At 40.4% G+C, this 448553-nt stretch overlaps 16 protein-coding genes and 2 long non-coding RNA genes across 37 annotated transcripts; 9 read left to right on the top strand and 9 right to left on the bottom strand.

The window, feature by feature from the left end:
• The first annotated feature begins 16612 nt into the window (after nt 1-16612).
• Nucleotides 16613-76483, top strand: ZFYVE9 (zinc finger FYVE-type containing 9). Of its 4 annotated transcripts, none has more exons than XM_021294967.2 (19): nt 16613-16869; nt 33966-34070; nt 41002-41106; nt 41894-43974; nt 48675-48774; nt 51403-51579; nt 51913-52082; nt 52795-52918; nt 54636-54758; nt 55569-55724; nt 63970-64194; nt 66369-66451; nt 67182-67286; nt 69954-70104; nt 71525-71605; nt 72921-73083; nt 73887-73992; nt 75004-75180; nt 75979-76483. In XM_021294967.2, the coding sequence occupies exons 3-19, from the start codon at nt 41037-41039 to the stop codon at nt 76138-76140; spliced, it is 4254 nt and encodes a 1417-aa protein (XP_021150642.2). In that variant the 5' UTR covers nt 16613-16869; nt 33966-34070; nt 41002-41036; the 3' UTR covers nt 76141-76483. The 4 variants fall into 4 exon arrangements, with proteins under 4 accessions (XP_021150642.2, XP_064927109.1, XP_064927110.1 ...); XM_065071037.1 differs by lacking the exon at nt 16613-16869 and adding an exon at nt 17754-17966; XM_005498862.4 differs by lacking the exon at nt 16613-16869 and adding an exon at nt 31568-31706.
• A 1900-nt stretch (nt 76484-78383) lies between these two features.
• On the bottom strand, nt 78384-113406 carry CC2D1B (coiled-coil and C2 domain containing 1B). Of its 3 annotated transcripts, none has more exons than XM_065071046.1 (25): nt 113327-113406; nt 112581-112670; nt 109425-109566; nt 104917-105032; nt 104050-104169; nt 102830-102967; nt 100696-100969; nt 100250-100374; nt 100029-100104; nt 98801-98911; nt 98338-98468; nt 97983-98055; nt 94588-94700; nt 93581-93773; nt 91166-91338; nt 90416-90541; nt 89857-89915; nt 89485-89601; nt 88940-89013; nt 88210-88268; nt 86350-86401; nt 85262-85361; nt 81532-81622; nt 80742-80872; nt 78384-79532 (listed from the first exon to the last, which is right to left on the bottom strand). In XM_065071046.1, exons 2-24 carry the CDS (start codon nt 112644-112646, stop codon nt 80753-80755), a joined length of 2649 nt encoding a protein of 882 aa, XP_064927118.1. In that variant the 5' UTR covers nt 112647-112670; nt 113327-113406; the 3' UTR covers nt 78384-79532; nt 80742-80752. The 3 variants fall into 3 exon arrangements, with proteins under 3 accessions (XP_064927118.1, XP_064927120.1, XP_064927117.1); XM_065071048.1 differs by having other exon boundaries at nt 102830-102941; nt 113327-113395; XM_065071045.1 differs by having other exon boundaries at nt 113106-113345.
• A 1097-nt stretch (nt 113407-114503) lies between these two features.
• On the bottom strand, nt 114504-131618 carry ORC1 (origin recognition complex subunit 1). 2 transcript variants are annotated; one of them, XM_065071049.1, is made up of 17 exons: nt 131440-131618; nt 130633-130737; nt 130124-130251; nt 128781-128950; nt 127988-128357; nt 127060-127351; nt 125216-125320; nt 124686-124887; nt 124254-124360; nt 123362-123463; nt 122695-122866; nt 121574-121681; nt 120660-120809; nt 119334-119453; nt 117651-117817; nt 116402-116489; nt 114504-114886 (listed from the first exon to the last, which is right to left on the bottom strand). In XM_065071049.1, the coding sequence occupies exons 2-17, from the start codon at nt 130719-130721 to the stop codon at nt 114692-114694; spliced, it is 2565 nt and encodes an 854-aa protein (XP_064927121.1). In that variant the 5' UTR covers nt 130722-130737; nt 131440-131618; the 3' UTR covers nt 114504-114691. The 2 variants fall into 2 exon arrangements, with proteins under 2 accessions (XP_064927121.1, XP_064927122.1); XM_065071050.1 differs by lacking the exon at nt 131440-131618 and adding an exon at nt 130948-131303.
• On the top strand, nt 131612-135954 carry PRPF38A (pre-mRNA processing factor 38A). Its single transcript, XM_005499031.3, has 10 exons — nt 131612-131891; nt 131957-132116; nt 132910-133031; nt 133537-133622; nt 133798-133908; nt 134475-134587; nt 134770-134796; nt 134876-134973; nt 135321-135369; nt 135612-135954. The coding sequence occupies exons 1-10, from the start codon at nt 131762-131764 to the stop codon at nt 135652-135654; spliced, it is 939 nt and encodes a 312-aa protein (XP_005499088.3). The 5' UTR covers nt 131612-131761; the 3' UTR covers nt 135655-135954.
• Nucleotides 134782-185038, bottom strand: TUT4 (terminal uridylyl transferase 4). 6 transcript variants are annotated; one of them, XM_065071031.1, is made up of 31 exons: nt 184903-185038; nt 175778-176450; nt 173910-174073; nt 170335-170451; nt 167988-168165; nt 165443-165531; nt 164148-164199; nt 163280-163349; nt 162175-162301; nt 161070-161189; nt 160464-160685; nt 160141-160315; nt 157439-158181; nt 156798-156948; nt 156121-156207; nt 154748-154851; nt 154324-154381; nt 154126-154229; nt 153364-153453; nt 151566-151679; nt 150376-150453; nt 149812-149989; nt 149408-149455; nt 149231-149313; nt 147170-147285; nt 145164-145324; nt 144080-144177; nt 141059-141584; nt 138397-138573; nt 137270-137357; nt 134782-135028 (listed from the first exon to the last, which is right to left on the bottom strand). In XM_065071031.1, the coding sequence occupies exons 2-31, from the start codon at nt 176337-176339 to the stop codon at nt 134989-134991; spliced, it is 4920 nt and encodes a 1639-aa protein (XP_064927103.1). In that variant the 5' UTR covers nt 176340-176450; nt 184903-185038; the 3' UTR covers nt 134782-134988. The 6 variants fall into 6 exon arrangements, with proteins under 6 accessions (XP_064927103.1, XP_064927102.1, XP_064927105.1 ...); XM_065071030.1 differs by having other exon boundaries at nt 175778-176453; nt 184903-185035; XM_065071033.1 differs by having other exon boundaries at nt 149812-149986; nt 175778-176453; nt 184903-185035.
• A 3287-nt stretch (nt 185039-188325) lies between these two features.
• GPX7 (glutathione peroxidase 7) lies at nt 188326-198940 on the top strand. Of its 2 annotated transcripts, none has more exons than XM_065072159.1 (3): nt 188326-188580; nt 194050-194311; nt 194411-195969. In XM_065072159.1, the coding sequence occupies exons 1-3, from the start codon at nt 188341-188343 to the stop codon at nt 194515-194517; spliced, it is 609 nt and encodes a 202-aa protein (XP_064928231.1). In that variant the 5' UTR covers nt 188326-188340; the 3' UTR covers nt 194518-195969. The 2 variants fall into 2 exon arrangements, with proteins under 2 accessions (XP_064928231.1, XP_005498924.2); XM_005498867.4 differs by lacking the exon at nt 194411-195969 and adding an exon at nt 196111-198940 and having other exon boundaries at nt 188327-188580.
• Nucleotides 198941-209606: 10666 nt separating this feature from the next.
• Nucleotides 209607-227766, top strand: SHISAL2A (shisa like 2A). Its single transcript, XM_005498868.3, has 4 exons — nt 209607-209904; nt 214867-215006; nt 221218-221293; nt 226318-227766. Exons 1-3 carry the CDS (start codon nt 209723-209725, stop codon nt 221247-221249), a joined length of 354 nt encoding a protein of 117 aa, XP_005498925.1. The 5' UTR covers nt 209607-209722; the 3' UTR covers nt 221250-221293; nt 226318-227766.
• Nucleotides 227767-230354: 2588 nt separating this feature from the next.
• On the top strand, nt 230355-253288 carry LOC135580108 (uncharacterized). Of its 2 annotated transcripts, XR_010474287.1 has the most exons (8): nt 230355-230877; nt 239230-239492; nt 240865-244683; nt 246587-246682; nt 248737-248893; nt 249585-249718; nt 251731-251804; nt 253150-253288. It is a non-coding gene; the product is annotated as an uncharacterized LOC135580108 (long non-coding RNA). The 2 variants fall into 2 exon arrangements; XR_010474286.1 differs by having other exon boundaries at nt 248737-249718.
• A 581-nt stretch (nt 253289-253869) lies between these two features.
• LOC135580109 (uncharacterized) lies at nt 253870-258445 on the bottom strand. Its single transcript, XR_010474288.1, has 2 exons — nt 258109-258445; nt 253870-254365 (listed from the first exon to the last, which is right to left on the bottom strand). It is a non-coding gene; the product is annotated as an uncharacterized LOC135580109 (long non-coding RNA).
• A 3937-nt stretch (nt 258446-262382) lies between these two features.
• On the bottom strand, nt 262383-267404 carry LOC102087141 (cytochrome c oxidase assembly factor 7). Of its 2 annotated transcripts, XM_065072156.1 has the most exons (4): nt 267267-267404; nt 264236-264389; nt 264016-264156; nt 262383-262975 (listed from the first exon to the last, which is right to left on the bottom strand). In XM_065072156.1, the coding sequence occupies exons 2-4, from the start codon at nt 264339-264341 to the stop codon at nt 262527-262529; spliced, it is 696 nt and encodes a 231-aa protein (XP_064928228.1). In that variant the 5' UTR covers nt 264342-264389; nt 267267-267404; the 3' UTR covers nt 262383-262526. The 2 variants fall into 2 exon arrangements, with proteins under 2 accessions (XP_064928228.1, XP_064928230.1); XM_065072158.1 differs by lacking the exon at nt 267267-267404 and having other exon boundaries at nt 264236-264485.
• A 46-nt stretch (nt 267405-267450) lies between these two features.
• On the top strand, nt 267451-288289 carry LOC102085369 (protein zyg-11 homolog B). 2 transcript variants are annotated; one of them, XR_010474285.1, is made up of 14 exons: nt 267451-267610; nt 273477-273642; nt 275959-276713; nt 279342-279482; nt 280686-280862; nt 281027-281091; nt 281713-281812; nt 281894-281944; nt 282594-282755; nt 282863-282910; nt 283525-283736; nt 283816-283868; nt 284464-284561; nt 286912-288289. XR_010474285.1 is itself a non-coding variant. In XM_065072149.1 (14 exons), the coding sequence occupies exons 1-14, from the start codon at nt 267608-267610 to the stop codon at nt 287100-287102; spliced, it is 2208 nt and encodes a 735-aa protein (XP_064928221.1). In that variant the 5' UTR covers nt 267469-267607; the 3' UTR covers nt 287103-288289. The 2 variants fall into 2 exon arrangements, 1 of the variants encoding a protein (XP_064928221.1); XM_065072149.1 differs by having other exon boundaries at nt 267469-267610; nt 283525-283722.
• A 1814-nt stretch (nt 288290-290103) lies between these two features.
• ECHDC2 (enoyl-CoA hydratase domain containing 2) lies at nt 290104-297566 on the bottom strand. The gene is made up of 10 exons (XM_065072155.1): nt 297213-297566; nt 295671-295738; nt 294994-295081; nt 294365-294451; nt 293099-293191; nt 292409-292465; nt 291825-292012; nt 291365-291415; nt 290996-291043; nt 290104-290368 (listed from the first exon to the last, which is right to left on the bottom strand). Exons 1-10 carry the CDS (start codon nt 297331-297333, stop codon nt 290291-290293), a joined length of 879 nt encoding a protein of 292 aa, XP_064928227.1. The 5' UTR covers nt 297334-297566; the 3' UTR covers nt 290104-290290.
• Nucleotides 297443-317927, top strand: SCP2 (sterol carrier protein 2). Of its 2 annotated transcripts, none has more exons than XM_065072153.1 (16): nt 297443-297572; nt 299545-299599; nt 300193-300264; nt 301548-301679; nt 302661-302725; nt 303716-303842; nt 304723-304786; nt 305039-305125; nt 305721-305871; nt 306735-306882; nt 308791-308898; nt 310909-311059; nt 313479-313572; nt 314174-314303; nt 315697-315776; nt 317007-317927. In XM_065072153.1, exons 1-16 carry the CDS (start codon nt 297531-297533, stop codon nt 317100-317102), a joined length of 1602 nt encoding a protein of 533 aa, XP_064928225.1. In that variant the 5' UTR covers nt 297443-297530; the 3' UTR covers nt 317103-317927. The 2 variants fall into 2 exon arrangements, with proteins under 2 accessions (XP_064928225.1, XP_064928226.1); XM_065072154.1 differs by lacking the exon at nt 297443-297572 and adding an exon at nt 297810-298178.
• A 6303-nt stretch (nt 317928-324230) lies between these two features.
• On the top strand, nt 324231-351258 carry PODN (podocan). Of its 3 annotated transcripts, XM_065072151.1 has the most exons (12): nt 324231-324541; nt 325601-325665; nt 328071-328312; nt 330030-330123; nt 331786-331850; nt 336059-336168; nt 338412-338568; nt 340515-340630; nt 342526-343183; nt 345632-345780; nt 347640-347847; nt 349164-351258. In XM_065072151.1, the coding sequence occupies exons 3-11, from the start codon at nt 328076-328078 to the stop codon at nt 347812-347814; spliced, it is 1761 nt and encodes a 586-aa protein (XP_064928223.1). In that variant the 5' UTR covers nt 324231-324541; nt 325601-325665; nt 328071-328075; the 3' UTR covers nt 347815-347847; nt 349164-351258. The 3 variants fall into 3 exon arrangements, with proteins under 3 accessions (XP_064928223.1, XP_064928224.1, XP_064928222.1); XM_065072152.1 differs by lacking the exon at nt 325601-325665; XM_065072150.1 differs by lacking the exons at nt 324231-324541; nt 325601-325665 and adding an exon at nt 324563-325558.
• An 8799-nt stretch (nt 351259-360057) lies between these two features.
• On the bottom strand, nt 360058-410768 carry SLC1A7 (solute carrier family 1 member 7). Its single transcript, XM_005498872.3, has 12 exons — nt 410626-410768; nt 409265-409792; nt 408108-408187; nt 393747-393962; nt 382293-382335; nt 381176-381395; nt 380003-380102; nt 378817-379050; nt 370913-371107; nt 367681-367815; nt 363740-363839; nt 360058-361651 (listed from the first exon to the last, which is right to left on the bottom strand). The coding sequence occupies exons 2-12, from the start codon at nt 409403-409405 to the stop codon at nt 361415-361417; spliced, it is 1701 nt and encodes a 566-aa protein (XP_005498929.1). The 5' UTR covers nt 409406-409792; nt 410626-410768; the 3' UTR covers nt 360058-361414.
• An 89-nt stretch (nt 410769-410857) lies between these two features.
• Nucleotides 410858-419158, top strand: CPT2 (carnitine palmitoyltransferase 2). Of its 2 annotated transcripts, XM_065072147.1 has the most exons (5): nt 410859-411060; nt 411912-411992; nt 412116-412222; nt 414440-415744; nt 416669-419158. In XM_065072147.1, the coding sequence occupies exons 1-5, from the start codon at nt 410924-410926 to the stop codon at nt 416998-417000; spliced, it is 1962 nt and encodes a 653-aa protein (XP_064928219.1). In that variant the 5' UTR covers nt 410859-410923; the 3' UTR covers nt 417001-419158. The 2 variants fall into 2 exon arrangements, with proteins under 2 accessions (XP_064928220.1, XP_064928219.1); XM_065072148.1 differs by lacking the exon at nt 411912-411992 and having other exon boundaries at nt 410858-411060.
• Nucleotides 419159-419448: 290 nt separating this feature from the next.
• Nucleotides 419449-426638, bottom strand: CZIB (CXXC motif containing zinc binding protein). Its single transcript, XM_065072161.1, has 8 exons — nt 426372-426638; nt 426209-426292; nt 425541-425597; nt 424764-424845; nt 424226-424257; nt 423711-423788; nt 420503-420568; nt 419449-419693 (listed from the first exon to the last, which is right to left on the bottom strand). The coding sequence occupies exons 1-8, from the start codon at nt 426375-426377 to the stop codon at nt 419616-419618; spliced, it is 483 nt and encodes a 160-aa protein (XP_064928233.1). The 5' UTR covers nt 426378-426638; the 3' UTR covers nt 419449-419615.
• A 930-nt stretch (nt 426639-427568) lies between these two features.
• Nucleotides 427569-429361, bottom strand: MAGOH (mago homolog, exon junction complex subunit). The gene is made up of 5 exons (XM_065072162.1): nt 429211-429361; nt 429025-429083; nt 428818-428928; nt 428441-428523; nt 427569-427846 (listed from the first exon to the last, which is right to left on the bottom strand). Exons 1-5 carry the CDS (start codon nt 429296-429298, stop codon nt 427747-427749), a joined length of 441 nt encoding a protein of 146 aa, XP_064928234.1. The 5' UTR covers nt 429299-429361; the 3' UTR covers nt 427569-427746.
• Between the last annotated feature and the right edge of the window lie 19192 nt (nt 429362-448553).

Below are 448553 nucleotides of genomic sequence, written 5' to 3'. Positions count from 1 at the left end.
GGCCAATTTGCAGACACTGAAGAACTTCATGGATTTATTCAGAAACACAGGGGCCAGAGTGTCCATCAAGGATTCAGGTAGCCAAACCGAGCAAGTGAAGAAACTAATCCTAAAATCGGTCTTGCTGGTGTGTTTGGGTGGAAGCTCGGGTTGTTATCTAGAGCAGGGTTATTGGGAACTGGGCTTTCACTTCAGACTCTGGCACTGTGTATTTGGCAAGAAAACACAGCCTTGTACATCTGCCAGTGCCCTGGTTTGCCTTTATTTCCAGAGTACTGCTCTATCTCCTGTATATAAGTGGTATGTAAATTAATGAACACAAACCCTGGATGCTTTTTGAGAGGAAGGAGCTACATCTGTGCAAAGGGTATAAAAACGTACTTCACTTCCACATGATAAACACATGCTATTTGGTGGGCTGTCAGTACTATTAAACACCCTCTTGTTAAACAACAGACCCACAGTTTTCTCAGATGCAGTTTTTTCTTGGCAACCTGGAATTTGTCAGTTTCTCAAATTTTAGGCAGCATTTCGTTGAACTTTGCATTGCAGATGGATTTCCTAACTGCTAAATTTGTTGCCTTCTTGGAGTAGGAGGAGATTATCTACTCATTTGAGTTCTTGAAGTTGTTTTTGAAATTTTTTATGAAATATCTTCTAAGGCAAACATTGAAACAATTACATCCCAAGGCCTTTTGACCTTTTGATGCACATATCCCAGCTGAATAGAAGCAGTTATGCAACCCCTTACCCTTTCTTGCAACATACTTGCAGCAGCTATAGTAACTGCTTATGTTAAAAAGTAGTATTAGAAAGTATTTAATGTATTTTTAGATTTTTTGTAATGGAACTTAGCTGACAAGATGGAGCCAGGGCTGTGTGACAGCTTTCTGCAGGCATTGGGAAATGCAGCACAAACTATGTTTTGAGAACATCAGATCTGATTTTCAGGCCATGTGTGAAGCTGGAAATTTCCAAGCATGTTGCAAATTATTGCCACATGTAGATAAGTGAAGGCTTAAAATCTCAACAGATTATCAGCAGGGTACAGACATTTGTGAACCATGAGTGAAGTTCCCTGAAAGGCCTTCCCCAGTCTCAGCAGCCTTCCCTGCTGCCAAGGGGGAAAGTCTTCTCCTTCCTTTGCTTTCCTGAGCACCGGGAGTAGCTGATGTCTGAAGTCATCTGGATCAGTGTGCTTATCTGGTTGTATTATGTTGTTGTTGTTGTTGTAAAATTAGTTTTCAGCTGGTTTTCAGCTCACCCTGCTGCTAAGGCTGACCGCACTGTTGTGCATGGTAGTACTGGCACCTGCTACAAGCTCGACCCTTCCTGACAGTTTGCTGCTTTTGGCTTTGCCAGCTGCTGAAGCTGCATCCTGAGCTGTGGTGGCAGCGTTTGAACCTGCAGGTCCCACAGTTTGTTCTATGTGAGCAGGTGAAAGCTGTAGCTTTGGGACCTGTCTCGGTTGTCTTTGTCTTACCACCTGCCAGCTGGCTTTACATTTCTGTGAAATATGTGGTCACCTCCCTTCAAAAGGAAAGTGCTCGTGTGCAGCCCTTCTGGGCAGGTGAGACAGAGGTGACCATCATGAAGTGAACTTGAATACAGACTTCCCATTTTTATAACAAGACCTAACTTCAGATGGTTTCTAATACATGGTGTTTAATTGAAAAGAGCTGTAACTTACGAACAGCATTTTTACAGTCTCCAGGGAGCGATGGTGCAACTAAAGTTTCTTTTTTCATTTTGAAACATTTGCTCTGTTGCTGAAGACTCTGGTCTGCTCTGCGTGATTGGCAGTTTTAATTAGTGATGGCTTGCATTTTTGCATGTTTCTGAAAGAAATCAAATAAGCCCTAAAATAATTTTTACTTTGAATAAGGATTTTTTTCCTCTGTCTTAAGTTTCCTATAGCCTGCTCTGTCAGCTTGATGGAAAGACACCAGGTTTTCTCATAATCTGCTGCTGGATATTTCAGTATTTTGCTGAGATTTCGGTTTTGACACAAAAGTGATGTCAGTTTTCTGAAGAACAGGGAATGTGTTACATTTTCTAGTCTTTGCTATATCACCTTTCTCTCAGCCTCCTGATTTCTGTGTCGTTGTGAATTATTAACTTTTGAACACGGAGATGTTATTACCTCTATCTCTTCTCCTGCCCTTTGATTTGCAGAGTTGCTTTCATTGGCAGCGTGCACTGAGAAATCATGTTGGCCACTTCCAGCCCTGAAATTGTAATAGTTTATTCCATTACACAGTGATTTTCCAGCTCAGTTCTCCTGAGAACCTTGAAATGGGTTTTCCATAAAAATATTCCATCTGCTCTTTTTCTTTTAAAGGTTAGAGTCAAATTGGAAGGGGTAATCTAGCTCTCGTTTCTAGTGGTGTGTTTGTTCTGGTGATTTTGTTAAATTACAGAGGATTTTTATAGTGCAGTCTGGGTCACTGAGAACTTGGTGACTTCTTTGAACAGGATTGCTTGTTCTGTGGGAGTGAGCAGAGATACATCACTCGCATCTTAACTGATGGAAACTTTTGCATGAAAAATACATACACTCTTTATGGTTTTAATCTGCACAAGCACTCCATGAGTTTGCAGTAAGCTGTAATAAAAGACTTGGGTGTCTTATCCCCCCATATCCCCAATGGCTCACAGTACTATCGGGAACATATACCAAGTATGCGTTCCTTTGTGACTGCTAGTTTTGTCATCTTCCTTTCTCTACAGCTGTTGTATTGTTGGAGAAACAGTGCTGTTGAACTTGGGCTGCCTGATGTCACAGTTCGCTAATACTTTCAAACTGCTTGGGCCCTCTGGTTCGTTATGGTTCAGGATGGCCAGTATTTGTCAGGAAAGAACAAGTGAACAAGAGTTCACTTGTATTAAATAAACATGATGAGAAATTCTTTTTGTTATGTTTTCTGCTCAGATGTTCATCTGTGTTAAAATTTGTCTGAGATGTGCCTTGGTTCAGTTTTTGCCCTTGTATGTTAACTCTTACATAAGCTAAGACAGGTGATTAAACACTTGTCCTTAATTAGCCTTACCCTTGTAAGCAGTCCCTTGAAGAATTGCTGTGGGAGGTATTACATGTATTATCTATTTGCACAATAAAAACAAGCTTTAACAGTTCTTACTACCATGGTTAAGTAATCCTGTTAAAGCAAAAATATCTGCAGGCTTTATACTCAGAGTATCTCCTTGATTTCGTAAAACCAAGATAAAGGACAGATGTCAAATAACTTGGTTTTTTTTTTTTTTCTTCCCCTCTCAAGGAAGCAACTTCCTGCTGATGTGCTATTATTTACTGTGCCCTGTTCTGTTGGCTAACATTGTGTTTAATCCTGTATTGCGGTCAAAATTGTTTTGAAAGGGTTCTGACAGTCTGAAATGGGTTACCAACCTTTTTTAGCAAACTCAAAACATTCAGCTGACTGACTAGTGACTTGCTGTTGTGGTTTAACCCCAGCGGGCCGTTAAGCCCTGCACAGCTGCTTGCTCACTCATCCCTGGTGGGATGGGGGAGAGAATCAGAAGAGAGAGAGAAAACTCCTGGGTTGAGCTAAAGACAGTTTAATAGGTAAAGCAAGAGCTGCACACCCAAGCGAAGCAAACCAAGGGATTCATTCAGCGTTTCCCATGGGCAAGCAGGTGTTCAGCCATCTCCAGGACAGGTGGGTTCCATCACACGTAACGGTTACTTGGGAACACAAATGTCACTCTGGATTTCCCCCTCTTCTTTGGCAGTAATTAAAACTTTCCTGTGTTATTAACACTATTTTCAGCACAAATCTAAAATATGGCCCCGTACTAGCTACGATGAAGAAAATAAACTATCCCAGCTAAAACCAGCACAGTTACCAACCTGAACAGCTTACAGACATCTCTCATTGAGATGATCAGGGCTTCCCAAGTGCTCTGACTCATAGCACTTTACAAAATCTCCATCATGTGATTTAGTAAGGCATAAGTAAGCGTGGTTTTTTTCACAGGCTTAATTACACCCAGTGAAGCGCTGTCCTTTTGCTTGAGCAGGGAGTTGCCACACTGCTGTGAAGTCCAGACATTCCTGGGAGGACAGGAAGGTTTAAGCAGAGCCATCAAGGTCATAGGACAGGCAGAAGGAGCGTGTATGCTCATGACCCTGTCTCTCTACATGTGTACGCTTCCATGGGATTAAGCAGTGGGTTTTGTCAGTGACAGTGAGACCAAATGATTCCCTGTTTGCAGTCACTGGTGACATGACATGATCAAGATGAGCATGTGTCTGGCTTTTTTTTTTTTTCCTTCTATGTGCTTGTGAAAGAGAAAAGAACTGTTGGGGAAGGAGAGCACAACCTGCCTGGAATAATGCAGTGACTTGTATACCGCAAAGAGATCTTTACATAACACCAGTGATGTTATTGTTCCTTTCACTCACTTTTTCTTTGATTTAGTGTCAGTATGTCAATACTTGAAGGATTCCAGACTCATCCAGTTCAACACCACACCTGGCAAATAGGAATTTTAGGTATGTTTTTGTGAACAAGGAGGCTGGCACAGTCTGAAGCATTTGCTGAACCTGTGCAGTTGCAAGGGATGGAGTATTTTCCACCATTCGTGGTGATGGGTGTAGCCAGTGCCAGTCCAGCCACTGATGGGCTGATGCTTGAATCTCAAGGGTTGTCAAATGCTCAAGGTAAGTGCTCATGGGAGAACACAGCGTGCAATTAATATTGCATCATCATAACTCCTTGTAAATGCTGTTTTCTGTAAAATCAAAGATGGCCCTTTTCCTGTGGAAGTTGTCATTTAAGGTATAGTCAAATTAATGGTTTTCAGTAATTGGAGATGGCAGTAAAGTACATTTACAGGGCTCAGGGCTTCCTATAGAAATAGCAATAGTGTTCTAGCATGAGAGGACACTGCTAACAGGATCCATCTGACACCTACTCCCTTTGAAACAGACATAAAATTGTTGAACAGTCACCATTTTGTGAAAATTGCTGTGAGAGATTTCTCATCCTGGCAAAGTGAAGCACTTTTGTTTACTAGGCAGCTTTCATTTTCATGGCCTGTTACACTAAATGGCGTTTTTACTGAACTCAAGTATTTTCTTGATTGAAGTCTTTAGAAATAAAGAGCACTTTGAGCTCAGCTTAGAAAGCTTGTTCATTTCTTGCTAGTGTTTGAAGTCCCCTGGCTGTTGCATAAATTACAGGCCTAATGACCTCCCCGTAGTCCCACACCTAAATTATCTTGAAATTCAGCTTCTCATTCTTTCCAACCCCTAATTTGTTAATCACCTGGACACTGCCATGATCATGAAGCCATGAGCCTGCCACAATTCTGCTGAGTTCTCAGATTGCTTTCTTGCAGCCTTACCCTTTTTGATTCAGGCACTCTCCTTGAGGAATGCATTTCCATGTTGCCATATCACAAAGTTCTAGCTCAGTTTTAGTTTGGTTCCATTATTCAGCCAATAAACAGGATTTTCTTCCTCATTAGTAGTATTAAGATGCTCAACTTTTTGTAAACTATAGGGGGAGATATTTGCTCATCAGATTTTTTTTCAGTGTGAGGCACTCCCTCTTCTTGAGGAAAAAAACCCAAACTTCTCTTTCTGGCTGTCCAGTAGAAGGACCATTTCTCATCCTCAAAGAAAGAATGAGGGAGAGTGACCCTGCTGTTTTCATTTCAGCTTCAAGATGTTTGGCTTAATTCCACTTCTGGGCAATGTTCTTATCCTTTGATGGTCGGTTCAGGTGTGAGTTTTCTATCCAGTCTCCTCTCCACTGTATTCTTCTTCTTCTTTACTACAATTTATATCAAACTGTTACCTTATATAATTTATACAAAATCATTTCTTTAAAAGGATTCAGTGCCAGGTATGATAAATGGGTAAAACAATTCCATAATTTCCCAGGTTTATCCAAATATTATCTACAAAGATTTTTCTCTGGTGTCATATAAGTTACTTATTTTTGATGGAAAAAAAAAAAATATCCTTTAAGACTTTTCCTGTATTGTAGCAGCCTGGAGGGAAGGTGCCAGGGACAGAGCCAGGCCATGGGCATAGCTGTACAGACCACGGTCACCTAAGGCTTCTTTTTTATAGCTCTTTTTAAATTATATCAATTTCAGAAAAATAGTTTTGAATCCACACAAAAAGTTGTCATGTGAATATGATCTTCAGAGAGCAAATTAAATGGATTGTAACTGTCTTCCCCAGTGAATTTATGGTGTGGGCAACTTCATATCAGTACAGCTGACTGCCTCATTTTTTTAAGTGTATCACTATGGGCTTTAGATTTTAAGTTAAGCTGTTCCTATTTAAAAAGGAGACTTCCATGTCATTTGTAAAGCATGTAGAAGCTGGAGGCAATTCAGCATTTTGACACTCTTAATTAACTGACGGCCTGTCATGAAAGTAGGTTGTAATTAAATGATATGATAATTTTGGCCATGCTGCTTTTCAAACTATTTTTATATCCCAGCATAATAATTCAGGGGGTGATGTCATGTCAGTATATGTACTTCTCTGTCCTCAGTGCCTACTCAAGGATTGTTCATGGTTTGAAAAAGCTTTAAGAAAATAAATTCCAACCTCTTCTTGGTAAAAGAGGAAATGGAAATTTTAAACATTTCCTGTCTTAGACTGTGACCTGTCATCCTGTTGGGGTCTGGGAAGATGATGTGTAATGTGTGACAACCTACATGTCCTGTAACAGATATACATTCAGAGATCTACAGGGTTTCTAGGGCAATCCAGTTGGGTTTGTGAAAAACGACTGGAGAAAACAAGAGTAATTTTGTTGGCTATAGAGCCTCTGCCATGTTTGTTCTGGGGTATTGCTAATGAGTAAGACTGGATTTGAACTTGGCCCAGGATATTTTTGATTAATGATGATTATGCTGTCTTCAAGTAGAGGAGTGGGTGTTGAAATGGGAATGCTTTTACTGGGTAAGCAAACACAGTTTTATGGAAGTATTCCAGGATGATGATGTTACTGTTTAGAAAAGAGTAGGATTTGCCAGAAGCCAGTAATACCCAGTGCATTTTGAGCCAGGTTCTTTTGATGCCCGTTTTCTGATGTGCTGCCCTGGGGAAGTTTGCCGTCTATTCATCTCTTCAGTCCTTTAATAATATCCCTTGAGCCATCATAATGCTGAATGCCGTGACTTGAGATGTTACTATGAATATGCTGAAGATCCTTGCTTGGTGTGCAATGAAATGATCTTCGGGGAATAAGTGAAACAAAAGCGTGTGTAGGATATCCTTTAATTCAATGAAGAATGTGGGTGGAGAAGCATTTGAAATGAACAAGATGCTTTGGGTTTTCATTAATACTTTGAATACTTTAGGGTGTACTTAAACAAATCTCTGTATGTGCATGTGGAAGGTTTCACTGTTTGAAGGGCTAATGAAAGGAGGAGAAGCCCATGTTTTTTAACCATCTTCTTCTCTACCTGCCCTCTGTTGCACCCTCCCCTGAGATATGGGTCTGTGCTGGTTCTGATAGGGGAGAAATGACCACACAAAACTCCATACTTATGCGTGGGTGACCAACAAGCCACCTGCTGCTAAAAGCACTGCGGTGGCTGCCGATGTTGCTGTGCCCCACTAGTGACAGTCATTTGCAACTTTCTCCTGCAATAGTCATCAGTCACTTCTTTCAAGTGTGGTTGAACTTAAGCAACAAATTTCTAAATTGTTCAAAAGAAGAGGAAGATGTACTTGCATCTGCAGCACAGATCTGTGAGCCTTTCCTCTTTAAAGAGACTTTGCTTAAAAAAATTGTGTGCACAAAAGGTGGTGGTTTTGATGCCCACCACAGCCACTGTCATTAAGAAGCAGAGTGGAAAAGATCAATGTGACAAAAGCAGATAACCCAAGACTGTGCTGCAAAAGTGGTGCCTGCTGGATTCCTTCAAGAATAAAATCCCTTTTGCTGGAGTTTGACTCTGTGATGCATTGAATGATTTAATTACAAAAACCATGAACTGGAGCTTGAGAGTCATGTATGTCCATGCATAGCAGTTATTCATTTATCTCCAGCACAACAAAGAAGGGAAATGCTTAAGATAACAATGAGCCAACAACATCCACTGCTTCCTTTCAAGTAAGTCTCAGTTCCTTTCTAAAGAAAACCCAGCTCTTCCTTTGAATCCAGAAAGACCTAAAGAATAAATTCATATATATATATATTAGATCAAACACTTCACATAAACATTGAAAGAAAAAATATATTACAGATAAAGGTTTATACTTCTGTTTACTTACATCCCTAAAAAAGCCCCTCAAACAACAAAACCAGCCATACTGGAAATACGTAACTGCATGTGCATAGACATGTTGGCAACTTTACGTGTGGGCTGAAGACTTTTTCTGAAATCTGTTTCCTACCTCAACCAGCAGCTCTGAGCTCCATGTGAGACATGTGCTCTCCCTGTTCCTGCTGCCCCTCATCCTCTGCCTTCCTGTGCCCTGGGACTCGCTCAACTCCTTCCCTCTGTGTCCTCCCTTCTCCTACCGAGACCAGCAGCTTTCTCTCTCGTCCCTCAGGTTCACAGACCTGCAGATCTGGAGGAACTGGTGATGGAGGAAGGTATCGAGAATAAATTATATTGTAGCACTCCCTCTCAGGGCCCCAGTGCTCCGCACTGATGTCTGTAAAGCCATCCCACAGAGATGGGATGTGTCACAGTTTGGAGCTGCTCTTACAGCATACGCTATACAAAAAGTCAGAAGTAGTAGTTTCTGACCTTAACCTGCTTATTTTTTCTGTTTCCACCTTGGTCTTCAATTTATGTTTAGGTGCCTCTCACACCTAAATCACAGGTTAGTTGAGGTAAGAAATCACAGAATGGTTGAGGTGGGAAGGGATCTCTGGAGGTCTCTAACCCCTGCTCAAGCAGGGTCAGCTGGAGCAGGTTGCCCAGGACCATGGGCGTTTTGAGTATCTCCAAGAATGGAACCTCCACAATCTCTCTAGGCCACTTATGGCACCCTCACAGTATTGTTTTTCTTATATTTAAGGTGAATTTCCGGAATATTAAATGCTTTTGACAAAAGCAATTTAAAGCTGGCACTGTTCCAGCAGGATGTGCTAATTTCTAGGTTTGATCATCCAAGAAGAAACACTGATTTTTCAGCTGGTCTAGTGCACGTGTGGATAGCTCTGCTTGATGTGGTGTAACTGTTCTCCCCGCAAGAGAGGGCAGTGCCACCAATGCTGTGATGGTGCTTCTCTAACAGGTGACAGGGCCCTCTGAGCTCTGGCCAAAGCCCTCAGCCTGGCCATGAAGATACAACTGAGGATCTAGGAGCAGAAAATGACACTGTATAAAGATGCAGAGAAACTTGTGATTTACAGAGAAATTGAAAATGTCATAGTTTTTGCAGAACAAAGACAAATCAGAAGGAACATAGTGAAAATAAACAGAATAGAGGATTAAATAGAGAAAATAAAAATGATTGTTCCTATAGGAGAAAAAAAGGGCACTATGTTGTGTTTACGTTTGATGAAGGAAAATACTTTTAAAGTACCACAATTGGTGCATGGAACTCACTGTTACAAGATATCACACAGATTTAAACAGGACTTAAAAACGATTAGATTTTTCTGTAGAAAATGTGAGTGTTCCTTTATAATAGATCAGTCCAACAATGTACTGATTTATTTAATTTGTAGACTAAATTTGTAAAAATATCTGACGTTTTTGGTCATAAAATATAGTCATGTTGAAGAAACAGATGAAACTCACATCAAAAGTTACCATTTCAACATTCTTAATAATGGGTTATTTAATAATACCGATGTTTATATGATTTTTCAGTTTGGAATACTTTTGTACTATTTATAATTAAAATCAAGTTTGAATTGTAGTGTTTTGATTTCTTTAAAATTGCTTTGTTCCTAGAACTTTCCTTGCATCTGAAGCATTGACATTCAAGGGGAGTGGGTTTTGGTTCACAAAAAGTCATTCAAAAATCCTCCACAAAACATCCTCTGTGCTGGAGTTTGCTGGTGGAATTCCTTTCTGAAGTGTCTGATGGGGTTTGTTCTCAGCCAGCATGTTGAATAAGTCTTGCCTTTACGAGAGAGTGTGTCGAGCACTAAGTACGTTCAGTGAAGCCCACACAAATGCTTGAGACTGTTATTATGTAGACCTACTTCATGAGCTTGTAAGCTCTCTTGTAGGCTCATATCTGGTCTAGTTTTGGAGAATCTCAGTTTAAGAATCACCTGTTCTTTACCATTCTGCTTCCTATTGGCCATGAAGCTTAGATACATTGGTGATACATTGGGAAAGTGCACATGGCTTTTTAGAAAGGGCTATCAACAGCTCAGAAACTTATTTCTAGAAACTTTGACTTGTGCTGGTCCCTCCTGCCTCATCAATATAGCATACTTAAGGCAGATTTTTTTAAACCAACCTGGCATGAATTATGACTTTTATCCAAACAATGAGAATCTCAATTCTCCTGTCTTCCACCATCCTCTGGCACAGCTTCAGCGTTAATCATGGAGTACTATCATCTTTGAAAGATGGAAGGTTTTGTATGATTGAGGAAATCAATAATATCACAGCCAAGTGATATCCCATTATACATGGGATAGGCTGTAAAATCAGGAGTTTTATTATTCCAGTCCAAGCTCTTAAACACATTTTTGGAGGAATATGGAGCAGGTTCCTTAATCTTCAGAGGGAGACTAACAGGTCTCAACTTTTAGATCTTCAAATGGAAAATGCATATTTATCAACATTTTAGGAAGATTAAGCTCTCTAAATGGAGCTAATCTTTCAAACTCCTATTCATTTTTGGATCTCAAAAGTCTTTTGTTTCAGTGAACCAAAAAGCACATATTTAAGTGATGATTTCGTATCTTCCAAATGACAGTTTTTCACGTAATCATCATCATAACACTTTTCATAGGAGACTCTCTGGTTTCACAGACCTTCAGAAGGTCTCATGCAATACTTACTCATGCTGTAAATATAACTACTTCTACTGTACACACACACAGAGAGGATCAGATGGGTTAAATGTCACTCAGCAAACAGCTAGAGAGTTGAACCTGTTTCTCCCGATTCCAAATCCTGGCGGGTTTTTTGTTGCTGAGCACAGACATGTTCATCTGGAACACCCTCACAAATACTCAAACCCCATGGGTATTCACTAAAGGCATTTCCAGCTTCCAGCCAGACCAGGGATGTAATTAGAAAGGTACTTAAGCATTACCAGGGCTTCCAAATACAGATTAATAGCAAAATAAACAACAAGAATGAAATGATCCAAATGTTTATTGTTTTCTTGTTAACAAGGACTACTAAATCCTGTAATGTGACTTCTTGCTTAGCAGAGGTTTTCAAATTACCCAAGGATCACATCTCTGTCTCAAATACAGAGTCCAAATGACAACCCTTGAAAAGTCACCCTCTGAGAATTAGGAAAATAGCTCTTGTTTGTGCATGGATTTGTTTCTTTGCACTCTGACCTCTTCCTTGCCAAAACTCCGAGCCCTACCATGTCCATGATGACCCTCCTAACACAGTGATCTCCACTTCCACGTTCCCTACAATGCTCCCAGGCTGAAACAACATATGCTGGGAGTAACACAGCAGTGTGTGTGTATCTCCTGAGCAGCCAGAGCACCCAATGATTCACAAACTGGCTGCTGCCACACTGAATATGTATCACACCAGCTGAGTCGGACTTGCTTTAGCTTGCCCTCTCTGTGTCTGGCCGTGGATTGCCATAAAACTTGCAAGAACTTAATTTCCTTTCACCACATTTTCAGCTGTGGCAGAAACTGGCCAAGAGATCCTAAAGATAAGGGAAGGAGAAAGGAGAAGAGAAAGACAAGCAATTTAATTGAATAAGTGTTGTTTCCTTATGAAGTTTGGGCTAATAAGCTAAAATGGGTGCCAGAGGGAGAGAAAAAGAAAAAATCAAGATGCAATTAAAGTCCAAAGCCCTTGCTCAAGCTCATATAGAAGTTTAGCAGAGATACAGACACAGATCTTTTAAAGCCTCTGGGCCAGTGTCTAGAATATGGAGATAAAAGCGATGGATGTTTCAAGATGTAGTTGGCATAGACAGTAAAAGAAGTTATGCCCCCTTTTAAATGCACAACCTATGTGAACTTACCATTGGAGAGGATTAAATGACATCATTTTGTTTTTTCACTCCTAAGAATACATGGCATGTTTAAAATTTAAACTGGGCAAAATCAGAATACATATTCAGCATGGAATGACTCTAAATGGATCCATCCAACAGCATGGCGACCTAGCAGGTATTTTTCTTTTCTAGAGATTAAGTCATATCTGGTGGAAAATGCATCATAGATTAATTAAGTGGCCATGTATTAGTGGCTTTATAGTATGACTCACTAAATACCGAGTTAACCTTAATATAGGATTGTGATGATATTTAGCCGAGCATTTGTATTGATTCACATTGTTCTGATGCAGGTAGTACTTGAGTAAAATGGATGACACCTGCACAAAATTTAGAAAAATCAAAGATTCAAGGTTGATGAAGTAATAAAGATGTATTAAGTCAGACACCACAGGAGCTGGACTAATCACTCAGCCAGTAGAGGGCAAAATCACGACATTGTAATAATGTTCATTGCTGGTCTGTTGGTGTCTTTGGAAGAGTTGGTTTTTTTTACAACAGAAACTGGTTAAATGATCACTAAGCACTTTACTAGCAGTGGTGATAGGAATTAACATTTAGAGCATTGTTTCTGTCGGTGTGACATGCAAGTGGTTACTAACAACCATATGGAAAAAAGCCAGTATTTTATTCCATGGAACTGTGACTAAAAGTTTGAGTCACCCAAGAGGTTTGGACGCTGAGGTTCACAGCACAAGACTTTTCTACTGGAGATCTTGCGTATCAGTAAAAGGTTGAGTGTTCATATCAGGAACTACACTGGGAAAGCAATTAACATTTTGCTGACAGGTTTCATAATTGTTTGATGACACCAATTCAGACCAGGAGACTCCAAAATGTTTTCATCAATGCCAGATTCTGGAGAGGTCCAAAGCCTCACATACAATCCTCCACCCAAGTCAGTCTTTGACCTTCTAATATGTACTGTTCTTGTTCTTCTCTCCCTGGTTCTTGTCCTCTCCTGCACCGATGCCTATTATCAAGCATCTATTATTTGCTCCCACAAAAACTCCCACTCCACTGTTCATCAATCAGAGGTGGGTCAGCTTTGGTATGGACCTGAGAGACTGTTTGGCAAGAGCAAGATGAGAAACCTGCCTACGACAGTGGCTGGGACCAGATGCCAGAGGAAGATTTTAGTAGCAGGATAATTGTAGAGTCACACTTGTCAGGAGTAACCTCCCAGCTTGCAGCAGTGTATGTCTCTCAGAGTTCTTGAGTGAGAAATGCTGTCTTGGTGTGCAATATGCTTCAAAGGATTTGCCTTCTGTGAACAAGTCCACCCAGCCCTTCAACCCACGTAAACATTGCCATCCGCAGGGCTGCTCCATCATGTGCTCAGGAACACATGATCCGTGTCAGATGATGCTGAAAGGGATGACAGGTTGTTACTTAGTGCCCAAGGACATTGACTTCTGCATAGACTAGTAACCAGCATCCACAGCTGTTGTCACAGGGTTGTATCTCATGGGCAACAGAATTAAAGGACTGAACTCCTGCTTGTCTAAAATATAATTTTTGAAAGCTCCTGATTTTGACATTTCCAGTGCTGGAATATCTAACTTGTTCCTTCCTTAAAGTGTCTCAGTAATTAATTTACCTTCACTGGTAGAAGACTTCACCAGGAAGGTGAACACATCTGCCTTTAGCATACAGTCACTGAATTTTGGAAGTACTTAAAACCTGTGATTGAGGCACCCCTTTACCTTCTTTTTTTGACACTCAAATAGACTGAACATTTTCACTTTCAATCAAAATAATTCTTATTGCTCTTTTCTGAACCATTGATTTTTCAGCTTCTATTAAGGAATTAAGGGATTTGGATATCAGACTTCAGGAACAGTTGGGATAGTACCAGAAAAATAAATAAAGACATATTTATATATTCTCCTGATTATAAAACCAAGGATTGCATTAGCCTGTTGGCCACAGCAACACACCACCTGCTCACTTTCTTCTATGTGATAACTCTCGAGGTTTTTGAGCACTAACTTGTCAGAGCACAGATTTTCTCATCCTACAATCATGGTCTTTATTCTTTGATGCATGTTTTTCATTTGGCTGTACAGAAATGCATATTACTTATCACCAAGCTGGCTCAGATACTTTACATCAGGACTTGTTATTTATCAATCCCTGGTGCTTACATCACTTGCAAACTTTGTAAGTGATGATTTTATGCTTTCCTTAGAGCCATTAGTATCAACACATTATGGTGTAGAACTAATTGCCATAGGACCCAGAAACATATTATTTGATGATGACTTCTTATTTAGCTACTTTGCAAATGTCAGTTAGGTAGAATTTGAACATTTAATATGTGCTGTGATGAGTCTGTATCATTCTGGCTTCTTAATTAAAATACTGCAAGTTAACAAAACACATATTTTGCAGACCTGCTTACCTTGATCAACCAAATCTGTAATGCCATTAAAAAATCAAATTATTTGGCAAGATTTATTTTCCACATCAATTTGCATTTATTGTGTTTCCGTCCTTTAATTATTTTTTAATCAAGTAATGTAGATAATGTTCCATTATATTACCCAGAATTCTTGTCAGGCTGGCAGGTCATAATTACCCTGGTCACCTTGTTTACCCTTTAAAAATATTGGTACAATATTTCATCCAGTCCTGTGGAACTTTAACAGTGTTCCAAGATTTATTGAAAATCAACGTTAATGGCCTAAAGATACTCTGTGCCAGTGCTTTTAAAACTTTTGGATGCGAGTTACCTAGACCTGCTGATGCCCAGCTTTATTAGCTTCTGTTTAACATCTTCCTCAGTGCCTGTTGTAATGGAATGTATTTCATCATCTTCATATAATATTTGTATATCATCTGGCTCTTCCCCAAATACAGACCAGAAATAGTTGTTGAGCTCTTCCGCCTTTCCTACATTATCATTAACAGTTCTACTGTTTCCATCTAGTAACAGGCTGAAGCCATTAATAAGCTTCCTTTTTCCCCACACTTCTGCAAGTTTCACCAGGTAGTTAAAAATCCTATTTGTCCTGAACTCTGTTGTTCATAGATTACTCTTATATCATTTTGAATCTTGTACCAATTGCCTCTAACTCCTAGCTCCCAGTGTACATACGCATCCTTGTATTGACCATGTAACTCCCTGCTGTCCCCATCAACCAGGGCATCTCGTAGCTCCCCCTCACCTTTCTAACCATGGTCTTCTCACCCATTTTCCAGTTGCCTGCCTCTTGCAAGTTGGAGTGTCCTCTTCCATACGGTCTCCTTCCTGCCTTTTCCTTGGTACCTTCTCATAAAGAGCTGGGCAAAGATGGCAAAAGACTTGGGAAAAGTGGTGATAAGTGCAATACTTAATGTCTGTACTGTCATGTGGGGTACTATTAGGCTTGATTTCTTAACACAATGCTGTAGAGCTCACTGATGTGAGGCTGAAGTACATAGAAGATAATTTTTTGAAAATTTGTAAATGACACTTGCACTGACTGTACCAAGTCGTGGTTCATGTCTTACAGCCTGGCTGGGGCTTGAGATTGAAATCATTGATTTGGTTTGTTCATAGTGTTTCTCACTATCCATTCCCAAATGTTTCCCGTTTGGACACTAGCAGAGGGAGCACACTGAGAACACAGGAGGGACAATGGCCCTGCTTTAAGCTCAGGTGTCTGGCACCACAACTGCCCAGAGCAGCAACTTGAGTTTTGCTGAGTTCCTGCCCCTCTGGATACATCTTCCTTGGGAACAGTCATGTGGCATCCCAGATACAGACAAGTACCGAGAGAGGACAGGGCATGAGACCATGTCCTATCACCTTAACTCAGAGATGTTTCCCATCACTCCTAACTCCTTTTTTGCATGCTTCCATGAGATGGTCTTCTTGCAAAACAGCCAACTATGATATCCTTCAGGTAAAAACTCCCAGTGTTTGGTGAGAAAACATTAAAATGAACGGCTGTATGCAGAGCGGTTAAAAAACAAAATTACAGCAGTGATATGCCTCTGTGAGACACATGTAGGTGGCGAACCCATGTGCTTGCACGCATTTGGCCAGAGGGCATGAAGTGTTACCGTTGCTCGCCCTTTATTTCCCTTCTGCTTGTCAGGCATACTGTGTGTTTAGTAGTCTGAGGCGTCTCATGAGAATTGTTTTGAGGATAGTAATTGTGTACCGGACTGATCTGAACTTGTCATCTGTGCTTTACAAGCATGACACCACTAATTGCTAAAGAGATAGCAAGTTGAGGTTAACCGGGAACACTTTATGGGAGAAAATAAATTCCATCTCCATTAACATGCTACTACCAGCTATGATTGATTAGCATTTTTTATCTCCTCAGCTCTTTGCTTATGGATTGATGATTCAGTTGATTGGGAGTACCTTGTATTTTCTGCTTGAAAAGCACATAGTTCTACCGGAATCAATGAATAAACATTAAGTGCTTCCCTTTCATTTCAAGTGGGATGGGCTGACGCTCCTGGAGCAAGTAGGCCTAGATTTTATCACCGGGGCTCATTACACCGTATTCACTGCCACATGCACCAAGTTAATGGAGAAGCCTAACCTGCTGGAAAGCGACAGCCTGCAAGCGCGAAGCCCTGAGGAGCGGGAATGGCGCTAAAACTGCCTTAGCAGCACCACGCTCGCCTTTCCCTCCCTTCTAGGGGTGACATGGCGCTCTGCCGCGGCTCTGAGGAGGCCAGAGCGCTGTGCGAAGGTGAGGGGAGGGCAGCTCTTCCCCCAGCGCGGGGTAAGCGGTTCCCGAGGGGGAGCCGAGGCGGGGTGTGTGAGGAGAAGGGGAGGCCGGCAGCGGTCGCGCGGGAAGGGTGAGGCCGCGGGCGGGGCCGGGCATGAGGTGGGCGTGAGGCGCCGGTGAGGCCGCCGCCCTGCGCCCGGGAGGGGGCGGCTGTGCGCGCTGGAGCCGCGTACGGCAGCCCGGGGCTGGCAGGACCCTCCACACCCCTCGCCCCGTCGGTCGCGCAGCACCGCCGCAAGTAGCAGGGAGGAAAGTGACATTTCCTCAAGTTCCCGAGTCTCTGCAGCCAGGCGGGGAACGGTGTCCCGCAACATAAAACATGAATGGCTCCCAGTCGCGAGTCCTTCTGTGTGTAGGTGCAGTTGCAGCCGGCTGCGGGTGCCGCTCCCGGCGCAGGGCGCACCCCCGGGGCTGTGCGGCCGTCCATGTCCCGCGCGGTGCCCGGGCAGGGATAGGTGCCTTCCAGCGGCACGGGCAGCGCCTCCCGCGGCCCCTTTGCCGGGCTGCCCGCCGCTGAGTTGCGGCGGCTCCCGGTGCCGCCCTCCGTGTGTGTGGGCGGGAGGCCCTGGCCGCGGGGCCGCGCTGCTGGCCCGCAGGCTCAGCGGGACCCCGGGCTGGGGGGTGGGAGGGCCGAGCGGTCAGGCTCTCTCTCCGGCGCTGCGGTGCGTCCCCCTGCGCCGGGCGACTCCTCTTGCTTTCCGCCCCTGACTCCCGGCGGTAGGCGGCCGGGCCGGAGGTGGCTGCGCGGCCTGCCCGGCCCCCCACGCCGCGGGGCGGGGGTGCGGCAGGCTCCGCACTGCCTCCCCGGCGGTGCCGCAGTGCCGTGCGCTGCCTCTGGGGCCGGCCAGGGGGCGCTGGCTGCCGGCAGCTGCGGCGGCCTCGGCCGCGGAGCCAGCGCGCGAGCCCGGCTGGCAGGCGGGGAGAGCGGGCGCCGGCCTCTCCAGCGCTCGCGGGGCTGCGGGGCCCGCCCGGCAGCGAGAAGCGGCGGCGGCGGTGGAGCGCGGCCCCGGGGGATCTCCCTCGCCATGCAGACCCGGCGGCGCCTGCTGCCTCGCGAGGTGAGTGAGCGGCGCCCAGCCCTCCGCCCCCAGGCCCGGGAGGCCGGGGTATCCCCCTCCCCAGGCCCCTGCCGCCCGGAGCGAGGCCCCGCGGGCGGGCGGGGAGGGCTCGGACGCCTCAGCGGAGCCGCGGTGTCGCCGACACCACCCCGGCTGCGGGCCTGGGGGCTCGGCGTGACCCCTCACCCCGCCGCCCTTGTCCCCCGCACGCCGCCCAGGGGAGAGGCTACGGTCGCCCCTCAGCCCTCCCCGGCGGCGAGGCCGGTCCTGCGAGCCCCCTCCCCGCCATTCCCCTCCGCCTGCGGGTGCCTGGAGCGGGGACGCGGCCGGGGCACCTTCCTCCCAGCGCCGCAGAAGGGGAAAGAGCTCTCGCCGCCATCCATCGGGGCTCCCCCGGGACCCCCCGTGTGCCGGTGTGGGGCAAGGCGAGGCTGTTCCCGGGCACACGGAGCCCGCGGGCGGCTCTGGCGGCCGGCCCGGTCCGGGGAGGATTCCTGTTTGCATGTCGTGCCCTTTTTATGGCCTGATCTCCGCTCTGCTCCCCGGGCAGGGAATGTTACTTGCTCATCGCGATGTGTAACAAGTCACTCCTGCAATGGTGGTGGTGCTGGGGGGGGATGGGGCGAGCGGGCGGGATGCGTTTTATAACATCTCTAATTACGTGGAACTGTGGTCACGGCTCACTCTAAGAATAACTGGCACTCTTGGCATGTCAGAGTTTTTTGCAGGGGTGGGTTAGTTACTTGCTCGTAAATGCTACGGTTAAGTAGGTGCATATGATGGAGGGTGGCTGAAGAACTGTTTTTCTCTTGTTAACCAGACTGAGAAACAAGTATCAGATGGGAATTGATAGATCTTATGTTTTCCTGCTAAATATATTGTTTATTTATGGACAAGATATTCCTGATTATTTTGTGACAGAGGTTTTCCGTAGGGTTTAATTTTTACGCTTATTTTCATTCAGTTATTTTCGTTGGAAGCTGACTGGATACGGGACTCAAATTCCGGCAATCTTTTCATTAAGTGTGTTTGCATTAGATCAGAATTCCTCAATAACACTACCCTCAATATTTCAGTCCAGGCTGAATGCAAAACTGGAAGGGGCCCTGTGTAAACAAGTAAAAGAATAGAAAAAAAGATGCTCCACTTGAATAAAAGCTTTTATTTTCTTTGGGCAGCATTTTACTGACTAGACAATGTTTTAAGACATTGTAATTAACTTTTATTAGCGGACCATTTTGGATTGCATGGAACAAATTCAGATTTTAGATACACCTTCAGTGGTTGAAACGACACCAAAATCCTTTGTTACTACCTGAATGCAGCAGTGCACTTCTTTTTATGAAGTTACGGCATGTGATCTAAAACGAGAAGAACAATCTCCTTGACCCAAGAGTGACAAAATTAAAGATCTCTTCAGAGGTGTGGGGAATCTGAAATGGAAGCTGAATAAGGCTCAAAAATCTCTAAGCAAGCCTCCCTCTATTCAAGCCCTGCTCTACCCCTAACAAGTCACCATGTTCTGGCAGATTGTGATTGATTCTCTAGTTGTCCATTGCTTTATGGTGCCTTCTTTACTGTGTGAAACAGGAAGAAAAACACCCCAAAACTGCCGTGCTGAATCCTGATACTGAGTGCTCTTTTTGTGTGCTAGCTTTGAGTCAGTTATTAGACTGGGGATTAAATACTTTCAAACACACATTTTGGGATCTGAGGCCTGGGGCTAAGGCTGAGATGAAATACATTTTTTGGTGGGTTTTTTGTGTTATTTTGTTTTGTTTTTTTTTTTTTTTTCCAGTTTGGCTGTGATTGTCTCAGGGAACAAAGGTAGAGACTGAACAAAGATGCGGTATTAAAAACTTGTGGCCAAAGAGTGATAAGCTTTTCATGTCTGTTGCTGCCTGTCCACTAGCTGTGCAAACTTGAGCAGAAAATAGCTCGCTAGTTTTCCAGGCTGCCTATAAAAAATTACCTGGAAATTGTTTCGCAAAAGGATTAAAGTGAAGTTTTGCTTTTGAATACAAGTTGTCTGAAATCAAACAGATTTTGGGAAGAAGTTGTGTATTCATGTATTAGTGATCAGAAACATCTTTTTGATGCACTAAGCTGAGAATCTTCCAAATAAAAGTGAATTTATTGACGGAAGATCAGGTGAGGGGTAATAGTTTCAGTGCACAATTAGTCTGTGTGCTGATAAATCAAGGATCTTTTCCAGAACATTGTTGGAAGACACCAGTAAATTAATAGACTACTTTGAAAGTTTTATATAAAGGCTACTGTTTATTTTTTCTGATGTGATTGAGATTGAAGTGTCTAAAATAATTGCAAGATGGCTTGTTTTAGAGATCTATTTGTGATTCTCTATGAGGCTTGAACTTTGAAATGAAATGTGAACTAACATACTGTTTTCTCTCCTCTTGTTTTTCTGAGGCATTGAGAAATGTGTTGGTACAATAATACTGAAAGTTTACAAAGCTGTTTGTATTGATAACAAATGTATAGTCAAGAGTAAATGACTGAAAGTAAGTTAAATTATTGAGTTTTAGGTGACAGAAACAGCCTCTACTTCTGTGTTGGCTTTATGTGTTGGTTACCTCTTGCAACACTGGGAAAATTACATCAATTAATGTAAATGGATGGGAACTTTTAAAAGATATATCAAGGATCTTTCATTGACATAGTAGTTTCTACTTAAATTGGAGTTCAGGATACATATTCATACAAATTTATTTGACTAGCGACTACAGCAAAACATGCTATATAGTTGTCAAAAGAATAGCACACTTTGAAAAAACAGTGTGATAAAAAGAAATTACCATTGTCATAATACCAAATATATATATATATATATATAATAATGATGCTTTTTATTTTAGAGATATAAATGTTTCTATTTTTACAGATAAAGTACTTTCCTACTTATTGTTTGATTGGCTGGATTTCACTTAATTGAAACTAACACAATTTCTTTTTCTTAATTTAGCTATTAAGATTCTTTTTAGACATTGAACATTTGTAGATTTTTTAAGGTGCTCTGTTAAATCTTAAGGAGTGTAATTCTTGGCTAGATTTTGTGGGAAGGTATGAGTGTGAGTGTCATACCTAGGGAATTAAACTATGTCATTCCTTTGAATGTTAGTTTCTAGAGAAAATTACAAGACATTGCACATCCCAGGAACTTTCCGTTGGGATTAATGGAATGCTGCACTCAGTGCTTTTGTCTTTGACAGGTATTTGTTTCTGAATGTGCCTTTTGATGCTTTTTTCTCTCTTCTACATCATACACACGTGGAGTTTGGGATATTTAGGAATGCTGCTATTCAGACTGCCATAGGAATAGAAAAAATACTTTTAAGGCGAGTTTATATGTATTTTTTTCACTGAATCTTTCCACTGTTGTTTATTACTGGAATACCATTGTATTGCTAGAAGAGATAAGTAGAAATGTGTGATCTTGATACTTATTTTTCAGAAATAACAGCCCACCAACTAGTACGTCAGCATCAAACAGGCTGAAGGTGAATGGCGGAGGAAATCTATAGAAGGGGCACTTTAACTGTTTTGAAGGTCATTCCTAGAGAAATCTAATAAATTAAAAATATAGGTTAAAGACAAACAGTGCATGGCCAGGAGCTCGTGGCTGACAACACTGGGTAGATTGTTTGTTCTATATTCTTTCATCCAGATCTGCTCAAGTGGGAGCTGACTCAAGGAAGCAAGTCCAGTCTGTTGAATTTTACACAGACATAGTTCTGTTAGAGCGAAAAGAAAGAAAAAAAAGTTTTAAAACTATGTGAGAAACAGGTGTGGAATGATCTGTAGGTTTTCTGTATTTTAGAAGGTGTGGAGCTAGGGTGCTCTCTGAGTACCTTGTGTGATATCTGCAGTCTAAGTATAAACTAAGGCGATAGTTTTCTTAGTTATGAGAGCCAGTGAGGAGAGAGCTTAAAGAAACTTTAATGTTGTTTTGCTTCTATGTAAAGTATGATAATGTGGAAATGTTAGTGTGTGACATTTTTACCGTATATTATGTTTTGAAGTTTTGATGTCCATATATTAAACTTTTCACATATTCTATCCCCACTGTCCATGTGTGTTGGATAAATTAAACCGTGGACTTCAGTGCTGGATTTCCACTTGCATTGGTTTTTTTGTTTGTCTCTGTTTTCCTTAGCAGCAATTACGAACCTTCACATTGAGTCATCTGCAGATAGTGTTCATGGCTGTACCCTCTATATTCTGTCTCTGTGCTGTATATAGAATATATAAATATCTTAGTCTTGTTTTCTATATGTTAATATTATGTGTATCTCTGATATTTTGACGGCAATTGAAGCTACAAATCTACCTGACGAGTCAATGTGGTCACCATATTATCAGTTGCTTAAGGGAATATGCTGGAGGTCCCAGACCATTCCAGTGTGCTCTGCTGGGATCGCCGAGGTTTTCCTGTCAAGAATTGTACTGTTTGCTACTAGTATATATTTTGCTTCTGTTTTCTGTACTTCCCTCCCACTCCTTTTAATATCAACAGGAAGGCTGATGAATTAAGAGACTGATTGCCTACTGAAGTTCAGTAGAACTTCATGATTGGAAACGGTATTGCCAGTTAATATTTTTTCTTAAAATTGTTTTGCTGGATTTCTGTTACTGTTTTATTCCAACATGATAAAAAGGTGGAAAGCTTTCTACTGGAGGCTTGATGCATCAACTGATACTTTAGATGGTGATGCTCCACCCTGGTTTAGGGTATGGCTTTGTACACAAAATAATGTTGCAATGTGTCTTCACTGGTGTTTTCCTGCTTTTTGTCCTGGCCTGAACTGATGTTTCCAGTAGTTAGAAAAGAAGCACTGAAGTGTAATGTAGACAAAGCTGGAACTGGTTTTTTGTTGTTGTTGTTGTTTGGTTGGTTGTTTTTTTTTTTCCTACTATTCTCTATGTATGAAAATAGTTCTGTGTCGTAGATTTCAGTTTGATAACTATTTTAGGACTTTTCCCCAGCTATTCTTCATTAGTGACAGAGGAATTAGGCATGATCAGAGATGCTGGAAATGTTTTTAGCCTTTGCTTGTGTTGAGAAAATCCCTTGTCTGGTAAAGAGTTAGAAAAGACGTGCTATCTGCCAAATTATGACTAAACTTACTGGTAATGTTTCATTGCAGGTCTTACTTGTTGACTTCTTGTACTTTGGTTTTGCCAAAGAACAATTTGGGACCTGTATAAAAAGGCAAAATGTTTAGCATATGTCTCAAATTCAGGGCCTGTTTTTTTGTTGGTGAGGCGGTAGCTGGGAGGAACTTATCCTTCCCTCTTCCCAGCATTCGAAGAATCCAGAGGTCGTTTCCTGTCAGGTGGTAATTTGAAATTAGGCCATACTTAAGTCATTAACTCACGTGTGCTCTATCAATTACAGAAGTGCTGTAGCTGCCCCAGTAATACTTATCAGCCTTACTTCTGGATTCTTGCAATTCTTAGAATTACTGTAATAAGAAAGTTTTTGTTTACTTCTATGACATACTGAAGCCTTTTTAAATAAATAATAGAACTCAGTCTTTATACATGTGCTTTGAGTACAACATTTGTATCTAACTTTAAAATTTTATTTGAAGAAGTCACACGGGTGAAATACATTAGAAAATTCATAGAAGCTTATCAACGGAGGAGCATACTCTGGTACATTTTTCTAAAAAGTTGTATGATGAACTTAAAAGGAGTTGGCAATGTTCAGTGTAAGAAGCAGATCAAAGAGCTTTCCAAATCGCATAAGAGCTTCTTTATCTTTGAATGACACTGACTATTATAGGAGCTTTTCTGTTTCCAGATGCAGTTTTGTAGTGTCAAATCTCTGCTTTGAACTCAGCGTACATGTTGACTTACCTATTTGCACTCCAAGTGTGATCTACGTGATTGATTTAGGATCACTAAAATAAAGGCCAAACCACTTGAAACTATGAATTTATAGTGTATATAGTTATAAATTCAAGAAGAATTGGCAAATCATTTGAATATGCATAAAATTTATTGCTTGACTGGTTGGCCAGTCAGTTTATTGGAAGTTTGGGAGATACTACAAGACAAAAATTGCAGATATTTTCCGATCTGTAAGTTTTTTGTTTCTCAGTTATTATTCACTGTACTTTTCTTTCTTATATTTCTTCTAATCCAAACAATGAAGCTGTTCTCTCACATCTTCCCTTTTCTTCTTCAACTGCATTGATTTTTTTTTTTCTTTCTCTCATTTTTTTGAATTGTTGGATTTTAAGAGGAAGGTTTAAGTGGTGTCATTAGGAGTAGGATATGGGGCCTGGTTTCTGGTGATCCAGATTCCTCTGGTGTGTGCTTTGCTCAGATGTCATTCTACTCTCAGGTGTGCCTCACGTCCGGGATCCCTCAGGTAGAATTTGGTGATCTGTGCGGGGTGATCTAGGTGATCCCTGCCCCAGTCATCTGCTGAACATGCCTGGCAGAATTCAACTTGTATTCCCTCTTCAAGTTCTGAAGGTCTGAGCTTTGCATATCAATTTAAGCAAAATCAAATCAGTTTTGTTTCTACACTGGATTGGGAAGTGCGGTGACTGGAGAGGCAGCATGTTTGCTTTTTCTGCTTGTGTTTTACAGAAGGAAAGGCAAGTCATCTATCGCAGAAGAGGGGCAGATATCTGGTACTGGTCATTTCTCAAATAAGCATGATATGAAAGACAAGAACATGTATCTTGGATCCTTATGCGTGTCAATTCAGCAAACTGTTGAACAGGAGTAACGCTTACCTGTCTTTTGAGGACATCACCGATCCAGGGAGCACGTTGCGTGGTGTCTTGCAAGGCTGAGAATGGAGAATCTGGGTTTGCTTAGGCTGATGCTCAAAAGAGCTTAGTGGCTCTTAGGTTGAGTATTTCAATGTGCTGCTCCAGCGATAAAGATCCCACCACTCCGGTTGAAACAGTGGGAATCTAAATCCAGATCTGTTTCTGATGGCTAGGACTTATTTTCCACCCAGAACTCTTTAGAATTTGTGAAAGACACTGTAAGGGAAAATTCCTACAAGATCTGGAGATGGAGAGAACTTTGTTTTGTTTCAAATTAGAAGATGTGTTGAACGAGTTCTAAAGTGTAAACTGAATCTGATGTTATACCCACCTACCCAAGTCCTTTGAGATACTTTATTGGTAAGCATATTGCTCTACAATCAGTTTGTTTTTCAGCAGTTTTTCAGCTTGTTTCCTTTTTGCCTATTAGTATCTCTTCCCTTCCTTCCTCCTCTACAATAACCCCTGTTTTCTCACATGACACCGTAATTCTGTTTTTTCCCGAGCTGTGTGGGTATTGATTGCCCAGCAGGTTACTGCCAAAAATACATATAGCAGCTTGCTTTTCCCTTGGAGCACAGTCACTTGGATTTGTTTTTACTGTGCAGATACTAATTTTCATGAAGGTTTTTTTTTTTTTTTTAAGATGAGCATAAAAAATAGTAAGTGAATAACATGATCCTATAATCTTAATTTCTGTAGGAGATCTGATTAAAAATACAATACTTGGAAAGGGATAGTAACTGGATACTTAGCAGTATGTAAGTCCTCTTCTTGTTTGTATTATTGAGACTGTGAATACTGACTGGAGGAGACACAAAAGTTGCACAGTTAAAATATACCCAGCAAACCAAAGATGTCAGTGTAATTTTTTATTCACTATCTGCACTCTAATGCAGATAAATGAACATTTTGTATGAATTTGGATCACGTAAGAGGAAAATTCCCTGTGTCTATTTTTTAAAAATTTATCTAGTCGTCTTGAAATTGCATGTTCTGCAATAGCAGAAATAGAAATCTGTGCCATAGCTTGCTTCTGGGGCTCGTGTTTTGTAGAGTAAACCACATGTATCAGATTTGTACCCTTTTGGAGAGTTTATACATCAGTATATTGCTGCTGTTTCTGTTTGATGACCGGTCTGGTAGTTCAGCAGAGAGTATTGATTGTCATCGTGTTACAAAGTGGCATTGCAAGTGTTCTATTAGTTAATTCAAAACGTGTATTTTAATGATGTGTTATTTGGTGAACTTGAAAGCATGTGCAAAGCCCACTTCTCAGGTTATGTTATTAACAGATTGCTTTAAATAGTATATATACTGAAACAGACTAACAGACTCTTAACTGAAACATCAAATTGCATTGATTGTAGGAATCTCATACTGTGTTTTTGTATAAATGATGAAGGCTGAATAAAACTCCAGTATACTTCATGTATTTTACATTTCTTTCTTAATTCTTTTATAAATGTAACTATAAAGGTCATTACTTAAATTTAAGCATCAATCTACCTGCATACCTTTGTGCTTTCAAGTAGTTCTATTAGTATACTGGCATAATAGCCTCTATATTGTATTTACCTTAGTTTTACTTACCAAGTGACCTGTAAAATGCCTTTTGACCTATCACTGGAATTTGCACTTTTTTTTTTTTATATACTCCTGTAGAATGACCATGGACTTCATTATTATGAGAATTAGAAATTGTTTCTTGAGACACATGGGCAATAGATATGGGTGTATATTGTGGTTTTGTCCCCTCGTTTTCATATAATGCCCTTCATTTCTGTACAGATGGCTTGTAGATGCAATTTGTACCTTCTTCTGCTTTCTGGAAATGTATAAATAGTGGCTCCTACATAGTTAATAAGACTTGTCTTAACTAGAGGTTGCAAATACACAGATGCTGGGGAAGCAGGTAGCTGTGCTGATCCTGGGTGTTGGGTACCCTGTGTGTATCTGTCAAAAATTGTGGGTTTAAATGAATTCATGGTGACAGTAAATGATGAGGATATGTAGAAGGCAGGTTGACAGTTACGGTGATGTTTTATGTTTTGACTGTTACTTTGGCCACATATATTTTTTTTCTTTTTCAATTGCTGTTTTGTCTAAAGACTTTCATTTATGTTTGCAAAGTGGATGCATCACCATTGCTATTAGATTCGTTCCCACCATTCCTAGAAGTGAGGAATAATATGGTGTGGTTAATAAGGTAATTTATAACTGGTTTATACCAGTGGATCTGAACAGTGATGTTGAAACATGTGTGGCTTCTCATTTTTTTTGACAGAGAAGGAAGGAAACATGGGTAGGGAGAAAGAAAATGGATGCATGAAGAAGTGAATAAAGGGCGGAATGTGTTTAAAAAGGGAAAATAAGACTAACAGACAAAGAAAACAACACAAGAGTATACTGCAGTCTAAGAAGGAGAGGTAAAGGAAAGAGGTAGGATTTATGGCTGGGCAGAATCAACCATCATGACAGTGCACAAAAGAAGTGGCTGAGGTTTCTCAGTTTTGGACTACCTGAGTAATGTATCTGAGTTGAGGAAGATTTGCTGTTCCTAGAACTCCGTAAGATTTCTGAGAACTGTATTTTAACTCACTAATAACAAATGCTTTCCAATGTTTTCGTTTTTATCTGTTAAGCCTTTATTTCCTGTGACTGCCAGCAATGATACTGAATTATGGACAGTTAGTTCTATAACTAAAACTTTTCTGAGTCTTACATAAATTTTAGGTAAATGTCCTAGCTGGTGTATTGCACCACAGGAGCAATGCAAAAAAACTTCACAGCAGATCTGCATACAAGTTACTCATCATTTGTGTTGGTTAGCGCTTAGTCCCTTCAGTGCTGGTAAAAACATGTTAATGGACCTCTGCATAAATGAGAACCATACTCAGAAACAGCAGTTTTCAGTACGCACTGTTGCCATGGATGTGTTGAGTTGTATTGAGTTACTAGTTACAGATGACTTGAGGCATAACGCACTGTGAGCATCAGCAATGTAGTTAGATCATGATCACAAATGTGTGAGTGAACTTTGCTACATTTGACAAGACAACTGTATTTTATAGCATTTAAGTATCGTGTGTGTGTATATATATAAAAGTTAATCTTGATGTGATGTGTATAGAAAGGTCAACACAATAGGAGAAATAAAATTGCTAATGGGAATTAAAAGTTACTTTATCTGAGATAATTTCAGTCTGAAGGGGGAGTATAAGAGAAAAATTCATAGATCTCTGGATTTCTTTTCCCAGACTCGCGGTAACCCAGCTCTACATACGATAGGATTTGAGAAGTAGTAACTGTTTGCCGTCTATAACTATGGCATTTCTTACTAAAAGTGTGTGTGTATGAGGATGTAGAACACTGTTACGTTACGTAGCTGTGAAATGAGTAAAAATGACCACAACAGCGTTGGAAGAAGGATGCATCCCAGTATGTTGACAAAGGCAGCTTTAGGAGCTGATTGACAGCTCTTCAGTAGAAAGTGACTGGAGACGTTCAGACTTTATTTCTGTACAGATTGTTCTTTCTCTGAAGAGCAGCTGAGTGCACAAATTGTGTCACTTCCAGCAGCTTCTCTCCCCAGTGGCTGCAACTTGGAACTGATGGGCCAGTAAATGGTAGCAAAGTGGTTTCCCTCTTTGCCCATTGTCCTTTTCATCTGTCCCATTCTGGTTGCGTGGCAATTCTGGCTTTTATTATCAGACACGGATTTTGCTCACTGCACCTGCAAGTATCAGCCTCTCATGAGTTTTATAGGGACAGTTCCTTGGCAGTTTTAGGCATTTTATTAGTGATTCTAGGGGACCTTAGTCAGTTTTGCCCTTATTGCCTGAATTTTAGAACCATCTGAACAATGATCAGTATATTTGGGATTCATTCTTGTTTCGGCCCTACATTAGAAAGAAGGAAAACTCATAAAGTGTTGGAATACAGGATTAATCCACTCCGAGAGACATAGTGTGTGACTTCAAATAATTTTGTTCTTCAAATCTGTTAAACATTAACTTATAATGGTCAAACCTTTGTTTCTTAAATACAGAAACATAAAAAGCAATCTCATAAACCTATTTTTTCTATATGATTTACTTTAATTTTTATTCGAATAAAGTCAAATAACAACTTCAGTTGTGTATGTTAAATGTATAGATTTTTTTAAAAAAGCACATTGTTACATTGATGACATTACATGGACCCATTAAGAAACATGATTTCCCATTAAATTGATGTTTAATATACAGTGCATTATTGTTTTTGTGGTTTGCAATATTTTAAACTTGTGAGTTGTATGAAGCAGTGTTAGAAAACATTAAATTTTGAAGTGAGCTCTATGAGCATATGAGTAAGCTCAGGAAAGGCTTTCCTCTTTCTTTTTCCAACTGTATTCCTCTGGAAAAACTTGCATTGAAGGCAGCACTGTGGTGTAAACCTATCTATTTGATCTTCCAGAAAGCCAGGGTTCGATATTTTTCAAGGCAGTTCTGTAAGACGGATGCGTGGTTCTTGTCTCCGGGTGCTGAGGTTCCTGCCTTTGCAGCATGCTGGGGATGGATGGGCTTTTTGGGAAATAAATCAATTCCTTTCTCCTTGAAATAGTAAAAATGGTAGGAAATGGAATTTATTTTCGACTGTAAACTGATTCAAAACAGGTGTCCTTTTCAGTTGGGCTGCTTTCTCTTATTTACTGGAGGCCAAAAGCTGATAACGCTGCTATAATTTTCCGTGTGTCCCTCGTACTTTTGAGTGTGATACTTTCTATAATGCTTCTTTGAAGCTGCCGCTCCTTTGTCTGCCTTAGTGCAGCTCTGGCATGCCTGAATCTCTCCTTGTGGAAACTTGGCTGGAGACAAAAGTGAAAATAATAGTTTTAAAATGGCATGGAGAAAAGTTGAAGGAAAAGATGCAAATATTAGTGAAATAGTTAGCAAGGCTGTATTCTGCTGTAGGCATTGTCCATCTCTATTTGTGCAGTTGATTGGGAAAAAAGACAAACCAATGCGACATTGAAATAGTTTATCTTTCGTCAGCATTCATGGGTAGTGAGCTGGTACAAAGTGTTGTATTACACAGAAATAGCTTGCCATGCCCCCGTCTACTCTTCGGTTAATTTACTTTGAGTAGTAAGAACATCAGTGAATTATGGGCAAGAAAACTGAAGGATATTGGGTCATGTTGAGCTTTTGGTGCAGGAAAGGGATCAGCAGTGACTGTATCTTGTTTATATTTGATACATTTAATCTCTTGCTGCTGCTTTTAATATTTCTTATTAAATGGATTTATGGTAAGTTTTAGTGTGATTTTCTAATCCTGAACTTTTTCTTAGACAGGATATTTTTGAAAAATGCTGTTGTTACTTGCTGAGTCTCCTTTAATAAATGAGAATTTTAAAGACTTTTTTTTTTTTCCTGGTCCCGTTGGATGTCTGCTAGTTTAATTTATTAATAGGACAATTCATGTTGAAATGTTCAATTTGGGGCCTAATTCAAAATCCTTGCCATTGCAAACATCTTAATGTGTGTGACACAGATATTGCTACTGCTGTGTCACAAGCATTTTATAACTCCCACCCTTCCTTTTATTTGGCACGTACTAGGTAAAAAGAGCTCCATAGGGCGTACAGAATGAATAGCTGTTTGAGAGTCAATGTGGCGTTCAGGAAGGGTAATGGCAATGGAGAATGAGGTTTGCTTTCATTCAGGTGCTGTGGACATCCGCTGACCACATAGTAACATATTAATATATATATTATATACAATATATATATTATATATATAATATATATTAATATAATGTGGATGCTGTTGTGGCAGCGTATCCTGAGAGAGGTCTGGAGAACTGCCTTTGCATAGTATTTAGTCTTTCTACGTAACATTATTTTTAAGAAAATAATACAAAGACATCTTCATTTGAAACTTGACTGAAGGTTGCTGTTTCATTTGAGGGAGGCCAAGAAGGAACTGATATGAAGTGACAAAATTGTTTGGCACATGGTAAATTACCATTATTCCACATGTTTCATCACTTGAGTGAAGAACCCCCATCTTTTCCACTTGTGAAGATTTAACTTCCAGATGAGCTGATCAGATAAAATAATTAATATTGTATAACTGGTGTATATCCTGGAATTTGTTCCCTCTTTCCCCTCTTAAGCACGCTGTTATCCTGTTAATGTACCCCCCCTGCTGTAGTATTTCTTGTTGTAGGTTTTATTCATGCAAAGTCAGGACCTGAACACATCCACTGTCTGTGGTCTCTCTGAATCTCCCATCTGATAGTTCCAGAGCGTAGACAAGCAAGGAAATCAAGATACCAGTGTTGAAATCTGGGTTTGCATTTAAGATAATGTCTAGTTCAACTAATCTAGCAATAATAATGTGCCTTAAAATGGCTGCAAATGTATTTCTGCCCACTCAAAAACATCTTCTCACTGGTAGCACATTATAGAGGAGCTGTAGTGAAGAGTTGGATCCTTGCCAGTAGATGGAAGCGTTTTTTAGCATCTCTTCATGCTTTGAGCTTTTTCTGCATTTTTTAACATAGTATCAAAATTGCTTCTTTTCCAGTATCTTTCCATTTATTATAAATGATTCCAATTTGTGCTAGTTCAAACTACTTCAGTTTAACGTTGTAAACATTTTAAACGTTATTTGTTTTGTGGAAGATGATTTCTAATCTAATATTTTTATACCTCCTTTCTTCTATTCTTCATCCTCTATTCTGGGCACATCTCTGCTTGTCAAATTTCCCTTCAGTGTCTGTTTTGCTTTTGCAGTAATTGGCAGTCGCCCTCTTGGAGCTCCTGAGGGAAATCAGACCCGTAGGGTAGAACCAGAGCCAGCACCCGTGTGATCCCACCATAGGGCAGGAGACACAGTTCAGCCAAGCATCACCCAAAGAGAGAAGAAACTGTGAAATGCTCAAAGTAAGGAAACTGGAACAGCAGAGGCATTGGGCCTCTTTCGTTTTTAATGATCTTAGGTCTCAGTAGGCACATAATTTTTAGGTGGAAATGTGTGTGTTTTTTCCAAGAGTGTTGGAACCAGTGTGTATGATTTGTGAAAAACCTAATAATCACTAGGTTGAACATTGTTGTGAATATTCTTGGCTCTCTTTTGTAGTTATTCTTTTTGTCCTTGATTTTTGTTTTAGTATAGTTCTCTTACATTAACTTCTTACTGCAAAAATAATTTGGCTCTGTTGTCAACTTGTTCACTTCTTTCAGGAAATCCCAACCTTATAATTTGCTTTTTTAAAATTGCTTTTTGTTTAAATATATTATTCATATCTGTAAGCGTGCTTTGACTTTTTGCATTGATCTTTGTAAGGGGAAACAGCTGCCAAGAGTAAATGTTGAATTGTAAACAAAAGCTCGAGGACCTTCAGGTAGTTTCTTTTCAAAGCTTTCTTTGGAGGCTGGTAGTGACTGATTGGATCTGTGTTCTTCTGTGTTGGATAGTTGTGGGCAAAAAAGTTCTTACCTGGGAAGAATGGAACAAGGAGAGTGGATCAGAAAAAACAAAAATAATAAAGATGTGCTGTTGCCCTGAATGTCGCCTGCCTGGAATACTCATTGGATCCGAGTGCTGGTGACAGCACAGCACGGTTCAGCTGTGGGTTGCTGGGTCTGATCCATTTCTGATTGGTAAAGATTGAACTTTGTGGTTAATGTATGACCGGCCAGTTCATGCGAAATGTGTTTGATGTTCATGATGCACTTGACAGGCCTTGTCACAGATCACAAACAGAATTGTCAGTGATTGATCCACCTTTTCAAAGGGCTCATGAAAACTGAGTCATTTTCCTCCACCTGCAGGTCAGGAAGGGAGGTGATGGTGGTACAGACAACCTTGCCCCGCTGCCACATGGACTTCACATCCCTTTGAAACAGCTCATAAATTTCCCTCCATTTTTGTATGTGTATGAAGCCTATTGGAACAACTTTGTAATATAATAATTTCTGCTATTTTCAAAATATCCAAAATTCATCTTAGCGTGCAGAGGTGGAAATATACACGGCATCAGAAGTTTTACTTGCATACAGGAACAGCTTTGTTGGCATACAAAGCTGTGGGATTTTATTCTGAGTTCGCAAAGTACTACTAAATACTACACTCTTAGTACTACTGAGAGTGCTACTGTTCGGTTTATTAGTTTCCTGGAATTATTACTGTAGCTTATTTCTGAAAAGAATAATAAACAACCCTGAGAAAATTGTAGTGTAACACTGAATGTTGCTTTCATGCACGGAAAAGTGATTTTTTTTTTTTTTTAGGTCTCTTCATTTTGCTGGAGTTTGTTTTTTTTTTTTTTTCCTAACACATACTTCTGCTTCATCAGAGCACTAGTAAATATTTCAAGTACATAACAGGTCAAATACCAGCATACCTTAAAACATGAATTTAACATATCCCATTCCTTGTTCCACTGTTTGTCATAAACTAGTCTTGACTCTTTGCTCCTGGCTGTGTTGGATTTCTGAGCTATGTTGACTGTTAGGATACAGCCTGTGAAAATGAGCACCTGGCCCACAGAAACGCTGTAGTCAGAAGGACAAGATAGTTCTTCTGAAGACTGGTTTTTACTTTTTGTTTAGTTCTCCCTGCTGCTGAAGGTTGATGCCACTGTGGTATTTGAGAGAAGGAGCCTTTAGGAAATGAAGGGAGCCTCGGATTGTAGGGGGAATAATTTGAAGACAAACCCAGTTCAGCTGTAACAAAATCAGTGGGAAGCTGATGAATACAGTTTAAAGAATTCAGAGGGCTGTGAATTTTTGTTGATTATCAAAGCTACCAGCTGTTTATTTTTGGAAGGCCTATTGTAGTCTAATATAATTAACTTCAGAGGCTAGTTTTATAAATGGAGCGTTACAGTCAAGGTCATCAGGAATACAAGGACAGCAGGAGTTGCTGCCTCACTCTGTGGGTTTACAGTTAAATGAAGAATAATAGTGGGTAGGTAGCAATGTGTTTTTTATTTGCAGCTTTTTTCACCAGAACATTGCAGTGCAATAGTGGCATAGTGCATAGATCCCTGAATTTAAAGCTGCAAATGTAATCCAGATCATTTGAAGGCTTGCAGCGTTTGCCAAATGTGCCTGTGCGAGCTGCAGTCATGCATTGCAAAAACATGGTTTGTGGCAGAATTACCAATCATAAAATACATGTTTATATTTTCTTTCTAGGATCAAGCAGAACACACTGATTCAGCAGAACTGGCTGGTTGTGCTGCAGTCATCATGAGTAGGCACAGGGTCATTCGTTTCTTAACGTATATATAAGAGAAAAAGGTAAGAGGCAAGTTCTGCTTTAGAATATAAACATTCAGGGGTATGTACTTGAAATGCACGTATTTTTATGTATGCTTATGGATATATGTTTATATACATACGTCTCTATATATGGATATATCTCTTCTATAGAAGATGATGGAGTATTTTTAGCATGTTGTTTTGGTTTTTATTGAGAGTAATTGCCTTGTTTTAGAGCAATTATATGTCTTATTTTGTTTGGGGGAGAGGGGGAGTGGGCAAAATCTTTCTTCCAGTCTGTGCTGTAGGCAGATCTCATCAGTTAAAAATACAGCGATTGCTGAGCTCGCTGAACAAGCTGTTTATTACAGCAAAGGTGCTTGACTTCTTCCTCCCAGGGCAAATAACAACAAAGATCACTAGAGGGAGCTGGAAGAATATGTGGGGTTGAAGGAAGTTCTAAGAAGCACTAGATCTAATAAATTGTCTAGTTGATATGTAATTCCATGTTGTCATGCTGTGGGAAAATGACATTTTCTGGACATCTAATTTTTATCAGGATGAACGAGCAATGTTTGGTTTCAGTTTGCTCATGCCCCTTGTGCCTTTCATCTTAGGAGTCTTTCATCTATATTTTTGGTGAGGACTGTAATAAACTACTTGAGTATTTTGTTTAGTAAGAGTTTACTGAAATGTGTATCTTCACTGTTTTATATTGAAGGAGAAGTCTACACAGGGCAGCATGACAGAAAGTCCTGAGATCTTATTCTGGTTCTTTACATACCGTTTGATTTTTAGGCCTTTACTATGAGGCTAATAGCTGTATGTTAGTATTACTTCCTTATGGTGCATTTTTATTACAGCATTTTAATGTGATTGTGTGCCGGTCATCCACTGTTAGAGTCAAGAAAATGTTGAAGACTTCGTGCTGTCAGTTCCAGTGGTGAAAACATCTTGAGGGTAATTTAGGATGTGCAGTGCAGAAGATCATGGGTTACGTAATTCCTTATTGTAGAGACCAAACCAAATATTAGTCTCACCTCTTTGTGGGTATCACACAAGGCCCATCTTTTTGTACAGCTCATTTCCCAAGCAGTAGCCGGCATGTGGGATATCTGAGCTTTATTGTGAGGCGATCTCCAGGGTTAAGCCTGTTCAGAATATAATCTAATTTTAAGGAAGGTTTTTCTGCCCTTTACTTCTGTCTCCTTCCCACTAATCAATTAAAGTTTGTCTGATGTCTAAATGCGATGATGACTAGGATAGTAATTCTGGATACACATGGCACAGACATTCTGGTACATGCACCTTTATTTTTAGACATTAGGGGAGAGTAGAGCATGTAATCTTGGTAGAATGTAACAACTTAAATTTTAGAGATGAAGATGTCCATGCTGTTCTATGAAGAAACTGATAAGTAAAACACAGAGTTTCTGAATTACACCTGATCTATGATCCAACAGGAGCCTGAAAATAATCTGGTTGCGAAAGGCTGAATGTTTTCATTAGCTTTTTGCCATGAAAGACAGGAGATGACTCTGCAGTGGGTAACAACTGCTCTTGGGTTCTGGACTTATTGTACCAGTGGATGGTAGCCATTGGTTTTTTGTGTGTGGTTTTTGTTTGTTTGTTTGTTTGTTTTTTGTTTGTTTGTTTGTTTTTCATAGAGAATTTAAAAAAATAAATTGCCCTCCCTTCTTTCTTTTTTTTTTCCTTCTTCTTCATATAATTAGTCTTTTCTCCCAAATCTTTGCATTTTTGAAAAACCACCTTTTGCTTTTCACTGGATTGGTGATGTATGTCTCCTTTTCCTTGCACTGCACTGGTACAGTATTCTCTTCATATCTTTCGTCCCAATATATATTAATTTAGGAAGTGTCTCCTTTTTGGCAGCATACAGCTAAATTTGCCATTTAAATTCCTTCCTGACTTGCTCATGTTTTTCTTCTCAGTTTTCCAGAGTTCAAGTTGTGTGTTTGCTCGTCAGCTTTTCTCCATGCCATGGCTTGGAATAGTCAAGCAATACCAAAGAGTTTCACAATTATCAAGGATCCTTTGAAAATACCATTTTGACCTTTGTTTGCTAGAATATAATAATTCTAAAACTGCTCCAAACTTTTATAGTGGTACCTGTGAATTACAATCAAAAGTTTCCAAAGACCCCTAAAGGAATATATTTATTTTTATTTATATTGGATATTTCATAAAAATATTAAAAATAAAATGCAATTTTAAATTATGGGGAAAATAGCTACCCAGTTATTATAGCTTGCCATATTAGAGCATTTTGTATTCTCTGTTTTCATCTTGAGTTGCTGTCTGTGCAGAGTTGAAAGTATTAGGTCTTAAACTGGCAAAAATATGAGTTGCTGACAATGTATTGGTCGAGAAGCATTGTTAGGAACATGAGTACTTGTCCTTTTCTGTCAGGAAGAGGGCAGGAAGGACTTTTATGGATTTGGCAGTGTGTTTTGCCCTTGGACAGAAACTTCTGGAAAAGCTTTGAGGGTTCTGTTCTTTTATGTAATAATAATAATAATTTTAGACATTAAACCTGAAGATTTGCAGCTGACCTTTTCTGAGAAACACCTACTTGCATAGACAATGAGATCTCATTCAGAGTGGCTGTCAGCTTAGTGACTGTGAGTTTAAAAATAAAATATTCTCCATTTATCCTGGTACATCAGTAAGTGAAATAACAATAATGATATGAAAGCTCTTTTCTCTCTTCAGTTTGGACTATGAGCATCTGTCAGTCTGGATTTTGGCTCATTGCATGTTTGTGCACCAGTATTTGAGCTTCAGAATTCATATGATTGCATATATTTGTTTACACGTAGCTCTCTCTACTTAGAATTTTTAAAAATACAGAAAAAATCCCTCTGTCACATTGGACCAAATTTAAACTCACAAATATTAGATATTTAATATCAAATAATACAGATGTTATAATAAGATAATTTCCCAGAGATGCTATGAAGTATTAAGCACATTGGGATTGTAGGGGAGTGGGAATAAAATTATAAATCTTCTTTATATGCCCTTGTTATGGTTAAGCATGTGGTCTCCTATGTCTGAAAATTTGTATTTTTCTAACGTTATAGAATCACACTTCATATAAAATTTAAAAGTCAATAAAAATTATTGTATTTATGATGAATTTCTAACACTGCTTCCTGTGGTTAGGTATATCTTGTTCCTAATTTGTATGACAATGAAAAAGCAGCTAATACAGGACTAAATTTGGGAAATGTTAGGAGCAAATGTGGCTTCTATTCTGCTTACTCCAACGTGCATAAATTTGAGTTAGTTCTGAAGTAATTTTGTCAGACTTTCACTCAGGTTTTGAAGTTGTATGAGTGGTCAGGTCCGAATTTTTCTAAATGTTTGAAAGTTATACAGAATCAAAATGAGTTACTTAAAACCATGTTTTCAGTAACCGTACGATCAGCATCATATTCCTTTCCCATCAGCCTGCTTGTCAGTAATCATTATCTTCTCTAAAATAAGCAAAACAAAACAAAAAAATCAATGCATGTAGCCTATTTCTTTGGGGCCGCCCGTATTGCAGAGTTTGTGTTTATGTCCTAGCGAATGCCTTGACTGGATGCCCTTTTTCTCTATAAAAATGCATGGAAATCTGAGTGCGGTGCCTTCAGACAGCGTCACGGTTTAACTCCTGAGCACAAAAATTTCATATGACACTGTTTCAGTCTGGCAGCTTCACTGACAGATGCTCTTTGCATCATTGACCTTAGCAGTAGGACTTTGCCTGGGAATAATTATTCACATCGTCATTGATTGTTTGCTAGACTGGAATGTTATGATTATAATGTAAATTAAATACCTTATAAATGGATGTGAAATTATATGGTGTTTGGACAAAACGGTTCGACTGTAGTGAGTTAGTTTTGATTGATGTTTAGAACTCTGAATGGAACAAAAATCAATCAAAATATTAATTGGGAGAAATTCTAGTCAACTTTTCAACCTTTTATGTTTACTGAGCAGGTACAGTTGCTTCCTATTAAGGTGTTGAAATGCAGGGAAGGGAAAGGTGCAAAAGAACCTCCAAACTCTTGCAGTTTATAGTATTAGTATGTCTAAGGAGAAGCATCTGCTTTTAAAAATTATTTTGGTTTACTTGAAATGTGTATAGTGAATGTAATTATTTCAGTTAAAATTATATGAAAGATTTTTTTCATACAATGACTTGGTGGGCAGGTTGTGGAGCTACAGCAGGTACCTAAGGGATCAAAGAATATATTGTCACAGTTTGAGGCCTGAACCTGCTTTTGGGGGAGAATGTAAAATATTGAGCTTTTTTGACTTCTGAAATACAACTTTTGTTCAAGGTGGCCAGGTTTTCTATTACTTGTGTTATAATCTCTGCATCTGTGTACAGTGAATTATATGGCCAGTCATCTATTTTCCTTGCAGGAGGACTTAATCTAAAATCCCAGAAGAGGACAGATCTGGGAGTTTGTAAAGCAATAAGTCTAGTTTATATCTGAATGTCTTTGCAAAATGGTCTTTTCTTTTGGGTGATGGTTATTGCATTTTCGAAGTTGCTGTTACACTAATTTTCTTTAAAATTGGCTTTTGTATGTAACTTTAAAACATGATTTAATCTGATTGTATTAAACAGTATGTTATGTTGTAACATGATCATCTTTTAAAAACTCCATGTGTCAAATCTGAGGTCAACCTTAAAACCTGACACTCTGTGTTTTATGATATTTTAATGCATGATCTTTTTGTACCAATAACCTAATCGTAGCTGTTGTCCACGATAAATATAAAACTGTATTTAATGTTGTAGTAATTGAAATAGAACTGGTACCAGATACTATGGAGGCAATGTTACAGTAAGATACAGTTTTAAATTGGAAACTTCCTCTGCCTTGTTTCTTGTGTCTGTTGGATCTCTGGTGTAAAAGAACAGATTTGCAGTTGAGCTGGAGTCTGGCTGACAGGTCTGACACTGCAAAACAGGCTTCTCACCCGCTCCTCCTCCATTGCCTGATTGCACAACGTTGGGAACCAGCTCTGAAGAGGAGCAGGCTGGTTTGGGTGACGTTCAGAGAACAGATCACATCAAGGTCTCTCTTTGTGGTATAGAGGTTATGGCACACATTTCTCAGTGCAGATGTCTTCACTGGTAGCAAATGTTTATAAAAAACAAATCAGGGTGTCCTGTTGCTACAAGCCTCTGGAGCAAGAAGACCATGTTCCTACTGTTCGGGCGATAATGTTATTTCGTACGTGAAGCTGTAGAAAAGTATTTAATGACTTAGGGTTGGGTTGGTGGTTGTGTTTCTTCTTTTTTTTTTTTTTTCTTCCATTTCTCCCTTGTCATCATCCTTTTTGCCTGAAAGCATTATCTTTCAATGAGACTATTTACTTCTGTGCATTTTGCTAGATTCCCAGTGCCTGCCTCTGAGGGAGACAAGGATTATTAAAGCAGGCATTTTAAGCACTAGCACAATTCAAGTAATGCCCATTAAGTGCTTTAACAACTTTCACAAGTATGCATCTTTGAAGCATCTCTGGGTAATGAGAAGTGACACAGAATACTGCTAGCCTAGTGTACATTAAAAAATCAGAAGCACAGAGTTTCAGCAACATGTTCAAAGCCACATGAGCTAATTGGTGGTAGCACAGAACCGAAAGCCGGATCTTCAGATTGTTGGTTGGCTTTGGGTTCTCTAGACTGTTATTTTCCAAGGGGCGTTGGGGTGGTTTTGCTCTTACCATTATGGTGATCCTGATGGTTAAACACATTAATGTGTCAGTGCCATGTAAATGATGGTGCTGCAGTGCTGTCATCATGTGGGTTTTGAAATATATTAAAGGCTATTGCTGGCTTGGATGATGGTACTAGTTAAATGTTCAGGTGGAGGTCGGTGTTTTCCCTGAATGTCAGAAGTTGAGGCAATGCCTTCATATGCCCAGAGAGACATTGATAAGGAGGTAACAGCACATGACTGGGGTTGACGTTGTTCTGTGCATTGTTGTTAAACGGATCTTTGCTCACCTGTTTACAGCGATGCTACTTTGGTACCTGCTGGTGAAAACTCTTCCTCTTTCCTCTCTCCCTGTTTATTGTGAGGGAAAAAAGTCACAGTAATCTAAACAATAACAAAAATTGCACTCATATGTAGTGAAAATAGAAGCTTGACATATGAGAAAAATGGTTTCCTTTATAGGTTGCATTTTACAGATCCTCAGCAAACAGTGCATGAGAAAAAACGACGTGACTTTCTTTTGTTACGTTGCCCTGAAGAGAAGTTTCTAAGCAGTCAGGGAATTTCTAAATTGCAGAATGCAATTTCATGTGCAGCCTGTATAGAACTTTCTCCCAAATCCTGAAAAAAAATCCTTTTATTTTGACCTCTCAAAAAGATCTGCCACACTAAATGGAAAATGCATTAAGCATAGGGACAGATGTGCATGTTGTTATATTGGTTTATAAGTTCTGTGGTGTAAAATGCATTCTATTTTGAACTGGCATGGGTTTGCAAACTCAGTTTGCTTAGTATTCTTTTATTCATCTGATGAGGATATTTTGCTGTGACAGCCAACATGTAAAAATGAACTTGTGTTCTTCAAATGTTGTTACTGCAGACACCTGAGTCACATCAACACGTTTACTTTTTTATGTGTATGTGGCAGGATTTTAAAAAAATCATTGTTTTGCAAGTGTTTGCAAATACTACGGTCTTAAAAAAACCTTTGGAGACTGAAGGTAATGAAATCCAAAGCAAGTTCGGGGAGGTTGTTAATCTGAACTGACAGAGTTTAAGCACACAAATAATTTTTATTCCTAGAAAATACTTTGAAATTATGCATGTAATGTATGTAAAATTTGATTTGCAAAGGACATATTTTCCCATTAAATCAGGGCAATAGGTAGTGGAACACTGCTGACTGAAGGTTAAATATCTGATTGCAATTTGTTCTCTGGCAGGTTCAGGCAGGAATCTGGTGGCCTTTCCCTGACAAATGGAGAACTATTTCCAAGCAGAGGCATATAACCTCGATAAGGTTTTAGATGAATTTGAGCAAAATGAAGGTGAGTAACTTTGAACAAGATCATAAATGCCTATTAGATGTGTTCTACACAGAACGCAATTGAAGGAGGAGAGATCTGTGGTACCCTTTTTGGTTTTGAGTTGCAAATTAATCCCAGAACTTGCAAAAAAATCTGTTAATTTTGCACGGTGTGTCTTCAGTATTTGTTAATAGTATTCTCTTCTGTTTCTGTTAATCTTGTTTACTTTTAAAAAATTTCTCTTTTAATAGAAAATCTTCCATACCCTTTTTAAAGAGAGGTTTTATGAAGCTTGATCTTAGCGGCAATGTTTTAATCATTTATTTTGAACAAATCAGGCAAAACTTATTTTAAGCTTCTTTTACAGTTTTGGAGACTCAAGCATAGAAATGTTTTATTAGATTACATAAATCATATGATGAAGTTATCATATTTGAAGTATTATATTTTTTGCTTAGTTTGATTGTTACTTCTGTGCTGTCAAGGAAGTTGAACATTTTGGGGGAGTGGGAATCTTTCCAGGCATTTCTAGCTGTCCGGTGTATATTAATTGATAGCTTAAAGTTGTTTGTGCAAATTCAACCTGATACTAATTGGTGTGGGTCTGAACTTCTTGAGTTCCAGAAACATGATGAAATTTCACTACTAGTGTTTGGTCAAGGATGTTAGTTATGGCAGATATGTTGTACTGTTGTGCCCATATTTGAACATCTCTACGTTTATATTTGGAGCCTTCTGATGTGGCAGAGTTAATAGAACCTGCAGCTTTAATAGAACAGTAAGTTCTCTTATTTAAACACTTTTTCAGATGCTGCTGTTTCACCTACACTATTGGGTGCAAAGTGGAATCAGATTCTAGATCCACCGTCTCGTCGTCTGTCATTTAACCCAACCGTGGCCAATGTGAATGAAGCTACAACTCCTAACGAATGTCAGCAAAAATTAAAGTCTTTCTCCTTGTCTCATTCAGTGACCACACCAACAGCAGGAGGGGATCACTGTGCTAATGGAAAGGATTTTAGCGTAAGCCCAGGGACTCCAGTCATGTGGATTGATGATCAGGCAGCAGCAGATGATCAATTAATTAAAAGAAATAGTAATCGGGATGATCAGTGTAACACTGTGGAAACAGGAGAAAAGAAATGTGGAAATATACCTTGCTTGCCAGAGGAGAAAAATGTACTAGTGGTGGCAGTCATGCATAATTGTGACAGAAGAACACTACAAAGTGGTGACTTGCTGGATTGTAAAAATTACAACAGCCAGTCCCTAATGGACACTATTAGCTTTACACTGGATAATGAAAACCGACAGAGTGATCAGTTTAGTGTTACTGTAAATGGATCCACAGAGAAAGATATAGATACAGAAGAGCAAGTAAATAGGCTGTGCACTGAAGATGACTCTCTAAGTCATTTGATTAATGCTTCATCTGAAAGCCTGACCGTTGCTTGTCCCTCCTCTCGATTAAAGGATGATTTTAATATGAGTAAAGATTCACTGTTTCCAGAAGCTACAACTGCAGAGATTAATGCAGTGACTCTCTTACAGAGACCAGTTGATGGTACTGTTAAAATGCAAGAAAATTGTTTATCAGTTGAAAATGTTACTAGTAAAGCCATTCCTCAGAGACTGGATCTAGATGCTAAAATCTCTTCTTCTGGTTCAAGTAATGGAAGCTTCATCGTACAAGAGGAAACAACCCAACAGCTACAGCCTGGGCTATCTGGACTCACTGAAACTTGTCAACCTGACGTGGCTGAAAGTGGCAATTACAAGGAATGTGTTGCAGAACATTTTGCCCCTGAGGATGTTAGTGCCACAGAAAGCGAAGTCATTGAATGTGATAAAAATCATGGCGCAACGGAATTGGTCAGCGTGGCTGAGTGTTACCCTGAATCTCAGGAGATGACTAACTGGGAACCGACAAAGTTGAATGAGATGAATAATAAGCAAACTCTGGGAGGGAACGAAAGACTTTTGCAGACAGAACAACCTGATGAGGCGTGTAGTAATAGCAAAGACGGTGGTGGTGGGACGGTGGAGGCAGGCATAGACTTAAAAGGGACTGGTCTAGATGAGCTTGAAGGGTCCAGTCTCTCTGATGTGATGGCTACATCAGCAGCAAGCTCTCTGTCTAATGGTTGTGATTCCTATGGAATGCAGAACCCAGTTGTTGCTCATGTTCCAAAGACTTTACCCTCCAAGGAAGACTCGGTAACAGAGGAAAAGGAGATAGAGGAGAGCAAGTCCGAATGTTACGCCAATGTTTATGAACAGAGAGGAAATGAGGCCACAGAAGGGAGTGGGCTTATTTTAAACAGCACTGGTGACCACATAAAGAAAAATTATTTACATAATCTTTGTAGTCAGGTTTCATCCATGCAAGGGCAAACTTCACCAAAACCAGTGACTAATCTGCAATCTGTCAGTGTTCCTTTTGGTGGTGCGAGGCCTAAACAACCTACAAATCTTAAACTGCAGATTCCGAAGCCATTATCGGACCACTTACAAAATGATCTTGTTCCCCCAAATTGTGGAGGTAATAGTAAAAACAAAAATGTCTTTGGTAAGACACAATTAGGGGACCCAGCAGACACGTTTCCTGGTGAAACATCTTCAAATGCCTCTGTTACTGATACTAATGGGGAACATTTGGAAGAGTATGAATCTGGAGTCCCTAGTAGTTCGTGCCTTGCAGTAGCCCCAGATAGTCCAGATAACGACCTCAGAGCTGGTCAGTTTGGAGCTCCTGCCAGAAAGCCTTTTACGACTTTGGGAGAGGTGGCTCCAGTTTGGGTTCCAGATTCTCAAGCTCCAAATTGTATGAAGTGCGAGGCCAGATTTACATTCACCAAAAGGAGGCATCATTGCAGAGCCTGTGGGAAGGTAAGTTCGTGTTTTGTGAGTAAGCTCGAAGCACCCTTTTTCTTTCTGATACTGCCCAAAATCAAATCAGAGGACTTCCTAAGCCACTGGCTATAGTTACCTATGACATCTCTTCCTAAAAAGGAGTTTCTAAGCTCTAATCTATTTAGGGTTCTAATAGAGAATAACTAATTGTTGTTTATACTGAAGGAATTATTAGCATGTATGAGCAGTGTATTTTTTGATTGCAACAATCAACATTGTTGGGTTCATGTTGAACTGCTATAAAGTGGCTAAGTGTGGGAAACTGGTTTGCAGAAATTGCTGCATTCAATAATCACATTAAAGATACTGAAACATATTGATGTGAATTGGAAGTGTGCTGTTGAATTGCCAGGGTTCCTGCTCGTTTAGATGGCTGAAGAATTCTGTTCTTTTAAGTCTTCTTTACTAACTTTTCTCATATTGCTTACATTATTTTAAAGAACATACATTTGCTCCTGGAAAAAAAGTGTAGTCAATTATCTGTAAGTTGGTGTATGTACATATGATGAGAAATTCTGTAATGAAGACAACTAAAACAGAATTTCTGTAGCGTTTTGTGTTGTGTAAGAAATACAACATTGTTTGCTTTTTTTTTTAAATTTTATGTATGTGCTATTCTCATGTGGCAAATTTATGGTAAATGATTAACCAGTGGCATGTGGGAACCAGGAATTTAGGAAAAAAAATATGATGATTCAAAAGCAATAAACTAACACTCTTGTCAAGTAGATATTAATGAATACCTTTCAGATAAAAGAAATACTAAAGCCCACTAAAAACTAGAATAAAAGTAACTTGGGTTCATTTAGGCCCTACCCAAAGGTTTCTGAAGTTGCTAGACCTCCTGACTGCTATGGGCGGTATCTTTTGATGCCAGAAGAGTGCAGGGAAGCAGAATGACCTGAGTGAAGGACCTAAAAGAAGCGAATGTATTCGGAGAGCTCAAACCCTTGCGATGCCTGTTTCTGGGAGCAGCCTGTCAGGAGCGCAGGTTTGCTCCTCTGTCATGCTCAATGTACATGTCCGTTTTGTCCCTTTAGTAGCCCAAATGGGTAGCACTCAATCTCTTCATTGCAACACCAGAAAAGTAGCTTTTATTCGAATTTGATTTTGAGGTCTGCTGAAAAATCTGTCCCGGGACACTGGAAACATTGGGAGTCTCGCAGGGTGTTTGCAGTGGAAATCCTGACGTGGAGCTTGTAACCGCAGGTGATGGATAAGCATCATATAGGGTACATGCCTACCTTTCATGTGCCTTTCGCTTAATATCAAAGGACTCCATCTCTTTTCATCGCAGTTAAGGAAAATCTGTAAGGCGTGTAAGTTAAAGGACTGTCCATCATTTTAGCTTTGATGTATTAACTTATACTGTCTGTTATTTAGGTCATTCTTTTTTTTTATGAGTTTAACAAACATGACGATTTTCATTTACAGTAATATTTTCCAGTTATTTTTGTGTTTCAAACAAGTTCATTGCTTGGATTTAATGGCTTCCCTGTGATGACTGAAGCCCTGAGTTGCACAAATGAGAAGCAGAAGATAAAACTACCTGTAAACAAAATGGATAAAACATGCACAGATAGAGCAAGGTCAAAAAATGTAGTGTGTTTTTTTTCCTTTTTTAAACTTCTGAAGACATGCCTTGAGAAGAACTACCAGCATTGTTTTGGATGATATGTGTGGAACGCATAAAATAAAAGGTCCCTCTGCTCTGTAGACAAACTTGTTTCTCAGATGTGAAAAATACATCACATATTAGTACTTAATATTCTCAGAATGTTAGAGTAGTCCTTGGAATGGTTTGTTTCTAGAAGCTTTTGTTAGCTAATGTTGTCTGGGCCAAATTTGCATGTGTGCAGTCAAAAGATGTGGCAGAAAATTTGGTATTTCATGCCCTTGTATGTTACTTTTTCCAAAAAAAAAAAAGCATTAATTAATGCTAAGAATCAGTATAGTTTAAATAATACTGCCAAGTGCTTTATAACACTTAATTTTGGTAACAATTCTGGAAGGAAAGGGACCGAAGGCATTGCCAGGTGAGCTCTGGTGAACCTGACTGCGGTGGCCTGGGACGTGGCTGTTCCCAGCTCCCTGCTCCTCCTTTCTGGTTAAGATGACCTGGTTAAGATAACCACCCCCAAAGCTAGTCATGTTGTCCATATGCCTGCGGGGTAGGTAACTACTGAATCGCAGTGACTCTTCCACTGTTAAATGCATGAATTTAACTTAAATAATCGGGAAGTTAGTGTCTTCTGCTCTTGCAATTAATTGCTTCCAGGGGAAGTCATGGGACTAAATATTTTTGAACACAAGCTTTAGCATGACAGGGTTTTTTTAAGCTTTATTAGCATCATGAGAAATCATTGTAGTAGGGATAAATGTATCTCTTTTATTTGGGGATGAAAACTGCATTTAGAAATAGTTGAGTGGCACCTGGGAAGTCTGTCTCAGTTTTTAAGTTCAGGATAATTGCAAAGTTAATGGAAGATATGAACCTCAGGGGACTGGTAGAAAGTAATACACTTATGGTAAATTCTGAATTAAAATTAAGAACTTGAAGAATGAGTGTGAACACATTAATAAATTTTACCTCATGGTTTTATGTATTTTCTATTGTCAGATGACAGTATCATCCTTTATAGGAAATCACTGACAGGAAAAACAGAAAATTTATGTCATATTTTTACTGACAACCAAAACTATATTATTCCACTAAAATATAAAAAAATCACCAAACCCTCTAGCAACTAGTGCTTCAGCAGCTCCCAGTGAACCTGAAAACCCTAGTAACATAAAAACTTGCTTTGACACTGTGATGTTATTCTTTTATAGCACAATATACTGAGTTAATGACATGGTGATCATTACTAACAAGACTGAATTGCTTATTATGCTGGATTGTGTTCCTCATCTGCGTTCCTGCTGTGAAAAGGCTGATGCGGCCTAAGAGAGGATGTGTAGATGTTCTGTCATTGCTTCTATTTTCACTGTAATATTCAGATCGTTGCACTTGGGAGCTTTGCTGAATGCAAAATGTGTTGTTTGGTAAAGGGTCCTAAGTTAGAGATTCATTTATGTTGGTCCTTCATGTATGGTTGAAGACGTTGATTTTTCCGTGTTCATTACTGAACTTTTGACTGAAAGTTTCTCTCAGAGAACTGATGATGTAAAATGTCTCTAAAATATGCTGTGATGTTCTTATTAATATTCCATAGCACACTTGTAAACTGGGTTAAAGTGTAAATGCAGAAATCTGATTTTTTTAAAGTACATTCACATATGTGGAGGAATTGTTTATATTTTTGCTTGAAAATGTCAGTGTATACACACCTGTATTTTGTTTCTGAAATGTTTAGGTTAACATAATTAGGAAACATTAATACTGGTTGAAATGAGACAGGGTGACCTTTCTTCACATTCGATTTTCAGCTCTTACGGGGAACTCAGAGCTTATTTTATATGTGCTTATTTTAAACACTTGCCACTAAAATACTGTAAAGGTAACAGGCTGCAAAGTGGTTGTTATTTGGTGTGATCTTTAGCTTGGTTGAAATTAAGTTAGGCTTAACATATATTTATATATGAGAATCCTATGTAGTTTCTTGTCTATATTCCAGAAATACCTCTATTGAAGTGATGATTGAATATTTTATTTTTTTTATTAAGAAAGCATTACAGATCATAATAACATATAGTGAATTGTAGATATAATATCCACCTATAATTAAAATTTGAAATTCTCTCTTGATATCTGAACTAATTTCTTAGGTAGCTGCTGCTGTTTCTGTGTTTCCTGAGTGGGATGTTACCTTTCTGCATAAAAATGGGAACTCATCAGTATCTTCACATCACCTGAATAATAACCCTGAGGAAATACTAGCTTTTTTTAAACAAAGAAAATAATCATTAAAGCACCTTGATTTGTCTGTTCTTCAGGACTTTGAGATTGCAATTGCTGTTGTAGGCTCATACCTGCCTGCAAGTGTTTGTTTTAGCTCATGTTTTATGGTTTTGCTTGTCTGGAGGACGCCTGACCGCTGTTTTCTGCCCAGCGCTGGCTGAGGTGAGCAGGGCAGCAGGATCAGCATCAGTCAGCTTTTTTAAATGTCATTTTATATGTCGAACATGAACGCTTAAAACATTTTGATACATCCACTTAAATTCCAACTGAGGAATAATGTGTTATATATGAAGAGACTAAAAAGCTGTGGTTACTAATACAAATATATTGCCATGCTACATACAAATAAAAATGACTTGTTTGAATTACTCTGCGCCACAGCAGTCTCTCCTATAAAGAAAACTTGTGCATTTAGACATAGTTGATTCTAGAAAGTACTCATGCTTTTTCTAAGACTGAAATTAATTCCCAAACGGTTAATTCTGTGAGGGATTGTGAAGTGGTAGGAATTTCTTAATCCGTTGTCATTTATGCCAAATGTATTTTTAAAACACAGTATCAGGACACCGTGCATTTATGTGTTCCATGTAATACCACTTCATCAGGATTGGTAGGAAAGGCACCCTGGGCAGGTATTAATCACTGATGGGAAAATACTAAATAATTTACTTCCTTATTTTGTGTTTCTGAAGCTTTACAGATGTTCTCTTGTCTGAATTCATCAGTTCATCACACAGTTTTGAGCAACGCTGAAGTTTTTTGCCTTTGGTTGCAGGTGTTCTGTGCAGCGTGCTGTAGCCTGAAGTGCAAGTTGTTGTACATGGATCGGAAGGAAGCCAGAGTCTGCGTGATCTGCCATTCCGTGCTCATGAACGGTGAGTGGAGAGAATCTGAGATGCAGCACTTCGCTGGCTTTGTGTTGAGCTGCAGTCATGATATTTAAAACAAAATCAAAAATACTTTACTTGTGTAGGTAAGTATGCTAAAACAGCAAAGACCCTTGAGAGGTCAGCGTGGAGTCCCTGCGGAGCGTGGGGAATTCCTAAACTAAATATGATTAACAGAATCTGTTCTGAAACAGAATTAACGTAACCAGCAAAAACTGATAAGGTTGCAATGAGCTTGGAAGCTTTCATTTGTGAGTGCCATAAAAAGACCACAGAAACTGTGATTTTTTTGCGGGGGGTCGTTCTTCCTTTAAATTCAGGAGCCTACTATCTGTCCTTTGATGCCTGAGTGGGTAACCTCTTGCACTTTTGTATGGGATGCCAAAGGGAAGAGTAATGCAGTTGTGCCTCTTTTAGATAATGCATTATAAGAAACTGTGAAAGTAGTATTTATCCACAAATTAATCCGGCTCTTCTTCCTCCTTAACTGCTTAGTGCCAGAGTAGGAGGTCTTGCCTAAAGACCTGTGCGCATATAGGTTTGGATTGAGTTTGGGTTATTGCTTTGGGCCTATTCCTGGATGGTCTGTCAAACCCAAGATGATGCTGTGACCAAAAGCCTCATGTGAACGTGGACATATGAGAGAGGTCACAATAGTTATGAAGTTAACAGGGAAAACATGAAGTTGCATTACCTCTGCTTGGTGTGAGGAAAGGCTGTGTTTGGTTTTGACCGAAGAGCCGTGGAATCTATTTGGTATTTTGTCCTTTGTAGTATTAACACTTTAGATACGTGGTATAAATATGGGCAAACACAGAATATTCTTTCCAATGTGTCTTGAGGCATCTGAAAATCTCCAGAGCTGGCAGTTACCTGTGGGTGATTGTGCTGCCCAACTGACTTATCTCCAGGACACTGAGACAGCTGTTGCTGTCTTTACCATAGGCCAAATGTGTAAGGTGACAGGAAATTGTAGTTTGTAATATATAGAAAATAAAACTGAGTCCTGATGATGATGTTGAAGTGGTGCTAAAATGCTATATGTTGAGGTGGAGAAATTAGCACATTTCAGGGTGTGCAAGAGCAAGGAATTGCACACACAGCTGGTTCCTTTCGGTGGTGAGTGGGGTTTGTTTTGATCTGGGTGAAGAATCTGAAAATATTTCACTTGAAACCAGAAGTGTTCTTGTAAAAAGGCATAATAAAATTGATCGTAATAGAATTATTTCCTTTTAAAAGCCTTTCTGTCCTGTTGCCAGGACGGATGCACATTAATGGCAGTGAACAGTGACACCACTGCTGGGTTTATGATGGGGAGAGTCCTCCCCAAGTACTTGGGTGCACTTGCCCTGGGCAACCTCTGTGTTTCTGTCCCTGCTGCAGCATTTGTGATGGGGCTTTTGATTACTGGTCAGTTAACCTGGAGCCTGGTTGTATCTGATCCCTCCTGATCCTTGCAGTTTCTTTTATTCCCCCCCCCCCCGACACACACACTTTACAGCAGGTTAAGCATTAATCTTTGCGCAGTCACAACTGGGGTTGGAAATCCCACTTTAAAAGCAGTTATTTCATTTGGTTGCTCTGTATCTGGTTTGTGTTTTACTGGGCTGTGGGGGAGGGTTCTATATTTTCTGGCGCTTTTCCATGGCAAAACTATGTGTTTAATAAGTTTCCAATGCTATTTTTACTGTATTTTCAATTGGTAGATTGCTGAGTTGGCACTTACTTGATTTAGAGAAGGCTTTAAAAATGTTCTTTTACCATGCTATGACTTTTTTAATAAAGGAATCGTAGAGATGTAACTTTGTGCATTTTTAACACTCTCTTCTTTCAGGACCTAAATGAATACAAAATTGCTCTTAAAAAATAGTTCAGTTTCATTAATCTTAAATGGAAATGGCAATACCTTTTCCATTGGCAGGCATTTCACTCTATCAAATAGTTTTGCAGGTTGATGGGAGGAAGCAGGAGGGGTTTATATTCCATTGTGTTCTGTTTGGGGTTTTGATTAGAAAAAGGCTGTTCTTGACAAAGAAATCGTATGTATTGTTGTTTGAGCAATTTGATTAAGGCTCAAGTCATGTCTTCAGAATTAATAGCATACGGGTTTTTTTATACTTAAGAACATAAGTTGTTGATCTGTAGTGATCTGCTCTGGATATAAAGACAGGCAAGGTGCTTTTTCTCATATACAAAAGATAAATCTGCTCAAGTATCCTGTAGGTTATAAAGCTCTTGTAATAGGAATGTCCATCTCTCCATACAGCGTGATAAATATACATAAGAATTCAGTGTTTTCAGTTAAATCTTTGAAAAGGAAACAAAACGAAGCACGAGGAACTAAGCATTGTTTACATCAAAGAGTATTGTTATAATTTTCAGGAAATATTTCTGTATGAATTGGTATTTTTACTGCACAGGACCAGTGCTCTGTCTTCTCCTGCTGTGGATTTTCTTGCTTAATTACAGTCTCCTAGGCTTTTAAATAAAGGAAGAGAGATGGTCTTTGGAAGGTGGCAGGTTCCATACCTGCTGTAGCGGAGAATTAACGCAGTGATTTTGGACTGTTAAATACCTTCCTTTGTGCTCATGTTTCTTGTTCTTTGTTTGCTTTAGCTCAAGCCTGGGAGAACTTGATGAGTGCCTCAAGCCAGAGCCCTAACCCTAACAATCCCGCTGAATACTGTTCTACTATCCCTCCTTTGCAGCAGGCTCAGGCCTCGGGCGCCCTGAGCTCTCCGCCTCCCACTGTCATGGTACCTGTGGGAGTTTTAAAGCATCCTGGAGCAGAAGGTAAGAATGCTTCTTTTTTTCTTTCAATTTGCCTGTAGTAAGAATGTGGAAAGAGTATCTGTGCTTCATCCGTTCCAAATACTCTAGCTAATGCCAGTTGTTATACTCCCGCCCTCATCAGGGACATCAGGTTTTTAAGGACAAGTAAACTATTCTCAATAGATGTGCTTATACATGATCCTGCCACAGAGAATGCAGTAGATGATGTCTTAAGTCCCTTCCAGTCCACATTTCTCTATTTATTAATTTTTTCAGTTTTGCTCTTCTGTACTCAAATTTTCCAGTCAGTGTTGCTGTGAGATCTTAAATCCTATTTTATTATGTTCTCGCTAGTGGCTCAGCCTAGAGAACAAAGGCGTGTTTGGTTTGCTGATGGGATATTACCCAATGGAGAAGTTGCCGATGCAGCAAAACTGACAGTGGCTGGGACAACTTCCACAGGAACCTTAGCGGTGTCACACGATCCATCAAAGCCCATGACCAACAACACTTTATCAGCAGAAGTAAGGAAGCGTTGCGCTATTCACCGCTCAAAATACCGTGCTTGCTTTGGTCGTGAGTAGTGTATTAGCTTACTGATCTGGGAGATATGTTGAGGCTTGTCCTAGTATGTGACATAGCAAATGTCCTGATTTATTTTAATGTTTGCAGAGTGCTGAAACAGCCATATGTTTTGAACTGAAATGGACTATTATGGGGCAGAGCACTAAGCAGTGTTTGAAGTCCTCATGTTTGGTGACTGCCAAGTGTTTGGCTGTACAGCCTGTGTGTGAAGGCTATTTGTGTAACGCGTGTTTTGTAAAAGCTGAGTCACAGTCAGTAAAGAGTTCAAAACAATGAAGAATGTCATAGCACAAAGCTTTGTTTGACACTTCTCATAAAATTATGTATGCAGGGAAGTGCACGTGTTATCTCTCAACGTTAAATCCACCATGTACCCCATGTGAGTGGAACTGAGACTTTGCAAAAGGTTCAGGTGGGCATAGGTACCTTTAGATTTTGTAAAGAAATGGGTATATGTCATGCTGGGGAAGGGAAGCGCAGCCTTTTTGGTAACAGTTCACACACAGGAGTCGTCATATAATCGTCTCCTGTTAAGCCCAAATTACTTGGTGTTTCTGGTTCTCCAGCAGACACAGACTCTAGTCAGACAGCTCTAACATTTTTATCATTATTACTTCCCTAATGTTGTCTTTTCTTGTTTGTTTCTTGTAGACTGATAATGCTTCTGTATTCTCGGGAAATATAACTCAGGTTGGCAGTCCTGTTGGCAGTGCAATGAATCTAATTCCTGAAGATGGTCTTCCTCCCATTCTCATCTCCACTGGAGTAAAAGGAGGTGAGAGGATGATTTGGCAGCTAGCTTTTATGCTTACCAGTTGCAATTAACCTAGTAGTTACTGTGCTTATTTTAAAAATAAGGTGCTGGCAATGTCCTGAATATTTGAAGGAATTCACAATAAGTACTCGTGGCGGAATGTTGTTGACGCTCATTTGCACCATTGATCCTTAGTAGCATCCAGGAAGAACCCCATCTTGCAGTGGAATTAATGTAAGGAGTAAAACACAAAGCAAAAAGAAAATTAACTTCAGTGCAGAAATATGTGCTTATTTCTTCACTAATCGGACTGTGTGGAATGTTTCACACAGAGATACATTTTAATTAGCCTTATGAATATTCATGCTTCCCTTCTCTGAAGTTCTGTTGGAATATCCGCTGTGTCTGAGGCATCCCCGAGCACTGCATTCAACGGCACTATTGCACATATTGGCCCGTAGTGAAGTTTTTAGTAGTTGTGGTGTCCCCTCCCATAGTATCCAAATGGAAGAAGATTCAGAAAATTTAAAACTAATTTTTGAAATGTTTAAAAGATGTATGCATTTATTTATCTGACAGTTGCTTTCCACAGTCTGATTCATTGCATCCTTTAATATATTCCTGAGATTAAGTCGTTTTTTCATCTTTGATTTTTTAATTCCTATTAAATATTTTGCTGATACAGTGCATTTCTAATGTTAAGCTGGAAGTAACCTTTTATTGCAGGATAGTGTCAAAACCAAAATGTGAGCAGCGTTTAATTTCAAAACAAATCTGTTCCATCCTGCGTTAGCTGTTCATGTGGGTGCCTGATTATTCAGTTTCCTCCACAAAAAAGGAGTAAAACTACAGTATACTTTTCAGCTCTTACATAGATAACCTCACACAAATCTTATTTTGTTGATTTTATTTCATATGCTCTCACATACTGGATTTTCTTTGCAGCATTTTACTTCTGATATTCTATTTAAAAATATTCCAAAAATATTTTTCCCATTAGAAAGCAAAATTGCCTTTACTTCTAGATAATTTTAGCTGGCAAGGTAATACGTTTTTTTCAAAATCTGTTTTCATCAGTGTAACTATTTTTTGTTAAAGCTTAAGTACAGAGTAGATTATCATCACATGGATGAAAAATTGTAATTTGCTAGTCATCTGGGTCTGATAGCAGTGGGACACTACAGGCATCTTTGAATTTTCATGTTGGGACCCATTTTACACTGGATTTAGACCTTCTGTGATTTATAAAAAATATTGGTTTATGTTGTGTTCCTCCCTTTGTTATCTTCCCAGTAGCTAATGCACAGAAAGTGTAACTTACATGACACAGGGGTAGACCATGTGTTGGTGTTTGTAGTCGAGGACTGATGTTCTTGTGCATTACTGTGATATAAATAGCAATTGTTAGCTTCTTGTCATTTGGGATTTCAGTTGACACTGTGACAGATTTCTCGCTTTGACTTTCATTTTCTCCTCCAGTTGATACCAAAAAAAAATTGATTTATAGAACAAGCTGCGCTTTTCTAAAGGATGTACAGGGGTTATGCACATAAATGCTATTGAAGTTTGAAAATACCAGCCTAGGAAACAATCAATCAAACCAGCAATACTTAAATAAGATTTTTTAAAAAGGTCGAAACAGCAAAAAGCATTAGAATTGGGGTTATCTGATTCTAATGCAGAGTACTGTAGCAGTAAGTTAAGGACTTCACTGTGTGTTTACTTGTTCCTTTCACAGACTATGCTGTAGAAGAGAGACCTTCTCAGATCTCTGTCATGCAGCAGCTGGAGGATGGTGGCCCTGACCCTCTTGTGTTTGTTTTAAATGCTAATTTGCTGTCCATGGTAAAAATAGTAAATTGTAAGTTTTTATTATTAAATAAGGCTTGGGGTATGAGAGAGGAAATGTTATATACATTATAAGGAGGAAGAGCAGCATTTTTATTTGGTAGGATAATCTCTGAAAATGTGCATGGATTGAAAACTTTGTCCTTAGCCATATTAAGTTAAATTACAAAGGTTTTTTCTAGTGCTTTAGACATCAATACAGATAATTTTCTGTAGAAAGTATAAACTAGACTGATAAGGCTGTTTATATAATTGTTTGTAAACCTGGCAGCATCTGGTTAGATAGCTTAGTATTCTCAACAACTGAATTGTGAAGCTTAGAGCATCGGTCATCACTAACACGCATGTGAAGAAGGACAACACAGTGACGTCTCATGAAAACCCCTGACATCCAGCTATCCCTTTTAAGAGAGAGACACCAAAATTATTCTGTGATTCTTTATCACTGTCTGAAACTGGTTTAGCTGTCAGGATCATGATACACACAGCCGACAGCCTGGCCTTTTCCAGGTTCCTTCATTCCCATATAGAACCTGTTCTTCAATTTGGATACAGAAACTGTTGAAAGTCTGCTTTGTGGTGTTAATCCTAAGAGCTGTGATGCTCTGGTGCTTCCTTAGCTGTAAGCTGGGACTTACTGAGCTGCTTCTGCTCTGGGCGTGCTTGCTTGTGAGGTAACGGATTTAGAACCTGATTTGTCTGTGTGACAGATACCACAACATGCTGTAAAACTGATTCCTAAAAGAGCTATCCTGTACTGAAATTTCGGCGTATTTTATGAAACGCTGATCTCTCGTTCTGATCCGTGTTTTCCTTTCTGCAGATGTTAACAGAAAGTGCTGGTGTTTCACTACGAAAGGCATGCACGCGGTGGGGCAGTCTGAGATCGTCATTCTCTTGCAGTGTTTGCCTGACGAGAAGTGTTTGCCTAAGGATATTTTTAACCATTTTGTGCAACTTTACCGGGATGCCTTAGCAGGTAGGAGTGCTCTCAGTTAAAAATGGTTTGAATAGATGATCGTACTGGGTCAGATACTCAGGTGTTTTGTCATTTAGCAAATGGCTATTTTTGTATAAAAAGCATATAAAAAGAGAACAAGGGTCAAAGCTGATAGGGGGCTGAGTTGTTACTGGATACTAGTATCTGGTGTTATATTAATCTCACCAAATAAAAGTATTAATTGAGGTGCTGGTAACCTGGGGAGCTTCTCCAGAGATCTTCCAGCCTTCCTCTGGGTGCCAGCAGAACAAAGAAGTTGGGGCTGTAAAGGCCACGCATAGGCTGCTGCAGCAGTGGAGTGGGAGGACCCTGCCTGTGACAGCTTTGTGTTCAGCAGCCATTGCTGAATGTCTGCTCTGGCAGCTTCTGCTGGGCGCTGGGTAACAAATGGCATAAAAAGTACATATCTGAAATTAGTACTGTACTTTATTTAGCAGTGAGTGTAGTAGGATACTAAACAGGGCTCATGGGTACACTAATGACATTGCTTCTAACAGATTTTTTTCAGCTTGAAGGCAGGGTAGCTTTTTAAAAGACACAGAAAATGTTGAGAATCCTTGTGGATAGTATGTTAAATATCCTCAACTCAGGTAGTTTGGAAATTAGACTGCCAGAGTGTGTGTGTCTATTGCCACATTATGGAGACACTATTTATATTATAAAGTAATACAAATAGATATGTATATGTGTGCCTGGAATGAATTGTGGGGCGTTGCAGACATTATCCCTGAATTTCAAATTTTGGTATCTCAATTGCATGACTGTTTCATCTGAGTAAATGGCCTCCCACTTTTAGCTATAGTTGGACCTTAGGATTAAAAAATTATTGCATAAGAAAAAAAATGCAAGCTTCTGGTTCCACTGATTAGAAAACAAAGCTAGTTTTCCAGAGATTTAATTGGATCACATTAAGATTTTATACTGAAAATATGTTTACAAAGGGTTTTGTGTATTGTTTGCAATGCCTTTGCAGTGACTAAATCCAGCACTTCAAAATAATGAAAAATATCTTTGTTGCCTAAAATGACTTGATATAACAAAGGTCATTATGATGTTATTCAGAGGGAGGTAGATATGAACAATTGTGTGTGTGTGTGTGTATTGCAGATATAAATCCAGCTTGCTGTGTCTATTGAAATGAAGTTTTGTATAATTACACTACAGAAATACATAATTTATAACTCCTACATAATGCATTTGGAATTCTTTTTTTAGTGCTCTAGTGGTAGTAATTTGATATCCTACAACTGCGCTGGTGCAGAGAGCTGCTTACTATTGTAGCATTCTTAATTGGAAACCAAATTTCACTGTTTCAGAATTCCACTCTGTAGTGTTCTTTTGGTAGGGTTTGCTTTGTGTTGTATTTCAAACATAGAAGTGATAGACACCTTGAGTTGCTATGTAATACAGAACCTCACCGAAGCTTTTGTAGAACGTAGCACCTTGATAAATTCCTGGAGCCTTTTGTAATGCACTCTCTTGGTATCCATCCTTTTTTCTTTCCAAGTAATGAGTGCTTGAGAGGGAGAAGTATATATATTAGCATATTTGTGGCTCTGGCTGTTTTGAACGTTATCCAGCCAGAGAGCCGGGATATGGAGCTGTGTTTCGGTTTGGTGGCTGGAGTCCGTTGGAAGCGGTCAGCAGTTCTCATGTGGTGTGGATGGAGCCACCCTGCCAAGGTTCATTTCTGAGGTACTGCGCCTCTCCTGGCAATTAGGTAATAGGCATCTAGAGTAAACAAGAATTCCCATTAGAGGTTAGAGACTGTTTAAAACTCTGCCTCATGGTTTCATTTTTCATTATATGATATATTGGTTTAAATTTATCTTGCCATCAGGAAACTGAAATAAATTCTGTGGACGTTTTTTTATTTATCTCCTTTGGTAAACATTTTCTTAAAAACAGTAATAAAATAAAAAGACACATATAGCATTTTTTTATTGGCCTGGAAACAAGAATCATGTTTAGTGATGTTGATTTTGCTTTGGAGTGATTTGGGGTTTCTTGTTGTTTTTGTGTTCAGCTGTATACAGCATTCCCCTTTTGTTTATTTGATTAGACCCCATATCTATAACAATTTCTTTTTGCATGGGTCATGCTTATTTACTAGCTCTTCTTGCTCAAGTTTGAACCCTGTGTGCAAGCCAAGAAGCATAAATTGGTGTGTACTCGTGCCTCTTCCCAGATGCTTCTGCTTTCCTCAGAGGATGTTTCTTGAGGCCGAGTCCTGTCTCCGTGCTGGGCATTGCTCTCAGCATTTGCAGAGCCTGGTTTTACCTCGTGCACATCTCAGACCTGTGGGCAGGAGCATTTGGTCTGTGCCCTCAGCACTTTGCAGCTGGTGCTCGAGGTTCATCTCCCATTTCAGCGTGCACAAGGTGTCAGCCTGGGGCAGCACCACCCTGAACCGTCTTCAGTTTTCTTACGGGATGTCCTCAACCTCAAACTATGGTCTGATTTTAGGACTTCACAATTGTAAAACAACGGGGAGATTTTGAAGGAACAATGGCATTTTTCACTAGAGGTTGTATACACGCAAGTTATAATAGATTGTAAAGTTGTTAATTAAGTATTAATTGCTGTTCAGTTTCCATCATTTCATCTTTCCTCTGGCCCCTCTGTCATCAAATTCCCTCCTGTGTTGCTTTTCTTGTTTTGAAATGGAAAGCTAATGATTTCTGTTGTGGTTGTGGTAGTTGTGCTGCTGTAGTAGTAATCCCGTGATTATCCTTGTCTGTTGGCTATAAGCCTGGCAGGTCTAGTGAATGGAAAAACGAGAACGTCTGTCCGTCTGAATGGGCACTTCGAAGCAGTTGGATATGTTAATATAGAGCTGCCAGATAGGCCCTAGTGCATCAGCTCTTTCATGGAATACAATAAATGCCACTGTTACTTTTGTAGTGAAAATGCAAATCTGGCAACTGCTTGACATGGCTTTGTGGTCACCCTGGTTTGGGGGATATTTTGAGTGAGGGTGGATCTGTCCCAGGCAGTTTTGTGTATTTTTTACCCAGTCTGGTTTTAATTAAATAAGGTGCCACTTAATACAGAGTAGATCTATAAAGAAGCCCGTGCAGATGTTCTGGACAGAGAACAGGTTAACTGAGTGAATAATACACCTCTGGAAGTGTAACGTGGAAAGATGCGCACAAAAATCAAACATCATTTAAGGTGTGAGAGTGATTGCGTGGAAGACTTGTCTGAGGAAGTTTTGAATACTGGTAACTGCTACTCACAGCGACATAAGTGAAGCATTATGTCCCTTGCCAATATGAATAAGTTTTTTCCAAATAACTTGCTGATGTGTTTCCATAAAAAGATGCTGAGTATGGTCAGAACTTTGAATGTTCAGTTCATGTGTTTTTCTCAATGTTTGCATCTGCTACAGATGTGTTCTGCCATCACGTTACATTCATGGTCTTCTCACTTCTGCGGTGTGGTAGTGACTGGGTTTGTGTTGCTTTTCTAAAAAGTACGTGCTTACTTGCTGTTGAAGAAGGATCCATCTGGCAAGATTGTTGCCAGGTGAATATGGCTTTGCTGGCACGGTGTTTGGTACTTGGCGTGTCTTGGTTATTACTGATGGTAGTGGGATGAGGACAGACGGATGCATCTGACATCCCCAGCCCACATACGTATGCCTTCCCTCAGACTGCAATGCTGATACCAGCTTTTTGACATGGGATTCACCAAAAGATATCGTAGAGTCACAGAATACCAGGTTGGAAGGGAACTCAGGGCTCAGCTGGTCAAACCTTTCTTGGCACAAGCACAGTCTAGAGGAGCTGGCCCAGCACCCTGTCCCACTGAATCTTAAAAGTGTCTGGTGTTGGGGAATCCACCACTTCCACAAGGAGATTATTCCAAAGGCTGATTGTTCCCATAATGAAAAATTTCCATGTCCAATTGGAATCTGCCCAGGAGTAACTTGTGCCCATATGAAGCACACATTAGGAATTTAACCTCTCTGTTTTTGGTAAAAGCACCTAAGTGGCTTCACCACATGTTGAGAGCAATAAACAAATGCAGGAATCTTTTTTTTCTTTGCCTTTCCTGGTATAAACTATTTTATTTGAGTCCAGAGCGTATTGCCAAGCTGATATGGAAAGTACATTGTTCATCAGAGGGAGATACCTAAGTGAAGAATTCAAACCAGCATGGGTTGTGACTGAAGAGAAAGTCACATGAGTGGATAGAAGAATGTCTCGCTAAAGGACTTTATAGAGCTGCTTAGGATTTAAAGTCAAGGGTAACCGAGCGTAATTGACAGGAGAATAAGTACTGACCTCCTGCAGAGCTGCTTTAGATGCATCATGCGCACTTAAGGCACTTCCTAAAGAATATCAGTCACCTGATGTCAGGTGCTGGAACTTAATATAAGGAAAGGCACCTTTCTGTTCACTCTGAGATTACCTCTTTAGAAAGGAAGTTGTGATATTTTGTAAATTAAATTGCATGCTCTTGAGAAAGATGGCTTTTTTTTTGAAAGCTTTTCTGACAGCTACACTTTCTCCACAAGCCTCTGAAACACAGTTCTGTGCTTAAAATGTGTAACAGTGCAGTGGGTTGGGACTGACCGTGTTAAGCTGGTAATAGCAACTTATCCGTGGGGCCTTGACTTGGAACCACTTTCAAAGCCATGGCAGAAAATGCTGACAACCCCTGGTCAGTGCAGGAATATTTGTGGGGCAAGCCCAAATTCTAAAGAGGCTTTTCAACTTGGGTTTGCTGGTTGAAAAGGGGACTAGAGAGGTGGGTATGAAAACACTTGTTTCTTCCCATGTTCTCCACATAGCAGGCTCTTGCTTGCTCTTCTAAATAATGAATTGCAGCACAACTACCTAATACAAATAGTTTCTCCTCTTAATACTGGTAACCTACTGGAGCTGGCACTGTGCGAGCCGCTTGTGTCAAAAGAAGTAATTTAATAGTGCTGTGGTTTATGGTAGCAAAGTGCTGAACAGCTGAGTTGCAGATTCCATTCTGAGGGTTTGTTGTTTTTTTTTCATGTTTCTGTTGGCTGAAAAAATTCTTGTTAAGGCATCCCAAGCACGTGAGCCTTGAAGCTCCATCTCCTGAAAGGGAAAACATAAGTAGTTGTCCCTTTCTGCGGCAGCACTTGGCATCAGTCACAAGTGGAAATGTCTGATTGCTTTGTCATGCCGGTGGGCAGCAGTGCACAGCTCAGAACGACGCGGTGTCGTACAGCGTCGCTTTGCCTGGCCTCTTGCACACAGAAAAGTGTGCAGAATTCAGTTTAGCAGTTCATATGCTTCATACATTTGAAGGTTAGAAAAGATTATTATGGTCATGGTATTGGCACTGAGAACCTCACCAAGTAATTTTACTATCAGGCCTGTGTCTTCTATTTGGGTAAGAACAGATGGGAAGGGAAAAAGGAAATATAAATGAAGAAGAGGAGATTAGTGAGGGTAGGTGGGAACTGCAAAAGCAAAGGAGTTGAGATAGCAAGGTGCCACCAGCTATTTTATATAAGAGAAAATCTTTCTCGTGAACACTGGCTGATACATGGGTTTGCGCTCAGTCGCAAGATGCCTAGGTTAGTGCATTAGCAGCGTGTTCACTGGGCAGGCAGTGGTGTCACAGCACAGGCTGACATGGAAATGCGTTTGCACATGGGCAGGATGGATGATTTGCAGCAGCTGACAGCATTTGATGTGGCTCTATTAATCATGTTAGTCCTTCAGTCTGACGAGTACCTAGTTTTCATCAAGTATGCTCAGCTGAGCATTACAGAAATTGTAGCCACTATAAGAGCTCTGGAATTTTATCTGGGTTGTTGGTGTCAGATCTGGCTTGTGTTTATCTGTAAAATTACAAATCAGCTTCACAGGATGGTGACAAATGGTGAACAAGCTGCACCCTGCTGTGGGGTGCCTGGGCTGCCGAATCCCGTCACCTTCTAACTCAGAACTTAAGAACTTAGTTTTGCGCAGCACCTTATGGGTGCAGACAAATAAATATTCCCCTAAGGTACCCACCAATTTTAATAGCAAGGAAACCCCTGAATTTATTTGTTAGTCAGAGTATAAAAGGACCCTTTTGTTTACAGTCCTCCTGGTAGGACTATACAGCTGGAGGTCCCATGGTAGTGTGACGGAAGCAATCACAGAGTCACAGACTGGTTGGGGTTGGAAGGGACCTCTGGAGATCACCCAGTCCAGCCCACCTGCTAATGCAGGGTCACCAGAGCAGATCACACAGGATTGTGTCCAGGAGGGTTTTGAATGTCTCCAGAGAAGGAGACTCCACAACCTCTCTGGCAGCCTGTTCCAGGCTCTGGCATCTCAAAGTAAAGAAGTTTCTCCTCATATTCAGATGGAACCTCCTGTGCCTCAGTCTGTGCCCATTGCCCCTCATCCTGTCATTAGGCACTGCTGAAAGGAGTCTGGTCCATCCCCTTGACACTCACCCTTGAGATATTTATAAACATTGATGAGAGCCTCTCTCAGCCTGCTCTAAGGTGGTGATTGTGCCAGGGTGGCCAGGAGGGAAGCAGAGGAGCATGGTCACATCTCCAGAGCAAGGTCAGGAGAAGCTGTATTGTTCTTATGCCAGTGCTGGCTTGACGGGGAGTTGCTGTCACTTGAGACTTTCACAGGGGTTCGGTGTAAAGAACAGACTTGAGAGGGCTCATTGGTTAACCTTTCCTTTGCTGGCCAAAACTGTGCCTACTGTATGTATTTGCCTTGCATTTGTAAATGCTTGTGTATGATTTTTTAGGCTGTTCTGCAGTATAAAAATAGAGAAGGCTTAACTTGACATCCTCAGTAATGCAAGTATGATCTTCAAAGCTGCACTTCTGTGAATCATGTGAAAGGGAGAAACCCTCCTGTTGTTGTCCAGCTGATGTGCCGGCTGGAGACATGCGTATCACTGCCTTGAGTTGAGATACAAGCACGCCATTATGAGGTGGTGGAGAAAGAGCAGAAGCTCCTGCTTAGTCTCTGCGGGTGGGGAAGCCTGGGGTTGCTGCAGGAGGCCAGCAGTGAGTGCCTCAGATCCATGCGGTTCCTCAGGACTGCTGTGATCAACCTCACCGTGTGCTCTGAAATGACTTGTGTTTTTCTTTGGAAGCAAATCCACACTATTAATATTCACATCTCCCTATGGAGAATTGGGATCAGCTGTTCTGTACGTTATTTGCATGCTGTTGTCATTTGATAGAAGGAATCATACCATGGTTCTTTGCTTCAGTGTTAAATGCTGTGTTGGATGCTATAATAATCTAATCAACATTCAGATTCATTCAGCCATTCCAGTGTAACCATTTTTTTGAAATTAAGAACATCAAAGAGTAAAAATGTGAGCAAAAATTAGTGATGTTTCTCCCTCGTGTCTCTCTCAGTTGCATCTTACATTAAGTATACTAATTAAATAAACACTCTTTTGTGTAATTCTTAAAATGACCCAGATCTTCAATAAGTGTCTGAGCAGGCACCCCAGTGGTTTGCCTAAAAGGAAGGACAACCGGTGGGCGTTAATCATCTGACCAGTTGCACATCTCTCCCTTAACCACAGCTGGGTCTAAAAGTTTAGTTCAGTTGACAGCAGCTTCTGCACTGGAAACCCCTGGAATATCTGCAGACGCTGAAAACAGGGTTTCTTTGGGTGCTTTTGTAGCGCTGGGCAGGGGCTGCAGGTACCAGTTCCTCAGCAGCAATACTGGCCTGAGCTATCCTTCTTCCCTGGCTGTCGTGGCATGCGTCCTCCCCTCCGTCATGCTGCCTCTGCCGCTGGAAACAGGCAGATCTCTGTGAAACGGGCAGAAATGGGGGAGGCAGGTGTCCCTCCCTGCTCCTCAGGGGAGGCGGCAGGTCTGTGGTTGTATGTGCTGTCCTGGGACACTTGCAGGCACAGCGCAGGTGCAGAAATGGAGGGCTGTGTGTATACCTACAAAACTGACTTCCTACGCGTGGTGGTCACTAAGTACATGTATCACCAAAGGTGCATCAGCTGGAGATACCATGGCTTTGGTGGCTCTAGTCTATAATACATTATTCCATAAGTGGTTTTGCACGGGAGGTAACCTGAGCCCCCATGTGCAGCAGATCTTTGTTTCTTGTGTGATTAATAGACATTAGTGCTTCGGGAAGCAAAGTGAGTTTAAGTGATTGATTTTTTTTCTCTTCTGAAAAACTCTTTAAATTCTTGATATAGCTCTCAATCTAGTGAAGTAATGAGCTTTTCTTGTTCATAGGTAACGTTGTTGGCAACCTGGGACACTCCTTTTTCAGCCAGAGCTTCCTTGGAAGCAAAGAACATGGAGGGTTCTTGTACGTTGCAGCTACGTATCAGTCCCTGCAAGACCTGGTGCTCCCAACCCCACCGTACCTGTTTGGCATCCTCATTCAGAAATGGGAGACTCCCTGGGCTAAAGTGTTCCCCATTCGGCTGATGTTGAGACTTGGAGCTGAATACAGACGTAAGTAATGTGCATTCTTTTAGCTGCAGTTATTTCCGCAGGAGAATACATTCTGGTTTAGAGCACGCACACCCAGCCCTAAATTGTCACCTGTCAAAGCCTCACAAGCTTAAGCAGGCAAGTGAAATTTATGTTTTATACCCACATTGCATCCAACTAAACAGCAGGGCCGTACTGAGGTTTTGATATGACCTACAGCCTTTTCACAGCCGTACTCGTTGATCAAGGGGATTTTTGTGGAGACAGATCAGGTCCTGAGTAGTTGTTTGCAGTTCACTTAATGACCTGAAATAGAATTAGGTGCACAAGAAGTCATTTAGCTGGTGTCATTAGGACAAAGGAGAGCCTTTGAGATGAGCTCTTTCCATGTTGAAATGAACGAGCCTTCACTGTTAGGTTTTGAAAACCACGCTCATTTTCCACAGAGTAATAATAGGTGTGCAGGGGTAACTGACCTCGCAATTTGTTGCAAAAATTCTGTTGCAACTAGTAACACATGGGCTGCAGAGTGTTTCAGCCAAACAAAATCTTAGCAGTTGGCATGAAATTAGGATAAAATCTTTTTCAAAAGACATTTGCTGTTGCTGGAACAAAGAGATTATCAGAAGTCTGACCACTGTGAGGGGCCAAAAATGTGCTTCCTTGGTCATCTTCTATCTTAATTGGCATATCTTTTAAATCTGAATTACAATGAAAATGGTATGTTAATTTTTTTCAAAACTTTTTAACAAAATAAGTTTTAGAATATGCTTTGTAAGGATTTTTAAATTTAATTTGTGATGTGTAGGGGATGTTGAGAATTTTTCAAAAAATACATATGTTACTGGAGAGGAAAAAGAAAATCTTTAAAATTTGCTTTCTGAAGATGATGACTGTAGGTTAAACTTGTCTGAAGAGACATTAATGTTAAAGGTGTGTAAGTTTTTGAGTGTATCCATGAGGTTTTTAAGTAGTTTATTCTGTCAACATTTAGAAAAACAAAGAAAGATGCTCATATTTTGGATGTGACATCTGTTTTTGAGCACAAATGTTTTGATGTTCACAGAAATACCTGTTTTGACTATGCTGGGAAGCTGGGGTTTGGATCACTTCTTTAGCTGGGGTTTGGATTCAGGCGTATTCACTAGTGCTGTGACAGCTGTCACTGCAGGTCACTGCCTCAGTCCCCCCTCGGAAGGGATTGCATTTGCGTCCCAGGTTTCCTCCAATACATGCTCTGGGTTTGGAATTGTCAGACACTGCACCAGTTGGTCACATCAGCTGTGTGGTGTGTGCGCAGGACCTGTGATGCTACCCAGATCATCAGCGTGGGGAAGCTGGAGCTCATTTCTGTCAGGAAATCCTGATGATGTTATTTCCAACCTGCTGAGAATTTTGTAGCCCCTTCTGTCTACCCTGGGAACCGTGAAGATGTGCAGCATTTTGGGAAATCAGGCTCGGTGGTTGCCTGAGGATAGTTTAGGCACCTTCCTTCAAACATGCATTTAGAAACCCTTGGCATCACGTGTTCGTGCATGAGTCATGTTTCAAGCACTGTTACGGCTTCTACTGCAACATAATGTAGTGTAGCCAGATCCATACGCTGCACTTTGAATTGCGTCATAGATATTTTACAAGTATGCCTGAGCCAAGGAACGCAGGTGTTTTGCATTGCTCACATACCATGAATGTAGTTTTAATTGGTTTTGACATACTCTTGTAGGCAATGTGCCATGTTTTTATGAAATTATAAAAACAGAAAATGAAATAATCTCAGTATTATCACTTGAATATCACTACATCAGCCACAGATGCTTATGATGCTGTAGTGGAGAGCAGCAGGATGGTCATAAAAAAGGGAGAAGCCATTTCCAAGAAGCTGCCTGAGAAAAGCCTGTAGAAAGGTCATCTTGGCCCTCAGTGTCCAGATTGCTAGTTTCAGTCTTGCAGTGTGGCACTTGCAGGCATTCCACGTGGTGCTGCTTGTTTCTGGAAGGGTGGGCAAGGAGCCGTGACACGTGTAAGGTGCGTTGTAACGTTAAACCCTTCTTCCCTTTCTGCTTTTTAAACTCTGGTCTTCCTTCCAATCTCTGCTTTTGCTGCTGCTCAGGAGATTGTATTGGAGTCTAGTTTTGCAGAACTTCCGTATGTAAATTTGAATCTGATCTTTTCTGGTTTATTTTCTTTTATTCTAGTTTATCCATGCCCACTTTTTAGCGTCAGATTCCGTAAGCCTTTGTTTGGAGAGACTGGACACACGATCATGAACCTTCTTGCAGTAAGTGCTGACACTGATTTTGCACATTCCACGGGTGTGAATGGGTCAGTGTGGGGAGAACCGTAATCCTCTTACATGTAGTAGCTGGCACATGGAGATGACCGGAGGAAATAGTGGGCATTTGGGTGAATTTACCTGCTGCGACTGGTATTGGATGTTGGCTTTCAACAACGTGGTGAATCGTAAAAAGGTGTCCAAATCCACATCCCAAACCTGGCCACCTGAGAACATTTGGATCTGGAAACAAGTGTAGTAATTGCTCACATTCCTTTCTCAGAAGGCCAGTGTGCAGTCCCAGCTCTCTGCTTATACAGAGCTTCCACTGAAGCAAAGTTATTAGCTCTGCCTACTTTGTTAATATTTTCAATATAGAAAATTCTCTTTGATGGATGACCTAATTTTGCTGCTGGAAAAACTAATAACTCCATCCAGTAATGTAACGGTACATAGAGAGCGAATTTTTGTACATATAGTGATGACATTCAAGGCTGCAGAACATTAATTTTGATATAAGAAAATCAGTGAAATGGCTAACAGTCACAATGATGTTTTTTCATTTGTGTACTTTGATTATGTAGGTTAAAAGCCATGATGTCTCCCTCCCTGCCTTTCAGTCAGCGATTACAATTATTTTAATGGGCTAATGAGTAGTCGCTAGGATAGTTATGAAGCCTACGGTGGTAACTATTATCATCATACCTAACTTTTAAAAACTTACTTTAATTACCAGGACTTCAGAAATTACCAGTACACGCTGCCTGTGGTCCAAGGTTTAGTGGTTGACATGGAAGTCAGAAAAACCAGCATCAAAATTCCTAGCAACAGATACAATGAGGTAATGCCTATAAGAAATAAGTTTGTGTACAGTTTCTTTGTGGTTGGAGGACCTGGGATCTAAAGGAATTTTATTTTATTCACTACCAGTAGGGAAAACTGCATCTAAAGCAAATGATAAATGCACGATGCACACGTTTTGAGTGAGTGAGGGTGGCTCCACAGGAAGAAAACAATTCCATTTAGCATTAATTAAACTCTTCTTCTTCCTGTTTTTAAACTGTTTACATAAAGTGTAATTGTAAATAACAGAAAATACTGGTTTGATCTGAGCAAATAAGCTGGCAAACTTTACAGTTGAGGTAAACTAGGGGGAAAGGCGTATTAGCTCTTCTCACCTATTTTCTGTGTGTGTACTTGCAGCATTTATTAGTATTTGTTGGATTGGTGTTTATTTTATGTAAAATGTCTTTCAGCATCTCAATTTTATACTTGATTTCTGGTGAGAAAATCAATCAGTGTCTTTAGGATTTAGTTGAGCAAGCCTAGTGACAAGATATTTGAACGATAACAAAAGAGAGCAATGGAGAAGGTGATTGATTTTGTGAGAGAAGGGGGTAACCTGGTATTTTGAAGCCAATCAGCATTTGCGGTGAGAGCAAAGCCACTGGGCAAAATGGTATTTGTAGAAGTTATTGCTGAACCAGAGCAGAATACAGCTGGAGAGAATTTCCCTGCAAAAAGCATTTGAATAAAATAACAGCGAGAATAAAAAAATGCATTTAAAAAAAAAATAAAGAAAAAAACATTCTTAGGTGATGTTTAAAAAAGATTAAACTGGTGAAAAAATAAAATGAAGGGTCTATTAAAAGGTGAATTAATTCTTGATGCAGCTGTGAGAAAATGGAAAAATTCAGTAAAGTTTGCATGAATTAAATGGAAATTGGCACCCAAGATGCAGTTCAGTGTTCGCTGGGCCTGGCGTTGGCTTCGGTTCTGTATCTGAACCAGACACTGCGCTCAGCTGGACTCAGGAAATGCCGCTGTTTTGCACTAGCAAAACCTCTGTGTTGTCTTCAGGTTCTCTCTGCCAGTGAGAAGCAGGGATTCAGTTTTTTAAATGGAGAAAGTGTTATTTATGTAACATTATTGCTTGCAATCCAGTTGAAAGATTGAATTACGTGAGATTTTTCATCTGAGTGTAGTTTGAATTAAGATGAATTAAACCACAAGACCTTTACTTTTTTCTCATGTGAAACAGTACTTAATTAGAAAAGTGTGTCACTCAAACTCTTTAGAAATTGAAAACCTTGTTTTAAATCTCATGGATGGACTAAATGTGGAGAATCCTGACTGCAATTAATAAATGAAATATTAATATATAGTTTTACTATTGAATATTTTTATCTTCAAAATTATTTTAATTTTCTAGAGCTTCTAGTGAGACTTAGTTGCCTATTTAGTCCCTCAGCAAAGGTGACTGTCATTGTTTAACCAGTGCCCATGTTAGGAAGTCCAGGTGCCGTGTCCAGTTGTTTCCTGTTGTGCTCAGGCAGCTCCTGCACTCCGTGTTTCTGGAGCATGACATGATCAACTAGATAATGAAATACACTGTGGTCTGATGCAGATCCTTAATTAAGTTTCCTCCACAAACATTACACCTGTGCACATTTGTCAATAGTGAGCATCAGCTGATGTTCCTGGCACTATAATTAAGGTTTTATGTTAGAGACAATGTGTTGTGTGCAGTGTGGATGTTTGTCAGCTGCAGGGAGCAGAGGATGGGACTGTGAGTGCTGTTCAGAGATGGCAAATAATTCAGCATTTCCCTTCTCTTCAAGGTTTTCAATGTGGGGGCCTGTAATGTAATTTGCCTTTTCTTATTTTAAGCAAAACTTTTTGGTTTTGAAACAAATTCCAGAGATGATGCCCTCCGTTTTCCTTTTGTATCAAAACTCCTATAGCCTGAGCCTCCATGAAGAGGAAGAGATGAGAAAAGGAGAGCAGATACATAATTTACAAGAATATTTGGTCGAGGCATGTAACTAGGTGTATGTTAGATGCTAATCAGCAAAACTGAAGGGCAGATACGTCACAAACATTTTTGGATGCTTTTTGGAGGCCTTCTCTGCAGAGAATTAAAATCATTTCTGGATGCCTATGATTCAGATCTTTTTTAAAAGTATTCAAAGGGGGAACATGGATCCCAGTTTCACCAGTTCATGTGGGTGACACACGCAAACACTAAAACTTTGGTGTCTGGTCATGGCAGAGCCAGGATTAAGTGGCAAAACCAAGATTAAATGCCACAAGTCTGAGTGCCAGTCTAGCACTGAACTGTGGAGGCAGCATTTATGATTTCTGTTCTAAGCAACTGCAGTTGTGTAAACAAGCCAGATATTACCTCCCAATGGTTTTATGATTTTTTTCCTGTTAATGTATTTTTTTTAACAGCTGTTGGTAATAGCTTTTGCAACCTATGCAGGTTAGCTACCCCATATTCTGTTTATCTTAATTACATAAAAGGTGGCACTTTAAAGCATCTAGATGATATAAGACCTGAACCCTCTTTTCCAAAGCAGTTTATGGTTCTGGGTGCTAAAATTTGACCTGAGAACATGAGCACCACTGAGAAGCTTGCTCTGTCCGATTAAACTCTTCCAAGAATCACCTATTTATGGTCGTGCTTGACGAACAGCATGGAAACAGGAACCCTCTTTGTTTGCAGATGATGAAAGCCATGAACAAATCCAACGAGCACGTCCTCGCAGGGGGAGCGTGCTTCAACGAGAAGGCCGACTCGCATCTGGTGTGCGTGCAGAACGACGATGGGAACTACCAGACACAGGCCATTAGCATCCACAACCAGCCCAGGAAGGGTGAGCGGGCGCCGCGCCGGGGCTGTTCTCTCCTGTGCTCCGTGTTGCTGCTTTGCCATTTGTGCGACTCGTTCTGGCACTTGGCTTTGTGAACCAGTCAGAAGTGGGTTTGTCTGTGTTTCACTGTGTTTCTCCTACACACTCAGAGAAAATAACCCTGAACGGGCAGCTTTGTGAGACAGACACGCAACACAAGGAACAGTAACACATTGCTCTATCTGCCCTTCACCCCCTCGGTGTTTTCTTCCCCTTGCAGAATCCACAATCTCAGCTGTCAGGGGACACAGTGTACAGTGTATGTCCTGTGTACAAGCCACATCACACTTCTCTAGGTCAGTGGTGCTGTTCCAAGTTTGTTTAAGAAGTGTTCTAGCAATTTCGTAGCTCAAGCAGACATCATAAAATAAAGCACATCAGAGCTTGCTCGCTTGTAAATATGGTCACACTGCTTGCACAGTGCAGCTGAGGACTTGGGGTGCTCTGGAGGTCACGGTGCTGGAACTGGCTTAGACAACATCTGTACGTGAATAATGAGAACTGTGTCTGGTGTTATTGGAGACCACGGGTGAGGTTGTGGGTGCCTGTGCTTGACCTATACTCAGTGAAAGGAGGAAGATTAGGTTTAATAGGAAAGGTAAATAGGAATAACCAAAACCAGCAGCATTTTGATAATGCATCTTCAAGAAACTCGTGTGCGCCTCAATTAGACCATGTAATTTCCAGGCTCTGTTTTTGTTGGAGTAAGCTGAAAGGCTGCAGCAGCAGTGCACTGAGAATTTAAATATTGTGGGTTTGTGGCAAATTTCTGGCAGAGACATTTCTATTGTCTCCAAATGAGAGCAAACAAGACAAAGGCCAACTTTTGTGGTCTGCAAGTCACTCCAGTGACTATACTGGCATGGGATGTTTGTTCAGGACTGATGGTCTTATCTGACTTCTGTTCATTTTACATATGGGACAAGAAGGATTTCCAGCAGGAATGGCATGATGCTTAGTGGTCATTTAAGAGAATTTTACTCTAACTCAGGTGGCTTTGAGCTGTGGCCTTGCCAGGGGCTTGCTGTTACAGTGTGATCTTTGCCAGCTGTGCATGAGCATTTAGAAGTTAATTAGGTACTTGGGTACCCTAAATTAGTAGTCCTGAAACTCAAGGTGTGTATGGGGAGAGGAAGAGTGATGAAATATGAGCATTTATCAAGGCTGACAAAAATTGTTGACCAGTTTAGAAAATAAATGGGTGATGTGTCTTTTCCATATCCAAGCTTGTGATGTGCATTAGAGTCACCGTAATTCTAAGCAGCATTTGTCTTGATTTAGATTAATCACCTCTCTGGATGATAGAGCTGCGATACCTGATCACTGTGTAAAGCGTTGTTTTGATGAAAACCTCACTAAATCATGCCTGTTGTTGTTGTTGCAGTGACTGGTGCCAGCTTCTTTGTGTTCAGTGGAGCTTTAAAATCCTCTTCAGGCTACCTTGCCAAATCCAGTATAGTAGAAGGTAAGAACTGAGCTGCTTGCTTAAAACACACTGCATCCCTCTTACCATGGCCCAGCTCTGTAGTTACCAGGGCTCCGCTGTTACGCCTTGGGCATTTCAATCATGCTGCCGCTTCAGCTTTACCCTACTTTTTAGTCAAAAAAAACCCAACCCTGTTTCCTTTAATGAGGAGGAACTTGTCCAGATGCTGTAGAACAGGGACACAAGAAAATGAGGGTAAGGTATGAAGTATCTGGCTTGTGAGCCTGTGATTGCTTTACTGGTTTGGGTTGAACGAGGAAATTGTGAGCCTAAGAAATGCGGAACGTATAATCCATGGACCAGGAGGAGGAAGCCCTGCTAAACTTACATTCAGTTCCCAAACAGCTCTTGAGTTATGCAAGATTACAAATGTGCATTGTTGACATGCTCGTATGTGGGCTGATGAGAACATGACAAGTTGGAATTGTCGAGCTGGTGCGTCTCTGATTTGGTTTGTTCTTCCATTACCAGTTGTCATGTCACAGAAATAAACGACGACTGTGTACACTGGATTAAAGCTGTTCTCGCTTAGTTTGCTGAGCTGCAGAGCTTTGTAGTCTAACCTTGCTGTGGATGTGACAGTGCAGACAGTCGTGTTTCAGGTGTGCTCCTTCGTTTGTGAGTGAGGTGCACAAGAAGCCCAGATGTGTAGCCCCTCAGCACAGTTCCACTGACAAGCAGCGGCTCCTGAAGCTCTAAGAGCTTGGAGCTGCGTGAACGTGGAGCCTGTGGAGAGGGGTCACGCAGGGCAGAGGAGCAGCTGTCTCGCTCTAAGTCAGGATATGTGGGCCATTTATACCATTTTCCATGTCTAAATTGCTGGTTTAGTGCAAGAGAGAAGTACAGGTGGATTCAGGCAAGGAGTCTGTACATTGGGGAAGTGTATCATTCCCAGGTTATTTCTGCAGTAAATTAGATTGATCTCAATCCAAATTCTGTATCTTTTGCCACTGTCAGGTTAAGCGGTGACTTCCCAAAACCTGTGTCACCCACAAAGTGCTCCTTCTAGCACCAACAGAGGTGACAGCCGATTGGAGGGTGTCACATGGGGATTCTGAGGGTAGAAGGACAACGTATGATCCCTGTGTTTTCCCCAGTTAAGGCTCACCAGTGCTACGTTTTCGGAACTGGAGAGTTCAGAAATGGTCTTGTGCAGCACTGCTGCTTACAACTCTTAAAACAGATGTTTAACCTTTCTCTTACAAAAAGAGGAAGGATGTTTCTTTCTTTTTTTCTATATAGGCTCTTTTCAATGTGGCTTATCTTGGCTTACGAGGATTTCTTGGTTCCCTAGATGGAGTGATGGTCCAGATAACTGCGGAGAACATGGACTCTTTGAGGCAGGCCTTGAGGGAGATGAAAGACTTCACCATCACTTGTGGCAAAGCAGATGCTGAAGATCCTCAGGAACACGTTCATATTCAGTGGGTAGAAGATGATAAAAACTTCAGTAAGGGGTAAGTAGAGGAGGAATTACTTGGCATGGAATAGTGACTGTTTAACTGTACTTGTTAAAAATTTTAATTGATCTTATAAGGTGCACAAGTCTTCCAATCAATAGGAATTACAAGTCTGCCTCTATTTTGAGTGATAAGATGCAATTAAAGGTAATGAAAATGGAATTGAGATAGCAGAGCTTTGAGGCATCAACTTAGGAAGTTGTCAATGCTATGGATTTTTTGCCATTGCTAATATCTAGTTATTGGAAACCACTAATCTGTCTCCAGCACTCAGTGCTGAACCCTGCACATTGTGGTCACTTTTTGCTCTCCTGGTGCTTAGTTTGCATTAAGAAGTGCTGGAAATAAAGTTGCTGACCATCAACAGTGTAATTGAGCTCTTGATAGTTAAGCCAAAAGAAAGGTGTACATGGCAGCTGAAGCGGTTACGGCAGTAAAGCGCTAGTGTGATGGGTACAACGTTTAAGGAATTGGCATCTAGAAGGAAGGGTACTTCTGTAGTTTCAGGCTCTCTGGGTCAGTCTTAGGTTCTGTAATTAAATTCTGGGCTGTGTAAGTAGTGTTTCAGGTATTGCTGGCCTACACTGAGGTTACAAAAGAATAAAAAATGGTATGAAATGCCTCATTGCTGTGTTACCACCCTATAAGCTCTCAGCTCTGGTGTGGAGCTTTGTTGCAAACCTGCAAGGAAGGTCCCTCCTGCACCTGGTTTGTCCCCCAACACTGTTCTCTGTTGCTCCTTTCTCTGTTCAGTTCTCACCTTCTGAGTCAGACCTTACCCTTTTCCCTCCCTTTCACAGTGTTGTAAGCCCTATCGATGGCAAATCAATGGAGTCTATAACAAGCGTGAAGATATTTCACGGCTCAGAGTACAAGGCAAATGGAAAGGTCATTCGGTGGACAGAGGTGAGTCAGTCAAACTGAGCTGCATGTAAACCAACACTTGGCATTTTGGGGATTGCAACTCCCGCCTCGTCATCTTTCAATCTGCTCTCCCTACTGACCGAAATGAAAGCAGCCAGTTCTACAAAACAAACCTGTATTCCCTTTCCCACATGCAAGGGAGATTCAATACAGGATGGTACAGAATAAAATCCCGTCAGTGATGAGCAGCTCGGGGCGCTGCCCTCGCTGTCCCTGCACATGAACCTTTCTTGAACACGGGGGAACCACAAAAAATACTTGCCCACTTTGTTACCCATGGTAACAGTTGGTTTCACCTGCACTGTGTTAAAAAACTACCTTTCTCCCCAGAGGCAAGTCTTAATAATTATTGGTTTTAAATGTTATTTTGAGCCATCTTCTCTAAAACGTTGCAAGTCAAAAGGAAAGTGTTGTGGCATAAATCACTTGCAGTACCTGCTCCATTAAGCAGCTGCTTGTGTAGCTGGTGCCCGCTGTGACACTGTCAGCACACAAATGCTAATGTCACAACATTTCTGGAAATGTTTCACTTAACCTGCTCAGGAGGAACCAAGTTACTCACTCTACAGCTTGTCAGCAGAGGATCCTTTCTTTCCCAGGCCAGTTGGGCTCAACACAGCCACGCTCAGTGACAGTAATGCACACCTTCAGCCTGGAATGGCTTCTACTAAAAATGTTAATTTTTCCAAAATTAACTTCTGTTTAAAACCAGGTTTTTAAATTAAAAACCATGTGCAGTACACAGTGAATTGCCATAATGAGGCTTTTGACCAGAACAGAAAGTTTTTTGAGAACATGACTATTTAAGTATTTCTTTTGAAGTTGTTTTTTTAATTTTCTCCCTCAGGTGGCTTTGCCTTCAGGGTCTTGTGCTGGCCTTCCCTCAGCAGCTCTTCTTTAATCTTCATTTGTAAAAAAATATTAAATGGCATCTCAGTAACCTTATTTTCTAGAAAAGCCAAGTGTTAGTCTTGTGTTAACTCTTTCTTTCAGGTGTTTTTCCTGGAAAATGATGAGCAACACAACGGTCTGAGTGACCCAGCTGATCACAGCAGATTGACTGAAAACGTGGCAAAAGCTTTCTGTTTAGCTCTCTGTCCTCATCTTAAACTGTTGAAAGAGGATGGAATGACTAAGCTAGGGCTGCGTGTTACACTCGACTCAGATCAAGTAAGTCTTGAATAGTTTTGGTTTAACTGGGGGGGGTGAGGGTGGGGGTGTAGATGTTCCCTTGGTTGTCCCCCCAAAAGGAAATGCAGCACTCCAGCCTTTCTCTTCGTTAAAAAATACCAATATCACATGCTCATCTACAGTGTTGATAGCTGTTTGGTGTTTTGGGACATCTGTTAAAATTGGAAAGCTCGTGCCCAGCCTGACTTAACACCAGGACTGACCCCCATGAGCCACTGGCAGTACCTGTGAGCAGCCCAGCCATGGGCTCAGAGGAGACTAAACTGGCCTTTTCATCAAAAGTTAAAGACAGGAGTGATTAAATGCATTCTCAGGTGAGCACACAGTGTTGGTCACAAGTGTGGCTGCTCTTAAAAGGGTTGTGTATGAGGCAAAGAAACCGAGGGAAGGTCCCTTCCAGAGCTCCTGACAGCAGAAGCCCCCAGCAGAGCGAAGGGTGTCCTGGCGGGACAGCTGGCCTTGCCTTGGACTTGTTCTTAGCGTCACCCAGCTTTTAAATACTGTGTGACTTAATCTGATAATACAGTGTGTGGCTCCTGCTGATCTGAACCGTCTGCTCTGACAGAGCAGTAGGAAAAAGAGGCTACTTTTGTCTAGGCAGCCACCAGGAAAACAAAGAGGAACAAAATCAAGTGGAAAAGCTGCTTTAGTGCCTGTTAGGTCCTACGCAAGTGCTCAAGCGCCCCGGGCCGAGACAGCACCTCACACAGCTCATCCCCCTTTCCTGCCCCACACTTGTGTCCTGCTCTCTGTAAACCCCAGTCTTGTGTTTTGTAGGTTGGTTACCAAGCTGGGAGCAACGGGCAGCCCCTGCCCTCGCAGTACATGAATGACCTGGACAGTGCCTTAGTGCCGGTGATTCATGGAGGGGCGTGTCAGCTCAGCGAGGGGCCCGTCATCATGGAGCTCATCTTTTATATCCTGGAGAACATCTCATAAGAGGACTTCATTTTCTGTTCAGACCTGTTCCAGCAGCAGTTGTATCTGAATCATTTGCACTTTAAAACTGGAAAAATTAAGCTTTTGTTAACACTATTGGGGAGGAAAATGGGGGGAGGAGGGAGGGACAGTTGTTCCATAATTCTAAATCTTCTATGCATTGTCAACAACCAGAGGATCAGGGCAGCTTCTATACTACAACATGGCTATGCTATCCTTGCAGCTACTCCACTTCTGTTACTGTTTAGAGAAATGCTCATGTTTAAAGACTTACAGTCGTGTACTCTAAATGCTCAAACGGGTGCAAAGATCACTGGGGCATAAATAAAAAGTGAAACTCCAATCTTGTACTGTTTGTAGATGGACACGTAAGAAACAATCAAGACCTCCGTGCTGACCTCATCATAATGCTGTTTGTGGTTATTCTGTAGACATTAAAAAGCAACGTTTACATTATTTTGACCAAATTATTGGTTGAAATATGCCTGGAGTAGCCCTTGAGAGATGTGGAACGATTACCCAGCCATAACTCCATTTGTATATGTGTCCAAACGAGCAGAAGGGCAGGCAGGTGCGGTATTATGTAAACTTGTGTGTGTGTAATAGGCTAGTTTACTTTTTTCCTCTATTTACTATAAAAACTCATCACCTGGGCAGATTTCTATAATCTCCTGGACCACCTCTGCTATTGTGTACTTTGTTTACAAATCTGTATGAAGCAGAGGAAATATTAGCCCTAAAGTGCAGTTATATCTCATTCCTCTTCCCCATAGGTCCTGCTTTTTGAAGAAAAGGAACACCCAGGGCAGCTTTCAGTGTCCTCCCTGCTGTGTGCTGTAGCTATCGCCAGTGTCACGTACTGCAAGAGAGCTCACACTTCGTATTAGCAGCACTGTGTAAAAGCTTACCTGTGATAACAGAATAGAGCAGCTGGGTTTGCATGTTCTGCTGAAAAAAAAAAGCAGCTTTCTGGTCAGCTCTGAACACTTGCACTGGCCCAGAGCTCCTGTCTCACCTGAGAGGGCATGAGTAAGGAAAGCAGCTGCTCACGTCTGTGAAGCTGGACTTGAGACTCAGCCAGAGGAAACGTGGTTCCACATTCTTACTGTCTCCATGGAAAACTGCTCAGCAGGGGGAAGAGCTGAGGGCAGGACGAGGGGTTTGGTTTGTTCAGCCAGAGCCGTGCAAAGCAGCTGAGTCTCCCCCAGAACAGCAGGGAAGGTTTCCCCACCTGCCTGGACAGAAAATTAATGTGGGAAGAGAGGGGCTCAGTTATGGTCAGTCTCTTTCAGACCTTGCATCGTCAGCCAGTGCTGGTGGATGCAGAGAGGATTAGTCTGGTTTTGCTCTATATGAGTAACACAGGCGGCCTTTCAAATAGAAAGGGAAGCGCAGGGCTACTGTGAGACTGATGCTCCATGTTTTAAACAAATATACAGCACCAGCTGGGCAAAGGAAAAGGTAACTGCACACATAGCAATGTATTTTATGTAAGGACAGCACAGTGTATGTACAGAGTGCAGTTGCAAATAAATAGCTACTGCTTCTTTTTAAAAAGAAAGGAAAGTCCAACAAATCCAATACTGCAAATTCCAGCTGTCAGCACCCAGCACTGGGAGAAGGCCGGTCAGAGAACTGGCAGCAACTCCAGACGTAAGTGCTGGCCAGCAAGAGGTAGCACATGGCCACAGCTGAATCGGTGAGTTACAGGAGAGTGCAGCCTTACCTCTGGTGTTCGGGGAGAGGTGGCTGGCTTCACACAGCTTGTTTCATGTTTCACGATGGACAAACCTTGAACTATTGCACAATCAGTAGCCTTCCTATGAATTTGTGCAGCAGAACAGGACTGAGGTGACTTTCAAGCTCCCTGCGCACTGTTGGGACACAGCGCTGCGCTACCTGCTGCAGCTGGAAGAATGTTCTACAAACCAACCACCTCCCTTCTTCAGCCTGCTCTCCAGCTTCGCCACAGCAGCGGCTTCCCAGTTACCTTAGTTGCATTGTTATGCTTAATAATGCAGTAAAAAAGGTGAAAAAAAAAAAGAGTCATCTTCTCTTCCTTTGCCCCAAAAGTCTTTTAGGTTTGGATTGTTTGTGCAAAACATTATCAGCTGGTGACTGACATGTTTGCTTCAGCCATAGCCTTTTAAATGACCTTAATTACCATGTTGTTAAGAAATGAGTACTTGTTTTAGAAAAAAAATTGTACTTTAAAAATTCAGTTAGTTAACACTGCAAAAAACTGCATATTATATTTTTATTTTCAACATGTAGTTTTGTATATTAAATTTATTGAAATTAAAACCCAAACACTGTATTGTCTTCATCTGCTCAGAAGGCAGAGGCAGCGCTGCCTTACTGGTCTGTTCTCTGTTCTGTCTGCAGCCTCGCCCGACACGAACAGTGGGTGCTGGAGCTCCCGCTGCCCAGGGCAGGCACGGCCTCTCCTTTCACATCGCTCCTTTCTGTTACCTCACCAAGATTTGAAAACACAAACGTATTTGGTACCATACGCTGCTGATCAAAAGCATTCCTGAAAATACTCATCATCTGTTTTTCTATGTGACAAAGAGTGGCTACTTTCCCCATCACCTGGAAGAACTGTAGAAGCCTATCTTTGTAAAAATACAAGGAACATTTGGGAAGCAGCAGAGCCTAGCATACTTTTTTTTTCTCCTTTTTTAAAATTAAAAACAGAAAAAGGATGAAGGCACAGTACCCGGCTGCACTGAGCAGGCAGCGCAGCAAGCATGGCAGACACCTGGGAGCCAGAACAAACACGTGGATCTGTAAACACCGGCCGCTAGAAGCCCTGCACTCTTTTCTTCTGAAAGGCAACATCCCATTGAACGTCGTGTCGTGGTGGCACGCGCGGAGGAGGGACACCCGGCTGCCAGATTGCTGCCGAAGGTGTCTCTCCTCTATTTTAGGAAACAAAAACCCAAAGCAAACAGGCCTTGATAAGAGAGAACAGAAGAAGCGGTAGCAGACTGTTCACTGTACCACACTGGCTGCTTGTACACTTGAGAAAATGAATTCCAGGAAAGGTCTTACCTGTGACTTGACTGAAAAGTTTCTGCGCTGCCTCAGGGAATTTTTAAGAGGCTGAACTTCTCACACACCGCTATGCATAGTTAACGTAACATTCATCCTGGCGCTACATTAGTAGTCCCACGTTAAGGCAATTCTGTCTATTTTGTGTAGACTAGTAACAATTCCCTGCAGCAGCGATTTCCAGAGCCTTACATTTGCCTTACAGTTATTAATAAGCACTATGGCTGTTATCAAAATAGACATTAGGTTCAGTAGTGCATTCTTTTAACATCTTTGGTGCTTGCAGCTAGCAGCATCTTTCTACATACGTTCATCCCACATCTTGCGTTCCAATGGATCTGGAAAAAACAAACAAACAAACATCATTTGATGAAGTATTTTAATGGTTGTTCACATTTCAAGGCCCAATTATACGTAAAACACTGACATGAATTTTCTGGATGAGCGACAAGTGAGGACCTCAGCTTCATGATATCAGTGATTGTGTCCAACTAATCTGGATTTCTTTCAAACATCAGATGTACTTTTAACAGATTGTCTAAAAAATGCTGTCTACAAAACTGTGCTAAATGGAGGTTATTTAGGTTGCTGTATCAATTGCTCTAAAGAAAAAGCAATGCCCATGAAACAGCAATTCTGCCATGTGTCTCCAATTTGTGTTCTGAGTCTGGGAGAAATAAGAGTGTGTCACCATGCAATAAAAACTGATTATAAAACATATATAACAGTAGGGTGAACTAGAGCTTCCACTGGTAGATGGACTTCTGGTACTTCTTACCCTTCCGTAACTTTATGGAGAAAATAGCTTTAAAAAAAAAAAAACAACACCAAAATGTTTATTTTTTTTTTGGAAGGGAGAATTTACAACACCTAGAATGCATGAGAAAGGAAGATGAGCTCCAAAACTGAGCAGTTTCCATAGGGGCTGGCAAGAAGTAGCCGACCTCTTTCATCCTTGTACTACAGAGCTGCTGTGGCAGCACACAGCTCGTCTTTTGTGCTCGATGAAGAGCACAGTGAGCACCAGGCACGGATTTTGGGTAGCCTGGATTCAACTGTTTCTCCCTGCCAAGAAGCCTCAAGTATCCAGAAGAAAGCCCATCTCTGATAGTTTCCCTTTCAAATAAAGTCAAACAGACTTCATGAGGCAAACAAACACCCTTCTCTAGCTTCTGGTCAGGGAAGAAGGGTCTTTGCTAATCCTGAAAGCTTTTTTGTTAACAATAGGATGAATGGAAAGTACCCTTTCTCCTAGAAAGGATTAGTCAACCTTATTTTCTAAATTATTCTAAATAAAGGTCATGCTAGAAGTTCTCCCTGCATTTCAAGGGATTGTGAAATGGCGTTTTTGATTTACAAACTCATCAGAGATTCTGTAACCTCGTTTCTGAAATGATGTCAGCTCACCACTACAAATATAAAGACAAATGGTATCAAAGCCAGAGCTGTGTAACTGGGTCAATGTCAACAATGACATTATTCAAGCAGAGTTGATCTGTAGCCCTGTCAAGTTCTGGCCAGAACATCTTTAGCCGCAGCGTTCATACCTCAGACAGCACTAATGCTCAAGGACCAGCCAGTTTTCTGTGATCGTTTGAAGATCTTGACCACTGAGGGGCTCCCTGAGTCTCACTTTCACTTCCAGTTTCCCTCCAGTGGGTTTTCTGCCATCAAAAATCTGAAAGAGCCACAAAGAGAAGTGCGGTTATCACACATACAAATGATAATGTCCAACTGTAGCGCCTCGGGCGAGCACTGACTTTATTTCCCCATGACCAGAAGATGACAGAGACCACTGGGAGCCATCACAGCCCTGCGCTCCCGGCTCCATCGCTCAGCACAGCGGGTCCCAGGGCGGCACCACCTCTGTGCCCAAACCCCCAGCCCAGCACGGCCGGCTCCAGGGGCAGCCGTGTCCTGGGCGTGTCTGTGACACAGCCCGAGGGATTCTTATTTTTTAAGGCTTCACTTTGTGATCTCCCGCTGGACCTTACAGCAGCTCTCCCCTCACTTGGCAGTCTTTGCTTAACCCTTTGACTTGTTAGCTATCAATATGGATATTTGTGGGAACCACCTGATTTTTTTGGTCCTGACAAAGAAAACTATCTTGATACAGAAAATTTGCAGAAGAGAGACCCCAAGAAGCTCCCGGTATCAGAACACTCACAGCTAAGACAAGCTTCAAGAGATGAAAACCAGCCCATTGTTGTTTGTCAGAATCACCCAATACAAAACTGTCAACTGTGTACAAACACACTTAGGCAATGCGAATATTCATTTTCCCTTGGTGTTCAAATCATACTCACTAGAAGAACACACCTCACCCAGAAAACATACCTCGATGATCTCTCTGACTTCACATTCTGATTCCAGCTTTTCCAGCTTCAAGTGTGCTGTCCCCACTTGCTTGTCACTTCTGAAAAAGGACCTGTTTCACAGAAACCTTCCTTAGTGGAATGGCTGAGGGCTTTTTTTAACATTAAAGAGAAATTAGGCTAAGAAGTCATCACTATTTGCACCACCACTGCATCCAGGAGGGCGAGTCGAGATGCTGCCAGAACCCTGCAAACCAGGGTACGAGGGGCAAACCCTGAGAGAAGTAGACTACAAGATACAGAAATACTGATTTTTTAAATTGTTCTCCTGCAAGCAAATTGAAGATGAGGACAGTAGTGAAGCAAAACAAACAACTAAACCAGCGCTTGGAATGGCAGCAGCTTCTGTCCCTGCACGGGGTGACAGGAAAGAACGGCCTGACAGCCAGGACAACCAGCAACAGCCAGGACAGCCAGGAATCTGCTGCCACAGGCTGTTTAACAGAACAGGCTGAAAAATTTCCCAAGGAAGCTGCATCTCTCACCAAAACAAACATTTCACAGGCACATGCTGGTTTTGGCAAACTGCTGATTAGGAAAAAGTTGCATGAATCATTCTGTTTCATCTTGATAAATCAAAACACTCAATTTCAACAAGTAAAACATTTCATTTCAGCTATTGTTTTGACTCACCTTCATACTGTTAGATTTAACACTCAAGAACTATGATTTTAGAATTTCTAGTCTGCTGAAGTTAAACACAGAACATTTTTATCCTGCAAGGAAAACAATCAACTTCTTTCTGCTACAGCCACTTCTGTTTAACAGTTCTATCACCTTCGCCTTACCAGAGACAGGTGTTGCCATCTTTATCCAGACAAACTCCTCCAGAAGGCCACAGCTGAGACTGAAACACACTAATCCCACAGAAGTGCGCAGCTCAAAGCTCTGGATTCCCTGAATCTGTCTCCAGAAAGTTTGATAACTAAAATGTAGAGATCTGGAGGCAGGAGAGCCAACCGGCCACACCTGCCCTGTTCTAGATAGGAAACCTGCCAGGAATTCATTGTTTTATGCCATTGTATTTAGGAAACCAAACTAACAAAAACATCCCCAAAACATCCACCCTTCTTCAACAAGACCTGACATGTGCAATGAACGCTCTGAAGATTGTTACACGGATCCTCATGATCGTGTCATCAGTGGCCGGGGTGCCCGGCACATGAATCCCAGACACGCCTGCAATTTTCACATGAACATCTGAGAACCCAATTGTATAAAATCTCTGCCTGGAAAAGGACTGAGGTTGTTTCCTCATACCCACCACCTCAATGGCTGCTTCAGTCATAGATTCTCCAAATGGCTCATATCAACTGCAGTATAAGAAGCCTGTCACCCAGACTTTGAGCTCACTTCCTGCCTTGGGTGCTCAGAAATGCCATCAGGAATGCTACGGCTCCTATAAAACCTCTATAGACGAGGACAATGGTCAGGTACTGTTAGCGAGCTGGCGGGAGGGAGATCAGACACTTTAGATGGGAAGAGGAGCACCAGAGCACAGCCCTGAACCCGCTGGAACACGTGGTGAGGCGTTGCTGGGAAGTACCTCTGTTCCAAAAACCTGTTGCTGAAAGACCTGAAAGACGCCAGCTCAGGTAAAGTGCTTCTTAGTTGTCAGTTTGTCCATCTCAACACAAATTGCAGTAGTACAGGAAAATAATCCTGCAGGTCCCTCAAGGGCTGCCAGTGCTGCCTCTAAACACAATGCCTGCAAATTCTGTGGACAGGAAGCCTTCCAAAGATGAGACCGTGTTCTCCACCGATGAGATTAGACTCTCAAAATCATTTCTAAAAGTTCAGAATTCATTATCTTACACGCTAGAATACTCCCTTAACTTCACAAGCACCTTACAATGAAGAAGGATTATATAACTGTACTGCAGCATGTTGGACACTTTGTTCATTATTTTAAAAAGAGAATCAGCAGTTCTTCTACCTGAATTTTTTTAAAGCATTTTCCCAATTTATAATTCAAGAAACAACAAAGACTGATTCCTCCCTGACCAGTTCCAGGGGGTTTGCAGTGAAAAATGGGAACTTGCCCTAGGCCCTGGCTTCAGAAACAGCTCTGGGGAAATCTCCTTTTATCTTCAGAAGCTTTTAGCAGAGGTTTAAGGAGAGCCATTTCCTTTGGAAAAATGCTTTACTGGGTTTTTACTTGAAAGTGTTTTTAAAAATGAATTTTAATATATATCTGACCTGAAACAAGTCCCCTTTGCTCACTGCAATAAAATATTACCTGGGAGGTGGTCAAAGAGTGACCAGAGACCCCAAAACTACAACATCTACAAGCATTTCCGAAAGCATTATTCATTTATAGTCCTGAAGAGAGTGCACAGACAGCATTTAGAGAAGAGCCTGGATCACTTAATCCTCTCCTTTCTCCTAAGAAATGGCCAGGGGAAGGTCACAGTGGGCACTTCTTATTTTTCTCCTTCCCAGTTGCTATTTTGTCCTGAGACATGTGTCTCCTCAACTTGCTGGGTTCCTGCTCTATGAACAAAAAAAAATCAGAACCCGAAAAGAGACAACTCACACAGATTTTCTTTCTCATCTTCCAAAAGGCTGCAAAGGCAAATCTGAAGCTGGCATACAATTAGTGAATTAATGGAGAGTGTTTCCTAATGGGTGAACTTAAGCCTGAGCTCAGACCTTAAAAACAAGCACGGTGCCAGCTGGTGGGAGAAGAGGATATACCCCATATGTGCAACAGTACGAAAAGGAGAGGGGAAAAGGTTTTAAACAAATGTAAATGCTTAACAGTTCTCTGCAAGAGAGGCAGGATCTCTAACAGTGAAATCTTTAACAACACAGCAGTCAGGACCAATAAAGAAAGAAAATCAGCTTTTTCTTCAATGGAGATGTAAATGGAAGATCTGGTTAAAAACAGTGGGACTTGAGTTCACAAATTAAAACACCTTCAATTCAAAAACCACCTCAGGGAAGCTACAGATCATTTCTGCATGTCCCAGTAACAGAAACAAAGAATAGCACAAAGAGCCAGCGAGACGAAACCAGGTTATCTAACATCCCATCCAAGTCAAGGATCACAACCAGCTCAGGAATTAATGAATACAGGCCACTCACATTTTGAATAAATCAGTAATGAGCCCAGATAAAGGACAACTTCCCTGAACATTACCAATTCTTAACATCCATCTCATCTTGACCCCTGAGATGAGGAGAGTCTGTCTCTCTCCAGACAGTTGAACAGTGCTCGATAAATACTGTAAGATCCTCAGAAAAAGATAGATACAAAAACATAACACTAGTTCTGCCATCATCTGTCATCTGCTTTACTGCTCTTCGTATTTTGCTGCCACTTGTACTTCATTATTCTACTAAGTTCTCCCCACAGGACATTTAAATCTTCTAGTCGTGATGACTAAAACCAGCTTGGCCAAGAATCAAAATGATTTGAAGCTGAATCATTCATTACCTTCTCAGACTCATCAGTTCCTCTTAACACACTAATCCTCAGCCAATCTGCCAGTTATGAACCAACTTCATAGAACTGCATTATTTTCATCCTCTCAGGGGAAAACAGAGAGATCAGGCACATTTTGAAAGGACTTCTCAGACAAGAGATCTAGACAACTCTTTATTGCTAACTTAAACATTGTGCTTCATAAATTTCAGCTACAACACTCCTTTCAGAGAAGCAGCAAGGGGGGAGCAAGCTATAGACTTACCCTTTATGAAATACTTCAAACTTAATTCCTTTGGACCGAATTGCTCGTCGGAAACCTCTGTGATTTCGGTTGATGTTTAACTTGAACAACTGGTTGTATTCTACAATCAAGACATAAAAAAAATGAAAGAAAGCTGTCAAAGTCAAATTATGCACAGTGCTCTACAACTCAGATCTCTGTTTATCTCAGTTTGGCCCATTTGTGAAAGACACTTCACATCCATACGAAACTCCTTCTCAGGAGGTTGTGCCAGTCATTAACAAGTCGGTGTCCCTATGCAACAGTTCATCCCTGTCATCCCCACTTTACAGGGACAGAAACAGCAAGTCATCGTGAGGAGGTGACAGCAAGTTACTGGAGAGCCAAAACTGGAGAATCTAGGTCTTTCAGCAGAATGTCTGTGGCTAAAAAATGGTACAAAATAATAAGGAAAAAACATAGTAAAGTTGGACTGGGAAGGGGCATTTTGATAAATTCACAACTAGTAATTTGGATACTGAATTCAAAGCTGTTTTGATATTAGATGGCTGCTTACTGCAAGAATTGAACAAAACAATATAGCAATAAACCAAATTCAGAGTGCAAGATGATTAATTCTACAATACATAAGTTTAATACTGGTATTCAATGGCCATGTACAAAGGGCTATTTTTCAAAAGGTACAAATAAAGTATTTTAGTTGGTTTCAAGACACATTGTCTTAAAAAAATAAATCTGCGATGATGATGTTTTGCCAGGTTTCGAAATGTTAGCTGATTAGCAAAAATCACGACAGAACTGCCACTCTCCCAGGACACCAAATCTGACTGAAAACCATCTAATCCACGGAGACATTAAAATTAAGAATTTGACTTGTTTAATAAGGAGTATTTATTTACCTGGCCCATGTCCCAGCAGGGCTGACAGCAACAGCTGGAACATGACTGGTAACTGGATGATTTCACTAATTCGTAACACAATAACTACAACCAGTACTGGGATGAGGGTGGAGAAATTGCCAGCACAGCTGGACTTCACCCTCCCGTGAGCCCTCTCATGCAATTCCCAAGGTGCCACATTTTTCCCACTGTCCCAGGAAAAGTACTAACCTGGACAATTGTTATTGTTAATTACAGGCGTTTTACTCTTTTGAGGTTGCTCCTATTAAAAGAGACACACATGACACAAACCCATCAGATATTACTTCAAAATACAGAGTAATAACCATTTTTATTACCAGCTCTTTTTTACACCTATTCAAGAAAAATGAGGTTCAGGGGTTTATATGAATTATGAGTCATGGTACATTCAAGACTAAAATCTTTGGGTTTCTTTGTGGTAACAAGTATAATACTAGATAAAGAACAAGCCAAACCATTACTTTAAATGTAAGAGCCACCGATAAGCTACACGGTCACACTCAATTCAATCCAATCATCATAAAGTTCTGACTGCACCTGTTAAGCTACATGATAAACTACGCACGTTCCACGACACGGTAGTTTTGTTCCTTCTGCATTAGTTGGAATAATAAGCTACACAAGGAATTCATCACAAATCACTCAGGGAATTGCCCTACTATTATTTTGCCTGACAATCAATCTGCCACCAAAATTAATTAACTTTTAACCTAAAGCAGAGTACAAACCAAATCTCTGGGGACTGAACAAGGACAATGTGACCTAATTATTGCAGCTACTTTGCAAAACTGATTTCAGCTGTGAAGGAGAAAGGTGGTGTGTTTGAGGGTTGGCTAAGCAGTAGAGACCTGGCTTTTAAAACAAAATAGATTAAAAGCAACTATGCTGATTCTTATTCTCCAGAAAATTACTCAATACAGACCAATTTTGTTTTCAGCCACCCTAATGGGGTGAACTCCTCCATTAAGGCCTCACATAACACAAACCTGGTCTGTCCATCACCAATTTCTCACAGGTAATTGAAGTTATTTCAGTGGATTTGCTGCAGAATTTATTATGAGGTAAAAATCCAGACTCTGCACTCTCACAGGGCAAAGTATTAGTCCTGTAAGAGCAAAGATTGGTTTTTGCCCTACAGAGGAAGCAGCAGAAGCCCCAGCACCTCTGCTGATAGTAAGAGCAGACACCTCTCTTGATAATCCCTTCTCTGGCTCAATGACTGCAGTATTTCTCAGATCAGAAACTGCTTTTGAAGTTGAGTGGAACAGGATGACACTGGGGAGTTTTAAGGAAACAAGCAATATATATATGTATACATATCTTTTTATATACTTACACATATATATGCACATGTCTACATGCACATATACAGAAGTACTCATTAGTAAAGTCAAGAAACTTGTGTGGCCTAAGTCCTTTCTCCAGATACGCACATATCTATTTGCTAATTACATCACCAAGAATCACATGCACTTATTTGAGGACAAAGATTCACCTTTTCAATCAATTACTATAATTACAGAAGACGCCCAAAAGTAATGCCTTTAACAGCCTGTTTTCTTAAAGGAATGGGACTTAGAGGGAGACAACATCTAAGGTGGCCTCTCTCCCCTAGTGACAACTTTGTGTGAGTTTGGTTGAAGCTACCAGGGTAAGAAGTTGAAAGAAATGACCACCTACCAATTTTGCTAACAAAAAACAGGCCAATTAGTGTATTTGGTGGGGAAAGGTGGGCAGAGCTGAGCACTGCAAATGCTGGTCAGCGTTAAGCTGGTGGTCAGCCAGCCAGGGGACACGCGAGCCTGGCGCAGAGATCACACCGCCAAGTGTGAGGTGTGGAGAACACCGAGAGAAAGGTGCAGCAAAGCTCAAATCTGCAGGAAACAGATTCAGTTTTGTTTCTCAGCAAAAGTTTCTGTTTTAAAAATGAGTTCGGGCAGTATGCCTGTAAGTGGTTTTCCTTTCTAGAAGAAAACCTACACTCCCTCCCTGAAGGCCTCAGAAGCCAACGCACTGGGAAGGGTCACAGACAAGCCAGAACACACTCACCGCACTTGGGTACTGAAATTCAAACTTCACAAATGCATCCAAGTCTCTTGGTGATACACCTGAACAAAACAACAACCAGTCAATCCAAACAGCCAATACAGACATTTTCATTGTGTCTGTTAACGTTGAGCAGGATTTTCAAGAACACCTAACTGAAAATCAGTTAGGTGACTCATGATCTGTCATTTTACAACAGAAAAACCCATCCACCAAACCAAAATCCATAAAAATGTTGCACCCAAAGGAAAGAAATCTACTTTTATTAATGCTATTGTTAGTCCTGAGACAATCTAGCACAGATAGTTTACAAGTGCCCCAGAAACAAAGAACTAAAAGCTGTAATGTTGGCAGGAGCAACTCGTGTCTGCTGAAAGGTCAATACACATGAAGTCGATGCAGAGTTAGGGCTGGCACTCAAAATAGGAGGTGAATATGAAACTTAAATTATGACCCAGTTATACGCAAACCCAAAACAATTTAAAGTTTTTCTCTCTGTCCAGATGGAACCCAGATTCTCTTTATTCTTCTGAGTTGTTTGCTTTTAAATACCTTAAATGTTTAAAGGTTTTTTTGGAGGCCTGAGTCTGAAATCTGGTTATTTTGTTTTAATGAGTTGTGGCAACAAAAGTCTCAACTCCTGAAGTGGTCTTCAAGGTAGAAAAACCTCATTCCCCACCACCTTCCTTACCTACTCAAAGGAAAAAGCCCACATACCCTTTTGAGTACATACCTGGCGGAGCTGGTAGGTTTATCCCCCTGACAATAAGGAGGTGCATTTCTGTGCTGTTGAGTTCAGAAAATATCCTGTGAAAAAATAAAGACAAAAAAGCATATTCATTCCAGTAGCCCACTACCACTTGATCCAGTGCCAGACCAGGATGCCACTAGTGTCCGTCAGACCTTTTTCAATAGCGCATTCCTACACAGATCATCTTCATAAATTACAGAAAAGCGAGGAGAGAGTACAAACCAAGATAAAAACATCTCTGAGGTACAGTGAAAAATGCCAAGAACAAAGCCCAAAGGCAACAGGATTAAGGGAGAAATAAAGAGGAAGAACAGCTGAAATAGCAGAATACAAGAGATGAAGTTGGAGGTATTTTGAAAACAAAAGAACCCAGAACAGAAATTAGAGAACAACTTCTTCATATTTAAGTCATTGAGAGTGTTCTTTCAGGAATGCTGAGCCTAACCCAAGTTTGCTGAATCCAGCAAGAGCTAGAAACCAGAAAACTCATTCCAGCCAGTGCGAGAAATCCCTTTGTTTTTCCACACCTTATCATTTTAAAAGTTCTTTCCTCAAAGTGGTGGCTTGGAGGATCCATTCCTTGTGCTCGTGCAAGCTGCAGGATGTCCATGTCCTTTTTACAACCTTGTGCCAGTTTCTCAAACCTACAGAAAAGGCAGACAAACAACAGAAAAGCTCCACACGCAACAGCACATCAAACAGAGCATTCTCCCGGAGAGAGGCCACAGAGTAAATCCCGCAACAGGCCTGAGAGCGACTCGGAGACGCCGGCCTCACTGTTACCGACCCATTCACATAATGAGCAGCTCACCAACCTGACCCCCATCATCTTTAGGGGGTTCAGGCAGAATCAAGCCTGACCACAGTGTGGATGACTAACAGTCGGCAGAGGGGCTTACCGAGTCGTTTCTGCAACGTTTCCCAGGTGCATAAATTGCTTGGAATACTGCAAACACCTCTGTCAACACAAACAAAACCAAATATAGATGCACTTAGTGATCCTTACACACTGATTCATGATTGGCAGAGAGTTTTGAGGTTGATGACAATCTAATTTAAGAAAAGTCAAGAGTTTTCCCAAGTCACCCCAAAACATGCCCTCCGCCCCGAACCCTTTAAGCCCAAAGCCGAGTACAGAATTTGTATGAGCTTTTCTGCCCTATTACTTTTTAATCTCTTAATTTCTAGATATAAGGTTCACCCAAGGACTAGTCTTAATTATTTGGGTACTATTTAAAAACTTGAGCGTTCGTATTTAATAGTGATAATTTGACAGTCCCAAGCCTCCAAGTGCACCCTCTGACTTTAACTAGCAGGGAACCCAACCCTGAAAATTCTCCACTTTAGGACGCACAAAATCAAAAGTATTTTAAAAGAAAAACAAAAGACCCCACAGAAACAATTATGGGTTTATAATATTAATAAAACTCAGAGAAACATTAAAGATAAAATGGTCACCTCATGTTGGTCCTTCAGCAATTTTATGAGCTGTGTATACACTTCATCTGCTTTCTGGGACAGTCTGACATCTTCATGGTGTATGAAGATAAAATCACCCTCATCATCTGTAGGGGGTGATGGCAGCTGCAACACAAGAACACCATGTTTCAGAGCCCTTATAGGAAAAAATGAAGTAGACAAAAAGCAGAACGTATGGAAAGGTCACTGAAGGGAGACAGGTTTGTTTTCCTCTCAAGGCAATTCTGAACCAACCACTACTTACACCACTGCCTGACAACTGCTGAAGTCATAAAACCCCACAGAATGTCTTACAGGCCTAATTCCCTAACTGTTCAGGTCAGGAGAGCTATTATAGTGCAGAGAAACCAGGGCACCACTGTAACACACACACCCGATCCTCATCCCAAACTGGAGTTACGACACAGCTAAGATGTACTCGCGCCCTAAGTCCAGTGAACACCTTTGCAAGCTGTATGGCTGAGGTGTGCCACGGCTGAGGTGTGCCATGGCCTGTCAGGGAGCAAATGGATCATGGAGGCTGAATTTGAGGAGAGTAGAAGAAACCAACCCAAAAACTAAAGCAAAAATATAGAGGACTTTCAGGGCTCAGTATCCAGATTTGTCACTTGAACAAACCAACTTAAAATTTGTGTCAGGAAATACTTATTAAATCATTCACTCTTTGAAGTAAGTACTTAACACGTCCAAGAATATGAAAAAAAGCAGAAAACTAACAGTATTACTAACCTTGGAAATATCAACAGGTTTGCCACATTTTGCTTGCTCAATCTTTAGGTCAAAGCTCTTGGCTGTTCTGAGATACATCTTAGCTTGTTCAAGGTTATTTTCCTTCTTTGCTTTGACAGCTGCCTTCATGTATTGCTTCTTTCTGTTCTCCAGAAACTCCAGCTGTTCCCTAGCTGAAAAACAGTTGTATGAAAACCCTTGCTCATCTGATGCTGTCATGCCCCTGAAACAGGTTTATCATGTTCAGTTTATACCCAGAAAAAGGTCAGCAGAAGTATAGATATCAAATAAGGACATTTCCTTACTACACTTAATTGTTTCTTGGCCAGTTTCAAGTATCAGAAAAAGAAACAAACTTCCTTTTGTCATGGTATCCTTCATCAAAAGACCTCTTAGCACTTCAGAAGTGTGACAATAGTAATTATGGCCCCTTATTTGCAGGCAGGAGACAAACTCCAGTGCAGCTGATGGGTCCAAAGCAGAAGCTGAATCCAAACCTTCAGCTTGACATGTTAACTTCTAAAGGACAGCAAATATGATGAGCATCTTCTGTACTCATTTCTTTCCTTTCCCCTGACCCTTCAGAAAAAAAAATGTGCAGCTGAACCAATGTGCAGGCACACAGAGACATACCCACTTCTGCTTGTTTGTAAATCTTTACCATCTTAGTTTCTTATTAATTCTTGGGTCTCCGCTTTCCTTCCCAAACAGTAAGGACGAACACACAAGCCAGAAAAAATTGCTTTACACCGCAACAGGTCAATGCATCCTGCGTCTTCTTATAGCTCGCTTAGGAAATGGTACAGCATGAGCTGATTACAGCCTTTTCCAAAGATACTCATACTGTATTCACCACTGCACTCTACTCGTGACTACACAAGCTAAACACCACCTGCAAGAGGTGCCTGTCTCAGCAAATAAATACACCAGTGACTTCCTCACTGTGTTCACTGCTGTCAGATGACAATCAACTTATTCCCATCCTTGTGAAAGAACCTGCTGTCCTGCTGCTGTGAGCAATTTGCTTGATCAGCCAAAACCAAACTAATTAGACAAGATAGCTAGCCCAGATTCCACCGAGACAAAACCTGTGGTGTACTCTGCGAGGCCAAGACACAGAGCACAGGTATTTTTCAGAAAAAATCTGTGGAGAATGGACTGAGCAAAGCCATTAATCCAACTGATCTTAGCTTCTTGACTTTCCTGGTAGAGGCCTTAAGTGCAACTGCTCCACTCAGCTCCCACACCTCCCTAAGCCTTGTGCTCTCCAACAAGAAAACAGGTTTTTACAATTGATTTATCATCTACAGGCAGTTTTAAGCTGCACTTCATAGTTGCAGGGGAAAGAAAGTTACATTAGGATCACAGAATGCACTTTAGCTAGTTAAATATAGCTTTACAATAGTGAAGTACTGACGTTTTGTTGTGAAAATCAAGTCACTATGAATTTGTCCAGGTTTTTGTTACTGCATCTATTGGTCATATTTTAAAGTACTTTAAATAACCCAGGAGAGATGACTGTAATGCCAGACATCAGGGATTATCAATCCCTTCACAGCACAAGTCTCGGGCAATTGACACATGTGATGTCAGCTAAAACTGCAAAAAATAAACCTCCTGAGGATTCATAGATTTTCAAAGCCAAAATGTACAACTACTACGTTCTAGTGGTCTTTATTAAAAAAGTACTGGAATTTTCTAGAGAGAAGAGCCAGTGTGAAATACCTTTGCACTCTGCAAAAGAACTCGCACCAGCCAAGGAGGCAGTTCTGCTTTGTCCTGAGGGAACTACCCAGGGCAGATGGAAGGAGGACGGGATCACAGTCAAGGCACGACAGCAGAATCAGGGAGAGCCTGAACACCACTGGTTGTGCCCAAACCACAGCGTGAGGAGCTGGCTGTCCCTTACTATCTGTACAACTCACCTTGTAGAGACAACTTTAGTGACCTTAGCAATAGGAGGACTAGAGGTTGACGAACGACAGCCTATATGCCAGCTGGAGATTCTTGGATGAAGCACCAGGCAGAAACCAGTTTGATGTAGGAAGCTACATTAGATCAGTGAATAATTCACACTGGCAAGCTGTCCACTTTAATTGGAGTATATGTAGAGTTCACATGGGAACAGAGTGAAACTTTATGAATCGATATACTTTTTACATCAAAATTAATTAAAAAAACAATCACCCTTATAATTAGACATGCTGCCTCTGTGAAATAAAGCTGCATGGCTGGTCTGGATCTGCCCACCAGCAGACACATATATTGAGGCTCCTGTCAGAGGACATCTGTGCCACACATTCACAGGCTCATATCTAAAATATAACGAAAGGAACTCTGTACCAAAGTATTAAACAAAACTAGTGCAAACGACTAGGAAATGAATCACTGAGAATGATGATCCCTTCACCTTACCAGCTGGTGGGAGCTGATCCACTGACTCTGCCTTGTCCAGGGTGAAGGGTGACGCAGCCCGTTCCCCGCGCTCAGGAGAGCTCTCCTGCCCAGCCGTGGCAGACGGCACTGTAATTGGCCTAACAACTTGAGTCGGCCTTCCAGGCAGCTGAGCAGGCTTCTTGGCAACTGGGGCCTGTGTCAGAAGTTCATTCTAGCATAACAGAAAGAATTTCATATTAAATACAATAAAAGCTATTTCAGACTTGAGGACAACATCTCAAGCATCAACAACCATGGTTATCGCTATATCAGCCTCCTGGTATTGCTCTTGAGGGGAGCATAACATAACATTCTAGACAGCAAATTTTAACTTCTGGGGGTTTATGAGCTGTGCCACACCAGTAAGTAGCTGGCCTATGAAAGCATCAAACCTCCACTATAGAAGGGACAGGAATGTTGAACAAGGCAGTGATTTAAAAAAAAAAAAAGCAGATGCATGCAGAAAAACGACCATCCAGGAATTCTCTCCATGAAAAGCTACTCCGTTTGAAAGCACAAACCATCAGCAACCAAATACAGAGACATAAAAAAATCAAACCAAAGTCCAGAGGCTTGTACTGCCTGACAAAAAGCAGTAAGTGCTGAACATCCTGGGAAAGCACAAAATAGGAGCTACTGAGATGCAGGATAAAAGTACAAATACAAGTACTTTTGAAAAATGTGAAGGGGTCGCCAGGATCTGAAGTGTTTGCTTTGAAAATATAACCCACATGTAAGACAACTGAGAGCCAAACTCTGGACTCACAGACTCTGTATGTACTGACTGTAACAACATCTCATCTCTATTTCTGTCCTACACTATAATGCAAATTGAAATTACTACTGAGATCCTGTACTCTTCAGACTTCTGGGAAATGTATTTCATCTTTGTATCCTTGCTTGACTGAAAAATCCAATGTCCTCATCTCTGCACACCACAACAGACAGCATTTTAACTTTTACACATCCTATTAAGAAATACTAACCTCCTCCTCTTCATCATTCTCCTCCATATTTGCCAGCTTGCCGGCACTTTCCAGAACAGCAGCTATCGTGCCATCACCTTCCGTTGCTGCAACACCAGGAAGGGGAGGAAATCCTGAGGAGAAAAGGAATACAGAAGTTGTGTAAGAACTATGTTCTGTCTTCCATATTTCTTCTTTTCTGTACAGCTATTTCTATCCAAGTATCTATTATCTAATGTATTTCAGAATTCAGTGCAACTAGACTGAGGCCGAAGCCACAAAGCCTTGCTAGATAAAGTCTGAGCGGTGCACTTAAGATCAGATCTCTCACGGATATCCATGCTTAAAGAGTTTATGTCAAAATGATGCAATAACAGAGCATGGTTTTCTAAATTCAGCAAGTGGCAGTCAGACAAGGAACCTCACAACCTCAAGATTTTGGTAACACTGATGCCTCCAGAACCAGCAAAGAATTCAGTGTCTCTCCTTTGCACAAAAGGATGGTGGATTGTACAAAAAGTTGCTGACTCCTTTTTCCCTTTTCACTATTGCCTCACCTGAGTTGGTCCAGTCCAGCAGAACAACAGCGCTACACCACAGAGTAATAAACAATACATCAACATCGCTGACATCTGCATAACACACTAACATCAGCCTCTGCTGAAAAATCTACTGCAATGCAGAGGTTGCAAAGGCAGAATCACAGTAGTTAAAAGATGAAATACACAAAGAACAATCTTTTTTATTATTTTATTATCCTTGTAAGGATGGGAAGAAGGCCTGATGGTGGACAACAAACTCTCACTTCCATGCTACCAGTTCAGTGTCAGCTTCAAACAACAGAGACTCAGAGCCACTACTATCAAATGTCTGTTAAGATTTATCTCATCAATACGTAGCAAGTATGCTTGTTGCCAGTCTCATTTCTCACAAAAGTAATGATAAACTACATCTGAAGCTAGAGATGGCTGCTCCAAGAACAGAACGGGTTTGAAGTACACAGGCAGGCAGAGCACAGAATCCTGGGCTGCTGCCTCTGTGTGATTTCTGATTCCATTACTCAGCTGCATTTTTGTCTCCAGGGAGGTCAAGGCTGGCACTTATCATCCAGATGCCATGAAATGCACAACCAGTCCATTATAATCTCATTGCTGGGTCCAGTGACTGCTCAGTGGTTGTCTTCAGAGTAAATCATATGGCCTCTAAGCGAGGAACTAAGTTACCTAAGGTCTACCTTGACTTCAGTAAAGCCTTTGACACAGTCTCCCACAGCATCCTCACAGGTAAGTTGAGGAGGTGTGGTGTAGGCAATAGAGTAGTGAGGTGGGTTGCAAACTGGCTTAAGGAGAGAAGCCAGAGAGTGGTAGTCAATGGTGCGGAGTCTAGTTGGAGGCCAGTATCTAGTGGAGTGCCTCAGGGGTCAGTACTGGGGACAATATTATTCATTAACGATTTAGACGAGGGAACAGAGTGTACTATCAGCAAGTTTGCTGATGACACGAAGCTGGGAGGAGTGGCTGACACACCAGAAGGCTGTGCTGCCATCCAGTGGGACCTGGACAGGCTGGAGAGTTGGGCGGGGAATAACCTAATGAAATTTAACAAGGGAAAGTGTAGAGTCCTGCATCTGGGCAGGAACAAGCCCAGGTTCCAGTATAGGTTGGGAAATTACATATTAGACAGCAGTGTAGGGGAAAGGGACCTGGGGGTCCTGGTGGACAGCAGGATGACCATGAGCCAGCACTGGGCCCTTGTGGCCAGGAAGGCCAATGGCATCCTGGGGTGTATTACAAGGTGGGTGGTTAGTAGATCGAGAGAGGTTCTCCTTCCCCTCTACTCTGCCCTGGTGAGACCACATCTGCAATATTGTGTCCAGTTCTGGGCCCCTCAGTTCAAGAAGGACAGGGAACTGCTGGAGAGGGTCCAGCGTAGGGCAACAAAGATGATTAAGGGAGTGGAGCACCTCCCTTATGAAGAAAGGCTGAGGGAGCTGGGGCTCTGTAGTTTGGAGAAGAGGAGACTGAGGGGGGACCTTATTAATGTTTATAAATATATAAAGGGTGAGTGCCATGAGGATGGAGCCAGGCTCTTCTTGGTGGCAAACAATGATAGGACAAGGGGTAATGGGATCAAGCTGGAACACAAGAGGTTCCACTTAAATTTGAGAAAAAACTTCTTCTCAGTGAGGGTGACAGACACTGGAACAGGCTGCCCAGGGAGGTTGTGGAGTCTCCTTCTCTGGAGACATTCAAAACCCGCCTGGACATGTTCCTGTGCGACCTCACCTAGGCGTTCCTGCTCCAGCAGGGGGATTGGACTAGATGATCTTTTGAGGTCCCTTCCAATCCCAAACATACTGTGATACTGTGATACGCATCTTTTCAGAGACGTAAATACGGAGTCCCTCACTCTTACTAATATTTACCAAGAAGTGGATCACATTCTAGAACAAGCGATGCCAAACTGCTTTTCAGGGACAGCTTCAAATCAGAGACTTCAAAGCAGTACGTGACCTGACAGAACTGGCACTGCCTACTTTACTACTACTACAGTGATTACCATTGTCACATTTGACAGTGACAAAACAGCCACAAGGTCCATGTCCCTTTTCTAGGGTTGTTTGGTTTTTAAAAACAATAACAAAATCTAAGCACCAATTTGCTGCGCTAAGTGTATCTTTCCAAAAGAACACATCAGGCACAAGACAAAACGAATGATGGAGAAACAGGATCACGTAAACCAGAGGCGAATCATTCACAGATGACCTTGCCCAAACTTTTACAAACACAGCGCTACAAATTCTGAAGAAGATAAAAAGGACACAGACTGTGTCAAGAAGCAGGTTCATTTTCTGCCTGTGTTTCAGTGCAACCCTGGGCATGATTTTCTCCATCTCTGTAGACTGCTTTTACTAGCCATGAGAGCTGCAATACTGATCTGACTTGTCAGGTGTTGGAAGATGCTTAATTAAATATAGAGTCCTGAGTCTCCTGCTGGGAATAAATAGAATGGGAACATCACAATTTTTTTCAGTTTTCAAAATCTCTTTCCAGTAAATTAAGAAGAAAATATTTCCAAGTTTACTCTTTTCTCTAGGAGGGCTGGCACAGAGGACAGACAGGTGATATTTTCAGCACCTGCCCATCGTGAAGTTGTTTTAGTTTCTCAAATAGGGCCAGTTTCAAGTTCTGATGCTGCCAAGCAGGCACTCAGTAATCAGGAATATTCACCAGTGTGAAATTCTGCGAGCATGTTAATAAGCAGTTTCACAATAAAATCAAACACCAAGGCCAGCCCGCTCACCGAGAAAAAGGAGGAGCTGTTCCACAGCACGAGGAGGTGATACCTGCACACCTCCTCCAGAGCCCAGCAGATACACAAAAGTTGGTATTAGGACATTTTATATTCATACTTACCAGGAGGAACAGGTAGCTCAGAAAAATTAACTTTTCTCCCTGCTTTATGGGCTCTTATGGCATCCTGGTATTGCTGTAAGCAAAGGCACTCAGTAAGACATAAAATGAAGCTGACTATAAATCAGCAATCATCTCTATTTAACCAGCATAAATATTGCATAATACACAGTATTTTGCTATATGTGCATTGTCTCTATTTCTCCTTCCTCCAAATGCTTTACAGCTTCCCTACTGGAGCTCTTTCCAAATAGAAGGACAATATATAAATTATTTCAGCCTTGAAAAAGTCTTCAGCAAGAGAACTAGTTCAAATGGCTTTGCTGGATGCGACCAGCTTGCTACACTTTCATTTTACCTTGGCTATCCTCTCGTGCATCCTGCCTTTCCGATCATCCCCACTCGCTTTAGCCTGTGCTGCTGCCGACTTGTACTTCTCAAGCCTCTGCTGCAACGCTTCCAGCACTGTTTTTGGCTGCTGCGGGGAAGCTTGAAATAAGACAGACAATGAAATACCACATGATTCACATTTCAAAATGTATGAGCTGCCTTTTTCCTCCCCTTCCTTACCTTCTTCAGAGACAAAAACATCATTGCAAAGTTATATAATGAATAAAATTCTTCTAAAGAAAGTTTATTAACTTCTACCTTCCATTACTGATCCAAAACAAAAGCACACATGGGATCTGCAGCAAACAATATTCAGGAACATCAGCAGGTTATACTCAATCATGCTGCAGTTCAATGGGTCAGGGCAGACCTTCAAGTGCCCTCCAGCCTTGCTATTTTAATGTTTTACTACACAAATCCAAAAGTCCTACCTGAAGCTTCTTGGGTCTGAGGTTCAGGTGTGGTATGATCCTGGGAACTTCCTGATGGAGCTTGTACCTTTTGCTGGGACGCATCTCGCAGGTTTCCTTGGCTTTCAAGGTCTGCAAAGTGAGGAAAGCAGGAAGCTTCACAACGTATTCCATGAACCACAAGTCAACCCACGTTACTCAGAAAACCATCAATTTGATCACATCATCTTCCTGAAAGCTTTTTGACTTCCAAACGATATCAGCATGGCTGGATAAGTTTAAGGTTCCCATTATTCAAAGAAAATGCTTTATAACAGAAAATCACAAATGCTGATTTAATTTAGTTCAGCGCTGCTTGAGGGGGGGAAAGAAAAGTAAAATCAGTTCAAGTATTCTAAGCATTTTCTCCCCAAAATATAATTTGGTCTCTTGGCAGATGAAAAGAGTAAACAAGATTGCTAATTGACTAAAATATCCTAGTAACGAAAGATGTGCTGAAAAAGGGAAGCAAGGGATACCACCTATTCAGACACTTGGGTTTCTGGCATTGTATAACAGTGGTTATTCCAGAAAACAGCAAAAATATTCACTTTATAAGGCAAGATTGTATCACAGTTGAAGTTTCTTTCCAATGCCATTTGGGGATCGGTTTACAATTTAAGGAATCATAAATCTCATGGTTTATTAAAATAATCTGTCAAGTAGTTTCTTTGAAGAAAATAGTCTGCTTAAGTAAATTGTTTAAAACACTAAGTTGCATGGACCAAATATTGTTTGTGGTGATACAAGATCTACTTGAAAAACCACCCCCTTAAAAGGATTGAAGTATCTTTAATATTGCTAACTTGCTTTAAGATTTAGACTTCACTGCAGTCTGTTTGTTAACCTTTTAATCTGAACGTTATCAACTTCAGTTGAAACCCATAACGCCATCAAATATTACAGTAAACTTTAGAATGTGCCACGACTTCTTTCCCTACCACTTCATATACTGGTTGCTATTATCTAAAGTTATAAGAACAGGAATATTAGACATCAATACCTACTTGAACTTGTAATTCACAGGGAGTAACTTCAATATAAATAATGATACCTCATTTTATTTTGTTGGTTTTGATTAGAATTTGAATATGCAGTAAGCCTCAGACTAAGTGACCTTCAATTCTTACAGTTTTGCAATCAAATTCAGAATCATTCTGTTACATCATAGCGCGGTATCTTAAAAGGGTTTTTCTAAGATAAGCCTTACCCTGAGGAGATGGAGGCAGATTCTGGAGGTCTATCAGCTGCCCACTATCCAAAGCTTCCAAGACCACATTAAATTTCTAATACAGAAAAAAACCAAACCAAAACAGAGACTTATTTTAGTATGTCCAAGACTTGCTGGCTGCCACAATGAATATTTGACAAGCAGTGCATGTGGGTACAGCACAGGATATGTTTAGCATTCAGGATTTCTTGTGTGCCTACCTTGCCTGCCCGCATGTATTCTTTTGCTTTCTCCAGGTCCCCTTGCTGCTTGGCTTTTAGAGCTGCTAATTTATACTCCTTCTGCCTCATGAGAAGTATTGCTCGTGTGCTGCTCTTCTGGAGATCTGTGAGAATGAAACAATGCTGAGTCTTTTGGTCAGGATCTTAAAACGCTTTGAAGCTTGGAATTCCGCATGTCACAATATTGAAGGAGAAACTAAGGCATGGGAAAAGGTAAGTGAAATATATTGATACAGCGCATATAAAGGCTCTATAACAATAACTGATTCCACTGCCAGAAATTCAGCAGCACACTGACAATTCTATCTGAAACATTCAGCAGGGAAGTTCCTGAATAAGCAGTGCTTTTCTACACAATACAAGGATCAAGAAAGATGTAGCATTAAGATAGTGTTGCGACTGCTTATCCTCTCAGATCATGGTACCTGTTTCCATGGTAGGACTAGAAGCAGCATGACCCTGTAGAGATTCCGATTCCAGATGCTGCACTGCCTCATGAGAGGTCTTCTGCTCATCATCTGCAGCAGACTCAGCTTTATTCTCTGGTAGGACGCTGACTCTATCTCCAGAATTCTCCAGCTCCACTCCAGTGGCCCCAGGTAAGTGAGAAGAACTCTTTCCTGTGGCAACAGGAGGTGGCATTTCGTCCTCGTTGATTTTTCTGCCTTTCTTCACTGCAGCCAGCATGGTTTCCAGTGTCTGGCAGAGATGGAACAGCAAAATCAACAGGTATTTTCATCAAACGTATTACTAGCATAAAATCATTAAACTACAAATCCATTCCCTTATTCGTGATGGGATGTATTATGCACATCCCACTACATAACTGCAAGTACGTCAACACCTAGAATTATAGGACAGCTGATGTGGTCCACTCAGCTTTGTCACAGAAAGTCACGGAGGAAGCCATTTATACCACCTGTAGATGCATTTTATGTATTTAAAACAAAGTAAACTACTCTGAAATGTGTGGATTCAGGGAAGGAAGGAGTCTGCAAACCTATTTAATGCATTGAGAAAAGCCATTAAATACTAAAAAAGGAAATGGAGCTTCAGCTGGTGACCTATGGCAAGAAGCTCTCATCACCCATAACATAGGTTAACTGCTGCTCATTTTTTTAAAAACCCTTCCTACACCAGAAATATTAACTCCCTCAGTGTTTTTTTAATTTAAGGTTTGGACAAAAGACCATGATGCACTTTAAGCCAAAACAAAAGTTTTACTTCTTTCATCTTCCACAGAAACTGAAACGGAAGCACAGAAAGACAACAACAAAATCTTATCAGTGCCAGAATCACTGCTATTTTTGGTTAGCCATGACATTATCTGACCTATTAAGCAACAGTGACAGAGATACTTTGGTCTGACTGTATGCAAGATCGGGGTTCAGACCAGTACAGCAACCCACACACAGCTCTCTCTTCTCCACGTGTGGGATGACAGACTGACTGGAAATGGAATTAAACACCGAGATTAAAGTTTGCAGTTCTAAGAACTACGTACAGAGATTACTATACACAGTTTCTTGGTTTGTCACTTGGTTCATTAAGGATCTGTGAGCTGTGAAACGAGATCTCATTTGTTATCTTCAGCTACACTGCTTAGGAACAAGGAAACTCCCTACCTTGAAAAATACAGTGGCAAACAGCACAGAAATTTTGTTACAGGACGAAATAAGCTGGTTTGCCTGTCCCTCTTGTTCTCCGAAAGGTGAGGTAGTTTCACATACATTTCTTTCAGAGTCAGTGGATACATAGAGACATCTCCTTCCTTGTGCCTTTCCTCCCCTGGGTTTGGCCTCAGTTGTTGCCTTTGTGCCCTAAGACACCTGGTTGCTAGTGTGACCTGACATTCTTCCCTCCTTGACAGCACTGAGCTATAAAGCTTTGCTTGACAAGACAGAGCCAGCTACTGTCTGAGGTGATGCAGGAGTCCAGATGAACACAGGCGGGGAAACAAAGGCACTCTGCACAACTAACTACAAGCACGCCATCTGGCTGAGAACATACAAAGCTGAAGAAACCACTCCTTGCTGCAATTTTTAATTGCCTTAATGAAAAAAACATGTTCTATTCATTTTTCAAGCACAGCCAAGGCACTCGGGGAAAGGTATCACCTTCCTTTTTCTCACAGAACTGAGTGGAAGGTTGGGATCTAACGGAAGGCATCAGTGATGAACTGGAAGGTATATGTGCTAGAAAAGCTCCTGATCTATGCTTTAAGGTAACACTGAACAGTCATCACAAGTCAAATTCAGATCTAGACGGGTGAGTGTAACACCACAACTTACCACAAACTCAGCCTCCAGCTGCCACCAGCCACATTCAGCAGAAACAAAGCTCATGCACAAAAGGCATCTGAAGTTACATTTACTCTGTGTATTTGCTCCATCAGATTGACAGTACATAACAAGACATGCTTTTAAAGTAACTCAAGGCAGCACACTGGAATTTCTCTCCCCTTTCAACAAATTCACACATCTGGAAATACTCTGAACTACACTTTAGAGAACGGACTTCGCCCCCCACTCTTTCACATATCCGAGGAACCCCACTTACCTTAAGGCCTCTTTCGTATCGGCGTATTTTGGCGCTCTCACCCATCTCCTTTGCATTAGAAATTGCTGTCCTATAGTTAGCGATTCTCTTCTCTATTGTCTGTTGCAGCTCACTGGTAACAGCAGGAAGTGAGGTGGTCTCAGAAAAAATAATAAAACAAATCAAGAAAACTTATTTCATCCAACTATATGAGTTTTCCCACAGCTTTGAAAAACAAATACTCCTCCACACGCTCCCGTTAAGGACGAAAAGAGTCTCTAAAACAGAGGAGCACTTGTACTACGCTAACGGTCCCTGGATCCACCTCTGGGCTTTCTCTCAAAGGCGCAATAGAGAAGAATGGGTGGAGACTTTTAAAAAACTCACAGTCACAAGGTAATTGGAGCCATGTGGTTAGGGAGTAGGTGAAGAGAACAGTTAAGTCTCTCAAACACTGAACAACAGAGGGTGTGAAGAAGTATTTTGGCACAAATCTTGACTTTTTCTTAGTTTTAAAATATGCTAGTTTACTCCCTTCTGGGGTTCTTCAGGCTGGCTTTACTACAACGGCTCTTTTTCCTCCTCCTTCAGCCTGGAATCAGTTCAGTGACAAAAGCAGTCTAAGCAAAGTTACAAGTAGTTAATTACAAAACCTCCACAGCTAGAGAGACCTTTTAGATGGCTACTGATACAGTTATTGCCATTATGTCTATAGAAACGCTCTCAGACCCATTTATTAACGGGCCAAATGCACAGGGGCACTGGAATCTGTAGCACCAACAGAACTATGACAGTGACTGAATAAAGGATTTGACTGCATGAGGATTGACAAATTAAGCTGAGAAAGCTAACACCATGGAGGAAAATTCCACAAAGATGTCAAAGATACTGAGTTATAAAAAGTTTCATGATTTCAGCACACTGCTCAATACTCCAGGGGGAAGACAAACTTGGGAAGCCTGAACTGCAGTCTGCATGCTCACATGTATGATGAGGGACAAGGTAAGATTGATTCCAACTGTTTATCTTCTCAATTCTATGCTAATGTTAAAAATCACCCTCTGAACAAAGCAAAAATTCACCTGTGCCAATACAACATTGGTTTCCACACAGAATCCAGCTAGAGTGTACTTCTTCCTTCCTTGGAGGACAAGATAACCCCTATGGATCCTTGTTTGTGACCCTCGTATATGAAAACAGTGATTCGGCAACACTGTCAGGAACATGCAGCTCTTTCCTACCTGTGGTTGCAGTTCAGGTTGCTCATTTTCTGGTTCAGCTGAAGATGGCTCCATTGCTATGATTTCATCCTCACAGCTTTCTGTCTCACCTTCCACTCCCAGAACTTCTTGCAATTCTGCCTAAAGTAAAAGTAACAGCCAACAAAAGGCTTTTCCTCAAAATTCTATATTTTCTCAAAAGACAAAATCAAGTCTCAAGTTCCAAAACCTTTGGATGGACCCTGAGTCCAAACAGTCTCTAAAAATCTTATATTATGGTGTTTTTGTTTTTTTTTTTTTTTTTAATTAATGAAACTGGTTCCACCTATATTCACAATAGGAAGCCAGATACCACTCCACACTGCAGCTCCAGGATCACCACACAAGTTTGTGGTTAGAGATCTGAAGCTGCAGAAGTTCAGAGATGGTACTTTTACAAAGTTCCTTCCAACCCAAATCTAAAATTTCCAAAAAGAATCTATAAACAACAGCAGTCAAAACCACTGCTAAACATTCCTTCCTTAAACCCTGCCAAGCAGATCACTCATCAAAATGACAAATAATTTCTTGGGTGATATTCTCTCAAGCCAAGCACCACTTGGAGCAGCAGCAAAATGGTGACAGATGTCACTTTATGGAATGTCCCTGGCTGTATTTCATCAGCTGACGCAAAATGTCACACATATTCACGTTGGCTAGGAAACTCTCTTGCCCTGGTGTGCAGGGGTTGGACCCCACGAAACCTTATATCCAATGGAATGCTTTTGCAATATTTTACCCTCTCACCACAAAGTTAATAGACATTTTTGGTACATGCAGTTTTGCTGTTGTTTGGGTTTTAAAAAAGCTAAAACATACCAAACTTTTTGCTAACAAAGTTATGCATACCAACAAGTCTGTATCTTTCTCCAAGTCTTCATCATCTGCTTCCTCCTCCTCATCTTCATTCAGGTCCTTCATGCACTCTGCAGCCATCTTTTCAATGTGATCCATGGGCAGAGGAGCTGTAAAAAAATACCGCAAGGAGCCATAAACCCTAAGTAACAATTACAGTCACTGGATATAAATTCTAAAGGAGTTGCTAGCAGCTGAAAGAGAGCAGTGATTTCCCCTTTTGCTGCCCCTTTATCGGATACACTTATAGGTAAATGAGTGTATATTCACTAATATAGACCAAAGACTAGGGAAGATAACACCAGGAAAACAGCAATACTAGTCTTTCTGAGAGTGACAGCTAGGGCAGGCAAGGAAAATGACTGCATCCAATAAGCTAGTTCAGAAATTAGTTGTCAGGGAGAAAGAATGTCTGTTTACTAATTTGAGGAGCCTGAACAGCAAAACCATAAGCACCGTGACACACAAGCAGGTACAGTGGGACACAACCGTAAAGAAAGCACAGCACAAAAGAGAACGATACAGTGGCAGGTTTGCACAGTAATGACATTGAGACTGAGTGAGAAAGACAAGTAGGACTGGATGAAACAACTGCTTCAAGAAAAAATTACTAGAAGTCACCTCTAGCTCCTATGCTGATTTAAGATACAGTCAAGTATCTCAATGTTATTCACAGGAATACGTAGTAACAGAAACTTTGTCATTCTGACAGACTTTAATTTGCCAAAGAAAAACTGGAGAATACTACTATTCTCAGACGTTACATCAAAACTGTATCCCTCAGTTAAGATAAAAATCGATGGTAGCACAAGAGGAAATAAACTGTTGATTAATAAATCTGATTAGAAGTCTCTATGTATGAAAGGGAATTAGTGGAACAGCCTCTGTCCCCAGTAGGAATAAACATCCGAACTAGTTTTAAGCTGATGCTAGATATTTATGAAAGGTATTTATGATGTGACTGTCTATATTAACAAGGCCTGGACTCAGCATCTTTGTCAGGCCTTTCTGTTCCGTGTCCTTTGCCTCATGTCAGTCTACCCTTACAAAATGTAACTCACTCCTGGTGAATTCTGCCTGACAGAATAAATTCTGACCCCATATGGAACAGAAGTGGTCCATATCCATCCATACGTAAATTCTATCCCCAGCCTCCTAGTTCTACCCCTTTTCTTCTCTCCCTCATGTTGAACTAATTTGAGTTAAAAGTTCTCATCATGCCTGCTGGTAAAAATTTCATTTGCATTTTCTTTCAAAGCCAAAACTACATTGTTGTGTATATTACAACATTGCATATAGCCAGAAATCAGACCAAAGTTGAAGGCATTCACCATAAATACTGCTGAGCTCCAAGAGTTCCCAATCAAATTACAACTAACTAAATCACTGGAATTTTGTATAGAGTCTACATTACGCTTGAGACTCCAACAGCTGATCCATTTTCTCCATCTACAGTCTTAAGCACAAGAATATGTCTCTCTATCTCATGTTATTTATATGTATCCTTTGAAACTGATAATGCATATTAACATCAATTCTAGAGACACACTGAACAACACAAGCCATAAGCCAAACCACTGACTCTTAATGTGACAAGCAAGGAGGCACAGCAAACTATCCATATGTTTGAAGACAGTAAGAAAGAAGACAAGACCATTTTTCTACCTTGAGAAACTATTTGTCTTACGCAGCAAACAGTACTGCAAAGTCACACTTGGCATAAAAAAATAGAAAGCTCCAAATCAAGGCATCGTACTTGTCCTGAGCCCAAGAGCAGCAGCGGATCACTGGCACAGAGAAATGCAAAGAAAATCAAAACAAGTGCTGTTTTTTCTACCTCCACGCCCATGTGATTTTCCTTTTTCCAAATCTTTCTTGCATACATTGTCTTGCAAGTTCTTTTTAAGCTTCTGGTCCTCAGCCTGAAAACTCTACTTAATCCCTCCTTTCTGAGTTCTCATCTTTACTTCCTGCTGTGCCACCCACATCTTCCTTAACTATCAACTTCCTTCACACACTCTCAAAGGTGAAGTTATTTGCACACAAATCCCAACTGTCCACATAAATGCCTCTGATACTTCCCTATGCAGACGCGTGACTGTGACTCAGTACTGTCAGTAAATACTGAATAAAATACAGATCTTAAGGATAGAGTTTTACAGTCAATTTAAAGGGATCTAAAACAGATCGCATCCTTCCGCCGCATTCGCTGAATCAGCTGAAAATTAAGCCAGGTACAAAGCTGTTTCTGTTCAAATCTAATTTACCGCATTAGTGCTTCAGTACCTGTATCAAACATCTTGCTCATATATTTGACCCTGAGCAAAACTCTCAGCTAGGACAGCAGGCCATGCCCAAAGGCTGTACTTTAGGGACCAGAGTGTCCCTTACGTGAAGCCCCACCAGAGACAAAAAGCCAACTGAGCCTCCTCAGGGGGGTGGTTCAGCTCTAATCCGGAATGGCAGGTTGAGGCTACAAAGCCAAACATTCCAGTGGCTGAACAACTGGCGTTTATCAGTCCCAGGCAGAAGAGATCTCTGCGCTTAGGATGTTGCAACAGTGCAGCTTTTGCTGCCTACACCTTCAAGCTACAAGAGGAGATCACTTTTCTCCCCCATCAGAGCTACAGAATGTAAATCCAGGAGTGAATTTCCGTACCTTGTGCTCAGCCAAGACCCAAACACTGGTATGTATTGTACTGGGTCCCTTTCTTCTGTCTGTTTCTCCTCTGTCCCTGCTGTACCTTCCTCCTTTCCAGGCCACCATCCTGTCCCCACCACCACACTGTGCCAGTGTCACAAGTCCCAGCTGTCCAACCATACACCTGCCACAAGCTTCTAATCTACAGGACATTTCAAAAAGATGGACCCAATCTCAAAGCAGTATATTTCACAATAACACAAAAACGTACAGATGGTTTAATGAGTTATCAAGGCTTTGTAACCTTTTTATAAATGCCCTATGTTCCCTCCACCTGCTGTACAGACAACACTGAGACGATAGTTGAACTCATCCCAAAAGCCTCTGAATTGGGTTCATCTTTTTGACTCTCTACATATACTCCCAATTCTACCAGGAAAACAGAATAGGTGTAAATGATTTAGGAAAAATTTTACGAGCCATAACACATATCTTCAGAAGGCATAGTAAGTGTTAATTTTGCACCTTCTGAAGTTTCATTTATTGCTCATGAATAAAGAGATTCAAAAAATACAGTAAGTGACATGAACAGGGCTAGAAGGAATTCACCACTTGAAAAGTTGCTGACAACATTTTAAGAGCTCCTGACACTCAAATTCATCCACAAAACACCATCCTGCATAATTTAACCATGATAAACCTATGTCCAATGGCAGTAGTTCTGCTGCCGTGCTTACTAGCACAATTATGTGTATTAGCTTTAAGGCTTTACTACAATCTTGAAATCTGGAGAGAGGAAAATATTTAGAATTTAGTTTTAGATACAAACGCCTCTCCATCTCTCAGCAATTACTGTGTTTAGACAGTCACCTTTTCAAAATATTTTAAAATTCTTAATTTCCCTGCAGTTCTGCCTGAAGTCCTTTCAAAGCCTACAGGCAAATCACTGCAGACCTGCAAAGAAGTCTGTACTTGCACCAATTCTTATTTCCAGCATTTGCTCACACCCCTGTAGCAAGGGCAGCTCCTTTCACCTGGTCCCATCCCAACCACTCGCTGCCACCCCTCCCTTGCAGCCACAGCCGTGTTTAAACTGGCAGGTAGCAAACCAGAGCAAGGAACTGATTCAGCTGAAACTGAGCACAAGGACAGAAGTTTATTTTTATAGATCAGTTTCCTGAACAGGCTCCCCCTGCAGCTCCATAAATATGTATAGCAGCTTGGAGGCAGAGCGTGCTTGCTAGAGGCTGCTCCTCTCACCAGCAGCCTGGATTTCTGGTAGATTACAGCAATCCTGTAAGACATTGTATAGCGACATGCAAACACTAGCAGACAAAATGAACAGATGCTTAAAATATTAGGCTACAGGGTTCTCCCAGTAATTTCATCAGTTGCAGGATTTCCCTCTTCAAAGGGTATTCAATTTTGATTACAAACTCCAAGTAACTACAAATGTAATGCTTATTCAGTAAATCCAGTCTTCAAACAAAAAAAAAAAAAAGACAGAAGAACAAAAAAACAGCCGTCCACAAGAAAGACAATTTCCATTTTGAGTTAATCTTGCACCTACTACACCTTTTAATGACTTCATACAGTAAACAAACATGTCTTAATTGAGTCATTAAACTGGCTAGCCATCATATACCATTTTTCCTATGTCTACAAGAGCACATGCAAAAAACCTCTTACCCTTTTTGTGGTGCAACAATTAAACCTTTCAAAGTAAAGGAAAAAGTAGTTGCAATTTCAGCTTCTATCAGTGATGAAAAAATATTTTTATGTAAACCAGTGATTTGTAAATAGGTGTTTTTAATAAATTATTCAGATTGTCAATAAATAAAATCCAGATACTTCAACTTACTTTTCCCTTTTGGTTTTGATTTCCCTTCTTTCACTTTTGCTCCTGTGATAGCAGCAAGCTCTGCTTCCAGGTCCCCGTCATCCCCGCCTTCCTCCGCACCCAGCAGCATCTCTTCAGGGTTGAAATCCGTGAACAGCCCCAGCTGCAGCCAAGGGAAAATAAAACATTAAAACAAAATACTGCAGTGAGAATAGACATGGTACTCAAAAACAGCACACTGCATGAATCATTTAAACATTTCCATGCGTTCTGGATTCTGTTGATTTTTTTAAAGCTCGCTATCATATCACTTCTATTACCAAACAATGCATACAAGGCACCTGTAACTCTAAGGTAAGTAAGTCTTAATAAGTCACAAAGGCATCCTCTAAAACTCTACACAACTACTTCTTAGAATCAAGACTATCTGACATAACAAGGTAAAATAAAATGATGTCTGCTATACTCAGCCTCATGAAGCAGACACCATCAAGGAAGTTGAGGGCAGTTCCTGTAACAGCTAAGCTACAAAATATTTAATCAGCATTCACACATGCGTACACTGCTGAGATTTCACCCTTACCTTTCAGAATAAGCTATATTTACATGTACAGAACCATTCTGTACTTCTCATTATCTCAGTTTGTAAATCATAAACACAGGGAAAACAAACACACATACAAAGACACAGCCAGTACAAACCCAGAAATGTCTGTGCTACACCGGAGAAAACAAACAACTGTCTGGAACAGATCATCAGCCAAGTGACAGCATCTCAGGCAATATTATTAATAGTGGTAATCAGAATTTTACAAAGTAGTAGGGGTTATCAGTTGTTGTAAAACACACCAAATGACATAAGTAACACATAAATCTCTGAGGACTTAGTCTTAAGGGTATTCTTCTAAGATGTCATTTTATCACAATTTTTGTATTGCTGGTTAAGACACTAACTGCCCTAGAAGTAACAACATTTTTATTCAAAGTATGCCGAGCTTTTTATTAACATGAATTAACTGAAGCAGATCCATCCTGTGAGGAAGGTGGAGCAGCTTTCCTCAGACTTTTTCACATGAGCCCCTCTTGGCTTATTGGTGTTCACATGGCCAAGCAGGCTGCAGTTCAGCTTCTCTCAAGCAAAGGAACAAAACCCAGTTGTCGTTATTACCAGGGTTAACAATGTCCTGCTGCCTCCAAGGATCTGAAGTGCTGCCAGAAGCTGAAGGCTGCCTGTCAGTTTATGAACTTGTGTGAATCAGTAACGATATTTTTCTTAACCCTGTAGGAATTGATGGCTACTGCCTCGAAATATTTTGTATCCCTCTTTGAACCCCTTCACAATCCAGAAGGAGAATACAAGACACAGCTGAAAAACACCAATTAGAAGGACTGGGAACAGCGTTCAAAATCAGCAGCTATTTGTTTGCCAGCCCTGATCCTGCCACTGACACTCTGTAAGGCACTGGGCACACCAGTTTGCCACGCTCTGCCTTACCCATCTCCCTCTGTAAAACAAAACTGATATATTTGCAGCCCTAGACAGAGTGGAAAGAAGATCAGGACAAGACTGAAATTAATTAGGAAATATTTATAATGGTCATCTAAAGATTCCAGTTCTACGGAATGTACATACACCTTTTATGAATATGCAAAATAGATCAGGAGCACTTGTGACCTGTTCACTTATCAAGCTACAAGCACAGCAAGTGCAGCAAGTGTAGTAATGAATGAAATCAAGAACAGAATCCATCAGGTTTAGCTCTGAGTCTCTCAATCTGCTCCATAAGGCACATTTCCAACGAAATTAATACTGTTAAGGAAACATCTAATAAAACAAGAAAAAATATTACAGAAAGCTTACAGCTGATACACTACATAGCAAAAACACAGTTTCGACTGAGTTAATTTGCAAGTGAACAAGCCATTATTGTACTTGTTTCAAGAAACAATTCTCCATACAGTAAGACAGGATGAATAACTAACTGTATTGAATTAAAAATTAGAAAAAAATACATTAACCAGATCCTTTTATTTACTCTGTCTTTTCAGTGCGTGGTTTCTTTTTTTGGAAGGGGGAACAATATTTTCACCTTTTATCTTCTCCCTTACTAAAATTAAGTAAATTATATACTGCTTCTCCAACTGAAAAATGCAAACTTTCATACTAGAGCAATGGTGACACCACACATCTCCAGCTAAACTACTGTGCCTCCAGGATGAGAATACTGGTTCCTAAGAAATCACCTAAAGAAAATATCTTAGGTGTTTTCCCTATTCTAATATCCTATTCCAATCTATTCTCATATTTCCATATATTCTTATCACTTATTCCTCTTCTATATGTTACTTGCCTCTACCTTGAAAGGTTTCTAAAGTCCCATTCTGGTTCTAACATATTCTTTACATCTAACCGCATTATTTTTCTTCCGCTTTTCTACCCAGAACTTTGCCTTGGCTGTAATTCTAATTTTGACACTGTTGCCTGACTTCCTACACCTGCCAACCATGACTAAATCACGTTCCTCTCCTTGAGCCTTTTGAAACTACATCCAAACGTAAAGAATACGAAAAAACAATCAAACAACCCCACGCAACAAACTAACACATGGGGACATGTAAGCTCACTTTTAGCTACAAGAAAGGGACATAAGCTTACCAGTCTATCTGTTGCAGTAAAAAAACAACTATACACAGGGAAATTACAATTAACTGTCTCTGGTATAGCACCCTAACTTTCTCCCATATGTGCCCCGGAATTTGTTATTTGATATTCTCATCTTCTTATTTCTGGTTTCTTAGGGGTTTAAGAAAAACCTTCATATAGTTATTGATGTTATTATTAAACTTCAATATAGCTGGGGTAGGGAACTACTATAAGCGTGAGTCATGAGGTCTCTTGCAAAGATTACAGTATTACGACACTGTGGCTTCCCTGCAAGACCTTCACTGCTATGTATCACATATTTACTTTAAGAAGAATGTGCTAAAGGAGAAAGGAGGAAAACAGGCACCACACGGTTTTAATTTTTTCATGGTCCTGCAATGTCTTACGAACACGTGGGCAATCCTAGCATGAAAACAGCAGCAAGAGGTCTGACCAAGACTATCGTGAGGAACAGCAGGAGGTTTCCCTACCTGTTTTGCAACCACATCTCCCTGGCTCTTCGCCTTCCTTACCTGCTTTGCAACTGCAGCTCCCTGGCCCTTGGCCTGAGGGCTTTTTTTAGGTCTCCTGCCAAGCATGCTGGTTCATGAATTTCAGAGCGTCTGTAAAGGGCCGAGAACACACGAAATGGAGCATCGAGATCCTCGCCCATCCCAACCCACCGCAAACAGGACGAAGGCAGCACACGGCAGGCTGTGCACAGACCCGCAGCTCCCACCGGCACTGCAAACCGCAGTGAGGGGAAGGGGGGACACGCCGTGAGGGGAAGGGCGGACACACCGTGAGGGAAGAGGGCACACGCAGTGAGGGGAAGGGGGGACACACCGTGAGGGAAGAGGGCACACACAGTGAGGGGAAGGGGGGACACGCCGTGACGGAAGAGGGCACACGCCGTGAGGGGAAGGGGGGACACGCCGTGACGGAAGAGGGCACACGCCGTGTAACACGCTCCCAGGGCCCAGACCCGCCAGTGCCGCCCTCCCCACCGCCGGGAGCCCGGCCCAGCCGCTTCCCTCCCTCCGCCCGAGACCACTCACCCGCAGCGCTCCCTCGCCCCCACAGCGGGCTGGCGGGCAGGGCCGCTGCACTGGCGGGCAGGCCGCCGGGACCCCCGCTCCGCCGGACCCGAGGGCGGGTACCCCGCGGAGCCCCCGCCCCGGCGCAGGGAGGAGCCGGCCGAGGCGATAGGCTGAGCGCCGTGTAAACACCCGCCGCCGACGGGCCGCCAGCCGCACCGCCGCAGCCGGGCCAGGCTCACCTAGGCCTCCCGCGCAAAGCCGCCGGTGCAGCAGCGCCCGCCCGGTGCGGGAGGCCCCAGCGCGGCTCCCGGCAGCAGCGCGCCTGCGCGGGGCGGGGCGGGAGCGCCCGGAGGGCGGGGAACGGGGACAGCTCCGGCCCGGTCAGGTCCGGTCCCCGGCCCGGGACAGGTGAGCCTCCGAAAACACAGCTCGGTCACGGTGAGGCAGCGGTAACAGTAAAAACCGGCCCTGGCCCCTCGGACTCCAACGCTGCCTTGCAGGCGATAGTTACACACCCCGCCGACTTCTCATTTATGTATTCTGAAACTAAAAACCTGAAATTCCAATTTACCTGTTCTACTGGTCTGTGTTAATACATTTATTAATAATAAGTTATAGGATTTAGAAAATATAATACACAAAAACAATTTCACTGACATAAAGTTTTCTCACTAACCAGTCTATTTAACATCCATTTTTTTAGTTATCTGAAGCTGCTACGAAGCTATAAGCCTGCTATACAAACTGTAGCTGTTACAAGTACCACATTCAATTTCAGAGGGCATCTGCTAATTCATTGTCTAATATTACAATCTGACAGAAATGAGCTCTGAGAAGTCGCTGTTCTAGTACCCGCAGTTGAGGTCACTTCCATTTTTTATTTACTAATATCACTCAACAACAACAATTTTCAGAGCCTGCTCCACACCAACATAATTTTTAAAAGTGTTTTCAAACTCTCCACCTCCAAATGACTAATACATTTTGGTAAACAGTTCCATTACAAAAGCAGATTTCAAGAGATCTGCAGCAGCCGAGACAATTCCTTTGGAGCAATCCTTGGTATCAATCCATCAATCAACACAAAAGTTGGTCACTTGAGTGACAGATTTTTTTCTGGTATTTTTACTTTCCTAGTAGCAAACACACTCCTCAATTCAAACATTCAGCCTTGATTTCAAACTGAAAGTTCCTTTTCATTATATCAGTTATATAAGTTAAAGCACATTTTAATTATGTCTTTTATACTCAACAAAGAAAAGCTACATGAACTGCAATGCCACAGACGCTGCAAGTCATAAAAAACCTATAATCTTCTTAGCCTTAGTGGTGATGCAATAAATCAGTTTCAAGTTCATACACCTCAGCTGAAAGAGACTAGTTACCAGCAAATAAAAATATTTTTAAAACAAATAGTTTGATTTCAAATATTTAAAATGCTTTGAAGCAAATTCTTTATTATATAAAGAATGCTTTAATACATGTAAGCAAAAAAATTTATTAAAAATACATCTCACTATTACCACTTTATCAGCAATTAAAAAAATAAAAATAGTCACTTTAAAATATTTATACTTATTAAAAAAAATTAAAACTCTATTGCCTTATTCATCCTTGAGTGCATACATGACATCGTCCTGGCTGATATTGAGTCGCACCCGCATGTGAATATACTTATTACTGGACTCCACCAGCAAGAGCCTGCAGGCGCCAAGTCTTGAACAAATTCCCATAAGTTCCGATATCGTAGGACTCTGCGTGCCTTCAATTCTACACAACGCTACGTGTTGATGATAGACCTGTTCAACAAAAGAAAAGGACACGGGTCATGTTTATGTCCTGCTGCAATCCGAGGCCCCAGTAGAAAAGAGAAGCTTCCTTCCCTCCACACCTCCGGAGCAGGGGAGAACCTGACGCCGGGCCCTCGCGATGAAGTGCTCACAAGGTGCTGCTTTAGCACAAACAACTAGGATTTTGTCAATGAAGTAACAATTCCAAGCTATAGTTTCCTTTTTCATATAGCCAAAAAGGAAAATAATTAGCAACCTACCCTGTCTGCATTTTTTTAACTCTTATCATTTTATCTCTTCTTCCCTGGACTACGTGGACTAAAGCTTATCCAGCAGACTAAGAGCTGACCTATAAATTATTATATATCAGGTCACTCAGGCTCAGTGATCAATAAGCAGAAGTCACACTGACTACAACCACGAAAGATCCCAGCTTACAAAGGCCTGATACACGTTCAAGCACAGGAGGATGCACTTGTCACAAATCAGGCAGATCAGTAAACCACTAACAGGAATTGGTTGAGGTCTGCTGCATTTTTAGTTAGAAATAGCAGGGCTTAATTCAGGCCTAAACATAAAGCATGTCTCAAGCCAATCCTTCCAATATTTATTACCTGCTCAGTACATGTCAGCTCATCAGTTAACAGGATTAAACTGAGAAGGGACATCTTTGGCCCCAAATTTCCTCTCATGCTGTAATAGTAAACATTTTTCCTGCACTAATTACAGAGACTGGGTGACAGGCTGACACCTGTTTGGTGTTAGAGGAAAACTGAGGGGAAGTACATAATAGATCAGCCTAACAAAATATTCTTTGAAGTTCAAGAACCAATTGCACAGTTTATCTACACGAACAACTGATGCAGATGTTTGGGAGCCAGTAATGGAAAATGCAATTCAACTGCTCACTTACAAACCTGTACCACCACACAAAACTAGCAGGTTATTTTATACATATAGTTCTAAACATTTTTTTAAGTATTAACATTTAGTTTCCATACTGTGAATCATGAAATGGACTCTGTGCGCACTCTTCACAGCTCTGCTGGTGTCAAGTATTTCATGGGTCTACTAAAAAAATCAAAGCTACCAGTGGCTTATCTGCCCTTATTGAGAAAGACAGTGATATGAAAGTTGGAATCAGCTTCCAGTTTTCTTCCTTGAACTATGTTGCCTCATATTTTCAGGTTCTCTTTTCTTTTTCCTGTTATAAAGCATGTTAAGTGGAGTCATGCAATATTTTCAGATGCAGGCCAAAAAAAATAACAATTTTGTGATCCAGATCACTGGTAACATTAATACAACAGCAGGTGTTTCCAATTTTAAGTATTTAGTCTCATGGAAAAACAGGTGGTAGCATACAATTAGGCTTTACACCTGGCCTAGACAGCTGTCACACTGTCATCCATCCAATTTTAAGAATTAAACCCCCAAATATTTCATTATTTACACTTTTGCCTGATGATTTTGTCAATGCTGCCCTTTTTGTAAAAAGAAAAAAAGTACTCTGAAACATAAACATACCTGTTGAACTGTTGCCTCTTCAACTCCTGCCCTGCGAAACTCAGCTAAAATTGCTTTCAAAAATATTTGTTCATGCAATGAGGCATTCCTGAATATCAAAACAAAACAGACAAAAATCAGTCTGCCACGTTTAGGACTTATGAAAACTTAGGAAGAAGTCTGTAAGGGAAATTGCATGGTAACCACATGTTTAAATGCGGGATATTTTTCTAGCTGAGAGAGGTAGTTCATGTCAACTAGCCACTATATTACAGCCTGTAGCACCGCAATACACTGCATTTCACCTCACCTCACCTCTCTTTCAATGTATCTGAACACGGCATTTCATTCCATACATATTCTGCAGTGTGTTATGGTCAACTTATATTTATGAATTAACAAATTAGCATTGAGGCTTTCAGACACAAGTAGCACAGTAAAAGCCATACTTGCATATCCAGCAAAATATCATATTTGCACCCTTTAGTATCCCCCACTTCCTGAAGAAACAGCTTCTCTTTCAACCAGAAACTGGTCAAGCACTTTACCAGTTATTGCTTGTGCAGACCACTGAAAGGCAACACGTTATTCCCTCAGGAGGCCTTTTAGAAGCCCTAACAGGATCTATTTATGTTAAAGAAATAAACCAATTCAAATGGGAAAGTCTCATGTTCTGCTCAGACATCTGTGATGGCGTAAAGCGAGCAAAGACAATGGCATAACACACATGGATATAGAGAGGGGAATAGTTGATTCTTGAGGACCTGATGTCTACACTATGCACATCTGAGTGTTTTTTCCTTCAGTCTAGTTCAAAATCTGGTCTGGTATGCTGAGTGACCAGTAGCATTTGTGGCTGTGGGCTCCTGAGTGTATCTTCCACATTTAGTTCCAATTGGAAGGAATTAAAAAATATGTACTTGGAAACTACTGCTCAGAAAAATCAATGTACAGTAAGCCGGGACAATCAGGAAACTTCAAACGCTCTCTCCTGACCTGAGCTAACACACTGACATGGAAGCATCCTGTATATACCTGTACAAGTGATTCCTGTGACTTTGTTTCCCGGATCTTTAATTCCTATTTTGTACGTCTCTCTCCTGGCTGTGCTGCAAGGTTTGGTTTGTATCGTGCTTCAACAAAGCATGATGCATCATACATGCTCCCAAGGGGTGGTGGGGACACGGAGGAATGAAGGAGTGTTTTAGGAAAAAATAGCCGAGTGAAAAAGACATAAAAACAAAGAAACATCTCTGAGAAATGTTTTTACCTGATTGCTTTTATATATGGTGATGAAAACATTTCATCTATGGCTTCTGTTATGTGGGTCATTCTGACTATTTCAGGGGTTCTCTTTTGGCCAGCAAGCTCACAGATCTCAGTGGCCCTTCTGCAGATATCAAGGCAACGCCTTGCATCACCAGACAGTGCTGCGACCTGAAAGTAAATATGACAGATTTGTAGTAATATTTCCTACAAGTTGAGAGAAGAGTTTAGCAAGAATCAATAGAAAAAACAACAACACAACCACACCAAAACAACCTGACAACAAAACAGGAGAGCAATCCTACTGTGAACTATGTTACTAGGATCCCAGATTTTAAATAACAATCTTATTGATCAAAACCAACAGAAGCAACCATCCCACAGCCCCATCCCAACCTGGTCATCCCAATTTCAAGACTGAACTTTTTTCTATAACCACAGAAGTCAGAAGTTAAAAAAAAAAAAAAATAAAAAAAAAATCAACCTAAATTAAAAGGGAAATTCAATGTCAGCAGTTCAGTTCAACTCCAAAAGTTTTCAGAAATGTTATCAATTAAGATCCTACCACAATACATGTTCACACAGGAAAGAAAAATAACAACGGGGGGTGGGGAGGAATAGCTCCTCAGTTTTTCCATACGTGATAGAATACTGAGTTTAAGAGTACGCTAACATTTTTAGTAGTTCTCAAACATCTGGGATAATGAATTTAAGTTTATAAGTGCCCAGGTGTCTGAAATTTCTGAAACTAAATACTTCTTAAAACCCCACTTGTGGTTTACAATTTTAATAAAGCTATGAACATTCACTAGATACAGTGCTGGCCTAGTTTTCCTAAGAGATTCTGATAACATGTGTTAAGCCCTAGAAGCCAAGCATGAGAAACTCTTTGGAAAATCTAATTGCGAGTTATTTTACTAGATATTCTGAAAAAGAAAATCATACTAGAAAATCATGGCAGAGTATTCAGTCTGCAAAACCATCACTACTGTTCTTACAAAAAGGTGGTTCCTTCATAACAAAACAAATGCTTCTATTAACTTCTGACATATATACGAGTATTATTTTTTAATCCTACAATGATGCTTCACAGAAAAGGTTTAAGCGTATACTGGCTGACACGTTCTAACAAAATTTTAATAGATTATTTTAATGTATAATTGCTAACATAAGACATTAAACAATGCATACATCTTAATTTGAGAAGCTACTGATCCCTAATGCATTATTTGTTTTTTGTACAACTGAGTATTAAGGCTGGAAACAGAACAGGTACTGTCTATTATGCCAATGCTTTAAACCTCTTGAGAAAGAAAACAAATATGGATATTCCCGCTGCCATATTATTTTTTTCCAGGATCATCCAATGAATCTCATTATGCCAAACACTGGAGAAAGCTGACATCATCATGCATTATCACAGCTCCTGTTGTCGTGCCTCCAGCTCTTGCAATATACCACTGCAGTCTCAAAGTAGGTGGAAAAAGCAAGGACACCGCTTCAGCAATGTTTCCTGTGAAAATACCCTGTATGCCTTGCAAAGAGCATAATGTATGATCTGTTACTTGTGCCCCACTTTGTCTCCAATACAGAACACACTACCAAGTCTGATTGCTGTTATAAAATTCTTGCCTGTGTCCCCCGCCCCTCGCCTAGTGCAAAGGACACACATCTGCACTATGCTTACCTTTCTAGAAACCAGCTGAATCGCATCCTCTTCAAATGCCTTGATGCTGTTCAGTCTGGATGAAATTATTTGCTGTAACTGTTTGAAGGTGTAGGGCTGAAAGGACATTCTAGTGAGGCCCTACAGTAAACAATACAATACAGTCAGAAGTGTTGGTAGCACTTGAAAACTCTCAACTGCGCAAGCATAGCCTGCATAGTTAATTTTCTCTGGTAGGAGTAATCTCTCTTTCACATACTTCCTTTCCAAGTGATATGCTTTAATCAATTTTTCCACTTAATATTTTTGAAATAAACGTGCAAATCCACAAAACTGTGACTGAGAACTCTTGGTTGGACCTCCCAACTGAAAGGCCCGAGAAGCAAGTGCTGCTTAGAATTCAAATTTATCTTACAAAACTTGTAAACAAATCAGAGCCACCTAATATGAAAATCTTTTGATTACAGCTGTTTACATTGTATTTTTAATACAGTAACAGCAGAAGCTATGAATAAATATTCGTCTCTCCTTTAGCAAATCTGTATATGCGTATAGAGTCATGCTATTGACTTCACTTTAGCAATCAGCCAAGAATTCTGGCTCAAGCTCATAAAAACTGCTTTCAGATGAGGACAATCTATGTTACAGATGGCACACTGCCTTTGGTATTCCACAGGAGGCCTGAGTCTTGCATTTCTTATGCAGAATTCTCCTCTATTGTGACTACATGGACTCAGCTGATCTGCAGGTTTGGTGGGCAGCAGAAAGCAATTCACACACTGTGGAACTATTTTTGAGTCCCAGAGGGATGGAGGCAGAGCACTATTTCTGCAAATCACTTTTCAGAGCAGTGATGAAGAGATGACCTAAGAAAATGTATGCAGCACAAGTGCAGAGTGCGTCCAACTTTCTGTCCAAAGGTAACCAAGAAATAAAATCTACCAGCTGATGATGGCAGAGACAAGTAACTAGGTGCCTGGAATGAAAGGAGACAGAGGAAGGGAAGCCAGAAGGGAATTCTTCTGAACTGGGAATAAGCAGCTTAACCACGAAGCATGATATTTGATTATCCAGATCTTAGTATGTTTAAAAAGACATCTGCATTCTTAATTCACTCTTACAAGAACATAGTGTACTTACACAGCATAACATCTGATTAGCAGGCTGGCTTCTAAACTTACTTTGCCAAGATTTATGTGTCCATTATCAGCCCTCTGGAGAGGGAATTATAAACACATTATTTAATCTCTGACGTAACCAGTCCTACCTTTCTCCAGGATTACTTTTGATTGCATACATTAATCTGTTCTCATTTCATTGCACAGCAACAAAACTGCTAGGACATACCAGCCTGCTAGCTACTCTGTTCATCATGATTCTCTCTGGCAAGTCCATGGTGTTAGCAATGGCCAAGATGATTAACTTGGAGTGCTTTTGAGTTGGCCAGTCAAATAAATTGTACATCACATTCTGTTTCCGGGTCCACAGAAGATCAAGCTGCAGAGATAGAAAGAGAAGAATTACACTGAAAAAGAATGGCCTTGTATTTACAATACCTGATGGGGGTTTGAGAGAGCTAGTTCTGCCACAGAAGACTTCTTACATGATTCTAAACAAGCTGTCTATGTTTTGTTTCCTTTATCCATCTACTAATAGGACTGAATTTTCTGAATTAGGGCTCTAATATATTCTGGGAAAACACAGTCCTACTAGATGCTTGAACAGTATTAATCACAGGAGCATGATTAAACAGCCAGAGTTTTTAAACACAACTGTGACCTTAATACCCCATCTAACAAGATTAAAAGGCCCTCCATGTGAGAACCAGAATTAGCTTACAGCAAAAAATAAGCGTGCATTTGTTTATTACTGAATATAGCACATTTAAGGAGTTTCAAAACTGGATATGACTTATTTCACTGAGTTTTCTTACTGGAAAAGCAGCAGCTTCCAGACAAAACACAGTTGAAACCTATGGTATGTAGGACTTGACAGAACAGTTCATTCTATAATCTGGACCAAAATAAAACATAAAACCAATGAGAAATCCAAGGCAGAGAACAATATGGCATAGCAATACTTGCCTGTTTGAATTCAGTTTCCTAGTAAGGGTAAGAAGAACTATTTGTGTGTCTTATAAGCCTGTTCCTTTTAGATCACATGTGAAATACTCTAAGCACGTACAAGTTCTTTTTCCATCCTCCAAAAACTAATTTCTTACAATACTTCAAGGAAAGAGAATGAAGGATTCTTGGTCTCACCTCATCCACTATCAGCACTGTGGTCTTCCTCTTTGGTCCAGGCGTACTGAACAGTTTTGCCAACAGTTCTGCAGCATGGGTCGCTGTCACCTTCTGACCTGTCAGTAACTGGACAAGGATTAAGCAATGTTGCAGGTTAATCACACCAAAACTCTGGAAATAGGAAGTTTAATTCTTGCTTGGTTTTAACTTATGCTGAATGGGATAGGAACAAAAAGAGTTAGAAGACATTAATATTACCATGAAATAATGTAATTGTCACAAAGCCTTTCACTATGCTAAAGAAACACAGTGATCTGGCTACAACAAATCCCACCACAGCAAGATACTATCTATACTGCTTTGAGGAAAGCATACAAATACATATATTTAACTCCCAATGATGAGGATAGGGATATTAAAACAATCTATGTCATTTCCTGCTCATATAGAAGTAAATGGAGCAGAAGTGCATAAGAAAATTTAACAGATGCTTCAGGAAACCATGATTTCATTTCCAGGTCACTGGATTAAAGTTAGCCTACACTGACAATGGTTTCGAGCAGTTACTGTCTAATGCCTTTTGGGTGAAGGTAAATTCACACCCATATAAATGAAAGCACAGTCAGTATTCCCAGGTGAGATACTGCAGAATAGTTTGTCATGGAAATCTCAAATACAGTATAGTTGACAGAGATGGTTCCTCTTGATCTGGATTTCTATGATGACAGACCAATTAACCATTAAGACTTCCTTAGTAATTATTCTACTGCTACACTGAGTTCCACAGTTGTCATCTCAGTAGCTTCTTAAGTATATATGTGCAGAAAAAGTTATAGAAGGGGAAAATACAGAAAGAATCTAGTTTAGATTTTTTTTTTTTTTAACCTGACCTGAGGTAATATAACAGGCTATTTTCAAGCCACTGCCTTCACGCGACTGAAAGCAAAACAGGTCAAGAAGTTGGCCATGGCTTTAATTATTTTTTAACCTGCTTTAAGATAAAAGCATACAATTTCTCATAAGGCCTACATGGAAGTAGCGATATGTTAAGTTCGCTGAATACTGTAACACACTGAGAATCCGATGGTAAAGTCCAAGATCTCGTTTCAAATCAGAGCCATCAAAAGGGCTTTACTTACTTCTAGTATCTGCACGTAAGCTTGGTGAGGGTCAGTCAGCTTCATGCCATTGATCTCTACACACTGGAATGATGGCAGGTCATCATTTTCTGCAGCTTGCTGAAGAGAGCGAATTACTTCATGAACAGTTGCAGTTTTACCTGTTCCGGGCACTCCAGAAATGTACATGCACCTGCAGAAGAAGAACACCTTTTCAGCAGCCTGAGCAAAATGATAACACCCTTAGGAATAATGAGCTGGAATTCCTGGGCTCTGAGATCAGCCTTGAATTCTACTCCAGTCACTTCAGGTAATTCGCTGTATTTCCGTTCCTTTATTTTCAAATTGTGACACACAACACATTGGAGGATCATGAGGATTTTTATTATTACTGAGCAATTAACAACCTAAAATATTTTATAAATATAATTTACCTCTCTAAAAAAAATTATTTCAGACATTTAAAATTGACTAGTTATATTTCGGTCTTTAATTTGAATCTGTAAAATAAAGGAGCCCACATTATTTCTCTGCACAACCCTTCTTAAGGAAAAAATATACCACGAAAATTCAACTAAGAATTTTAATTTAGCAAAATGATAACATTTTAAATAAAAGTAGTGTTGATTGACTGCCGTTATGCCATATGTAGATGTGATCTCAGCTATAGTGTCACCAAGAAACTCACCCTCCTGTACCATCAATGAGTTTGCTTTCCACAAAGTTATAGATATCCTGGAATTCTTCCTCACGACAAGGCAGAGACTCTGGGACAGCAGAAACGTGCAGCCTTTTCATTAAAAAAAAAAGAAAAAGAAAATTGAAATAGGAAGTCCAGGTTTTGTGGTTTTGCAGTTCTACCTGAAGCACCTACTGAGGAAAACAAATAGCCAGACACTCCACCTTTCACAGTTGTGTGTAGTTTTTCAAATCTCTCTTATGTACCTTAGGTCTGAACAGCAACGTCGAGTACCCCAAAATAAATAGCCTAGTCTCTCTAGATGTGCTTTTAAGTTTTACAAGGGCTGAACAGTCACGTTTGTAAACAAACAACATGAATACACACCAATAAAGATCTAGATGACTTAATTCACAAAAAAAAAAGAGTAAGATGATGTAGAGGTAGGATAAAACAGGGGAGACCACTTATAGGAAACAGAAAAAACTAAAAGTCCTGAATGCATTTTTTTCCACTGTGAAGATCTACAACAGTACCTGTAAAGCTTTTTCACGCACTAAAAGGAGTCAAATATCCTAACTTTACAATCTAAAGCTAATAAGAGAGGATCTTCATTTTTCTAATATTGCACAAAATAAAGACAGATACTTAATTCTGAAGAACTTAGCATGGACTGGTTATAATAATTTGAAATTGTGAAAGTAGTACTGTAAATACTACTAGCATTTGTAGATCTAGTATTGTACTGTAAATTCGTAAGTGCTTTTTTGGTATTAAAAAAAAAGTCTTTTTATCAAATTTATTCAATATGGTAAAGAGAGTATTTCCTGATTTATGCATAGCCTATTATTATGCACATCTAATGCAAAAAATATTATTTCCTCCCCTGAGGACACATTACCTTAATCTGGCTTCTTCCAGTACACTGGCTGGTTTCTGTGCTGCATGGTTGCGCCTGGGAATTTCAGGAGTTGCATTCCGGGGTGTCTTGGGTGTTGCTGGTAAGGGCTGCAAAGAAAAGTTACAACCTCAAATAGATTCTGTACACGGAGCAATTTCTGTTGGAGACTCATCTTTTATAAAAGTTTCCCAAACATTACTTAAGCACAAAGACTATCTGGGGATGCCAGAGTACAAGATGAAAAGAGAAAAAGGCAAGTCACAGTATGCACAATGCACAAGTGTTTTATACTCATACCAAAGATCATACAAATCGAGATAACATTTCATTGAAAGCTAAGAAGTTGAGATACTCGACTTCGGTCACAGACATCAGGCACTCAAACAATTGGTTTAGAAAGAATAAAAACAGCTCTTTTAAATGGAATCTTACCGTTTTCTTCAGGGTCTTAGCAGGAGTCTGAACTGAAGACCTCCTTGAAGATTTTGGGGTGCTGAATGTTCTGCTTGATTTAGTTTCCTTTTCTGGTGTACAGAGAACATCATCATCATCCTCCTCTTCCTCACTACTTGAAGAGTAAGAGCTGTCTGAGCTGGACAGAGAATTGTCTTCCTGGTTCAATGCATTTAATACGCTATGAGAAACAGAAATGACGTGAGTTAAAAAAAAATACATACAACTCTACACACCACAGAGTATAATTTGATTCATTTTCAACTTTTTCTGTAGTTACCATGATCAGCAAGCCAACATATTTTCCACCTGACCTGTTAATTTTCCATGACTCTTTAATAGACCAGTTTAAAGGAAGTCAGTGTTCTGATCAGTGCCCTTTCTGAACATAAGATGATTTTCACTCATGCTGCAATTAAGCTGTACCTCTAGAACCATCTGTGTTAGCTATCAAGGTTTCAAGCTATCAATAGCAATCCGAATCAGGTATCATGAAAGCAAAAGTTTACCTGATTTGCTCTGCAATGCGAGCGCTTGTCTTTTGTACACACGTTCTCCGAGAACGAGGGGTCAGTACAAGGCTCTGAATACTCAGTTGCTGATCTTCAGTTAAACTGTCAAGAAAGAACACAAAGGTATTTTTATTTCCTCTTTGCCTCACACTTGTGAAGATGGAGAGAATGCCTCTCAAACTTCAAGCTCAATTGTCATGGATGTCAAGCCAGCATAAATTCTTGTTTATAGTTATTTACAGATTGGCTGTGGCATGGATACTGGGTGCACTATTGTCCTTCTCTCGCACTTTCCAATATATCTTTGCCAATAAAAAAACCCCACAAAATATTTACTATACTTCTTTCATGGTCTGTACTGTAAAGATTTTTATAGTAAAGTGTGTTTCTGTAAAGCTTTGTGAAGCAGTTGAGGAAAGCTGCAAATTCTAAAGAGAGCCTGAGCCCCTCCCTATAAGTCAGAGTTGCTTAGCTGAGCTACAAGGCTGTGACAACAGTGAATGCATGAGCATTTGTTCAAAACAGACATCTCTGACATCACACCACTTGGTTTCCTGATGCACCCTCAGCTGGCAACAGCAATTTCTTTCACATTGACTGACAGCTGCTGCATATTAACAGCTTTCCCTCACTCCCCCAGTTAGACACACATACACCAGTGAGGAGCACTGAATACATGCTGACAGAGTTGAATTATCAGCCAAATTATTTTGCAAATACAACACTGCCAAGCTGAAGGGACAGAGGCTCAAAAAAGTTGTGGAGTTTTTGTTTGGTTGGCTTGGGTTTTCTTTTTGAGAGCAAGAGAAGACAAACACAATTTCCTTTGGGCATCTCTTTGATCTGCCCTTTGGAGTATATTTTTCTATTTGTGTTTTGAAATTCCTTGGTTGTCTTCTTGGGCACTTCATCCTTACCACTGAAACTCTTTACTGTTAATACAACTTTCTTATTACTTCAAAGGACACAATGAGATTAATTACTTTAATTATTTATAGACAGATCTCAGATAATTTTTTTTTTAGATCTATAAATACCACTTAAATGCCATTATCTTATAACTGAGAAGTATATGTCTTTTTGCTATACAATAAGTGACAAGAACAGAGTGCAGATCTACCAAGTGTTGTACCCACAACTTTACTCTTGGAAAGGAGGAACATGATTTGGTTTTGGCTTCTTGCAACATTTTATACATGAAAGTCTGATCCATTCTCCTCCTGCCCCAGCTTAATGCCATTTTTAAAGGCTGTGTGAAGATATACTTAAACAATTACCTTTTTTTGAGTTTTGATTTCATTTGTATGTAAAGATTAGCATGAAAGCCCACATACAACAGTGAGAGCTCTCATGAGGCCAATCGCATCCCTTTCTGCAGTTCAACATACCTCAATAGTTGTCACAAGTAGAGCACATTTGAGCTTGTATGATATACATACTGCAGGAAAACATTTTTATCCATGTTGATGAGTACAAACTGTAATGATCAATACGGCTTCAATTTCCTTTCATATCATCCTACCATTCCCATTTCCAACATCATCTCTCTGTTCTTGTAAGAAGGAACTGCTTGTGTCCATCTTTAAAGTCAACTTCTCTTATGATCTCCCCAATCATTCGTTCAGCTCCAAGGAACACGCTTTCTAGAGCTTCACCACAGCACACTGGTAACTGTTTAGGCTAAATAAACCCCCTTCCTGCAGTGATCTCAACAGGCAAAACATGGTACAGAGACTTCACCTGTTTTTCTCTCCAGAAGTCTTTCATAAATGTGCTTTAAGAGAACTACATACAAGTAGAAATCCCATACAAAAATAATTATAAAAAGGCCAATCACTTACGGTATACTGTCATATTTCCTTTTAAGATTCTCAGGTTTCTCGCTGCAGTCTTTGACCTTATTATAGGGGGATAATTGCATTGTATCACTACACCAGTTCTCTGCAGTATCAAATACCGACTTTGACTTATCCTTGGCACGAGGTATTTTTGGTGGTGAGCCTAAAATGCCAGTGAATTTCACTTTTCTTTTAGTAGCTGATGATTCTAAGGGTGCTACAGTATCACAGTCATCATCCAAAAGTTCCAAAACTTCACATCCCAGCAGCCTGGTTTTAGGAGATCTTGTGGGACCTAGGAATCAAGAGCAAAATGAGCTTTTGCCAAGCTTTAATACGGCTGGTTTGATTAACTTTCAGAAGACAAGGTATGACTGCCTTGGTGGCTGTCATTTAGATGAAAGGAGATAGCACTACGCTCCAAGAATAAGGAACTAAATACATACATCAGGCATACACTTCCTCTAAAAAGATGAGTAGAATACAAATTGATTTTTTCAGTTTTCTAATCCACCTCCATCACTTACAACTTTACTCAGGCTTCAGTTTGAAAATGTGACACATTCAACCAGCCCAATGTAAACATTCTAGTGCACCGTTAGTCAGAAGACTAGAGAAAGTGAGACACTGCAAAGTCAAATTCAGCTGACTGGTAGCATTTCAGCTAACAAGCACTTAACTTGGACTTACCAGTCACAAATAAAACATTTGCAACAGCAATTGGATATAAGGAGTACAGCTGCTTGAAATAACAGGCATAAGACAAAGAACTGATTCACGCAAAAGGCTTGGGCTAACCCCAAAGCCTGAATAAAGCAGCTAAAAATCCTGACGTTGAATATTACCATTGGTTGAACTACCCAAAATGAAGAGGCACAAAACATGTTAGGTTCAAAACTATGGAATGGACAGAATATTGCCATATACATACTGTTTAACTGTAACTTCTTCCTTGCTGTTGGAGTTTTGATGCCATTGGCCATTCTTTGTGAATGTCTCTCCTTAGCGAGGGAGGACTTGGAAGCAGAATGTTTTGATTCTATTTCCAACTCAACACGTTTTGTAGCACTCCGAACAACTCTCTCTGTCTCTTGTTTCAGGGGAGAAGTCAGGTCTGAAGAAATAAATGAGTTTGAAGAGTTTGGGATGCCACTTCCTTTCTTATTAGCTGCTTTCAGCTTAGAGAATGTGTCAGGGGACAAAGGCTTAAAACATTTCCCATCCCAAGACTGTTTTACGTAGAATGATTTTTCATTCTCGAATTTAATAGGTAGCTCCTCCCCAAGACGTAGTGGTGTTACCTGTAAAACCAGAAAATACCAAAACAAACACACCTTAACACTGAATGTTTTCTTAGCATTCAACTATTTTCTGTTCACAGGTATTATTGGAACTCGCGCAACCCTTCATTGTACAGAGCAACACTTTCAGCCTACATTTACACCAGCACAAGTTTATCACGCTACAGGACTCACATCACATTACTTCTTTCCACATAAACCTCTACCATGAGCTGGCTGCCAACAACCAAAGTCATTTTCAGATAGGGGAAAGACAGAATATCAACAGTTTTCAACTGTCCTATCCTGTGGTAACTGCATTAACAAATGTACATCACACATTTGGTTTGGGAGGGAATAAAGTAGCTGCGCTGTTCTATTATGTATTTCAAATTGTTTCCGTTTCTTTCATCCCCCTGTGTGTAGAGGGGCTGCAGTACGTACCACAACACTTTTAATAATGGTCTCCACAGCGATATCAGTGTCATAGCCAGAAACTTGATCAAAAAACACCTCTCCAGGAAAAACCTCCCTTTTAAGCAGTTTCCGTTTGTTCTGAGGTATCTCTGTAATATGAGAGAACCACTGCACAACTGCACGTTTCTGCTGAGCACCTGTAACAATGCAAATAAGTCAGTGAACATTAACAATTTTATTGTATCGCAAATAGTTATCGCCAGACCTCAATGGCTTTAGCTGAAATGCCATCAAGGACAGAAATCCTCCCTGGACACAGGTGAGAAAGCATCTGATAAGACATTACAATTCCAGTTTTCTAAGCTAAATTAAAATATTTGAGACTTTTAGGGACTAAGATAACACCTACATAGCGTCTCAGTCACAAAATACCTGTGAACCAGCTGATCCACCAGTTCACTATCACAAATGAAGAGGTTCCTTATTTGCATAAATATGATCTAATTGGACCCCACTAACTGAAAAGAGTGAGATAAAAGGAAAAGTAAGAAATTTCAGAACAGTATTTGTAATTTCAACATGGTTTTTTAGAGCTGAACCAGAAACACATTTATTAACTGCCGAAAAAATCAGAGAAACCTGCTGTTGAAATGTCTAGAACAAAGTCTGAATAAACACTATGAACAGATTCAGTGTGGAAAGTTAAAAGAAACATTCAAAACATATTACAACTGAATAGTAAGTTCCTCTCTAAAGTGTTCATATGTGAATGGAAAACAAAGCTGTTCAAAGAAACCAGACACAGCTAATGAGCATTTTCTAATTCAGACTCAGGTATAGTCTTCATATCACTCATCTTCCATGATTTATCTTCAGATATCTACCTTTCTCTAGAAACAAGGCGTTCTTTTCCCTATAAACAAGTAGCTCTGCAAGGGACAGAAGTAACGAGCCCCATATTTTCAGCCTCGTACCTTTATTGCTAAATTCCCTGATGTCTAATAAGATGAAAGTTTCAGGGCTGCAGTGCTCTTGCTCCACTGGGATTTTCCAATCTCTAAATAAAGCATGAGCTCACATTGCCTTCCTCAAGGACCCTTTCTTTTAAATTAGACAAATAAGAAAGCAGACTGTAAAAATTTAATGTCTTTAAGCTCTCTGTTTAACTACCAAATATAGTTGAAATTAGCCATCAGCCTCAAATATTTGAAGAGCATGTGAATACAGATACAGTGATTACCAAAGCCTAATTTCCTTAATAGATTATGCCAGTGATAAGGGGTTATAGGTTAAACATATCCCCATGAAACAGATATCATTGAAACTTTTTAAGATTTCTGAGATAGGAGATAAACTTTTATTTCTCTTACCGTCTTCATATAAATCCAGTAGTTGTGCCACAAAAGGTTGATCAGCATTCTCCCCTTCAACTAAAATAAACTCTCCAAGTTGTATACAGGTTTCTGTTCTGCTTCTTTCTGATACAATAAGGATTCCCCTAGAAAGTGATGCACACATGCAGATAAGCAAGATTTCATATTCTTTATAATTCATACATCATCAAAGCTGATGACCTGCCCATCTTACAACTAGTTATGCTCCATCTTGTGAAGCCTACAATGGAGTTTCCCGATTAAAAGATTTCCTATATATTTCAAAAAGAGAGTTAACGCCTATTCATAGATTTAAATGGTTTTGTTTATACATCATACAATTTATAATTCAAGAGCTTTGTGACATACACAGTGTCACAGCACAACACTCAAAACCTTACTCATATTCTCTCTGACCGCCACATTAACCCGAAAGATGTCAGGAAGGCAGAGAAACATTCACCCATTAAGCTTCCCTGAGCAAGCCAGAAATAAACGTAATTTACTTGTACTGCAAAGTCCTCAGTTTTCTGTCTGAGCTCGTAGGTTTTCCATACCAGGAGTAGATAATTTTGCTTTTCTGCCGGGTGTTCATGATTCCTAAGGAAAAGCTAAAATAAACAAACAATTTTTTTGTTATTACTATGTAAAAATAAAAGCAGGGAAAGAGACACAGAAATGAGGTCGATCCTTTCAGCGTGTATGAAGAACACAGCCACGTAGTGGCTGGTTCAGAGCCAGGAGGAAGAAAAAGGGAAGGTGTTTAGAGGTGGGTTATTCTTAAATTCCTGAATTTCACGTCCAGCGCTTGACTAACACACCTGACAGACACACGATTCCTTTGTTTCTGGCTACTTCCTACACAGAGGAGGTTTATCGGCTCTTTTTTGCTTGTGACCGAGGCCTCCCGGGGCCGCCACGGCCGGGCTGCGGACTCGGCCTCGCTGCTTTTCCTCCAGCGACCACCCAGGTGAGACCGTCACGAACGCCTCTCTTATGTTTGTTTGAGTTTTCTTTTCCTTAATAAGAATTTTCTCTGAGAACGCGCCGCAGTGCCGACAAAAACGCCCCCTCCGCCACGGGGGCCGCTCCCCTTCATTCCCCCCAGGCTCCGTTTCCAGAGGAGGAGGCGGAGCGGTGGGCACGGCCCTCCTCAGGGAGCCCGCCCGGGGCTGCTGCCCCGCTCAGGCGGCCTGCGGGGCCGCGGCGTCCGAAGGGGCCGTTTGGGCCGCGGGGTCGCAGCCGTGGGGAGACACGGAGGGGCTCCAGTACACCTCTTCGGAGCCGCCAGCCCCCCCGCCCCGCTCACTCACCGCGGCGCCTCAGCGACCCCCCGACTCCGCGCGCGCGGCGGCAGCACAAGCTCCTGCCGGGAACTCGGATAGAATTTCGCGCCAAAGCTCTACTCGGGTCCCCGCCCCCTCCGCCCTCTGCGCGCGCGCGGCCGAGGGGGCGGGGAGAGGCCCGCGCAGCAAGTCGCGCCTTTTTTGCCCGAAGTCGTAGGCGGAAGGGGTATAAAAGCCCAAAGATAAGATGGCGGCCGCGCCCCGGAAGCGGAAGGCGTTTCGGCCTCCCTCAGGGAAGGGAGCAGGGCGGCTGCTACTGTGGAGCTGAGGGGATTCGGCGGCCGCCGCCATGGCGAACCGGACGGTGAAGGACGCGCACAGCATCCACGGCACCAACCCGCAGTACCTGGTGGAGAAGATCATTCGCACCCGCATCTACGAGTCCAAGTACTGGAAGGAGGAGTGCTTCGGCCTGACGGGTACGGCAGGGCGGGCGGCGGGGGGGGCCGAGGAAGCCCGCGCTGACGGCCCGTCCCTCTCGCAGCCGAGCTGGTGGTGGACAAGGCCATGGAGCTGAAGTACGTGGGGGGCGTCTACGGTGGGAACATTAAGCCGACGCCGTTCTTGTGCCTGACGCTGAAGATGCTGCAGATCCAGCCCGAGAAGGACATCATCGTGGAGTTCATCAAGAACGAGGACTTCAAGTGAGTCCGTGGTGCATGTGCTTGGTTTCCACCTCTTTTGCTTGCCGTACTGACTGAAATGCGGGTGTCCAGAAAAGCCAGGGGAGCCTCAGCACAGGGTTCAGCTTTTAGCAGGCCCTAGGAGACTCTTCTTGCCAGAAACCTCGTCTGTGTCAGAGAATCACAGAACGGTTTGGGTTGGAAGGGACCTTACAAGATCATCCAGTGCCACTCCTGCCATGAGCAGGGACATCTTCACCAGCTCAGGTTGCTCAGAGCTTGTCCAGCCTGGCCTGGGATGTCTCCAGGGATGGGGCATCCACCACCTCTCTGGGAACCTGAGACAGGGTTTCACCACCCTCAGTGTAAAAAATCTTTTCCTCATGCCCAGCCTGTCTCCCCTCCTTTAGTTTAAAACCATCACCCCTTGTCTTGTTGTAATAGGCCCTGCAAAAAGGTCTGTCTCCATCTTTCTTGTAGGCTCCTTTTAGGTACTGAAAGGCCACAATAAGGTCTCCCCAGAGCCTTCTCTTCTCCAGGCTGAACACCCCAACTCTCTCTGCCTGTCCTGTTGCTTTCAGAAGCAACTCGCCTCCTCACTGGGGCAGCTGAAGCCGCTTGCCCTGCACCCTGTGCTCTTTCTGTACTTGAGTATGCATATATACTTAAGTACTTGAAGAAGAAATCCTGAAGTCTAAATGGTCGGTTATTCATTTTAGTGTACTGATTTTCCTCAGAAACTTACGGAAAGAACTCCTTTCTAAACTACTAACTATGGAAAAAGCTCAGATACGTGAAATGGTTTGCTTTGCAGGTATGTCCGAATGCTTGGTGCGTTGTACATGAGATTGACAGGCACTGCCATTGACTGCTACAAGTATCTCGAACCGCTGTACAATGACTATCGGAAAATAAAAAGTCAGAACAGAAATGGGGGTAAGCGCTCTTAGTCGTGGTTTCTTAGTACCTCATTGATACCTTTTGTTAAAAGCTTTATTATTCTAGATAAAATGATAATTTTGTTTGGTAATATAAGCTTAAAAAATTGTGGCATAGCAAACTTTTTTTAAACCTTATTTTTATTAGTTCATCCTTTGGATAGTCTTGCTGGTCATGCTTTTACAAATGAAAACTATGTTGTTTATTTTGCTGTCCCCAAGTGCTTGTGTTTTCTGTTGGGCACTGAAACTGAAACTCAGTTCCACAAATACCAAAGCAACACTATTCGAGCACTGGTTTAAGCACGGTAATTCTACTAATCCTATCCTCTTTATTCCCTCTTTATGCAGGATGTGCCTAATGATTTTTCTTATCCCCGGGAATGATTTTAGGTCTGTTGTTTGTACAGCCCACTTGACATTAATTGTCTGAAGGGTTTAATCTTTAGCCACTAGTGTTAATAGTCTTTGTCTTTTAAACGCTGTTTCTTCCCCCCACCCAGAATTTGAGCTGATGCACGTGGATGAATTCATTGATGAACTACTCCATGAGGAACGTGTTTGCGATATCATTCTGCCTCGATTACAGGTTTGGAGAAGTAGATGGTTATTGAATTCTCAACTGCATCAAATTCACTAGTTGTATCAGCTGCTGGCTTGTTGCATAAAGCTGTGATACCTGCCCCTCTGGCACACGAAATGCCTCCTAAGGCGCTTGTTCTTAAGAACAAAGTTACATAAGATAAAGTGAAAATTTCTCCTAGAAACGGTATGTTCTGGAAGAAGCTGAGCAACTTGAGCCTCGTGTCAGTGCTTTGGAAGAAGACATGGATGATGTAGAATCTAGTGAGGAAGAGGAGGAGGAAGATGAAAAGGTTGGTGAACTATTTTGTAAATTGATAGTTAAAGCTGGTGCCGAACCACCACAGGAACGCTTTATGGCCTGTGAGAAATATTTGAGGGGAGGCCCCAGGAGGCTGCTTGCAACTCCTGTGTCCCCACTTCACATATTTTCATAGAAGCTGCTGGTGAGAACTGGTCAGACCCTGAAGAGGTTCTCAAGCGCTCTGTGTTTGTCAGCTTTTCAGTCTCCTGAAATTCACAAATCTGGATCTGTTCTGTGTTAAACATGTCTCAGATAAATTGTTTCCCATACATGTATAACTGAGAGAACTAAAGGTGATGATGAAGGTTATGGTGACCATCACAGTCAATTTTGTACTTCCCAAGAATCAACAGTATGGGAGCTGGCCATTTTAATTTCCAGTTGGCAAACAGGCAGTACTACTCACTTCTGAACATTAAATATTTGAGGATGCGAAAGCTTGATGGCATGACTTTCATAATTTATATTAATTGTTCAGAATCCTTAGTGAGAGATAAAAACCTTTTCAAAACAAGACTTACAGAACCTTTCCTCCCTCCCTGCTGTTGTTTCCAGCTGGAGCGAGCACCCTCTCCTGACCACCGCAGAAGAGGCTACAGAGACCTTGATAAACCTCGCAGATCTCCGGTTGTGCGGTACAGGCGGAGCCGAAGCAGGTCTCCAAGAAGGTGAAGCATGGCTCTTTTTGAGCAATATTTTTAGTTTAGTTGCTGCAGATGGCTGCAGCAAGGCATAGACGTGAAGATGACTATTCAGTCAGAATCTCTTGCGCCTCCCTATCTATTCCTTTAGTATACGGGTTGATTCTGCTAGTGCTTTTTAGTGACTTTTTTTTTTTCCCCAATTACAGGCGAAGCCGCTCTCCAAAAAGAAGAAGGTAGTCTTTTATTCTATTATTTAATTTTTAAACGTGTGCATTTTTAGTATGACTATCTTAAAAGCTTCCTTTCTCTCAGTCCATCACCACGCCGGGAGAGGCATCGCAGCAAAAGCCCAAGACGACACCGGAGCAGATCCAGGGAGAGGCGCCACAGATCAAGATCTAAATCTCCAGGTATTTTTGTCATTTTCAGATTAATTCTGGCAAGTCTTTGTCAGCAGAACATCCACTGCAAGAAAAATCTGTGTCATTATATCAATAAGGTAGCAAAGGTGCTTAATCTGGTTTATAAAACTGCTAGTTATATATGAAAGCACATCTGGAAAGCTTTGTTAATACCTGCAAAATTGCCTTGAGTCTGTTTTTCACTTATTTGCCAGGAGGTTAATTTGAGTGCCTAATTAAGGTGAGGGTAGTTCTGGCATTATCTAGGACACTTGATCACTGGAAGCAGACTGTATTAGCAAATCAAAAAAGAATTCCAGGGTCTATGGAGTAACAGTTACTTTTTTACATCCTAGGTCATCATCGTAGTCACAGACACAGAAGTCATTCCAAATCACCTGAAAGGTAAAGCCCTGGCATGTTTTTAAGGGTGTCTGTCCTTGTAGGAGCTCCTACTTGTCACTGAATCCTGGGGATTGAAGGTTGTGTTACAAGGCTGGAAATATTTCATACGGTGCCTCCCTCAGTGTAGTAGTCAAGTCACACTGTCCGTAGTTCACCACAGAAAGCACCATTTACTGCTACGAATTACACTGGTCTTTTAAAACAGTTACTAGTCCTGTGTCATATGGCTTTGTTTGTTTCAGATCTAAGAAAAGTCACAAGAAGAGTCGTCGAGGGAATGAATAACAAATCTAGCACACAGTTTGGGAACCTTGAACTGCAGCCCAGTACTGTCCTCTTTGCTTTACGGGACAGCTGGATACGTGCTGGCTGCTGTAGCAGCCCATTTAGTCCTTCTCTTCTTGTACAAGTGGTGGTTGCTGTTTGGGGTTTTTTTTTAATTAAAAGAAAGCTAAGGATACTTTTTTATGTAGTTAGTTACTCATCCTTGTGATAGAATTTGAGGATTGTTTTTTAAATTGTTTTTCTCAATGCCTGTAAAAACTAGTGAAGAGCAATAAAAAAAAATGGGGGTTTTGTCTCTAACGGCTCCTTGCTGTTTCTTTCCTAATACTTAGTTTAGACTTCTAGTTGAAGCTGGCTTAATTCTCAAATCAGGGTGTTGTTTTGCCAAACAGCCACTGCATCTATTTGCCAAAGTCAGAATATGTTTGAGTTATAAAAATTAAAGAGCTACCAGCCTAAACCATCTCAAACCTCCAGTACAGGAAAGGAAGACAGACTCTCATAATCCAGGGTGTTTACTGAAAACGAGAGCTTACATTTAAACCCCCTCTCCAACACCCAGCTGTTACTGGTTCCTTAAGTCTAATGATATGCTTCTGATGCTGTTACCAGAAAACATTGTTTTTCAAATTCACAATATTTAAGCTCTTACTCAAGTTACAGTTCTCACCTTAGTACCTTTAATTACATATCACAGGAAATCAGTTGTGTTAAACCCTTTGTGTACCAGCCCTTTGTTCCTAGTCTTGCTTCAGGAGCACGGACTCACAGTTTTGTCTCCTGAACACAGCGTTTACAGCTTAAAGATTTTCATACGTTGCCCAAGGAGTGTTGATAACACAAAAAGTAGTATGCCAAGTGAATTTATGGAAGGTGATCTCTAGAATTACTCAATATTTGAGCCTGATTTTCTAGAGTATTTTCATATTATTTTGCAAAGTTTATGAACAGAAAAAACAGGTGTGCTCTTCCCTTAAGTATTTTAAAAGAAAGACACGTAGCCTGTGAACCGCACATGCAATGACACCAGCATGGGGAAAAACAGGCACACTGACTGTATGCCTCATTAAAACCGCTCATCTTTTGTCTGTTCTGGTTTTTCTAATTACAATTAAATGCAAGCATGCATACAAATAGGGAAGAGGAAAAAAGTCTTACGTCCTTTTTTTGCAGTTTTATTTTTCTTTTAAAAAGTTTTTTGGCACTACATAGTTCTGTAAAGAATAGAAGTGACAAATTCTTCAACACATGAAATCCCCTTCTAATTTTATTTTTTTTTTTAGAACAATATATATAAAGTCTGAAGCAACCAAAGTATGAATACAGCTAATAGAAAATAAAGAACTTAATTTTAAAAATTCTCTCTCTTTACAGTTTATAAAGATAAAACAAAACACAATTCCCCTTAAAAATAGGGTAATAAAATAGATGAAATTTGTATCACTCAGTTTTGTGATACTAGTAAAAACTATAGTTCATATCTATGTACAAATGATACAGTTTAAAAAGTCTTAAATAATCTTGTATCTAAACACGTTGCATTAAGATTTTAAATCAGAACCTGAATTTTTTTCCTCCCCTCCCCCCACCCACCCACAATCCCATTAAATTTCACTTTTTCTGTTGAATGTAATTCAGATTCAAGTGTGGGTGTCCTTGAGACAGAAGCGAGAACCTCTGGTTACTCTGCATCAGTGGACCAGCTAGAAGAAAATGGATTACAATTACTTCAGCAAATTAAATATATTTAACAGTATTTGGCTATAGTCAATGTATTAATCTTACTTAGAAATAAAGCCATTTTTACTAGGCTGACACAAATGCTATCTGTACAGCTAACCCACTGAATGGGACAACGCAGTGTTACTTCAATCCTATTTCCAAAACTTCCTCAGAATCAAGACATTTTGTTGCGTTACTTTAGTTATTTTACAAAAATACTTTTAGGATTTTTAAATACAGATGTCACTTGGAAACCTCACTACAGCCAATAGATTAGATTTTGAAAAACATATCGGGTGCTGGTATTCCTCACTTTACAGTGGGTGACCCAGCAGCACGGTGATTGCAAAGCCTCCACGTAAAATCTGGGCACAGTTTCACTCTCAGTGGAGCCAAATGCCTTTTTCCTACAGCCCTTCCCAGTCCTGCCAGGTGCTGAGCACTTTATCATCCAGTAGCAGCACAAAGAGGTGAGATAAGTCGGTCCTCCGAGGTACCCTGAATAACTGAACCCAACCTAACTGTGAAGTTAGTGCTGCTTTGACTGCAGAAGGGGTGGACTAGGTAACCTACAGAGGCCCCTTCTAACCTCAACTATTCCATGGTCTTGAAAGTTTTTATCTTTGTGAGCCATTCCACAAGACAAGGTACAAAAGCCAAATAAAATGAATTAGGTAAAAGATTTCTTTATATTCTTAACACGCTCATGGGCAAATCATCTCAACCTCCACTGAAGCCGAGCTGGCTTTACACTGAGAGCAGCAGGGAAGGAGAAAGAGGCTGGAAGTGCAACAGACTGCAAATCGGCTCAGATTTCAGAATTTGATTTAACCCCTTCCCTCCCACACAGATTTTCATCCATCCATGGAGGAAGCTGAAGCGTTGATTTGACTCTTGGGTTCAATTATGGTTCCAGGGAGCTTAGCAGCAAGTGAAACGTGATTCCTTGGCTTTTAAAGCCTTTGAGACAGTAAAGAAACATGTTGCATGAGCTGTTGATTCACATACTAGTTCTAGTACCTTGAGGGTAGAAAGGTTTGTTCGGTGGGTAGCTGGCATTTCCCTGCTGCATGTAGTTCTGAGGCATATTGTAAGGCCACGCTCCTCGGAGGAGAGGAAAATGGGTAGGAGGGGTCCCATGGTCCCAAGGGACAGAAGGAGGATTCATTTTACCAAACTGTCCTTGGAAACCCTGATCTATTTTTCAATTGAAAGGGAAAAGCACATTGCAAGTTGAAATAATTAAACAGTAAGTCACAAATACAATTTACATCTTAAATAACAGTTTGCAGGGGACTTAATGCAATTAGTCTGATGTGCTACTCTTTTTTTTTTTTTTTAATATACATCAGCAAAAATTACAACCTAAATTACTTCATTATTCACTATAATAGAATTTACTGGGGGGGAAGACAGAGGATGGATCAGTACGAAAATCAAGACCTACAATTTCACTATTCCTATGTCATTCTCATGATGAAAAATACAAGGTCTGGGCAATGTTACTAATACCTGATCCCACACAGATATTCACTATCACTGACATAGCTGTGATGTGAAAGCTATTATCCTACAGCAAGAAATAATTCTCAAAAGATGTACAGTGGAATTCCACTTATACCTGTATGCTTAAGAAACTTGATACATAGATCGTCAGACCAACATAAAATTGATGTTTAGAGACAAAAATAAAAACTATTCTGAAATAAATACACAAATTGTAAGCTATGCCATTTACAAATTCAGTATCACTGCAGCACTAAGGATGAGAAATCACGCATCCAAGGAGGCAGGACACACAATAGGTGATGTGAAATAATGTATTACTAATTCTGCTCTTTTTTCCATAGCTCCAAATTTTGTACGACACAACAATGCCTGCTAATTTGAAAAGTTGAACAATGTAGATTTACAAATAAAGAAATTTAAGTAACTATCCTTCTCAATATATCAGTTCCCCTTCAGGCTCATAATAAAAAATATGCAGACAGAATTTCATCAAATAAAAGTAAGCTACACATTTAAAAATAACAGTAACTTTTACACAATAAAACATAAAGCATGGTGCCATAAGCAGCATGAAAAAAGGTCGTCTGTCTGAAACTGCTAACGATCCTACTTCTGCTCAACTGTCTACTGAAAAGAAAGTAAAATCGCTCCTTCCATCTCAAGGTTATGTGAGCAAAGACAAAGTTTCCACAAACTTACTGTTCCCAAATTGTCATGAGCAAGTAAGAGAGCGGACAGCTCATTGCTGCTGTGCGCCCAGCCCAGTGACTCCACCTTAATGGCATCAAAGCCAAAAAGGAAACAAAACTGATTAAAATACAAAGAGGAAAAATACTAGGACTGGGAACTAGGAAAAGGAGAGTGATGAAACTGGAAATACGTGGAGGTTGAGGGAAGGGAAAAAAGATACTGTGACTGACAGTGCAAAACACCTGGGAAGTCACCTGTGCAGGCACAATGAGAGTGGAAGAAACTTGACATAGAGCAAAAGGGAAAAGACTCAAGACAGGGACTGACTGACTACATGATGAGAAACTGGACTCGTTAAGAGAGAACAGAGCAGAAACTAGGATTTGGGGATCTTGTCTGAGAGAAGGCAACTACCTGGGTAAGGAGACTTGGATTGGAAGGAGCTGCATGGGGAAAAAGTCCCCCCACCAAGCTCTGAAGAGAAAAACATTCACCTCCAGCATCTCAACAAATATCTGAAACTCACTGGTGAATTATACCCCATTCAACACTGTTGGCTCAGCTGAAAATCTGTTGCTGTCAACCACCTTATTAGTGCAGAAAAAGACTGTGAAGAAGATCCAAAATTTCCATCTTGTGATGAACATTCTCCATCAGTATATTGTATGATGGATATATTTTTTTTAAACATGGGAGGAGTTACTCAGAATAAATCAAAAGACCATTATAACGATTTAAAAGACCACAGTTAAAATTTAGGGGCTGCTACATGTTATGTTGCACGGAAAGCTGCATGGGCTTTAATTACTTGATACTGTTTTTCTCAGCCTCAAACATACAAATGTACTTCAAACATACAAATGTACTTCAAACATACAAATGTACTTCAAACATACAAATGTACTTGGCTTCAGCACGAGGCAAAAGGCTGTTGCCCACTTGTTGCAGTGGAAATCTGTATGAAGTATTTTCAGAAAACAATGTTGAGATTAAGTAAGTGAAATGTGTCAGGATAAACTACAAGGAAAAAAAACACATAAGATCATGTCATATTGTACTAAATGTAAGGAGGCAAGATTAAATTTGCACAACCATAATTCTGCGAGTCTCAAAGTTTGCAGCTGCAGTCTCAGTATTCACCTAATAAAACTACACAACAACATAAATGAAAAATGTATTTTTAAGCATATTCACAGCAATGTGCTTAGATGCAAACAATTACTAGAACATTTCTCAGTTGAATGCATGATTTCTCATGTGTTGCACAGCCATTAATGGCAGACAGGACCAATGCCTAAAAGTTACAATGATCCGACTCACCTAATTTTTTTCCTATGAAAACATTAATAGAGAGAAGGTGATAAATTAGTTTCTTAAGCATCATATTTTTAATACGAAACAAGTTGAAAGCGTTAGCTGTTCCTGTAACACTTAACATTTGAACACAAGGAGCGAGAGGGTTGATACAACAGAGAAGAGTTACCTGAGTTCCCCACCGTGCCATTGTTCACCAGCGAGTTTGGAGTCACGGGGCTGTGCCAGGGTCCCTCATGAGAAGTGCTGGGAATTCCCATGGGCCTGGCAGCAGGCTGTGCAAAGATGATACTGGGATCATTCAAGCTTACACTGCTCTGGTTATTTGTGGTGCTGCTGCTGCCAGATCTCATAGAAAATGGAACATTTGTAGAATGAGGAGGGTTACCCGCTGCAGAGTGAATAACTGGCCCATGTATAGGCCAAGAAGTGTTGGGAAGCTGAATTTGGTGGTGGTGGTGCATCTGAAGTAGTCCCAGGTTATGCAAGGTGGAATACTGACCTGGGGGAGATTGGGGAAAGTTAAACAAAGGCAGCTGGACCTGATGGGGTGGCTGTGCACCCTGCTGTGGCTGTGGAACGTGCTTAGACTGGGATATTGGTTGTGGCTGAGTCTGGTTAATGGAGGCTGGCTGAGAGGAATTCTGTGTAAATTGTTGAGGTTGTGGAGAGTAAGATGACTGATGCGAATCAGACTGGAGGGGAAAAAAAAAAGTATGTATTTCTGATTAGTTCACTAGCTACTTAATAGTAATTTTCTTTAATAAGCACCTACTGTATTAGACTAGGCAAAGCACTCCCAGCAACACCCCAAATAATGCACCCAAGTTCCTGGTGGTTTAAATAAGAACAATTTGACTGACACTGATTTTCACCACCAGATAATTAGCTCTGTCAATGTGGCACATCTCACCATCAGAAACATCATTCAGAGCAAGCATTAGCCCCAGGCTCTTCATTAGACTCCTCACAGAACTGTTTCTGATTTTTAATCAGTGTCTTCCCCATGCTACTTATTTACAGCCCAGAATCTCATTAACTGCTTCCCTTACTTCTATATAGAGTGCTTATTATTACTACATACACTTTTTAAGGTAATTCCAAAGTATGCTCCTAATATTTCTTTGCTTTTCATTTAGTCTGTTAAACAAGAAATTGAAACTCCAAGAACATGGTTCCAACCCTCATATCCTGATGTTAAGCCATGGCTAAAGGCACAGAAATAGCAGTTATTTGCAGAGCTTTTACAAAGCTTTCCTTTTCACTAGCAACAAGCATGAGCCTATTTCAGTAAGTATTGCAACTAAGCAGAGAAGCACTTCAAGAACTTGGATAGCTGGGAAAATAGTTCCCAATTTTATCTGCCAAAAAATAGTGTCTGGATTAAGCTAATCTGGTTTAAGCACTAAAACAAGATAGCAATGGCACAAGGTGCCTCCAAAGAGAAATTAAAATGACAGCCAGCTACCTAAACCACAGATAATGATCTGAATCGCACATTTCAATCTCCCCTGGAGCTGCTTGTCTCCCTCCACAGACTACAGCAGACAGCTATGCTCCAAGTAATTCAGCTGCTGTCGAACAGCTGAAGTTAAAGGTCTCTGCAGCTTGACACTCCCTGTGACTGCTTGACTGTCTGTTTAAACTGGCAGTCACTTTTCTTCAGCACCCAGAAGTGTGCAGGATTTCCCCATGCCAGCCTTTCAGAGCATTCCTTACAGCAGCACGCTGTGCGGCTCTGCCAGGGCAAAAGCTGAAGCCCAGAAGCTGGGACTAGTTCCTTCTGCTATTCCAACTGTTCTGTATGAGTGCCTCCTATGTCCTGTTATCAAACCAGGATGAGAAGGTAAAACCTGGGATTTGAAAGACAACCACTAGTTTAACAGCTTAAATCTTATAAAAATAGAGCACATGCACTGACTGCAGCCTTTCTGCAAACACTGAACCACCACAAGCATGAACTGGTCATGCCAGCAGCAGGAGAGGAGAAATGTTATGCCCCAGCCTCTTGGTCTGCTCCCACACTCCTGCTTTCCCTTTTCTCTCCCTCTTGCTCTGCTACCATTCTCCCTTCCTATTCTTCTCAATCCCTGGCCAGCACATATTCACCATGGAATCTCGGCCAAATGACAACCATGCAACACACACACACAGAGTCCGTGACATCCAGATAACACCAGAATGTGCACAAGCTGCAGGTCCAGTGTGCATGATGTGCCCAACTGTGTGTGCACCCACATGTCCAGCTTCAATTCCCAAGCAGAAATACGAGGCCAATTAGGGCTGTAACCATCCCTCCTTAACAGCATGTTATTATCGTAAAAACTATGTCATAATGTCTCTATCATGGGAGCTTGCTTACCAGTTAGGAAATACTCTATACCCAAACTAGTAAGCGGAACAAACAGCATTAGTGATCAGCAGCCCTGATTACCATGTTTGCTTACTTGCCAGCTTCATTAGCAGGCACATGTTTCTCAGACCAATAGCTTAAAATAATTTCTGCTGTATTCTGCATTCCAAAAACATTAAACACCAACATTTGTATTTGCTCGAATACTGCCTGCTATCCACCTCCACTTCGAAGCAGGTTTAACACATATTATCTAGTCCTTTAGAGACTTGAACAAATTCTAAAAGAAAACTACCAAAAATTTCCCCATGGTTCCATTTGTGCTTTCTAGAGTGCTCTGGCAGACTTGTGCCCTATGTATCACATCTAAACCGAAGTTATGATCCACCTGTGTTCCCTGCCTGTTTGTGACAGTCCCTTAAGACAGTTCTCTTAAACCACAGAGAATCACGACAGCCGAACCTAAGTCTCCAGGATGTTAACGATGAGCTATGCTTTACTTCCCTTAGCAACTCCAGAACATTGCCAGAATAACCAAGCACGAGACTTCAGAAGGCATCCTAGCTTAAATCCCAAAGATAGCAAAGCTGGCCTTTCAGAATTGCAAGCTATCACGTATGTAATTTGACCGTATAGTTTCAATATTGAAAGCCCATAAAAGCTCTCTAAGAGACTCTATATTATAAATCAAAGTTTAAGTAACCAGCAGAGTGCAATGCCATCATTATAAAGTCTAGAATCTGTTAAAAAACTGTGCAAACCTGTTCCTAGCATCGGCCAGGATCGCTGGTTTGCTACATCTTGCTTACTTTGATACTACAGCTAATCGGAACTTACACATTCTGATGACTGCCTAGTGCGCAAGGGTCGTTCCACTTGCTGCTGACTCACAGCCACTAGCTGTGAATTTACCAAGCTTCGGACCAACTGGGTGCCTAATCAGGGAACAAAAATGTAAATAAAAACCACAGGGTTACAGATGACAGAATAATGAACACAGAACTGGGAGTCAGCAATACCTTAAAACTCATGTGACACAGAGTAGGTAAATCAATTTACCCTCTGCTTTCCTTTTAGCGGAAAACTCTCCCCCTACTGGCAACAGCCAACGTTAATAGCTAGAGACAGCTAAACCCAAAACTTAATTCCAAGTAATACAAATTTGAGCACGAGTAAAGCTCACTTTGCTAACAGGTGGGAGCGCTGCTTTATACAGGTTTCCACGCTGTTGCTGTAAGCACCAGGGTTTTAAATAGCAATAGCAACAGCAGGAACTTTTGGGCAACGAAAGAAGGAAAAAAAAAAAAAAAAAGAGTAAGGAATATCAGAATACAGAAAAGCAACAAGGTCCTCTCTGAAGTTCATTAACGATTGTTTTTCCTACTTTTTCAAGTACTGCAGGCACCTAAGGGCCTAATTTGAATGGATTTGCAATTAGACTTGTCTCTAATTACTAACAGTAATTTGAAAGCTAGATCTAGATTCGTAATGTATCTGTATGCTTTTAGAAGTGTTACTTTAAGACCACTGACTTTTGGTGAAAATGCATTTACTTACCTCTCATAGATGACAGAGGGTTAGCTAACATTTGAGAAACATTCGGAAGAGGAAATGCAATCAATTATTACTATGATTACTACTGCTAAATGTACCCATTGTGCGTGGAAGACAAATAATGCAATACCCTGAAGTACACTATATTTACTGCTGAGTACATTTTTCCACCCATCCAAAGACTGTACTTCAGGAGGCATTACCCCACTTGAAGAAAAGTGACACTTAGACTAAAAGCTGTATTTGCAATAACTGAAATCATTAGTTGGAGATTTTTTTTGACATAATTACCAGGTCTATATAGAAACCTAGAGAGAAGGGATCTCAGAACTTTCAAATTATACTAACAACACATAAACTAACTCACCTGGCACGCTGTTATTTCTCTGTCGGGTTTGTTTGAATTCAGGACAATCTCTTCTAACGTGACCCACATCCCCACATATGAAACATCTTTTCTCCCTTGTTTCTCTGTCATCTTCTTTCACTTCTTTTTCATCATCTTTCTCATTCTCCTTCTTCTTCAACCTGAATAATAATTTTTATTACCAATATCACAAAACCACACACACACAAATCTCTGTAGAGTTGTTAAATTGGTATGTTCAAAGGGAAATAAATGGTTACATAACCAACAGCTGTACTAGAATACAAATATCTTAGGAATCCCAGAAAAACACTTGCAGAATATGCCTTGTTAGGCATTGGAACAGGCTGCTTAGGGAACTGGTAAAGTCACCATCCCTGGAGGGGTTTAAAAGGCAAGGTTCTTAGGGACATGGTTTAGTGCTAGAGTTAGGTTAGGTTATGGTTGAACTCAATGATCCTGAGGGCCTCTTACAACCAAAATGATTATATGATTCTATATGGGATGGTTAACAACCTGCTTGTATAAACTTAATGACTTCTAAGCTCCCCAGAACTGTCCCAGAAGCTATCTGGCTGTATTAGCACAGAACTATACCTGCAGTTAGGCAGACTTCACCTGTCAATTTGGGAGAAGTTCTATGCAACAATCCCACTGAGTCAGAATATACACAAAACAAGCTAGCTGTATCCTGGAGATATAATCTCCCCCTCACTGGAGATGTCATATTTCTCTATTAAGGTACTCAGCATCCTGAGCCTAAACAGGATATGAAGGAAAGCACTGAGACTTTTTCAAACTCAGTACTAACACAACAAACTGCAGAACCAGTGATAAAGAACCAAGACAAGAAATAAAGGTCTTTTTCCACATTGTATCTGTAGGATTGTTAAATACTAGTTTGTGAGCTCCATATACAATTTGAGAGAGATTCTCTGTGGCTGAGCTGTAAGCAGCAGTTTGTATGAAGAGCAGATCACAACTTCTTTTCCTGAGGTAGATGTAGGGAAACAGGAGACGTAATTCACTCTGCTAGTGCTTGTGAGCTCATGAGTACATGAAGGGAGTGGCTGAAAGAAACAGCCTGTGACCTTGGGGTCCCAGTCCAGTTTCATGTATCCAGAACCCTGCTGACTGAACGAAGGCTGTAAATAAGGACTAGCAGGAAGAGACCAAGAGTATTTTTAAGAATTATGAAGTACACAACTGGATATAGAAAGTAGATCAAAAATCCCAGATCTGTATTTTAAGAGCTTCACCAGGTTTTAGGAGGAGTCAGACAACCTACACTGATTGGGCCATTAAAAATTCAAATATGTAAAAATGCGAAGACTGCAGATTCTGTCAATTCCTGCTAAGCTCTCTTCAGAGACGTTGGCCTCCATGTGCTAGGGACTCCTTTTGCAGGTGTACTGGATCCAGAACTCGTAAGTGCAACTAATATACAAGATCACTAGGTGACTGCACTAGTATGTTACAGAAATGCACCTGAACTATGTACATTTTAACTACCTCTAGATTTTAATAAATGAACTTCTACCTGCCTTGCAGAGATATGTTATCACATTTATAGAACAATCCAAATTCAACGCTATCTTCCAAACACGATCACTACAGGAAATCCATTATAATACATTACAAATTGTGCAGTTAGGTAATATGGTCACCATCTGAATGTTTACACTATAAAAAGATAATTTAGTGATTTAAATTTTAAAGTAAGCTGTAAATTACAGATCAGCTGTAAAATACAGATAAATCATGAAGTGTTAACATATTACACACTTTTTATTTTACTGTGTGTGCTCACATAAACACTCAAAGATTTAAAGAGATGACCAGAAATAGCCTAAGAAAAGCAAAACAGGATGGGAAGTTGAGGGTCAGATGCAAAGCTTTGATTTTCTCTGCAATTAAGCAGGTTCTTCATTTCCACTAAAATTTCAAGTATCCAAATCTCTTGATTTAATCTTCAAGATTTTACTTTAGCTTTGTATATTACTTACCTCCTCCTCTTTGGACAGTCTTTCATGTAGTGACCAATTTTTCCACAGACACGACAACATCTGTCATTGGGTGCCAGTTCCCCATCTGTCAGCACTTTCGAGTCAAAAAAGTATTCCTATCAAAACACATCAGACAAATACAATACTTACGAGACTGAGAAATGAAAGCAAACTGGACAGCTTTAATCTCCTATTGTCCCCTAAATTCTGCCAGTTCTTAGATTATACCTAAGTCTTTTTCTTCCTCTAGATAATGGCAGCTTTTTCAGAGATGTGGAAGAGTTTGGGCTAAAAAGTGGTATTTAGTCCTAGGGCCAGAAGCTGAATTTGCAGAACAGCGCATCCAGGCTCCAACCTGCTGCCTGCCTTCTGCTTCCCCACAGGCTCTTCGGAAGGCAATTTTTTGCACATGATCTATTTTGGTATCTGAGTCACTGTGTGTATGTTTTCCAAAGCAGTCTCTGTCCCTTCCCAAATGACACTATTATATCCCCTCCAACAGAAGAAAGCTCAGGTGGGAAACAGATGGAGCATCTGTGCATGGCCCTGTATCCCTGCCCTGCCTGCAATGTGCTAAGGACATCTGCGGTTCTGACCTGTGCCAGCACAAAGGCCACAGTTTACAGCCTCTGAGCAACACAAACATTGTGAAAACACTTATCTTGCCTGGAAGACTGAAACAGAAGTACAAATAGAAATGTCCTAACCCCAGCTCAGGAACAAAGTCCTACTGTAGACTTAGGTAATTTACTGAACATTTTTGCTAGTTTCCTCTCTGTATCACTAAGCTGCGCTACAGGGCATTGGCTTAGGAAGGAGACAGAGAACTCCTTCTTTGTCAGGTACTTTGGAGAAATAAAAAGGTCTGTAATACTATTGGCATTATTTCCTTCACATAAGAGGGCTCATTTGCATCTTAATGCTGCTTTCTCTCCTGCTTTTTATCCTTATGTAAAATATTCAATGAACATCTGAGATGAGGCTGAACAACGCAAAAGAACACGTATAAAAACATACAGTATATGCTTTCCAGAAGCACTATAGCATTGTGCTGTACATATATGCAAGCAAAGAAAAAAATAAAACTAATTAGCAATTATATTTATTACATACACTCACATATTTGTCACTTACAATTAACTACATCCACACTATAATTCATTATCCGTATCACAGTAGTACTCAAAAAGTCCCAATAAAAACACCTCTTATGTTATTAGACACAGTGCAAAATAGAACACAGCTACTGCATCAAAGAACATCTAATATAAAGTACAGATAAAGTAAGCAAATGGAAAAGAGAAAACAGGAACAGATGAGGGGAAATAACAATTTTCAGAAGATTTTCAAAATCCCTTAGAAACACAAACCCTCTTCAAAGCCATTGGGAGAACAGTCCTCTAAGATGTCTTAGAAACCACCTTGCTAAAGTAGATGTTAAAAATACCAATTTCAGCTGATTTATTTGCTTATACAAAGAATTAGTTCTCTATGACACATCAATGGCTGGACCCTGTAGCTCAAAGGAGTAATTTCTCTAGAGTGCTGCTGCATAAACACATTCCAGACCTTGACTCACTATGCCAATTTTAAGATGAACTGATAAGAAAGTTTATCACAATCCTTTTCCTTTCTTAAGCAGCAATCCTTACTTTCTCCACCCACTGGAAAACAAAGTAGAGTGTAACATCTCATAAATCTGTTTGCTTTGGCTACATGAATGGGTAGTAAAGTTCCTAAGCCTGTTTCTGGGGTTTATAGCTGTTGTTGCAGTTTTCTGCAACACTTCATGCCACACAATGAAGAGTTTTATAAAAAACAAAAACCAAAATAAGCTTACCTTCCCCGAACTGCCAAAAATACCCATCACCCATCCAACTACTCCCATTAATTTTGTATTGCAGAAGCCCAATACTAAGCCACTCATTTAATGCAAATAATGTGTAACTACATGTATTGTGCATACCAAATTGATAAATACATGCAAGAGATTCGCCCTGGACGCACCAATTCAGTGGATGAAGAAAAGTAAAAAATATACTAAAAACTATGAACACTTACAGCTTCTCTTCCCACAGTTGGGTAGAATGGGGTACCAAATAATTTTCTCCCGTTGATAAACGCCTTCATTATGAAATTGGTCACTATTGAAGAAAGACAGTTATTGCAAAACAACAGAAAAGGCACAACACTTTAGAAATTAGTGAACATTAATCATTAGTAGACAAAATAGCTTACTTTTCCTAGAGACTCCAGCACCGAGATTATGATTCAAGTCAAAAGGATCTGTGTAAAGAAGGGGGAAAAACAAATCAAGAGTTGGAAAAAATATGTTGCAACACAAATTTTTATTTTAACACAGAGAATTCAATTTTAAATGCAGTCACAGAGCAGATGACAGCAAAGCAATGCTGAGTGTTATAAAAAACATGACTAACCATAATAAAGCGCAATTTACCGACATATACTAAAAGTTATGAGTGTAATCTCATTTTGTAAGCTGCAGGACTTGCAAACAATGCTTCTTTTAAGCACTGATGGTAGTTTCCTCAGATAAAGATCCTGTGCAACAAGAACAGATGCTCAAGCAACAGTATTTATCACTCCCTCCTTAATGAAACAAAAAATCAGCGCATAAGTACCTTCGATGGCAATACATTTGGATGTCCACTGTTTCTCAAATGTCGTTAACAGCTTCTTCTGCCGGATGCTGATCACATATTCCTTGAAGTCAAATTCTTCAGTGTAGAATCGCAGCAACCCCAGCCAGAGTTCTCCAAGTGACTCGGTGTTCTTTCCAAGAGAAGGCAGCCGCTTCTTCTGCGTGCCATGGAAAACACAATTTATACAGGTACAGTTACTGAACTACTTCTCGTCCTCCAACTACCTCTCATAATTATGAGTTTGTCTACCATGAACAGCTTCACTTCGTTAAAGGTTAAATCACTACACTTAACAACACCTCAATCCCAGACTATTGAGAGTAAAAAGTATTTTCCCTGATTTATGTCACTTAGAAATTACTTAATACAAATCAAGAAAAAGCAGACACTCATCTCAGCAAAACAGACCTCATTTGGGAAGTTATAATAATATGGATATGGAAGTTCAACCACTCTTTTATGTATTACGCTGTTAGCAATATGTTACTTTCCCATAAAAACAAGCTTTAAGTTTTATTGACTCTTCTGGAATTAGAATATTACCAATTCTTCCATGTCATCAAAAAAAAAGGCATTCCATCCATCCACCATTCTTTGTGGAATCTGTTTTCCATCAAATATCTGCCGAAATAGAGAGGGACACAGTTACCACTCTAATTCAGATTCACCATGCAAGACGTGCAGTTTTGCTGGAAAGAAGTAGCACAAAAAACAAAAATCTTTTAATTTTAACAATTACTTCTTATATAGGCAGAATTTCCCATTGGTAAAAAATTTCCAAGTCTTTCTGCATTATTGCTATGTTTCTCTCAGCTTACTTGGATATTTTTACTTGTTCTTTGCAACTAAGAAAACATGACTGAATTACCTCATCAAGATTCCAAGATCCCTCCTGCCCACAAAATCTCTAAGGATACTTTATATGACTCCTATTACATTTTGAATTTAGCAAAGCCAAGGGGAAATTCCACTGTTATTTAAATGCACGCTCAGGGCAGCAATAAAAGAACAACCCTCAACCACTACTAAACTATCAGCAAGAAAGTCTGAGTCTCAACTGCAGTGCTTAAGCCAATTTTCCTCTTGCACACAGACAACGAAAAAGTCAGAAAGGGACAATTTTCAGAAGTGCTGGGGAGTTTCAGAGTATATCCAGGAAGAGGCAGATAGCTGACTAATTATTTTGTCCCCACCCATGCAATGAAGATACAGAAAGTGATATTCTTAATAAAGTTTCCTGGCACATGTAAAACAGCACCTTTAATGTTGTACCAAAGCATTAGTTATCTTTTTTTTCCCCCCCCTCATAAAATCATAAAATTAACTTTTTCTCTTACAGATAAGATGTTGAGCAATAAATATTGCTTCTGACAATAACTGATGTGAGCTGGACTCACATCAAGAGCATCTGGCGCAGTCTCATAATTACAATTTCCTTCTCTTCATACCACCTGACAATATTTTTTCTATCCTGTTCAGCATAAAAATATAATCATAAGACTGAAATCCCAAAGTAAACTTAACAGCAGAATTTAGGTCCAACAGATTCCCAGTTTTGTTGTAATTTTCTAGTTAAGTTTTACCCACTAAAACCAAGAGGGAGTTAGGAGCCTGCTAATGCAGAAGGGCCCCAGATTTCATTCATCCCACTGATCCTAAAAGCCCAGACTTCTCATATTTGGCTTGAAGAACCAGGGCATCTATTTTCACAGCCACCTCTTCTGAAAACCTACCTCCTGAAGAACTGGAATAACTGGTGGATTTCTCTGTTGCAGAAAGTACAAAACCATAAGAATATAGGCATAGGATGACAGACTACCCCGGGATGCATCGCCAATGTCACAACGCTGAAAAAAAATAAACAAAATACTGAATCTATATTTTATTGTTCAAGACTAACAATTATGTCAGCGAGCAAACAGAACCCTCACCAGTAACAGAAAATACATTCATCTCATAACTAAAAATTGTTTGAGGAAGCCTGAAAAATAAATGTCCTCAGACTCAAATGCCATCTGGCAAATCCACAGCGTAATTTGAGTAACACAAAACCAGAAAAGCTTCTCATAGCCAAAATACGTTGGTGTTTTCATTTGTGTTTTTTTTTATTTATTTATAATGTGCCTAATTCAAAATAAAACAACCCCTAACAAATCAAAAACCCCAAAACAGAAATACTAACAAACCTCTACTTCTGATATGTGGGTTTCAATACTTTAAAATTTAATTTTCCTAAAACCATGTTACTAGAGCTGTTTCTATGATTCCTTACTGTTTTGGTTTCCCCATTTTTTAATAATTAATTAATAGGCAAGTATTTCCACATCATACTGGCAACTTAGGCAATACCTGGCATTTTTCTGACAGACATACAGATATGTAATTAAACTGTGGTCCAGCCTGCACAACACAGTGTAAAACAAACACCAGAGAATTACCTTAGTATGTTTAAAAAACTTACTATGGCATGACCTTTCTACAGTACCTGCTTCTAAGCTACCCTTTGCTTCAGGCATGTATTATAACAAACAACACACTTTTAACCTCCTAGGTCTGGAAAAAACAGCTTCACAAGTGACTTTCACAATAGCAGAAGCAGCGACAGGTGTTGCTGTTTTTTCTGTCAATGCAAATAGAGGAGGAAGCATTTTGCTTCATGTATTTGTAGAGCTATGAAGTCACCTCAATACATCTACATTCAGGAGTGTATGTCCCCCGATTCTGAAATTTGTTTTTTACAGTAAGATTTTTAGAATATGTGCAACAGAAAAATGCAAGATTCGTTATTGTCAACAGAAGGCATTTTTAATCTGAACACGGAAGAGACGTGATATTCTGCACTAGTGTGACCACAACAACAAAATCATTATTCGTCTTATACTAGACAGTATAATGAACATGTCCATTCCATTTTGAAACAAAGTTATTTTATTCATTTTTATGCATTTCATTACATTAACATCTATTAGCATGATACACTCCATATAACCTGCTTTTTATTTGCTTGTTTCACTAAACTTTCTTTGGATGTGTTTGGGAATGTGTTTAATAGTGAAGCTTGAATAAAAGGAAACTTGTTTCAATTATCAAAGGTCGTATGATGCTTCAAAAAAAAAAGATGCAGTAGATCTTGGGTTTGATATTTTCATTCTTAAAGTGAAGTGTGTGTCCTAGGCATATGAAGTAGAGACATTTCATCAACTCATACCTTCTCAAACTTTTACAGTAAGTAAAAAGTCGGTGGTGGTGGTTTTTATTTTTATTTTCTCTTGTGTGAAATTGAAAAAATGAAAGTTTTCCTTTCATCAGCTTCCTCTTAGGTAAAAGTCTTTCAACAGCAGAAGAAACCAGAACTGAAGAACTGGTTTCTGACACATACAATCAGATGGAACACAATCAGCTTAAGAAAGTGCAGTTTATATTAACAGCATTCTACTGTTTCCTTTCCAGTTGGTATTAGCAAAAGGTAAACTCAGTTGCTGTACTAGAAAACACTGTATTATATAAATAAGTACCTTCTTTTTATATTACCTTTGCAAAAACTTTCATTGTATAGCCCAGATATTGCACTCTAGGATCAATAGCTGCATATGTAGCCAGCATTCTTGTGTTATGCTGTGCCTGGGGAAAGGGAGGGAAAAAAACCAAAAATCGAACAGGTGTTTCAATGTAATTTATAGCTCATACAGTAGAGTCTGCAGTTCAGGCAAAGATGACGCAAAATACAACTGGAGGGCAAAAAAAATCACAACAATATGCCACAAAAATTCATGCAACATTTCCTGCACAAACATAACTGAGAGGTGTCATCAGGACAGCATGAAAGCAGTAACAACAATCAGAACCTTGGAAAATACCAGCAAATAAGTCAGTCTGTAGGGTGACTCAAGTGGAACTAATTCCACAGATTGCATCTTCCTCACAGGTGAAGGTGAGCACATTGCAGAAGAAATGATGCAATTTCATTGTGCTAGATGTAAGCTGGGATGAGATGTGTTAATACTATTTACGATGACAGAAGGGCCATGGTGAATGTGGCACTAATAGTTTTTTGGGAGCATTCACAAAAATCTTTGTGTGCCATGAAGATGCTCTGTTATCAGGTTATACAGTTACTTGGGCTGGGCTCAGGGTGTGGGCCACTGAATTTAAATAATGTGGAAAAAAACCCAAACGCACAAAAGCACTTTAATTCTGGTTTCAAAATTATTCCATCAAATGATTATTTGAGTGAATTATGATGAATTTAAAAGCTTTCTTTAAACTCAAAATCAAACAGAAACCGATGCTTACCAGTGTGTTGTATAAACTGATATCTCCTTCTAAGCCACTTCGTCTGTGTTCAAATTTTACTATAGGCACTTTGGCTGTTGTTATAGGCAAGATGTTTCTCAAACCTGGGGAAGCAACACTTTAGTACATAAAACATTTCCATTAACTACATATATAGTAAATGTAAATACAAAACAAAGAATACTTTAAAACACCTACCTGGATGCTTCTTAAGAACTTTTGCCAAACCTTCTATTATTTCTTTACAGTTTAATTTCTAGGAAAAACAAATATTACCGCTTCAGATGTTAAAATATTGATCCTGTCCTGACAAGCACATTTACTATCAAACATTAATTTCATAGATGAAATGTCTGTGTGCAAAACGAAATAAGCAACGAGCCAACACATGAATTTACAGAAACTGGCGACTCATATTCTCTACAGTTAACTAAATGTGTGTCTATAGGGCATTAAAACTAGAACAGGCGATATCTCGCTTCAGTTGTACCGAGTGCAACAAGCCAATGTGCTACTAACAAAATCCTACCTTTCCAGTTACAGAAATCTTAACTGAATTTTAAAAACTGTAAAGAATTATTGAATTTAAACTAGTAAATGTTATCAATTTAAAAACTCTTACCTCTGCATTTTCATGGCCTTCCAACGTCATGCAGATATCTAGATCACTGTCCCGAAATCCAAATCCATTCTTTGATGAGCCAAACAAGCAAAGTCTGGCTTTGTCTGATCAAAAGAGCAGACCAAAAAAAGATAAACTCTTGTACAGTTGAATGGTAAATGCTTACTATGGAATATCACTTAACTGAGATGTGTAGGTGCCCATAAAAAATGAGCTTTAAGAGAGAGCTTACAACGTCACTATAACCATTAAACGGCATCTCCAAATGTGGTGCAATGCTTTGTGGTATGTGACTGCACTTTCCCGTTTTAAATAAATCAAAATAATGTGCAAACCCAGTCACCAGTACACAGAGCTACTCTTAGTACAGTCCAAGCAATATTTCTGGTTTCACTCATACTTTATCTAGGTTGCATATTTTTTCTATGACTAGGTAGATTGGGTCAGTCAGTAAGTTTCTGTAACCATAACATACTGTTCAAGAAAATAAAAGTGATAAGATAAATGTATTTTATGGAACATTCTTTTCCAATTGTTTTGTTCACATTTTTGTTTGAAACACAGTATTATAGTTTGATTCTTCTAAAGGCAAGTGAAATTACCTAACTGAGGGGAAGCAACTTAGTCCTAACTGAAAATAATACATTTATCTGTTCAACTGAAATGAACGCTGTAACACACCTATTCACGGCCTTTTCCTAACTTTTAATAGAATCAGAAACCTTAAGACTTTCAAGGTTCTGTAAGAGGTCTCAATCCTCAGCTGCTGTCGGTGGAAGTGTAAGTCGCAGTTCCTTGCTCACAGGCCAGCTCTGGCAGCACAGATGGCTGGCTGCAGCAAGCAAGGGACTGGAATTCAGGAGACGTGGGCTTGGTACCTGGCTCTAGCACTGTTCTACACCACCTCCCCCCCCAAAAAAATCACTTTGCATCTCTGTGCCTTGACTTCCATCGCTGTAGTAAGGTAGTTTGGGCTATTTTATAGAAGGGACGTGAAATAACAAACTCATTAAGATTTCCAAGATACTAAAACGCTGGTGAGTAGATAACAAAAGTGCTTGGCCCACAATCCAGGTAACACTAAACCAAACTGGCCGGGGCCTGTTCAAACTTTCTGTCCTGACTGCAGGAGTCCTGTATCTGCATTATTACTCGTGCAGCTTTTCCTCCACTCGAGGGACATTTTCATGGAACAGCACTGAGGGATGCTCAGTCTAGAAGTCTGCAAGACAGCTTTATGTACAGTGGGAAAAATAAGATGCCACTGCTCTAAGCAAGGAAAATGAGCAATAATGAGACAAATCACATCTTCATGCTCTGAACAACATGAAGGAAGGAAGCATTATCAAGAATCACTACCTACTGTTACGTACCATTATACTCTTTTCGAATAAATCTTTCCAAACTTGCCAGAATTTGTTCTCTGTTTTGTTGTTCAGATAAAGGAGGGGATAATTCATCTAAGTAAAAACAAGTTAAAACACAGTCAGGTGTGACATTCAGCTACCTCAAAATTCTTTTTCAGCTATTTAAAAGTACTGGATAGCTTTTTTTGTTGTTGTTACATTTCCTTTCCTTGAATACGTGATTTTCTTGTTTATTATATCATTAGCATTGTTAGGACTTTATTTCAGATGTCTGACTTTTCTTCAGTTATTCAAAGAGCAGGTCAGTGGGCACCTGGTGTCCAGCCGAGGTTAACCCACCGCAGCACCCAAAAGGGGATTTTTCCCAAAGAAGCCATAGAATTTGACAAACACAAACACAAGTTTTGCCCAGAGCCTAATTTCTGATAACACTACTAACTTTTTACAAATCTAGTGAAAAATTCTGTATAGTATTAATTTCTCAAATCTGTTATAAGAATTTGATATCAAAACCATGGATAATATGGAAATGAAAGTATTGGTTAATCTGCAGCGCAGGGTAACTGGAAGAGCCTCTTCCCACTGAACTTACTGGAATAAGTAATTTAAGGCTACAGCTTTAAATTTTTGTCCAGATTCCAGATCACAGTTTACAGTGGAGCACAAACACTTTTCCAACTTACCAAAACATCTTTTGCACACTATATCAAGTATTTCCCGAAATCTGTCTGTCATTGGTGGTAGTGGCTTTAGATCAATTTTCTTGAAATCCTCTGGGCAGTCATTTTTGGAATGTCCATCCCGTTTGCAGATGCTGCATACTATAGTTGGTGGCTTTTGGGGGGAAAAAATAGGTCCATAAATAGAATTTTACCTTTAAGATAGTCTGACAGACCTAACATTGCCATGTTAGTCATGCCGCAAAGAGCATTTAACACCTGAACAGCAACAGTGTCTACAAAGAACTAGAGAACACCTTTCAAAAGGCTGTGTTTAGGTCTCAGTGCACAAGAGCACTTGGAAATTCTACAAGAAAGCAGGAGAGGAAGGGTGGAAAAAATAGTACAGAACAACCAGAAGACAGGACTCAGGATTTTTTCTGTGTGTGTATGTGTGTGTGTGCGTCAGAAAGCTTTGCATAAGATGGGGGCTACAGACCATCTAGTCCAAATGGCATGAACATTCGCTGTTTTCCAGTCCTGAATAGAGAGCTGTCATTCATAACAGAGACTGAAACAACCATTGGGAGAATCTTGTCAGTCATCCAGCCTTAATTTTAGTGATTTAAGTTTTAGTGACCAGCACTGCTAAATACACAGCTTACCTTTCCTGAAGTCAAAATAAACTTATCAAACACATAATGCATTTCTTCTGTAGAGAGTCTGCCTTCATCTTTGAGATCGTGAGCTTCCACCATTGCGTTGCAGTTGGGCGAGGTAGCTGGTGTGCCAGTGCACTTACTCTTCTGAGGAGACTCCGTTATCAAACTCTGTCTGCTTTCAGCGTCAGAAAATTCATTACTAGAATTTGTGTCGTAGGGCTGATGTTCGTTGCAGTTACAGTGGCAGCTTAGCTCACCTTCACTTACACAAACTGAAATTTCTAAATCATCCCTCTCTTTAAGTGATTTTTGCTTTAATTCACAGCATTCGTGAGAAATAAGGGATAAAGCTGCTTCTTTGTCTTCATCATTGCTAGAGTCCAATGTTGAAAGCAGCGAAGAGTCCATGTTCTTGGAAGTACATCTTTTGGCTACAGCTTCTACCACTTCAGTACATTCAAGTTCATTCTCTGGTATGTTACATCCACTTCCTATATTTCGTTTATCTACAACTTTTTCTCCTTGTGGAAGGCAACAGTTGACTACAGGCTCTTCAGATCTTGTGGATTTCTTATTATTCATTTTCCCTTTTTCTTTTTTCTTGGTATCTGGCTTGGATTTAATCCCATCTTTACTTTGTGGACATGCAAAATATTTATATGCTGTCCTAAATCGCTCCAGGATGTACTCAAATACCATCTGGCTATTTAGACTTCGTGCAACGTTCCTCTTTAGTGCAAAAGGATCTGGGAAGAAAAAGAAAAATTTCATTACTAATCTTAAATTTCTACATTTCACTAAGGCAGCTGAAATGCCTAAGTTATGATACGGCAGTTAAAAAGAGACTTCTATAATATAATCCAGAACTGTATTTGGATATACTTAAGAGAACGTAGGGCCCACAATGTTTTTTGGACTTCTTCCATACAAAACACAACACACGTGTGGCCGTGAATAGTTGGCTATCGTAAACCATTCTAGATAGTGTTATTTAAAAAGAAAACCACAGGTATATTGTACCATTACAGTCAATTTCTAAACTAGAAATTAAAATAAACATACAAAGGCAAAATAAACGTAGGCCTGCCTGAACTTTTCTCCTCCGCTAAAGAAGGATTTGCATTTTCCGTAAGAAATTAATTTCTTCAAGAGTAACTTTAAGGTTATAAGGATTATATGAACCAATCTCACCAGGTTTCATTCTTAGTCCTTCCTAGCGATTTCTAGATCAAACATGTTTTCCAAGTAAAAAGAGCACTTGCATAGTTGCTATGAGTTTGCCTGGGAAGATAGTATCAAACTGAGATTCTGTTACTTCATCATTTTAGTTACAAAATTAACAGTAAAAAAGTCAAACAAACAGAAGGGGCAAAAATTAAAAACAAAAAACTATAAAACCCAAACAAAAACAACACAAAAAGACCAACAATGGCAGGTATCAGAACCAGAATGTAATCTGTTTTTTGAAATTATTTCCTGTTTCTTCCTCAATAATTTGCCCTTTCATCTTACAGGTTTTAGCTTCTCACATGCTGAAGAAACACTGCTCTAGTTTTAAAACTCTCTCGCTAAAAGTGATTGAAGAACAGAACTGGGAGAGGAAATTAAAGCCACAGGAGTGATCTCAAGACCCACTACTCAACATGTGCCTCAGTAATTCACTCCCTGGTTTCTTCCTTTTTACTTTTCCTTCTTGCACCTTACTCACTTGTCCTTCACTATACCTTTAGTAACGCTGTCTCCGTCTTTACAATTTTCTTTGGCCTATTTACCCTTCTCCTCCTCACCTCATGTGTGCTACCGAAAAGCCACTTCATCAACATCCCTAGCAAGTGTCCAAAATTCATTATTTATGCTTTTATAAAAATATCACCTTAAACGGTTTCTCAGCCTTCCTCAAGTATTCTTAAGGCCAATTCAGAATGCCACACATTGCTCTGACTTCAGCTGTTAAGTACTGTTCACATATTTTTCTGAGTTGAGGAGCAGAAATAAAGATGTTCCAGTTATAAATAATAGACAAAATAATTTTCTCTTTCTCTTTTCCTCTATTCCTCTCCCCAACATATATAATCAGGGTACATCCAATTTATACAGTCTTACTCCCCGAAACAAGCACTTCCCTTAGCAGGATACTCAGGCCCTGAAGCATGGCCTGTGACAGGCCACTCAGCTTCACAGGGCAGAAACACTGTCCCCAGGGAAAAGGACAACGGAGGGTGCTGGGGGGTGCATCTGTGTTACTTTGCTGGGTTTGCTCCAGTTCGCTCTGATCAGAACTAACCTCTCTGCTCAGCCTGCATTAGAGTCACAAGAAACAAACTGAGAGCTGGTAACACTCAAAACACATGGTGGGTTCTGGAAATGCAGCGAGAGGTGCTGAAAGTTCATAATATCAGAATTATTAAAAAGGAATAAATAATAGCTTATAGGAAGAAACAGATAAGAGATAAGAACAGAACAGTAAGAAACAGTGAGACAAATTTACACCTTGCGCTTCAAGGATGAGGGTTGCAAAAAGTAGTACTAAACAGAAAAACTGTCTTTAATCAGACTAAATAGGTGACAAAATATAAAAAAAAATAGATGTACTTCTCCATTTTTGATTTAGTTTATTGCTCAGACTTGTGACAGACCTGTAAGTATTATGTAAATGAAGATATTAATGCAGGATAACTACAGAACTAGAAAGGGTATTATCCTACCTTCAATGGCTATTCGCCTTTTAGGCCAGTTTTTATTCTCTCTGGTTAAGAGTTCTTGTACCCGTATGCTGATGACGTATTCCTCCAAAGCAAATTCCAGTGTGTAAAACTTCAACAGTTCTAACCACAGTTGTCCCAGTGAAACTTGGTGAGGGGTTTTGAATGCTAAGAGAGACTAAAACACAAGGACAAGAATGCTCAACTGCAGTAAGAAATGAAAATTCCCATTCTTTTCCTGGTTCCATCCAATATTAATGTTTCAAGACAAAAAACATGGAAAAGAGACAGAATAGGCTTTTTAATGAAACAAAGCCATGACTTACACTGCCGTGCTTCTCCTTTGCATTACTTTGGTTGTCCACTTCCGAGCTTGTTACCTTTTTACCACCACCTTTTTGTTGTTCAACTTTAGTTTTACTTTCCGCACCAACTGGGTTTTTTGCTGCACCATTTGCCGGTGGTTTGTACTCCCACCGTACAAACTCTCCTTCTTCTATACCTTTCAGCTGGTGGTCATCTGGCCTCTTCGAATCAAAGCCTTCAATCTAAAAACAATTAAAGCAGCTCTGAAACAAGACTGAGTATTATACATACAACCAAAAGTTTTCACCAAAGGTAACACTGACAATTGTGATATTCATTCCCCTCCATAATAACTGATGTCAGAGAAATAAATTCTGAGAACTAAAGAAGAAAATATCTACCCTTTTTCCAAAATACAGCATGACACAATTGCACAGGCTATAGCAGCTGCCTTTTTTTAAAAGTCATCAGAATCACCAGGCATCAACTGCGTGAGGATTAACTACCAATGTGTTTTATTTATTTATTCTTAAGTAATCAAATTTTGTACATTTTATGACCTTGCAGAACACAGACATAACTTCGACAATTTAACAAGGAGGTTACTGTATTACCAAAGCACTTACCCAATTGCCCAAATAGGATGGTAAAATACATGGTTTTCTTTGTTGAAGAAAAAATATCACCATTAAGGCAAAGGAATATGAGGGAATCCCACCTTCAGCCTGACAGTCAATGTGACAGAGCTGTAAGAGAGTAAATCATTACTTTTCTGATGTAACATCAGCATTTTAATTTAAAGTCTACTGTAAGAGGATAAATATTAAAGAAATGTGATATATACTAGAGTGAAACACAAAATCCTTATCTCAGAAACTGCAGTCGTTATCTCATGCCATGTACAGATAAAATGCAAGTTATAGTAATTCATACAATGCCTTAAGTTACACTATTTTAATAAATGTTATTCTCTTCGGTTTCATCACATTTTGTGTTTGTGGGACATGTGTGGGTTCCTATCTAGAATTTCAGTCGACTATCAGGTAGTTGTTACTGTGCGATCTCTCATGTATGGAGATGGGGATTCTATGCATCTGACTGTAAGCTCATCCTGATCTCTTCTACAGGAACTCAGAGATGTAATAAACGTATTAGACTTGGAACAGTCCTTTGTAGTTTCTATTGCTTCTAATTATATGTTGTAAACCAGGAATTTTTGTAACACCACCTTACTAAATCCTGCCAACAATATCACGCAACTGACTCCTCAATAAAGCCAAGACACTTTAAGTCAAATATGGCCTGGCAGCAGTTTCAAGACAGTTTTACGCTGGCTATGAACACCGTAACTTGGTTCCCGTGATCACGGCTGACGTCTGTAAGTACAGCAGGGTATGACAGACCCTTTTGTGAGCAAGTGAACTGTTTTCAATGTGACCTCAAGAGCAGAAAGTTTGCAAGACCTGATTGCTCTGTTGAGCTGTTTTTCAAGGATCAATTAACTACTTTTAAGGAACTAGCACAATAGCTCGCTAATAGAATAGTGGAAGCTTTACATATATTCACAGTTTCACACAAAAACCTTCCGTTTTATTCTGGCCTGTTACGGTAAGAAGTGAACTAGTGGCATGAAGTTATTTTCTACCAACATATATTATATATTACATTGTATGCAGTACTTAAAAAGAATAAATAAACATATTTAATTATCTTCAATATTTATAAACTTACTCTAGCCCAGTAGCGGAAAGCCAAAACCAAGGGAATAAGGACGGGCTCCAGTTTACCAAGTGCAGCCAGCAGGTCAGTTGTAAGGCAAGCCACATCATTTCTAGCACTTACTTTACATGTCAAACCACTGTAATTACAAATATAAAACAGCAAAAAAAAGAGAGTTATCACCTTGTGTATATAGATGATGCTTGGGGCGGGGGGAAGGTGAGGCACCACATCCATCATAATAAAAACATGCATCAGTGTCTCCCTATGTAAGAACCTGAACTTTTTAAACAAAAGCTACAGAACATAATCACATTTTCTTTACTATTAACTCATCAGTTGGATCTAGAACTTACAGCTAAAAATATAAAACAGCATTAAGAATTTGCTCTAAGTTCTGCTGTTACTTAATTGCACAATCTTACACGACTAAAATTGCATGTATTATCTTCCACATATCAAATAAATAAATAAACAAACAAACAAATAGAGCCCCCAGGCCTGCTGCATACTCAAAGTTGCTAAGTCCACAGAACAGATGCTCTAAAAACTTTTGGTGTGCTTTTCAGAATAATTATTTCTATTCTCTTAGTACTTAAAGGTATCTGCATAATCTACAAAACCAGGAAGAAATCTGTCCACCCTTGGTGCATTTACTTCCCAAAAGTGTCTGTCACGTACCCCTGGCCAGTCAAAGCAATGAGGGCATCCTACAGTACCCATGTTTCATTTTGGAGGTTGCTGCTTCTTAGGCATTTACTGCAACTGCCAGATGATGTGTCCTTACTGGTAATGCGTATCTTATAAAATGTTTCTAAAGCCTTGGATTAAACTGCTGGCAGGAATTTTAAATATCAACTGAGTAACATTCTACTTTTCCCCTTTTTAACTACAAGTAGAACTGATATTTTCAGACTCCTACAACTAATGAACAATACGAAGCACAAAAACAAATCTACCTATATTATATTTCTGGGTATGAGCAATTCCCCTTTCACATGAATGTTAGCTAAATGTTACAGTAATACTTCTTGTCAGGAGTGCAAGCAAACGGCTGCTATGAACAAGCACAGTAGAAACTGGTATCTCATTAAAAGTCCTTTTCAATGACATGTACCTTTTAACATCTTTGCAAAAGACAACAGGAACTTTGGCATGGAAATCTGACTCCACATCTGAGTAGACATCTAAGCAAGGAGAAAAGAAAAGATGATGAATGAAATTCTTTTGACAGTTTTCCCAATTTTGTCTTCAAAGCTATTATAGGTACACCACACTTTTACAGAACAACTCAAATTAGGTGCTGCATAGCTAACCAGGTAAGCAGTATTTTCTTGTTTCTTTTGATGCTCACACAGCCAGCAGGGAAAACCAAAAACCACACCACACCCTTGTCAGGAAACTGGGCTGGCATCTCTTCTAGAACCTTTTTGTCTGTACAACATTCCAAAGACACAAGGTTGAACCTCTGAAAAAATACCAGGATAGTCTGAGAACCACTTATGGAGCTGACCTGTCAAAATTTCCTCAAGGATCCAAAATGCAACGTTACTTCTGCCACTTGTTTCAGTACGTGCAATTACAGGGTTAAACAACCTCCTGACAGAACAAGGAGGCTACAAGTTTCAGAAATCTTGTAATAATTTTAACTGATGTTCATATACAAGTGGAAAGTGACCTTTTGGTTTACTTCTGAGAATTTCTCCCACAAAGTTAAATACTTTTTGACCTGGCATCTAACACCACCACCATGAATTCTGGCAACCTGAACTGGACTATGTGAGTTGTCATTCTCCTGCTGCAGGTTCTCATCTCTCACTTACACAAGCACTGGTATTCACAAAAGTCACATTCATAAAAACAGCTCAGATACTTTGGCTGAAAACTAATCCATTTTTGTAAGTTTACACAAAAATTAAGCATAAAACAAGTGAGCAGCAGCTGGAATAGTAATTAAATAGAAATGAGATTAAGCTAAAACTCACCACTGTTCTTCAAGATTTCAAGCACCTGTATCAGAACATCTGGTTGACTCATCTAAAATAACAAAAGTAGAGGAGATTACAGTATTCAGACTACCCTATTTTATTTTACATTTAGTTTAAAACTACTTAGGTTGAACAACTAGTAGCACTGTTCTTTCGCAAAAGTAAATATCATGTGTCAGTATTAATGAAAAAGATAACTGTATCTGTTCACACCATAAAAACAGGTACTAGTAAACGTATTAGCCAGCTTTCTTTTAGCCTACAGCTTTTTTAGTTAATACTTCTGTTCTAGCTCCATATTAACAGACTCCATAAAGTGAAAACAAAATACTTGCCATATATACAATAATTTCAATGTCGACACATGCCACTAGAAACACACAACACTAAAGAATTTCATGTCAGTACTTTCCCAAGGGTTTTTAAAAGTTATAAATTTAAAATGTTTGTTTTTCTCTCCAGTAATCAACTGAAGTGGTGTTTCAAATATTAGCTGTAAATATTTCAAAGAAAAGCTAAAAATTAGCACCACCTTTGAGCCTTTGTGAAAAAGTGACATGGTGCAATCCACAAGCAATCATGTGACAAAGTGCTCAGTTTTGCTTCCTAACTGCAGGATCATTTCAAAATGCGCATGTAAGTATGTACCCAAAACAGGTATTTTGAATTTCACTGTAACACAGACAGTCAAAAGAAAGAGCAAGTTCAGCAGCTGTGACTCTAACAAGAACGAGCTTCTCATATCACATATTAAACATGAATCAGCCACGTCAGTGTTTAAAGGTAAATTATAATCTGCTCTGCAAGAATTTAGTACCGCAGTAAATTGTAATCGGGGATGTGACATCTACTTGTGACTAGAACATAAAAGTAAAACTGTCACTTTTAGCCCCACCTTCAACAGATGGGGCGGGGAATGAAGACCCTACAAGTTTTTACTGTCTGAATCCTGAGCACATAAAAGCACACTCATCCAGGGCCAACTATTCTCATATTGCTTCAATGCTGACTCAGAACTTTTTTTTTTTTTTTAAAGGCTAGTATAAGATTGCCCCAAAAACTGAATTAAAGTTATCTAGTAAGCAATGAAAACTTTATCTGCTTGATTTATAGCACACCTGACACCAAATCAAAGATTATATGCTTTGTGCTATTCTAACACTGTATGCACCAGCAGAAGATGAAGGCAAGGGAGTAATAATAAATGTTTTAAATGACAATAGCTGAGCTTAATAATGATAATGAATGATTAAAAAACCAGTCTTAGTTAATACAAGATAATATCTACACACCTTAGGGGGGAATTTGATATCAATGTTAATATCACTGGTTTTAAAAGCAAATCTAGTTAAACAGGAGCCATACATCCTCAGTGAGCAGTCTGGAAGAGAGAGAAACATAATTATTTAACAGCTAGTAAATAAATAATACTTTAATGGATGACGCATACCTTGCTTTAGATACTGTAGCTCCCAAGCAGTACTCCTAACTTCATGAATATTGAACCACTTTCTCACTCCTGTGAGGGCTCGTCATTTCCATAACACAGCATCACAGGAAAATGGATAATTCAAACAGTATAATTACCAAATGTCTGAGATTTTTCAAGCTGTTTTAAAGTATTTTTGCAATGCAGCTTCAGGGGGGGGGTTTCTGAATATAAAATTTGATATAAAATAGTAATAACTGTCACCGTCTTAGTGCAGGATTTTATTTAAAAGCTTTTATTCGCTACAGCTTGGTTCCACTGCAGCAGTCGGCCGATTACAAAATTCTTTGTTGCCTCATACACATTTGTCAAAATTTTTTTAATATGTGCTACAATCTGTTAATTCCATTACCAAGTTTCTATGCACAATTTATTACAAAACATGTATATGAAACATAATGACACAAAGTACAGTATCCATTTAGTTTTTATAGTTAATACAGTTCCTTACCTGAAAATATGTCCAACAGAGCTAAACTAATTAGAAAGTAACTATTCAGTAATAATATGAGAAATATCGTTCCGCTCCATAAACAATAATTCTTAAAAGATAAAATCTTACACATACAAAGCTTCAAACTTACTTTTCTCTGGTTTTCACTACCTAGAAACTAGCCCTCTCAAAATGAATTTCTGTATGGTAAATAATAATAACAATAAAAATAACAACAATGTAATTTTCATGAGTATTTATGAAAGTAATAATCTCCTGTGCCTTATGCTAACATACTATCAGTGGAAAACCCAACAGCATGTCAGAGCAGAAGTTTGCACTAGGAGCCACAAACAGCAACATTATAGAGCAAACAGATTAGCAAATACCCACCTTACAAGCCCTGTTCTATTCAGCACCTTATGTTTAAAAATATATTGAATATAGCCCCTGAAACTAAAGCAGATCATCCTGCAGGAAACAAAAAATCTTCATCTCTACAGTATTTTTACAGAGCAAAGGGAAAAAAATTCTAAAATCGAAGGACAGTATAGAATAGCAACTCAGTTTCAATATAGATTAAATACTTTGAAAACTTATTTTTTGTCAATGAGATTGATACTTTCTTCTGTCCAGATTCAATCAAAAGCAAATGCCTGTTAGCATCATGCCACCATTACTGTAGCTCCAAAAATCAGCTCTCAAACTCCCAGTGTACTTAACTATAGGAGATGATGGCACATCAATGCAAAGAAGCAAATGTCAAAGATTATCTTACTGGTGTACTATTTATTTTCCAACAGTAGTATAAACTGGATTTGAATGTCTAACACATTCTTTTGAAGTAGCATACGGCATTTCTGAAGGGGGAGGGGGAAGATTACCATTCAATTTATCCAGACAATTTTTACAAACTTTATTAATGCCCTGAACTTCACTGACCCACCGATGAAAAAAAAAAAGGTGGAACAAACATTTAACCTACTCAAACTTTTTTTTTAATTACTCTAATTTTTAATCAACATAAAGCACTCAATCAAGAAAAAGGCAGATGAGGTATGACATTTATTTGTGGTTAAGTGAATTTAATATTTGTACTTATTTCAGACAATTCAAGAGACTTTGGGAAGCTATAGTTGATCTCAAAGAACACCTCTGCTCATTTTGGGACCCACAAACCATAAATATACAGGAGAAGAAATATCTGTTAAACAATAATTGTTGTTGGTTTTAATTATTTGTTTAAACAGTTATTGCTTAATACCTGCAGGTATTTCGGATCACAATTAAGTACTGCAAATGTCTCATATGCTTACCAAAATCACTCATAGCTGAGGTCTAGTTTTGTTTTTTTTTTTTTAAAGTGGAGTTCTAGGAAGAAAAATCTCATGCAACATTTATCTGCACTGAAAGATGTTATAAACAAATGAAGGTCCAGTAGGAAAAAATGTATTTGAAAGTCCTTCTCATTTTCCCATCTCTACCGTAGCAGCCACAGATATTCAGTAATGCTGGGCAAGGTACAGAAGTGAAGGTTTGTGGGATTAGAGCCTGAGGGAGATCCTCAGTGGCTGAGGCTTTAAACATGGAAGGAAATATTTTGTGCCCTGGAAATTTCCACTTTTCAGCAGAAATCATCACTTCAAAGAGGACCAACAGCTTCAATAAACACATATGAGAAAGAAGCAAAAAATAAGCACAACCATATATTTATCTTTTTTGTAGGGTTGTTAGCTCCTTTTAAATCAACTGTCAGTTTGTATTAAAATGCCCGTATATATTCATACTGTATAATATAAAGATAATTTAACCCCAAAATGCATTAATTAATCATTAATGAAGGTATCAAAATCTGTGTAAAAACAAATAAAAAGGAAAATCTTCACCTAAAGAAAATGGAGAATACTATGTATACCTGGTAAGGGCTGTTGAATAATTTTCTCCATCTCGTTTACAATTTCTTGACGAATTCTGAAGTCATCATCTGATATGCCTTGTTCATTTGCTGCCTCAATGAGTGTAAAACTCAGAGCAGCCAGCTGTGCAGAAGAGGGGGGTGGAAGGGCACGCAGCTCATTTTCTTCTTGTTTTTCCTGAATAATTGTTGGATGATAAAAGCAAAAACTGATATTTTAAGAGAAAAAGGTTATCTCATACAACTGCATGATATTAGAACATACTGTTTGCCGTTTGTGCTCTGCTATTTCCATGGTGTCCTGAACAAACACTTTCAAAGGTAGGAATTAAGCCCGGCCTAACAGGCCACTGTGCTTGTGTGGCTCCCAGAAATGGCAGTAGATGCCCAGTATTTAAATAGAACATGTTGTTTCACAGCTGGCAACTGGGGAGAAAATCTGTTGTGTTACATTCCTGAACCACGTTTGCTGACAGTTCTGAAACAGAATTCATCCAAGGAAATGAAAAGCTGTAATTGTTCCTATATAATCAAAGGAACTGAGCTGAGAAAGTTTTTCTAGAGTCACACAGATTTTTTTCAGGGTGGATTGTACTTGAAGGAAAGATATCAGAAGCAAAAAAGTATTCCTGGCTCCAAGAAATGTGGGACTGAGCCTCATTGCTGCCTAAACAGCTGGTGCCAAAAAGTGCTATTTTTAGTGCATCAAATTACAATCAATTTAATCCAACAGCAAGAAATGTCAGATGCATCGAGTCACTGGGAGTAAGTACAACAATCACTTGTTTCACAAATTCATCAACTAAATTAAATACGTGACTGACAACAAAAATAAATAATAACAAGAAAATAATTATGCACTAAGAAAACAGTACAGTATGAAAATGTTTGGTTATTTCTAGGCTGCCTCTCTCAACTCTTATGCTAAATTTGTTCAAATAAGAACAGAAGAAAGAGTAGATGCATTTGTAAAGGACTGTGGGTTTTTTTTATGTCGCTGCTTTAGAGCTTTTCTTGAGTGGCGAAGCCACAGCTGCTGCTAAGCTTATTTGATAATCATGTATCTCATAGTCAGAGCAGTAAACAGAAGTATTTTATGAAGTAACTTTTAGACAGATAGTTCTTATCACTGATGTGGCACACAATGTAAAGCTATTTGAAGACAAGTGTTAAAAGCTGAAACTGCTCCCTTTCCTCTGGCATTTCCATTCAGTGGTACAGGAACCTCATTCCTCAATTTCTCTCTCCCTGAGCACACAAAAAACATGGTATGAAAGTGTTTCCATATCAGACATGGGGCTGGTTTGTTGCCAGTTTATTAACTTTTTTCATTACGCAATTTAGCAGACAGCAAAAGAACCAGAATCCTTTACAAATACTAACTCAACGTAATAAAAATATGTTGCTTTCTGAGATGTAAACCATATTTATGGCATTCAGAGTTTTCCAGGTGATGGCTTGCATATATGATAGAATTAAGAGCAATGATTACAAAGTAAGTATTGCAAGAAATACGTGGAAACAGGAGTAACTAAGTGACTGAGTTTGGGGGAATGATTATAGGAAGAGTAATTTTAACTACCTGAATCACAAAAACTACATACTTGGGAATTTGTAGTCATCAGCATTTACAAAAAACAGGTTGGCGAGAAAATCTCTGTGCCATTTACTGGATTTCATGCATGTAACAGTTCTTTAAAGCAAAGCAAATGGTAACACCATAGTATCTGATAAGGAAACTCTTTTTCTCTTTGAAAAGCTTAGAACTGTTTTTCATATTAGACATAAACCCAGGGCAATGATGAGTGACTCAGGAATTGAATCTCTCCCTACTTTAATTCTGTTTTTTTAGTCTAGACACACTATCCCCCTCTGCTTATCCATCAACAGAAAGGATGTTGCTAAAAATCCCACAAGCCAGACAACAGAGAAAAAAACAGACAAAAACTACATCCCCAACTCCACCTCCAGTCCCTGGAGCAATTATTTTTTCTTTTTAAGAAACAGAAAAACTAAGCATGTTTTCAAGTAAGTTACCTTAAGTTATCCTGCTTTCTGTTTCTACAAGTATGATGAACTGCCCACTACTCAGAGACACTAATTCAGAAGCAATAATCAAAAATGTTCTCTCCTCTCTGCTTGGACAGATCATCAAGTCCTTACTCTCAAACAGAAAGAAAGCAACAGAAATTTGTGGATCTCTGCTCAGCACACAAACTTCCAGCTGAATGAGGATGACCAAACAAAGAAAACGTACCACATAACCAAAAAAAAACAATTCTTTTGTTTAAAAAAAGAAAGGCAGGGGGGAACATATATCAGTCAAAAATCATACTTGTTAACTTACCATTATATTTTTCTTATGCCGTTTTTCTTTAATATGCTTGTGAGCTCCCTGGATATTTTCAATGTGAACTAAGCAGAGCTTGCATAGATACTGACAGCTGGTGTATTCTGGGGAGCGCTGAGGAAAAATGGCCATAGATTAAAAGAAAATGTTGCTGCCAATAGTGTCTGCAAAAATTATTTGAATAATAAATTGTATTTAACAATTATGCAACACTTGAAATGCCAAGGTGCCTTGCAAACATTAACCTCCAAAAACCACAGTGAAAATTAATTTTTACCCATATGACAAGTGGGGAAAGTGAGGAAAAGAAGTGAGATAACTTGAATATGACACTTCTCAGAATCACAGAATGTTAGGAATTGGAATGGACCTCGAAAGATCATCCAGTCCAATCCCCCTGCCGGAGCAGGAACACCTCAGTAACTTCTAGTGAGGCAAGATTAAGACTGAAGAGTTTATGCCTCTTAAGGCTGACCTAAAGGCCAGTAAGCTGCTCCCCTGACAGCTCAAGCTTTTACTAACTATGGATTTATGAAATCTCAGCATCTATCCTCTTTTCTCTGATGAGAAAATGTGGAGTGTTCATCCCATCTACTATACATGTTATGACAGATGGTGGTGGTGTTTGGCTGGCGTATCTGCAGCGTACTCTGCAAGTACCGCAGTTTTTGTTCCATTAAAAAGGGTGCGGCTGGCCAGGAAGCAGGAAGATAGCCAGTTTCTGACTTACTAATGACTATACTCTGGATAAGGTGGGATCCTCTGAGAAGGGATAAGATTATGCCATTTTGACGAATAATTTGCAATGCTTAAAACTGGAGAAATGTGAAGAACAAGCATCTTTTTGTAAAGACAGGCTGGGAGAGATAGAGCACACAGATGGAGAGCTCTGAGAGTCTGCAAGAAGCTGCGAAGCCTCAGGAGAAGATGAAGCGGGAGGAAATGACTATTTTCCTAAGGTCTAAAAGGGGGTACTGGGGAGTCTTTTCAACCAGGAAACCACTAAGAACTACTAGAATAAAAGGCAGAAAGGACCACCTCTGCAATGATGAGGGGTTGTTTGCAAATACTCCACTTTAAACTGTCTCATCCTGCAGTTCTGTTTTCTTGCTCTAACAACACAGTTATAGATATTCAACACTTTTTTATATGCTCTTTGGAAAGATAAAAAGGCCCCTCAAAAAGGCCTTAGTTTTTTTTACAGACTTGTTAGCATTCTTCCAATAACTAATACCAGTTAAAACTGGAAGACAAAAACCCCTGCTTAACATTTTCATTCTAATTCTAATACATCTATATTTACCAAAACCGAGAAGTACACTGAAAACACCAGATGTTTAAACAGTGACATAACAACACTAAGGTGGACTATAGATCAGTTAAACAAATTTGACTCACTACAAGGAAACTTAAACCACTGCTAAATTTGGGCAAGTTTTTCCACTTACTGTGTCTGATCTTTTGCTTTTGGAAAAAAAAAAAAAAAAAAAGTCTGATACCCTTCAGCTAAAGGTAAATATCACTTTAAAATAACATGGTCATTATGCTTTTATTACTAATTCTCTTAATCCTCATTTTCTATGAGACAGATACCTTGTAAGATGAAACTAAGCATTTATTTGGAAAACAACTTACAGGCAGTTACACTTGCCTAGCTTGGAAGATTCAAGTATCCAACACCTGATGATTGAAGGAGATAAAAATATTTTACCTCTCTTCTAAAACTGAATGAATATCAGCAGTAATGATATTAAAAGAAATGGACTATTTCATTACAATACCGATCAGCAGTATTATATCAACAGATGTTGCCAGAAAGGTGGAATCATGTAATATCTTTTATTTTGTCTCTATTGCAAAGCCTTTCTTAATCATCTAGTTACGCTTAAGACTAATGAAAGGGGCAAGAACTCAAAATAGCAAGACAAAAAAAGCTACAGACTACTACTTGGTTAAGACGGATGCATCTAAACAAGACAGGCCTCATGACATGAGTGCTTGGATACTAATCCACCTCAGGGGTGGTTGTATTTTAAAGAACTCAGAGAATGGGAAGGTTCCTGACCACTGGGAAAGAGAAACTTAAGAATATCTTTAAATGGCTAAAGAGGATGAGCCAAGGAATTAAAGATCAGTCAGAACTGGCACCTAGAAAAATTCTGTAATAAATTATGTTATTAATAAGCACATAAAATAGGTCATAGGTGACAAACTGATCTGCTATAAACAAATTGCAATACACCAATTTTAAGATTATTTTTTAAAAATAAAATCATAACACTTGAACAAGCAGCAGCAGATGTTGTATCTTGAATTTTTTAAATAAATAAAGAACAGTAAGGTGAGAGCAAAACTGCTCAGAAAACTGTCCTTGGACTACACATACACACACTGGCTCACCACCAATGCAGTGCCAAGTACTTTTCAACAGGAGTCCTTCTGGGGTCAAAACATTCGTATTTTTGTTGAAGACTTAGGAAATGCAATACGGGGTGTGCTGACTACAAACACAAAAGATACCAAGTTGGCAGAGGTTACAGAAGACATATGATGACAAAAATTCGGTGATCACAACAAATCAGATAAACTGAATAAAAAAGCTGCAATTAAATAATATCAAAGCAAAGTACCATTCCTCCTTAGGTATTATCAAGTACAAAAAAATCAAGGGCTGGGAAGACTTGATTGGATATTCCTTAAGAAAAAGATACAGGGATCACTGCTGGTCAAACTACAAGCCAACATCCTATTGCTGCTAAAAAAGCAGATGCCCTAAACACAAATGCTGTATTTTGGACAGATGAAGTCAGCTTTCCTCTTTCCATGTAAGACCTCAGCTGAAATTGCATGTCCAATTCTGGATACCAGTCACACGCTAGATGCCTACAGAAATGCAACAAGAATGAACCAGTAACTAAAAAATCCCAAGACCAAAGAAAAAAAGAGCAAGTCTCAAGAAGATAAGACGGTAGGAATGGTAATGATCTTCAACATGTAGAAAATTGCTGAAAAAAGTAATAAATTTATGTTTATTTTGCTAGGAGAGCATATGAGGGATGAAAATGCTGTGAGAGAAACTTATATTAGACATTAAGTAAAACTTCTGGGTTACCTATACTGCCTCTGAAATTTGATTCACTGCAGATAATATTAAGAACGGTTTAGACAAACATTTTTAAGGAGTCATCTTCAGTGCAGATGAAGGTGCTAATATACTGAAGATAGCGCAAGGTGCCTCTCGATCCTGTATTCCAAGTTTCCAGGTAACCAGACCTTCTAGAAAATCTTAGGTAAGTAAGGGAACTGTAAACCTTTAGGTCTGTAAAATTGAAAAATACAGGCCACATGTGCCACAAAAGGAAGGGTAAGTTTTCAGTCCACATCATCTGCCACGATGAATGACTAGTTAACTATTAGGGATAATATCTTAGGCTGCTAAAGTGATTCATTATAAAGAAGAAAGAAACACAGGCAATAGGCTCTAGTTGAAATGCCACCCAACCAGAAATATAGTGATTATAATGAAAGAAGACACCTATTTTCTTTTTCATCTGACAAATAACTCAACCTACTTTTTCAAGTCGGGAGATATAATCTCTTTCCAGACGTTCTTCAGCTTGTTTCAATCCTAGTTGCTGTTCAACTGTCAGATTAGATTCGTCAATAACAGTGGTGTTTTCTAAATAATCAGCTTCCAAAGTATGTTCTTTAGTTGATTCAGAATTCTTTATTTTACCTAGGGAAAGAAATAGTTATTTTCTTCAGAGTAACTCAAGGAGAAGAAAAGTGCAAGTTCAGAGCAGTTAAGAGCCAGACACAAATTAGAGCTACATTCCAGTTTTTTGTCCAAAGGCTGGCCAACATCCCCTTGGATGTTAGAATCTTTTCACTATGTTAACCAGTATTTTGAAGACACTTCAGAAATCAGTGTGCTACTAAGAGTGCTTATCAAAAAGAGAAAAAAAAAAGATTCATTTTGTGTTTTGGTCATAACTTCACAGTCTCTAAAGTTATTCAAGGCAAGAAAGGGTTTTTTTGTTATGCAGGACAAAGTACACAACATCCTCATGCTCTACTGTAACAAAAATAAGAAATATTAGGCTTAAAATTATTTACACAATACATTTTCTTAAGGAAACAATCACAGAACTACCTTAAAGATGTTCACCGAAATGATCCTACAGAGCCAGACATCAGGTGTTCCAAGCCCTGGATTTAGAAGGCTGCTGGAGTCACACCTGAACCCTTGGCGACACCGTGACACCCACGGCTGGCAACCACAGAACTGTGGAACGCTGCTACGCACAAACACGTACGGCAACTCCGAAAGGCCAGTTCCTCCAGATGCCTACGAATTGTTCACAGTCCAGTCATCTGGACAAACATCTACATCTTAAATTATCCCAGTAGTTTTTACATCAGCAAAACTGAGGGTTATTTGTGGTTCGGATTTTTTTTTCTTTCCTTTCAAATGAGATCTGTGCCCCCAAACTAGTCAGGAATCAAAATTGAGCAAGTTTTCAAGTCCTGATTTCTCAGTGGCAGATGGTCCCTACAGTACATGATGGTGGTCCACAAAGACCTGACTGCTCAGAGAATGCTGCCATTTCAACATATTTTTCCTGTTAAATTTTTTTAACACAGCTAAAAAAATATGCACTTTAATATTTTCCTAGTATTCCCATGCAAGCAACTGTGGCTGTTGCAATAGTGGGAAACACTTCAAACAGAAGGTCTGCACTAGCACGTCATCTTGAAACAGCATTTTTATTAGAAAGAGCTACATTCTGAAAAAGGGTAAAAAATCCTGAACTAAGGAGTTAACTTGAAGCAAGAGAAAGCCTAATCCATATATTTAATTCTGAAACTGAAAAATATGTATAAGAACTGAACACTCATGAGGGTAACCACTGATGGATGGTATGTATTCCAGAGCTCCCTAAACTGAAAGCCATCTGCCAAAATATACCCTAAATGCTTTTAGTAGCAAAAAGAGCAAAACAATCACAGAACTTAAGGTAAATATTTTCTCCCACCTATAAAAAAACCTTTTCTTGCCGATTTTTCCTCTGATGTTTCTGAAAAGCAGAAATAGCTGGCATTTCCATAAGTAGCAATGACATTATGAAGGGTTCTCCCCTCTCAAGACATTATATTCACAAAATTGCCTGAAACCCACGCACACTAAGTATCTTGCAAAGATGTTTATGTCTTAGGCATGAGATAAAAGGACAGCTATTATCATAATCTCTTATTCTCTAAGTAATATGTGTCAATGAATAGTATGCTCTCTCTAAATGTAATCAGCAACTTACTATATGTGAAAAAAAGAACCAAAAAAAACCCAAACATGCAAATAGAAACATTTCAAAGCCCGTTTCAGATTCATAACAATTTTACGAGGAGAAGATTGAATAGAGCAGTGGTGAATAATACTCACTGAAGTCATCAGGCTTATGTTCCATTTTCCTTTGATCTGAAGCAGTCTTACCAGGCTCACCAGTCTGATCAGCACCAGTTTTCAATGGATGAATTCCCGGTGGATTTTCCAACACCAGTTTCCCTTTCTGTGCAGCTGTTAAGCTTTCCGTACCGAGCCCGTTCCCTGAAACGTGGGAGCCCGGAAAGTTTTCTCCCACTGCTTGAGCTTTTGTCTGTTTCAGGTTTTCCACTGCTGCTGATAAATTAGAAAATTTTTTTGCTTTTCCATGACTTCGATCCTGAACATTTGACCCCGTATCTTTAGCTCCAGAAATACAACTATTTACTCTGCATGATTTATTTTCTCCTTGTTTTTCAGAACAAACATCATTTTGTTTACTTTTTTTGCTGCTATTCCCACTTGGAGAGCTTCTCCCAACATCCTTCACAGATCTGTCATTTCTATTATGTTTATAATTTTGATTATTTGTAATTTTGACTGCCTTGCCTTCCTCACAGACAAGACGGACAGACTTCCTTGGGTCATGATTTCCATTCTTCGAGCTCTTGGCCTCTTCCATTATAGCGAAGACCTGCTCCTCCTGTCTCTTGGGACCACTTGAAGTGCAATTCTTCAGCAATTTGCAGTTGATTTTAAATCCACAGTACAGGCAAGGATCGTAGCTGATTGTCTACTGAAGAAATAATGACAGACATTTTTTAAGTGGAGGAAAAATATCCAAGCCCTATGTAGACAATATATCAAAATAAATATCTCCAAAGAAAAACAAATCATTATAGAAAGGATATTCACCCAACAGGCATAAGTGAATTTTCATAATACATTCCGTATTTAAGTAAAACTCATGAAACTTTTGATCATCTTGACTTCTATTTAAGAGAGAAGGGGATACAAAGAGACAAAAAAATGGCAGAACATGGCAAAAAAACACTCAGTGATAAACCTGTCAACAGCTTGCTTTTTTCTTTCCTTCCTATTTTTGGCTTTCTGAAAAAAAAAAAAAGAACGTAGATGTCTGCAGCTACACTGGGAAAAAAAAAACAACACACGCATCTAAAAAATACCACTCACTAAGCATACCACTCAAATTAGCAACTAGAGAACTCTAATTCAGTTTCCAGCAACCAAGCTCCACTTTACTATTAACTGATTTTTTTTTAAAAGTATTTAGAGATACAGCTCAAAGTATTAATAACAAACCTGACCTATCACCTCTATCCGCAGATACTTAAGCATATTTCTGACACAATTTTCATAGAAGTTAACTGCCATCAATGAAATAAGATTTTGCTTAGCCAAAAAAAAAGCACAACTGGAAAATTATTTGCTTAGCTGCAGATTAATTTTATTTATCTAAACCTCCATTCTTTAAGTGGTATATCATCTGAGCTTCATGTTGGAGACAACTCAAAGATTGTTCTTCCAATGGGAAGCTGAGCATGAATCAGTGGATCTGTTTGTAAGGAACTGCTCATACAAATATAGAAAATGAAAGGGGTACCTGTAACAAGAACTTGGATTTACCTCTTTTTTAAATAACCTTCAGATAGCAATAAAAAATTACGAGCATGAAATATTAGACATAGGAGAAAATAAATTTTATAAAACTATAGCAAGATATGGAGTTTGGAAATACAGTTTCTCTCCTGTCCACGTACATATTAGGTAGGTAAAAGCATAATCCAGTGAAATTTCTGGGTTTTAGAGAACCCATCAAAATAAGGAGTTTATCATTTAGTGAAGAAAAGGAATAAAAATCAATTAATTACAACTACTAGAAGTATCACAATGTACTTCTGTACTTTAGAACCAGAAGGAAGGATCAGATTAAAATGTCTGGTTAAAAAAAAACCAACTGAAACAACTTTCTGAATATTATATCTATAAAAGACAATTTTTTTTTCAGGCTATATGTTGTAGTTACTCTGTCATTTTAAAGGGACATGAATTAGAAAATACTTCAGGACACAAAGCACATGCTAAAAATTGTTATCTTATTCCTATATTGACATAATTGAAAATATATATTACCTTTCAAAAATGAAAACAAACAAATAAACAAAAAACACAAGAATTTTCTTGAAGTTAATGTCAACATCAAAGTCTTCAGTAAAATAGAAAAGAAAAAAAAAGTCTGTATTACTAAATTCATTCCAACAGCTAAGTATTTCATCTCATAAATACATCTAGTTAATATTACAACTACTTTCTATTACACACTGATTACAGCTGGCTTTTACTTCTAGACCAAAAGTCAAAGACCAAAAATCAAAAAGATTAAACAGCATTTGCATTGGGCGTGCAGTCAGTCTTGCCCACCGCAGCTCTTCCAAGGTCGGTGGCACCACTGCCCACCTGAACCCACTGCTCCAGCTGCAGGGTGGTAACAACAGCCCAAGGTCCCCAGGTTGGCTAAATTCTTCTTGTCTCTGGCAACCAGTACAGAGCACTGGGGAGGTGTTACAGCTACTTAGGGATGTTGCTATCTTTAAACTGTACTCTACTGTGAAGTTTTTTTATGTTACTAAAAAAAGAGTGGGATTTTTCAAAATTCTAAAGTATTCCTTATGTTTTAGTTGCTCAACCTTAATAGGGGAAAAAAAACCGACCAACCAACAAACCAACAACCCCCCCCACACACACACACACATCAGTTCCATTTTCATTTCTAGTTCATGTCTGACATTCACATCACCCTTCAGCTCCGGACAGGAACCCGCCAAGGCCACACTGTCACCTTCCCGTAGGTTGGCATCGACTCCAAGAGGAGCAGTAACACCCTCTCTGCAACCCTGAGTACTTACTCGCACTCCTCAGGCTGCTCCCTCCCTTGTGCAGTTCTGCAGTGAACAAACCCAGAAACCCAATCAGCTGAATATAAAACTGGCACAAGGGAGGAGGAGGAGGAGCAGGAGCTGGTAATTGCAAACAACTAGTCGGGTGGGGACAACTTCTCTTGGCACCACTTCCAGCTTAAAGCTACCCTGAAACTCTGGCATTGGAGGAAAAGCAGGGCTTCGTTTTGCTCTGCTTTTTGTAGGTGTCCAATTGTTAGACTCATATTTTGCAAGTCTTAAAAAAAAGTCCACAAAATTCTACTGTAGGCTCAAATTATTTGATCTCATCTATTCAATAAAATACAGTTATGTACTCAAAGATAATATATAAGCTTTAATCAAACGTACAAATGTGACAGGAAAAAAAAACCTGCTAGTAAAAACTATAACCCAGCTAATAAATTGAGGATTGTGATCACATTACATAGTAAGAGAGTGAGTATAACCACATGCGAGTAGTTAAGGTTAAAAAGCCCTGATATATTCTTTATTCCTGAGAAATATGAATAAAGATAGGTCACAAAATTTCATAAGACTAGAATATTGTGTACAAAGAAAAAAGTTCCACAATGAAATTCAGACTCTGAAATGCAAGTGCAATGATAATATTGTTGTACTTTGGGATTTTTTTTTTCCTTTTGCTCTTTAATACCAAAATGATTTAGGAAACACAACATAATCTAAATTGCTGTAACATATTCAACAGTAAACACGTTACCATCTCACAAAGAACTGGAAAGTAAACCAACTAATGAAACTTCACATGAAAAACAGAAAAAAGAGACCACTACTAAACCCAAGACAGTCTCAGAAAGATCCTTCCTCCTGTCAGATATTGGCCATTTATATATGAGAGGGGGAAGAGAAGGGAATGGGAGGAGGGAAAGGAGTGCCTCCAAAAAGAATAACAGGGTTGAAAACAAAACACCAGAGCGGAGTGAATCAGTGCTGAGGTGGCACCTTGTTAGGGACCTGGATGGCACAGCTTATTCACAGGCTCATACCAAATTGCCAGATGTAGAATCAAAGAAGAATTTTCTCCAAGGCAGGCCAGCAACACAAACAGAGTTATTTCATCTGTGTCTGCAAAGTAGGGTGTGATTGACTAACCTGTTGAAACATTTCGTTTATTCAGTATACTGGTGTTACAAGGGATTTGGTTTCCCCTGCTTTCTGAATGTAAAGTGCCAGTCACTCCTCTGAAACCTACCTCAACTCTTGGCTCTTGGAAGAAAACTAATCTGGCTGAAATACAACAGCATGAGGTCAGAGAAGGCACCATCTGACCTCAAACTCTAGAAAATCATAAAACATATACACACCTACACCAATCAAATTAAAAATATTTAAAATCAGCTTTGACTTCGCTACTATAGAATTCATTTTAGACTCACGAGACAAGGAACGAGATTGTTTCACTTTCATTTCTGCCAGTTTCTTTTGTTTCCTTCTTCTCTCAGACTAGCATTAGAAAATCCTGCATTTGAATTGCAAAAACTCAGGGTAATGCTTACCTCCAAATAAGAATTAAAAAAAACCCCAACACTTTCAAGAAGATATTTCTACCCACTTGCCGTTTCACTTGTTCTTCTCAAGTTGTTCAATTGTATCCAAGTCCTTCAAACACATACATTTTGGGTCAGAATTTGCCATAACAGGGCCTTGGCAAAGACGAAGCTCAAGTTAAACTGTAAGCATTCCGAGTTGCTCTTTTGCAAAGCATTTCTTTTGTAATCATTTAATTAGCAGCAGAACTGATTATACCTGGTTTCCTATACATTCGTTTTGTGCTCCTCTGTCACACCGTCAATCACAGCCCACGGGGCAAGCACAGGAGACATGCTGGAGCTGGAGGAACTTACACAACATTCTCAGCTGCTCCCTAAGAGGAAACATAACTTCCTCCTGCATCCCCTCAGCAGAGAGCTCTCCTCTACCGAGGCATGATTTTTCCAGAAAACATAAAGAAACTCAAGCATCTTTTGACATTATTGCAAATATATTCTAAAATTTGGTCCCAACTAGCTGAAACGTCCAAATACAAGCGTGTAGTAGAGCAACTAAAGGCAAAGACAATGGTCTCATGAGTTTCATTTCCCCAAGGAGTACTAGATTAAATATGAACAGCGAAAGTACTACAAACATAATTGTTATTGTCCTCTTTCTATAAAACACTCCCTCCTTTGAGATAGGGAGACCTCTACTTTATCTGCTCTTATCTGTCCCATTATGATTGTCTTGTAAGCTCCAATCTCCCCAGCCAGCCTTCCAGTAGTATGTGGGGTGATTAACCCCCCCAGCCTGATTACCAATATAGCCCAGCTGAACTTCCTCAACAAAAATGAAAGGAAATTCAGGAAACAAAGGTTACAGAAGGAGACAGGAGGCAAGGTTGTCCACTGTGCTCTGCTCAGATTGTAGCACAGCTAGTGTCTCCAGCCACCCCCAATGTGCTGGAGGGGTGGCTCTTTCCTGGACCGTTTACAGCCTTAGGCCCTTTTTTTTTGTCTGAGGACTTCTACAAACCATTCAAGCTTCTCCCATGTTCTATGCCAATAGTTTTTTAAAAAGTTATCACATGTTTACGTTTGTTTTATGATAAACTAGACATAACTTAGTACAAACTATCATAAATCTTTGATGTTTTTCCAAACTAACTAAAACTATCAGAGATTACTGGCCACTAAAGCACCTCAGGCTCCTCCAGCAATAAACCCTTTGGTATTCTTAGTAACAGACATATAAGTGCTATACAGCATTTCAGATCTTCCTGTTTCTCCAGGCTATAGAATTTAGGCTAGTAAATGTAATACTACTGAACTCTATCTAGAAGGAAGTACACACAAAATTTAACACACAAACCAGGGATGCAAATGACACTAGCACTCTGGGCTTAGGGAAGACTTGTAACTCAGTAGGAAGCTCTGATGTTGTATTTACAACGTGGAGGACTGAAAACTAAGGGCTGACCATTAGATAAACAAGTATATAACTGTAACAAGATTATAAAGTACAAAAGTACTACTGAATGACTGAAGTAACAGGAAAGGCTTTGCTCGATGCAAAACCTAGTAACATAAACAGGTGCAAATATCTTACAATTAAATTAAGAAATTAGCAGAAGACACTGGATAGGAGAGATCCATACAAGATGTGCTTGTTATAGACCGTTCTCTCTTTGCACCCGCTGTCTCTCCTACAACACGGTATGACTCACTGGGAAGGTAAGAGAGAGGCACGTCACCAAACGCCAAGAACTACCACTTTCTGAACCTGTCACTGCCAATGAGCCCTGTGCCAAACTCAGGAAAGCCACCCTCTCTCAGTCACACGAGCTGTGTAAAGAAGTTACAACGCCTTCCCTTAACTCTGTATTTCATATAAAGATTCCTAATGCTTTAGTACCTGTTGTTTCTGACCCTAGGTTTTACTGTAATGGTCCTTTAAACATTTCATAATCAACTGAAGTGAGCACTGAAGCCAGAAGAGGGGAACCACCTGCCTGGAGTGTCGCTGTATGCTGCAAGATACACGCTGTAACCAGATTAGGGAACTGATCCAAGGTAGCTCTAACTTTAAAAACAAACAAATACAATATTTGTACCAATACAGGACAGGAGGCTGGAAAAAAAACAGTACAGCACTGATTAGGTTTAAAGCCTTTCAGAGGCTAAACCAGGTTCCAGAGGCCTGAACCGATTATGAAACTGGTTTAAACAGCAGCTACACATTTAAACTCAATTTATCCAACTTATTCTTAAACTTCCATTTACACTTGGTGTTTGCACTACATAAAGATACAGCAGTATGTACCTGTGGTGTAGAAGTTTATCTGGATCTTGTATTTGAACAATAGTGATCACTTCAACCAAATTGTAAACCTTGAGGAAGGGGCAGCCTTTAACTACTTCATACCAGTCACAAACTGGTTCACAAACTACAGCTAAAGAAAATGGATCTTCTACCAGCATCCTTTTGTCTGCTCTACCAGGATCCAGCACTTTCACTACTGAAAGAAATATGCTGAAAACCACCACTTTAGAAAAGTTTTCAAAAATATATCCATACAGTTGGTATACAGACCGAGTCACAACAGTTTGTAACACAAAACTGATTCCAGACTCCCAAATCACGCTTCACTGACATCAAAAACTAAAATCTGAAAGTTACTTCTTGCTAGAAATACTATTTCCTACATCAACAGGGAAAAAAAAAAAAAAATTAAGAACACAGGATAAATTGCCTTTACCCAAAGATTTCCTAGAACATTAGAACCAAAAATTGTGAACCAAGGATACCGTATTAGTATATAAACGTATGCATCCACCTCTGGTTAGAAAAAAAAGAAAAGAAAAATAAAAAATAAAAATGAGACTCATATGCATTGTTACTAAATTTAGGTAGTAAGTTTTTAGTACTTCCAAGTTAAAAGACTTACTATCATTTATGTGTAATTAAACAATTTATCGAACAATATAGTCTTAATGAGCCAAAAGCACCAGAAAGGTTCACTTCCTCTCGATTGCTTCCATTCTGCAAATGAATCCACTAAGCAGAAGTGCAGGATTCTTTCTGTGAGTTCTCGGTACAAGTCAGTATGGGTGTTACATTGTTTCATTGAGACAGTAACAAAAATAAAGTTAATTTAGTAGAAACAATTTGTAAAATTTCAAAAGCAAGCATTGTGACTAGAAAACAGGCTGGGCAAAATTTTGAACTGCTTTATGCTATCAACACAAATACACAATCCAAAACCATTACTCTGACAAGCAAGATGCACAAGACATTTAAGAGGAGCTTGCCAGGGATATCTGGCTTTTAAGCAGGACACAGGGAAACCCTGCTCCCTCATCTCTCTTCTCCCCTTCAGAGGAAGAACCAGGTAAATTCCCACACCAGGCAGGTGTCTCACAGCAACTGGTGGCTTCCTTCCCTCTACCAGGCGAGGTACGAGAGAAAAGCCCTGGCTGTCTTCTGCGCAAGGAAAGGACACAGAACGGACTTTCTGATCCCCCTGTAGGTATTTTCTGGGAACATATCCCAATACATATGTTCTGGGAAACAGTAATTCCACCCCAAAATTAATTTTATGAAGGCATTTTCACAAAAGTTAGGAAAAAGAATTATTTTAAAAGCTCATTGCAAAACTGATGTTTGTAGAGGAGACCTCTCACTCCTAATATAGCATCTTCTGCCATATACTGTAATAAAGTCTTACTTCCATGGATGGTTTACTTGTCATGGAAATAATTATGTCATAACTATCTAGGGTCAGACTATCCAAAATGTACCTACTGAAACCAGGAGCACAAGTCAAATAAAATCAGAAATAACGTGAATCCCCCCTATTTTCAAGCAAATGCAATGAGTCTTGAATCCAGGACAGGAAGCCAAGCGACGTGGAAGTGGCATGAATATAAAAAAATTGCTAGATCCATACTTCAATACAACCACCTTTTTAATGCACTAATCCCTACCTTAACCTAAACCTGATTACATTGTTCCTCCCCACGTTACAAGCTCGTCCTCCTTTATTATACCCAGCAACAACCTTAAAAGCCAGAAGGCCTCAGGTAATACGACACATTCAGCCAACTGGCAAATTGCAACATATTGCAAAAGCAGAAAAGTCGTTCAGCTGTATTTGTATACAAGATAAACCAACAAAAGAGCACAAGCACATAGACGAAGGGATGCCCGTGTGGCATTTCAGGCACATGGTAACCCACAGAAAGCAGAACCTCTTTGGCAAGAAACGGCTGAGGGGGGCACCGCTCCCGAGGCCGGCCCAGGACAGGGGGCATTTCCCCGGGGGGTTCACCACCTGCAACGGGGCTTCCCTCCGCCGTTATTTAATTCCACCGGGCAGGAGAACCGACCCCGCAGAGCCCTCGGGCGCTGCGCTCGGGACGGGCCGCCCGCCGGGATGCGGCCGTGGGGCCGCTCCGCTTCCCCACTGACCTTGGGGGTGTCCCCCTGCCCCCCCCGGGCGATGACCGGAACCCCCGGCCGGGTGCGCGGGGCAGCCCCGGCGCCGCCACCCTGCCCGGCCGCGGGAGGCCGCGATGGGCCGCCGAGGCGGGGCAGGGCAGGAGGGCCGGGGCAGGGCGGAGCTGGGGCGCCGCGGACTGAGGCGGGGGACGCCGGCGCGGACACAGCCCCCCCCGAGCCCGCCTTCCCCCGCCTCGCTCGGGGAGAGACAGCAGAGCGCGCCCAGCCACCCCCTCCCCTTGGGGGAGGCCCACCGAGCTGGGCGGGGCCCCCCCGGCCCCTGGAGCCCGGTACCTGGCTGCGGCGCTAGGGGTGCCGGGGCTGTGCCCCCGCCATGCCCGGCTCCAGCTGCTGGAGGCCCCGACGCCAGCGGCTCAGTCCGGCCCGGCCGCCATGTCAGCCGCGCCGCCCGATGCATTGTGGGGCGAGGGCGGGCGGGAGAGCTGCGAGGGCGGGCGGCGCTGCCGGGCGCGCGGACGGGGCCATGGCCGGCCCGGCCAGCGGGGGAGCGCCCCTGCAACTGAGACCCCCCTGTCCCTCGGAGACCCCCTCCCATCTCCTCCGGCGAGCAGGGCCTCCCTCCCCCCGTGCCACAGCAGGAAGCGGGGATGTGCGAATAAGCAGCTCCCTTTTTTCCTTAATGCTCCCCACAGCCACCCTAATATTTTCCGTTTTTTCCCTATTTTTCACGCCGGAGCTCTCCTCACACACGCTAGGCCCTAGAGTCAGGACCAGCCGGGTGGGTCTGCCCCATGCCGGGCCGTGTGTGCCCCGTCCTCGGGGCTTCCCCCCCCGCCTTGCTGTGCTCCCGTTGTGCTCCGCACAAAGCGGCCCGTGGTAAACAGGGTTACCGGGGGGAATGGCTCCTGGCTCCCTGATTTTGGCTCCGAAGCCGGCCCGGCAGCAGGCAGGGCCAGCATCTTGGCCAGCGTGTCTGCTGGCAGGTCTCTGGGGAGTAGGGCCCGGCTCTTGGCAGGGCTGCAGGCTGACCTAAAGAAACTGGCGAGTGCTTGTGCAAGGCAAATCTTGCAGTGATCCGGGACAGAACTGCCCCTTCTTGGCAGCAAAATGTGGTGTTGGCACTGCCTAGCCCAGGCTAAGGAGGCCTTTCAGGAAAACAAGGAGCATAATGATTAATGTGGAACTGCTAAAGGGGCTCAAAGGAAAGTATTAAAAACAACGTGAATAGTAGTGCTGGAAACACCACCTCAGTGAGTCCATGTAGATAAACAAAAGTTGCAAAATCTATAATGCTGGATTCCATAAATGTCGACAAAACATACTTCTGAATGTATTGCAAAGTCAGCCCAGTCCTTAGCACTAATTGTCTTTTTGTGGTTCACCTGAACTTAACACTGTACAAAACGAGGACTGGGTGGCTCAGGGCAGGGCAGAGCTTCCACCTCCAGGAACACGGCCAGCGCAGGTCAGCAGTGACAGAGTGGCTGCTGCAGTGCCTCTGGGGACAGCCAAGGTTAGCTGCGTGGGGGTTTGTCCAGCCCTATTTGAGACAGATTTTTAGTAGGTCTGGTAGGCCAAAGAGTAAATTGCAAAAGTAACTAAATTATATTTGCTACTGGCTCTAGTGCTCCTAGATCAACATTTAAACATGCTAGTGAGCAAACACACACCAGTTTGCAAACCTGACTGGCGTTTTTCCTGCAAGCTGAAATTTATTGGAATAGATCAGATTTAGTTCAAATAACTGGACAGACTTTCGTATAAAATGTTTCTGCAGTTTGGCTCTAAAAACTTGAATCATTATAAAGCCAACACCTTTGACATAGTGTATCTCTGTGTGTATTCAGCAACAATTCTTTCTCCTTTGTTGATCTTAAAAAAATGGTTTATTGTGGGGAGAAGTGTAGAAACATGGCAGTAAAAGAGGATGCCGAGTGATACTGCCAGCTGGCCATTATTTAAAGAATTCCCAACTCAGTGCCAGTGATCAAAAACTTTCAGATTCTGGGCTCAGTTTGTAGGAGAAAATACAATTCTGAAAGCCACTAAATTTAATCTAGGAATCAGAGACAATAATTATAAAGCTGCAGGAAGCAGATTTTGTAAAGTCCTTTTCCAGAGCAAAACCTTGCTTGTCTCATGTTGCAGTATGATGCCGCATTTTTAGTCCCATAACCAAACTGCTATAGCATCATGCCTCAAAAAATGTAAAAGTGTTTTGTAAACTTCTTCTTAATTTTCTGGCCAAAAATGCTTAGTTGAATGGTTTTAATCGTTGGAATGATTTTTTAAAAGTATTTTTAGGATTTACTAGGTTTTAAAAATTTATTTAAATGTATTCTCCGTCTCCAGCTGTGTCTGAAGAAACTCTAAAGCTTTTTAGATAATTCATTTATAAAATGAGGAAACCATACTTAAGTGTCATCTAAGGGAAAGGTTCGTGGTCAACAGTGCAGCCAGGAAAGTAAACAGAAAGACAACATTTACCTGAGAAGATGAGAACTTAGGATTCTTAGCACAGTGTATCTTCTTCATAGATAGCATGGTAGATGATTTTCCATCTATACATTTTTGTAGCAGATTGCATTATCTCTTGATACTGGATGTCAAGCCGAAACACATAAAAATATGAAAAATCTGAAATTTAAAAAAAGTAGATAGTTTTTCAAATAATTATACATAGCTTCTTCGTTTACATTAATGTCAAGTATGCTTGAATTACCTAACAAAATATAATCACAATGTCAAAGATCTACCAAAACTCAGCTAAAAAAAGGCATAAAGTAAGATTATAAAATGTAAATTGCTCTTCAAAAGATAGATTTCCAATATGCCTTAGATATGCTACTTAATTGTTTTCTGTAAATCACTACATTTTGCTTTTCTTTGCCAAGAATTATCAGAATCATAGGCATGGAGGGCCAGTTTCTCAGTCCAAGAAGAAATCAATGACCATCAAATGCTTTCTATTGCTGTTACTTTATATATACAAACCCTTTTCTTCCAGCAGGTGTAGCAGCAAATTGTACAAATGGCTATTTTTTTTGTGCAGACAACCCAAGAATGCCAACAGTGCACTGAAGAAGTGGTTTGGCTCTGTTTATCTGAAAGCTTTGGTACCAAATTCAGTTCCTGATGCTTAATGAGTCTTTCTTGCTTAAAAACCCTTTGGTAATGTGATTTCTCCTGGATCGCACTGTGAAGACCAGTGGTCTGGCCACTCCTCGCCAGCCAGGTGCATGCAAGGTGAGTTTCCTGAAGGCCGAGCTTGTGTTGCTCCATTTCACACAATACTGTGCACGGTGTGTTTGTAACTGTTTTTTCTGACCGTACACTGTGAGATTTGCTCAGAGCACTTGCACCCGTAACCACTAGCAACCAAGCCACTGATATCCTTTGACATTACACTGTAGTTTCTAGATGCTATAGTTAGTATACTAAAAAAAGGCACTTGCAAATCCATCAGAAATCACAAGAATCCCCTATTTTCCTAGGGCATAGTTAAAGGAGATCTCTAAATCTGGCTGCTGTCCCACAGCCACATGCAGTACTACTGGTTTTGAGCCAACTAGCACTTTCATTCGTCCTGTACCCATAAATGCCTTACTTAATACCCCACTACCACTACGAAATACTCCATTGTAGACTATCTGAATTCTCCATAAATACATCGTCCTGCTATGGCCACAGCTCCCAAGCCCTTCCAGGAGCAGGACTGTTGCAAAAGCTGGGTTTGCAGCAGTCCTTTCTTTGCGGCAGCGCTTTCCTATCATGACAAGTGGCTCCGCAGCAGGGCGGTGCAGCATGCTAGATCCTGAGGGCAGTGTGGAGCACCAGCCTTCCTCTGCCTTTCCCAAAGTTTTCCTCATCCCTCTAGCCATGCTCCTTGTGATCGCAGCATTCCTGCTCTTAGCGTTTTCTGCTACGCAGCAGAAAGAGCCTGATTTTTACACTTTCAAAGTTGTAAATATCAGGGGCAAACTAGTCTCCCTGGAGAAGTACAGGGGCTCGGTAAGTCTGCGCGGAGATGGGCAGCTCTGGCCCGGACTCACTAACCAGCCGGTCCACGCATGTCTGCAAAAACCCGAGTGGGGGTGGCAAGATTGTACATTAACTTGGTGCCGGCGTGCCCCTAGATTTGGGTTCACAGCTCTTCTTCCTGCATGCTGCCTTCGGGACCTTTCTGCAGCTTTTTGTGCTCAGTAGAACGTTCGCGGTCTCGCCTCTGCTCTTCCGAGGGCTGCTGCCTGCAGACGTGGCAGGGACGGACGGACGGACTACTTTGCCTTCAGCGGGATGAACTGCCCTGGCTAGCAGCTGTTATACATTATACAATGTATATATATATATACACAAATGTACTATATAATATATTTGAAGCTTAGGAAGTTTGTACCTTTGTGTAACTTACTTTTGGAGCTTATTTCTGTCTTGTAACTGCATGGCTTTTAGTAAATTTTTTTTGCCTAAATTCCATTCCATTGTTATGTTCTGCATTAAAAAAAATAAATAATCAGTGGCTAATGGAGTTAACAGATTTCACCATAATTAGTAAAAAGCAAGAGACGTGATGAAATAATTACTTTAATATCAGTGTAGAGTGAAATTGTAGCAACATCATGCTACTCTCTTTTGTCACTTTTTAGTGTGCCAGACCAATGTGCAGAAGGGCATAATAGACACATATATTTTTGTATGGTGTCTTTTAAATTTCATTTACATATTAAGGAGTTCAAGGCAGAGCTTTCCTTCCAATTTTAAGAACTATTTCCTTGAACATAATGTTTTAAATTTTTTATTTTCAGTGGTTTGACCATCTGGGAAAGATTGTCAGTAGTGGTGGAAGAGTGCAAAGGGAAGTTAGCACACAAGGTGCATAATACTATAAGCTCTTATAGCCACGTTCACAACTTCGAGAAGCTAAAATCAACGTAAAGCCCACAACTGCTCCTCTTAGAACTCAAGTAACACATCTTGTGTGAAACAGCCAGGTAGTCCAACAGTTTATCTGCTGCCCAAAAAGGCAGGCACCACTTTTTGTTTTCACCCTTGTTCTACTGCTTTGTGTTTCCACCTTCCTTTTCCCCCTGTTCAGGTACCTTACTGAGGTGTCTGAGCTCACTAGCCCAGAGCAGCAGGCCAGAGAAGGCCCACGGGAGGAGATGTATGTTGTCCTAAGCTCAGTAGAAAGGGATTCTGATAATTTTGGACCAAATGAGAGGTCTGAATCTTATCTGGTCAAAGTCCTCCTCCCCCCCGTTCACCATTCAGGTAGAGCAGAACTGGTCCAATGCACACTCAAATATCTACATTGGAAAAACCATGGAACCTATTTAATATTAAGCAACATGTGCCATTTTGTTTTGTTGTGGTTTTTTTTGTTTGTTTTTTGTTTGGTTGGTCGTTTTTTTTTTTTTTAAGCTTTCCTTCCGAAGGCTCTGTCAATAAATCTTTTTACTGGGGCATATTTTGCCTGCAGGTCATCTGCAAATCTGTCTGAATAAGCAAATATCACTTGTAGCTTCTCCACCTCAGGGCCAGAATCCACATGGAAAGGAGTAAAAGGGGAACTCTGTGGAATTACCCTGCAGGGAACTGTGGGTGTTCATCCCCACTGGAACAAGCTGCAGAGCCTGCTCTGGTATCTCAAGAACATGCCAGGTTAGGGGGGTGTGTCTGTGTGGAGCTCTGATTTCCTCGAGATCTGACTGGTTTCATGGGGTACCTTGGAAAAGGTGATACCATCACTGAATGTTGCTCCTTGATCTCTGTGAGGCCATACGAAATAATTTACTCCAAAAAAGTGATGACCACCCTCTGTAAGGAACAAAAAGATTTGCATTTGGAGAGCCTATTAATGGTCAGGCTAACTGCTGTTTGATAATGTATGTGCACAATTTTGAAGGAAATTTTAGCAATAAACCATATTCCATTCTGTTGTCACGTTGCTAGAACTCAGTATCAAGGTAGGCAAAGGTTAATTAAACTCCCATTTATTTCTTAAAATAAACATACTTAGATCTGCATTGAGATAAGTAATGTTAAGATGTAAGTTTATCATAGTATTTAAAGGTATTAAAAGAAAGCAAATACTATGTATGTGCTGCTGGTATTTTAAAGAAAGTGAGTCAGTCATTAGCCCCTGGAACAATAGTCTGCTAATTGCTAAACCAGCTTTTAACAGCCTTAAGCTTCCTGGCAGATTTTCTTCAATTCAGTCACTCAACTAATTTAGTTAAATAACTACTTAGTTTGTAGTCAATAAACTATCTGGGAATTGAAGAGATTCAAAGCTTTCAGAGTTTATATATATATATGTATATATAAAGCCTGCTTCTTCTAAAAACATAAGAGCTATGCTAAGTACAAACAATCAGTGCAATGAATTACCTGCAGAATCTTTCTTCAATAACTCATTATTGATATAAATTATTGTGTATTCAGATGATTGACATAATTTCTCTTAGTAAAGAAAAAAGTAAGACTGATAGTTCATTTTCTATTCAAGTGTATCCTGATACAAATCAAAAGTACCCTCCATTATACAGTAAATAAGAAATGTACTAACCATTCTGAAATAACAAAAATGAAAAAAAAAGGAACAATTTTTTCTTTTTTTTTTTCTGAAATAAATTTGCACAGACATAACCTACCTTCCACTTTAATAAAAGTATCAAAAATATGTGAGGGAGTACTCCCTTTTTATGGGGGCACAAGAAGTTATATTGCCATAATGCTAAAAGCTTGGCATAAGTGCTACAAAATCAGGTGTGCTATTACATCTGCATGAAAGCAGAGAAAGGGAGGACTATTATGACTGAAAAAGAGAGTAGCAGAAGTTAAATAGATCAAAAAGCTGTGTGTACTACTGTGTTGCACAAGGCCATCGTCTTATGCTTCTTCCAGGCTAGCACACTGATGTTGACCCTTCTACATAAAAAATGAAGGGCAGTGATGTGTGGTCGGAAAAGAATCAACAAGATCCAAATAAGATTAGTTTTCAATCTATTCTATCTACCTGTCTAATTCAATATTGTATTATCTCTATCAGGTATGCTGTAAGAGGCAGTATTCTTACCAAAAATAGTAACTATCTGGGAGTCAGAACTCCCAAGGGTCAGCTGTTCCCCACTGTGGTTATACCTATGTAGATGTAACAGTACCTGCCTACCCACCTACAACACGGCCAAGTACAGTGTGCTGAGCTGTAATTAAGCAGTGTAAGTGCAGTGCTTTGGAAATCTTGAACCAAAAGTACTATAATAATAGAAAAGCATTAGGCACTGTAACAATGTAAAGTATTATTTTACTATTGAAAGTAATGCTAGGCACTTTGCATCACAGCTTTCTGCAATTTGAGAATGTAGTATTACTGAATGGGTATAAATACAGAGGATAGCCACTTAATTACCGCACAAAGTATTGCAATTTTTTTCCATTAAGGTAACAATTCTGAGTTGGTGTAATCTGACACTTGGGGCTGGTTCTTCCATCAGTCAGATGAAGCCAGTTAAGAAACTCTAGATCTAAAAACCAAGAGAATCTACTGTCTCTGCTAAAAGATCCACAAAGAGTGACTTGAAGCTGACAGCAGATTCATAAATCTCCCCAGGGTTGTTTTCCTCAAGGATGTACCCTGCTGTAAACACTAAGTAAACTACAAACTATTTTTGCAATGTTAAATAAATTGGTTCATTACTAGAATGCATGGGTTTTCTTAGCAAAGGGAAGGAAAAGGTAGTATTAAGAGGTTAGAGAATGGCTAATTCAGCCTAAATTATTTCTGTAAGACGCAGGATGAATTGTTTGCACTGCACGCTAGGTGGTGTACTTGACCTGCACTCTCAGAGCCTAGAGGCAGTCAAGAGACATATTGAGCTTAATTTAAATCATTAAGAGTTGTAAGAAGTGCAGCCTCTTCATGAGAACAAAGAGTGACTGTTATTTATTATAAATAAAGACTCCCACAAAAAAATTACCACATTTAACCACTTGTGGTGCTCAACTCTAGAAAGATAACTTGGTAAAGATTTTTTAAAAATAATTTTAAACACTGCTTATGAAATTACAATAGATCTTCCAAGTTCTTAATTATATGTGTTAGTTATACTTTAAGGAGGTTGGCACTATTAAATTGTGGAGTTCAGTAATAGGGGGCATTTTTCTAAGGAAGAAAGAAAAGCATAATGTTTCTGCCATTCTCAGAAATGCTGTGTATAGTTTCCTCCTGTTTTGTGGGAGAACATTTGGAAGTTTGCAGCATTTGCAGTGTGAGCTCTCGGGCCTTTCACCACCATGCTGAGTAATCACTGGTTTTCAACAGCTAAAAATTAAAATTGTTTTTTATTTTTGAGTGAATTCTTTCAAGCCCTCCTAACTTCAAAATCACGTAAAAGTTATAAAAGCTTGATTGTTTTCATTGGCAAGTCATCTTTCATATCTGTTATAATACGAACATAATACCTACACAACCTTATTCCCTCTAAACTCCCAATGATAAATTCTTACGTTACTGATTTGGGATAAAGTACCAACAGATGTGTATATGGTAAGTTATATGAATACTTCTGCATCATGAGAATGCTGAGTCTTAAACTATATTTTAAAAACTCTCTAGAATTTTCTATAAAAGAGCTACATGTGATTTCAACACTTAGTGTCACAATTTACTTCAATGATACTAAACTACAGTTGTCACTATGCTTGGCAAATACAGATTACTTGAAAAAAACCAAAACTGCCAATAATTATTTTTTATGTTCACTATTAAAGTTCTATTTGAAATGCTGACAGTCTGCAAAAGGAATGCATCATAAAATTACCTATTGTTTCTCAAAAAAAGATGTAATCATATGTCATACCTTTGGATGTTTTAGGAGAACAAATTTAAACTTTCAGATAGAGCTTGTAAATGTAGTGTGAATGAATGCGATGCTTTGGGAATTAGCTAGATGGCTCCAGATCGTATTTCATATGCAAGGATACAGGCGTCACTTCGATTTTATTCTGTTGACACACTACACCACAAAGGAGATTATATCAACTTCTCCTTTATAAGATTATCTACATTCTGTATAAGGAAAGATGCCACTGAACAGATGCTTCACTACAGATAAATGAACTACCAAAATATATTAATTTGCAAGTTTCTTTCATGGAACACTGTATACTTTAGCTAGATGGTCATTTCTTAAATGTGCTTAGAATCTATCCAAAAGGCAGAACAGAACAACATAGATTCTCTGTAAATTGAGAATTATGATTGCTTAGCAGTTTATCAATTAACTTCATGGTTGCCGAATGGGAATACATAAAATGAATACTAAATTTTCCCATTGTGAACAGAACTCAATGTAATTTCAAACATAAGTGTTCACAGTTCTCTAGACATTCTAATTTTTTAAAAATAATCTGCATCCCACCCTACCTGTTGGAAAACTGATATTTGCAGTGCATTTTTTAATCTCTCTTTTTCTTCAGGTGTCACTAGTTGTCAATGTTGCGAGTGAGTGTGGGTACACAGATAGCCACTACAAGGCCTTACAACAGTTACAGAGAGACTTTGGCCCATATCACTTCAATGTGCTGGCGTTCCCATGCAATCAGTTTGGGCAGCAAGAACCAGACACCAACAAAGAAATCGAGAGTTTTGCGCGAAAGACTTATGGTGCCTCCTTTCCTATGTTCAGCAAAATTACAGTCAGTGGAGCCGGCGCAATTCCTGCCTTCAAATACTTAATTGGTGAGTAATCTGGAACACTGGAGGGTTGTTTCCCAGTGTTCCATTCCTCTGACACAGAATGCCGTTTGTCACAAAAAAGATATCTATGACCGTTCACAGAATCATCGCACAGAATTGTCAAGCTCAAGGAGGTCAGAAGTCACATAGTCCATCCTCCTGCACAAGGCAGGATTTCTCTCTGCGTCACTCCTGACAGATTTGTCTAACCTTCTAAAATGATCTCCAGGGATGAAGGCAGTACGATAACAAATGTTCTGTAAAAGCTAGTCTAATAAACCTCTGCGTGGAATACAGGTCTTGCAATATTCTCCTGTGTGCATACAATACCCAATCTTCATTTTTCCACTTTGCAGTCTCATAAGTACTTCTCCTGTGACACAACTGCTGCAGGTTGGATTTATTAGATTCATCTCAAGAGCTGTAAGATAAATGTAAGCGAAGCACCTTCAACAAAGAAGGGAAACCAGGCACTACGAGATGTTCCTCATTCCTTGCCAAGCACTGGAATAGCTGTGCTGTACAGCTCCTCCAGTTCTAAGCTGCATTATAGCTGGCACTGAGACCTGAAGAAATCTTGTTGGTTCTTAACATGCAGCTGAAAAAATACACTGTAAGGCAGGATATTTTCTATCAAGGCACTACTTTCTTTATCAAGACGCTACATTTCATGCACTGAACAAATGCTCTAAATACCATTTTATTACATGGTATCACCTGAGCTGGATTCTGCAAGGACTGTTGTTTCTTCTCCTCCCCAGCACCATGGTGTTCTCCTACACACCACCGAATTTAAAGGAGTGTTGGTAGTATTATTTTTGGGTACCCCAAGCACACCTCCTCTCAGGTGTCTGCAGTGGATCTTTCTGCTGACCAAACTTCCCTTAAATCCTCTTGACATCCTTCCGTTTCTGTTTGCCCAGCAGGGTTGTTACTGTAGACCTGTCACACAGAACTTGCAGAACTTCTGGGTCCCTGTTGGTCCACAAAGAGGGAGGCTGCTGGAGGCAGCATATTTACACAGCATAATGACAAGATAGTCAACAGTGTAAGTCTGGCTGTGTCTTATGAGACTTTGAAATATCTTCAGAGTCTTTATGAGATTTTGCCCAACGTACAATAATAGGAAAAGATGCTGATTTGTTTGTAGCATCTGTAGTTGTATTAGTGGGATGAGGCTCCAGGTCGAATTGAAAATCCTGAAAATTTTGTTAGTCATGTAGCAGAATACTAGAAGATAAGAATGTGACTCAAGTAAAATGAGTGTGTGGTCATGGAAGGAATAACTGTAGTAGATGAGGATTAGGAAGAAACCTGCTGAACAAATTACTTTGTTATTTCTTCATGTAGCATTTCTGGAAATGTTCTTCTGAAGCACATGATACTGGGTGCTTGTGGAGGAAAATTTCTGGATAAGCAAGCAAATAGTCCTGGTACAGCTATATTGTTATGCCAAATTCCATTTTCCTATCAATGTTCAACTGTTTCAGATTTATCTGTATAGCAGACACACACACACACACATGCACATGCACAATTTAACACTGATTATATTGCTTTGTCCTGTCTGTCTGGAGGGTGACTGTTTCCATTAGTCTCCAGGGGCTTCTGTCTAGTTAAAGCTTCCTGTCTGTTAGAAAATTAATCTTATTCAGTCTGAACTCCCTCTTAATTTTACACTCCTTCCTCTGAGAAGGTAATCGTCAAACTGACATGAACAAATGTCAGGAATTGGATAACATGGTTTTCTTTTCTAAGTTTCCATGTGTTGTTTTTGTTTGTTTTTTTTTCCCTCCCTGTAGAATCTACAGGAGAAGAACCAACCTGGAACTTCTGGAAATACCTGGTGGACCCCAATGGGAAAGTAGTAAAGGCCTGGGACTCCACTGTCTCTGTTGAAGAAATAAGACCTTATGTTACAGAACTTGTAAGGAAAATCATCCTGAAGAAGAAAGATGAATTATGACTTTCAAAAGTCCCAGCATTCCAATTACAGCTTTATTGATAATTAGAGCTGGAATTTGTCTTTTCACATTCCAAAAGAGAGAATACAGGGAAGTGAAATCATGATCTATATACATCACCCTAAGAAAGAATGCAGAAAACAGAAAATTATCATGGTCAAAGTAATTTAAAATTTTTTCTCCAACTGAAATAAATTTGACCTTCCTGGGAAAGCAGAACTCATCAGCAATTGTTTCTTTCCCAATTCAAATTATTAATTGTTGGTAACACTACGAATTCGGTTCAGGAATCTGTAGGCAGAAGGCTCAGAATAATGAGAATTTCCCAACTGGGATCTCACTGACATCTACAATGCTGTTGTCATATCTTGTTTGCAAACTGAATAAAAAAAATAAAGAGTAGGTAGTGCATGATTGAATTAAGGCATGTGCTCGGGAGAGGGCCAAAACATAACTTCACACCAGGCAGACTTACATATACATCTTTAGTTACCAAGGGCAAATATACTTAATTTCATCTGCCTAGGAAGTCAATTAAGAAGGACATGGGGAAAAGACATCTGTAAAACTGAAATGAAAGAAATGTGAAGACAAAATCTGTGAAAATTCTCCAAAAACTATGAGACGATTTTCTGTGTCTTTTCACCCAGTAAAGATTATCAGTGACATATAAATAGCCATTTGAACATCTGTAAGACTACAGCCTATACGAAAAGACTATTTCTTTCTTCTGTTAGCATTTTGCCTTACAAGAATTACTCTCTCCTCATACAACTGATGTCAATTTTATTTTAAAATTTTTAACTCCATCTGATTTTGCTGCGTGTGCAGACAAAATTAGAGAATCAACATTTTTCCATGGAAATATTTTTTAAAATGTTTAATTGTTGCATAATGCTACATTAATACGACATTAGTGGTACAAATGTTTAATGGCATCTTTTTCAAATGTAGCCCTCATACATCTGCCCAGATTTCAGACTGCAGAACTTCTTAGCTCATACTAAAATAATAACTCTAACAATTACAGCCTCATTGTTCTTTGACAGAAACCCTTTGAAAATCTTGTCAGCAAGAACTCTTTTTATCTGAACAAAAACACAATGTACAGGTCCCCTGCTCTTAAGCCCAGAATGTTTAAGAAGAATCTAGTCTTGTCCAACTGCAGTATTATTGATGAGTGAAAGCTCTTTTTGTGCTTCGCAATGCCCTTAAAAGCAGCACAAACAACATTGGTCTGTATAGGATGAACCCTTTCCAATTGATTATTGCCATTGTGTCTCTTTAGACTTCTAGAATTTCTCTAATAGAGAATGTGAGATCATATCTATGCAAATCCATAGTTCTGTTTGAAGTTGAACATGTATAATTGAAATAGAGAGGGCTTAAGGTGTCTTTCAAAGCATGGTCTGGGCTTATCCAGGCTTCAGTTATGAAACAGAAACATACTTTCTAAGGAAAAAAAATTTAAGCTCTGCAGCGCTTGCTGTAGAGTTCACTTTTCTCACCATCTGAGGAGGAAAATACAGGCATATGCACTGCCATGAGCACCAATTGCCTGCACTCTTAAGTTACGCTTCAAGTAAGAAGTAGCTGATATAGCTTGGAACATACTCATTAGTATTAGTATGACCTGAATGTTTACGTGCCCTGTGTGTTCCAAAGATCCTTTGGTTGCAAACTGTCTTCTCATTTCCTTCTGCTTTCTACCTTCTTACCTGATCTTTCTTTTTGCTCTTGTACTTCTGTTACTGCCCCTCAGGGTCTTTCTGCAAATCGTAAAGTACCTCTAGCTCCTACTTCCTTAGACCACTCCATAGGATGAATCTAAGGTTTCAGGAGACAGCAGCTGTTCAGGCATGGGAACTAGAATGTACTCTAGGATCGACACTTTTATTTCCAATAGTTCTTCAGTATTCTTCTTTCTCCTGTTGTTTCGCAAAGCCGGAAGACTTGCCTTTGATTTCAACTGGAGCCTGTTTGGATACTGAAGAGCTATAGTGGCAGTGATGAGTTGGAAAAAGTTAATGGCCAGGTCAATTAAGGCTTATTTGTACACTTGGGTGCTGACAACTATATGGACAAATATTGTTTGTGCTACTTTAGAAAGCATTACAAAGAAAAAAAAATCTTTTACTTGTCAATAGTTCTGCAATTGGACGAGACTAGATTCTTCTTAAACATTCTGGGGTTAAGCGCAGGGGACCTCCATATTGTGTTTTTGTTCAGATAAAAAGAGTTCTTGCTGACAAGATTTTCAAAGGGTTTCTGTCAAAGAACAATGAGGCTGTAATTGTTAGAGTTATTATTTTAGTATGAGCTAAGAAGTTCTGCAGTCTGAAGTCTGAGCAGATGTCTGAGTGCTATGAATAACTTAATACTGATAACTGTTAGAGTTGGTGTTCTTACCAGTTTGGCAGTTTAAAGGGAACTAAGGTAAGTATTACATATGCAAGTTCTGAAACAACAATACATTGGAACAGGCACATGATTTTAAGCACATAACTATTCTCTCTGAAGTTAACAGAAACATTTTCATGATTAAATTAAGCATGTGGCATGTATTCCATCTTTTGTTGCATTGGAATCAGTCTGTAGAACAAATGCTTTGGTCCTTTAATCAAAGTTACAGAGGAAAAGTAAATATTCTTAGTTGTGGATTAACTCATATCTAGTCATGGTATGCTTCATGATTTTCTGCTTAGAAAAACTGCAAAGCAAATTGCACTGGGTTGAATTTGTCTGTTGAAACTATACAGAGGGCATACAGAGATCAGAGATTACTTTCTTGGCTCATGAGTTCCAATACTCATTGGACAGAGATCTTCCCTACAGCAAATCCTGAAAACTGTAAAACACCTCTGAATATAGAGCATGAGACTATTTTCTTTGCAGTTTGTCTCCTTTGCAGAGAATATATTAGTGTGCATTAACAGATGAGCACATTTACGTAATGGTGAGTGATTCTGTTGATCATTTAAGACTTGATCTCTTACAATACGCAACTTTGAAGGTGTAAACTCTTGGCATGTTGATTTAAATGCTAAACTAAGCACCTAGATGCATGATAGTATGGAGGCATGTGCCCCCTGTGGCATGCCAGAGGGAAAAGAAATATTTTTGAAGTTTAACAATCAGTTCAAAATTAGACAGGAACCTTTTAATCTTTCAAAATTTTGTCTCATAAACAATGTAAACTCAGACGCACATATATCCAAAGCTCTGCTTAGAAATGGAATATGCTACTCCGCCCTGGTGAGACCACATCTGGAATATTGTGTCCAGTTCTGGGCCCCTCAGTTCCAGAAGGACAGGGAACTGCTGGAGAGGGTCCAGCGTAGGGCAACAAAGATGATTAAGGGAGTGGAGCACCTCCCTTATGAAGAAAGGCTGAAGGAGCTGGGTCTCTTTAGTTTGGAGAAGAGGAGACTGAGGGGTGACCTCATTAATGTTTATAAATATATAAAGGGTGAGTGCCATGAGGATGGAGCCAGGCTCTTCTCGGTGGCAAACAATGATAGGACAAGGGGTAATGGGATCAAGCTGGAACACAAGAGGTTCCACTTAAATTTGAGAAAAAACTTCTTCTCAGTGAGGGTGACAGACACTGGAACAGGCTGCCCAGGGAGGTTGTGGAGTCTCCTTCTCTGGAGACATTCAAAACCTGCCTGGACATGTTCCTGTGCGACCTCACTTAGGTGTTCCTGCTCCAGCAGGGGGATTGGACTAGATGATCTTTTGAGGTCCCTTCCAATCCCAAACATACTGTGATACTGTGAAACAGAACAATTAAATGGAGCAATAGAGAGGGGTTTAACCCCTTTTGTTTTTTGGCACTGTAAGAACAAAACCAAATAGCCCAGTTATCCTTACAGCCACCTCTGTTATTTTAGTTACATGCTAGGGACATTTCACGTTTCTATTCTGAAACCTTAGTAGCAACCCGGACATAATTTCTCTCTACTGGAGGGTACCCAGTTTATAATTTCAAATACATTGTTATGTGCTTCAAGAAATAGCTGACCATGGTCAGTATTTTCAGAAGGACATCCCTTTGATAAGCAAAACAAATTTTACGCTAACTTCAATTATTAGATCAATCAAATATGTCCTATACACATGTAAATTTTTACTGCAGCTACTTGGAGAGCCACATGAAATTACCTCTGATTCATTCACAGAGTTGAGTAAGCAGAGAAATCAGGTATTCTGTGACATGATTAACAGACCCTGGAGTAAAACATCACTGACAAAACACAAAGGAATTTACAAACAATTTATGGATGAAATACTGAAAGCATTGAGAACTAATCTGAACCATATAAAAGTTCCATAGCAGAGACATACACAGAGCAGAAGGAAATATCTGAGCTGTACTGGAACATCATCACAGAGGTGATTGATCTAATGCTACACAGCCAACTCCTTGACCTGGCAGCTCACAAATAGTGATGTCCACAATACGGGATGAGAAACAATAGAACTCAGCCACATCTTTTACGCCAACTCTACAGCAGCTGGGCATGGGCAACAGTGGGCGCCTATCTGTGCTTTGTCTGACCTTTTCCAGCTGTATCCACACAGGAGCTGAAGTCAGCCCCGAGGAACTTTCCATTCTCAGCCTAGAAAACCTGATCCAAGCTGTCAATCCACAGGCCTAAGAGATAAGGCATGCTGCTTTATCTCAAAGCATTGCATGATACTTGCTCAGCAAGAAGATCTTCTAAAGTAATTTCAGAAAATGAGAAGAGTTGAACGATCATTGCATTTTAAGTGAGCAGACTTGTATTCTGGAAGGTAAGCACAGACATAAACTTTTTGAGACAATTCAGCTTATGTAGGTTCTTTTCCTCCACTCAAACAGAAATAACAGCATCCACAGAGTCAGGGACAGATTCTTTCCTAAGCACTAATTGATGAAACGAGAATAATAAAAAGATATAATAGTATTCTAGAACAATAGAAAAGACTGAAGTACAATTTCTTGAAGAACGAACTTCTGTAACACCTGATCTATAAAAGCAGTTCCGTGGAACACTTCCCCGTTAGACAGAAATTGCAGAAATCGTAGCTTCAGGAGCTGGAGTTTTAGTTTTCTAAAGTGAAAGATGCAGTTAGAAAGCTATTATGGCATTACATAAAATAGTCCTCTGTCTTTTTGTTGCCCTTTCCCTAAAAGCATTGCCGTTTCATCATAATTAAATGCTTTCATCTATATTATATGATAAGCCATTATATTTTTATTTAGTGAGCAAATAAATCTGACTATGATAAAGAACTGCTGCAGATGTAAATGTCCGTAACCCACAGATTGTTTATCTATCCTTTAAAAAAAGGGCACAATAGTCAAACTGTTCTTGTGATTAAAGAGCTCGCTGAATTCTCAGTTTAAATTACAAGTAAGATTCTCTAACCCTTAATTAGAGTCATGCTGCTTATTCTGATTTGCCACTACTTATATATATGCAAAATACTAGTTATTTTATTACTGGTACTTTACCATCCTCTGGAGAGACCAGTAATCACTATAGATAGGTAGGGAAATGTTTTCCTGTCATACAAGCATTTTATATTTGAAGTCTGCTCTTCCAAATCTGTTCGGAGTACAAATATTTTTAGTTTCCAAGCAAAAGTAACCTCCAAACCATCACTCAGGTTAACCTGAAACATTTTGTTTGGATACAATTGATGAGAAATGTTTCAAAGCTGATATTCAAATTTTAAAACTTTAAAAAGATAAATAAAATATTAAAAGAGACAATAATGTCAAACCAAGAAATAGACTCTATGTGCCAATACAGAGAGCTTTGATAATTTTAAAACTTAAAAACTGATATTAAGAATTTTGTCAAACCAGATATTTTTCCACAAGTTTCAGCTTATGGAACAGTTTGGTTAAAAAGTAAGACAATTTCTAATAATGAAATGTTCTTTTGCAAAAGTTTTGCTAGCTTCAGAGGCTGCCAATCTATTCTGCACATAGCTATATTGAAATCAACAGGAAGAAATAATTGAGTAAAACTACCAGATTGAGTCACTGAATTATATTAATAATTTGGTTTTATTGAATAGCAGGAATTGCAGACGCCACTTCTAGTTGGCAACTGCATGCACAGTAAATGTGTTTGTCAAGCCCAAGATTAAGAAACCAGCAACCAAGAATTCATTGAAACAATTCCAGTAAACCAAAATATTTCAAAGAACTGAGTTAAAAAAAAATGAAGTAATATAAATAAATATAATAATATAGTTTGGTTTTTTTTTTTCCTTTATTTTTTGTTTGTTTGTTTGTTTGAGGATTTAAGAAGTTAAGAGAACAGCCAGCTGGTAGGGAATAACCTTTCCCAAGTTTCAGGTGTGAAGTTGTATGCAATTAAAAGGTATCATTGCATGTGCAGATATGATGTTCAAGGTAAATTATTTCAATGCCAGAGGAAGAGTACAGAGCAGAGGCATTCTTTGTTACCAATTACTAATAAAAAGCTGTATAAGTGGATGTATAAGAATTTATCGTCTATCAGGAGATTTCTCTGCCCTGTGGTCTGATCTGGTCTGATTTAGTTCTCTGTCAATTCTACCTGTCAATTAGAAAAGTTCGTTGCTTTTCTAGCCTTTCGCCTCTGATCATTTATTTTTATTCTTTTCCTGTTGTCTAATTCTGACACAAGTTGAAAGCCTCACTCCACAAAGTATCACCATACCTATTAAAATGTATTCTTAAAATATCTGTTAGTACATCAAAACACAATAGATTAAAGGAGAAAAAGGGATCCAGTGGAAGGTGCAATAATTTGAACCCATTTCTGTTTTCTCTTTCTTCTGGTTTAGTTCATAATCAGTGTTGATTTTTTATCTTCTGTTGTCCTATTATTAATAGAGAAAGGGAGAAAAGATGTTGAGATCCTTCTGTTGGCATGTTTTGAAGGGGGAATCTTGTCTTCACACAGGATGAAAGAATATAATTCCAGCTTGCTTGTAGGAGCACTGGTAATAGATTTTAGGACAATGGACTACTCTTACTTGGTGGAATCATTCTGACATGGCTCTCGAACACTCTGGCCATGCTTTTGTGCCATAAAACTCAGGAGATGAGCCTCACCCTCTACCTCTGCTTCTGGTAGAAAAAACATTGCTCTGATGTAGGTGAATTCAGCTGGCCAGGATCAAGGTAAAAAAAATTCTCCGGAGTCTGTACTAAGATATGCTCTTCTTAAATTCTGTACCTGATACGTGAGCTCTGTAACTGCTACTGATTACAGTATCAAAGAACATAAATGATCTGAGTTTACTGTGCAATCCTGTCTTACAGTGAATACCCGTCTCTGTTTATTTTATATCCTTCAAAAGGTCATTTCTAAGCACTTTTATGTTTATTGAAAATCCCCCTGAAGAATCCTTGTTTAAAATATTATCTACTGGGCTGAAATGCACCTGGTCGTTCCAAACAAGCTATACTCTGAACTTCTTCTTGGATACTTGATGCTTGATCAAAACACATAATTTTCTTCTTCCTTCTGAAAACATTATGTGTGCACCAAAGCACTGCATGTGAAAAAGCTGCTGCAGATTTCTGCATCATGTGGTATCCAGACTGGGTACTATCAGCACTGGACTTTGTTTCTCACATTGTAAATGTCTCCTTTCTCATACTGAGCATGTGGATTAATCAGTCTATAATGCCATTTTCCTCTCATTTAATAGAGTTGATAATCCTACACAAAATATTTGTGAGTTAATTAACAAGTGCAGGAAATAACATCCTACATGGTGCTCAAAAATACAATATAATGTGAAGACAAGTCATAAGCCAAGAAACAAACAGAGCTGGATATTGGCAATAGCTACACAGATGTGTTAGAGGGCTGAGTCCCTAGTGTCCATAAAGATTTGGCCTTTTTTGTGTATTACATCACTAACACCCAGTTATAAACTCACTTTCATGCAGCTCTCTACCAGCTTGAATGGCAGAAATGAGCAAAACAGCTGTTCTCAGGAACCCAAATCGTCTTGAGCTACAGCAACTGGGGAATAATGAAGTAAAATGCATTTGAAAAAACAGATAGTTGTGCTTCTAGCACTCCACTATCAATGTAGTTTGGTTAACAATCTTAGTTCATACACTTTAGTACCTTCCAAAATAAGTTTAAAAAACCCTTCAACATATATACAAATTCTTACAAGTAGTATTCCACTTACTGGCCCCCTTTCCTGTTTGAGTTAATTACCTGTTGTAAATAGTAGGATGACATCTCTGGGACTAGATGGTGGCTCATCAAAAAGTGACTCCATGGTGGGGCACTGACTTCGTTACCATTATTCTAAAGAAATTTCAGCTCTTGATTGATGAGCTGCATGGTTTACTTTCTAAAAGGAACAGACTGGCAGCAGTAAAACACACTATTTCCAGAAAGGTAATGAAAGCTCAGCACTCTCCTCAGCACTGTCAGGTCCGGCTTTTGGCATAGGTTTGCAGCAGTGAACCAGTACGCTTGTTATTTCTCATCCTTTTACATTCTTGCATGGAAGATTATTACTTTCAAAGTTATAATAAACGGTGGAAGATTCAAACACAAGTGATAAAATGATAGCCCGTTATTTTGAAAGAAAGCCCACAAAATTCTTTAACGCTTAAAGACATATATTTCCATACTGCTGAATGGATCTCATTCACATTCTGCCTAAAACCCCAGAGACTTTTTGGAGATAAGGGCTACTTTGGTAGTACAGCTAGGCTTTCAGAATTTATACACCTAACAGATAATGTGGAAAGCCATAAAGGTTTGGAGGATAACTGTTTATGTTTGTCCTCATATAGGATTCTGGCTTTAATTGTTTATACAACTACAATTCTTGCATGTCTTCCTTTCTTTTTTTTTTTCCTTAAAAAAAAAAAAAATCAAAAAAACAAACTAAACAAGAAGATCTCAGAACTTCTGAGAACAAATTTCAGTAATATAAAACATTAGAGATTTCCTCTGGGCACTTTCCTGAAGCAGAAAATAGGATAGAATTTAGAGTGGGAGCTTCTGATGTAAAAATGTCTAGTGTGATAAGAATTCTGAACTTTAGACCTATTATGAGTTTAAAATTCCAATTTCCTTTGGAAGAGGGAGATCAGTGCTTGTGTCTCAGTCTGAACATTTTGAATGTGAAATTTAAAATGCAAATCAATTACAAAATAGCAACCAATAAAGCAAATAAAAGTAAAATTGAAATTCCATCCTCTTTTTTTCTCATCTTTCTTTACTTTGGTACAAATCCTGTAATTAAAGTCAACAGGAAAAAGAAGTGTGTCAAAAATCACTCGAACTACATGATTTCATCATGTTCATGTACTTGCACTCACAGCTAACACAGTTATTGCACTGGCTCTGAAGCAGAGGCTTTGTGTCATATATATTAATATGTCTACAAAGCTGTATATATGCAAGATGGAAGCGTTCCCCAGTAACTAAACCAGCTGATTTAGAAAAACATTTGCGCTGCTTTAGAGAACTTGCTAACATGAAGTGAATCAACACAGTCTGCTAGCAAACATTCATGTCCAAAAGTGATACAGTGACATCAGTCTTTTTTGTAGCCTTTTTCCCCTGACTATATGACTTCATTAGCTATACACAACTCTGCCCATAGGCTCTAGCTTTTGTGAATCAATCTAGAATTCACAGCTCAAGACAAGTCTTGCAGTTCTGTCCTCATCAGAGGATCCCTTGTAATTATTAACACCAACCAGACATTGGCTGCCGTGCCTTCATAAATTTACAGTATTTGGACAGTTATTCTGTGAACAATTAAGACTTGACTCTTAGTCCAGTAGGATGTATTCTTACTTATTCCAACAGAAAGGCAATTCCTCAGCAGATATTTTTGTTAACTTTCAAATTCATCCCTAGTTACGGAAACAAACAAACAAACCAAACCACAAACAAGACAAAAAACCCCAACCCATAACACAACCCAGTTGTCCTTTTTTTGAAATTTTAGAACACAGTTTTTGCTGGATTTTTTGAGAAATGGCACGTGCCTTGTTTTAAATTTATTCCATACTGAATGCAAAGAGGTTCAAAACATTAATATTTTTAGAGAGACGAAAACCAAGAATGTTTGTTACTGATGGAGGAAATATAGTAATAATAAGGAACACTTTTAGTCAAGGATGATGACTGTATATGTTACTGAGACTCATAGAAACCTCATAGCATCATGAAAAAGGACTTGTTATTGATCTTATAGATGAAGCAACTTAGCATACCAATGACACCATTTTCCAAAAAGCACGTAAAAAGTGAATAAAAAGCAAAGAACAGAACTTAATCTTCTGTTTCCAAGTTTGTACAGATATGTCTATCACCATTATTCAATCAAACAAGAGAAAGCAAGTTATGTCATGTAAAAGCTGGTCGATATGGCAGCAGTTAAAATGACAAATAGACAGCAACAGATAAATAAAGTAATTGCATTCCCTGACATAAGATAAAGAGCAATGCTACGGTAAATTAAGACAGTTTCTCTTGATAGCTTGATTCTGCTTTGACTATTTCTGTTGAGAACTTACTCATGTCTGTGACAGTGAGCTGCACTGATACATTCCACCTCAGAAGCAAAGCAGAAGCAATTCCTGTCAAAATCCCTGGTGCAAATTCCAGGTCTGGAAGAACAATTATTGTCATAGGCTTCATTAGAGGCATATTGGCTTATTCTTGGCTTGAAGAAAATTTGTCTGTTAATTATACGTGTCCTGCAAAGGCCTTTGATCTGTATTTGTTTCTCTGAAAGCCAAATGACCTCGTTGTTAGATTCAAACACATACCTCAACGGAAAGAGCTGTTGCAGGCAGCTATGTAGTAACTTAAATTGATATTGGCAATAGCAGAGACACAGTAAGAGTAACATATTTTATGAAGTCCAAACCACTAGCTCTTACTGGAGGAAGAGATCCAGGTTTTGTAACTGGAATGGGAAAACAAGTCGATGTGGTTTTCTTCTGACAAGAAAGACTATGTACATGATCCACTGTCTGTAAAGAGCCTCCTACTCCCACTTCAAGTGCTGTTCCTGAATGTCTGATCAAAAGACAATGCTTTTTTATTTCAATCCTCCAGCAATTACATAGTTAATGGATTATTTTATTTTTTCTTCCATGTTGTCTGTTTAAACCTAACTGAATTAGAGAACAAGGTCTATACAGCTATGCTGTCTGTGGGTCTGTCAGCCCTTCAGTAATAAATTCTGAAAACACTGCTTGGTTTCAACCATGTCACACGTTGATGAGCTGACTGGTACATAGACACTATCTGACCAACCAATGGCTTCTGAGCTGACATTCACCCATCTTCCTCTCACTAGAAACTCTTTCCTCAATCACAGAAACATGGTCCCAATGTTTTTCAAAGACTATACTGCTGTATTAAAGTGAAACCCCCTCTGAATCAAATGACCAGGAGACTGGTCTCTGAAAAAGACCTCAAGTATCACAAAGAGTGAGGATTAAATCCTTACTAGAAGTAACACTGTTGACGTAACTGAGGTTGTAACTTCTTGTCTTTGGTAGACCATTTTCCTGTATACATTCAGAATAAATTAATACTCAACTTTATCTAAAATAATTGATCTGATTAAATCTAATTTAATCTGGACAGCACCAGTGATGAAATTACAACTCCCACAAGGTATCATAGTAATCTAGTCTCTTTGTTAATGTTCAATACTCTTTGATTCCCCCTGGTATCCTCTTTTCTGGAATGTCTGCTCCAGCCACATCACTGTCACTAATCCTTTCGTGTTGTGTAGTACAACATCAAGCATTGAGCCTGTTTTTAAGGTTCCTAAAGTAAAAATCTCAAATTACTCAAGCTTAAGGCATCCAACAGTTGAATAATTTGAATCTTCCCTGGCTATTCACAAGAAGGCAAATCTGTAATTCAGCAGACAGTCTCTGACTGAACTTCTGCATTCATTTCACTTAGTGCTAAGTCAGGTTTGAATTCATAAAAAAAAAAAAAAAAAAAATTGGCCAAGCAACTCAAGAATATTTATACTTCTTAGCACATACAGTCAAACACTCTAACACAGCGGGAATTCATGTGGTATTGGAAGACATTAGTGGCAGGGCTCTAGGTGACCACTAACAGGCCCTGATCAGCATCACCTGGGCCCTCACCACACCCTCTGCTCACTGGTCCATGAGTCCCATTTAAACTCATGCCAGGGCAGCCTGGCCTCCCCTAAGCTACACCAGAGCTCATGTCTGTGCTTGGTCCTGTCTCCTGCTGGTCTGGATTGCTTGCTGGTCCTCCTGGATAAACTTTATGCTTATGCTGTAAGTAACTTGCCTCATGTCTCCTGAACAGACCCTGGATTTGACTTGGCCTGGGACTGCTGATGGCCTTGTTCAGATCCTGTAGGACTGTGCCCTGGTTGGTAAGGCCACTGTCTTCCCTAAGCTGCCATGGCTCCTGGCTCTTGCTGTTGCCTGACAGTTGGCTACAAGAGGTAGAACTCCCACTTGCCTGGAGTTCATCTCAGGGCGAGACCTGAAATTAAAATGCAAAGTGTTAGTTGAATTAATATGGTCTTATTAATTCAAGTCATGCTCTAGTGACAATGCACAACTTCCTTTCTCTCTAAAACCTGAACTTTTGCTTGAGGAGGTCACTTATGTGGCAAAGCACCTGATCTGGGCTCTCTTGTAACTTAGAAAGGAGACTGAGGATTAGGTCTTTGGAGTGGGAGACATCCACTGGATGCTTTTTATTTTATTTCCAAGAGCCAAATCCCTTGCAGAAGTGCACACAACGTGTGTGTGTGTGCCTCGTATCTGGAGTTGAGATCTACCCCTCGTTCCCTCAGGAATGGCTCTTTAAACAGAATGCCCAGGTCCCACATTTTTTTCAAAAAGTGGTCTAAAATGCTAAATGGAAATGCTCTCTGAAAAGAGTAGTAGACTGTTCTCTCAGAAACATTAAATATTGCATGGAATTTTTACCCCTCATGAAGCCAAGGGGTCCTCAGTCCAGCTAAGGCGCAATTCCTCTCAGTTACCTTCTTGCTTTCGCTGTTCTGAGACCCCCCCGGAGCTCACGGGTGGGCACGGACCCCCGAGTCTCTTGATGTGGGACCGAGAGCTAAGGAAAAAGAAGCCCCGGCGAGCGACCCGGGAGTGCCGCCTCGGAGGTGAGCAACCAAGCGGTTGGTCGGCCCCACACAACCCTCTCCCTCTCTTCCCAAGGGCGGGCGGCTCCATTCCCCCCTCACCTCACGGCGCGGGCGGTTGCCTGCCGCGTCCCGCCTTGAGGCGACCCCGGGTCGGAGTGGCGAGCACGGCGGCTCCCGCCCGCAGGCTGCCTCGCCCGCCGCCGGTGCAGCCCCTTCCCGCCCCAGCTCCTCCCGCTCGCCGCCCCACCTCCCGCCCGGGAGCCGAGGTGCCGGGCAGCCCAGTGGGCGCCGCAGCATGAGCGCCGAGTGCAGCAGCTACCTCAACGCCGACAAGGTGCTGGTGAGCGGGTTCAGCTGCCCACGGACGGGCGGCGACGTCCGCGCCGTGTACTGCTGCGGCTTCCAGGACGTCAAGTACTGCTGCGATGACCCGCACAGCTTCTTCCCCTACGAGCACAGCTACATGTGGTGGCTCAGGTAGGGGAGCGGCGGTGCCGCCCGGGCCCGGTCCCGCACGACGGGCGGTGGGGAGGCTCCGGGTGGCGGGAGACTCGTGTTCGCCCGAGCTTGCCTGCGGGTTTGCGTTTCTGAGGTACCCGCAGCCGGGCACTTCGCGCTGCTTTTGTCCCGCTGAGAGTAGCGGCAGAGCTGCAGCTGCTGCTCAGAGAGACTTGTGCTTGTGCCGCGGTTGTTTCCGAAAGAAATAACTCGAGGTCTTTGCAAGGAAGCGTTGGAGAACGCGTGGTGCCTGTGTACAGAGCATCCCGTGTCCCTCCATCATTTCTGCGGGAGATGAACAACTGTCGCAGGGCCTGAGTGTGTAAGATGCTGCCGTGCATAAAGTTCTCAATGACTTTAGCTACTTTTCTGTGTGCAGTAAGGTCAAGCACTGCATAACTTTTTTGGAAGATGGCAGACTTGTGCTGTCCTGGCTCAGTGCGAGGGTCCGTGTAGCTCGGACTGTGTGTCCAGCAGTGGCTGCGAGGGCTGCACACAGCCTGGCCCCTCTCCGGTCCTCAGCATCCCCGCTGCTGTATCAGGGTGTCGGTACAATACACCTCTGCACGGGGCTTTTGCTGGCTTTTCATGGGCTCGTTATTCCTGATTTTATCTGATCCCTTTCTGGACTTCTGTCTGCTTGTGCAGCCCTGATGGCAGCAACACTACCTGTTCTTTGAAGACACACCCTTTTATCTGTTTTATACTGTTTCCTACTAGTTTTCTGGAGCGCCCTGTAGTATTAGTGTTGTGAGCTTTGGTGACCAACAATTGCACGTTCACTTTATGCACAATGTTCAAATTTTTGTAAGCATTTGGTGCGTCACTTCTCAGCTTTCACCTCTCCAAACCAAACAGTCTTAGTCCTTTTGAATTATCGTTGAGGTAGATGCTGTGTCCCACTGACCAGTTTAGTTGCCTCTCATCCATACCATTTTTCACTGCACAGTGCTGCTCTTCGAGGTGCACAATCTGGAGCTGTGTGCTCAAAATGTGGGCATGGCAAGGTTTTGCTCTCAAAATCCTTCGTGTTGGTGGCCGATGTTTTGTTGATGTCTTAGGCTGCTGGTGCACGTTGACCCTGTGATTTCAGTGAGCTCTCCCTGATGACTATGAAACTTTTCTTGAGTTCAGAATCAGTTCTGAGTTCATTGTCATGTAGGCTTGGTTTTGTTTATTTATACATTACATTATGTACACCAAAGCTCATCTACATCGGTTTTGCCTGCTCAGTTTTCCACAAGTCTACAAGCATTCCTTGCCCTCACAGGATTTCATCACTTGTAGTTCCATTAGGAAAACATAAAAGTATTTTCTGGTCTCTCGGAATGTTTTGGTGATCACTGCCTTACTTTGTCTCAGACTGCTACTTTCTTCTGTATGTAATGACTATATGTTAAAATAACCCTTCAAATGCATCTTAGAGCTTTTAAGAACTCACTTTCAAGACTTGAAACCCTTAAGACTTGAAACTACTCAAGAGTTAGCCAAACCAGCCAATGTAAGTCTGGAGGTTAAATGTACTTAGGAAGGGAAAGGATTTGGGAGCTTTGATGAGGGAATTGTTGCAGGCTTTGCTTTACTCCAGAGCTCTAATTTTGTTGTCCTAAATCTTTGGTTGACTCCCCCCATTAATTTGAAAGCAGTGACTGGATGCGCCACCAAGTAGTTGGTGGCATCTCAAGGATTACTTCTGTTTGGTGACACAGCGCTTAGAATTTTAGGAAGCTATTGCAGATTTCTCGTGAGTTTTTGCTGCTGCGGGAGACGCGTTTCCAGGCCATTTGGCAGCCAGTTCTGACGGAAGCAGTTTGTGGAGAAAGCAGCAGCCTAGGCAACCTGAAGTGAGAGTTGCTTGCAGTCCTGTGCTATTCTTTTTTTTTTTTTTTTTTTTTTTTTTTTTGCCAAATCTCTACTGCCTGTACTATGTTTAGAGCTATATACTGCACTGTCCCTTAGCAAAATGAAACCATGTTTCCCCCTCCCACTCCTGCAAAATCTGGAGGTTTGGACAAGTGCATCCCAACGTCTGTTGTACTAGGAGCTGCTGTACAATCGTAAGTTATCAACCTTTGAGCAACTCTTGACACATTTCATATTTTCCCCTGAAGTTATTATATATAATTAGTATTATTTATTTCCCATTTATCCTTTCTTTTTTTTTTTTTGCTGGTACTTACAATCAAATAGTATAGTACCTTCTTTTTTTGTTAGAGCAGCCTATGTTCCTTTTCCACATTTCTTGAAAAGCTGACCTCAGCAAAGACAAATGAAAAATGTGGGTTTTTTCTCTCTCTCTTACAGCAGTCGGGAGCCCATGGAACAGGGAAGGGAACACTAGTAAAAGGCAGGGGTGTACAAAATTTGCCAGGAGGTCATGTAGCTTTTGAAACCACAAAACCAGCAAAACACTGAACAGCTTACCCAGCCATGTGCTATGCACGTATATGCATTTATCATGACACATATACTTCACCTTCAAAGCTGAGTGGAAAGGGAGAAATGCTGAGCATGTAGTATTTGTACTGAACTGTGATGCAGTTAGGTTCCATCAGCACCTTTTTTGTTTCTCATTACTTTAAAATATCTTAGAATTATTTTTGTCACTGTTTAAATAAATTTCCTTTTGCAAATTCAATGGCTTATTTCAGTATCAAATAGAATTCAGTATCCATTCCAAATCTGTACCTTTTATAGGTTTCATGCAGTATTACATATTTAATTAAACTCTGGCAGGCCAAGTATAGATTTTATCCAAAATGCCGTATTAGTTAATACCCATAGAACCATGGTGACTTAATGCTGTGGCCAAGATTTGCTTAGCTGTGCAGTTCTCCAGGAGTCTGTTCTAGTTTTCCAAAATAGCAAGACTTTTGTTCCTATATACTCATTCCTCCAGTCTCCTGGGAATATTTACCTGTTTCCATCGCAAATGCTATGTCCAACACACCACTGCAGCAATGCCATTAGGAACATTTGATTCACTCGGATCCAGGTGACTCATGAGCTTCCTTTTAATCCGTCAGTGGACAAAACTGCATCTGCTTAGCTGATATTTAAATTTTCCCTAGCTGTTGTTGGTGTGGATGGACTAATTTTACAGACTAAAAATAACAGTAGGTGTGCGATGCTGAGCAATCACTGACAGAAATGTCGGTGACCCCCCTTAGCAGCTCTGGACAGCAGCTTGGGGGGCCCTAGGGTGTCTGACAGCGGAGCCTCTCTGCTCATGTTTGCGGAATTGTGTAAGTGCTCCAGGGTTACCCTTGGCCTTTGTCACCCTTTTAATGCTAGATCATCATTTTTGGGGGTGATTGAGTTGTTAATGCAGAGATTTTTGCTCCCTAATGAGGCCGCAGCTGTGGGCAGGAGTGTCTTTTTAGTTCTCTTGTTTAATGTCTCTGCTGTCAGAAGACTGATCTTGAAGACACACACCCTGAGGCCTGTAGCCTGTTATTATGTGGACTGCTGAATAGACTTTAAACACCTGGTATTTGAGGTGAAGACAGCAAAATGTTTTTAGCAAGAGCCTTTCTAGATGAATACACAGCACCACAGTAATTGCTATAGAATGTAGGGACATGTTGAAGGGCTGCCTGTATTTTCAGAGGAGGGTGGTCATTAAAATGATCAATGGTCATAGTTATTTTGGTATTTTGTTTCTAATAACAGTTTTAACTATAAAAAAAAAGGAGAAGATTGTGTTCTGGTTAAGAAACTTCAGTGTTCAGAGCTGTGGAAGGCATACTTAATTGGGAAAAACTTTGCTTAATCATGCATATATACGCAAATATAGAAAGGCAGTCTAGTTCATGCAGATGATAAATACCATGAAAAATCCTCATAAGGGTAAAGCTGTTCTTTCCAGAACCAATCATTTTGCTGAAAACAAAGTATTTTTGTTGTGTGTAGAGGTAAATGTTGGATAAACTTCATTAATTGATCTGACCAATAAGTAATGAGAACTGCATCTTAAAGTCATACTGATATCTGCTGTTCTCATCCTGCTGATTTTAAGAGTTTCTCCTATAGACATATCTGTCTGCTGGCTTTATGGGAGTTTATAGGGAAGCTTTGCAATAGCTTGAATGTAAAATTCATAAAAACATCCCGAGGCACAGTTCTTCTCATCTCCCTGCAAGGCCAAAGTAGAAGTGACTTCTCACTGATAGCGGTGATTTATAAAGGCATTTCTAACACAAGAGTATGGAGTTCATAGAACTTATGACATTAATCTCTCTTCTGTCCTTTTTACACCTGTCAAAATTGTAAATATACCACAGCAATATTATAAGGATTCTTGATCCTCAGACTTTCTTAATCTGTGACCAAAAGGCTGCTGTTTAATTTGACCAGAAATCAGTGTCTTTGGCTTGGGCTGTAAAACAGGAGTCTGTGACAAACATGTACTTTGCTTAAAGTGCTCTAATAAGCTCTTCTTGCAATAAAAATGGCATTTCAGACTGAAAATATAGCTTTAATAGTCATGTTACTTGAGAAAAAGAAGTTTGCATGGGGTGCCTGGAGCTCTGGAACCCCTCTTTCTGTGTGCATGTGGTATTTATGTGATATTATGCTTATCTGGGGATATGCACTGCATCAGAGAAGCTTTTTATCTCACTGAGGCCAGTTACTACATGAAGTTATTGCTGATTTTTATAAACACAGTTTAAATCAGACTCAGGAGTGGAATGTATAGGTAACAAATGACATCGAGGGCCAGCTGTTCACCAGCTGTGTAAAGCCGTTCACCTTTCTGAGGGCAATTAAATAATTCTAGCTTGTGCAACTGGAGTATTGAGCTCTAAACTTTTGTTTACGGTAAATACACAGTCACTCCCCAGCCGGAGTACAAATAACCTCCAGGTATCACCCAGACTGTTGTTTTAATGGGTATTCCAGGCTGTCTGTACACTTAATTTCTTTGTTTTTCTTTCTTAGTGTTGGAGCACTGGTGGGCCTGTCGATAGCAGCAGTGGTCCTCTTTGCTTTTATCATCACTGTGTGTGTTCTCTGTTATTTGTTTATCAGCACGAAGCCGCGCAGCAAACTGGATACTGGCTTAAGCTTACAGATGGCAGGTAAGACCAGTTGTTATTGAAATAGGTTATCTCCTGCAGAGGAAGAGCCTTATTCTGTCTTTAAATGGATGTGGAGGAATCCAACAGTGTGTATTTTCCTTCTGATGGGGACCTCAAAATGTAGTAATGCCACTCTGCTGTTCTGTCTTCTGAATGAAATTTATACCAAACTCAAATGAAAAAAATTAGCACAAGTGTAGTAGATTTATTTGGTAGTACAAAGACTGTAAAGTTTCACAATACTGAGTAAGGGTGTAAGAATTAAGTCCCTTTATCAGCAAGAGGCTTAATGGGTTAGTCGCTCTGGATTTCCTGTGAAGAGTACATAAACGTAGAGTGGTGGTTACTTTCTAGGAATAAGAATCTCAAAGGAGATTAAGGAGATTTTAAGTGTATTTTCTTGTGACAGGGAGAGGTTGTTGGTTTTGGTTTGGTTTTTTTGTTTGTTTGTTTTTTTTTTTTTCCTTTCTTCCTGATATAGGATCCAGTCTAAGGCATCTAAGACTCTTCACTTCAGTCCCAGTAGCCCAGACCTTTGAGCCCAAGTGGCGTTGGTGGTTGCCCACAGGAACAGCACATGTAGCCAATGTTTGCCCACTGGCATGGGAAAACCGTGGCTGCTGCTACTACATTTTAGTACATTTGTGAAATCTGGCTGCAAGTTTTGATGGCAGGAAGGGGTGTGATAAAAGTTTCACCTTCTGTCTTGGACTTCGTAAATATTTAAACATGGCTTGAGTAGTTCAACCAGTAAAGTTGTAGAAAGTAAAGGAAATGTACTTATTTAGGCCTTGGAAGCTGCAAAAGCTGAAAAAGGGGTATAATTATTGGAAAAAAGGTCCCACTTCAAATTATATTTTTACTAGTATTTAAAATGCTTCCATATCTGCATGGCAATAAATGACCAATGACCTACTGTGATTTTAGCCTGTTATACAGCAGTAAGCCCCCTCCTGAGTGCCTAGTTAACACAGTCCACTTCATACCAAACTTTGTGTGTTTTGCTTTGCTCTCTAGAGAATGGAGGCATTGGTCTAAAAGTTGTTTATAGCGCTGTCAGGAAGTGCAAAGCCTCATTTTGGACCTACGTAAGCTGAGCAAGCTGCCAAAGTGAAAGTCACACATTCAGAAAACTGCTACTAATCCGCAAATTGAAAAATTGACACCTGCCATGGAGTGAGAGAGTGGAAGTAAGACCTGCAAGGGCCTAAATAAGCTCTTGGGCGGAATGAACAAAATGCCCAGTCATCTTCTACGAGATGGTTGTGTTCTAACTATAAACTGGCATTGTGTTTTTGATGGTGTTGGTGCTTAACTTCTTCCCTCAGGTTTTGCTGCTGTGGCATCACCTCTTAAGCCACTGCCAGGGCGCTGTTTTCCTCACGCTTTGTATTTTTGTGCCAGGCATATTTGGCTTATGGGGGGCCAGGAAGGAGGCAGGTGCTACGGCACTGCTGCTGCCAAGTTATTCCATCTTTCTCTACAGACTTGAACCCTGCTGCAAAACCACATCCTGCTTTGGCATTAGAGATCATTTCTCTCTTCCAGTCACCAGGTGAACAGCATCCCAAGGTCCCACACTGGTGACCCACTGTTCACGTAGGCATCCTGTCTCTCATGATTCCAGGTATTAGGACTTCAGGAAGCTGAGAGATCTTTGCTTTTTCCTCGCTATCTCCTGTGTTGGTTTTGGGCTTTATTCAGACTGCATTGCTTTGTATTTAAACACTGTTTTTACTTTGCTCTTATCTTTTGTTTTCCACTTTTATTATTCTGCTGCCTTGGCTGCGCTGAATGACAATTATTTCACATCTAAATTCTGATAGCTTTAGCTGTTGATGAGGTGGGCTGCTAGAAATTGAAAGCCAGTTGCTTTGCCAAGGTTGAGAGATCTTTGAAAATGTTGAAGGATTTAACTGACAAGCCTTAGTGCTTATCTTCATCATTTCTTTTGCATGGAAGTCATGCAAGGGCTGAGTGTCTTATGAGATGGCCGCTTAGCTGCTTTCAGGCATGGGGAACAATAATAGCAGCTTCTCTGCTGTTCTTTCAGTTCTTCTGAGATTTGAGCACAGTTGTACATAGATGACTGTCTTTGTTTTGAACTAGCATAATCTTGCCTTTAGATGAAGGCTGTGCCACACATTAGGTGTTACACCCTATACCTGTGGAGCATTCAGAGAACACTCATTTGTGAAAGCAATACTGTTATTATATTCAGTTTCACCCATAATATGTCAGCTCAGTTGGAGTTTTATATTTCATTAAACATACAATTGATTGTTGTCTGCCTTTCCTCCCTCATGTAGTAGTCAAAGTTAGATGAGTGCATGGAACAATGACTAAGATCTCCCAGATATAGAAGTGGAGTTGTTGGATTTTTACAGGAATAATTTAAAGATCAGTCATAATTCTAACAACAAACTAGATGTGTGGTCTTTATTAAAGCTTCTGATTCTGCAAAAGGTGGATCAGCTGGAATTTGCCTCTATTTAGTCTTGAACAAATGGTCTTAAGTAGCATCGATACAGATTTTATATGTAGGGTTCCTAGCAAAAAATAGCATTTTAATCTGAGAACTGAATTTTAAAAAATTAGCGTAGTCACTGGTGCAGACCCGGAATAACTAGTTAAATGTTAGTTGTTATACTGATGTAAACTGTTGTTACTCATTTCTGTTTGTAGTATCATAGAGTGCAGAGTAGATCCCTTACATGCAAGGCAGTGTGTACAGGCAAATGAGAAGATCCCATATCTCAGGGAGTTTGGTCTAGTTTCTTATCAGAGCTGGTTTTTCTCAATAAAAAATAGCAATGTACTTTATTTACTTCTTTCAATGAAACCTTTTCCTTTTACAGTCTAAATCTCAGATCTTTATACATCACTTTCTTATTGTTTGCACTTAAAATGTGAGGCGCACCTAGGATTTCGCTCATGGGTTAATGATCTGCCTTACTCAAGTGTCTAAGTGCTTCACAGGTTTTCTTCTCTTTATCCTCACAGCTACTTTTCTGGAGTAGGGAGATGCTGTCAGCCCAGTCTTAAAAGGAGACAACTGCAGGGAAGTGTCATCATTTTAATGCTTTGTGTGTCAGCCTAGACATTAATGTCTAGCGGAATTTTGAAAGGACATCACTAACCAGAAGACTTTTGCCTTGTGATACCTCTAAAAATATGGCTCCACAGGAGCCAGGAATTGACACAGGAATTCTGTGATACAGTGAATTGAGCCATGCTTTTCGAGACCAAGCTGAATGCAAACATTGTGGATTTTCCCAAGATGAAAGTGAATTTGTTCATATATTTGTTTTCCTTCTAGCCATAAAAATTCTCTTAGTACAAAGGGTTTATCCCCTTCAAAACATAGGGATCTATGGAATCACAAGATTGCAAGTGTTTTGTTAGGCTGAGTGAACTGTGCTGGAGGATCTAGGGGAGGTGAGGAAGACTGAGTAAAGATTGCATAATTGTCAGGAAGGGAGTGGTAAATGGGCAGAAAAGGAGGAATTTAGAGGCATATCTGCCGCTCAGCACTGGGAGAAGAGGTGCACAAATGCTTCTCTTGAAGAAGCAGCTGATGGGAGAGGAGTGGTCGTCTCTGCTGGCCCCTTACAACCAGTTTTGCCATCAGAGGTAAAAAGGTGGATAGAGACCCTCCACCTTGGTGAGGCAAATAGTTTTAAAACACATTTTCTGAGTGATCCCTGTATTTCTGCCAGTGTTAGTCTGGGAAGACCGCTGGGGAGAGGTCTCCTATACCACTGCAAAATGAGAATAGCAAATTACATTTTATGATGGTAACTAACATTTTCCTTTAAAACTTAGCACTGGGAGACCTCTCTAATGCTTTTGGAGTCAAACAGCATGGACCTTTAGTCTGGAGTGTGAAGAGAGCTGGGGCCTTGCACATTACTCATAAGTGCTGGGAAAAATGTGCTTTAATAGAAGAGATTAATTCCTTGTTCTTACAAAGCAGTGACATCATAGTATGCAGAAGCTCATGGTTTCATTTCCTAATAATGAAAACTCAGCTTGAAAAATAACCAGATGATCTTTTTGTCCCAATTTCTCTCCTTAATTAAGGATTCCTCATGGGGCACTAGTGAAATACACAAGACATTAGAATATTTTGATGAAGAAGCACCAGACACTCGCACTTTCTCTTCCTTAGCTCAGTTGAATTATCTGATTCTATTGGTTCTGAAACCAGATAGCTGCTCTCTGAATTCAGAGACACTGTGTTCTGTTTTTAGAATATGCATTGATAGCTTTGTTTTCTAGGTTTATCAATAATTTTCACTGTATGGACATTCTGCATCTGGCCTTAAATTTTCCCTAGTTAGGCTACTTTTCTCTTTGCCAGCCATCTGCCTCAGATATTTGTACATGGGAAAAATCAGCCATATGTGCCCAACTATTTAAAAAATAAAAAAAAAGAAAAGAAAAAAGAAGGGTATTTTAAGGGTATTTTTTCTTTAGGAAATGAAGAAATTTCCTGTTTTGGAGCTGGGAATTCAAATTTAGTGTAAGAGTAGCATTAGCTCAAATTTACATCACTAGGAAAGATTAAATTTGGAAATGTTTAAATTGGACTCCTTAGCTTTTACGTTTCCCAAGCTTCTTTGTAGCAGTGAGTTTTATGCAGTGCATTAAGAGTCACATTTTTTTATTGCAAAGACAACCTGTAGATGCTGTGAGCTGGTTTAGACACAAAATCTAGACACGCTTCAGAAATGGGGTGCCTTCCTCTATAACTGATAAGGTTTTTTTTTAATTACTTTTTTATCACAGCTGAAATAACTCACTGAAAGACTTGGTTTCTATTAAGATCTTGGCTTAAATATTATTGCACAGATTTATTTTTTTTAAAGTGTCCAACCGTCAAATCCCATTTTGATATTTTGAAACCAAACTGCAGGTTTTTTCAATTCAAATACTAAGATGCAACTTTCAAAACACTTCAAAAACAAATAATTCATTTGCCCAATTTGCTTTTTTTCAGGTTGTTTTTTCTTTTTAATGAAAATATTAGAATTCTCATCTTTTCATCCCTATTGGATATAGGGAACCTACGACCTGGGTGTGTCTGGGAGGATGTAGAAGATGATCAGGGAAGGTGGGGTCAAGAGAGCAGAGCAGGGAGGTGGATTTAGGGCAGAGAGATGAGATAGGGGGGACTCAAAGTTGAGCTGGTTGCTTGTAGAGACAGGGACTAGCATGGGAAGCAAAGCAGCAGAAAATTAAGACTGGAAATGGAGTGAGGAAAGTGAGAAGGGAATGAAAGTATGAATGGAAGGTAGGAAAGAAAAGAACTGAAGTTGAAAGTGTGGTCTTTCTAGAGCTTTGCTCGCTCTGCTGTCAGCAGGTACCAGTGAGAACCGCTGCCACAGTCCCCTCTGTTCTCCCTTTTGACAGTGCCCCATCTCAGACTGCTTTTGCTTTGGTTATTCTGATCACTTGGGCAAACTCGAGTTGTCGGCACTGAATCTCCAGCTCTTCTGCTCCAAGCAGGTGTCTGTATCAGTTACCTGGTGGGATTTTAATAAACTGCTATTTATTTTAACCTATGAAGTTGTGCTCTGAAAACCAATATACAAATACTACTAAGCTTCAAAACCAAGCACTCAAAAGATGGGAGATGCCAGAACTTAATATTTTGGGGAGGGTGAGGCAACTGGTTAAATGTTTTGCTAAAAAATCCTGTTCCTGTCATCCCCTCAATCTTTCTGAAAAACGAGAGTGATGCTTCTTCCATGCAAAGAAGTATTTTGAGCCTCCCCCCACATAATGCTTTGGGATCACTGGATGGAAGGTACAGTGAAGACAATAGTGCCTGATCATGTCTGGAGAGGGGGAAAGTTGGGGAGTTCTGATCTGTTTTCTTGATATGGGAAATTTTTCTGCCATTTCTTTTTGGAGGCTCACTGATTTCCTGTTGTAAGTCCTATTTACACTACAGTGCTGCTACCTTAAACTGCTCTTCATCTTGATGTTTATTCCATTTTAATACAAGTTAGTTAATAATTGCAGCCTCATATGGTCTCAGGAATGGGAAGTGGAATGGCTCAGGTCTGTCCCATTCCCTAAAGACTGTAGAGGAAGATTCCAGGAACTGTGTTTTCTCTAGTGAAGAGGGCACACATATATTACTACTTGCAATTAAAGGGAGAACAATGCTGTTAGTTTTACTGAAAATGCTTTTGTTTTACAGATAGTGAGACTAGAGGGAGTTCAATATGTTAAACAGAGGCACTGGATGGATTCTACCAATGCTGTAATGAAAACAGGTACAGTGAGAACATTTCATTTTACTGTATTGTATTTGTACCCTCTGCTCTGTTTTATATGTGGTGATGCAGATACAATGAGTATCTGCAGAGACTCAGAGTGCTTCCACAGAGAAATCTCTTCTTGATTTACTTGTATGTGAATATTCTTCTTGATTTACTTGTATGTGAATATTCTTTCATGGTTGTGTGCAAGAGACGATTACATTCCCGTTATACATTCCGTATACATTTCATTTTACTGTATTGTATTTGTATTACCCTCTGCTCTGTTTTATATGTGGTGATGCAGATACAATGAGTATCTGCAGAGACTCAGAGTGCTTCCACAGAGAAATCTCTTCTTGATTTACTTGTATGTGAATATTCTTTCATGGTTGTGCGCAAGAGACGATTACATTCCCGTTATGCTGTCTTTGTGCTTTCCCTGATGCCGTCCAGAATGCACCAGAGCTTACTAAGGAGGCAGCCATTGTAACTTAACCTTCAAAAGAGGTTATTTAGCAATGAACTGCTAGAAGGGCCCCTGTGTGACAAAGGGTGACTGCAGTCAAGTGTCTGGTGGGTAGTTTAGTCATATTCTGATTCTTGGGGATGCTACCTACAAGTGTCAAGTCAAGTCTGATAGAGAACTGAAGAGGGTTATCTTGCAAAATATGAAGTTTCATTTGCTGACTTGATTTTTATGCTGAAATCATGTTTAAAGGTCAAACTGCCTGTGGCACAGACCATGCAAAATAGTATTTAAAATGTATGGCAGTACAGATGAATTGTACTTCAGACTTAAAAGGAGTTTATGAATAATGCAAAATATTTCATACGCCATGAAACCCACATTTTACTTTCTGCAGGGGGTGAAAGCTCATGGCTAAACAGCCACAGAAGGTGAGAATAGCCATAGAACAGCAATTTCTGTCACAGGAAAAAAAACAAAACCAAAACCAAAAACATGGGCCTGTTTGTTCAACAGTTGTTCTTAGGTGACCAGGAAAGTAAATGTGGCAGAGTTCCCTGCTTCATGTATTTTCTCTTGTACCCTTAAAAAAAAAGCCACTCTGGTCCTCATAGATGCAAATGCATCTTTCTCAGCACATTTTATCATCAGCATAACAGGTTGGTTTGGGCTGCTTGTCACCATGAAAATACGTAAGTGTAGCAAAACTAATTTTGAAACTCCTAAACACCTCCACGCTTTTTTTCCCCCCCCCGCTGTTGCAAATGAAGAGGCTTGTGTGAGAAAAATGCCATGGGAAGGCTAAAAAGGATCCTGCAGTCAGAAAGCCGTCTGTAGTGAGAAAATCCAAAAATACCTGTGGCAGGCACTGAGTACTGAGATGAGATGTCAGTTCAGGTCTGTGAATGTAGCGTTGCTTTCTGTAAGGCCATGAGTCATTTCCTTGTGCTTCAGTTCACCTGCCTTCCACTGTGTTATAGACACTAATGTTTCTGGAGTGCCCTGAAGTGTAGCCTGCTCACCACTATTGTGTATGGGAAGAGAGAAACAGAGGGAGAGAATTGAAAGGCCAGCTGCAAAGGACTTTTTGTAGGGTTTGAATGCACATGTTATATAAAGAACATTTTTTTTTTGTGGATGAATGATTCAATTTTTTTTGTTGGCAAAATGAGGCTGGCATTATCATGAAGACTCAGAATACTCGATTCTTCTTTTGGGGCTAAAATCAGAAAAACTCTACCCTTAGCCTGGGAGTCTTTTTGCTTCCAGGTCTGAAATGGAACAGCTGGGAACTTTCTATGAAAATGAAAATGGAGCTAAAGATCTTTTCAGAACTTCAGCAGATGACCTGGTTAGGTGTTGGCAGAAATTCCAGGTCTCTCATTGGGTTTTGTCTGCTGTTTTTCATGTTGTCTGCTTGTTGCAGGTTTCACCCCCCCACCTGTTATCGGGAGCCACTTCACCATGCAGTGATAAGCCAGAAAGTCCATCAGTGGCTGTAAAACTTCCACTGCTGTGAGAAAGCTACGTGTAGAAATGAGATTTGATTTAGCATGCATACTTCCTCTGCCAAATTCACTGAGTTTTAATTAGGAGCAGGACTCCCTACACTCTTGGAACTGCTGTAGTTCAGCATACAGCTCAAGCTTGTTTGCATGCTCTTTTCCAGGAAAGGGCAAACACAGCTCTTGGCTTTAAAAAGGGAAAGGAGAAGAATTAGGCAGCTCGAGGCATCTCTTCAAACTTGCAGTGATAATAGATCAAATTATTAAACAACGGAGTTATGCACAAGAAAAATCTGACACAGATTTCATGAAGATAAATCATGACAAACCAGTGCAATTTCTGTCTGTGTCAGGGTAATTTTACCTGTCAGACAAATAGGAACAAGTGGCTGTGACTTACAGGTCTTTGTGAAAATGCAGTCAAAGAGAAGTTTTCAGTGGCTCATTCTCAAACACATTTTTGGAGGGAAGGATGTCTCAGTACTCTATCCCAGTTGAATAGTAAGAGCTTGACTGGAGGATGAAAGAGCATATGTATAAAATTTATGGATGACACCACCCTGGGAAGGGTTGCAAGATTCTGGGGGATAAAGCCACCTTTCAGAATTATTTCAATGCCCTGGAGAAATGATCTGAAATCAACAAGGTGAAATACAATAAAGATAAAAGCAAAGTACCTTACTTAAAAAGGAGAAATCAAGTACTCAGAAATACCTAAGGGAGAATAAGTAAGTAGTGTGAGGAAAAAGAAAATCTGGTGATTTACAGTATGCTGGAAATGGAGTATTGGTGTTCTGGGCTCTTGTTTTAGTCTGACATACTAAAGAGGGGAACTGTATATAGAATGTAAGGTAAATGTAATAATTTGCTTCAGTTAGTGCTGGCAGTGCCTCTGTTATAATAGTGCTCTTAGGTGTGGAGAGACTGGAGAAGAGAGAAAACTGAGAAAATTACTAAGGTTTTGGAACAGCAGGACCAGCTTAAGATGGCTTAAGTCTAAAAAAGATGAGTGACAGTGCTCAGTTATGTAAAACTGAGGGCAGTGGTTGGCAGGCAAGATAAGTAATGTGCTGAATTTCACATTGCAGGAGATCCAGATTTGGTAATCGAAAATCTTCTAAACTATAAAAGGGTAGAAGTACTACTGGACCAGCTAATGATGCAACTTGTGGGACTTTGTTCCAAAGGCATCTTGATGAGGCTAGACTCACATTCGTCAAAAGTGAGATAGCTGAAGGATCTTGACAGCCTTCGTGTGTGGGAGGCATCCCTTAGGCTACAGCAGCAGCCCCTGGCTTGTGCTGGACTGTGTCCGTGTCTGGGAAGGAAATGTCTGTCAAACTGCTCTGAGTAGACAGAGTCTTGGGTGCTGTGTCAGGCTGGGTGTGAGCCTGTCCGTAGGCTGGAGAAGAAGTGATGGCCATAACAGGAATGTCTGAGCTCCCTTCTGATGGGTTATTTGATCAGAAATGCTGTATGGAGAGGGAGACCGGGCTATTTCAGGTGGAAGAAACCTACAGTTATCATCTAGTCCAACTGCCCAACCACTTCAGGGCTGACCAAAAGTTAAAGCAAATTATTAATGGCATTGTTCAAATGCCTCTTAAACACTGACAGGCCTGGAGCATCAGCCACCTCTCTAGGAAGCCTGTTCCAGTGTTTGACCACCCTCTTGGTAAAGAAATGCTTCCTAATGTCCAGTCTAAACTTCCCCTGGCACAGCTTTGAACCATTCCCATGTCCTATCACTGGGTACCAGGGAGGAAAGCTCAGCACCTCCCTCTCCATTTCACCCCTTAAGGAAGCTGCAGATCCATGAGGTCACCCCTTAGCTTTCTTTTCTCCAAACTAGACCAGCCCAAAGTCCTCAGTTGCTCCTCATAGAACATTTCTTCCAGGCCTTTCACGAGCTTTGTTGCCCTTCTGTGGATGCACTCAAGGACCTTCACATCCATCTTAAATTGTGGGGCCCAGAACTGCACACAGTACTCAAGGTGGGGCTGCAGCAGGGCTAAAAATAGTGGGATGATCACTGCTTTTGACCAGCCAGTTATCCTGGTTTCACACACCCCGGGATGCAATTTGCCCTTGTGCCTGCCAGGGCACACACTGCTGACTCATATTGAGCTGCTGCCAAGCAAATGGCAATACTGGAGGAGGGCACAAATCTAAGTTTATATGTATGTCTCACACATTTTCATTTAAGTTGGTCAGGAATATATAAACATCCTCAGATCCTTAAGCAGAAGAAAATGTAGAATCTACAAAAAATATCAGAGGTGATGTTTTTTGGTTAGGTTGCTCCTTGCTGCTTGTTGCCATCTGCCTTGGAATCCAGGATTTCATACCTGGGAACTTCTGTCAGTAGTTAAACTAACTGAGATTTTCTGGCCAGACTTCAGTGCATGTCCATTGTTTTCTGCATATCCAGACAAGCAACTGTGTCTAAACCCAGCTGTAGCAACAGCTGTTTGCTTCACCTCAGAAGCAATCCCATTTAATGAGCAGTAGAGTCATTTCTTGGTATAGTAATTCTTCAAGTGTAGTTTGGAATATATTTTGGTGTCCCTCAGGATTAAAGGCACACACTGTGAGTATGTCTATCATAACAAAAATGAAATGTGTGATTTAATATAGATATTAATGGTGCATTTTCCAAGAGGCGCTGCATAGGAAATTAGATGAATGACTGTGTCTTTATCTGTTAAGCCTTTTTTATTTTGTTTTAGCACCGTTGTGCCTTGAGCCTTTATCACTTGCAAGGTGAAATCCTCACTTGCACAGCAGAGAAGCAGTAGCAGATCTACCCATCCACATAGATCTCCAGAGGAGGCATTTAACGTTTCATAGCTGTAGTGATGCCCTTCAGAGGTGTAATTCTTCACATGTTAAAGGGCAGGAATATGATGAGATGCTTAGAAAGAAGTAATCCCAGTGAGATGGATTGAGCTGTGTGGTTTGATCTGGATCTGTTGGTAGGGTCTCCTTATCAACACTGCTGTGCAGCAGAGGAAAATATCTGCCCCTTTTCATTCTAATTCTTAACTGTGATTGTTATTTTGCAGATCCAGAGCTGCACACTTCACAAAGCCCCCACTGAAACAAGTTGTTGACAAAACCAAGTGGGTTCAAGAGATTTCCTGGGCCTCAAGGATGAACTATGACTGTGAGCTACAAGAACCTGACTTACTCCTCCAGAGGTGTTTCCTGGCTGTTACAACCATTGTTGATAACCAGAGGCTGATCTGAAGCTGTGTCAGGGTTAATTGTGTATGGTTTTGAGTGGTATACTTTGATTTGCACATACCAATTACTGCTGCTCATCATTTTCGTGCACATTTTTGTCTTTACTCTGTGCAATTTCAGTGAGATAACACAGTTGTCAAGCAGAGCAGAATTTGGCACATCGTGTTGACCAAGCTTTCTTTTAAGCAATCCCTGTATGCCATCTTACTGTGGTGTCTTCATGTCATGGATCTGGTTGTCTGTAGGCAAATGTGATTGTTTGCTGCACAGACATGTGAAGACAGTACCTCAATAAAATCTGGCATTTGTTTGTGTTGTATTTTTCTTAATTTATCATTTTATTCCACTTTTATTTCCTCAGAAGGTTTTCACAGATCTTAAAATTACTTTGATGGAAGAGTTTTCCAAAAGCAAGTGAAGTTAGTAAAAAAAGAAGTTCTATAGGGATTTTTGATTTAAATAGCTGTTTTCATAGGAAATTATAAACACTGAAATGAATTGAAATAAAAATCCACAAATGTTTTGCAGATTCTACATCAAATTATCTTGGAATATTTATTTTGATGCAAACTTTAAAAATTTCCCAGTAGTGTTCCAGGTTGGAACGCTAATTTGTGAAATCTTGAACTTTCTTCAGGTAATCAAAGAGTTCTAATTGTACATTTTATTTCCCCAGAAGTCTTAGGAACAACTAACATAGTCTTAACTGTCATATTTGAGCTTCCACGTCTTTCAAGCTTTCAGGCTCCAAATCATTAACAATAATGATAATTATTTCTTTTTATCTTGTGAGGGTTCTTTAAGATCAGTGATCAAAAGAATCTCTAGAATAATTAACTGTGCTGTTTATGTGAAGGCAGTAGATAGATTATCTCCTCCATTTGCAGATGAAGCCTAAAGTATTTACCTACCATGTCACTTGTGTCTCTGGTTATATTTCAGCTTTGAAAGACCAGGTTCTTGTCCGCTCTTTGGGAGTGACATCTTTGTGCATGATAGTGCCTGAGATTTAAATTTTTTTACAGCTGTCTGGTGTTATGCATCAAAAGGCCCCAAGTGTTTCCAGTCTAAGCTACTCTTAAGTCACATTACTTGTGTGAAAGATGCTGATGCCTCCAGAAGAAACAGAGAATGTGATATATGTTCTTTCAATAACTGTTTGCATATACTAGCTCACTAAACTGGCATTTGCTACTGGGGACTTCTAGAGAATTAAAACCACATTGGATGCATGAAGAAAATAAATTTCTAATAAAGCATAAACCTGGTCTTTCAGTCTCATAACTTTGTTGATTGTGACTGTCAAAGACCATAAGGGAAAATTATTTATGATTTTTGCTACCTGGTTTCCTTTGAGGATCCCAGCCCTGAGATACATATTCTGCAAGTTTGTGTCATTTTAAACCACTGAGAAAAGACTTGCAGAACATGAAAAAAAAAAAAGTTATTTCAACTTCATACAAACGCGAACCAGCACTCTTGTAATTTTTAAATTTTAAAGTAATAAAAGCTATAGTCTATTTTGAATGTTGCAGATAAAAATATCTTTGAATTTTTGTCATTTGGGTGATTTCTACATGCTTGATTCAACAAGTGTCGAGGTTATTTTTCCCTCAGATATTGGCCTTTTTATTCATGTTGAGTATCTTAAAACACCAAAGTAACAGCACAAAAGTAAAACCACAATGCAAAAAAATGCTTCTAGTTCTTTGCCTGTGTCCAGTGCCTGTTTATGTTTTCTTGGTATTGTTAGGAAAATCCATGTATTTGCCTTTTTAGCTGTTGTTTTGTAATTGAGGCTTTCTAAATGTCACAAAAAAAGTGCCTCCCACACTGCTTTGATGAGGGGATTCAGTGTGCTGCCCATAACAGCTTTCAAACCTAATGTGCAGTCGTAACAAGGGTGGCTCCCTGTGCTTGATAGGCATAATAAGGCTTAATATACTTGTTAGGCATAGCCCTCATTTTCGCCCAGATGACATTTTATGTTTGTTTGACAATAGTAAAGCAAACTGAGGGCTGTGCTGTTACTGTCAGCCATACCGACACTAATAGAACTGACAGGAGTTGCTAGTTGCTATGGAGGGATTTTTTGAATCGTAAGGGCAAAATAAAAATGGGAGAATCGTGAAACAGTGTGCAATATGTTTTGCAGACTATAAGATATAGAAAGTGTGCTTTTGTGTGTTTAGAGCAACATGAGCAGCAGGCCCGGGCTGGTTTCACTGGGACCAGGCTGGGGCCTGCTGGTAGTTCTGGGACTGGCTGCAGCTTTCCTTGGACTCTCACTGGCACCAGTAGCCACTCACTCCAAAGTGATTCACTCTTCCCATCCTTATCATTCTCTGGATATTTCGATATTAAAGACTGGCTGTTCACTTGTAATCTTTAATCTGACTTTGGGTCTAAATAGAAAATACTATATCAATGGTTCCACAATATCAATGAGTTTCATAATTAGTCACCTTATTTAAGTATAATTCCTGAAAGCTTTGGCCTTTGCAATTTCTAAGTTCTAAGTTTCTAAGAAAGGCCAAATAAAACTCACAGTTTTACTGAATGAGAATAATGTCTGTTTTCATTGTTTTCCTAACATGGCAAATGCTATGGATCCTTAAGATTGTTCCATCCTTCAAGTTTTGGAGAGCATGGGTCAGGAAAATCATAAAGATTCAGCTACTTCCTAGGAGTACAAATGAGAAGCCTTTAAGTTTTCATCTGTTAGCCTGAAGCTCACAGAAATCCAATCTCTCTTAATTTGAGGTAAGGAATTTAAAATTTTGTCACATAGATTTAGAAGTTATTACAGCTATAAGGTCAGAGGAGTAGTGCTTTAGTAGGTGTCTGTGGAAGATCTATTATACTCATTCTTTTCTTAGTCATTTTTTAGAAATTTAAGAAAAAATATAACTGGACTTCATATTTTAGCAGATACTGAATAGCTGGATAAAAATCCATTAATATATTGCCTTAAAAGCAGAGGATAAGAGAATTCTGCAATGGACAAATTTTTGGAAAGTCAGCTCCTAGCAACATGAAGCTATTTCTGGTTTAAAAAAGAGGTCTCTGCTACACCAAGAAATTGAAAAAATCCAAACCCTGACCTGAACAACCACCAACATCAGGATCTGTCGTAGTTCCCAACCACCATTTGTTCCTGGAGTAGATCTTTGGAAACAGGGTGCTGGTTTCTAGTGGTTGACCGGATAACTGCACTTGGCTTCTCTCTTCTGTCATTCTGTTGTTCCTCAGTGACATCGAGAGTGTGGTCTACAGGTATAAATAGTTGATTTTTATATATATAAATATGTATGTGTGTGTCTATATAACACATTTGTATAAAATGCCTTTGTATGGGAAGAATCTAACCAGGTATTTTTGAATCCATGTCTCTGAGCAATGTACTAAAATTCAGATATTAGTTACGTTATACACTTGCTACTTAAAAACATATTTTTAGTCTTCTCCATTATTCGTATGCTTTTTCCAATCCACATCCTTTAGAAAAACTGTTGAAGATCCTTGCTTTATGTACAGAAGAGTACGTTTTGATGGCAACAGCAACACAAAGTGTTGAAATTGATTTAGTGGAGACAGTGCAAGTACAAAGAGCTGCACATAAGCACCTTTTTTGCAGCTGATGTTTCAGAACACTCTAGCTGAAGAGTATCTTATGAAACCACAGCTTCCATTTCCCCCTTGTTAGAAGTAAGCTGGTGGTTACAGGGGCTGTGACTATTTTTAACGTTAAGGACCATGATTTTTCTCTCTGCTCCATCAAAAGTGCTGAGCCCTACACCAGCTGGGCCAAGCAGTGTCACCGGGAGTTTTTGGGAGAAAATGGCTTGTTCAGGCTTTTGTTGGCTGTGGATGGACTGTGGATGCACAGGGGCATGGAGGTGGTGATGGGGCAGCATCCTGAGCCTCCTAAGACCTCAATTCCAAACGGTGTGCTGAAGCAAGACCCAGAATTAGAGGGAAGCAGCAGGGGAGAGAGGGCAGCTGGCTGATGAACATTATATGTTGTCGGTTGTCATGTTTACTGTGATAATCTGGATTCCACGGGTAACACCTTGCAACGACAAGGTGCTTTGCAATTATCTCTGCCTCTGTGTTCTCCCTCTTCTTTCACACAGTAGGTAGCAGATGGAAACACTTCAGATGTTCATGTTGGGTCAGACAGAATCAAAATGGCTCTGCAGGTGGCTTTCAAACAGCCATGAGACTGGATTTCAGCTGGGAAACCAGAAAAACCTCATGGAAACCAGGCCTCAGGTCAGAATCATCCCTGCCCAATGCTGTGACTTACCCCAGGGAGGACAACGAGATGTAACTCTTGTTTCTGATAATGACTACTCGGTTCTGCAAACAAATGTAAGGTAAGTACATTTCTCTTAATGAATGTACTGCAAAATGGAATCAGTATTTTCTCCTAAGTGCATCGACCACAGAAATTTCAGTAAATTGAGTCTGCTCTTTGTACAATGCTGAATCAAAATGTCAAACTCAATTATAGGAGAGGAAATAAAGCAACATGCTGAATACCAGCAAGTTATTTATGAAATACTTCAAATTGCCAATGCCACAACTACCTGTGGGAAATGAGAACAGACAAGAGCACAGATTCAGCTGTGGGAAAATTGACTCAGAGCAACTTGTTTGCAAAGTTTTAAAATTCAATTTTTCACCCCATCTGAGCTTTATAGAGTGGTTGCATCCATCAGCCTGTTACTTGTTTTGCAAAAGAGATGATTTAGGTGCAAAGGAGAGTCAGAATTCATGCATTTGGGTTTTAAAAAGGTAAAGGAACATGTTATTTTTTTCAGTGCTACATTGTTCTGCATTTTGCTGTTTTCTAAAAAGATCAGTCATCCCAAAATCCTTTCTGCAGAGGAGACAATACTGCAGCTGAACAGTTTTTTCTTTGTATTTTCAAGCAGAGATAAGTACCTTATTTCATATTTTAATGATACTGAGAGATAAGGTGCAGTGGCTTTAATGTCACATGAGGTTATATCAAAGTGCTTCATAATGAAAGAAAAGCCAGATATTTCCAGTGAAATAAATAGCTTTGTTTATGACAAAGGCAACAAGTTCATAGAATCTCTCCACGATTAAAGGGAGACATCAGATAACTCCAAGAAATACATTTGGTATTCATGAAATACATTGTTTTTAGAAGTAATAATAACGGTTTGAGCCACAGTTGGGAAATCAATGACTAAAGTTGTTGGCTGTAATGGCTACATGTATGGAACACTTCTGAGTAATGTGATTCTTCTAAAGGGCAAGTTATTAGATCCTGTAATTTGTGAATATTTTTTATTTTCTCCAATGCCATGGGAAGGCGGGAACTGGGAAAACAAAGGTCATGAGGTCTGGTTAAATCTCTTGTAGAGGTGGGTAAAGTAGTACATGTGTCCTACAGATCCTTTCTTCTGCATCTGAGCATGAACATACTGAGCCTGGTACAAAAATAGGAGAGAGGTGTGCTCGAAAATGGAATCTACAACCTCTTCCCCTCTGACTTCACTTTTCATTCAGGAGTGGTGATTCACCATTGTATCTTACTGTTCTTTCTTCTGGCATTTAAAACACCCAGTCAGTATGGAAAATAACTCGCATGAATGTCATCTGCTCATAAGATCATAAAGTTTCAGCAAATCTATGCCTGCCGTGCAAGTGATTTCCTTCAAGTTTTGATGAGCTTTTGGGTTTGAGCTTTTGGCTCTGGCTCTTTGCTTCGCTGCTGATTAGCAGGTTAGTGGGCGGTAGTTGGAGTAAAGATCTCTCCAATGCATCACAACTGGAGAGCTTGTTCTACTTGAGGAAAATAATGTACCTTGCAGGTTATTGACGTGTGGTATTTCATATTTATCAGCTTGGCAACAGCAAGTGGTATGAAGAGCTGAAGACTCCTCAGTGGTAGCAGTAGCATTTCAATGAAGTAATTTTCTGACTTATTCAGAAGACCACAATATCTTCAATAATAACAAAAAAGAAGTTGTAAAGTGGTTGCACTGAGCAGTCACTCCCTAATTTTAGACAGGGAATGTGGAATAACACTTTAACTCACCAGGTAACTGTTAAGTATGAGCCAGCCAACAGTAATACCATCGCATAACATGATTCTTCGTGCATCTGCTTGCATGTCTTTTTGAAATAGCATGAGGAAGCATAAAATATCCCGTGACAGAGAATAATGAAAGTGCGGAGCTCTGTTTCAGTGATGTAATGGGACTAAATTAAATCTGGAAGTTACACTGGGGAATTTAAACATGCAAAGAGGGAGTTCACTGGCAGATTATTGAGCTGTATCTGAACGGTGCTGAGCATCCGTTGCTGATCCCACACAGTAACGTACAGGAAAAGGAAAAGGGAAATAGAGGAGCAGTAAGCATGCACAGTGGGAAAGGATGGAGATAGAAAGGGCTCTTTCTACAGTGTAAATCAGATAATAGGAAGCCTGTGGGAGGCATTGGTCTCTCCCATCATTTACACCAGAGATAAAATCTGTAAAATTATGTTGATATGTCTTGTCAAGGACATTGGGCAACAAACATCCAGGTCCAGCTTTATCATAATCACAAAAAAATTCTGTGATTTAAGCTCGTTTGGGACAAAGCTGTGAGGTGTACACCATCTGTTTTCTTGTGCTATTTGAAAAGCACATAAAGAAAGAAGAAAAGAAGGACCAGGTAAGACAGGAAGTCTTTTCATCCAGGACTCATTGATCCAGTGGGGATGCAGATGTGCTGCAGCAGCAAAAGAATTCAGTAGTGGTTGCTTATCCTTCTGCAACCACCAATGCTCATGCTGTTGTATTCGGCAATGCTTGCGTTACAGTTGCCCTTGCGACTTGCTTTTAATGGCAGATCACAGGGCAGCATGACACATCATCAAGTGTTCACATCCAAACGTTCATACACTTCTGTACTTTTTTTGCTGTCTAACAAGGCAACAGAAATGTGGAAGATTTTTGGGAAAGTTATTTTCAGCCTTATAGATTTCAAATTCTTCCTTGTTTCTGCCTCAAGGGGAAAGAGTGTTTGTTCAGATTTCAAGTCTCACAGCATAAGATGATTCAGAGAAAAGTACTTTGAGTTTTGGCTTCTGGCTCCTACCTCCCCTAACATTTACACTTTTCCAAATTTTCCTTCTTTTTCAGGAACACTATGTTTAGTTCAGTACCTAAAACTGGGGTTTGAGTGGAAAATAGACTAATCCCTGGTAACTTTCAGAATCTAAGCTCTTCTGACGTGTTTTAAGGTACATCTTGAAACTGATTTGGAATTTTAACAAATGTTTGGGAAACACATAGGCTTTCCAGTCTAATGACTAGGGAGAATATGATCCCACAGTATCAAAGATACATAACAGCCTTTTATAGAACAAGTTTTCAGGAGACAGGAATGCTGCACATGCTTAAGAAAGGAACTGAAAGGAAACACCCAGGAGCACATATTTCTCTGGCAGTTAAGAGCAAACTTATTATATTGTTAAGCATAAATTGGCTCTGAGAATTAGATCAGTGCCTATCCATTATTTTGTGCTAACGAGGAGCATAAGTTTAAAAATAATAGTATCTTTTAATAAAGCAAAAATATCACAATCATTGTTTCTTATTCCAGTATAAGGAAACAAAGTAGTTTCATGGTGCAGTTACATTATTAGAAGCAATTTAAATGTCATCTAATTCTATAAAGAACATTGTTAATACATGTCTAATGTACCAAGAATGTTGTTGCATTTTGTACTAATTTCATTTTCAAATACAAGAACTTGCCACATAGAAGCCTTGAAACCTTCAATAGCCACTAGCTCTTGGTGTTTGCTGTTTTACAGAAAATATTGCTTGTTTACAAGGAAATAACTTCTCACCTCACTGTTTCTGCTGTGACTGCAGCTCCCAGGGGCTCTGAACATCATATTCTAAAGACTAAGAGTGTCATTTGACAGGACTGTAAGCATTTCTCAGGCTTCTGCTGTTTATATTGATTCTGGGCCCTTTCCTGCATTTCAGAATCCTTTTCTCCATAAGGAGACACTGAACTTCGCGGCTAATGGAAGGGCACAGGCCTCTCAGTGTGGAGAAGGGTTCTCAGGAGCACAGGGCAGCTTGGTACAAGGCCTGTGAATGGGTTGCAAAGAATAAAAATATACACAAAATGCACACAGCTGGTATGTAAGCAGGAACTTGACTGGACAGAGGGTTAGAGATGGTGCAATGGGGGATTCAGGCAAATACAGAATTTCATGATACCGCTATCACAATGGAGGGAATCTGGCTTTTCCTGTGGATCACTTCTGATTGGTGCTTCAAGCTGCTTTCAGGAGAGGCAATTGCTCTTCAGCTGCCAAGGACCCACAGCTGCAGGTTCCACTTTGTACCTCTTGATTCCCTTTCTGCTGTGTACCTGCATCCCTGGCAGACGACGTTTGTGAAGCTGGACCTCCGGGGAAGGATCAATAAGCAGGTCACTAGTGCCAGAGAACAGGCAAGGTGGCAGAACAAGAGAGGGCTGCTCTTCCCCAGACAGCATCCCCACGCTCCCGCTGCTCACAGCTTTGCTCCCTGCTGTGACCAGTGGAGAATTGGACCCTCACTGAATATATTCAGACTTTTTCCATTCCTGTGTACTGGGGCTGAACAAAATACTTAAGGTCTACCAGGCAAGCATCGCATCCCCCAGCCAAATTAATTTTCTCCATTTTCCACTGCATTTTTCAGCAGCAAAAATTAATGAGAAATACTTGGCTACCGGTACTTTCAGCTACATCTGTTCAGCCTTCCAGAACCACACAGTTTATCTGGATGCTAGAATATCAGAGCAAAAGCCTCCTCACCCGTTAGTGCTCTGAGACCAGTTATGCTGGCCTTCTGCTTCCACTGGGAGCTCTTGTAATATCTGCCAAACATTTTTGAAGCCTGTGCTTAAACTCCTAGGAAAATACACGCTTTACTCACCCTTGGACACTGGTGCGTGACCCTGAGCCTCCCACTCTGCATCTGTGATTCGAGAGTGGTTTTGCCAGCTGTGAGCAGGAGGGGCCTGATGCTGCCTCATACGCACCGGTCAAAGTTGGCCTTGGTGGTTTCAGAGCCCTTTGTATGAACGGCTCTGAAGATTATCAGGATTATGCCTTGAGTCTTAACTAAGTATTATGATCCTTCTAAATTAGTCACTTCTCTGTCTTTTGTGCTTTATTTTCTCAAATAACTCTTAGCACATATTTAATTACTTGCACAGTGGTTATGTATCAAGGTCTGGGCCGGAACATCTGCTCTGTTTTGCTTGGTGCTACATGGTCCCTTTCCCCAATACTCTTTTCCCCAGCCTGTCCAGCGTGTTACAAGAGTAGACAGAGAAAGAACTGTGAGGTTTTCATAAATCCACTGAGTTAGGAATTTTGGGGAGAGGGGAAAAAGAGTTATTTGAAGGACTTTTATACAAAGGAATAACATTTTCTCACCAATGTTTGATGCATCTACCACTTTTGAAGTACCAAAGTCTCATAATTTACAGGAAATGTACAATTACAGTAATAATATTTTCATTCAAAACTTTCTATTCATCTAAGGACATACTAAGTAACTCCTTGAAACTCAAAAGCATCTAAGTGATACATGGGAGCACTTAGAAGGAGAGGTCCACTGGGACACCCACAGGACATAGGTGTGTCGCTGCAGCTGACATTGGTGACATTAGCACTGAGATGCCTGAGATGCCCTTAGACCCCTCTGTCCTTACTGTCTCAAACATTTCTTCAGAAACTTGTCTGTTTGGGTGATGGTATGGTGGGAAACCAGGGGAGTGTAAAGCTCCTCTAGTAGTTTGAAAAATGGGCTGTGAACACTTTTATAAGTACTTGGACTGTTTTTCTGTGCCCCTGTTGTGCCATTTCTGAACAAAAGTGAGTGACCCCAGGTATGCTGGAGAGGTGATGTCTAGGAGTCAAGTACTGTCTGTTCCAAAGTGCTTTGCTCCTGAACCCAGTCATGGTTGCTAAGTAACAACAACTTAATTGTCTCTTGTAACTTTGAATAAAGCCAAGCATTTAAAGGCAAGAAAGTGAAGCACTAAGGACAAAGCAGCTCTCCCGCTGTCCATGTAACAAACCAGATTTGGTACTAATCTGTTTCCTAGAGCAGAGAAAGATATTTGTTTGCTGTTCCTCTCCACTAACTTTATTGTTCCCAAGAGTATTATAAAGAATTACGTTAATTGCTATGGTAATCGTAACAGGAAGCAATTATTTTCAGCAAATAACAGTTAGTTCACCTTCCCAAATTTGTTTGTGGCCACATCTGGCCTTAATCCCAGACTTAAAACATTTTTCTGGAAACTGAAAGAGAACAGATATTGCCTACTCTTTGGTAGGGAGGGCTTGCAAATCTGCATTCCAGGGCCATTTCCTTGGCCAAACCCCAAGGAGAGTTACTTAAAAATCTCATTATTTTTGTAAACATCTCATCGTATTGTCAGGCGTGGCTTAGGGCTGCTTGTTATTTGTGATTGGTAGGTTGGTGTAGAAAAAAATGCAAAACACCAGGACCTGGAAAAAGCTTTGAATCCATGTAAAAACAGGGACTGGCTTGGTTTCACTGGAGATAATCCACAATGTTGCTGTTAGTTCCCTGTCTGAGGACTTTGAAGAAGATACCTATGTAAATATCGGTTTAGGAGAAAATCTTAGGAGGAAACATTACCGGGCAAAACTGTGTGCTGTGTTAACATATGATTGTTACTGTGCAAAAAGATCAAATATTGTGGCATTAATGCTACCAAAACGTTATGGAATGCCTCACAAAGACATTAAATTATGTCTAAAGGTCAAGTTCCATATGTTCATACTGTGCATCATAGCTTTCCCTTGTGTTTCAAGACTTGTATTTTACCCAGTACTGCTTGATAAATTGCCTTTTTTTTTTTTAAATCTGATGTGCCTGACCTAGATTGAAAATTTTTGTTGATAAACAACTACAGCTGTGTTTGGCTATTCACAGCAGGATTCCTCAACATCACTAATATTCAATAAACCTGGCAGAATGAGAAATCCCTAAACTACTAATTACCAAGGTGCTGTGCTGTTCACATAAGTAAACTGGGAAACATTTTGTCCTTGTTTTGTTCTAGGTAAGACGGATGGCATCTTCTGCTGTGTCTGTGCTCTCTAGGGCAAGAGCAGCACTGGGAATACCCTGGAGTGCAGGTGGCCGGGGATGCTGTCAGCCAGCCAGGGTGGAGGTGCAGACGGGGGATCGATATGAATCGATGCCCCGTTTCCCACCAAGATTCCACATTCAGAAATGTTCTTCAGGGGCTCCAGAGAAGTACAATCCATAGCTGCAGGCTGGAGGCAGCACGGCAGGCTGAGAAAACAACAGGGAGCTTTCACTGAATTGGCTCACTGAAATCTTACATATGTACTTCCATATGCAGCCCAGCTTCTGTTTGCAATGACACAAAGACATCCTAAATCCGTTAGCTAGGTTTCATCCCTGTAGCAAATGTATTTTCTCTACAGTGCTAAATAATGTTGATGTTTTTCACTGCTGCTTATCTTTAGTACAATGATTTATGGTCCTGGGCCTGATAGCTGGAGTAAGTAGATTTCCTGTGGGTTTGCTGACCAAGAATATTTGCTGAGCCCTGAACAGCACAACACAAAACCAGAGTGTTAAGGCCAGATTTGCTTTTAATCTCTGCTTCACTGTATGTGCCAGCAATTTGGAGGAATAACTGACATTACCTTGATATCTAGCGATCTGCCTACACATTTTTATGAGCAGACATGATCTCACTCTGTGCTTGCTGGGAAAGTACCATCTCCAACCAGCGGGTCGGCAGAGCCCTGACTCTGCTGATTCTGCATTTGCTCAGCCTCAGGACTGTGCATTCATCACCATACAGCTCGTAGCCAGGCTGAAATGGGCTGGGAGAGCTGAGGAGAGGGCTGGAGAAAAGAAAGACGAGCCAGTCCTAAGTAAGTTGAGGTGAGATTTATAAAACAGACTGCAGCCTACTTCTCCACCAAGCCGTGTGAATTAAGCACTTTGCTGCATCTCTAGATAATTTTTAATATAATTAAAAGTCTTACTTAATGTGAATTAATGTGATTGGAGTCAGAATTCATCTTTCTTTCTTTAAATGAAATATAACCTAATTTTACATACCAGTTGTCAGAGAAACTGTATCATAACTCCTTCAACACAATTCCAGAATGTGATCCTAATGGTTTGGTGTTCTGGACAATACAATGCTGCAAGTTTGGCCACCATGTGGTTTTTAAATGATATACAAAAAGTATGTGAACTGCCATTATTGCCTTCCAATACCTGTTTTTCAAATAGCAGTTCTGTTTTCCAGTTTTGTTTATGTGGATCAGAAGGGTAAAGGACTGAAATAAAACAGCTTTTCCAACAAAGCCATGTAGTTAAAACCTGACACTCAGCCGCTAAAGAATTCCCCAGTGGCCAAATGAAAACTGCGGAATGTTGAGGGATATTAGTGATGTGCTAAGTCATCTCTGGCTCCCTAATTTGAAACCAGAATTAGCTAAGAAAATAATTGCTTTTTTAAAGTAAAATTTTAAAAGATACTGAATTATTAGAGTGAGAATGTGAAAGACAGTTGGGAATGTGAATTAATTAGCAAAACGGATATGTAGATCATGAAAATTAAACTTCAACAAAATTGTAGTAATGTTGTTTTTTTTCCTCTTCCCAGACAATTAACAAATCAGATCACCTCTTCATTTTACCACTGATGAAAAAGCTGAGAAAGTCCCATTCTGATGTGCCAAAGGATTGTAAGAGGAGGCGTCCAGCCGTACAGCCTGGGTCCTGCCATTGCCTCCTGCACACTCACCACTGACAACTGCTCCCTGGATACTGCCCTGAATACACCGGGCCACTGGCTTGTGATACCTAAATCCTCTCGGTTTGCTGGGATTTCTGATCACCATTGCGGACTTGAAGCACAAATGATGGGTAAGATACTGTACCTAGTATTGCAGGGCTAGTAAAAAAGTAGGCTACTTTATTCCTGAATTTATAAAATTGGGTCTAATAATCAGGATTTTTATGCATCTTCCAGATTATGTAAAGGACCATATACAGTTCTCCTATGGGACTGAACCAGCACCCTCAAAAGATAAAGACGGAGATGTTGCAAATTATGCTAAAAATGCAATTGTCTTTAACGTTGGGCATACAAATCTTATTCTGTAGGGGAAAGGCATAAGAAAGCTCATAGTACTGGATGACTAGTGAGTTACATCCACGGGAACTAATGTATCACTATGAGCCTTTCAGATTACCCAGAATCTCACTGGAAGGAAAAGAAAGCAGATCATTTCATTAGCCAAACAGTATAAATAATAATGAAGTAAATTGTCCTTTGAACAAGCCACTGATCCTCAATGTGCGTGTGTACATTTTGGGAATATGGGAATTTTAAAAATGCTTGCTAAGTGTATATCAAGCCTCCACGGAAGTGATTTCATCTTGATTTTATGCAGTGCAAATGTAATTCTCTTTTCCTATTCATATTGCCTGTTCAAGTGAATAAAAAACATCTTAGACTTTTAAAAATGATAGTATTAACATGAAGAAAAATAGGCATCTTTCCTCTGGTACCATGAGAAAGCTCCAATAATAATTTATTTAAAGAAAAGACATAAATGCTATTAATCTAAATTACCAGGGAGCAGAGGAGGCCAGCTAACAACTCATGTATTGTTATAAAATTAAAGGATGCTATTATGCATATGAGCATAAGTGACACTGGGATAGTTAAGATCACATTAAGAAGCTTAAGAAGCAAGTTCACTATTCCAGTCTCCATAGCATGATCTCCATGACTTTTAATTATTTCATCATGTCCATGTGGTAACCTCGTTACACAATCCTGCTTCCAGTTTCTCCTGGGAATCCCTCTCTTACCACCTCCTTGCTTTTAGCACTGGGTTTGCACCAGTCCTCCCTCCCACCACTTACCTGCTGTGCTCCTCCTTGCTCTTAAAGCACATTGGACTGTTTTTCACATTAGTAACAAAGTTGGGTAAGATGATTACTAAATGCTTTGTCATGGTTTGTCTCTCAGGAGCTTGCACAGATCTGGGTGGAGACTTTTCTCTACAAGAGCTACATTAACAGTCTCCTGCTCAACCATGTTTGCCCATAGACTTGTTGATTCCGGTTTTTTTGGTAATCATTTCCATGAGTTGGCCTGGTAGAGCACTCAGGCTCAGTGGTCTTTTAATTCCTTGTAGCTCCTCTTGGAATACTTTTTAAATCACACTGTTCACTGAGGAGCCGGTCAGACACTTGCGCAGTTTTGACCGTCTCTTCTCTCCAGCAGAGAGCAGCCCTGGTGTGGACCTGTGCCTGTCCCCCTCCCTGTGTGCTCCCCTGCTCCCTTCACCTGCCTTCGGCCAGAAAGAAGTAAATACAAGTAAGAACATGAGGTGGAATCATACAATGTTCTGGGTTAAAATAAAAATTAAAATACAAACTAGGCTAATTTTAGGTTTACATTAGCAAAAACCCCTACCCAAACCATTCCCCCAACCGAAACCCTGCTGTACAAGCAAAAGAGTTAGAACACAGTAAATGTCTCTCCAGCGTTAGGTGTGCACTATAACATATGGCTCTCTGGCATGGATTCCTCTGAGAGTCCTGAAAATTAATTGCAGTTAAGAACTACTCTTATTTTTAAAAGACTAGGGTTTTTCTCCTTCATTGTGTAATTAGTAGCAATGATGTTAAATGACAGGGCTTCTTTTTTAGTTTGCAGTTCTAGTTCAGGACTGCTATGGATTGTCACACAAATAGAGCACCAGACAGGAATAGGGTTTTGCATGTGCTGCTCTTGTTAAAAGCAAAAGCCAGTCAAAGGAAAAACAGCATAACACAAGTTTTATGCCGCTTCCCCGCTGTGTAGATGGGTGGAACAGAAGATGTTCTTTCAAACTGGTAATTGAGGAAAGGCAAGGAACAGACAAATGTAAACTTTTCAGCAGTGTGCATGATTCAGTATTCATTTCAAACATGAGAACTGCTGAATGCAGAATTGCTGAATTGCTGTCTCGAACCTGTACAAAGGTTCATTTCCAGCTACCTCGGAGTGCCCACTGCCAGGTGCTTTGCAGGAAGGAGGTTAAAAAAACCAGCAGATTAGTAGATGGCTGGGGAAGAATAACAGTGTGCCAATGGGGGAAGGAAGTTTATTTTTTAATCTTCCTGGTTGTGTCCTGAAAGCAAGAATCTCGCTTATGTTTTGTAAAATCAAGCAGATCTTTCAAAAGCAAAACAGATGCAGCTGCAAGGGTAGCATTTTCTCACCTTGTTTCAACTATCTAAAAATTAGCTGGTTTCAGGTATTTGCTCACACTTCTGTAGCCAATGGAAATAATAGACAGCAACCAGCATTTGGCAATTCATCCTGGCCCAGGAGACATATTTTACCCTGTAGCAACATGTCTTCCTGCCATTTGCTGTTGGAAGGGACGCAGGTGGCTGTCCTGGAGCTTAGACCTGCCTTTCCAATATTTACAGGCAGGTGAGATGAATCTGAAATGGCAAGACTGTGATATGCTTACCGTCAACAACAGATGAACACTGAAAAGCAAAAAGATGCATGAAGATTTTGTCCATCTCATAGTTCCCACAAATGTTTATGGGAGATAATCAAATGCAGATCAACTCACACTTCAATAAATATACTGTATTGATGCTACATCACTGAAATTAGCAGAAAAACAAGCAAGCAAGCGTCCATTGGTACTGGTATGAGTAAGCAAGGATTCAAAACTACCCATCATGAATGCTGCTGGTAACTTTGCCTCCTAATGTTCTCCCTGCTCCTGCTGCTCTCCTGCAAAACCACCACACATGTGCGCAGTGCCAGGAGGGACGTGGCTCTGATACATGGACACACCTCTAGCAGAGAGTAGGTTGGGGACATTTAACATTTAAACCGCAAGCAGAGCTGTGGGATGGCATCACTGCTTGTTAGAGTAGAATGAAAATCTGTCGTATAAGGATGCACTTTAGGCTCTGAAAGGTCGTAATGTTCCTACAAGCCGTAGATGGCTATTTTACTGGAATATGGTCCAGATATTGCATTGATTAAATGTTTGTTGTGTGGTCTGAATGGAAGAAATGCACTAAACCATTTCTTAATTAATGAAACATGTACTTAAAAGAAAAAAAAAAAAAAGAGGAAAACAGACAACCAATTAATTTACTAGGAACATGAAAAGTCAAGGCAAGCTTGCTTTTTAAGAATTGCTGTTATGTTTTACCTGCAAAGTGTCTCTCTGCTTATCTGGAAATGTTCTGGACACCCTGGAAGTTTAGGCTGCTTTAAGGAGTGGTTCTGAAATGCAAAGAGCGTGTTTTTTACAATGTAAAGGTCTGCTTGAAGAAAGAACATTTTGTCATCTGACAGTCAGATTCTGATCACATTGATCAGAACAAAACCTTTGAGCAAAACCAGCCTGCTTCACTGAGTTTCTTTTAGTAGCTCTTGTCCATGACAAACGGACGTTTTACTTTATAGATGCACATTATACTTATTTTTACATGCCATCTGCACTTTTCACTGCTGCTCATTGGTGATTACTCCTCTTGAAAGGAAAAGATCAGAGAAATTTATGGACAGCATTCACCATGAATCCTTCCTTTTCCTTTAGGGCATTCCTGAAATGCAAATGATGAGAACAGAAATGGTTCGATACTCATTATGACAGCTGTTTGTGTCAGGGTTAATTAAACTCCAGATATTCCTGGAGAGAAAATATTTGTTATTAATAAACACATCTGGCTTGGATTTTGTAGCACACAGTCTGATAGTATGACAGAATAAAAGACTGCTAGCTGGTGTGGGCTTTCTTCCCAGCCAGATTTGACTTTTGCACTTAAAGTGAGTTTGCATTAAGTGAGTTTGTCTTTTCTGAAGGTGGAATTCTGATGTGAAACACAACCTGTGAGCCACATTCCCTTAGGTCAGAGACTGGATTTGAGTGAGAAGGGTGGGATCAGCATCTACTGTGTAAATACAGTTTATGTACCCTTACTTACACTATCAATTCATCTTCAATAATTCAAAATCTGAAACATGCAAATTATCTTCTAAAGACCCAGAATGAAAGCAAGTCATGGGTTTAACATAATGCCTAATCTAAACCAGGCAGCACTTCACGGACGCGGTTAATCGCATTGCAATGGAATCGGAGCTAACGGAACAGGTTGTCACTGTAAAACCTGATTGCTCTGAAGGGCATGTCCACTTCTGCTTTGCATTGCCCTATCTCCTCCTCCCAGGTGGTGGAATTCCAGCATAATCCTAAATCCTGGCCTTGTATAGCAGGACAATTGCACACAGGAGGAAGCAGCAGGGTGTCCATTTGGGGCAGAGAGCGGTTAATGCGACGCTGCCCAAGGGACTCAAGCGAGAGCAGACCTGGGCAGGCACCTTGGCAATTCTCAGCTGCTCTCAACCTTCTCCACTGTGGGAAAAGAAGGTACATTTTCCATGTGGGACAGGAGATAAAACAGAGGTACAGAGAAAGGAATCATGTAAGACATCTGTAGTAAATGAGGGAAACCAAATTTCCTGACTGTCAGGGCTCTGCAAATGCGAAAAGCCCATTTTTCCCTCGGTACACTTTAATGCAATTTACACTCTGAAGGGTGAAGGGTGTTTTTCTTCCTCCAGGATTGCAGTGACTTGCATCTTGCCTGTTTGGACTGTTTCATCACCAGTGCTGGCTTGGAGCAGGCAGGTTTTCAGCAGTTTGACCGCTCACAGCTGCCATCTGGCAGTTCCACAGAGCATTCTGAGGAGAGGCAAAGCCAAACTTCTCCAAACTTAATCTCATGACAGAGATTTTTGTAATTTTTAAAAAGTGCAGGATTACAACACCATAGTGCTGTAGCAGAGAGCTTGCCATTATCTCTTCTCAGCAGGGACACAGGAGTTGCTGTCTCTCTCACATCAGTGCTTCATGTGCCATAGAGGTCTGGCTCTGAAACCAGGTGGGATTAGCTCCATCTGACAAGGTCTACCACAGAGGAGACACTCCTGGGAGATTCAAAGGAAATTACTGCCTTTCGAGAACTGATTTACGCCAGGAAGCACAGTCTTTGGCATCCCTTCTTGTTTCCCTTACCTGAGGTAATGACCACTCTTATGGTCTGTGATAATGGACAAAAGGGACTTCTTGCTAGAGAATGCTGTGCAGGAGAAACAATATTATTTAAAGCCTTGCTGGAGAGCATGTATGCATGTACAGGCACTGGCTTTTCAAGCACTGTCTTACTGACACATCCTTCCTCAGCGTTAACAGTGATGCACGAGCTGTCCCACCTTGGCATGTCCAAAGGACAAATGTTTTATGTACAACAAGCTCTTCACTGAGTCTCTGTGGTACCCAGAACCACAAGTTCAATGTGAGTGAGAAGGAGTCTTAGGCTTTACTACAACCATAACTGAAACACTTTAACTCAGTAAAACAGGGCCTCAGTTTGACCAACTGTCAGGCCAGATCCCTAAAGTCAGGTGCTGTGAGTTGGTTTTTCTTCCACAATCTTTATTGCTCTCCTGGTTGCAGGCTTTTAATTGGTTTGTTTGAGAGATGCTCCTCGACAAACAAAACGCCACAGAACTGGCACATATTAGCATCCTTCCATTACAATTTTTGCCATTTTGCAAGTCATCCACCATGGATTCACCCTGTGAGGAAGCAAAGTTAGTCCCTTGAGTAAGCCCACGCTTAAAGGGCTGTGGGGTTTCCATGGGTGTTTCAAGTCCCCATCTGCATAAGCGGGAATATGAGTCACCTCCCCTTAACTGAAGGCCATGTCCAGCAGAATACTATTATGAAATTGTTATTTCTGGAAAAGAAAAGGAAATCAGGCTTCATAGCCTGGTTTTAGTCCCATATGTGCTTTTAATTTCCCAGACTAGGGATTTCAATTGCAAGAACCTCTGCACAAAGCTCTTTTTCCCCTTGCAACTTTGCTGATGTACCCAGTGGGGCGCTGATGCACGGTTGAGCAGACCGGGGCCATGATTTCGGCCATGAAACATTTTGATAAGAGTGGTGCAGCAATTTTCTATGTCAGACTATGATGCAATATAAAAAGCTATTTCAGCTTAGGTACTTGTGCACTGTTCATGCCAGCCGCATCTAGAAAATGACACCGTGCTGCACCATGAAAAATTTCTCAGTGAGGGCAAGCTGTTACAAAAGCAAAACTCAAGGTATTCTGGACAGATGTGAGAACAACAGCCACCAGCTGTGCTTTGAGATGGACCAAATGAAAAGACTTTGAGGTGGACAGCTGAGAAGCCCCAATGATATTGGGACTAATCTAAATTCCTACATCAAAAAACAGTGGAAATGGGAATTAGTTTCTATAGTAGTTGCAAGGATTGAGCCAGTTGCAAAGCGCAGTTCTGTGCAGCACCTGCCGCTGCTGGAACACACTCCCAGTCAGCTCGGGCAGGGTGTGTGGCTCTCCCTCTGCTGTCGCAGGGAGCAGGGGCTTCTGCTTGCAAACCAGAAGGTTGCAGCTCAGGACAAAACTCCTCCAAGCCAGAGCACGGCTTCAAGCTGACAGAGATACTTGGCACTGCATTGGCTTTGTGTGCTCTGGTGTAAAACATTGCCAGGTCAGGATGCTGTGTTGTACAGATCTGTGGTGTAGAGGCACATGATCACAGGGTGGTAGAGCTTGGGGCAGTGAAGGGTGATTTTTGGTGGTAATGAAAAAAAAGAAAAGGGGGAGGGAATTAGCATTTAAGTGAACGTGGAATACAGAGAGATGGCTTTTCAAGAGCAGGGGGCTCCTGGGCCGTGGATGCTGTGTGTGTGCTGTGGGCACTGTGTGCTGTGGGTGCTGTGTGTGTGCTGTGGGTGCTGCACACCTCAGCTCTGCGCTAGTGTGTGCGCTGGAGCTGGGAGTCTGACCCAACTGAACAGAGTGTGCCATCCACAGCCACAATGCAACCTACTGGGCTGCTTTTCTGGAATTTGTTCTGATTTTAATGTTTCTTTCTGTTTGTCCTCTTCCAGCACAGAGCTCCAGAGTAGAGCTGTCTCTCTGCCCCTCCATGGCTGTCCCCTCCCACAGCAGCGGCTTGTCAAACAGGATCCCAACTGAAGCAGCAAGTAGGTTTTGCGTTCTAGAATCTGGAAACCGCCTCAGTGATTCTTTGCAGATCTCATTTATTTCCTGTGTTTATTAATATACGTGTGATTTCCAAAGCACAGCTCTCATGGAAACATGAAGCATATTCTCAGAGCTTCTTTGCTGCAGGCAGAACTTTTTCAAAAGAGTAAAGAAATATGTTTATGTCTTTAAAACTTAGTGGGTTGTTTTGTTAGACACAAACATCACTCACAGTATCACAGTATCAGTATGTTTGGGATTGGAAGGGACCTCAAAAGATCATCTAGTCCAATCCCCCTGCTGGAGCAGGAACACCTAGGTGAGGTCGCACAGGAACATGTCCAGGTGGGTTTGAATGTCTCCAGAGAAGGAGACTCCACAACCTCCCTGGGCAGCCTGTTCCAGTGTCTGTCACCCTCACCGAGAAGTTTTTTCTCAAATTTGAGTGGAACCTCTTGTGTTCCAGCTTGATCCCATTACCCCTTGTCCTATCATTGTTTGCCACCGAGAAGAGCCTGGCTCTGTCCTCGTGACACTCACCCTTTATATATTTATAAGCATTAATAAGGTCACCCCTCAGTCTCCTCTTCTCCAAACTAAAGAGACCCAGCTCCCTCAGCCTTTCTTCATAAGGGAGGTGCTCCACTCCCTTAATCATCTTTGTTGCCCACTCACAGCAAACATTTTTAATTAGTGGCTCTCTAGCAGTCTTGTTACCTCTTTCACTTGCCTTACATTGAGGACAGTTAATTTCTGTGTTTATCTGGTCTACTTGGGATGTACATGATGTGCTAATGAAGAGGGAGAAAACAGTAATGATGCTTAGCACTTATTCCATTTTGCTGCATGAATATTAATTGATGAAACTTCACAAGAGCCCCAAGGAATAGATTACTACTATTATCTTTCTATTTAGGGTAACAGAAGCAAAGAGCTGAAAGACAGTATGAAAAGGAAACAGAAATGCACAGATGTACTTTTCTAAGCTTTTTTATAGCAAATGAAAGAAGCCTGTAGATGTTGTTTATAATTTTGCTTACAGTTTACATGTAGGTGTAGCAGGAATATCAAATCTTGCCTTCCTCTGGCTTTACTGGGAACTTGATAAGCAAGGAGCAGAAACACCCTTAGAATTTAACAGAAAGGTGAGAAAGTCAACCCATCAGGGAGGATTTTTCTTCCAAATGTTTTATTTCAACAAGCATTAAAGACGGTAAAGACTTGGAAACAGAACGAATAAAAATCACTTATGTCAGCGAGGCGCTGCTTCCTTGCCCTTCTGCTTTCCTCAGAATTAATCATCCTGCTCCTCCATGCACAGCCCTGCTCCAGTACGTTCTGGGCTGCTTTTGTGTCAGGTGCAGATCTCCACCTCACAGTCCCTGAACCTGTGTTTTAAACATAAACTGAGCACGAAAAAAGGGACCTAGTTTTGGACAGATGATAAGCACTGGCTGTTCTATCATCCAACCTTTGAAAAACTCTCCAGTTGTTCTTTAGTGACATTGAATACATTTAGTTCTGAAGAGCAGAAATTAATCCCTTCCACAGTTCAGATACTTCATTCCCTGATATAATAGCATTACTATCCTTGAAGAAACACAATACATAAATGAATTGTATAGCTCGTCTCCCTTGAAAGATGCATTCGTTCTTTCAAAACAGTTACATTATGTGCTTAAAATCCATTTTTAATTGAAAAGCCTCCCACTGCCTGCATGCAGGTGTGGATGTTTTCTGATTACCACTAATCAAATTTGAGGGCTGATGCGTTTCCTGTTCAAGGGAGAGCGAGATAAACTTGTGTTAATGAAAGAGGGGAAGCAATATTAGTCTCAAGGCTTAAAATGGGTGGGCTTATCTTGACTTCCATTGAGTTTGCAGAGATTCAGTGAAAATTGATTTTAGATTGAGCATGTTCAATTAGATGCAATGTTCTTATATACAGTATATAATGAAAAACATGTTTATATTGTTAGTTTATATAGTGTTGTCTACTCTGCAAGTTGAGATATGAGTGTAACCATGTCAGTTTGCCTCCTTTCTGTATGAGGAGTGGTGTCTTGTAGTTTAGCCTTTGGATACCACAGCTGACCTTGGGGCCAAACACGGAGAAAAAAATGTTGCCACAGCTGATTTGCCAAGACAGCATTTACTGGTGGGTGAAAGAAGAGACCTGATAAGAGTTTTGAGGCAGTACCACTAAAATGGTAAGTGTATCAGCAAGACAACGGAGGTAATTAAGTTCTCAGAAGTAAAAGACCTGCCTCCTGCTTGCCATGAGTGTCCCCGCATTGACACCATGTGTGGTCCTGGTGGACTTTCAACAGGCACCCTGGGTAGCCCATATCTCTGCTCTCAGGGACTGCCCTGAGAAGCTTTGTGAGTCCTTGCACTACCAGCCAGTGCACACCTCACAGCTGTCCAGCTGCCTTGTTGGCACACCAGTGTGAATCCGGTGTGTCTTGTCAAAGTAAAGGGTTAAAAATTTACTTGGCATATAGGAACCAAGGTTAAAGACAGACTGAAGAAAACAAAGCACATCATCTGTAGTTAGTTACCTCTGGTTTTAAGAAGTTTTTCAGGGTGTTGTTCTGACGTACCTCAAGCTATAAAGTAACTTGGAGTTGAGGGCAGATTCTAGTAACTATTCCCAAAGCTGAAAGCGCTGCTGAGGACCCTGCCCTCTGCTCCGATCATCAGTCCAGTTTGTACTCCAGGCTCACTGAAGTAGCTACGTGAGTACAGAAGATTTCTCCCCCTCCCGCCGAGTCTTTTCTCTGAGGTGTTAGCAAATGTACAAATATTACATTGGCATCCAAGGTAGACCTGCCTCAAGTCTTCCCTTGAGGTACAACTTGCATTCCTTAGTTAACACATTGCTACTCCTTGTATTATCAGGGCTGCCCGGGTGCTTTACACATCATGCACCATGAGAAACAGCGGTTGTGCTTACACCTTTGTGGAGTTGTGGCTTCCAGCTCGTTGTGAGCTTGGCAGTGAGTCTCTGCTGGTGATTTTGCTGCCTGTGTTAGGTAAGTGCTTTTCCTCAGTTAATGTTTCTCTCTCCACTACTCTCCACTTACTATTAATCCTGTAGTCCTGCCACTGCAGCCATTTAAGGTGCAAAATGCAATGTATGACAGGAGTCACTTTGGGAGTTCCTTGGTTACAGTAAAAAAAATTAACATTTTCTCATGTAGCTGTCACAGCAAGTGCTGCAGCTCTCATTTTTTTTTTGGTGGATTTTGCTGTGTAATGAGCAGCAATTTGGGGGAGACTACAACCACACAAATCTGCACTCACGGTAGCGTGTGCCACTTGTGGACTCCTGCCATGTCTGCTGCCTTCTTTGATGGGGTTTTTGCTCACACCAATTTAATGCTTTGTATTTTTTGGTTCCAGAAGGAAAACAGTGAAATTACTTGCAGCAATGGCCCAATACATTTTCATTTCAGTAAAATAAATCACAAGCGGTCACAAAAACCTGTTCCTTTTGATTTTTTTTTTTTAACAAGGACACCAGCACAAAGCACTACACTTAAATTGTTCATTTGACCTGAACTGGCCCCAGTAATTTTCTTGGCAGAGGAACCACAAACCCCATTAATGTAATTTTATTTTTGGAAGTGAGCAAATGCAAATATGTACAGTGTCAGTACAGTCAGTCTCAACCTCACTGCAGCTTCTAGTCACTCTGAACCATTCATGGACAAAAATCTTTCTAAATCTTTCTCTCCCTTGCAGCTCCCCCAGGTACTTTTGTGGAAGGTGCCTCCCCAGCAGGGTCTGGTAATTGCCTGTGGGCTTCCAGGAGTCAGTAGGGCAGGTGGATGGGGCTGATCTGTTGTATGAGCCCATCAGCTTTGCAGAGAGAGGCTTCGGGCAGAGACCAAAACGCGTTGAAAGCCATGGGATCCTAGCAAGGAAGAAGAACATTGTTATCTCCATCCCTTTGCTTTTTAAAGGAGATTGCTCCCTCTATTATATACGAACCTATTTATTTCTCTTTTTGAGTCAATGATAAAATGTGTCTCTGCAGCTTTTCTTTTCGTTAGGCTGCATTTGTTACTGGCGTCAATAAATCATGACATTCAGCTATATGGGAACTATGGTCTGTTACCCCTGGGGCTCCCACTGGGGCCATCAGCCTGTTCCATCCGAGAGGAGCAGCCAGCCCTGGGAGATGGTCCCTGGGAGCGCAGCTGTACCTGGGAGGCCCAAAGCAAGGGGGTGAGGAGCTGCAGAGATTCTGGTAATCCTTCCAGTGTTTGCTGGAGCTACCAAGCTTGGGATTTTAAATTGTGAACTCTGAGACACGAGGGATGAAGTGAATATTAATTCAGTTATGGATAATATATGACTGAAGGCGTTCTGGGGAGGGTGATAAGGCAGCGCTGACCTGACAAGGCAGCTCGGAGTTTTAATGCAAAGAGGAGATAGCAGGATGTGCAGACAGGATCCAGTGGTTTATCCCTTGGAAATCTAAGAGAATTGTGTCAGTGAAAGGGGTTTGAGAACTTCTGCTAAATGCGGCCCTTGAAAGGAAATGGGCTGAGTTGCTGGGTTGCACCAAGAACTGTTTCACTGAGCGGGGCAGGTGGGTGAGTTCTGTTTTCACATGATCCTCACTGAGCCTCCTCTGATTTCTTTTGTCTGAAATGGGAGGTTTTGGCTGAAAAAATGATATACCAAACCATCTTTGCAGAGGACAATATATTCTCTAACTCATCAAACAAACATTTAGAGGCACGGTTACCAGATTAGGGCTGGAAAACCATTTCAGGCCGCTTAGGCAGATCAGCAGCTCTGGCCCCTTGGCTGTGCCTCCCAGGGGGGTAACAGAGCTGTGCCGTCTGTGCCAGCAATGGACACTCTGCCACAGGCCCCCTTTTCTGGGGAACTGGACCATAGCTGCTGGAGAGCTTTCATTTTCAAATAAAAGTATTTTAAATGAAATCAGGATGTAGTTCACTTTATAGCACCTCTCTTACGACAGAAACTGAGAGCAGCAGGTTTCCACTGTTTGCCTTTCCTCTAATTCCAGGTATTACTCAGCTGGCTGGGATTTCTGATGCAGTCTTTGTACTGGAGTAAAAATAGCAGCTTATCACATGGCAGGTAAGTCTCTTTTCTTACCAATAAATAAATAAAGCAGTTAATTTCTATCATGTTGCAATGACAGCACTAACAATAAACATAAAGAGCAGTTACACTTTGACACAGTTGAAAAATAAATGTGGGCCAATCCTTATCACTAGTATAAGGGGCTATTGTCATTTATTCTGCCTCTCATTGAACTGCATTTTCACACTGCCCCTTTGCTAGTGTTCTGATGCTGAGGAATCATATCTTGTCTGCGCTTCCCAGTGTGCTGAAATGACTATTGTTCTTACCTGGTTGTAGACAATGCCCTACTGTAGTCAAGTCAAAGCAGATAAATCCTTGAATCAAGTAGGGCTTCCCTTAGACTGCCAGGACAGGACTCCTGCTTCTGTGCTGCTGACTTGTTCTTGCTTGTATATTATCCTTATACTACACTCATTCATTTTATTTGTGGTGATTGAGGAAATAATGAGCTTTCTGCTGGAAAGTAAACACAACAAAAAATTCCATGCAGCAACTGTAAAGCCTCCAGTAGAGGTTAGATAGGGCAGATAGCTGTCAGATACGATAAATACAGATAATTCTGTCTTGGGACAGGGAAATAGACTGCATAACCACAAGGCCCATTCTAGCTCAATTTGCCCACGTTTCTATATAGCACATATGTTATTAATGTGCATATTAGTGTCCCAGTGTGGTGCATTTTAATATCACACATCCTGCAATAAAATTTGATTTCCCCAGGAGAATATTCATACAAAATGGCCATGTGCCATCTGCAAAAATGAAAAGAGTATGCCTTTTCCATCTAGCTGCAATGATGTTTTCATGACAGAAAACTGGTGAGCAGTGGCTGACGTGCTGAAGAGCAGAGCCTGGTGTGAGTGCATTGCTGTGTCCTCCACAAGGCTGGGGCAGGCGTGAAAGCAGTGCCCCTTGAACAATCTAGGAAAAGCAGAGCCCCAGGTCATGGGGGGATCACAAAGGACTGGTCCACTGGGAAATAACTACATTTGCAAAACAGAGAGAGGCTTTATAGAAATAAAATTGAGCGTTCAATTTGTTTAAGAGGAAGATATGAGCTGTCAGAGTCTGGACTGGTTGCCTAACTTGATGGACCCACTCACTGGACGCCCAGCACTTCCACACTGTTGGATTCGGGGCAGTTCTTTGGTTATGGCTCCTGGATGCTAAAGGGGAGGAGAACTCTAACACCTTTTGTGCAGCAAGACCCCACAGTTTAATCTCTTTGGCCTCTAGAAAGAGAAGTTTCAGCCCTCATGTCTTCCCAACAAGAAATGCAAAGCAGGTCCCACTCAGCAATCTGATGCTGATTACCTTCCCTCTGTTCTCGCACTAGGCAGGAACAGTGCAAATTTCTGGAAAAGAGCTAAACCCTGCATGCAGCTCCAGCACCAACGCCTGCCGTGTTCCTCCTCCCCAGGCCGCCTCCTCTATCCTCTGAGCCCTTCTGGCAGGCAAAGCCAGCAGCTCTGCTACAAAGATGGGATCGTTCAGCATGTACACCAGGCATGTTCCTGAATTATCAGATCTGCTCATATTGGCATCTGGTATAGCCACAATAGAAAACACGTGAGAAAAAAAAAATGAAAGCAGTATGGCCTTTCTGTATTTGTGACTTTTCTTCTTTTTCTGCCCAATACAGACTAGTGGTATTTGCTTTTACAGTGCCACAGGATTTGGTGATTACAAATCACCACAGGTTCTTACCAGGTTCCCAGCTACCTAGCATACAATTCTTCATCCACCCACCACACTTATGGCCTCATTTTCTCAAATTTGTCTGAGATCTGATGGTTTCTGTTCATCTGCTGGACCTGTGTTCTTGGTTCCTCATCTGCCCTGTCATTAGACTGGTCTCCAGTTTCCATAGAGACAGCAAGTCTCACCTTGCCCTCTTAATCAGGGTCCCTTTGTTGTGTTCCATGACTGCAGAAGGACATGAGTTTGCTCCGGGCACTCAAATGGAGAAAAATATGTATTTGATTCCCTCAGCATAACAGTAATTATGCTGAGGCTGAGAGCAGCCTCAGACTACAGAGGGACGGCAGAGAGCAGGTTATTGTGCAGAGGTCACTGCACAGAGATTTTAATGAAATGGAGTTTCATGGAGCACTTGATGGCAAATGAAGGCAGGACCTTGAGGTCTTGGGAGGAGACGACTATTCTCATTCCTCTAATGCAAAAGCAACAACGTCCTTAATACAGAGAGCCAGAAAGATTAAGAGTCACTGATTATAGCACAACGCTGTGTCTGCTGTGTCCTGCACCCCATGTTCACATGAGACTGGCTGTGCATGTTCTGCCCCATGATGTGCTGCTGCTGCATGTGGCTGACAGCAAATCCATCTGTGCTGTCTCCTGTGCAGGAGGGCACAGAAACCAGCCCCAAATCTCAGCTCTGCCAAGGCAGCGGGCAGCAGAAATGCAGAGATCTGCTGGAGCAGCACCTGGAAGGGAAGGGTGCAGCAGGGCAAAATCACGCAGCTCCATGCGGTGGTACCACCCGGAGCTGTTGGCTGCCAGAAACCGGGCCAGTTGTGTTCCCTGTGCTCCTGCAGGAATAAAAGAAAAACAGAGCAATGTTTTAATCCTGTTAGCTCCCAGTGCCTAAATGCCAACTATTAGAAGCCAGCACCGGTAGCCAAGGGAACGGTCCTCCTGCAGGAAAATAAGAAAAACACAGTTGAACAGAACACAAAAGGCTCACCAGATCATGGGAACACTTGGGTTTTATTGTGGGGTTAGAGGTTGTTCGGTTTTGTGTTTGTGTTTTTTGTTTGGTTGGTTTTTTGTTTGTTTGTTTGTTTTTTTAAATATAGATTTCCAAGCACTTAGACCACCTGCAATCTGAAGTGCTAGGACACTCTTCAGCCTTTAATGGGTTCTTGGAATGCTTCAAACAACTACTGTGATCCCATCAAATAAATGCACAGCTGGATCTCGGCTAAAAAACTTGCTCAGCTTCCAAAAATCAGACTTCCCTCTGTGTGTGCACCTACTCACTGGTTCAGCCCTGGCTACAGACAGAAAGTGAAGAAGCCCGTGATGAAAGACAACATTTCTGAACCAGCTCTCACCTTCTCTGCCTGATAGGGACTCTGTACAGGCCCTTATTTAATAAATGTACATTAACAGGTGTGTGTTAGTGCCATAGGGGCATATTCCTGCTGGGAGATTCACCCTATATGGGTTGTAGAAGAATTAATAGAGATCTTGAACTTGTGAACGATTCCTGTTTCAGGTTGTCCACTTTGCAGATGTCTGAGAGCTAATTTGATCCGATTCAGGATTATATTCCAGGAAAGACCTGATCTGAATACACCAAGATCTGGATCTGGTTCCTTTGTTAAATTAGCAAAATGGTCTTTGGATTGTGATTATTTCCCTTAGGAACACACATAAATGGGAGAAAGCTCATGAAATCGTCATCTGTTTCACTCCGGAGCTAAACAAGTTAGTCCAGCATCTCTAAGGAGTCCTAGCAGGCATTCTGCTGCACACAGCGTTACTGTAGGCCTTGCTGCACTCTGGAGACATCAGGGAAGAAAGCAGTTCGATATGATGCTTTCCTGGGATCAGGAGATACTTCAAGGGCCAAACTGAATTACTTGTTCTTTTCTTTTACTGATTGAGCAATGAGAAAAAATAGAACTCACTTTGAATTAATTAATCAGTTGATCTCATTTTGTATAAGGACAGGAAAGTTTTAGCTAGAAATAATTCCTCTGCTATGCAATTTATTCTGGCTCATTTTTGTTGTAAACTCGCCCTTGTTTTTAGACTCTTTAGTATTTTGATCCTGTTTTTCTTCAAGAGCTCTGCCATGAACTATCTTCTTGGGTTGTTTGGGCCAAGCCAAGTTACACTGCAGTAAGTCCTTTAAAACAACCACATGGGTCTCAGCTGAGGGAAGCTGATGAGCTGCAGAAAGTGTTCAGCGTCCCTTTGGTTTTAACTATATTCATAGGCTGAGCAATATTGCAAATAGCAGTTTCTAACAAGAAACAGCATTTATGTTTGTCACTTACTAGTTCAAGCCTCCAAGCGCACAGAGTACTCAATCACCTCCTCTCCACACATTCATCTGATCAATTTGCAGTGTCACGACAAAAGCAGAGAAGAAATATCCCATACCCCAGATTGCACAAGGATCTTTCTGAAATAAAATTTTCCAGTATTAAGGCTCAATCTTATTAGTTTTCAAGTTTCTATGTTTTCCAGTCTCACAATATCTCTGATTCAGCCTTGTGAACAGGAACTGAATCAAAAAGCTTTGTTCTTTCATACTTAAACATCAAAAGATGTTACTAACTCTCTTTCTGTCACCATACGTATGTCCCCAGGCAACATTAATGCCTTTCAAGAGCACTAAGCAGTGAGCAGCCAGAAACTTGCTGCTCTCCAGCAGTGTGAGCAGTGGGCTCCTGAGCACCAGGTGTCTTTGCTTGCCTCTCTTTGCCATTTCCCCAGGTCGTTTGTGCTATGCCCTCTGACAAAGGATCTCACCTTGAGCTCTCCAGACGGCAATGTTTCTACTGGTGCTTCTAAGATTTATATAAAACTTTTCCACAGTTTGACTGAAAGTTGTCATTGACTGTTGCAATGACAGCACGTATTCTGGCTCAGTGCTGCAAAATGCTGAGGGAAAATATTCACTGAAATCAAGTGGAGGTTATTTATTCAAATAATAGATCAAAAGCCTTTATTGAAATTGTTCCCCAAAGATTAGAATGGGGAAAATAGTACAAAATGTTTCCAGGGCTCTGCTGTGGTATAAATGTAGCCTTAGGTTGTAACTTGTAACTGCACAATGTCTTAAGGCAAAATCATCCTGCATTTGAAAGGACTGAATGCTTCACCTTCTTACCTGAAGATCACTAGGGACACGTACAGATACTGCATAAGAAAATACATTCTGACCATAGGCTTTAGTTTAACATACATATTAGGATGGCATTAGATGAGAAAAGGAAGTTCATAGAGAATTAGAACAAATCACTTATCTCCTATCACGTATAAACTATATTAGCTAGCTTTTAATTTGTGTTGCAGTTTAAACCATCAATGGATCGGCACAGTCACTACAGTGTGATAGAGGGATCTGGAAGTGCCCGTAGCCTTGTGGGAGCAATGAACAGAACAGTCAGCAAACATCCCACTTGGGCACTTCATGCTGTAATACACAGAAAATGGAAATTACAAAGCCAAGTACGCTGCAGAGACATTTTGGTTAACTGTTACATGGTGTGGGAAGCTTTTACCATTTGCTGTAACAAAACCTTTGTGCTGCTTCTATAGAAACTATCACTTGTATTGAATTTGTTCACACATTCCGTGGCTTTTGTAACTAAGTCAGACCCTGGCATCCTCTGGTATCAGCCCCTGAGTTCTGAGGAATGTGTAAAACTCACAAAACCCAGCAGAAACTTGGAATAAGCTCAGAGTTTCTAAAAGATGTGAAGCTTTTCACCTCAGATTATATAATCTCTCTGAGACCCAGTGTCTGTTCATCATAAAGAACAGCCTGAGGCAGGTTTGGTTGCTGTGACAGCTAATGCCACTTTATTTCAGCCAGCCTGACAAGTAATATACTATATATTTCCTTTGTACCAACTGCAGAACAAATAAGCAAAACAATGCCATAGAGAAAACATTCCACTTACAGACAAAATAATTTTTCTGAAGGTAACACAGCAAGACTGCTTGAAGTGTCAACAGTGCCACAGCTTTATAACATTTTCTCTTCAGCAGTCATTAATAACCTTTGTTCTAAGGTGGCTATTGCATCTTTCCAGAATAATACTCCACAAGTATTATTGGAATGGCATTCAAAGGCCAGTTTCCCATCTTAGTGTTTCTTGGCTTGTGAAGAATCGACAAGTCTTTGCCACGCTAAATATTGTTTGAAGAATAATCAGTCTGAGCCTCTACTGATGTCGTGTGACCTGAAGTAAGTCAAAAGCCATTCAATGCTTTGTCCTCCCTGCCTATCTCCTATGGATATAATACAGGTTTCCTTCTCAGGTTGCAGAAAAGGTTGTTGCAAAGCCCCAAGAGTTTCCTGAGTAGGAAGCTCTACAGGAACATGGTTTGATTCCAGTCAGAAGGAAACCAGCTCACCTCACTTCTTTTCAGTGTTTTTTGTGAGACAATTAAATGCTCACACCAGACCCTTAGGCGTCAAACGAGGACTGTCAGAATAAGAAACTTCTGACTTAAATTCAGATTAGCTGCATCTTCAAGTTATGAAATTACATCATAGCCAAACAACATTTTCCTTTGCCAGCTCTCTTACCCCAACTCCGTGTGTAGCGGCTCTGTGAGCTGAACAGCAGCTCAGTGTTTTCCATGATTCCCAGGGTGAAACGCACTCGAATGCTGTGGTGACAATTGCTGTGTAAACATGCAGGATTTTCATCTTCTGTCTCTCTTCTGTTTTACCAGGAGGCTCTCCGTTGCTAAGAAAAACTCTCTAGGGTACATTTAAAGCACTGTGTTTCAGTTTTGCATAGAGAGAATGAAATCTTACAGAGAACTCCCACCACACTCACGGAGCGTATGTATGTGTCACAATTATGCTGCTCGCAAATCCCCATGTGAAATCAGCACTCCAAAGTGGTCTTAATTTTATAATTCCATATCACATAAATTTCTTAGCAAATGATCTAAGGGAAAAAAGGATTAAAAAACAAAAATGAAAACGTATTACAAACCCATATTACCATATCACAAACAAAACTGTGAAACAAAGTGTGTATGTAAGAAGTATATTCATTGGAATGAATATACCTTTGGTAATTATAACCATTGTTAGATTAGAAGGCAATAATAACAAATTAGAAATATGTGATATAGTCTGAAATGAGTCTAATTAGTGATTACTGTGTTTGCTTCAAGTGTGGATACTGAAAAATGAAAGCACTGGGAGGCTATAGATCCGGCATACAAAATTAAGACATTGAAAATCTAGCAAATAATTGATCACTAAAGTCTTGAGAGTCTTGGAGGAAACAGCTTTGTGTGGTTTCTGGGCCATATTGTTGATACAGTGTCTGAAAAATCAGAGCAGGATATCAGTGTTTGATACTGAAATGTACTAGGGACTGTATCATTCTGAGGTCTACAGAATGAGATGCTGGGAAGCACAAGGGAAGGAGAAATTCTTCCTTCTTCATCTACCAAAAGAAGAGAAGAGCTACTTGGGAGAGTTGTTCTCACATGAAGAACTGAAAAATTGCCGACAGACTGAATTTCTTTCTGCACTGAACAAAAAACTGGTGCTGTAAGAAGGAACATTATTGTTTTGCTTTCTTGGAGTGGCAATTACACAAAGTCTCCCAGACTGTCCATCTGGGTGGATGTGTACAGCTACAACAACACGTACCTTGCAGAGAGGAGTTGTTGCTGAGGGCTGAATAAAAGGCAAACAAGCTGTGAAACTGCTTTTATTACAATAGAACACAGAAACAGAACCACCAGAACAAGTCTGTTTTTCTGTTTCTACAACGTCATGTGGCTTCTTTACCTGAGAGCATCTTTTGTCCAGAATTAATCCAAATGACACTTAACGACACAACACGATGTGGCGCCGCTGGTTTTCACATCTCGGTACAAAACCAGTACTTCACTGGCGATGTTTTCACAGCTGCAAGAAGCATCCTGCAGCGAATGCTTTCATCATTTAAAGCCATATATTCATAAGACTATTTAATTAATTAGAGTTGGTCACCATTTCTTCTGAAGTATATTGCTGCGGGATTAAAGGAGGTTGTCTGTACGCTTAGATCAATACAAGCAAATGGAAGAGAAAGCAGACAGTGGTTTAGGAGCTGTGAAGCTGAGATAAACTCCTTTATTTCTTAGACAGTTCACTAAACTTGAAGAGATCAAAGTATGCTATCATGATCACATACCTATCACTGTTTCTTTATGACCTCAGAGGCTTTGGAGGAACAATTTTCTTCTCAAGAGGCCATAAAATTTAGCCTTTGTAAGATCAGGTAAAAAGAGCAAGCACACAGATCAGCCTTTTGGTAATACTCTTGCAAAATCAGAGCAAGATGGTTATAACCCAAGATTTGCAGTACAATTTTCACCTCTTAACAGATTTTGATTACATCTCCTGAACATAATCTCTAGGTTGAGAATAGAGTGCTATTATTAGTCTGTAGTCTCTGCTACAGACTGCATTAACCACATATAGTTTATAATATGCTGAAATGACACTGGTTGATCTCTCTTTTTGATGCTTTGTCACTTTGGAGGTAAAATAGTCAAATAGGAGAGTGCCTTACCCATCTAATGCAACTGTTACAGCAACATCAATATTTGTGTAAAAAAAGATACAGGGGTGTCCAGAACAGGCAGTAAACTGTTCAGAGACAGCCTGAAAACACTTTAAACTTTTTTGATGGTGTTTACTGCAACGAAGAAGCCTTCCTTAATTTGGGTTTGCCTTTTCAACTGGTGGTACAAAATTGGATGATACTTCATAAACTTACCTGTTACTCATGCACTTGACAGCCTTTATGAAAATAGTTCATTTTATCATATTTCAACTCTGCAAGCCTCTGAGCTCTCAAGTGCTATGAAAAATACTCCCTACAACATGTACTTTTAATGTGGCTTTAATTATCTGCAATGTGTGTCACTTCTGTTGAGGATGCTCCCAAGTGTTGACTGGAGGTTCCATGGGGGCATCACTGACAATTGTTAATCCTGGTGGAAGAAAACCTGCTCAGCTGAGGCAGGTTCATTTGGATTGATGATCTGAATAAGCCACTCAGAAGCTCAAAAAACCAAAGATCAGGGCTTAAAATGTCACCCAGTTCTCCAATGTCTTGAGCACCTGTAATTGCTGACTTCTGTACACATGGCTCCCCACTGTTTTATTACCAGACTGTTACACTCTGCAGACGTAGCATTTACTTACCTTTCCCAAGTGAAACAAATGCCCAGAATAGTGCCTGGCAAAGAATCAGGCAAAGCGTGTTCCTCTGAAAGAGCTCTACCTTCTTGAAATGCCGTAAAATACTAACACGAAAAATAATCTCACTTTTGTGGTCACTGCTATTTTTTTGCAGGCTGCTCAAAACAAAAGCTGTAGGCCTTACACTGACAGCATGCAAGAATTTTTTTGTGTACTGCCATCTGTCGTTGCCGTGAGCCCATTTCATCACCACGCCGCGCCGCTGGGGTTTGATTCCAGCAGTAAGTATATCCCTGGCAAGAAGCCCGATGAAAGTGCAGTTAAGTGGGAAGAATTGCTTTAATTCATACATGCCCTGCCTGCGACAACGTGCAATAAGATTCTAACAATTCTGTTTTCAGTTGTGCCAACAGCTAAATTAGTGTTTTTTTCTCCCACTTAATTTACTTCAATAGTAAGTTTGTATCTTTATGCAGATCATAGCCAGAACATTCCTGTTCTAAATCAGCAGTAATTTTATAGCAAAACATACACACACATCTCACAAACTTCACATACATTTATACACACCAAAATTATAAAAGATCCTATGAGTGCATGACTACATTTACATACAATCTCCTACTTAGACTGCTGTTTCAGGGTATTGCATATATATAATCGATGAATTTCAGTCCAAATGTTTCAGAGGCTGGCAGGAAAGTAAAACAATTTGTGTGTAATTGAATAAGGAGCAATCACCGTGCGTTGGAGAGCAATCCTAAGGCAGTTGGGCACACATGGAACTCACACACAGTGAGACAGCACTTGGGAAGATGCTAAAAACAACATTCAGGCTAAAGGTATTTAAAACTTGTGCTGGTGCCTTGTCTGAAAGGGAATCTCCTGCCTTGGATACTTGTCTGTAATTCAGTAGGCTAATTCTTTGCTCTTTTACTTATTTCCTCTACAACACTAAGCTCCTTTGTCTCCTGCCTATTTCATTTCAATATCTATAGGGAGAGATGTCTCTATGTACATGCTGTCATGAGTCTCATTACTGTTTTGGGGTTGGAATCATCGGAACATGAATTAAATGTGTCTAGATCTAAGTTGACCAGGGGAAATTTCAGACTTTCAGGATGTGAAGCAGCACATCCCCCCCAGACGTGGAAAGGTCACAGACAGCAAGAGGCACTGCCCGGGTCAACATGGAGCCTGGACAAACTTCTCACAGTTAACAAAGCTGACAGGATAAGCAAAGGACAAAATTTCTGTGGCCAAAGAGATCACAATAAGCATGGTTTCAAAGTGAAAGTGGTGAGACTCAAACATGTGAAAGCAGAACTGCTTGTGCTGGCAGGAGGTTAGTGCAGAAAATATGTGGGATTCATGACAGTCTCTGAAGAATAGAAACCTTTACACAGCAGCAAACTGTTCAGCCTGAGCCCAATACACAATCACAGTTCCTGGTTATAAATATTTGCAGTGGAGTTAAAAAAACAGGATGCTATGGACTAATTTCTTACTTGAAACCATAGGGACAAACTTCCAAAAGCTCAGATGATTTTGTCTTCCTTAAAGAAGATGAGGAATCTAAGCAATACACTTAAGAACCTGTGTATTTAAAAATGTAGAAAGGCACAGCAGAGTTGATCATGTTTGTTGCATCCACAAAAATGTTTATTTGCATATGCAAATGCAGGATATTTATTTATTATGACTGAAAACTGTAGGCTCACGATTTCTATGACAAGTTCATTTGCCATTTAAAACTGCCGTCTTAATAAATGCAACTGGCAGTTTTACTCCCCAAACGCTATAGAACTTGAGGCTTCTTTCTGTTCTTTATGCAGCTGTTTTGCCCTGTTTTTCAAATCCTCTGCCTTAGCATCATTCTTCTCAATGCCATCTCCCAGTTTGTACATTCGGCTGGCGTTGGCACAAGCCCACACGTGACCCAGCTCACACCCTTTCAGCGAGTACTCCAAGGCACGGGTCATGTCCTTAGGCACCCCCGGTGCCCCCTGAAGATAAATCACGCTGAGGTTGAAGCAGCTAGGAGCAAAATTGCCATCGCAGGCTTTTGTGTAATGGTCTCTAGCGACAACAGGGTCAGGTTTATCATCGTTTACTCTCCCATCATGGGCCAAGAGCCCAACGTTATGACATGCATTTACTGACTTCTTCCCACCTTTCTCACATGACTTCATAAAAGACTTGTAAGCAGCTTTCAGATCTGGGTCGAGTCCTCCTGTCAGCCAAGAAACCACAAGATTACTGTAAGGACATGCTAAAGCGGACGGGAGCTCTCTGCTCGGCAGCATGCTTCCCAGTGCTCTTTGGGAAATGCAGCATCCCTCACTTCAGATGCTGCAGACAAAATTTAGGCCTTCAGAGGCACTGTCGTTGTCTCACAAAGGTTTTGCTGATGTCTTCCAGGTAGGAAACCCTCCTCCACTCCCCAGTAGTCACAACTTATACAGACAAAACCAACAAACCCAAACCACAAAACATCATTTCCAAGGCTACATCTATGGATTTCTTAATAGCTTACACTAGGTAAAGTACTATTTTGCCAGTATATCTATAGGTACACTAAGATTGTTACTAGTTTTGAACTACTGTAAAAGTATGTTCCTTCCTTGAATTGTCGTTTGGAAGAAGCCTCTCTAGTTTAACTGCTTCCCATTACCCTACCAGCAGATACATTTTGAGCAGACTTGGGGCCTACTTATGTGAACACTATTACCAATCTGTAAGTTTATTTCTGCCTTACTTTCTCTAAAAAACAACAGAGAGGTGAGAAGAAATCTAAGTTTTAAGAACAGAACACACAGCAACATTCAACACTGGACATACCTACCACTTACACAGGCATAATTATAAAACAGTGATACAGGTGGTTAACCTAAAGGTGTTCCTTCAGAAGGAAGCAATTTAAGGTTTTTCCACCCTTCTCCAGCTTTTATTACATGACCATAAAAGGGGCTGGACCGGTAGTTCCTCCTTCAAGGTCAGGAGGAAATGCCGGTGTTTGGCACCCTTGGAAAAGCAGCAGCTGTTCCCCCAGGGGCACCAGGTGCCCTCCCCACGCCGGTGCCCACCGTGGCAGGGTGGACCGGTGCCCTCTGAGCTGCGGGTGACGGACCCGCCACGCCGCCCAAGCCACCAGCGGCTGGGGCACGAGTGGCGGGTCCCAGGCAGGAGGGGCCGGCGGTAACCGCGGCCATGGGGGCAGAACAGGGACCCCGGAGGGCTGGCAGGCGGGTAACCAGCACTGCCCCCGCTCACCTTTCCCGATGGCCTGGTAGGCCCCCAGCTTGTAGCAGCTCTCGCTGTGCCCGTGCGCCTCGCAGTTGTCGCGCAGCACACGCGCCGCCGCCACGAAGTCCTTCTTCACGGCGTCCAGGTAGTCGGCGAGGCGCTGGCAGCCTGCAAGGCACGGGGAGGGGGCTGAGGCTCCCGCCGAGCCCCGGGGCGGCGGGCAAGGGGTGACGGTGGGCCCGCTTACCGTCCGGGTCCTTCTCCTTGAAGCACTGGTAGCTGTACTCCACGTGCAGGTTCTCCAGGTAGCTCCTCACCTCCTCCTCGTCCTCCAGGTTGATGATCGCGGCCATGCCGGAGCTGCCAGGCCGGCCCAGAGTGCCGAGCGACCGATGTGGCGCCTGCCGCGAGCGCCGAGCGATCGTTGCGGCGCCGCCCGCCGGGGCCCATCCCGGAGCCCGGGCCCATCCCGGAGCCTGGGCCCGATGGGCCCATCCCCGAGCCCGGGCCCACCCCCGAGCCCGCCCGCCGCTGTGGCGGGGCCGCCAGTTCCCCGGCCCCTCCTGAGACCCCCTGATCCTCCGGCCGGCCCCGGCACCACTTTAGAATGAACCAGTTCATCGCATACTCAAGCAACACTGTTGGTATAGAAACTGGTTTCTGGCATAGCGCTATTGGCAGTTACTTTGGCTTCCTCTGAAAGACTGCGAATAATAAGATGTAGACATTAACACCTCGTGAATACATTTAGCTTTCCATTGAGCTATAGCTTTCTTCAGCATGACTGTAGATAAGGGTAGCAGCAAACAATCATTGAAGCTTAAAGAACGTTTTAAAAATAAGTACCAAGGCCTCATATTTGCTCTGAAACTGTTTATTTTCAGGGAATACTGTTTAATTGTTTTGATTGCCCACCCTCGGGGCTGCTCAGCAGTGCAGGTCCCTGTGCTGGGCTGCTCTGCCTCATCTCTCCCTCACCAGAGACTGACAATTCATAGGTTTTAAGCAATAATACGGTTTTTCGTATTTTACTTCATGAGGTTTTATTCACAACAATCAAATCCGTGGGTTGAGACATGAGTGCACACATGAACACACACATGAATAGACTACACAGCGCCTAGAAGCGAGGGCTGCTTTACCAATTCCCCAACTCGCTGCCTGCGTGCTTTTGTCTTGGATTAACAGCTAAATAATTTTAAACTCAATTTTATAACTGTGGAGCTGTGACTGTTAGCAGCAACCGCTCTTTTTTGTGATACAACAAAAAATCTTAAAGATGCTTCTTGAAGAGACGGAACCCTGAGCAGGCAGTGCCACGGTTGTTAACACCACACAACAAAGTCTAGTTCTCTAGTTATGGATTAATTTAAACCACATGTGATATTAGGATATTTACCACAAAATATGGCACACTATCCAGTTCCAGCAGATTTGAGCACAAACTGAATTTTCTGAGAGTATAGCAGTACATTTGAAATGTTACATGTTACTTAGCATTAAAATTCATTTCAGAGAACACTTAAGATTAACTTCAAGGGACATTTGAGTTAAAATGAATTTCAAAGATATTTGAGATTATTTCAGTAACATAACGCCAACTTGTCAAACTTTTGGGATAAATAAAACTCAGTTAAACCCTGTCTATGAGCTCCCATAGGGAGCTGTCTGTTGCTGGAGATAATTGTGAGTACCATCGCTGATGGCATAGCCTGCCAGGCTGGCTGCCAAAATCCCAGTTACAAAGCTTCTGCTAACTTCATTGCGATAGTATTTCCTTAAAACTTTTCACCTTTTCAGTATTGAAGTTAAGACACATTGTCTAAAATCTTATTTTCAAAATGTATCGACCCAAACCACTGAGATGCCATGAGAACACAAGTAAGAAGCTACAGGTAGTTTGGGTGGTGCTGACTGCTGCCTGAGAACGTTTGTGTCGAGTCCCCTGTTCTGCAGAAGGTCTTTGGAAGATGAACTGCTTTTGTACCAGTGATGCTGTTTCTCTGAAAATCTGGCTTTGAAAAATTTCAGGGTCAGTTGAAATTATTTGACTTTGTTGGCCTAAATCCTTGAAGAGTCTGTTCTGCGTGGGATTTTGTCTTTGCAGTTTCTGATACCGATGTAATTTGTTTTCTCTGTGTCAACATCCTAATCTAAAGAATTGGGACTATAACTGGCCTTTGTTATGTAGTCCCTAAACTTTGATGTATTCGATATTACTTGTAGAATATTTTGTCATCTTCAAATGACAGAAACATAAATAATTTTAACAGTTGTTCCATAATATTTGTGTGTTTTGCTGGTTTGCAAACAAATATTATTTAGAGCTGCTGTGTGTAAAATCAGCAATTCCTGAAAAGGTTTAACTGTAAACTCTTCATAATTTCATTTTACTTGGACAGGGTAATTGTATCACTCTTTACTTTGTATCTTGAAACAAAAAGATAACTGTATTCCCTTTACCCACAATAGATTATAGTATGTATTTGGTAGGAGACAGGTTTTCGTCACTACTACTGTATCAAAGCCCAAAATTATTTTGTATAAAAGCTTATGGCCAAGCTCTTCACCAGCTTCCAAGCAGGTGGCAAAGCCTATTGTACCAGAGGTTATTGTTCATATTTCCAGAAGAAACTAGGTTGGGCAGGAAACATTTAAATCACAGAGGTTAACCTGTGAGCAACCTGCACAAAGCTGCCCTTGAATTCCTGGCTGTGAGAGGTTCCCCAAAGCTCAGGAACAGCAATACAGGCGCTCCAGCCTCAGCAGCTGCTCCTCAGACGGTCCTACTGGCGCTTTGGCATCACTTCACCCTTGTTCCAAAAAACGTAGACTCACAGGATCATTTTGGTTGGAAGAGACCCTCAAGATCGAGTCCAACCATAACCTAACCTAACTCTAGCACTAAACCACGTCCCTAAGAACCTCGTCTAAACGCCTTTTAAACCCCTCCAAGGATGGTGACTCCACCACTGCCCTGGGCAGCCTGTTCCAATGCCTGACAACTCTTTCCTTGAAGAATTTTTTCCTAGTGCCCAATCTAAACTTCCCCTGGCACGACTTGAGGCCATTTCCTCTCATCCTATCACTTGCTACTTGGGAGAACAGACCAGCCCCCTCCATGCTACAACCTCCTTTCAGGCAGTTGTAGACAGCGATAAGGTCTCCCCTCAGCCTCCTGTTCTCCAGGCTGAACCCTCCGGTTCCCTCAGCCGCTCCTCATCACACTTGTGCTCCAGACCACCAGCTTTGTCACCTCTTCCGCACTCTCTAAGTACCTCGATGTTCTTATGGTGAGGGGCCCAAAACCGAAAGCAGTCCGAGGCGGTGTCCCCCAGGCTGTAACACGCGAGGCCGCTGCTCTGTGCTGTGTAACCGCCTCTTCTCCCGGCACACCTCCTCACACCTCATTTCAGGGTTCCCGCTCCCTCCAGCAGCGCGTTCCTGGCGCGGCCCCTTTAAAGGAGGCGGGCTCGGCGGCCGGCTGAGGCTGATTAACTTCCAGGTCGAGGTGATAAAAAAAACACACCAACGGAGAGAAGGCGAGGAAAAAAAAAAGGGGAGTCAAACTCCGGGACCCGGCTCGCTGGGCGCTCGCCTCCGGCACCCAAGCGCCGCGATGGTGAGTGAGCGCCGCGGGCAGCGCCGGGCCGAGGAGCTGCTGAGGGGAGTGGGTTGGGGGGAGGGGGTCACTGTCGCACCTCTGGGGCTGGACAGGCTGGTCCCCCTGCCCCAGGGTGACGGAGCCCGGCGGACGGGGCTGAGGTGGAGCGGCGCCACAGCTCCGGGGAAGGGGCCGTGATGGCGGCGGCGCCAGCTCCGCTCTGTCAGGCGGGGCGGCCGCCGCGCGCCCGGGCAGGTGGGGCCGTTGGCCGGAGCGGCGCCTCCCCCGCCACCGCTGAGGGCAGAGCCGGGGGCGACCCGGCGGGGCCGCGGCGGCTCCTTCCCCTCATGCAAGTACCCCTGGGCCGCTGTTGTGTAACCGCCGCGGCTGCCGCCCTACCCGTTATATAAAAGGGCGATCGAGACCCGGTGGAGGGGAGGTTCGAGGCCGGCGCGGTGCGGAGGGGAGCGGCGGTGCCTCCCAGAATCACACCGCTATGCGGGGCACGGCCGGCCCGGCCTCGCTGCCCAGCTCCTCTCACAGCACCTTGCGGGGCCGAGGGGAGCGGCTGCAGCCGAATCCTCGCCACACGGGAGCGGGGGCAGCCCGGCGGGATCAATCCCTCAGCCGGCGGCGTGAAGGGCAGAGCAGCACAGGGCCGGGCAGCCGCCTCTGCCTCCCCCGGCCCGGGTGCAGCCCGGCCCGCCGACAGCAGTGCGCTCACTGGCCGCCGGGTCACCCACGGCGCGGGCTGTGGTACGGCCGGTACGCGGGCCCTGTGCTCTGTCATGTGTGGCTGTGTGCCCTCATGGTTGTGACGGGCAGGCCTGAGCAGAACGTATGGGTGCTGCTCGGATTGCCCGTCTCTTGGAGAAATGAGTGTGCATATTTGCCTTTAAAGGGCTAGCAGGAGCTCCGTGGGTTATCTAGTCTCATCGCTTGTTAATAAAAGCATGATTTCATTTAATCCCCTAATAAAGTTGTTGATCTTTATTTCAAAAGTAGCGATCTTCTGCATCTGCTGTTCTGTTCAGTAGACTAGGGTAGGATGTCGTTGTTTGATACCAGTTTTGGAGCTGTGTACGGACATCTGAATTTATGGCAAAATTCTAATTAATGACATTTCTATGTACCTTTGTTGCTGTGCTGGCACTGTGTTTCGCCTTAATAGTTTTTTTCCTCTCTATGGTTTTTATTTGCTGTGCAGTATTCACAGGTGGCATTCATATATTTCACCTTTTGATCTGCATGGCTAAGAAAATTGGGTTTGTTTCATACTCCCAACATGACTTTTTTCCCCTAGAGCATTCTACATTCTCTTAGCTGTTTTGTTCAAACTGAAATGGTGCATATATTTGTTAACATAAATAGCCCCATGATAACTCCAAGTGTCCTGAAAATTATATAATTCTTCCTTATTTTTGCTTGATGCTTCTCCTCATACCTTCTTTGGCTCCTTCACACTGTTTCCTTGTGGTTAAACAAGCCATTCAGGTTCTTCTCTCCAGTCACTTCTAATTGATGAACTCATATCTGATGTTATTGATGTTAATCTTGAAATATGTGGCCTTTCTATGTAGTTTTGATGTGGCACTGTTTAACTTTAGACCTCTAGTGACCTCTGCTGACTTTGTACCACTAGCAACTTAAATCAGGATGTTCCCAGTTGTTGTGCCAGAGTAGTTAATATTAAATTTGAGTTTTGAGCATAATCCTTCATTAACTCTGATTAATAAGGTGACTACATCTCTTTCTTTCCATTGAATTTAGGTAGAAAAATCATAAATAACTGTTTATTTTATACTGCCTTTCCTTAATTAGCATTCTGAAGGATATTGGTAACTGTTACTTGAGTTGCGATTTCTTGAGCATTTTAAGAATGTTCACTTCAAAAAAGTAAGAATACTTTTGGGGCTGTGGAGAGGTGGAAAACAGTGAGAAACACACACAGTATGCCCAAGACCAAAGATTAACTCTCTGACTTACCTCCGATTTGCCTGCTAACTTTTTGAGAGAAATAACTGCCACAATTTGAAATGTCCCTTATCCTGTACCCCATCTCCTTCTTTGAGACTTGGGAGAGAAAAGGGAACATGGGCCTGGCATACACAGAGCTTACACATTTGGGCTTTGTCATACCGAGTTTGCAATTTGGTGTAAAAATTGAGGAGTATATCATAGAAATGATTCTGTTGGAACTGAAATTGGTATTTGTCTTAGAATCATAGAATTTCTCAAGTTGGAAGGGACCCATAAGGATCAATCAGGTCAAACTCCTTCCAGTGTTTTATAGTGGTTTATTGAGGAGGAAAAAAAAAATAAAATACTTTCTATGGAAAAAAAAATATTTTTAATGAACATCAGACACAAAGTCAGAAGGAACCAAATCTTTCAGGCTGGAGATGGTAGGATCTCAATACCTGTAGTGAAAAAGGCCCACACAGCAGTGAGAATTACTTTTTGTGCGAAGGTACTTTGCAATTACTGATGGAAAACATGAGTTAAACCTGTCTCTTTCAGTTGTTGTATAAGCAGGTGGTTGTGTGGTGAAGCTTCCCCAAAGGAACAGGGTTTTTGTTTTATACTTGTGCTTAGCTGGTTAATCTAGGCGTAATGTTGGGTTTAAGTAACTTATTCCAGCTACCTTAAGATGTGCCCTTAAGCTTTTTTTTTTTTCCCAACTGCATTTTGAAATATAAGGTAAACATATGCTAATGATATTTAAAGTTTATTTAAGGAGTTTTTAGAGGAAAACGTGGAGGATAGCGTTCTTTGTGAGAACCTTTCCAAGTGCGCTCATGTCTGAGCTATGAGCTGAACTGGGGAACGTAGCACTGGAGCTGGTGTTGCGTTTCAGTCTGCTGGTGTATTGGATTACTGTTAGATGGCAGTAGCCATGCAGCTTCCTTCCCCTTTACCTCCCCAGGCACTTTGGTTTGTTTGCCTTGACTGTATTAAGCACTGATAAAGCTGTATTTTCTTTTTAAATAATTGAAATATGCCTTAAAGTCCATCTAAATGAGATCATTCTACTTTTTTCACTCTTCCGTAAACTAGTTGATTTTAGCTGTGTCACATTACTCTTAGTAGTATGTGCGTTAGCTAATGGAGACACCCAGACTTGTGTCATGTAATACATAATTTAATGTTTTAGGGAATTTGTCTATTTTCTGGCCACTGAATTCATTTGATAGAATGAAAGAAACTCTGAGGTTACATGGAAGTATGAAAGTTAAGATGGCTATGAAAATGTCAAATATACATAATGAAAGTTCTAGTCAAATATTGCTGAATGATCTCTATTAAATTTAAACAAAAAAATTTTTCCTATGTTGTGATTCACACACATTTACAGGGTTTCATTAGAGTATGAGAACCACAAAGTGAAATGAGCTGAAAACAGATGCCAGGTTTGTTTCAAAAGCATAGCTAGAGAAATAAACCACTTAAATCTGAACCTTGGAAGAGCTTAAATACAACTAAACACTTCTATTATGAGGTCTTTAATGGGGCAATATTCTTGTTAAGTCAAGAGAAGTTGAGCAGAATGCCAGGGCTCACATAAAAGGTTTACAGGCTGTGTTCAAGCTGTTCTGTTTCAGTAGCAGGCAGTCTAGGAAATGGGTTTTATGATTCTTGTTAAGAGACTTTATTAGATACAGATAAAAATGTTTCTCTTATCTGCCCAGGTTAGCTCAGGAGCCCTTGTTGGGTGTGTTTTGTTAGATTTTTTTGCAGCAAGTTGAAGAAATATTACAGATGTCTCCTATAACTGGTGTATGTGGAGTTAATAAAAATGGTACTGTGTTGTTTGCAAGTGTAATCTATCACTGCTTGTGGATTTTGTTCCTTTATTGTATTGAGGTGTCCCTGTGTGGACTTCCAAAGTGATTGGAATATATTGGTTTAATTTTTGTATAAAAAATTATAGACTGGCCAGTTGGAGGTATTGGTTGAAAAAAACAGTTTTCCGAATCAATCTGCAGAGCTAAAAATTGTCATTGGGGGTTGCTCATTGATATATATAAAAGTGTTCTAGCTTTTCTGGGAGAAATTATGCAATGGTGCCAGAAGAAGTGAAGAGAGCCAGTATGCTGCTTTTGTCATATTTAAACATTGAATTAGAAGCACAAGATGTAATGGGAGATAAGGATGTCTTTGCTTCAGTGGGAATAATTTTCATGTGCCTTTGAGTAAGGATTCTGATTTTAATTTAATTAGCGGCTGTCACATAAGTCCTGTGTGTGTATTGATTTCAGGTTGAAAAGAAAATTTTCCCCCTTCCTTCAAGTAAATGTGCTATTTTTAAATAATTAGTTGTTTTTTCTCTTTAGAACTATTTTGTGCATTGTTGTATGTTATAAAGAAACAAAAGATGTTAACAGTTCCAAATTCTGTCCTTCATTTTCATATCTGTTTAAGATTGGAGGCAGCCAAAATTCCTGTTTTCTGGTAATGTGAGCAAGTCACAGCACAAAATAACTCCGGTTTCCTCAACAATAAAATACAGTAACCAAGCTTTAAAAAAAATAAATTAAGCACTCAGCAAAACTGGTTCAAAGGAGTTGAAAGCTGCATGTCAAAAACTGCAGAAAGAGCTGGTATTTGAATGATTTGGAGTTTCTGGTTCCCAAATCTGTAGTTAAGTCTTCAGGAGCTATTAACTGCAGTCTTCCATTGTTGTCAATACCTGATTCGTTGAAGATAAGCTCCATTCCATCTTTGCCCTGATGTGGTACCTCCAAGTCTTCAAATATATGTACCTTATTTTAGAAGACTTATTTCTGTCATTTTCTTGGTATTTCTTCTATATAATCTTTTATATATTTCTGTACTTCTGTTATGAGCATAGTAGGCAGAGGAAGCAACAGAAAAGCAGTTAAATGAGCTAGGAAAGACAGATGAATTATCCAGAACTTTCAGTTTAAAAGGCAAGCTACAGTTTTTCTTACAGATGAAATCTGGCAAGGGCTGGTGCTGTTATTTTCAAAATTGTCTGGAGGAGTAAGTACCAGTCACTCGGCTGCCTTTTGTGTAGTGCTGGGGATGATTCACAGTGCTGCGAGTCATTCTTTATGTTGATCAATCTGTGTGACTGAAAACAGTAGGCTTTTATTAGACATAGAATTAAAAAAATTGGAGGTTCTCATGTATCAATGTACAATCTCAAACTCTGAAGGAAAAGTTCCAAGTTGATATTCTGCTTTGTCCTTGGCACCCAGGGTTCTACTATAGGTGATTTCCAGGTGCTTAGTGTAAAAAGGAGAAAATAAGTATCTGTAATCAGAAGGAATACTGTAATAGTTGTTACTTTAATTCTGAATTTTGTGCAGCAATATAATAGTTCTTTTTGAGTTTCCTTTTTCTGATCTGAAGTACTAGTTGCCCTTTTCCGTATCAAAAATTGCTCCAAACAATGTATGAAATGTATCTAATTTCTCATGTAGATTGGTAGTAGACTTCAAGTGTGGGTTGACCTCAATCAAATGTTAAAATAGTTTCAATTGAGAAGTAAAATTTGATTTAAATCTTCATTTGGTCTGTCTTGATTGATTAATTTCCAGTAGAGTTCATAAATTCAAATAAACCTGTCAACAATTCCTTTTCTTTCTCTGTGGACACAAGCCCAGCAGCCCAGGCTGGATGTGGTTCTGGAGGAGGAGCCCGACCATCAGTTTGGCCAGTTTGTTATTGTGTGACCTGACTTAGACCTTTCTGTGGCTCTGTGGGGGACGTCTCCTTTTGTAGTATTTTCCTGATCCAATGAGAATTAGACTAACAAAAAAAAAGATTTGCCTAAACCTGACACTATAGAGAAATAAAAGATTTACAGACAGAATGGTTTGACTAAATCTCCTTTGTTTCATTGTGTTTTGCATGACAGGAGGAAGCTTCTCCTTATTCTTTACTTGATATCTGTTTGAATTTCCTGACTGCCAACCTAGAGAAGTTTTGCACAGAAAGGCAGGATGGAACACTGTGTTTGCAGGAGCCAGGAATGTTTCCTCAAGAAGTGGCTGATCGATTGCTACAGACAATGGCTTTTCATGGTAAGAACAATTATTTGTGGGTCATCAGTGACAATATTTTACTGGAATGTGACACTGCAGTTCTGGTGTATTTTCTAGTAGATTATGCTGTTTCAGCTGTTAAAACTGTTCCTTAATCTCTTCATAGCGAATTTCTGTTATTTTGGGTTTTTTTCCCACAGTTTCAGCTGAATGTTCCGTTGCCATATAGATAGTTCTAATTAGAAAGGCCTTTGCCTTGGGTTTGTTATTGTAATTTGATATTCTTTAATAGATCTTATTTCAATCTCTTTAAAAAAAGATTTGATTTATCACTTCTAGCAGCACGCAAATATTTCAATATATCTCAAAGAGCAATTAATTGAATTTTCTTTACTGTGTGTCCTTAAGATTATTTCCTACCTTAATAACATGATTTTCATTAAAAGAGTTTTGGCACTTTTGTTGAAATGGAATTATTTTCTCAATAGCAGGCAGTTCCAAGAGTAGAATAAACATCTAAAAGCGCATCACGCTGTTCTTACATATTAGGTACAGGCCTATCACGTTCTCTGTCAGCACATCTTTGAGGAGGGGTGTCCCTCTCCTTTCCTTGCTTTAAGCATGAGGAAGGAAAATGTTGTGTCAAAAAAAGTTTCTTAGTCTGAAAAGAGTAAATGTATAGAGTACCCTAGAGAAGAGGCAGGAGACCCATTTCTGGAGATCCTGGGAACTTTTACTTCGACATGAGATGTTACACTAGAAAAATTACTTTAAACAGACCAAGCACCCTCTGCTGTAGGTGCAGATTTGATTGAGTCTTATTGTGCAAATACTGGTGTTCTTACTTTCTCAAGTTGTTCTAATCAAATATCACAGAAAGAATGGTCCTAAAAAAAAAAGGACAGCAAACCAAAAAGCCTCTTAATCTTCAACATACGTTACTTTCTGATAAGTAATTATGGTAGTCCTGAGAAATCGGATTCAAGGAAACTGAATTACCAGAAACTTATTAGCAGTGCTAATAGTCAGGAAGGCTGTTCCAGACACCAAAACGTCACAGTGCCAGGGTGCAGGATGTCAAAGTGCACAGCAGGTAAACAGGGTGTGGGTGAGTTAGGGCAGTGAGAAAGCCTACCTTGATCCTTAAATGAAAATGTTAGCAAAAATTAAGAAGTAATTTGGTAAAGCATTACTAAGTTATGATTATTTACTACATTTAGGTTTTTTTTTGCTGGTTACCAATTGTCTCACCCCGTATTTTTGCTTTCTCTGCAAAAGATGAGTGTGACTTAGTCGCAGAGGCAATTACTAGCTCATTGCTTAAATCCAAACTGTAGTGGCAATGGCATTTTAATTCAAATATATTGCATTTTCTGTGTTCAGTATGCTTGAAGATAAATAAAACCAGGGAGTGCTGACATTTGTAACCCTCTAGAGTGAAACTGGAAGGACATGTTCTACTGCTTTTGTGTGCATGCTTGTGCAACCATACCCTTCTCATATGGCTTTCTATAAAGGAGTAATTCTTCTGATGATAGGATGCAATAAGAAGTCTTGATGTCTATACGTTTTGCGTACTCCTGTGCATGGAACCAAACACATTATTTGGGTTTGAATGTTGCCAATATGCTGCAAGAGAAGACTGCTTTTGCAGTAGTCTTGCTAAAGAGCAAAAAGATAAAAATCTCAAACAAGATTATTGCAGTTCCTTTTATTCATAGCTATCTTTCTCTGCTTCCCACCCTTTTCTTGTCCTCCCCTTTCTTCTCATTGAATCACTTTTTAGATTTTTCTCACATTCAGCTTGTTTCTCAGCAACACTCCTACCTTTTTCATGGGAGATAGAGGAACTTAGTTTAATGTATTGATCATACTTATGAATTCAGTCAAATGCTAAATTATTCAATTGAGTTAAAGCAAGATGAGAACTGGTCCTTGAGTGCTAGTATTATCTGAGGTTAAGAGAGCTGTGACCAGTCAAGAATAGCTTTCAGAAATTTTTAAATTCTGTTTTTAGAACATTTCTAGCTAGTTCAGTGAGAAAATCCAGAAAAGGTGGGCAGCAGTCTGAATGTTTTTGAATAATATCCACATCTTATTTATTGCATGTTCCATGTTCTAAACTGGACAGATAATGTGTATATACTATGTCTTAATGTATCTGTCCTATGTACCTGACACTTTCCAAAAGTGAGATCGTAATCTTAAAAGCGGAATGTCAAATTTAGAATTTTGGGATCATGGCATAATGATCCAAGATAAACTACTGTACAATTAATTTTGTTAATACTTTCTGCCCTTTGGGTTCTTAAAATCAAAGTGGTGTTCTATAACACTAATGCTGTTTTCCAACAGGGCTTCTGAATGATGGAACTGTGGGCATCTTCCGAGGTAACCAGATGCGTTTGAAACGAGCTTGTATCCGGAAAGCGAAAATCTCTGCTGTGGCTTTCCGGAAAGCGTTCTGCCATCACAAGCTGGTAGAACTTGATGCTACTGGGGTAAATGCTGATATAACAATCACAGACATTATAAGTGGACTCGGCAGCAATAAATGGATCCAACAAAATCTGCAATGCCTTGTGCTGAACTCACTGACTCTTTCTTTGGAAGACCCATATGAGAGGTGCTTCAGTCAGTTGTCTGGGCTTCGTGCGTTGAGTATTACCAATGTTCTGTTCTACAACGAGGACTTGGCAGATGTTGCTTCACTTCCTAGGCTAGAAAGTCTGGATATATCGAACACCTCTGTCACTGACATAACAGCACTCCTCACCTGCAAAGAGCGACTCAAGTCTTTGACCATGCACCACCTGAAATGCTTGAAAATGACCACAACTCAGATTCTGGATGTTATAAGAGAACTAAAATACCTGAGTCACCTTGATATTTCTGATGACAAACAGTTCACATCAGACATAGCACTTCGTTTACTGGAACAGAAAGACATCTTGCCTAACCTTGTGTCTTTGGACATTTCTGGAAGAAAACATGTTACTGACAAAGCTGTAGAAGCGTTTATTCAGCAACGGCCCACAATGCAGTTTGTGGGACTGCTGGCTACGGATGCTGGCTACTCAGAATTCCTAACGGGAGAAGGAAACTTAAAGGTTAAGTGGGGGAATTAGTTTTACTGAAAAATTACAATGTGTGGAAAAAAGTAGAACTAATAATTTCTAACAAATGTATGTGTGTGTTTCAGAAGGAGGCTGTATGTTCTTTTTTTAACTATTTATTGTAATTACTGACTTCATGTCAAATTCCTGCTTAATCCTTGCACAGGAACTGCTAAATTTACATAATACTATTGTAAGAAGCATCTGTTTTTTGTGCGTTTTCAGTGAGCCTTGGGTCCTGATTTAACATATCAGTTTTCAGAGAGCTGAACTTTCTCTACTCTGAAGTCATTTACTGGAATAATATTATGTGGATTCCAGCACAGTGGCTAGTGTAAGGCAGCAATATGGAAGAGGTGGAGGTACAATTTGCATAAGCTTTGAGCAGTTAATGATTAACATGACAGATACAATAAAACTTAGTAACTGAGCTGCTGTTTCACTCCATCACCACTTCTGTTTCTTACTACAATATTTCTGCCCACCTTGAAAGGCCATTGGGTGATGAACATGTAAGAAGCAATTACTTAGGATGAAAAACTTCCTCTTGAGTAAACCTTAAATTACTTAGCTCCTTAGGATGAGATGATATTTGTAGAAGTGCATTTATTTATCTTTTAGTGCCAGGCAACAAGATGTTGATGTTGTTCCCTGTTGTGTAGAATATGTATGCACTTACTGGGGAATGAGCCTCTCCTGTCCCTGATATGAAGGGGTCAGAATTAAAGAAGAAAAAGAGGTGTTTTAAACATGTCAGTGGTATGTAATTTTTGCCTCTTTGAGATTTTTTTTCCCTACTGTGCCATGAGGATCATGGAAACTGCAAAGAGAATGAGAAAGGGTTTGCATAATATGTCCGTAGTTTAGTCTGTCTCCTATGCAAGCTGAATTTTGCAGTTCAGTTTTAAAATTCAGAATGCTCGTGTTATAGGCAGGTGAGGTAACACAGCTACACAATTTTTTATATACATAAATTTTCTTTTTTTTTTTTTTTTTTTTTCCTGGAGCTTTTGACAGTTGTTGGTGGCCAAGTCTCTTGAGAACTTGGTTGTCGCAGCTGATAGCTGTGTGTATGAATGTTGAAACATGTTATTGGAGAAATCAAGTTCACCTTTGGCATGACTGATGAACAGTGTCAGGAAACTATACCTCATGTGGTATCAAATAATTCAGTGCAATCCTTGCTATTTAGAATATGTGCTTCATACAAGCGATTGTGACAGGAAAGGAAGGAAGGTTCTAGTAATGTGAAAATAATGATGAACTTGTCGCAGTGTAGTTAGCAAAAAGCACTTTGCATTTTTTTTTTTTAAGGCATAGTTGTCAAGAAGAGACTGTAGGCAGCAATTTGGGTTCTTTGCTTTTTTGTGTGTGTCTGACCTGAAATTCATTAGTGAATATACTGAATTATTCAGCTGCTTAGTCTAGACACTGCTATAGAATAAACAGGACACAGCACTCATGGAGACAGCAGAAGTAAAATATTACTGTCTTTACAGCAGTCCTGTGGAATTTGATTATAGAAAATTCTTGAGAGATTGAACACTAAGTAGGCATTATAGTTGAGAACATGAAGTGGGAATTCTTTGTATAGAGTATAATTGGCTGCAAAACATGTCAGTAAATGTGATTGCCCTGTTCTAATCAGTTGAGAATATACAACAAAATCCGAGATGGAATCAGTTATCTCAGGGCTGTAATATATCCCTGATCCAGCGAGTTTCAAGAAACTTGGCTCCCTATAATACAGGATGCACTTCAGTCTATGAACATTTGCTTTCCCTTACATGGCGCATTAAGTAGAACAAGTTCTGCATGCTTCCCTACGAATTTAAAAAAAATAGTAATTGCAGCAATGATTCATTAAATAGTAGTACTGAGGAACAAATCATCTACAGTTATACAACTTATAGTTAAAGTAGATAAAATATAGTTAAATGGAAAATATAGCAGATTGGGAAGTGGAAAAATTGCAGCTAGTTGCTGATTTAATATTCTGAACTTAAGCTCATATAAGTCAACAGGTCATAGCTTCTAATACAGCCTTTGCCTAAGCTCATTGTTTAGTTTTCACATGTATTTAAAGTCTGGTTTAAAAAATTACTTCTTTTGCAGAGAGCATGAGTTCCTTAAGATGGTGCTGGAAAGCTATTGCTACAGATAGAGCTGATAAGAAACTTGGTGTAGTCAAAGAATGGCTTTTTTTTTTTCTTTGTCAGAGCTAGAACCTAGAGTCAAAAACTTAGAGCCAAAGTACCATCTTCATTAGTTTATCAACAGCATTTGACAGGGCATTCAGTTACAAATGGTTTTAGGTATTTGGTACATCATAAGTGGCTTTTGTAAGTTAAAAAGCATTACTTTTACTTAGTGTTTTCATACTGTTCTTAAAGACATGACTGAAGCCTAATTTTGGCTTACTATGTGGTTCTTCTTTATGAAGAATGTTTGAAGATTGTGTAGTTCCGGATTAATATGGCCAGATAAAGTCATAATTCCCTTACTGAAGGATTTGGCTAAAAAAAAGGGCACCTTTGAAGCTGCAGCTTTGCACTGTTTAAGAACAATATTTTTAAATAAAATGATGACATCTTGAACTGAAGGTTATTTCTTGGCTTGTAGGTGTCAGGAGAAGCAAATGAAACTCAGATTTCTGAAGCACTGAAGCGTTACAGTGAACGGGCGTTCTTTGTGAGAGAAGCACTCTTTCATTTATTCAGCCTGACGCATGTAATGGAAAAAACAAAGCCTGAAATTTTAAAGGTAAATAATATAGTTTTTGATGGTTGTCACACATTGTTCCTTAAACTGAGGCTATCCCCAAAGCTCTGGTATAAAACATTTTATAAGCTTTTACATTTTTAGTTGTGATTTTTTTTTAAGATTAAAATTGCAACGTTGGATAAAAATTAACTATTTAAATAATAGTGACATAAAAGATGCTCTGTAGTGTTTTACGTCGGGTAAAATTGATCCGGACTAATGTATAGTAGCTAAATTGAATAGCATCTATTTTTTTTCATGTAATTTTGAGTATGATATGAAGTTTTCTTCAGATAATGAATTCTGTCATGAGAACATATGTACTGGGTCAAATCAAAGGTCTGTCTAGTCTTATTCTTCAGGTACAACAGTGCTTTCTGCTGATTCTTACAAAACTGTAGTAATAAGGAAGGCATTTAGTGACATTTCTCTCCACTGTCACCTTCCAGTACGATAGCAAGTGAATAAACATCATTGTTAGTGTTCAATATTGGGCTCTAACTTGGAAAATCGTGGAAACTTCCTTAGAAATCCATTCTAGGCATTGGCTTTCCATGTCTAGAGCACCAGAGATGGCTTAATTAATCAGTAGGTCAGATGATTTTTGTTTTTTACTATCGTCTTGGCATTGAGCAAGTGACCTTGATTTTGTTGGCTTCAATATCAAAAAGACTTGGTCAGTCAATAATCAACAAGAAAAATATTTTGTTAGATGGTATCACAATCAACATATATAGCCAGAAACATAATTCAGGAAGAAGATGCAAAATATATCCTGACCTAGCAGCTCAGGATGTGATCTGAAATGGCTGGTCACCAGACAAGCCACCACATCATTACCATTACCCTGCAGAAACTCTGTCCTACCTCATTCAGCTCTGAAAGGGTTTGGTGACTCTTATACCAAAGCAAACCCTGGTTCTTTCCAGCAATCTCTTGCATCCTGTGCAGCCTCTCCTTTGGGAGGCTGCTACAAGCAGTGCAAAAGGACTTGGGGAAATAGAAGTTGTTGGCTTTGAATCACTGAGCAGAAGGAGACGTTCCCCCTGAGAATTAAAATCACACCAGACGGATTTTTCACTTAAGTGAAAGGGAGTCAGAAATTGGGTGCTGTGAGTCATTGTGGCCCAAAGCAACAGTGCATTTCTCTTGGGGTATGAGCACAAACACGTAACTAATGTGGGCAAAACTCTTACGTTTCAGCTTGTGGTAATTGGAATGAGAAATCACCCCCTAAACTTGCCTGTGCAGTTGGCAGCAAGTGCGTGTGTCTTCAACCTGACCAAGCAAGATTTAGCAGCAGGGATGCCTGTGCGACTTCTGGCTGATGTCACTCACTTGCTCCTGAAGGCCATGGAACACTTCCCAAATCATCAGCAGGTAAAAGATGACATTTCTTTATTTTATGTAGGATTCTCTGTTTTATGGATCTTAAAGTTTTCTCCACATCTCATTATCTCAAGGAAGTATATTTAATGATGCATAGCAAGGAAGTACTGTGAAATATGTATGTCTCTGTAGTAATTCTTCTTCATTTGTCATAGCTGCAAAAGAATTGCCTGCTTTCACTATGCAGTGACAGAATCCTTCAGGATGTTCCATTTAACAGGCAAGTTTTATGTCAGTTAAAATGAGTTGTAGCATTGCAGAATATGTTTTTGTCTGTTTTTGTCTGTTCCTTCAGAAGGTTTATTTCTGTTCTCAGTTTTAATCATTTCACTGTACTGAATCTGTCTGGCCTATATGATTTTTGGTTTATAATTCACAATCAAATATAGGTCTGAAAAAATCCTTTAGTATACAGGTATTTTTTTGCTACACCTGGATGGGTCTATCACTAATTGTGTGAAAGAGAAGTCAGGATTTCCTGGGGAACTACAGGATTCTTTTTGCAGAGGTTTTTCTACTTCAGTGTTTTGCCCAAATGCTTTGAAGTGTTGGTCTGATGTTCGAGAAGCTTGTGCCAAATTTTATTTCCTTCTTTGGAAGCAATTCCTGTGCACTTTGATATATAATTAGAAGGAAGAAACCCTAAGGAAACAACTCAAAGCTGACTGAGGCTCATACAATACCTGTAATTTCGTTGTATATTTCTACTTCTTTTTGGTATGAGGGCATACTACTTAAAGTTTTTCTCTTGCATGCACTTTTGCCAGGTGTGTTGTCTTGTGTAATCTTTCTCTTACTAAGACTTAAACTTCTGAAAACTAGATTTATTTTTAATTTCCAGGTTTGAAGCAGCCAAACTTGTTATGCAGTGGCTATGTAATCATGAAGATCAGAACATGCAAAGGATGGCTGTAGCCATAATTTCCATTCTTGCTGCAAAGGTATGAAATTTAAGCTTTGAGATGACAGCATAGTATTTCTAAAATCTAAAAAATTGTTGATATGGTTTTGTTTGTTTACAGCTTTCAACAGAGCAAACAGCTCAACTTGGTGCAGAACTCTTCATTGTTAGGGTAAGTCAGATATTTTCCTGACAGTCAAAAATACCGTCTTCTCCAGCTATTCATGCTAACGGTATTCCTAAAGATGGGAAGTAAATGTAAGGAGATAGAATTCTAAGAACACATTACCCTGTATTCATTTTAAAGGTCTGTAGAAAAGCTTAGAGAATCTGTTAGAGGTAGTAGCAGAGACAGTAACCACGAGACGCATTAGCATAGATGAAGAGAGGCCAAAGTGGAAAAACTTGACACAATTAATACAAAGTAAAAAATCAAGAGACCTCTTGATTTGAAATCCATTGTGTAAGACAAAAGGTGCTGAAAAAAAAATTGAAGTACGTGGTTGGTGCTGTCAATGTTCACATGGGGTCCAGAGCTTTGTGGATGGCTTTGTGCTGTCTGCAATAGTACTGCATTGTAGTTACACTGAAAACAAAGTTATTGCTCTGGCAGGCAACTGTGTTCAAAGAGAAGGTAAAAAGTTTAATAGCTATTTTATTTTGTATAGTTTGACCCTAAACATTTACATCTTTACTCTGCACATAAATGGTAGCTATGCTTTACCCCAGTCTGCGCAGAAAGAAGCAGAGGAGGTAACACATGTTTTCATATGCAATTGTAACTGGGATTTTTTTTATTTTTATATATATATTTTTTACAGCAACTTCTACAAATAGTTAAACAGAAAACAAATCAGAATCTTGTAGATACTACACTCAAGTTCACTCTGAGCGCACTTTGGAACCTCACTGATGAATCTCCAACAACGTGTCGGCACTTCATTGAAAATCAAGGGTTAGAACTTTTCATGAGAGTCTTAGAGGTGAGGAGTGCAGTTTCAGTGGTGGATTATCAATGTAGGTTTATAATTAACATTGTTTCAATAATAAGTATCACTGGTTACCTGTAGTTTGTTTCTTTTTTCCACAGTCTTTTCCATTGGAATCATCTATCCAACAGAAAGTTCTTGGTCTTCTGGTGAGATGAAAAAAAAGTCTGAAATATATACTTTTCAAAATGGATTGTTTGAGTTTTTTTTACCCCATGTTAATCTGAAAACTTGCCTAATATTTTTACATTCTTATTTAATCTTTATAGTGTGCATTATTCACTATTGACATTTTTTTACTTTTTTACCAATTCTCCAATAGTGCTAGTTGTGTTGAAATTGACTGTTGCAGAAAACAAAAAGAGCTTTTAAGAAAGGATGGTGAGTGAGGCTTCAGATGAGTCCAAATGCAAAAAGTAGGTTTAAAATCATTGGAATTCAGAATTGTGCACTGCTGAAGTTTACTGAAGTTGTGGTTGGGAATGTTAAAACTAGTGTTAAATGTAGTGTAATCTGCATGCTAATGGCCTAAAACTACTTGTGAGAAAACCTTTGTTTTGAGGCAAATTCCTGCATTAGACTAGAAAAATTTTCAAAAGTAAAAGTAGTATTTTGGGCATCTGGTGGTAACCTGGATGTATGGAGATTTCATCCTGGCATTTATATGTGTTTACTTAAGCAATGTAGTTCAAGCTTATGTTTGTCTTTCTCATGTGGTATTCTTTCTGTTGATATTTTCTTCTTTTTCCCCCCTTCCCCCCAGAATAACATAGCTGAAGTTAAAGAACTCCATTCGGAGTTAATGTGGAAGGACTTTATAGACCACATCAGTAAATTATTGCACAGTGTGGAGGTGGAAGTTAGCTACTTCGCAGCAGGGATTATTGCTCACTTGATATCACGAGGAGAGCAGGCCTGGACATTAAGTCGCAGCCAGAGGACGTCTCTCCTTGAACAGCTGGTACAGAAATGATGGTGAATTTTATCATACTCTCTTCTATTTTTTTCAATGTTTATATTTAACAATGAGTGTTCTTGGTTCTGTATTTTGCAGCATTCTGCCATTTTGAGTTGGCCAACCCCAGAATGTGAGATGGTGGCTTACAGGTAACTATTGTCTGGATTTAGGGTTTGGAAAATAAACTGAACTAGATTTAAAACTTGTTCCCAAAGTGGAGTGAGCTGCTAATCAGACACTTTGTCCAGTGGAAAAATGCCTATCAGCCTAAAATGTAAAACAATGTGTTAGTTTTCCCTTTGACCAGAGAAGGTTAGACACTCCTGGGGAAACAAAGTGTTGTTCTGCTGCTTTTCTGTTAAAGGTATTTGGCTGCATGCCTAAAATAGACACAAAGATTAACCTCTGGGTTAGCACTATCTGTCCTAGATAAAGAAGGTAGAGGCCAAAAAGTACAATTAGATAATTACTGGCCATTGAGTCCTTCTAATTTCCACTGGTTTTACTCCTCTTGAAGGAGTGGGAGGCATCTAAATGCTATGGTAGAAGCATACCGCATATCTACTGTATATGGGTTTTGCTAGGAAATGTCTTAAACATTAAAAGGCTTGCCTGCTGTGTCTAAAACTCCAGTTTATCAAGTGTCTCTCCTAGTTAAACCCATAGCTGAATGTGTAGACATGTGACCTCTGAAGTCATAATACCCAGTAGTAAAGAGAGCTGCTGTTCCTCTCCTTTTTATAGGTCTTTCAATCCGTTTTTTCCACTACTTGGCTGCTTCATGACACCTGGCGTCCAGTTATGGGCAGTGTGGGCCATGCAGCATGTCTGCAGCAAAAATCGTATGTACTAAGATAATATTACCCTTAAAAACTTTATTTCTTAGCATGTTACTCACTACCGTGAAGTGGGGAAAAATAGAGTTCCTAGGATATTTACTTCTAATCCTCTGGAAAAACTACACTCAGGCTTTGACTAAATGGGGCAGGAAAAAGGGATAATAAAAGTTCTTTACATCCTTTTTATTTACTGGAAGTTTACTGTTAAATGCACAGTATTAATTAAAAAAGGTGGACATGTGTTAAGATTAACTACATTTTTGGCTTGTACAGGTGTTTTTATTCAGAAATATAAACATTAATAATGGGCAACAAATTTATTTTAAATTAAGAACAATGATTGTAGTAGTAGCTATGTCTTATGAGAACAGAAGTTTTGGGTAATCCTCAGCTCTGATCACTTTTGCAATAACTTGCTGTGACATGAAGGTCAATTTTTTTAATCTCTTTCCCATCTGCAAAATGAGAACAGCAGTGTCTTGTTTGTAAAATGCTTTCAGAGCATGTGATGAAATGCACAAATGTTGGGATAGGAAGTAATGTGCACATACCTAAATATAAGACTGGACAAACCTTCCTGGCTTTTAATGCCTTTTTTTTTTTTTTTTTAATGTAAGTTTGTATGACACGAATGTGTGTATTGTCACTAACTTCTTCTAGATATAAAGCAGCTTTCCTCTGAAGTATGGAAAGCTTTTTCTCTGGCAGTTTTTTAATCTTCTTGACAGCAGCGTATCTGTGCTTGTTTAGCCCTGTCCCATGAATCACTATTTCTACAGTGAAAAAAACAATCTATTTGGGACCAGACAAAAACATAGCATAATAATATAGAATTGCACATAAAATACTGTTTTTTCTGCTCTTTATAGAGCTTGTAAATGTAGTGAGACACTGTTTCCCAGGGTACACTGTCCAGAGATCTGTGAGTACTTTTCCCGTGTTAAAGGACTGTTCTGACAAAGTCGATTTACTGGTCAGATTTTGGATAACAGTTTTTGATTAAGACCCTGTGATTTCTTTTTGTGCCTCAGTGCTGTTTACTTAGTATGGTCCTACTTGTTCTATTTATTTTTTGTGTTTATTTTGTGCTGCTCTAACCTCTGAGCTTTCAACATGCCACAGAGCTTTGTATTGACAGTGATTAACCACTCTGCAGAATGGAGAGGCTGGAAATAGTTGGTGTACTCCTGATTTGAGATCAGGACGGTATTCCTGAAGTTGAGTTCTGACAGTAGTTGAAGCTTCTGAACAAAACTGTAGAGAAACCATTTCCCTCTGAGGGGAAAGTGTGTTTAATTTTGAAACATGAAGATTTATTTAGGGGGAAAGCTTTTGGTGCTTGGCACCAAGAAGGTGTTTTGTCCTGGAGATGAGATGCATTTTATTTTGACCTTCTCTTTTAGATGAGGGTGGAAAGTGGTCTGGAATGAATTGGATTAATTTTTCTTTTTTTTCTCTTGCTGCTTCTCTGTATCGTATCCAACTTGGCAAGCTAACTTAACTCAAATATTAGCAGCACTGCAGTAAACGTGATCCCCAGTGTAATGCTTAATGCCACCATTTAAACAACTTTGGCATTGCTTCACTGAGATGAGCAGTGAAATGGGGCACAGTTGAGGTAATGCTCTGTGGATTGCATTACAGTCATCCTGACCTTTTTGTAACAACTTCTGAAGCTTGCATGTTACATTAAACATGCGGCTCTTTACAGCTGGTCCTTGCACATCATAACACTGGAGCCAATGTAGGTACGCTTTCAACTTTTTAAAATCGATGATGGAAGTGGAAAGAAAAGTATCATTTTATCCCTGAAAAGGCAGTCATAGGAACTTAGAATTAGTTAAAGGCCACCATCAACAGTATTTGGCAAACTGTTTTGGAAGGAGCTAGTTCCTGTTAACTCTACAAGCGTGTACAAATGATGCGGTATATCTGGCATATCTGATACCGGTTTTGGTTATTGTTCTGTACTGAGGTTTTTGCTAAAGGTGATATTTTTACCTGGATACTCAGAGATACAGTACTTCTGAATCCTATTTCTTAAAATCTATATATGTGCACTTAAAATGGAGGAGGCGGGAGGGGGGAGAGAATGCTGTGCATGTTACAAGGCACCTCCCAGTCAGCTGAGGCAGACATGGAAACAGACCTGATTACAATTGGAGTGCTGTTTAAACATCTCTGTTCTGTTGTTACTTGTTAAAGTACAAGTGAGCTTGTGTAGACGGTTTAGGGAGTGTCCTAAGTGCTGCCTCGTCTAGGAGACCGAACTGGGTTTGAATTAGTGTTTACGCTATCTGCTACATTTACTCTAGATAACTTTTTAAATTCCCTTTCTTTCATCTTATTACAGCTGCCAGATATTGCAGCATGTTAATTGAAGAAGGTGGTTTACAGCACTTATACAACATCAAGGAAAACGTCCAGACTGATCCACACGTCCAAAGGATTGCTATTGCCATCCTAGATAGTTTGGAAAAGCACATTATGCGTCACGGGAGACCACCGCCATGTAGAAAACCACAACAAAATAAACCAAACTGAAAGTCACAGCTATAGGAGTGTAAAGTATTGTCACTGTAATAATCCTTTCCAATGTGTGTGTAGCTGGAGTAACTTGTAATATAGTGGTCACCATTAAAGTGATTTGCCAATACTTGTGGTACCCAGAACAATGTACGGTAACCTTTGGTGAATGCTAACTTTAATGGCAACCGCATATGCAACTTGTGAAGGGTCACTTGATGCTTGAGTTGGTCACACCCCTAGGATTTCTGCTGGCTACAGAGAGATGGGACTTGTACAGATCAGTATGCACATCTGAAAGAGACTTCTAGGAATATCTTATTTGGTGATTTCTGGGACAGAAAATTATATCATCCCTCTGATTGCTGTTGATAATGCTGTTTATCAGTTTGGTGTTTGAATAGAACTGTGTGTGGTTGTGAGATTCAACACTTTTACCAATTACAACAAAAGTACATGCATGCAGGTTACAGTGAGACTTGTAACTAAGGCGACCAAATTGTCTGTCTCATAACCCTTCTAAACACAACTGGGGTCTTAATTTTCCTTTTGCCTGCAAGTGTGTTCTTTTGTTTTCCTTACTGCTAGAAATGCCTTTTTGCATTTCTGCTCTGCTGAGTCCTAAGGTGGGCATCAGCATTGCATCAGGGAAAAGGGAAACCTGCTCAGCTAAAGCAATAGAAACAGGATTAAAAGGAGACACAATACTAAAAGGATAAACTACGCTTGAGATTTTAAACTTGATTGCAAGAAGGGGTTTTTGTTGCTGTTTGACTGCTTCTGATTGCGTGTGGTATCTATCTTTCAATTTTAGAATACAGATAGGGAAAGAGAAGGCTCATAAGAGCAAAATGCTGACTTGTGTTCATCATGAGGGGGATTGCATGTCTCCATAGGAGGCCCAGGATATTTGGTCACCTTATTTATAAGAAACTAATGATAGCTCTGTTCTCTGTAAATATTCTGTCAGTATTGTGCAGTGAGTTGTATTCCAGGTCATCACAGTGCAAAATATCACCCGATGTCCTATGTAAGCCCTGTGTCAATTGCATTGTTTTGTGGAGTGTGAAATTTTACATGAAGATGCTAATTGTAACAACTTCTTTCTTTCTTTCTTGGTTACCTATGGGTTTCAAATGATGTGTTGAATGAAATATATTGCACAGCATACAGATGCCTGATAAAATACAAGTGATGGAAGCAAACTCCATGTTGGTTCAAAATTGGTTTTATTTCAAGTGGTTTTGTTTATCTGGTTAGTCTCCATATTTCCATGGCAACTGATTGGTATTCAGAGACTCTTCTGTAACATATTGGTGAGTTTAAAAAGAAAACTCCTGTTTGGTAGCTTACTAGCAGGGGTGGCTTCTTCATGATGACCATATTTTACTATTTTTAACTCCTTCCCTCTTCCACCTCCTATCCTTCAAGTAAAAACATCACCTCTAATCTTCAATAATCTAGTTATTGTGTATTTCAGCAACTTCAAAAGGTACTGATCCCGTAATTTAATCAATGTTGTATAATTGCTTTTTGTATTAAGGTATAATTTGACGAGCGTCACTTTCATGTGTGTATCTGGTTATATACAGTTTTCTCGATTTGGAAATAAGTTAAATTGGTTGTAGCTTTGAATTATGAAGGTGGTTTTAAAAGTGAAAAATGGCCTACAAGCCTTTACCCACCACCCTTCTGAGATGTTTGCTATGGTACTTCTGCTACAAAATTTCTGTTACATGAAATGGAACACAAAGCTTGTCAAAATTGGTGTTAATAAAATGAATAGAAATCAATTGCTGCAAGATTTTAAAATAAAGATGACAATTCTCCTTTACAGCACTGGCTTTTCATAATACCAGGAGAATGTGCTGAAGCATCTTAACTAAAACTGGAGAAAAAAGTTACTACTCCATGCAGCATAAAATGAATATGATACTGGCATGAGCCAGATGGTGAAGATGTCGTTTAATGAAGTTCTGCAGCCAGCACGCACAGAGATTGGAAGTGATTTTTCCATACCCCTCTTGTTTTGTTCCCACATGCTTCAGGCAAACAAACTTTTAAGCTGAAAAGTATGAATGTCTACAAGGTGTAAATCCACTAAATGTAGTTGCATGTGGCAGTTACTGGAAGGTCTGCTCACATTCCTGTGCAGCTTCAGGAGGTCCTGCCAGGGTAGAATAATTCTGGAAGTAACTTTTAAACTCTTGTATTTCACCTGTAGCATGTGTCTTCTTTTTGTGAAGGCTGAAGAGTGTGACTCTGCTTCACCCTTTGCAGATCTTTTCATAGGAGACTCATATGTATAATTTGATAAGATTCTGTCACAGAATTGTTTAGTTAACTTCTGGCACAGGTGAAATTGCACTGTGCTGCAAGACTGTCATAGCATGGAGTGACACTCTGTTGCAGTGCAGTAAGCCACGCTTTTTAAAGTGTATTTTGATAACCTATGTTTACTGAAAGTACATTTCTCTAACTATATTCTCTTTTGCTTGAAAGCCCCAGTCTAGGGAAGTAAGAAGCTATAAGCTAAACTGTGTGGTGTGTCTTGGTGCTGGAGAACCTCTAAGAGTGGGAGAAAATAACGTCAACTTCCAGCCAGGCAGCAGAGGTGAACAGGTCATGGGAGAAAAGTGACATGCTCAAGATGTCTGGGATAGACCAGTAACAGTGGCCACATGTATGTGCACGTACAGGCCTTGCCAAAGAGAAGTTCTGTTGGCTGGGGTGATAACTCGGTGTTTTGCACTATTCACAGCAGATCTGGGGTCAAACACCATTGCTCTGTTAATACTTCTTGTTCTGTGTGATTAGTTGGAAGAGTACTGATAATGTAAGTTGACTTTCTCTTCAGAGTAATAATAATTTTTGTATCAGTGTTTAGATGCAGCATGCTATCTGCCTTTTTTATTTTTTAATTTGCTCATGGTGAGCCAAAGTTTCTCCATGCTCCTTACTTGGCATCTATTTGAGAGTCATAACCAATGACTTAAGATGTATGCTCTTGAAAGAGAGCAGCTGTACAAAGTTAAATCTTTATTTGGGAATTCTTACAGCAAAATGATCCAGTGGAGTACAGATCCAGTCCAAGGCAAGGAGCTAAGTACACACAATGCAGTCATAAAAATATTAATTAAAAAAAAAAAAGTAGGTCCTCTTCAGTCCTCCTCTACATTCAAAAATGAAGGGGAGGGTAAGAAGCATTATTTGCCAATAAACTGAGGTGGTCGTTTCTCCCTGAAGGCAGCCATCCCTTCCTGACGGTCTCTTGTGGGAATATTCTAAATTTAAAAAGAAAAAGGTATGTTTTTCATTGACAAATCTGACTTAAGCGCTGACTAATCTGGCAATAGTGGTCTAAGACTAAGATTGCTTTTCTTTCAATGATACATTAAGGGAAAAAAAGGAGATTGTCTTATTATGTAAATCACAAGCAAAGCGACCAAGACCATAGAACTATATAGTAACACAGTTTTAAGGCTACCATCTTAAAATAATGGACCAGCAATTAGATTGTTCCATTAGCTGAAAAAGGTCTATGCGCTCAAAACTTGTCAGAAAGAATGACTACAGAAGAATGTTTGTTTGTTTGTTTTTCATTTGTTAAAGCTATTGGTAAAGCTCATCTTGTAATTAACATATGGTTGAAACTAAGAATATACAATTATTTTAGACAGAAGGGTATTTAATGAAGGACTTTGGTCTTGGGCAGGCTGAGAGGCAGCTGTGCATGACATAAGAGTTAATATCCTGAAACAGGAATCTGGAACTGCACTTGAGTATCTCAAAGCTTTATATTTAGCTGTTAGGTGTTCTGTCATAGGCAAATACAAGAGGACACTGTGAATATCTGGCTTTAAAAAGTGTACAGTTTTTCCCTTCAGGAATGTAGTCTGAAGGTAACCTACCTGGGCATAACACATCCCCTCGATAGCCATCCCTGATGCAATGTCAACCTGGGGGTGAGAGGGAAGGAGTGAGATCTGTCTGAAGTACAGCCCTCAAAACTATTTCTTAGCCCTCAAATCACTAAACATCCTCTTGTAATGAGTGACCTTCACTCCTGTATTAGAATTACAGTGGTAGCATCTATAGAAAAAAATCCTGCTGTATTAATTTTGTCTTTAAAGAAAGTCTTTGAAACCGCTGAAATGGTTTTAAATGTCTTGTCTAAACAGGGATTATAAACTCAACTATTCTAAACATTTTTACTGAAGTAATTTGTAAGAGCTGCCTGTCTGCTTCATTTACCTCAGTATTTAAAAAGAAGTTATTACCTCTATTCCTCTGTTTATTGCCAGTTTCCCCATTTTCACAGCAAATGGAGCCTTAATTAAAAAAACAAACATTTTAACGCTTCATAGTAGTGTAGTTACATCATTACCTCCAAATGATCTTTTAGTCTACAGATACTTGCAGTAAGTTAATAAGTATTTAAAAAAACCCCAATTTGTTATCTACAGTTAACAGACGTACATGGTACAAGGTTACAGTATGTGCTGCAGGTCTGCATAACTGCAGCTGCGAGGTAAAACTGTCCTATGGGTTAAGGAGCTGGATGTTAATACATGTTCCTACAGAAATTGCATTTACAAAAAAAGACAGAGTTAAGAGGCTTAAACATCAGGAACCAAGAATTTAATATTTCATAGAACATAATTTTGAATGTTTGTTTGCTCTCTCTTAGGGGAAGCAGAAATGCCTTCTTCACATTGACCACATGAATAACACACTTACCTGAGGAAGGATTTCTTTAGCTAAAGTTAGTGCTCTCTGGTAAGCTGCATCTCCCTCGCTGTTTTGTGGCACTGCGTGATTTACTAATCCCATTGAGGCGGCTTCTTGCCCATCAATTTGTCTACCAGTGAAAATGAGTTCCTTTGCAAGACCTATTCCAACACAGCGAGGCAGGCGCTGGGTTCCACCTTATGACAACAGCAAAAATACCATTTTCCATTTCTGAGAAATACCTCAAAAAAAAGTATTTTTTCTCCTTATATATCCAAGAGGTTTGAAAAATAAAGGGATCACGTGTCTCTTTAATAACTGCTACCTGAATGTGTCAACATTTTTCAAGGTATCTGCAAGGCATTAGCGTCCTTTTGAGGATTCTGATTTGCCAGAAAAGGTATTAAGGGACTTTACAAAATTCATAGCAAGTCTGAGACATGGCTTGGAACAGAACTGTGGATTCATACATCTCTTGGGTCACTGTAAGATGCTACTTCCAATTTACCTTTGAAACAGTCCCATTGCTCTAGCAGCAAAATATTTACTATATGGCTGAGAAAGTAAGAGACTGAAGATTTAATGAAGGTTACCTGCTCCAGGAAGAAGCCCTCTTGTGGTCTCAATAAGGCCCATTTTAGCCGATGAAGCTATTAAAAAAAAATAATAATTATGGGGTTTAGTTCCTTTTTGATGTCTATAACTACAAATTTTCCATATTGAACTGACTAATAAAACTACAAGCTCTCAGTACTGAACTGGAACTCTGTTTTTCCAGGTAGCCACAAAGTCTGAATGCTACAGTGCTTAATGAATACCTGTCTCAAGTCAGATAAGGGATGTGTAGTATGACTGTTTACCCCTCACGTAGCAATTTTATCTAGAAAAATGAACCTTAGGTCCATCCTAGATAAAATGCAATGGATAGAAGAATGGAAACAGAAGAAAGAAGACTTCCAAGTCCAAACTGAATTAAATAGGGAAGATTAGGTCTAGTCAGAGTGCCAATCCAATATTGCATAACTAATTCTACCAATAAATAGCTTTCTGAAGGAATCCTAATCGTGTCTAAAAATAGGCTTTACTTTTTAAGCAAGGAAACTGCTTTCCCAATAGTAACTAAATGTCACAGTTTCTGAACAAATGCCTACTCATTTCCTGAACCATGAAGTATCTCTCTTAGCCTACTGGATTCCATTAACAGCCAGATATCATGCACATAAGTTCTCTTTAAAATATAGTCACCTTTACAAGAAGAATCCTATAGTAAGCAACACACAAACCTGCTACTCGAAGGTCACACGCTAACGCCATTTCTAGTCCACCACCCAGTGCGTAGCCATCTATTGCGGCAATTGTGGGTACAGGCAGGGCAGCTAGAGAAGATAATACAGATTATATAGTTTTATTCCAGAAGTTCTGCTCCGCTCATTTCTGGAATTTAAATGCTGTAATTCTAAAGCTTTTTGTAGTTCTCCAATTCAAAATTGTTCAAGAATTCATCTTCTGCCACAAACTTTCTGACTGTCTCTAAATAGTAGAAGCTGTCTTTTTGCACTTCTCCCTTTTCTGTAAGAATGCAAAATACTCTTACACGCAAAGCAGCATGCAAATTCAAAACTGGATGGATTGTCTCCTTGCAAATTTATTATGCAAATACCCAGCTGTTGCAGTTAAACAGTCAAAGACACCATCCCTAGTCACTGTTACAAGTATTAGCTTTTCTGGTGGTTTTGTTAGCCAGAGCTCCTGAATTTGGTCAACACTTGTCACCTCATAGTTGAGGAACCTGAGATATCTGGTGATTAGTTGCTCGGTAAAATACCTTTTTAAATACTCAGGGAGATGGAAGCAGACTTTAGACACCTGCTAGTTGTGTGCTCTAACTACTCCACCCAACTGCTTTTGTGGTTTGGGAGACAGGGTCATTATCTCTACATTGTTGTTTAATTACAGCAATTCTGATTGGTATTTTAGTCAGCTTTCACTTTGGTATTCTTCTCTAGTGAGAGCAGAATAATTCATAAATAGGGGACGAAAATAAATTGCAGAAGTCCATATTCCTTTCACAAAAAAGGTATGTGTGTGAATTCTAGGTACAAACACCCTGACATTCAACAAATCCATTCAGAGACCTAAATCCGTATTTTTAGGTCATTGCTGTATCATGAGTGTTTGTGAGCATGTATCAAAAGCAGGACAACCGACATGTCTCATTTTGCCTGGCACTGTTTCCCAAGGATTACACAGAACTGCACATAGAATGCTTTGTTATAGCAGACACTTATTACATGTGTGCGTGTGCTGCTCTTCGTCATGGAAAAAGTAGCACTGAAATGCATCTTGGCCTTAGAGTAGCAGCAGGGTAGTTGATATTTAATTCTAATTAAATATTTGTTTCAGGCATAAACTGGTGCCCTTTGAGAAGCTCCTCCTGAACGGATAACCTGCGGGGATTATCCGGCTGCATCATTCCCCTCCTGCAGCAGTTCCGCATGTCTCAGTACAGGTAGCCTAGGATAAATGTCCCAACTGAGATAATAATTTACCTATTTCATCCATGAGATTTCTCAGCCTTTTAACAAAGTGCCCAACTTCCGCATCATCCATCTTTGCACGTTCCTTTAAGTCTGCACCTAAATAGAGGAATGAAAAAGTTACAATCCAGGAACAGGGAAAACACATCTGACCTATGTTCCCTTCCGCCCATCCCAGAGGACAGACCACTTCTGAAGCCTTGAAATAGAGTGTTCTGGTCAAGTAAGCTCAATGGAATTTGGAGCACGGACATTTGGGCTGGAGCAGTGGCTAGGGCTCTGTGCCCTTCAAAGATTCCACAGAGGAGCACCAGTCACTGTATATAAGGATGATAATCCATAAAACTGAAAACCAAGGGCTCCAACCCTAGAGGTGCCTGTGCCTGAAGATGGTTATAAACAGAAAACCAACAGCAGCAGCTTGCAGCCTGTGCGGCTCAATCCATCACGCCTGTCTTCAGCACTGAAGCCGAGAGGCAGACAGGAGAGACAGCGATGTGTTTGTTATTTGCTACACAAAAGCCAGCCTGTTTTTCTTTTAGTGGGCACTTCCAACTGCTTTTCTGCACAATCTGATCAGCCCACAGCCCTAAGAGCCACCAAATTTTTCAACAACAGTTAGCAGAGCCTTTGTTACTTACCAGCACAAAATACACCTTTCACCTCACTCTTGAACACTACCACGCGAACCTTCTCATCAAGGCGGAGTTGTTCCAGAGCACTGAACAGCTGTGAGGAGGGAGTACAAACAAGAGAAGAAAACCCTTAAGCATATAAATGTATATACCTAAATTATAGCAAGCTCCTAATCTATGATTAAAGTTTCTTTTTTTTTTTTTCCTGCAGGTGCCAGAAATTTCCTGGAAAACACATATATGGAGCCAGCAGGAGTTTTCCATGACAGCATCAGAATGACGCATCTCCCCATCTCTTTTTTTCTTCTATTCCAAGATGAACCTTTGCTGTACCTTAAACTCCTCTTCCAGGCATGAGCCAGACTTTCATCAGAATGTATCAGCCTTGAACAGATCATCTGCTAAGGTCTGACAATTAGTATGTTTTTGTTGTAATTACGCAAGTGAGGATGTTAACTTGCATCCAAGTTATCTAACTTAATTAACTTCAATATCCCTGTCCAGTCCACATCTGAAGTATGGACAAATCGCCATCTTTTTCTTCAGGCCAACCTGCCTCACCCCAATGCAGTCTCCTAGACCTTCAGCAAGAGATTAAGTTTTTGTTTCAGATCTCCCACAACTATTCTTTGTGCATTTAGTTATTGTGATTCCAAATGTTTACAAGCCAGGCCCATACTCACTTCATTTACAAATACTTTTCCCAATGAATTTCTCGCGTGGGGTCGGTTCATTAGGATTTCAGCAATACCTTAGTAATAGGAGACAATTTCAGTTATACTTCATTTAATTCTCTGACACAGTAATTCAACTGGGAACAATATCTGCATATGCTGCATCTTCTCTGTCCTGAAAATGCATATAAAGTACATTCTAAAACAATCAGTTATTTTAAAAGTGGAGGTGGTAGACCGTGTCTTTTAAACCCAGTTATGCACGACAACTGTAAAATTCAATAACACTGTGAATAATATAAAAAAGCAGACTTTAAAAAAATGAACATGACATCCAAGAATATATGTCTTAAAAATCACTGCAGGAATGGAAAAAAAAAATATCCAGATTAGGTTTCTGTTTTGAATATTATTTCAGTTGTTATTGTACCATCTTACTATGTTCAAGTATATTCCTTAATGAGGAAAACCATCCGCTTGGGATTGCTGTTTGCATGAGAATAGTACAGACTGGTCGCTCTCTGTGTTCCAGAACCATTCTGAAATTGCAGCTCCATTTAATTTGAAGTTAATAAGCCCATCAGCGGAAAGGACTTCACTCAAAGTTCCTAAGTCCAAGCAGAAAAATCAGACCACAGCATCTACCTACTTCCTCCTTGCACTTGTGTTTTGTAAATGATTATCCAATGGTTCCCGTATGCTTTGGAGAGAAAAAAAACAACATCTCCAGTTTCCTTGGCTGAACTTCTACTCCCTTCCCAGGCCGGAACATTGTGAGACGCTGCTGCTGTAGGCGCACAGATGCACCTGTGTCTGCCACCCCTGGTCCTGCTCTGCCGCAGGTCTCTGTCTCTTCCTCTGCCAATGCCAGTTGTTGGTTGGTGAACAAGAGACGTGTCACACAGAACAAAGGCACAGCGGGCACTGGCAAACGGGAAATTCACAGTTCTGGTAGCTACATTCAGGTGTATGTAACTAGCAACACTACCATGGGCTGTTTATACACTCCTGCAACAGTTGCCCTTAGCAAAAAGTAATTCCAATGGAAATGTGAACCAAAACTCAAATTGCTCAGTGACCCATGCACAGGTAAGCACAGACATGTCTGATGCTGTCCTACCTTTAGCACTGTACATCACTGATACCAGAAAAATCTGAGGAATGCAAACCAGAACTTCTTGTATTGAGATCTCCTGCAGACATAACTTTTTTTTTTTTCTTTTTTAAAAATGCATCTAGCTATTTATTCGGTAGCTGTGCTCTCGAGAAAAGTACCAGGGCATAACTCAGAGAGACTATTAGCAGCCTGCCCGAACTCCACAGGCGGTCAGTCCTCTTTTGGGGTACACGGGCACCAGAGCAGGGGACGGGAGCTGACGTGTTTTTACCGGGAACTGCTAAAACCAGGTCGATCATCACACCGCCTCCCCGCAGCACCTCAAAACCGGCTCCGACACCCTCTCAGACCCACGGACCCCTCAGAACCGGCGTTAAGCGGGCGCGGGGGCCTCACCCCGGCCCCCCGCACCCCCGGGCGGGGCCGCCACTCACCGCTGCTCTCCCCGCCGGCCGCCCCCACCAGCACCTCCGCGCCCCGCCGCGGGGCGGCCCCAGGGGACCGGCCGCGGCCCCAGCGCAGCAGCTCCCGGCCCGCCCGCCCCAGCCGCATCATGGCGCCGCTCCCCGCGTCCGGCTGCGGGCAGCGAGGGGCCGGGCCTCGGGGCGGGACAGCGGGCCGCTGCGCCTTTAAGAAGGAGGTGTAAGAGGGGGTGGTTCTTCACCTCCCGCCCCTTCCCTCAGCTGTCGCTCGCCGCTGTCCGTGCGAGGGGTCTCGGCGGAGGAGGGGGGTGTGCGTGTGCCGCCGCCATCATGCAGCGCCGGGTGTTCGTGGTGGGCGTCGGTATGACCAAGGTACGGGGCTCTGCGCCGCCGGCCTGCCCCCTGCCCCGGCACCGCCTGCGCGCCGGGGCTGTGCGGGAGGAGCAGAGAGAAACTCGGCGCCTGTGGGGGGGGGGGGTCGGCCCCAGCGGGTCGTGTTTCGGCGGCGGTGCTGAGGCGACTCCCCTGTGGGTGTCCCCTGTTGCGGCTGAGCGGGGCGCGCGGGGACGGCGGCGCTGTGGGAGCCGCTCTCTTCCTGCCCTGAGGGAGATAGGGCCCCTCACAAACACGCTCAGGAGGACATTGGCGGGGAGGAGCGCAGGGCCAGCTGGTCAGGCCCGGGCGGGAGCGACCTCGCGCAAAGTTCACCTTTGCATGGCGTGGGGCGGCGGACGGGCCGCCAGCCAAGTCAAACCGGTGGGAGCGGGTCGATATAACAGACTTAGAACGGCCAGAGCGTGTCCCTGTGTTACCGTGACCCCCGGCCATGGGCCCGTCCCCTCGCTCTGAGCCCCGGGGCCGGTGGGCACAGGTGCCTCACAGACCCTCTCCCCATTCGCGTCCGTCCCTGCTCGTTCCGTCGCCACAGCACGGCACGTTTTCTGAGCAGCAAAAGGTAGAGGAACATTTTTTATCTTGGTGAGTGAAACTTAAGATGACTTTGATGTTTGCCAGAGAACTGAGGAAAAAAAAAAACAACAACACAGGACAACGCTTTAAAAATAACTTTTTGTTGCTATCTGGGTGTTTCTCCAGCATGTGATGTGATACGGGAGGAAATAAAAGGTAAAAGACTTAATTCTGCTAGCTGTTGACCTCGCCTCAAACTCATTTGTGATGTTCTCAGGAAGGAACAGCAGCACAGAAAAGACAACTAAAACCTGTCAGACACCATATTAAATATTAAACATTTTATTGTGAAGTCTTCAAGAATTGTGTCCTTTCTCTTTTTTTTTTTTTTCTTAATGATGTAGTGTCTGCTAAAAATTGGTATACCATCCTAATACAACAGTCTGTGTCCTGTGTGTGCAATTGTCAGTTCCACAGGCCATGCTTTTCATTTTCAAAAGTGGATCACCTCAGTTACCAGTGTAGTGTCATTTCAGAAATTGTCAATACTCTTTTTGTTTTTTTCCCCCATTTGTCAGCCCAAGTAACATCAGTCGCTCTTACAGACTTTTATAACGCTCAGTTCATTTACTGTTTTTTTTCTTATGAGCTTTGGTATGAAGGTTCTCTGGCTAAATTAAGGAAAGGAAAGTACAGCTAAGTGTTGCGGAAGGCTGGAGTTGGGGATGTAAGCATAAGGAGGCAGCAAATTAGCTTCTATATACTAACAACGTCAAATAATTTGTAGAAATATAAGTAGTTAGTATGAAGATTTTTTTAGCGGTCACATTTTTCTTAATCTTGTAGCAATGCAAAACATGTTGGTGGACTCTAGTGAGTCATAGTACTAAGAAAATTACCACCTCTACTGTAACAGTGAGAGGTAAGGGAGAATATGATTTGTAACAAAGTGAAATAAGGCTTACAAAAGGGAGGCTTATGTAGAATTGAGTTCCATACCAAGAACAAGCATTTTCCTGTTACAATTAGTACAACAAAATGAAGCGAAACTCTTTGTCAAAACCTTAGTGAAGATTAAGTCGTCTGTTATAATGCATCGGTGAAGATGACAGTTATTCTCTGTCCCAACCACAGGCTTTGGACAGGGTTATTTTGCATCTCCATACCAGTCATGGATCTTCTTTAAGACTGAGCAAAAATGGTCCTCAGCTTCCATAAGATTGCGCTATTTTTTGCTTCTGGCCATCACAGAGTGTGGCAGTATTACTTGGGAATTGTGCGGATTTTGACAATTAAATTGTTTGCATAATTTAAAACTGGTTATTCACAAACCTGTTTCTAAGTGAAATATAAGCTTTTAAATATACCAATCTGAGCAAAAATGTATTACATCTCACTGTGATTTTTTTTTTGTTTGTTTGTTTTTCCTTGTCAGTTTTTGAAGCCTGATGCAAACAGTGCTGATTATCCTGAAATGGCTAAGGAGGCAGGTAATTTAATAATAAAGCAAGCATTTAGTTTGATTGTTGACACTTATTTTAAGCCTTACAGTTAGTCTTTTTATTATACATATGAAGGAGCAGCTGCTGTTCAGTAAATAGATACGTAAAAAAGGCAAATATAAAACTGATAGAACACTTTCACAAAATCCATAACTGACCTGTTTGTTTCACTGCCTTCCAGAACTGAAGTCAAAAGGATAACTTAAAACTGAATTGGACATTTTAAATAATTTCATACCTACCTATATTATTCAAATATAATTTTATTGAAACAGATAACCTTTGTGCATGAACACAGAATTGATTGCATGATGTTTTCTGATAAAGGAGCTTGTTCAGAACTCAAAATACCACAAAATTGTTCTTGTGAGAATTAAGGTGCAAGACTGTATTAACCATTCACGTGTTCTAATAAGAAATGTTTACAGCTTTCTCTTTCTTGTTTATGAATGTGTGAATCATACATACTGAGCTAGGTTTGCTTGTTATGGTTGTGACAGCTGCTTTTGTGTGTATTTGTTTGTTTGCTTTTTTAACCTTCAACTTCTAATCTTTTTTTTTTCAATTTTTAAACATTTTAGGCCAGAAGGCTTTAGCTGATGCTGGGATTCCTTATTCAGCAGTGGAGCAGGCATGTGTGGGTTATGTTTACGGTAAGTATTGTCATTTGATTGGGGTGTGACATTTGCAGACATCTGTGTAGATAAAGCATGAGGGATCCCATTGGTTTCAGGTTATAGTATTTAATCACGTGTCAGTTTGTAGACCTGTCTCAAACTTAAAAAAAAAATGTTATTTTTAGTGATTACAGATCTGTGCCTGTTTATTTGTGGAGTTTTCAGTTCTAGTCATGGGCTTCATCATGCGTAATTGTTACTTGGGAAGACAAACACCATCACTCTGAATGTCACCCATTCTTCCTTCTTCCCGCGGCTTTATATACTGACCATGATGTCATGTGGCGTGGAATATCCCTCTGGTCAGTTGGGTTCACGTGTCCCAGTTGTGTCCCCTCCCAATTTCTTGTGCAACCCCAGCCCACTCGCTGGTGTGAGGAGCAGAGAAGGCCTTGACTTCATGCAAGCACCACTCAGCAATGACAAAAACATTCCTGTATTATCAACACCCATTTCAGCACAAATCCAAAACATGGCCCCACACTGGCTACTAGAAAGAAAACCAACTCTATCCTAGCCAAAACCAGGACAGTCCTCAAACAGATTTCTAGTCAATACCCTCAGCAGAAGCTTTTAACTTGCATTCACTGCAGGAGGAGATGGTGTAAACCACTGGTTTGAACCTTTTCCTGTCACTCCAGTTAACAGATGCCTGATGTATTTCTCAAAGCAGTCCAAATCAGATTTCTATTATGGGGAAATCTATTTCCATTCCTAAGAGTTTTACATTTACTTTCTTCCTGTTCCTCTGTTAATGACTGTGTTATGGCAACTGAAGTAGGGTCAATCAGCTGTGACATCTGTAGCATCTTCCAAGCCACACCTCTGAGATGTTTCTGTCCAGTCCAGTTACCTTCTGTTGATTCATGGCCTGTTGTCACAGAAGCAGGACAAACTTCTCTTTTTAAAATCTGATTATTTTCATCTTATTTCTAAGGTTCTTGTACTGTGAACATGAGAGACACGCTCAGGGTGACAGTTCAGAAATTCAAGTTACAGTCTAAGTGGTAGCATTGGACATAGATGGTAGGATTTCTTTTCGCTGGTGAAGTCTGGGTATGCTGCCCTGGGAAGTGGTTGAGTCACTGTCCCTGGGGGTGTTTAAAAGATGTGTGGATGAGGTTCTGGGAACATGGTTTAGAGGTGGACTTGACAGTGTTAGGTTAATAGTTCGTCTCTGTGATCTTAAGGGCCTTTTCCAGTCAAAATGATTCTATGATTCTATGTACCTTATTTTAATGTTGTGTCTCTGTATAAAGGTGACTCGACCTGTGGACAGCGGGCTATCTATCACGGTTTGGGTTTGACTGGCATCCCTATCATTAATGTTAATAACAACTGTGCTACTGGGTCAACTGCTTTGTTCATGGCCAGACAGCTTGTAGAAGGAGGTGAGTTGTTTTGCTCTGGGGCTGGGTAATACATATTCCCTATTTCTATTAATATAACTTGATTTAGGAATCGGGCTAGTGAATGTGTGAGTACTCTGAGTGGTAAATGTCTTATCCTATCCTCATAGGCAAAGTTGTGTCTTCTGCCTTACTCAGCTGAAAAGGTTGTTCAGTTGTATATGAAAATATATGACCAAGCACTAAAAAAGTAGGACAGTCACTATGAACTAGAGCGTTACGTGTGCACCTAAGAGACTATGTCTGTGATGCACTAAGAGGACATATATATGGATATATGAATGTGTTTTCCCTTGTCATAAGCTGTATGAACCTAGTGAGTAGTAAGCCAGTTTATTTTTTTTTCCTGGAATAATTGTTTGGCGTAGTGCAAAGTGTAATATTGTATTAATGTTATAGTACTGCAAGACACTAGACCCTGCAGGGTGGAAAGAAGAATCTGTTAAAAAGTGTAAGTTTTTTTAAAAGTGGTTTGGTTTTTTTAACTTAAGATGAGTGTTTGACTAATGCATTTTTGGAAGGGAGAGGAAGAGAGCAGTGCCTTGGGACAGACTGTGCTTTGAACTGACAGATGAGTGTTTCCTTCTGTTTCTGTGGTTCCTTTGTGAACTGTGATACTTTCTTACACTTAAATGCTGATGTTTATGTAATGAAAACTATAGTAACATTCTGTATGATTATTGTAGTATTTGTAGCAGAGACATTAAGTGCTTGATCATCTAAGATAATCTATCAAACATTTAAATAATAAACTGAAACCTTGTAGCGATCTCACATTCTTCAGTATTGATATGTTTGTATCAATACCATTTGCACCCCAATTTGACTCTCTTTCAAAAGTGAAGAAAGGAGGAAGAACAACTCGTAGGCCTTCATACTGTTTCTTGTGACTGAATAATTGTTAGTACATAGTGTCATTTATAATTACCTTGTGTTCTAAATAGCCACAAATTTCATTTTAAGGTTTGGCAGATTGTGTTCTGGCACTTGGCTTTGAGAGGATGGCAAAAGGATCCCTTAATTCAGGTGTAAGTGTCTGAAACACGTTATATTTTTATATGAAATCCACCTCCTGATTTTCTGAGACGTCTTCTCATAAATAGCGGTTCTTTTAAGATGTTTCTGTAGATGATTACAAAATGAACCATTATTTTAATCCACAGCAACCTTTAATGAGTTTTATGGTTCTGAGTGCACCTATGATACACAAATTTTGCATGGAATGTTTTAGAATTAATTTTGTTACATTTTACATTAATTAGTATGTCATGCTTTTAGTATTTTGCCAAGAATACATTAAAGGCAAGGTTAATAGGAAATAATGAAAGTAAAAGAATGCTGAAGCATTGAGCAATTGAAGAGTCTCTCAAAATGACACAGCAAATCAAAGAAAAAAAATCTGGGTCTTTTGGCTTGATGCTCACTCGGTTGACCAGTTAATACACTTTCCCAAAAACTAAAGGCTTTTGTCAACCTTTCTTTGTTGTCTCTTCTGTGTTTCTACTGGAGAGGTTTGGGGTTTTGTTTGTGTTTTTCCTTATGGCAAGCAATGTTAGAGCCCATATGTTGTTTAATTACAGAACTGGGAAGTTTGATAATATATGCAGAGGTTTGGGTGAGAGGTGTTAAATTTAACAACTGATTGAAATGAGTAACACTTAATCTTTAACATGCTTTATGATACAGTATTAATTTTATAACTTGGAACTATATTAAATGCAGGATTTTTAAGCTGAGGTGAAGAATACCTGAAGCTGTCTGCTGAAAATAGTGACTGTGGTAGAAATCACATTGGGGTGCTTTTGCAGTGAATCAGTGTTAAGCATTTTCTGCTTATTTACTCTTTCTTATACTTGCGAAACTATGAATGATTCAAAAGATGTCACTGGAGTACAACATGCTGTCCGGTGGAATTGTTAAAAAGTCAGAAAAACCTCTTGTTTTGCTTGAGGGCACTTTTCTGGCAATGTTGTAAAGGAAAGGAAATTGAGTTGCTTCATAACTATTTATCTTTTTAGTTTTCAGACAGAACTAATCCAATTGACAAACATTTGGAAATCATGATAAATAAATACGGCTTAGCAAGTGCTCCAGTAGCACCTCAGATGTTTGCAAGTGCTGGCAAAGAACATATGGAGAAATATGGTATGTGAAATAATTTTTTTCATTGTCCTCTCTTAATTAAGTAATTTAAAAATATGCATACTAGGATTTAGGTTTAAAAAAACGATAGCATTCAGGGCTCTTTCTTTTACCCAGGTACTACAGCTGCAACATCTACAGCTAACTCATATGGGAATACATTTAGATAAAGAGTTATCTACAGAAAAGGTGGTGATGTGTGGGGAAAACAAAAAACATCAGGAGAGAAAATTAAGGCTGTGATACAGTGTGCCTGGTAATCATGCTAATGGTATTATGGTTTGTGCCTCTGCAAGATCTGGGTGATAAGGTTGTATGATTTCCTGCATTTTTCCTTGCGTCTTAGGATGGGTAGATAGACTTGGGACTGAATTGTTTGACAAAGGCTTTCAGATATTCAAAATATAGTACTAGGCGGCTGCTGCTGCTGTTTCTTACCCTCTTGCCAGACAAGGGAGTTGCATCCAAGGTAGGAGGTTGGCCTGTTAAGGATCTTTTATTTGCCCTTAGTTTTAGACTAGTATACAGAAACATTTTAGACTCCAAATATTTCACTGCAGCTGTTTTGTACTGATGTGAAAATGAGCATTCAAATTTCAGTAACATAATACCTCAAATAAAATGCAGTTATCTTCTGTATCTTTATGTTAGTAAGTGTTAAACACCTAAATAGGATGTTCTGTTAGCTGAGACTCAGCCATGTTTAGTAGTCTTTATCTAATCTTTAGACCTAAGTTAAGTTCTAAAGGAAGCCTTGATAATAATTAGTCTCTCGTAAAGATGCTTTTAAAGGTTAAATTCTTATGACACAATTTTCCAAATGCTCTGTTAGCACAGTTTGGGTAAACAAAGTATTTTAACACTGCTTTCTTTCACCTACCAGGGACAAATCCAGAGTACTTTGCAAAAATTGCATGGAAGAATCATAGCCATTCCACTAACAACCCGTGAGTAGTGTACCCTACCTCTGTATTAAACTACGTTGCTGCTACAAAATTCATGCAAAACAGAATATTATTGTTGGAAATACTTTGCAGAGTGTATTCTTTATTATGGAATGAGAGTTATACTCAGCATGAATTCAATATCCGGTGCCTTATGCTTGGTAAAAACCAGCTCTGTAGCTAATAGTGTGGTATTAGTAAGTTGACTGCTAAGGCTGTACTAAAACTAAGATGCTATCTGTGTGTTTTTCTTAGGTATTCCCAGTTCCAAAAGGAGTACACTTTAGATGAAGTTCTGAATTCTCGCAAAATTTTTGATTTCTTGACCGTCTTACAGTGTTGGTAAGGAGAGGACTTAGCATTGTGAAATAAGTCTTGATGTTAAGATAAATATGGTAGAACATTTATTTAAATGAAAGTCTGTGTGTAAAGGAAAATTTACAGATTATGTGAAGTAAAACTTATAAATAAAATGAATGTAGAATTTCTGTCTTGACCAAACACTGTCCAGATACTTGTTCACAGTATAATACAGTAGGCTGAAATGAGTTTTGTACTTTAGGACTCTCTTGTCATTCCGTATCTTTTACCCACGTGCATATGTTGCTGTTAATTGTTAATTCTTCTCTTCAGCCTTTCCTATACACCCCTGGAAGACTTGTGGCTAACACTGTTTATAGCTGAGTAGAGGCTTTTTTGTTCTAGATTGAAAACCTAATGATACATTTCTGTTTTGATGTCATGCTTTTCAAATGTCGGTTTTAAGTATTACTGAAAGTGTCCAGAAAACACTGATGGAATTTATGGTTTCAGTGGCATTGGCCAAAGAAAGTGGTTTTTTGTTTGTCCTTTTTGGTTTTGTTTGTTTTAAAAGATAATTCTATACAAGATTGACATGACTAATTTAGAATGATGACATTATTTTTCTTTCAATCAGTCCAACATCAAATGGTGCAGCAGCTGCAATTTTGGCTAGTGAGGAGTTTGTGAAAAGGCACCAGTTGCAGCCAAAAGCTGTGGAAATTCTGGCCCAGGTGATGGCTACTGATTATCCAAGCACGTTTGAAGAGAACAGTTGTATGAAGATGGTAGGTTTACAATTCTGTGTTCCCTTATGCTCTTCAGGGTTGCTTTTAGTACCCACAAGTCCTAGTGACGCTGTAGACATTTCTCTGTCAGTAAGCAAACTAATCACACTTTGTGGTAAATACAAAAGTAATTTCATTTGGGCAGGTGGAGTAGGCAGAGTGTGGTTGTGGGATAACAGTAAGAAGTTGGTAAACAGGCTATAAAAAAACTAGTTTTTAACAAATTATTTAAAGGCTACTTTTTAAACAATTTGAACACAATTCTTAAATTTTTCTGTTAATAATAAAACTTAAAACCATTTTACTTATGTCTGTGTAATACTGGAGTTGCAATAACGCATTTGGTATAGTCATGATTACTTCCTTAAGTAGAATGAAGGCAAAGACCTGAGCTGCAGAGCTTGGATCCCACTGCATATTGACTAAAATAATGGGATGATAGTCAAACCATTAGAATACCCAATAGTTTTTACTCTGGTCACGTTCTGTTTGGGTTTTGAATACAATTCTAGTCAGATGCCTGATAGAAAAAGGTAGCAGGATAGTCTGAGGATTTGTTTCAATGCTATTGATCGGGGTCATGCAAAGGGGTGATTTGGCTTGTAAGCAATGTTGAGAAAACAGGATATTCCCCAGAAAAGTTTCCATATGCCAACAAGGAGATTTAAAATGTATTATTTCTTTCTGTTCATTCATACTGTAGGAATATTAAAGGCTATGATATGTGATACATTGAAATAAATTAGAATATCTCCTACAGGTTACTTTCACTTACAGGACACATAAAAGCACATTTAAGTGTAGAAATGAAATTGTTAGCTATGTTTCTTTAATGATATATACACCATTTCTTCTTGTTGCAGGTTGGCTATGACATGACTAAAAAAGCTGCAGAGAAGTGCTTTGAAATAGCAGGCCTAAAACCTACAGATGTTGATGTGATTGAACTTCATGACTGTTTCTCAGTTAATGAGTTAATTACCTATGAAGCCCTGGGACTCTGTCCAGAAGGTAATAGCATCAGTGGAGATAATTGTTTTCTTAAAATGGAAAGCATTAAAAATATCTCTTTATCTGTTCATATAATTAGAACTTTGAGTTGTCTACTAGACAGATCTTCTATGTTTGAAACTCTTACTAGGTAATCTCATAAGAAGGAAAAGCAAGTTACCACTGTAATAACACACAGACCTGCAAACTCTAGAATTAGATTAACAAATGAGCGTGTAACTGTGATTTCTGAAGACATATCCAAGGCAAATTCAATTGTTGGACAAGTGTGTGAAATCAGATGGCTAGCTTGTGCAGGGATGGCTCTTTCAAGGAAGAAATCAAAGATTTCCATCTATCTTTGTGTTACCTTTTAGGAAGAAAAAAATGGGACAAGAATTGCCTACAGAAGGCACAACCGAGTTACTTATCTTTGATATGACCTTTAAAAAAATCTTGAAACATCTTTGCCTTTGAAAATACAGAATTGTTAGCAAGCTGTGAATGTGACTCTAAAGTCAACTGTGTAACAATGCACAATCTGTCCCCAGATTAGTTTAATGTCATTGGAGTGGATTTACAACAGGTTAAATTGTAGTGGAGTTTAGTTCTATGTAGGTAAGTCAGACCATTAAGATTTTCTACTGAAGAGGTTTTTGATTTGAAATAAAAAATGCATTGAACTGCTAATCCAGTATTTGATATATTTAAACACTAAATGTATTCTTGTTTTGCATAAATAATCATCTGATGTAATGTTTCCCTAATTTGTTGTTTTTAACTAATTTTGAGAAAATATCATGTTCTGTCACTAGGTGGTGTATTGCATTAAGTCTAAGCTTTCTCACCAGAACAGAGAAGTTCACAGATCTTCAGGAAGACTTTTTATGTATTTGTAGTTCTTTGAGTATCTGACTTTGAATGCTTGCTTTTTACTGTCTGCTTTGCTGTGTTTTTATGGTATCTGCAGGAAAAATGGTAATTGGTTGACATTATTTAGATAGGTACATTAAGCTTTTTAGCTTCATTCATTTAATAAAAAATAGAGAAGAATCCTGATGGTACTTTTCTATTTGGCCAATATGTCTTGTATGTGGCATTCTTATAGTGCAATTCTCGCCACCTTTCAGTCAGTCTGACCTTCAAAGTATGTGAAGCTCATCTTGAGGTGATAGGCTAATTAGACAGGGAAATGGCATAAACCGCACTGCGGGTTTAGATGTGCTGGGATTCTCATTTAGTGGGGAGAAGTAAGTTACAAATACAGGAAGTGTGGCAGATCATTATTAGACCTGGATGTTAATAATGTAGGCTGAAGAAGCTGGTACAAGAATAAAAGAGTAAGGGACTGGTTAAAGGGGAGAACTGTCTCCTGAAGGCAGGGAACTAGTAGTCTGGAAAGTGAATCAATTCTAAGCGTTAGTGTTACAAGTGGTTTTGTTCACTATCTTAATGTCTTAATGCAGCCCAGGATACCATTAGCTGTCTTTGTGGCAAAGGCACGTTGTTGGTGCATGTTCATCTTGTTCACCAGGACTCCCATGTTCTGAGCGTCACAAATTATGACTAACCCCTCTTTTACAAAAAAACATAATTATTGCTGCAGTTTCATTAATGGAATAATGAGCAACTTCATGATATTTATTATAGTATAATACTATACATCAGTGAAAACATTCAACAGCAAATTTTAAAAAGCTTTTATATCAAACACTAGCCCTTTTACTTCTTTTCCATGTTACACTTTCTCCAGTGGTATAAGCAATTCTCATTAATTTAGTTTGGCTACTTCCAGCCCTCTCTTTGTAAAGTCTGTGGTGTGGTATTTTCTAGGTTTTGACTGACATGCACTGTCTTCAGTAAATGACAGTAGAGTTGAAAAATCGCTTAAAAACAAAAGGAAAACGTTTTATAAATACTGTTTTGTAGGAAAAGCATGTGAGCTGATTGACAGAGGAGACAATACTTACGGAGGAAAATGGGTTATTAATCCCAGTGGTGGCTTGATTTCAAAGGGACACCCGCTTGGAGCTACAGGTATGCAAAACCATTTCATTTAGTTGTGCTGGTTAGATCCACAGTACAGCTCTGGAGAAGGGCAGATGCTTCCCCCTTGTGTTGATATGTGTGTGAGACACAAGGGCCTTGTGAGGATGGAAAGGAGCGCTGAAGCTGGTTTTCATTTCTACCTCATGCAGGCATGTAGGATTACCAAAACCAAAAGCACTGGAGTGTGAATTTAATTACTTATTTAATTTTATGGTGCTGCTTTTTCTGTTTGTTAAAGCAACCTGCAAACAGCTTAACTTATTTGTGTTGTTTATTTTTTTCCTAAACAATTGTTTAGTAGTACAACTTCCCGATAAATGTAGTTTGAATAACCACTTTTGAATGTTGTCAGCCTTTAAACTTCAGATCGTGGAGATTTTTACTGCATCTGAATAGCCCATACCCTTGTTAGCTGTAACAAAAGCTATTTCTCTTAAACCCTGGATGTAAAAATATTGATCTGGTTTCACAAAAGAAGCTTGGTTAGTCACCATTTCCCAGCAACATAGGGGTTTTTTGTGTTTTGTTTTCTTTAAACTGCTATGCCAAATGAGGTGGTTCTTGGATAAAATGTGTTTGGATTTGTGAAAATAATTCACCTTCCTTATTTGAAAATGAGAAGTTGTCAAAAAACTGGAGAAGAGGAAACATTGTAAAACAACAAACCTTAATCTAAACAGCTGTAACAGCTAGATACTCTACAGTTAGTGTAGGGGGGGAAGTATCAGGAAATTTTGGAAGAAAAGTATTTTAGGTAAATGAGACTGTGGGTAACTGTGACAGGATGAGGGTGTCACTTTGCTGGATGTGTGTTACATTTCTGTCAGTTACACAGGAATAAATCCAGAGGCAATTACTGGTGCTGGTGCCTCTATTGCCAAGAGATGGAGGGGAAGAGTCATTAAAATGCAGGAAATGTCATGTCTGCTTAATTTCACTATCAAACAGTCCTGAGGCTACCTGTATTCTAATGAGGGGTCATATCGGTCATCCTCAGTTTCCAAACCCTGCCAGGGCAGGATGTACCCTTGCACACATTCTCTCCTTGGGTCTGGGAGAGTGCAAATGAAACCTGTTAATTCTCCTGTATGACTGGAGTTACCACACTTGTTACCCTGGTAATGTTTCAGCTGGCAACGTGTAAAATTCTGTGCACAAAATGCATATTCTTCCCCTGCCTTGCCCAGAGGCCTGAGAGGGGAAGAGGTGGAGGTTTGTGGGTGATGGAGAGAAGAAGAAATGTGTGTGTAGTGGAGCTGGATCTTAAGTGCAGAAGTAGCTGATAGAAGAGGGAGACTGAGATTGGGCCCCTCATCATAAGAAGGACATTGAAATACTAGAGAGACTGCAGAGGAGGTGACAGAGCTGGTGAGGGGTCTGGAGCACAAGTGTGATGAGGAGCGGCTGAGGGAACCGGAGGGTTCAGCCTGGAGAGAAGGAGGCTGAGGGGAGACCTTATCGCTGTCTACAACTGCCTGAAAGGAGGTTGTAGCATGGAGGGGGCTGGTCTGTTCTCCCAAGTAGCAAGCGATAGGATGAGAGGAAATGGCCTCAAGTCACACCAGGGGAGGTTAAGATTGGGCACTAGGAAAAAATTCTTCAAGGAAAGGGCTGTCAGGCATTGGAACAGGCTGCCCAGGGCAGTGGTGGAGTCACCATCCTTGGAGGGGTTTAAAAGGTGTTCAGATGAGGTTCTTAGGGTTTAGTGCTAGAGTTAGGTTAGGTTATGGTTGGACTCGATGATCTTGGGGGTCTCTTCCAACCGAAATGATTCTGTGATTAGATATAATTGGAAAATCAGGCATATATGAAAGGGATTCACTTTTGGCCTCCGAAGAAAATCTATTTCTAGGTATCTGAGCTGTCAAGAATTGATTTTCTCCAATCCGATTATATGTATTAACTTAATATCTTGTTAGGAAAGTATGTCTATGGGATACATCTGCAGTATATTCCGTAGCTCTTGTAAGCAGCCCCGATCTGTGCTCGATTCCCCAGGCCTGGCGCAGTGCGCCGAACTCTGCTGGCAGCTGCGCGGCCTGGCCGGGAGGCGCCAGGTCCCCGGGGCGAAGGTCGCGCTGCAGCACAACCTGGGCATCGGCGGGGCCGCGGTGCTGACCCTGTACGGCATGGGAGTCCCCGGAGCCAGGTGAGCCCCGCACGGGCACCCCGGCGCCGCTGCCGCCGCCCGACCGCCCGGGAGGAGCGGTGGTGGAACAGCTGAGGGGCTGCGTGAGGAGAAAAACAGCTCTGTGTGGGTGAGAGCCCCCAGAACAGACACCTCGGCCGCTGTCTCTGTGGAGAAACGCGCTGCTAAACGAAAACGCTTGTTCGGCATTCGTGCCTTAGTTATGCCGTTACTGGAAACTTTCACTGCGGGTTGGGGAGTGTTGTAAAATAAGCTCGCTTCGTGTTCACTGTGTACCCATATGTTTGTGTTTCAATACCAGTTTTCCTGTATTTTTTTTTAGATATATTGTTTGTGCAAGGGAGAAATGGCACTGTAAGCTAAAACTTGCTCAGCAGTTTAACCTGTTGTGTATCTACAGTGCTGCAGGTATATACAGAGATTATAACTCAAAGTGGCTTGTTCTTGGTGCACTGTGAGTTATTGAAAAGAGCAAACTGGCCTGTAAAATGGTTCACGTGATTTCCTGTGGGGAGAAGTCTCATTGGAAGAAAATAGCCGACAAAACAAGCCTTCCAGGAACAAAACAGACCATGTTAATGTGAATTAATTGAAACTAGGCGCTTGCCAAGAAAGCAAGACATGCGCGGGAATGTTAAAATCATTACTAGTTTGGTTTCATGAGGATCTGCTTGCAGTTGTATGTGTGACATGTGGTATTCTAAGTACTCATTAGAATGCAGGCATGTTACTCGTCCGGTCTTGGCTAATGAATTGGCACTTGCAGTGAGAGGAGAACCCCGCTATGAAGCTGTCTGCTGTAGTTCTGTGCTGGGATGGGCAGGAGTTGAGACAAAATACTTAATTTGTAAATATACTGCAATTTCAGGAGAAGCTTTTAAAATACACAATTCCTTAATGTTTTCAGTTTCAACCTTGCTTAGAAAGATTGAGCAACTCTTTATGGGTATTATGGTTTTGGTTTTAAAGCTTGATGCCAGTACTTTATATTTGCTCTGAAAACTTACGAACGGTAAGATTTATCATCTTCTGGACTTAGAGAAATAATTATTCCCCTTCCAACTCATATTTCTAGTGTGTATTTTAGCTGGACTTGTACAATTCATGGGAGGTGACAGTATAATCTGCGGAGGAGCTAATGAGAGAAGCAATTGAATTTTGAGGGGCTGCAGCTTTTTATAGTACAGGGTCAGAAGTGATAATCCTATTGCTTCTGTAATCTGTAAGAGGTTAGACCATATGAGAAAATAGGCGTGATACAGGAAAAAACATATCTTGTGTTCTCTTTAAACATGCTCACAAAACTTGGCAGTGGGTGTTGGTACAGAGCTTTAAATCTGAAAGGAAAGGACTTACAGATTTGAGCATTGATTTGAGCTTTCTCTTTAAAAATATCGTAATTTTATGAAACAAGGAATTGTTTGCTATTTGTATGCTGTTGACCTTGAGATACTGCTCAAGTATTGCCTTCCTGTCAGGAAAAGCTTTCCATGTATAGATAAGGTCTCTCCTGAAGAAATGAAGTCTAATATACTATAGTTCACTTCACCTTCATTGGTATTGAGAAGTTTAAGTTCCTTCTTAGGCATATCCTAAAGCAGAGAAATCTTAGCAATACTGTTTTCATCTTATATTACAGAAGCTTAAAAACTTTAAGTTCTCCCAAAGGCTTTATGTGACACAGGGAGTAGGGAGTTGCAGTAATGTGTATCAGACTTTAAAATGGACCAGTGCAGCTAATCTGTTCAGGCCTCACTTATGTAATGGCATGATGTTGTGTATTGCGTAATTAAGGGAAAGGTGGTGGCGTTTCATGTTTATGAAGATACTTCGTACCATTTTATCTACAGTCATGCATGTAAACTTATTGGATTCAGATCTAGCCTGTAATTAGTGGCTTCAAGAACAGCTGCCAAGAATTTACATCAAAGTAAATGACAGGGGGACTTGATTCATTTTGAATTGGTCTTTAAAACAGTTCTGCTCTCTTTTGACACCTTACAGTTTTACGTCCTGTTAGTACAGCCTTGGATTATTAGCAAAATTGATGTGTCTTCTTCAGATGAGTTCCTACTGTTGCTACTTCAGCAAATATCTATAGGGTAGTGTTAGTGCCACACAAATAAGTTCTAGCCACATTTCTTAAGCATGAGGTGTGGCAGTAGTGTTTGCTTATTTATCTTAATAAGATGAATGATTTACCTTCATTATAAAATTAGCGTCCTGTCCATACATGTGAAAACATCTAGATCCTTGATTGTCATTCAAGCTGTCAAGCCCGTGAGAGAGTAAGCTTCACTTCGGTATCATGTACTGTTTCAATGTGACTGTTTTTGCTGGTGTTAGGCCTATTCATGATAATTTGAAGATGCTGAAAATGTGATTAAAAATATGCAAATTAACGGGTTTTTCATTTCAGCACCGGCCGTGTTGCGGCTGTGCCTCTCAGTGCAGCTGTTGATGCATTTAAGTCACACCTGGTCTTCAAAGAGATTGAAAAGAAGCTTCAAGAGGTATTTTACTACTACTTTTACCTACAACAGGATTTTAATTTATGACAGGACATGTGTGAAACCTGATGGGAATACAGTAGCATTAATCACTTCCTCAATGCTGCTCATTGAAACAAATGTTACAACTTTGAATTTCACTGTCAGAAACCTTTTTATGTTGTGCCATGATTTTAAGTCTTTTTTTTTCAGGCAGTTCCTACCTGCATAAGTGTTTTTTGGTAAATGAAAGTTTAGATTGTATATGAGGGGCTTGCTAACTAACACAAGAAACTTTAAGTTTGGTTTTGGTGTTTGTTGCTTTGTGGCTGTGATTAGAAGAAGAAATCACGTTTTGTCAGATCAAGACAAGACTGTTAGGACAGTGGTCATTTTTCTTAGTTGGTAGATTTTAATATAGATAGCCATCATTTGTATTTTGGTTTTTGTTGTTGTTTTGGTTTTTGTTTGCTTTTAATTATTGTTTAAATGAAGACTAGTAGAGGAAAATAGGTATTTCTATTCTAATAGAAAGGGTAAAGGTTTTAAAATTACTTTCTGTTTTATTCAAACTATTTTAAAATTATCTTGAATTAATAAATTGCACATTACATGGTCATTACAGGAAGGAGAGCAATTTGTCAAGAAAATCGGTGGAGTCTTTGCCTTCAAAATAAAAGATGGTCCTGGTGGGAAGGAAGCAACTTGGGTAGTAGATGTGAAAAATGGCAAAGGCTCTGTGGCGGTTAATTCAGGTTAGTGCTATTTTATTATGTCATTGCAGAAAACACATAAAACTAATGAAAAGAAAATAAATTCCTATTCTATTTAAGCTGTAGTGACTTTGAGCAAAGGTGGCGTGGAGCTGCCTTACCTTCAAACTTTTCTTATTACTGATGCTTTTAATCCCTGATATTTTAGACTGAGAATTCACCATCTTCTACTCTGAATTCTCTCCAGATAGTTGCATGTTTTCTTAGAGGCTCCAAACGACTTAAATAGAAATCAGAACTAAAAAAAAAAAATAAAAAAAAATTCAAACCTCCGGGATTTTGTTGTTCTCACCTTGTAATTTTGGTCAAAAATGTAATTTGTAGCTGTCCATTCAGTTTCTTTGTTGGAGACACTGGCAGGCAGTAAGCTGGTCTGTCAGGTTACTTCTCTGCTGCTAGTTAAATGTAAAAGTTGATTGATTTCAATACTGTACCAGCTGACATGAACTTTAAGTTCCATTTAAAAAAAAAAAAGGCAGACATAAGTAAGACACAGAATGGGTGATGGTGGGGAACCCCATAAAAGTATTGGAAACAAACAATTTGTGCCCTTGCCATGAAAATGTCTTGTATCTGAAGTCATGCATCCTAGTAATGTAAATAAAAAGCCAAAACCAACAGTCTGTCCCCAGAATCTCATATATGCATGAAATTGCATCACAAAGTTTTTAATTAAAAACATGATAGGGGATTTGATTTGGAATTCATTGATCTAAGTTATTACAAAAAGACAAGCACTGTTTTCTGTTGTATGGACAACATTTCGTCGAAGAGTTAAGTTTAATAATGAGTGCAGGGACCGTGTGCAGTTTTTAGCCCTATGGTATATACGTTAATATTTTTATCAGAGCTTATTAAAATAGTTTTTCAGCTTATTTCTTGTAAGATCCCCAAAACTTCTGGATTTTAATTCAAATTAGTGTTTTTCAAATGCATGTGGTGTTCCCACTGGAGGAGAGGGCAGGAAATGCCTGAAATGTCAGTGATGAACATTTTCAGAGTGTCACGGGGAAGACGCATTTATTCTGAGTTTATCCTAATCGTAGCAAATCTAAGGTTGGTAAAACTTGAGCCAATGTCAATGTTTGCAATTAACATTCTGACTGACTACAAGCAGATGATTATTTCTTTTCAAGAAATGAATTTGCTGAGCACCTTTCGGAAAGGTTCGTCTTTCTTCAGTGCTCCAAGGTGGCACAGATGCCTGTTGGCTGTTGGGCGATCTCTTGCTGATATTTTTATAATGACCCTTATTTGTATGTACTTCAGGTACCGTTTTGCTAACCTGTAGCGTCAGCAGATTCTTTGTGGAGTTGCAGCTTCTATTATTGTTTCATCTCCCAGTTTGAATCTTCATAGCAACTCTGTCTTACAGATCAGAAGGCGGATTGTACGATTACAATGGCTGATGCTGATCTGTTGGCTCTCATGACAGGCAAAATGAATCCTCAGACAGTAAGTATAGCAGAGATGAAACAGTAAGGGGACTGACTTATTTTTTTGTTTTGAGTGTGTTTAAGCTGAAATAACTTGAATAAATCCCCTTCTCCAAAACTGCCATGTCTGATCTGAAAAATTACAAATCTTGACTTACTTTGGCCAATTTGTTCAGAGAAAGATTAATCAGGAAAGACAGTATCTACTTTTCTGAACAGGTACATATTATCTCAAACATCTGTAGGTTATCCAGATGGGGGTATAATAATGCTTGGCTTGCAGAGAAGAGGGGGGAAATAGTGTTTGCAGTGTGACCTGAGAAAGGAGGAATGCTTGCCCTGTATTTGGGGGGCTTTACACTCATAGCTGACATTAACGTAAGGAATAATCTTGATGCTGAAAAACAGAAATTGAGGTGAGCATCCACTGAATGCCTATTATTATTTGGGTTTTTTTAATTCCTCGGTGTGTCAAAAGCAGTCATAGTGTATGAGTAAACTGAACATTTAGGTTAATTTTAAGTTGCTGTTCTGTGCTTATAAATTTGAAATGCTCTGTGTAACATTCTTTTGAGTTTTTGGTCTAGTACTCAGAGGGAAAATTTTCACAGCTAAAGTGTGTCTACAAGAAGCTGAAAGTAAAACACATTACAGAAATGTTGTAATGTACCTGTAGGAAATTCAGAACCAATTGCAATTTTGCATCTACAATATGGATATTTTAGTGTATGCAGTTCATCTTTTTACGAGATCCAGAGGAAAAAAACTAAACAAATCTTTAGTGTATCTGTGTCACAAACTAGATTTATAAAATTTAATTAATCAGTAACAAAACCAGTAATGGCTGGGTGGGATTTCAGTAAGAAATCATTTGTGGCATCTACTGTACAGTGTTGCTTTACTGTCTTCAGTAGAAATAGTGAACTTTTTAGTAATGAAAGTTCATGGAATAAATGTTGGGTATTCTGCCCTGCTTTGTATACAGATCTTTCAATATGGTAATCCAAGAAACAAGCAACACCAAGTTTATTCTCTCTAGTTATCACAAATGTAATAAGCATACAACTTCCTCAGTTTACTGTCCTACCTTCTGGTGTCCGAAAGTGCATTTGCTGATGAATGTGAAGTGTCTGCTACAGCTGTAGGAATTGTAAAACTGCAGGCGAGGACCTGCCACATAACTTTTGGGGGGGGTGCATGTGGGATAGTATGTTGTATTGCATTTCATATAATCTTTCTTTCTTTTTAGGCATTCTTTCAAGGCAAGTTGAAGATTGCTGGGAACATGGGCATGGCAATGAAACTTCAGAATCTACAACTTCAGCCGGGCAAAGCTAAACTTTGAACTCATTAGAGTAAACAGTCAGTACTTGGTACTCTTGATAAAAAAGTAGGATGAAACTAGATATTATCAATAATATGGCACAGGCTGGGTTTGATTTCACCTCTCTCACCTAAATTCTGTGGTTAGAGACCTTAATTCTCTTAATAAATTCCATCTGTTTCTCCACAGTAAAGTTTTTAGGCTAAGCTTGAGGCACTAACTCTTACAAATGGCATATGGTGAATATTTGTGATATTTTTTCTTTTAATCAATGTGAAAACTTTTATAAAACTTAGAGTTGAATGAGGCTGCTTACTCTCATTCAGTTTAGTTGGGAAGAGAGAGAGGAAGTTTATAAATAGACATATCAAATAAGTTAGTTGCATTTTTTCAAAACTGTAATAGCAGGTTAAATGTGGAATATATCCAGGAAATGCTTTCAGACTTTCATTCTAACAAATTTGCTGCTCCTTCAATTAAATGGTCTTAGAAAGGGGATGTCTAAAAACATTTTCTTAGAATAGGCTTTAGGAATTTGCTATCAAATACTTTTCTTATTACTACTTTGGAATTTAAAAAGTAAGCAAAATATCCAGAAGTAAGCAGGAACTAGAATGTTGTTTTGAGATTCACAGTATTTGCTAATACTTCACCTTAAAAAAGATCAGGTTCTCCAGGAGAGCAGAGAGGGACTATAACCAACATTTTACCTGTTTTCTCCTGAGAAAAACGCGGTGTTGATCATTAGGAAATTCTTATCAGTAATAGAAAAGCTTTAACTTCTGTTTTGGGGAAAATGTACTCTGGTTGGAAGTTTAATAGAAAATTAAATATACTTTTCCTGTTCTTCTGTGTGTCTGTTCCTCAGATCGGTAAACATGGATTTCATGTTAATGCAGCGAATTGACTATTTTTATACAGGTAGTCACGAAGGGCGTCTACAGTCCTCCATTTTTTCCTCCTCAGGCATTGTCAGTAGATACTCTGTAAACTACATCTCAGTCCAGTACATAACACCTCACATCCTCACATATGTGGGCTATGAATGAGGAACTTACGCACAGACTTTCACTTCCCTGGTTTAACTAAAATCATAATAAAAATGAGCTAATTTAGGCCAATCATTCTGCACATCTGGTGTGAAAGGTTAACAGATGGCTGAGCAGTAAGAATGGCCGTACTGAATCTGACCAGAAGTTGATTTAGCCTACGATATTTTCTGACTGTCAATACCTTGGAAAGAACATGGAGATAACACATCTGTTTGCCCAGAATACTCTCCTATCTGCCAGTAACTTTACATTTTTTTTTTCAGGCTCACAGATTTGAGCCAGAAGTGGTATATCTGAATCTAAAGTTCTTGGTGGATACTCTTTTATGTGTTTGTCCAGTCCCTGTGTGAATTCTTTTTTAGCATGGGCCAGGAATTTCTGTAGCTTACCATCACATCATGTGGAATCAAATTTATTCTTCTATCATTATTACTATTTTTATCTTCTACATTGCAATTTTATTTTATACCTTTTAGTTGCTTTTTTGCTGTTTTGGTGGGGTTTGTGTTGTGTTTGTTTTTTTTTTTTTCTCTGAAAGCAGCAACAGCCTTAAAGCACTTGTGGTATTTATAGCCTTGCCCAATCACCTTCACATTTCACAGCTTGAAGAGGACATTCTATTTATCTGCATCACATGGAGAGACACTTTGTAACCTTTTGGGCATCCACATGTCTTTCCTGTACACTGCATTCTGACTGTCCTGTTAAAAGCTTTCAAGATACAAGAGCGTTTTCTTTTATTTCTTTGATTTTCTTTCTGACCACTACTAGTTTTGAGCTGATGTTTCTTAGATATCTTAAAACTAGGGACCTATTCCTTTCATAATGACTCTTTGCTTATTTGTGCACTGTGAAGTGGAAGCATTTTTTTTCGATTATGGTTCCATCTACATCACTTTTATACTGAATTTCAACTGTCTGTTTTACTGTCCAGGCACTGGGTGTTGAGACCTGCCTGCAGCTCCTGTACTCAGCCCTGGTCTTTTAATAGCTAGATAAATCAACTGTTATCACCTCACTGTTCATATTATTTTTCAAGGCATTAGCTCAGTTTTAAATAGGACGGATATGGCCTCGTTCCACTGTAAACTCCTTAAAATACAATTTGGTCATATGAATCAGGGTTCCTCTTGTTTGCTTATTTATTGATTTACCCAAAGTAAAGTAGTGAGGAGTCATGTGTCTCAAATGAAAACAGGGTTAGCTCTCTATAAAAGTGTTTGCTCATGTATTCGCTGCTTTTTTCCCAAATTCTTACCATTTGGCTTGTGGGTTGAAATAAAGGGGAATTATGGGATTGCAACAGTTATTCTGTATGGAAAATAATTTATTCCTCTGCACGGAGTTGCATATATGCTATTTTATTAGCAACATTTGCCCTTCTTTTGAATCACTGATACTACCAGAAGAGCTTTGAGTAGGTATCTGTTATGCAAGCTTGGAACCTGCCTTTTCCAAGAGTTTTGAGCACAGCTACAGCATATTATTGGCCACGGATTGATTAACAAAGCAAACAAATCTGGATATGTAAACAAGTTAGCATAGATCACAGTCCATACCAATAAAAGTTTAAGATGTGCTTACCTGCAGGTTGAGACCATTTTTAAGGGGTAAAAAATGTTGCATGGCGATATTTAAAAATTGAAAAAAAAAAAAGTGTTAAAGTAACTTTGGAGTTTGTTTGCTACCAAAGGAATATCGAAGTCTGAGACCCTGGCCTCCAAAGAAATCTCTAGCTTTGTACAGGCCCAGGGCTTTCAGGTTTGGGCACTTGCAGAATTTATGTCATTATAATAGAAAAATCCCAGATTAAATGTAGATGTTTAGTTCAGTTCTTGATTGTAGCTAGAGGGAGTAATGCTGCTAGCACAGCCTGCTTTCTCTGCGTGGAAGTAAGACATCTAGTCAGTTTTGTATTTCTCCTTTCCAGTATTTTTAAAGGCCAAAGTTGTATATTTACCCCATCTACTGGTGAATGTCTTTTTAGACATCTGTGTTGTGTTGCTCTCACTTTCAGTGTCATAAGTTAGTATTTTTAAAATATTCTATACTTTTTCTTATTTTTTCCTGTGTGGGGGCAATCTTTTCTAAAAATCCCAGATCTTCCATTTACATTCTGCAGTCTTAGAATCTGATAACTTTAAATAAGTAAATTACACAGTGGGCAGAAATAACTTACTCTGTTCATCATGGTAAGGAAGTAGGCAAAGCTCTGTGATACAGAGCAGATTTTGGCATTATCTTTACACTCTGTTACTGATTTTTTGCATAACTCGTAACATTACCTGTGTTTGTACCATTTTAGAAATCTCTTTACAAAATTTTCTTTCTCGCTCCATAGTGCTCTCTTGACCAAGCAGCATTAAGCACCTCTTCTCCAGCTAAAATCCTCTGTAACTTTACATCTGCCTTTCTTATGAAGTTTATGTGTTATTTCAGTTCTGTGATGTTAGTGTGAGTCCTTGAGGGCAGAATTAGAAAGGTAGCTGGAGATACCAAGAGGTGGCCAGTCACTGAACATAGCAAAGTTTAGATTTTTGGTTTCAATGGCCTTGTGCAAAGAAAAAAGAAGTCCTGATCCTCTAGGCAGAGGGTTCAGTGTTCTCAGACTCCCAGTTCACAGGAGAGGATATTTCAGCTTTAGACATTAAAATGCCTGGGAGGGCTGTTCTTTTCATGGACTCTGGTGAATACACTTTGCAGCTATTGTTTTGGTTTGGGGTTTTTTTGCCAGCTGTGGTGTGGAAATCATTTGTCAGCCAGAGATGCTGTCAGGTTGGCAGGGATATCTTATGTAAAGTTCATGTATTTCTTTCAGATGTGAATTTTCATACTGAAGAAAAAAGGTAAAACATGTTTCATTGCTATGAGGGAAGCAATTTGAAGGATTTGTCAGAGTTGGGGCCAGTGAGCAGAGCAATGCCTGGCTCAGCAGATCTGGCTTGCAGGAATTTGAGTGAATACTTTGGGTTTGAAGCACACATTTTCTTTTTAAACTTTTACTTGAGCTCTGCGTTTCAGTCCTGCTCAGTTGCAATGCAGTACATTACACTTACACACTTCATACCATATGCATTTTCCAAAGTGATTCCTGCTTTTCTTACAATTAATTTGAGTCATGAGGAGAAAAGCTGAGCGTCAGAACATGGCTCCTTTACTTAAGAAAATGTGCTCCTTCAAGACATCTCAGTTCCCGTGTTGATCAGGATAACAAATAGGAATTTGTTATGAAATTCTGAATTTTGGATAGTTGCGAGAGCTCCCTGTGGATAAGTGAGGGCAGATGAGGTGGGCTGGGGGAAGACAGTTACTGCAGCAATGTTTTGTTATACTGGCCTGCCCTTACCTCTTGAGTTACTCCATGGGGGTGTGTGACACACAGTGCCCAGTACAGGTGTTGTAACTGCAGATGTGAGAAGGGGAATGTTGAATCTGGCAGGTGCCGCATCACGGCTTTATTTGTGTAAAGCGAGTCCTCCTAGCAGGAGGTTATCTGGGGTTCCTTGGGTAAGCAGCAGAGAGGGGTTAGTTTGCGCAGGTGAGGAGGTTGTGAACAGCTGAGTGTGATTTGTGGCAGCTGGGATAAGGGGGGGGGCCCATTCTTTCGGGTGACAGAACATTTCAGGATGTGGGAGGATGGGACAAAGGGACTTGACTACATCTTTCCTCACAATAGAAAAAATTTGAGATAATCACCAGGCTGGATTTGTCCATTTCCTGTATGTCCAATTCATCTGAGGTCAGTTTAAACTGTTACATCTTTGGAACAGGAACTACGTTGCTTCCTGTTTTACAGAGCACTGAGCTGGATGTCAGCGCTCCTTAAACAGAAAAGAATGCAATTAGCCTGGTGGATAAAAGGCAGGAAAAAATCTCTTAACTGTGAAAAATCAACACTTGAGGAGGCAAACCACATGTGGAAAACAAATGCTGGAAAAAAACCCAACTGCTTGGAACAAATTCCTTTATTACTTAAATAAACAGCAGTGTAATTTGTTAGATTGACAGTGTGAGCTGTTCTGTACCCTGTATGTGTAAGAAGAATTCATTGCTAACTTAAAAGCAGATGGCTTTATATGGCCCTGTGTGGGAAATGTTACTTATATACTATGATATAGGAACAGAAATATCCTAATAATGTTGCAGCAGGCTAACAAGAACATGGATAGTATAAAATAAGTACAAAATATGCTGTGTCTGTATGCCATATTTCAGATAGATTAAAAGCAGTAATGGATTTTTTTTTTTCTTTTTAAACAGTACATGTCCTCTGGGAGGACAAACATAAGTTCATTCAGATCAAGGCACAGATGCCAGTAGGCTCATGGCCAGGCTCTTTGTGCATTCTTAGGTTTGAAAAATACTTCACTTCCTCCTTTGGAGACAAAACCCCCTTTTACTCTTTCTGTTTTGATTATTCATTTTTTAAAGCAAATGATGGCAAGTTACTTGAAAGAATTTTAATGGGCTTTTTTCTCTTCTTTCAAATAAAGGCACAGTTATCAGCACATAGCAGTGGACAACTTGAGGAATGCCAGTGTTTCTGTAGAGTCTTATTTAAGTCAGATAAATAAAGGCAAGAGTAAAGAACATTTTATTACTTTTTAAGATACAACTACAACTTAAATCTCCTGAATGCCTCATGCCTCACTCCCTGCTGATCACAAGTCAGTGGGGCTGCAGGCATCAGCTCTTCTTGGAGCTCATGCTTCAATAGATCTGCTTATACCTTTTGTTCTCTGCCATGTTGTTGCTTGACTGGAGTGTCTGTTACTTGAGTTTATCATATCATGTGTAAATTTTAATCTCTTCAGGACAGTGACAATGGTTGCAGAGTCAGAGCTGAGCAGGTCTCATGGGTTTGAGCTACCCCTGTGCTGTCATGAACCTCCATGGTTCCACCAAGGCCAGTGCAGTCTTGGTGTAACTTAAATAAGTCATCTGGCTTTCTCAGTTATAGCAGTGGAATACAGTGTACTGCAGCTTGGTCCTGGATGTGTCCTTATGCTGAGGTCTGCAAGAGCATCTTTGAAAAATAAGAGCTCAAGTTAGCAAAGTCTGTCCTTGACCACCACTGGGCTTTTTCCTGCTGGAGCCAGGACTGGATCTCATGCAGAGCTCTGTGTCAGGCCTTGCAAAAGCACCGTGGTGTGCTGGGGCACCTGCTGTCTGTCACAGCTGCCATTGCAGTCAAGTACCCCAGCAGCTCTCTGCCCAAGGACCTGTCTCTCTGCCATCTTCATCATCTGAAGGAGTGATCACACCTAAGTTTAAACTGAGTCTTCAGCTTCAGTTTTTAAACCCCAAAATTGTTTATGCTGCAACCACTACTCATCCATCAGCAGGGAACACGCATGAGTACAAAGGCTCGAGTTTGACTGGAAAGGTTTCCTGCAACTAATTCTGTGTTGTGAGTCTTGCAGTGGAAGTTCTTTTCCTCTGAAAGCACTAGGAAGCTGGAGTGAACAGAAACAGAGGTTGCCTGAGTCCACACACCATGCTAGGGCACAGCCTTTGGCTTAGTGGTGGGTCAGGATGTTTTTAGATAGGTTTGATTCCAGCTCTGGTTTTTCTTGGGAATTTGGGTGGGTTCTACTGCTGGAAATGCAGCTCTGGGCCTGGAGACATGAGATGGTGAGTTTGGGATATGTTGATGTGAGAGGGTAAGATGTGGAGGAAGTGAAAGCTTGGGAAAAAAATAGCCTGTGTAGGTAATTTGTCTAAGGGTGTGTTACCTTTGCTCATGGGATATTTGGTTTCTAGTACTGGCTCTGTCCTGCTGGATAATCCCAAGTTGTGCGTGATGCTTCTGTGGCTCTGTTCCCTACTAAAGCAGGCACGATGCCCCTCTTACAGTGTCCTGGGGTACCCCTAGATGCTACTTGACAGCTAAGTACAATACTTAACACAACAACAACAACATATAAAAATGCACTTCCACTCTCTTCTGGGCTGCTCTGGCATCAAGTGAGCCAGGTGATCACCCTACTCCTCCTCCTCTCCTGCCTGCGGGCTGGGGTAAGATGGGTGGTCCCCCAACATACACTTTTTTCCTCCTCCCTGAAAACACTTGTGTGCACTCAGGAGTACTGTAATGTAAAAAGGGTAGCAGGCAAATGCATCCTGAATCTCTGAATCACTAAGAAAAAGCAGCTAGCTTTGTTTTGTTTTTATTTTTGTTTTAGTAAAAACAGACTTCCCACACTAACGTTTGGAACTTACACGTGGCACAGAGGGGGATCAGCTCCAGTTGATATGAGCCTGGAAGAAGAGAGGGAGGAAATAACTTAATTGCTTTAGACTTCAGTTCAGCTGGAGTTGAGAGCAAAGAATCAGTGTCCCTTTTTTGGAATTCAGAAAGAAGGTCGTGTTCTGGGTGAGGATAGATCCTCTGCAGATTTTCTGGAGGTACTGTATGGAGCGCTGTGGGGCATCCACAAAACAGGTGGCTTTATATTTAAAATACTAACTCTGCTGTCAGTGACAAGAAGCTGTGTTGCTGTCTTGGAAGTATTACTGCACTTAGAGCATACTGTGTTATAAACAGCATGTTCCTGTCTTTTTTGCTAAGGGGGAGAAATAAGAAATGTGAGGCTTCTGGGCTAAACGTAATCATGGCTGGAGAGTATGTGTGTGTGTGGTGGAGGGTTGTTTTGACACTTAGTGCTGTAAAATAGGGCTTAGAAGATAAAAAAAAAAAAAGTAATTGAGTAAATGGGGTGTTATATCAAATTTGGGGACTTTGTCTCTAAGACATTTGTAGTTTCAGCCTATCTGTCCCTGGCCACTGAAGATCAGTAGATGGGTTGAAAACCAGGGGGAGTTAAGTGGGAGGGAGATGAAGTGTACAAAAAACTGCTGATCTGTCTGTTCCTGGCTAATTTGAACCAGACCCTCCAGGGAATGGGAGGACGTTCCCACCTGGAATTCAGATTTTGTGTTGAATGTAGCTAAAACTAAAGATCTGGTAAGGACAGCGCAGCTCCGGTATCCTGCAATGAAAGGCTAAATCACAGTCTGTCTCTGCGTCTCTCCTGTCAGTTCAGCATGCTCGCTTTTGGCATCTCTCATGGATCTCAAAAACTGTTGACAAAAAGCAACAGGAGATTGTTGTTGGTTTTTTCCCCCCCCGCCCCATCTTTATATTCAGACTATAGCTGCTTCCTCTTTCCTACTCACATTTTCCCATATGGTGACTTTGGAAAATTCCTCTCCGATTTCATTGGGAAGTGCAGGAAACTCTTGTTGGTAGAGGGTTGCCTATTACTCTCACTCATTCTGCTGCTCACATCTGGAAAGGATCTGGTTTGGAAAGGGGATAGTCGCTCTGAGCTCAGTGTGTGTAAGGGGCATGGCATGAGCCAAGGCAGCCTGTGGGGGCAAGAGAAATGTTCTTCTCCATTCATCTGATTTCTGACAGCAAAGGTGAGTTTTTCAGCACTTTACTTTTTTTTTTTTTCCTTAAAGCTGGATTATCAGACAACATCCAGCAGCCTGCCTTTCAGCTGCAACTTTTAGAAAGGATATTCAGTGTAAGTAACAAACTTAGTTAACCTGTTGATGTTGGAGGAGAGGATGTTTTTCTGTCGGGGGGTGTGTGTGCTGTGAGAATGCATGTAGAGAAAAACAGAGAGGTGAGATATTTTGAACATGATGCTGTTGTTTATTGAGGTAACTGAGATGCAGACGGTAACTCCTGAAAGTTCAGCTTGCTTCTTGAGACTGTGCCTTTTGTAGCACTCTGCCTCTGGTGCTGTGTGGCAGCAAAGTGCAGAAATCAGTGATGGTTCTGTCTGGACTCAGAAAGATGCAGCCACAGAAACCCCTGGGCTGGTTGCAGTGCAGCGGCATCCTTCGGTGGAAGGACCTGACCCAAAGCCCACTAAAGCAGCAGAACAGGACTCTTTCTGGTGGGTTCTGAGCTACTCCTGTAGTAAGATTTCTTAGTAAGGCTTTGGATCAGGCCCATGGGAATGAGTTTAAATGGAACAAGTTACTTCAAACTTTCTTTGAACTAAAAGAAAATAAAAATCTTGCCTGGGTTTACTGCCTGCGTTCCAGATGCAAGCAGATGTTGCTGTATCCAAAGTGTCTCCCTGTGGCACCAGAGCAGCGTTCACTTCAAAGGCATTGTAGCAGAGGTATGCATATTGATGACAATGGGGTGAGATCGCCTCGAAAACGTTAGTGTGCAATAGATACAATACTTCATGTTGACTTTTAAACATCTTTTCAGCTATATATGTGGAAAAGTCAACATGTCACAAATCCATAGAGCCCAGTACCAAACATGAGGTAACTGTGTGCTATGGGAGCAGTGTTGGTGTTGTCACAGCAGGGCTGGCTGTCACCTGCATATAAGAGGGTTTTTTTTAGTTTCTTTTGTAAGTATCTATAAGAGTAAGCTGATATATAGGAAGAAATATTGTTAGAGATCTGATATATCATACTTTCTGAGTTTTCTTTAAGATTTTTACAATATCTTCTGAGAGTAGGTCACCAAATACTAAGGATTTAACTAATCCACCTTTGGCATGCTCATATGGCCAATTTTGATCTCAATATCTAGCTGCCATATAAGGAACACCCTCTGATCTCTGGAATGTTTGATAAAAGAGATTAATTCCATTATATTCAGCTTTTACAGATATGAAAGCAGTGGAATAGTGCAATGGGGGGAAGAGGGATCAAGTAAACAATGTTAAATGCTTAAAATCACTCAGCATGTTGGTAGCAAAGACCAGGACCAGGACCATCCGTGTCTCAGGGTGATCTGTCCTGCAGTTCCACCTTCCCCCATTTCTTCAAGTGTAAATCAGTGTTTAAAGAAATTATTTAAGGTTTTCATGACTGTGACTAAGAACAGGATCTCTCCAATACTTCCCAAGCACGCAAAGTCTGTTAAGAGCCCCAGAGAGAGTTTCAGCTCATGCAAAGCAGCAAAGCCCCATGGATGTAAAGGGAGACGTGCCAGTTCTGACTGACAGCTGCCAGTCTGGCTCTGGGAGGTTCTTGTTTCTGGTGCAAAGAAGGAACCTGGGCTGGCAGAGGTGAGCAAAGTACTTATTTCGTATTAAGGTCATTAATCCCTTGTGCTTTTTCACCTTAAAAGATCAGCCTAAATAATAATTTCTCATCACTGTCAAACACTTCTGTGAGGAATAGTTGAAAATAAAAAAAGACCAACCATTCCCAGCTCTTACTGCAAGTAATTATATAAGAAACATGAGAAGGGCAACAAATGAGACTGAAGGTGCTGGCTGAGGGCCAGCTGGCCGGTCCAGGAGATATTCAACTTCTGTTTGAATTATTTTAACCTGCTGCCAGAAAGATAAAAGCTGAACCTCAGCCAGGCCTGCAAGGTTCAGATCAGCACTGTCCAAAATCAATAGGAAGCCCATTTTCTTTTCAGTAGCCATGAGATTTTGTTATTGTTCAATGTACGTGAAGCAGCCCCTCCCAGAGGCATCCTGACCCGTGGGTCACCCTTTTCCAGCACACCTTGTTTATTTTAACAGGAAGAGTTTCTCCCCTATGCAAAACTGCTGGGAACTGCAAGTCCAACAGTTACATAGAAATAACATTGCATAACCTTCTCTATAAATATTCGGGATGGTCTGGCGTTTCTCAATAGGAAAACAGCAATAAATAACCGAGGGAACCGGGGACGGTGCGGGGGATTGCTGCCAGGCCGCCTGCTGCAGCCGGGGACCCGCTGGCTGGTCGGGCCGGAGGGGCAGCTCCAGGCCGGCGGCCCGGGTCTCATCCCGGTCCCCAGACCGCCATCGAAGGCCGCGAAGCACTCAGGGAAAGCGGGAACGCGGCTGGGCTGGCGCCTCGGGCTCCTGGGGCAGGAGATGAGCGGGGGGCTCAGCTCATGCGGGCCGGTTCGCCCCCTCCCGCGGGCCCTGACCGCCGCCGTGCTCTGGGCTTGCAGGGGCGATGCCAGCCGGGGGCCGAGCGCTGCTGGCGCTGGGGCTCCTGGCGCTGGGCTGTGCCGCCGCTCGCCCGCCTCCCGCCGACAACGACTTCCCCGAGCGGCGGCGCCCGCCCGGGCCGGCCCCCGCCTGCCCCCGCGACTGCGGCTGCACCCAGGAGGGCGTCGTGGACTGCGGTGGCATCGACCTGAAGGAGTTCCCGCTCCTGCTGCCGGAGCTGACCAACCACCTCTCCCTGCAGGTAAGGGACCGAGTCCGGCTCCCACACGTCTCCCCGGCCGCCCCCCGGGTGTCCCGGGCCGCGGGGCCGTGTCCTTCCCTTCGCCTGGGCCCGGCTCCCTCCCGCGGCCTTCGGAGGCTCCTCGGCCTCACGTTGGAAGCAGGAGGCGAGGCGGGCCCAGCGCTCCCGCTCGGCTCTCGCACCTGCTTATCGGCATAAGTTCTCTTCCCCACACACCCAGGGAGGAAAAAAGACAAGAAATTTTACTCCTTATTCTCTTCTCAGCTCTCGGGGAAAAAAAATTGTCCAAAGTAATAATTAGTGTTTCTGGTGAAGGTGCAGCCTACAGCTTCTGCACAAGGCACCAGAGTCTTCTCTGTAGTGACCAATGACAGAACCCAAAGGAATGTCAGGAAGATGTGCCAGGGGAGGTTTAGGTCAGACATTAGGAAAAGGTTCTTCCCCCAGAGGGTGGTGGAGCACTGGAACAGGCTCCCCAGGGAGGTGTCACGGCCCCAAGCCTGACAGTGTTCAAGAAGAGACTGGACAACACCCTCAGACACGTGGTGTGAACTGTGGGGTTGTCCTATGCAGGGACGGCAGTTGGACTCTATGATCCTTGTGGGTCCCTTCCAGCTCAGGACATTCTATGACTGTATGTTTTTGAGGTATCTTTGAAAAGCTAGCTTAGTTCATTAAAGAGAAAATTTCTAGCAGCGCTACACGTTAGTTAAAGCATTGTAAACACAACATACCAATCCTGAGACAGACCCCACCAGTGTCCCCCAGACCTGCCTCCCTGCAGCCCCCTCCCCACGGCACAGGGACCCAGCACGGAGCAGAGTCCATCACTGTGAGTGCCATCGCCCGCGACATCCTGACGGGGTGGCCGTACCTCCTCTGAGCAGTGGCGTTTCCAGGCTTTTCCCTCGCGCTTCTTTGGCCTTTAACCAACTGCTTTTTGTTTATTGCTCCCATTTGTCCATTCTGTTCAATGGATAAATTGCAGATTTTGTTCAGAGCTTTCTATCCAAGTGAGCAGAGTTAGAAAGAACTGTAACGTAAGCTGTCACCTTCCTCAGCAGATCTGCCCCAGGCGTGTGCTAGCCGTGGCTTCTGCCGCTGCTGCCAAAAGGAAAGAAGCTTTTTGGAGCAACAGCTGTCACTTTCTGTGTATTGGCCTGGCTTCCAGCACAGTGGGTCTCGACTGGTCCTCTGGATGCTGATACACTGGAATCACTCATTAACAGTCTAAAATGTTCGTTAGGATGTTAACAAGAGTCTGATGGCAGTCACCCCTGACAGTAAAACCAGAGAAAGTGAGCCCAGTTTGACTCTCCTGTTTCTAAAACAACACATAAATAACAGAAGTAATAAATCTGGAAATCCACAGTGCCAACCTTGTAGCAAATGCTTTGCTGCAGCTATGAGGTTTGGCGGTGGCAGATGGATTATGGGCCTTGCCAGATGTAATCACATTCTGTATGCTACCAGTGCATAAACCGGATATTTCTGGAGATGAGCATAAGCTGCAGAACTTGCTTCAGGCCTTCGAATGCTGCTGGGTTTGGATGTCTTGGTTTTGAGTTCTGGGCTTGAATCATTATGGAGAGAAGTCTGTTGACAATGATTTGTCATGGTGGGTTCATCTCCAAATTTTATTGGAGTTCACAGTCTGGGTTTATTGGGATCCTTCTGGGATCACATTGCTGATGATTAATACTCTCCATTTTCTTAGAATAACCAGATAGAAGAAATCTTCCCAGGAGAGCTCGCCCGTCTTTACAGACTGGAAACTCTCAATTTGCAAAACAACAGGCTGACTTCAAAAGGTAGGCCAGCAGAGCTGTTGAGTGGGCAGAGCCTATGGCTCCACAACACCAGTTTATGCACTGAAACCAGTGACTGCTGATCAGGAAAGGCACAAGAACCGATGGACTGGCTTGGCTGGAGTGGTTAGCTATGAGCCTCCCTCCTTTGGCCATCACACAGGTCTTGGAGGCACTTTATCATTTGAAACACAATACTCAGTGTATAAGAATGCAGCTTTACTGAACCAGTGGAGGAGGCCTGGCAGCAGCTCTGCGTGCTGTGCCGTGAGATCGTCTCGTCCAGGAAACTCCCTCTGGTCCCACAGGCGCATCAGTGCAATGCACTTGAGAACCAGGAATGTCTACATGCTGAATGATTTCCTTCTGACTGACCCTGTTTCTTAATCCACTTTTTTGGTTCAGTCTAGTCAGTCAGTGCGGTTTAGTCCTGTTCAGTCCTTGTCTAGTAATATAACATATTACAAATAAAGCAACTTCTGCCCTTCTTCTAAAACCGTTTTGATTTTTGTAGGCAGGTTTTGCTTGCTAAATCATATGCTTATTAGAGAAACTTGACAAGGAGTTAGTAAGGAAAGCCAAAGAAGAAACAGAGAAGTTGGAGTAAATAGTGAGAGGAGGATATGCAATACAAAAGATGTAATTGTTCTTAACTTGTGTGTCACAATACAAAAGATGTAATGCTTGTTAACTTGTGTGTCACCTGGTTGGTCTGATGCTGCTGCTGTCCTTATCCAGTGACATAGAACAACCTTTCCTGAGAATGTGGGCATGTTATGCGTGGGACTCAAAACATGTCACTCTTGCATAGCACAGGGAAGGTTGTGCTTGATAGATTCAGACATTATTACTTTTGGAGCTTGATGTTTCTTTCACAAGCTTCAGTGCAGCCCTGAGTTTCCAACATGTTTTGACATGGGAAAAAGCTTCACTTTTGACTTATGGTTATCTAAGTGCCAGGTGAAAATGTTATTTGTAGCCTTTCCATCATGACAGCAGTCGTGCTTGTGTGATCAGCTGGATGTGGAGTGATTCAGCTGAAAATTAATACTTACTGGGGGAGGTAAGCTCCGAGTTGGATCAGCTCTCTGAGCTGGTTACTGTGTGGACATCTGGGTTGTGGGGGAGCAGAACAAGGAAGGGTTGTGACTTGCAGATAGTGGTGTTATTTTGGCAACATCATGGTCATAGATCAGATGGATCTGATCATTAAATAACCTCTGGTTATATCCTTCCAAGAAAAACGATTTGCAGATTCATGAGCAAATGACAAAAGAAACTTCTCAGATAGCATGGGTGCTGCAAGCACCGGTAATCAGCCGTACAGCGAATCTGCACAGCTCTGTACCTGACCCTTCCCAGTGGGGTTGGCTACAAGTCTTGCATGCTTAGGATTTCTAGTAGTCTGCCATTGCTCTTAACAGTCTGTGTTGTTTTTGGGGGGAGTTGTTCGTGTGGTTGGTTGTGTTTTTTTTTAATTAAACAAGCAAACAAAACCAAAACCCAGAAAGAAAACAATAGGTCTGAGTCAGATTGTTTCAGTGGTAATGAAAAATATTTAAATCACACATCAAAAATATTATCTGAGAGAGAAAGCTGCCCTCTGGTATTTTCACTCAGGCAATAAGGTGACAGTATCACTGATTAGTTATTCCTGTTTTTAAGGGTTGCCAGAGGAAGCATTTGAGCATCTGGAGAACCTGAATTACCTGTACCTGGCAAACAACAAGGTAAGAGGCTCACAAGGTCTTCAGAGTTCTTTGCTAATTGGGTTCTGAAAGTTAAACAAGCAAGTCTTCAATTATTTTAAAATATGTATCCTACCTAAGTAAAATTGTGCTAAAGTGATATTCTAATGCAGGTTCATCTAAGGTCAAGACAATCAGTTAGTATGCTAAAAAATTAGAGGGTACACATGCCCGTCTATTTTGAACACTTATTTATTTGTGTGACTGATGAGAAAAGTTTCTCTTATGTGTGTCAGGAGGTACAGAGGGCCCCCGCATTTATAAATTACCACTGTCTTCAGCAGGCTTTGGATCAGCTGCTTGCAGGTTTGGTAGCTGTCTGTATGCAGATAAGCAGTGGGATAACAATGTAAAATGCTGCATATGACACCAGTTGAAAAATTTGTGAACAAATGCATCCAAATACTGGTGTTTAGGCCATCAAGATCTGTAGAAAGCTATCCAGTTTTGCCTAACTCCCATTCTTACTGGGTTTGATATGGGGGGATACCCACACACAGGGAAATTGAGCAGGTAATGAATTTATTGTTTTAGCTGCGGTAGGAGCTGAATTTCTTCTTTAATGGAGAAGATCCTAGGTGCTTTCCTAGCAATGACCCAAGCTGGATGTCGTGACAGAAGCACATCTTTCATGCCAAGGCTAGGGAATGAAATAACTTTTCACGTATCCTTATATCTGTGTGGTTCCCATTATGGCTTTCTTTTACCCCAGTAATTGTCTACAAATATTTGCTACAGATGAAACTGGGATGCCACAGAAAAATATAAGGTAATACCTCAGGGAGAGCTTCTTTTGTCTACAAAATCCCTGCCTTTCCATCATTCCCTCCCTCTCCCCCCACTCTCTCTCTCTCTGCATGTCTGTATATATATTTTGTTATCCTCTTAAAATCTGTGACCTTTTGGTGTTTTGTTTATGTTCATGTGGCCACATCCGGGTTTCAGTCAGGCCAAGACAAATCCAGAATCACTCCATAGATTTCTGTATGGAGTGACTGAGAATAGAACCTATTCCTTAGTACAGTAACATTGTGTTCTTTTCTCCCTTTCAAGCACCATTTCCATATAACAATCTTGGCAGTTAATAACTCCATAAAAAGGAACAAGCCAGACTGTGACTAATATTCCAGAAGTTTGCACTCCAATTTTCCCTCTGTGACAAAACAAAAGTGTTTGGTTTTTCTGGCTTAACTGCAGAGAGAAAAGGATCCCGAAAGAAAATGCAAACATCAGCGAATGTCAGAACTAGTTACAGTGAGAAGTTATGGACCCACAAAAATAACACATTTCTTTATAAATCACAAGCCAGGACAAACCAGATTGGCTTCAAACTGCATCCACTCTGCAGCAGGAAGCACTGCGGATCAAGTAACTGTGGTGTCTGGAGGAGAGCAGGGATTTGCTGGTAGTTTGCTCCGGGTTTTATGGATTATCTTAATGCTGCTTTATCTTCAGTTGCGATCCCATCAGGTGTAACTAAATTCTTTTTCGTCAAACTAGCATAGTTGATCAGAAAAAAGAAATTTCATAATAAGGTAAAAGCCTTTTGTGGCTTATGAGTAGCATGTACTTCAAGTAACTAACGGATGCTGTAGTTAGTTTCCTTTAAAATTTTTCACCACAATCTCGTGATTTGTATCTACCCCGTGGTATCCCCAATAAGCCTTGTTAATAACTGAGATCTCTCCCACCAAACTGGAGACCAGGTCCTGAGCTGTCATTATTTTTTACTATAAGCTGGTGACTTTGGTGTCAGATCTTACTATTTCCCAGTATCCCCAAAGTGATATGAGATTCACCTGGATCCAGTTCTTTTGTTTACATCAAAGTTCTTCTGTTTACATTCTGTTTACATGTTCCAAAACTGGTAATAACTTGTGTATAATCCTTTGGAGTTCATTGGTTAATTCATGAGTTAACAGTAAAGAAACACCGTCTACCCTATGGCAAGGAAAATCCAGCAGTAAAGCTGCAAGAAAATTGCAGTTGGGGAAATGCAGATTGCTACTTACTAGGCAACATACTACACAAAGCTACTCAGTCAACTTTATTTTTGCTGACAGTTACAACAATCCAGTGTTAATCCTTCAAGCAGCCAACCAGTGGAGATCAATTAGTCTCATGACTAAGTGCTGAAATGCCAAAGCAAAGTTCTGAGCAAGTGAAAACTCTTTTTGGATGAAACTTCTCTTTCTCTTTGCTCTTTGTTGTGGTTCTGGTGGCTTTCATTTCACATATCTGAGCCATGCCCTTTGTTTTGTAGAAACATTATGACCTAATAGACTGTGTTTCAGGAGAAGAACTTTAATGTGCCAGTGTGTATGAAAGTGATTAAGTCTCTTTCCTGTGTCTGAATTCTAAATATTATGTCACGGTAGAGACTTGCTTCTTTCTGAGGCACTGTCAGACCTTCCTAGTCAGAGATCAACTTCACTGAGATCGTATCTCCCAGGTCAGGAGGTGACAGATTACTGGTAAAGCCAAGAGCAGTACTGTGGCAACTGTAGTAATACGTAAAATACCTGTTTCCACTGCTTATGTGTTCTCTGGAAACACTGATAGGAGTGCAATCTGTGGGAAAGATCTTTCTTGTGTTTGTGAGCATTAAACATTTAAGACAGTTTAAGGATGGAGGTTTTGGCACAGATGAAAAGGAAAAACAGTAAATAATGTAAATAATGTACTTTCACCTTTTGAAAAATAGGACTGGATTGTGAGTTGAGTAACTTGCAAGTTCATGGATATAGTCCATCAACTCACACTTGACAAACCAGTAGAGAGAGATCTAGACACCCTTCAGGTAAATAGGGAGTTTAAGACTTGGGTTAGACAGTTCTTCAGTAAAGTATTTATTCTCTCACACATTTTAAAAGTATTTTTTGTTTTACATTATGATTAACAACCAATTGCACTTTTATTGTAACAGAAATTTGAAAAAATATGTTTTCTCATCATATGAGGCTTGCTGTACCTAGCTGGCTGGAAGGACTAGGTCCTCTTCACACAACAGTGCTGGGAGGAAGAAACTTTACAGATTCAAAGAATTTCAAGATTGAAGGCAGATCTCTTCCATTGTCCAGGGTTTCCCATCCTCATCTCAAAGCTTTAGGTGAAAAATACTTCAGTAACTCCCTGGAAAAGCTGTTCTCTCCAGAGCCTTTCAGAGTCTACACAAAATATTTTAAGAGTAGTCTCTTTAGTACTGTAGTTAACATCTGTAACCATGGTGATTGCACCTGCCTGTGGCAATTCAGTATTATTCTGCTTGCATACTCAAGGATCTTATGTACTACAACACCATGTTAACAATTTGTTTCCCAAGGATTTAATCTTGATGCATAAATCTTCTGGGTTTATGCTTTCCAGAAGACTCTGTTGTGACCTGTATTCTTGCTTTCCGTCAGTGAACCTGCCTGCTCTATTATCTGGATGCTCTGTAAAACTGAGCTTTTCTAATCATTAGTTTTCACCCCACCAATTTTTGTTTAGATGCAAACGTTCCTAGCATTATTTTTTCCAAATCACTGATAGAAACAGCAATAGGCCAAGAGCAGAGCCATCAAATCCTAAACCTCTGGTCAACTGTAAAGTTTTGGAGGCAGGACCTTTCCGTAATTTATTTCTGATACATCACTTGTGTAATGAACAAAGTCTCCACTGTAGGTCTTTGCTTTGAAGTCTCATTTGATATTCCATCATTTGGCTCAGCAGCATCCCTGTCCTTTGGGAACCTGAATCCTCTGTTGAAAATATCATGGTAAATGGATGCAATATTGGAACAGACATATGAAGTGACACTTCCCCCCTCTCCCCAACATACTTTCATAAGTAAGTAGTAGGCCACTGTGAGGTGGGTGAGATTTTTTTGGCACAGCAGACTGAGGAATTAGGAACAATAATAAGCAACATGCTTGCTCTCTGAATAACAATTTCTTGATTTCTTCCACCAAAAAGAGACAGAACTCTTCCAACCAAAACAAACATTCACATATCTTGGAGCAAAAGTCGGTCTCCTTCCTGGAGGGACTAGTGAGTGAGGACAATTTGGTTTTGTTCATGCAATCTGCATTCGGATTCTTTTATTCTTGCCTGTTCAGAGAAAATAAATTTTCATGTGTTTTGTTGCTAGTCTAATACTTGGTTAAAACATTTGTTGCATTTAATTGGAATTCTATATATTTCTTTTACAGCTAACAGTGGCTCCAAAGTTCCTACCAAATACCTTGATCAGTGCAGATTTTGCAGCCAATTATCTCACTAAGATATATGGGCTCACCTTTGGACAGAAACCAAACTTGAGGTAAGGGATCAGGAAGTAAAACAATAATAGTGTTCTTCCACTGCTTGGAGCCAGCTGGTGAGTGATAAGAAATTATCTGACTAAACCATGTTATTGCCTACTTATGTTCTTTGGAAAGAAGCTGACTGTTTGTTATTCTCAGCATGAAAAATCAAATAATCTCTCAGACAAACACATTCCAAGGGCTTTTACTAGCTGCCAGCCACTTTGCGTAGATGAAAATTAAATTGTCTCCATTTTATTTGTGTATCAGTTATGAGTTGAAAGGAACAGCTTTGGTTTCCCAAAATGGAGTGAACTTTTTAAAAATCCCTAGGTTTATTATAGTGCATTCATTAAGGAAAGCAGAATCAGATTGAGAGTATGGTACTCAATGCAGTTGAGTATAACTCAAGAATATTAAAGTTAAGCACTTTAGCACCTTCAGAAGTGGTTCATACCCTCAGGTCTGTTTTCAAAGGTCTCTCTGCTGGTTTCAGGTTGTGATTTTCTCAGCTGGATCCAGTGCAGCACATTGGCCCATCTCAAATTGAGATGCACTCAGACCACCTCCTGTGAGATACGGTCTTTTCCAAAGGCATTTTGAGTGATCTGTACAGACACTACAGTGTCTCAGTCCTGCAAAGACATCTCAAATGCTGTTGGTAGCAATAACACATCCAAGTTTGGAAGTGGTTAATAATGGCCAACCTGGCTGAGTTCCTAGAGGCATCTTGTGATGAACTGAAGAACACTCAGTTCCCATTGAATTTGTTGAGAGCTGAAGCTACTCGGTACTTACGAGGCCTTTAGTCTCATAGGCTCTTGGTAGCTGAAAAGGCTGAGTCAGTCACTGATTTCTGGCAGTATCTCATCATTCAAGAAGGTGGATTTATACATCTGCTCTTCCTTAATCTGAGTTGCAGAAGCTGCTGTCTTTTGATTTCACATTAAAATTCTTGCACTCTTCTGAAGTGATTTTCACATTCTCCTGTACCAACATTAATTTTAATCAGAATAGTAACTGATTAATTTCCAAGATTGCTGATACAAAATCCTAACACATTTGTTTCAGTTGGTTTATTTGCCCCCAGCAGAGTTCATGATCTCAGACTGATTATTTGGAAAGCAAGGTTTTCAGAAAGGAAAATATTTGTGAGTGAAAAGTACAGCTGACTGTGCAGGGTGAACAATCTTTTCAGTGTGGCTCTGAACTCCCTGGAGTGTGTGATCACACAATTGAGCCTTTCCTTCCTTCCAGAAATATGTTGCCAAATTCTTTGCAACTGGTAGGGAATCCAAGACCAAGTTAAAAAAGCAAACTTTGACACTGTGCTCTTTTGTGGTTTTAACCTGGCTCTGCAGTTTCAGCTGCCTGCTGCATCTGGGGGTAAACACAGGAAAGCAAGGGGTAATTAAGTCAGTAAAATCTTGTAATTTCTTTGTTAAAAAGAAATCACATGAATGCATTTAGTAGTTAAGCCAACGAAAAGCAAGAGTAACTTCATAGGGTCAATTGTTTAATGCAGAATTAAAACCTGTGTAAGAAAGAACCAATCAATTTTTTAAAATCTGACTGGAGAAACTCTTCTGTGAATATTAAACATTAAAAGTAAGAAGGGCAAAGGAAAAATAAGAAACCCTCTTTATCTCAGTCCCAAAGGTTCATTAAAAACCAAAATTCTTCCAGATTGAATAAATCTGCTCTTTCTGTCAGTCCTCTATGCCTTTCTGAGTTCTAGGAGTAGGACAGAAACTCTTTCCCAGGGTATTTCCAGCATTCATGGAAGCAGGAGAGAGACAGCCCTTTCCTGAAATCTACAGGCTGATTTTTCAAGCCCAAGGAGCCCAGACTAAGTTCCAAGTAGAAGTTAAAATTGGGGGCATATCTGTTAGTCAGATATGAAATCTGACCCTGTTGGGTGAGGCCACCACACTGACATTCTTTGTTTTGAAGCACTGCACAATCCCAGACTTGCACTCAGGTTCTTGTGAAGCAGATAAGGCTGCTTGTGAAATTTGTATTCAAGCACAGGTTTGGATTTTGAATAGACCTAAATTTCAGACAGTGCTTGGAGCAGCCATTTGGTTTTTCATCATATATCCCTTGCTGAATTGAAGGGCTCATTTTAAAAACAAATCTGATTATCTCAAGGAAAGAAAAAAAGACTGAAATATAGTCTTTAAACAGCTTTCTCTCAGTAAACAAAAAACCCACCAGATCTCACTGTGTTTTATGTCATCTTTTTTTCTCCTTCCAACAGATCTGTGTATCTTCATAACAACAAACTTTCAGATGCTGGGTTACCTGATAATATGTTCAATGGCTCTAATAATGTGGAGATACTCATCATGTCCAGCAATTTCTTGAAGTATGTTCCAAAGAATCTCCCTCCAGCACTATATAAATTACACTTAAAGGTAACGACAGCAAGGTTTTTAATTTCTTTATGATTGTGACCAAGTACTGTGTTTGCGTGGGACCCAGACCACACAAACCGAGCCCTTTCAGTGCACTTGGCCGCCTTCGCAGGCCCATTGCAAGTCTCGTGTGCTGTATCCTCTGTAGTAGCTGCCTCCCATGTCCTTATGTTCATAAGTAACTGTGTTTTTGCAAAACACCAAAATGCTCACAGGGGACAAAAATCCTTTTCTGTGTTTTCACAGAAATGTATTGCAAAGACCTGCCTGGTAGAATTGTTGTTTCTTTCCTGCATATAATGATGTTAATGCATATTAGTACAAGAAGCTAGATCATTCTCCATGGCCATTCAGTGACTGGCTTCCCTGTTAAATTTGCCACTGATGCTGTTTTTGCTGACAGCTGCTTACCCGCTATGTCCTGGCTTTGCTCACTTACTCCTTTCACACAGACTACTGTTTCCTAGAGCCAGTGATTTTTGTTTGCTACTGAACTGGCAATTCAGACAACACAAAGAAAGTCTGGATCAGCAATTCTTCACTGCTACAGCTTCTCCAGCAATAGTGCAATAGCAGAAGTTGTGGTCTTAACTATTCTCCACATTTTTAATTCCATGTCATCTGATTTCGATAAAAACACTGTGTCATGTCTCTGCTAGAGACCTCAGCCTTGTTAACAATGGGAGAGCTGCAGTGGTGGGGAATCTTGGTTCCGCTTTTTCTTGGTGTTGACAGCTCCTTGGACGTGTGTAAACTGGAGCCTGTTATCAGCCCCCGGACTGAGGCAGCTCTGTGTTGCCTCCCAGCTTTCTTTTCCCTTGAAAGTTTTACCACTAATTCCCATTGAAGTCTTCTAGAAAACAGGCTTCTCCAGCTTGACGAAGAGGCAAACAGTCTGATCCTTTAAGTTGCTGAAATGTCCCTCCGAAGTGTGAAGTTACTAGTCCCCTGCATTTTATTGCCATTTATAAGTAATCATTATATCCCAAAGGGGTCTCTCAGGCTTTGAAGACTACACTTTGAACTCGTGTCCTTCCCTGATGGCACCAGTTGTGTTAAGGGCAGAAGAGTTGAAAAGAGAAATGAGCATTTTGTTTTCAAGTGCACTGCCTGTCAATAGCAACATTCACCTTGATATTTTGATTGGGAAAAAAATAGGACAATGGGAAATGAGAGTGAATAGTGGCCCACAAGGGACTGAAAGGTGTACGATGTGACACATCTGTTTTTTCATTATTCATTGAGAAACGCAGACAAATCTGTTTCTAGTGTTATCCGCTTATATTAGTTGGCACATAGATCCAGTCCAGTCTGTCCATTGGGTATGTATGGATTGTGGGAAGTTCAACAAATTCGGTGTCAATGTTTCATATATTCTTTTATGATTCCTACACTTCCTGTAGGGAATTTCTAAGTGGAATTTAATTTTGTATTTTCTTTGTGTCTGCTTGCCGACTACTCCAAAGCCATACAAAAGCAATAGGAGTAATTATTTTGGAGTGTCCATTGCAGGAACTGTACCATTTGGAATGACATTAATGCTGGAAGGATGGCTGGTTCCCAGCTTCCAAACTAGTTCTTCTTTATGGTGAAATCTGTCTTACAAAATCCAGAAATTTTGAGCAAACTCCAGAGGTAGTTGCCTAGATTACATTATATATTTTCACATAGGTGGAAAGGATTAAGAATACAAAATAAAACTGTCTGGTGGGGGAGGCAAATTCTGACTCCTTATCTGAAAAATTCCATGGGGAATCAATGAAAACAGGTTGTATTATTTCAGTTTAGTATTTGTATTTATTTCTTAAGCAGAATTTTGATGCCTCCTGAAATATCTTATGTCTAGCCCTTTTGAAGCTTAATTGCCTGGTGTTGGTTGAGCAGAACCTGGATGTCTTGTGTTGTTTCATGTGGAATAATGTGCATTGTGCTTTTGGTGGCTCTAGAACAACAAGCTAGAGAAGATTCCCAAAGGAGCCTTCAGTGAACTCACAGGTCTGCGGGAGCTGTATTTGCAGAATAACTACTTGACTAACGAAGGAATGGACAACGAAACTTTCTGGTGAGACTGAGATCTGTAGTTTGTACCTCTGCTTATGTCTGTCTCTTTCTTCTGGTACAGTAATATTTCTACTGAAAAAAGTACAGCTTAGAAGGTACATTTATTAAAGGCTGCACAATGTTATGCATTTCTCTGCTAAGTCTATATGAGAAGACGTAGATGCTGCCATTCAAAAGGGCTGGGTGAGTGGTTTGAATTCACACTGCAGAAGACTTTCATACAAAATAACTCGGCACTGAACATCAGAATGCACCACTCTCTGATTGCCACAGACCCAGTCACCCCAGGGAAAAGGGCCACCTAGAACCATGTTGAAAGATGGTCTCTTTCAGTCAAAAGCGAGGTTACTTGGGATTTTCCAGTTTCAAGGGCAGTTCACTGGAAGTTAAAGCCAGACCTTCTTCTTCACTGAAGCCACTTCTGTGTTTCTGTGAAGGTGACCTGAAAGCAGACGCAGGGCTGTGAATTCGTCTGGCACAGCTGTACCCCAGTGCAGATGGATTGCCAGGGTAGGGGAGGATGCAGTGGTGCTGCTCAATAGGCAGATGGCTGCAAACTGGTGCAACAGAAGTTGCCTTTGGCTCTCCAAAATTTAGCCTGGGATTAGGTCTTCAAAAAGTTAACATTTTTGTCTCTGCTTGCACTGAGTGCTGCCCTTGTTCTACCTGAAAATCCATATAGCATAATCTGTCCTGCCCATAATTTAATTCTGTAAACTTTTCTGATCTCCAGACATGAAAATGTGTCAAACAGCGCTTTCCTTTTCTGCATCCCACTCCCTGAGACCTCCCTTAGTAATCTACCATAGCTGTGCTGTGTCTGCCTCCAGGTCCTGTGGGACATATCATTTCTGGTCAGATTTTGATGAACGGAGTACAGTGGCTATAGCTGAGGCACCACTCACAGTTGGCAGAGGAGGTGGATATTGTTCCTTTCTCCATGCTACTGCCTGTAAAGCACAGCACAGTGCTGTTGAGATGTACCTAAGAGTGTATTTGCTCATTCAGAGCGTGCTTGGATAGCTGTGAATACAGTGTAGTAGCCAGTGAGTAATGTCTGTAGTGAGTTAGTTCTTGTATTTCCTGAAAACTTTCTAGTCATCTGCAGTGGTTTATGTAGTGCCATGCAGATTTAAAGTCTCATTTGAACTGAGAAACTGACTGGGAATACAAGGGAATAGAGGGCTTCTCAGTTCTGGCGTATAGTACCATTGATCCACATCCAGTTGGTATAAGTGGCTGGTCTGAGGATTTATTTTAGCTTCAACTGAGTCCATGGAATCCAGATTCAGTAGCTTACACAAAGCAGCTCTAGTCCTGACTCACTTCCATAATGCTAGAGGGTCAGGAGAAGTTCGCTACCTTAGCCTAGGACACTGATTTAGCATTTCTGCTTTTCATAAGAGTGGTATTTCATAATCTAAAAAGCAGGCCTCCTTTTCTGTTTCAATATACACTTTCAGAGAGACAGAAATTACTTATGCTCATGCTATGTTTCTGTTTTCTAATGGTGCTCCCATGGCATCTTTCTTGTGGTATTAATTCACTGAAATTGCTCACATGTTGCTACCTGTGGTGTCAAATGAGAGAGCAACAGACTGCAAAACCAATCTCGGGTCTCAGCCCGGTGATGGTGTCTGGGGACTCCAGCAGGTTGTCTTGCTGGTGTGGCTGGGGAGCAACGGCAGCGCCCAGTCCTAGCCCCTAAGGGCAGTATGGGAGCCCCTTGTTTTGCTGTCCTCATCAGTCATATCATGAGACAAAAAAGGGCAGTAACTGGAGCTGCGCTGGGGAGAAAGACTCTAAAGCAAAGATTATAAAATCATAGGGGAAGTTGGTTGTTATTTCAATTTGCAGAATCTAAATGGAGAGTGTTTTTTTTCCTGCTTTCCCAAGGAAATTGTCTAGTCTTGAATACCTGGATTTGTCCAGCAATAACCTCTCAGAAATCCCAAGTGGTTTACCTCGAAACATTGTCCTCCTCCACCTGGAGAAGAATGCAATTAAGGTGATTGGCAGAGATGTCTTGACCCAAATTAAGAACCTGGAGTACCTTCTGCTCCACAATAACAAATTAAAAGCCCGAGGTATTCACCCATTAGCCTTCCAGGGCTTAAAGAAGCTGCATACTGTCCACCTGTACAACAACATGCTGGAAAGGATTCCCAGCGGGCTGCCCCGACGAGTGAAAACGCTTATGATCCTTCATAACCAGATCTCTGAGATTAACAGGAATGACTTTGCTACCACTTATTTCCTTGAAGAGCTGAACCTGAGCTACAATAAGCTCAGAAGTCCCCAGATCCATCGGGAGGCCTTCCGTAAACTGAGGCAACTAAAGTCCTTGGATCTTTCTGGAAACAATCTCAACACTGTGCCCTATGGCTTTCCAAAGAACTTACAGATTCTGAAGCTGAAGGAGAACGAGATAAGCATGATCCCAAAAGGGACTTTGTCCGGGATGACAAAGCTGCGGGAACTGTATTTGAGCAACAATAAACTGAAAGTAAATTCCATTTATTCAAGAGCATGGAGAGAACTCAGCAGTCTCCAGGTAGAAACATCACGTTCTCTAATTGTGTTAGTAACGCTGATGTCCATGTCTGTCTGCCTAAGACAATTTGTGTAGGATCAAGACTAGATGTGCTTTGTTCATGTTTTGGGCTTGCGTTGTAAATGCTACACCTTCTGTTTCTAGAGCAGAAATCATGTGCTGTTGTGCCAGAGGTGGGAACCTCCCACTGCTGACCAGAGTGTGGTCCCCTGTGTGCTGCTAATTCTGGGAAATGTAGATACATCTTTGCTTCTGAAACCTAATAATGTCCTATGTTTTCAGATAAACATTAGTGAATGTTGTCATTAAAACTGAAATTATGCATTTCAAATAGCTTGTCTCCCGAAAGATTTGAAATCGGCTCTGAAGAGAGACAGCAGGAGGAAGGAATGCATAAACAAAAACACTCTTAATTCTCAAAGCCCCCACATCAGCTTATAGCCAGACAGGCCAAGCTGTAGGATTTAGCAGCTCAGCTGGCTCAGGCACCTGGATAGCAGCTAGGAGGCCTGGATTCAATCAGCAGTCTTCTCATTTGTTTAATTGTTGGAGAAAGTTAAACACAAACCATAAGGCAGGGAGGAACAGTCACAATTGTGCTGTGCAAAATGACCTTTCAGAATTGTTACACTGGCTGAAGGATTTGTCTCCATTTCCTTTTAGGCAGCAACCTGTTTCCTGAATAAAGGTGTCACCTGTGTCATGTGGCAGCCATTGATGGTGCAGATGGTCAGGCCACTGCACAGGCAAAGTCTGTACATCTCAGCACAGATCAGGGTTGAGGAACATGGAGCGTGTGTCCCACTGGCCCCCAGTGTTTTTTCAGACAGTTCAAACACTTATCTGTGTGAACATTTCTATTCCTGGTGTTTCTGGGAATAAACAATAGCTTGTTTTTCAGTTAACAGAAATCAGCAGTGCAGCAACAGTATGTGTAGCGCTGCTGGTTTGCATCAGCTGCAGGTTGGGTCCATGGCTTTATTATTACATTTTGCATGTTTGGTGCCTCAGTTAGATGTATTTATTTATGAATGTGTGTGTGCACACATGTATGTGCCAATATATCTAAGATGAAAAGTAGTCTGGACGGAAGATGCTGTTGAGAATTATAGATTGGCACATCAGTGGTACCTACCCCACAGTAAACACTGTTCACATTAAACAAGGCTAAGGTAATAGCACATACATAAAATTCTGTTAGACTAATGGTGCATTTTTGGCTGTTGCTTCTTTTCTGAAGCAGTGTTACTACTTGTTAGTTATTTCCATGATAGTACACATGAATCTTTTTTATCATTAAGGGTTTAACTGTGCAATTGGTTTATGAGTTGGTGCACTGCAGTAGATTTGACAAATAACCATCACATAAGATCCTGATCGTGTATGTACTCAGCATACATTTCAGTCTGCACTGTTTCCATGGAAATCACTGAACACTATCTGCAATTGCAAAGCTAGACATTTACATAACTGTTAGCCAGACTGGGATTACGTGGGGAATAAAACCACTGAAAACCTGACAATCATTTGCAGAAGTGTGGCTCTGAAGAGTGTCTGACTAGTATGTCAGCTTGGTGCCATGAAAATGCTGCAGTACAGGATAACAAAACACTTATTTTCATCCATTTCCTTGCTTTAAATTCATCTGAGAAATGATCATGGCCTTTAGTTCTGATATCTTCATACCTTGGTCCATGTTAGGATATTTCCAGGTGTTTTTATGTGTAACTCTAAGTTATGTAGCCTTAGCTAGTGAAGTGTTTGCAGTAGCAGCCTCCAAGGAATTCCCACGCATGTCTGAAACCTAGTCTGCTTTTAATTCACTCTAAGCAGGCATGGGCTAAAGCTTGCGGACAGAGACAAAGAAAACATCATGATGTCTCACGTGAGATCATGATGCTAAATGATTGTCTAAGAGAGCAGAATTGTTGTGGCCACACTTACCTTGATGCAAATTAGAGGCAGATTAAATTAGTTTATGCTACAGTAAATATCACTTCAGTTTTCCACCACGAACTCCAACTGAGCCTTTCCGCATGGCTGACGATTTACAGTTTCTCCTGCACACACGGTATTTGCCATTTTCCTGACCTCACCAGAGGGAGAGGTTCTGAAGCAGCCTCACCAAAGTACACTGTGAAAAATAGAGCCCATTTCCAGATGATTTTCAGACGTTATGAATCCTGGATAAGCTTTGCATAAACATCTCACTTCTGCACTGTTACAATGTTAAGTTTTTTTATGAGCGCATACACATATATTTGTGTTTTTATGGACTTATATGTGGGTGTATATATAAAAACCCAATAGATAAACTTCCAAAAGGGGAGGTGTGTATACAGCCATCCTTTGGAAGCTTATTTGCTGTCAAACTTCGATCTCTTTTTGGACTGCGGCTAATATTTAAATATTATCATTTATTTGACCCCTTGTTGTCTCTTCTTGCAGTCACTAGACATGGCCGGCAACCAGCTGACTTCTGTCCCGTCAGGCCTGCCAGAATCTCTAGAGTATCTGTATCTTCAGAACAACAAGATCACAATGGTTTCAGAGAATGCTTTTGAATCCACACCCAAAATAAAGGGGATTTACCTCAGGTAAGATCCAGTTTCCACTTCTACACACTAGAGTTTTTTCTTCTTTATCCACTTTATAATTGCTTACTTTTTAGAAAGTATTTAAATCTCTAACTTCCCAAACAAGCAACTTTGGTTTATAGTAATGTATGATAAAACTATGTTCACCTGCTCAGAAAAGACATGGATACACATAATATGCTCTTCGTCTTTGGAGAGTTTGTCCTTTCTGTGCTTATTAGAGTGGCTCAGGCATGTTAGAAATTCTGGGAAAGTCATGTTTAACATTATGTCATGTTTCAATATTCAGCTGTGAACTAGAAGTTTACAGTGCACTTGTAGGACTACAGCTTTGTCTGTGCCTGGTAGCCCTGGATTTTGACAAAATGCCCCTCTAGTGAGGCATGTATGAATTTGTGCACATTCCCTTAAGAGTTTTGTCTAAAACAGATGACAAGTTACAAGTGTGACAGGTATGCAACTAAGTTCAGAAGCTTCTCTGTTTTTTTCCTACTCTGTCAGCTGGATGAGGACTTTGTTTTTGTAGGTGACAGATACTGACCTTTTTACACATAATGTAAACTCACAGTAATGTAACTGAAGTAAGTGGAGATTTGTACCACAAGAAGTGAAGCAAGAATCTGGGCAAGTATAATATATTCAGTTTTAATCTGATTGAACATTACTGAACATTTCTTAGAAGTGATTTATGAACCCCTACAGAATATTTGGTTAAGCTGATCCCATGGATGTGTTCAAAAAGCCTAGGCTGCCTGCTGTGCAGACTAAATATGGCTTTATTTTGCCTGTATGCAACTAAGCTGCTCTTTAGTTCTGAATCATACCTTTTTGGATGAATGATTCCATACTAAGCAAATAAAATTGAGAAGTCTGGTGTAAATTAGAGCAGTCTGTCTATTCAGCGGCTCACATATATGAGATTTTAGTGAATGCTTGGACACAAACCAGAAACCACATACCACATTCTATACTTGTATATAAAGAGGAAAAAAAGGAATTTGCAAAACTGTTTTATTAACATATTTAGGAGACAACTCCACCCAAGCTAAATTGTATTTCTTAATGGGAGGCCATTAGTCAGTGCAATGCTGTGAAGCAACAATATACATCTGGAATTTTAGACAGATATATTTTAAGCATGTTTGAGAGTAACAGGCCAAGCAGCATATGTGAAAGGTTCCTAAATTGCAGATTAGTTTATTTATATTCTTGGAAGCACAAATAACAGATGAAAAATTATTGCACGTTCCTTTGTTTCTAAAGGGATACTTTGTACTGGTATTTTGAGTTTTGTGGGAGAAAAATTAAACTATCAAGGGATGGCACAGAATCTCATGAAAAAATGTTAGACTTTGAAGTGTGGGCTATGGAGCAGATGCCTTTCCGCTCTAGGAAGGAAAAAAGCAGAATACTGAGAAGAATTCGTGGGGGAGGAATTCCAATATTATGATTTTTTTCCTTGCAGAATACAGTTATAGAAGGGGGAAGAGGGGCTGGGGCGGTTTTTTAAAAAGTTTTTTGAAAGCTTGGTCAGTGAACTTGAAATCATCGGGAGATACTTAATATTTCGCAGTATTTTCCTGCAAGGTTCTTTGTGAGGACACAGAGTTCTGTGAGCAAACTTTGTTCAGTCACCACACTTGCCTGCTGGCGAAGCAGGACCTGCATTCCCTTCCTTTCTCCATCCAGAGGAGTCAGAACTCTGAGAATGCTGCTGTGGGTCAGTGTAAAGTTAGAGTAACTTGGGTCAGTGTAAAGTTTGAGTAACTACGGAATGTTTTCCCTCTAGTCTTCTCATTTCTGTGTTGGATATAAAATTGGGTTGATCTTAACAGGAAGGCCTTTTTGTTTGTTTAAAGGTTTAATAAGATTGCAGTTGGAGCACTGAAGGAAAGTATCTTCCAAAACCTAAAGCACTTACAGGTACTGGATATTGAAGGGAACCTTGAATTCAGCAACAGTTCAAAGAATAAGGATGACTCAGAAGAGGAGGAGGAAGTGGAAGATGAGGAAGAGGAAGAAGAACTAAGATAAAACGTGAACTCGCACAAGCACATCATGTGGGAGGTAACGGCTGTAGTTTAGTGAAATCAAGGACCCAGTTCTCAGACTCTTGTATAAATAATTCCAATTTGCAAGTATGATTGGAACATAACGAGTAGATATCTGAGCCCTAGACTCAAAGACTTTCACTAAAACATGACTGGGAATTACAGAATCAAAAAGGGTTGAAAATACATTATTTTTAAAATGAAACAGTTAGTATATATCTGTGTTTTATCAGGGGCAGTGGACTGTTCACAGTGGCTTCTACTTACAGCCACAGCAGACACAATAAGTAAACATGGAAGTTATTATTTACTAGTTCTGATAGCAAAAATTGAAAAGTTATTTCATGATATTTTTAAGCAACTAGTTTGAAAGGAAAGCAAACTGTGAAGCTTACTGATGCAGAAAATGTGAGCTGAAAATGGATTAAAAAACGAGACAAATTAAAGGAAGATAGACCTACCAGTGTCTGTTACACATGGCATTGAGATTATGACTTCTATCTCAAGCAGTCCTTAAATCACTGACCACTTGGAGTGGGAAGATAATGCTGTACTTGGCATATTTGTTCTGGAATATTTATTTCGGGCCACTTTTGGAAATGATGTTCCAGGACTGGATTGGTACCTAGCCCAGGGCAGCCTGTGCTTTTGTTACAGATAAGTCTTGGTGAGGGTTCGTTGCTCCATTCATCCAGATTCACTGAAGGGCCTCTGGCCAGTTGTGGGTTGTGACTGCTGCTGACTTTGATTCCACGCTGATAATCTTGAAATTAAGATTTTAAGTATTCCATAAACAATCTGGACAGCCACACAGTCTCTCTAGTTTAACCTCTTTTCAACTGCAAAAGAAAAGATGAAGGGACAGTGTTGTTGAAGAATGTGCATTTTTCCGTAAGAAAAATAGGGATCTGCTTTATACATCTCTTAAGTGTTTTATGTTCAAAGATGATGAGTTTCAAGACACTACTTTCCACTTTTAGAGAGCTAAGCTCTACAACTTGAAAAAAAAAATGTTTAGTTTTGTTCGTAATCAACATTTTCTCGTGGAGAACAACACAAGGAGGTTCTAACAATAGTGCTAATACACTGAAAAGATGATGGGACTTGAAAAGTGCAAAAGCTACTTGGAAAGTAAAGCTATAGAACTCCTGGAAGCTTTCTGAGAGAAGAAATTATTTATGTCTACAGACTTAGAGCACATGTAACTTCCAAATCAACGCATCTCTGGTTTGGTTTGGGGCACGTGTGACATGTCAGCATGTACTAAGTTTAGCATATTCTGAATTATGTGCTCCATTATGTAACTGATTTTGTTTTTCTGATGTTTTTCAGGAAAGCATATGGAAAATTACGTATATATCTATATGTATATATCTCTAAAGATATACAGAGAACACTTAGCAAAACGTGCAATGAATCACACAGAAACTGTCATGGCACTGGGCCAGGCTCATGGAAGACAGTGTGCTACAGTGTCCTATTCAGGGAGAGACCCTGAATGCCTTTCCAAAGCTTCCAAATCATCTTATACAAGACCGAGGATCACAAGGGATTGCTCTGGAACTCACAAAAGCTGGCTTTTGTTTCTTCTGTTTCTCTTCCTTCACTGTTTCCATCTGTAATAACAATATGGGACTGTTTTGAACATGTGCCTTCAAATGCTGTTTTTGTCACTGCATTTTAAGTGAACCAAGTATATGCTTCTTTTCTTTTCCTCCAACCCCAAAGAAGCTGTTGTTGATCAGGGAAGATGGATATTTGCAGTAGTTTCATGTGTGGAACAGTATATGAGGCATTTTGGTCATCAAGCAGCAGTAAGAATTCTGGATGCAACTATTCCTCTGTTATAACAATGTGTATATTTGGATGTGAAAAACAAAGTAAGGCTGGATCCCATAGTATTTTATCTCTACTGCCAAAGCCTGCAGTATATGCCTCTTTTAGAAAGGTTGTAAGATAAAACAATTGCTATTGTGAATATAGATATATAAAAGCTATATGTCTGCCTTCAAGAGCTTGGCTAAAGTTTCTGTCTTGCTCTTGTTTGCCCATGTGGCAGTTGTGTGAATGTCTCGGAAGGTGTGTCCAGAAGACTGAGTAACAGGGTGCAGTTTCATACAACTGATAGAATTTTTCACATATTGTGTATCATTCACATGAAGAGTCAGAAGTGAGACTTATGAAGAAAAGGAGATCAGTGAGTGTGCGGTGTCTTAGGAGAAAACTGTTAAGGGTCAAGAGAAATTTCTTTGTTTAGTTCAAGTCTGGAGACAGTGCCTCACCTATTTTATGGTGTTAAGTATTCTCAGGTCTTGTTGGAATAATGGAAAATAAGGAAAACAAGGACAAGACAACCTGCATGGCAAGCTACCTATTTGATTATGGTGTCCTTCATCTGAGTTAGCTAATCTGCTTGAGGAAACAGTCTTTTATTTTGAGGGTTTCTGATAGAACACGTGTTATTTTGCATACTGCATTCCAGGATTTACTTGGAAACACATTTGGCTGAATTTTTCACCAGCTGTTTTTCCTGATGGAGAAGTTCTAGTTCTGCACTGTCCGTTTGGGTTCCCGTAGCACACAACAGTAATTTCAAGCTGCTATTTCTTACCTTAGACAATTCAACAGGATTATGAATCACAGAAGGAAAGATTGCTTCCTGAAAAAAAATAAAAGCTTGACCCTAAAAATTGCCAAACCCCCCCTTATTTTTGAATATTAACTATACAGCTGAGCCACAAAATAGCCTTCCAAATGACTTCCTGGATAGATTTCAGTGTAAAATGTTTACAGAATATAGATCAAAACAATTAGCTATCTTCAGCAAACCGCAGTGGAAATTTTGCCATTCTTTGCTGAAACAAATCAATTTATTATACTCCCGGACAAGCTGAGAATATGCAGATTTGTGCAGTTTTATGGAGAACTGTTCAATTACCTTTTAACTTCGGTCCCTTACACTGCAATTCTGTGAGAAGTTAAGTGTCCCTTTGAATCCCTTGAGAGTCGAATGTGGTGAATGATGGACTGAAGGTACATTTTTAGCACCTTGTAGAATCGGGCCCAAAAATTCAGGATGATGGGTGCACTGTTAAACTTCTTAAATCAAGCATCAGCCTTTGCCAAAGGAGACCCACCTACAGTGAAAGGAGAATATCTCATAGACCAGTAGAGTTAAGAAACCCTTTTCCAAGTTTATTTCAAAGCAGTTGCACACTGAATCTGTCCTTTAAAGAGGACAATGTTTCCCAGCAGAAAAAAAGAAGATACCCCTTCTCCCCAACAAAAGCCTTAGTGCCCCCCCGCAAGAGGAATGTCTTTTGATTGTAATGTAAGAGATCAATGAGGCAGAATCACAGGCTTGATTCCTCGTTTATCTGGTATCATCAGCTTCAATGACATTGGACATAAAATTGTCAAACGAAAATGGTAGTTTGTTTCTTTCTTTCAAAGGAATAAAAGCTCCATGAGAGATGATGAGGAAGAGTGAGGAGTCCACAGGACTAAGCCCACATATTGTTCTTGGCTGTGGGTGGCACCTGTAATCCCAAGGTCCAGCCCAGACCTGGAATGGAGCAGGACCCAGGAACAGGGTCTTTGTTATTCTCTTCAATGAAAATGAGGAGAGTTGGGAAGTTGGCCTCTCCTTAGGCCACAAAGATGGGCCAGAAAGAAACAAAATAACTTTTGTTTCCTTGTAACTTTCTTCTCCTGAATTGCTTGGATTTGAGAAAGAGACAAATAGAAAGCTTATAAGGCTGAGATAGAGTATGGATAATGAAAACTCAAGATTTAAAGCATTCAGTTGACAACTTTATTCCTAAGTACACATTTGCACGTGCGTGGCATTCATGTGTGGTCTGAATGCAAACTGAGGTCCAAGTTTATTTGCTGCTTTTCTTTTAAGGGATGTGTTTCCTGATTACAAGGACACTGCACAAAACAGGGGAAAAACGGGATTTTTCTGAGATTGGGTACAATTTTTCACAGCAACAGAAGTACAAATACATCACGTGAGCTATAAAGAAATTTGCAGGCACCAGAAATAGCCCCTGGATAATGAGCTTTTATTTCAGACGGTGGGCACAGAGCCCGGCCGTGTCTGCGATGTGGACGGGCCGTTCTGCAGCTGTCCCTGTTCCTTGGGGTTCCTCGTCCCCATGGTGTGGTCTCCCAGGGACTGGGGCACCCACTCCCGCCTCTGCACGCCCTCTTCTCCCTCCTGCCCCACACAGCTCCCCTGGGGGTAGCCCCAGGAGCTTGTTCTTTGGGGGCCTCTGAGAAAAAAGGCCACGGATAATTGTGTCTTCCCCAGAGGTTTATCTCCCCACAAGGGAGTTATGGCCCCTTTTTCCTCCCTGGGTGCCGGGAGGGGCTGCAGGGCCTGCACTGAGGAACTGGGGTCAGACTGGATCCGGGGAGGCTGCTTCCCTCAGCTCCCCACGGGCACAGACATGGAGGGCTCCTCCCTCTGCTAACTGACAAAATGCCTCACAAAGGAGCTGGTGCTGTCCTGCCGGAGAGGAGAGGAGAGGAGAAGAGAGGAGAGGAGAGGAGAGGAGAGGAGAGGAGAGGAGAGGAGAGGAGAGGAGAGGAGAGGAGAGGAGAGGAGAGGAGAGGAGAGGAGAGGAGAGGAGAGGAGAGGAGAGGAGAGGCGAGGCCATGGTGACTCCTTTGTGGAGAGGGTGGTGGCTCAAGGCCGAGGCTTTCCCTCCTCCAAGATGGCACCCTCCAAGCTCTGCTTCAAGGGACAACAGGATCTCACGGGTGACCAGCAGCCCCAGCCTCGGCTGGCAGGAGGGGTGAGTTGCAGATGACAGCAGCAGCCATGCTGCTGGTGGGGGAGGCGGGTGAGGGGTTGGGGGTTCAAGCTCCTTTGTGGTGTGGTGAGGGAGCGCCTGCTCTGCCTCAAGGGCCATGCAGACTGTGCTGTGGTGTTTGGGATTTAAATGTTCCATTTAATGAAAAAAAGATGATTCACATAGTAAGTAGATACTCTTTTAAGGAAAAAGTAGTTAAGAAATGAAAAAAAAATGTCAGAAGGAAAACTTTCGACCAAATTTGAACGGCGATGTGGGGAGGCGGGAAGGAAGCTGCAAAGTGCTCCCCTGAGGGAGTGGCAGCAGCTCCTCAGGAATGGCCGACTCAGACCCCTGGCAGCTGCCAACCACCCTCCTCGCAGCAGCTCTGGTCAGGCAGCCATGCCTGGTTAAACATCTGCTGGATCTTCCGAGCTTTGGAGACTTAGAGATTATTTTCTTTAGCTCCCTCCTGTAAATACTACAGAGTTGTCCAGTAAAGGGGCTCTTGGGGAAAGGATCCTCCAACTTGTGCAGGTGCTGAAGAGCTGAGCTGGCAGGCCTGCTAGTGAGGCATCTGTGGTACAAACTCCCTCCTCCTCTTCTGCTGCTTTACAAAAGGGATAGTGGGGACTTCTTCCTGGAAAGGCTGGGGATCTAGAGTAGCAGAGGTTAAGTACGTGAGGCTATGGACCCGCATTAACAAAGCATGTGGGGATGAGAAGTGTCCTCCTCCCTGGGACCCAACTGCCATTTTTTCTGCTCCTCGGTGGTCTCCACAGAGCAGGGAGGTAGGAAGGGTCCGATTAAAGCTTCATGATTGTTGTCTTTTGACATTGGTTCATAATGCTCAGTGAAAGTTTATTTTACGGTGCTATTTGTCACTATGTTGACCAAGCCCACGAATATTTTTACAAATTTTGCTTACAAAAAAGTGACAAGAACAAAGACACATATTACAACTTATATATTTGATGGGAAGCAGCCTCTGGGGAAGCTTCTATGATATAGTCCAATATCCTTTTAATTGATTTCACTCTGTAATATTGGTAAGTCTCCTTGGGTTTGGGAATAGTTATTCTAAAAACTTATATATATATGTAGTTTTATATAATATGAATTTAGCCTTGTTTTTTCAAGATTTTTCCTCTTATGGAATTAATTTATGGAGATCATAGTAATTGCTTTATTATGTTGCTAATATAAAAACAGTGAGTAAATCCCCTAAAGAAACTCCATTCCCTTTAGTGGGGAAAATATTGGTGTGCCCTGTAGCTCTGATTCATACTGCTATTGTAAAGTCAGCCAGCTGTGAGATACATGTGGAGGCAGTGTATGATAAATGTGTTCTAATAATCCAGTATACAAAGTGTTTCCATAAAAATTCTTCAGTAGTATCCAAGGACATTAAACAGTCCATCAATAAAGTCCTTCTTTAAATGGTTTTGAATCAGGCAAAGGCTGTTTCAATGCACAGTTGTACAGGCTATCTCAAGTTTTCCCTATGGTAGTTCCAGAATCTGTTTTTAGCATATGATTATGATACCATCAAGAACGTTGCTGCCGATAAAAATTTAGATTGATCCGCAGTATTTTCAGCTCCAGTTGCAGACAAGAATGAGTCTCGTGCTTTTACTTCTTGGGATATAATTACCTGTTTGTTGACAGTCGTTAAAGAAATTAGCTTTAAAAAAAATCTTTACCTAGGGTATGTATTCTTTTCTACAGGCTTGAAATCAGCTTTGATTACTTATATAGCACTCTAGATCTCTCCTGTGGGTGGGCCTCTCTTTCGGGCTGTTTAACTCAAATGCAGCACCAGCAGAAAACTCAAAGCACTTTACCAATGTGCTGAGAACAGTAGGGTTGCTACACCACAAGGCACCACAGCTTAAAAGATTTGGCACTGAAAACTCACTTTGCTTGTTCCTACCCTTCTCTGTAAAGCAGGCAGGAAGAATCAAAGTCACTCTTCCACTTCCAAACCAGGCAAGAACAACCTGAGTCTTTCACGTTCGTCCCACCTACTTTCAGAGAGGGGATGAAAAAATGTCTGGGATGCAGATAGTGTCTACTACCTTTTGTGAAATTTGCTCTGGAGAGCTGCAGGTTACTTGTGCAGAAAGTATGGTATGGAGCTATACATTAATCCTGTGCGCAGCACTGCTGAGAAAACAACTAAGAATGAGCAGTCACAGTGCAAATTCTCTCCATCAGAGAGCTTTGAGTCTTCCTTTCCACACTTCTATGCTTGCGCTAGCTCCAACCACAGTGATCGACTGAAAACCTCCTGTCCTCCTCTCCAGGTATTTGGTTAGGAGTATTTCATGTCAGAGAAATTATTTCTTCTATTTAAAACAAACAAAGAAAATACAACAGAAGATTGGACGATTCATCCTAAACCAAAGATTTACTGATTAAATTGTCAATAAAATATAGACCCAATCTCTCTCCTTTGAGTTTGTTTTCAAGAAAACTCATGATATATAAAAGAAGTATTTAAAGTATTTAAATGGAAAAGAAGATGGAAGATTAGGGTTGAAAAATACTCATTTTTACTTAGTTCTGTAAAATTTCCACATGTTTTTAATAGCTTAGTGGTAAAGCCCAATAAAACCACTAGAAGCAATGAAATCATAATGAAATATCTCAAGGTCAGTCTTGTTTTTCTTTTGGTTTTGCCATCTAGCCCATACAGTATTTGTAGCAGATGTAATGTGAGATATCTGTGAACATAAAACACTTCTTGTTTTGCTTTCCCTGCTTTTTCCATCTTATTAAAATACCCTTCTTCGGGGGGCGCGGGGGGAGGGAAGCAGCTAGAGATATTCTATCCTTATTAGGAAAGTTCAAAAGCAACAATTAGCTACAGTAGGTTCCATGTGGTGGGTCAAATCCTGGCTTTCAGCTAGTGTTGTGTGCAGACATGTGCCAGCATACATTTAATTCCCGAATGAAATGCGGATTCCTCTTAGTGATGAAAGATGACTTCTTTTAAAGCAACAGATGCAGAACTCTGTACCTTAAAGAAGAAAAACTCCTATGATGGAACCTGAAAAGCAGAATTGTGGCATACCCCAAGCACATCTATAATCCCCAGTGGCATGGGAATACCAGGGGTTTTTAATGCCTTAATTGAAAAGGCTTCAGCAACAGTATTTCCTTATTCCTCTGCTGGACAGGATGCTCTACGCTAGTTTGGAAGGAAGGACACCATGCCTTACCACCAAAAGTCTTTGCAGGAGTACAAGTAAGTTTTCATTGTATCAGAAATAGGAGAAGGAAAAGAGTTCTTCCATTAACTGCATGATCTGTTTCAATAGTTCTCAGGAATTAGGTGTGAAGGGGCAAGCAGTGAGTCACAGATGCCTGTGGATACTGCAGTCCTGTCTGCTTCATGTTTAGTGGCAGCTTTGAGAGCAGAGGGGTGGCTTGCTCCATCCCTGCACCTCCAGCTGTTAGTGCCCTTTCATCTTGGAACCAGCAAGGAAAGTTGTTTGATTCTATTGCAGAAGTGACTCTGCGTCTTCCCCTAGCAATACTCACCATCTTGTCTTTCCGAAGAAACCTTCTTTATTCCTTCCCCAAAATACCTCTCTGTCAGTAACAGACTGCTATGATTTTACTTTGACAGCCTGTAAAATATTTGAAATATACTGTGACATAAATTTGTCAAAAGTCTCAGCTGTGCCAAATCCATTCCTGTACATCATCTTCTTGGCAATGGAGATGCAACTGTTGCTACTTTATTTTAAATAATGGAGTCTGAGGTTTTGTCACTTAAAACAGGAACCTGGCAATTCCTGTGAATATTGCAGATAATGATCTTCTGCTTCCAGAGGGAGAGAAGTGGCTAATCCAAGGTAATCGTGAGTCCCATTTAATGTGTTATGTAGCTGTCTCAGTCTTCAGCTGATTTATCCTTACCATGCAACACCCTGTTGAATTAGAAAACCACTTTTTCTCTGTTTATAGATGGGAAGCAAACCTTACATTTTTGTGGTCTTTTGACCATGAGATCACATGAGAAGTCTGAGATAGTGAATCATGAACTGAACTTAAGCAGTGACCAGCCTTCCCGTTCTATTGATCTCATCCATTTTGGGTTTTGTGGGACAAACTCTTACAAATTCTAGAAGTATCTATCACTATGCTCCAGAGTAGTTAGTGATTAGTGTAATTTTGAGCATATATTGCTTCCTTAGTTGTATGTGAAACCATAGGTTAAAGTGAAAAATTTCATACATGGATTTCATTTGCAGCCTGGCCCTTAGTGAATGGATGCATTACATTTGTTTATCTTGTGGCCTTTTTTTCAAATGCAGCAGACATTTTCCAGCCATTATGACTGCAAAAAGATGTGCTTCCCCTCTGCAAGATAGGCAGTAGTACCATCCCTATGGAAAAACCTACAGTGCTTTCTCTCGTCACTGTGTTTAGTCCTCAGCTGAAGGGCTGTGATCTCAGCCAGCTTAGTGCCTGGAGGGGAAAACCAGCAATTCCTCGTTGCCACTGTGAGGGTAATGAATGAGAGCTGTCTTGATGTAAAAACGCACCTGGTCGTTCAGGAAAAACAGTCACAGGAGTTCTTAGCACTGGGCAAGATCAAAGGCAGCCTGAATTTTCCAGATTCAATTAATTTCCCAGGTTACACATTTTGCTTGCACACATCAACCACCTTCTGCTAGTAGTTACCTCATTTTTATGGAAAGCACAGAAAGGACTGAGGTCATTTCCAAGACTATCCATCTGGCTTGAAGATGAAGCTTCCTGTCTGCTTTGAAAATATTATGAATCACTTTGCTGTTGTTAAAAAGGGACTAAAATAATTGTTTGTTGTAGAATTGAAAGAGAGAGCTCATCAAATGGTAATGTTGCAGAGTTACTGTATTTTCTAATTGCTAGTATAGCATGGAGGGAGTCTAGGATTTAATGGTTTAGCCAATTATTTAGATCATCTTATTGGGATACATATTCAGGTGGCACAAATACACTTAACTGAAATTAAGTCATTTAAATGGCATCAATTAAGACTAGCTGAGAATGTGAGTAACTGTATTAGTTCCATAAATTTCTCTATTGGGCTTGGCAGCCAAAAGCTCTTGGGAGTTAGTGGGTTGTGTTTCTTTCTCCCAGTTTTAATTCTTGCACAAGGATTTGTTACAGCAATTCAACACTTCAAAACTTCCTTGGCATTGGCAAAATCCTCAATAACCTGTTTTAAGATGTCTTTAATGATGTTTTATGCCACAATAATCTGCAGTGGCTTCTTTCTTCTCAGTTGTATCTCTGGAGCAATGCAGTTGCAAATTAACCAGCATAAAATGACTGTCTGATAAACATGTGTTAATTTGGGTTACAGCCGAATTATTTCTTCTGTAGCTGTATTCAATGCACCACACTTCTTAATTATCTTCTCTCCCTTCTCAACACTCTCCCCTAGTGTGTCTTGAGTATACTTTAATTGGCTAAATTCCCTTTCTTTTTAGCAGAGGGAGGCAACTTCAAAATACGATTGAATGTTGCCAGTAAAGAAATATGTTATTTCCACATGTACTTGGAAGTATTCCGTGCACACTGTTGTAATTAGTGATTGATGGGCTGATTGATTTATTTGTTTTTTAGTATAAATACTTGAGCCTGTAAAGGTCACGTCTGTTTTTATGCTCTGAAAGTAGAACAAACATATTTACCAACACAAAGCTTGCACTCTAGCTTGATGATCAACAGCTTCATTATTTTTGTTGGAAGGAAGCGTGATTATAGCTGGAAAATGTGAACAGATCTATATGTGAAAATACAGTATGGAACCTACCGATAGCTTAATTGCACCGTGTATCAAGCTGCTTGACAACAAACACCGTGAGACACAGAAAACAGCTAACTTGGAGGAAAGCTTACCATAAAAATTATTTTAACTTCAGTGTTTGCTTTTCCACAGTGAATAGTGGTGTCTTGTGTTCTAAGTACAAAATGACTGTAGTAGCAGTCAGATGCTCCAGTCCAGGTCACACTACACTAAGCAACATATATTTGCCAGAACAAAGAACTAAAGTGCTGTAGGTCTCTGGTTTGCAGTACTCGATACCACACATGATAAGGGGCGGGTGAGAAATTGGTTCATTGCCCTCCTCCCAGTTGGTTCACATTGCAGCTGCTGTTGCAAGGTGCTAGACAACATCAACAGAAAATAGACTTGCCCTGAAAAGAGCTTCTGAAAGCAAAACTTCAGACGCCAAACAGCAGCTCCAAACTACAGGGGACAGTGACTCACAAAAATAATAGTAAGTTACAATTGGTGTTATTTCTAAGATGAATGGGATACACATATTAGTGTAAATCCCAAGTTTTAAAGATCTGGACAATATAATTTTTTAAAATAATGCATTTCAAATTTGCAAAGCAAACCTGGACAGTCTATGAATCGGGTTTGAATGCAGAAGGCTAATTTTAAAACAGTCTGTTGCTTCCATAAAAATATGGCTTCACTCAAGACTTCTGCATTCCCTACTTGCCAGAGTGTAAAGGGCAAAATTGTTGTTTTCTTAATTGTGTAGTACTTGTGTAGCCCAACTGGCTGCTTCTTCTGGTCTTTGATGCTTTATCTCATCTAAAGTTCTTGTTGTAGAAGTCATGGTTTCTTAGCACTGGAGTTGGCTTAACTTACGCTGTTTCATCCTTGGCTGCTGCTGCTTGTCCCTGTGTCACCCCTTCATTTGTGTTGACACAACTGTCTGTTAGGACTGTGCTGAAAACATATGTGAACTGGTTTGAATTAAAAATACTTCTCATCTGATGGTTTGTCTGGCCTCATAAATCATTAGGTCTGTACAGCTGGGAGAGAAGAGGAGGCAGCACAGGGAGGGATGGACAGCTGGGGAAGGATGAAGGAGACGTCCTGGAGCTCCCAGTGCTGCTGAGATGGAAGTATCAGATACGGTGTCTATCAGTCAGTGCTTCTGCAATTCAGAGAGGCCTCAGCTCTCCCAAATCGCGCCTTTTAATGGTACTGTGTAGAGCAGGCCCATTATAGGACTTGGTCAGGAGCAAATTCTTCTGAATAATTTCAGTTCTTCCCTATTCTTTGTGTTCTGTGTTTGTTGTTTTCACTCTAGGATAAAATCAGGAAAATAGTTACCAACTGTATGTATTTTCAAATACATCTTTTCTGAGGAATTATAGGCAAATGTGTTGGCAGTTTGTTGTTGTGTATGTTTGGGGTTTTGTTTGTTTGTTTGTTTCCTGGCTTTGCCATTTGATATTTAAACTACCGATACTACAGCCCTCTGGGGCAACTAATTAGTGCATTACAAAATTACTCCAAACAGGAGCCCTCGAAGAAGAGCTGAACGTGCACATCCCGGGAAAGCCATTAGTCATGTATGCATGAAACACTTCTGATGAGTGCAGAAATTGTCCTTTTGACTTGGTTATTTTTTCTCTACAGATGAGAGAAGTATGTTACAATACTGGGCACATGTTATATGAAACTAATGTGCCACAAGTAGCTAAATATAATATGTCAAGTGTATTGGTGTGAACTAGTATATAACCTCTGGACCGAATCCCAACTTTTGAAAAGGTCTCCTCACTTCCACTCTCCATTTCAGCAGAGAAATAAGAAGACACTAATAGTAAAAGTGCACAGACAGCTTGTTTTTGAAATGGCAGGTTTATTAAAAATATTCTCTATCACAAACATTGGAAACATACTCAGCAGTTTTATTGAAAATGCAAGATTCAGTAGGTAGTGGAAAGGTAGTAACTGTCAATGTAGATCAACCACTGAATTATGAGAAGTAGCGGGCCAGGTTCCACAGCAAACTCCTCACAAACCCCCAACATTATTCAGCATCATCAGTTCCAGTTTATGTTGAGTCTGCCTGAAGCATATAGTTCAAGAGCTTGAGCTTTGGGTTCGTACATATTTACAGTAGAACAGCCTACAGATTACAGGAGAGGAAACATTAGCACCAGTGCTTACGGAGTAGGGCTCACATTGCTTGTGCATGTGCATGGTACTGACTCTACTGAAGAGTTAGGTAAAAAAAAGGTTAATAAATCTGGCACTTGGAAGGCAAACTGTGCTCTGCAGTGACTCTGTGCTTTTTGTTACCTATCACACTTGAATGCCTGTCTTTGAAGGCGGCCCATCAGAATTTCCTTGATGTGCGTTCTCACAAAAATGTATGCTTCGCTTCACCTCTGCTTGACGTGTTATTTAGTAATACGTGTAACCCCATGAGACCAGGAAATCAGTGTGATTTTCTTACTGCTGTTCTAAAACTAAGCTCAAACTCTTTATTTAGTGAATATTAGACAAAATCAGTATCTTTAGCAGTTTTGGTGAAACATTTTCACATAGTAAAAAATCTACATAGATACAGTGTTCATAGTTACTGAGATTCACCAAAAAAAAAAAAAAAAAAAAAAAGGCTTTGGTTAGAAAATCAAAAAGGGTCAAATAAAAAAACACCTTTAAAAAAAATAAAAAGAAGCCGAAGGAGTGTCAAATACTATATTGGAGTCAACTGAGTGCAGAACAAAACAGTAGTCGTCCATTAGTTAATTTTTCAGTATCAAAATCTTCCACCTAAAGAAGCCCACGTCCCTTGCAAGCTGTGTGCCTTTCCTGACGTTCACAGCTGGTCTCCTAGCTCCAGTACAAGCAGGGTGGTGATAATTCCACATTTTCCTGTTGAAGGCAAAGAGTCCCTCTTCCAGCTGTGAGGTAGAGATTGGGTATCAGGTCACTGGGGTATGAGATACCACCGAGAGCAGCCGTTACACGTTTGTTTCTAGTTCATTTATTTCAATAGTGCAGTGGTCTTTACTGTTGGATTTCTTAGTGTGATTCTCCACTGGACTTTCTTCTTGCTCCACTTGTACAGGTATGTTGTGCTGAAACCCTTTCACTGTTTCTGGTCCACGAGATTCATTCATGGTCTTCACACAGCCATTTCTCTGATAAGCCACAATTTGATGGACGTTAATAGGCTTAGTTTCACAGATCAATGGCACCTATGTGAAAAGCATTAAGATTTGGAATACTGCCAGTGTTTGCTGTATACAACAGGAAAGGAATTCTTACTTTGAAAGCCTGTGGTCTGCTTTACATCGACCAGGATTATCTCAGGCCTCCATAGACTTCCAGGACCTGTTTCTTATATACACTAAAGCATCTTTGCACCATCTGGATAAAGTGAAGGTGTCTCTAAGTATGTAAAAACGCACATTCTGTCACAACTCTAATTTAACGTATACCCACAGTAATAACTGCTTGTATCAATGAACCAATATAAGTAGGGTAGATAAAGACTAGAATGTCAGGGCTAAGTTTGAAAGATATGGACTCTCAATGACCAGCGTGCTGAGCTTTGGGCACTGCTCGCTCTTGAGTGCAATTACATAGACCAGTAAGTATTTGTTGTCGTCTTCTGCCTTTCTTCTAACTCAATAAATGCATACCTGGCTTTTCAGTTTGCACTACTTCAAAAAAAATAGAGGATTTTATTGACTGATTCATAAGTTAAATATTGAAGTGTCCTTTAAATCAAACCAGAAGTTCTGATGAGGAAAATAATACGTAAATACTGGCAGAGAATGAAGGTGGGCTTGCAGCTGAGAAAATTTGGCCTTTGGGTATACATTACTAACTCCACAAATTATGCAGCCAAAACATACAACAGACTAATGGTATATTTTAATACAATTATAGAGCACGATGCAAAGAAAAATCTCATCATGGATGACTAAATAATCCCTTAGGAGGGATTTTGTATTCTTGAAACTTCTCGAGTTCTGACTGAGTTCTAAATACAGCAATGAAAGGTCAGGAGGTCTGTGTTATGCAGAAACTCAGACTACACTTCTGGCTTTGTAACGGGTGACATACCTTACCATTAGGTTGTGTGTTTAGTTTTTCGGTAGCTAGCTATACGTGTAGCCCATATATTCAGGCCTAATCCTGTCATCAGTGATTACTGCAGGTGCTAAGTACCTCAGAGAATAAGGATGGTCTTTCAATGTAAAACTTGAAAGAGCAGGAATTTTAAATGCATGTTGCAGGAATGCATGAGAATGGGATTTACCAGAAAGATCATCTGTAAAATAGGAGAAATAATAATTGAAATAAAACTTTCCTATTAATACTCTTGTACTTTGTAGAATACTACAAATGATGCATAGAAATGAAACGTGCCTTGTGAAAAACAGTCCTGTTGAAGAAACTTTTATGCAGAAACTACTCTGTCTTTGTGGAAGAAAGTTAGTGGGTCTGCCATGAGTTGAAATGGTTGGAGATTAGCACCTCCAAGCATGATGGGCTTGTGGATTTAGTAATCTCCTCTGTCAAGGGTCTGAAGGAAGAGCATGAGAAGGTGTTCCTGATACAAGGAACGACTGAATGAGTCATGCCAAAGAGGAAAGAAAACAAGTACAGGTGTGAAGGGAGGCAGGGGCAGCATAGGGAGTGCATGGAATAAAATACAGAGAAGGAAAAAAGGTATAAGGAGGAACTTAAATTAAATGTAGGAGGCATGAAGATACCTGCGAATTAAGTCTCTAATGGAGCGATGCCCTTGTGCTTGTCCAGAAAGGAAATTGTTGCAATGGTGGCTTCAGATGATGCTAACACACCCAGGATAGTTGCTTTTGTTGTGAGCTTATTGATTATGCATATATACACTTGTAGATACCTTTACCTGCCCCTACACACAAATACTCAAGGATATTTATCACCCTGCTCTGTTGCCAGTCTTATTTTTAGAAGGACAACTTACTGGCCAGTCAGGACTTGGGTACCGAGTGTGAGACTCACAGTTTCAGCATATCATGCATTTGCAGGACAGTGCAGCTGCTTCTCCTGCTCCTAGACCCAGTGTGCCAGACATCTGGCTGGCAAGCTTTGAATTCGAGTGGCTTTTTGCATGACCTCATGGAAAAGGATCCCTCCACCCCGTCTGGCTAAACAGCACATTGCCCAATTCTGTCCTCTCTCTGAAACACCTTTTACAAACTAGGTGAAACAAATGTGGGAGGCTGAGAGCTGGCTGGTTCTTTGCCGTGATACGGCACACGCTGGCACACCCTGGCTCATGTTGTTGTTACCTCATCGCCATCCTTGATGAACTCCTTCCGGCAGATGTGGGCCATGATCCCAGCAGCCAGTGCGTCTCCCAGGACATTGATCATTGTTCTAAATCTGTCTCTGAAAAATTAAATAGTAATGGTGAGTTGTTGGCTCTTTGGGTACATGCCTATGCCTTCAACACTGCAGTAATTATAGCTGAGGGCCAGTATGGCTGTTTTTACAAGCTAACAAGTTTGAAATAGTAGTAAGGAGTTTGGCACAGGGCAGTCATGAGTTACTGAGCTGCTCAGTTGGGTTTTCCAGCCTTTTCAGACCTCAGTGCCCTGTGGTGCCACATACTTTAATTTGTAAAGGAGGTAACCAGAGCAGCTGTGTGTCCCTTTACATGCAAATTGATTCAGCACTAAAACGGTTTAACATACCAGATCAAGATTGCATTTATGTTCAAGTTTTTATGTTAAGGTCCAGTATTATGGCCTGATTGGAGGTTTGGTGCTGCAAATGTCTTAATTCAATAAAAGTAGAGGGCAGCCAGTACAACCAGTACCTTTTATTAGTTATCAAGGTCCCAATCTCAGCAACCAAAGTGCTAGCTGAGGTTATTGTACTGTCAGAATGTGCAGAATACAACCAAAATTATTGGGAAGATTGCTAAATAACTACACTCACCAACTAAGCAGCAACTGACCATATTTAAATCATGTTTCTGAAAAAGCTGTGGTTGCTATGGCTTCCACTGATTCTTAAAGATCCTTAATTTTTAGTGATCATCTTTTCCAATTTAAATTAGTATGCTTGACAATACTTTGTGTATATATATATATGGTTTCACTATTTTTCGTTTATAGGTTAATTTCTTCCCTGTTCACACTTTCTACCCACTGTCTAAAAAATAAATCTATTCAAATACACGCTGTAAATACACAAAAGTAAGTGGTTGTCATAGGAAAGTGTTACACTTAAAACAGCTTGGAATCTATTAGTTAAAATTGACGAGATTTCAAATAGACAATATAGCTTTAAGGTCTGAAAGATAGCATGACTTTTCCAAGAAAAACATACACATCTGAAAACTGTGTCATATTAGTAACTTAATTTATAAATGTGGGTTATAAAATGGAGGTTCAGAAATCTCCAGATGTTTGGCTTATTAAAGTCAGTGACAGTCCAATATCAACACTGCCCAGATTTCTGATGCTGTATCTTAATATAGAAAAGAATTGTAACTGTGCTGATTATTTTTTCTGATATTTTAGGCATGTACTCTGTGCATGCAAATATTTATGCAGTTGCTTGCCTAATTAGCTTGAAAATTCCTGCATTAAATGTTATTTGTGTGTACAGTTCTCCAAATTGTACTTGCAATCTCAAGTAACTTCAGCAATAATATTGCACAGCCTACACCTGGCTGTGCTTGTTGACTCCAGGACCCAGTCCTCGCTTGTTTGCTGAATCCATTTTCTAGTTCCTGCTGTTCTGATTTGGGGTTTTGCCTTGAGAAAAATTCCCACTAGGGAAAAATACTGTTACAGCACATATTGATAGTTGTTCCTGCTACACACAGACTCTTTTTTTTCCCTGGTTGGACATTGAATTTCGATTCTTGGAAAGATATTCTGAGTTGTTAATTTTGCACTGTGCAGAGAGTCAGCTGTGGTAGAGAAGCAGCTGTATGGACAGAGCTCGAGAGTGTGCACTCCCTTGGGGCTCTGATGAGCATCTCTTCTGAAGACAGAATGTTTCTGAGGAAACTGCACCACACTGAAGCTCCTAAGGAAACTGATTGCCCAGCACATTGCTTGACCAGCTCTATTTCGTGTCTGTGTGTGTAGGTGGCAGTCTGCACTGCCCGTGAGGAGAACCACAGTACACATCACTGACATTTCTCCTCTAAGAGGCCAGCCTGCTGCTAGTGGCATTTCTTTCAGTGCAAATGCATGAGTCAGGTGTTGCAGTGGGATTTTAGCTTTAGATGGTATTATTAAAGATGCAAAATTAAAGGTGCAAAACTTTTACCTTGTGTTTCATAAATTAGCTGAGAAACATTTTTATTTCCTTCTTTATATCTCTAGACACTAACTAAAGGTATGAAGTTCACACATGTTATGGCTACCTAAATGAGTTGTAATCCCTGCAGTGCATTGTAATGGGCATTTCAGCCTCGTGAGATCATCTAACCAGCTTTCTTTTAGCATTCTTCATACTCCAGTACTTCCAAAAGTAATATTGAAAGTATTCATCATGTCAACCATGTTGACACTTTGCATCTGCAGGCTCTTGAAATGACCAAGTGCTGAAATATAGAAATATACTTTTTGTATGAAAGGTCATTTGCAACAGGCAGAAAATTGGGTCTGTTCCTTGCTCACTTCTTGATACCATCTGGAATCATAGCCTGAAAAAGTTTTTTGTCTGTTGTTTTCAAAAGCTTTGTTAGACAAAAAGAAGCGTAATTCCCATATATGCTGGAAGACTTACTGGAAAAACAATGAAATGTTGATGTTGCAAGAGCTGGGCAAAACCTGAGCAATATAGAGGGAAAAGGCTTTTGTAACACAGCTTAAAATACTTTGATTTTATTGTACTTCGTTAACTATTTAGCCTCAGTGACTAGCATTAGAAAGGCTGCTTTATTAAAATCTGAACTGTCACTCCCAAGTTTAAGTGCATGCAGCAGATATTATTTATGCTTCACAGAGGAGTATTCCTGATGTTCCTAAAATAAAATGTGTTAAAATGTGCATACAACACAACTTTCATGACTCCTATTATTAATAATAATATTCTATTGCACTGAACAAGAAAGTAAATAATTTCTTCTCACAATTCCTTGTACAAAAAATCAGTGGCTTAAAATTGAATAAAATAGGATATCTAATAGACTTGTAATATATTTTTACCAGGAACCTTGATGTAATGAAACTCCACTGTATTAACAGAGATATATTTTATATAAATTAAATAAAAAATAACTTGGAGTGTTTCCTTATGGATACATACGCTAGTTTTGTAGTTAATGGAAATGCTAATGAGCTAGGGCCCTGTATTTGATGATTCACCATCCTACACTGTTCAAAATGGTTTGGTTGATTTACGGACATTTACATACAAGTTAAGAGTTCAAATAAACCACTCCTTATGAATTTTTAAAGTGGCTCTTCTCAACGGGTGACAAGAATCTCTCATATTCTAGGTGTGTTAAGTTGTAGCCTCTGCCTCTGCCGTTAAATCCTCCGTGATTAGAGATGCAGCAAAGTAACATCTACAGAATGGCTGTGCTTGCAAAATGTGGCTCCGCGTAGGGAGCTACAAATTGCTGCTGCCTGTTGAGCACTGAAATGCAGAATTGCATCAGGATCCCTGAGAAAATGAAGACATGATTAATCCTAACACAGTGTGTTGCAAATATGACGTTCAGGTGGATTGTATCATGGTTCTAGTTACAGCAGTAGTAGCTATATACAGCACAAACCATTCTTGTACTGTTTTCATGGCTATTTCAGGCAGAGTTTTTAAAGTTCATTCTTAAGTTTTCCTGTGATCTGACTTAAGGTAGTTACCTTGGTCTACTTCTGCATGCATCCTCCCTCCCTGTGAATGTGAAGAACAATCACTGTCCTCTTCAGGACAGTATTATCTATACCGGAAAATGCTGTGGTGACCTTTCAGCCTGCTGTGGTTTTAGACTAAACAAACTCCACTTCTTCAGTCTTTCCACATAGGTCATATTGCCCAAGTCTCATCTAGACTCTCCCTCATTTGGCTATGTCTTTTCTCAATATAATGCCCACTTCAGCAGAGTATTTAATCTGAGGCCACATCAGCACCATTTCAAGCAAAATAATTACTTCCCATTACTTTTATGCATATTTGTAGAATTATACTATACCCCTGGAGACCATTTGCCTTTTTAGCAATGTTGCCACACTGGAAACCTCAAAAGCTCAATGTTACTTACAGTGCCCAGTCGACGGCAATAATCAACGTGATGTCATCTGTTGGGAGCCCAACTGAGGTCAGAACAATGACCATCGTTACCAGACCAGCTTGCGGGATACCTGCAGCACCTATGCTGGCGGCTGTGGCTGTGATACTTGAACAAAGAAAGAAAGGAATAAGCTTTACCAGTGATGGGCTGCTCTGCAAGAAACCACACCATGTTTCTACAGGAGCTTTCCTAAACCATAATCCTTTGTACACAAGCCACTGCACAGAAGTGCCAGCATTTTGTGGAGAGAAGCCAGGTCAGAGAGCAAGAACAGGCCAAACTGTCTGCCCAGCACTAAATTCTCACCCATGCAGCCTTGGCACTGGTGGGGCAGTTCTGTTATCTCTTAATATCACAAGGGCAGAGAAAGAGGGGCAGCCAGGCTGTGCCTTCCTGAGTTCTGTCATCTCCTTGTGGGTGATGGCATCACGCAGCACCGTGTGCCATGGATCTGCCAGCGCTCCTCATCGCTGCTTCCCCTTGGCAGCAGAGCTCCCAGCAGACATCTCTGAGTCACCATCGGCAGCTCCCGTGCCAGGCGAATCCACAGCTGGCTGCAGCCAGGGCCTGTCATGTCAATCCCTCACAAAGAGGCTGGGCCAAGGGTGAAGTCCTTGCATAGCACACAGCTTTGCATACTTGGATCTAAATATGAAGCAAGTGTGAATGTGACTGTACCTCTTGAGTTTCTGGGAAGTATTTTTACTTGACCTTCATGCCATTGTTTCAGCCAGGCAAGCAGAAATGAATGGGAGAGCAGGGCAAAAGTGGACCTGGCGGGCTTAACATTTTTTTCATAGTGCTATTTTTAGGGGAGGGATTTAATTCCTTTTTTCCAGGAGCAAAAGTGACTGGATATATTCATTTCCCCCCATTTGGCCACTTCCAAGAGCTAGGCTATCCAGCAGAAAGACAAAAAACGAATGTTGACAATGGTAAACGGATGACATAAAGCATATACACCAATAATCCACTGCATTCAACCATCCAGAATTTCAGAGCTTTTGGCAAACATTTAAGCCTCATCAGCCTCTTATGATGGAAAATGAGGGTAACAGTATTCACCCGTATGGAAACTGAGACACAGAGATATCCAGTATCTTGCTGACAGCTATGCAGTGTACCAGTAGAGCAACACCAGTATTTATAACTAGGGCCCTTTCCTGCAATAAAAAAATATATTTGCATGTGTGTGTGATGGGGAATAAGAAAGATTTTAAACTACATTTTGAAAAAGTTAGCTTGTGTAGCATCCTAATAGCATTGTAATAAGCAGCATATAGATAGAAAGGAAGGGACAAAAGCTCAGTAATTGAATAAGAGATTTATATAATGAACATTAAAAAGCTCTGCAGTTAGTGGTCCAGACTGGCTGGCTGATTAGGACTGCTTCTGCCTGCTAAGACAGTTCAGGCCACAAAGTTTCATAACATAATAGGGAGCAAAAATGTTTAACTAAGATTATACAGGCAACCTGCTATTCCATTGATTTTTTAACTTAATGTAGATGCTGCTTCTATTAATAAGCTAAAATGATGGGAATAGGATCTTTATTATATTTTTGTGCTCCAACTAGGTTTGTATAACCACATTGACATAAACTGTCAACCTGGATTTTACAAATCAGGAGCAAAGCAGACTGATCATTTTCCAACCATTTTTTTCCGTCTGGCAAAAATATCGTGGCACTCAGAAATATTTGAATTTCAAATCTCTGGATCCTAAAGTACCAAGATCTGGGGCAAGTTTGACCCATAGGATACAGTTAGAATTTGGCTTCAGATATTCAGTCAGTCAGTCTTTTTATTTCTTTTTGTTGCTTGGATTTTCCCAATCTTAATTTGTATTTTCCTTCTATTGTCTTTACTTATGTCTGCTTCTTATATACTAGCACTTAATATAGGCAGAGAAAACAGAGACATAAAATAGCGTTCAGCAAAGAGAAGTTAGAACTTACCTAATACCCACTTGCCATCACTCTCCTTTTCCTTATTTTTTCAAGTCATCATTCTCTGCTTCAAGGTGTATGTAATATCTGCCCATGCTCTGGGCTGTACTTTGAGACCACATTCTAAAAACATCCCTGAATTCAAAATCACAGAAGCCTAAATTTTAGCACAGGGTCATTCCAATAGTTTCCAGAGGGAGAGACAGCCTGAAGCAAGAGCTCATATGGGCATGATTTATTTCTTCTGCTTCTCGTCTCCCCAGATGTTGCCAGAAGCCCGTCAGCAAACCCCAGCTGTCACCTGGGGTTAGTTTCAGTACTCTCCTCGTCTTGTGAAGATTTAAAAGTCCAGCAGAACATGGGCAAGGCCCGGCAGTGTAAACAGGGCAGTGATGATCTCCCTGGGTGGGTAGGTAAGCAGATCTCAAATATGTTGCACAAGGCCCTAGCTAAGAGGAATGTTTTTTCTAATCATTAGTTCCCTGCTGGAAACCTGCAGGTTTCAGTCCCTGAGGCATTCTTTGGCAGCCACTGGAGTCATTCTGGCAGTAATTGTTTAGTTGGATCTTCTAGTCTTTTGGATCCATTAACAGTCCTTTCAAGGATGGAGTATGCAGCTCTAGCAATCTCTGCCCACTGAGAGCATGGTTGTTTATCCAGTTTTCTGCTTTAACAAGCAGCAGAGAAGATAATTTTTAAAAAAATCTCAGTGATATGACATCTTCATGAAAACCTGCCCTGACAGTAGCATCTGTCCTCCTTCCCTCTTCCCCCACTCCTCAAAGGTTTGACAAAAAGCTTCCTAGCACACACTATTCCCTGTTATCTGATACAGGACTTCAGTTTTGTAGTTTTCTAACCTTTTCCTCTCATGTAAAGATGCAAACCAGGGTTAAAGTTGAAAACAGTTCTGACATTTAAAATCATGTTTTAAACACCAATAATAATAGTAAAATATTCCAGTCCTAGTAAATGATAAATGAAGTGCCAAACAGTGAAAATTAGACAGTTATCCTCAAACAGAAACACGTTTCCTGGTGCCCACATGCTTATGTTGAATGGTACCAATACAATTTCCTTTTGCACAATCTGTGACCACTACATTACTTAAAAATAACCATCCCATGAGGAATGGATCCTTTGATAACAGCACAGATGTGTTTCCTTTTGATCAGTGCTACATACGAGAATCCTAAGATGTGTCAGATGCAACAAGACAAGCGATTCGCAGCTTGTGGAATTTGAGGTTTATACCTTATAGTGATAATCTGCCCAAAGTCCAGCTCGTAGTTGTTCACTTGTGCAATGAAGATGGCAGCGACCGCTTCATAGAGAGCTGTCCCATCCATGTTGATGGTGGCTCCCACCGGCAGCACAAACCTCGCGATCCTCCTGTCCACGTGGTTGTTCTCCAACAAGCACTTGAAAGTGATAGGCAGTGTGGCTGAGCTGCAAAACAGCACAGAGAAGCACACATTGACTTGTTCTTATTTCTGGGGAACAGAGTGAATTGTAGCAAACCTTCTCCAGGCAGGGTGAGTTTTACAGTAACCATCGAAGCTCTGCTTCTCATTCCTTGGTCTGCACATGTAACTCACTTGCCCTGTAACTCACTCTGCTTGAGTGGGCATAAAGACAGTTACACGTATAAATAGTAGAGTTAGTGCAAATTTTGCTTCCCCAAAATGAAAAATGTTGTTCTCTCTTTCCCTCATTCTGAAGAAAAGAGACAGAAATCCTGCAGAGTGAGTATCGAACATTTAAATGCAAAACAGAGGAAACACCCTGTGCAGCTTGTTAGTAAAATCTCTGGAAACTGTTGTGCACTCATCGTTTCTAAAAAAGTTTCCTTCTAAGCCTTCTGAACTAGAAATCAATTTTTAAACAGCAAGAGTAACCATAAACCAAGGAAAGGTATAAAGCAAGGAAGGCTCTTAACTCGCTGTAAGGAAATGGTAGAGAAATGCCCTTACAGATCATTCCAGTTCTCACTGCATATTGACAGTAATTAGATGACCAGTTTAGGTGACGAATTACAGTGGTAGTGAGAGCTCACAAGAGATTGGAATGCTGCTGGGGTATATTCATTCTGGCAGTTCTAATATTTAATCAATACTTACTTTGAAAAGCAAACACAGCAAAACATAACCCCCCAAACTGCACATTAGATGTCATTTCTCTCTTGGGCATGCCTATCATTTTTTACACATTTGTGAATAACTGAAATTCTGTCTTGTTTACCATAAAATGTTCATAAAATAAAAGGGTGAGGCTGGGTCTCACAGATGATGTAGAACTGAACCCACTGGTGTAGCTATAACTGGGAGCAAACCCCCGCAGTAACACTTCTAGATGTTCTTAACTACAAGCATGGCCAGGAAGCAATTATAAACTTATTATTCATTGCCTCCCTCTGCTGCAGCTACTTCAGTCGTGGAAAGTTACTTGTTTAAAAAGACAGTCTTTTCTTGGCCATTTGCCTTTTGTGCCACAAAACCCTGTCTAATTTCTTTGTTGGAAGAAGAGGAGAAAAAGGTAATCTTACAAGTCCATTTCCACCTTGCCCATGCTTTGACATACCAGAATTTTACAACTAAATGTGCAAATTTTAACTGACCAACATCTTCAGATTTGGCTGAGATGTGACAAAGATTGTGGAAACCAATCCCATCATAACAATGGCGCAACCAGTAAAATCTATATCTATTTCCACTGTTGTAAATGGAACATATGACACTGTTTTTGCAAAAATTCAACTTTTAAGTGTGTACATTTTCTCAGGGAGTCAGGTGTTGCTTTCATTTGAATTTTGTGCTGTTAGAAGTAACATTTCTAGGGCACATAACTAGATGCTGGTTTTGTTGTTTATGAAATATTATAATAAAAAATAAAATGGGCAAAATGTAAGTGCAATGGTGATGAAAAACATTGTGCAAGATATTGAAAGGAAGCAAATTTCCAGGTCACAGATTCTTGTACCTTCTTAGCACAGGCAACTACTACATACAGACTCACTCAATTTTATGAGACCACACCTTAGAGCTTCTAGACTGTTTGTCCTAACTATTCCTACTGAATGGCTTTCCAGAACTCACTGTTCAGATGAGAAATTTAATTTATCATCTAGATGTACTCTTTTCAATTTACACTAGATCTGTTTTATATGTTTCATGTGTTTCTCCTTGCCCAAATAAGTCCAGTTGTTGCTTGTCAAAAATTGGTTTTGTCCCCTCTCAGCCTGGATTGATACAATCAGACTTCTTAAAATATTCTCTTAGAAAATTGCTACTTCACATCCCTTATTACCCTTTCAGCACCTGAATAGAGGTGACAAAAATTATGTGGAGTATCCAAGAGGTTGTCTTGTTCAGTTATGGTTCATATTTACTCATCTGGCATGTATCAGAAAATATGTGTCTTATGTAAGGCTTTAGCTGTTGCTGACTTAGAGGTGGCAATAAAAAAAAAAACAAACAATATTCGTACCGTCATTTTTGAGTCATATTAATTTCAATGGCTGAAGAAAAACATTCTCAAATAAATAATTCCAGTTAAATTAAGTTTGTTTTCTTGAAAGCTGCTTTATCTAGTGTTAAACACTGGAGCAGTAACATGAAAGCCTTACATGTAACATTTATTCGGAGGAAAAAATACTCTAAAGCACTGATCTTAATCTGTTAAGTCTTTTAAAAACTGTCCTAAAGCCTTCAGCAAAGAGGAGAGGCATCTTCTCCCAGCACTACCTCTAACAATTAAAAACAAATTTTTAGAGTCTTATTTCAATTTTGGGATAAAATGCTGCAGCTGCAGAGACTGAGCATAAGCTAATGCTGGATCAGGCCAAGCTCTTACTAGTGTGAGCCACAAAGACAGCTAGTCACGGTGGAGCAACAGCTGTTCAGCCTGCTCTGTTTATCTTATCGTTCAAATGCATTTTGATATTTGCTCCAAAAAATCAACAAACTGATCTCATCTCCCTTTTGCTAAATCTGCCTTTAATTTACACTGTGCAATAGCCAAGATCTGTGTGTTTCATAAGCAGCAAACCCTTTGAAAAACTCATGCTTTATCGTTTGTCTTCAGAAAAGATGAAAATTGCTTCTTTTGATGGGGTGTACCTCTGAGAAGATGCTGTTTTAATTCATTAATGATATGGAGAGATGACCTAGAAAAATAAAATTCTCTCTTGCCATTGGAATGAGGAAAGCTAAAACCAAGAGGAATTTTGCCTGTAGGCCCCATGCTGCTTTTTCAGTACAGAAGTGACAAGATCAGGGGCAATGTGGGGAGAAGATCCTGGCAGGGCAGGGTGCACAGTAACAGCACATGCTGTACACACCTTCCCAGTGGAGCAAAGAGGAGCTGTGTACATCGCTGTGGACGCCTGTTGGCAAATCCAGCTCGTACTGGAGCCAAGGGTTTGGCGTCAGGGGCTGGCTGGCCAGGGAGCGGGTGCAGGACTTGGTGCTGGTTGTAGGGATTGAGTTCATTGTGTCCTACATGGTGCACCAAAATAATATGAGATGTCCTCCTTCTCTGTCACTGCCTCTCCAGTAATGTCTGTGCAAACCAAAATATTGTTGTGACTGGGATTTCTGGAGAAATATAAGCGGACTGAGAATGGGGTGCAGAACCTCTCTCCAAAGGGAAATGTGTTGAAATAATGTTCAGATTCAATAAAATCATTGCCATGAGACAGCTGTTTAGCGGCTTTCATATTCCCTTGTGTTACATTCTTGGGTTTTGCATGTGGTATTGTTTTTGATTCTTGCAGTTCTACTTTTAGCTAGGGAAGAAAGCTTTCCACAGGTGCAGACTAGCTGGAATGAGTATCAGGACATTGATTTGTGATTTTCTTTCTGTCTTTAGATGTAGACATGAACTGACACAGAAACATCTCCAAGAAACACATTGGTACATTTTAAATCAACTCTTTGTTCTCCTCTAGGATGATCTGAAAATCCAATACCTACATTATGAGTGTTATATAATGCCCCTGTGGCAAGCATTATTTAACCAAATACAGATGTGTTGACTGTCAGGAGAAGCAGCTCTCCTGTCCAGCCCCAACTATTTGTGCATGTTCTTTTGGCAACAGCTCAGTTATGTGCAGTATCCATTCCTTTCAGTGTAACGAAGGTGAAAAGTTCAGCTATCTCAACACAAGGCACTGCTATTTGAGCAGAAATTGTTTAAAAACCACGTTGGGCCTGTATTGGTTTTGCAACATATACATGCTGTTAAGAAGGGACAAACGGAGCTAAAGCCATCAAACACATCCAAGCCCCAAATCTGTATGTTCAGAACCTTTCCTCAGGACTCACCTTAACTTTGGTGGTACAGCTTCTGACAATAAAGATACTAAATCTTGTAACAAGTCCTGCTGGTGATTCTGGACAGGTTGAACTGCCAGCTGGTGCCAGAGCTCTGTTCCCAAACTACACCCTCTCTGGGCCTATAAATATGTAATTATTCCTTGCACAGTGGAAGGCAAAAGAGCACTGTTGTGAAGTATTCAATATCCCCGGGAGAGGGGCTCTCCCCTGGGAGTCGGGGCTCAGGAGAGTCACAGGCAGGACAGGCTTAAGGGAAAGCTGAATTCCCCATTATTTCCCACTGTCAGTGGGCACTCCCACATCAGCTTGGGGTAAGAAAACCTCAGGTAAAGATCAGTTTGCCTGGAAGAGACTCGGCAGGGAGAGACACCGCTTTCTCATCAGTTCTGTAGGTGGAGATTTTTTCTTTTCGTCCATGCCTGATGGCTTCCCAGCTCTCCTTACCACGCTGGCTTTGGGGGCTCTTTCCTAGGAGCCCAACTCTCCCAATGAGGAGCTGAGTTCCAAGATGAACCACAGGCAGCCTATGTGGCTGGGAGTTGCCTGCAAGTTAAACTTCACAATGACGATCCCTGTGATCTGCAGGTCTTTTTTAAAAGAGCCAGCTTGCACTTGCTAGGGAGCATGCATGTTCTTTCCTAATGCTTCCACAAGTAAATGAGAGAAAAATAACTAATCTAAAAATTCTCAAACCAACCAGTGTTGGACTTTCTCCAACTTAGACACTCATGTAGAACAGGGAATCAAACTCCTGCATCCCTTTGAAGATCTGGTTGTGTATTTTGGTGACTACATATCATGTCTGACTTGTTTTATCACTATGATTGGTCATACTGGCATTGGAACATTTCTAACCCTGAAATATACCACAAGCAGCCTGGACCTGAATATATATTATGAACTGCAAAGAGGGCACTTCATGATTGTAAGGTGGCTCAACACTCTCATAGCTAGAGACCGAGTAGGAAGATTAGATCCAATGAAGAAACAATAAACTTCCTTGACAGAAATGGGAAATCACTATTTAAAAAAGCAGGCCCTGCAAGTTTTCAGACTAGTAAATTGGTTATAAAATCAAAATGCAATGCTGATGCAAAGTAAAGAAAATTAAGAAAAATAATCTGCTTTTTAAAATGGTGGAATATGTGTTGATCTTTTAAGCCTTGATTAAACTTCCCTTGATAAGTTACCTACACTGGAGAAAAGGTTGGTTGCTTTTGTTAATCATTAACACAAAGGAAGAGAAAAGGACAAACTCTTCTATAAATGCTAAAGGTAAAATGAGGAACAAAATTTTTTCAAAATTCAGATTAGAGTTTTAAGAAAAATTATTTTTTTCTAAAAAAAGGGAATTACTGCAATGGCACAGATTAAAAAACCCTGAGTTGTCAGCAACAGAGTTCTTCAGAAACAGAATTCTCAGAGAAGCAGGGCAGATAGTCAAGTGTGTCAAATGTGAACCTGATGAGCCTGTTCCAACATCAACATCTTTGCAAAATTAGCATCTCACTTGAATCTGGGGATGTGACGACATCTCAAACTACGAACTTTTTATGTTCTAATAAAAAAGCTTGCCTTAATTATTTAAGCCTAATTAGAGTTTAAAACACCACCCAGAACATATTTATTTCTTGACTCTGTATGTCACAGTATGTTGCTCTCCATAGGCTGGTTTGGAGCAAACTGATATATATGAAAACACCTTGTAAAACGAAGCATAGTGGAAAGCAAATACCTTCCAAACGTGCTGAAATAATCACTACCTCCTCTCCTCTCTTTTAATTCCTATACATTCCTTCTCCTGTGCTCACTCCTGCCCTAACCACTGTATGTATATTCATGAGAGAAACAGCCATCTGCACTTGACCTTCCTGCCCCAAATCGCCTTCTCAGACCTCACTAGAACTATAATGAGCCTAATCAGGCCAAAGGGCTGGGGATAAAAATTTTAGGCTCTTTTCACAAGTCTAGCACAGCTCTAGTACAACTGAAGTTTTCTCTTTTTCATTGTCCCTTCAGTAAAATAGAGATTATTTCTCTTTTTGTGTTGACAGTAATTACTGCATTGCAAGTAATGTTTTGTAACAAAAACAAGTTTTGCACAAGATTACAGCAAAAATGAATGACATCAACTAATCTGAGTTCAGGAAAGCAGCATTGCTACTTCTCCATGTATTTGTTTACTTGGATAATTTGCAGAAGAGTTCCAGATCTCTGCAAAGTTCACATAATTATTTATCAGTGACGATGCCCTATGCAAAGCCATATGTGCTGATTACATAACAGCCCATATTAGACTATTAAAATAAGTTATTTAAATCAATATTTGTTTGACTGCTTTCCCAGAACTTTTTATCTAGATGTCATTCCTGCCCATTCCTTCTGTAATCCCACCAGTTGCAAATGCACTTCATTTCTAAGTGGGTCACTCTGTTGTAGGAGAGATTACATGAATTCTTCCTCAAGGGAATTGGAAAGATATAGAGAAAAGTAAGATTAGAGGCACAAGGGATAAGAGGCTGGTGCAATACTATTGCCCGAAAGGATATATTAGTCTTCAGAGCTAAACTTTTAGAAATTATTATAAGATGGAAGAATGAATCAGTATTAAGGTATAACTAGATTAAATAGTCATTATTGTTTATTAGAATAAATATTTTTGGGTTAATAAAGCCTTTTAAATTTTTCATTTATAAATATATGTTCCAAATTTATCATTGATTTTGTACTAATTACTAATTCGAAGTCTAAATTAAGTAGACGAAGGTAGATGTTTGTCAGTAGGTGTCATCATTTCAAAATCTGGATAAGAATTCAGTATTTTCCAGTCTCTCTGTAAAATAACAGTAATAACTCTAAAAACCCAAAAGCAAAAATGAGATGAAAGAAAGGTAACTTTTCCTTTTGTTAGCCCTCTTCCTTTACAGTTGGCAGGAGAAATATTAAATGTGCAAGATGTGCTAAATAGACCTATTTACATGGCATTTTCTACTTGTACTGTGGCTTTTACTACAGCATAAGAAGTGCTAGGTATGGCTGCTCTTGTTACTTCAGAGTAAGAAACCTTCAGCCTCTAATGCCATGAAACTGTGTTTTCATGATATCGGCTACACAGAAACGTGATTTTAGTTGTCGTTCTTGTCTCCTCTCCATGCAGGTCTAGTCCAGCCTTTTCAAGAACTTCTCACACACCAGTTTATCTGTGCTGGGAGTCACTTTCACAATCAGTTCACAAGCTGTGTCCCATTTTCACTGTACCAGTGTTCAGCTATGGTTAAAACTCAATGTACATCCTCCCTAAAAAAGATGCAAAAGATTTATTCTTTGAGCAGAACAGCTAAATACTTTCCCACTGCTGGACAATAGTTTGCAACCACAGTCTTAATGCAGCAAGAAACAAGGACTAAGAAGAGTAGAAAGGCTAAAATGTTTCCACATGACTTAACTAGGAGGTTCTCCACTAATAGCAAAAACGAGCTGTGTGTCCCTTGTATATATTAAATTTGTAGAAGCACAATGTTTGTTATTATGAAAGAACACCCTTATTTCCTTTCTAGTCCTCAAGAAAAAAACATTTTTGTCCAATAATTTTTAAACTGAGGGAAGACAATGTGACAAACACTATTGTCAAATGGCTCGCACATAACTTCCAAATGTTGGGAGACACATCTTTCAAAATTACAGCAGTGAACTTGACACAGGCCGTTGTTCAGATACAAATATATCTGCTTCAGTACCGCTGTAGGGTGCTGTTCCTCAGAGAAAGCTGTAGTAAGGATCTAGCAGGTATTTTGTTGCATCTGTCTAGAAACTGTGTGATACCTGGAGGATGTGGCCAGAGCGATGAGCAAGGCTTGAAGAATCCCTCTGATGAAGACAATGGGATTCTTCTTGGTGATAAAGAAGTACATCATTGGCAGAATAAACAGCCCATGCACCACCAGGCCGCAAACCACCGTAATGGCATAGAAACCCAGTTTCTTCCCAATGGCCGAAGGGTCATCCATTTCTAAGATTTTACCAGCAATTAGGAACACAATTCCAAATGGAAAATACCTAAGCAAAAAGAAAGACAGTCGTTATTAGGAGATTGCTCACTTCCACCGAACAATATGAGAGGGGAAATCCATGTGTTATACTTCCAGCAGCAGAGCAGTACCAACTGCCTGTCTGGAACACCTGAGGAGCGTTCCCAAAGCACTGGGCTAAACAATCTTTTGTGTGGGGTACTCCTCAGCACAGCTAAGGTTATGGTGCTGGGCAGGAATGACTTTTAAACGTTTTCGTTCAGAAGGCAGCTCTGATGTTTTAGCTTAAGGCAGGTCATTTGCTGGAGAGAGGGGGAACGAATCCTAAACTCAGCTCATGTGTTTGTGCTTGCTTAACTGCTCATGGATTTTAGTTGGAAGCTGTTAAGTAAATGTTTATGTTGCCTTTGGAAGACACAGGAGAAACACCAACATGAATTAGACATGCTTTTGGAGTGCCTGGGTGTTTGCTTCAGGGCAAATAGATAAGCAGAAGAATAGTTAGTTTCTGGACACAAAGCCATGGGTGCTGAAAGAGCTTAAAACTAAAAAAAATGGAAAAAAAATCTGGAGGCATCCAGCCATCTTCTACTTGCAGATGTGCCATCTCCAGAGACTTGCCACTTCCCTACATCCTTCCAGAAATTACAACCCACTTGGGCCCACCTAACCAAGTGATCATTCCCTGATCCAGCTCAGTCAGGCTGAGTGCTGGTAGTGGGATCCCCCCTACATAGGGCTGAGCCACACTGGGGACCTGAAGGGTGGGGAAGATGCTAAGCTGATAATTTTGGTATTGGCCGTTACCTGCTGTTCCTCTGACCTTTGAGGCAGCCCCAGAAAGCTAAGGATTGTTCACCCTCATCTATTTCCCCAGAAAAAAAAAAAAAGTTTATGAGGTTTCTGTGCATCCTCTTCTGTTGAAATTTTCTTACTCTTTAAAAAAAAATGTTGATTTTTTTACTAAAACAGTTACTTACCAAACAGCAACTGCCACTATCTTCATGACAGATTCATTTAAGCACTGGCAAAAGCTGACCAAAGGAACGCCACTGTTTCCCATTCTTCCCAACATTATACCTGCAGACAAAGGCATTTACGTTCAATTTCTCAGGTGCCTTAATCCAAAGCCCCCATGCCTTCCCTCCCTGCTGTGATTCAAAGTGAACTCAAGTGGGAGATGACTGGATGAATATAGATCTTTGTGCTGTATAAACAGACACGGTATGTGGAAATCTCACCTTACACAAACATGAGAGCGTGGAGGAGCCAGGCCACAGCCTTGTGCTTCAGCTCCAAATGGGGCACTCTCTCCTGGCTCCCGTTTTTTTTTCATTTGCAATTCCCCAAAAGCTTCCCTGTGGAGGTCCAAACTTTTGTGCTGCAGATTTGGCCCCATGATAGCGAGCCTGTTTCTTTAAATATCTTTCATAGATCTCAGAGAAGGAGTTACCTGCTCTGAGGGATCCTTTCAAGACAAACTTGAAAACATTTTTCTAGCAAAGGAAGCTGTCTCTGCCTCAGTCTGCCCTGTGTGCTGTGTACAGCCAGGCAGGGGCTGTGCTGTACATGGCAGTACTGGCAGAACATTTTCTGTACATCAGCCATGAAGAAACCAGCCCTCAGCTTCTGCCTCTTGAGCCCCTGGCCAGCAAGACTTAGGGGCATGGTAAAAGTAATACATTCAGTTCTAGGAAGACAATGAATGATCTTCTGTGTTCAGAAGTATAAAATGGCCCTTGATCCTAATAAGCACACGCAATTAATTCATTTGTATCCAATACTTTTTGGCTGGCATAGTGTCTGCTGTGACATTGTACTTCGGGAATTGACTGTAAAATACTACAAACTGTGGCACAGTCAATTTCCAGCAGTGTTGTATATGGAATACCGCCCTCTGTGGTATTGTATATGGAATTCCACCTTCTGTGGAATACCACAAAACAGCATGGAACAGAAGTCACCAAGGATTTTGAAGATTTATCTTCAAAAGTTTGGGAGAACAGCTCTGTAACAATCTTGCCTTTTTCTTCACCAAGTTGAGACAGAAGCAGCTAAAAAAGACGAATCAAGAAACCAAACAACATAATCCCTTTCTTTTCCTCTTAAATGGACACTTGGATTATTACAAACCAAACATGTCTGAAACCTACCCATTGTAGCAGAGAATATCACAATCCCCAGTACATTCATGCCGTCACTAGTGCCTGGTTCTGACTTGTAAATCACTTCAGGAGGGGGAGTGATGTCCAAGGCAAAATTCTGGACATTGGATCCATTCTCATCCTGGACTCCATATATTATAATGCGACGAGTGGTGCTTTCAGATGATGCTTTGTTAGATTTAATGATAGGAATGCTCTTGGTGCGATACTGAAAGAAAACAAAATTGTTTTTATTATAATATCCCAGCAGGAATTAATAGTTTAATGAGATCTCCTAAGTGCTCTGTTTCAACAAGGCTGCATGTCAAAGGGACAAGCATGAAAAGAATGATCGGTGCTCTCTCTATGCTGCTAAAATCTGTAAAAACAGTTGAGTTTTTGCAAAAGCATAACAAAATCAGTGTTTCCTATAATCAGAGCCCCGTGCAGCAAACACACCATCTCCTGATAGACCTGCTTTACTATAAGACACAATCAGGAATGACTCTCTAGAGGTTCTGAGTGCCCTGCTCTTCGTCTCACCTGAGGTAAAGTTCCCATTAAATATTTCCCCAGGTGAAACAAATACAGCCATGCCTCTTGCTCACTCAGAACTTTTAGATTAGGTTTTCTGGCCAAATTCCAATCTGAGTAATTAGATTATTTCCAAACACATTATTTTATTGTTTTAACTGGACATGGTATTCTGTCCTTCCTTTGTGTGGCATCACTGTGTGCTCTTAAAGCAATTCCAGCTCTGTGACTGCAATATGGTGGTAAGAGCAATCGCGCTCTGGGCGTACTGGCATAAATTGTTCTGCTTTTCTACAGCAGCTTGCTCAAGGTCCTAAAACATCAGGCCTCAGGAGGAGGTGGAGCTGACATAGGTGTGCTTGTCCATTCTGTAGTCACACTCTGCATTTTGTGCTTGTTTGCTTTGCCTTCAGACACCGAGGCTGCTGAGGCTAGTGGAGGCGGACTCGTTAATTCCTAAATGCTGAAGGTACTAACAGTATCTGAAATAATATGCAACGTCTGTATCTGGATTCTGTTTTACTAAGATATATGTTTTCTATGATGTTGGCTCATCTCTTTCATCAGTGGTAAAAGGAATATAGCCACTTACCTGCTTGAATGTGGCCTCAACAAGATTGGCTGGAAACATGTTCCTAAAAATGAACAAATACAAGAATAATTTCTATGGAACTGAAAACAACTTCTACTTTTCCTGTGTCTCCCACGATAAATTGGTTATTTACCCTCCTAGAGAGCAAAGTTTGCACAGGTGCAGAAGGTTGCCATATAGATGTACCTGACTGAACGAGCGTCAACAGAGAGACAGTTCCTCAGAATTAACCTTTTGGGACTTGCTTCTAAATACCTGGAGCGAGACCCAGGAGCTCTAATTTCAGCTTTTAGCTCTGCCACAGTGTCCATGTTGTAGCAGGGGCAATGTAATTCCTATCATTTCCTTCTCTATCTGTTAACTGGGGCAAAGAATATTCTGCTACTCCATATTTTGTCTTCCCTGTTCGGATAATGAGCTGTTCAAGGCAAAGTCAGTGTTCAGGGATGTATTCCTGAGACTCCTGGGTCCTGTAATCTACTTTGGGATTTCTAAGTACTCCTGTGAGATGACTCATGAACTGTAGTAACTCCTGAAACACGTTCATCGCTAAAATTATAAGTAATGTAGGCTTTGCAGTGGTTTGGTCAAGAACAATTTTCTTTTCAAAAAGAGGATCTCATTCCTGATTAAAATAATTGAGATTAGAGCTGCATAGTCTCTGGTAAACTTTGTTTTAATACAGTTCCCCAAGGCTTCAGAACAAGAGTCTGAAGTGAGGCCAAGAGCTACAGAGCGGCAGAGGAAGACAATGACCATACTCAAACAGACAGATTTTTAATTCCAACAGGGACTTTTGCTGTCATCTTTTCTGACTTTTTGCTAATTTGTAACTTCTGTTTGAGCTAGATTGCTACTTTGCAGAAAGACATTCAATCCTAATTTGACATGGAGAGCACACCCTCTACAGGCTTCAAAGAGGAATCATAGTATAGTTGGGCAAAAAAGTGAAAAAGTCTTATCTTTCTGTGCAGCATTTGGGAATAAAGATTCTTGTGATGATTCTAATAGAGTAATTTTCAGAACTGATTTATTTTTAGCCCAAAGCTTCTGAACCTATGGGCAGAAGACAGTGACAGCCTATGACCCAATTGTATGCTTTCATATGTGTAAATTCATGCAAGGAGAAACTCCTGAATTCTCTAACCAAAAGACTTTCTATTCAAAGTCCAGCTCATGCCCTAAGACAAGACAAGACAAGACAAGACCTAAGAATATACAAAAATCCCATTCTCATTCCAAAGAGAATTGCTATATATACATATATATATATATACACAGTTACATGAGACATTTTCCATACCTGCTTTTCTCTTGGCAGCAGCACATGCCCACTGCTAATGAAGTCACAGCTAGAGCCTGCTGTGTAGCACTGGCTTAGAGAAAAAACAGTTTTATTGCTATTTTAAGTGATCATAATGTGACATTATGGTCACACTGAAAATTATGAGGTAGAATCTGTTTCAGTAGCATCAGACACTGAGAGCAATTGCTACACAGAGATAATTAATTATCCTTTTCAGGGTAAAGCAGAGAGAGAAGAATTTCAATTAAAGAGTAATAGTATTGGCTAATGATTGAAACAGAAGATTGAAAATGAGGGGTTTTTTTTGGCCTGCACAAAGCATCGAGTCATCTCTGCAAATCACCCATAAAGCTGATGATTCTCTGCTTCAAATGTCGAACCTGTAGCCAAAGTGAGACACAGACAACTGCCAGCTGTGCCTCGCTCATCTGTGCCTGAGCCCGGGGGCTTGGCTGACACAGGGACTAACTGGAGAACAGCTGGATGGGGCTGGAGACGGAGGGGATGTTTATAGGGGGGGGAAGCACGGGAGAGACAAGATGGTTACTGCCTTATTATGCCTCATAAGGGAATTCTGCTTCCAGATTGTTAAAGGTTTCATTAATATCAAATTGTTTTGTGATTAGACATGAGCAGATGAAAGGTGCTACAGCAGCGCACAGTGTTAGGGAGATGATCGTGCTCTGACCTGCTGCGTGAATGTGCATTATTCTGAAGGTGCAGATCCACACTGAGGACTCCTGCGCAGCTCTGAATATAAATGTCACATATGAACCATAGTTTTACAAAGAAATATGGATTTAATTGCTGCTTATTTCCACTTTCTCCCGTAGTTTTATAGTCCTAATTAGTAGAATTAAGAATAAATTAAGACTGTCCGAGAAAGGAAATATCATATGGTTAGTAGCTAGATTAAATATTAAACAAACCTTTATCATTCTTTATCCTGCAGGAATTACAACTGCTCATTTAATACTGCTGGAATTCTCCCAGTATTTTTTAATATATAATGCACTGTGATCCAGTCTTTGGGACTAGCCTTACCAAAGTTACACAATTTATCTAGTGAAGGGCTGACCTGAATGTGTTTGCCAGGGCTTCGGCTTATTTTTTATCTTAAGCTGGTTTACTTGGATTGAAAAAATCCAAGCCAAAATATAGTTTTGTTAATTAAAAACATCCAAGAGAGCAATTAGTGGACAAGAATTCTAATGGACTAAAAACAAATAATGAGAAGAACATACGAAATTGTCACCTACAGCTGGGGGATGACTGGGAGCATGTGTTGCTTTAGTCAGGCCTCTTCAGAATCACTTGAGAAATTCTCACTTTAGGGGTACATTTTGCTGCACGTTGATATTTCCAGCCACGAGCTGGATGTTTGGCAGGCATCATTTGGGAATGTTTCCACTGGGAGTGGGGGATTTGAGTCAGGACTGCCAGCCAGCCTGGCCGCTTCGGGACAGCCCTCCTGTGGGGCTCTGGCTCCCCCAAACCTGAGCCCTGGGGAATGCCAGCCAGGGTGGGAGCTTCTGTCTGGCACAACATACACACACATGCATTTGTCCAAATATATTACAAAACTAATGGCCAAATTAAGTATCAAATTAATCACAGCCTGTCAATCCCTCCTTGTGCCAGCCTGCAACCAGCTTGCCCCTGCAGATCAGTAATAGCTTCACTGCAATTCTGCACAAGATAAAGATCTAGACACACATGTATCTGTTACCAGGATCATAACGTGAGGCTGTCCCTCTGCTCAGAAGAGGCACTGTATTTATCACTGACATATAACGAATTAAAGACACTGTCAGTATTTAGGAAGTAATAATTCAAGCTGAGCTACTCATTGCTGTCACCACCTATAAATGTTGCTGTGTTTATTCAATTAAGAGAGCTAAGCAGATAAAATACTTGTAAATCTCCAGCATTACTTTCAGACTGCTTAAAAGATACAGGACACAAAATAATACTGTAGAAAACTTCAAGTGATCTGGAATTCATTTCTCTAGTAAAAGCAACATTGTCTCCAACCTCAGTGGCACAATTCAGCATTCCTGGCAAAAATAATTTCACATAATAATAGGGAATTAAATATAGTCAATAACAGCGAGTGAGGCTGGTGTGGAACATAGATGAATTTAGGTCTAAGACAAGGGTATGATTGTAAAACAGAAACTGAGACATATGGTTTCTGGTTACATAAAAAATTAAGAGCTAAATACTGTCTGCCCTGAGGAAGAACATTTCCCAGAGCATCTCCTACTGCAGGAATTCTGCCAGACAGAGCAGGAGTGTTAAACACAGGCTAAAAGAGTGTGCATGAATGAGAATGTGCATGAAACTTCAGTGTCAGCTCCGTGAACCTTCTACAGACTGTGAGCTATTGAGCCACAGCTGGCACAGCACGCCTGGCCTGCATTTGCTGTGACAACAGCAGATCCACACCAGTGACCTCCTAAAAACCTGCTTTGACTGCAGCCTGCTGTGGTGAACAAGGTGGTTCATTCCACCAGCATATTCTGGAATCCTTCCCTAATTCTGTACGGGATAAGAGGATTCAGATGTGAGGATCTATCGAGTTAGAAAAGTGTATGTATGACTAAGGCAGCGTGTTCTGCAATTTGGTAGCCATGGAATTTGAAGAAAACCCTGAAGATTTGTATCAAATGTAGACAGCACCTGGTTTAAGGAGCAACTCTGAGGGTGCAGCTTCCCATTACATGTATGACTACTTAGCACCTTACTACTGCCAGAAGTGGGAGGTCCTCTTTCCTTCTCCGTTTTCTCCCAGAAATAAAATTACCAATTAACACTAATTTACTTGGTTTTGCTCTCCTAGTATTCTGCTGCTTTAGGAAGCTGAATTGTGTTAGGAAGCCGTTTTTCAGCTCAGGCCATGCCTTGGCACTGCCCCCAGGACATCAGACCCCTCTTGCTCTCTTCAAAAGGTTGCTTACTCTGAGAACTACAGTAGTGATACAAATACCAGCACTGTTAGAGTGTTTTCCTGCTCATACTGTCAGCTAAATTGTCCACAGAACATCAGCCTACAGCTACTAGTATAGGCAGTTTGATGGCTCCTGGATAACTTCTATTAGAAATAATAGGCTAAATTTTGGTTGCAGTTTTACTACTGAATATCTGAAAAACTCAGAACGAGTCCTGAGTAGAACATTTGTTGATTCAAAGCATTCGGCTTTTGCAGATCTTTTTAATGAGGAATTAGGCCAGCTGCTCTAGTGTAAGAGCAGCCACAGGTACGGCAGATGCCGTTTCCTCGACTCAGAACACCCATCCCCGCTGGGGCACGCTGTGTTCTGCAGCAGCAATCTGGTTTTGCTCTCAGACTTTGATGTTATCAGTATTTAATCTCTGCCACACCAGACAGCCTTTGGCTGCAGTCTCTCACGCTGTGGAATTAAAACCACTAGACTGGGTTTTTGCTACATGTGCGTCCTCATAACATTTTATTGGCCTATATTTGCACTGGGCATAAAACAGCTTTGGACACTCTGCTCTCAAATTTGAACTGGCATAGCTGAGCTTGCAAGAACATTACTTTAAGACGGGGTATTTGACGGTGGCTGAGCTCTTACCCTGTCACCCTATATAGCAGGGGTATAGAGAGAGCAAAAATGGAGTTGGAGTAGCTTGACACGACAACTGTAAAGTTTCCAGGTTTTACAGCTGTCCTCAAGAATGAACAGCACTGTGGCTCCTGTTTACTATAGGCTGAGGTCAGATGCTTCTTCTTTCTCAGTGACTTTGTCTTAATCTCAAAAAATCACTTGCTTTTGCTGCCCTCTGCATGATTTCATCATCAGCCATGTAGACTCCTGACTACTGTTACTGTACCACGAGAGTCACCAATCCTGTCCTTAGTCATATGGATATACATCTGAAATACCCTCCTGCTGGTGTCAGTGGGCTCCATCAGGGTTTGCACTACTGGAATCACAGTCAAAATTTAATTCAGCAAGAACGAACAAATGATCTATCTCAGGGCCCACAGGAGACTGCATCTTGCACATTAGGAGTCACCTCCAGTGCGTCGTCTCATTTCTCAGTATCAATCTTACTACCTCCTGGTTAAAGGACCAAAGAAGGCTTTTGCAGAATTAATTAGGCCTTTAAATCCTCATTATTGTGATAAAGTATACTAACAGAATGTAAAAATCACTAATCAGGTCTAAGCCATTTTGTCTTGCTTGTCTTTTTTGCAGATCAGAGCAGAACTCATATTGTGCACTCATTTTGCCAAACACATGGACGTGTTTTCTGTCTTGAGGGTGACAGTATTGCATGGCCTTTCCGTTCCAGGAGGGGATCTGGAGGGTGAATATCCTTACCCTGCTCCTTCTGAAACAAAAGGTCCTGACACAGCCCCAACAGGGTTGTGGCTTTCTGAGAAAATCATTCTTTGGGGTGGAAGCACAAGTACATCACATCTTTAGGAATCTTGAAAGGGCTGTATCATATCAAAGGTTGTATGACAACAACCAATGGATTTCCACTATGGTTCCAGGAAGGCAAAGTTATCTCATAAAAAGTGTACGTTTACATTGGAAGATGTCCAGGGCAATTGTCAGGAAGATGAATGATTTATTTCCCTTTAGAGCTGAAGCTTTCCTAATGGGGTTGTAACTCTTGGCCCCCAAGCTTCTCTCCCTCTGTGATTAAGGCCTCCTGACCAGAGAGCAGAACTGTTTCATAGTCCATCGCCCCAGCCTTGTTTTAATCAAGGAATTATCTTTTTTCCATGTTGGTTTCCTCTTATTCCAAATAGGAACAACACATTTAGGGGCTTCAGAGTCCTTTGTAAATACAGAATAAAGGTTTAGGCTTCTACACAGCTTGAACTGCTTAAAATCAACCAGAAGCACACATCTGGTCACATACCATGCACAACAGTGCTGGCATCAGGCTGGCTTTGTGAGACAAAAGAAAACCAGAGATCTGAAATGAATAAAAAATGTCACAGGGGACAGATAAATATTTCTATCGTACACAGTGGCTTTTGGCAAAAGACACATGAGTGTAGGGCAAAGTTATTTAAAAAGTTCTTTCATAGTTTAAACCCTGGATCACTTGATGCCGTCTTAAATATCTTATTGTGTATATATACAATTCAGTCTTCAGCTGTAAACTTTTTAAAGTGTGATTTCTGGTTCTGCACAGCCTGGACTTTTTCCAGACTAGAGCAGATACCGGGTTTTTCCTGCCCTATTTTCAAGAAATACAATTTCTATAAAATAGAATTTTGCCCTTAGCTTGAAAAGAGGGAAAGGAAATGATTTTAAAGAGTGCTCAGGATTCCCATGAAAACATAAATCCTCTACAATTTTTATATCCTCTTCTAGCTATAAATGGCATATTTCCTCTTCCCCCCCCCAACTCTCTTGGTTAAGCCAGATTGAGTTTCCTGGTACCTGCTATTAAATTGGATATTAGTGGTAAAATGCTCTGACTTATCCTTCCAGTAAACTTCAGAAATGCACAAATTTGTGTGTCATGGTTCAAGGCGTAATTTGACCCGGACTATATTAATGGAATTGTTTGATTTGGACATTTTGAATTGAATAAGCTTGTGATGTCATGCTGTCTGGTTAGACTTGAGAAAGATTAAAAATGTATGTGAACCCTGCACTGGCTGGTGCCCAAATTTGCACACACAGTCAGCCGTACATAAAACAGGGGAGAGAACCCCCAGTTTGGCTGGGTTTTGTTTCCTCCTGTGAATGTTAATTGCGTTTGCTGGTTTGTTTTTATCTCATCAGCTAAATGTTGTTTCCCTTGTGACAAATGCAAGTAGCATATTTTAAATTACAAGATTTACCCTTCTAAATTAAAGGTATTTTGATAACAGCAACAGAATGTGGTGGAAATATTAACTGCTAATGGAAACAGTGTGATCCTGAGTCATGTATCTGGTTTTACAAATGTTCATCCCCAAATTCTAGGCATTTTCTATTCTGCTTGTCAGGTGAATATATGTTGCGGAATGAAACAAACCTAATATTCTAAATTGAACACTATCCCTCTAAGTATGTCCCTTTTTGTCCTTTTGAATAAACCACTCAAAGTCTGAATTATTTTAAAAAATTGATATCTTGCCTTCCTTAATTTCTTAACTCACAAAAGCCTACTAAAAATTCATTCTTTTATTTTTGAGAACACAGCACAGAGTTAATTTTGATAATTCACACAGGAAAAAGAAGGTAAAGATGTGCATTGATTCACTGCTATTACTTCCATTGTGGTGCCCCAAAAGCCACATTCCTAGAACAAAACCCCTACTAGATCTCATACAAGCCTGGGATATTTCCTCTGGCACAAATTTTTCTGAAAAATCCCCAGTGAGGTAATTTCTTTCCCATACGTCTTGGTTCTCTAGCTGTAAGAAAGGAGAGTGGTCCTTGTCTACCTCACAGAATTATTGTAAATCACAAGAATGAATCCATTTAAATTCAGAAAGCACCAGGTACTTTGGTGCATTAAAGAGAACAAGATGATCCTTAGCCTGAGGATTTGTAGTTTTAAATACGGAAGAAAATGTACTTTCATGAGCTTTGCAGTGCTTGCACCAGAAACCTTGAATATAATCAAATCATATTTGTACATCTGTCTCAATGTAGTAGTAAAGTGGCAGCTGAAGACAGAAGCATCTTCAGAAAAGCATCTCCTGCACAGCTGCTTACTCACGACTGCCCTCAGAACGATCCGCCCTTAGCCTGGAGCCTGGCACGCTGCCGACAGAGGGGCAAGCTGTGCAAGGGGACATTCCTGCACGGGTATGAAGGTGAACTGCCTGGTTAAATGGATATCTTCCACACACAGCAGAAGATGTATTTGGTTTAAAGCTGGCTCAGATTAAAGCAAAAATTCAGACAATTCAGGCCAAGGCAGCACTAAAGATTTTAGGTATAAAGAGTAATTGAATGTTGAAAACACTTCTATTGTGCTGCATTTGGTGGCCTCCCTGTCTAGATTGAATTTAGGAGAAAATCAGTAGGGCCAGACTCACACCCACAGATCCTGCCCCCAACCTCTTCAGGTTCCCTTTAGAAAAAAGTTTTTCAAGTACTTCTGTTTAGCGTGGCAAAAAAATGGTTGACTTGTGGATACAATTTTTGAGGCAGTAAATTCAGTATGTTGATGAGATTATGTATGTCCTGCTTGATGTGAGGTGTAGAGCCACTTCAGAATTATGCAATACCATGACTGTTATGTCGCAATCAAGTCATATACACTGCAGGATTTATTGCTGGTTTTTTTAACGTAACAGACAAATATACAGGGGAAGTATCATCTGCAGTATAATGCAGAATAATAATTATTGATTAATATTGCATATGTTTACGATGACCATGAGTCTCTGCAGTAGTTCTTGGTTTTGTTTATTGCTAAGTCAGTACATTCTTCAATTTGTAATTAAAACCACTTCTAAAAGCAAAATCCTCACCCCAAAATTCCAGAAATTCAATTTCTAGCAACATCCAGACCTGACAATGTCATATATAGCATCACAAGAAATAATAATGTATTTCATCATTTCAAAATGGCTTCAAATCTGAAATCGGTGAGGGTGAATAGGGTTAGTATCATCATGCCCAGATACATGTTTTTAAAATAAACTCCACAATTATGTCACATATATCATCTCTCCACTTGTACATTTAGGATTCTTCATTTGCAGAATACCAGATGTTTCCTGTGTAAACTTCTATGCACATGTGCAATTGATAAATTGAGAGGAAATTAATGAATTGAGAAGATAAGCCAATCTGAGCCTAAAGAGATGTTCTCCAGCTGTGAATGGAAGTGATTTATCATTGAGCTAAAGGATCAGCTTTTCTAGCTCAAACCAGCAGATACATCATTACATTTAATCCAGACTTCCACACAGACACTTAGGAGGTTTGCAATTGACTTCAGCAGAGCCAGGATTTCACCCATCGTGTTTGCCTAGGCTGAAAGCCCACTCCCCACAATTTTGTTATTCTTATTTATTTAGTTAGTGAATGTGGTTATTTCTGTAGTGAAGGAGTAAAATCCATCAATTTGTAGAAAGATTGCAGCTGTGACTGCTGCTTCGCATAGCAAAAGGAGAGGGAGTTCTAGTCTCTCTTTTTAAGCCTCGATAATAAAAGTAGCTTGTTGGCTTGTTGTTGTTGTCCACATCTGCCCAAACCAGTGAAGACTTTAAGGTTTTGCAGACTAAAAGCACATGCCTGGGCAGAAACATGAACACCTGAAAGATGCATGCAAACTATTACAATTTGCTCAAGCAAATGTTTGTAGGAAGTGAAATTATAGATGATATTTGCAAATGTTTAGATAAAGACATAGTATTTTACCTGCAATAAGGCTCAGCAGAATAAATGGTTCCCAAACCTCAGCACTAAACCCATGGTGTACAGGGATCAGCCAGAGAGAGGTAAAGAGATGAGATTGTAACTGAGATCTCAGGTTCCAGCCGTATAGATGTTTGGTCATTTTACACATTTTGCACGGCCAAATTCTTTTTCATCTGGCTCACTTCCATGAACTAGCTTACTCTGGGCCTCAAAAAGCAACTGGGCTGGTGAGAGGAAGGGGATGGGAACCTATGGCAAGGGAGACCCTTTCCAGACACAGCTGTAAGGTCAGGGTGGATGTAACGTTGCACCAAAGGTCTCACTTTGCTTTTACTTGTCTAAGACTGAGGCCTTAGAAACAGCTCAGCATGCCAGAAAATGTTTCCAAAAAGTGCCACAATGAACACAACCAGTAAGATTACAGTTTTCTTAAATTCCCTTTTATTTCTTATGCTATTCTGTTGTACTAAGGGATTCAAAACTCCAGTAACTTGCTCAGTTCCTTTCCCTGGGTGTGACAATTCTAGACCTTTATGCAGCAGAAACAGAATAATGTGACTTAACATTCTGTCACGAACACACACATGTGAATTTCACTGCACATACATCACTGCAAAGGCACTGGGGAGATACAGATGCTGTGAAGTGGGCTTCTGCCTCTTGCAGACGAAGATGGTTTTGTGGAAAGCTACAGAAGAGAGTGCACTCAGCTGCTGCTCAGTGACTAATAGAATTTGGCTCATTCTCAGTAAGACATTGATACAATAGAAAAACATGCAAGTTTCAGATGACCTGGCTAAGTACAACTTGGAGGAGAAAAAAATATCTCTATAAGCCTTTCCTCCCAGTTCCTTCTGATTTGAGTTCCTGGTAACTCTAATTAAAGCACTCGGTGTGCTGATGCCCTGTCAGCATCAGGAATCTGGGGTTTTGAAAGAAAAATTGTGCAACATTTTTAATTTTAATAAGTCAAACTACAAAGAGAACTCTTCATGTTTTACATACACACTGGGCCTAGACACCCCTGCTCAATATAGTATGAGATCACTGGCTTGTGAAACTACCAGCCAAAGGCAAAACTTGGTCTTTCTGCATGAGCAATGTAAATGTGAGGCACACACTATGTTCAGTCAGGAAACTAATCCCACTGGTACCTGAAGTGTTGAGACAAAGAGGGATTTTCAGGCAAAGCTATCAAAATACCATCTAAGGCTGGTCTAAAACAACAACCCTCCCTTCTGCAAAACCAAGTAAAACAAACAAGAAAAAGCCACAAAGCAGAAGAAATACTGTCATAAAAATAAGGAATAAAAAGATCACAACGGTCGTTTTTCTAATTGTGTCTTTCATCTGAGAGTTGTTATGAGCAGTTGTAATGGCACTTTTAAGAATTATTTCCTGAAAAATGTGTATTTCAGCTCTTAAGGTTTTGCCTATTACAACTGCCCCTATTTAAATTAACATGGCATTTTAATACTATCTTGGCCTTAATAGATTTCATTATGAGCTCTACAGGCCACATGTGATTTTGTGGAGGCAAAAAACCCAAAACATACCCCAGTGTTGTGAGAATTTCTGATACACTTTGTGGCCATTCATTTTACTAGAAACAGCCAGTATAAACATCTGATAAGCCGAAAATCATCTTCTGAAGTTTCCTTGATTCTTTTTCCTGATTTGAACAGAGTGTTCACTCTTAGGTTCAGAACTCATCCTCAGGCAACAGTTCCTCATGCAGTTGGGTACAAAATGTTACCTTCAGAAAGCAGAAAGACTGAGCGTAGTTACCGGATTAAGTCAAGCAGTGCATCCGCAGAACTCATGATGGGCTTTCCGCCCTCTTCGGTGCTCTCCTTCTGTGCCGCTCCACCAGGGTGGATAATGGAGACCATAATTATGCCCACGATCACAGCCACAAATGTTGTCCACAGGTAGTAAGTGACAGTGATGATACCTAATCGACTGGAAGTCTTGGCATCCAGGGCTGCTAGCCCAGACATTAAGCTGTGGAAAGAAATCACAACACATACTATCTTCTGCATAACATTAATGCAACTGAAAACCTAATTTCCTAATTATTGCAGTTTACCTGCTTCTCTCAGGATTCATCAGTGTTTTTAGAAGCTTGCTGGTAACACTAAAGCTGTAGCCTCCATGTCTAAAGGGATGTTTCTCTATTGCCATGGAGATTGCCAAGGAACTTGCAAGCTTAGGCTGCACACATGGGGACAGAATCCTATCGACTGTTCCCTGAAGCTCGAGGGATATTTTTACACAACCTACACACGTGATGGTTCAGTTCACAGGATTAAAGGCAATGATCAGTGATACAAACTTATGTATGAAACGCCACATATAATGTTACAGAATCATAGGATAATTCCGGTCAGAAGGGAACTCTGAAGGAAATGTGGTCAAGACCCTTATCCCTTCCTGTGTGCAGCCAGACCATGACTTCAAAATGAAAAACACTAAGCGGCAATTTTGTCATATAGTCCATTTTTTAAGCTAAAATAATAACTTCTTTTCTTTCTAAACCAATACAAAGCACAGTATATTTTTGCTTTACCAGCGGGCACTTTGGGGAGTGGGCTGTGATTCAGTTTGTCTCCAGCTGAAGTGGAGACATTGTCAGTGAGCAGAGGAAAACCCTTAATGGGCAGGGGTGGCTGCACAGTGGTGAGCAAAGAAATGGCTGTGGTCGCTCCACCCTTTTCTTTCCCCTTTACGTCCCTGCTCACCACTGCCAGAGGTTGACCAGTAGTCACCCCCTCGCTTGTACGGCCTCCTCTGCCAAGGTAGGCAACTCTCTGTCAAGTGCTTTAGCTCTGACCGACCATCTTTTATAGGCAAATTAGACAGGGCACTGTTTGGTCCCTGAACTTGCTCCAGGCAGCTCTGACAGACACTCTGATGCTGTTTCCAAATGATGCAAGGCTGAGATTTGAGTGCTCAGTGACACCAGTGTTGCTCGGGGTGTGTAGTTTGTATCAGGAATAGTGTGGCCAGCAGGACCAGGCCAGTGACCGTCCCACTGTGCTCAGCACTGGTGAGGCCGCACCTCAAAACCTGTCTTTAGTTCTGGGCCCCTCACTACAAGAAAGACCTTAAGGTGCTGGAGAGAGTTCAGAGAAAGGCAATGAAGCTGGTGAGGGGTCTGGAGCACAAGTGTGATGAGAAGCAGCTGAGGGACCTGGGGGGTTCAGCCTGGAGAACAGGAGGCTGAGGGGAGACCTTATCGCTGTCTACAACTGCCTGAAAGGAGGTTGTAGTATGGAGGGTGTTGGGCTCTTCCCCCAAGTAATAAGTGATAGGATGAGAGGAAATGGCCTCAGGTTGCACCAGGGGAGGTTTAGGTTGGATATTGAGAAAATTTCTTCCTCGAAAGGGCTGTCAGGCATTGGAACGGGCTGCCCAGGGCAGTGGTGGATTCACCATTCCTGGAGTGGTTTAAAAGATGTGGAGATGTGGTGCTTAGGGACAGATTTTAGTGGTGGATTTGGCAGTGTTAGGTTAACAGTTGGACTTGATGATCTTAAAGGTCCTTTCCAACCTTAAATGATTCTATGACCAATTATCTGTAAACTCTTCAAAGCATACATCTCAGGAAAACTGCAGGTGAAATAATACACCACATTTACTGTTTCGTGTGCCCCACTATCCAGCTTTCCCATCAAAACAGAACCATCTATCAGGCCTTTCCTCATAAATGGTCATTTACTAAGCTGCACCTCCTTCAATGAGATCTTGACCTCACTCTGCTGAGTGAGGTTGTCTAGAGCCAAAGCTAAAGTGCAGCTTAAGCTTTATAGTAGATTTAATGAAATCAAATGGGTGGGATTTAGTGCTCAGGTTCTTGCTATCCACTAGATTAATTAAGAAAATGTATTGCTTTTCTGCACTGCCAATCTCTCGTCTAGCATTGGTTTTGTTAACACTATAGGAACAAGGGGAAACACTGGTTGCACTGTAATAGGGGAAACACTGGTTGCATTGTAATATGGATCATTTAGAAAATGAGCATCTTTATAACTCTCACTCTTGAAACTGTTTTTCTTCCCTCTCTTTTATCACTGTAGTTGACAAAAATTCCACCTTTCTGTGTGTCTGTAAAGCACTGTGTAAAAACAGCACTACATATGAAAAAAACAGTAGCAGCAATTGGCATTTCCCTTGGGTGGGTCCCTACAGAAGAGTAAATATTCTAAAACATTTCTTTGATAAAACAGTTGAGTTAAATACATCTAATTCAGATTAATTGTTAGTTTTCTGTAAAACAATCTCTATGTTGTTATTATATTTCTAGGACTGAACTCTTACGACAGGCTGAGTTTTCACAGGCCATTGAACCTATTCAGCAGCTCATTGATGCCCAAAGGAGTTCCCTACATTGTGCTAGACTTCAGCACTGTTCTACCCCCCACCCTAACCATCTCAGGAAAAAAAAAAAGAAGAAAAATGAAAATCAAGTTGATTTTAACTAGCTGGATGTTTTTCATGGTAATAATTTTCAGTGTTCTTTATAGATATATTATGCAGGGAAAAAGACTCCAGAGGTATGATGGCTTGACCATTGACCATATCTGTAACATGTAGGTAGGATACCATGCAGTGATGAATTGGAGAGGGCACTACCAAGGAGATGGACAGTCCACTGCTCTTCCTACTACTGCCCTGAAACCACTACCAATGTGGGAAAGCCACACAGTTATTGTTGTCCTTGATGCCGCTGCGTTGTGTTTGTTCTACAGAACAATGGAGAGATGAATCCTGCGCATAGCACTTGAACTGTCTTAATTGTTCACCTAAGAAATATGGAGTGATGGAAAGATATGGAGAGATGAATCCTGCACATAGTACTTGAACTGTCTTGATTGTTCACCTAAGAAATATGTCCAGAAGTACTGAGGGATAAAAATCCTAATTAAATATGTCCAGCAGTTCAGGTTCCTTTGGGGGTGTCACCTCAGCCTCAGGATGTTGGGCCATTAGGATCTAGGGGGTGTCGTGCAGCTGGAATCTAATCATACATTGTCTCTCAGGTGACAAATCCTGAGGGGGCTAATAATGAGATTGCTCTGTCTTGGGATATTCATTAACAAGATCATCATCTGTAATGAGATTATCCTGTCACCAGATAAAGTCATGCTCAGTTCATGCTGTGATGAGAAAGTCCTCAAAAGTAATTAACTATGGAGGTGCAACAGGGGTAACCATGGTGTGACAGAAGCATGAACAAACGTGTGGGTTCAGACAAAGCCCCGGGCTTTTCCATGCCTGCAATGCTCCGTTTTAAGAAGGGACCAGTGGAAGCAAGTCTCCAAAGGCTGAGGGGCTACACTGGTCATATCATTTTAAGCAATTGCTCAGAATAATTTTCAGAAAGAAACACCTGTAACTAGTATGAGACAGCAATCACTCATTAGCTGTTTTTAATTTGGCTTCATACATTTGATGTCAGAGGGAACAGGACAGAAGACATAAAGATTAAAAGAGACATTGATTATCACTGTTATTGTATGAAGTAAGTAGTACACAGTTACATCACAGGAGTTCCTCACCATGGATGTCTAGAGGTCTAACCTTCACATAATGTAGTCAAAGAAAGACAAGAAAAAGTACTTTTCTTATTTCCTAGGGAATAAGGAAGTCAGGAGGAATAAACTTCCAGATGGTTTAACTTAAGATCACTGTATGCTGTTCAGGTTTTTCCTTTAAATCTAATTTTCATCAGACACTCTTGGCTACATAAAAACTTCACCAACAGTTTCCCAAGCTGCTTCTAAGACTGAACAGAGATGTTCCCAAGCCATCCACTACTAGAGTCTCATAAAACACAATGGAATGAAAAACAGTGTTCTTTTAAATCTTGTCAAGCCTCAGAGCCTGGTTAGGTTTGGAATAATATTTGATTCATAGATTAAAATAATTTGACTTACTATGTAGCTAAGTAGCTTCCACATGTATGTTTCATGCAAAGCTTCCATAACATATTTAATGATTGCCAAATGGACAAAGCAGGATTAAGACAATGAAAAACAATCTGCAGCTCTTCTGATTAATTGCAGCACATCTCATTCATTTAATTGGTCTGGCAAAAAAAAAATTCCACAGAAGTGTAATTTTGTGTTCAGGGACCATTTCTTACTTTGTAGAGAGGGGGAAAAAAAATAATTAAAAAAAAAAAAAGTCAGGCCTAAAGCTTCCAAAATATGTGTTAATGAGTTTTGGATGAGATATTAAATCTTGTAGTGCAGGATTTAAGTGAAATCTCTGATTACTATGATTGAAGAGGTTTCTTGCACCTCGCTTTCAAACATCTGGGGCTGGATATAATAACTGACACCACAATAAACTAAGTAGCCCCATGACCTCTTTATCTCACGCATAGTTTGTTCCAATTACATGTGAAAATTATTTTCCTGTGTCTTTTCTTTCTGCTGTCTAGAATATTACGCATTTTTTTTTTAATTCTATCTTGTTCATCCAACAAATCTTGGATTAAATTGTGTGTTCTCAGTGACTACACATGATTTGAAGAACAGCCTCCAAAACTGTTCTATCTGCTGTAGATCTGTGCAAATCTCTGTCCTGCCTTCTATGTCTGTGGTTTTCAAGCCTCTTCAAAGTTGTGTTTTGATAATCTGAAGATCTCTACACAATGCAAACCTGATGCTCCACAATATTTTAGGTTTATAGTCTTTCTAAGGTTTATATTTTTGTTCTTAAGAAGTAAAAGATTTTTGGCTTTTTCATTGGGACTTAAGTAATTCTAAATCTACTCTGATTTGTTTTCTGGGAAATAAGTTGTTCTGGTGCAGCCAAATCTGTCTTGTCTCTTCTCTGAACTATCTACCCATGTTTTATTGTAGAAAGAAAGTCAGAAAGCCATTAAACAAAATAGAATTTTGATCAAAAGTTAGATATGGCCTATAATTTAAAGAAGTTTATTCACTTGCAGATATTTAAGACATTTTTTCACTAAGATTTCAATTGTTTCATTGCTGATTGTTATTGAAATATTCTAGGTAAATTATTTTATCAGGAATGGCTCAATTAAAGTTTGTTTACATTTTTGGACAGTCTCCATGTGATTTATGAAAGGCTACAATAAATTGTTTCCTTATGGTGTCCTTGTTGAGAGAGGAAGGTGGAGAGCAACGCCAGGATCAGTGGAAGATCTAATGAAACCCAGATTAAGCTTTTAAGGGGAAACTAGAAGGGAAGAGAAAGACCTCAACAACTCCAGGAATTATTATTATATCTGACCCATTAAAAATGTAAAGTTAGCTACTAGGTTGTTTAAAATACTGATAATAGTACAAACCAATGAAACTATCAAGTAGTAAGTTTCGTATCTGCTTTGAGAGAAATCTGCACAACTCCCCCCCCCCCAACTACAATAGCAATTTTGACACAATGAGGAAGGGAATTATTCCAATATCTTGGGAATATCAACCCTTATGAGCACCTCTAGGCTTGCTCTGGCTGTCACTGACAGGCATCAGAGTACTTACGAGGTATTTAATTTACAAATAAAACCCAGAACTTTCTATCTTATCTGCAATTCTTATCTGCAATTTTTTTCTGTTGCTCTCTTATAAAAAACACATTTTTTACTTGTCTCAAGATCAAAACCCATATCCCCAGAATGGGAAAATACAAGAAGCTGCTGTTAAGACCCCATTCTGCATGTTTATTTTGTCTTCCTCTCCACCAGAAGCCATCTGGATGTTGCTTTGAAATAGATGGATTATGGATAAAGTTATCAGAAGGGATTAGTGTGATTAGAAAGACATTAATCCTGTCAAGAAGTAATGGTCAAGTATTAACCACCAACAGTTGTTCCTAGAATCATGTTTGTTTTCATTCATCCAGTACCTGCCTCGCGTTCTCATTTTGTAATTGCACGCCGTAGAAAAGACCTTCCTGAGCAAATTTTCCCAGGGAGGCTGGGAAGCTCCTCCAACAGCCAGATTAGAGATGATTATATGACAGCTGAGCATCACAAAAGTGAAGTGCTGGCTTCACTAATGCTGCTTGATCGGGCAGGCAGGCTGTCGTTTACCTTTTTGTCAAGGTCAGTGCCTTCAAGTCTCAACATGGTAATAATCTCCATTTCCACAGCACAAGCCATTTAATCATCTTAAAATGCTTTACTAATATAACCTAATATCATACAGGAAGGCAGTATCTCCATTTTATAGACAAGGAAACAGCTAAAATAACACACTTCATTTATTTTGCGTAGATGAGGTCCTTAAGGACACGGTTTAGTGACAGTGTTAGGTTAATGGTTGGACTCGATGATCTTAAAGGTCTTTTCCAACCAAAATGATTCCATGATTCATGAAGACAAACAATTTGCAGTGAAGAAAGGTAAGCCTGCAGTGATCTTTCTATTGCCATGGACCATCAGACTTTTCCTCATCTGCGCCCAGCTGTGTTTTCACTCAAAGTTGTCAGACATGGTGGGAAGTCTGGCTCTTGATCTTCAAACAGCAAGAAATGACCAGTATGTTAGAAGATCTCACTGTCTGCAATACACCATTTGCAGTGATGGTGTTTAGTTTTACACACAGGCTGCTGGAAAAGAAACTGAAATCTGCAAATGAAACCAAATTGTATTTCTAGTACATCATAACATGCAGCTTTTTGAGATTCTGTTTTTTAAATAACGCTTTATAAAATAGTAAGAATTTTAATTTTTACCCAAAATGTGGAGATGTCCTTTTCCTTATTATCTAACACTTGTTAACTGTTAATGATAAACTGACATATACAGTACAAATCCTGTCAGGAATTCACATCATGCATTGTAATTTCTTAGTGTGCAAGAGGAAATCTATTTTTATGGACTTGTGTAAACAAGTCAGGACTTTGTACAGCACACAGTGAAGATCAATGTCCAACGACTGTCACTGCTTCCTCCCCAACAGCTCAGCATGCAAGGCTACTGCGATATATCTATGAATGCTGGAAGGGACAAACAGCAACCTTTGATCACTGACTGATAAAGGAGATCTGAGACACTGTAGTATAGCGCACACAGAATTCAGGCTGGCTTGTTGACTTTAGCTGTTCTGATTTTTAAAAAATCCTAAATTCAAAGGTCAGGATGCAAATGAAAACAAATTATCTATTAAACATGGATATGCAGCTTCACGTGTGGAAAGAGCCAAGAATCTTCATAATACTTGATTTTCTCTTTTGTCAGTTCTTTCAAGTGTTTTTAGACTAAGAAAAGGGCAAAAGGATTTGAAACATAAATTTGGATTATAAAGAAATGTCAGATTTATTCAACTGTTTATAGTTCATACATGTTTCTCTCCTAAGGAAATGGAGGGAATCCAGCCAGCCCCTCAAGCGTCACATGTCATTGCCTTCTTTTGCAAGACACTAAGTACTTTAGAGCTCTCAGAGGACTACAGAAAAATTCTGCCAGGTCACAAACTGCTCATATACCATCTGTAATCACTTCAGTGCTTTCCACACCCATTCACTTTATGACCATACATGTCTACTGCACGTCACTAAATTCCTGCTGACACTGCCTAAGTAATTTGTACTGAGCTGGTACAATTTTGTCATTACAGCACGCATAACTGCACAACGTGGACCTCTCGGTTGAACAGGTGGAAGAAAACACTAGAAGACAGTATGGGTTCTGACCATTAAACTCCGTATTCCTAAACACAGATAAGAACATCGATACTGTTACAGATGATAATGTAGTGAAGGTTTTGAAGATGTCTGGGGCACAGAGGAGGGATTCTTAATCAGGTCTCCTAAGAAGGTAGAATGGAATTTTCCTCTACAAGCTAACCTGACATCAGTTCTGCAATATAATAGCGAGATGGATATTTTAAAGTAGTATAATGGTACTGAGTGAGATTGTTCTCTTACCAGTTCTTCCTACCCTTGGGTAATCCTTCCCTTTCAATTTCATCCAAGTAAAGTTTTTCTTTTCACTCTGAAAGTTAATAGATTTATCCCCTCTAGTCATCTTAAAACGCATATCTCTAGAGTGACTTTCTCCACAATAAAGGCTGTAGATCTCATATCCTAGGAAAGGGCTAACAGCTTGTTCTCACTGTGGTAGAACGTGTTTCATTATTGTTTACATTACAGTGATACATGTAACAGGTAGTTCAGAAATGGGACATTACACACACTTCATGTTATCATTCAGGTACCCTGCAGATTTTGCCATACTAACCCAGCAGAAGGTTTACCCTCCTCTGGTGGGGAAGATTTGTTCCTGAGTGCCAATATTTTTCTATGGGCAAGGTAAACCAGGTGAATAAAGGGAAAAGTCCAGCGTCTAATAATGTGAAGAAAAAGTTCTGTGCTTCCAAGAGCAATTTAATTCTATGTGAAAATACAGTTTCTTTGGTACATTATAAAACATTGTTCTGAGCAGCTCCTCAGAGAGCCATAGGCAGCATTTTGCAGCTGCTCTTCAACACCTCACTGGATAATATTGTACATAAATTTGATTGCACTTGATTTTCCCCAGTTTGGCAGCTGCACAAACATAAAACAGAGCAAATGGTGTTTAGGAAAAAATGACCAGAGGGAATAGTTTAACTCATAAATAGCAGAAAAGAACAAGCCCAAACTGTCCAGAAGCTTATGTTCTCTCTCCTTTCTCATTCAGCCTTCAGTTAAATTATGTGAATTTGTCAAGACAACATAGAAAGTATCTCTCAGTATGAGGAATGGATTAGAAAAAATAGTACTGCACATATTGTTATTAATGTAAACCAGTATTCTTAAGTGAACTAATCTTGGTTTAAATTTATTGATAAGTAAGAAGAATATTTCATAGCCTTTTAGAGATCTGCATTTTCCTTTTCAATAGACACGTTGACCATATCAGGCACTGACTTATGGTAGAAGACAAACAATCTCCTGTCTGTCCACTATTACAGCATGTTTTTAACCGAACCCTAAACTCCCAAAGAACATACTGTTGCTGTGAAGTTTTTTAGGGTATGTCTGGACAGACAGCTGCAGACCAACATGAACTCACTCTGCCTTGTCCCTGGGCTGCCAGGGCTGCTCCGGAAGCCATACAGCCACATTAGTCCTTCGCACCGGAGCTTGGGCGTAAAGCCACGCTAATGCGGCTGGACAGCTTCCGGCAGGGACCTGGCACCAGCCTGCCCAGTATGGCTCGTGGGCTCAGTGAGTTTACACCTGCTTGCACCCAGAGCATCTCCTCATCCCCTTGCAGATTTTATACAGGTGTCAGCTATTCAAATGTAACTAATCAGTCACGAGAAACAAAATGTGGTATGGCACAGGCCAGCTGAACAACGACAGAACAAACAATATTCTTCATTAGTGGGATGGTAAAATGCCAATGCATTCCCCAAATGAGAGAACTGTGAAAAAAAAATGATATGGGGAAAAGGGAACTATAATGGAGTATGTTCTAATTAAATATTAGGCTTTAACAGCATGAGTAAGAATGACCCACTCAGGAATCTGAGCAGAAGGATAAGGGATTACCAGAACTGATGGCATTATGGACAGGAATCCCCTTAAAGAAAGACAGTTCTATATTTAGCATACCGTATTTAATTCAGCAACAAAACCTCAATAATACCAAATATTTATTACTACCCCCAAATAAGCCTTCAAATAAATATAATTTTTTATTAGCATACACTTGCTTGTATCAGGCACAACATACTTAGTGGAACAAGCTTTGTATTTTTAAAAAATACAGGTCAAATCAGTTATTTAGATTTTACTATAAAGGGAACAATCTTTAACATTCTGCACACGGAAAAGGATCAAATCTCTGCTAAACATATTTCTCAATTGTCTAGAAAAGTGTTAGTGGTAAATACATTAAAAATGCAATAATTATCCCAAGCTTAAACAAAACAAACTATTTTGTCTAGGAGGAATATCCATTAGGGTTACAAGCCTGCTAGACAGCTGACCAGTTCAGTTCTGCCCTGACAACTCCTTCCAACAAGCAGCCTCAGTGCTTACTGCTAATTGTAGTCTTAGAAAACTCAGCCCTATATGTATTACCAGACAAAAGCTTCATCTTATAAACAAGGAGGGTGATGAAATAAGAGATGCAATATTCTATTACATATACAGGTAGACATATAAGACAAAGAGAACTCAACAGGTTCAGCTGGTGTAAACCTGTGTAACTCTGGCTTTAGCCTGCTTTGCTGAAGAAGCAAGGCCTATGCAGTCAAATCTGTGTGTGAGAACCCTTACTCATAACATTTTAATTTATTTTTCTCTCCAATTATACAGAGGGGATGGAAGGCTCCAAAAGAAAGATTTAGGTTCCTTTAAGGTCTGTGAAACTACATGGGTGAATACAGGAAAGAAATAATCTCTATGCTTCTAGTGTTACCTTCAAATAAGGAGCAGGAGCTGTAAGCCCCAGCTCTCTCCAACCTGCAGCAGACACATTTTGCAGCTTCTTCAAAACCTCAGTCACAACAAGATATGAAGTTGTAACAGAGCAGGGTGCAGTAACAACCTCTCCCAAAAACATAAGTCAATGCAGTTACAGTTAGTAAAAATCAAGTTTCTGGTTCACTGCAAGTCAATCACTACAAAATGGGTAACCTCAGATAAAGGTGATGAGGCAGGGAACGGGCAGAAGGACAAAGAGGCTCTATAGGGAGGTGACAGCAAGTGAGTTCTGGGACAGGAGCTGCCAGCACGGCTGGCACTGCTGTCACAGACGGGATTCCGTCAGAGGGTTTATTTTATCTTTAGCAAATGTGAGGAGATATTAATGGAAAAGCTGAGTGTTCCTCTCCCAGATTTTGCTTCGTGTGGAGCACAAAGACATTGACATCAGAGTTGATTATTTCAGGTATTTAAGAAGTTGAGAAACCAAAGCGATGCAGAGCTATCTCTGCCAATTGACATGTGGGATGTGGCAGGAAAAGGTTATAATTAACCACATTAAAAAAAGAGTAGATACTTCATAATTTTCTGGATAGGCAGCAGTATTGGAAAATGCCTCAGATAAATGGCCTTCTAGGCACACACAGGTCTTCACTGCTCTGGAGAGATTGGACTCTCCTAACGACTCGGGGATCCTCAGCATTCCAGGCAGAGCCACCTCCTGGCCAGAGGCTGCAATACAGCCTGAGCTTCCACAGCCAAGACATGCACCAGGTGGAAGGAAAAGATGGTTTAACAAACGTGAGCACCTTGGGCCAGCTGATCAGCAGATGTCTGTCTAAAGACCTGGAGCCATGGGTTTTTAAACGTACCAGAGGACTCAGAGCAGGATGCACTGAGATTCACCTCTGCCACTGCCCCGTATGTGTGTGCCTGTTTGAAAACCTGAGATATGTGCTGAAAACTTTTGCTTATAAGGGAGAAAATATATTATTTGCATTGCAGCTCTCATATGAGGATCAAGGCCTCTGTCCCAAAGAGAATCAGGGAACTTCAGATTTGCAGTTGATCTTCCAGGCTTGTTGAGAAGATCCCCCTGTCCAACTGCAGAAAGAGCTCGGGGTGTGCAACTACAAATTCAGATTTGGCTCCTGTTCTCTCTGAGCTCTCTTAAAGTTCCCGTTCCCAAGTTTAAAAGTAGTATCTGATGTTTATACATATAAGTACTGTGCATCTGGTAACTAAGCTTTGATTTTGTAACACTCCCCTGCTGAGTATTCCTTAGGCAGATACAAACTGTCAGACTATTTGTTATCATTTCTTTACGCGGCTGATAGAAGCAGCATCCTTTGTTATATGCGGGTGCCTGTTCTCATCACTGAGAAGAGCAAACTATACAAAGAACACTTAGTGGATACCAACAGGTATGACCAGGGCTAAACCTCAGGCAGCGAATCATGGAAATCAGTATATACTTCTTTTAGAGTCACTTTAAGATGTTGTGAAGCTTGTTTATGTAACCAGACAACTGAAATAATATCAACCCCCATCCTTAATGAAGGTCCACATCACAACAAACCCAGAAGCTCATGAAGGGCTCAAACTGGAAGGCTAGTGTGGTTGTTTTTCAAGATTTTTCTGTCTGTGGGAAAACAAAAAGTAAGGCCACAGGTGATCTGAGACATCAGAAAAAGGTACAGGAGCTCTGGGGTACAGCACTTCCAAGTGCTGGGACAGAGTTGGGTACAACAAGGAACTGTGCACTGAAGAAAACAGTCTCCTGTTGTTTGACTGATTTCTTCTGGATTCAAGGAGCTTTCAAAATAAACACAGTTCAATCAGAGATATCTGACTATATCATCAGTTTCTCTTTCCTAATGGATACAATCTGCAAAGTTCCTGTTCCAACTCTCTATCCATTAGCTCGAAGAAGGGATAGTACAAATTTTCAGCCACTTCTGGATAAGGTTGGGTTTGTGCAAGATTTTCTGAACTATTATCAGTCTTCTGAGCCACACACTTTCCACCTTTTACTTCTGCCACAACCCTTCAAGATAGAATCTGGACTTGGAGGCAGTGTGTTTTGCACTGAGTGCTTCTTTTAACCCTCCTTTCTGACCTTCCCTTTTCTCTACTTTTTTTTTTTTTTACTTATTAGTTCATGGAAAAACTTGCATTAACTTTGACTAGGAGAGTAAAATTAGAGCTTGGTGCTATACTCCTGGCTTTCATAAACAATAATACAGAGTAACTGAGAAGATAATTTAAATGTCATTGCTCCCACAGGACAGGCTGAGAATATTCCAAATGCAAAAGAAATTTAGTTTAAATGTGCATGCACACTGGTGAAAACACAGAGCACTGGTTTACTCATTTTATGAAATACGTGTGTGGAAAATACTGTGCTTGTTGTGGGGAAAAAAAAAAAAAGACTGTACAAGAATGTAAGTATATATCTGGAGTATTTTTTGTTTGCAAATCCCTGAAATTTCAGTATGCAATAGCAAGTGATAGTTAGTTTGTTATACAGAGAGGCAGAGTCATGCTGTCTTACAATGAGAGCTAATCTCTTTGAACATCTGTAAAGTTACTTCTCTTTCTTCCTCAGAGGATGGAGGCCATCAGCTCTAACACTGCAGCTCAGAGGTTCACTCCTGGCACATCCGTAGGTGACACAGAGCTGTCACAGTCTATGTCAGAGCAGCTCTTACCTACTGATCTGCTTCTCCTCCTGGCATCTCTAAAAAGCAAGGGGATTTAAAGAACTACACATTTTAGGGAAGGGCATGTGACTCAGCTCCAACACTTTTCTGTTCTTACTATGTCACTTCTTTGTGTGAGATTCTTGTTGTCCTTGGAAAACTCTCCTTTCACCTCTGAAGAAAAATCTAATGTATTTTGTCCTGATGTTCTCCAGCTGCATGGGACAGAACCAGGTATGAGTCTATGCTCAGATCTGGTTCGGTAAATTTTGCTTTGTTACTCTCCATCTCTCCTTATCTCTTCTCTCAGCATTGGGCTGAGAGCTTTTGGCCATCCAACTGGCATTTGTGACTGTAGTCATTTAGAAGACAAGACAAATTTAGAGGAGAGAAAAAGCTATTCTAAGTTAAGCCCACCCACTACAAAGGCAGCTACCATGGACCATCCCTTAGCACAGAATGTAAATCACTAATCCTGCCACCAATAAAGTGGCACCACTAAATGTTCTGCCTTTAATGCACTAAGAAATCACTTTCACTTCCAGCTGAAGCCAGACATATATTATTAGTTCACTGGAGACCCCTTATTTTTTTTCAATATTCATCATACTACAGCACACCTTTCAAAATACTGCAGAAAACTCTAAATTACTGTGCTGCTTCATCTTATTTACCGTGTATTATTTCAATTGTTTAGATTTAAGGTAGGCTTTTTGATAAGGTGTGATATTTATTCCATATATTTAACCTGTAGTTAGCTTAAAGAAAAAAGTCCTCCCATTACAAGGAAAGAAGACAACATCAATTTAAAACCAACCAACCAACCAACCTAAACACTAGTTTTAAAGAAAATAACACCTCTATGAGGTATTGCATAAACCTTCCTATTAATTAAAAACTATGTTCATAGCTCCACTAAAAATACAAATGTACAGCAGTCAGTAATGGTCCTTGCACTTTGACATTAATTCAGTTAAACTCAAAATAGTGGTGATGGCGTGTCATTTAGGAAACTTCAAAAGTTATTGAAACAATCATTGTCCTCACTTACCTTGAGACAACCAGTGGGAGAATCAACATTTTCAGCATCCTCATCAGTAACTCACCAGGAAACTGGAAATAACTAATTTCCTAGAAATACATGGAGAGATGCTTATTGTTTTGAGATACAGACTATCTGCCTCCATGAGTCCTGCTAGAGCTGTGGACCAGACAACATGGGTAAAATCTGCAGCTTCGGTAGATGAGGTGGCAAAGATAGTAGGCTTTAAAAGATCATTTTAAAATTAATTAGAGTACATGTTGTGTTGTAATTCGACAAAAACACATCACATTATTTGTTCTTTTACAAAGGAAAACAAAAATGAAATATGCCGTCTCTTGGGCACTACCTTTAATAGGTTGCCCTGAGTAATCTCTTCGTTCTGCATTTTGTGTGTTTTGCTCGATGTGTATGAAGCTACTGCTTGGACGTAAAAGATGTTCAAACTGCAGTTAGCAGTAGCAGAACAAAGATGTGTTTTAGTTTAGCTACATTTACTAAGTGTCGTATTTTTAAACTGCAATTTACATTCTGCACTCAAACAATGCATTCAGTAATGCGTGTTGCTCTATTCTATCTGACGAACACAGCAGAAAGAAATGAGTGCCTGCAAAGAGCCTGGCTGAAGTATGCTGGAGGAGAAATCCCCAAGTGACTTTAAGAGCATGGTCTGTTAATCATGGGAAATCTCAAATTTATTAATACAAAACGCCATTGGCATAATATCAACATCTCTACCTCTGTACACCTGATGATGAAAAACATTCCCAGCGTTGTCTTTATACATACGTGTTCTGAAGTAGTTTAAAATCCAGTCAATATATTGAACTACCGGTTTTTAACAGGTCTATATTAGTTGCTACCTTTCATCTAACTTAAACACCCGCTATTATTATCATCCATACTTGCGATATAATATGCTTATGCTAGATTTACTAGGTGTCTTAAAGGCCAGAAGCCTTTGCAAACGTATTGTCTGAGAACGTGTGAAAAGACCCAAAGGACAGTGTAGATGAACAGACAAATGAAATTAAACAAATCTAACAAACAAACAGACGTGCTTTTTATCTTCAGAAGTCCACCCTTAAGTTCTGCACGTGGCTCTGTCTGTTGTTACATAAGTGGGGTATTTTCTCTGCAGTGACACACTGCCGTGCCACACATACCTGCTGCGAGAGCCGCCTCGTCCTCAGGAAGAATCCCAGAAGACAGCCAATGGTGACTGACAACACCGAGAGAATGAGCAGACCATTCCTTTTACAAACATCCTTGATCCGAGCGAGGATTGCATCAAAAGCCACTGCCATGCTGTCCTGCGTGCTCTTTGGAGAAGAATCAGCATCCCATGGAGGGAGAATTCACTCGCTCCTCTCGTTCGGGTGGGCAGATGTAGCTCTGGATAGATCAGATCAAAGCACTTCCAGTTCTGCTTAGCTGACCTGCAAGGTCACCCCTCTGCCAATAGCCACCAAGCAAGCAGCTGGCATTATTGTTCCAAATTAATACCAACAATCCTATTAGCGACTACATCATTAAGAGCCTGGAAGAAGATTAGGGGGCTCTGGAAAATTAGAACAGAATGCAGTAGTATTTCTAAAACAAGACCGGTTCAAAACAAAGTGACACTCCTCGGAGAAAGATGGTGATTGAGTGTGTTCCTTGGTCGCCCCAGTTTGGGGTCTGGACATCCAAACCTGGAAAGGTAACAGTGAGAGTCATGGACTGAGATGGGTTAAAGCAACGTTACTGCACTTTTTCTAAAGGGCAGAGCAGGTAACATTTTGAACTGGACTATCACAACAGGGCAAGCTAGGTGAAACTGAACTTCATTAATTAAAGCAGGCTCGGGCTTTTTGTTTTCACGGTGAAAACAGGCTGAATCAGTAGCATAAGAGACACACATTGAACAGAAAATAGCTGTATATTGAAACATGCAAGGACACCTTCTGGCATTTGGCATTTATTATCTTGGAAGTGAAACGATTTCACTTTTCTTCCAACTACTATGTTGATTAGAGTAGGGCCAATTTACTTTCAGACGATTATCAGACTAAGCCGTGGGGATTGCTTTCCTTTCCTTTGTCGTGCCTGTGTTCAATCCCAACGCTGATTTTTATGCTAGTGAGCACCTGATAAAAATACACCACCTTAACTGCCCGCCATGCCGGGCTATCCTATCGAAACATTTCTGTGATTCCGGGGTTATTCAGTGCTTTTATGGAACATATTCAATACAGTACAAAAAATTTGTGTTTACAATATGATATTTCATACTGTAATATGGTGTTTGGTGTTACATGGTCATGTATGAGTAAAAAAGCTCATGAGAGATAAAACTGTTCTCTTTGGAGGCAGGATCGGCATACTGTATGGTCAGTTAGACATACAGACACCAATAAAAGAAAAAAAGGAAAAAATACGTGGAGCCTATGTGCCAAATAAGAGCACTGTCAAAACAAGAGGATCACAGAAAATGTTATTGATTGAAAGAAGACTAATGTTCAGCCGTCTGCATGGGATTCCCCACCGTGCAGGACAAAGGTGCCGGTGTCACCGAACCCCTCCGGGCCGCGCTCTGGTCGCCCCCGCCCGGGTCCCGGGGTCGAACCCCACTCCCCAGAGGCACCACCGTGACCGCGCCGCGCGGTGCCGAGCGGCCGCCCCCGCTCCGCCGGCGGCCGTTGTGAGCCCATCCCCCGGGGAGGAGCGCGGCCGCTCAACGGCACCACCGGGGGGCTGAGCCGGGTGGCGGCAGCCGCTCCCTCCGGCCCCGGGACGGCAGCGGCGGGCGCGGGCGGTGCTTCCCGGTCTCTGACGCGAGCGTCATGGCGGCGCGGCAGCTGGTGCTGCGGAGGGCGGCGGCGGCGGCGCGCTGGCGGCGGGGCTACAGCAGCGCGGGCGCTGCCGAGTTCCTGCACCGCAGCATCGTGCCCACCATGCACTACCAGAAGAGCCTGCCCAGGTACGGCGGGGCCGCTGCCCCGCTCCCTGCTGTGTCCGCCAGGACAGCCCGTCCCGCGGCCTCCTGAGGCGCCGACTGCCGGGGGCCGGGGCCGGGGCCGGAGTGAGCGTCCTCCGGGGAGCGAGCCTCACTGCCGGCCCCGGGGACTCGGGGCAGAGGGCGGCGGCAGGTGGCCGTGTGGGGCCGGCGGCCCTGGAGTGACCTTTGAGGAGACGGGAGAGAAATGCCCTCCGCCCGGGGCTGTGTAGTAGCCGCGCTCGGGCTGTGCTAGTCGCTTCTGTCGTGCGTGCTCTTTTTAAATCACAGTGGAGAGCAATGGTTTTATTTTTTAAAGCGTAAATATTACTATAATCCTACTACTGAAACATCCCTTCGGGTTGCAAAGTAACCTCCATGAGTGTAATTGGATTATTTTAAAGGAAAAGGAGCATTTTCGTGTTTAGGCTGAGGAAGATGACAAAGATACTGACCAGGAAATTTGCAAGAAAAAGTAAATGTTGAACAGCCAGCAGTGAGGGGGGGTCCCAGTGCAGCGGTGGCCACTGAACGAAACCTTCCTTCTATATAGCTGCTTCTTGCTATACGGTTCATGTCACTGTATTCCGTGTAAGGTATTAAGACCCTTCCATGCAATACCTTTGTAACAAGACAATCAAGTTGTCTTTCCAGCTTTTTTTTCCAAGAACCTTATGCTGTCATGATATTTGTCCATATCTTCCTGTTCTTCTTCCCACAAGCAACTTTTGAGCCATTTAGGACAGGAAAGAGGGGAGGCAAAGAGAGACTACTATGTAAGAAACTGAGGCTTCTTTAATGCTCATAAAGTGCATATCTATCTGTTCTTCCTTCAGACTGCCAGTTCCCAAACTAGAAGATACAATTAGGAGATACCTAAATGCCCAGAAACCGCTTTTAAATGATGACCAGTTCAGGTATGGACAGACAAGATAGGCATATTGCAGTGTCGTGTGCTGTTTCAAAGCCAAGTGATACGTTCTAAAAAATATGGTTTGTGACAGGTGACAGCATTTTTATTCTTTTATTGATTGCTGTAGGAAAACTGAAGAACTTGCACATCAATTTGAAAAGGGAATTGGAAGAGAGCTGCATGAGCAACTGGTTGCTCAAGACAATCAGAACAAGCATACAAGTTACATCACAGGTATGTTGGCCTACTGGATATTATAGAAGGAGCCTGTAGATCACCAGGCTTGATAGCAGGCAGCTCATAATGCTACAAATAAAATAGGCTGTAGTTTAAGTTCTCTACTCCATAAACTTGCAACAGCATGCTGTGAGTACTGCCTGTGTCTGTGTTTGAGCAAATTCGGAGACTCCGGTGGAAAGAAGAATGTGCCTCATCTAACTCATATATACCAGAATTCTGGATATTGAAGAAGGAGTATTTTTTCATGAGTTACTTTGAGCTTCCAGGGTTTATCTTTTGTCTTTTTGTATTGGTATTTGTTTAGGTTAATAGAGGAGCTTAGCTGATAACTCCATTAAGGAAACTAAAGCAATGATTTTCAAATAATTTCAAGTTATTTAGCAAGAAAACTGAACTCTGAGGGGGATGTCAGAGAATATGACTAAGCTTTGGGAGGCAGAAGTGATCAGTGCTCTGACTTAAACCCCTAAAACTACGAAACCGTATTATTTTAAAGAGCAAAAGAAAAGGAGGGACAGGCAGAGAAAGATGAGAATAAAAACCAATACAGGGAGACTATGCATATAGTTTTTCATTATTCTTCCTATTGTTGCTTACACTGACTTTCAAATACAAGTGTCTGCTTATGAAAGTATTGGATGGACAGCAACAGAGGTGGAAATATTCAAATATCTATGGAAGGAGAAGTTTGGATATTGCCCAGCAAATGCATTTCCCTCCTTGCTGTCTGTTGAGACTCCCTATAAGGGTGTTACCTACCACAAATGCTGTAGACAATACCAGATTTTTTCACAAAAGCTGGTATTCAGTTTGTTATCTTTTACTTTCCATTCACTTTGAACAACATCTGGGGTTTTAACTGGTGGCTTTATGGTGTTTGTCAACACTAACCATCATGCTGCTTTTTGTCTGTGAACTGTGGGGTGTTTGTATTTCTTTTTGTTTAGTTGTTATTATTCTGTAGGCCTCATAAAAGACCTGTTGCACTTGAAATTGGTTTTTGAAAGTATGTATAGTTGCCTCTGCCCTGGACTTTAAAGTCTGAGGTTAAAAGGGTACCTGATAGCAACAGATGTGGTTTTAAAACTGTAGATGAATGCTCGTTACTCACCTGTGAGGACCCGAAATTAATACACTAGCTTAGGTTCTTGAGTGACCTGTTGCCCTTTTACAGCCCAGCTTGAAGGTTCTACTTGGCAGCGATCCGGGCTTGGAATAGTAGGTTTTTATACATCAGCTGCCTTGAGATGGAGTTGGTGTGCGCTTGCTTCCTTGATCTGCATCTGGTCAGCATGCAATACCAGAGCTTGCTGAGTTTGAAGTTGTTAAAGATGGTGAAATAGAACCTATTTCAAAAATCTCTTCACTGTCTGTGCCCCCTGGATTTTTGTTTGCTCATAGACAGGTGTAAAGGTGTTACTACTTTTTAGAGCTGTGATTGATTCCCTTGGTTTTGGCAAGCACAAAACATTTGGGTCACATTCATGCTTCTTGATATGATGACAGACTAAGAGATCTGTGGGCATCAAATATAATTCTGCTTTCTGAAGCCTGTTCTGGGCCTGGAAGAATAACCATGCAGTCCCTTCTAACCTCATATACTTGCCAGCCTGAGAGACAGATGGTGATGCATCGGTGTCAAACCTTTTGTCCTGTTCTGATCGTTGTAGTGGACAGAAGGAGGTGGAAATGCAAGATAGTAAGTGTAGATGAAGGAATGCTGCCAGGAATGAGGGAGATACCAGATCAAAACCAAAGGTGGTTCTGAAGAGAAGCGTGCCCTCAGTGACAGAGAGCTGCAGAAATGAATAGCTTAAGAGTAGGCGAAGGCATGTTCCACTCCAAATGTGAGGTGTGCATGAAAATGTAGTGCTGAAGAGCTGCATTTTATGTTGCAGGGGTTATGGTTTATGACTGAGCCATACAGAAAACCTGGAGATTGGCCCTTGTTGCTGATGACATTGATGCTGTTGATATGGATTGCTGCAAATACAGTTTTTTTACAATTAGCTAACAGTAACTTTCTTCATAATTGGAGGTGGGGAGAATCCTTGGGGGAATTACTGCATTTGTTTGCCTTGTTTGTATGCACTTCGACAGGTGTTTATTCAAGATCACTGTTGGAGGCAGGGCACTGATTACATGAACCTCTGGTCTGACTCAATAAGCTGCTTTTATATTCTGACCTATTTCTTAACGCTACATTTTCAGGTCCCTGGTTTGACATGTACCTAAAAGCACGTGAACCTGTTGTTCTGAATTTTAATGCGTTTATGTCTTTTAATCCTGATCCAAAATCTGAATATAATGATCAGCTCATACGAGCTACGAACATGACTGTTTCTGCTATACGTTTTATGAAGACCTTCAGGGCTGGTTATCTTGAACCGGAGGTTTTTCACCTCAATCCAGAAAAAAGTGACACTGAGATGTTTAAAAAAATTATCCGATTTGTGCCTTCTTCAATTTCTTGGTTTGGTGCCTACATGGTCAATGCATACCCCCTAGATATGTCTCAGTACTTCAGGCTTTTCAATTCTACACGTGTGCCTAAACTCGACAGAGATGAGCTTTACACAGATGAAAACGCAAAACATTTACTGGTACTGAGAAATGGGAATTTTTATATATTTGATGTTATTGATAGAGATGGAAATATGTTGAAACCTTCAGAAATACAAGCACACTTGAAATACATCCTTAGTGACAACAGTCCAGCCCCGGCCTTTCCTCTTGGCTACCTCTCCAGTGAAAACCGGGATACGTGGGCATTGCTGAGAAAGAATCTACTGGATAATGGCAACGAAGAAGCTCTTCAAAAAGTAGACTCTGCTGTGTTTTGTTTAAGTTTAGATGATTTTTCCGTCAAAGACTTTGTGCACTTGTCCCACACCATGTTGCATGGAGATGGTGCTAACCGCTGGTATGACAAATCCTTTAATCTTATCATAACTAAGGATGGCACTGCAGGAGTTAACTTTGAACATTCCTGGGGAGATGGTGTGGCTGTGCTCAGGTTCCAGAATGAGGTTTTTAAGGATAGCACCAAGGCCCCAGCCATCAGCCCCCAGTCCCAGCCTGCTTCAGTAGACTCTTCTAGAGCCGTGCAGAAACTTGACTTTAAGCTGAATGATGCCTTAAAAGCAGGAATTACCAAAGCCAAACAGAAATTTGATGCCAGTGTGGAGTCACTGTCTCTTAATCTGATTCAGTTCCATGACGGGGGCAAGGAGTTTCTGAAGCAGAAGAAGGTAAGCCCAGATGCGGTGGCTCAGCTTGCCTTCCAGATGGCTTTCCTGCGACAATACAACCAGACTGTTGCTACATATGAGTCTTGTAGTACTGCAGCTTTCAAACACGGTCGTACAGAAACTATACGTCCTGCCTCTATCCATACAAAGAAATGTTCAGAAGCTTTTGTCAGGGAACCGTCCAAACATAGCACAGAAGAGCTTCAGAAGTTGATAGAGGAGTGCTCAAAATACCATGGCCGTTTGACAAAAGAAGCTGCTATGGGTAAGTAGGAATATGTCAAACACTCTTGCTTTTACACTAAAACGTCTATTAAGGTTGCTGTAAGCATTTATTTCACAACTAAATAATTTAAATTTGATGGAGGTCTAATGTTAATGTAAACTTGACAAAAACAGTAACAGAAGGCTGCAGTTTAAAATGCATTTTCTAAGACTCCTTTCCTGATGGAGGAGAATGCCTCTGTGCTTCTCTCTTTGCTGTTGATGTGTTCAGAATTTTTTGTTACTTTAGTTTTTGTCTTTATAGCAGCTGGGCTATTTGAAGATTCAATACATATTTAGTGCATTTTGTACTCCCCGACACAACCAAGAACTTTGGCTTTATGTCTGATGAGTTACTATCTTATCCCTGCAGGGGATAAAGGCTTCAAGAAACAAACTAATTCTTTGGTTGTGCTTCTCCTGGTATTTTTCTAAATGCTTTCTTTTGAGTTATGCTTCCCAGAAGCGTAACTTGTTGTACTGTTTCAGTAAAATGGACTGTTGAACATTACCCCATAGAGTATAAAATTTGCTTCCTTTGTTGAGGCAAGGTCCTCTTCCTCCTTAGATTTATACATCTTAGAGAAGCCTTTCTCTGTTTTAAACAACCTGGATATGTTCAGATAAACAGTTCATCAAAGAATGAGATGTATTATTAAAATTGTCTGTTAACATTGCACGTTTGTTTACTAACATGATTCTTGGTTGAGGCTGGCAGGAAAACAGCAAGCTCTCATTTCCTCAGATACATGCATTTGAAGTGCAGAATGCCTGGGTTCTGAAAAACAATTCCTGCAAGTACGAAAATAAACCCCAGCTCTATAAACCTCCTCTTTTGTGGCTGAAAAGCAATGTGATGTCAAAATAAGTGAGTTTCCTTCCCACAAAAATAATCTCTCTAATACTTGTTATTTTATTTTAACAGGTCAGGGATTTGACCGACATCTCTTTGGCTTGCGCTATTTAGCCTCATCCAAAGGTGCCACACTGCCTGATTTCTATCAAGACCAAGCATATGCTCGGCTTAATCACAACATAATTTCTACAAGCACGTTGATTAGCCCCGCCGTGCAGTTAGGGGGGTTTGGCCCGGTGGTGTCTGATGGCTTTGGAGTAGGATATCAGGTACACGATGATTTCGTAGGTTGTAATGTTTCCTCTTACCCAACTAGGAATGGTAAAGAGTTCCTTCAGTGTATACACAAGTCACTAGAAGATATCTTTAATGTTTTAAAGGGCAAGAAAATCAGTAGTTAAGACTTAAAGATATTGGAGCACTTTACATTTGCAGTACAAAATGCAGACTCTGCCTAATTGGCTACAAATCAGTGTTCAATGTGTCTGAGACTGCCCAGCTTAATTGGCTTCATTTATCTTCACTGAACTTGAATACTGCTAGATTCTATTAAATTTGTATCTATTTTAAAGAAATCAAGTACAGACTTTGAATGCACATTTCAGGAATTGACAATGTCAAAATTAAGTAGCAGATCCATCTGTTCCAACAGCTCACATGTTCTTAAACATCGTTATTTAAAATACAAAGCAGTTACTGTGTTTATGAACTTGAAATGTCTGTGTTCCATGAGTGTTCAGACAGACAACAGCACTGTGATACCACTCTTAAACTGTTAGCTTTTAAAGAAATATATGCAATAATTTTAAATATGAAGGAGTGGTTACATTTGCACTCTTGCAGTAAGTTGCAGTAAGTAAGTAGCTTGTCACACTTTCCTCTTTACACTTGAATTGATATTGGAAATGAGTGTGCCTCAACTGCTTGAAGCCTTTCCACTGTAACAGCTTTTTGAGAAACAGAAAATGAAGTGGGAGGCTTTCAGTAACCTGAAATCACCGTGTTGTTAAATTGATTGGAAGAGAGACTATTGTAATAAAACTATATTAATAACTGCAAAGTTCCTTTATTGCCATATCAAAATTGTACAGTATGGGTAGTCCCTTTATCAATAGCTCATTTCTTAAAAAGGTTGAAAACAATACTACTGAAAACATGTTGCAGTGTTGGCTCTCCCTTTCCATACGTCAAGTCTGTCCAACAATCAGCTTTTGTTTTGCTACATAAACCTGTGCTCTTGTGCCTTAAAAAAGAAAAAAACACTTCTCTTTTTTGATTTTATCTTCCCAAGTGTCTTCTTACTGTGGAAAAGTAACCTCAATGGTGTGTTTTCCTGTTTCCTTCTAGAACTTTGGATGTCATTTATTGTAGCAAATGCCAGTCCTAGGGTGTAGAGCTGTGTCATTAACGTATTAGGGCTTGTTGCAGCAGTTCTAAAGGATTGCAGGAGAGCTTAAGCAGAGACATCAGTGAAACTTGGTGATGCTGTGGGTGTGAGGTGAAGCTGATGCAGACAGCTCCTTGTGTGCTGTTCACAACTGGAACTCTGCCAGCTACAAAAGGGGAAGGAGCCTTTGTCTGGCAAGACACCAAAGGTGCTCAGAGTTGCTGCGATTCCAACAGAGATGCCCTTTTTGCACAGAATTTGCTACGTACGGTATGTGTAACCTGAACTCCTCTGCCTTCTAAACCCCGATGTTTTCCACCCTGTTTTTCTTCTGGGAAGATGAGTTTTTCTCTGGAGCTGAACAGCACAGCAGCACTTGCTTCTGCAGCTCCATGTAAAACTAATGCAGCTCATGTCTGTCAGCACAGCCCACCATGACCTTGGCAACCAAATATATCAGCAGAATGTAAAAGTCCGAGCATGTTGCTTGGATGTGACAAATGAGGTTCAGAAACCTACTTGCCTTTACTCATCCTCTGGATATCTTACCTGCCAGGTTCTCCCAGTGTCTTTTTTGTCACAGTAAGTATAAGCAATACCCTATCTTGAAGTGTGAACTGCAAGTGCTAGGAAAGGGAGAGGCATGCTTTAAATATGTAAGCCCAATGGCTTATAAACTTTTTGTAGTCAGGGCTGCTTCCTCTGCAACCTGTAATGTGCGTTCTATTTTTCAGCTGGAAAGGATTATTGAAAAAAGTACTTTAAAACATACCACAATCTTGCTTATTTAAACAAAGAAAGGACACAGATCATTTGTGGGGGATGAAGCAAATAATATATTGGGAAACAATAATTAGACTAAAAGCCTTTGAATTTAATTCACTAAAGAAAGTTTTGGGGTTTGTGTTTATGATTGGTTTTGTTGTATTTTTCTGTTTGTTTTTTAACATGAGAACAGCTGGCAAGATTGTGAGCACAGTTGCCAAGTAGAGAGTCTTGTCTTTAACTAGAAATGAGTGAGGTTTACTTAATGACACACTCAGATTTTCAGAAGATGTAACAGCTATGTGTGTCAATAGCAGTAAAGCTTATTAAGTGTTCTCAGTAAACTCACCTCAGTGTCTTTACCTGAACTGGCAGAAAGCTATTAAAGATGTACCTTTTCACTTGAACAGTGAATGCAGTCCCTTTACTAATGCTCATTGCCGTTTCCTGATGATAGAAATGGTGAGTGAAAAGACCTTATTTGCTTATGTTAGAAAATCAAATGTGGGTAATTCTTGGTGACAGGCTATTAAAAACTTAAAGGCAGTAAGTCTTTTAAGTACTTGTTGTTGATAGAGTGGTTAAGCTACAGTCCATCACAACCATATATATTCCCAAAAAAGACAACATTAAGAAAATGGCACAGTTCAGTCAGGTGTATGTGCTACTTCAGTTTGTACTGAGGCCATCTCAAAAGTGCTCTGTGGGAAATATTTTATTAGGACTTCTTGGGGACAGTAAGTACAACTTAGGTTTCCATTTCTGAAGTACAGCCATGTGAAAAGTAACTCAGACGAAACTGCATCTCTGATGGTTACAGCTCCTCCGTCAATAAGCATGTAAAGATTTATTAGGGGTATGAACTTAGCATTTTACAAATTTATGGGTAACTTCATAGATTCCAACAGATTCCTTTGTTTTTTCATCATAGTCATTCCAATCCTATAGGAAATAAGATTTCACAGTATTAGTCACAGAGGATAGAATGCAATCATGTCTAAAACACAGACTGGAATTCAAGCTGAAACTAAGCCTTACTTAAAGTTTGTGGTTTAGATTTCTGCAGAAAGAACTGTGCAGTGACTAAACTAAATTCTGATATCTGACAGAAACAAGAACACTGACTTGAAACTAAATGTGCCTCAGTCTCAGTGTTCGAAAAATGATTTTTTTTTTCATATGTAGTTCACAGCCTGTAGTGGACAAGATGGGAACCACAGCAGATGAAAGGATTATCTATCATTTACAATACCCTGGTCAGGTGGGTAAGCAGACAAGCAGATCTCTGCCAAGTAGGATACCAGGCAACAGATTTGACCTTGAGACTCTTGCTCACAGCCAAGGAAGATTTGCAGTCCTGGAGTCATTATCCTGAGCTCTGAAGGACAGAGTCTGTATATTCTTTTTTAATATGTCTGCACAGGAAAGAGACAAGGCATCTTCCTAGAAGAATCAGTTCACCACTCTGAATAACCCCAGCCATTTAATATTCCAAGTGTTTACTCTCTGGAACTCCTGAGCGACTTAAAAGTTGCATTTCTGCCTTTGCCAGCTGCTAAGCTACCAAATGCGTACTTGTAAAATGACTCTGTTAGTCATGCTGGTTGTTCATAGTTGATCTAGTTTTTCTCTCCATCTATGACCTTCCAGTGCCTACATGAAAGAGCATAACAGTCTCTTGCATGTGCAGGGTGTGTACTTTAGACGAAAGCTAGATAATTAGATTGACTAATGAAACTGAGACAACATACCTTTTCTAACAAGTTTATGTCATTGAAAGGTGTGCCAGATTCTGCACCTTCAGCAGCAAAGCCTGCCTGCAAACATATTGGCAGTAAGTTTTTAGAATAAATTGTACCAAGAAAATAATAAATACAATAATTGAAACATGTTTGAGAGAAAGAAACTCAGCACAAACTTTTATTGTATTTCTTTTAAAATTAAGTAGAAAGAATGGTCAAGCTCTTTCCTGGTTAAGAGTCAGTATGAGGTTGTGACCCTGTTTGTGAATTGGGAAAATTCAATCTAAGCAACCACAGAGTACAATGAGGGAACACTGCTCCTCTATTTTTCTTGCGATAGAGGAATTTTCAAGTGTTCTAGATAATGTTAAACCTCCATTTTTAAGTTTATGTAGCAGCATCCAACTACTAATAGCTTTGTGTTCAGAATCCATACAGGCATTATGTATAAAATAGCTTCATAGTATACTTACACTGCAAGAAAACAATAAAAGGAAAATGTGGAAGAGAGTTAATAGTTTTGGCTTAAATATTGTCAGAATGCAAGACACTCTAGAAGAGGCGCAGCCTGTGTTGGATTTAGGTACAGAAGTGACCAGTGAGCCTTGCGTGAAAGGAGGCTCAGCTGGTGGAACGAACAGATGAGTGCACCAAAACAGTCATTTGAAAGGGGAGTGTTCTTCACTGCTGTTACTGTTGCTGTTTCTAAAGAGCTGAAGGAAAGGACAGCACTAGGAATGAAACAGTGAATTGGGTACGGCATACAGCACAAGAGTAAGGTGTTCTGTTTTATCTTCTGTAGGAATAGCTCTCTCATTTTAGGGTTCACAGTTATCAAGCTGTAAATTAAGTTGTATTAGTTTTAAAAGCAAATTTACAGATCCCAGCCACCTCTGTAGCACCCAGGAAGGTTTCTTACGTTGCCATTGCTAACTACAGAATTGTATTAAGAAGTAGCTAAAGAGCAGAGGTAGCTGCTACCAGGTTCTCTGCAAGTGGTCTACATTTGCATTTTGATAAAGAAATCCCCACTAGTGCTGGTCAGACATTTAACTGTGTAAGAATGCGTGAAGTAAGCCACATGATTTAAAAATATTTTAGGATATGAATGGAAGGTTAAGCACTTGGGAGTTAAATAAACCACAGAGCGTGGCAGATGTAACAACAGGAGAGCTATCTGCAAGGCACAATGTGAATATGGCCTTTATATAACTGTCAGAAGCCCGTCTCAAGGGAACTGCTCAGGGTGGAGAGGAAGATCAGCATCATGGGACAAAAGAGCAGAGCTGCAGTATAGAACAAACACTAGAAAAATAAAAGCAGACTCTGCTTTTGCCACCTGGAGATATTCACCAGCCCTCCAAGGAACAAGAAGCCATATGACTGGAATTACAAGCTTCTGTACCAGACACTCTGCAGGACTTGCATTCTTACGGCTTTGGCGTCAGAGACCTGTTTAAGCTCTGCAGCAGGGAGCTGGGACATGCTGTGACTTCTCTGCCCTCTGCTGACTGGCCAGGGACCAACAGCTAAAGAAGGTTTAAGAGAAATTCTATAAAGAAACCCCAGTTTTTTACTTGAGAGACAAGGACAGAAAAGGAGCTGAACTATCCTCAAGTAACACCAAAAATTATATATCAGATTTGCAGCAGATGTATCAAGCACACTAAACAAAAAGGGAAGTACTTGGGTGGAAAAGTTTGACCTTACCCATTATTAGAACACACGAGTACCTAGTTTGAATTTATTGCTGCTGCTAGGTAGGAAAAGAGGATTTATATCAGAGCGTCAAAGAATACTTTCTCCTCTTTCCGACTTTTTTCTTTTAGAAAATGACTATAATTTAAATAAGATGTGCAAGCATTAAGCCACTCTAAATTGACTTCAGGCATGGCTGTATTACGGCTATCAAAAACTACAAAGAAAAGAACAGTAATACTATGGCCATATGCTATGTTTGGTGCTAATCAAAAGCCAGATTAAAAGTTGTGGAGAAGACAGGCTGGCTTGGATCATGTCAAATACATAGCAGTTCATAGAACCGTTTGGAACTGCAAAATTCTGTATATTTACTCATTTAGGCATCAGAAAAGTCACTGAAGCATCTGCTCAGGGATTCAAATGTACTCTCTAATAGAGTGCAGTGACAAAACTTTGAGAATATTCAATTAAAAGCTTTATTACAGCTGTAAAAGTCTTTGCAGCTAAAAATAAAACTGACAGATAGGATACAGAGCTATAAACATCTACATTTTGTAGCCTCCTCATAGATTTTTTTCTTGAAGTGCAAGTTTGTAGGTCTGGCTGCAAAGCCTTCAAACATGAATAAACTAATAACCATTCTGTTCCTCAAAAAGAAGGGCTTCACTTAATTAAATAACTAAAAGAGTTGTTCCTAGAGCACACTGCAGTGGTGATTTTATGTATACCAAATTTATTGTGGGGTGTCACAGTCTGAGGGAAGGATAAGACAAGTTTATATTTGTCATTCTATTTACACCTAATCCGACTGGAATAATAGGTTAAATATAGTAGGGACTTAACTTGCATACAACATGACCATTCACACGCAAATGAATCACTGAAGACTGGCTTGGTCCTGAAGAAATCCTTTAACTCTAGACCTTGAGGTGTGCTTTTCAACAGTCTTTAACTGCTGACTATGTTCAGTCTGTGTCTGATCAATTTTAAAACGGAAAAATGCCAATATTCATTTCCTGTGGCTTTAGTGATGTCACGTTTCAAAGAAAATTTAGCTTTTTAGAGGCTGTATACTGAAGACTGTTAAACTTCATTTACTCTCTGTAATGTGCCAACAAGCAAAGTGGTGCTCTCCTGAGTGAGGGTCTCTACTTACGCACTCTCAAAATTCCCCTTTGGGAAAGACGCTTCTGCAATAACCCAAGCAATGAAGACCCTTCAGATTAATTGAATGAGCAGTGCTGAGTCATCTGAAAGGCAACTTCAACAAGACTCTGAGGCAAGTTTAGTTTTAGATTTGACTGGCACAAAGAATACTGGAGTTGTTAGTGTTAGCTGCTTGTGGGGCTTTTTTTTGGAGTCAAATGAAGTAAAAGAACTGTGGAAAGGATGGAAAACTGGGGAGGTAGGATGTTCCAGTAAGAGCAGGACCATTTAAAATAGTCTGTATTTTCACTTTAAGGTCTCTAAGAAGTGCTCTTTAAAACTGGGAAACAAATCACAAATAAGAGCTCACCTGTGGTTGAAAGTCGACTGGTTCCAGACCTCGGCATTCAAACTCCACTATTGTTTTGAATTTCTCGCTGTCTTCGGCCTATAATTGAGTCAGAATACCCTTAGTTTTCATCTAATAGGGAAAGACAGTGACAAGCATTTGTCTAGGAATTAATTGCTTTAAAGACAGTACTATCAACTCTCGTCCCAAGTGACAACAAAATCCTGGGACTCATTTAATGGGTAGCAATTATCTAGAATTTCTTAATCTGCCACAAGGAAGCCTTCAAAAGGAAACTATTAAAGGCACTATATAATCACGTCTAATTTGAGAGATACAGTTTTGTGTTTTGCTTATGAAATGTATCAGATTATTCTACACTTCAGACTGTGTGCAGGAATCTACCAGTTTTCGGTCGGGGGGAACACCAGCTTTTTGTGCTCTCGAAAGAGGAATGTGATGATAAAGTAAAACCTCAAAATATTATTATTGCTTATTTATCTTTCACCAGTTATATAAAAAGAAAACCAACTTACATTGTAAGGCTTGATTGTCTGACTTAAAATATCTAAAAAAGAAAAATCAGAAGTGCGAAAGTGAGTGGCATCACGTCTTCAGTTTTATTCAGCACAAACCAATCACCAGCTGCTTCTTTGGAAGAAATTTCCTTATACAAAGTAAAAGAAACAAAGTAACCAAGCAGTTCCTGCAGTTGGCCCTCAACAGGTAGAACTGAATTTTTCTCACTTCTACTGAGAAATCTATACGACACCATTTTGTTATCCTACCAATGCAAAAAAATAGCACACTTTTGTAAAATGACATTGTGGATATGAGCTTTGTTCATGCAGAAACCTGGACTCAGCAGGAGGTGTTGCTGTCTCCTTCATGAGCATGATGGCAAGTTGTGAACTCAAGTTCACCTGTTGTGAACTCAGGCACCAGTGTACAAGGAGGAAAAATCCCTAGTGAATGCTCTTTCCAAACAGTGTCGAGCAAAAATGGGGACTAAAAAATAAACTTAGGAGAAAAAGTGTAAAACGGATGACACTTCTTAAATTGCAAAGCACATACCAATGGAGCTCTCCCTGGAGCACAACTTGCACTTCTGCACCATGGTGGCACTCCCTCTGCCTCCTTTCAGGGGAGCACTGTCCTAAAAACCATGACAACAGTGACACAGTTTGTAACAGCAGTCTGGCTGAGCCACTGGAAACCTCTGCAAAGGTAAGGTAATTTTTACAATGGTCTTTAACTTTTAAAAATGTTGCAACAAGAAGGCTTTTTTAAAAAACAACAACAACAAACACCACTAGAGGTATCTATAGTTCAGAAATCTGTGATTATCAAAGAATAATCCTGTTCTACACTTAAAATAGTGAATAATAGTTATGTCTTGTTCATATAGGTGTGACAGAACCTTCTTTCATCCCTCACAAATATTATCCTGCTTTTTCAGTTTCCAAATGCTAATTTAACATGAGTAACTCATCTTGAGTTACCTAAACGCCTCCAAAAAGCTCCATCCGCATCAGAGGAATATGCTACAGGCACAACCTTATTCTAATACCACTTCAGAATTAGCTTTCAAATGACATTTTTACAGAAAGGCAGCATTTGAAAGCCGACGTAAACACTTTGTCACCAACAGTCACCATTCCAATGGCATATTTCAATTAACAGTCTCTATTATTTTTAATATGGAATATGACAGCATTTTCTGAATACATATGGCTATTAGAATACTATCTCATCAAAAGTGCAAGTATTCACATCCCTGATGCTAAAATGTAAGAGGCAGGTTTATTTTCTCCCTTTTGTTCTGCTGCAAGTTACAACAGGGAAACGTACCATCAATCGCAGATACTGCCATTTTTCAGAAACTTCACCACAGTTCCCACATTTCAGCTGAAAAATAAACATAGAGAATTTAAAGCTGTCAATAATTAGCGATTAAAAACTGGAATTAAGCCTAGCTCTGTGAGAGCTCTCTGCGTAGCCCTGTGAGATCCAGGGAGCTGATGTGAACCCTCCAGATGCACAGTCCCCACCGCTGCGCACCCCAGCTGCGAAGGTACCAGCTGCCGTCCATCCCAACAGCCCTGAGGGTCTGTCTGCCCTCCGTCACCTTGGGTGGAAAACATGTTCCATAGTGCGGTCACCAAATATAAGATGGGAACAGCGCATCTCAACATTTACCTGCTTTACTTGGATATTGGATTAGCAACCACCTCGCTAGCAGGGGCACTGACCAACACCTGAACTTAAGTCTTTTCATTATTGCGAACCAATGTATAACGTCATACACGTACTAACATATATGTGTTTATATGCTTATAGCCCCACGTCCGTTGCTCCTGTAGCAGCCTGCTTGCACTGGGTGGAAGGAAACTCATCGTTTTTTAAGCGGAGCGATGTGATATCCGCACCAGCACAGGCCTCCCCGCCGGCTGCCCCCGGCCCCCCCCGCGGGCTGCTCGCACACCGGCCGCGGTTCCCGGCTCCCCGCGGCCCCGCACCTTGAGGTACCAGCGGAAATCCTCCCCCTCGGCCCGCAGCCGGGTGATGTTCTCCAGCGTGGCGCGCAGCTGCAGCCCGATCCTCTGCAAGGCAAGAGGCAGTGAGAGAGGCCATCCAGAGCTCGGCTCGGCGCGCCCCGGCCCGGCCGCGGCTCCAACCTACCCCCATGGCCGCACAGCCTGCCCGCGGCCGCCGCGCTGCCGGGGCCACTCCACCCCGTCCCGCCCCTCGAGCGAGCAGCAGCGGGTTTCAAGCCCCTCCTGCGTGTTTTTAGTGGTGGGTTGTTGTGTTGGTTTTGGCTTTGTTCGTTGTTTTTTTTTCCACCTCCACGGCGGTGCGCTGTGCCCTCAGCCAAGCTGGCGGCCGCCGCCCGGTGCTCTCAGCCGCGCTGAAGCCGACACGGAAGCCGAAGCTGCCCTCGACCAAGATGGCGCCCGCCGGCGCGGCCCGTCACTGGCGCGGCCCGTCAGCGCCCCGCCCGTCAGCGCCCCCGGGCGGGAGAAGCGGCGGGCTGGGCCCCGGGGAGCGGGGCGGCCGGTGCGGGGGTGAAGGCGGAACGGGAAGGGTGGCGGGGAAGCGGGGCAGCCGCGTGTGGAGGGCGCTAGAGGCAGGTGCTGGTGGAAAGGACTGACCGTGCTTGTGATGAGGGAAAGCAAGAGGTGCTGGCACAGGTAATACGGGTTGGATGTTTCCACCTTTTAAAAGGTCAATTAATCACAATCTGTTTTTAGTCACAGCGGTTATTGGTTTAGGAAAAACAGAGGTGCTAGAGAAAGCAAGGGTGGAGTTGGACAGAGCTTCCATAGGGAACCCCCTCAGAGCCCGTGACCAGCGTGGGGGTCTCACACAGCACATCACAGAAATTACCACCTTGAAGTTAAGATACGTCTGGTTCTTTAAGTGTCTTAATAAATCCTGCACAACAGATGATGAGCTAGTCTAGAACTTAACTAAATACATCCTCTATTACTTTTAATTTCAGTTATAAGGCTGGATGAGAGTGGCAGTGGAGGTCCGGGATGGCTCCCAGGCAGCCTGTGGTCTCCTGCTCTGAAGGCGAACAGGTAACACACACAGCACCACTGCTGGGGAAGCTGACACGTCTTTGCTATAACCAGTTGTCGTGTTCAGAGTTGGGCTTCAGTTGTTTTGCGTATTTGAGCTGGCTAACAGAATATCCAACTCAGGGCAGCAACAGAAGTTTATCTTGACAGCTGGTAAAAGTTCCATATCACAGAGCCAGACTTAATCCCATTTTCTACTGCTGCCTAGATAAGTGAAATACCGCTTTGTGTGATACACATACTCTGAACATACCGTGACAAAAGAAGTGTTAGGAAGTCAGTTTCTCACCAGAACTTACAAATAAACAATACAGATGTCACCATTTTATTAAGACAGTCACTGACAGTTTGTAAAAAAACAAAACAAAACAAACATTCTAACATACATAAAAACTTCAAGGCCAGAAACAGCCATGGAATTCAGCCTACCCCCCTCCCCCCTGTACTGCAATACAAACTTCAGTTTGTTTAATTTAAATTGGCTTAATCTTGAAATGTAGTCCAATAAGACTGAAGACTAGACACTTAAGGTCCTGGACCAGGTAGTAGAACACTCTCAAGCCTTCTGGATCCCTGCAGTGCACAACAGAAGGAAGGAAAAAAAAAAGTTAGATGGATGTTCTAAGAGAGCAGTTTGTAAAACTAACCTATTAAAAAGCAACAAAGCCTATAGGGAGACTTTTCAGAAGTCATCTTAGACATTAACAGATTTGTTTCATCCTGCATGGACTGATAAAAACATTCTACAGTTCAAGTTTGCAAGTTGTAAGTCTTGACAAAATGTGCGTTTTTATCATGAAAACAAGTAGAAACATCACTTTGGGTTTACAAAATACAATATCCAGTATTTTCAGCTGAGGTGAACGACAGAAGTCTTGGTTCCCCCAGGGACACTGGTGTGGAGGGGCCAGTGTGGGTTCAGTTCAGACTGACGGCGCCTGACTGGTTCCCGCAGGCAGGTTACCCCCTGGAGAGTGTGAAAATACAGCGTGTAGTGACACAGTCTCAAGGCATTTGGTTCATTAGGTGGGAACACAGAGCACTCGTGCCCTCAGGAACTGATGTGTACTTTGAAACAATATAAAATACAAGTACCTCGTAACCAGCAACTTCTAACATAGACCTTTACCTAAAACGAACAGCAACATAAAAAAGCAGAGTACGTACTTTGACTGATTTACATCAATGAGTGAACCGATTTTTGACGTGGTGAAGGAGATGTGCTCATCGCCGATTACTATTTCAAGCTCCTAAAAAGTAAAATATTATAGGAAGTCATATTACCACTTTGTGGTAAGAAATAATTAAGTACCGAAAGGATGGTTATTCCAGTTTTATTACAAAGGTTTTAAATGCAGTTAATCTGTGAATCATTTTAACTCTCACAACTAAGTTGTCTTTAGGCATTGCACAGGTTTTACAATAGCATTTGTTTCCCTCTTGGCTAGCAATAATAGTGACATGAAGAAAAGGTTCAGTGATGCTTCTAACAAGCTAATACAGAAAAATTAAAGCAGCAATTAGAAAAGGCCCTGTTCACCAACCTGCCGGCCAACTCTGTCTGGTGGAGGCCACAAAGCATCATCCTCTTTGGTGATCTCGCTGTCGTCGATTATTCTCTTCAGCTCCTCCATCACGCTCTTGTGCACATAGGCCTACAAACGACACCCGGCATGACCGCCCAGCCCGGGCCGCGCTGCCCGGCGGGCTGCGGGCACAGCCCGGCCCGAGCGCCCGGACCGCTCCCTCACCTCCTTGCGGATCATCACGTCGTTCTTGTAGTTGCTGTTGTTGGCGTAGCGCAGCTTCCCTGCCCGACACAGACCGAGGTTAGAGCCCCGCCAGGCCCAGCCCCGCCAGGCCCAGCCCCGCGTCCTCCCGGCAGCGCAGCGCGCGGGTCCCCCCGGCCCCACCCGCCGGTCCCGCCCGCCTCTCACCGTCGGGCCGGAACTCGAACTCGAGGAACTCGTGGCCGAACTTGCCCTTGTGTCCCACGTAGTAGCGGAGGTAGAAGTCGCTCGCCATGGTCCCGCCACCGCCCCGGCATGCACCGCGGCGGCGCGGGCCAAGCGCGTCACGGCAGGCGGGGCGGGGCGTGCTCCCCACCGCCGCGGCGGGTGCGGCCGCCCCCTGGCGGGCGCCGGTGGCTGAAGCGGCACCGGTGCGGGCGGGGGAAGGGTAGCGCCTCAGGCCCGACCCGACCCGACCCGACCCGACCCGGCCGGGACGCGCTGAGTCAGCGGGGGCACGAAGCGGTACAGGTGAGGTACAGGTGAGCCCTCACGGGCTGCCCACCTTCCCCAGAACAAAGGCTCGCGCCTGCGGCACGGGGGTGCCCGGACCCCGGGCGGCTGAGACCAGGCTGTGCTCTCGTAGTTAAATTTGCCATGTCTGACAGAAAAAAGTTATCCCATTGCTTGATGATCGCATCCACTGTCCCTGCACCACTGCTGTGGCGGTGATGGCTCAGGTGCCGCTGCTGAAACACGGAACGGGCGAAAGCCCCATCGAAGTGTTGGTCTGTCAGTGGGTGAAGGACACGTTGCATGCTTGGTCCTGAAACTTGGGGTTTTTTTTAATTTTATTTTTTTTCCTGGGTGGAAAATGAAAATTTCGTACTTAAATCACAGAATCACAGGATGGTTGGGGTTGGAAAGGACCTCTGGAGATCACCCAGTCTAACCCACCCACTTGCTCCTAATAAAGGCTTTCTTGTAATACTTAGATGTAACAGTAATAAAAGAAAGATGAGGTCTAGTTAGCCTTTTGTTATGAGCCCAGACATCAATGTTTAGTGTCACAGTGCTAGAATTTGGGGCTCTTTGTGCCTCCCTGGCATGATGGCTGTAACCTCGCTGAGCTCCTCCCTGGGCTGGGTTTGCCCCAGCACACCCTGTGCCTCCTCACTGGTGCCACTTTGGTGACCAAGCCTCGTCACCCGTGGCACTATCGACCTCCTTGCTCCTTGGGGAACTGTTAAGAGAAATAGCTGGAGACTTGCCCTTTTGTAAAATATTCCCTTCTGAAAGAAAATATTTAGAAAGGGGGTGTCTCACGCTCATCACTAGAAGGGACACTTTTTATTGAGGGCACTGAATGGGGGAGGACATTTTGTGCTGTGGTAGCACTGAAAATGGATTTTACACTGATGAAGTTAATTTCATTCAGGTGGTGCTGCATCACGTCCCAGGTGTAGGCAGTAATTACAGGGCTACCAAAGCTCACTGCTTGCATAGAATTATGGCAGGGTTAAGTCTGGCAGTATTTACTGTTACAAACTGAGTGGAAATTACTGAACTGCTTCCAGATCTAATCTGTCCATTAAAATAACATAGTCTTTGGAATGGTATTGTATAAATAATCAAATAGACCTTTTGATCGCAGTTAATTCTGCATGGAGGAAAGCCCTAGGTGTCCACATCTGGACAACATTTGTATGTAAACTGACTAAACCCCCCATTGATAGGCCATATTTGGCTGTAGTTTGTTTTTCAGGAGCCCTGTGTGTTTTGTGATCTAGCTTTCTCTTCTGACTGTGTAGGAGCTCTAAGTTTTCACTAGTATAGTCAAAACCAAAAAATGTTTGGATTGGTAGTTGATTTAACATGAACTGTTACAATGGCAGGCAATACAGTATTTTTCTGGAAAAACAGGAATGTTTAAATCTAGGCACTCATAAATCAGGGTTAAGTAGCTACTTTGGACATATGTTAGGACTTCATTGGATTAAAATAGTGGAGCAAAGGTGAAATATTGAAGGCTCACTCTTGAACAGCTAATGAACTCATTCACTGTGTGGTAATAGGTCAAGCTCCTTCTCCTCTGCCTAAGTTAGTCGTGCTTTTCCCAAGGAATTTGAAGGATATTGAGGGACAATGATCAGTAGTCTGGAGAATCTGTTTATGAATAAAGATTTAAAACAAAATACATACAACTCAGCTAAATTATGAAGCACAACACTCTTCAGTCTGATATGGCAGTACACATTGCATTTGTATTGGAGTTTGATTGTTCAGTGTGATGTGGCTTGTGACATGCTGTGATGTCCTGTGTCTGTTGGGAGTAAATGTAATCCTTACCTGTAGTTAATGGAACAACATCTTCAGAGTTCTGCCAGATGTCATTACAAAAGTAAAGACATCTTTAGAAGTTAGAGTTTTTTCTATAGAAAATCAGAATTGTGATTCATTTTGAAGCAGACTCCACAGAAGCACCTCAGAGGTGTCAATGAAACAAGACAGAAGTTTCGTGAACTGAAATGACATTTGGTTAAAGATGTTCACTAAAGAAACTAAAGGGTTTTTCTATAAGTTTTGGAGTTTAAGAGTGTAAATTTTAATATAAATGTTAAATCACTTTTCTTCTTGCATTTACATTATGGTTAGGAATACTGGGGATATTAAATCTGACCAGGTTTCACTGGAAAATGTATTTGGCTTCAGAACATATATGAGTCTTTTTTGTTCACAGTTGAGATGCTTGGAGGCAAAAGCAGAACTTTAATGAAAAGCTGACCCGCACAAGGCAGTTCGTGTATGTACTTTGCCTGGATTTACATCTAGTTTCCTTCTCATAGTTAAGTGACTGGCACATGTGCACTATATGTACTACACTCTCTCCTGTTTAACAAAGACTGATGTTATACTAATCCAACTGAATGACTTTCCATAAGCCTCATAGACTCCTCTGGTTTACAGCTTCCTAATGTCCAGTCTCTTTGGGTGCCATATTCCCACTAAAGCAGTTACAGTAAGAAAGACCTCAACTTCTGTGAATTTAAAAGGTTAGTAATTACTGTGTTCTGCATATTAATGTGTGTGCAGAAAAGTGTGTGCAGAAGCTCCTTTTTTGCAGGAAATGTTGGGAGTCCTTTTTTCCTGTTAAAAGTAAATTGGAGTTATAGTCTCTCACAGCATGTAAGGATCAAAGACTTTTTTTTACTTTATTTTTTCCTGAGTTATTCCATGTAAAAACGATCTAGTGTGGTTATATTGCCTTATTCTGTTACTGTCTATCCACTTCTAGCACATACAGGGAGTTCATTGCCGTTCATCTGTCCAGTAAGAAGCGCTTTCATTGCCACTCCATGTACGGTGTGAATCTTTGTTTAAATAGTATTGTATTTTATAGGCATATTGTTGTGAAACTGATCACTTAATACAGTTCAATTCTTTAACGCTATCAGAGTATCAGCCAGCAAAGCCCTCTGATGCAAACAGATGGGAGCTCCCACTAGGAAGCCGTTCCAGAGCTGGGCATCTGACGAGGAAGTTTTTCTGGGGCGAGTTGTGTCTGACCAGGACAAAGTTGTGCTTGTCCTGCTGGGCTTAGTCGCTTCGGCTGTTGAATCAAAGGTCTCCGTATCTTTCCCATCACCATAAACCTACCTGTCTATCGTTCTGTCACTTATAGCACCTTTCTGGTAACGTTTTTGAGTTTTTCTGCAGTCCTCTTACAATTTAACTGGCTATAGATAAGTATCCAAAGTGTATTCATTCAAGAAAAGAGTGTTCTTTTGGAATCTCAAAGGGCTCTTTATAGTTAAAAATCACAGGCTTCTTGGCCATAGTTTCCTGGGTTTCGGCAAACTCTTGGCAGTAGCTATATAAATGTGAAAAAGGATTCATTATTTTTAATATCTTAGGGCTTGAATATCCGCAGTTGCATTCTGCATTCTTTATGAATTTCCATTGTATAAAATATCTGAAAGTTGGCCTGTCTGTAGGAGAGTCCTACTAATACAGCAGTAGCTAACCAGTTGCGTTCTTAACATTTCCAAGTAGCGCAAATAAATTGAAACATGAGCCTAAAGAAAGTAACATTCATATTTATACTAGATTGAAGGATTTTTTGCAGAACTATTACCCTGCTTATTAGATGAACTTGGTTATCCAATCTAAAGATAATACCAGGTATAAACTTTATATGTTCCTCTTAAGTACTGTCTGGTTCAGAGGGATTTTTGTTTGGCTGGCTGTGGGGTTTTTGTTTGTTTTTTGTTTGTTTGTTTTTTTGTGAGAGAATGTCTCTACTGTAATTGTCTAAATTGTTTTATAAGCCTTTCAGGAATATCAGTTCTTAATGCATTGTTGTTTAAATTACTGTGTTGGAAGAAAGAGCAAACTGGAATATGAGTTATCCCAAGAACCAACTTGCATTTAAATTCATCTGGGAGGTGTCAACTGTCTTTGAGTTCTGTATAATAATATTAACATATTTTATGACGAGTGCATATTGTGGGTGAGATTAAAATGTTTTCTTTGCTGTGTGTATATTAGCTTTTTGTCTTCTTAAAATAGATGTCATGTCTGATGGCATTACAATAGATAGCATTTTGCTACCAGGGTAGTGTTTGGGTTATCTTGACATATTTATAATCAAAAGGCATGCCACGCTTGAATGCATTGGCTTAGGGTTGTGTTTGTGAAAGACAGAAATGTGTGAATTGTACTGCTTTTCATTCTGCTTAACAGCATGTACAAACAGTAATTGTTCTGTCTCTGAAGAAAACAGCTGTATAAATCCACAGCTTTAGCATTATAGAAAGACTGTAATGTAACAATGTGCATATCAAATCTTGTTACTGATACTGGTTTATAAGGTGGGTTTTGTTGTTTTGTTAAGGAGAGCAAAATTCACATGATTTTAACTTCTGATGTATGGGGAGCAGGTATCTATGGGACTTGGCGAAACAGGAGACATCAGGTAAACATGCTCTGAGTATTTATTTATTTATTTATTTTCTCATGTCTGGCAGAAAACTCTAATAAATCAACCTACTTTGAATCCCTAATTTAACTTCATTTTAAGGTTGCAAGATATATGAGTCATTGATATTTTTCTGAAAAACCTGCTTATGCCATTGAAATAGTTGTATTTCTGTTATTTTTTCTCTTCACTAGAAATGTTGAACACTTTGGAGAATTGGGTGACAGATTTTTTTTTCACAAATTCCAAATAAGACACATAGTCTGATATTTTTTGAATCTGTAGCTTGTGAAACTGTTCTAAACTGCAGAATTTAATGCAGTTGCTTTTTCTGTAATTCTTCTTGATTCCCTTATCAAAGAAACTACTTTCACTGACTAACTTAAGACAATATCATCTTTGGAAGTTAATAAATTCATATTTTTTTAAAATGTTTTTGATAGCATTTAGTGTGCTCTGTGGTGTGGATCTTGACTTTGCATGTAGATCCCTGTTGTATCTGTGTTACTTCTTTAGTTGCTGTGAAGAGTATTATATTCTAGTTTTGAAGAATATTAATTTTTATGCCTCTGCATTGTGTGAAAGATAATTAGTATCAAAATAGAGCTGAGTCAGCAGTCCGGTGTGGCTGCTGGAGACAAACTGACTGTGAGTTTCTACAATGCTAAGCTAATGTGCTGTTTAGAAAAGACATCACGTTTTGTATCTTTACATTGCAATATGGATAAATTTTATCTACTTGGTTAAAAGGATAGCTCTGTAAGCAGTACTGTTTTGGTGCCACATAAAATGACGTTACTGCTGTCTGAGGTGAGGTTTACCCCGCTGTGCTGTGCTGTGCCACTGTTGCCAGCCACCGACTGAAAGACTTTCTTTGCAAATGCACATCCTTGCTTGCAAGACAATACTCGCCGAAGATGACAAAGTAAATAGAAATGTGGTGTATTGACATCTGTATTACAAGAAAAAAACTCCTAAGCCTAGCACAGACTCAGATGTGTAAATGAATGTCTGAAAAAGAGAAGAATTAATGGAAATTAATATAAAACAGGGCTGGGAGGGACTGTCACAGTGGCCCTGCTCATCCCCCTGTCCCCATACAAAGATCAGCTCTCCTTCATGTGAATCTGTTTGTGAATTCCAATGAAGCTTTTTGAGATTTTGATTGCTTTTGATTCTCTGCTTTTCTCTAGGTTGTTTTTGTTGCAAATACAAGTTTATAATGTAATTTACTTTCTCATGTGAAAAGTCAGCCCCCATATAAATCTATTTGGTTCTAATCTGTTTGGTTTGGCAATGCTGGAAGTCCAATGTATTAGAACTGCTAGCCTTGAGGAGTAACAGGGGTGCAGTACAGATGAATCCACCTCATTAGAGTTTATTTCCACAAACAAGAAAATAAACATTACTGATTTAAATTGGGTGTTTTTCCATGGTAGAACTGTGGCTTCAACTTACACAAAATATTATTTGCTCTTATTTAAAAATAGATGTGTGTTAATTCTCACTTCAAGGTTTTGCAGAGATATTGATGAGGGCTGACATGGAGAGGCGTGTCTCCAGTGCCAGGTTTCTTATGAGATGCAGAAAGAATCTGGCACAACTTGACTGAAATTGGTGTTTGTGAACTCTCCTCCAAGTAGTTTCCCAAAATGTTAGTATTATGTAAGAAAGAGGTATCTTATGCCACTGCCTGTTTCAAGCTCTTCATTTAGAAATTAGTCAAGTGCTGTATTCTATTAATGTATTTATGTGAAAGCTTATTTTGTTTAAACAAATCTCCCAGGCTCTTGGAAAGTGCCCCAAGTGACAGGGAGCAAAGGTATTTATTTAACCTTTACCCCATGACCTTCCTATAGGGGTGGGTTATGTCTACAAAAGGGCTATATGTCTGTGGAAATAATCAAAGGAGTGTTGAACATTTTACCTCTTTGCTTGGAATGTTCAGGTTCTGGTCCATGTCACTTGAAAGGGCATAGTAGTCGCGTTGAGCTGCTCAAGATGATGCTTCAGACCTGGGCTACTAAGCAACTTTTGCTTGCTTCCATGTGGCCTTGCTTTGTCTTCAATAAACATTGTGCTATTTTTTTTTTTCTTTGATTTGTAGTGGTTTACCAAAAGTTTTGATCACCTGACAGAGCCTGTTGACACACCATAATGTCACAAACTTTACAGCAGTGAGAGAGCTGGGGCAGTGCACATATGACAGAAACATTTTAATTTTACCTTTAGAGACATGCTTATGCTGCTCTGAGTGGACCTTATATTCTCTGGTACACTTTGACATGAAGCTGAATTGAATTTTATTTATTTCTAACATTGTAACCTTAATTTCTGCATACATTTTTATTGGTTTTGCATTTCATTTTTCCTCATGCTTACCATTTCCTCTAAACAGCCCATGGTCTTCCAACATCTTTGATGCTGATATTTAGTTCTTTGCTTTTCCCTTATTCTATAAAGAAGGAAACTAGTCTTGTAGAACAGGAGATACAGACATAAGGGTTCACTAGCAAAAGGTAGAGAGACCTCTGGCATGTCCTGTTTTCTCACAGAAAACTGCCAGGCCTTACATGTCCCCTGCAGGCATCAGATTTTCCACTCTTTACCGCCATTTGAAAACTTATGTCAGGAAAAATTATGTTGCTTTCATTTCACATAGTTAATTGTACCTTCGGGCAGCCTTTGATCTGGTGGATGTAAAAGTACCATCCATTGCCTGTGCAATCCTGATTTGTTAAACCTTTGTATGATTTTCAGGGATCCCTAGCAAGATGCAGACAAACCCTCAACTTTCAAGACAGCCCTTGCAGATAGACTTGATATGCAGGTGATGTGCTGAATTCATTCAGGGTTGCCATGGCAACCATTCTTTATCCAGAAGAAGACTGCTTTATCAGTAAATGCACCCTTTCGCAGTACCCTGTGACTTTTGTTCAGGGCTCTCATAGCTATTAGAAGCGATAGATAGGGGGGCCCTGGAATCAGCAGCGTCATAGGTCCCTTATGCATCTTTGCTCACTAATGCTCTTTATCCTTCATCTGTAAATAAACCAGTATTTATTCCCTCCACCTTCTCTACTTCTTGTGGGCATATAATTTCAGATTCTGGGTTTTGAGCACTGTTATTCTATAGAGAGGAGATATAGTTCTCAGTCCTGCTGTTCTCCTGTCCAGTTTCCCTGATCTCACAGAGTTCTTGGTCATATTTTCTAAGAGTCTACTGTTGTGCATAACTGCTCTCCTGCCCTTACGAGCTTGGTTCTGTTTCACATCGCTGGCAATTTTTCAGTGATAAAAAAGAAAATAGGAGGATGGAAACCCAAACCAAGATGAAAATGATAAGACTGACTGTAATAAACTAATCTCCTTCCAGAACCGAAGGAGATATTTCTCTGTGTGTAGATCTCATAACAAACTGATTTTATTCCCTCTCAGAAAATTATTCTTGATATACAGTCAGTCAGGATTACTGTGACTCTAAGTCTATCCCGTTAGACCATGGGGCTGATGCATAAGCAGTACCTATTGACAACGGTTTTACAGAGTGGTGGATGGCAGCTTAATGAATTTATGTAAATATTTTTATATACTTCGTATACTCAAGTGCATATGCATATGTTTTTATTCTACTTCAAATAAAATATCTTGCTCACAGATGGCTCTCAGGATTAAAAGGATTTGAAATAATAACACATTTCTATTTTCAATGAATGAACCTATTTTGCAGTTATCCCAGTCAGCAGCATCCATCTGGTGAACATTATTTGGGCACTGCCCCCACAAGAGAAAAATCACAGGTAAAATGATTTTTAGACTATATTTACACTAATTATGTAATTACCGTTAATTTATATCGTATTTTGATTTCATGCTGTCTATAATTGTGTAGAGAATTCAATAAATGATTGAGACCTCGCCTTATGGTAATACCACAGAAAAGGATAATTTCAGGAAATATATTTTGCGCTTCTGATTCTTGGAGAACAGTATAAAAACTGCTATCAGTATTGGGTATAATACCTCAGTGTTGACATAATGGATATAATATCCCATAAACATATCTCGCTTTTAATGATCTTTGTTGTTCAGGATCATTGTAGGATCTTGAGGAGATGCAAGGTCTGGGTTGGATGGACAGTCACATCCAAGCCTTTGTGGCTTGCTAGTCTGTGTAGTCTATGACCAGCTTTGAGGGAGATGTTACCTGCAGAAGCTCCTGTGCTGAGGTTAGGAAAGGTGGGCACGTTGGACAGTCTCCTCCATGGTCACCCAAAACTCTGATTTAGGAAGAACAAAAGAGGTTGAGTGCATGCCCAATCACTGCATCGTGCAGTGGAATAAGAAAGGTCAGGCAATAAGTTATGTTCAAAAACCAGACTTCAGCAGAATGGGTTAGGTTTATTTAATAGTAAAGAAAAGGTCATGTCTTCTGTTCTTTTATTCTCACATAAATTGATTTTGTAAAGTTGAAGTTGGTTTCTCACTGTTTGTGTTCTATGGCTGTGTTATTTCAGTACTGGAGAAAAGGTCATCTTCTTAGTGGGCACCTGATATTCCATGGTCCATTAAAACTGCATTATTTCTGATGAGGCTGAAGTTCTCTTTCTTTTTTTTCTTGCTTTTTTTTCTCCTAACCTCACATGTGCCAAGTCAACCCAGGTCCAACTGGGTACTTTGTCATGCAGTCTAGTTTATCAAAGGTACCTGTATATGATTATATCTTTGTTTTATTTGGGTTATAGAAACTTGAATGTCTTGGCTATGCTAGCCTGATATGCCATTTAGATTCACAAAGATTCTTTTTATGTTTTGTTCACTATGCGTTTTAATATCTTTCCTTAGAGGAGTGAACCACATTATTTGTCTCTAAGTGTTAGCAGAAGACGGTGACTGAGTATTGCCATTTTTATTATTTCATTGACCTCTAACTTCTCAACGTGAAGTTGCTCTAAGAACTGAAAGCCTTTCTAGCAATTCCATCTGTTTCCTCTTTTTTAAAAAATAAACTCTCTCTGATTTCTAGTAGAGATCTAACTAAGAAAATATGAGGGCATCTCTGGAGTCCAACTCACAACCCCAGGCAGTGCTACAGGCTCAGGGAAGAGTGGTTGTAAAGCTGCCTGGTGGACCTGGAGGTGTTTGTGGACAGCAGCTGAACATGACCCAGCAGTGTGCCCACAGCATCCTGGCTTGTATCAGGAATAGTGTGGCCAGCAGGACCAGGGCAGTGACCGTCCCACTGAGCTCAGCACTGGTGAGGCTGCACCTCAAATCCTGTGTTCAGTTCTGGGCCCCTCACTACAGGAAAGACCTTGAGGTGCTGGAGAGTTCAGAGAAAGGCAATGAAGCTGGTGAGGGGTCTGGAGCACAAGTTTTATAAGGAGCAGCTGAGGGAACTGGAGGGTTCAGCCTGGAGAACAGGAGGCTGAGGGGAGACCTTATAGCTGTCTACAACTGCCTGAAAGGAGGTTGTAGCATGGAGGGTGTTGGGCTCTTCTCCTAAGTAGCAAGTGATAGGATGAGAGGAGATGGCCTCAAGTTGCACCAGGAGAGGTTTAGATTGGATATCGGGAAACATTTGTTCACTGAAAGGGCTGTCAGGCATTGGAACAGGCTGCCCAGGACAGTGGTGGAGTCACCACTCCTGGAGAGCTTTAAAAGACACATAGATGAGGTTCCTTCGGATACATTTTAGTGGTGGATTTGGCAGCGTTAGGTTAATAGTTGGACTTGATCTTAAAGGTCTTTTCCAACCTAAATGATTCTGTGATTCTATGAAAGCCTCTGAGAGGCTTCTTTCCCTTCATATTTTTCTCTGTATACTCAGAAAATACTATCTGGATTCACAGAAGCACAAAACAAAATAAAACTATATTACCATTATTAATACAATGATATTCTGTAGGATGACACTTTAGTTCCTATTAGAAGCTTTTTAATGTGGCGTTTATAAAATGTAAGAGGAATTTTGTTTTTGTTTTTTTTTTTTTTTTGAGGCTTTTTTATTGTTTTTGTCATAGAGGGGTAATGCAAGCATCTATTACGATAATAGCAACAGATAAAGACATTATTCCAGTCTTGAGCAATTTACAAACTGAATAAACATTAAATCTTTTCACCAGAAGGGTGGCTTTTTCTGTTCTTAATGCAAAGTGACTACAATTCCAAGTTCACTTCAGTTTTAAATGTAGTTCAAAGTACACAAGTTGATGAAAAAGTGGAACAGTCTAGAAGAAAAGTATCTGCATACTGGAATTGAAGTTGACAGTGTTTGGTTTTCTGTTTTGGTTTGGTTTGTTTGTTTTGTTTGGGGTTTTTTTGTGTGTTTGTTTTTTTTTTTTTTCTAATTTTTTTCCTTATTCTTTTTTCTCTTTTGTTTTTTCTTCTCTTTTCTTGTTTTTTCTTTTTTCTTTTTTTCCCCTCCGCTTATGTACATTTTCACCTGATTTCTTCAGAGGTCTGTGGAGAGGTAAGAATAGCTCTCTGTAATCTGCCTTGTGGACCGAGACAGAAAGTTTAGTCTGTGATAAAGTAATGCAAATTAAAATGTCCAGTGCAGATTAAAATATAGGCTTCCTGTCTTTCATTTAATTTTCTCTGTATCTCTGTAGTTATTTTTTGAGGAGGTAGGACATAGCATATTTTTGCAGGAGAAAGGAAATGCATATTAGGTGGAGCTGGCTCAATATGCAAGTAACTTACTACCTCTGGTAATCAGAAATACCTGCTAGAACAGAAAACAATCGGAGCCTCTGCTGGGATGGACCATCAGCTGCGGGCAGCACATTCAACCTACTGACCATTCTGCAGCGTGTAGCCGTGGAAGAACTGATACAGAGCAGCAGTGAAGTGTGTGTATATTACACTCTTCTGCTTGTAACTCCATGAATACATCATGCTCCCCTGTAGCATGGCTGCTAACCTTTGATCAAAACTGTCGGTTGTATTATAAACAATTGGAAAGTAGTTCTGTTGTAAGATCACTAAAGAGCTTCCTGAAAGGGAGAAATATTTACTTGAAATATCTTTAAAAGCCTGTATTTCACCAGGTCTTGACAGTACAGGTTTTAAATTTTCAATAGATTTTATATAGATTTCAATAGATTTTAATAGTCTGGGGCATTTCACAGTTTTTAGCCATGATGAAGGATTCCTTACAGTGATAAAATGCATTTATACCTATTTTGAGTTTATCATTGCCACTTCCATTTCAGATGAAGTTATGAGGCTTCCAAATGTCTTCTCTGCAGCTACCTCTAACACATTTTTTTTTAGCATTGCTAATATATAGCAAACACATTTTACTGAGAGTCAATGTAGTCCTTGAAAATTAATTCTTTATTCAAGGTAGGTGTTATCATTGCATACTCTCGAGAATGCTGCAGGTAATCATACGCTGATACCTTTTTTTCTTTTCCTCTGGCATACAAGATTTCTAAGTCTCATGCCAGAAAAATTACAAGACATCCTTGTATATCCTGTGAATGAAAAAAGTAACACCTAATCAAGTGTTTCAAGGTCTTAGCCTGAACAACTTCTTGTTTTTAGAACTATTGACTCGAATGTTTGTTTCTTTCCTATGTTGATTCCCACTGTAACTTCCTTTTAAATTATTTAGTGTGGTGCCTCTAGACACCTTGGTAAATGTCCTCTCTCTGGATCTGTCAGAACCAGCATGTGGAGCTGATGTTGCTGAACTAGAGTGCAAACTGGTGGCTGCAGAGCATGGTTTGGTCATCACAACAGACGCAATCATAAGATACCTGTAAGTACGAACAGCACATAGTCCTTAATAGAGCTCAACAAATCCTGTGTTGAACATTATTTTCTACACTAGTCAGAAGCCCGAAATGCTTAGGTTTACATTGCAACTCATTAATTCATATTTTTCATGGTTTTAAAGACTACAGAGGGAGTAGTGTAGTAGAGAACCGTGTGCATTTTTTGCTAAGAACCTCAAAACTTGTAAGGTTAGTGAGGTGAAGACTTACGGTTTAAGGTGGAGATTTTATGACATTAATTATAAAAAGAGTGAGTGTGGAGTAAAGAAGACTGAATACCAAGCAATTGGTCTTTGACTAAGGCAATGTTTTTTGCATATAGTAAGAATGAAAATCAGATGAAGATGTTTAAAAATACAGAGGTTTGATGTGAAATTTATAATGTGAATCTTCTATGAAGGAAATACTGTTTTCTTTACAACCAGCTCATCCCTGGCCACTTGTCTGACTTCACGTTTACTCCAGCAGTCTTTGATGTGATTAAAGAGGAACTAAAAAAGACTTCAATACACTTAGCAAATCAGAGGTGTTAGCCAAATGAGTGTCAGTGTGGAAGGGCTTAATTTTAGGGTAGAGGTAGAAAAAAAAAAAAGCAATCATCTTTGGTTTTCCTGTGTTGTCATAGTAGCATAAAGTAGTGGCTTGAGGAGCTGCCTGTCTTTTTATCAGAAATTACCATGCAATTCCTTGCATAGTCTTGTTAAATATAGTGAATGCCAGCACAATAATTATATGTGAGCACAGTTTTCAAACTGCCAAATATTTTTGCTTTATACTAAGTACTAGTACTAATGATCAGGTGCCAAATGCTGACACAAATTCACATATAAAAAGTTATCCTGTGTATTTTTTTCTTGTAGTTGCTTGTGTTTCTTCTGCCAGTAGCACCTGTGTGTATGCACTTGAAGGTTAAAATTTCTCCTTAGAGGATTATCTGAATAGGTGTCACCTGGGGTCATTCCCCTCCCAGAGTTCTAGCCCAGCTGCCCTTCACTTCTTTCTAATTGCTCTTGGTCTCAAATTGCTCACATTTCATGCTCTCTCTTTACCAGTTCCTCTCATCCTCTCTGGGAGCAAACTTTCTTTGTGCTTTGATTATAATTTGGACTGGTTTTCTTCTTTTTAAAATTTTTAGTGGAGAAGAGGAGATAGCTGAGGCCTGCTGCTGCAGAGGTGGGGTAAGTACACAAAGCAGACATTGCCGAAGATGCAGCAAAATTTCTGCTGGATTCAGAAAGGATAACTGACTGGGGTCAGAGCTGCTCTGCAGCACAAAAGAGCTTGAGGTACCTAGAATATTCTTCAACAGACTGAGAGAAAACACATTGCTAAGTCTCTTGAGTAAAAACAGTAGCTAGTACTGCATGAATATAATCTGACCTCTTATGTGGTACTTATTGAATCTGATTACATAAATATTCTGATAGCGCTGTGTGTTGATTTTTCTTGAAGAAAATGTTAATCAAAATAATCTATGGCTGTAGACTCCTGATGTGCAGGAGCAGCTGCAGGTTACTCCTCTGTGGCCTTATTCTTGTTATGAAGGTAGAGTGGAGATACTAAATCAAAGCTCAGGGTATTTTATAGCCTTCCTAGCACTAACAGCTATTGACACTACAAATCATGTTGTCTTCATTAGGATTTTTGCCTTGAACTGAAACTAAGAGGCTTCTGCATACCTGCTGATTAGAAGGCTCTGCTCCAGTATTTAGGATTTAATTGAGCCTTTTGTAGGTTGCTGTATAGGCAGCACAAGCAGTGCATAGGTTCCTCAGGAAGGAGGGAAATAACTGTGCCTTAATTAAAAATATAAATACTATTTTATTGTTTTAGTTACGATGTGAGTGGATGTTTGACACTCGGCTGTTTGTGCTCCCCTCAGGAAGGTCGTTTGCCCCTCTGGCCCGTCCCTGCCCCGTTCAGAGAGATTTGCACATATTTGTTCCTATTACCTGTAGTAGTTTGCTGTGCAGTCACAATTCAAAGTGCAGTCTATCTAGATCCAGTTTGCATGATCACTGCGCAGGGAAATTGAACTGAACGATAGGGATTTTGTAAGCGTGGTTCCTGTGCACAAGGCTTAGTAAAATACTTGATGAAACTACAGTTTATATCATTTTGCACATGATTATTTTGGAAACTTGTCTTTTGTTTTCCATGTGCCAGCCGCTGCAGTCTGGTTTGTCACCTTTCTTATCTTGGCAGCTAATGCTTTTTGCCCCACCTCGGTTAATTCAAGATAGTCTTCCCACCTGTGCAGGGGATCCCAAGTGAAACCATTTGCTTTTTATGCTTTGAAGGCACAGTGGGAAACTAGAAATTGTTGGTTTATTGTTTTAAATGGTAACTTGCTGAGAATTTAATGGGGAAGTCCATCCAGGCTGGATTTGTTAGTTTGTTTTAGGCTGATGTGAGGAGTTTAAAAGAATGTGTTCTTATGAGGTTGCTTGTTTTGACCATTCCTAACAAATCTTAAATGCTTATTGGTGTGTGTATAGGTTGCATTAATGTACTATGGGATACTTAATACTTGGAAAAATAATGGTTACTATTAAGATAGGTCACAACTCTGACAGGTGCACTTGTTACAGCATACTAGCTCTCCTATGGTGTCAGTACCTGTGACTGTCCTGATATGGTTTTTCAAACAATGCAGTTTCACTTAAGAATAAAGAAACATTTTTATTGTAAAATATAATTGCTTGTGAAGGTTAATGTGCTGTCTTATCCTCTTGCAGAGACATAGATGTACCTGTGTTAATTTCTTCCTAAATCAGTGAGGATGGAGGAATCTGGGGGAAAGTTTAGTGGTTTTAGTCCATTTTTCCTTGACTTGACCAGGCTTGTCTACAGGGTCTGGAACAGCGTGGCAATGATCTAACACCCGCTGCTGTGAGCAGGAGGACATTTTGGCTGAATTCAGGTGGTATTTCAGGTGCATGTAAAGGAGCTTTGTTTCAATTTTCTTGCAAACCAAGGAACCTCTTGGCCAAGCTCACTGCAGGGAGGGAGGTGCAACTCCCACTCAGCTGTTTTTTTTTGCACAATTAGTCCCACAGAACTTGTTGCTGTGGGAAACAGTGACTGTAGCTAATGCCTTGAATAGCGTAGCTGAAAGTCCGGAGTAATAAATGACAAACAAATGCAGCATCATCATTAGATGCTTCTGTCACAGCTTCTGAATTAATTTATCTAGGTCTACAGATGGGCCCACGTCTTAGGTTGTGTATAAATCAGGTTTGGGGTGCATCCCTTTCTGTGTATATTTGTGTTGCTTAGAGTTTGAATCTAGGCCAGTGGTCATACTTTGGATATCATACCTATTCTAATTGTTTTGGTGCCATATGTATTGAAGTTATATGAGCTGCCGTAAACTGATATAATGACTGAATTAAAAGCCAAAATATTTGGTATTTGGTGGTTGTCTGTGTAAGTTGTAATGCTTAGGACATCACTGTTAATTTGTAGTTATGCCCTGCGTAAAGAGGGATAGCTAAGGCTCAGGAACAATCTTAATGGCTAGCTCTTAAATTGCCAACAACCCTCCCCCCTTCCAAACCAACAAAGAACGCAAACCGACCCCCCCCCGCCTTCCCCCAACAACAAACAAAACCCCACAAACCTGAAACTATTTAAAATTTCTTGTTCTTACAGTGCTTGTGTTCACGGTACAGTGATACAGATCTTGGAAGCTCATGTTTATCTGTCAGTTTTGGAGGAAAAAAAAATTGCACAGTTCTTTAAAATCTCTGCTGTGCATGTTCAACCATGTTTTGTAATGTTGAGATTGCACACGCTGTCTTTTTTTTTTTTTAATTCCTTTTAGTAAACAGATGCTCTTTTTTTTCTTAAGTCCATTGCCCTGAAAATTTTGCTGTTCCCCTTTGCTCTAATATTGATACTAAAAAGGCCTGTGTGAACAACAAATCATACTAAAATATCTATTTTGGAATTACCGAGGTTTTTTAAAAACTCAATTGTTTGTTAAGCACTGTCAGTTTTAGTGGTTGAGCAAATCTCTGTGTGTCTTTTTGGGTCATGATGCTTCTGTTTTGAAGACTGCTATTTCTTTTGCAGTTTCACAGAACTGTATTAAAGGAAAGTTCACCATCCCAGCCAGGGTATCTTTCTCATTCAGTTCATAGGGGTATGATTAACAATACTCTGTGGTCCAAGTGGCTCTGTTGCCTTTCAAACAAGGAACATTGTGTATTTATTGGCAAAAGTGCTCTGAAAGAACCACGGGGCAATGGAGAGGAGCAGGAAGGCAGGCAGAGCTGTACAAGTGCTGTGGGGACCTTAATGGCAGCCTAGAGATAAAGGCTGTTGGTCGGGTGTTACCTGAAAGAGGTGAACTGTGGAGGTTTCCCTTCTCTTGTAAATATTAAGGAATAAAGGAAGGAGCGGTGTGTAATTGTCTAGTGTGGCTCTGCATGGAACCAGAGCTGCCTTTGAGGTTCCTGAACTGCTTTGTTCCCATAGACTAAGTCTGATCAGCTTCAGTTATTGTATTTTCTAAAAAAATGTGCATGTTACATTGTAAATAAGGCAATGTTTAATAAAAAAAAAAAGTGAATATGAGAAATTACTCATCTGATCATCAGGACTGTTGTATTGGACCAGACTAATTCCATTTACCCCATCTCCTATCTGATAGTAGCTGGTAATGGATACTTAGAAAATAATTATCTTTTCTCTGCACCATTAATGATTTTATATATAAGTATTGTACGTCTTCTCAGTTGTGTCTTTCCAAGTTGAAGCTTTCAAAAATAGAAACTTTTCCCCAGTTCTCCTTGTTGACCTTCTCAGTGTCTTTTCTCACTGCATTAGGCCTTCTAAAAGATGGGAAGATCAAGGCTGTATGCAAAATTAAAAATACGTATTAACCGTGAGTTTCCCCTTCAGCAACAGACTTGTTAACCTCCCCTGCTCTTCTGCAGCCTTCCAGCCTCCCATGTGTTTGAAAAAGTTTTTATTTATTATCTTCCTCACAACTTTTACTGCTGCTGATGCCTTTAGCATAGAAGTAATAGGAAGTCCACGTATGAGGTTAGGCTTTTAAAATGTGGCACACATTTCAGGTATTGGTAATAATAATTTAATGTAAATTTCCAGTAATTTTGTGTCAGTTTTTTATTATTATGCAAAGTCTAAAAGTCATCTTACCTTTTGTAAGAAAATTGCTGTCATCAAAACTTAGATCTAAATATTATTTTCCAAGTATCTTTTGTCTTCTAAGCATTATTGCAAGATGTTATCTTTGCTTAGATCTTAGGTCTGTGCCTTATTAGCAAAATACGTAGATTCAGGGATTTTTCTTGAATGTTTGGTCATAAGGCTTTCCATTATCCTTTGTGTGTAATGGCTTGAATTAACTGAATGTATGTGCTTTCAGCTAAGGCCCAGTGGGGAATATATACATGAAAATAAATTACTACAGTTGGAACTAATTAGTTTCTTCATTGGCAGATGTAGCAGATAAAATCCTGCATAGGGTAATGTGAAATGTCTTTTGTTATTTGGCCTCAGCTGTATCTGACCAAGAACGGTCACTTTAACATCTGTTCTTTCACCTGACTTTGTAGCCTTTAGGCATGGACAGAAGAACTGAACTGACCAAAAAAGTAAACCATGTGTGGAACCAGGCTGGGGCCTGTCGAAGTTTCAGGGAGATTTGGTTGGTGTGCTGTCCTAACTTGAGCTCCTGCGAAGATGGCTGCCTTCCCATCACTGACAAGATTACAGTGGTTTCCTTAATAGTCTGGAGAATTTAGCAAACAGCTGCAGATAATCCCTTAGGAAAATGTTCTCCCACTGAGGTACGCAGTGAAAATTGAATGCTGCAAATAATCTGAAAAAGATTATTTTTTAAATCATGTTAATTCTCATTCTGCTTGTTGCTGCTTAGGTACAGACACATGTTAGCATGACTAACCTTCTGTGAGACCTAAGAACAGCCTTAACTGGTGCTTGCTTGTTTCTTCTGGTAGATGCAACCACTGTGGGTAGGAGATACACAAGTCCAGTGTCCTGGGGCAGGTGGCCTCACTTCTAGGGATGCTGGTGCGTGCTCATCTTTTGCAAAGCTCATCTTCTGTGTTACTGTGTCTGCTGCTGTGATATCAAAAGCCACAAGTTCATATTTTTCTGTGTAAATTTGATTCTGTAAGACTTGAGGACATGCTGATACATGATACCAGTGTGCTGCAAACTCTTATGAGCAGTGCTCTTGTTACAGCTGTTTGAACAGAGGCACCGGGACCTGAGAGTGAGCGAGTGTGGGTGTTTTGTTAATTAGTGTTTTGAGCTGGCCACTGAGCTCCAAGCATGTTAATGTGCAGATGGGCTGTGGCTGGAATCTCAAAGGTGGCTTATGTATCCCATGTCTAAATTCCTTTCTGTTGCTGCTTTTCTTCCTTTGAATCCTTCCTGTGTTGACACTGTGCATTCAGGAGACAACCGAAACTGGCACTGCTGTATAAAACCCCTGCATGGGAGCAGAGAAAAAGCTCCCTGTGGAGCATGGCTGTTAGCTCCTGTCTTGAAGGCAAGGATGGAAATTAGGAAGACAGATTTAAAACTGTTTCACAAAGTTAAAAGACTGATTTGATGGAAAACAAACTCAGTGTGAGGAAATGATGTGCACATCCTCCTGCAGAAGGTAACAGCACTACATGTGTTATATAGACACTAAAGGGATTTATACTGAGCACATGTACAGCATCTTAATGAAAGCAGGCTGTATAGTATGGATTATCTCATACTGTACAATTACTATGCATAAA

The sequence above is a fragment of the Columba livia genome, chromosome 8 (genome assembly GCF_036013475.1).
Source record: "Columba livia isolate bColLiv1 breed racing homer chromosome 8, bColLiv1.pat.W.v2, whole genome shotgun sequence".
Lineage (NCBI taxonomy): Eukaryota > Metazoa > Chordata > Aves > Columbiformes > Columbidae > Columba > Columba livia.
Note: the sequence above shows the minus strand (reverse complement) of the source record. Positions and strands in the feature narration are given on the sequence as shown.

Excerpts from the sequence above, each read along its gene's own strand:
- ECHDC2 (XM_065072155.1), bottom strand. The coding sequence starts at position 297,333 with ATGATGCGGCTGGGGCGGGCGGGCCGGGAGCTGCTGCGCTGGGGCCGC. Across the intron at positions 295,739-297,212 it reads GGCCGGCGGGGAGAGCAGCG|GTATTGCTGAAATCCTAATG; the intron begins GTGAGTGGCGGC and ends CCTATTACTAAG. Across the intron at positions 295,082-295,670 it reads GAAAAGTATTTGTAAATGAA|CTGTTCAGTGCTCTGGAACA; the intron begins GTGAGTATGGGC and ends CCCTCCTCACAG.
- CZIB (XM_065072161.1), bottom strand. Across the intron at positions 424,846-425,540 it reads GGCAGTATCTGCGATTGATG|GACAGTGCTCCCCTGAAAGG; the intron begins GTACGTTTCCCT and ends CATGGTTTTTAG. Across the intron at positions 423,789-424,225 it reads AGACAATCAAGCCTTACAAT|GCCGAAGACAGCGAGAAATT; the intron begins GTAAGTTGGTTT and ends ACTCAATTATAG.
- TUT4 (XM_065071031.1), bottom strand. The coding sequence starts at position 176,339 with ATGGAAGAGGCCAAGAGCTCGAAGAATGGAAATCATGACCCAAGGAAG. Across the intron at positions 165,532-167,987 it reads TATTCAACAGCCCTTACCAG|ACTGCTCACTGAGGATGTAT; the intron begins GTATACATAGTA and ends TCTCTCTTCCAG. Across the intron at positions 135,029-137,269 it reads AATTACATTCAACAGAAAAA|TGGATGTTCTGCTGACAAAG; the intron begins GTGAAATTTAAT and ends TTTTTCTTGCAG.
- PRPF38A (XM_005499031.3), top strand. The coding sequence starts at position 131,762 with ATGGCGAACCGGACGGTGAAGGACGCGCACAGCATCCACGGCACCAAC. Across the intron at positions 131,892-131,956 it reads GGAGTGCTTCGGCCTGACGG|CCGAGCTGGTGGTGGACAAG; the intron begins GTACGGCAGGGC and ends TCCCTCTCGCAG. Across the intron at positions 134,797-134,875 it reads CGCTCTCCAAAAAGAAGAAG|TCCATCACCACGCCGGGAGA; the intron begins GTAGTCTTTTAT and ends CCTTTCTCTCAG.
- SCP2 (XM_065072153.1), top strand. The coding sequence starts at position 297,531 with ATGCAGCGCCGGGTGTTCGTGGTGGGCGTCGGTATGACCAAG. Across the intron at positions 311,060-313,478 it reads ATGGGAGTCCCCGGAGCCAG|CACCGGCCGTGTTGCGGCTG; the intron begins GTGAGCCCCGCA and ends TTTTCATTTCAG. Across the intron at positions 314,304-315,696 it reads CTCTGTGGCGGTTAATTCAG|ATCAGAAGGCGGATTGTACG; the intron begins GTTAGTGCTATT and ends TCTGTCTTACAG.
- ZFYVE9 (XM_021294967.2), top strand. The coding sequence starts at position 41,037 with ATGGAGAACTATTTCCAAGCAGAGGCATATAACCTCGATAAGGTTTTA. Across the intron at positions 48,775-51,402 it reads CCATTCCGTGCTCATGAACG|CTCAAGCCTGGGAGAACTTG; the intron begins GTGAGTGGAGAG and ends TGTTTGCTTTAG. Across the intron at positions 64,195-66,368 it reads ACTTGGAGCTGAATACAGAC|TTTATCCATGCCCACTTTTT; the intron begins GTAAGTAATGTG and ends CTTTTATTCTAG.
- LOC102087141 (XM_065072156.1), bottom strand. The coding sequence starts at position 264,341 with ATGGCCGCGATCATCAACCTGGAGGACGAGGAGGAGGTGAGGAGCTAC. Across the intron at positions 264,157-264,235 it reads CAAGGAGAAGGACCCGGACG|GCTGCCAGCGCCTCGCCGAC; the intron begins GTAAGCGGGCCC and ends CGTGCCTTGCAG. Across the intron at positions 262,976-264,015 it reads CTACCAGGCCATCGGGAAAG|GAGGACTCGACCCAGATCTG; the intron begins GTGAGCGGGGGC and ends CTTGGCTGACAG.
- SLC1A7 (XM_005498872.3), bottom strand. The coding sequence starts at position 409,405 with ATGGCAGTGGCTTTTGATGCAATCCTCGCTCGGATCAAGGATGTTTGT. Across the intron at positions 379,051-380,002 it reads ATAGTGGCAGTTGCTGTTTG|GTATTTTCCATTTGGAATTG; the intron begins GTAAGTAACTGT and ends CTTTTTGCTTAG. Across the intron at positions 363,840-367,680 it reads ATTGCCGTCGACTGGGCACT|AGACAGATTTAGAACAATGA; the intron begins GTAAGTAACATT and ends TTAATTTTTCAG.
- CC2D1B (XM_065071046.1), bottom strand. The coding sequence starts at position 112,646 with ATGCTTGGCAGGAGACCTAAAAAAAGCCCTCAGGCCAAGGGCCAGGGA. Across the intron at positions 105,033-109,424 it reads ATCAAAACCAAAAGGGAAAA|CTCCTCTGCCCATGGATCAC; the intron begins GTAAGTTGAAGT and ends ATTTTTTTACAG. Across the intron at positions 89,602-89,856 it reads AACGTTGCAGAAACGACTCG|GTTTGAGAAACTGGCACAAG; the intron begins GTAAGCCCCTCT and ends CCTTTTCTGTAG.
- GPX7 (XM_005498867.4), top strand. The coding sequence starts at position 188,341 with ATGACAAGTGGCTCCGCAGCAGGGCGGTGCAGCATGCTAGATCCTGAG. Across the intron at positions 188,581-194,049 it reads TGGAGAAGTACAGGGGCTCG|GTGTCACTAGTTGTCAATGT; the intron begins GTAAGTCTGCGC and ends CTTTTTCTTCAG. Across the intron at positions 194,312-196,110 it reads TGCCTTCAAATACTTAATTG|AATCTACAGGAGAAGAACCA; the intron begins GTGAGTAATCTG and ends CCCTCCCTGTAG.
- ORC1 (XM_065071049.1), bottom strand. The coding sequence starts at position 130,721 with ATGAACACCCGGCAGAAAAGCAAAATTATCTACTCCTGGTATGGAAAA. Across the intron at positions 127,352-127,987 it reads GAAGAAGTTACAGTTAAACA|GTCCCACAAGATCTCCTAAA; the intron begins GTATGTATATGG and ends CTTGATTCCTAG. Across the intron at positions 121,682-122,694 it reads CTTACGTGCAGATACTAGAA|TTACTGACAGGTCAGAAGGT; the intron begins GTAAGTAAAGCC and ends ATCCTTGTCCAG.
- LOC102085369 (XM_065072149.1), top strand. Across the intron at positions 281,813-281,893 it reads TTTCCATTCTTGCTGCAAAG|CTTTCAACAGAGCAAACAGC; the intron begins GTATGAAATTTA and ends GTTTGTTTACAG. Across the intron at positions 281,945-282,593 it reads CAGAACTCTTCATTGTTAGG|CAACTTCTACAAATAGTTAA; the intron begins GTAAGTCAGATA and ends TATTTTTTACAG.
- CPT2 (XM_065072147.1), top strand. The coding sequence starts at position 410,924 with ATGGCGGCGCGGCAGCTGGTGCTGCGGAGGGCGGCGGCGGCGGCGCGC. Across the intron at positions 411,993-412,115 it reads TTAAATGATGACCAGTTCAG|GAAAACTGAAGAACTTGCAC; the intron begins GTATGGACAGAC and ends TGATTGCTGTAG. Across the intron at positions 415,745-416,668 it reads GACAAAAGAAGCTGCTATGG|GTCAGGGATTTGACCGACAT; the intron begins GTAAGTAGGAAT and ends TTATTTTAACAG.
- PODN (XM_065072150.1), top strand. The coding sequence starts at position 325,522 with ATGTTCTTCTCCATTCATCTGATTTCTGACAGCAAAG. Across the intron at positions 328,313-330,029 it reads CCAACCACCTCTCCCTGCAG|AATAACCAGATAGAAGAAAT; the intron begins GTAAGGGACCGA and ends CCATTTTCTTAG. Across the intron at positions 331,851-336,058 it reads TGTACCTGGCAAACAACAAG|CTAACAGTGGCTCCAAAGTT; the intron begins GTAAGAGGCTCA and ends TTTCTTTTACAG.
- MAGOH (XM_065072162.1), bottom strand. The coding sequence starts at position 429,298 with ATGGCGAGCGACTTCTACCTCCGCTACTACGTGGGACACAAGGGCAAG. Across the intron at positions 429,084-429,210 it reads GTTCGAGTTCCGGCCCGACG|GGAAGCTGCGCTACGCCAAC; the intron begins GTGAGAGGCGGG and ends TGTGTCGGGCAG. Across the intron at positions 427,847-428,440 it reads ATTGATGTAAATCAGTCAAA|GGATCCAGAAGGCTTGAGAG; the intron begins GTACGTACTCTG and ends TGTGCACTGCAG.
- SHISAL2A (XM_005498868.3), top strand. The coding sequence starts at position 209,723 with ATGAGCGCCGAGTGCAGCAGCTACCTCAACGCCGACAAGGTGCTGGTG. Across the intron at positions 209,905-214,866 it reads AGCTACATGTGGTGGCTCAG|TGTTGGAGCACTGGTGGGCC; the intron begins GTAGGGGAGCGG and ends TTTCTTTCTTAG. Across the intron at positions 215,007-221,217 it reads CTTAAGCTTACAGATGGCAG|ATAGTGAGACTAGAGGGAGT; the intron begins GTAAGACCAGTT and ends TTTGTTTTACAG.